Raw genomic sequence first — 504906 nt, 5'->3', positions numbered from 1 at the left:
AGAAGGGGGGGGGTACGTGGTTTTTTTCCGAAATTTTTTTGTCGCCGATTCGAACCAAATTGCAGTCAGTTATTGTATAGGAAGAGTTGAATTCAGGTATAGTAAAAGTTCCACCCATTGAACCCATTTTTTGCTGTGGGAGCCAAAAATATGGATTTTTTGGTTTTTTGCGAATTTCTCTAAAACGGAAAAATCCAGGTAAATTTTTTTCGGCTCAGAAGAAGCGCCTTGACAAGAGCAATCCAACGGTGCAAAATTCATTGCCATATGTGGCTTAATAAGGGAGCTATGGGCATTTAAATGATTTTCCGAAGTGAAAATTAGATAGAAGGGGGGGGGTACGTGGTTTTTTTCCGAAATTTTTTTGTCGCCGATTCGAACCAAATTGCAGTCAGTTATTGTATAGGAAGAGCTGAATTCAGGTATAGTAAAAGTTCCACCCATTGAACCCATTTTTTGCTGTGGGAGCCAAAAATATGGATTTTTTGGTTTTTTGCGAATTTCTCTAAAACGGAAAAATCCAGGTAAATTTTTTTCGGCTCAGAAGAAGCGCCTTGACAAGAGCAATCCAACGGTGCAAAATTCATTGCCATATGTGGCTTAATAAGGGAGCTATGGGCATTTAAATGATTTTCCGAAGTGAAAATTAGATAGAAGGGGGGGGTACGTGGTTTTTTTCCGAAATTTTTTTGTCGCCGATTCGAACCAAATTGCAGTCAGTTATTGTATAGGAAGAGTTGAATTCAGGTATAGTAAAAGTTCCACCCATTGAACCCATTTTTTGCTGTGGGAGCCAAAAATATGGATTTTTTGGTTTTTTGCGAATTTCTCTAAAACGGAAAAATCCAGGTAAATTTTTTTCGGCTCAGAAGAAGCGCCTTGACAAGAGCAATCCAACGGTGCAAAATTCATTGCCATATGTGGCTTAATAAGGGAGCTATGGGCATTTAAATGATTTTCCGAAGTGAAAATTAGATAGAAGGGGGGGGTACGTGGTTTTTTTCCGAAATTTTTTTGTCGCCGATTCGAACCAAATTGCAGTCAGTTATTGTATAGGAAGAGTTGAATTCAGGTATAGTAAAAGTTCCACCCATTGAACCCATTTTTTGCTGTGGGAGCCAAAAATATGGATTTTTTGGTTTTTTGCGAATTTCTCTAAAACGGAAAAATCCAGGTAAATTTTTTTCGGCTCAGAAGAAGCGCCTTGACAAGAGCAATCCAACGGTGCAAAATTCATTGCCATATGTGGCTTAATAAGGGAGCTATGGGCATTTAAATGATTTTCCGAAGTGAAAATTAGATAGAAGGGGGGGGGTACGTGGTTTTTTTCCGAAATTTTTTTGTCGCCGATTCGAACCAAATTGCAGTCAGTTATTGTATAGGAAGAGCTGAATTCAGGTATAGTAAAAGTTCCACCCATTGAACCCATTTTTTGCTGTGGGAGCCAAAAATATGGATTTTTTGGTTTTTTGCGAATTTCTCTAAAACGGAAAAATCCAGGTAAATTTTTTTCGGCTCAGAAGAAGCGCCTTGACAAGAGCAATCCAACGGTGCAAAATTCATTGCCATATGTGGCTTAATAAGGGAGCTATGGGCATTTAAATGATTTTCCGAAGTGAAAATTAGATAGAAGGGGGGGGTACGTGGTTTTTTTCCGAAATTTTTTTGTCGCCGATTCGAACCAAATTGCAGTCAGTTATTGTATAGGAAGAGTTGAATTCAGGTATAGTAAAAGTTCCACCCATTGAACCCATTTTTTGCTGTGGGAGCCAAAAATATGGATTTTTTGGTTTTTTGCGAATTTCTCTAAAACGGAAAAATCCAGGTAATTTTTTTTCGGCTCAGAAGAAGCGCCTTGACAAGAGCAATCCAACGGTGCAAAATTCATTGCCATATGTGGCTTAATAAGGGAGCTATGGGCATTTAAATGATTTTCCGAAGTGAAAATTAGATAGAAGGGGGGGTACGTGGTTTTTTTCCGAAATTTTTTTGTCGCCGATTCGAACCAAATTGCTGTCAGTTATTGTATAGGAAGAGTTGAATTCAGGTATAGTAAAAGTTCCACCCATTGAACCCATTTTTTGCTGTGGGAGCCAAAAATATGGATTTTTTGGTTTTTTGCGAATTTCTCTAAAACGGAAAAATCCAGGTAAATTTTTTTCGGCTCAGAAGAAGCGCCTTGACAAGAGCAATCCAACGGTGCAAAATTCATTGCCATATGTGGCTTAATAAGGGAGCTATGGGCATTTAAATGATTTTCCGAAGTGAAAATTAGATAGAAGGGGAGGTACGTGGTTTTTTTCCGAAATTTTTTTGTCGCCGATTCGAACCAAATTGCAGTCAGTTATTGTATAGGAAGAGTTGAATTCAGGTATAGTAAAAGTTCCACCCATTGAACCCATCTTTTGCTGTGGGAGCCAAAAATATGGATTTTTTGGTTTTTTGCGAATTTCTCTAAAACGGAAAAATCCAGGTAAATTTTTTTCGGCTCAGAAGAAGCGCCTTGACAAGAGCAATCCAACGGTGCAAAATTCATTGCCATATGTGGCTTAATAAGGGAGCTATGGGCGTTTAAATGATTTTCCGAAGTGAAAATTAGATAGAAGGGGGGGGTACGTGGTTTTTTTCCGAAATTTTTTTGTCGCCGATTCGAACCAAATTGCAGTCAGTTATTGTATAGGAAGAGTTGAAATCAGGAATAGTAAAAGTTCCACCCATTGAACCCATTTTTTGCTGTGGGAGCCAAAAATATGGATTTTTTGGTTTTTTGCGAATTTCTCTAAAACGGAAAAATCCAGGTAAATTTTTTTCGGCTCAGAAGAAGCGCCTTGACAAGAGCAATCCAACGGTGCAAAATTCATTGCCATATGTGGCTTAATAAGGGAGCTATGGGCGTTTAAATGATTTTCCGAAGTGAAAATTAGATAGAAGGGGGGGGTACGTGGTTTTTTTCCGAAATTTTTTTGTCGCCGATTCGAACCAAATTGCTGTCAGTTATTGTATAGGAAGAGTTGAATTCAGGTATAGTAAAAGTTCCACCCATTGAACCCATTTTTTGCTGTGGGAGCCAAAAATATGGATTTTTTGGTTTTTTGCGAATTTCTCTAAAACGGAAAAATCCAGGTAAATTTTTTTCGGCTCAGAAGAAGCGCCTTGACAAGAGCAATCCAACGGTGCAAAATTCATTGCCATATGTGGCTTAATAAGGGAGCTATGGGCATTTAAATGATTTTCCGAAGTGAAAATTAGATAGAAGGGGGGGTACGTGGTTTTTTTCCGAAATTTTTTTGTCGCCGATTCGAACCAAATTGCAGTCAGTTATTGTATAGGAAGAGTTGAATTCAGGTATAGTAAAAGTTCCACCCATTGAACCCATTTTTTGCTGTGGGAGCCAAAAATATGGATTTTTTGGTTTTTTGCGAATTTCTCTAAAACGGAAAAATCCAGGTAAATTTTTTTCGGCTCAGAAGAAGCGCCTTGACAAGAGCAATCCAACGGTGCAAAATTCATTGCCATCTGTGGCTTAATAAGGGAGCTATGGGCGTTTAAATGATTTTCCGAAGTGAAAATTAGATAGAAGGGGGGGTACGTGGTTTTTTTCCGAAATTTTTTTGTCGCCGATTCGAACCAAATTGCAGTCAGTTATTGTATAGGAAGAGTTGAATTCAGGTATAGTAAAAGTTCCACCCATTGAACCCATTTTTTGCTGTGGGAGCCAAAAATATGGATTTTTTGGTTTTTTGCGAATTTCTCTAAAACGGAAAAATCCAGGTAAATTTTTTTCGGCTCAGAAGAAGCGCCTTGACAAGAGCAATCCAACGGTGCAAAATTCATTGCCATATGTGGCTTAATAAGGGAGCTATGGGCATTTAAATGATTTTCCGAAGTGAAAATTAGATAGAAGGGGGGGGTACGTGGTTTTTTTCCGAAATTTTTTTGTCGCCGATTCGAACCAAATTGCAGTCAGTTATTGTATAGGAAGAGTTGAATTCAGGTACAGTAAAAGTTCCACCCATTGAACCCATTTTTTGCTGTGGGAGCCAAAAATATGGATTTTTTGGTTTTTTGCGAATTTCTCTAAAACGGAAAAATCCAGGTAAATTTTTTTCGGCTCAGAAGAAGCGCCTTGACAAGAGCAATCCAACGGTGCAAAATTCATTGCCATATGTGGCTTAATAAGGGAGCTATGGGCATTTAAATGATTTTCCGAAGTGAAAATTAGATAGAAGGGGGGGGTACGTGGTTTTTTCCGAAATTTTTTTGTCGCCGATTCGAACCAAATTGCAGTCAGTTATTGTATAGGAAGAGTTGATTTCAGGTATAGTAAAAGTTCCACCCATTGAACCCATTTTTTGCTGTGGGAGCCAAAAATATGGATTTTTTGGTTTTTTTCGAATTTCTCTAAAACGGAAAAATCCAGGTAAATTTTTTTCGGCTCAGAAGAAGCGCCTTGACAAGAGCAATCCAACGGTGCAAAATTCATTGCCATATGTGGCTTAATAAGGGAGCTATGGGCGTTTAAATGATTTTCCGAAGTGAAAATTAGATAGAAGGGGGGGGGTACGTGGTTTTTTTCCGAAATTTTTTTGTCGCCGATTCGAACCAAATTGCAGTCAGTTATTGTATAGGAAGAGTTGAATTCAGGTATAGTAAAAGTTCCACCCATTGAACCCATTTTTTGCTGTGGGAGCCAAAAATATGGATTTTTTGGTTTTTTGCGAATTTCTCTAAAACGGAAAAATCCAGGTAAATTTTTTTCGGCTCAGAAGAAGCGCCTTGACAAGAGCAATCCAACGGTGCAAAATTCATTGCCATATGTGGCTTAATAAGGGAGCTATGGGCATTTAAATGATTTTCCGAAGTGAAAATTAGATAGAAGGGGGGGGTACGTGGTTTTTTTCCGAAATTTTTTTGTCGCCGATTCGAACCAAATTGCAGTCAGTTATTGTATAGGAAGAGTTGAATTCAGGTATAGTAAAAGTTCCACCCATTGAACCCATTTTTTGCTGTGGGAGCCAAAAATATGGATTTTTTGGTTTTTTGCGAATTTCTCTAAAACGGAAAAATCCAGGTAAATTTTTTTCGGCTCAGAAGAAGCGCCTTGACAAGAGCAATCCAACGGTGTAAAATTCATTGCCATATGTGGCTTAATAAGGGAGCTATGGGCGTTTAAATGATTTTCCGAAGTGAAAATTAGATAGAAGGGGGGGGGTACGTGGTTTTTTTCCGAAATTTTTTTGTCGCCGATTCGAACCAAATTGCAGTCAGTTATTGTATAGGAAGAGTTGAATTCAGGTATAGTAAAAGTTCTACCCATTGAACCCATTTTTTGCTGTGGGAGCCAAAAATATGGATTTTTTGGTTTTTTGCGAATTTCTCTAAAACGGAAAAATCCAGGTAAATTTTTTTCGGCTCAGAAGAAGCGCCTTGACAAGAGCAATCCAACGGTGCAAAATTCATTGCCATATGTGGCTTAATAAGGGAGCTATGGGCATTTAAATGATTTTCCGAAGTGAAAATTAGATAGAAGGGGGGGGTACGTGGTTTTTTTCCGAAATTTTTTTGTCGCCGATTCGAACCAAATTGCAGTCAGTTATTGTATAGGAAGAGTTGATTTCAGGTACAGTAAAAGTTCCACCCATTGAACCCATTTTTTGCTGTGGGAGCCAAAAATATGGATTTTTTGGTTTTTTTCGAATTTCTCTAAAACGGAAAAATCCAGGTAAATTTTTTTCGGCTCAGAAGAAGCGCCTTGACAAGAGCAATCCAACGGTGCAAAATTCATTGCCATATGTGGCTTAATAAGGGAGCTATGGGCGTTTAAATGATTTTCCGAAGTGAAAATTAGATAGAAGGGGGGGGGTACGTGGTTTTTTTCCGAAATTTTTTTGTCGCCGATTCGAACCAAATTGCAGTCAGTTATTGTATAGGAAGAGTTGAATTCAGGTATAGTAAAAGTTCCACCCATTGAACCCATTTTTTGCTGTGGGAGCCAAAAATATGGATTTTTTGGTTTTTTGCGAATTTCTCTAAAACGGAAAAATCCAGGTAAATTTTTTTCGGCTCAGAAGAAGCGCCTTGACAAGAGCAATCCAACGGTGCAAAATTCATTGCCATATGTGGCTTAATAAGGGAGCTATGGGCATTTAAATGATTTTCCGAAGTGAAAATTAGATAGAAGGGGGGGGTACGTGGTTTTTTTCCGAAATTTTTTTGTCGCCGATTCGAACCAAATTGCAGTCAGTTATTGTATAGGAAGAGTTGAATTCAGGTATAGTAAAAGTTCCACCCATTGAACCCATTTTTTGCTGTGGGAGCCAAAAATATGGATTTTTTGGTTTTTTGCGAATTTCTCTAAAACGGAAAAATCCAGGTAAATTTTTTTCGGCTCAGAAGAAGCGCCTTGACAAGAGCAATCCAACGGTGCAAAATTCATTGCCATATGTGGCTTAATAAGGGAGCTATGGGCATTTAAATGATTTTCCGAAGTGAAAATTAGATAGAAGGGGGGGGTACGTGGTTTTTTTCCGAAATTTTTTTGTCGCCGATTCGAACCAAATTGCAGTCAGTTATTGTATAGGAAGAGTTGAATTCAGGTATAGTAAAAGTTCCACCCATTGAACCCATTTTTTGCTGTGGGAGCCAAAAATATGGATTTTTTGGTTTTTTGCGAATTTCTCTAAAACGGAAAAATCCAGGTAAATTTTTTTCGGCTCAGAAGAAGCGCCTTGACAAGAGCAATCCAACGGTGCAAAATTCATTGCCATATGTGGCTTAATAAGGGAGCTATGGGCATTTAAATGATTTTCCGAAGTGAAAATTAGATAGAAGGGGGGGGGTACGTGGTTTTTTTCCGAAATTTTTTTGTCGCCGATTCGAACCAAATTGCAGTCAGTTATTGTATAGGAAGAGCTGAATTCAGGTATAGTAAAAGTTCCACCCATTGAACCCATTTTTTGCTGTGGGAGCCAAAAATATGGATTTTTGGTTTTTTGCGAATTTCTCTAAAACGGAAAAATCCAGGTAAATTTTTTTCGGCTCAGAAGAAGCGCCTTGACAAGAGCAATCCAACGGTGCAAAATTCATTGCCATATGTGGCTTAATAAGGGAGCTATGGGCATTTAAATGATTTTCCGAAGTGAAAATTAGATAGAAGGGGGGGGTACGTGGTTTTTTTCCGAAATTTTTTTGTCGCCGATTCGAACCAAATTGCAGTCAGTTATTGTATAGGAAGAGTTGAATTCAGGTATAGTAAAAGTTCCACCCATTGAACCCATTTTTTGCTGTGGGAGCCAAAAATATGGATTTTTTGGTTTTTTGCGAATTTCTCTAAAACGGAAAAATCCAGGTAAATTTTTTTCGGCTCAGAAGAAGCGCCTTGACAAGAGCAATCCAACGGTGCAAAATTCATTGCCATATGTGGCTTAATAAGGGAGCTATGGGCATTTAAATGATTTTCCGAAGTGAAAATTAGATAGAAGGGGGGGGTACGTGGTTTTTTTCCGAAATTTTTTTGTCGCCGATTCGAACCAAATTGCAGTCAGTTATTGTATAGGAAGAGTTGAATTCAGGTATAGTAAAAGTTCCACCCATTGAACCCATTTTTTGCTGTGGGAGCCAAAAATATGGATTTTGTGGTTTTTTGCGAATTTCTCTAAAACGGAAAAATCCAGGTAAATTTTTTTCGGCTCAGAAGAAGCGCCTTGACAAGAGCAATCCAACGGTGCAAAATTCATTGCCATATGTGGCTTAATAAGGGAGCTATGGGCATTTAAATGATTTTCCGAAGTGAAAATTAGATAGAAGGGGGGGGTACGTGGTTTTTTTCCGAAATTTTTTTGTCGCCGATTCGAACCAAATTGCAGTCAGTTATTGTATAGGAAGAGTTGAATTCAGGTATAGTAAAAGTTCCACCCATTGAACCCATTTTTTGCTGTGGGAGCCAAAAATATGGATTTTTTGGTTTTTTGCGAATTTCTCTAAAACGGAAAAATCCAGGTAAATTTTTTTCGGCTCAGAAGAAGCGCCTTGACAAGAGCAATCCAACGGTGCAAAATTCATTGCCATATGTGGCTTAATAAGGGAGCTATGGGCATTTAAATGATTTTCCGAAGTGAAAATTAGATAGAAGGGGGGGGTACGTGGTTTTTTTCCGAAATTTTTTTGTCGCCGATTCGAACCAAATTGCAGTCAGTTATTGTATAGGAAGAGCTGAATTCAGGTATAGTAAAAGTTCCACCCATTGAACCCATTTTTTGCTGTGGGAGCCAAAAATATGGATTTTTTGGTTTTTTGCGAATTTCTCTAAAACGGAAAAATCCAGGTAAATTTTTTTCGGCTCAGAAGAAGCGCCTTGACAAGAGCAATCCAACGGTGCAAAATTCATTGCCATATGTGGCTTAATAAGGGAGCTATGGGCATTTAAATGATTTTCCGAAGTGAAAATTAGATAGAAGGGGGGGGTACGTGGTTTTTTTCCGAAATTTTTTTGTCGCCGATTCGAACCAAATTGCAGTCAGTTATTGTATAGGAAGAGTTGAATTCAGGTATAGTAAAAGTTCCACCCATTGAACCCATTTTTTGCTGTGGGAGCCAAAAATATGGATTTTTTGGTTTTTTGCGAATTTCTCTAAAACGGAAAAATCCAGGTAAATTTTTTTCGGCTCAGAAGAAGCGCCTTGACAAGAGCAATCCAACGGTGCAAAATTCATTGCCATATGTGGCTTAATAAGGGAGCTATGGGCATTTAAATGATTTTCCGAAGTGAAAATTAGATAGAAGGGGGGGTACGTGGTTTTTTTCCGAAATTTTTTTGTCGCCGATTCGAACCAAATTGCTGTCAGTTATTGTATAGGAAGAGTTGAATTCAGGTATAGTAAAAGTTCCACCCATTGAACCCATTTTTTGCTGTGGGAGCCAAAAATATGGATTTTTTGGTTTTTTGCGAATTTCTCTAAAACGGAAAAATCCAGGTAAATTTTTTTCGGCTCAGAAGAAGCGCCTTGACAAGAGCAATCCAACGGTGCAAAATTCATTGCCATATGTGGCTTAATAAGGGAGCTATGGGCATTTAAATGATTTTCCGAAGTGAAAATTAGATAGAAGGGGGGGGTACGTGGTTTTTTTCCGAAATTTTTTTGTCGCCGATTCGAACCAAATTGCAGTCAGTTATTGTATAGGAAGAGTTGAATTCAGGTATAGTAAAAGTTCCACCCATTGAACCCATTTTTTGCTGTGGGAGCCAAAAATATGGATTTTTTGGTTTTTTGCGAATTTCTCTAAAACGGAAAAATCCAGGTAAATTTTTTTCGGCTCAGAAGAAGCGCCTTGACAAGAGCAATCCAACGGTGCAAAATTCATTGCCATATGTGGCTTAATAAGGGAGCTATGGGCGTTTAAATGATTTTCCGAAGTGAAAATTAGATAGAAGGGGGGGGTACGTGGTTTTTTTCCGAAATTTTTTTGTCGCCGATTCGAACCAAATTGCAGTCAGTTATTGTATAGGAAGAGTTGAAATCAGGAATAGTAAAAGTTCCACCCATTGAACCCATTTTTTGCTGTGGGAGCCAAAAATATGGATTTTTTGGTTTTTTGCGAATTTCTCTAAAACGGAAAAATCCAGGTAAATTTTTTTCGGCTCAGAAGAAGCGCCTTGACAAGAGCAATCCAACGGTGCAAAATTCATTGCCATATGTGGCTTAATAAGGGAGCTATGGGCATTTAAATGATTTTCCGAAGTGAAAATTAGATAGAAGGGGGGGTACGTGGTTTTTTTCCGAAATTTTTTTGTCGCCGATTCGAACCAAATTGCTGTCAGTTATTGTATAGGAAGAGTTGAATTCAGGTATAGTAAAAGTTCCACCCATTGAACCCATTTTTTGCTGTGGGAGCCAAAAATATGGATTTTTTGGTTTTTTGCGAATTTCTCTAAAACGGAAAAATCCAGGTAAATTTTTTTCGGCTCAGAAGAAGCGCCTTGACAAGAGCAATCCAACGGTGCAAAATTCATTGCCATATGTGGCTTAATAAGGGAGCTATGGGCGTTTAAATGATTTTCCGAAGTGAAAATTAGATAGAAGGGGGGGGTACGTGGTTTTTTTCCGAAATTTTTTTGTCGCCGATTCGAACCAAATTGCAGTCAGTTATTGTATAGGAAGAGTTGAATTCAGGTATAGTAAAAGTTCCACCCATTGAACCCATTTTTTGCTGTGGGAGCCAAAAATATGGATTTTTTGGTTTTTTGGCGAATTTCTCTAAAACGGAAAAATCCAGGTAAATTTTTTTCGGCTCAGAAGAAGCGCCTTGACAAGAGCAATCCAACGGTGCAAAATTCATTGCCATATGTGGCTTAATAAGGGAGCTATGGGCATTTAAATGATTTTCCGAAGTGAAAATTAGATAGAAGGGGGGGGTACGTCGTTTTTTCCGAAATTTTTTTGTCGCCGATTCGAACCAAATTGCAGTCAGTTATTGTATAGGAAGAGTTGAATTCAGGTATAGTAAAAGTTCCACCCATTGAACCCATTTTTTGCTGTGGGAGCCAAAAATATGGATTTTTTGGTTTTTTGCGAATTTCTCTAAAACGGAAAAATCCAGGTAAATTTTTTTCGGCTCAGAAGAAGCGCCTTGACAAGAGCAATCCAACGGTGCAAAATTCATTGCCATATGTGGCTTAATAAGGGAGCTATGGGCATTTAAATGATTTTCCGAAGTGAAAATTAGATAGAAGGGGGGGTACGTGGTTTTTTTCCGAAATTTTTTTGTCGCCGATTCGAACCAAATTGCTGTCAGTTATTGTATAGGAAGAGTTGAATTCAGGTATAGTAAAAGTTCCACCCATTGAACCCATTTTTTGCTGTGGGAGCCAAAAATATGGATTTTTTGGTTTTTTGCGAATTTCTCTAAAACGGAAAAATCCAGGTAAATTTTTTTCGGCTCAGAAGAAGCGCCTTGACAAGAGCAATCCAACGGTGCAAAATTCATTGCCATATGTGGCTTAATAAGGGAGCTATGGGCGTTTAAATGATTTTCCGAAGTGAAAATTAGATAGAAGGGGGGGGTACGTGGTTTTTTTCCGAAATTTTTTTGTCGCCGATTCGAACCAAATTGCAGTCAGTTATTGTATAGGAAGAGTTGAATTCAGGTATAGTAAAAGTTCCACCCATTGAACCCATTTTTTGCTGTGGGAGCCAAAAATATGGATTTTTTGGTTTTTTGGCGAATTTCTCTAAAACGGAAAAATCCAGGTAAATTTTTTTCGGCTCAGAAGAAGCGCCTTGACAAGAGCAATCCAACGGTGCAAAATTCATTGCCATATGTGGCTTAATAAGGGAGCTATGGGCATTTAAATGATTTTCCGAAGTGAAAATTAGATAGAAGGGGGGGGTACGTGGTTTTTTCCGAAATTTTTTTGTCGCCGATTCGAACCAAATTGCAGTCAGTTATTGTATAGGAAGAGTTGAATTCAGGTATAGTAAAAGTTCCACCCATTGAACCCATTTTTTGCTGTGGGAGCCAAAAATATGGATTTTTTGGTTTTTTGCGAATTTCTCTAAAACGGAAAAATCCAGGTAAATTTTTTTCGGCTCAGAAGAAGCGCCTTGACAAGAGCAATCCAACGGTGCAAAATTCATTGCCATATGTGGCTTAATAAGGGAGCTATGGGCATTTAAATGATTTTCCGAAGTGAAAATTAGATAGAAGGGGGGGGTACGTGGTTTTTTTCCGAAATTTTTTTGTCGCCGATTCGAACCAAATTGCAGTCAGTTATTGTATAGGAAGAGCTGAATTCAGGTATAGTAAAAGTTCCACCCATTGAACCCATTTTTTGCTGTGGGAGCCAAAAATATGGATTTTTTGGTTTTTTGCGAATTTCTCTAAAACGGAAAAATCCAGGTAAATTTTTTTCGGCTCAGAAGAAGCGCCTTGACAAGAGCAATCCAACGGTGCAAAATTCATTGCCATATGTGGCTTAATAAGGGAGCTATGGGCATTTAAATGATTTTCCGAAGTGAAAATTAGATAGAAGGGGGGGGTACGTGGTTTTTTTCCGAAATTTTTTTGTCGCCGATTCGAACCAAATTGCAGTCAGTTATTGTATAGGAAGAGTTGAATTCAGGTATAGTAAAAGTTCCACCCATTGAACCCATTTTTTGCTGTGGGAGCCAAAAATATGGATTTTTTGGTTTTTTGCGAATTTCTCTAAAACGGAAAAATCCAGGTAAATTTTTTTCGGCTCAGAAGAAGCGCCTTGACAAGAGCAATCCAACGGTGCAAAATTCATTGCCATATGTGGCTTAATAAGGGAGCTATGGGCATTTAAATGATTTTCCGAAGTGAAAATTAGATAGAAGGGGGGGTACGTGGTTTTTTTCCGAAATTTTTTTGTCGCCGATTCGAACCAAATTGCTGTCAGTTATTGTATAGGAAGAGTTGAATTCAGGTATAGTAAAAGTTCCACCCATTGAACCCATTTTTTGCTGTGGGAGCCAAAAATATGGATTTTTTGGTTTTTTGCGAATTTCTCTAAAACGGAAAAATCCAGGTAAATTTTTTTCGGCTCAGAAGAAGCGCCTTGACAAGAGCAATCCAACGGTGCAAAATTCATTGCCATATGTGGCTTAATAAGGGAGCTATGGGCATTTAAATGATTTTCCGAAGTGAAAATTAGATAGAAGGGGAGGTACGTGGTTTTTTTCCGAAATTTTTTTGTCGCCGATTCGAACCAAATTGCAGTCAGTTATTGTATAGGAAGAGTTGAATTCAGGTATAGTAAAAGTTCCACCCATTGAACCCATTTTTTGCTGTGGGAGCCAAAAATATGGATTTTTTGGTTTTTTGCGAATTTCTCTAAAACGGAAAAATCCAGGTAAATTTTTTTCGGCTCAGAAGAAGCGCCTTGACAAGAGCAATCCAACGGTGCAAAATTCATTGCCATATGTGGCTTAATAAGGGAGCTATGGGCGTTTAAATGATTTTCCGAAGTGAAAATTAGATAGAAGGGGGGGGTACGTGGTTTTTTTCCGAAATTTTTTTGTCGCCGATTCGAACCAAATTGCAGTCAGTTATTGTATAGGAAGAGTTGAAATCAGGAATAGTAAAAGTTCCACCCATTGAACCCATTTTTTGCTGTGGGAGCCAAAAATATGGATTTTTTGGTTTTTTGCGAATTTCTCTAAAACGGAAAAATCCAGGTAAATTTTTTTCGGCTCAGAAGAAGCGCCTTGACAAGAGCAATCCAACGGTGCAAAATTCATTGCCATATGTGGCTTAATAAGGGAGCTATGGGCATTTAAATGATTTTCCGAAGTGAAAATTAGATAGAAGGGGGGGTACGTGGTTTTTTTCCGAAATTTTTTTGTCGCCGATTCGAACCAAATTGCTGTCAGTTATTGTATAGGAAGAGTTGAATTCAGGTATAGTAAAAGTTCCACCCATTGAACCCATTTTTTGCTGTGGGAGCCAAAAATATGGATTTTTTGGTTTTTTGCGAATTTCTCTAAAACGGAAAAATCCAGGTAAATTTTTTTCGGCTCAGAAGAAGCGCCTTGACAAGAGCAATCCAACGGTGCAAAATTCATTGCCATATGTGGCTTAATAAGGGAGCTATGGGCGTTTAAATGATTTTCCGAAGTGAAAATTAGATAGAAGGGGGGGGTACGTGGTTTTTTTCCGAAATTTTTTTGTCGCCGATTCGAACCAAATTGCAGTCAGTTATTGTATAGGAAGAGTTGAATTCAGGTATAGTAAAAGTTCCACCCATTGAACCCATTTTTTGCTGTGGGAGCCAAAAATATGGATTTTTTGGTTTTTTGGCGAATTTCTCTAAAACGGAAAAATCCAGGTAAATTTTTTTCGGCTCAGAAGAAGCGCCTTGACAAGAGCAATCCAACGGTGCAAAATTCATTGCCATATGTGGCTTAATAAGGGAGCTATGGGCATTTAAATGATTTTCCGAAGTGAAAATTAGATAGAAGGGGGGGGTACGTCGTTTTTTCCGAAATTTTTTTGTCGCCGATTCGAACCAAATTGCAGTCAGTTATTGTATAGGAAGAGTTGAATTCAGGTATAGTAAAAGTTCCACCCATTGAACCCATTTTTTGCTGTGGGAGCCAAAAATATGGATTTTTTGGTTTTTTGCGAATTTCTCTAAAACGGAAAAATCCAGGTAAATTTTTTTCGGCTCAGAAGAAGCGCCTTGACAAGAGCAATCCAACGGTGCAAAATTCATTGCCATATGTGGCTTAATAAGGGAGCTATGGGCATTTAAATGATTTTCCGAAGTGAAAATTAGATAGAAGGGGGGGTACGTGGTTTTTTTCCGAAATTTTTTTGTCGCCGATTCGAACCAAATTGCTGTCAGTTATTGTATAGGAAGAGTTGAATTCAGGTATAGTAAAAGTTCCACCCATTGAACCCATTTTTTGCTGTGGGAGCCAAAAATATGGATTTTTTGGTTTTTTGCGAATTTCTCTAAAACGGAAAAATCCAGGTAAATTTTTTTCGGCTCAGAAGAAGCGCCTTGACAAGAGCAATCCAACGGTGCAAAATTCATTGCCATATGTGGCTTAATAAGGGAGCTATGGGCATTTAAATGATTTTCCGAAGTGAAAATTAGATAGAAGGGGGGGGTACGTGGTTTTTTTCCGAAATTTTTTTGTCGCCGATTCGAACCAAATTGCTGTCAGTTATTGTATAGGAAGAGTTGAATTCAGGTATAGTAAAAGTTCCACCCATTGAACCCATTTTTTGCTGTGGGAGCCAAAAATATGGATTTTTTGGTTTTTTGGCGAATTTCTCTAAAACGGAAAAATCCAGGTAAATTTTTTTCGGCTCAGAAGAAGCGCCTTGACAAGAGCAATCCAACGGTGCAAAATTCATTGCCATATGTGGCTTAATAAGGGAGCTATGGGCATTTAAATGATTTTCCGAAGTGAAAATTAGATAGAAGGGGGGGGTACGTGGTTTTTTCCGAAATTTTTTTGTCGCCGATTCGAACCAAATTGCAGTCAGTTATTGTATAGGAAGAGTTGAATTCAGGTATAGTAAAAGTTCCACCCATTGAACCCATTTTTTGCTGTGGGAGCCAAAAATATGGATTTTTTGGTTTTTTGGCGAATTTCTCTAAAACGGAAAAATCCAGGTAAATTTTTTTCGGCTCAGAAGAAGCGCCTTGACAAGAGCAATCCAACGGTGTAAAATTCATTGCCATATGTGGCTTAATAAGGGAGCTATGGGCGTTTAAATGATTTTCAGAAGTGAAAATTAGATAGAAGGGGGGGGGTACGTGGTTTTTTTCCGAAATTTTTTTGTCGCCGATTCGAACCAAATTGCAGTCAGTTATTGTATAGGAAGAGTTGAATTCAGGTATAGTAAAAGTTCCACCCATTGAACCCATTTTTTGCTGTGGGAGCCAAAAATATGGATTTTTTGGTTTTTTGCGAATTTCTCTAAAACGGAAAAATCCAGGTAAATTTTTTTCGGCTCAGAAGAAGCGCCTTGACAAGAGCAATCCAACGGTGCAAAATTCATTGCCATATGTGGCTTAATAAGGGAGCTATGGGCATTTAAATGATTTTCCGAAGTGAAAATTAGATAGAAGGGGGGGGTACGTGGTTTTTTTCCGAAATTTTTTTGTCGCCGATTCGAACCAAATTGCTGTCAGTTATTGTATAGGAAGAGTTGAATTCAGGTATAGTAAAAGTTCCACCCATTGAACCCATTTTTTGCTGTGGGAGCCAAAAATATGGATTTTTTGGTTTTTTGCAAATTTCTCTAAAACGGAAAAATCCAGGTAAATTTTTTTCGGCTCAGAAGAAGCGCCTTGACAAGAGCAATCCAACGGTGTAAAATTCATTGCCATATGTGGCTTAATAAGGGAGCTATGGGCGTTTAAATGATTTTCCGAAGTGAAAATTAGATAGAAGGGGGGGGGTACGTGGTTTTTTTCCGAAATTTTTTTGTCGCCGATTCGAACCAAATTGCAGTCAGTTATTGTATAGGAAGAGTTGAAATCAGGAATAGTAAAAGTTCCACCCATTGAACCCATTTTTTGCTGTGGGAGCCAAAAATATGGATTTTTTGGTTTTTTGCGAATTTCTCTAAAACGGAAAAATCCAGGTAAATTTTTTTCGGCTCAGAAGAAGCGCCTTGACAAGAGCAATCCAACGGTGCAAAATTCATTGCCATATGTGGCTTAATAAGGGAGCTATGGGCGTTTAAATGATTTTCCGAAGTGAAAATTAGATAGAAGGGGGGGGTACGTGGTTTTTTTCCGAAATTTTTTTGTCGCCGATTCGAACCAAATTGCAGTCAGTTATTGTATAGGAAGAGTTGAATTCAGGTATAGTAAAAGTTCCACCCATTGAACCCATTTTTTGCTGTGGGAGCCAAAAATATGGATTTTTTGGTTTTTTGCGAATTTCTCTAAAACGGAAAAATCCAGGTAAATTTTTTTCGGCTCAGAAGAAGCGCCTTGACAAGAGCAATCCAACGGTGCAAAATTCATTGCCATATGTGGCTTAATAAGGGAGCTATGGGCGTTTAAATGATTTTCCGAAGTGAAAATTAGATAGAAGGGGGGGGTACGTGGTTTTTTTCCGAAATTTTTTTGTCGCCGATTCGAACCAAATTGCAGTCAGTTATTGTATAGGAAGAGTTGAAATCAGGAATAGTAAAAGTTCCACCCATTGAACCCATTTTTTGCTGTGGGAGCCAAAAATATGGATTTTTTGGTTTTTTGCGAATTTCTCTAAAACGGAAAAATCCAGGTAAATTTTTTTCGGCTCAGAAGAAGCGCCTTGACAAGAGCAATCCAACGGTGCAAAATTCATTGCCATATGTGGCTTAATAAGGGAGCTATGGGCATTTAAATGATTTTCCGAAGTGAAAATTAGATAGAAGGGGGGGTACGTGGTTTTTTTCCGAAATTTTTTTGTCGCCGATTCGAACCAAATTGCTGTCAGTTATTGTATAGGAAGAGTTGAATTCAGGTATAGTAAAAGTTCCACCCATTGAACCCATTTTTTGCTGTGGGAGCCAAAAATATGGATTTTTTGGTTTTTTGCGAATTTCTCTAAAACGGAAAAATCCAGGTAAATTTTTTTCGGCTCAGAAGAAGCGCCTTGACAAGAGCAATCCAACGGTGCAAAATTCATTGCCATATGTGGCTTAATAAGGGAGCTATGGGCGTTTAAATGATTTTCCGAAGTAAAAATTAGATAGAAGGGGGGGGTACGTGGTTTTTTTCCGAAATTTTTTTGTCGCCGATTCGAACCAAATTGCAGTCAGTTATTGTATAGGAAGAGTTGAAATCAGGAATAGTAAAAGTTCCACCCATTGAACCCATTTTTTGCTGTGGGAGCCAAAAATATGGATTTTTTGGTTTTTTGCGAATTTCTCTAAAACGGAAAAATCCAGGTAAATTTTTTTCGGCTCAGAAGAAGCGCCTTGACAAGAGCAATCCAACGGTGCAAAATTCATTGCCATATGTGGCTTAATAAGGGAGCTATGGGCATTTAAATGATTTTCCGAAGTGAAAATTAGATAGAAGGGGGGGGTACGTGGTTTTTTCCGAAATTTTTTTGTCGCCGATTCGAACCAAATTGCAGTCAGTTATTGTATAGGAAGAGTTGAATTCAGGTATAGTAAAAGTTCCACCCATTGAACCCATTTTTTGCTGTGGGAGCCAAAAATATGGATTTTTTGGTTTTTTGCAAATTTCTCTAAAACGGAAAAATCCAGGTAAATTTTTTTCGGCTCAGAAGAAGCGCCTTGACAAGAGCAATCCAACGGTGTAAAATTCATTGCCATATGTGGCTTAATAAGGGAGCTATGGGCGTTTAAATGATTTTCCGAAGTGAAAATTAGATAGAAGGGGGGGGGTACGTGGTTTTTTTCCGAAATTTTTTTGTCGCCGATTCGAACCAAATTGCAGTCAGTTATTGTATAGGAAGAGTTGAAATCAGGAATAGTAAAAGTTCCACCCATTGAACCCATTTTTTGCTGTGGGAGCCAAAAATATGGATTTTTTGGTTTTTTGCGAATTTCTCTAAAACGGAAAAATCCAGGTAAATTTTTTTCGGCTCAGAAGAAGCGCCTTGACAAGAGCAATCCAACGGTGCAAAATTCATTGCCATATGTGGCTTAATAAGGGAGCTATGGGCGTTTAAATGATTTTCCGAAGTGAAAATTAGATAGAAGGGGGGGGTACGTGGTTTTTTTCCGAAATTTTTTTGTCGCCGATTCGAACCAAATTGCAGTCAGTTATTGTATAGGAAGAGTTGAATTCAGGTATAGTAAAAGTTCCACCCATTGAACCCATTTTTTGCTGTGGGAGCCAAAAATATGGATTTTTTGGTTTTTTGCGAATTTCTCTAAAACGGAAAAATCCAGGTAAATTTTTTTCGGCTCAGAAGAAGCGCCTTGACAAGAGCAATCCAACGGTGCAAAATTCATTGCCATATGTGGCTTAATAAGGGAGCTATGGGCGTTTAAATGATTTTCCGAAGTGAAAATTAGATAGAAGGGGGGGGTACGTGGTTTTTTTCCGAAATTTTTTTGTCGCCGATTCGAACCAAATTGCAGTCAGTTATTGTATAGGAAGAGTTGAAATCAGGAATAGTAAAAGTTCCACCCATTGAACCCATTTTTTGCTGTGGGAGCCAAAAATATGGATTTTTTGGTTTTTTGCGAATTTCTCTAAAACGGAAAAATCCAGGTAAATTTTTTTCGGCTCAGAAGAAGCGCCTTGACAAGAGCAATCCAACGGTGCAAAATTCATTGCCATATGTGGCTTAATAAGGGAGCTATGGGCATTTAAATGATTTTCCGAAGTGAAAATTAGATAGAAGGGGGGGTACGTGGTTTTTTTCCGAAATTTTTTTGTCGCCGATTCGAACCAAATTGCTGTCAGTTATTGTATAGGAAGAGTTGAATTCAGGTATAGTAAAAGTTCCACCCATTGAACCCATTTTTTGCTGTGGGAGCCAAAAATATGGATTTTTTGGTTTTTTGCGAATTTCTCTAAAACGGAAAAATCCAGGTAAATTTTTTTCGGCTCAGAAGAAGCGCCTTGACAAGAGCAATCCAACGGTGCAAAATTCATTGCCATATGTGGCTTAATAAGGGAGCTATGGGCGTTTAAATGATTTTCCGAAGTAAAAATTAGATAGAAGGGGGGGGTACGTGGTTTTTTTCCGAAATTTTTTTGTCGCCGATTCGAACCAAATTGCAGTCAGTTATTGTATAGGAAGAGTTGAAATCAGGAATAGTAAAAGTTCCACCCATTGAACCCATTTTTTGCTGTGGGAGCCAAAAATATGGATTTTTTGGTTTTTTGCGAATTTCTCTAAAACGGAAAAATCCAGGTAAATTTTTTTCGGCTCAGAAGAAGCGCCTTGACAAGAGCAATCCAACGGTGCAAAATTCATTGCCATATGTGGCTTAATAAGGGAGCTATGGGCGTTTAAATGATTTTCCGAAGTGAAAATTAGATAGAAGGGGGGGGTACGTGGTTTTTTTCCGAAATTTTTTTGTCGCCAAATTGCAGTCAGTTATTGTATAGGAAGAGTTGAATTCAGGTATAGTAAAAGTTCCACCCATTGAACCCATTTTTTGCTGTGGGAGCCAAAAATATGGATTTTTTGGTTTTTTGCGAATTTCTCTAAAACGGAAAAATCCAGGTAAATTTTTTTCGGCTCAGAAGAAGCGCCTTGACAAGAGCAATCCAACGGTGCAAAATTCATTGCCATATGTGGCTTAATAAGGGAGCTATGGGCGTTTAAATGATTTTCCGAAGTGAAAATTAGATAGAAGGGGGGGGTATGTGGTTTTTTTCCGAAATTTTTTTGTCGCCGATTCGAACCAAATTGCAGTCAGTTATTGTATAGGAAGAGTTGAAATCAGGAATAGTAAAAGTTCCACCCATTGAACCCATTTTTTGCTGTGGGAGCCAAAAATATGGATTTTTTGGTTTTTTGCGAATTTCTCTAAAACGGAAAAATCCAGGTAAATTTTTTTCGGCTCAGAAGAAGCGCCTTGACAAGAGCAATCCAACGGTGCAAAATTCATTGCCATATGTGGCTTAATAAGGGAGCTATGGGCGTTTAAATGATTTTCCGAAGTGAAAATTAGATAGAAGGGGGGGGTACGTGGTTTTTTTCCGAAATTTTTTTGTCGCCGATTCGAACCAAATTGCAGTCAGTTATTGTATAGGAAGAGTTGAAATCAGGAATAGTAAAAGTTCCACCCATTGAACCCATTTTTTGCTGTGGGAGCCAAAAATATAGATTTTTTGGTTTTTTGCGAATTTCTCTAAAACGGAAAAATCCAGGTAAATTTTTTTCGGCTCAGAAGAAGCGCCTTGACAAGAGCAATCCAACGGTGCAAAATTCATTGCCATATGTGGCTTAATAAGGGAGCTATGGGCGTTTAAATGATTTTCCGAAGTAAAAATTAGATAGAAGGGGGGGGTACGTGGTTTTTTTCCGAAATTTTTTTGTCGCCGATTCGAACCAAATTGCAGTCAGTTATTGTATAGGAAGAGTTGAAATCAGGAATAGTAAAAGTTCCACCCATTGAACCCATTTTTTGCTGTGGGAGCCAAAAATATGGATTTTTTGGTTTTTTGCGAATTTCTCTAAAACGGAAAAATCCAGGTAAATTTTTTTCGGCTCAGAAGAAGCGCCTTGACAAGAGCAATCCAACGGTGCAAAATTCATTGCCATATGTGGCTTAATAAGGGAGCTATGGGCATTTAAATGATTTTCCGAAGTGAAAATTAGATAGAAGGGGAGGTACGTGGTTTTTTTCCGAAATTTTTTTGTCGCCGATTCGAACCAAATTGCAGTCAGTTATTGTATAGGAAGAGTTGAATTCAGGTATAGTAAAAGTTCCACCCATTGAACCCATTTTTTGCTGTGGGAGCCAAAAATATGGATTTTTTGGTTTTTTGCGAATTTCTCTAAAACGGAAAAATCCAGGTAAATTTTTTTCGGCTCAGAAGAAGCGCCTTGACAAGAGCAATCCAACGGTGCAAAATTCATTGCCATATGTGGCTTAATAAGGGAGCTATGGGCATTTAAATGATTTTCCGAAGTGAAAATTAGATAGAAGGGGGGGGTACGTGGTTTTTTTCCGAAATTTTTTTGTCGCCAAATTGCAGTCAGTTATTGTATAGGAAGAGTTGAATTCAGGTATAGTAAAAGTTCCACCCATTGAACCCATTTTTTGCTGTGGGAGCCAAAAATATGGATTTTTTGGTTTTTTGCGAATTTCTCTAAAACGGAAAAATCCAGGTAAATTTTTTTCGGCTCAGAAGAAGCGCCTTGACAAGAGCAATCCAACGGTGCAAAATTCATTGCCATATGTGGCTTAATAAGGGAGCTATGGGCGTTTAAATGATTTTCCGAAGTGAAAATTAGATAGAAGGGGGGGGTATGTGGTTTTTTTCCGAAATTTTTTTGTCGCCGATTCGAACCAAATTGCAGTCAGTTATTGTATAGGAAGAGTTGAAATCAGGAATAGTAAAAGTTCCACCCATTGAACCCATTTTTTGCTGTGGGAGCCAAAAATATGGATTTTTTGGTTTTTTGCGAATTTCTCTAAAACGGAAAAATCCAGGTAAATTTTTTTCGGCTCAGAAGAAGCGCCTTGACAAGAGCAATCCAACGGTGCAAAATTCATTGCCATATGTGGCTTAATAAGGGAGCTATGGGCGTTTAAATGATTTTCCGAAGTGAAAATTAGATAGAAGGGGGGGGTACGTGGTTTTTTTCCGAAATTTTTTTGTCGCCGATTCGAACCAAATTGCAGTCAGTTATTGTATAGGAAGAGTTGAAATCAGGAATAGTAAAAGTTCCACCCATTGAACCCATTTTTTGCTGTGGGAGCCAAAAATATAGATTTTTTGGTTTTTTGCGAATTTCTCTAAAACGGAAAAATCCAGGTAAATTTTTTTCGGCTCAGAAGAAGCGCCTTGACAAGAGCAATCCAACGGTGCAAAATTCATTGCCATATGTGGCTTAATAAGGGAGCTATGGGCGTTTAAATGATTTTCCGAAGTGAAAATTAGATAGAAGGGGGGGGTACGTGGTTTTTTTCCGAAATTTTTTTGTCGCCGATTCGAACCAAATTGCAGTCAGTTATTGTATAGGAAGAGTTGAAATCAGGAATAGTAAAAGTTCCACCCGTTGAACCCATTTTTTGCTGTGGGAGCCAAAAATATGGATTTTTTGGTTTTTTGCGAATTTCTCTAAAACGGAAAAATCCAGGTAAATTTTTTTCGGCTCAGAAGAAGCGCCTTGACAAGAGCAATCCAACGGTGCAAAATTCATTGCCATATGTGGCTTAATAAGGGAGCTATGGGCGTTTAAATGATTTTCCGAAGTGAAAATTAGATAGAAGGGGGGGGTACGTGGTTTTTTTCCGAAATTTTTTTGTCGCCGATTCGAACCAAATTGCAGTCAGTTATTGTATAGGAAGAGTTGAAATCAGGAATAGTAAAAGTTCCACCCATTGAACCCATTTTTTGCTGTGGGAGCCAAAAATATAGATTTTTTGGTTTTTTGCGAATTTCTCTAAAACGGAAAAATCCAGGTAAATTTTTTTCGGCTCAGAAGAAGCGCCTTGACAAGAGCAATCCAACGGTGCAAAATTCATTGCCATATGTGGCTTAATAAGGGAGCTATGGGCGTTTAAATGATTTTCCGAAGTGAAAATTAGATAGAAGGGGGGGGTACGTGGTTTTTTTCCGAAATTTTTTTGTCGCCGATTCGAACCAAATTGCAGTCAGTTATTGTATAGGAAGAGTTGAAATCAGGAATAGTAAAAGTTCCACCCGTTGAACCCATTTTTTGCTGTGGGAGCCAAAAATATGGATTTTTTGGTTTTTTGCGAATTTCTCTAAAACGGAAAAATCCAGGTAAATTTTTTTCGGCTCAGAAGAAGCGCCTTGACAAGAGCAATCCAACGGTGCAAAATTCATTGCCATATGTGGCTTAATAAGGGAGCTATGGGCATTTAAATGATTTTCCGAAGTGAAAATTAGATAGAAGGGGAGGTACGTGGTTTTTTTCCGAAATTTTTTTGTCGCCGATTCGAACCAAATTGCAGTCAGTTATTGTATAGGAAGAGTTGAATTCAGGTATAGTAAAAGTTCCACCCATTGAACCCATTTTTTGCTGTGGGAGCCAAAAATATGGATTTTTTGGTTTTTTGCGAATTTCTCTAAAACGGAAAAATCCAGGTAAATTTTTTTCGGCTCAGAAGAAGCGCCTTGACAAGAGCAATCCAACGGTGCAAAATTCATTGCCATATGTGGCTTAATAAGGGAGCTATGGGCATTTAAATGATTTTCCGAAGTGAAAATTAGATAGAAGGGGGGGGTACGTGGTTTTTTTCCGAAATTTTTTTGTCGCCGATTCGAACCAAATTGCAGTCAGTTATTGTATAGGAAGAGTTGAATTCAGGTATAGTAAAAGTTCCACCCATTGAACCCATTTTTTGCTGTGGGAGCCAAAAATATGGATTTTTTGGTTTTTTGCGAATTTCTCTAAAACGGAAAAATCCAGGTAAATTTTTTTCGGCTCAGAAGAAGCGCCTTGACAAGAGCAATCCAACGGTGCAAAATTCATTGCCATATGTGGCTTAATAAGGGAGCTATGGGCATTTAAATGATTTTCCGAAGTGAAAATTAGATAGAAGGGGGGGTACGTGGTTTTTTTCCGAAATTTTTTTGTCGCCGATTCGAACCAAATTGCTGTCAGTTATTGTATAGGAAGAGTTGAATTCAGGTATAGTAAAAGTTCCACCCATTGAACCCATTTTTTGCTGTGGGAGCCAAAAATATGGATTTTTTGGTTTTTTGCGAATTTCTCTAAAACGGAAAAATCCAGGTAAATTTTTTTCGGCTCAGAAGAAGCGCCTTGACAAGAGCAATCCAACGGTGCAAAATTCATTGCCATATGTGGCTTAATAAGGGAGCTATGGGCATTTAAATGATTTTCCGAAGTGAAAATTAGATAGAAGGGGAGGTACGTGGTTTTTTTCCGAAATTTTTTTGTCGCCGATTCGAACCAAATTGCAGTCAGTTATTGTATAGGAAGAGTTGAATTCAGGTATAGTAAAAGTTCCACCCATTGAACCCATTTTTTGCTGTGGGAGCCAAAAATATGGATTTTTTGGTTTTTTGCGAATTTCTCTAAAACGGAAAAATCCAGGTAAATTTTTTTCGGCTCAGAAGAAGCGCCTTGACAAGAGCAATCCAACGGTGCAAAATTCATTGCCATATGTGGCTTAATAAGGGAGCTATGGGCGTTTAAATGATTTTCCGAAGTGAAAATTAGATAGAAGGGGGGGGTACGTGGTTTTTTTCCGAAATTTTTTTGTCGCCGATTCGAACCAAATTGCAGTCAGTTATTGTATAGGAAGAGTTGAAATCAGGAATAGTAAAAGTTCCACCCATTGAACCCATTTTTTGCTGTGGGAGCCAAAAATATGGATTTTTTGGTTTTTTGCGAATTTCTCTAAAACGGAAAAATCCAGGTAAATTTTTTTCGGCTCAGAAGAAGCGCCTTGACAAGAGCAATCCAACGGTGCAAAATTCATTGCCATATGTGGCTTAATAAGGGAGCTATGGGCATTTAAATGATTTTCCGAAGTGAAAATTAGATAGAAGGGGGGGTACGTGGTTTTTTTCCGAAATTTTTTTGTCGCCGATTCGAACCAAATTGCTGTCAGTTATTGTATAGGAAGAGTTGAATTCAGGTATAGTAAAAGTTCCACCCATTGAACCCATTTTTTGCTGTGGGAGCCAAAAATATGGATTTTTTGGTTTTTTGCGAATTTCTCTAAAACGGAAAAATCCAGGTAAATTTTTTTCGGCTCAGAAGAAGCGCCTTGACAAGAGCAATCCAACGGTGCAAAATTCATTGCCATATGTGGCTTAATAAGGGAGCTATGGGCATTTAAATGATTTTCCGAAGTGAAAATTAGATAGAAGGGGGGGTACGTGGTTTTTTTCCGAAATTTTTTTGTCGCCGATTCGAACCAAATTGCTGTCAGTTATTGTATAGGAAGAGTTGAATTCAGGTATAGTAAAAGTTCCACCCATTGAACCCATTTTTTGCTGTGGGAGCCAAAAATATGGATTTTTTGGTTTTTTGCGAATTTCTCTAAAACGGAAAAATCCAGGTAAATTTTTTTCGGCTCAGAAGAAGCGCCTTGACAAGAGCAATCCAACGGTGCAAAATTCATTGCCATATGTGGCTTAATAAGGGAGCTATGGGCATTTAAATGATTTTCCGAAGTGAAAATTAGATAGAAGGGGAGGTACGTGGTTTTTTTCCGAAATTTTTTTGTCGCCGATTCGAACCAAATTGCAGTCAGTTATTGTATAGGAAGAGTTGAATTCAGGTATAGTAAAAGTTCCACCCATTGAACCCATTTTTTGCTGTGGGAGCCAAAAATATGGATTTTTTGGTTTTTTGCGAATTTCTCTAAAACGGAAAAATCCAGGTAAATTTTTTTCGGCTCAGAAGAAGCGCCTTGACAAGAGCAATCCAACGGTGCAAAATTCATTGCCATATGTGGCTTAATAAGGGAGCTATGGGCGTTTAAATGATTTTCCGAAGTGAAAATTAGATAGAAGGGGGGGGTACGTGGTTTTTTTCCGAAATTTTTTTGTCGCCGATTCGAACCAAATTGCAGTCAGTTATTGTATAGGAAGAGTTGAAATCAGGAATAGTAAAAGTTCCACCCATTGAACCCATTTTTTGCTGTGGGAGCCAAAAATATGGATTTTTTGGTTTTTTGCGAATTTCTCTAAAACGGAAAAATCCAGGTAAATTTTTTTCGGCTCAGAAGAAGCGCCTTGACAAGAGCAATCCAACGGTGCAAAATTCATTGGCATATGTGGCTTAATAAGGGAGCTATGGGCATTTAAATGATTTTCCGAAGTGAAAATTAGATAGAAGGGGGGGTACGTGGTTTTTTCCGAAATTTTTTTGTCGCCGATTCGAACCAAATTGCTGTCAGTTATTGTATAGGAAGAGTTGAATTCAGGTATAGTAAAAGTTCCACCCATTGAACCCATTTTTTGCTGTGGGAGCCAAAAATATGGATTTTTTGGTTTTTTGCGAATTTCTCTAAAACGGAAAAATCCAGGTAAATTTTTTTCGGCTCAGAAGAAGCGCCTTGACAAGAGCAATCCAACGGTGCAAAATTCATTGCCATATGTGGCTTAATAAGGGAGCTATGGGCGTTTAAATGATTTTCCGAAGTGAAAATTAGATAGAAGGGGGGGTACGTGGTTTTTTTCCGAAATTTTTTTGTCGCCGATTCGAACCAAATTGCTGTCAGTTATTGTATAGGAAGAGTTGAATTCAGGTATAGTAAAAGTTCCACCCATTGAACCCATTTTTTGCTGTGGGAGCCAAAAATATGGATTTTTTGGTTTTTTGCGAATTTCTCTAAAACGGAAAAATCCAGGTAAATTTTTTTCGGCTCAGAAGAAGCGCCTTGACAAGAGCAATCCAACGGTGCAAAATTCATTGCCATATGTGGCTTAATAAGGGAGCTATGGGCATTTAAATGATTTTCCGAAGTGAAAATTAGATAGAAGGGGGGGTACGTGGTTTTTTTCCGAAATTTTTTTGTCGCCGATTCGAACCAAATTGCTGTCAGTTATTGTATAGGAAGAGTTGAATTCAGGTATAGTAAAAGTTCCACCCATTGAACCCATTTTTTGCTGTGGGAGCCAAAAATATGGATTTTTTGGTTTTTTGCGAATTTCTCTAAAACGGAAAAATCCAGGTAAATTTTTTTCGGCTCAGAAGAAGCGCCTTGACAAGAGCAATCCAACGGTGCAAAATTCATTGCCATATGTGGCTTAATAAGGGAGCTATGGGCATTTAAATGATTTTCCGAAGTGAAAATTAGATAGAAGGGGAGGTACGTGGTTTTTTTCCGAAATTTTTTTGTCGCCGATTCGAACCAAATTGCAGTCAGTTATTGTATAGGAAGAGTTGAATTCAGGTATAGTAAAAGTTCCACCCATTGAACCCATTTTTTGCTGTGGGAGCCAAAAATATGGATTTTTTGGTTTTTTGCGAATTTCTCTAAAACGGAAAAATCCAGGTAAATTTTTTTCGGCTCAGAAGAAGCGCCTTGACAAGAGCAATCCAACGGTGCAAAATTCATTGCCATATGTGGCTTAATAAGGGAGCTATGGGCGTTTAAATGATTTTCCGAAGTGAAAATTAGATAGAAGGGGGGGGTACGTGGTTTTTTTCCGAAATTTTTTTGTCGCCGATTCGAACCAAATTGCAGTCAGTTATTGTATAGGAAGAGTTGAAATCAGGAATAGTAAAAGTTCCACCCATTGAACCCATTTTTTGCTGTGGGAACCAAAAATATGGATTTTTTGGTTTTTTGCGAATTTCTCTAAAACGGAAAAATCCAGGTAAATTTTTTTCGGCTCAGAAGAAGCGCCTTGACAAGAGCAATCCAACGGTGCAAAATTCATTGGCATATGTGGCTTAATAAGGGAGCTATGGGCATTTAAATGATTTTCCGAAGTGAAAATTAGATAGAAGGGGGGGTACGTGGTTTTTTTCCGAAATTTTTTTGTCGCCGATTCGAACCAAATTGCTGTCAGTTATTGTATAGGAAGAGTTGAATTCAGGTATAGTAAAAGTTCCACCCATTGAACCCATTTTTTGCTGTGGGAGCCAAAAATATGGATTTTTTGGTTTTTTGCGAATTTCTCTAAAACGGAAAAATCCAGGTAAATTTTTTTCGGCTCAGAAGAAGCGCCTTGACAAGAGCAATCCAACGGTGCAAAATTCATTGCCATATGTGGCTTAATAAGGGAGCTATGGGCGTTTAAATGATTTTCCGAAGTGAAAATTAGATAGAAGGGGGGGGTACGTGGTTTTTTTCCGAAATTTTTTTGTCGCCGATTCGAACCAAATTGCAGTCAGTTATTGTATAGGAAGAGTTGAATTCAGGTATAGTAAAAGTTCCACCCATTGAACCCATTTTTTGCTGTGGGAGCCAAAAATATGGATTTTTTGGTTTTTTGGCGAATTTCTCTAAAACGGAAAAATCCAGGTAAATTTTTTTCGGCTCAGAAGAAGCGCCTTGACAAGAGCAATCCAACGGTGCAAAATTCATTGCCATATGTGGCTTAATAAGGGAGCTATGGGCATTTAAATGATTTTCCGAAGTGAAAATTAGATAGAAGGGGGGGGTACGTGGTTTTTTTCCGAAATTTTTTTGTCGCCGATTCGAACCAAATTGCAGTCAGTTATTGTATAGGAAGAGTTGAATTCAGGTATAGTAAAAGTTCCACCCATTGAACCCATTTTTTGCTGTGGGACCCAAAAATATGGATTTTTTGGTTTTTTGCGAATTTCTCTAAAACGGAAAAATCCAGGTAAATTTTTTTCGGCTCAGAAGAAGCGCCTTGACAAGAGCAATCCAACGGTGCAAAATTCATTGCCATATGTGGCTTAATAAGGGAGCTATGGGCATTTAAATGATTTTCCGAAGTGAAAATTAGATAGAAGGGGGGGTACGTGGTTTTTTTCCGAAATTTTTTTGTCGCCGATTCGAACCAAATTGCTGTCAGTTATTGTATAGGAAGAGTTGAATTCAGGTATAGTAAAAGTTCCACCCATTGAACCCATTTTTTGCTGTGGGAGCCAAAAATATGGATTTTTTGGTTTTTTGCGAATTTCTCTAAAACGGAAAAATCCAGGTAAATTTTTTTCGGCTCAGAAGAAGCGCCTTGACAAGAGCAATCCAACGGTGCAAAATTCATTGCCATATGTGGCTTAATAAGGGAGCTATGGGCATTTAAATGATTTTCCGAAGTGAAAATTAGATAGAAGGGGAGGTACGTGGTTTTTTTCCGAAATTTTTTTGTCGCCGATTCGAACCAAATTGCAGTCAGTTATTGTATAGGAAGAGTTGAATTCAGGTATAGTAAAAGTTCCACCCATTGAACCCATTTTTTGCTGTGGGAGCCAAAAATATGGATTTTTTGGTTTTTTGCGAATTTCTCTAAAACGGAAAAATCCAGGTAAATTTTTTTCGGCTCAGAAGAAGCGCCTTGACAAGAGCAATCCAACGGTGCAAAATTCATTGCCATATGTGGCTTAATAAGGGAGCTATGGGCATTTAAATGATTTTCCGAAGTGAAAATTAGATAGAAGGGGGGGTACGTGGTTTTTTTCCGAAATTTTTTTGTCGCCGATTCGAACCAAATTGCTGTCAGTTATTGTATAGGAAGAGTTGAATTCAGGTATAGTAAAAGTTCCACCCATTGAACCCATTTTTTGCTGTGGGAGCCAAAAATATGGATTTTTTGGTTTTTTGGCGAATTTCTCTAAAACGGAAAAATCCAGGTAAATTTTTTTCGGCTCAGAAGAAGCGCCTTGACAAGAGCAATCCAACGGTGCAAAATTCATTGCCATATGTGGCTTAATAAGGGAGCTATGGGCGTTTAAATGATTTTCCGAAGTGAAAATTAGATAGAAGGGGGGGGTACGTGGTTTTTTTCCGAAATTTTTTTGTCGCCGATTCGAACCAAATTGCAGTCAGTTATTGTATAGGAAGAGTTGAAATCAGGAATAGTAAAAGTTCCACCCATTGAACCCATTTTTTGCTGTGGGAGCCAAAAATATGGATTTTTTGGTTTTTTGCGAATTTCTCTAAAACGGAAAAATCCAGGTAAATTTTTTTCGGCTCAGAAGAAGCGCCTTGACAAGAGCAATCCAACGGTGCAAAATTCATTGCCATATGTGGCTTAATAAGGGAGCTATGGGCGTTTAAATGATTTTCCGAAGTGAAAATTAGATAGAAGGGGGGGGTACGTGGTTTTTTTCCGAAATTTTTTTGTCGCCGATTCGAACCAAATTGCAGTCAGTTATTGTATAGGAAGAGTTGAATTCAGGTATAGTAAAAGTTCCACCCATTGAACCCATTTTTTGCTGTGGGAGCCAAAAATATGGATTTTTTGGTTTTTTGCGAATTTCTCTAAAACGGAAAAATCCAGGTAAATTTTTTTCGGCTCAGAAGAAGCGCCTTGACAAGAGCAATCCAACGGTGCAAAATTCATTGCCATATGTGGCTTAATAAGGGAGCTATGGGCGTTTAAATGATTTTCCGAAGTGAAAATTAGATAGAAGGGGGGGGTACGTGGTTTTTTTCCGAAATTTTTTTGTCGCCGATTCGAACCAAATTGCAGTCAGTTATTGTATAGGAAGAGTTGAAATCAGGAATAGTAAAAGTTCCACCCATTGAACCCATTTTTTGCTGTGGGAGCCAAAAATATGGATTTTTTGGTTTTTTGCGAATTTCTCTAAAACGGAAAAATCCAGGTAAATTTTTTTCGGCTCAGACGAAGCGCCTTGACAAGAGCAATCCAACGGTGCAAAATTCATTGCCATATGTGGCTTAATAAGGGAGCTATGGGCATTTAAATGATTTTCCGAAGTGAAAATTAGATAGAAGGGGGGGGTACGTGGTTTTTTCCGAAATTTTTTTGTCGCCGATTCGAACCAAATTGCAGTCAGTTATTGTATAGGAAGAGTTGAAATCAGGAATAGTAAAAGTTCCACCCATTGAACCCATTTTTTGCTGTGGGAGCCAAAAATATGGATTTTTTGGTTTTTTGCGAATTTCTCTAAAACGGAAAAATCCAGGTAAATTTTTTTCGGCTCAGAAGAAGCGCCTTGACAAGAGCAATCCAACGGTGCAAAATTCATTGCCATATGTGGCTTAATAAGGGAGCTATGGGCATTTAAATGATTTTCCGAAGTGAAAATTAGATAGAAGGGGGGGGTACGTGGTTTTTTCCGAAATTTTTTTGTCGCCGATTCGAACCAAATTGCAGTCAGTTATTGTATAGGAAGAGTTGAATTCAGGTATAGTAAAAGTTCCACCCATTGAACCCATTTTTTGCTGTGGGAGCCAAAAATATGGATTTTTTGGTTTTTTGCGAATTTCTCTAAAACGGAAAAATCCAGGTAAATTTTTTTCGGCTCAGAAGAAGCGCCTTGACAAGAGCAATCCAACGGTGCAAAATTCATTGCCATATGTGGCTTAATAAGGGAGCTATGGGCGTTTAAATGATTTTCCGAAGTAAAAATTAGATAGAAGGGGGGGGTACGTGGTTTTTTTCCGAAATTTTTTTGTCGCCGATTCGAACCAAATTGCAGTCAGTTATTGTATGGGAAGAGTTGAAATCAGGAATAGTATAAGTTCCACCCATTGAACCCATTTTTTGCTGTGGGAGCCAAAAATATGGATTTTTTGGTTTTTTGCGAATTTCTCTAAAACGGAAAAATCCAGGTAAATTTTTTTCGGCTCAGAAGAAGCGCCTTGACAAGAGCAATCCAACGGTGCAAAATTCATTGCCATATGTGGCTTAATAAGGGAGCTATGGGCGTTTAAATGATTTTCCGAAGTGAAAATTAGATAGAAGGGGGGGGTACGTGGTTTTTTTCCGAAATTTTTTTGTCGCCAAATTGCAGTCAGTTATTGTATAGGAAGAGTTGAATTCAGGTATAGTAAAAGTTCCACCCATTGAACCCATTTTTTGCTGTGGGAGCCAAAAATATGGATTTTTTGGTTTTTTGCGAATTTCTCTAAAACGGAAAAATCCAGGTAAATTTTTTTCGGCTCAGAAGAAGCGCCTTGACAAGAGCAATCCAACGGTGCAAAATTCATTGCCATATGTGGCTTAATAAGGGAGCTATGGGCGTTTAAATGATTTTCCGAAGTGAAAATTAGATAGAAGGGGGGGGTACGTGGTTTTTTTCCGAAATTTTTTTGTCGCCGATTCGAACCAAATTGCAGTCAGTTATTGTATAGGAAGAGTTGAAATCAGGAATAGTAAAAGTTCCACCCGTTGAACCCATTTTTTGCTGTGGGAGCCAAAAATATGGATTTTTTGGTTTTTTGCGAATTTCTCTAAAACGGAAAAATCCAGGTAAATTTTTTTCGGCTCAGAAGAAGCGCCTTGACAAGAGCAATCCAACGGTGCAAAATTCATTGCCATATGTGGCTTAATAAGGGAGCTATGGGCGTTTAAATGATTTTCCGAAGTAAAAATTAGATAGAAGGGGGGGGTACGTGGTTTTTTTCCGAAATTTTTTTGTCGCCGATTCGAACCAAATTGCAGTCAGTTATTGTATAGGAAGAGTTGAAATCAGGAATAGTAAAAGTTCCACCCATTGAACCCATTTTTTGCTGTGGGAGCCAAAAATATGGATTTTTTGGTTTTTTGCGAATTTCTCTAAAACGGAAAAATCCAGGTAAATTTTTTTCGGCTCAGAAGAAGCGCCTTGACAAGAGCAATCCAACGGTGCAAAATTCATTGCCATATGTGGCTTAATAAGGGAGCTATGGGCATTTAAATGATTTTCCGAAGTGAAAATTAGATAGAAGGGGAGGTACGTGGTTTTTTTCCGAAATTTTTTTGTCGCCGATTCGAACCAAATTGCAGTCAGTTATTGTATAGGAAGAGTTGAATTCAGGTATAGTAAAAGTTCCACCCATTGAACCCATTTTTTGCTGTGGGAGCCAAAAATATGGATTTTTTGGTTTTTTGCGAATTTCTCTAAAACGGAAAAATCCAGGTAAATTTTTTTCGGCTCAGAAGAAGCGCCTTGACAAGAGCAATCCAACGGTGCAAAATTCATTGCCATATGTGGCTTAATAAGGGAGCTATGGGCGTTTAAATGATTTTCCGAAGTGAAAATTAGATAGAAGGGGGGGGTACGTGGTTTTTTTCCGAAATTTTTTTGTCGCCGATTCGAACCAAATTGCAGTCAGTTATTGTATAGGAAGAGTTGAAATCAGGTATAGTAAAAGTTCCACCCATTGAACCCATTTTTTGCTGTGGGAGCCAAAAATATGGATTTTTTGGTTTTTTGCGAATTTCTCTAAAACGGAAAAATCCAGGTAAATTTTTTTCGGCTCAGAAGAAGCGCCTTGACAAGAGCAATCCAACGGTGCAAAATTCATTGCCATATGTGGCTTAATAAGGGAGCTATGGGCGTTTAAATGATTTTCCGAAGTGAAAATTAGATAGAAGGGGGGGGTACGTGGTTTTTTTCCGAAATTTTTTTGTCGCCGATTCGAACCAAATTGCAGTCAGTTATTGTATAGGAAGAGTTGAAATCAGGTATAGTAAAAGTTCCACCCATTGAACCCATTTTTTGCTGTGGGAGCCAAAAATATGGATTTTTTGGTTTTTTGCGAATTTCTCTAAAACGGAAAAATCCAGGTAAATTTTTTTCGGCTCAGAAGAAGCGCCTTGACAAGAGCAATCCAACGGTGCAAAATTCATTGCCATATGTGGCTTAATAAGGGAGCTATGGGCGTTTAAATGATTTTCCGAAGTGAAAATTAGATAGAAGGGGGGGGTACGTGGTTTTTTTCCGAAATTTTTTTGTCGCCGATTCGAACCAAATTGCAGTCAGTTATTGTATAGGAAGAGTTGAATTCAGGTATAGTAAAAGTTCCACCCATTGAACCCATTTTTTGCTGTGGGAGCCAAAAATATGGATTTTTTGGTTTTTTGCGAATTTCTCTAAAACGGAAAAATCCAGGTAAATTTTTTTCGGCTCAGAAGAAGCGCCTTGACAAGAGCAATCCAACGGTGCAAAATTCATTGCCATATGTGGCTTAATAAGGGAGCTATGGGCGTTTAAATGATTTTCCGAAGTGAAAATTAGATAGAAGGGGGGGGTACGTGGTTTTTTTCCGAAATTTTTTTGTCGCCGATTCGAACCAAATTGCAGTCAGTTATTGTATAGGAAGAGTTGAATTCAGGTATAGTAAAAGTTCCACCCATTGAACCCATTTTTTGCTGTGGGAGCCAAAAATATGGATTTTTTGGTTTTTTGCGAATTTCTCTAAAACGGAAAAATCCAGGTAAATTTTTTTCGGCTCAGAAGAAGCGCCTTGACAAGAGCAATCCAACGGTGCAAAATTCATTGCCATATGTGGCTTAATAAGGGAGCTATGGGCGTTTAAATGATTTTCCGAGGTGAAAATTAGATAGAAGGGGGGGGTACGTGGTTTTTTTCCGAAATTTTTTTGTCGCCGATTCGAACCAAATTGCTGTCAGTTATTGTATAGGAAGAGTTGAATTCAGGTATAGTAAAAGTTCCACCCATTGAACCCATTTTTTGCTGTGGGAGCCAAAAATATGGATTTTTTGGTTTTTTGCGAATTTCTCTAAAACGGAAAAATCCAGGTAAATTTTTTTTCGGCTCAGAAGAAGCGCCTTGACAAGAGCAATCCAACGGTGCAAAATTCATTGCCATATGTGGCTTAATAAAGGAGCTGTGGGCGTTTAAATGATTTTCCGAAGTGAAAATTAGATAGAAGGGGGGGGTACGTGTTTTTTTTTCAAAAATTTGTTGTCGCCGATTCGAACCAAATTGCTGTCAGTTATTGTATAGGATGTGTTGAATTCAGATATCTTAAAAGTTCCGGCCATTGAACCCATTTTTTGCTGTGGGAGCCAAAAATATGGATTTTTTGGTTTTTTGCGAATTTCTCTAAAACGGAAAAATCCAGGTAAATTTTTTTCGGCTCCGAAGAAGCGCCTTGATAAGAGCAATCCAACGGTGCAAAATTCATTGCCATATGTGGCTTAATAAAGGAGCTATGGGCGTTTAAATGATTTTCCGAAGTGAAAATTAGATAGAAGGGGGGGGGGGTACGTGGTTTTTTTCCAAAAATTTTTTGTCGCCGATTCGAACCAAATTGCTGTCAGTTATTGTATAGGATGTGTTGAATTCAGATATCTTAAAAGTTCCGGCCATTGAACCCATTTTTTGCTGTGGGAGCCAAAAATATGGATTTTTTGGTTTTTTGCGAATTTCTCTAAAACGGAAAAATCCAGGTACATTTTTTTCGGCTCCGAAGAAGCGCCTTGATAAGAGCAATCCAACGGTGCAAAATTCATTGCCATATGTGGCTTAATAAAGGAGTTATGGGCGTTTAAATGATTTTCCGAAGTGAAAATTAGATAGAAGGGGGGGGGGGGGTACGTGGTTTTTTTCCAAAAATTTTTTGTCGCCGATTCGAACCAAATTGCTGTCAGTTATTGTATAGGATGTGTTGAATTCAGATATCTTAAAAGTTCCGGCGATTGAACCCATTTTTTGCTGTGGGAGCCAAAAATATGGATTTTTTGGTTTTTTGCGAATTTCTCTAAAACGGAAAAATCCAGGTAAATTTTTTTCGGCTCAGAAGAAGCGCCTTGACAAGAGCAATCCAACGGTGCAAAATTCATTGCCATATGTGGCTTAATAAGGGAGCTATGGGCGTTAAAATGATTTTCCGAAGTGAAAATTAGATAGAAGGGGGGGGTACGTGGTTTTTCTCCAAAAATTTTTTGTCGCTGATTCGAACCAAATTGCTGTCAGTTATTGTATAGGATGAGTTGAATTCAGGTATAGTAAAAGTTCCGGCGATTGAACCCATTTTTTGCTGTGGGAGCCAAAAATATGGATTTTTTGGTTTTTTGCGAATTTCTCTAAAACGGAAAAATCCAGGTAAATTTTTTTCGGCTCCGAAGAAGCGCCTTGATAAGAGCAATCCAATGGTGCAAAATTCATTGCCATATGTGGCTTAATAAGGGAGCTATGGGCGTTTAAATGATTTTCCGAAGTGAAAATTAGATAGAAGGTAAGGGCATGGTCTTTTCGAAAAAAATTGTTGTCGCCGATTCGAACGAAATTGCTGTGATTTATTGTATAGGATGAGCTGAAGCCAGGCATAGGGAAGGTTCCGGCCGTAGACCCCATTTGTTGGTGTGGGTGCCAAAAACAGGCAAAAATTTGTGTTTTTTGGTTTTTTGTGAATTTCTCTTAAACGAAAAAAGCGCAAAAGAAGCGCATTGAAAAGAGGAATCCAACGGTGTATTATCATATTATGTTTAATAAGGGAGCTACCGCTGTTTAAACGTTTTTTCCGGGTGCAAATTTGATAGAAGGTAGGGGGTCATGGTGAATTTCTCTTAAACGAAAAAAGCGCATTGAAAAGAGGAATCCAGCGGTATACAATTCAGAATACACCGACTACACTGACGATGTTATTAGCTTATGACATTGTTTCCTATCCCACCTCCACCCGGCGGCACGGCAATTTTGCCGGAGTACATACACTATTACGGATAATACTATCAAGTAATAGTGCAGTGCTTATCAACATAATTACCGGCGTCTCGCCTCCGCATTTTGACTTTTTTGTGTTTTATGTTCTGTGTCAATGTTAAGGAATTTCCTCACGATGTGACATGAGTATAATAATATACCTTTTTGAATTTCAACCACCAATGTGTTCTCTAAGTCCAAAATTTTTAAATTTTTAAAAAGAGATTGGGGTACTATTCCTGTTGCTGAAATTATAAATGGTAAAATCATATTATTATTAAGACATATTATTGTGAAGGCTTGCTAGCATGTTTTACACAATAAAAATAATGAAAGACATTTTGGCGACAACTTTTTTGTCCGTCAGACTTCTTTAGAGCCGAAATAATTATACCTTGTTCAATTTAGAGAAATTGCCAAAATTAAAAAATAATAATCATATTTTCGCACATAGGGCGATGATTCTCGCGACAGTGGTCTATTTTTTTGTGCGTTTAGAAACAGTTTTATTGAGGATCTATTCTGAAAGATTTTCTCCAGATAGGAAATTTTGTTTAGTAGGCTTTTCCATTTTCTGGTTCTGATTAGAGAGCACTCCTATATTATTATGTAAATTATAGTCCATTTTTTAATCATAGTCCGATGTATCAATTAAAAAGCAGAACAACTGTCATATTGCTATCTCTTTTCAACATGATGTAAACAAACTATTGAAATCTTGTACGTATTGTATTAAGCGTGTCCCACTATGCATCTCGCTTTAGCATGTGTGATTCGACGAAGACACGAGTTGTACGTTTATTACATTAGCGACGTCAAATTTTTAGGTTACGTTTTAACCACATTATTTGTGATAGTTTTGTTTAATTTTGCTTGAAATGTCCTCCGTATGATGCCAACGAAAACCATGTGGACAGATTAATTTACAGAATTTGTAAATTGCAAAAATAATATTGGAATTGCGCGGAAACTTGCAAGACTGGAAGTTAAAAGGTAGGGGGGTAAACTAATGCATGGCGTTGCCGAAACAAAATCTAGGAAGAAAGAAAGACAGTCTAAACGTCGTTGTTTAGTGCTGTTTTCAACAATTTTTAATATATCTGACCTATTACTTGATAAGTATGTAAATAGTTATCAAAAGAGTTCTGAAGGGAGCGGTTTTTTGGAAGACAAAATTAAAACGGAGGAATGAATTTCCAGAAAAACCAACAAAGCACGAAAGAACACAACTCAAAATCTTAAAAATTGAAATTTGTTATATCTCTTATGTTGCCTAAATAAATGTTCAAATATTGGTAGAACCATGCACTGCTGTCAAATGTCGAAAGCAGACGCAGGTCATGTCGACTTCTTGATTCGGACTAAGCTCATCGGACTATAATAAAAAAAATGGACTTATAAACCCTATCCACAAATTCGACGCTACTGACCACAAAAATACGTACCCGTAATCAGAGAAATAGACAGTTATCGTTTTAATTCAGAGTTGATGGTGCGCTGTTATTGATAAGAATCGATCTGGTTGTTCCCGTCTTGCCTTCACGTCAAATCCCGAGGGATGCGGATCGGGAAAACGGGCGCAGATGGCCGGAAAAGCTATTTATTTAATTTGACCGTTAAATGGTGTTACACCAGACGCGCACAATACGTTTATAATCCGTGTTTGTGACGGGGAATTTACCACCAAGCAGTGGACTATTTATGGAAATCGCGAAAATCCAACAGGAAGTAATAAATAAGTGAGTAAATAACTTCCTGCTGCGAGGAGCAAGGTAATATCGTTCGGGAAAGAAAATAACAAAGGGCGGTAAATGTCAGAAAAATTTATTTAAACGAAAAATATACAACAAAGAAATATTTTGTACTTGGGAAATGCAATTTTTGGTATTAATTTTTGTAAAAAGCAAAATTGGAATAGTTTTAATAATGTTTTTTATGAAAGAAAGTTTAACGGTAAAAAAGTATAATTTAGTTTCATCAGTTTCTTGTGCTAAATAAGATTAAATTATGTATGTACAGTGCTCGACTGAATAAACGTCGCAAGCTAGGGGAGCCCCGGCCACCTCACGCATCTAGCACGTGATTCAAATAAGCGATGTAACAAATAGCCAACCGCAGAATCTCAATCTTGGAGAGCTTCTTGTCCGGTGGCAGCGTCGGAAGCAGCTTCCGCAGCTCAGCGAAGGCGACATTGAAGGCCTCCACTCTGATCCTCTCCCTGGTGGCGTGCGCCGTCCTGTATTTCTGCGTGGCCCGCCGCCGCCGCCGCCGCTCCTCTCTGCTGAGCGCTCCCATGTCGCCGCTCTTCTCCCTGCAATCCATCAGCGTTCATATCGAAATGCCGCTTCCACATCAATTTCGATATGGAGTCGTACGTCAGTTGTGACGTTAATGTTACCGTTTGCGCGGAGCGACGTTATTGCAAGAAGTGATTATTTGCAGAACCTCCCGGCCCTCGCCGTTGCTCGTCATGGCATCTTCAGTCGAAGAGGTGCAACACCAGACTTGTATGTCCTTAATTTTTCTGGAAAAGGACAAATCTGAAACCGCCTCATTAATATAAAGTAGTGGAGGTGATATTTTCATAAAAGTTGACGTGCACGAGCGAGTTGGTGGAGCAAATAGGGGAATTTGGATTCTGGGCGAAGCGCGAGGTCTCTCGGGGGCAATACAGCCCCCACGGGGCCCAAGACCAGCACGTGGCTTTACTTATCACCCCCGAATTATACGATTATCAATCATATAAACAAAATTGTAATTTGATTACAATCACACGCTTGCTGGTAACAGTGTTGAGTGGAATTGAACAAGCTCACAAAGAAACGGTTGTTTACTCCTGGGGGCAAGATAATTTCCTGTTTTTGTTTCGTTTATTATTTTTTACAACTTAGGATTAAGTGTGCACCTCGTAATGTCATTTCTGGTAAACCATAGATCACAGATCTGTGGATCAAGGACAAACATTTGACACAGTTTATGCAAAATATCAGTGTCACGTGTCACCTAAGATTTGTAGAGTTTGTGCAAGATTTTATGATTTATTAATAGAAACTCTTCCACCGTTTGACTTTGACCTTTTAAGACATCCATCTTTGATTAATCTATGCCATTTCTTTCGTCCCTGACCTAACCCCATTTGTCTAATACATTTTTCTATGGTTTTCAAAAATAAAACTAATTTTTTGACACTAATGATTCAACTTTATACCATTTTGGACAACTCTGTAAGTGGTTTACAGAGATTGTATTGAAGGGACAGAAAACTGGTGCCCGAAATTTTGATTCAGGGACTGTACTTTGACAAAATTAGTAAAATTTCCTTTTTTTTGAAAAAAATGACAGTATTTTGGAGTTAACTAATAAAACACAAATAAAAGATAACACAGGCTACCATTTAAAACATTCTCTGTAATTAATAAACCATTTCTTCCGTCGCTGACCCCACTTGTCTACTTAATCCATTTTTCTATGGTTTTAAAAAGTAAAAACCAGTTTTTGACTCTAATGATTCAATTTTATACCATTTTGAACAGTTCTGTAAATAAACATTTGTCGTCTATGACTTCCAATGTAGAATTTTCTTGGAAATATTAAAAAAAATCGATCTCCAAAAATAATTTATTTGGATCAATTTTAAAATTTGTCAATTTCGAAAATATACAAACATTCAGAATGTTTTAACAGGATGTTTGAAATAAAATATAACACAAGGTACCATTTGAAACACGATTTTTGATTAATGCAAGCGATTTCTTTCGTGACTGTCACCATTTATCTACTTCATTCATTTTTCTATGGTTAAAAAAAAAAACAACATATTTTCTTGATTTTAAAAATACAATTTTATAGGATTTTGAACATTTTTGTAAATCAAAGAATGTATTCATCGTCTGTCTTCTAATGTAGAATGTTTTTGTGAAATTTTATTTTAAAAAAATCGATATTTTTTAAAATAGCTTATCTGTTCTATCTGAAATCTTCTAATTTCAAAGATACTTATAACGATATTCACAAGGTTTAAATTAAAACGAACGACCTTACTTTAACACCTGGACAAAATTTTGGAAATAGAAGTATTGAGAGAAGTTGGAAACGTGACTGACACCATTTATCTACTTCATTCATTTTTCTATGGTTTTCAAAAAAAAACATATTTTCTTGATTTTAAAAATACAATTTGCATTTTTCTAATAATGAAAATAATGCAGGAGATTCTTCAAAATAGAAAAAAAGTCAAAATATCGAAATTTTGACTTTCTAAAAATTGATTAGACTCTTTTGGTCAGTTTTTATTTCATACAGATACCTAAATTATTTACATCAGCAAACCTTTTCCACATTATTAAGTTTTTTCTTTTTCCTAGACAAAAAATGGTTTTACGAAGACAAAAATCCTGATTTGAAAAAGAAATTGATTCAGACATTTGTGTGATAAAAGAAATATTTTAATATTTCACATTTCGAGGAAATTTAGGGATCCCTTACCTTTGAAAAAAACACCGCACCGCGCCTAACTTGCCTATCTGCGAGATTCTTATCAACTAACGGTGATAACAGGGATGAGTCTGAGCATCCCCCAGCATCCGGACCCACCCCTGGACCAATAGCCGCCCGGAATCTGTCCCGGCCCGCCCAGAATCAATAACTGCATTGTTAAAATCGCTTTAATATCTGGTCCGGGGTGGAGTTTTCCGCTTTTCCTCTTGCTGGAAAATCTGGCCGCAAGAAAAATTTCACCTCGTCCTGTCAACCATTCGAACAAGACAATCGCACATCGGTTGTCTTGGAAATAATTGTGCGTTTCCAAGGCAAATAGTGAGTTGTTGATGTCAATGGGAATCTTGGCAATCGATTGAAGAAATGTCAAACGAAAGTCGGGAGATGGTTTATGTAATGTTTAAATAATACGTTTGAATATTGATTGAAGTTGCGTGACGTGGTCCTAGACTGATATGGCTCTGCATTTCAGCGGGAATCAGGTGAGATCGGCACAATTTTTTCCCAACGAGAACATAGCTATCGCTCCAGGTTTGTCACTTTTTGTAACGCTAATTAATCAGAAATCGAAGTTGATGTCGTGTCTGGCCACACGAAAAGTGGCAAATTTGGTTTCAGGTGGGTACACAATATTAAGTTTATTCAGTTTTAACAAGTAGGACAGGAATCAAGTGACAGAAACGCGTTGACGTACAACACAAAATGGCGGCGGTGATTTTTGACAACATTTTCCAAAAAAAGTTTCGTATTTTCCACTAGATTTGACACTTAGGACATATTCCAGTACCTGTTTAGTTGTAAAATTTTTGGGAGATTTTGGAAAGTATACCCTTTTTTTAAAAAACTACTTTATTGGCGTGCGATTTTGTACAAATAAATAACAGAGCTAGCCTAGTGGTAGTACCCCACAGGGGCGGCGACCTTAGCCACGGGAGCGCCGTAGCCGATGGGAGCGCCGTAGCCGGCGGGAGCGGCGTAGGCCACGGGAGCGGCGACTTTAGCTACCGCCTTCACAGCCAGTGGTTCCTTGTGCACGACAGCGTTGAACCCGTGCACGGGATCAGCCGTGTACTCCACGGTACGCTTGGTACCATCGGGGTCGATGACGGAGTAGCTCCCCTGGACGACGTCCCCGACGCGTTGCTCCCTCTGGCTCTTGGAGTCCCCGGTGATGCCGTCCTGGACGTCGTACCCGTAGGCGTACTGAGGGTTGGGGTCGTAGTCCGCGACCTTGGCCACGGGAGCGGCGGCGTAGGCCAAGTGAGCTGGGGCGGCACCGTACGCGACGGGGGCGGCGGCGGGGACCACCCCGGCGTTCGCCACAGCTGCGAGAGCCACGAATACGACCAACTGAAAATGACGCTACATGTTTAGAGTGATTTTTTTTTTTTGGTTTGTTTTTTTACCTTGAACGCCATCGTCGAAGTGATTGCGGCGAACGCGGACCGGCGGGCTTTTATACGGGCGAGAAGTGGAACGGTGGTCGGATCTGGACCGACACACCCATCGCTCGGCCACCGAAATATTATATAATCGACGGTTTTTATGCAATCGTTTATGCGTTTGTCATGATCGGAAAAATGATGGGCCGTGTGAAATGTCAAGTTTGGATGGGTCGAGATGGTTGCGCCATGGGTGTTTCGATCGAGGCGATCTGGTTTGCGTCAGAGCGATAGATCACGGTCCGGATCAGTGATTAATTCTATTTAAATTGATTAAAGAGCGAATTTAAAGACAAAGTGTTGCGACATCTCGCCGAGTTCCTGGTCGGGGTGCGCAAACCGGACTCGGAAGGATTCGATTTCTATTTCTAAGCGTTCCTCGACCAATGTTTTTCTATTTCTTTCTGCGGATTCTAGCGTTTCAGGATAATTCTGCAAAAGTGACAAAGTTTTTCGACACCTCTTAGGAGCAAGTCTTATCTGTACATTTTTCTGTGTAGTATTTTCACGGTGACTAAAAATTGTGAGAAGAGAAAAGGATATTAAGATGCATTTTGTTCACCTTTTAGTAAAAATAAAAATGAGTATTTTCCTCAATTAGTAAAATAATGACCTGGTGTACTATACACATTTTATTGTTACTTCTCCACAAAAATTAATAAAATAAAATACAAATTTTAAAATCAACAACGATCTGTGGTAGCTTTCAGCTTTCAGTCTTCTTTAATCAGCAAAAAAAAAATCAAAGTAATTTTTACTATTGTGTACCCGAAAACAGGAAATTATGCATTTTTTGTGTTTTGAGAATCTTATAATAACTGAGCAATCCCTCAGTACCCCATGTATGGGGTGATCAAGAAAGACTGTTTAAGTTGGTAATGCTGAATTTAATTTTTAAATGGTACAACTGGAGTAACTTCCGGTTGTTGACGGCTTCACACTGACAGCCGCATCAGTGACAAGTCAAATTTGACATTTCAAATTAAATTAAACATGCTGGTAAATCGTTGGAGAGAAGAGTTAATTTATGTTTAGAGCAAAATGGGGAGCATTTCAAGAATTTCCTTTAGTTAATTTTTAGATTATTATTCCGAATTCCAACTTTGATTTCTTTTTGTCGTTAATTTTTACTCTCATAATAACCTAACATTTTTGTCGTTATTAATGCTACGTCAGAAATCTGTCAAATAAACCCAGTGTTGTAAATCGCCGAATAAAAAAATGTTCTTAATTGTATTGCCAACTTAAACAGTCCTTCTTGATCACCCGGTAGAATAAATTCCCCAAATTCTGAATGACAATGTCACATTTTCAGGTTAGGTTTTTGGCTAAATCCTACCCTCGCAAATTTTGCCAGTCTGTTTACAGTTTAAATTCCCACCACCTATTGAATTATGTTGGCAAAATAAAAATATTCCTAAATTGGGAATTGTTATAACGAAAGTTGGCAATATAATTATTTTATAAACGTGATTCGAAAACAACGTAATTTACTTGACGCTAAAATGAAAAATGCTGTAGTAAAATGTTTCGAAGAGATAAAAAGGTTGGCACGTTTTTTTCCCTTTATTCTAAAATGAAAATTGACAGAATAATAACCTCAAAAATAACCTGACGCATTTTTCACCAAACTATGTTGCCGGTTTTATTTCTAACGTAGAATGCAGTGTTGGTGGAAATTTAGAATTGAGACAGACTATAAACTACCTATAAAATTAAATGATCCTGTTATTGATGTGGGAACGTAATTGTATGTGTCAACTTTCAAAGGTGCCCTCAACAGATATCCAAAAATTCCTTTCACGAATATGTTTGGAATCCGTTTCTCATGATGAAATTTAGTCTGGGGGAATAGTTTTCAAACGCGGCAACATTGCTAACATATCATAGAAACAAAAAAAAAACACCTTCATAAAATAAATGTCAATGAAATTGTGACAGTTTTCAAATTGTTTTCAAAATTAGTTTTACCGTAGATGAATATTGTAATACAGGGTGAGCAACAATAACTGTTACAGTTGGCAATAAAAAATTTTACATAAAATTTTCAAGACTGTGAATTGTACCTATTTCGGTTTGTTTTATTGACACTATTGACAGCTGGTATACATTTCATATTTAAACGTCTTGGCTTTTGTAATCTTTTATTAATAAAATGGTTTTTTCGTTGGAACATGACATAAAAGTTACCAAAAATCACCAGAATTTATTGCCAACTCAATCAGTACTTGTTGCTCACACGGTAGAATAGAACTGCAGAAAATAAAGCTGTATTTAACTGCAAGGACATACACTATGCGTTTTCCTAAGGGAAAGCACCTCAGTATGAATGTTATTAGGACTTTTGATCGATTGAGAGAAAAAAAAATGTAACCATGACAACTACATACGGTATTTTTAGTTACTTATTGCGTTGCTACCATTTTCATTTTCACTCTCTGAGAGTTTTTTCTTTAACTGAAAGCTGCAGAACAGTTCTTGGTACAAAATCGGGGTCTATGTTATGCTATGCTATGCTACTAAAACACCTGTCCGTCCTTTTTGACACACCCGATATAATCTTTCTCAATTGACAAAAGTGACCTTGAAGGTGATTTTCAAAACTGTCTTTCTTGATAATGGGAAATACAAATAATGCAATTATTTGTTTTGCAAATGTTGACAAAATTAAGGAATCACTTGGTATATACTACTCATATTTAACTTATTTTTCCATAAAAATAAAAATAAAATGAAAAACCAAAAATCTCAGTAATGAATAATATTCAGTGATAATGTCTACAGGTTTTTTCAATTGACAAAAGAGACCTTGAACGTAATTTTAACAACCATTCTATTTGAAAATAGGAAAGAATGCATTTTCTGTCCACAGTTTGTTAACCTTTTAATAAAAATAAAATACAAATTTTAAAATGTCAACACATCTTTCTCAATTAGCAAAAGTGACCTTGACGGTAATCTTTAAAACCGTTACACTTGAAAGGGGCAAACAGTGCAATATCTTGTGTTTTGAAAATTATTGAATCACTTGCTACTCGCATTTTATTGATCTTTCAATAAGTAAATATAATAGTAGTTTATTTGACGAGTTCTTGTGTACACAAGAACGAGTTGCACACAAAGTCTTTTTGTTCGACGAGCCCCTTAAAGGCTCCAAATCGCGTAAAATCTCTAAAATTAGCTTGACGTTTTGTTTTGACAAGTGGTGACATTTATCAAAATGTCTTAATTTCTGACAGTGTCGAACAAAAAAAATTTTTAAATGTCAATAATATTCTCTGCTAATCTACATTCTTTCTTAATTAACTTTTTATCGTTATAGAATGTATCCTGTGAGAACAATAAACATAAATATAATTTAAAAGTGACCTTGAAGATAATTTTTTAAAGTGCTCTACTTGATTCCAGGAAATAACGCTTTTTTTTAATTACGGAATCACTTGATACACCTATTATTCACATGTTGTTCATCTTTCAATAAAATAGTTCTTTATTTAACGAGTTCCTGTGTAAATTGGGCTTTTTTGGTATGAGGGGCTACGAATTTACACAAGAACGAGTTGAATACAACGTTTTTTTGTTTGACGACCCCCTTAAAGGCTCCAAATCGCTTAAAATCTTTAAAATTAACTTGACGTTTCATTTTGACAAGTTGTCACATTTATCAAAATCCGTTCACATAGGAGAAAATTCTCAAATTCTGACAGTGTCGAACAAAAAATAAATAAAGTTGATACAATCTTTAAAACGTCAATAATATTTTATAATAATATCTAATGTAAACAATATTGTATGGTAATGTCTACAGTTTTCCTTGATTAGCGAAAGTCACCTACTCCGGTACTATTCCGGACACGGAATCTTGGCCAACATTTTTTGACATTTCTAAAAAAAATGATGTAAACCAATCATTAGTGTCATTAATAAATGACAGTTATTAAAAATCACTTTGAAGTTTTTCTTGTGACATCAAAAAAAGCAGAGAAATGGCATTATCGAGTCAAAAGTTGGGTTATATTCAATAAAGGCCAGTTCACACATATTTGTCAGTTAAATGTCCGTTGTGGCCAAGATTGATGGCCGATTGCACCGACGTTCCTTATTTTTAAGCCAAGCTTAAAAACAATTGTTGCTACGATTTCAATAATTGTATCCAAGGTTTTAGGCTCTTCTTAATTTTAAACTACGACGGTGCAAACAGGGCTATCCATGTCCGGAATAGTACCTAAAGTTGGATTTTCCTCTCAAGGTCAAATAATTAAATTTTTTGGCTCTGTAATTATGTTTTGTAAATAGTGACATGCAGGTAAACACCGTACAGGTTGGATTGAGCATTGCTAAATCGCATTATGTTGGTTAGCTGTATGTCATTATTTACAAAACATAATTACAGAGCCAAAAAATTAAATTATTTGACCTTGAGAGGAAAATCCAATGTGAATGGACTTTACTAACATGAAAATAAGCATCCACATTTTTATGCTTTAAATCTAACCCTTAAATAATCACCCAATACACCATACGCATTAAAATAAGATTTAAAAAACATCAAATAATTTTTTATTGTGGTGTCTACTACATTCTTTCTAAATTAGCAAATTTTTGGTGTGTCAAAAATTTTGAATTTGGAATGTTGCAAATCCAATTGTTTATAAAGCATCAGAAAATGTTTGGACGTTAAGGGATTTACGTTCCGGATTCTTGCCATTCCTCTCCGACACTTGTTCTTCCGGAGCCGATCCTGCACAACCACAACGCCGTCTTTCCTCACTTCCACACTTTTCATTCTCGCTCATTCCATTCTTATTCCCACACTCATTAACCCTCATTTTAATGGATTTGGGTATTGCCTTTCATTTCCACTGTCGAAATTGACGAAAAATGCAAAAAAAAATCGTGATGACAGACGTTGCAACCATCGCAGAGAATACCTCTCAACACACATCTCGGCGCTCACCGAAACCTTTCACCTAAAATTCCACCTTGCAGATCTCGCCCGGCAACGACCTCATCTTCGATCCGCATTGTCTGCACTTGGACCGAAATTATCGAGATCTTGGCATTTCGCCGCCAAAACGATTCGATTCCATTTCGGGCCGCAATAATTGCGCCATCGGTTCTCATAACTCGAGACAATTCTGCACGGCACGAGCGGCACGCAACAAAATAATAACAATCCGGTTAGCCTCTTTTTATCATCAACCGATTTGAATTGTGTCAGGAACAGGAAGTCGAACTCATAACAATCGATGTGGAAAACGAGTCAGTGCGACGTCGACCTCCTCGAAGAGTTGGCGGCCGAAGACAATAGTTTTCCAACCACAACACGTCATCGGAGCTCGCAATCAATCAGGCCGTTGACTGTTAACAGACATTACAAAGGCGCGGTGCGTTTGTGCGTGTGCGGCCGCAAGGGTTAGGACAATATGGAGAAAGGGTCCGGGGGTAGCTTGATTCGTCCGATTTTGGAACTGTCAAATTTGGAATCTGTGTGTTGATGGAGCAAAGCACAAAGCAGTACAGGGTTTAAGAAAGAATCAATCGCGCCTTCCGCCCCTAATTAGGGGCAACAGGTGAGTCGCGTTGGATTTTTGGGTCGGTTCCAGCTGGTGGAGCGCTTAGCAATTGGTCCCCGCCCGTTTAAGGGATTATCTCGGTGCGATTTGGCAACATCCCCCGGGAGCGGAACAGGTGCTCCCCTCATTAAACACTTCGTTTTCCTCGCCACTCGACGCGGGGTAAAAATTCGATTACCCTCCCATCCAGTTCTTAACTCGTGTAATGACACCCCTGCACAATTGAATCTCGCACGTGTTATCGCGGTCCCCCTCGAAAACCTGCTCCCGATCCTGCGTCGGGGGCGACTTTTTAACCGGTGTTTGCGTTCGCTAATCGCCACATTTATCATGAGGAATTAGGCGTGTTCGGTAAAAAAACGCAAGATTAATGGGTCAGCGATGGGTTATTATTTTTATTGATAAAGCGACAGATCCGTCGGTGTTTGATCAATAATTTCCATTGTATGGGCATCTGCGTGACAAAATCGCGTCCACCATATCGGGCAGACATGAAATAAATAAAAACTTGTCAGGCGGAGTCTAACAGGGGCGAGTTTTAGTTCGAACAAGCGTACAAACCGCGGGTCTTGAGGAACTGGGAAGTCCCCAAAAGGTACAACGACAAGCCGAAAAGGCGGACGGGACGGACCGAGGTCATCTCGAACGACAGGGGGCACCTTTTGCCGGGGGTCCCCAAGTCGAAAAGCAGTCCGTGGGGGAGTTTCATGGGCACCTGGCACTTCCCCAAGAAGATCGACAGGAAGACTGGTACCGCGACCGCACTGTTGAAGGTCACCGGTTTAATCTTGGTTTTCAGCCGACGAGCTGAACGGTACCGTGAAGAATCCCACCTGCGAAGAGAAGAGGCAAGCGAAAGAGTTGCGCCAAAAGCTCGAACAGATCGTCGAAGAGAACGAGAAGAAAGTCGAACAGGTGGAGGCGACGGAGGGTGAGGTGGCGCAAGAGGCGCAAGAAAACCAAATCGAAGAAGTCGAAGAGGTGAGTCAGTTTGAGATCGTTTCAGTTGCGGTTTCATTTTGTTTTTGTTCTAGGCGCCATTTTGTCCAATTCACGGTTACCTACCCGATTAGTTGATTTGTACAATAATAAAATAAAACGTCCGTTACTGCTTCAGTTAATGAGAGGTTTCTTTCATGTCTTGCGTACAGAGGGATGGGGACAAGGAGAACACGCGTCCTTACGTTCCTGGGGACGTTACCGACCCCCAGCACAGACTGTCAAATCACCAGGTCTTAGCTGAGAGTCGCTACGGTCACGATCGACCCTCTCGGACGGGGTATCCAAGATATCGAGACGATTTCTCGTCGAGACAGCTTCCCCAGATCGACAACAAAATCAACAGAGATGAGGTGGAGGAAGAGTGTCAGAGACACAAAGCAATGGCGGAAGCAAGTTATCGAGACGGAGTGAGGAGTTGCAAGAAGAAACAACCTTCCGCGATCCTCGCGGCTATCAAAAACTTCCAGTTGGCGAAGAAATTACACAGAGAAAATCTGGAGCATGACCCTCTTCCGGACACCATCACAAATCTGAAGTATCGTCAGTTGCAGATGCACCGCTCGGGAAAAGAGCCTGGTTTGGCTCTGAAAGACGACAATTTCGCGACTGGAGTGGGGTGGAAGGGTTATCCGGGTTACGGTCCCACCAGGTGTACCAAGATGAAGGTTTACAGACCCAAAACTTGCGGGCACGGGGACAACCACGAGGTTAAGAATGATGGGAGGCCTAGTAGCGTGACGAGTTTCGACAGGAAGTGGCGCTTCATCAGGCAGCGAAAAGTGAGTCCGATCGAGCTGGCCATCTGTTGGGACCTGACCCCCGAGAACCCCAACGACGAGCCGAAGAGAACCCCGCACATAGACGGTTCCAACGGGTCTCTGGCCCCGGCGGTGTTCTCGCTGGTTCACACCCCCAAAGAAGAAGAAGAGTCGACGGGCACGGTCGATTCGGGGCCGGTGTTCGAAAAGAGACCGGTCAAGGACCCCCGCGACAAGGATTTCGTCTTGGACAGGCCCAAAACGTCGCTGCCGCAGGACCAGAAGCGCAGGACGTCCGGCGAGAGCAGCAAATCCGGGGGGTCGCTCGGGAAGAAGCGCGCCAAGAGCGCGTACAACCTCGACGAGGAAGAGGACGAAAGGAAGAGTTGTTCGAATTGTAGTCAGAACGAAGTGCACCAGAGCACTCCGAATCTGAGCGATAAGAAAGGGAAACACTCGAGGATGTGCATGGCTTGCGAGATGCGAAATGTCTCGCTGAAAGACAGAAGGGCCAAAAACGAGTACAAAATGGCCTTTAAAGCGGGTGTCCCTCAGAAATGCGTAAGTAGGCCTAGCTATAATAGGATTGCTAGATGCAACTTTAACGTACCTAAACAAAAAGATCCTTACAGTCCCAAAAACTATGCTATACGTAGTTTAGCTCCGCCTTTTTCTTTGCAGAAGGATAAAAGACAGGACTATCCGGAACACTGGCGGCTAGCTACGGTTTATCAACACTCGTACAAACCGATTCACACGAGAAAACGTCCGTTGCTGGCCACAGTTTTTAAATGAGAGAATCCGACACTGTCAAGATTTTTGTCCTGTTTAGTACGGTTCCGTGTAGGGTAGAGGCCGCTCTCGACGCACGAAGATGACGAAGTTTGAGGCTTGCGTTGGGCAGAGAGACGGCCCAAGTACGGGTGACAGATCGTCCAATTGACGAATTTCAGTACCGATTGTCACCACCGAAGCGCTGTTTCTCGTGCCAAACGCCAGTAGATTTCGTCGTAAACTTTATCGTCTTTGTGGGAGAGTGGCCCAGCAGATGTGATTTTAAAGTTTCTCGGCTAAAGTAGGCACTGAGTAGGTATCGATAAGAAAACACTTAATTAAAAAAAAATCTAATAAAAAATCTTAAAAAGGGACCCATTACAAAGTTGTTAAAAAACATGTTTTTATCAAAATATTCACGCTGAGAAAAATGAGATATAAAGAAAGAAATTTTAAGCCAAAGAAATCATCATTTTTTATTGTGACGAGAAATTTGTTATAGTTTTTCAAAGTTTCGTCAAAAAAAAAAACACAGATTTTACGATTGTTTTATTATGTCGGTTTTACAGTTTTCCACATTGTGTTAAAGTTACAAATAAACAAATCAGCTCGTTTGTTCTGTACTTTCATTATCTTTATCACAGTTTTCACCTTTATCGCTACTTTCGATTTTATTCTTTGCTTTTTTGCTCTTCGCTTTCCTACTCTTTTTTATTTTTTTCCGCAACTTCTCTTCTTCTTCGTCTGGATCTAGCCCCTCCATCAACCACTTCTTCCTCTTGTTGATCATTTTCTTCTCGTAAAAATCTTGCTCGTCCAGTTTGATGTACGCCTCACTCTTGGTGACAGAAACTTGGGTAAAAATCTTACCAACCTCGCTATCTAAAATTACCAAAATCGAAATGTCACTCAAACTCCCCCTTACAATCTATACCGTCTAATTTAAATTCTGTCAGCTTAGTCTTGATGTGCTCCTCTATGGCTTGCAACAATTTAATATCATAGGGAGTGACCAAACTGATGGCTTTCCCGCTCCTTCCAGCTCTCGCAGTTCTGCCAACCCTGTGAATATATTCCTTGGGGATTTTCGGCACGTTGTGATTAATTACTAGTTGTACTTTGGGTATGTCAAGTCCTCGACTGGCCACGTCCGTTGCCAACAATATCTTAATTGTATTTGATTTAAATTTTGCCAGTGCTACCAATCTCTGTTTTTGTTTCATCATCGCGTGAAGCGCCACATTTTCGAAGCCTACTTCATTGAGAGTCATTGACATTACTTGGCAGTTCCTAAAAACATATTTACAAAACAAAAACAAAAACCAAAAAAAAACGCGCAAAACCTACTTGCACGTGTCTGTAAAAATGAGGATATTTCCGTCCGAATTGTTACCGCGATAAGTTCTTATGGTTTCCACCAGATATGCGTCTTTCACGTCTTTGGGACAAAGAACGTAGTGCTGTTCGAGATTTTCGACGGTGGCGACCTCTGCCGGTGCCTCGTAGAAAAACACGTCTTTCCCCGTCACGGTCTTAAGTTTTTCAAGAGTGTCGGTAATGGTGGCGGAAAAAAAGAGATTCTGTCTTTGTTTGGGTAGCGCCTGGAAGATGGTCTTGATTTGTTCATCAAAGTGGCCCCCCAACAATCGATCTGCCTCGTCCAGCACCAGAAACCTGAGTCTGGACAAAGTGAAAGTTTTGCAACTTTCTAAGTGGTCAGCTAAACGTCCTGGAGTGGCAACCACAATGTGGGGCCTCTTTTCCAACTCTTGACCTTGAGTTATCATACACATGCCCCCCACAATCACACAGTGACGCAAATTCATCGCTTTGCCCATCACTGCAAACTGATCGGCTATTTGGTAAGCCAGTTCTCTAGTGGGGGTCAAAATCAGGGCAAAAATTCCATAAGGGTCCTCACACAGTTTCTGAATTATGGGCAAAGCGAAAGCGAGGGTTTTACCGCTGCCCGTTTTGGCAGCACCGATGCAGTCTTTCCCTTTGAGGATTTGCGGAATACAGTTGGTCTGGATGGGGGTTGGGGTCTTTACGCCTAAAATGTGAGGTTAGGATCAACACCACAACAAATTACTCACGGACCTATGGAGGCACATTGTCGGACGAGCCAGGGGTTAAGTTCGAGATCTTTGAACGATGTTTCTGTCATCATTACGGTGTGACTATTTGTAATGCTGCTTTTTTTTATCGGAAAATACCTTACACGTGGTTTTGACAACCAAAACCAAGGTCCACAACTGTCAAACCCAGTGATAATACAAAAAACCCGCAGTTTTGTAAATTAAGGCATTCATTCAAAAATATGTATTCAAAATTATTTTTTGATTCTTTATAAGGAGAACAGATGCATGGTGCAACCTGTTCTTGATTTTCAGCAAAACCTGAACGATACTTCTTTAGTTCTTTATCCTCTACCCCTACCTAACTACGCGTCCATAAATTTTGTTAAATTCAAAATTCATTTAGCGTTGTTAAATACAAAATCAATAAAACCGCATAAATCATTTTGATAAGGAGTAACAAGGCGGGAGAGTTGTCATAGTTGAAGATTCTTCAGCAAAACTAGTTCCGTGACAGTTGTCAACATAACCTCAATCGGTAGCGTGTTCGTGTTAAATACGAGAATGGAAGACTTGCGTGAAGAAGAATTGTATCGTGACGCCGAGGAGGACATTAATTTGGATAATTTAACGTTAGAAGACTACTACAGTGAAGAAAGCAACGACTCCGATTTTTGCTATTACGAGGCAGATTTCGCGACGAAAACCAGCCAGCAGAGAAACCCCCAGACCTCTTCCAACAAGGTAAGCAACTACCAACCCCAGGACAACCTGTTCAACAAGTACTCGAACAAAATCAACGTCGAAAAGTACGAAATCGGGCGTTTGTCTAATCATGCCAGCAACCTGTTGGCGGCGACCGAAAGGCGGCAAGAAAACGAGCGAATCCGCCACAAAGACAAACACGACAGAGCCACCGCCGAGCAAGTAATGGACCCGCGTACCCGAATGATCCTGTTCAAATTGTTGAACCGCAACGTAATTTCCGAAATCGACGGTTGCATCTCGACCGGGAAAGAGGCGAACGTGTATCACGCGTCGGGCGACAAGGGCCACGTCGCGATAAAAATCTACAAAACGTCGATTCTCGTCTTCAAAGACCGCGACAAATACGTTTCCGGCGAGTTCAGATTCAGGCACGGCTACTCTAGACACAATCCCCGCAAAATGGTGCGCACCTGGGCCGAGAAAGAAATGCGGAATCTGATCAGGATGCACTCGAACGGGCTCCGCGTTCCCGAACCGATTTTGCTGCGTTCGCACGTGTTGCTGATGGGGTTCGTCGGGCGGGACGGCTGGCCGGCTCCCAAACTGAAAGATGTGGACCTGGGGCAGTCGAAAGCGTGCCAAATCTACAGGGACGTGGTCGTGATGATGTGGAAGATGTACAACAAGTGCAAACTGGTCCACGCCGACCTGTCCGAATTCAACATGCTCTACTTGAACGGAGAGATCTACATCATCGACGTGTCGCAGTCGGTGGAACACGACCACCCCCATGCGCTGGAGTTCCTGCGGAAGGACTGCACCAACGTCACCGATTTTTTCAAGAAGAAGGAAGTTGCCACGATGGGAATCAAGGACTTGTTCGATTTCATCACGGACCCGACGATCAACGAAGCGAACATGGAAGAATGCTTGGAGGCGTTGGCGGCCAAGGCTGCGGAACGCACCGAGATGAGCTCGCAGGAGCAGGTAAAAAAGTTTCAATTGTTCGGGTAGGGTTTGTGCAATTTTGTCCGTCGCAGGTCGAAGAAGAGGTCTTCAAACAGGCGTACATCCCCAAGCGCTTGACGGAAGTGGTCGATTTTGAAAGGGACATCAACGGAGCCAAGTCGGGCCGAGTGAACGATCTGGTTTACAAGACTCTGGTCGGCTTGAAGGCCGACTTGAGCGGGACAGTCCAACACCCGGAGATTCTCGACGACAAAGAAGAATCGGAAGAAATGTCCGAGGAGGAGAGCGACGAAGAGACGAGTAAATTCGTGGATTCGTCACGGCCGAAACACGAGACCCTTGAAGAGAAAAAGGCGCGGAAAAAAGCGGTCAAAGAAGCACAAGCGGGCAAGAGGAAAACGAAAGTGAAAAAACACGTGAAAAAGAGACAAGAAAAAGGTTCAAAAAAATAAATTTATGGCATTAGCTTAGTGTACTCTACAAAAAAAGAACTTTTTTTCACGTTTTCCCATACTTTGGAACAATAGACGATCCAGGTCTTTTCAGTTAGTTGGACGTGAGTCAGAGAGCTTTTGATCGCGCCTAAAATGTTGGCGCGCAACTTCTTCACGAGGTCTTCTAGAGGGGGATGACCGTCGTAAATCAAATCTGCAAAAATAAAAAATAAAGTACTTTTTTTTTTCGTGTAATAAATTTACCGCTCTTGGGGTTGTATTCGGGGATCAAGTAGACGTTAAAGGGCTCTCCACAGTTCTCCTCGTTCAAGCAATAAATGAGTTTGCTGGACGCCAGTCCCAAAGTGGAATCTTTCAACAGTTTGGACTTCTGGAACAACAAATTGTAGATCTCTTGTATCGTTTTGAATTTTCTCGGGGAAAAGTCTTCCATTTGGGCTTTGTTCTGTATGAGCAGTAAGTGAGGAAAGTGGTCGTTTAGCTCGTCTTCGGGATTGGAATGTGTGGGTTTTAGCATTTCCGCAGTCTGTATGAATCGGACGACGTTGCTGTCGAAAAAATAGTCTTGTACCACGATCAGTACGTGACAGACGCTCATCAAGAACGCTGTCAACTGCAGTCCTTGAATTTCCCCGCTGTTTTCCAACGGGATAAATTCACTGACGATATTCGACCGTTTGTTTTCGCTCTGTACCAACTCGTCTAGGACAGACACGGACATAAACGGTTGACAGTCTAACAGGATCACGCGGTTTGAAGTAATAAACAAGTCGACCCCTCTGGTGGCGTTACAATTACCCTCCACATGTTCGTTAGTCTGGATTTTGAAAATCTCGCTTCTAATCCTGTCATCCTCGTTCATCCGCATGTCGTTCAAATTATCCGCGAGTATTTTCACGTTATCGCCGTACTCCTCATCTTTGGGCCCTTCATAATTCTTAAAAATCGCCTTCTTCAACTCGTCGCTCACGCTATTGTGCGCGATCAGATTCAAAATCGTCGACTTGCCGACTCCCTGGGGCCCCACGACCCCCACAACAAGAAAATCGTTGTTTTCCTGGACAAACTCTTGCACGTTTTCCGCGTACAAGACCGAATCGTCCAGAAATTTAACGCTTTTGGTCATGGATTTGACGGTGGGAGCGGCGTGAGTCTCGGTGCTTGCGCTGCTGGACGAGATGGAGAGCGACGTTGAGAGGTCGTGGTCTTTTTGTGCCCGTTTCGGGGATAAACTCGTTTCTTCCGAGTGCTCGCGCGCTTTCAGGAGGATCGTGGGTTGTTTCACTTTAGTGTCGCTTTTGGAGTTCGCGTCTTTCAGTTCTTTGTCGAATTTGAAAGGGGTGCTGCCGCTGGGGCTCCTGCGGCCGTAGTAGCTTCTCCCGAAACTCGGAGCATCCTAAAATCGGTCTCGTCAATAATCTCTACGGTATTGTAACGCTGCTTGCCTTATTTTGCGTCGAGAATTTTTTCTTGTAGTATTTTCCACGGTCGTAATCCGACATTTTGAGGTTAGATCTGTGTAAATAAACAAGTCATGTTGGCAGCACTGAATTGCAATATTTACAACATGTTTGTCGTGTTTTACGGCGAGGGGGTACACGTGAGTCATTGTACACGAGTAAAAACTTGAAAAGTTCATAATCTAATCGTAAACTTTCGAGAAAGAGTGATCTAATGATATTTTCCATGATGACACATCAATGTTGACGTCCTGTAATTAGTTGACGTTTGGGGGCAGGTGACAGCTAACGTGACAATATTTATGGTGTAGCCCCTCTATTAATTCATTCCACATGACGCTCAGTGATTAGTTTAAACAACAAATTTGTTTACTTGAGACGCAAAAAAATGTCCAACAGACGGATAGCGTGTTGGATGTCGGAGAAAAAAATTTGCAAAATCAACTGGGTCGAGTTCGGTAAGACGTCCCTCCAGCACGATTTCCGCTTGTTTAAGGTAAGAATCCGCCCATTTCGTCAACAATTCGGAAAACTGTTTAATTCCAGCTGGATTTGAACAAGAGCCTCGAGTCGCAAGGCCCCTTCTGCGTCCTCTTGCACAAGCTAACCGACATCATTGCCTCAGCTGATCAAGGAGACCCCAAGGTGAGCTTACGCACTTGTGGTTCTCAAATAATCGCGAAAATTACAGTGCGCCAGTCTCATCAAGAAAGTAGAAGAGTACATCGCGGCCCACCCGTCTGTCATCGTCCTGGACCCCATCCCGAACGTGCGGCAACTTTTGAACCGCTACATATCCTACAGAAAAATCAACTCGACTAATCTACACAAACACGGCATTTTTATACCGAATTTTTGCGAACTGAAATCGACCAACGTGGTCGAGCTGTCGCACCAGTTGAAAAACGCGGGGGTCACTTATCCCTTCATCTGCAAACCGTCTCTGGGTCACGGCAAACAAGCCCACGAGATGTCGATCGTCTTCAACGAGCGAGGCCTGGTCGACTGCAAGATGCCGTGCGTGGCGCAGAGCTTCATCAACCACAACGCCGTCCTCTACAAGATTTTCATCGTGGGGGACAAGCACCACTGCGTGGAGAGGCCCTCGCTGAAGAATTTCCAAGCGGGGCAAGACCAAACCATCCATTTTGACAGCGGGGACGTCTCCAAAGCCGGATCCAGGAACAGTCTGACAGTCCTGGAGCCGCACGAGCGGGTGGACCGCGTGGAGCCCGATTCGGAGGTGCTGAAGAGGATCGCGGGGACGCTGCGCGAGGCGTTCGGGATGGACCTGTTGGGGGTGGACGTGGTGATCGAGAACCGCACCGGGAGGTACGCGATCATCGACGTGAACGCTTTTCCAGGTGAGCGATCGCAGCAGACTCCCGAAAAGTATTAATTTGGTTTTTAGGGTACGACGGGTTTCCCGACTTCTTTGACACCCTCTTACAATGCATCAACAATAAAGTCAACGCCAAATACGACAGTAAGCTAGACAGGCTAGGTGATAAGTACTTTGACGACATTTCGCTCGAAAAAATTGATTCGTAGTGTTGATTTTTTCGTCGTACTGCCAAAACCAGCATTGCTCAAAAACGTTGAGAGGTGCGCTCGTAACTGTAACATTCCATAATAATATTTTTATAAAGTTTTGATATACAAGGCCAAAAGTATTCCGCGCAAGGCAGCCCGAATTGGCAAACAATGTGATTCTCGACTGGACGAGTTTACCAAAGAGGAGTCGATCAATTTTCTTTTCCGAGTACTTAATGAACAACTCTTCGTACTTAACTTGTACATAATGTAGCATTTTATTTATACAGCGTTCAAGTTTGATAAATAAGTGTAATCGATTTGTGAATATACACGTAACATTTTTTATGTTTGTTTCAATGGAACTCCCCGAAAGTGGAAAACTGTGAATCATAGTGGATTCGGCGTGTTTTCGAGGCGATAACGTTAATTGGATTGGCGCAATCTTTTTTGCCAATTTCTAGCGCGATAACGTTTTTATGACACAGTTTTTCGCCGTCGCCCGACGATATAGTTATGGACGTTAGTTTCCAATTAAATTTTAATTGAAAAAAATCGGTAGAAATGCGACGCGAATATTTTAGCGACGACTGTGAGACAAGATTAATTAAAATTGTTGATTGGAGTTCATGGGAGAGCACACAGCGAATTTGTGTCTGACGGATGGCACACAACGATAACATGCGAATAAATGTAAATAAATGAATTGAAAAAAAGAAATTCGTTGCATAAAAGTGAAATCGTAAACGAAGTAATTGACGTAGTGACGAAATTTAATTAAGTTTGAGGCGATAGTTGTGAGTGTAGATTTTATACGTGGTGTCTCATAAAAAAGGGAAAATGATTTAATAAAGTTGAGTTCGGCGAAGAAATTGATGTAATAAAGGTGTCTCTTCAAATGTGGGTTCTAAGTCCAAGTCATTATTATAAACGACCGAAAGGTGCGTCACAAACACGTATTACAAATGATTCTTAATTTCTTGTCCAGCAAATGGCCGACAATTTATTTAAAGCAAAATAATAATTGTTGTTAAAAAATTACCGAATAGGGATTTATTTTTCTTTCATTGGCAACATAAAGGGTCCAAGAAGCGACTGTCACGATCACGGCAAAAATCAACCAATTTCTCAAAAATTCAAAACCGTTCTGAGTTACTCGTAAGGCGTCGCTTGATAACCCCCTCGGCCTCTTCTGCTACACACAACGTACAGCTTGCGATAAAGGATACAAATTTGTCAGACATCAATATTTCACACTTAAAAAATTGTACAAAAATTCCACATGACTGACATTTTGTGCTGCCAACCTAAAATCTTTCATTCAAAATTCTTGTTTCGATTTTCTTGCCCAGGCATGGAAATGCTATGTATTTTCCAGACGATTTAGACGAATGGAAAATCAGTTTTTCTAGACCGAGGCTGAAAAATAACTATTGTTTGTATATTGAGTGTTTCTGTATTTCTTGCTCGTGGTTGAAACACCGAAAAAATGGCTGGCGTCATATCCAGCACATTTTGTTATTTTTTAATTCAGCGCGTCAACCGCTTTCATTTTATCCTGATTTTGACCGAATGCAGGAGATAAAATAAATGTTTGACGAGGTCGTAAGCAGTTCTGTTCCTGCTGGCAACTGTCAAAATGGCGCAGTATCGATGAAATTGTATTCCGTAACTTTCGAATTAGAACGTCGAGACTAATAATTCTGATGTCGTTGGATCCGTCTCATTTTCTCGATGAATACCTGGAAAAAATTCAGATCAGATCCAAAACAACCAAGTTCTGGAATTTTTAATTTTACGATGAGTTTGTCGGTCGCCCCTAAGTGGCAAAATGGCGTCGGTGAGTCAAACTTTTGTTTTTTCTTTTTAATTAAACTCGTCGAATGCTTTCATTAAACTTTAATAAATGTTGAGGATTTTATTTTTAATTCGTACTTACTAAAGTTGCATCATAGGCTAGAAACATTGTCATTTTTGAATTTAGTTCGTCGAGGTGAAGGAATTCGGAAGAAAAAAAAATTGACGTTTGATTTTTTTCACAAAATATAGGAGCGACTATTATTTTCTTATCTGGACATCGAGAGCAGCGATTCTAGCCTCGTTAGATTAGTCTCATTTTCCTGAAGAATTTGGTGTAAAAATTTTGAGGTTAGATTCAAAGTAGCGGAGTTATCAAATTTTGAATTTGACGATGAGTCTCTGTGTTGGTCACTCCTAAATGACAAAATGTCTTCAAGGAATCAAACTGGTGTTATGTTTGAATGCAATTCATCAAATTCTTTCATTTGAAGCCGATTTCAACCGGATCGGACAAAGAGAATTTTTTGAAAATTTTCAGAAAACTTTCCTCGATTTCGAAAGTTATTACACATTAAACACTTTGGGCAATTTGTCTTTATTTATCAAAGGACTCAAACTGAACCTTGTGTGACATTACCACAGTTTCTGGACCACTTTCTGCACAAACAACCAAAATCAGGAGTCCTTCAAGGTTCAGCATCAAGTCTTCATCATCAAAATGCATACAGTTAACACGTACAAAATTTTTTATTGTATTGTGCAGTTTTGGTCGTCAATAAAAACTTCAAACCCACCTAATTTTTTGTTTCATCATTACCACGCGACTCCTAATCAGCAGACGTGTTTTTATCTATTGGTAACGTTGCTAAAACATTCTATTCTGGAGGAACTTTCTCTGTTTATAATTGACAAACAGCGCGTTCGACTCGTTTGCAAATCAATCAACTTTTCCCTCCTGCCCAAAATTTTGTCTGGGAGGAAAGATGGTGGTGGTGGTGGTGGCGCCTCGCGTTGCTTCCGCAGCCCGCAAGTTCACGACCGCCCGCTCACTTCCCCATTTTGCGAAGTGTCGGTGTCCGCGACGCCTTCCCTGTGCGTCTCCTCCGGGACCCTCGATGACTCACTCCATAGTAAAGTAGTAGGCGCGTTGTAGGCCAACCGTGCGCTCAATCAACTCCGAATCGCGATCTAACAGGCCGGCTCGGTTTTCCTCACAAATCAGCTGTTCATCGCGGCCGAATCGCCTCGACTCGGCTTGTCTTCAGCAGTTTCGCGTGTTGCCTTCGCGCCGAAACACTTTGAATTTATGGTCGACCTTGTTCGCTCCGTTCGAACCGTCGCACAGTTTCCCAAAAAGATGAAGTGGGTGTCAGAGAAGTGAGTGAGCGAGTGTAGTGCCGTACCGGACCACCATGGGACCCACGAACTGATCTGAGGCAAGTGCCAAAAGTCGCAACGCTTTTCTGTCGATTTGGCGATGGTTCGGTACCACTCGCGACACTGATAACTCGGTACGTCAGCGTCCTTCGAGTCATGAGCCGCACAAAAAACCTATTGACATTAAACAGCTCGCGCATAAATAATTCATCCGGCATTTTACATCTCGAGAACGCAGAACCCTCCCGAAGAGAAAACCGCCAATTTTCGTCCGTAGAAAGTTACACACACGTGAAAGTGACTGGGTTCTGGCTTTTTTTCACACTTGTCACCAATCACCACCAAAAGTCGACTGGTACCGGAAACCAATCCTTCCATGGTACCCACTTTGCAGCGCTTTTGCACTTGCCACCCATATTTGCCGACGCTTTGTTTGCTCAAAGTCTGGCCAGAGGCTTTCTTGTTGACGCCTCTGAAGATGAGATGGCATTTCGCGAGTCGGTGATATTTGTCCAAGTACCACTTATTACCGGTAGAATTTTCCGCTTTTCCGACCCCTCGATTTATTATTCCAAAACATTCCACCTCGGGTCTGTTGATGTTATCACAAGAAGTGTAGCTTTTCGGGCTAACGTAGCGGAAATAGTTGACCTAAATTGTGAGAAGGTGAAAAAGTTGGCGTCGAACTCGCCTAATTAACGCGATCAGGCGGCCGGTCCAAGACCATGCCATGGTATTTGCGAAATTGTGATTACCTAACTGGTCGCGTTTGTGATGAAAACGGGCGAAAAGCGCGAAAACCCGCTTGCCAGATGTCGAGGAAATGAACTGTCCCGCGGATAATAAAATATAAAAGTCACAACAAATGTTGTTTGTTTCTACAGCCGTGAATTAATTGGTGGGCCTGTTGGAATTAGCATAAGCGTACGTCCTCGAGAGCCGAGTATGGCAGAAAAAGGCTCCCGTCGGTCTTCGACTCGCGATTATTATAATTAATTGTCGTTTTTTCCGAACCAGTTGTATAACACCAGATCTGGCGAAGACTTTGTCGTTCCATGTTACGCCACTGCTTTGTTTCGCAAAATATCAACTGACAGTCGTTAAGCTGCGTCACCTTGAGAGTGGACGTCGTCTCCTGCACGATGCTAAAAATTCCATAAATATTCCGACCATCGAGCGTATTAAATCCGCTAAATTGTCCCTCCCATTCAGCATTTCTATTGGCGTAATCGCAAGAAGCGGTTATTGAATTATGAACGATGCGCTAATGGATCTATTGTCGGTACTAAACGCCGGATGAAAGGTCCTTGTCCTTGGACGACTCTCGAAGAGGCTCCCGAGACCCATCACCAATTTTTCCAAACCACCCATGGACCTATCGACACCCCCATCAACCGATTTTTGATCCTGGGCAATCCTCATCTTCGTACTTCTGCAACAAATATATATATATAAAACGGTACTACTTCTTGGTTGTTTAATGAATTGCTTTTTACACCACTCTTGTAACAACAGACATCAGGATTGGAAGCTGCAAAGTGAAGGAAAACTGCTTCGGAAGCAAGTGTGGTACCACTTCCTGATGAAAATGTTAGTTCCTTTTTGGTTTGGAGCCCGCGCAAAAAGATGAGTTTTGTAACAATGGCGAAGAGTGTGAGAGCCAAGATCGGGGTCATTTTCAATGGCGATTATGCAAATCGGTCGGTACTGAATTACCCGAAAATCGCGTGGGCCTCTCCCGCACTAGAATTTACGACCGAAAATACAGCTTTCGTCCGACTTTCTAATTTCCGGTGGTTGCGCAATTGGAAAAGTGTGTGCGAAACCCCACGAGAAGGCAAATCTAGCCGCGATTGCATAAATCAGCGTGCACGGGTCCATCTCCCGTTATTTTGTTGACCCTCGAAATGACTCTCTCGCCCGAGGAGAGGGCCTCCGGATTGTGCAGATTGTGTTGCGCAAGTTCACCTGTGCAGCCTTGAGACTTGCGGTACGCATACCCACTAAGCCAGTGGCCCCAATCTCGGAATATTATATGTGGAACGCTTTTTACACGACCGCAAAGACGGTTTTCAGCGAGCGGGGCATGCACCAAACGGGAGAAGTACCGAGGGTCACGGTCGCGAGTGCAGAAGTCACAGAGCTGGCGAGGTTACGAATTGGTCGCTCGCTGCCAAAAATAAGATGTTTGGGGATTGGCAAAGGTCGGAGGCTAGGCTGGAACGACCGTAACTTCTCTCCTGAGCGACAGAGAGATTTCACTCGGGCAGCATCTCTTTCCTCTCATCCGATTCCATCTCGAAGAAAAATTGGATTGAGCGGAGACAGATGAGTCTGCTGCGGTACCACACACATCTCTCATTAGAATCTCACTAATAGTCGTCACGGATGTTATGTGTTACCGGCAAGCATTAAAAAACAGTAATCACACCGATACGCTCCAGCGCACTTTATTTTTGATTGTTTGTAATTTTTATGGAAAAAATACCATATTGAAAAATTGACTTTTCTGTATTTCTTACCCATGGCTAATAAAATGGCGTTGAAGAGAGGGGGTTTTATTATTTTTTTATTCAACTCGTCCCGTGATACATTTTTTTTTATTTCAGCGTCACAAAAATCACAGGGAACAGTTGCACAAAGTTCAATTTTGCATCATCGTTCTAGTGATTATTGAATATGGGGTTGGTATTGATGGGAGAATTATTGCAAATGGCAGTGTTAAATGTGATGTCAAAAAAATGAATCTGAATCCATGTTGTAGAATCAAAATAAACTATCAAGAGGGTAGATTATTATTTGGGAGACAATTTGAAATTTAATTTTCAATGAAATGACAATTGCTTCATCAATACCAACCCAATGCCATTAAAATAAAAGTCACTAGATAATTATTTTATATTTTTAATTAAAAAAAAATCAAGGCAAAATGGAAAAAACACTCGTTTCACGAGACATGTTGTCGAACTCGTTCCTGTAGACTGTCTTGTTCAACTCGTATAACAATATACTATGTATTGTCAGAATGGAAAAAAAAATATATTAAAATTTCGGTTTTTGAAGACATTTAGTAATGACCATAACTTTCTTATGAGGACAGCGAGGACAACGATTTTAGCCTCGTTGGATTCGCCTCCTTCTCCCGATGAATTTGATGCCAAAAAATTTGCAATTAGGTCCAAGGTTGCCGAGTTACCAAATTTACCAAATTTTTTATTTGACATTTAGCTGTTGGTCGCTCCTAAACGACAAAATGAACAAAACTCTTGTTATTTTTTAATGTAACTCGTCGAGGGCTTTTAGTTAATCCGAACTTTAACAGTTTTGGGATATAATTTTTTTTGGTAAAATCGAAGGGGTCCTTTATTCTTATTTCTGATTCGTAGTTGCTAAAATGGCCTCATAGGGTGAAATTGTTTGAGTCATTGTTTAATTTAGCTCGCCGAATCTTTTCAATTAAAGCCGACGTGAAAGAAATTCAATAATTTTTTTTTTTTCATTTTTTTTTGACTAGTAAGAGTGACCATAACTTCCTTATTACGGCATGAAGAACAGCGGTTTTAGTCCCATTTGATTCGTCTCCTTCTCCTTGTCAATTAGTCGTAGAAAAAAAGTAGCCGAATTATCAAATTTTGAATTTGACGATCAGTCTCTCTGTTGGTCCCTTCAAAATGACAAAATGTCTTCGGGAAACCAAACTTTTGTTATTTTTGGATACAAGTCGTCGAATGCTTTTATTTGGTCTTGATTTTGATCGAATCTGATAGATACATTTCTTAACGGAATCGTAAAAAAATTAGAAAAACTCCCGTTTTTGGCGAAATTTGGGACTGATCATAATTTTCTTACAAGGACAGCGAGAAGAACGATCTTGGCCTCGTTGGATTTGCCTCGTTCTTCCGATGAATTTGGTATGAAAAAGTATGAGGTTAGATCCAAAATAGCCAAGTTATCAAATTTTAAATTTGACCCACAGTCTCTGTAGATCCCTTCTAAATGACAAAATGTCTTCGGGTATTCATACTTTTGTTATTTGTGAATGCAGTTCAGCGAATTCTTTCATTTGAAGCCGATTTCAACCTGATCTGATAAAGATAATTTTTTGAAAATTTTCGAAAAACACTCAATTTCGAAAGTTATTATTACACATTTCTGGCAATTTGTCTCTACTTATTAAAGCACTCAAGTTGAACCTTGTGTGACACTGCCACAGCTTCTGAACCATTTTCTGCACAAACCAAAATCAGGAGTCCTTCAAGGTTCAGCATTAGGTCTTCATCATCAAATACAGTAAACACGTACAGAAAAAATGTATTGTGCATTTTTGGTCGTCAATAAAAACCCACTTGATTTTTTGTTTTTGTTTTTTTTTTTCATTGTTACCACACGATTCTTAATCAGCAGATCTGTCATTTTTGCGGAACATCTATTCTAGTCTTGGCAAAACATTCCATTCTGGAGAAACTTTCTTTGTCCATAAGTGACAACAGTGCGTGCAGCCCATTTGCAATTTGATCAAGTTTTCGCTCCTCAAAAAACTTTTTCCTGTGAGCAAAGATCTTGTCGGTCGTGGCGCCGCGGCTCCTTGGAATGAATCAGCATTTCCAAGTTCACGATCGCTCATTCGCCTCTCCATTTGCACCACATCTGTTTGATTATTTTTGTAAAATTGTCATCGCAAGCCCTCGCACGATCAAACCTTCCACTGTCACTTTTGACAGTGTCGTTTTCCGTCGAAAAAAATTAGCTTTGATGAGCCCGAAGTGACTCAATGAACTTGAAACCGTTCGGACTGATCGTGCTGCATCTCTTGTTCGTGTCCGGCGCCCCGGGAGAGGAGCACCCCAAAGAATCCGGCGGCGGCTGCAAAAGCGGCAATGTGTCCCCGCAGAAGGCCGCCAGCATAGCCCAGAAGGCGGCCCAGGAGGCGAAAGCCGCCGAAGACGCCCAACAACAGGCGGGCCAGCAAGCCGCCCACCAAGTCAAGGAGCAGCTGGCGGAGAAGGCGATGGAGGCGTCGAAGGCCGCAGAGGCGGCGCTCGCCGGCAAGCAAGAGCTAGTGGAGCAGCTGCACAAAGAGATCCAGGAAGCGGAGATCGTGGTGCAGGAGGAGCAAGCCAGTCTGCAGCAGTTGCAGAGCACGTCGCAAGCGGCGTCCAAGGCGGTGCAGGAAGCCCAAGCCGAAGTCAAGCTGCTGACGACGGCCTTGCAGCTGGCCCAAGGGAACGAAGCCAACGCCGCGCAAGCCCAGGAAGGCGTCCAGCAGCAGTTGAACGAGAAGGAGCAGCTGATGGACGCCGCCACCACTAGGTTAGAGCAGTTGAAGAAGCAGCTGCAAGTGGCGAAGACCGAGCTGAACAGCACGAAGGAGGCGGCGAGGAAGGCGTCGGCCGCCGCCAACGAGGCCAAGCAGAACGTGATGAGGAACAGGAGGAAGATCTACAGGAAGAATGCGGACAAGAAGAGATAATCACTGTTTTTATTTTTATTTTATTAAACCGTTTTTTCAGTCGAGTGGCTTTTTCTCGACGGCTTAAACGGTTTCGTCTGTAAAAATCTTGACAATGAGATGGGAGGGTGCAATTTCTCGAACCATTGATTACGGTAATTTTTGCCGATCAGTCTGATTTATGAAAGGCAGAGAATCTGGGCCCCAGCGGAAAGTCAACAGCTTTGCTCCCAGGAGGAGTTAATTCGCTGGGTCAGTTTGACAAAGGGATTAGTTCTGTATGGCGCACACGCCCCTGATAACGCTTCTGCAAACATTACGCCCTCGCCGCAAACGTTTTAATTAAGGGAAATAAATTTTATGGCGCCGCTGTCGAATTACTCCATTAAATACACAAGAGCAGGGGTCCAGGTGGACACCCTGGTCCCGATTCCGCCCTTTTTACGTCGGAATCTGCTCGCATGTCGCCTTCTAAACGTTCACCTCGATTGTTACGACTGTTTTACGTGGGTAATTTCGTCGAAAACAATTTTTTTCGCGATGTACATAACCGGTGAAGGTTATACGTAATGAGTCGGAAACTCCTTTCGAACGCTCAATAAAACTTAATGTGGACTCATCGTAAATTAGGATTTACAAATGACATCAAAGCCGACGACCATAAATAATGGCGAAATTTGAAATTCGACCGGACTGTGACCGTACCGGAGAGTAGGTACTGCATTATGAAGATTTTTGAATTATTTAGGTGGATTGCGGGAAAGTGGTGACGAATGCGTTATCTTTACGAGTGAAGATAAACACGAGTCGCACAATACAATAAATTAATAGAATAAAAGGCAAGTTTGTTTAGAGATATTTCGCCTACGGTTCTGCTGCGATACTGCCAGTCATTGCCTTCACGTGTGGTTTTTATCCGAACCATATTCTTCGCGCTAAATCCACCGGAAAAATTTCGAAAAACCCACGATTTAATCATCTGTTCGATTCAAATTAAGCGCTAAATTGCGATTGTTGTTCCGAAATCAACGCCGCCCAGATTGATAATTATATTCGAATTTAAATAAACCGCAGCCACACTATTTGTATTTCGAATTATGGTCGTTTGTTGGTATTGTTATTCCGCGACGAGTAATTATGCGATAAATGGACTATTCCGATGGAACATTGTGAATATTTAAAGCGCCGGACCGAGCCGGAAAAATTCTACCATATTTTGGCATTTACGTCAGATAAACGTGGCAACATTGCGTGACCGCGTCAGCTGTTGACGTCTAGTGGTAAAAAGTTAAATGCGTTTAAAGAAAAATGCAACTAAAAACGTAAAAGTACAAAGCGTGAATATTGAACATTTTCTGATAAAACTGTTTGAGAGGATTTTTATGACTTTGAACGCAACGTTGCCAAACTTACATGTTGGTGACAGCTGATCGAGTGACATGGCCGCCACGATTTAGAACAATTTTAAACGCTATTGATGTCAAAATAAACGGTAACACAATTTCCATCAATTTTTACGCAATTCGCAACATTTATTTTTTATTGTGGCTAAAGTGACTTTTTCCAAGCAGCGTATTAAAAGTTCCAACTTATTAATTTTAATTTGCTACTTGGAAACTAGACGCCACATTTTAATAAATATTGGACTGTGAATTTCTCTCTTTGAATGCATTTTTGTGCAGCTGTACATAACCCATTTTAAAAATTTCCAAAAATTAAACTGTGACAGTTGCAACTTTTAATGCAAACAAATCAAAACAGTCAACCATGTTGTGACCAAGAAAATTTGGTACACTAGTTGGCCATGAAATAAAATTAGGTCACATCTGTCAACAATATTTCTGTTTTTTACAAAGTTTTTCCAATCAATTCCTATTTTTGAGACATTTTTATAACCATTCGTGCTTCTCCAGACAACGTTGGCTCTTTCTTTAGTGCCCACTAGTGAGTTGGCGAAGATTGCTTCAAATTCGAATTTATAACCTCAAAATACAGAAACGACTACGTGGCACAAGTTTTTGCTGCAATTTGTTGTCTCGCAAGTACCTTTCGCCCTTCTGTACAGCGCTTTTTCTATATTTAATGGCATCGGAATTATCAATTGGTGAGTTTTTACCGTAGCGTTGCAACGAAATTTGTAATTATTTTATAGCTCGCCAAGCGTTTCCAGTCGCAAGAAATATGAGGAGAAAATGTAAAGGGGCGCAGCGTGATTGTCTTGCGCATTTTAAGGTATGGCTGCAAGCGGTGACATAAATGCTTGCACTAAGGTTGTTTATTTTTTCCATTGAATCGTAAGAATTGGGGAAGATGTTGGAATTTATTAACGAATTCGGTAAAATCGTGCACAACAAAACACCGCAAGAATTTAGGCAACATAATTAACAACGATCGGGCCGTATCACGACACCTTCATTAAATTTAATCATGACTCTAATTACCTTGATGACGAATTCATCTCTTTCTGTCAGGTTGTAATTGCATAAATCTATATCGTTTTATGTTGACTTTAATCACGACTTTAGTTATCGGCAACTTTAATAACGGTGTCGTGTTACGGCCCGGTCTTTAGCGTTGGTGTACATAACCTCAAATTTCCAAAACCCCAAGATGGAGAAATAAAAATAATTCAAGGATGCTGATAGATGTGATTTATTTTCATTTTTACGACTACCGACAAAGCACGGATTGAGCGTTGAGACTCGATTCTTGCGTTTCGTTCCTTCAAGTGAATTCAGTAGTGCCCAATATAAATCGCGAGAAATTTTAAATATTTATTTTGAAAAGAGAATTGGCCGGGACAGCTGTGACAGCTTTTTCGTCGGATTTCTCCGAAATAAAGTTGAAGCGGCGCCGTCACTGCCGCCAATTTGCGTCCATCGCAAGTCAATTATTCAAAAAGTTTCCGATTAAGCCGTAACATGTGGAGTTCGGCGAAACTTTTGCTGTTATGTGTAAGTCACAAGTTTATCGAGTAATCAGTTTCCTTGTTGTAAACAGTGCGAATACTTGTTGGTATTCGTGTAGCTGCGAAGTTTCGAGAAGTTCGCATGTGAAACTCGGGGAGATGCCACGTTAGATGTTCCATTAGAATATATAAGTGTATAATAGTCGGGCGGTCGTGCATTCCCTTAATACGCTCACTCTTTGTTCTACAAACTTACGATTTGCCGGCGGAGGCGCACCGGACAATTCGAGAAACGGTGAAAGATTGTTTTCGTCACTTCCTGTTGACACACGACCACCATCAGATCCCATCGCGCCCATCTACATTGTAATGTCTCGAATGTACACATTTGTCTGCAGAAGTATCGATCATATCTCGACCTATTATCATAATAACGAGGTGGAAACTGGATCTCGCGCCGTAACAGACTGAAAACAAAGTCATTGCCGTAAAAAGCCCCAGAGTTATGGGACGCCAGATCTGTCACGGTCAATTTGACGAGAGGCATTGCAGATGGATTTTTTCCACTAATGAAAATGAAGATTCTCCGGTGCGAAATCATTACGCAACATCCCAGGCTCGGTTGTAATTCTGTTTTTAAGTTGGGCGGCGGCGTAATGAAACCAACTTCGTAGAGCTTCAAGTAATTTAATAAGTTGAAACCTAATATTGAGACTGGCTTCTTGGAGAATATGTTAGACACACTTCTTACTCAGTTTTCTGTTACAAAAAGGACTAGACGCGCGCGTATCCGTCCTGTTTGTGAATCCACGATTAATTTTTTTGTTCTTTCTGGTTTGTCTAGATGAAGAAGTGGAATGGCCTTGGCCCTATCAGGATATGCAACCGATAATTCGACTGAGAATGGTCACCAGATGTCGTCAATCGTGCCGGTGAGTTGTCCATTGTTACCTCATTATCAAACTTCCCCCAGATTACTGAAACGAGCAGTGAATGGCATTGCCAGGTTGACTGTTCGAGACACTTTTACTCGTCGGCGCCGGGATCGTTTCTTTTGGAAGAAAAAAAATGAAACGGCGGATATCGAAATGCACACCATCAAATCTAGTTGTAATTGGATATTTTATCTTCGATTCGGGGCGAACGGCAATGGATATTTCAGAGGAGCGCATAGCTCGAGTGCATGTGTTTTCCAGTTCTCACAACGAATATTAAACGCTTTCAGTTCACCGATTCCGGGTCTGTTTAACTCCAAGTGTTTCCACTCGAGAGCTTCTGTAACCATTCATGGTTCTTGGATTCCAGACGACATGCGACCTGCTCTTGTAGATCCGATACAATTATTCAAAACGGGCTGGACACGGATAAGGCACAATCAAAGTGTAAGGTTTCAGCGTTTCAGACCGAAAAATTTCATCCTTCCGCTTTTTTCTTTGCTAATATAAAGTCCTCGCTCCTTCGGGAAGTTATTAACTTTCAAATATTTGAGAGAACCTAGATTAAGCGATGATATTATTTCATCTCGTTGCCAGTCTCTATTTGCTTTATTTTTGATTTTCCAAAGATAAAACCATCGAGACATATTTCACTAAGCGCGGAGAACAGACAGCATCCTTGCTGGACACCTTTCGCAGTGTTGAGATCCACAAGACGTTGTCCTTATATTTTTATTTGAAATTAAAATAATTTTTAATGTGTAGTCGCGATTTCAGTTTCTTTAAAGACTTTTCTTTAATCTATTTTATTTTTTGTTATTGAAGATGCCATATCGTAGCTCTTATATCAGCTATATCGCCCGTTCAAATGAAATCCTGGGCTGAGTAGGCGTTGGAAAAATTAAACCGTTCAGAACAGTGTAAAGTTTGAATTTCCCGCCGTTTGACACGAATGACATTTGTTTATGTTTAATCGGGACATAATTGAACATGTTTGTTTTCAGCAAAGGGTGCCCTTATATATTTGCTTCGAGAGTAGGAATCGTTAAGTTATTCTATTTTTCATGTAAAACGTTGAAAAGAGAGAAAAAAAGAAAAAAAAAATTCGCTTTAAATTTTAGGTTAGCTGTCACGTACTCCAATTAATCTACGCTTTAAAAAAGCACAACAATTGACGGTTTCCAACGCCTTTGAACGCGCGATAGTTTAGATGTTAGGGACGTTCAAAAGTGCACCGCGAAGTACTCCAAATTCGCGTGATTTACAGATTTATAATTGATTGAAAAAATGTAAACGTTGCCTAAAAACTCGAAAAAAGTTCACGTAATGTGTAATGCCATAAAGAAATTTTTATTGCTTTTCCTTTTTTTCTTGTCGAATATCTAAACGTATCATCGTCTGGATAGATATTATTTAAAAGTGGATGAGCCAGAGAGCACCCCTGCTGAACGCCCCTCGCCCTGCCGATAATTTCAACCGTCTGCCACCTTTTACTCTTTATTAAGATAATTTCGTGACATTCGCTTTGTGCTCCAATCCTGTTAGTCCTTTATCCTGGCACACGCGACTCGTTCGTCTGCAAAAAGCGAAGAAGTATCCATCAGCCAAGTGTCAAACTCGGTGGTGATCGATTAATAACCTTTGAAAATATGGTTTTTCGCGGAATACATGATAAATCGTCTAACAAGAGGGCGCTATTTTCGGAATATCCCCGCCGCGATCAATCTTGCTCGGCGACTTAATAAATTAACTTAACCGACGTCTCGAACAAATCGAATTAATTTGCGTGCACCCCACCGGAGCGGGTCAATTGCTTCTGGAGGAAATTCGCGGAAAATCCTCGCCGAAAAATGAAAATAGATTCGGTGGCGAGCGGGCGCATTAAAAAGCGATTTGTTCGATTGGAGGAGCCGGATTTATTGGAAACGTTTATGGCCGAGGGCACTCCACACCAGCTCGCTAAGCCTCCATCGAATTATTCTAAACGAAATAACCCACCGAAAGCCGCATTTCGGCGCTTTTTCAGCCGGATTTAGCAGGAAAGTGGCCGGATCGGATGGGCAATTAAAGCGCGCCAATTGCTACTTATCGCTTTAGTTAGTCAGTCGACCTCGTCAAAGGGGCAAAAGAAGAATGGGGCAGCTCAAACAAGAATACTACTTTTGTTCCATTTTATTTGTTTTCTCTCTAGCAGGTACTACACCACGCAGCAAAGTTTTTCGGGCTCTCCTTTGTTCAGGAGGGACAAGTGGAGGGCGCGAGCACTGCGGACTTCTTCGGTCTCGCTGACTGGGACGGCGTGGTCGACGGGAGCCATGGGAAGATGATTTCCCGTCGCTCGGAAGCCGTCAGGACCCGCGGTGTACTGTACAGTTTGCAGAACACCGTTGGCGTCAACGTACGAGTAACTACCACTGACGGTACCGTCGGCGTTACCTTGTTCCGCTCTAGACTGTCCATTCAAGTTGACGACGAGTTTGTAGTTGCCAGCGGTGTCTTGGGTTACGGCCACGTTTTGGTCCACGGGCTTGGCGGCGACGACGGCCACCAACACGGCAAGAACTGCCACCTGCAGAAAAAATCATAAGCGCTAAATCTAAAAAAACTGAACACTTACCAAGAAGTTCATGTTTGTCAGTTGGTCTAAATGGGTCGAGATGGTCGATGTGGAATGACAAACTGTGACAATTCGGAGGTTTTATACCAATTGTCAGCGCTAATGAGGCAATTGTCTTTCACTTTCTATGCCAAAGGTGCATTTTTCGGATTTCTTTCTGTAGATGTAATTTTCGTAAAAACAGAAACAGAAAAATCCTCGAAGAGGCAACTTTGTTTTTAGAAAGTACATATTCTTCAATACTTGTGTTGACAGCTTTTCATCTCCTAGTTATGACGTCATCAATAATTTTTTTTAATGACAACCCAAACTTTTTTTCTTTTTCTGATAGGCCTTCCCACTACCCAAATGATGAATAAAAAAAATTCATACCTTACATAACAATTTTTTTGAGAAGATGACAAATTTTACTCAAAAAATTGAATTTAATTTTTTTTGTAAAAATTTTAATTGGCCTTAAAAAAACAAACAAACATCTAAGGTTACCAATAACGCAAGTTGAAACTGCCTCCCGCCAACCATTTAGCACTTAGCGACACTTTGTACACTGCGCTCAATAATGTCAGGGCTTATTTGTTCCATTTCAGCGCGAATTCTCTGCCGCAAATGTTCTAAATAGTTTGTTCCATTAAAATAAACCTTTTGATTTTAACTAAACCCATTGAAAAACTTAAATTAAATTTTTTGAATTATCAATTGTCATTTTCTCAAAAAAATTGTTATGTAAGGTACCAATTTTTTTTGTTCATCATTTAGGTTTTTTAAAAACAAAGTTGACCTGTTCGAGGATTTTTCTCAGAAATTAATACTTACAGTTTTATCGAATTTATTTCGAGGAAATTAATTGATTTTCATTCTTGCTGTTTTTATTAACATTTTTTCTCACTTTAATTATCTTCCAGTTCATTTGTGAAGTCAGAAAGGGAAATATTAATTAGATTTAACGCAAAATGATCAACTGGAAAATTATATTATTTATGAATTTAGTAAGTTGGACGGGTTTTAAATCCACGTAAATGGAATTCACTCCTCCTGGAAGCTAATAAGGTTAACAATACCTTTCCGAAGGGAGAGTATTTGCAGTTCTGCCGCAAGAATTATTTTAACTAATTAAACGTTTCAACTGAGAGATCGTCTTTCGGGTGATTTTTCACCTGAAACGGCCTTTATAAAGTCGCTTCTGTGGTCCGCCGCCCCCGCGAATACCTTCCACTTTTGTCTAGATTCTTCTTGAAGGAAGTTTATTAAAGTTTCCGGAGTCTCGCGGTAGCTGTCGTTCTTAGTGTAGATAAATTATTGCAGATTCTTAATGCTCAAACAAATACCGTTCGTGCAGTCGTCTTTTGGCTGCTTTCATTAGCAGAGAACTAATCACCGCCCATCTCCGGAGTAAATTAATAATAAAGCCTGTACCGAACAGAAGACAATCGATAACTCGTTCGAGTCTGAAGAAATGAAAAGCAGGAGAAAAACAAACGCAGATTTTTCTTATTTGATTAGGGGCGGGTTGTGGCAGGTCGACTCTGACAATTAAACTTTGAACAGTGCGGATAAAAGCGGCATTGTGAAAGTTTCCCAGATAACCGATAACTTTCCAGAGTCCTTTATACCGAGTCCTTGTCGTAATACCTCCAATATATCAGGACGAGTCGGGACGTCACAAAGCCCCCGTGTCAAAAGTAGCTGCATTACGCTCCCGGATTAATAATGTTCGGAGATGGGGGCGAAGTGCAACGACTGTGCGATTGCACACGGAGTAATCCGGGCCGTCGATAATGGAGGTGCACCGGAGTCGAAGTCGATGAAGTGTGTGTACGCTAATGGAGTTGCGTAACTCCGGTAATGAATTTTGTTATCGCCGCAGACGTATCATTTGGCTCGTTAAGGCCTTTTCGGCTTGTAATTATTTCGCCATCGAGTGGCGTTTGTGCCATCGAAGCCGGTGATCGATAAGGGCTCCTGATTATGGGGCGGCGGCGGTGGGGGTTTTAATTGGGGGCGAAGGTGCACTACCAGAAATTCTTGATCAAACCCGAAGTGACAAAATTTGTTTTTTTGTTTTTCAAAGCAATTAATAAACAGGTTCGTTTATTTGAGGGCCTTTTGTTGCAATTAAATCGAACAGGTATAGCGCAATTAGCCGTGGTAATGCCGCGTTCTCCCACAAGTTCTATTTAACATATAAAACAATAATTTAATTAAAACAAATGACGGGAGGCATCTATGGAGGATTGCGGTTTGTTTAACAACCAGTTCCAGTTAATTAAACCCTTAACAAAACTGGAAGTGCAGATGTTATCGGCACATTTGAAAAACTGTCCTTTTCCCGAGCAATTAGGGAAAAATCTCCGGTACGAGGGCGATGATTTTGCGACTTTCTCGGAAGAACCGGCAAAAAGGAGCACGTGCCCCGGCATTCCATCAGAAACGGTCGCAAATCGAAGCGTGCATTTCCTGATAAAATAATGCACCGTGAGTCCGCATCAAGCGCAATAAACTTGGATACAGTTAAGCACTATTCCGTTGGGTTAACAAGAAATGATAAATACCGACGGTAATTGTGGCGGAGCATCGACAGGTGTGCCGGTGGGACATTCGAAAAATGCGACGAAATTTTACTAATGGCACTTTCACCCGTCGATGCGTCCTCTAACTGTGAACGGTGCTGGCTAATTGAGCGGGAAAAGTTTTTGTCCGGGCCCCATTAACTTTACGGCCAGTTAGGTGGACAGTTAGAACAATCTCGATGCGCGCAGAGCAAAAATGTCGCGCTTCCAGGAAGGTCCAGATCCGTTGGAAAAATGGCGACAGATTTGCAGTCGATTTTCCCGTCGGCCTTGAGACCTCCGAGGCCCTCATCTGTGCACAAATCATGTCTTTTTTGTATCTGCGGTGGTAACCCGATCGGCCGCTCACCGAACTCGCTCTTGTTGTTACAGATGATCGTCAAAGTGATCGGCGACGGTTCTTCGACGGATGTCCCCGTGACGCCCGACACCACTTGTTCCGACGTCATCGAGTGCTGTCGCGACCCCGGCGACGAGACCTGCAACCTGGTGGCGGTGTGCCCCGAGCATGGCGGTAAGTTGAAGAGACACTTTCCCATCTGGCTGCGAGATGAATTCATTTCCCCGCCGTTATTACAAGATAAACCGCGTAAGTTGTTTTAATAACGATTTTACGAGGTCGAGGGAAAATTCGCCCCGTTGATTCAGGTGGACGCGGGCCCGGAGGCCCCGCCGCCTCCGACCTTAATGGAATTCTTCAACATATTCCGTCTAATCCGGTGCGGTAATTTACTGGATGCGTTGTCTCCGGCTTTGCGCCAGTAAATTCCATTTACCGCAAGTCTTGATTGTTCTCTCACGATTAAAAGTCGATTTTTCAGGAGTCTGGGTGTTGCGTGCACCGCAGATGCGGTAATTGATATTCATGGGGCGTCATAGGTGGTGGGTACGTGATCGAGATTCACGATACACCAGTCAAGATTCCGGGGGTGGGGCTTTTGCGGTTTCGCACCCGCTCGCCGAAACCCCGCATTAATGCAGGACCCCGTGACGGCCTTATTTGTAGGTGTAGTCCTGCCAAATGGTGTCTGAATAACGACATCACGCGGCCCCCAAACAACATCGAGACCGTAATTATTTCCCTTGACTCGAAACTTTCCGAATCGAAAGAATCGTTGTGAAAAAGTGTTGCGCGGGATAGGCAACCAACAATACACCAAGTTCCGGTGCTTCTTCCCGGTGTCCCCGTTTAATAATCCCGAGTGGCTGTCTGTTTAGCTCTCCGGCAACGACCGCCGAGAATATATCAGAGTGACTGCCATCCAATTCCAATTCATTCGAGTTTGCCTCTCTATTGTATTAAAATGGATTCTGTCGATCTTAGTGCTGCAATGCTTCCGCTCCGGTTTACGTTTGTATTGCCTTGCGGTGTTTGTTTAATCAGCTCGGCTGAATGGTGGATTGTCGGATTTGATGTCGTAATGCCGTCGCAGATTGAAATTAGAGCAGTCGATCTTCCCGGTCCCATTCACCGGAGATCTTCTTGCGTGGTCGGTGTATTTTTTTCCGGAGTCCCATAATCGATTTGTTTGGTAGAATTTAGTGTCGGCGCGCTTTTAATTAAACCCCTGATAAATAGGAGCAGACTCGACTAGCCGACTAACTGGAAGTTGTCGGAACAAAGCGGCAGTTGCGCCAAATAAAATACTCCGGGAGCGTCAAACATCATTAATCAGGACGAAGTGTAGTCCTGAGACGGTCTCGGTGTGTCGGACGTTATGACAGAAGTTGAGTCGGTGGTTTTTTGCCGGTTGATTGATCGTGAGTCGGCTTTTATTTAGCGAATTTGAGGTGGAAGAAGGTAAACGCGATTTAGTCGGGCCGGAGGCGCCAAGAGTGCCGACTAATCCCGGAGCCGTCATTTCAGAACAAACATTCATTGTTCGATCCGGTGGGGGGATTAAAATCGGCGAACTTATTTACGGAGCATGAAAGAAAAATCCATCTGGTAACGTCCGGATTTTTCCGGGAATAATACAGAGAACGTTCGCATTTTTGCTATTATAAGTTGGGCGGTTTTAACGTAATTAACTGTCAAGGAGGAGAAAAAGAGACCGCCCGCGCCGTGGGGAATTTATTTATTCGATGCAAATTCCAGATAAATCAAATTGTTCAAGTTTTGCTGAGTAACTTAATTTCCGGAAAACTTCGCCCGGACGAAATGAAGCGTGAAACTATTATAAGTTTTGTCATTGTTTTCACCGGCCGAACAAACTCGACGACGGAGCGGGTTTTCGCATAAAAATCCGTTAATTTTCTTGGCGGGAGTGGTACCGGCGTGCGCGCTTTCAGGAAATGTTTTATTATTATTGCCGTTGTTGAAATTGTAACGAAATTGATTTTCTGTCCGGCGGTGAACGCATAATGATTCTAAATTATACACGATTCCACCCCATCACATGTTTGTTATTGGACAGTGGAAAACGGATCGAAACTCTATCGAATTTTCTTCAGTTTTCACTCGGTCATCGCTGGACGCGCACCGTTCATTTGTCTTTCCGAACATGATGGTCGTGACGTCCGCCGACACGAAATTCGGCGAGAAAACTCCCGAAGTCCTGGAAAATGTGCTGAAAATGGGTACGTTTCCATTATTTCCAACTTGGTAATTTGCCTAATGAATGTAATTATCGTCGGCTGTTTTTTTTCCCATTTTCGTTAGCTGTTCGCAACGGGCCCAACTTTCGATTTGTTTTTCGAGGGTGGTGGTGGTCGAGGGTGGGTGTACGCATTTGCGAAATGGAGGTGTAAACCCGAATCAATCACGTTACGTATATGATCCAGGAGATGTAAGGATAACGTATTCAGGTGATCGATTCCGGAGGCCCAGATATGTAGTAATAGAGCGGGTTTTGTGCGGTAGCGATGCCCACTCGATCACATTCTAATACCTTAATTAATCATGTTTGTATTATTGGTTATTTGATATGATTAGTACAACAGTTCGATTCTATTTACTTTTCGAATGGCTGCGCAATCGGACGGTCGGTTCAAAAAAAAAAAAGGATCAAACATGTTCTGTATTATTCGTCAATAAATTAACCAAAGGGTTGTTTTCCAACGCGAACAAAAGCGTTTCTATCGATAAATTCCGGCGATTTTCTAATATTACTAAATGCGGAGGTGGTTCTGACGCAGAAGGTGTTGAATGACAAATGAAAAACTCTATCAATAACTGATAACCTCTGAGGGAAATTTAGTCTCGATCAGGATCTGGATGGATTGCTCCGCTGCGAAATAAAATTATTCGAATGTTTCCGCGGAGTTATTGTAAATGTGTCTCCATCGAAATTGACTGGGGTTTATGATACACGTGTCGATTTGCCCCTTCTTGTGGATTTGTAAATTTGACATTTGACAACTCACAGTGCTCACACCACAAAATTTCAAATCAAAGCCAAATCGAAACCAATTTCATCTTTTTCGATAAAGATGAGACCTTATAAAATACCTTCATCCTTTTTTTGTCCTCAGGGTAGGCCAATTTTTAAATTTTTCAACACTTTCAATTTCCGTTTTACGTAAAAATCACGGTTGCTAAGAAAACCTAGTTACCTTTGAAAAATATGACATGCGAATTACAACCAAAAAGGTCGGCAGTTATGGAGCTACAGTCCTTTTTTTTAAATCAGCTGTCAAAGTGTTGTCAAGTTGGTATATGAGCAATTGAAAGTGCATTTCACAATATAGGTTGGCAACGTCGAGCCGTGCAAGGTCATCGGCGCTGTCATTGCGCATAACTGTCATTACTCATTTGCGTTTGCGTTGAAAAATTAACGCACAAAATTTGAAAAGGTGCCTTAGTAGTGCACAGAGAGTGAAAAAATGCTCCTGATTCGGTACTGCGAAGAGTTGAAAGGTGACAACCCTGAACTGAGTAAAAAGGCGATTTGTGAGAAAGCTTCAAACATATTCAGTGTATCGTATTAAATACCTATTTTCTAAATTCTCATTTATTTCCGTAAATACTTTTTTAAAATTAATGTTTTCTTCATTGTTTAAACTGCAACTGTGTTTCATTACAAAAAATCGCTGTGTTCCAAAGTCCACTTCAATGTACCTAAAAGAAAGTACATGCTCTACAAAATACTCTTTAAATACAAGTACATATGTACCTACATAAACCTACGTTTCATTGAAACCTTTAACACTGACTACGTGCGACGTTTCAATTACGTTAGACAGACTGCCAGACATAACCTCAATTTTGACGTGGGGGGAATTGTTATAGAGTTAGTCGGAAAGTACAGGTTTTAGGGTAACACAGTCTGGTCTTTAATAAAGTTTTGACACTGACAGCTGATTTTAAAAAAATTAGACAATAGAAAACCCTGCTGCATTACCTGCTGCAAACATCAAAATGTATATCATCAAAACGTCAAAATCACAAAAATCGTTTATTAATGAAAAATGGTGTATTAATGAGGTCCATTAATATAATTCACGGAAAAATATTTTTTTGTTCGACACTGTCAGATTTTGAGAAATTTCTCCTGTGTGAGCGGATTTTGATAAATGTCACAACTTATCAAAACGAAACGTCAAGCTAATTTTAAAGATTTTAAGCGATTTGGCGCCTTTAAGGAGCTCGTCGAACAAAAAAACGTTGTATTCAACTCGTTCTTGTGTAAATTGGGCCTTTTTCTTGTCTCGTGGGCCTTTAGAACGCTCGTTTCACTCGCGTTTTAAACTGGCCCACTCATGCCAAAAAAATCCCAATTTACACACGAAGTCGTTAAATAAACTACTATTAACGGTCAATTATTTAAGTCACACTTTAAATACTGTCGGGCGAATTTTTTTATTAAATTTATTAGATTCGTTTTTGTGTTTTTGCAAATCGTCAAGGTATTTATTGTTTTTTAATACATAGTGTTTGAATGGAAGAAATCACGTGACAATGAGTACAAAACATTTTTGACAATTAAGTGGAGAAGTAATCAAGTGTATGAAAACAATAGATTTGTTTTTGTGCTAGTTTTTTTGTTATTATTTTTTTTTTAATTTAATCAATCGAACAGACGAAATTTATTGTGGGACGATTTGACTTGAATTACATGCTACGATTTTAGTTACATCATTTTGGAGCCCCTGGTTTTCAGGCAACCAAGTAATCACATCGATTTACCTTTGCGACGTAGGTGGAAAATCTCACAGCCAACTACGATGTAAGAAAGAGTTTGTAGCTTTGTGCAATGATAAAAAATCAACTACAGTCGTAGTTGTTTGTTGTAATTTTGTGGTAACGTCTCTGCTCGCTCTGCGTATATCATTGGATATTTGTCTCGCGTGCGGGTATCCCCACCTGCAAAACTCCCGTTTAATTCGCAGGATTCTAATCCCATCCTTGTGTGGAGAATTTGATTTAGAGCATCACAGGAGACTGTTCAAGTACCGCGCGTCTGACAGCTCGTGCTGATATTATCCCCTGAAGTATTTCTATTCACGTAAAGTGCGGATTGCCGTACTCGTCAGCTCCATTGTGGGGCCGGCGGTTTCACCTCTCCTAATTTAATCATTCGCCCACCCCGTTCGGCACCAGATTTCCTTAGCTCACACTTCTTGTTCTTTTGCAGAGTGTCCCCTCCGCGAGACCGACCACCCCTTGGAGATCCTGCAGCGTTGGGGTTCCGGCCGCTTGGTCCTCCGCTACACGGTCCTCAGCAGCTCCGGTGAGTGCGCCTCCCCCTTTTAAATAGTTCAGTCAGACAAGATGTTACTGGAAATATTTCATTCCGGGAGTGACGGGGTAATGCCGCAAGGACCCATAAACCTGTCCCGGAACAGTTGGTTTTGCGAAGATGGCGCGCACACACGAATAAATCGCTTGTCGCGACGTAATTGCGACGGTTTCCGGGCGGAAAAATTCCGCCCCAATCCAGGGGGGGATGGAGTCTTCGGTTTGACGGATCGTGGGGGTCGGGGTCCCCCGATATGGCGTCCAAATTGAAAGTTATTCAACTATTTTAAATTAGTCCGATCCGAGCGGGTTTTTTCCTTCGACAAAGCGAACTTTGCCAATATCAGAAATTGTGAAACCGCAGACTTGGGTAAAATGCCCGCGGCTGTTTTATGATGAATGTACATATTCCGAGGGCTAATGTCGGTCTTATAACGTGGTTAGAGGAGCGGGAACGGAAAAAGGATACGGCCGCAAGTCTGCAGGATTAATGACGGGCCCGGTGGAAACTTTCACCTCTTTCCCCGTCGCATTATGAACGATTGTACGTCGGAACAACGGTCGTAAAACAGATCGAGTGCCGGTCGAACCCGGTAAACATAACAAGGGTAATTCGCAGCGAAACCGTTTTAGAACGCTGCCGGTTATGATGCGCCCATATTGTTCGAACACAATGTCGTTCGATATGAAGATTATGGCCGCATAAACTCGAACATTCGACGCGACGTTACATTTTAAACATCCCCGAGCAAGATGTCGGCACAATAATGCGAGCACGCAATCGATGCACTTGTGTACAGACAAAGTTTACCCTCCGAGGACGACAAATAAAGGGTCGCGCTGATGCCACCTGAAACGGTTTCCAATCGGCGCATTTTGGCCGTCACGAAATCGTTCGATTAAATTTGAGGCCGGTCAAGTGGTCATCAGAGTTTCCCGCAAGGTGTAAGTGAGTCTCGGGGTCGGAATTCTACCCACGGGGCTCGGGAACTATGCGCAAACTAGCAAAGCTTAGATGAGCGTCGGGGAGTTGTTTCAGTTTTTGGCGCTGCGCAAGAATTAATGGTGTTGAGCGGGTGCAATTTTTCAAATTGGATTTCACCTAAAACGCCTTGAATGCACTTTCGCCCCGTAACAAGCGGAATTTAACTTTGGTGAAGAAATGTAGCCACGGGAAGTTGTAACTGCTGTTCTACCGACTATTTTATGTAGGGAACTTGAATTTTTTGCACTTGAAACAATGGTGTATTTATTACGTGACGAGGAAAGTTCATATTTTCGTGAAAAGGTACACTTGTATTCAAAAAAATCGCGTACACCATTTAAATCAAGTAAGCAGTTTTATAGGTTTTTGTATCGTTTAAAAACGGACTTTTTCTGTCATTTTCGCAAAAGTTATAGAACAGGTTGTCTTAATTTTTAGAAAATTTTATTTGAATTTTACATTAACATTTAATCGTGGCGCCACTTTTCTTGTTCAGAAACTTTTGATATTGGCATTTTTGAATAACTTAAGTGTCATAGTATGACGTTAATAGACGCCAGAAAAACAAAATTACACAGGCAAATAATAGGTGTACGCGATTTTTTTGATTACAACAGTACTTTGGTCCCGTGAGATATACATATGTATGATGGTTTTTGCACGACTTGATGCGTTTTTAATAATTGGCAGTAATGGTTATTTACATTACAAATACGGTAGGCTACATTTTACAGCGCGAGGTTTTAACAAAAACCAAGCGATGTAAAATGCCTACCGCATGAGTAATGTAGGTATTAATCTTTTTGGCCGACGACCCATTCATTACTCGTTTTCTCAAATTTGAAATTTGTTGTAACCAATAATTTTGCACAACCTGTCAAAGACTGACATTTGATTAATGAAATGGCAGAAAGTGATCTATTATATCGACTTTAGAAGAAAAGAGTTAAATTATGTTCATTTTCTAAAACTGAGCTGATCAATGGTAGCGGTATCTTGTCTTAGTACAAACGGATATTTCTGATAAGCTAACTTTTTTTTCGAGGTCCCAGAAAGCTTAAAATGTTCACGTTAGTTTACACACTCCGTGCGGTAAAATGGCAAATATTTTGGTTAGTGTGTAAAAATCAAGATACCGTAGCTGTAAACATGTCATTTGGAGTTGAGGCCAAAAAAGAAATTTGTACAAAAAGACACAGAAAACAGGGCAACTCAGTATATTTGTCGTCTTGGTAACGACTTGGGTGAACTGTCGACGTGACGTTATTCAATACATTGTGTCCAAAAAGTCTGGAAACACCCAAACGAAAACGCAACGCATAATTTTTGAAAAAAATCGAAAGACAGGTCAATTAGTGTTTAAAAAAAAATTCTGCTGATATTTTCTTTTTGGTCTTTTTGACCTTGAAAAAGTTAGTTTTTTTCAGGAAATTTCGTATGTAAATTGAAAATTTTTTTTACCGTCGGGTAGACAATTAAAAGATCTATTAAAAACGGTAGTAAAAGTGCGACGTTGCCATTTAAAAAAAAACCCTGATGCCATCATAACTCTTTCAAGGTCATCAAAAACAGCAAACAGATACCATCAACAGAAAGCTTTTTGAAAACGCTAGCACACTTGTTTTTGCGTTTTTTTCGAAAATCATTCGTTTCTATTTTATCGGAGTGTTTCCAGACATTCGGGACACACTGTATAAGTGAGTGCCCTCGTATTATCTTTACTTACCCACTCTTACGACTTCTTCATTCATTACTTTATTACCACTTGACACATTATGTCAACGTAACAATGCCACCATCAATAAATTAACTTAGTCGTCTGTGTTTTTACCCCCGAGGGACCAAAAGTGCTACTCCACTCCCTCTTTTGGGGGACTGAAATAACGCTTTATACAAAGGTCGTGCAAAAAATTATTTACTAAAGTAATTTTCAATGTTATGACTAAAAAGTCATATTTTGCAACTCATTGTCTCATCGAAAAAATGACTTCCTGTAACTTTTTCTTCCTGTCCCTGTCAGTTGATGCTCAAACATTTTGAAGTTTTCAGAACTTCACCCAGAGCAAGGATTATTGCTTGTAGCAGAGGCACTTTTCTGAATTGGATTTTACACTAAACAGTTTCAATTCACTCTTATCTCACTATTTACGGTTCTGGAGGAGTTTAACTGTAGAATAAAGAAAATTATACCTTGTGGAAATGTAAACTCTATAAACCGGTAACCTATTTAGCGAGAACAAATTTGTCAGTATGTAGTAATTTCGATAAATATAAATTTCTCGAGTTAAAAATCGTCTTCTTTAACTTGAAATGAAATTATTCCCTGAAATGTCGTTTCAGCGTTGCGAAAAGTTTTATGTAGTTTATAAGTGGAAAAAAGTTATTAGCTGAAGTATTTTTCTTAGTTTTGCGAGCAGCTTTTTGACAAAAACGTCTTGACACAAGGCGGCTTCAGAGGTGACTTTTAGATACTTCGCCATTAATCTGGTGTTAAAATTTTTCTATCGATGAGTTGATGCAGCAGCCACTTAATATGTACCTAAATCCTGCTATCGAAACACTTCTTAAAGTCTTTCGCTAGATGAAATTTTGTTTGGTTTTAGACACTTAAAAAAATATTCAGTAATAGTTATTTACGAACCAAGTGCGGGAAGACGATGTTCCCGCATGAGCGCATTTTTTTAAAGCACGAGCGACGAAGTAGCGAGTGCCTTTAATTAATGCGCAAATGAGCGGAAGATGTATTTTTTGTATGAACATTGAATTAAATTTTTTTGTTTTAATACATTAAACATAAACATGAATTTCTTTAATTTTGTGAGTAGCTTTTAAAACTTTTAAGACTTTCTAGAATTTTTTGAGGTGTAAATGTGCACCTCTACAAATCCAGTTTCGAGCTGAATCCCAAACAAACATCTTGAAGTTTTTAAAACTTTACACAGAGCCGGAATTAATTGCTTTCAACAGATGCACTTTTCTGAATTACACTAAACAGCTTTAACGCACTCTTATCTTTCGATTTACGGTTTTCGAGGAGTCTAACTCTAGAATAAAGGAATATGGAGTAACTTTTGGAAGCGCAAACTGTACAAACCGGTATGCTGAAAATACATTTTTCAATGAATATAGATGTGACAAGGTTTGAAAACAATTCAAACTGTAAATGAAATTGTTGCTTCCATTTTTTACAACGTTTTCCTGTAGCTGTTTGACAGAAAGCTCTCGATGTTTGTCATAACTTAATCGCCAACTCCAGACGATTTTCAGTGAGTTCCCTGGGGTGTAAATTCGGGCGGCAGTAGACGCCGGTATCTTTTCCGTTCCCACGAGTCTAGTGATAGAATCCTCCCCTTTCGAGTCTTAATTTGGTGGAAAACTCGAAAACCGTGTTGACGAGTTGATGTACAAGCGAGTGATGGATCTGATAAAAGGGTAAAAAGCGTGAAAACACGATTTTGAGCTGTAATTGGAACGAGATGTTTGAAGAAGCTCTTTTTCCCAATTAACAGAAACGTGACAAATAGAATTGATTCTTTTGAACTTGTTATAAAACTAGAGCGTCGTCGCAAGTCGACAAGGTTATTAAGGTTTTTCGAGAGGTGACGAAGAAGCTTCCTGCTTGTAACTAGTAGGTTATTTTTTTCCCAGTAAAATTAATTTCGCAATTTTCCCCTTCTCGTGTTAATCTGAGCGCACCGAGAGCAAGAAGCGTGACATAATCAGTCTAGATTTCGAGTTTCTTTAATTAATAATTTTATCAAGAGCGAATTGAAGAAGCGTCGAGGTGGAATTGGAACGTGGAAGTACCAGACCGTCGTCGTATCGGAATCGTGTGGGGTTTTCAGGGGGAAAGTAGTGTTGGTGGTGTGTTGGCGTCTGTCATATTTCACCGACGGCTTAGCGGGGGTTTTACCGGCTTCGTCCCAATCCCCGACAATAGAATTGTATAAAATCCCGCAGTTACGGCGAATCCCCCTTAACCTTGCCCCCTCGATCTACCCCTTCCGCCGTCCACGTCTCTCTCCTGACTGATGACAGTCTCGTTCCTCTCGAACCAGATGCGTACTGTCTAATAACTGTTCGTATGACAGATGACTCTCTGTATGGCACATCCACCGACATAAATCACCGCTGACGAACAACCCCCCCGCTGTAATTCTCAGGCGAAAAACGTCGAAATTTCCGAAATTTCACGCTCAGTTGGACGTTTTGTTTTTGCGGAGCATCCATCCGGTGGCGGCACGCTTTCCGCCGCCGGCTCTTTCATGTTTTATGCCGTCACTTCTCCGGTTCTTCTTCTCGGATAACGGATGCCTTCTAAATTCTGCCCCGTTTTCATATTCCGCGTTGTTATGGTGAGCGCGTCTTGCAACAAATAACGAATGGCCGACCTCATTTTCGCCGGAATAACGACTCCGGGACAGATTTTACACGGACGGAATGCAGAAGAGGTGGCGCTTATTAACTGGGAGGCGGCGACGTGGTCGGACGGTTCAAATCCACCGGGGGTCGAAATACGAACGCCGGAGGTACGCGGCTGGCACCGGAAGTTTTCGACCGCTCGTACGGGGGGCGACGCCGAAGTTCCCGACGCGCCCGTCACGTGGACACTAAAATAAAAAAAAAATCGTCCAAAACTGCGACAATTTTCAAAATTTGTATTAAAAAATATCTCGGTCGTGGGGTAGTGATTTAGTTTTGGATTGCGGAAAATTAAGAGTGCGCCAGATTTTGTTGTAAATATTTGATGAAATGCGGACGATTGGGGTGCATTTTTTGGGGACACTTCACTTTGAGACTGGAGAATTTATTTTATCCTCGAGAGACGCGAGCGTTGAAAATTTCATCCTGCTATAAATTATCCCGACGTTCTTTTTTTTCGTATTAATTCGACTATCCAGTAAAAAGATGGTGAAATAAAAGTGGATCGATTCCATTAAAACCGCCTAAAAATTCAGTCGAGAGGCGATCGACGCCGCACCATAACATTTGATGCAAATTAAACGAGAGTCTTTAATTAACGATTTTCCCTCCTATTACATTCTTTCGAGACAGTCGGTTTCTCGGCTTCCCTCTCCTCCAGTCTCGTTACGTCGAAAGAATGGCGGTCACCGTTTCCAGTTTATTTATTGAGATTTTTTCGATCCGGTTAGAGTGACGAAATTGCCACACCGAATTTCAATATTTTTCCAATAAAAGCCGACCCTCCAATAAATCAATTTGTTGAAAATTTTAATTAACCGTTAAGCTTGTTAGAAATTAATTTCGTGTCAACTTGTAATCCAAAGTATAAATTCCAGTTTACGGCCGGAGCAATTAAAATGTCAAATTTATATGGAAACTTTCTTGATCGGGAGAGATGTGAAAGTGAAGGTGCACAATGGAATTTATGAATGGATTAGGTCAGGTCAGTTGGACGACATCGATCAACTTTCCACTTTTCCGGGGATCAGTCGAGATCTTAATGATCGCCGCGAAACCGCACTCCCGGAGGAGATTTATTTAACGGCGACCGCCGGATCCATCCGGGTAATTGAATGTGTACGCATTGAGAGCTCGCCCCGGAAAGAATTAGGTGACAGTTTGAAATACCGGAGGCGGGATACATTAAATCTACTCCGGTGGCCATAGTTGACGCCGTTTCCGTTTCCCGAAAATTGACTTTCGCAATTCCCCACATTAGGGGAAAGTCGCCCCCACCCGGAGGAAAAAAACCCGCGATAAACCCTCCCACGATGGATGGCCGCGCTTTTCACCTGGCAACAGTAAAAGTGTTTATCAATGTTTTTCGTCTGCAAACTTTCAACCGGATTAACGAAATTTTTTCGTCGCCGCCGCAATGCAGCAGATTAAAACGCGAATTTGAATTTTTCAATTCTAGCCGTCAAGTAATTACGCGCCGCGTAATTTTAGGCAATCTTCTCCGAGGAGTGGTATTTTACGTTGTGACATGTTAATGTGATCATAAATTCAAGACGATCGAGGTTAAATTGTGCTTTATTGGCTGAATTTAATTTTACTGCCGGTTGGGACTTGTTTCGTTCTTGAAAACTGGGATTATTTGAGCGCAGGCCTCAAAATCGATTGTTTGAATTATTTAACTCGGCCGCTTTAAAAATAAAGCAAAAATTTCCAGCTCGTGCCGCCCCCGGCACCGCCGCTAATCATCTTTCGCTCGAGCCTAATAATAAGTGCCCTGAAGGAGCACCCTGCGCGTAGCACCCACCGTCCACTTTTATTTTTCCCCTCGAGGTTATTTTCCCCGTTTTTCCAGTCTCGTTGGAAACTAAACATTTTCAACAAAATTGATTTCCCATTAGGTCTCATTTTAGAGCTTCACCATTTTCCTAAGCACCATTATTTGCCGTTTATATCGATCCTGGCGGGGATTAGGGGGATTAAATCGCGTTTAAATGCATTTCAACTGAAACCGGTGCAGCGATCATTATTCCAAGCAAAACGAGGAAATTCACACCGACGAAAGTTCAAACGTATGCAGTTTCTCCCCGGTTTCAAATTAAACCGGATCGGTTTATGTGTGTGCAAGTTTAATCCGTATGTTGCCGCCAAGAATGAATGGAGCGGTTTATCAAGGAGGGTTTGAGGGGCAGGTGGCTCAGAGGCGGGGGCGGCGACGTAATCGCCTTAATAATAATTAAACAAGTGACGCCGTCTAAGCCGAAACGGCTCAGCTGGACCGTAGGAGCGACTTTGAGACGGCTCTGTCGTGCTAATTTGACACAGGATAATGTCAATGAGTGGGAGAGAGAGAGAGAGTGGTGAGTGTCCGGGGATTTATCGCACGTGCAAGTTTTTCCTCGCGCTAGTAGGAGAATATTGATAGGTGTGGGAAATAAACGATGCAGTTCTCGTACGGTGCGTGTTGCGTGCAGAGATAAAATTTTCAATGGAAAAAATGGAAAAGAAAACCTCCTCGAAGACGCCATCAATTCGGACGAAACGTTGATTAATTTCGGCGACAAGCGACAATGGATACGTTCGTCGAATGTTAAGCGGCGGAAAGTGCACAAATGAATTTGCGAGAGGGAATTAATTTCGATCCGGGAAAAATTGAATGGGGGCCAACAGGTCTAGCCGCGCGGCGGTGATTCCCCTAATAACGAAATTTTAAATAATTAGACCCTTCCGCGACGACTTTGTTGAATAATTCCCTTTTCGGCGTTCACTTCCGCAATTTTCCATCTGTTCCTGCGGAGGAATATTCATGGAAACTAGGCCGGCAACAGTGGCGTGCGGTGGTGCATCGTGGTCGGCGTAATTAAATCAGGTCCCGGAGGAAGAATGGTCCGCCCGCCCCGCCCGCTCGTTCCTGTTTAATAACGGAAGTCGCTTCCGCAATTCTCGGGTCGATTTGTCCTCATAACGTCCCTAACATCATAGAGACGCACGGCTTATTTATTTTTGATTCCCATCCGGTCCGGGGATTACCCCGAACAAAGGACGCGACTCGTCACAGCTGAAGTCTTCGACCAAATTAAACTGGAGATCCAGTGCGGACTTTCCGGATATTAACTATTAACCTAATCCCATTAGATCCTTTAATTAGGACATTCACAGGCATTCCTAATTCAGTCAAGAGATATAATTGTGTTTGTGTTCAATTTGATTTACGTCGAGGTCGACAGCCCCTCAGAAATTCATAAATCCGGATTAGTCCGGTCGGAACGTCTTCGTATTAATAAGCGGGTTCCGGATTTTTTCCGGGGGCCGGTGTCCCCATCCGGCAAACAAAAGGACCGCCGCAACCGACTACATCAGACGCAATTTATATGTAAATGTCTCCCGATATTTCACTAATAGGGAACTGTAGCGGGAATATTACATTAACACCCCCAAATTATTACGGGATCAAGCGCCAAACCCTTCTCCGTCTCGCGTTTTGCCGCTCTCGAAAAATTTTCACTTTCTTCCTTTGGCTGAATAAATTTCCAAGGAAAATCCGGAACCGATCCAGGTATTACCGAATCCGAAATTGCTTTTTCAAAAGTCCCCCGGGATCGCCTCTCTCAGGTATTTTATTAAACTTTTAATTATATTTTGAAATATGCACTTAATAAAACTGTGCTCATGTTTGCTTCCTGGCGCCGAGCACAAGAAAATTAATTTTGTCCGGCACCGGATTTATTATCATAATCTCGAAAATCGCGACGATTTATTGCGCCGGTAAATAGTACGGCGAAAGGGAAAAATATCGGCCGAATCAGGGATAAAAAATAAACAAAACCCACCGGAAGCTTTTTCATCTCGACGAGTTGTCGTTTAAAAGTTCATATGACGTCGTTGCCGACGTGGTTTATCTCCGCGAAACAACTCCCCGAAGGACTCTTTCGGTGCAAATTGCTTTCAGGAAGCGACAGCAATCCGGGACTCTCATCCTAATTAAAATCAAAAAGAAATGCTGCACGGAACTGACACACGTTACCCGGAAAATTATGAGCCCGGAGTCTTTTGAACGCGCTGATTTAGTAGGTACGTGCCAACGGCTCACAATTTTCCGACTCTGCTTCCTGTTTCCCCTAAAATTAATCTTATTAATCTTTCAAGGTAAAATTCTACGTCGTGATTGTCCTTGCCGAGTAAAAATATTCAATTTCTTGTATATCCAAGTGTTTCAGATGTTTTCATTTTCTTTTTGAACATGCGTTATAATGATTAATTGAAATGATGTTTTTACTACTTGTGTCGCGAACGGAGGTGATGCCATCGAGTGTCGAGGTACGTTCCAGAACGGATTTGAGGATCGTCATGAGAAATATCGTGATCTTTGACCTTTCGAGCTTCTGAAATTGCTTCCCTTCTGTACGATGACTTGTTAGTGTAGATATCGTGCGTTTGTCATTTTCGACTGAAGAATTTTCTCCGAAACGTTAAACACAATTTTTCGTGTTCGGTGACTTCCTTGAATGCTCTTTCATCTGTTTCAACACCGCCAACGACCTTTCGTGAATGCGTCATATCGCGAAGACACGTTCGCTCCGGAATCGTTTTCTCTCGAGCTTTCAGAACATCCTGTGTAATTTCCAGTCGACGTCTGTCACATCGCGCGAATAAAAATCCTCGCCGCTTTGACGAGCCTCGTGAAAATCTAGTGGGGGCGGTTTGTATCGGGCCCGGTGGTGGGTAATAGGCAATTTGGAACCTATTAAACACATGCCTGTCCCCCACATTAGCCGGGATTAGCTCGAAGTTCATTAACGTACGCGCTCGACTCATGCACTACTTGCTCCTTAACCCTAATCCTGTCGTTAGGAACCGCCCGACTTGAAGAAATTGTTTTAATTAATTCGGAATCGTTCGTTTCGTTTGGGTGTTTAAAACGTGCGGCATCTTTTTAATTAACTCGGATAATTCAAGGTGGGGACACGTCGCAGAAAGGGGATACAACACACACACACACACACAGGACGAGGTCCTGCAATCTCGACGTTATTAAAGTCTGGTGCTCCCTTTGAAGTGTCCTCGGAGCGAAACGGGAGCCATCTACTCGTAATCAAGCTTTTGTTGTGATTCCTTCACGACCTGCAAAATGGACGATTAAATCTGAATCTGATAATGGAGGACGATCGCCGCCCGCCTTCATTGTCCGACGATGATTCTTTTTCTCTACGTCGCGTTGTGCAATCGAAGAAACTGACCTCTCGCTCTGAATTACGCAGTCGGTCGATTATTCATTTCGGTGAAATTAATTTCCGACACTTTAATTAATTTTATAATTTAATTCCCATAATTCATCGTGAGGTGTTTGAGCAGCACATACGTCTTAATTCCGTTTTGGCATTAACAAGAGGTGGAAAAAACGTTTCTAATTACTGTCGGTGACACGTTCCTGGCGTTGCAATTATAAAAGTTGCAACGAAAATAAATTAACGTGTCGGGAAAATGTCGCCGGTCCATTATCGGGAGCAACCTGCAATTAGCGTCCCAAAATTGTTCGTCTTTCACCTAAGGTAAATTGAATAAATCTGGCGGCGAAAGAATTCCACCCCGTAATTAGGAGGGGTGGACGACACGCCCGGTTTATTTATAAAGAATAGCGCAGAATGAGTTATTTATTGTGGAGCGATTCATTAGGGATTTTCGAGCTTTACTCCTTCACGGACTTTCTGTACACCCCATCCATCACGGTAAAGCACACCGCCGAGACCGGTACAATTTATTCGGTTTCTTTAATAAAAGAAGGAATAAACGCCTTTTGATAACAACGAGATTAAGTCCGCGAATTAATGGTCCATATCGAAAAATTCGCCGAAAGCGGTTCCAAGTTCGCGGAGGGTGGGTATTTCAGACTTTTCAGGCAACAAAAACAGTTAATTGTTATCACAAAGCGGGGTCTTTAGAAGGCAGCCGAGCGCAATGCATTTAAATGAGTATGATTTCATCCCTGAAATTCAGTGACGCTTTCCAGACGTACTACTTCTGTCACCCGATCCTCCACTAAGACGGGCTTCCGGAGAATTACGCCGAGCTAAAGTCAACGGCTGGATTCCTTCATCGGAACGAGGCTCAAATTAATTGGAGAAGTGCAAAGGGGGTCGCCTGGAACGGGTCGAGGATTTATTTTTCCCCGATAGAGATTCTCAACTCCGTGCGGATACGTGGTGTCAAAAAAATCATCGATTCGTTAGTTTTCTTCGGGCTGGAAGTTTCGAAAAGCTTTTTTATTTTTGTTTTGTGCGAGTCCTCCAGAAACGAGCTTTTTAAAAGCTTCAAGGGTTCGATCGATCAGGCATTGTGTCCAAAAAGAAAATCAAACAGGCGGATGAGGCGGCAGGTGGTACTCAGGGATTTTTCCACACAAATGATTTGCACGGGTACGAGGTTTATTTGTCCCGGAGCAAAATGGTTTTCTTGCATCACTAATTAAAAAAGTTGTTGTTTTTTATTCGGTATATGCATCTAGAGTGGACAATTTTTTTCGTGCTGTAAAATGAAATACTTCGTTTCATTTTGGAAAACTTTATTCACGCTTTGGTACACTTGCACTTGACCAAATTTTGCTTAATTTGGTACAGAAATACGAACAGTACGAAATAACAATACTTCTGCTGGAATAACTTCATTTTCGCCATCCTATTCGGTCATTTTGTGGAATTTATTGTGAAAGAAATCAAAACTTCAGCATGATGAGAGCTTTGGGACTTTCGGCTCCACAATTACAATACACAATTAATTTATACTTTCAAGTTTTATTAATAATAATTTACGCAATTTATTTTACGGAGACAATCTGTAAATAACAGATTACGTATGCAACTAAAGCACTTTTTTATGTGTAGGATTACAACACTCGCTAAGCTTGTGCGTGTAAACTTCCCACCTGTAAAAAAAAGTAGTGCGTTATGCACATGTTGCATAAATATTCTTTTTGCAAAACCTGCTATTCTTTCAAGAATTTTTTGTCAAGCCGAAAGCGAAATCAGTCATATTTTTTATTTATTTTTTTTGTCAACAGCCTATCTATTACAAATTGATATTTTTCGTTTTTTTTTTCTTTTTTCCAAACTAAATAATAATACACGTTACTCCAGAAATGATAATATCTCACACATAAAACTTCTCATTGGAGTCATATTTTTATATGTACAGCCGCGAACAATAAATTTTGGTCGTCAAGGTCATTCTTTGACACAACGGGAAGTGCTCTAATGGCCATAACCTCTCTTGCCTTGTCAAGATCTTGTCAACTTTTTGGAAGTCCCAACTGGATTGCCACCCTAGTTTCTGACACATCCGTCTCTATCAGCGAAATAATTTTTACTGTGTTAAAATGCGAAACTGGGGGCATCATTTGGAATGTTTAGAAAAGTTTGACATATTTTTTTAATTTGACGTTTTATTGACGTTGAATTAAGCAGGCAAAATTTTTAATTTGTGACATTTCAAAATGACCTTGACGACCAAGATTTAATGGTCGCGACTGTACTTGTATAAATAACTATTAAAAACAGGTTGTTCTTTCTGGGACACCTGTAAAATGATAACTGTTAGTACATTTTCTTACCTAGCCACTCTGATGGCTCCTAAAAATTCAGCCTTGACGGCAGAGGAGGGAAATCGAAAACGCACTTGTTGGCCATGCCTATGAAAGGCGGAGGACGACTATATCAACCGCCGGTTTCAAGTGTGCGTCGATTTCGTCGTTTCCGATGAAAATATCACGTCTTTGGGGATCATCCGGATAAATTATAATTCCCCGCTGCGCCACGCTCAGTTTTACAGAGCCTTCAAACTCGCCCTGGCCCACCCTGCCCATCCCATGTTCTTCACCACTCCGATATGGTCGAACCGACCTATTTTCTTAAATATTAGTCCATTGTATATCAATCTCAGAATGCAGAACAGTCAAGAGTTTTTACTCCAACTCAACAAATCGGGTGGACGGCTGTATCCCATGATGGGGGCACGTTTATAGTGCGCATGCGTACCTGACCCTGTGTTGTGACAACTGTGTGGGTAGAATAGACATTAATTTGACAGTTCATAGTCGTGCAATTTTGACATTTGTCAAGTCAACGTGCAATGGTATAAAAAAATCAAATGCACGCTTATGAAATGTCATACAAATGTCAACTCTAGCCCACTCACACAGTTGCCGCATACATTTTCGTACATAGTTGCCATACTTATCCACAAACATTTTGAATCACCCAATACTAAAAACACATTTGTCTGAGCGTGGTTGGTAATACGGTCAAAATGGTTTAGCTCCTTTGTCACTGCAAGGTTGCTTACATGTGTATTTTGTGTTGAAGAATGACAGAGAATGAAATTAACTTACTTGGCAAGCTACTAATACCTATGTCTGTTGCTTACTATCGCCTCTCCTCAATAGTTTCGTTTAATATTTAATAATTACTATTTCATTGAAGTACCAACAACTGTCAAAAATATAGAGGTTATGTTATTGGACATATTTAATCTGGCTTATGGAGACTCATAAATAACTATATCAAAGACTCAAAAGCGTTCGCAAAAATGATTAGTCCTTGCATTGGTGTTTGGTTCCAAAGTTCCTATTTCACGCTTTTGAATTTTGAAAATCGGTTCGTTTTCTTCAAATGACGCGTCAGTACCAGAACATTTTCTATTTTATTAAGAAAATGTGTTCAAAGTTATCTAAAACGTGACCTGCCCCTTAAGATTTGCATATCGTATTAATTTCACGAATTTCTGTAGTGGTATCAAATTATCAGACAAAATTAATATAAATTATTATTATTTAAATAGTTGAAATCACTAAGAAATTCGTATTTTTTTACAGAGTTACGCTTACCCATTTCGTTACAAATTTCCGTTGGCATCAAATCTTTTTTGAACAAAAAACCTTTAGTTCTGTCCACTTCAAAATTAAAAAAAAAAAAAACTGATGGGATGAATTTTATACGTTACACTGATATCTGACGTTGTCGGAAACTTTACAAATGACCATGGTAAAACTGGCAACAATGAATTTAAAAAAAAGTTGTGTGTAATTTCTTATTCGGTATATTTCTGAATAATTTTCCCCAGTCCTGATCTGCTTCATTTTATTTCACTATCAATTCCATTGTAATATAGTTGTGACAGTTGGAGATTGTGAGATTTATTAAGCATTTAGCGTTTGTCTCTGTGAGAATATTCTGTTGGAAATCTCTCCGGCGACGTTCCTCGCTTATTATCTTAATTATCTTAATTCCGTATTTTAATCTGTCTCGTGATTAGCATCCGTTGAAGAAATTCTCGAGTCGTGGCCGATCCATTTGCCATCATTACATAATAAATTAATTACGCGTCGAGAATCGCAGGATGGAGAGTTGCAGGATTGACAGGACAATGATCCAATTACCGTTTCGGAGGCGGAAGGCTGCCCACATCGTCTCCCCACATCCCCTCACCCCTTCCACTATCCATCAACTATTCGGTTCAATCGGAATTTTAATTGTAAATTATCTGAAATAATGCCGGGAATTTAATTGAATTATCTCGTTTTGGTGTTTACACAATTCGAAGTGCGGCGTCGAAACAATCCCGCCGAAACGGAGCGTTTTAACGAGTTTTTCTTCGCGTCGAGATTGTAAAAACAATCGAAAACGCTAAAATTTCCTTTTGAATGTGTCCCGACAAGAATCCTCGGCTCGTTTTTAATTAAATCGGGCGGCGCGCTTTTAATTTTCGACGACTGGCGCGATGCTTTTCGCCGAGATTCCATCCGGATAGCGTCTCATTCCGCGTGCGGTGGTGGTGTCAATCGATGAAATGTGCGTGGGGAAGGAAAAAATTTATTCGTCGAACATCCCGAAACAAGCCTCCTCCTCCGTATACGAGCGTGGATTTCGTAGCGATTTTGCCCGCGGCTCGGACCGTGTGAGAAAAGGAAGAACGAAGCCGCATTCCAACAGGTGTTTGTAGGTTAAGGAATTTGGCTTTAAGCCGACCTAGAAGGTAAAGACTGGCGCGAACGCGACCAGAAAGCGACGAGAATTAGACGAGGGTCTGGGCCCTCGGCGACCCCGACGTTTTCCGAAATCTACTACGCAGCCCGGAGGGGACACGAATTTACATAAACCCGTGAAAATGTCGATCGTACGATCGAAACGAGTCAAAATTACAAATAACAAGGACGAAAAAAACGAAGCGGCCGGCTCGATCGCCGGATCTGAATCCGATCGAGCGCACGTGGTAGACTTGCTTTTTTCATTCCAAAATCCTATCGCTTGCCATTGATATTCCCACATCTGGGGTCGTAAATTTCTCGTTCGAACCCTTGTCACGAGGGGTGGTAATAATTAGCACTATTGTTCTGCCACAAATCAGACTTCTTCGCCTTCGTCGACCTCTCCACTTTCCACCTAGTTTTTTTCCACCGCATGCAAATTCCCTCGAATTATTTTCCGAATCGTGTCCCACGCACACCTCTCGCATTGTCTGTTAAAGTATGACCAGTCGTCCTTGCTACATTTCTCGGTATTCTTCAGTTGGTGAAGACCACAGTACACCATCCACATTGACGTTTTGACTGGACGATCGACTCGCCTCGCTTCTTTTCCTCTCTCCGAGTTGTATGGATCACAAAATTACCAACTAATTTGGTGCAATAGAAATTTAATTTTGGTGGAACGCGACGAAAGATGAAAAGGTAATAATTTCTCGGCGAGATTGAGTTTTTTGCCCTGCCGATGTTTAAATTAAATCGACGGGGTGTTAATTAAGGGATCCGGGGTTAATAAAGGGCGACTGGGATGGGATTGTCTAGGCTAATATTGGTTCAATGGACGGGAATAACGCCGACGAATTAATTAGGGGGCAATAATAGGAATATTTCAATTTGTAATGACGAGAGAGGGTCGGGTCCATTGTGTTTCTTGGCGTGGCCGAAGAGAATTCCTGACGAACCCAAAAATATTTTCCATTTTTTCTTCTTCCCTCCGGTCATCAAAATAAATGAATCACACTCGGACACTAATCCACTCGCTCATTTACAGTTGTGCGAGGTAAAACTGAAAATCGCATAATTAAAACAAACGTCATAAATTTTAGCAAATCCGGTCCAGTCGTGATGCAGTAATCTGTGCCCTCGTTTAAAACTTTTCCGTTTTTTCCGAACGCTTTTCCATCCGTCATTTTCACGAGCGCTTTGTGGATGATTTAAAAAGAGTGAAATTTTTCCTTTTAACCGTGGAGGTTTTTGTTTTCGACGACTAAATTATAAACAGGAATTTTTTAATTAGGTTTCCAGCGGAGAGAAAATCGCCCGAAACGAAGTCATTGTTTCAGGAAGAATTCTTTAGAGCGACCTGTCTCGCTGTTCATTCACAAACTAATCGACCACTTAACGGCCTATTAGGTACAAATATTAATGCAAATTGGAGTGTTCGATCGTCGAAAACAAACACACCTCGACGGAACGGGTCACCCACCTCTTTTAGGTCCATTTTTTGTTTGTGGAGCACAAGAGGACCGCGACAAATCAAAGATGTTTCGCGGGAAGTCAAAATTTTGTCACAAAATACCGGAAAAGATTCAGAAGAAAAATAGCTTGCACCAGAGATCACAAAAAGTTGTGAATGAAATGTTTGTTGCTTCGGTTCTTTTTAGTACGGTGAATTTGAAGATTCAAGGTCGGAGTGCCATTTTTGAAAAGGTTGTAAAAACGATGTGGAGCACAAGAGGACCGCGACAAATCAAAGAAGTCAAAATTTTGTCACAAAATACCGGAAAAGATTCAGAAGAAAAATAGCTTGGCACCAGAGATTTGGTAATTGTGTACTTTATCTACTTCTGGAATTTTCACGTTTTTTCTGGCTAGACAGCCTCAGGGCGTCCGCTAAATTGTTTCCCACCACTTAAACCTTGTGCAAATGAATTTTCCTTGCCCTTTAGTTATACTAGGACATTGTCGCGACCTTGAAACACAACAAGAGAGAACAAGAGAGAAAAAAATGGCACTTGCACAAGGTTTGAATGGTGGGAAACGATCTAGGAGGACGCCCTAAGGCTGTCTAGCCAGAAAAACGCGAAAATTCCAGAAGTAGGTAAAGTAAACAATTACCAGAGATATTTTCGACGACACAAAAAGTTATGAATGAAATGTTTGTTGCTTCGGTTTTTTTTAGTACGGTAAAAATGGTGAATTTGGAAAAAAATTGATTCAAGGTCGGAGTACCATTTTTGAAAACGTTGTAAAAACGATGTGTGCAGACGCATCGATCGTTACGTGTAAAAAAAAAGATGTGGAGAAGGTTGTTGGCGCCTTCCCAGCACGATTTCTCGTGGGTACCGTGGTACCTACACCACGAAAGATGAACCCGGCCCTGGAATGCTTGGCGCGCGGAGCCTCCCCACAAAAAAAAATAGTTGTGGGAGTACCGTCGGTTACGTCAGCGGCGGTACCGGCGCGAAAACGTACCACCTCGTGGTCGTCGGCTTTCCTTCGGCGAATTTCCGTCCCTTGGCGAATCTCTGGTCGGTTTTACGACCGAAAAATCCGACAGGTGCATGAACCGCTTCGTTAAAGACAGGCCGCGATCCGACCACAGGTAAATTTCAAATTCCCCCACTCCCACCTCACAGGTTGATGTCGTTGCCAGCACCAGTTTGAAGCAAGGTACGACCGGTGGGTACCGCGATCGCCGCGTCGACCCGACAACCAACGGTTTTTCAAACGTTCTAACGCGAAATGTGCACAACATATGTGGTCCTGTGAAGCGACAGTGCGATTTTGTGTTTGTGGATTGTGCCAGTACCAAGGAAAAATCGTCGTGTGCTTCGGATACGGTACCACTCGTTCGGAATAACAAATGCGAAACCTGGGCACGACTCCCATCGGACACGCTCTTTAGGCGCACTGGTACCTTGCCCCGTCTGGGGTGATTTCCCGGGTAAGTCGTACCTAGCAACAATATTCGACCGGTCGGTGGTGGTACCGCCGCGGAACGCCGCCGTTCCCGCTGTTATTGTTGTTGCGGAAACCGCATTTTTCTAACGGTTCTGGATCGCGATCCTGCATAATCTCGATTGGCCACGCCGAAACTGAAGATTCGTGCGGATCCAGCTGGCAAGTCGCACTGGAACTCGGTAATTATGCAACGAAGTGACAGGTTCAATGGATGTCATTTTTGCCGGATGAACGGTTATACAAATTGCCCAACGGTTATCCGTCACTTCTCCACTACTACAACTGTGCGTTTCACCAAAACCAAACAGAATCGTTGACGAAAAGTTTCCACCATGAATTTATGCTGCTGTTCATTAATTAGGCGCGTCACAGAATCAATCCAGTCTCGAATTCGGGACCAGACTCGGCTCAGCCTCGTTCCAGTTACCGTGGTAACAAGGATCACGGTTCAAGGGAAAAAAGTGCACCAAACGGATACATCGACCGATTACGATTAAGGATTAAGGCGAGCCTCGTGGAGGAAGTGTTCGATCGAGGAAGCTACAACTCCAATTAATACGAAAATGGCCAACGGTGACGCACGTCACCGGCTATCGAATGTCACCGTAAAAAAGAAGCGTTATCGGGAGTGTCGTCAGGCTGTGGAAAAAAAACGTAAAAATGATTTTTAGAGTTTTTTTAATGACGAAACTCGCACCGACCCATAAAATTTTATACGCACCAGATGGTCTCGCAGTTTGCAGTACCTACCAAGGAGTTTAACTGTTAGATCATTTCTGCAATTGTCTTGCAGCGATTTTTGCTTTTGCATTCCTGTCATATCTGGAATGGTAATTCGCCGTGATAAAGTCGCCCGTGCGTGGCTAATGACGCAATGAAAAAATTTCAAATTTCTGCAATTCAAGGGCACCGATTAAGACCTAAGATTCATTTGCTCGCCTCGACGCAAAATACAATTTGTTCGAACAAATCTCGCAATGTTCATCGACTAAACTTTATGATCCTTTTCTTTGTTTTATCTTCTTCTTAAGCGTCTTTATTACGCCGTTATGCGTCTTTACTCCGCTCTCCGCCGTATTCAGAAGGTTTTTATTATTTAGAACAAACTCCTCCGTCCTGTGTTTATGTTTTATTTATTCCGATCCATAACACGTAACAATTCAACTTTTACCGAGTTCCGAACGAGCACAGGAAACGGTTCTTCCGTAATTATATCAGAAATTATTCAAGAAGTTGTGGTACCGCCGGTCCAGATTGCAGAAAACGTTGAAGTTTTCGGGTTCGGTGAGGAAGTGAAAAATGCAATCGGAGGTGTGTGTGAAAGCGCCATTGTGAGAATTATGTGTACCATTGTTTACCGGTACAAGACTGAATGGTTTTTGGAACGCGATTGCATAGAACTTTCTAGTCGTTCGGCGGATGTTATGTAGGTCTGACACCTATTTCAGCGATTTTGTTTGTTTTTGGAATTGCGATGGGTCCGATAGAGCGTCATTGTTCGACCGTGATGGTCTCATGTGCAACAGACAGACGATTGAATGCAAAGCAAATGTGCTGTTTGCCGAAGGGATAACGTTAACAATTCATCCATTTCACGTTCGATTATTTACATAATACAAATAGAGAAAAGTGAGGAAACGCGGCCGTCCTACTTGTTTGCCCGACGTCGTAAATACAGCCACTCTATAAGGTCACCGGAGTCTGATCCGGGCGATTTTTGACCGCGACGAGATGAGAAATTCCGGGGATGCCAGGCGGACGCCCGATCGAGACGGGCAATTAGAAGGGGCGCCCTTACAAATCGGAAAAATCCGTCACGAAAGGGCATCACGGCGGCCATCACATTTGCACCGGACAAAAAGAAAAATCCCCGGCTGGAAACCTTTCTGTTTGGCCTGTACCTGCTTTCGAATTGTTTGTTCTGTTTTGTTGGCGTTTGATCTGCGAATGTGGCGTGGAATTTTTTCCGTGAGGGGTTGCCGGCAGAAATCATAATGCATACTTGTCCGGATCGATAACAAGTACGATATGGCGAAGAAGTGTAAACACAATTTGTTGCCACCGTTCAGATCCGGAACGATTCGCCTATTTACATGAACATTTCGTGTGGATTGGTCCAATTTTCGTTGCGGAATTCGCGAAATTTAATCTTCGCCCGGGAAACAGGAGGGCGGCGGCGGCGAAAGGATCCCTTCTGAAAAAAATATGGACTTTCTATAACTAGTGTCGTGCAGTAAATCACTCGGATATTCTTCGAAGGAATAGAATGGAATTGAAATTTTTGTAGTAAGAGAATGAAATTTTTATGTTCAAGCTTGCAGATTTCTGGGGGGGTACACCGAAAACTGCTTGTAACAATAATTAATGGCTACTTTGCTTCTTGACTGGCTGAATGTGAAACGCAAATCCTTTTTTCTAGCGCCATAATAATTTATCACCATTAAACGAGCTATGGAATTATATAAACAGATTTTTTAATAATGTAAAGAGTAGAAGTGAGTCTTTTTGTGCCGGGCCCACATCTGACAGCATGGACACGCCCAAAACGAACGACTCGTGTAATATCACAGTAGGGGCGGTTAAATATTGGATAATAATTTCGTAATTTCGATTTTTTAGAGGCTTTATTTTAATGGAGAATAATTTAATTAGGTAGTAAATATTTCGTGTAATTGATAAATTAATCGTGACAAATTTTTTTGACTCGGTCGAGCCGCCTCTGGGACACTTCTACTCCTAGGATTTGAAGTATGTACTTCTACTCCGCTCAGAAAAAAAGACACTTTAACCGTCTCTGTGGAGATACACAAAGGCGCGATTTTCGACCGCTTGAAGATAAAAATGCATTATTCTCGAAAACCTTGGAAAGCAGAAGAGAATTATGTAGACTTTTCTTTTAAGAAAGGAATTTTTTCAGAGTTTCGCCGCAGCAATCGTGTCATGAAGTTTATGTTGTATCAAATGCATATACAGGGTGTTTTTGAAAGTTGTGCAGAAATTTTAAGCACGAGCTACTGGCTTCATGTAGAACTCGGAAAAAATATTTAAAAAATTCTATGTCATTTTAAAATGACATTTATTTTTTGAGCTACTTTTTTTTTAATTGCTTTTAGTCTTCTACGTGTTCCACAACCTCGTAGGTAAAATTTCGGCACATTTTAAAAATACACCCTTGTATATCATGTTTTATAAAACGTACACCAATGCGGTTTCCTTGTTTTAAAGCATATCTCTTATAGGTTACTTCACATTGTCAACTTTCTAAAGACAGATACTTCACAACACATACCTACATTGTTTCTATCAAAATTACAGAAAGTAACACATAATGTGCAATACAAACAAAAACTACTGTCAATTGCTGCTTTGAAAAGTTCAATAGAAAATTTGGTTTTATAATGGAACAGCAAAAATTTTCGATTTTTTTTATAATAATCTCCCACGTGCATGGGAATTATTTTCAGTATTTTTTCCCGTCCGCGACTCGTGCTTATTTCCACAACAAAACCATTCGTGAGCTCCGAAAGATAAAATGATGCATTTTGATGAAAAACTACAACGTTTAATAGAGGTGATTATTTATGTTTGATTTGTTCCAAGGAGGAATGACTACTGCTAATTTTAAACAATTCAACATCTACTGGATAGGTAAATAATTTAGTTCTGGAACAGTTATATATAACTAAGGTTTTAACAAGTTTGATAAGGGTTGAACATCTTTCCGGTCACTATTTTCAGACTGTCAACAGCACTATTAATTCCATTTGAATAAACCGTCCTAAAGGAAATTCACGAAAAGGACTGATAACGGCGTGTTCTAAATGGAAACAGAATCAATATCGTTGTTGGGAAGGTTTTTCAATAAACATTTTTCAGCATTTGAGTACAAATATTGAATGAAATCGGATAAAAACACGTGAAAAACATTTATACTGTTGTTAATGCTTGCTGTAGATGCAGTCGACGAAATATTTGATTTAGATGTTATCGACGAGTTGTTGTGGGAAATTGCACCGTCCTGTTGAAACCCAGAATAAAGTAGGTTTTTTCACGCGGGAAAATAACAACACGCTACGCAAACATAACATGTTTGGAGAGAAGTTGTTAAAGCGCACTTTCCTATTTTGGAGTATTTTAAACTGGCACGCAAAGAAATAAAAATAACAAAAACGCTCACGCATCCAGTTAAATTTTTCTATTTTCCGACTCGTATTAATTTAACGTGTTTCTTTCGACGGTGACGTCGACCTTTTTCGATTTTTTCCACGGAACAAAATCCGACGGCCGTAATCTTTTTTCGACATTACCCACTTGCAAGTAAGATTTATCATTGACGAGACAATGCAATTAATGTTTTTGACCCACTTGGGTATTTAAATTCCAACGTCGAGCTCGGATAAAGATGCAGTCGGTTACATTGTGTTTTTATAATCCCATCATCCTTCTCCGGTGACCCCCTTCTTCTCTCCACCTTTAGAAAGTTAAACGATGGCAAACTCAATTTCACTTTTCGACGAATTTTAATTCGCCGAAAAACCGAAAAAATCACGTAAGCACCGCCGCCTCTCGTGAATTCCAGATCAGGCGTTTTTCGCGGGGAACGTGGAAATTTCGGTGCAAATCAGCCGAAGAACCGGATCGAATCGATACATTCACATTCTGGTCGAGAGCGCGTTAGAAATCTAATACAATTTCTTACTGTTTTCCACCCACGTGACAAGTTCGCGTTTAGAATGTCGCCCCAGTCGAAGAATTTCAATTCAGGACCGGACACCCACGAAAAATAAACACACTCCGGAGTCGAGGTATAATTGTGCAGCGAGATAGGGGCGGTCTGAGTGGGGGTGTATTAAACGAGCTACCCTCGCCGTAAAAGGATAACGGTGTTAAAACAGCACAATCTCACCTAGAACGGTGAAAGAGGTGGTTTTATTGCCGACAGGATATCCCAATAAATAACAAACAATTTTCGCGGTTAATGAGAAAACTTGGGGAAAAATCTCTTCAAATAGGAATCGGGCGATCGACGGCGCATTTCAAAAACAAAAATCCAGGAGTGGTGGTCAGACGACGGACACGGCTTCGTCGAGAAGCCTTTTAATTAAAACACAAATTATCCACAGATGAGAGAGCCGCAGCAGCGATGGCTTTGTACAATTAATACCGAATGGGAAGAATGCTTCAAGTTGAACAGTTCCATCCAAGGATAATACCCATGAATGTACGCTATTTCCTTGTCTCTTTAACATATCCATTAAACACGGCCGTTTTAATTTCCTCTTGCATTCCGTTCGCTTGTTACAAAGAAGTCTCCAATCAGATCCACGTAACAGATGTTTCTGGTACTGTTAGTGCCACCTCGGCGTAGCTTTCTCGAGGAATCGAGAAAGTCTCATTGTTTTTCGGTTTGATGGGGTTGCCCCAGCCCTCCCGGCCGCAATCTGGCCTCCCCTAATGAAAATACGTGGGTCCGCGGGGCCGAATTTGAAAAACTTTTGCCCCCGGAAACTTGGCACGAGCAGCGCAAAGATAAAGACACCGAATTAGGGAAATAATTGGGGGCGCGTTCGCTCCCCAAACCAAATGGTCTAGTGTTGGGGGGCGTCGAAAAATACGAATGATTGTTGCACGAACGGAGATTATAGAGTGCAAGCGCAATGTTATGCATCCAGAGTGAATGCAGGTCGCAGTTAAATGCGAACTAAATGTCATTGTTTCAACGGAGCAAGGAGAAAATGTGTGCGAGCGCCGAAACGGGAGCTATCACGTCACGCTTTGGCGCGCTTTTCAAATCGGGATCGATTCGTGTGTCGAATTTAATTAATCCGGCAGTGTCTGGTGTGGCTTTCAGCTGATGATACAATGGTCGTCGATGGACGATAAAAAGCTGCCGTAACCCCCCACCTACGCATAATCCTGGGGTGTTATGTGGCGAAGAGCCCGCAGGATTATCCCAGCTAACATCTCGTTTATGGACGAAACTGGGTCAGATATGTTTGCATAATAATGTAAAACATTCGGCGGGAAAATTCTTGGAATTTGCACGCGTAAATCAGTTGCATCGGCCCGGATCGATCCGGGGCCGGTGTCGTGTCCGTCCTGAAAAATGAAAGAGACGCGGAGAAACCGCACCTGATGGTGAAAAAAATTTCCCAGAGGTACTGTTCCGGCGCTGGGCAATAAACAATTATTAAAATTTTACAGCTCCTCGTCCGAGCCGTGTGTTTTATGTCCTGTTACAAGGTGGCCACAATGGATTATGGCGGCAATAAACGGTGTGGTTCTGGCCGATACAAACGCGCTCTTTTCGCGGCGTCCTGTCAGCGGTTCGGGGAATTTCGTCCTGGAGGAAACGGCACGTTTCTCGATCGACCGATAACAGAGCGAATGCACAAACGGATATAAACAGGAAGCTCGATGCATCGTCATCGTGTAACGCCGTCTGCAGGATATCCGGCAAACAGATTGTTTTATCCGCTATTTCACCTGTTTTATGAATGGGATAGTGCTCGGGGGACGGTTTCATTCAGGTCTGCACACCGCAGGAAGCGGGAAGTGAAAAAGAATTCAGATTGGAGGGCGGGAAAAAGGTCACAAGTGAAGAAGATCGAGGCGAGAAAGGAGCAATCCAAGAAGGTGAAGAAGAGTCAAGTAGCAGAAGTAGTTAAATAGTGCCTTTGAAAAGTGTTCAAAAGGGAAGAGTTGAAATTTAAGAAAAAGAAAGGAATGATAAGATAAATTAGTTGATGGTTTCATAGACAAAGGGTTTTATACAGGGTGGGGCATGGTATTCGCGCACGCGAGAAATCGCGACTTCTAGTTAAATAAAATTGTCGAAATGTTTCACACTGGCTATTGGTAAGGTACGTTTCATAATTTTTTGATAATTTTTCACTTACAAAGCCAAAAAAATAAAATAAAATGTAAATTTCAACCAAAAAGTTAAATTCTGATTTTTATACTGACCTACCCAAATTCACTTTCACTTCCTATAATTATTTACGAAATCAGCGGAAAAAATACCAACTCTCAAAATCCTTTTTATTTATGACCTGCTACTTGTGCTGTCGTAAAAATAGGTGACAATGTCATTTTTATGGCAAAGCTGTAAGTAAGAGACTCAAAACGGCCGGCTACTGAATGGTCCTTCTGTTGGCAAATTATAGCATTTGGGCCATAAATCACGCGTCTGGTTTGCGTTTAAATAAAAAAGCGAATTGTTTAGCTAACCAAGTCAAAATAGAAAAAAGAAGATTTTGATTGTCATCTCGAGAACCTGCGAGTCTTCTGATTCAAAATGCGTTACTCGAGGAGAAGCAGAGCAAAAAGAAAATAATTAGATTGAATTGAAGTAGAAAAGAATAATTTTGTAATTGATGCAGTGGACGAGGGAAGACGTAGAATGAGATATAGAAGCCAAAAATAAAAGAATCTTGGAAGAGAAAAGAGGAATCCATGCAAGTGAACGGGATGAAAAGATGTGTGAAAGGACACTGGAATCGTCGATTAATGTGCTGTGGAGTTTGTGATGTAAGAGAAATATGAAGCAGCATTTCAAGGCCGTACGGACAGGCAAATAAAAAGCAATCTCTGCTTCTTCGTAATTTGAGCGCATTATTATGTCGTACACAACTCGATGCACCTCACTTTTTGCTTATTAAGATCCGGGACTATTACTTAGTTTATCCTGTTGCGTAATCGTCGTCGTCCATCATCATCCTCTTAGCAAAAATAAACGAAAATCGACTGGAACTTGTCGATGGCTCTTTCTTCCATTAGAGTGTCCGTGGATATTTTTTTCAACAGGAAGCACCTCGTGAATGCGCAGTAATGGCCGCACACCTGCTCCGTTCATTAAGCTCGAGAAATATGCAAGTTTTTTTCTTCGCCTCTCGTCTCCTCTCGAAGAAGTGGCGGCGCGGCGAGACACGCAAGCGGGAAATGAAGACGTTTCAGGCGTCGACCGCAGCTCCATAAACGGTGCCGTAAAATCAGCGGACGACACTGCGAACGCTAATTGAAAATGGCAGTCGGGAACGCTTAAAACGTCTGTCATTTTCCCCGGTAATGACAGTAATTTAGATCATGCCTTGCCCGGCCGCAGACCGCATCTTCGTAGTAAAGCATTCCCGGAGATGTGGACGACGTTGTTGCGGAATGTCGACGGGGCCTCCGGCGGAGCGTGGGAGGAGGATTCCTCAGCGGCGGCACCGAAACACGAAAATTTCAAACTTTTTTTTTTGGTGACAAACAAATAATGTCGAAGGGATTTGGGCGACTACGAAAGTATCACGGAATGACCGACCGTCCCGGCAAATTACGTTTGGGCCAGTCACGTGACCCCCGACCGTCGGAGCAATTTCTCGAACCCCTCGGCTTCTCTCGTCCCGTCGTAAATTGTGATTTAGTGCGTTGGGAGAAGTGACGCCGCCACTGACAGGGCTATTATGGCCATTTTGCGATCACGTGCGGGTAACAACGAAAGTGATTAGTTTCGTTTGGCGTCGACGTTCCAGGGAAAGTGGTCGTGATCGCAGTTTCAAACAGACGGGCATTAACTATATCCGGCTGAATAATGAGGAGGAGGTGAACGCAGACGTTGACAAAGGACCGGAACGGATGAAAATCGAGACCAGAAACTTGGCCTAAGATATTGCGCATATTTTTCGTCTCGAGAATTCACCACTTTTTCCCCTCGTCTAACTTAATTCCGAACAACATCGAGAGAAAAAAAGAGACCTTCGAGCGCGGTGCCGGTGATTGTCTCTAAACTAATACGCCGCAAAGGTCAACAGTCACTGAAGAAGCCTCGACAAATACGCGCCCGACTCTCTTACGTTCTGTTCGAGAAAAATGCAAACATTTGTTTAGCGAATTTTTGTCGCCGGTGCGAACCGTAAACAGTCCCTTTTACAATGCAGGTTCGGCGGCGGCGGCGATATCTCGACCGCGGCTCAGGGATGGGTCACGGTATCGCTATCGCTTTCACGACCTGCCGAACAATCTTAACCGTCCCTCGACTCGATCATTACGCTGTTATTCCGCCCTATCCGCACCTTTCACAAATGGCAATTCGATTTCACCCGAATTCCAGACGTGTGTGTTTTTAACGACCCTCGTCATCCCGTCGGGAGTGTCTTTTTGGGAGGTGCGAGCCGCGCCCGCGCCGCATGATGAAGTGCTAAGTGCGTTAAACAAGCCGACTTCCGGTCGAAATAAAGAAACCGACCTCATACACCACAACACGTTTCCGCTCCGCCATCAATCAACGGGACTGATTGCGGAGCGCACGCCGCCGCCCCCGACTCGAAATTCGAACGATCGTAAAAACGCGTCGTTTCGCGGAATGCGACCGAACGACAAGGGAATCCGGCGAGGGGATCGTCAATTATCCCGATGAAGTCGTAAGGGTTGGTGCACCGACTACGAGGGTTGTCGGGGTGTTTTATTGGACACAATTAACTCGACAATCGAGTCGAGCGTAACGAAATACGATCTACGTGAAAAAAATGTGTTCGCATCTGGGCTGGGGGGAAAAAATTAAAAAATCGCCCGGAAAGCGATTTGCAATTGGAGGAAGCGAATCCGGCGCTCCGAACAATTAGAAAATGAAATTTTTACCAGCCGGCTCGGTAATGCGCCGTGGTAGCCCCGGTCTCCCTTTGTGCGATTCCAATTATCGGGCAATCCCTTCACGCGCGTCTGCCCACCTGGTGTGTTTTATATTTTTCGGTAAAATCGAGAAACGTCATGTCCCGTCATTTTCACCCGTTTCACGACGGGGGTGTCGCCCTTGATGACACAATTTTCGATGTATTTCCCGAAATTATATTATTCAGCAATGAATCAGACACAAATTCGGTTCGCGGATGCGACATCTTCGCATCTCATTGAATTAAACGTCGGGACGACAGTCGAGATATTAGTTGCGATAAATTATTCAGGAGTCACTATTGAAGACTTTGGACTTAATGCGGAGGATCGGGCGAGGACCTTCCGGCAATTTTCGCCCGTCAACGCTCGCCAAATTATTTATCGTGCCGGTCTAAATTATTTACAGAGGCAAATGGGCCCGGCACGCGTGAATTTTTCCTCTCGAAGGAGTCGGCGCGGAAATGTGCCACGGTAACCGCCGGGCCGGGAAACAATGGCCGAGATAAGTATTTGGGAGCGCAATTAAAGTGCGTTTTTTGCCGGTTGCTCAAGCTCTTTGTGACGCAATTTCGTAACCTTTGGATTCAATAACGACATAATCCAAAACGAAATAATTACACATCGCGTAACAATCCCATGGCACGTAACATGCAGCGAATCGAAAATAAGTCCGTTTCTCGTGTGCTCCTCCGTTAATTTATTCATTGCCGACCGTCATGAAAACGTAACGTCATTTTCCCTTGTTGATTTATTTGGACAAAGCGAGCAGAAAAAGGGTTTGCGCGGGGCAAGAAAAAATACATTTGCACACATCCAGCCTGGTTTTTACTCCACTATTCATTTTTAATTGCACGTGAAAATTCCACCCCGGCATGCGCCATTTAACGCGCTTCAGCGTTGTTTTTTCCTCGGGGTTGTTTCCGCCCTTGTTTCTCGCCGAGTTGCATCGTAAGTTCGGTCATGTTTCGATTAACTCGTTACCGATCGATTTTTTGGGTGGAAAGCGCAACGCGCCGTCTCTTTTCGGAAAATTCGTTACCGCACAATAACTATCAATCAACGGCGAAAAAAGGGAAATTGAACGGCGATAAACAACGGTATTGTCTTCGGCGAAACAATGCGAACGAACGGAGGTGGAAACCGACCGGGCCGCCATAATTAATGAAAATACACCACCAATAACAATTACAGCGTTTCTTGAGACTTGCTCGCGGAAGTGGAATGAAGATTTCGCGTGACTAAGTAGAGACAAGCGAACGGAAACGGCTTCATCTTAGTTTTGCATCATGGAAAAAACGGAAGTAATAATCAGATACTTGCGCTGCGTGACAAAATCCATTATCCTGCTCCTTTCGATGGCAGGTGACGTCCTACGTAACAATTCAAACTGATGGAGAATAAAGCTCGTTAAGGTTACGAGGGGCTGTAAAAAAAATTATTGCTCCTATGCGAAAAAGGTGTACGTAGGTGTGTACAGTGAAAACTTGATTGATTTCGAGACGGGTAAAGAAGAAAATTTTCTATTGACACTGCGAATTGTTAACGAGTTGTTTGAAATTATTGTCAGAACATGTCAGGTCCTGATTAAAATTATTTACCCTCCATTTGTTATCCGAAACTGTGTAGGAAAGCGGTTCTCCATTTGCTGTCTCCTAGATAAAAGCAAACCATCAGGAAAAGCGAATAAACGTTTGTTGGTGTTATAATTTTTTCTTCAAACGTTCGTAAAATATGACATTGCACTGCTGCATTGATAATGCTAAAGTGTCACTTCATTGTCGCGGCATCTAACGAACTGACCAGCGTCCGTGAAGTTATTATCTCCGCTGAGGAGCGTCCGTGAATTTATTATCTCCGCTGATGAGCGGCTGTAAATTAAACTAGCTAAATCATTTGAAATTCCTACCTGGTTTCTTAACATGTCTTAAATAATTTGTTATGAAGGTTTGAAGAAAAAATAGTACATACAGGGTGAATCAAAACGACCGCACCAACTACTTGTAATCGTATAAAGTAGACTGAGAGGAACGTGAAAAAAATAATACAAATGCTCTCCTGATGCTCTTTTGTTTTTTTTTTTATTTTTCCAAATTTTGATTTTTTTGTTGACATATACAAGCACATGATTAATTAATTGACTAAGATTTACATATTCAAAAATTGTGTAACAAAAATTTTTAATTTCGGTTTTTAAAAAAGCAAATGGACCAAAAGAAAAATCATTTAACTAGTGAATGTTATTGCATGTTATTGAATGAATACTCTGTCTAGTATAATTGGAACAAAAAAATTTTTTTTTCAAGAACATTTTTTGGTTAAAATTTTCTATCTTAACACGCTGTAACTTTTAATGGAAGCTGGGGAAAAAAAATTTTTCAGTTTTTTATGTTCTCATTGTATTCTGTACAACTTCTAGTAGTTGGTGCGTTCGTTTTAAATCACCCTGTATATGTTATTCGGACCAAAAATGGTTTTATGTGCTTTGGCTGGTTTGGCTGCCGCAGCACATAAAACCTCATTTTTGCTCCTCATAACATAATATGTATACTACATATTTCGTTGATATATATTTTTTTTTTGTCAGATACATAATGCTTTATACAGGGTGTAATCGTAATTGTTTTTACGTTTTTTGTCGATTATCTCGCAAACTAAGCATTTTTTACCCCATATGTAGTTTTATGTCTATTTTTGAACATAGAATCAGCTCTGAAAGTTTCTTGGTGGATTTCTGACACACCCTGTATATCAGAGATAAAAAAAATAAATAAATAATCGTATACCTTCTGGCTAAGGCCAGAGATAATAAATGAAGAACCACCCTCGTATATCAATATTTGCAAAGTGTAAGTTCAATCACTTTTGTTTAGTAAATTTGTTCTGAAATGAAAATATTTGTTACGAATTACTACGAGGGTCATTTGAAAATTTGACGATCCCGGTCTTTTTTCGTGAATTCTTCCTTTCACTTGGTGCAAAATAATTGTCCCTTTTGAAACTAGGTATCGGGTGTTTTTTTTTAATTTCACCTTGTAGTAGGCGTTGAAGAATCGATTGTGAACGCACCACTCGTGTAAAACATAAGATTTTAACCTGTATAGTGCGTTCACAATCGTCACTTCAACGCCTACTACGAGGTGAAATTTAAAAAATCACCCGATATAAACTTTCCTCCAGACAAAACTTACTTTGTCTTTTTTATTGATGCAAAATAATCAGCCGTGCTTCTATTGTTTTGACCGGTGTTTGGTGTGTCGTGGGGGATTGAAATCGATCAAATAATAACAATCAGTGCTCTTTCAGTTCAACTGAAACGTCTTGCCAAGAGGAATTGTTGAGGAAAATTCCAAAATTCCAATTTCCAAAAATTGTATCTTTCAAATTCGGTTGAAATCTCGATCAAACGAAACTAACTTCAGAAAGTAAGAAAAGTTCGAGTGAGTTCGTTCTGGTGTGCTGCAAGGGTCGATATTCGAGTCGACGCTATTGTCGCAGCAGTCTGTCCCGCAATTTCATTATTTTTGCCCGGATTCACTCCGCACTGCATTTCTTTCCCATTTGTAAATACGCCGCCGAACGACCGCCGCTCGGTTCCGCTTCTTCGAGCTTGCCCCCTCGCGCCCCCGCTTCGATCTTTCGATCAAAACACGCCGCCGTCGTCGTCGGCTCGCGTTTTCTTTAAAACCGCCCGACAGGAGGAAGTACGAGTTATACATCGAAGATAACCGAGCTCATTTATCATGCACAGAAACCCGGTGAATGGTGCTGACGTCTTGAATATGGAACCGTTTACCCCAGATCGGCAATATTTGAATTGTGATCGCCTCCTATTTATTCCTCCGCATTCGACCCAAGCCGATATCGGTGAAGCCTCATCAGCTAATGGCTCGTTGTGCCAGGTCCTGGCCCTCATCTCCGTTCCGACGTATCGCACCGGATGCATCTCTTGCAATTTGCGAACCGTCACGTCACGTCGGAAATGATGCGGTGTCGACGCGGGTTAATCGAAGGACGTTCGGCTTGACGGTGCCGCCACCGATACGACACATCGGCGAAATTGCCAGATTAACGAATTGCGCGGGGGCGGCGGACAACTCGACCGTGAAGGTCCCACCGATCAACCGAAGACACAAGAATGCCGATCCAATTCCGGAGTTTCCCCGCGATTTCGTCCCTCCGATGGGGCAATTAATATCCGCGATCCCCCGGAAGGGCACGGCACTGTCATTCGCTCTAATGGCGGTACCGTGTATCTGGCGGCTTTCCGACGTAACAGCTGCCACTTTCCATTTTCCGAATGCCCTTTGATATATTTAAAACGGGATCGGGGACCGGAGGTGTTTTTCCGACGATAAAAGCGCCAAGAAAAAATCTCACCAGATTCCGCTTTATGCCAGGGTTCCGCACGCAAAGGTTACTGGCGCCAGTTAGTTTCAATCAGGATTTAACTTGGCGTCTGTTGCTCAGTTACTGTGTAACGATTTGTGGCGCCAGTTTCCTCCAGGTGCAACTAAATTAGCGCCAGCAGGTTTTGCTTTTAAAAACTTGTTAAGAATAAGTGACTCACTGTGTATATTTGAAATGGATTAAGCGACGTAGCTGCGACGAATCGCATTAATTACGACCGGACAGATCAAAATGGTCGAATTTTGTGTTAATCAGATTTGTGCGGGGTCGTCTCAGCGATTCCCGATCGAATCTTCCCGGCGAAAGAAAAAACATGTTCTTATCGGGAGATCCGAGTCGATCTGGATGTTCTGGAAATGTCAACTTCGACGACAAAATCAATTACGAAGAGGAATGCAACGTAGAAAACTCCGACTCGGAGATTACGGAGGCAGAGATAGTGGCCTATAGGAAAGCAATCATCTGCCATTATGTACGACCATGCACCCATTTTGGGCCGTATCAGATATATTATTCAGCAAGTCGGGTATTAAGTTCTGGAAATAATCCCGATCGATTGCGTCTACAAATAATACGATAAATAATTCACAGGTGATGTGCAGGATCGGATTTCGCGTTTTTCGTGATCGTGCAAGTTGTCAGGCGCGTCATTTAAATGTCGAACGCAATCATGTCGGATTCGGCGCGCTTGTCCATTACAAAACAGATTTTTGTTGGTTGTTGTTTTTTTCTATTTTCGAAATCGAATCGTTCGACCGCAATCGAGACTAGTCCACACTCTCATTTGGTGTTTTTTCTGTTCCAGGAGGGACTTACGAAAAGAGAAATGGTATGAAGGAGCCAGATCACTTCGGTGAAACGGTAAGTCAATTTCGACGTAAATATTTGACGACGATCCACTCTAAAGCTGGATTGATGGACCGGCCCTGCCCTAACATTTTCACCCAATTACCGCGCTGTACAGGGCCGGATCGCGAAAATTACGATACTCGCCAATAATGCGAGGCGCTTCGACGAGACCAAAAAAAGTGTATTAAAGCTTCTTCTTCCGGTTCTTGGTGAAACGTGGCCGATATTAGACTACGTGACCCAAGCACCGGAGCGACATCGCGGTGGGAAACTCTTCCGCGAATATTGAACGAGTGTCCTGTTTCTTTTCTTATTTTTTCGTCGGGACAGCGGGAAAAAGTCGAGGTTTTATGAAGGAATCACATGTCTCGGGGGGTTTGCGGTTTTAACGGGGGCGACGGTCCGGTTACGGACGCAGCGGACCGATGCGGAAGCAGAAGTAGCCCAATCGGTGCGGCCGTCATAAAAATGGACGAAAACTATACCGCGTTCGTTTTAAACGTGGCTAAAGTTGACAGACCTTTCCCGTTTCTATGTTTTGACGTTTGGGTCGCATTCACTGTTGATTGTATCTCTGTGGGTGTAGATTCCGGTGCCCGGACCTAATCTGATTTTGAAGCTTTTGGTCAGCTCCGGTTGACTATAATCAGGATGCAGGCCGTAATGTAGACGGTAAACTGGCGAAAGCGGCGGGCGCTCTCGCTTAATCAACTAATGGACTCGAAGTTTTGAAATTTGGGGATGGAGGAGCGTCGATTTATCGATTCGGGGTGGTCGCGAGATATGCAGCCGCTTACCTAGCGTAAAATGCGCCGCAATCCCTCTGCCACATTGTCGTGCCCTTTGCGTCCTCCCGATTCGCACACAACTGGCGAAAATTTCGCCCGAAATCCGATTTGCGAAAACTGAAAACAAACAATTTACAATTTGCATGACGAGGCCGAACGGGAAACTTCTCTTCGGTCTCGAGGCGAGATTTTTCCCGGCGGCGCCGAGGTCGAACCGTAACAATGAACGTCGTCTTACAGGAGATCGGGTCGCCCGTGGCGGAACACCCGCGAATCGCGCATACCGCAAGAAGTCGGCCTTGAACTGGCCGATTCGATAATGGCGGCCCGCAAGGTCACCGCGCGACATAACCTCATCGCTCGGTTTTTCCGGCACAATGCCAACAATTTCACAATAGCCGCCAAATTGGAGGAATACGCAATCAGAGGGGGTTTCTTGACACAATGTCGGTGTTGACGTGTTGTGGGGTGGCGCACCCGCGGACACAAAAGGTTTCATATGGCGCCGCGCGAAGGACTCGAACGTGCGCGCTAATAAATAAAAGAGAACAATGGGGGCGCGCTAATTCCTATTTTCATTTGCATGATGAGGTCGTAAACGGTTGTTTTAATTGTGTGTAAATTTCGACGAGGAAGACGCGATAAAAAAACGGAATAATTAGTGACGCGCGGTCGGATGCTACGCCACTGGAGCGCCCGCGGCGGAGGCTCGCCCGGAATAAGGAAACGCGAGATTTAAATGTACGGAGAGGAGGGAAAAAATTGTTCTGACAAACGGAAAGTTAAGATTAAATAGTTATTTTTGTATTAAGTGCGCAAAGTGATTGTTTTTTGTTGGGGCATGAGAATGAGTTTTTGGTCGAGACCGTCAGGTCGAGACTTCAAACTCATTCGAATGCGCCAACAAAACAATCATCTTGCGCACGAAATACAAACACTATTTTTTCTACAACAGCTTTTTAAAATTTTTGAATTTTTTAATTTTTGTAAAATTTTCCTTGGATGCTAAAATATTCGTCAAAAAGTTTCCTTGGGTGCTAAAATATAACTATTTTAGCATCCAAGGAAACTTTTTGACAAATATTTTTTCACTATCAAAAATGACATACTTTGCGACTTGATAACGATGCATAAATGTCACGTTTTTTTGACAGTTGTAGAAAAAATACATTTTAAATATATGTACCTCGTGACCGTGCGCTAGAAAAAGGGAGTAGAATTGTGCGTTTTCGATTTTTTTTTGCTACTCCCGTGAATATTGATAAGGAAATGGAACGTTTGGAGTTGGAACGCAACCGGATTACTTTCCGAACGCAGGTTATTTTTTTGTTGGATATTCTAGAATAAAAATTGCAGTTTATTTATAATTCTTTATTTAAAATTGTCGATCGAGTAGGTACAGTAGAAATTTACTGCATACTATTTTCTCATTTTGGTTGTAGGTCGTAAAATTTTATGGTACTTTCAGTTAAAGATCTTATAAATCCTAGTTTACCATTAGCAGGTAATATTTTAAGCAGCTCATAATATGCAATAAAATTTTGCAACCTACAACGAAATTGAGAAAACAGTATCTACATTGCATTCGCTGTGATTCATTCATTACCGGCTGAAGAAGAAAGGTGAGTGCTCACTAGCTGGTATAGTGTGCGCTGGGACGCATTTTTCACCCTGAAACAAAGTACATACATATTTTATTTCAAAAAAATTCCCCTCAATTTTTTGCTAAAATACTTGGCAGTGCTTTATCATCACTTACACCACCGCATTTAGTCATTTTATGCGAAAGACTTCTAAATGAGCACACTTCAGCGTGGTCGCAGCCTTTTTATTTAATTTTAGCTGCTCACCCAAATTACCCCATTATATTTTGAGTTTTTGTTAATTACATTTTTTGTAATTATTTTATTTTAAAGACAAAACGGTGCGCAACTTGCGTATAAAATATATTTTTAGTTTTTACGCCCTCGTGCGTGTAATTAATAATTACTTCATAAAAAATTCAGTTGTAATAAATTCGGCTAGTTTGAAAGATAACTTTTGTGATTTTCCCGTCAATTTTGCGTTTCGTCATCCGTCTAATTGTTCGCCGCAAAGTGTCGAACCTTAATTGTGCAAACTCCGAAGACGGCGTCGCAATTCCGTGCGTTTAATAAATACAGTTTACCCGGATTAAAAGAGGGAATTTGTTCTGAACTCCGGCTCGAGCGCGAGACTACAAAAAGGTAAATTGTTCCGCAGATAAATGTACTGTAGGTATTCCGGCTTGTTCGAAACTTTCTCTCGAGTATCATCGTTAAAATGGAACTTTTTAAATGGATTCGCTCGGTTCGAAGGACCGAAATTATGTAAATCTGTCAAAAGAGTCACCTGTTATGTATTCTTTGACGAACGAGAATCGGAAGGAACGACATCAAAGTCCTTTAGTCGTCTAGTTTTTGATCCCACGTAATTCGACGAAATCACACACCCTTTCGCGCAGATAAGAAGAAAATCGTCTCGTCGCTTTTGCCCTCGGTTGTTTTTCGTTTTTTATTCGGAAGTCCGTCTTGAGGATCTTTTTTTCTAAAAATTAAATTTACGTTACAAACTTGTGCCGTCACAACCTGGAAATTAAGAAATTATTAGGTGTTAACGTCACCCGAGAGGACGCGGGATGAGGATTTACGCGAAAAAGTTTCTGTCGGAAGGCTTTTCTCAAACCGGTGAAATTAGACCCTTTTTCGGGTCGTACTTTCCAATCGACGACGACTTTTACCACAAAATGTTGAATTCGATTCGACCGATCATTTTACTACCTCGCATTATTATTTTATACTTCTCCTAATTGAAATCGTGTCTAGGAACTGCATAATAAAATTAGATTTAGTCTCTGAAGCAACAAAAGACAATCGAGCAAAGACCTCCCACTAAAAAACGAATTGAATTGCTCAAGAAAGTTAAAACCGTTAGCAGGACGATTAATGCGCATCAGGGAAACAGAAAAAATACAAAAAATCACGTTGAGTCGAGAAACGATCCCCAGAAATTGATCATGTGAGAATTGGCCTTCACAACTTCCGGATTTGAACCTTCTAGAAAAAGCGTGGGATGGCATTGATGCAGCAATTAATGGTCACGAGGAGTAAAAAAAAAGATAGATGAACGCTGTATTGTGTAAGTCAGTCTAGAACAAACCACCCGTACGTCGTTGATTGATACGTCCACGTTTGAATGAATTATTTCGTGTAAGAGTGACGCCCGGCTTCGATTAACTCTGTGGGAATTTTTTTCTTCTCTTACCTTCTTTAAAAATAAATTCTGGTCGTGTCCCCTTGAGGGACATTAAACAACGTGAGCCTTCGGGGATAAATATTTGAGAAATCTTCTCTGCACACGTTCAATGGAATCAATACAGCAATGATATATTGGATGTCAAATTACGGAAGCGCATTCCATTTTGGATAAGGGAAAAGTTGAGTGTAACATTTTTAGACGTGTGACGTCAATAGACATGAACGATTTTCTGTTGCGGATAATGAAGCCGAGTGTCGATGGAAGAGTCACAATCCCGCGAGGAAGTGATACAATTTCTAAAGGAAAAGTCTCACACTCTTGGAATATTACATTTCAACGGTGAAACTAAGCCATGAATATTCAACACAAGTTATATGAAGTACTTTGGGCAGCGGAAGGGCTGACGCGATTATCTGGGCCGCAGGAGAATTTGTTGTCGCTTCGTATCTCAAATTCCAAAAGCAACAGAAAATAAAGAAACTCCTAACAAATTCAAGGAAAGTACCTACCTCGTACGTCAGGACGAAAGATGTATTTTGAATTTAAATTTTAAAGGCAATTGGTTCAATCGTTTTCCGTAGATCTCTTGGTACGTAATAGGTTTTGGAGGGCTCAAAACTAAAATTATTACAATCGCCACCTTATGGTCCCGAACTGACACCTTGCGATTTTTTTTGGTTTCCCAGAATTAAAAAAATAAGATAAATAAAAGATTCGTTTCATCAGAATGAAGAAGCTTTCGTTGAGAACTAAGTAATGATAAAAAAATTCTTTGTTATTGCACCGTAGATTACACCAGAGGATGTTGTAAGAACAATACATATAAAAAGAAAGATTCTTATGTAGTTGAATAACAGACACCGATATAGGTGTGAAACATTAGTGGACCTGCAGCAGATCTATGAGGTACCCAACAATTTGCGTGAACATCCACTTTACTTTGTAAATTGTTGCAAATCAACTTTCCAATGACGAAATCCCATGAAATTGATTGACCACCACAAGACGAGTGTGCCAGATTTGAGAAAACTTTAGAATTCGTCGCCCGCCGAGCCAGCTTGAGTTGGTTAGTTTTTTGTCCCAGAAGAAATGAAGACGACATTAACCTCGTGAAGAAGTTCGTCGCGAACAATTCTTCTTTTGCCTTTGACCGGTTTTCGTTTTTTTCTCATGTCACCTCTCTTCCGGTGCTTTTTTCGGCGCCGTTTTTTCTCCTTTTTCTCCCGAAACAATTTATTAGTGAAGTCGTTCAACCCACGTCGTCTATTTTTGGACGCGTTCGAAACCCGTTCGTGAATCCGGTCGTCGATTCTTTTTTCTTCTCTCCATCGACCGAAAAATTCGACACGTGACATATGGAAGTCCGAAAAAAAGACGACAATGTCGCGCTCACGCCCGTCGCGGGACGCGAAACGTCCAATTCCGAATTTAAATCGACCATTATGTGCATATCAGGGTTTTAAGCAAGGCGTAGCGCGATGTTTTATTAAAACACACCTTAATATGCCTCACGTGAATAGACGCTGAGTAATAACGTGTAATAATAAAACGGTCGCCTCCACCGCGAAATCCACGTGTAAAGGGGTTATCGAGCGGAACGTCGACGGCGGGAAATTGAAAGTGCCACCCCCAGGTGGTCATTTGGAGCGAGTCGTCTTTCGGAGTTAATTTTTCGCAAAGACAAAGGGCGACCAATTAAGTCGTTCCGAGGAAAGATTTGTCAACATTTTTCCAAGGGGGAAGCGGAAAAATCGCTCGGGGGTGGTCGCCGAGCGAATCGTCCTGTGCGCCGTGAGCTTTTCGTTCTTCGGATCGTCGAAATTATTTCAACAATTACTCCACGCACACCTCACCGACACTTCTCCTGATCAAATATTTATCTTTTGTCACCTTCGCCCCTCCCGCACGCACGCATCTCTCGAACACTAATTTATTCCCGCAATAAAAATGTAAAATGTTTATTGACGCCGTAAATTTCGGTTTTAACACTTTGCCCCGTTCCCTATGAGTAGTCCCGCCGCCGCCGACGAACGGATTCCCGATTATTAAGTAAACGGGCGCGACATTCCTCTTTTACCACTGTGGGGATGTAGAAAAATGATGGAAACTTGATTAGGAGGCGGCGGCGAAGTTTTTTGGACGCTCCCAGCGAATTGCGTGCGTAATTAAGTCGGCGGAAAAATGGCGAGTTTTCGGGGGGGCGGTTGGCTACGCGTCGCGATTGCGGCGGCGAGCTAATGAGCAGCCAATTAATCGCACGTTCGAGGGGCGGGTGGTGCACCGCGGTTAATTAGTGTCGTCGTGCGATCGGCGTTTTCTCCGTTGTTTTGAATAAACATTCCTCGGGGGCGCAAGAAATTCGAGCCCACCCACACCTAGCGAGCGTTGCCGACGAGAACTTCCATATTCAGCAGTGAATCTCCATTACAAATGCGTTACACAGCAACGGCTCTAATTTATACCGGGAGGCGGCAAAGCCAGCTTTTCCACACATGCACATCCCGAAAAATTGTGCTGCCGACGTTTTCGACGCATGATCGGTGAACTGCGTCGAAGAGAAAACCCACCGGCTGTTCTGGATGGCAAGAAGTTGATTGGGATGGTTTTTCGATTTTTCTGACGAGGTTTTTCCGCGAAATCGATTGTCGGGTGTTTCGCTGTGGCAAAAAATAGAGAGAGAAAAAAAAAACAAACTGTCAAGCGAGCAGGTCGAATAAATTATGGTCGGTAATTGTACTTTAAATTAGTTAACGTCTGTTGTGGATGTCGAGGAAATTCCCAAAAGGTCGAGTGACAGGGGAAGGGGATATCCAAATAAGAACCCAGCCATGTGTCAAAATGTTTGCTGCCAAGATCGACGACGGCTTTGAACCAAATTCTGTCTCGGTAATGTTAATGTTAAAATAAATTTACGCTTTACATTATTTATGACGAGAGCTTTCGGTGCGAGAGAAGATAAATCGTGATAATGACGATCTTTTGATGAGAAGAACTAACTAACTTGAATCAAGAGAAAATGTGATCGTGTAAGAACTGAATCTGTAGGGTAGACTGGAGTAAGTTGTAACATTATTCGGTAGTTCAAATTTCCACGGGGGTAATCAACGTCCTTGTCAATGTTTCGCGTCGCCACCCCTATATGATGGACGCCTGTGAAAGGGGCCATTCAGTTTTGTAAAGCAAAAGTAGGTATTTTTGACATCATTAATTCTGAAATATTTTTCTTTCTCTACAAAATATAAACGCTTGCTTTTTACATCACGAATGTTTAAGGTATTTATGTAACCTATTTTTGTCATCGCGTGTCGTAGGATTCTACAAAACGGTTGGGGGACATGTTTTCCTTAAGTTCATTTTGCAACGTTGCAACTGACTCCACTGTATTATTTTTGAGATGATACATTAGGATTTCGTGTTGTGCCTTAAATGTTCTTAATTGAAGGTTCGTTATGCCAAAACTACATACAGTGTGTCCAAAAAGTCTGGAAAAACCCCAATAAAATAGAAACGAATGATTCTCGAGAAAAACGCAACAACAGGTGAACTAGCGTTTTCAAAAAGCTTTTTGTTGACGGTATCTGTTTGCTGTTTTTGATGACCTTGATAGAGTTATGTCATCAGAGGTTTTTTCAATGGCAACGTCGCATGTTTACTACCGTTTTTAATAAATCTTTTGATTGTCTACCCGACGGTCAAAAAAAATTTTCAATTTACTGTCGCGAGCAATAAATTTTGGTCGTCAATGTCATTTCAAAATTTGGTTAGATTGTCACAAATTTAAAAAAATTCCCTGCCTGATTATGGTCATGTCAACAAAGTGCCAAAAAAATGACAATTAATGTCATACAACATGATGATAGGTTATGATATTTACGACTATTTTACAATGATACATTTTCGATTGCGTCAAAGAATGACCTTGACGACCAAAATTTATTGCTCGCGACTGTACGTACATAAGAAATTTCCTGAAAAAACCTAATTTTTTATAACAACTTTTTCAAGGTCATCGAAAAGATCAAAAAGAAAATATCAGCAGAAATCTTTTTTAAAACACTAATTGACCTGTCTTTAGATTTTTTTCTAAAATTATGCGTTACGTTTTCATTTGGGTGTTTCCAGACTTTTTGAACAGACTGTATATGTATGTAGTTATTTTCAACGACATCCGCGCTGTCAGTGACATTTTTAATATGTTGTTGCATATTGTACGAATACGACACGCACAAATTCATAACCGGTGTTCAGAGTATAAGCAACGTCTAGTTAAAAGTGTCAAATAAGAAATTGAGGTTAAACTGAAACAGCTAGTGATGCCAGCATACTGTCATATTGACAAGCGCGGATGTTGTTGAAAACAACTATGGTCGGAACTTTATAGATGTGGATTGGGGACTTGTCGTTAAGTTGGCACTACCAAGAAAAGTAACTAGACGCGCTTATAAGGTATTTGGAATTTATGACAGTTTTCTCACCGAAGTACAGTTAGTTCAATCATAAATTTTAAGCGACCTTGAGTTTGACAATCTACATCTAAAACGTTTTTACTATAGGTAGTTATATGTTTTATTATTACATATCTCTTTTTACAACTATGTAATCTCATTCACTGTAACATTTTTCCAAACTTTTTCAATCCTTCCATTTTGTGCCATTTTGTGAACAAATATTTTTTTAATTTCACCTCAAAGTTGGCGTCGAAGAGCCGATTGTGAACGCACCACTCATGTAAAAACGTAAGATCCGTCATCCGTAGTCGAAGAATCTGTCTATTTAGACTGAGCAAAATATGTCAAATTTTCGATCCTTTTTGAATTTGGAAATAAAACAACAAATATTTAAAAAAAAAGCTTTATTTTTCTGTCGTGTCAAGAGCACAATTTATTATTATGTCGATAATAAACGTCCGTATTTGAGCAGACTAGTAATTTTTAACAGTAGAACAAACAGATGGCACATGTATGCCTATCACAAACACACAATCGAACAGGTCTTTATGTCACATTACCGCCGCTCGCATTATCATCTTAAAGAAGAAAAAAAAATGTTCGTTGAACCAACCCCGATCTCCATCTGTTTGTAATTCATTCGACGTCGACTTAATGAGAGTCGCGACGGTCGATTTTGACTGTGGCCGGTAGCGCGCCTAGCCTTCCTCGCGTACCCACTCCGTCGTTTGACATTATTTACGTCGTCGACTGCACATGAATGCGCAATAAAGCACGACCACTCCCATGTATACTCAAGCAACAGGAGATTTTTATCGAGTCGTTCTCTTGAATGGACAGTTACTCCGCCCGCTTTTACGAATGTCAACACGCAAATCACCTCTTCATAATCGAAACCCATCTGACCTCGCCTCTGTTCGAACCGTTGGTCGCTTTTTATTTCGTCTTTCCCGAAAGTGGGACAAGGCCTCCCGGCCACGCAACACCGTCCCCCCCGGAATTTTCGACTGCAAACAAGCCGCCGCCGCCGCCGTCGCGTTAATAACTAACGCAGTTCGGAGTTCGCGGGGGCCGTTGTTAATTTTCGCGCCGTTTCAACTCCAGGACTTGTCGTCGGAATTATTGATGTCGCAATTAAAAACGTCACGAATTCGACGAGCGAATTCGCAAAGAAAAGGACTAGGAGATCCTGTTGATTAGTCCCCGACGCGAGGACCCTCCGAAAACCTGATTATCCCGGTGTACCTTTCCGGAATGGAATCGTTAAATACGCACGGAAACTTTTGATGGCCTTCCTAAAAGAGATTATTACAGTGGCCAGTCTCAAATTTATATAAAAAGGACCCGAGAGTTGGCCGATTCCTGAAAGGAACTCGCATTATGGACGGAGGCGAGTTCGGGTCTCGGTGATGGCAGGATGTTGTCCTAATTCGTTTGGGATTTGGCAAGCCTCCTCGCCCATCAGCAGATTTTAATCCGCACGATCATGCACTGAAAATTTCTGCAAATTAATGGCTGTCGTCGGGGCAGAATTAAATGAACTGTGCATCGAGGGCTTGTTCCGTACGTTGACAGTTTTAATTTGATTGCGGTAACTGCCGCTACCCTTAATTTATTTATTTCTATCGAGTAACGATAATTCATTTTTTGTACTCATAGCCTCAAAATCGGTATTTCCCGGTTGTCCTCGGAGTGCGGAAACAATGATTTCCCGCACGCCGTGGTTTTGACTTTCCATGCAGAAATTGCATTGTAAGGTTGGTATTTAATAACGTAGACAGACGGAATCAATTCATTTTAAACAAAATGGACGTTTCGTCACATTTGCATTTGTAAAATTAATTGTCATCAACACAAAAAATAAGCAATTCAAAAAGGGGAAGAATTTGTTCAACGTGTTGGCACCGATGCTTTAAATTTTAATTAATCAGCGCGGAAGGTGCTACCAACCCAATAGCAATGAACGACTTACATTTTTAATTTTGTTTTTAAATTTTTTTGAATTATTCGTTCAAAAAATATTGTACCTAACTTTTGCGGGAAGAAATTTCCCGCGTTTGCATAAAGTGCTCACGCGGGAAATTTCACTTTCCGCATAGGTACGTTAGGTAAATAACTATTTTGTTCTGGCATTATGAACGCGGTTTCCCACCCATCCGACAACTGACCGCCGCCGATGTTGCTTAACCTCACTCAACCTCCTACACATTAGAGTTTCCTAAAACATTACTACACTTTCTAAACTCCAGATATTACTAGTAAACTTCACAAATGTCCGTTCAACGCGTGGCTTATTTGAGAAAATTATCGCAGCAGTAGCGAACGTGGTGCTCAAGCTTTTTAGTCTTCGTATAAATAGAGTGTAGGTATGTCGTGGCCGCAAATTACTCTCCGTATTTCAGTATCTATTAGTTGGTCTGCCGTGTCCGTATGTGTGGTTATTCCCATTACCGCTAATTACCCATCTATGACTATATTTACGGGCAATAAACACCGAAACTAATTGAAGACGCGTTCCCATAACCTGCTTCGCTGGAGAGTGATCACACAAATTAATAGCTTATTACGTTCGCTTTGTTCTTGTCGTGTTTTTTCCGAAAAATAATTTTTATTTGCCAGTTCAACGATTTATCATTTTTTTTCCTGCTGCTGCACAACGCATCCATCCGACTCTCTAATTTGCCAATCCATCGATTTATTTATGCATCACCGACACGCATCCGAGCTTTTCCATCACCACGCCGTGCAACTTCTCGCTTTCGTGATGGAGTTTGAAAAGATGCGAAAAAAACCACTCGACCCGACCGGCGGCTCTTCCAACTTCCGACGGCCATCGACGAAGACTTGTTAATCTCGAGGAGTTGCCACCTATTAGGGCGGCATCTCGACCCAGCGAGCGAGCGAAAAAAAAATCTCCAAGAAAGTTGTTTTTGTTTCGGCCTTATTGCTCACAAAAGGAAGCGCCGTCTGTTAAATTGGATTTCCCGTTGAAACTTTTCAAAAAAGCTTTCATATTAGTAAAGCTCCGGTAATTAGACGCTCCCAGTGTTAACTAACCCAGTTCGCGGAGGGTGTGTGGATTTTTCTTGTTGGGTGCGGCGTCCTCGTATTAAAAGTTTGAGTGTTGTTTGACTCCAGCGTTCGCCCTAATTACTTCTTTCCGCGAGATGAAGAGGCTACCACGTGATCGTCGCCGTCTAAATATACCCACTAGACGAGTACTCCACCCGGTTTGCAGTCGGTTCGTCGCTTTCGACGAGCACCGCGAGAAAACTCTTCCGGTTTTTGATCGAGCGTGTTGCACCGTCGGACGATGGAAGCGGTCGAAAACTCGAAAGGGGAGCTTCGTCGGGAAGCTCTCCAGGTGGGGAAACGCGAAAACCCGACGGGGGACCCGGGGGACTTCGGAGTCTCCACCAGGGCCGCCACGCTACAGAGGACGCTCAGATGGGCCGGATTCAAATTAGTGAGTTTTTGGCGTTTTTTTCCGACAGCCGCCTCCAATTATAAACTTCCATCGAGTCATCGAGGTCCGCTAATTAGTTCCCATTGTTTTCGACAGGTTATTTGCATATTAATGAAAAACAAATCGTTTCGTCGGGATTGATTAAAACTTGGGGAATCTCGCGACCGGGAAAAAATACGACCAGACGCAACAAAACTCGCAGGCACAATGCCAAACGCTCCACCTAGATGTGTTTATTTTCAATGCGATTCCGTCGTGCCAGCGGCCCCGGTACGCACCAGATCTGACACCGCGATCCGCATAGTTCGTCATGATAGAAACGAAAAATAATTACACAAAACGTGCAAAAAAAAAGCATTTTTGTACTCACAGCCTTGGAAGTGACGCTTCCAACATCCAACGCTCAATCAGTAACGAGTTTTTCCCGATCGACTCGAATGTAAAAATTGCAAAAAACACTGGCCGTTTAAGGCATTAAAAAAAAATCGGTCTTGATAATAATAAAATTTAGTTCATAATATACAACTTCCCTGGATTTTACACTATTAAAAATTAGGGAAATATTTATAATCGTTGAAAATTATTCCTACAAATCCTACATAAAATACAATACAAATACAACAAAACTCACAAATTATTGCAAAAATTGAAATGTCAAGTGTTTCTAACAACCAAAGGTCACTGCCTACTTAGGTTTATGTTCCTTTATGTTTAATGTATTAAAACAAAAAATTTTAATTTAATTTAATGTTCGTACAAAAAATATTGTACGAGCCACTTGCGTGAAGACATCTTCCGCTCATTCGCGCATTAATTAAAGGTACTCGCTCCTTCGTCGCTCGTGCTTTAAAAAAACTGCGCTCATGCGGGAACATTGTCTTCCCGCACTTGGTTCGTAAATAACTATTTTATGAATCTGTCGAGCGTTACATTTGTTTACGTGAATGCATACATTTTTCTTGCGTCGGTACTCATCAGAATTTTTCGAAATGTAAATAAATCAAATTTATGTTGTGGACCCCTCGAACGCCGATAGGAACGGTTTTTAGGTTCCTTGGACCGATAACCGAAAGGCGCTCGTATTTCAGCGAAATCTCTCGGGCAAATTGCCAAAAAACCACCGTTCCAGGTCCACTTGGAATTAGCGTTTTTCTTCTTTTTCAATAAGCGCAAGGGTCAAACAAGCCTGGGGGTTGGGGGTGGGGAGCAGATGTCGTTATTAGGGAGGTGTGTGCGTCTGTTATGTGACCGAATCGATAATGGCCGTAATCTGTTTTCTTGAAGGATTTCTCGTATCCGTGTCGGCAGCGTTGACTGGGCTTATCTCCACCTGTGTTTGATGTTTCCCGGAATAATCCGGGAACGAGTTTAAAGGTCAGAATCCCGATCCGAGAGCCGGGGGGAATGCGGTCATTCTCAGAAAACAATACCGCCCTCCGGAAAAAATTAACTCTTCCGTCTTCGGAACGCCGCCCCCGGTCGGCATAAATTCACTTCCTAATTCCGACCGGTCGGGTGCCAGGTGCGAAGGAATTTCATTTAGAGAAAATTACTTCGTTATAAACGTAAATTATAAGTGACATCCGCGACATCATGGGCGAAATATTCATTTTTTTTTTCGTGGGGGTGGGATCGACTGGAGAAACCCGAGGCGAAAGCGAAGAGCTGCACGAGAACACTCCACGACAAAAGCGACTCTTTAGTCTTTTCACCCTGTCGAACACTTATTAGGTGGATTTCTCGGTGGAGGGGTCGCACACGAGCGCCTCCCGGTAATGATTTAATTTAAATAAACGAGACTCGCCGGTTTAACCGAATCCCGAAAAGAATAAACTCCATTACTCATCATAATCCTGGGCTTTAACCCCGGACCGAGGCCGAGGGATTTTCAGAGCCGGCAACGGTCGACAACTTCTTATTATGCCACCGTTTCGATTATTTAACGGCGGAGCCCGTCGAAGCTTTTGTTTTTACGGCTCGACCATCAACTTCAAATGAACAATGCACAATCGAATGAATAAATAATAACGGCCGGCGCCGATTCAATGGGACCGGTCAGAGCCGCTGATTGCTTTGTCGATTTAATTGGGCATTTTTCATGCGTCAAAACGTTTAATACACGAATAATTGACCGACGACCGGTCGGACGTGCAAAATTTTCGATCTCGGACACCGACAAAATCGAAAATCGACGATGGAAATGGTCAATTCTCAATGTTTTTTTTTTTTTTACAAGTGGGAAGTTTACACACACTAGCGCAGCAAAACATCGTTCGTACCGTTAATCGCAAGCGATAAAAAATGAGATACGGGAAAACAAAATTTTTGAAAACGCACGGGGTAACTGTCACATGTAAAATTTTGACGTTTACGTCAATTTTATTTAAACAAAATACATAATTGTCACTCGAGAACACGAACCACATGACGCCCTCCTATTTTCGACATGGGAAGATGGTGACCGGCTTCACCGTACAAAGCTTGTTTGTTGGAGTTTCGGTAAAAGCTCTCTTTATCACCGCTGTTAGCGTGATCGAAGCTACATCAATTTCATGTCGGCAATGAAAGATCGACACCGACATAATTGGTTGTTAGTGAAGTGTTCCATTTTATCACAGGAATGACAAAAAAAAATTTAAATAAAAAAAAATTGTGAAGCACGCTATCGATAATAATGTGCAAACAAGATACGAGCCCTAACAACTAAATGTTCGGACAAGCATTGTTTTATTAGTGAAGAAGGCAGAAAGTAAAAATTTGAAAGAAATAACTTTCTTTTTTTTAAGTATACCGTAGAGTTTAATGTGAAAAATAATATACCACAGTAGATACTGAACATCATTGAATATAATAAACATTACAATAACTAATAATCAAAATGAAACAATTAAAACAGAAAAACTTGGCAACTAAATGTTCGGACAAAATACTGTTTTACAAACTTAATATTCAGTTACGTCCCCTTTTGCTTTTATGACTGCCTGAATCCTGGCGGGCATAGTTTTTACTAGATCCCCACAAAATTCTGGGGTAAAACTGGTCCATATTTTTTCAATTTGATTTTTTAAATCCTGAATTCTCTGTGGGTGATTTCTCAAATAGCTTTTCATTTTGTGCCAAAGAGTTTCGATGACGTTTAGGTCCGGACTATTTGAAGGCCATGAAAGAACATTTATGTTATGTTCACCGAACCATTTTTCAGTTGTTTTCGCGGTGTGACATGCTGCCCCATCTTGTTGGAAAATAAAATCATCTTGAGGATACAAAAACTGAAGAGTCGGTAATAAACTATTTTGTAAAATTTCTTGGTATTTTACTCAATAAATTGATATTTCCCCAAACCTCTTGCAGACATGCATCCCCAAATCATCACACTTTTCGGAAACTTCACAGTTCTCTTTAGGCAGTCTTTATGAAACGCTTCATCTTTTGAACGAATGACTCTTTTTCTATAATCTCCCACAGAGACGTCGAATTTTGATTCATCACTAAAAACAACTTTACTCCAGTCTTCATCCGTCCATTTTACTTTTGATTGGGCCCAGAGTAGTCTGTTTTTCTTTTGTTTTTCCGTCAGTAGTGGCTTTTCCTTGGCCTAAATAAAAATAATTTTGTGCTCACAAAATGTTTGTGCTTACTTTTGTACCTTGTAAAAGCTTAGTCCAGACTTATGAATCCATTTTCGGCAACACTCTCGCGATAAATTAGTGCCAGACTCGTCATTCCATTGGGCAGTGATATCCCGCAAAGTATTTCTTCGATTTTTTTTACAAATCTTAATTAAATTTCTTTGAGAACGTTGGGTAACAATTCTCGGTCTTCCTGGACTTTTTCCTTTAACCTTCAGTTCTCCAGTTTCGGCATAATTTTTTATAATATCACCTACTGTAGACTTGGGCACGTCCAATATTTGCAATATTTCGAACAGTTTTTCCTTGGCAGTATTTTTTAATGATAATTTCACGTATTTTAACGTTTGTTGCAAATCCACGACCCATTACTGTTCAAAACTCTCAATTTTTTACTTAAATTAAATCAAAAATATTATAATTGTTAGGTACGCAAGGGGTACCAGTTACTTTAACTGTCAAAATAAGCAACTTTTTTCCAGAGCCTACTAAAAAAAATACAAATATGCATTTTGTCCGAACATTTAGTTGCCAACATTTACTTGTCAAATTTAAACATTTTGTTTTAAAATATGAGATGTATACGTAATACACAAGTAAAATTGTCTTTTTGTAACAGAAAAATATTATCTGTGGTTATTACTTTATCCTCTACAGCAATTCGTAATGCATTATTAAATTTCTACTATAACTACAGCAATAGTTTTTGTATCTTTAGTATATGTGTCCGAACATTTAGTTGTTAGGGCTCGTATGTAACAACGTTAGTTGCTTCGGAAATCGATAGTGATCGAAACTGACAGCGAATTATTTATTTGTGACCCGACTTCGGGGGCCGATCGGCAATTTTTAATTAATGGGCGCCGAAATTTTCAATCGGGCCGAACACAAAAGTTTCACATCAAAATAAAATTCCTGAAGCGGCATAATGAGCGCTTTTAATGAAGAAAATATGTCGCTTTAAATCCGCCCGGATTCATTTATCTCATTCCCGAGCTTTGCTCCCCATTCAAAATAACCATCGTGGAGATAAACGAAATCAATTAAAATGGTATTATAAAATATTATATATTTTTTTATATTTAATTACGCATTCCCTTGGGGTTTTTAATATGTTTTGTGGGGAAAAATCTCCAGCAAGTTCGTTATTGGCCAAGTTCTCCCACTTGTCTTGTTTTCGAGTTGGCACTCGTGTTTCGTTTGGATTTAATAACCCGGCGAAGCGGGTCGAAAAATTCGATTAATTTTTTCCAGGTGTTCTAATCCGGTCAGACCTTTGACGCGGGCGCCCCTCTTTTGATTGATTAAAGAGGAAAACCGAATTTCTCATTGTTCGGTGCGAGTTGAATTTTCCATTACGACTCGATCAATTTTTCCATTGCGAAAGTTTTCCTGCGAGGGAAAAAAGGTATCACCGTCAATCACGCCGAACCCGGTAATAAAACGGAATTGTCTGATAATTGAGCGAGGAAGCCCTAGTATATTTTCAATTTATTCTCGGTCGTGAGGGAAACTGATCTCGGGCGTGTTCCTGTTGTGTTTATGCATAATTCACCGCGGCCTTAATAAATTAGGCAATTTTAGCGGAACGCGTTGCATTATGAGGGTGATAAGTTAATTACGCCCGGGCCAAACACGCAACCCCATCAATTATTCGACGGAAAATGAGCAAAATGAAAATTCGTCTGAGACAACGGCGATCGCTTTCATCGGCTCCGGATCGGTGCTGCGTTGATCAAATTGCCACTTTTAAGAACTTCCGACGGAGGAGATTACCTTGTCCTTTGAAACTCGATATTTTCGAGACAGGGATAACCGTCGTCGGCCAGAAAAAAATAACGCCTCCGAATTAAATAACAATCCGGAGACGTCGAGAAATAATCGTCCGGAGTCCGGAGCCCGACAGAAATTCTTCCGACGTAAAAATACAAGGGCATTAACTCGTTAAAGTTAATTATACAACGGATCCGATCCTCTTGTAGATTATGATAAAGTGCTGGAAAAAAACGTTCTCGACCTGAAGCTCGGCCGAGAGTCCTTCGGTGCAGACATTCCGCGCCACGAAAAAACCAGCTCTTGTCAAACTCGGAATTGCAAATCGCCCCCGGAGCCGCACACCTCGCGGAGCGCCGGATTTGTCCGAGTTGTCGCTCGTAAATCGAGCGAATTCCGCCGGATTAACTTTATTTAATATTTGTCGCATCAGAAAACGATTTGTTCCCCCGGCAAAAAGCGAATTTCAGCCACTTAGACGGTTGATGTCGAGGCGCCACCGGGGGAGCCGACAGGTCTTTAGGGCCTCCGGCGTCTCGAGGGGAAGCTCGCAGGACCACACGTGGGGAGTCGTCTTGAGTGCAAGTAAATCAAGAGGGGACGCAGATGTCGACTTCCAGGAGGTGCGGACGTTTCTGGAGTTGATGGTCGTTCCACGATCGAAAGTCGACGGAGTCGCGGACCCGGAAAAACCGCGACTCCACCGCTTTATTTCTTTTATTGCGTCTCGGTCGAGCTTTCGACCGGGCTTTTGTGCACTCTTCATGCAAATTTGCGCGAGGGAAACCGCACAGTGGCCGCGTCGATGGGATAGTTCCAATCGGAATCGGAATCGACCGGCAGATGGCCGACGCTCTCTCAAAACAATAAAAATAAACCGGCTCTCGCGAATGTGAGAAATAAACTGTGCTGTAAATAAATTAAAAATGGAAAAATGTCGGGAGTCGAGTCGAAGCAATTTTTAACGTTGCCGTTTTACAAGGAACGTATCGACGTGTTTGCATGTATTGTTACAAGAGAAAAACAACAGAGAGAAGAACGACGACTCAAATTAGATTTTGAAATGTTACGCAAATATGCCAAGAGATTTCGTAGTGGAAATACGAGGAATTCATAGCGTTTAAACAAACTTTAAATTATTAAACGAGGGAAATAATATACCGGGTGGGGCATCTGCGCGCAGGCGAGAAATCGCGACTAATTATTGATACGGTATATTTTAGAATTTTTTAATTTTTTTTTTGTTAATAAATAAGGCCGTAAGAGTTTTGTTAGTTTTCTGATATTGGGGTCTATTCTGTATTTTTTTAACAGCCTGTTGAAATTTAACAACCTGTTAAAGTATTAAATACGTTTCTCTGATTGGTCATTGTCATGGTTACGAATTTTTTGAGGCTGTTAAAATTAACATATAAATTACACAATAGACTCCAATTAACTGTTAATTTACCTATTAAAAAAATATATTTTTTTTAAATTTACCTATAAAGTTTTTACACTAAATGAATTTGTACCTGCTAGCGAATCAAACCCTGGTGTCACAATAACAAATTTTGACTAAATAATTCGCTTTTTTATTTAAACGCAAACCAGACGCGTGATTTATGGCAAAATGATATAATTTGCCAACAAAAGGATCATTCACTAGTAGCCGACCGTTTTGAAGCCCCTTATTTGCAGCTTTTCCATAAAATTCAAAATCTAACTGGTGTTTTTTCCTGCTAATTTCGTAAATAATTATAGGAAGTGAATCTGGGTAGGTCAGTATAAAAATCAGAATTTGAGTTTTTGGTTGAAATTTACTTTTTTTAGGTTTATAAGTGAAAAATTATCAAAAAATTATGAAATGTAAGAACACTTTCACTTGTTTCTTGCGGCTAATTGCTGCGCCCGTTGCTGTAACTTCTAATGATAAGGGTGAAAGAGAAAAAAGAGAATCATATGGTAGATATTAAATGAAAACAATTTTAATAATAAATATTTTAAACTGACCCTAATGAATCGCCCATACCCAAATGATGACAAAATGGTGACAAAATTAGTGTATTAATCCGTAAAAATTCTCATGAAGTAATTAGAGTAATCAGTAATCACTGACCATTCTAAGAACTGTTCAAAGTGGCCGCCGTTATTGTCAATACAATAATGAAGGCGCCGACGAAATAATTCTTTCACTCTTTCCGACATGCCTCTGTTATTGCGAATTGTTGTGGCAGCATTTTCCACCCGTTTTCTTAAAACTTCAATTGTGTCAACTGGGATCGAATATACTAATACCAAGTCCTTCATGTACCCCCACAAGAAGTAGCACGGAAATTCTCTAGACTCGAGGAGCACTCCCGACGCTTCACCATTCGCTAATACAATATCATTTTCACAAAATTTTAGCTTAAATCACAGAATCAACACGTAAACACCTGCCTTGTGGAGTCGGACTGAACTAACTAAAAACTACACCTTGGCCGCAGAGCGGAAAAACTGTATTCTAAAAACACAATGTTTTGCGTTGATTTTACAAAAAGTATTATTTCACGGTCACTGTCATTAGGTCAAATAACTAGAAAATGCGAGTAAATAGACAGCTCGTTAATTTATGGGGGGAAAAATACTGAAATGAAAATTATATTTGAAGAAATCCTGAAGATCGTGGTGGAGTAGAAACCATTCGCTAAACGTTGAAACATTTGCATTCAAAATATTGACAAGAATTTTTATCTGCGAATTATTTTTCCCCCTTAAAAGATCACTATTTTCTGGCCCTTAAAATAAAGATTTCACGCAGAGCCAACCGCATAACCAACCATTGTAACGCGATATGAGCGGACTCGCCCATTGTGAACACTTAAACTTCAACCAAACCACCACCAAAGAAGTTTAGCTGAACAGATTTTGAGCCAATGTGGTGCAGAAACTTCCAGATGTGACCGACGGGGAGGGAGTTTCGTTTTATCAAGACAAAACGAAATTCACGTTGCGAGAGACAGACGATACAAAAGTTTGAATTGGACCTGGTCGTCCATATTCCCCAGATTTGGACCCGACAGATTATAAACATCTACCTGTAAATTTACTTGAAAAGAATTCCACAGGTATTAGATCTTAGATCCTTGCTTCAAGGACAAACGTTTTTAGACAGCACACCGAAAATTTTAAATTACAGTGGAAAAATCGTTGGGAAAAACAATTGAAGGAAAAACACAACTGAGACTTTTTTTTTGTTGTTTTATTTTTCTAACTGAAATTTATTATAAACTAGGCAAAAATGAATAGGGAATTTATGCATTTTTGAATTTTTTATAAATGCAGTTTAAAATTTGTAATGAAATGTGTTAGAAATATAAATATATACACATTAAATGTAATGTTTCAAGTACCTGTAACATTTTAAATTTATCTAGTGTTTAAGAATACGTGGGAGGATTGGGGCAATTATTTTGCTTTCCAAGAAAAATTGTGGAATTCCCTATTCATTTTAGCCTAGTTTACATACAGGGTTATTATAAATGATTGTAGTCGAAGCAGGCCATGCCCATGTTATGAAATTTTTGCCGCTTTCGTGTGAACTGTCAATTTTTGTCGCTGTCACTGTCGTTTTTAGGCGAAAAGTGCGGTGATAAGGGTTTTATTTTTTTTTTAATTAACGATTGAATCCAAAAATATTGAGTTGTTTTGCACCCAATTTAACCCTTGTATGTGAAGGGTGTGTTCTCACTTATTCACATCATTTTGATGTTTTTTATATTGAGCGGCAACTCTAAATTTTACATTCAGTTTTTACGCCTAGTTGGACTACAAACATTTATAATAACCCTGTATGTACTTACATACTCATAATGACTCGTAATTTTTTTTTGCGTTAGCAGTTGTGTTAGAGTCATCGGGTTTGAAGGTGTTTTTTTTAACAATTTATCTAAAAATATCCGTTCCCAATAGACTTATCGCCCCGGATGAATCATAGTCGGTGAGTCATTTAATAAATTTCCGTTATCACCGGGAATCTATTTGTCTTATCGACTCCACATCCCGCTAGTTATTAAAATAAACACAACTCGGCTCGTGTAATATCCCGCCCGTTGAAAATACAATTCCCCCGGGCCGGTACCAAAACCGTTGGGTTTTTTTCGTATTTTGGGTACATTTGGCCCTCTCGCCCCGCACATCGATCGGTATAAGTGCGGCTTTCGAATTATAAAACACGACGAGTCCCTATGTCGGGTGGTTTCAGGTGTCCTTTGCTCGTGCCTTCGGCGTAGTCGAACAAACAGCTCGGCTCAAACCTCAAACGTTTGTTAACGACCTAATTATGACGCTCGAATTGATCTATTTATTTTGAAACCGAACACGACTTCCACACGAGACGACTCCCCTCACGCCCCTCACCCCTAATCCGGTCCGCATTTCTCGAGTAAATAAAAATGGCACTGTTGCATGCAACCTGTAAAAATGCTAAGGGTGAAACCGTTCGCATGCATAATAAATCAGTTCGGTTAAAAATGGAAAGAGCACGACCGCATAAATCTTGCTCTAATTTTTTACCGACACGTGGTGGAGGATTTGTTTGGGTCTTGTTGCGCACCGAAAAAAACCAACCGGGTGGTTGTTCGACGTTAATTACGTGAACGTGAGGAGTGCTTTTAAAGAGATATGGGATTTCCGTAAATAATTCAGATAGGATGATGACGTCCCCGTCCGGTGGATGTGCGTGAAAATTTAAGGGATGCGAATGTACGTATGTTTTTCTTTTCTACCTACTTCCTGGCGACTTCTTTATCGGAACTTCCAAGAAGCGACGGATAAAAGCGCACATTTAGATTCCGAACGCATTCCTAAAAACTATACAATGCACAGACGGCCAGACGATAAAGTCCATTGTTCCCGAGGAGTCGACACAATTCATTTTACGGAACATGCCGACGAGGAAACGTCGCTCGCCACTTTTTCGCCGCGTCCTAGGGGCAGTATTAATATCCTGTCGACTCCTCCAAGTGTCGAATTGTTAAAACACGAGGAAGCGCACGGGACCTCCCCTTCGAAACGCCACCACCGCCCGCGACAAGTCGTCCTTTTAATGCATGCGAAATTAATTTCTTCCGCAAGTAAAAGGATCGATGGAACGGGAAATGTCCACTCCAAATTCAAAAGTTCCAAAGGACCGTAGTTTTGTAGCAAAGATTTCTACAATGTTTCCTGTTTTTTCCTCTTCTATTTCTGCCAGGATGCGGCGCTTGTTTTACTACTTTTTTTTTTCGTCCTTGGTCCTGTCTACTCTTGCGATTTATTGCTCCCCCATTCCGAACGTTTCTATCACAGTACTTAAGTCATTTTAACTATCTTCTTCCCACTTTGCTCAGTATAATCGGCCATGCCTAGATAACATTTTTATCTTTTGTTTTACTGCTCTTCTTTTTAAGTTCAAGTTCACTAAAAATCATGCCTGTTTTGATTTTTTTTTCTTATTCCAGTCCTCGAGATTTCAGGCGCCGCACGGGACCTCCGTCTCCGTGCATATTTTAAAAAGCGTGGGAAAGGGAGGGCGCCTTTGTCGCACACCTTTTGTGCGCGGCGAGGGTGTTGCGTGCCGCATTTTACACCGCGTTTTGAACTCGCTCGCTCAAATGGAAATTTTAATCGGTTAAAAGCCACAACGAAAACCGATTAAGAATGTTTCAGCAAAAATCGCGCGTCTCGTCTGCGGGGTCCAGGTGCATTCCTTCGCGCTTCGACGGAGCGATCGGATTAAGACGCACCCCTCCCGCGTGCACAAAAAAAGAACAAAACAGGAACGCGATTAAATATCGTCATACAACTCTATCGAGTCGTACCCCCTGAAGAGGGGTAAGACCCGTCGGGGGACTGTTCCCTCCGCTTTCGGAAATCTGTCCGATTTCAGCCCTCATCTTCAGGGGACATGCGCGCCCCGCCGCTAAGTGAAATCCGTCGTTGCGTTGTTGCAAGAGCCAAGATATTTCGTTGCGTTGTGGTGGTCGGTTAGTGTGTCGGCGGAACTCGCGAGGGTTGTTCGAGCGTCCGGTGCGAACCCTCCACTACCACCGTACGCGTCGCCTGTGGGGGTAAAAAAATCGTTCGTTTGGGGTAGCCGATCGATCACGCCGTGATATGCCCGTGCCGACTGTTGGTATGAATTTTTCTGTCTGTCGTATTTTTTGCCGATCGAAAAATTATGGATGGGACGAGCTGCTGCAGTCGGATCCCACGAAAAAAAAAACAAAAAAAATACACGCCGGGGTCGTGTGCGTTTCATCGGAATTATTTGGGCCCCGCGGGACTTCCGTTCCATTTCTAAGCATTACCTGTGTCTATATACATAAATCTTCCCGCTTAAATCGTACGTCTGCCGGCAAAAATAAGACTTATTTGGATTTCTTCTTTTATTCACGGCATGGGGGCGAGCAAAATCAGATTGGTGGAGCGAGCGCGCTCCCGTCTCGTAAAATATTTACTTGCCATTACTGATGTTTTATTATGCTGTTTACGGAGCAATAAGCTAATTAATTTATTGTATATCTGGACGGGCTCCTCTTTTCCTTCGCTTTTCCATCGCCCGTCGCCGCCGACGATTTTTCCTGATCAATGTCACCCTCTCTGCCCACATTTCGATTCCTCCACGCAAAAAAAAAACTACCCCCTCGACTGATTCATTCCGTGTCGGTCTTTAGATCGTATCTCGTCCCGTATTGGCATTATTAAGGTATTTCGGTGCGGCACGCGAGACCCCGAGGATTTACATATTCGTTCCGCCCCCTGGTCAGGGTCGGGACGCAATTTTATAAGCGATCGCCTCGACGACACTTTTTGCATTTTCTTGCTCTAATTTCCAAGTTTTTTCCCATTACACAGATTGGATACTGCTAAACTGATCTGCGCCCGGTCAATCGCCGAGTGTTGTTCGATCGATCTCGCTTTGTTAAATACCGCTGGAAAAACCGAAAATTTTCCTTTCGACCCGAGTAATTTATCGATTTTGAATGCCGTCAACGTTCCGATGCTGCCGCATTCGGTTCTATTCTTTCCGGTCTTGTCTTCCATCAGGAAACTAGTTCCGCGGTGGTCCCGATTTTAATCGAACGGAAAACGTAACTAAACCGACGTCCAAATTATTCCTGGTCGACGAATCTCCCAAGTTGTCTCGTTAAAAATGAAGCTTTTCGACCGGAAAAACTGGAAACATCCCCCGCATACATTTTCGTGCCATCCAGAAATCGTAAATTATTACCCGAGTCGTTCGTTAATATTTGCCGCAAGTCATTTTTTCCCTTTTAGATCATGAAACGTGAGCCAGCAGGGTTGAATTTCATCTGTTTGTAACTCCGAGTGTAAAAGCACACCGGAATGTATCCATCCGTTCGAAAGTTACAAAATCTCCTCCCCCCGAAAGGTATGTCACCCTGATTGCACCATCGGTCGTGTACGCGACCCCCCTTATTCGTAAAGAGCGGTCCGAAATGGCACTCTAATCGTGGTGGATTTTAAATTTGGACGTCAGGAAACCACTTTTTGACATTTAATTTGAACAATGCCGGCTCGGCATTATAAAAATTTTAATGTAGCGAAGCTCCAGTCGGGGTTGCGGTTTTGTGTGCACTTTTCCACCGGAAGAGTCGATACTTCCGGCTGATTAATGAACCGAACGGGACTAATAACCTTTCCGTCGCCTCTTTGGCCACCATTAATTATGCAACAACTTCCCCATGATATATTCGCATCGAGTCATTTATTATTGTGGATTTTTCCGGGCCCCGAACTTCTTCGGTGACGAAAATCCATCGAAAGCGTTCAGGTGAACCCCCTCGAATTATGATTTTAGGACGGCGTAATTTATAGTTCCCCGGGAGGGTGAATGGTGACCCTTTTCGGCCCAACCCCGGGCCCGTTACGTATGTAAATTGAATCGCGATAAATTTCTCAACTTAATTACGCGATTCCCGCTCGCCAGTTCGTCGAAATCCGTTCGGTTTTTGGTCGGGGGTGGCTTTCCTAGTCAAATTTAAAAATTCAGGACCCCCGGGGGAAAACGAGCCGAACCACCTGTGAGTCTCCCACGAACTTTACCGAAAATAAGTTGTATTCCCGCGTCACGCAACACCTGATGTTCATTTTCGTGGAGGACAAAGTTGCGTGTAATAACCCCATCGGTCCTTAAATCCTCCAGATTTAGTTTCGGAGCCGGTCCCGTCTCTCCGGAACACGACAAACTCTTCCGCTTCAACGATCGATCCGTATTTTTGTCGTAATTACTGGTTGCATAATCGGCGGGCGTCCGACGCCTCACGGAAAACAAACGCGGATTCCGGAGCGGCGAAAGGTAAAATCGCTTCGCGCCGTCTAAATCCGGTCTGATGTTCCGCCGCCCGAATTAAAACAAACGCTAATTCGATTTGCATTCGGTGGGAGGGAGTCCCCCGTTTGCGAGTTGTTTATTTAAAACTCCCCCCGTCTGTTCCAATTTGATGATGGCGGGCGCTGCAGCCGTCTTTGTGTGTTTAAAGACGCGCTCCGGTGGTGCCCGTCAGGCACGGGTTGCCAAGATGGCGGTCGTTTTTTCTTCGGCCGATCGCCGGTTTTCTCTGAAAATATCGGCACGTTTTACATTGCAAATGGGATGATGTATCCGTCCTTTGTGACGGCGTTCGCGTTCGATTTTTCGTGGGGGGCGGCGCGCAGCGACTGCAGCAGTCCGAACGTCCGACGGATACAACAAAACAAAATCCAACAGGTGTTCCTCGGGCCTTTATCGGTGGCCGCCCATAAATCCGGACCCTTGATGAGGCCGCTGGCCGATAAAAAATGCTAGCCTGCGTCTGCCAGCCGGCCGATCCGGGGATATTCCGGCGGTCTCCGGTGCCGTTGGGCGCCCCTCCGCTCAAGATAACCGGAGCCGTCCCCCGACCTGGAAGGACGGTCAGACTGACGTCGGTGATCACGGACCCGCCCGCACCAGCCGAAGAAACGAGGACCAGACACAGTAAAAGCAAATGCAGAAAGATCAGCAACGATAAGGATAAATGCGGCGAGAACGGCGATCGCGATAAGGATGGCAAGAGGAAGCCGCCGCCGCCGGGTGATTTCGAAAAGGTATCACTGCCCCCGTTTTGTTGTTTGATTGCGTTGCGGTGCGCTTAATTGCTCGAACGGAAATAATGAAGCCGCATCGTCGTTTCGTTCGATTCCGGGGTCTCGGACCGGAGCCGAGCTCCGGACCTGTCCCGACCGCGGAGGGCCGCGCGACAGCTCCGTAGTCGAAGGCGACGAAAAGCTCGATTCCGATATCGCAGAAAATTAAATTGCTTGTAAGGCGTTTTTCCTCCGAGCAATAAAGATCGTTCCAAATAATAAAATTTCATTACTTTCCCCTTTGCGCTGTCAGTATGCATCAAATTCCGGGTCCCGGAATTTTAAAACGCCCGGATCGGAACCCCGCAAAAAATCACGACGACTCCGCCGCTCGCGTCATCACGCGTCTAAACAACCCCAATAAAGACCACCGGAACATCGACCCGTCCGGGAGAACAGCCCGAATTGAAAAAAAGTTTTTTGCATGCGAGGGAAGGAATTTTCCTTTTTACGGGGGCGGACGGCGTAATCCCCCGATAAGGCGTCGTAATTTCCTGGCGATGATAATAAAAAGAAATAATAAAATCGTCCTTTGAGGGAAAAACGCGGCCAATTCTTCCGATACGGGGATAACAGGATTTCGAAGGAGAGACGGCGGTAATGCAATTTATGAATTGCCCGAAAAAATAAGGCCTCCGGAGCGGAAAATTCCCCTCCTTGTCGTTATCGGTGCCGCCACTTGTCGCTCACGTCCTAGGTACGAGAAATTTTTTCTTTATTGTTTGTCGTCGGGCAAAAAATGGGACCCGAAATGAAACGTACATTCCGAAGCGAAGGACAAGGGGTGGAAAAAGGGCGAAAAGTGCAATGGACGGTGTCCTCGGGGAAGCTAAAAAAATTGCTTAGATAAGCAACTGCAAAATTGAATTTCTTCTGCGTGGCCATCTAAATCGATGAGCGAGAGTGCAGCGATCGAATCCTGCTGAAATTCCTGCAGGAAATGTGACAACCTGGAACGCAAAAAAAACTTGGGAACCTTGGAAATTTTTCCGCCGACCCCTTCTCGTTTTTTTTCCTTCGTGTCTTTTATCGATTTATGATTGTTTTTTCGTTTTTCAGTTACCGGACGGTGTGCAGTTGACATTAAGCGAACTGCGCGAGATGGCCTGCAGACAACAGGCCCAGATCGACTCGCAGCACCAGCTGCTGGCCGCTAAAGAACAAAGATTGAGGTACCTGAAGGAGCAAGAGGCGCGCCAGCAGAGGGTGCAGGCGGAGAGCGAGCGCCTCAGGAGGTTGAGGGACCGCGTCGACGCCCAAGAGCTCAAACTGAGGAAGCTGAGGGCGCTCAGAGGACAAGTGGACCACCAAAAACAAAACAACATTTCTCTCAGTGAGTCGATTTTTGTGTCGTTTTTCATTGAATTTTTTTTTCCCAGCCTGTTATTGTTATGATCGATCTCGGTTTTATTCTCTCGCCGAAAAGGAAAGCGGATTATGCCGAACGATTCATCAGTATTATTGGACACGCCATTAATCATTCGGTTCGTGTGTTGAAATAAATGGCGAAACAATAGTGATTTGTGATCGCGTACGGAGGAATAACGCGAATTTATGGAGTGACAGCTTAAAGGTTCATATTTAAATGGCGCTTTGCCATCCGGACGTTTTTCGTGAGCGACGCTCCAGATTTAAATTCTCCAAATTTGACGTTTTACAAGACAAATTCGGAAATTCGGAGCGCCTCGGGAAGAGCTCGACAGCGAACTTCCTCCAGAGCAAAGCCGCATTCGGAGAAGAGGAAAGGATTTTAAAAAATGATGTTCCCCGGGTAAATAATAATAAATATTGTTGTTGCGTGCACTACCATATTGGCAATCTGTGGACTCCGAACGAAGCCTGATGGAACCGTGTTTGCTGCGCAAACACATCTGATTAATGTTTACTGTAAAATAAATAATAAAGTAACGAACAAAACGCGAATTTCGACATTTACGCCGGCTTTAATCACCGCCTCAACGGGATGAATAAATGAGGACGTTGCATCGGGAAATCCGACCCCAGAGAAAGGACACAACGGAAGAAACATCAAAATGACACGGGGGCGGCGTAATAAAATATTGTCGGTGTAAGCCGGCGCTCCCACCACCAAAAGTAATTAATTATTGTCCGATCTCTCGTCCGGAGTTCGCGTTCATCATCGAATTAAATTCAACAAGCTCTTCATTTAATTAAATTTGGGATTTATCAGTAATCTTATAGTACAGTGAATGTTCGATTGTTCGCACGGTATCAATTATTCATCGAAGTTAATTTCTTCATTAAAACGGGCCAACTTTCGAGGAGCCCACGGAGAAACTCGGAAAATTTTCAATTAGACGAGCGTTCGATAAAATTACACACGACGACCAAGATCGGATCCTTCTTCGCATCTCGACAAAAACGGATTATGCTCGTGACAGGATAATTGCGGGCGGCTCCTCTCGATCGCCGTCGAATCTAATTATATTAGCGGTTTTTTCTGCGTCCGAAAGGGGACGAAGTGCAACAGGAATTTTTCAAAAATGTGCCGGGTGCACCCTTCCGGAGTTAATCGAGAGAAGGGTCAGGATATTGTCGCGGACAACGTCCGACCTCACGCCGGTAATTACCGCCCTCCGCTGGGAACCGTACTTCGTCCTTGGAAGGAATTAATTCCGAGACTCCGGAAGGTGTTTTACGTTTGTCGCGAGCTGCGCGGAACGGCCGAATATTTGCCTAATCTCGCCTGCCCGTTTCTTTCCGAACACATAGCTGGGCGAGTATTGACCGTGGGAATCCGGCTTTAGATCGGAAAAAAAATGCGTCCGACGAAAACGAAAGAGTAATATTTGTCGGTTGCGACACCGGTGCCGTGGCTCCCATTCGAATTTTTTCCCCTTTTAATCGAACGTCCACTTGTTTGATCCGTTCGTTCGCGTTACGTAACGTCGTAAAAACACTCTTTATTCTGAAACCGTCCAAATTGAAATTCCCAACGTTCGTCCGAAAGAATAACAATTTCCGACGCGATCCGGATTATTATGTAAATTTTAACGCAAACTATCAGAACGCTATCGGCGAAAACATATTTATTCCGGCGCGTTGTCCGTCTCGTTAACGACGCACCTCCATCGGGGGATCTTCCGCCTTCAGTTCCCCTTCGAATTATGGACCGTGACTGGTCGGCCAGCCGTTTAATTGTGGAAGTCCTAGAACCGGAGAGATAAATCTCTTCTAACCCCATCAGATACTGCGGCGGATGAATCCGAGCGGATTTTTGAGAGACGGTTTTGTTGCAGCAAGTGACCTTGACTCGATTCGTGCCCTGTTCAACGAAAAAGAAAAGGAACTGTCTTTGGCCGTCGCCAAGGTCGAGGAGTTGACCAGGCAGCTGGAGGAGCTACGACGGGGTCGGACGGCGAGGGACCAGCCTCCCGCCTCCGCCCTGGAGCTGGACAAGCTGCGCCGGGAGCTCATGGTGAGCAGCTAAACGGCTCGCAAATTATCCCCCGGCTCCATAATGTATGACGGCTATTAATGGCCGGTTCCTTCTTCACGTCGAGCTCGAGACAAAACTATCAGACTTACGTTTCCGGTCCAGTCGTCCGTCCGACTCTCGACGCAATAAGAAGTTTTCTTCCTCCTCCTTTTATATCCGCCGACCTGGAATTATGAGGAATTGTTTGGAGAGAGGAGGGATGCTTGTTAGAGGGTCGGACGGGTCCCATCTGCGGCAAAGTTCGGAATGACTTTTACAGAAAGCTATTACACCGACATTAGTACTTAATGTTGTCTTAAAAGACCGCCGCCCGGATCATTATTTTTTTTCATTATTCTAATTACGAAATTCTCATCAATTAAGAGCTTAAATGGGGGATAAGTGGCTTGTCTCGGAACGTTCCCGAATCGCCGTTTTTATTCCGATCTGAAAGGTCTCACCGGCGGAAACTCTTCGGGACCTAATTTCTTTCTCGTCGTCTTGTCCCTCTCGTTCGACGATTCCCATCGATTCTGCATCCTTCCGTTCGGAATCGGTTCTTCTTTCCCGTGCCCAGTATTCGCCCCGCGGCCACTCACGATTAAAAAAAAACTGTTGTTTTGACGCATTTTATATTGAAATTAAATAACAAAGGTCGCCGCGACTTTTACGATAAACACCCCCGACAAACATTTAATGGACGAATTTTGAATGACAATTGACGACAGGCGTGCCAACCGACATCATCAGTTGGCATCACGATTTTCCCTGCCCAAACAATTTCCAACTTCATTTTAGTTCTTCATCGATGATTGTTCACGGCACAATTCGAATCATCAAATACTTACACGTTAGGTACTCTTTGATGTAGTCTCGAGTTTTGATTTATCGAGTTATTTTCGGCGATAATGTCGTTTTGACCGACCCGATTCTGTCGCCACGTATCTCGGTAGGCCATGTGTGTCGCCACATCTGTCATTCGAAATTAATGTCATCTGTCAGACGCCAGCGTGAAATATTTCGTCGATGTAGCGACGTTTCAGCTCTAGCTGGAGATTTCTGGGGGGAATTATCGTCTCTGGCGGCGAGACGTTATTATTCATGCACGTATGAGGGTGCGGCCGCGGGGCGCAGCTCTTGAAGGGACGGCCGAATTCGTGGGGAATTTTTCGTCCCGCGTCCGAGTCTCTCCGGCCGACTAATCGCCGCCCGCGCTTTTCAGTACCGCAACAAATTAAACGAGCAGCAAAATCAAAGACTAAACCAACAACGAGAGGCGCTGACCGCCAGACAAGAGGAGATGAGCGCCATCGACAAGCGAATATCCGAACTGCAAGAGCGCCTGCACAAGAAACGCTTGCTGAACCAGCAGTTGGCCAATCAGATCAGCGCGGCGTCGCACAAAGCCGCCTACCATCAGCTGGTCAGGTGGGTGTCGGATGAATCAGGCGGAAGAGTTTGGGGGAAAGTGCGTTTTTGCAGGTTGACAGGAAGCGGAGAGCAGACGAGGAAGCAGCCGAACAGCCAACCGCCCAACGGCTTGTCGAGGGGCAATATAGCGGCGGTCGAGCCCTACAACCACGTGCCGCTGAGGTCGGGACAGAAGAACAACAACAACAACAACAATAATGTGCAAGAAACCACGACATATCATCCGGTTTATCAGCAGAATCATCATATCAAGAAGGATGGGGAGTTGCAGAGCGCCAACGGTAATCAAGAGGGGCAAGATCTGGTCAACAAGATGGCCAATTTGTACGCGACGAGGCCGGAAGAAGGCGACGCTTTGAAGGAGTTCGCGGTGTCGAAATCCGACCCCAAATACCAAACTTTACCGTACAACACCAAGTTCACCGTGAACTTGCTCCCGAACAGGATAACGAGGAACGACAACTTGGACGTGGACAACAAGGAAGATCACATATCGAACGTGAACGTGCAGTCGACGCACATGACGGTGCACAGCGCCCCCTTGAGCATGGTCAACAAGAACATCGCCACCCCTCTGAATCAGAACGATCTGATGAGCAAAAGACAAGGTGGCCTGGATGGCGGTATCGTTCCGAACGGAGTGATGTATCAGGTTGGTGTCGAGTTTTCGGCGTGTTTGTCCGATCTATCGTGGTGGTGGTTTTTTGCAGAAACCCATCAGCAGCGTGGCCCCCACGTCGGTGCACCACTCGGGGATCCTGTCGAACATCTATCAGACGTCGTCGATAAAGGTGCAGCCGGTGGAGCCGCAGACCGTCAACAAGCAAGTGCAGTCGCCGCCTCAGTCGACCAGTACTCCTCTGAACGGCACCCCCGAGGTGTCGGCGGACAAGAGTCCGAAACCCGCCTTGCCCCCGAAACCGGCGATAAAGCCGCCCCCACGCCAGACACAGAACTTGGGCGAGAGCGACCCTCCGCCGCCGCCGCCTCCGCAAACCGAACCTCCGGACGATTGCGGTACCAAACCGAAACCAGCAGCAGGTACAGCACAACCTAACAAAATCCACCCGCAAAATAACCAAACTAACAACGAGATGGCGATCAAAGCGAAACCGTTGACCATCAAAAAGCAGCAACAGCTGAGCGAACAGCCGAAGTTGCGAGCGGCGAACGCGAAACAAAACGGCGCGAAGAGGACAGAGCAGCAGCAGCAACCACAGAATTTTCATTTTGCAGAAGCAAACGCCGACGACAAGGCGGACGAGACCGACAGGGCGTCGGAGGAGGCGCGAGACGAGAGCGAGGAGAGTAACAACGGCGGAGTGGTGAGGCGGTGCAAGAAGGGCAACCTCAAGTCGGGCAAGTCGAACCTGAGCCGGCGGGTCAGCTTCGACCCGCTGGCGTTACTGCTGGACGCCAGCCTGGAGGGCGAGCTGGAGCTGGTGAAGAAGACGGCCACGCAGGTGACCAACCCGAGCGCGGCCAACGACGAAGGGATCACTGCGTTGCACAACGCCATCTGCGCCGGCCACCTCGAAATAGTCAAGTACCTGGTGGCGTTCGGGTGCGACGTCAACGCCCAAGACAGCGACGGCTGGACGCCGCTCCACTGCGCCGCCAGCTGCAACAACGTCGCCATGGTCAAGTTCCTGGTGGAGCACGGGGCGTGCATCTTCGCGACAACGCTCAGCGATCACGAGACGGCGGCGGAGAAGTGCGAAGAGGACGAGGAGGGCTTCGACGGTTGCTCCGAATATCTGTACAGTGAGTATTTGTCGGGACGGAGCGTGCTCGATCGAGGGTGTCGTCTCGTTTCAGGCGTCCAGGAGAAGTTGGGGATACTGTCGGGAGGGGTGGTGTACGCGGTCTTCGACTACGCGGCCCAGCAGCCGGACGAGTTGACTTTCAAAGCGGGGCAACAGCTGACGGTGCTGAGGAAAGGGGACGAGAACGAGAGGGAGTGGTGGTGGTCGAAGTTGGGCGATAAGGAGGGATACGTTCCTAGAAATCTTCTTGGGGTGAGTTTGACGGTCGACGAGGTGGCGTTCCCACCGGAATTTTAATCGTTTCTCTGCTTGCCCCTTTCAGCTTTATCCGAGGGTAAACCGAAGCGAGGAATAGAGAGAGAGTATTATACATTTTTGTATGATGGATATTTAAGTACCTTTGCCTTTTGCTAAACTATGTATATTATTATATAAATAAAAAAATGGGATTCAAAAAAGGAGAGATTAATACCTTTGCTCAATATAACTCTTATATTGTGAAAGTTTCAAGGTTGTTCTGTTTGTTAAGTTTGTTTATAACAGTTTTATTCGACTAGGTATTATTGTTTTTATTGCTTTTGAAGTAATGAGCGTTTTAATATATTTTTGACATGTGTAAATATATAAATATGAAAAATAATTATTTACAATAAAAATATATTGACTATAATCATGAAGTTTTATTTAGAACGACCTCCGTTCCCAGTTAAAAAGACAGCTTCGTGCCTCGCCGGCGCGGCGTTCGAGTCAGGTGTTGTAATAACCGACGAAAGAATTGGAGAAGAGAGAATGAAATCAAAATTTAATTAGACCAAGATGGATGATCGATCGCACCCCAATATAAAAATAGGTGCATTAAAAAAATGTATCAAATCTGACGTCCATTTTCCCATCAGCAGTAAATCAACAAAGTTAAAACTTTTAACGGGCAGTTGGTAGAGACGTTCACCGACACGAAAATTTAATCACAACAAACTCGAGATAAAAATTTCAAAAACTGTCTAAATCTCGTGGAAAGTGGACTCGGTCGGGTGTCTACTTTGCGATTTGGCAACATTGCTTTTAGGCGAAACCGTCCTGTTGTGTTTTTCTCGTGCAAATCTGCCGTTATGCAGAAAATCGTTGGTTCATTTTTCGAACTCATCTCTTCAAACGCTCAACTTTTTACCACTTGACGTCACCAACAGCTCGCGGTCATGCGATGTTGTCACGTAACTGACTACTGTGGTTTGATCATTTATAATTTGCGAATTTCAACAACTTTTAGCCATGCCGTACCGTAACAAAATAAATACAAGTATTTTATACCTCACATGTTTTTTAACTTACCCTACCAAAGGTGGGTAAGTTATTGTGATCGGTCCAAATTTTCGAATTGCTAATTTCATCAGATCTTTACGTTTTGAGGTCCCCTGAACACGTTTATGAAGTTTTTAGAATGATGTCTGTCTGTCCCACTTTTCGTTCTCCCACGATTACTCAAAAACGCTTTGACCGATTGCTTTCAAATTTGACCAACACAAACTTACCCGTGGTCTCTCGAAAAGCTTTTGGTGTCAATCGGACCACGGGGGGTGGAAGAGGGTGGGGGTAGGTAGAAAAAATAATAAGGGAACATGGAAATTTGACTTTACCGTTTGAAAGGGCATGTGTTTTTATGTCGGAAACGATGTTTACCATTTGCGGATTTTTCCAATATGGCGGACTTATAAAGTTATTTACGTCTTCATAGATCGACGGCGATAACTGCTGAAACTTTTAGATAACAAAATAATCTCGGATCTTGCCATTGGAAATAACTCTGTAATAGTGACTACCGAATAGAGTTTGGTGTCAATCCGACTACGAGGGGTGGGAGAAGGTGGGGGTTGCTCGAAAAAATAATGAGGTGATAATGGAAATATGGAAAATATACTCCATTCTTTATCTTGATGAGTGGTCTTTGGGAAATTTTCAGCCGTCAAGTTGAATTTAGGGATTTTTGAAAGTTCCAACGGAAAAGTGGGTAATCTTGCATTTTACGGTGGCAAATGTGCGCATGCGTAGAAATGTCTATTATATGGCGAAAATGTGTTGCTTCAGATCAAATTGTTGAACCCCAATTAATTTTAAACGCGGCAGTAGTTTCTTAATAAAAATTGGGCCCTGTCTAATTTATATTTTGAAAGTAAATTAGCAAATTATACCGTTGACAACCAAGGGCGTAGCAATGAATTTTTGCTGGGGTGGGCCAGATTTTAAACCACAGACAGATGATGGACAGATATTGCAGATGTATCTTGTTTTTAATGCGTTTTACTTTTATTCTGGGGTGGGCCAGAAGGATTCTGGGGTGGGCCGGGCCCACCTGCCCCCCCCCCCCCCCCTTGCTACGCCCTTGTTAACAACAGGGGGTCAGTATATGAAGTTTGCACATGCGCACATTTGCCACCGTAAAATGCAAGATTACCTCTTTCTATTTATTATTTTCCAGGTTAAATTGCTCATGATTCATAAATGCACCGAGACCACCTATACATAACCTCAAACGTGTCATCTTCATATCGCATCGGTTTCTAAAATTTTAATAACTTGCTTGGGAATTTCAAAATGTTCTAGACCGACCACACACTTTCCGGTCAAATTTGGTCCGGTTTATGGTTTAAGAATCCGATTAATTTCTCGCACCCAAACTTCTTTGCAATATTGCCCGGCACGGGACGGGAATAATGTTGGATCGGATATTTCTGGTCGGATTGACCGACGACGGACGCCGATAATTTTCATATCGGGAACGGTTAAATTTATGAATCGATGTGTACGGCTTATATATTTACATTTCGCGACATAAGATCGCGAGATTTGGACATGAATGCTTGACGAAGATTATGAATCTGAATGACAGCGATGACAGTTAATATTTGATTTACACGACACACAAATTTGGTGGAAAAAGTGAAACTTACGTGATGCGTGATACACGATGCAGTCGTTTTATTGGTTGCCTACCTCTAGAAAAATCTGCTTACCAATGGCGTCGCGTTTAGCAATAAAGTTGGTAAACTACTTATTCTTACGAATATAAAATGTTGCTCTTGTTTATTTTATATTTCTCCATTATCAGATAATAATAATAAAATTCACAATTGTAATTCCAACATTTAAAATTCATGAAATATGATTTCCTATTACATATAAACTAGTGTTTGAGACCCCAAATTGTCTACGCCCATGCAATGAATGCTTATTTGCACAGAAACCGCTACGACATGATCGATAATTTGCATCGCCTGCTTTGATTTGTTTCCTTTTTGTATCATTTCAAAATCGATGATATTCTTCACCATTTAAACAATTCGATTCGATTGTGTGGTCTAATTAAATTTTCACCAACAAACAATACCTGCCCAAAAAAAGAAAATTGTTGTTGATGATGGGCACGTGGATTTTCATCACTCCACGTGCGTGTTACGTACCTACATTAAAAACACCGTCTCGAGTAAATCGGTAAATAAAATAACCCGTAAAAATTGCGATTGTTTTACGGCCGCTTTCATAATGTATTTTTTCTAATTTGTTATTTTAACAAAGCTGTTAACACATCCGAAATCCATGAACTTTTTTCGGTTGGTAACACACACATTGCCGACAGCAAATTGACTCTGGTATTCTCTGTTATTTGCCGCATTTCTGGATAATTCATCTTTAATTGCAATTGATTGAAATTTAGAATTTTACTTTAAATGTTAACCCTGAAATAAATGTGTCACCAACTGTCACAAAATTCCCCAAAATACCAACATTGATTTTATTTGTAAAAAACATGTATTTAATATGCAAATTAGAAATAATAGCACAAAAAACTTCTTTTATAAAATATAAGAGCACTCGTCATTTACAGGAACTCCTGCCTGCGGCAGTCGTGCTGCAAATCTGACTCGTGTCTTAATATAAGTTTTATAAAACTCATGTTTTAATATACTATTAAAAGCGATTTTAAATTTAAAACCACCTTTAACTAAAAATTGTGTTTAATATTCATTAAAGGCGTCTTTAAATACTTAAAACCCCCTTTAACTTTAAAAACTCGTTGTCGGCCTTTTATCTCGTTACAGGTGGACTTAAATGGGGAACATAACCTCAATTACATGACAAGTGACATTTCGCTAGTGTATTGCCACAAACTGCTGCTTTTTTTTGTGAATTAGTAGGTACCCAATAATTAAATCAACATTTCGGAAACTTATAGGGATTTAGAAAATAAAGATATTCCATGAATTCATTAATTTTTATTGCTCAATTGTTTTCTTGCTAATTCAATCTGTAAGTCAAATAACATTTTTTTCCTTTCATGTTCTTCTCTTTCCTCTATTCTCTTTAAGTGTAGGATCTTATTTTATACAAGTTTTGTTTTAGATTTATAAAATTCTTCCTTCACTTGAAATGTAAAATGCAAAATGTAAACAAAAATTAAAATACTCGAAATATAGTAAATTCAAAAAACCCCTGGACTGTCAAAATTAAATTTTCCCAACAGTTGTTCACAAAACTGTTGCCATCGTAGGTACGTCATCTCCTGGTTGTATTTTTTGTACTTGGTACTGGTAAGGATGAAGGCCTTGTTCTTTTAAAGTGCTACATGGTGTGAAAGTCCTACCTGGAGTGCTAGCCTTCATGTAGTTGTTTCAGGATTTGCTTCGACTCCTTCGAAAATCTGGGAACGATCTCTGCCACTTAATATCTAAATATCTCCGTGTGTTTTGGTTATAGCCTTTGTATTGATGTAATTTGATCCGCGTGGTGCGAGGCGAATTACCAAGATTATTTCTTTTCATCACGTGTGCAAGAATTAGAGTGAGGAAAAGCCAGAACGGTTTCAAAAAGTAGTCCAAGAAACGTTAGAATACATTGAAAGAGTCGACAGTAAATAGCAAGAAACTATTTGGGGGTAGGGTATGCAACCAAGTATACACCGCGCAGCAGCACAGTTGGAGTTCTGACGAGTGTTTTATTCAAACTGAATCCGCAAAGATTCGTTGGCCGAAATGTTAACTAGGTAATCGTTAGTTTTCTTTCGTGACAACGTTTAAATCATCAAACGGAGAACGGATTACGAGTCCAACTCGATCCTTGATCTCACTCGGACTCGGACACTTTTTGTGTCGACTATTTCCAGATGGCTTGCACAATTTCTTTTTGCTGCGTTTCTTTCAGCCTCGTCAATCGATAGGCGATTAAAATTGCAATATTGTAAACAAACAATATACGACTCTCTACATGCCATTAATTTCCATGAAGCAATACGTTATATGCCAAATCAAATCATTAAAACGAACGGTTATTCATCAACAATAATTGTGCATTATTAATTGTCAAATACGCAACAGAATGCACGTTGCTCATTAAGGCTCCTCGGTCCTACAAAATGACGCTGAGGAAATTTCTTTTTTCCAAAATTTTCGATCTTGTCATGAGTTTATGCCGGTCAACTGCAAGAGGGCGCCAGCGTCGTTTTTTTTGGAGAAAGACGTTTTCTTTATCTTTCTTTTTGTAATTTCTTGCACACGGAGAATGAATTAAATGTTTTCATCATTTCCAAATGCTATACTTGTGCAAGGAGTTGTTGTGTGTAATTCTTGGTGATTATTGAATTAAAAAAAATCGAGTTTACGGCGATAGATCATCCGTGACGAGGCCAAACAAGAGTCGCTTCCTCTTTGGCAATCACACCACACTAGAAAATCACCACTTATCTGAATGCGCTTATTAATCTGGTAGTTTAATGGAAACTTGCATAAACAAATGGGCAAATGGCTAATTAGCAGCGGCGACGTGCATAAAAGACGCGCCAACGTCTCAAAATCGAGGAAACGCGCGTCCACCGATCAATCCCTAAGAGCGGAGCCGTAACCCGGCCTGAAATGGCAGCGGCTACATAACATTTAAACTTTCTCACCAAAGAACATTACTGAAAGAACAATAAACGAAAACGCTCGTACGGTGAAAAACTAGCAGAAATGAAGAGTGCCGGAAGCGTCGTGGTGGTGTTGGCGGTGGTGTGCGCCGTGGACGGTGCCAACTTTTGGGAGTTCTTGGTGGGACCCAGGCTGGGGAACGGCACCGAGGAGGCTGCCGCGGAACGCGGACTCACGGTGAGTGTGTCGAAAACGCGGAAAATCGCGATCGGCGTACGCGTACCGGTTCCGCGCTCGCGTCCAACGTTCCGGGATCTCCGCCGAATACCTACTTACCTCCATATTCGCTGTTATTAACGGTCATCGGAGAAATTGAAGGAATTCGCTCGCGCTCGAAGAAAGTTTATTGTCATCGCTGGATGCTGATCGCCAATCTCAATTTCGTTACCGTTAACCGTAACAATGACCTTGAGTTGGTGGGCTCGGGAGGCGAACGAGTCCTCTTCGTCAGCGACGTTTTACAAAAATCTCTCGCGCTAGAATAACCCGGTTTCGAAATTCGATTTCCTCGAATAATGTGGATCACGGGTTACGCAACACGAATTTTGTTTGTTAAAATTCGGCCTCCTCTACTAATTGCGATGGTATTAGAATTTCATAAGTGGCTGCGCAATCGGCCTTCCGGTCGATATTTCACTTTTTCTCCGTGAAGAAACGGCGAAAAGCCACTTATGTAAAGCGCCGTTTTCTTTCTATCTGCGGCAAAAACCCTAATCGATGTATAATTGTATGTAACTTTCTTCGGCCCCTTGTTACGTAACTCCAAACGAGATTTGCGGTAAATCCGTGTGCCACTTCGGCCCCCACGAATTCTAACACGGTGACACGAATTCGGGGTGAATCACTTTCGACGCTTCCAGGAGCAGATCGTCAAGACCTACGGATATCGGCTGGACACTCACCTGGTCGCCTCCGAAACCGGTCACATCTTGACCTTGCACAGGATCCCCAGGGGCAGGAAATGGCTCGACGACGCCAAGAGACCTGTCGCTTTCATCCACCACGGCCTCTTCGGCTGCTCGGACATGTGGCTGCTCAGGGGGCCCCAGTTCGACTTGCGTAAGAGCCCCACACCTAGACTCTAGAAGTGCGGCTAAACCGTCACGCGAAATCATCGTTTCTATTCGACTCACCCGCTCCATCGACAAACTTCTTGGAAAACTCGTCTTCGCACCCAAAATGTGTCCCCTCGAAAATTTCATGCACCTAACCTCACTTTTGTCGGCCGTCCAGCTTAACCTCACTTTTGGGTACCAGCCTGAAATGAATTTTGCACCCTTCAGCACCGCGTCCTCACCTCGAGTCTCCCCAAAAAAATCGTTTTAGAGTCTTGGGATTCACTCCAAGATTCCCGAGTAACTTTGTCACGTACATAACCTCACTTTTGGCCACCAGCAAAACCTGTCTGAAACGAGTTTTTCAGACTTCTTCAGCCAGTGGGAATTAATTACTGGCACTTTTTACTCGTTTTAGCCGAAACCACACTCCTCGAGTCTCTTTGCGTCAAGTTTTTTTTGCTTCCTTTGCCTAAACTACTGCTTTCAGCTTACATCTTAGCCGACTCCGGTTACGACGTCTGGTTGTTCAACACCAGAGGAAACGTCTACTCCCGAAGACACAAGTTTCTGGACCCCGACAAAGACGCCACCTACTGGGACTTTGGGTAGTTCCCTCCTCACCTATTTTTAGACCTGCTGTATATTAATTCTACTTGCAGAATCGAAGAAATGGGTAATTACGACCTCCCCGTCACCATCGACTACATCCTGAACATTACGAATCAGCAAAACTTGTATTTTTTGGGACACTCTATAGGCAGCTCTGCTGGATTCATTTCGTGCTCGTTGCGCCCCGAATACAACAAAAAAATTCGCTTGTTTCTGGCTCTGGGGCCTTTGGCCAACGTCCGACACACCCTCAATCCTCTGCACAAGATTATTTTTTCGATGGGGTCCGCGCTTGTGGTAAGTTCTCCAACCCACACTCGAACTCTCCACCGAAACGTGACGTTTAAGCAATTCATCGAATCGATGGACATCCACGAAGTCCTCCCCAGGCGTGAATATGCGAGCAAATTGGTGAAAATGGCGTGCGAGGATGGCTCACCTCTGCAAAAGCTCTGCTTGATGACGATTTTCTCGATAGTGGGGGACGACTTCGGCGAGCTCGACACGGTAAGAACAAACAGACCTCGAGACCACCTTCACCCTGTTCTCTTCCAGACGACTTTTCCCCGTTTCGTCCGATTCTACCCCGCCGGGACCTCTCTGAAGGTGGTGGCGAACGTCATCCAGTACTACTTGTCAGGTGGGGCTGACACACCACCCGAGTCAAAAGTACAAAAACTCATTTCAGGCGAGTTCGCGAGGGGCGACTTCGGCTCCGCCGAGGCCAACCGGGTGCACTACAACAGCAGCACGCCGCCCCTTTTCGACCTGTCCAAAGTCACCGCTCCCGTTTCGCTGCATTACGGACCGGGCGATCTGCTGGTGACCCAAGACGACGTCGACGACTTGTCGAAGCGATTACCCAACGTGGTCGGCAAGTTCAAGATCTCTCACAAACACTTCAACCACCTCGACTTTGTGCTGGCCGTGAACGCGAGGTGCCTGCTGTACGACAGTTTGTTGCGCGTGATGCGCAAGTACAGGTGAAGAACGAAGAATTGAACAAAACACATTTATTTTAATATTGTGTATACAAATCATGAATGTTGTTTATTGCTAACATCAAACATACAATGTCCTTCTTACAATTAAGTACAATCTCCATAAGTAATAAAATAATACAAGAATTAAATATTTTAAGTACACATAATTAATAAGTAGCGTATCATAAAAAAACAATGTTACTTATATACAATAAGTTTGATTTTATATCTGGACAGATTTGCAATATATAATACATATGCTGGAGGGAATGGTTTTTAAGATGACTGTATCTTTACCGACATCGCGGTGTCGATGAGGGTACAGTATCGAAAAAGTGCGCCAAAACTTGGCTCAACAATTGCTGGCAATGGATGTGCAAGCTCTAAGCATAACTATGTGCTTAAACTCACTCACAACTCATTAGAAGCCAGCTTTAAAGATTGACTTGAACTGTTTAACCCTTACAAGCTAGTTTAAAATGATAAAAAAAATATTCACGTAATGCACACTATCCTCATAAGTCGGCATTTTACAACGGATGAAGCAATACCAACTTACTAAGAAACGGAACGTATCTACATCTATACATAATCGATAAAAAAGAATGTAACAATAAAATGCTAGTTCTAGTTGTTTATAGTGTACAAACGAATGTATTGCACATTAAAATATTCAAACGAAGGAATAATCAAAAATACATCTCGCTACTGTAATTGAACAATAAAATACAATAATTTTAAGTACTACATTAAAAACAGGAATAAGTACGTGCTAAGTTTAGTAACGTTGCTGAAATTCATGGTGCCATCTATTGAAATCAATGTGAAATACGACTATCGATCCTAGAGCTAGACCCGCTAGCAAAAACCTGAAACGAACCAAAAGTTAACTAACAGTGGTCGCTCACCGGAAACGCGAGCAAACGTGCGACATCTGGTGACAGTTTCTGCGTTGCGCACGTTTGCTCCGTTCCGGTGCTCCACTCTACGACTTACGAAAATGATGCATGAATAAACAAAGAAACAAAAAAAATACGAGTGAAAAACAAAAAGGAATGGGACATGCGAGTCGCGACCACAAAAATGACACACTCACTTTTGATCATGTGATAACGCAAGAGACCTAACGCTACTATCACACGCTGGGAAGGCATATAATAAAGCCAAGTTGAACGTTCTCCATACTTCCACAATGCCTTTGTCACCACCGGTCATCAAATATTCACCATCTCGGCTAAGTAATAGGCACTGCAACCGACAAAACAAGACACAATTTTACTTGAGATGGACGCCCCGAGTACGCACCTGTAAATTATCGTTATGTGATTCGTGTCTCAGCCGCTTGCCGTTGATCGTGAACGCGGCCACGTTGCCCTTCTCGTAGTTGACGACGATGACTCCCTCTCTCGACATGGCGATGTTTTCGGGGGAGGTGAACGACTGGGGTGGCTCGAGGGACCGCAGGAGATCCCCGAAAGTCGTGTGGACCAAGACCGGACCGCCTGTCAATCACATCGACACGTCAAACGTCAAAAATGACAGCAAAACAAAAATCGTGACCTACTGCGATCATCGCATACTCACTCTCGCCAATTCCTACCTGGTGAAGTTAGGCGCGGATGTCAAAAATTTGACAGAACACCGAATCGATTCGTACGAGTACTTACTGTAAGACCCGGATACCACGAGCCCCAGCTCGGCGGAGATGACGACGCTCGCGACGGGCTGCTCGTGTCCGGTTAGGGTGGCCCTCGGCGTCGGCACTTCGCCCTCGCCGACGATCGTCTGCGTCCTGGCGTTCCAGTGCCACAGGAGAACCGTGCAGTCCGCGGAGCCCGACGCTATGTAACAGTCCGACGTGATGTTACACTCCGATCTGGACAAGCACGTTACCACGCCGTAGTGGCCGAAGATGATCTGCACGATCTTGGCCGTCTCGGTGGAGAACACCCTGAAACTGTTGTCCCAGAAGCCGCAAGCGATCAAGAATTTGCTGTCGACGGTGGTGACGAAGCAGTTCGAGCGGATCCTGAGGTTTTGGCTGAAGTTGTCGCCGAGGTGGCGGCGCAACATGTGATTTTGATTGGTGCTGTTGTTCGTTTGGGCTGAAACATCGAGGTCAAACGGTGCGGTGGGTGGAGACTAACACAAATTACATAAAACGGGGTCCATCGACAATGGGAGATTGGCAGCTTGATTCTGGGGTGTTTCGGCGTAACTGGGCGATTGAGCGACGGCCGCGTAGCCGGAGTTCCAGCGGTTGACGGCGAACTGTTGGTGCATGGTGACCGTCACCACGGACGGGTTGGACAGTTGAGGGTAAGTGTTGGCCGAGATGTGAACGATGGGACTGTTGGACAGGAACTTCATCGTCATGCAGACGTCGTCGGGGATGCTGGAGAACATCATGGGCGACTGCAACACCCAAAAATACGTTTGACAATACTTTAATCTTTCATTTTGACTAGTTCCACAAACTTCTGGAGACCTAAGGTCGTAAAAATCACAACAACTTCCTACGACTACCCAGAGCAATCTTCATGCCTGGTCATCGCTTTCGATTACTCACCAGATGCATCGCCGAACTCCTCGGCGGATGCGGCTCCATCAACAACTGCGACGGCGTCTGTCCGAAGTTCCTGATCTGATTCTCCACCGCCTCCCGCATCACCTTGTCCTGAATCGAATCCAACTCGACGTTGTTCTCGTACGTCAAATAGTAGAAAACATTGGTGGCTCTGACCGCTTCCGGTCCTCTCTGCTTGTACCCGAACACCAGATCGATCCACTGGTGGAGTTGACACGACACGAACTCCGACTCCAGCGCCATCCTGTTGATCCTGACGAACTCCTCGGGAGAGCTGGCCCACGGAGGCAGCTCCACGTCCCCTATAGGCTTCCCGTCTTCGTTCAGCCCCAATCTGTATCTATTCGCGTTGACGAACATCTCCGGCAAGAAGTAGAACTCGGGGATCAACTCCTTCACGTCGGAAGTATCGCGCTGGCAATTTTTCCACGAGAGAGCGACGCTAGTGAACAGCCGGTTGGGGTAGTCGAACTTGCCGCCTTGTAACGCCAGGAACATCGTAGTGAACGGTTCCTGACAACCCACAAATTGGAATTTCAACCGTCAAGATTACTCTTTCTACTCACGACTCGAATCATCCAGTTGTAGACGAACGCGGAAGTGGAGTAGTGAGTTCCGTAGTGGAAGGGAGGGATGCTCTCGTGTTCCCACGTCGAGTATCTCTCCTCGAAGTAGGCTCGACGGTTGGGATTCAGCGCCCCGATCGGCTTGGAGAGGTCGCGGTAGTTGCTGGGCTGGCTCAGGTCCAGTTCTTTTGTCTCGTAGTTGGTGAGCACCCACGGGAACACGGGATATTGGTTCAGGTCGTTGTACGTTCGCCCTGAGCAATCGCAACGAATTATGATTATGTGGGGGGCTCCTCCGACGCACACCGGAACAACACACGGACGTTGAAATCGCCATAATTGGTTCGCCGAAACGCAACACGAAAATATTTGTCTAATAAACGCAACAAACAATAAAGAAAAATGGCATTTCAAAAATACTAGTGGCGCCCTCAAACACCGGTATCCTTGGCAACCGAGCAATTTCAGTTGTTTGGCCGCCATTTGCAGCGATGGTGTATAACTGGTTGCATAACCCGACCTGATGCGAACGTGGAAAACGAAGTAATATCAGTAAATTAAATAAATAAAACGCGTTGCGAATTATAAAACATCTTCTTTTGCAATAAATTGGTCTCGTTTCGTGTTCGTTTTTATTTGTTTGTCACATCGCGACAGTTATTTGGTGGATAACTGGTTGCCTATGACGCACACCAATCGACGGTTCTTCGTAGTGTTTTTAGATTCAGGAGGCCGATAAAAAATTGTCGGATAGATAATCAGGTACATATTTTTCGAATCGTGGGAATATTTATGTTCCTCGTCTTGGCTACCTTATTAATCCAATTATAATGAACAGCTGACTGATGTTATCTCCGTCTGTCTTACGTTCAACTATGAGAATGAAGTACCCGATGTCAAATATCTTCGTTCGAGACATAAGCTTTTCGAATATATTACGTCTGTACGTTTTAAGCCGGCAAAACGTTGGAATTTTTATATTCGGTACGTACCAATCGTGACATTCTGATTCCCTGTTTAATGTTGTCCGAAGCACGCAAATATTTCTTTTGATGTTGAAACCGCGCCGAGAAAAAAAATCTCGCCTCTCCAAATAATTCAAAACAAATCGGTTACGTTGTCAGAACACGTCAATTTTTTCCCTGGACGTATTACAAGTCTGCCAACGCGGATAAAACCACCGATAGATCAATCGGTTTCGAATCCGTGCAGTATCGAGCACGAGGTTTCGTTCTTCTGGGATCTTCCGGGACCGCAGATAAAAATCGGGATCCGCTGGCGATAAATAAATCCCCTGGAACGGCAAGGCCAAGTCAACGAACTTCATCTGCACGTAATTAATTACCCCATCACGTTGAAATATATCTTTGCCATAACCGAGTCATGTGTACGAATTCTATTTCGGTGCGAGCGTGACGACGTCGCCGTGGCAAGGGGGCGAGGGTTGCTCCGGCGGATGGAAGACGTCAACGCGAATTAGGCGCCACTTCGCTCACCGTCCGCCGAGCCCCGGCACGCGGCGGATTAACGTCCCGACGCCGCCCCCTCCGCCTGCGGGAAAAAGGGACGCTAGAGCGGTCCCGCCGCCGCTTCCCGTAATTAGAACCGACTGGCGCGTCTTGATCTATGCGTTTTTAATTTAAGACCGGCCTCTCCGTGACAACTGTTAATTTCGCATGCGACGTCCCACGAGAACGCTTCTTCCTCTTCGGGCGGAGTTAATTAGCTGAGACGCCGCCGGTGTGTGTTGTTTATTTTCGAAAAGGATTTTCGTGAAAACTCACCGGCTATCGTGTTCAGGAACATGAGATACTCGAAATTGGATATCTCTCGACGTTGCCATTTCTGCGTCATATTCGAATTTCTCATCAGTTGACGTGGTGACATCATGCTGGCTCGTCTGTTTATTATCGTGACATGGAAAAAATTTAATTGTTTGGGTGTCGCTGGTAATTGGAGAACGATGGGAGTTGGGTTGGGAGAAAAAAAAAACGCTCACCTGGTCTGTGGTATTCCGTATTTGATGCCGACGCCCACGCGGGGCAGGGCCTTTATTACCTTCTTCACGGTGGCCTGGTCCGGAAAGGCGAACATAATCGACGCTGCAAATGAGAGCAATTAAAAATGATCGTCTCACCGCCAACAGATATTCGCTGTGGGTCTCCAAAAAGTCCACAAAGATCACGCAAAGCCGAAAATCACCACAAAACTCGTCAGCCAACACTGTGGTTGACAAAATTACTTGAAAAGAAAGCACCTGGAAATGATATCCGACAGGAACTGGATCATTTTTTTCGTTGGTGGTAGAAAATGACGGAAATACATGATTGCAAATTTATTACTTTAATTCCTTCGTGAAAACCCGCATTATTTATTGGGTGACCCAATATGGTTTGTCAAGAAAATTTATATACAGAGGAAATGCTGGTAGAGGCGCTCTTTGTTGTCAACGATGGCAGTTAAAACGTTAAAATACCAATCCAAGAAAACATACTCAAACACTTTTCAATTCAATAGAAACGCCAATTCCAGCATTTTAATTTTAATTGAAAAGTTGAATTCCAACAAAAAAAGACACTGTCGGACGAGTTCAAATGAATTTTGATTTTGCATCAATAGAAAAATATTTTTTGATCAAATGATAATAATTCAAAGGTTTTGACACCTAATACTGAAACGCTATATTAAAAAAATTGTAGTTTATTTAACGAGTTCGTGTGTAATTTGGGCTTTTTTTGGCATGAGCGAGCCAGTTTAAAACTCGAGTGAAACGAGAGTTTGAAAGGTCCACGAGTGCCAAAAAAACGCTGTATTCAACTCGTTCTTGTGTAATTTGGGCTTTTTTGGCCCACTCACGCCAAAAAAAAGCCCAAATTACACAAGAACGAGTTGAATACAACGTTTCTTTGTTCGACGAGCTCTCCAAAGGCTCCAAATCGCTGAAAATCTTTAAAATTAGCTTGACGTTTCGTTTTGACAAGTTGTCAAATTTATCAAAATCCGATCACACAGGAGAAAATTCTCAAATTCTGACAGTGTCGAAGAAAAAAACGTTTTAAGCACAAGCGGGTGAAAAGTAACTCTTTTTCGTAAAGTCACTAGATATCTAGTGACTTTACTTTTTCGGACGCCGTGACGCCGTCTGTTGGTCTGTTTAGTAAGTTAGCAACGAAACCGACAAAACCGATAATTGTCCTGTCATCATCAATTATGTAAATATAATAATCTGTTTCAAAATCAAAAATCCACCAACAATGCATTCTACCTCCAAAAAACAACCGACAACGTCGCCAACTTTTGTTTTTAGTGTGTCTGCAAGTGGCAGAAAAAAGTGGGGTTATGAAAGAAAACTGTTGGACAGTCGTTTTGGTCGTAGTTCATCGTGTTTTTATTCTCATTTAATTATTTCACTCAAAAAATATGATATGGTAGCTAAAACCTTTTTGTAGGTACATAATAATTATTTCGTGTTTCGTAAATAAACTCAACAGTCCAATGTCAAATTTTGGCGGGAGGTTGAGCCAACCCAAAAAAAAAAAAACGTTTTCTAGGGATTTCTTTTTTGTGGCAACATAATTCAACAGGCGGTGGATTTTTGATTTTGAAACAGATTATAAGTACATATTAGGCATTCACGATCTTTTTGGGACCGAGTTGGCTATGATTTTTTCTTTTCATGTTGGACTAACTGACTCAGTGATGCAACAGATGCAATTTTTTTTTCCTGTCAGTGTCTGTTCGACATTTTCTTGCCACCGCATTGCCAAATTTTTTATTTTAATATTCGTGAGAAACTAAAGGATTTATTAAGTGTGCAAAAATAATTTAAATTTCTGTCAAAGGAACAGTCAAAATTACCAAAATAATTAACAATGTACTTATTCAGAAAATATAACCCTAAACTGAAAACAACCTAACCTAACACAAAAAGTGTCAATTAGGGAATGTAGTTATCACTGAGGTACTGCCAACAAAATCACTAGATGGTCATAGCCAACTCGGTCCCAAAAAGATCATGAATGCCTTATAATTCCATAATTGTATTGCAAATATGTAGTATATTTCTAGTGTTGTTGTGGTAAGCTGATAACAAATACTATAAAAAAATTGTTAATTTATATTAATAAATTTATCTTTTTGAAAAAAGTAGATAGATACAAAATAAATTGGTAATTTTTATAATAATGTCTTTTGCTTTGCAGTTCGTGCGGTCGCCTAAAAAATTTAATGTGCACTGCACCTCTGCCAAAAAGTGCCTTTTATCCTCGGCTGCGCCTCGGCCAGAAAACTCAGACTCGGACGAAAAAGATGCACTTTTCGGCCTTGACACATCTTATCTAGAGTTGCTTTAGCGCTGTACTAAAATTTACTCTTTCGTTTTACTTTTGCACTGTAATCTGATGATTTCGTCTGATGATTTTAGCCCACTCTATCCATTTCCAATTTCTCATTGTGATTTCTTAATCACCACGTTTCGGCAATAACGCATCTATTCTTAGAAATTGAGCAACCCAAAGCGGATCCGATGTGGTGACTTAATCAATGTAATCATCGAGAAGTTGACATTTAAAATGTGATCAGTTTATTAGAGTGCCGAATAAAAAATCAATTTTACGAAGCGACATTAAACGCGACATCACGAAAAAAAATGTAACCGCCGCCGAACCGTGAGTTATCGAACGTTCCCTCCGGCACCAAAATAAACATGTCAATCGGATCTCCTCGTTCAGATTTGTTCTACTTACTCCTGCTGGCCAGAAAGATCTCGATGGCGACATTCTGCAGCAGGTACTTCCTGGAGAATATCGCCCTGACCTCCGAGAAGTACCACTTGCCGTGGAGGTGATCGCAGTACTTCAACACCTGAAAACAATTCCCAAATTAGCTCCATCGTCGTACTAATTAACCGGTGCGTCATCGCTCAATTCAACAACCTAATTAAAATGAAAAAAATCTCTCGTTGACCGGAACGCTCCCAGGAACGGCAAGATGGCCGTCGCGTGTCGGCGTTAAATCCGTAGGAGGAGCCGCGGAACTGATCACGATTGTTGATAATATCGATTTGGCAGCTACCGAGCTCCCACATTGGCACAAGACGAGACTGCGCCATGCGACCCGCTCCTGCTGATAACAGCAGGAATTTTCCTGCTGGATTCCACGAAATTCCCAAACCGCCGAATTTATCGCTTTCGTACGGCGATCTCTTCTCTTTTCTACCGAAGGGGACATCTTCTGTCTGCGCAGGTAAAACAATGGACCTAGAGAGTATCAAGTGTTATCTCGACATTCCGATCGGAACAGGTCCACATAAACTTGCTGTCAGGGTGACAGTCGCAGATAAATAACGAGGGGCCCCTTTTCCCAACTCGAAGGACGAACAGCGGACGACTCGATGACAATTCGAGAGATGTTCGGTGAAAATCTTACACCACTCTCGAGTCTCTCGATGTCGATCTTGTACGCGGAAGACTTAACAACGCAGATGATAGTCAAGAACTAAACGCTCTTATCGCACAAACATCCTTCGATTCCACTGTTTTATTCCAATCAAACAAGAGTTAATGTCTTCATGATGCTGCTGCAGAAATGCAGCGCTTTGGGGCCGCGGAGGACCCAAAAATTCACTCGAAACATTGTTCCGACAAAGATAAAAGATTTTGCAAAATCCTAAGAGAAATGGTAGGTACTTTTGTTATATCGTTGAAGGACTTTCAAAATAGAAAAGCTGAAGAAAATTAGGAACGAAAAGATAATTTCGAAGACAATTTACGAAAAAGCAGGAAGATCAAAGGAAGAGTTGTTGGTACTTGAGAATAAGAAAAAGGACCTTTTAAAAGTAAAATGTTTTGATTTTCACGAGAAAAATATTTGTCCGTTTCTGTGGCAAATATTGACGCAATAATTAAGCCCTCGTTAGGCAACCCCTGCGGATTAAGGGAGCCTCTGGCCCAAAAAACATCAATAAGTGCCACTCACCATCTGACAATCCTCCACAAACAAATCAGCTCCGAAGCGCCCTCGGGGCCATCCTATCTGACAAATGAAGGTGTCGTGTAACACAAAAGGCCCCCGTATTGTTTATCTGTCCACACCCGTTACACACAATAGCAAACCACTTCGCCGCCTCCCCACACAAAATCCCTGATCACTCTCCACCACCACGTCGTACGAATTTGTTCGTATACGCGCGGGGGTTAAATCGAACATCCCCATTAGGAAAAATTACGACTTCGGGTCACGCGGCGAGGTGAATTATCGTGTAAGAACCGCCACCTGGACGCACACCTCTCCGTGGAGGGATTAGCGGTGCACACGTGCGGCTTTCCCGCACGGGAGATTATTCGGAAATCTCGACTGATGCGCGCCACCCGTCTCGTCGGGTGCGAGGCTGGGTTATCTACTCATTTATCTATTAGATTTGACGTAATTTGTTTCGGGGGATGCTGGCGAGGGTGCACCAGGCGAATTGATTAGACACAGGACGACGCGACCAGCGGAGCGGAGAATTTCGATGCATTTCGTAAAAATAGATCGGGGGTGAGGTGAGGTGGCAGTATGTTCAAAAAAGAAATACTGTGCTGGGACCTAATCCACCCCCACGAGTTTGTGACTTGTTATATTATTACGATGAAAAAGGGGAGACCAGATTTATTTATCATTGCGGATATTAAGGATAATTCCTTTGAAATTTGCTGCATGCTCACTTTTTACACGACATCTATGTCGGAGTTTGTTTACGGCCACCCATCCAAACACTGATCGCAATCGAAGTTGCTGAAGTTCACTCATGCTATACATTATTATTATTGAAAAAATCTGTTGCAGCATCGGTAGAGTCACTAGTTTGATTTTATATTCTGGGAAAGACAAATTTCAAAATGTGTTTGTTGATATTTTTAAGTTTACTCCGATATGTAGGTAGTGCTAGCAGTTATGATTATGACTCTTTATAAATAGAGGAAAAACATCTTTAGGTTTAAGTAGGCTTTAATACTAGTAAAAGAATTTATTACTTTGTAGATGTGGTAGGTACCAAAATATGCACAAATCCTCATCCAACAAATGTTTTTTAACGTGAAAAGGTTAATTTTTTGTATTACAATGTATTCTGATTGTTTAGTTTTTGTCTTTGCGATAGAAGAAATGAAACAATGAATCAATTTTTTAACAACGTCCCTTTCGAGGATTTCTTTGCAATTCAAATGAAATCCTGGGCTGGGATGGCGTTGGAAACCGTCAGTTGTTGTGCTTTTTTAAAGCGTAGATTAATTGGAGCATGTTGACAGCTAACCTAAAATTTGGAACCAAAGATATCTTTCTTGTTTCCTTTCTTTGCAATGTTTTACATTAAAAAGAGAATAACTTAACGATTCCTATTTTCGAGGCAAATATCTAAGGGCACCCTTTGCTGAAAACAAACATCTTCAATTATGTCCCGATTAAACATAAACAAACGTCATTCGTGTCAAACGGCGGGAAATTCAAACTTTACACTGTTCTAAACGGTTTAATTTTTCCAACGCCAACTCAGCCCAGGATTTCATTTGAACCCGCAATACTTATTTATGTTCCTGAAATGTTTTCCTGTCTTTAGAAAAAAATCTTTAATTAGTGTTAATTTTGGAAACCAACAGAACTCACTGGGGACTAGGTTTGGCGATCACTATGATATTTCGAAATTGACAAATCGGCATTACGGACAGTTCTGATTAAAATGCAATTTTTGTAAGAAACAGGACAACTAATTTTCGAAAATTTTTCCGGCACTTTTAGCATCACGTTCTTGTGATCTAATTCTCCCTCATTAAATTCTGCAAATAATCAAAATAAGCACCCCATCAGAAAACCTATTGCTTCTTGTCAGTCAGACTTTCGCATTTAGTTTCTTCGATTCACTGTAACAAATCCTTTCAGAAATTCATCCCGATCCTGATTAGTGATCGATAATGATCTGTCTTAGAAGTCACTTGTCCATTTCTCTGATCTGGTGTTTTTCCTGTAGTGTAATTATTTTTTTTAAGTTAACTTCATGGTCAAAATCTTTTCCTGCGACCTCCAGATAAACCACAACTCTTGGCAACAAATTTCATTGTCCTTGCGTACCGCAGAGAATCACATCCTGGATCAAATCAACGTTTTCTTGTGTTGCAACAGATTTGAAGATCAACTGAGCCAATTGTAAAATCTCTAGACTAGTGAAGCTGCAAACTTCCTCAATACTTCACAGATTTCCTTTTTCGTTGCTTTAGGATCTTTCTTTTGAATCCACCAGAATCGATTTTTCGATTTAAATCGTTATCAATTTATCGATTTGACCGAGTAATTCTTAAACACAAAATACCTTCCATGCCAGGGTAAAAAAAAGTGTTGAAAAGCTTTCGTACAAGCGATGAGTCATTACTCATTATTCAAATTCTTTAAATTTGATTTTTCTAGGAATTGAATTAAAAGAATGCTCGTCAAATTGTTGGCAATATTTTTTAATAGAATCAAAAATCCTCACCAGTCAATTAAACATTTAGTGCAAAATTTTTTATCGGAAAATGTTTTGCTAATGAACCAAAACATCCATAAATGAGGTCAGAAGACCAATTATTATCAATTAAGAGCACGAGACGAAGTCGAGGTCTTCTGACCGAGTAATTTATTAAAAAAAAAATCAGGTACCGACATTTTTTATCCGATTATTGCACAGTGTGCATTTTAGAGAAATTTTATCGGGTTATTTTTTGTTTTCTCGTTTTGATTGGTCAATATTTGTCACGCAATTGGTTGCTAAACACATGAAGGAAATAATCAGCTTAAGTTCCCTAATCAGTATGTCAATAAAAAATTAAACAGTAAAAATTCATGAATTAATTATGATTCCTCGTAATATTTATTAAATAATCAACTTCCAAAGGTTTTCAGAAATAAAAAGTAAACAGCAAGAATTAATTAATTAATTAATTAATTATTATTTATTATCAAATACTTGGTAATTAAATAGGTTCGAAAGCGGGACAGGTCATCTATTGCCTTTAATATTCCGTGATTAAAAAAAATCCAAATGTCATATTTCTTCGTTAAAATTCTTACTAAAACTACTACCAAATGATTCTAAGTTTCAATTTAAAGTTTAAAATTCTTTCAATATTTGCCACGAAGAAAAAAAATTCTGCGTGCTTGTTCATTCTCGGCAAAAATGCTCAAATCTTGAGTCAGCTTTTTTCGAAGTTTCTTTGCTTTCAATTCTTCACATTCTACTCCTCGTCCGTGCACGGACTCGGTGGCAACTTTCACAGCACTCGTCCACATAAACAGACATAAAATTTTAGTACCGATGTTGTTCCCCGGTCGGTGTTAATTATTTTACAGCCTCCGTTGTTATCTTCGGGATTATGGCAGAACGAGAGAAAAAAAAATCGCAACGTTTCTTTTCCACGAAAACTCACGTTCCCACAGCTCGCGCAACACTTTATCGGACACCCCGGATTCTGCACGGTAGGAATTTAAAATTTTACGTCCCATCCATTACGGCCGTCAATTAGCATTCACCTGGTCGAGAGATAAAAACGTTTCGTCCCGGATCGCATAAACATCCCGACCAATTAAATTTAATTTCATTACGTCGACCGGACCAGTTCCGATCCGTCCGATGGACTCGTTATTTTTGGTCGTCCTCTCCGAGAGAGCAAATTGCCCCGGTGGAGCACCACCTTTTTATGTCTTCGCCGCACGACACGTTTTGAGTTATGGAGAGGCGAGACAGCGTCACCCGCTCGAATTTATTTACTTATTTCGAATGGTGCTTTGCCTACCGTGCGAATAACGAACGCGGTTGACGTTTATTTTATCGTCGTTTGACATGAGTCCTCCGGAGCGGTCTTCGCTGAGTCACGGAGCGCCGGGCACACCGAATCCGGGAGTTGCGGCGTCGGTGAGTTATTTGGGAAGAGCGGGACGTGCCGCGACGATTAAGGGATGATTTAGGGTTTGCTGCTTTGCGAGTGTTCGACTCGAATGTGATACGGCACGAAAAACGGGGGGCACCCTTCGAACACGACTCCCTGTTTGTACGACCGAGCGCGTTATTAATGTCACGGGTTCGAATGATACGCGGGGCTGGTGCAATCCAAACAAGATGCGAGAGGGATGTTGAGGTTTATTTAACAGAAGAAGGACCCTCGATTGTGTAATCCGGTCCTGGAAGTTTTACTGGAGCGTATTTAATCGAAGACCTAATTTTTTTATCGGATGATTTTTTCAATTTTACGAAATGTTTTTGCTTTGATAATTTTACGAAGGCATTTTTATTTTGATTAGGCTCGAGAGCTTTAGCTCGAGGGTTTAAAACCTTTCAATTAAAATGCCCAAATATAGGCCAGTAAAATAGTCTAAACTAAAGCAAAGAAGTGAAAATTGGAAAATTTATCGACTATTGAAAATTAGGTCGTGTTATTAATTCCAGAATACAAACTTTAAGGTTATTTAACCATTTATTTATAATACAGTTATTAAAAACAATTTGAGATTCTGACAGGAGTAGCATGTAATTTTAATCACTTTTGACAGATGACAGAGAAGTAGGACGTTTTTACTGCGATAAACATTTTTGACTGGATGAAAGCAAGCGCTCTGATTGGCTGAACACGCACGTTTGATGTACCTGGGAATTAATACGATATTGATACTGAATTCTGGAGAAATGTTTCTTATCTAAAATGCAAATTTCCAATGGAAGTCAAAAATCACCAAAAAACTTATTTTTTTTATTTTCATATTAAATAGATAAGGAGTAGGTGCTTATATCATTTTTTCTTACACTGCAGTTAATAGCCAAGAGATCCTTAATCGTATTTCTAATATTCAAAACCTTCAGTTGGAAATAAATTTGACATTAAAGCTTGAGGTTTTTTGCACCTTGTAGCAACCAAGCAAAATCTTTCAAGTTTTAATCTTCATTTTGATTTATTCTAGTTCCAAAACGTAACGCAGTAAAAAATACTAAACTCTACTAAACTATTTTTTCTCTCACCCTGTAACTGGTAATAATGAGATTTTTTCATTTTGACAACTCAAAATCCTCACTTAACAATAAACACATTGAGATTCATAAAGAAATAAAGAAGATTTCTTTCTCACGCTGTAGCTAACAGCCACGGAATCGTTAACTCGTAAGTAGGTACAGTCGACTGCAAAAAAATCGAGGACATCAAATTTTCTCTAGTTTAATTTCTTTTTTCATTTCTTACGTCAGACATAATGACATTTCTTGTATCAAACATAGCCTATTTGAAAAAGCATGCCATCAAAAGTCAGAAAAGACTTGATTTGTATGATGTACTCGATTTTTTTGGCCACTCGGTCGACTTCCGATTAAAATTGCGCGCACAGAATGTTTGCTCGTTGTCAATTCGTAAACAGCAGAGATATCTTTCAACCACTTTCAGTGTACCGCGTTCGAAATGAAACAATGAGTAATTACTACCCACATCGAAATCTTTGATCGGGGGCGAACAAAACAACTGTACTTAATCGAAAACGAGTGAAAAATTGAACAATTTGTCTTCGTAACTTCTAACCTACACCGTTTTGAAAATCGCGCAAATCGACACCTCCGAATCACGCTCGTTATTCAATTAGCAGGACACAAAAAATCGAACTGGCAGCGATCGATCCTGATCCGATTAGCGCGTAATGAATCAGCAGGATCGCTAATATTACTGAGCGCACTCGTTCCACCGTGAACGGTTCTTAACAAGGTTAGAGGACGCCTAATGTCTCTCTACTTGACAGTAATTTTGTTTATCGTCCAGACTCCCCCTTTTAATCCAATCTGTTTGGTCTTAATGCAGCTCGCAGACATTACCAGTTGCAATAGACGATGACCCTTTTGCCATCACGAACAAAACGAGAAGAAAATCGCGAACCGATCGAGTTGGAGAGACCGCTACAGTCGAGGAGAAAAGTGTCGCTTGATTCCAGGTACCGGGAGGATATTGATGGGTCGTATCGGGGAAGGTGAACCGCATGTTCTACCCTGATATACGATATCCCTCAGCTATCTCCTCATCTCGGTAACGTAATTAAAACGGACAGACAACCACGGTCCGGTTATTTATTATACCTGTCCGTCGTCCCTGCTTAACCATTATACACATTCCGTATAAAATGGATAAACAAACGAGCGAGAATCGGTGGCGGCGCCGACTCCCAGAATATTCCTCTACAGAAACGAGATGATTTAAAAAATTTCAAATAAATGCTTCGTTTGTGATCTAGCTCTAAAAATACACCCGACCGACACTTAGCAGACTAAGTGACGCATCAGGTTACCGCATTCTTCAATTATTTTTGGACAATTATTGATGGGATGCTGATCACGGAATAAGTAGCTTAAAATTTTTCGAATCCGGTTCTGCTCGCAGCCTCTTCATGGATGTCTAACGACAAGTGTCATCTCTTGTTGCAAAACTCCGGAACAAGATTACGAGTACGGCCAAGCGTGACACACGTTAGAAGGAATTTTTTTGTCCAATGACAGGTGGAAGTTCGTCGAAAGCTCCACCCAAAGCGTCAGGTGTTAATTAGTCGAAAGAAATTCGTTGTCGTTTGTCGAAGCGAGCGCGAAACAAGATGGAAGACTGGCCACGTCGATGGGAAGCGTCCCCGCAGCGGGATAAAATCGAGACAGCTTTTATCGACATTTTTCTAATGGACTCCTGCAGGTCGCGATAAACATCATTTCAGTTAACACGCCGTTTTATTGCCGGTTATAGGCGAAGGAGACGAAAATAAATCGTGACATGGGTGACCCTTGTCGTGTCCCATCACCGACCTGGCGCCAGACGCCTTCCACCTCACCTAGTCCGGAAACTCGACGGTACCGATCGAGGAGATGTCACAACTTCGAATCGAAATGTTTCGAATTAGCTGGGGTGATATCCTGTTCGGGGAACATGTGGCGGCGAACGGGGGAGGTCTAGACGTCGAACGATTCGGCCGAGGTGGATGTTGGACGTGCGGAATTTGGGGATCGCGCCTGTTGCATAACTTCGCGGTGGTGGTCGCACATGCGAATCCTGCTGCTTGATTAATTGCCGAAACGGAGTCGTAATTGCTAATTGGGCGGCGTTTCCTGCCCACGAGAAAGGACCTACATCGAAGGGTTCGATTCGAGAAAATCTCGGTTCGGCTCTGTTCACGATGGAAGCCCTAAAACACCGACAGCATTCTCGACTTGCCGTGCGTAATTAAAATAGGCATTTTAAAAAAAAACACGCTGTAGATGATAATAAAACCGAAACAGGTAAAGTCCATTCAAAAATAAAAAAAAACACCAACGTTGCATTTTCCTCGATAATTACTATCGGCAACGCTGTCTAGTGTAAAATTTGGTGAGACTTGTAATTTTGAGGTTAAATGTTTATTAAGTGTCTTGTTTTTGTGGGCATGTTTAAGTAAAAATAATAAGAATCAATAAATAAATGAAACGTGCTACTAATAAAACAATATGAACGAAATTCAAAGCAATTGAATTTAATTTTGAATCAAATAAATGTCATAATTTATAGTTACCAACATAGTATGAAAAAATATCTATCTAGGGATTTTTAAATTTTATCAACCTAAAGCAACAGGTGGTAGTTTTTTGATTTTTGAATGGACTTTATCTATACCTTAGTTACTCAAAATATTCGTTGAAAATAAATAAATCGGGTAGGTATTAAAGCTTGTAGATGAGTGCAAGAAGCTTGTTTTTTTCTCATGAAACAAGTGAAAATGTAATTTTTCAATAATGTTTAGACAACTCAAATTATTCAATTGAATAAAGGAGTGAATAATATTTCGCAATTTTTTTTCTCATTCTGTAGCTAATTTCCATAAAATCATTCAACTAACTTCTAATCATTCAAAATTAAATTTTGAGTTTATACAGGGTGTTACAGAAAAAAGTGCATTTATTTTAACTGGTAATAGTAGGACCTATACTCATCAATTATAACTTTTCTAAATAAAGTTTCTTGGAATTTGCAAAATTGAATTGCCATTTGTTCCTCCTTTATTTTGACGTGCCCTTCACGTTGAATGTAATTTTAATTTTATAGATCTGAAAACTTTTTTAAATAGGAATCGTAAAACTGAATGTTTTTATTCCCTTCGTATTGCATTTGATGAATCAAATGGTTTCACTGTCGTTTGTTTTTTTTTATCACTGCTGTTTATTTTGATTTTTTATTAAATATACATAGTTAGATTAAAATCGTTCCATAGGCGAGTAAGCAAATACATATTTAGTAAATTTAGATTAATTTTTAAAACCCTTCAGAATTCTGAAGTTCTGGTTTTCTATTAAATAATATTTTTAATTTACAATGCAGAAATTTCCGATAATAATGGAGGAATCTGGAAAAGTGCTTGCAGCGTTTCCACGTTGAATGGCAAGGGAAATTCTCTCAAAAAGGAATTTCTTAGATTTTGAATTCCCTGATTCCGCGATAGTCGGTCTCCGATGACATTAATGAAATCGATTGTTTCTTTGCACCAAGGGCCTAAGGTTTCAAAGGCTAAACCTTTAAATATGTAGTTTTTTTTTCAAATTTGTTTTTGAAAAAAAATATTTTGAAAAGTTGTTGTACCTAGTAGATGAGTCCTATTACCAGTTAAAATAAATACACTTTTTTCTGTTACACCCTGTGCCTGATATTTTCATTTTTTCACACTGTAGATATTCAGCAGAAATACATTACTTATTAGGTATATTTTAATTACTCAAGACTCCAATTAAGAATAAATAAATCTGATGCAAGTAGAATTCAAAGATGTAAGGAGTAGGTATTTAGATTCTTTTCTCACCCTGTATAACCTGTAACTGAGGGGTTTTATTTTTTTTATTCATGATTTGGCGACTCAAAATGCTCTACTGACAATAAATTACCCAATTTAAATAGATAAAATAAAGCGGATTTAGCTTTTTCTTTCATTCTGTGACAAACACTGAAGCCTATATTTAACATTATCGATAGAAAATACATTTTGTTATTAAAACAAGCCGTAAAGGGCGTTTGGCAATTTTTTCACCCTGTTGCTAATTCGTAAAAAAATGTTCAACGTTGTTTCTATTACTCAAAATTTTGAGGTTATAAAGAGCGTTTGATAACTTTACTTTTTTGCATATCGTAATGGAAGTGGCACTTTTTTACACGCAAAATCGTAGTGAAAGTAGCAATTTTTTACACAGAAAATCGTAGTGAAAGTTGTACCTTTTTGCATCATTTTATTCCATTTCTTTTGAGATGATTGTCAAAGCATACCTATTTTTTTTTTTTTTAATTTTTCATAAATACTTTCAGACCAAATTTCTCACCTTTTTTCGATATGCAAAAAAATAGGGCTACGCCCTCGTTAATCAATCTGCAAATTCGTGAAAAAAAGTATGACTTTCATAACGAGTTGTACAAATAACTATTTTCGGGCTGTAGCTAATAGGTAAATAAAAAAATGTTTATTTTTATAAAAGCAAGGTTTTGATTATATTGTAATTACTCAAAGTAGGTACTCGTTGAAAATAAATAAATCTGACCTTAGAATTTCTATTTACTTAACTTTTATAAGAAGTAAAAATTTTTTCGTACATATTCTGTAAGTACCTAGGTATCGCGTGTTCATTTAAATTTCGGGTCAAAGTTGGCGTTGAAAAGTCGATTGTGAACGCACTACGGATTACGGATCACGGATCAGATGCTTAAATCTTACGTTTTTACACGAGTGGTGCGTTCACAATAGACTCTTCAACGCCAAGTTAGGCCGGTAATTTAAATGAACATCCGATAGCAGTGGTAATTTTTTTTTAATGACATTTCATCACTTCAAAATGCTCTACCTACTTAAAATTAATAATTTTGAAATCATCAAGCAGCGAATAATCGTTAGCAAATCCTTTCTCATCCTGCATCCAAAATGAAATTATCTACTTATTGTTTTATCTTTTAGTTATTTATTATACAAGACGATAAAACTGTACTTTATCTTCGAGAGCGTTTCTCCTAATTACGCTCGTCAAGATAATGAGATTTTATCATCGCGTGTAACATTTTTTTCTATAGCAGGACTTCAAGTTCAAGGGAAAAATGAAATTTCAAAGAAAATTACAATTTTTAAGTTAAAACATTTTATCTACCCTTGCTGTTAAAGTGTTACTTTATCTATCCTTGCAGTTAAAGTGCTAGATACTTTATCTACTCAAAAGAGTTGATAAAAAAATAGTTTAACATCTGCTATAAAATAAATACCTACTATTGAAAATATGTAGTCAGCAGAAATATGTAATTTAGGTATTTTTTTACTCAAGATATTCCTCCCAAATAAATAAATTGGATATTGAAATTTGAAACCGTACAAGGTTCAGAATTCTTTTCTCATCCTGTACATGCGGTAACTGTGAGATTTTATTTGTTATCCACAATTCGGTAACTCAAAACCCTCACTGAGGTAAAATAAATAAATCTGCGACTTTAACACTACAAAAACGATTTAGCAATAATCTTTTTCTTACTCTTCGTAAAATATCTATCGAATCCTTGACTCATATTTTTACCAAATTAAAATTCTGGCTTGTCATTACACTCGAAGTTGTAAAGAGCGTGTGTCAATTTTTTCTCACCCTCAAAATTTCTTTTCTAGTTTGTTTTCAATTGTGAGATGGCAAAAACTATTTGATAATTGAATTTGTCAATCACGGCAGCTGCAACAACCAACTGCAGTTACATTTTAGCGCACCAAGAGTGGTCCAACTTCTCGAAATTCGGTCCGACTCCGTCCCACACGGAAGCCCTAAAACCCTCGCACCGTCCTAGACTTGGCGTGCTTGGTGGCGCCACACAAGAAAACCGATCCGCTAATTTGTGTTGGGGCACTCATCGACTGGATCACTTCCTACTATTAGTGCAGATTTATGCGTTCCGTGTGTGGTTCCGTCCCATCTGTCGTTGATGAAGCCGTCGACCACAAGAGAAATCACAAAAAGTCGCACGACAGTTGCGACGGGACGGATGGTGCGGGGTGTTTTTTTCTCAGCCGTGTCAGTTTTATGCTGCTGGAGCGAGTGTGAACACGCCTTTTAATTTATGGAACACTTTTAGAGTGGAACGCTTGTCGGCCGGGACGTGAAAGAGCACCGCCCGCCCGATCTTCTTAATGAATTATTCTAATATTAGATAAAGAGTCGCTCCATTAACACTTCGAGTGAGATTTTAATTAGTCGTCCCGGCAAAAATTAACCTCGGGTAAGTCGACCGACCGACAACTCCATTAATAAATCCCGCCGCGCGAACCGCCGAGAGGTGATGAAGACGTCAACGGGAAAGAGACAGGATGATCCGCCAATAGTCAACATATGGTTAGATGATGACGACAAAGGAGCGGTAATCCGGCCTCTTTTGCTCGTGTGCCGCACGGCACTCGATACCCCCCTGCTGGGAGACTCTTTGTTCCCCTTTCGGCCCATACAAAAATGTTTGCCTTCATTGTTCGACCATTGTTGGCGTACTTAAACTTGTGGAGCCGTATCATGTTGTCGGCATTGTTGCTCTTTTCTCTATTTTTACGTCATGATCACCGGCTCTCCCGGATTAAGCACCACTCGCATATCTTTCCTTTCTTTATTTATAAATACAAACGGCACCCCAAAAGAGAAATCGTACCGTCTCGCCGCAAAGAAATGCACCGATCCTCGAATTCTTCCGGAGACGCACAATATCAATTAGTGAACGACGACCGAGATCAATCAGGTGTCTCCAGAGACGCTACAAGAATAGAAAATTCAAAAGAAATGTTTTCGTCTGGCAACAAATCAAACCCTTGTAAATTATCTTGATATGGTGATAAATCTCGCGACACCAACCCCTCGAACCCGAAGAAAAATCCCCAGACACCCGCTCGTCGTTTATCAGATACCGGACATGGAGGTGGAGCTTGTGCGCGTAGGGCGTTCCGTCCGATCGATACCATTAACGCACATCTCTCCGAGCTGCGCGGTCTGTTATTGGCGGGGCAGGACGGAGAAGGCGTGTCGAAAAGGACCGCCTTCGCGTTGCGACCTCCTCCTCGTGTTCGGCACCTGAGCGGGGCTCAGTCCACGACCGACGGCACGCGCAGCATCATCATGTTGGTGCCGCCGGACATGCTAGCCGCTCAATCGAAGATGCTCTACCAAATAAACAAATACTACGGGGAGAGGGTGCAGACGCGGATGGCCACCATCGCCAAGACCATCCGCGAGGTGTGCAAAGTGGTGCAGGACGTGCTGAAAGAGGTGGAAGTGCAAGAGCCGCGCTTCATCTCGTCGCTGACCGAGTGCAACGGTCGTTACGAGGGCCTGGAGGTGATCTCCCCGAACGAGTTCGAAGTGGTGCTCTACCTGAACCAGATGGGCGTGTTCAACTTCGTCGACGACGGCACCCTGCCCGGGTGCGCCGTCTTGAAGTTGAGCGACGGCCGCAAGCGCTCCATGTCCTTGTGGGTCGAGTTCATCACCGCCTCCGGATACCTCTCGGCGAGGAAGATCCGCTCCAGGTTCCAGACCCTGGTGGCGCAAGCCTGTGATAAGTGCTCCTACAGAGACTCGGTCAAGATGATCGCCGACACCACCGAAGTGAAACTCCGCATCCGCGAGCGCTTCATCGTCCAGATCACTCCCGCCTTCAAGTGCTCGGGAGTGTGGCCCCGCTCGGCGGCGCACTGGCCCATCCCGCACGTCCCCTGGCCCCATCCGAACCTCGTCGCCGAAGTCAAGACCGAAGGGTTCGACCTCCTGTCCAAAGAGAGCGTCGCCATCCAAGGCAAACAGTCCGCGATGGAGGGCGACGCTTGGGTCCTGTCGTTCCTCGAGGCGGAAAACCGACTCCTGCAGGGCGGTTGCCGCCGGCGCTGTCTCAGCATCCTGAAGACGCTTCGAGACAGACACCTGGACCTGCCCGGCAACCCCGTCAGCAGCTACCACCTCAAGACACTTCTTCTCTACGAGTGCGAAAAACACCCCCGGGAGAGCGAGTGGGACGAGGCTTGCATCGGCGACCGCATCAACGGCATCTTCCTCCAGCTCATCTCCTGCCTCCAGTGCAGGAGGTGTCCGCACTACTTCCTCCCCAACTTGGACCTGTTCAAGGGCAAGTCGCCCAGCGCTCTGGAGAACGCCGCCAAACAAGTCTGGAGGCTGACGCGCGAAATGCTCACGAACACCAGGTGTTTGGAAAAACTCTAACCGTTCCTGTGACCACCCTGTATACGCATTCGAAGCAAGTATAGGCCGAAACTTGTTGCAAATATTTAAAATAGGACCCGTCACGGTGCCATACTTGTACATGTCAACAGTGTAGTCTACTAATTGGTAAAACGCTTTAATTATTTTATTTAACCGTACTGTATGTATATTTTTGTACCTTATAGTCCGTTGTAAATAGTTTCTTTGTACAACAATAAGACTGTTATTACATTATTTGTTGCGTGTGAAATTTTTATCTGTTTTATATTATTATGATTACGACGAAAAAATTATTTATTAAAGAACCGTCTCCAAATCTACCCCGACAATTTTATTCACCTTCCAAAAACAAACAAATTCTTTCGCGAGCTTTGCATTCGGTCGATAAAAAAATATTAATTCAAAAAAACAAGGGGAAAATAAATTAGAAGCGACGGGAATTACTGTCGCGGCGCATGGATGGTATTAATTAGAATCGTGGAGAAATAAATTAATAAAACATGGGGGCCCCTCCTTTCGACGACCTTAGAGGTAGACGATCATTAATCGGCTCGTATCAAGAATCTATTATATAAACTTTGAAATAAATTAAGATGATTTATGGCCCCCATCGCGCATTAACAGGTCCGTTTTTCTCAATTAATGACAATTATCGCGACCGATCGACAAACATTAAAAATAGCACACATTATGGTCGTTTAATTTTATCCTTACGAAGTAATTAGACCGACGATCGCAACAAAATTGCCGTCATAATTAGAATGAAGAACACGTGACAATTAAGCGTGATTTGTTAATGACAATAATGGCTCAATCTCCATAAATATCCGTATTAGTTTGTGTCGGTGTTTAAAATCAACACGATTAGACTCTCTACTTTATTATGACGAGTGTCGGAGTTAATTTACATTGCACGATTAAATATTAAACAATTTAACAAAGAGTTTTGTTACGCGAGTCGAAGCGGCGACCGATAAAACATTTTTTGTTATGAGCGACGTATCATGTGTCGAACAAATTAAAACATTAGGAATTCTTCAGTTTTTCTCGAGGATTGTTGCTAGAGCGTACACGTCCGCATGCATTATTATTTTTTCAATTCAGACCTCCATCAATTAGTGTTGCAACTGTTACACAACGAGGAGAACGTTCCCGGCAAACAGCTTTCGAACATGAGCAAAACGACACGAGTAAATATTTTGTTACTAATTAGGTGGGATAGAATGTCTTAATAAGTTAATACAGGTATTTATTTATACAGCCGCTATACCGATTTATGGTAATTAACGTAGCCTCAATATCGAATTTACAACCTTGGTTTCATATTAAGTTGTAAAAATTTTATTAAAATCGTTGAAAAATCTCATTTATTATGTTGCTGGAACTGGTATACCTACATTACGACGATTATGACTGGGCACTAATTAAGAAGGTAAAAAACTAGTTTGCGAACCAGTAAAAAAATTGTCATTTTGATATATTTGCAGATAAAATGGTTGCCGGTTTGACGGTACGTCAATGATGAGTGACTGATGGTCGCTGTGGGAAAAAAATTCGAAACGTAACGGAATTTCACTTTTCTGTCTACGAAAGACAAGACAATTGGGAGAGATATTAGAGAATGAAATAAAGAAACATAAATAAATAAATAAAAAAGAACAATATTTACCATTATTTCATTAATTAAGTAGGTAGGTATCTAATTAAAAGTTTTCGTTTGAAATTCCTGCTGGAATTGGACTTGTTTCAACTTTTCGCGAATATTAAAATTCTTCAGATTAAACAAAGTTTACTGAAGAAAGTCTTAAAAAACTTGACGTTCAATTAATGTCTCAAAAGTTGTAAAATTAATGAAATATAGCAACAGTTACAGCGGGTGATAATAAATTCAGACCCATATAGATATGGTAAATTTTTTTTTCGACAGTTTTGCTAAATAAAGATCGCAAATAAAACTTGGCACTGTTAAAGAAAGCTACAATAAAACTTAACTTTTTACTTAATTTTGCATCTTTGTACTTCAGGTTTCGTCGAAAATAGTTGGATTGTTATTCATATTAAAATGAATAAAGAATGTAAACCGTAAAAAAGATTTTAGTGGATTTACCTTTACTGTTAACAAGAAAATTAAATTTAAATGACTCGAGAGATATTTGGTGATATTGAACCAAGTGAAGGGACAATAAAATAGGAGTACTTCAAAGAATTATTCCCGCCATTAAAAAAGAAATTCAGAGCGATTTCTACTTCGAAGAGTTTGAATCTAATCTGTTCTTTTTGTTAAGCAGATTAAAATTCGTTAAACATTTTTTTTTAATGACTGAAAAAACTTAAAAGTAACGAAATACTCGTACTTATGCTCTTACAAATGTAGAATAAATTCGGCAAATTTTGCATGTCACATTTTCAGGTTAGGTTGTTGGCTAAATCCTGCACAAATTTGCCAGTTTGTTTAGGTTTAAAACCGGACGTATTTGCAATTTTTTGCAATACAGATTTTTGGTGTTAAAAGCTGGCTTGACCCGACAATCATTTATAGACACCCTGTAGGAGACCTGTACCTAGATTTCAGGTTTTTTATTTAGGTATTATTTACGAATTTTCAAAATAAAGATACAAATCAACTTTTCGTAAGTATACGCATAAGTCCTCAACTTTCTATTTATGCTCCTCAAGGTTTTATTGAAAAAGTAACAAAAGCTTTTTTTTTACGTTGTAAAAAATGTTTGTAATAAATCTACCTCTATTTGGAAGGAGTTCTACTCTTTTAAGGTAAATTGGTTCATTTAATTAATATACCTACCTAAGTCAGACCTGGTCTAGTTCTAGTTTATGATAAAATTATAAATAAGTTATTGGATTGGTTGAGTGACGTAAAATATTCATCGTTAGATATTGGAAAATAACCAAAGTTGGTGTTAAAATAGGTAGGTACAGTTGGTTGCAAAAAAACGGAAAATGAAATTTTTCCTAATGTAAATTTGGTTTTGTCCATTTGTGAATTAATTGTCTACTTGACAATACCTATCGAATAATTTTTAAAAATGTGATTGAATTTTAACCACAATTCTAACCTATTTCTCGTAAGAAGGTTTCAAACTATGAAAAAATTATATGTGTCAATTTTATTCTGACAGTTCCCGTTTTTTTGCAACCAACTGTAGTATGTGGGTACACAGTCTCAAAAATATTTCAAATAGTAAAATTATTTTATTGTTTTCAACTGTCATAGGTAAATTCTCATTTTTCTCCTTTGTAAACTGCCTCTTAACTGCCCTAAAGCAAAATGAGCAGATAACGAACCGTTGCCCTCTAGACAACACATTCAACGTTACATTTCTGAAATTGTCAAAAACAAATGCGAAACCATTTTAAAAAGATTTGGAAGCTTCCAGGGACGTCGTTTCAAACAATAAAATTTTGTATGCAACTCGTTTCTGGGTAAATTGGGCTTTTCTCATTGTCCTCGAAGCCTTAAAACCCTCGCTACGCTCGTGTTTTAATCTTGTCCCTCGGGCAATTAGAAAAGCCCAATTTACACAGAAACTCGTTGCATAAATAACTAGGTATTACTACATTAAGGGGCGGTTTATTCACCTTCAAGTAACTTTATTTGAAGGGTAATTAATTACCATGGATCTACCAATAGCAGATTCTAAATCATCGCAACTACTGACCAGATAAATTTACTTGAAGGTGAATAAAGCGGGCCGTAGAGTAAGTGCCTAAGAAGAACTAAGATGAAAACTTAACTTAGGAAGATAAAATGTTTTTTTTTTTTAAATAGACATATCTTACGACATTTTTCATAGATTATTCCAATGCAAAAATAAAGATTTTTTTTTTAAATAAACGTAATACCTAAATATTATCTACTTAGATTAATTATGTGGATAGAGAAAACATGAACCTATAACGGCCACCCCGAACAAAACTTTCTTCCCCTTATACTCATTCTAGAAATCTAAAAACTCATTATTAGTGCGTTATTTGGCCACATGGAACGTTTTTGTACTGTTCTTGAGTCACATCATGTTTTTTCATTTCCTGTAATTAATTTCTCGTAGCTTAATTCCTTCTTTTATGCTGCAAAAGTTGTATAGATTTAAAATTACTCTCGTGACAAAAGGGACGAGTTATAATGAGCAATTTGTTCGTTTTGTTTTTATGAAATCATGTGCAGTAATTTAAATATCTCCATTTTACTTCAACACAAGGTACCTTACTACACCATGACATTCCTTTAGGAGCACAAGTACATAATAGAAGATGAAAACTAGTGGCTTTCAGCTAGGTATGCACTTCACGTCTTGAAGCAAAGATAAGATATCACTTGGAAACATTCAAGCACTGGGTAATTGGACAATTGTCTTCAGAATATTTGACACTTTACAAGATTTCCAAGTAAAAGAGGATCTTAAGAAGGAATGAAAACAGCCATACCTAATAACTAGCTGTCCTTGTGAAAATGTGTTGTTGTAATAAAAAAAAACCTAATAAAAAAATGCAAACACAACAGAAAGAGACAAGAATAATGTATTTAATAGGTAAGTACACCTAAAAGAACGTGAGGGTGAAGAATGAAGACCAACAAATACCTAATTCAATAAAATCTAAAAACGTGAATTTAACGTAGAACGTAATGTAAAAGATCCTTATAAATATCTGCACACTAAGAAAAATTATTTTATCTACGATCGTGTACAAAGTAGGCACTTTTTGCACTAAAAATCGTTGTCGAAGTTGACGTTTAGTGAAATGACGGAATCGTGCCATAAAACTTTTAGTGCACGCTTTTATCGCACAGAACTGTCAGAATTCAATACAATTTGTTGAAAACATTGTAACAAGTAGGTTGCTAAACGAGGTGGTTCTCAAACGATTATGATTATTCATAAAATGTTGAATCAATGATAATTGTTTTATACAAATTTATGTTGAAACCGGTGCCATGATCTCACGATCGTAGATAAAATGTTGTAAGACATACGTGTAAAAAGTTCCTTTGTTGCACTCACATCCTTTAAAATACTCCCTCGTACTTTGGTCGTATTTTAAACCCGTTCGTGCAATAAAAGATAACTTTTTACACTTATATCTTAAATAACTGTAAAAATTACTGATTTCAGTTGAGACAGGTTACGATATGGCCCAAGAAAATAACATTTAGGGTCAAAATTTTCCTAAAGATGGAAACGGTATATTTTTCTTTACTTTGGACTACTAACTTTTGATAGCAAATTTTTACTTTCCTTGTTTCAGTACTTTGAAAAGTTCAACTATCTTGCAGGCTTCCAAGCCCTTTTATTGGCTTCGACCGTTGGATCAAAAAAGTAGATAGGTACGTAAATTAAACTTAAATATCTAGGTATTATTCATTGGGCAATTTAATGTATATTTATCATATACATTTTTTTAAAGAACGCACGTAAAAAGAACCATGAGAAAGGACAATTGCTATCGATAGTAAAAAATGTCAGTTTATTTATAGGACAAGGTAGTCAGTTACCGAAACGAATATCGATGGTTAACTAAAACAGTTGTGTATGTTGCTTTATATTTAATTGTATAAAACTCGACCTGCATTTATTACCTATATGTAATAACCACGTTTAATTAAGTTATAATTTATAGGTAGGTATTCTTGTTCCACAGTCTAGACAGCGATTATAGCCCAACCATTAAACAAATACAAAGCACCAAACGACTCACGTAAATTGAAATTCGTCACGTGGTGGTTTTTCGTTTCTTTTTTTAATGCAGAGCAACAATTTCTTTCGATATGTAAATGAGTAGATATGTAAAAATAAATAAACGGAACAATCTCGAATTTTTCCGTTTCACGGAGGAAACATTTTTGCAATAAACCATCCGCAATCGTAAAGTTTGTGAAAATTTAAGTTCTTATCGTTGGGCATAATGGCGTCGGCAAAAAAGAATAATTTCCCCCTTTTTGATAAATCTGCAGAGTTAAATTCCGCCCTGGCCGCCGTTCGCACGTGCTAATCCGTTCGCTTTCATTTAAAAATTGCATAAATAAAACATAATATGCAAAAGCCGCCCCCGAAAATTTACAACGTTCTCCATCGGACCGAACGTCCGTGTGACGTTTGTGATTTACGCCTTTGTACTCGGCCATTTATCCGTTGTCAACACAAAACTATACAACACCGCGGACAAAGCAACATTTAATCGAATCGACCCATAAAACACCACCGAAAAATGATCAGAAGCCGCCAACGCTCGATGGGATTGGTCGACGGTGGGAGGCGTCACCGACACGATTCGACTCCGCCCCGGCCATGGAGAGGGGTGTGGTCCTCTTACCTGATCAGGCGCGCTCCTTCCCTCAGTGTCTTACCGCTCGCCACCCGCGATCCATCACCGTCGACCATCAACAATTAAAAAAAACACATACACACACCTAATCAGCCCCCCCGAAAACGACGACGGCCGCCGTGGCTCCGGATGACCGACGCGGCTCCAGTAGCCGGCAACTCTTCGACGACGTCGACATGTTGGTGCCGCCGGACATGCTGGCGGCACAGTCCAAGATGGTCTACCAGCTGAACAAGTACTACACGGAGAAGGTCCAGGCGAGGAAGTTGCAGATCAGCAAGACAATACAGGAGGTGTGCCGCGTCGTCCAGGACGTCCTCAAAGAAGTCGAAGTCCAAGAGCCGCGCTTCATCTCCTCGCTGACCGACTACAACGGCCGCTACGACGGACTCGAGGTCATCTCTCCCGTCGAGTTCGAAGTGGTCATCTACCTCAACCAGATGGGGGTCCTGAATTTCGTCGACGACGGCACCCTCCCCGGCTGCGCCGTCCTCAAGCTGAGCGACGGCCGCAAGCGCTCCATGTCCTTGTGGGTCGAGTTCATCACCGCCTCCGGCTACCTCTCGGCGAGGAAGATGCGCTCCAGGTTTCAGACCCTGGTGGCTCAAGCCTGTGATAAGTGCTCCTACAGAGACTCGGTCAAGATGATCGCCGACACCACCGAAGTGAAACTCCGCATCCGCGAGCGCTTCATCGTCCAGATCACGCCCGCCTTCAAGTGCGCCGGCTTGTGGCCCCGATCGGCGGCGCACTGGCCGCTCCCCCAGATCCCCTGGCCGCACCCCAACCACGTCGTCGAGGTGAAGACCGAGGGTTTCGACCTCCTCTCCAAAGAGTGCATCGCCTTGCAAGGCAAACAATCGGCGATGGAGGGCGACGCTTGGGTCCTGTCGTTCCTCGAGGCGGAAAACCGACTCCTGCAGGGCGGCTGCCGGAAGCGCTGTCTCAGCATCTTGAAGACGCTCCGAGACAGACACCTGGACCTGCCCGGCAACCCCGTCACCAGCTACCACATGAAAACCCTGCTCTTGTACGAGTGCGAAAAACACCCTCGCGAAACGGAGTGGGACGAGGCGTGCATCGCCGACAGGATCAACGGCATCTTCCTCCAGCTGATCTCGTGTCTGCAGTGCAAGCGCTGTCCGCACTACTTCCTCCCCAACTTGGACCTGTTCAAAGGCAAGTCGCCCAGCGCCCTGGAGAACGCCGCCAAGCAAGTGTGGAGGTTGACGCGCGAAATGCTCACGAACACCAGGTGTTTCGAAAAGTTGTAGTGAAAAAAAAAGGTGATGTGATTGTTCGTTTTTGATTTTTGATTTTTCCTTTCTCTTTGGACGAGGAACGACGCAAGCATCGCATCAATCCAGACTGTGATTTAACGCTAAGAGAACAAAAATATATATGCAGGATGCCTGTTTTCGATTGTTAAGTACCTATGGTATGTTTTTGTACATTAAATTTAATAAAAACGTAATTTATAAAGCGAAATTCGGACGCACTTTTATCATCCTTTTCCAAAATTCACTCTAGAGCTTCTAAAAACTTTTCAATTCACCAGTTAATCATTCGTCACGGCGAAATAAAATATTTAATTGTTCATTGTTCAATGTGACGTGTAAAATACGTTAAATGAACCGTTTCTAAGACAAAACAATCTTAAAAACCCATTAACACCCCGTGCAAATTATTGTATCTAATCAAATTTAAATTTCTTATGAACAATTTTCTCATTTTATCATCGTAACACTCAAAAATTGATTTTGACAAGTGTTTTACTGTCAAAAATATTTTCAAATCATTTGTTAAAATTGTATCATCTACGGAACAATCTAAATTTTACAAAAATAAAAATGAAACAGAACATTTGGTTATTGTAAAAAAAAGAAAAAATATTTTCAAAAATTCGCCTCGCGTTTTAAGATAAGACTGAACAAAATTAATTTCGTTAAATTAGAGGAAATGTCTGAATCTTTAACGAGTAACATTATTTTAAAATTCACGCTGTAGATTTAGGTACTATTCCCAAAGATTTATACCGTTTGGAGAAGATACACCATCCTGTGTATACAGGGTGTCTCAGCTAAGACTTTCGAGTCTAATATCTTGGTTATTTGCCAACGGATTTTTATGAAATTTAAAATGCAGATATTTTAGACCGTGAAGGTTCAATCAATAATAAAATTACCTCAAGTAACACATGTTTCCTTTATCGAAAATTATGCGCGATTGTTATTAGATTGTTAAACATTAAAAAATAGGGGTCTACACAAACAATTAAGTAAATCACTTGTCTGATTCAACGAAAAGATTAGATTTTGTCGTTAAAAATTTAATGTAAAATTTGAAGGTATTTGAGCAGTTACCTTTTGAAACAATTGATGATTAAGTGCCAAGCAACATTTTGTACACCCTTTAAAGTCTGTTAAAATTGGGCGCGCTTTGTTAGAAACGTCAAATTGTGAAAATTTATTGAAAATACTCTAAAAATAGACTACAGCGGCAGAAATTTCAATATTGTTGACAAAGGAAAAAAAAATTGCCTATGGAGAGTGTCGTAAGAACTTCATTGACACAGTTCGTTTTCTCGTGGAACACTATCCAAATGTAGACTTTACAAAATGTAAGGTTAAGAGAGTCGTCAATTTATTTGAAGACACAGGAAGCGTACGTGAACTAAATTACCTTGCTAAAATATCCCGATCGTGTTTTAGTCCTTTATGGAAGAATTAAAGCATCCAGTATAATAAATTACGTCCAAATGTTGTCTTTAACTTTGTAAGTGTTTGTAAAGTTAGCAAGGTAAACGTCAAATATGTCACCTGCGCTTCTGCGAAAAGGGATGACCAAAATTCTGCAAAATTACGCGTTTGTTTCATACGCGTCTACGTTTTTGCATTTGCAGCCACGTTTAACACAGTTCTTTGCTTTTTTCTTGCAAACCAGACGTCTTTCAAGGACGAGTTTTTCCCTACAGCGTTTTTTATTGACGATCAATTTTTTATGTAAATCTTAATTGATTCAACATTTTAAAAAGGCATGTAAAAATTACGTTTTTAAGACTTGCATTAATGGGATTTTATTCTTCACCGTCTAAAATATCTGCATTTTAAATTTCACAAAAATCCGCTGGTTATTAGGCTCAAAAGTCTTAGCTGAGACACCCTGTATAATTGTCCCACTGATCAAATTTAAATTTTTTCGGAACAATTTTCTTGTTGCTTTGGATTGTTTTACACTGTTTTTCTGTTGGTTTTCCTCCTTTGTCAATTGTATTTCAGTATTTCTCAAAACTATTTCATATTTACGTCACTTTCACATTTAATAGAGATAGGAAATAGTGTTGAAAAATAGTGAAATATAATTGACAAAAGAGGAAAACCAAAAAAAAAAAACACCACTGTATACTTCCATAAAACTCGAAGGTGGATATTTTCAAATTCCTTAGTGTCACAGATATTTTATAATAATTTCTGAAAACTGTACCAATCACCGAACATTCGGAATTTTTGATGAAACGAAAAAGAAACAAGATTTTGTCAATGTAGGAAGGTGTAGATTGTTTTATTCAAAAGTGTGCCTTTTGTGTTAACTTAAAATCAAACGAAAAATTATTCTTAAGCATTATTTTAACTTCTACAAAATTCAAAAATAGATTATTTCAAAATTCTCACTGTCAAATAACTTTGAAAACTGTACCGATCTCCCAAAAATTCGAAATTTTTGATGAAACGAAAAAGAAATAAGATCTTGTCAGTGTAGGAAAGGTGCAATATATTGTTTTGTTTTTTCAAAAATCTGCCTTTCCTGTTTACTTCAAACTGAATGAATTTTTTTTTTACGATTATTTCAAAATTCACGCTGTAGAACTTAGTGTACTGCTCACAATGTACTATTGTTGTTTGGAGTACTTTCTGACGCGATCGCCCTATATATTTTTTTGGGAATAGGTTACTCCTTTTCTGCGCTTTTTGGATTATCTTGCACGTTGCCACGATGGCTCAATCTCGAATTTACAGATACCTACGACAGGACGACTGTCCTGTGGCGTGGGTGGTTGGTCAGTAAAACGCCCATAAATTTAGTTTTTTATTCTCAAAATTGTGCATCAAAACCATCAAACCTATTAAGTTTTATTGTCGAAAACAAACACGTGAAATTAATAGGTTGACTCGAATCTCAACGTATTTTTACGGTTCGTTCTTTGGTTCGGTCGCGTTGTCGACAAAAAATTCATATTAATGAACGCCATTAATTGAGTAATCATAATATTTATCAAACGTTTTAATAAATTTCACTCAGGCATCATGGCCCGGTACGGCCATTAAACCATTTATTAATTTTCGAAACGTTAATAAGATTACTCCTTTCCTCGTCTACCACGATAATTTGTCCGACGTTTTATACACACACTCTTGTTTTATGACCGTCCCACGAAATTATTAATTCGGGACATTTTTTCTCTAGGAGGTATAATTTATTAAACGTGATACCGCAGCAAAACGTTCACTTTTGTTCGGAATTGAACAATCAAAAGAGCGTTTTCGACGGAAAATTATTTTGCGGAGGTCCAAAATTAGTTTCGTTATGAATGGGATCGTTGCGTGTTCGCATGTGTTCTAACGGCCACGAAAAAATCAAAACGAAGTGAAACGCCTTCGGAGAAATTGCGCCGATTAAAAATCTCTGGAAAAAAAATGGAAATACAAATGGGGAACCTCGTCGATGACAAGTGGTCATATTTTGACGGCTCTATCCTTCTTGGGTGCTAGCATGCGGGTTGATGTAATGGGCTATTTAAAGAATAGGTAATTCTGACGTAATGGTGGCGACGTGGTCGGTTTTTGAATCAGCAAGCGACGGACAAAATTCTAACCGAAATTTGAAAAAATTGAAAAATTATTTTGTCAGAAACATTATTAAAAGCGTTCTATTTTTGTTTCGTGTGCTTTGCAAAAATAAATCAACCATTATGGGTAAAAAGAACTGTTCTACTTGACCTCCATTATTACATTTACGGTGTAATAAATAACAACTACGAAAAAATCATTAACGCTAATTAAACTTACTTAATACTTATCAAAAAGATGGTTACGTAGATACGTATTTGAGACATCACCTTTATGGATTTATGGCTGACGGGAAGATAATAATTTTTTCGTGTTCTCCGAGTCATAAAACGAATTAAAAAATGGAAATTTACAAGTCGATGTTTTTCTGGAAATAAATAATAAGCGTGTACATTATTTAATGGTGGTCGTAATTTAGGGGGGCGCGGAAAATTGAATTTTTTTATTGAGGAATATTTTTAGAAGCGTGTGACGAAGGAATTTTCAATGAGAACGTTCAATTCTGAAAATAAGAGAATACATTGTTGCACCGTCGGTAAAAACGAAGTGAGAAAAAGCAAAAATTATAAATTCGGGCAGTATTTGGGGAAGTAAAAATGCTGGTTAATAAACGAAGAAAAATCGCCAAAATAAACATTTATTTGTCAGGGTGATATTTTGATTTCCGCAAATTAAAAACAAAAACAAATGTAAAGCTTGAGGTCAGGCTAAAATAGATATCTAATAAAAAAAGCAAATTCAAAAATAACTCGACACGAGAAATTTGTCAGACTATAAAATATCGTTTGTTTAACAAAATCAACGTTTCAACGCTCTTTTCTTTATATAAAATAGACGTTATTATTACTTTGAAAATTGTAATAATCATTCTTGGACTGAGTAGGTCTTTTTCAAACTGTCAGGAATGTTTGGAAAAAATCTCGTTTGTACAATTAACAAAATGGTTGAAAAATGGAAATCAAGTTTGCAACACTCTTGAAAATAAGTAGAAAAAATGACAAAAGGTACATCACTTCGTTGGTTTTTCTTAATGTGAAGAAAGGTATTAAAGAAATTTAATAAAGAAGCTCTAAAACCTATGCAAAAGTGGTTTGCAGAAATTTCTAAAGGGTGACGAAAATTACAGAGCAATCATGTAGATTTCAGTGGTGATAAATGATGAAAAATATTTTGCTTAAACACCGTTCACGTTGTGGTATGAGAGGTATGATTTATTTTTTTAACGTTGGACACACTGTTTGATTTCCGTCACTAAAGTGTCTGACATGCGGACTTATCAAAATGAACATAACATGTTGCTGAATTTCCCGAGGTGTCTGAGTGTTCTTCTACTGCAAACTATTTAGTAAAACTGACAACAATGCACTAGATATTGATGCTATTTATAACCTCAAACTTAAAAAACATAACCTCAGTCAACAGACAGCTTTACTACCAAATGAATGCAAAATTTCCATGGCCTCCCATTAGGTATGCCAAAACAACGTAAATGCATTTTACATAAAACTAACGTTCTAAACTATAAGAAAGGTATTTCAGAACTGATAATACTTAGTGATTCCCCAGACATCATTAAGAAAATATTTCAAAAAGAATTTCTCTCCGAGATTAATAAATAACATCAGAAAATATTAGACTGACTGGACTATGTATTACATAGTTTTTAATCCACTGAATTTCAAAAACGAATCCGGTTCACAATTTTTGTCAAAAATATATCTACAAATTGTCGAAATATTGATTTGTGAAAAACACTCAGATTTAAGAGAAAAAGGTGTCGAATTTTAAAATTGTACAAAATCATCACTACAGTAACCAATTGATAACGTGTTTTGTACCCTTTCAAAGTGGAAGAAAGAACTAAAATAAAATTGGTGTGCCTCATTCTAAGCTAGATGAAATATGTGGTACTTCAGGAAGTTGTATAAGAAAAAGGAAGCTTCAAAACACATTTTAAATCGGTACCAAGAAATTTCTAAAATTACAATTATTTCGATAAATTTTCTTACCGTGATAATTGATGAACAATATTTTATTTTGTAAAAGTAACGTTTTTGCATAGAAATGCTAATTTTAACAGCGAGAAGAAACTTGAGACGAAAATTAGAGGTTCTGCAGACATCAAGACAAATACGAATACATAAAAAAGAATGTTTACCTAATGCTAACACTAATAATTCTATCAAAACCATCATTTCAATGGAAATTATTTACTTTTTTATCTGATTCTCACTAACTTCCACAACAGGGTAATAAAGAAAATAAAGTTGTAGTTAAAACAGTAAGATTATACGCTAAGAGAGTGAAGTGTATGAGCTGCAGTTTGTAGCCCGAGGTTCTACAAAGCACCGAGGGTAAAAATCATACACTCCCGCGGTGTATATACTAATTGTTGTACGGCCCAACGATTTTAATTGAAAAAAGCCCAAAAGTTTTCAAATAACAAAACAACAAAACACATGTTTTAGGAACACAAAAATCATACCGCTTCTGATGGATTTTGGCTATTTCATGTATCATAAAAGGTTAAGTTGGCTATGCTTTTTTTTCTTATGGGAGAAAAAGAGCCACTTTAGTCCCTACAATCAGGGAGTAAGGTTGCTCATTATACAGAGGTTTAATGCACTAAAAGACATTAACAATGAGTCAAACTGCCATTTTTTGGTAGATATTTGTCAAAATTGTTTCACAACAACAAATACACTTTTGGAAAATATTAAAAATGCAAATCTAACGTCTGTCCATTTACGTTTATTTGAATTAAACTTGTCACATAAATAAAATAGTAAAAAAAATATAAAAACAATGAAAAAAATCATCGCCTCCAAAATACATAAAGTGAGCTTTTAGTCACCTGCACCTGTGTTTGGAATAAAGTATCTATCTACTGTCTAAACTTGGTTGGTATTGCAGTTATTCTCGGCACTCTTATTTAAAATTTAGTTGATGAAAAAAATGTTAAACAAAAGAGTAAAATGTGCCATTTTTCCAGCACCTTACAGATATTTTCTTTGGAGTAAAAACTGTTTAAAAAATGTAGCCGGACGATGGATTTTTCGGCCGTCTTAAAAATCGAATAATTTCAAAATTTAAATAATCGTGTATTCGCCAAGAAAAATGATTTATCTTTGACATTTTGTCATAAATTTTATCGAGCTATCGGTCGAATATAGGAATTGATAAAATTTTCCTTAACGAGCGTTCGCCGCGACTCTTTGAAAATCTCGCCCTGACCTCCCATTAACATCCAATAAACCTTTGCGAAAAATCTCCAGAAAATCGAAAAGGTCGAGCTCGAGCACCGATGGACATGGGAGTCGCACTCGCTGAAAGCTCGCAACTTACGGAAACGTCGTCATCTCCGTACACTCCATCCAACACACCGCACGACTCCTTCACGATTCTATCCATTAACTCGTGAAAAATCCATGGGCAATAACCGATCGTCGTGCAGAGGTTTAATACGTGTGTGTGTGTGTACATAAGCGTATGTGTGTGCACGATGCGTTTCGGCCATCATAATTCACTCTGTATGAGCATCCAACTCCTTATTTATATCTGGCGGCTCAACAAAAGAGGTCGCGGGAGGGAATAATTTAATGATGGTGGCTCGAACAAACAAGCCGACCGTGTAAAACACGGCTTCGAGAATCAATCAGCAATAACTCGATACGCCGGCTGATCGCCGCCGAGGATGAGATCCAGACACGCAGATGGCCTCCACATACGAGATTAATCTGTCCATCGCGTAATACGGAAAAAGAACAGGGAAATGGAGGCTCCCAAAAGAGAGAAAAAAAAAGCAAAAACAAAAATGCGCTTCAGTAAATCACGCTGTAGATTCCGGTTGAACGGAACATCTCCACAAAATTTCGTTTGAAAGAAGGTGTGAGAACGCAGAAGACGCAATTTTTTGAATTTGCGTTTCGACGGCGCAGCAACCAACTTCCTTTTTAAATTTACAATAAAAATTTCTTCGATTTAACTACTTTTACTTAGTGATCGATTTAGGAAATAAAAAAAATAAGTAATAAATCTGAACGAGAGGAAATTGTGTATCAATGGCCGCAGTGGCCCCATAATATAGCAGACTCGACAAGGTAACGATTAGGTGAATGTGGATATAACCAGTGAAAAACATCTGTTGGAGCCATTACGGCCCGAGGTACCGACCGAAATAATTAATGCATGCCATCCTCATTACAGTATTTAATCTGAAATTATAATCATTACGGCCGGGGAGGCGTTTCACCCCCGGTGGAATCTTTTCAACGTCTACTGTGAAATTTAGAAAAGGTAATTTGGCATTTGGTTATCGGTGATCCTTATTGATCCTAATAAAACAAACAAGGGCTTGAGGACTGGGGGGGAACCTGCAATTTGCGTGTCGATGTCGAAGTTTCCCGTCGAGGGTATTAAAAGCGGATCTCGAAGCCGCTCGCGAATGCAACGTCACAGAAATATGTAAAAGCCAAAAAAAAAAAAAATCTTCGACCAAAAAAGGTTGTCGACAAGTTTCTTTCTACCATACATTGATTGTTGCAATAAGATCAGAGATAAGTAATAAAATAGAAGTGATAAAATTTGTCTCTACTATCTACTCACTCTACTCAGTCATTATACAGGGTGTCCCTGAAATGCACGGCAAAATTTTAACCACGAGCTAACTGACTTCATGTAGAACTCGGAAAAAATATTTAAAAAATTCTAAATCAAATGGCGTACATTTGTTAAAATATGATATACAAGGGTGTATATTTAAAATGTGCCCAAATTTTACCTACGAGGTTGTGGGACAACGTAGATTAAAAGCAATTAAAAAATTGTACCTCAAAAATTAATTGTCATTTTATTTTTTGACATTAAATTTTTTTAATATTTTTTCCGAGTTCTACATGAAGTCAGTTAGCTCGTGGTTAACATTTTCCCGTGCATTTCAGGGACACTCTGTATTTTTTTAGCATTTTTAGAATTGTAACGAGCAGCTCCTACAACATTATTTTCTTTCGCATTTCTTTCACTTTTAAAATTGTCAATTCTAAAGCGATTTTCTTTTGTCAAATTCTTCCCGACAGAAAAAGAAACCTTCAATTTTGAGTGTCTTACCGGATCAGCCAAACTACGTTTCTTCTAATTGCAAAATTGAAAAAAAAATGTAAAGAGTTTAATGAATCTAGGTTCCATTTCTAGAATAGTGAAAAAAATCTTCTTAAGAAGGAATAAACGCTTTCGGTTTAAGAAAAAATAGAAATCGCGCACATTAAAATTACAACCTCTTTTTAAACAAAGTAAAAAAGTGCAAAAAGGTCTGAAGACAACATTGGTGCTTTCATTATATCTAAGTTAGTCCCAAAATGGTATTTCGACTTAAAAAAAATTATCAACAGCTCTAAACTACTGCTGGTTGACAATATTATTAAGTTTCAATTTGTTTTTCTTTTTTTTTAATAAAAACTGCTTATTACTTTGCAATAATTGATTTTTTTTTTGTTAATATTAAACTATCCAATAAAGATAAAATTAATCATCTTTTTCATTATACCTATTAGAAGTATGTGTATTAATTTAGCAGCTTTATAAGATTTTTTCACATTATTTTCTTTCAAGACTTCACCTTTGAAATCGTCAATTTTTCAAGGATTTTCTTTTTCTTTTGCAAAGTTTTTCCGACAGAAAAAGAAACCTTGACAGTTTTCCTGGATAGGCAATACTATTCTTAGGTATATTATTTACGACTTTCAACACTGAAAAAGAAGGATTTAAGACGTCAGACGAATCTAGGTTTCATTTGTAGAGCTCTTAACCTTGAAATCAGGAAATGCAAACTTTTTTAACCAAAGTAAAAAAAAGTGCCAAAGGAGATCTCAATGTTAGCCTTTTAATTATAGGTTATTTGCAAGATGTGGTGGATTCCATTAAAAAAAATTGCTAAGAGCTAAACTACTATTGGCTGACAATATTAATTGGTATCACTATTTATCTTGTAACCTACAAATTTGATTAGGAATCGCCCCTTCGTTTTCTAGATTAAAAATGCGTTAAGAAATATTAAAACAGACAATTTCTCTTGTCCACGAAAGTTAAAATTAATAATATTGTTAGAATTTAAAAAGACATCTCATCCTGGTTCTCGCAATTTAAATAATTTTTCTATCGGAATCGAGAAAAATGTGGAAAAACTGTTAGTCAAACAAATTCCAGACAAATCGGTTTCAAGTTTGCATAAAATGTTCTAAAACTCTTCAGCCACAGCTTTCCGAGATTTCCTTCACGATTCCTGGTCGATTTTCCAGTTCTCGTGCAGAGAAAGAGACCTTCGGATAATAATAGTTGTTCGGTGTCCTTTCGCCGTACGAAATGAAGCCTCCTTACGTCCGTGCGCCTCGGCGGGGCCGGGGGAGCTTTGATGGACGATCGTTGTCATTCAAAAAGACTCGTTCGGTGAATCAACCCCAAAATAGTCCGCTTTCGACCGTAAAAAGACAAAAATAAAAACAGACGACAGACGAATAAAACCCCACCATCACGAATTACCGTACCTATCTGATGGCGGATGATCGACGACCACGACTCGCACCGCCGTCACCGCTCGATACCCGATATTTGGCGAAATTTTTGCAACAAGAAGAAAAAAATAAAACGGTCGTTGATCTCGACCATTTATCACATCGATGCGCGTTTCAAAGTCGACGCCCGCTCTATTAGCATCGCAGAAGCCGGATTTTCTTAGTCATAACATGATGAATTATGTATAGTACGGTGTATAGTTTCGTCAGAAACCACATAAATCCCGGTTAAAACACATGTTAATGTTTTAACTTATTTCCAAGTTTGAAGCGGATAAAGGATGGGCTAATTAAAATGCGATAAAGACAATGACAAAATAAATTTCCGACGGCATAAAAGAAACGAGACCTGATGGGAGTCCAGATAAGGGCGCCCCAGACCAGGCTTACGAATTTTTCCGATATAACGGTCGTCGGAATAATTAAAAAAAACTAACGCAAGTTATAATTCGAGTTAATTAACCGAATTAAAATTCCAGTGAGGAAAAGACAAAACATCATGGTTTACAAGAGAAGTTAAACATAAATGCCAAGAGAAGAAGAAGGTACCTATCATAAATGAAACTTATGAGGACTATAAGAAAATGAGGTCAGAATGCCATGAACACAGTAAGAGGAAAAAAAAAAGATGAACAGCTGAAACAAGAATTAGAAAGAGCAGAAATTAAATATTAAGGAAGATAACAAATAAGATCCTGAGAGATAGAGAAGAGTGAAAATATAAGAAAAACATGTAGGTAAGGTAGATAATACAGGGTTACTATAAATGATTGTAGTCGAAGCAGGCCATGCCCATGTTATGAAATTTTTACGCTTTCAATGAACTGTCAATTTTTGTCGCTGTCACTGTCATTTTTTAAGTGAAAAGAGCGGTGAAGGGTTTTTTTTTTTTTTTTTTAATTAACAACTGAATCCCAAAATATTGAGTTGTTTTGCACCCAATTCAACTCCTGTGTGTGAAAGGTGTGGTGTACTCACTTATTCACGTCATTTTGATGTTTTTTATATAGAGCGGCACCCATAAATTTTACATTCAGTTTTTTCGCCTACTTGGACTACAATCATTTAGAATAACCCTGTATAAATGATCAGGTAAGAGGAAGAAGAAAACAATAGAACAACAAGAGTGGTAAAAATCACAAGAAGATCAAGAGGAAGACCAAGAAAGACCATGAGGTGGTGTGATGATATCTTGCCTAACAAGAAGCAAAAAAAACAATTCGACGAACTGTCGATTGTGGCAGCGTGTTCGAAAAAAATCCGTTGCATCGATATCAGATCGCCTCGATCATCGCCGCTTTCACGACTAATTAATTTGTACCGGCGCACAAAATAATCATCTATTTATGATTTATAATTGGCCACGCTTAATTACAACGATCCTCGCGAACGAAAAATTTATTGTCCGAGGCCCTGGCCGACAAAAAATATCTTCGTCGCTTCCCGACCACCTGTTAAAAATTAGTTAATGACCTGTTCGAATTTTGACGAGAATACAGGGTGGACTAGTCGGGTGGCCATCCAAGAGGCGATGCGTCGCAAGTTGGGAGAGCGGACACGCTGTATATGCCCCGTCTAGATGTTATCTGTTCGCCGATTTTAATTTATTAAGCGTTCCCCACCTTGACCTCCCGACGAACTTCGGCGATTTTCCATAAATTAATCCGTTTTTAATGGATGATCGATGGTCGGTTTTTTACACCGGTTGCGTAATTGTTATGGAAAAATGACAGGTAGGTAGGTATGTGGCGGTGCTGGAGATTTTGGTGTACGAAAGGGCACAAACACACACGCCAGCGCGGTGGGGTGCTGCCCGGGTCTGTCTCGACGGGTGGTAGGCGCCAGATCCGCCCGTATAATACACGCCACTGCACAGAAGCTCTTCCACTTTATTGGAGGTTTTCATTTTTTCCTCCTGAGCTAATCCGGACTTGTACGGAAAATCGCTCGCGGGATAATTGAGATAAAATAATTTACGAGGGGACGGACAAAAAGTGCATCGATTTTAAAACCTGATAGGTTTTTAGTCGGGAATTAATATGCTAAGCGGGTCTTCTTGTCTTTATACCAGTTTGCCGGACGCTTGTTTACATTCAGACTCACTTGTGACGATGTAAATGAGTCGTTTTTGTAACGAAATCTTACGGCATAATCTGAGATGAATCGCGAGATCCGGACCGAGAAAGCGACAACATTCTACTGGTCTTCGGAGAGAAGAAGAATAGGATTTGGCGCTCACAGATAAAACTGCATTTCGAACCTATAAAATATCTCCCAATGAAGCAATTTTTTTTTAAATAATTAAAGCCATAAAAAATCTTAATTTATTTTTTGACTTGTGCCTCAGAAATGCTTTTTCAGTTTCATACTGAACATTTTTCTCAATAAAATAACGATTGCTGTAGTTCTGGGATTATTAACTAATCTTTGATTTTTGTAATTACTCAAAAATGGCAAAAATTTTCTTTGTAACCCCAGATAAGAAAAAAAATTAACCGCCTTTCAAGACTAGGTTAACAGTTTAATGAAAAAAATGTCCAAAATTTTTCAACTAATTTTAGATAAGGTGCAAAAATCTCTAACGCAATGAGGGTTGGTTCTGTGGTTGCGTTCGCCAAGCTTTTTAAACAAACATATTGGGAATTAATTAGTAAAATACAGGGTGTCTCAGCTAAGACTTTCGAGCCTAATAACTCAATTATTTTCCAGCGGATTTTTGTGAAATTTGAAATGCAGATATTTTAGACGGTGAAGAATAAAATCCCGTTAATTCAATCACCCAAGTCTTAAGAACGTAATTTTTACATGCCTTTTTAAAATGTTGAATCAATTAAAATTTACATAAAAAATTGATCGTCCATAAAAAACGCTGTAGGGAAAAACTCGTCCTTGAAAGACGTCTGGTTTGCAAGAAAAAAGCAAAAAACTGTGTTAAACGTGGCTGCAAATGCAAAAAAACGCACAAATTTGCAGAATTTTTGCCATCCCTTTTCGCAGAAGCGCAGGTGACATATTTGACGTTTATCTTGCTAACCTTACAAACACTTACAAAGTTAAAGACAACATTTGGACGTAATTTATTATACTGGATGCTTTAATTCTTCCATAAAGGACTAAAACACGATCGGGATATTTTAGCAAGGTAATTTAGTTCACGTACGCTTCCTGTGTCTTCCAATAAATTGACGACTCCCTTAATCTTACATTTTGTAAAGCCTACATTTGGATAGTGTTCCACGAGAAAACGAATTGTGTCATTGAAGTTCTTACGACACTCTCCATAGGCAAAATTTTTTTCCTTTTTCAACAATATTGAAATTTCTGCCGCTGTAGTCTATTTTTAGAGTATTTTCAATAAATTTTCACAATTTGACGTTTCTAATAAAGCGCGCCCAATTTCGACAGACTTTAAAGAGTGTACTCACAAAATGTTGCTTGGCAATTAATCATCAATTGCTTCAAAAGGTAACTGCTTAAATACCTTCAAATTTTACATTAAATTTTTAACGACAAAATCTAATCTTTTCGTTGAATCAGACAAGTGATTTACTTAATTGTTTGTGTAGACCCCTATTTTTTAATTTTTAACAATCTAATAATAATCGCGCACAATTTTCGATAAAGGAAACATGTGTTAAAATTACATTTTTTAACTTGAGGTAATTTTATTATTACTAATTGAACCTTCACGGTCTAAAATATCTGCATTTTAAATTTCATAAAAATCCGTTGGCAAATAACTGAGAAAGTCTTAGCTGAGACACCCTGTACTAGGTACTCGTATGTGTTTCGCAACAGGAAAATATTCAAATGTTAATTATTTATTTTATTCAAAACAATTACGTTTGTTAGAAAAATATTGTCAGGATTCATATAACCCCAAAAAATTGTTGAAGATTTTATGCAAATTTTTTTGAGGTCACGTTAGGTCAAAGTGGGTCAGTTGTAACCAAGAAAATTTTTGATAGTACAAATTACAGAGAAATATAGACTGAATGGGTTGAAAAATTGCACTTTTCACCGCTGAAAAATATTTCCGAATACAATTTTCTTTTCTTCATAATTTAATTTTTAATTTTGCCATTCAACGTGGAAACGCTGCAAGCATTCGGGGCACTTTTCCAGATTCCGCATTATCGGAAATTTTTGTATTATAAAATAAAAATGTTATGTACTTAAGTTAATTATATATTTTTTTTATTTAATTTTGTTATTTCAACTGGAACTTGTTTATCTCATTCAAAAATGTCATAGTTTAAAGAAGAAAAAAAAGTTCAAATTTCTAACATAACACGGTTTCTGTGGCCGTGTTGGGTCACTTTAGGCCAAATTTTTTCAGAAGTAATTTTTTAATTGAAGGTAACCCAATGGTATAATTAATCAACTTAAGTACATAACATTTTTGGTTTACAATACAAAAATTTCCGATAATAATGCGGAATCTGGAAAAGCGCCCCAAATGCTTGTAGCGTTTCCACGTTGAATAGCAAGGGAAATCCTCTCGAAAACGAATTTCTTTGATTTTGAATCGCCTGATTCCGGAATAAGTCGGTTTCCGATGACATTAATGAAATCGATGGCTTCTTTGCACCAAGGGCCTAATTTTTAATTAAAAATTGATTAATGAAAAATATTTCAGAATATAAAAATTTCAAGTTTTTAAGATTCCTTGCAAAATCAAAAAAAAATATCTTCTAGAGTTTGTTTTTATTGATAACAACATGTCAAGAGCTTCGCTTCCACTTGTTTCCTATTCAAACCCACCGCGTTTTAGAGCCTTTTTAGCACCTCCACTTTCATTAAACTTCTCGACGTGTCAGCTCGGACATTCGCTATGACAGAAACTCTCCCGTCAAGCTTTCCATTCGCCTTCAAATTTAAAAAAAAAACATCCAACATCACTGCGACGAAAAAACATTGCCCATAAAAACGCAATTTTATTCGGCCGCAACTTTTTGCCAAAGCACTCCCAACACAGTATTTTGTACTTTCTCTTTTTAGACGACTCAATTAAAATAGCAGATAAATAACCAACCGAACGAGAGCTGTTACCGATCGCTAACAGCCCCCGATTCCCAAAAGAGGCAACAAGCAATAATGCTAACTGGAGCACGAGAAGAACGTAACGGCACTCTCTTCCTCGACAGACAAGAATAAGTCCATAAAGCGTGATCTATGTCGGGCTAAGTGGTAAAATATGTCGAGTGTGGGTCGGTAGATATCTTCAAAGTGGGACGAAGAGTGCCCAGATTATACCCTCTTGTGGCAACGTTCCTCTACTGGTTTCTGTCAAGAGCTCTCCCGCCGAATCCTTTGATGTCTCCTTTTATTTTCGTAAACAAACAAGTCGACCGGCCGATGCGGGAACAATGCACGTGGGCACCCTCATTATAATAAGTCGTGAATTTCCCGACTCGAACAAAAAAGTAATTTACGTTGTCAAGAAGACAATTTATACCAACAGTAATCCACTCCATTAAGTGTTAGAGTGCGTTCGCACATAAATATCTCCGCCGTCTCCAAGAATGAAAATAGGTAAGATCGGAAGGACACAGCTGGTATAATAAAGCGAAAATTCACTTAATAGATAGAGGCGACGGTGTCGTCAAGTTATGTCTTCTGATGGAACAACGACAGCTGAGCTCGGTGTCCCACATCTTGTGGGCTCTTCCCCGAAAGCACTCAAGGAGGAAGTAACGCACCTGACGCCGACAAAATGACCATCATCGAGAACACTCACCTGAAAGAAAAGAAAAATCATCAGTGGGACATTCGAGCGAGGAGATCAAGAGAAATGCAATGCGTAAATAAATTAAGGAGGCGTAAACATCCACCCCTGTCACATCAAACACCTCTCCGGCGACTACTCCATCCAATATTTTTTATGTATCCGCCGTTCTCCTTTGGGACACTTAAATGGAAACAAATGGTTGTTGGCTTTTCCTCCGGTATTAAAAATATTAAGGAGGGGACGTTCGGCACTCGTAAACACGAATTTAAAGTAATTTCAAGTTAGTTATGGGAGAGACATCGTCGCCTCGCTGCCGCCACTTAACGCTAAGTGAACATGCCATCCTTGTAAAATTAACGAAATCGGTGATTATTAACGGTAAATAGGCTCATCCATTCCGAAATGTCGTCCATCAACAACGATTATTGCTTTTAATGCCGCAATCGAACCAGTAATTACCTCGCGTTTTACCATCCGATAATTCAGCGAGCGCACATGCTCTTAACTCCCACGAAATTCCTCCGATTTGGAGAAAACGCGTGCACCTGGCCCCCAGATCTTTCATTGTTCGCGTAGATGTTGTATCTGCGTTTCTGTTGTTTCGATCTTCATCCCCTAGACACAACACCGAACCAGCCCTCGAGTTTGTGCATTCCGAGGCGAAATGCGATCCGGAAAGGGAAGACGGGGCCCCAACAGACGGATTCGTCCAAATTTGATTACCGAGATGGGTACCGGGACGGAGTGGGCGAGGGTGGCGAGTTACCACCGATCGGTACTGGAAAATCGATGGCCCTTTTTTAAATGGGGCTCTTTGTTGGGACCCGGATTGGTTCGGCGATAATGGAGTAGTTTCGTGTTACAACGAGTTTATTTGTTGTTTCGGATCTAAATATCTCGACTCTTTGTGCGCGACTATCTTTACAAATCTACGGTTCAAAACATAATGGTAATGTGCGTCTGGTCGCATAATTCTCGTTGGGGAAAATGGTATTGTCTCACCCTTTGCCAGCATTGTCGGATTTAGACAAAGAACTGAGCCAAATCGGTGGATTTGGTGCCCGAATTGTGCCACTGGTTTTACCAATTCTCCATTTAATGGATTGCAAGAGAAAGAGTTGAAAAAAAAAAATGTTGGGGAAACAAATGATGTTATACAGGGTGATTTATAATAGGTGTAAAAAACTTTGAAATCGTGTTCGGGAAGTCATTTTAAAAAAAAAATGTTATATAAAAACAGGTCTTATTTTGCTTATTTACAGAATTACATCAGATTTAAATTTTACTGAAATAATTTTTAAAGTAGAACTTTAAAAAATAGATAACTAGAAAAATAAATGACTACGAAAGAAAAAAACAGTTCAAAATGCTTTAACTAGCGCCAAAGAAAAAATCCAAGGTGTTTAAGTCGGGAGATCTTGGGGACCAGGCAATAAAATATCTATCAGGAAATCTTCGGCGATGCTCTCTAGATGCCTGAAGACTGTTACCATCACAATACTACTCGTATACCGGGTGGGGCATCGTATACGCGCACGCGAGAAATCGCGACTTCTATTAAATAAAATTGTCGAAATTTTTCAGACTTACCTGGCTATTGGTAAGGTACATTTCATAATTTTTTGATAATTTTTCACTTACAAACAAAGCCAAAAAAAATTAAAATGTAAATTTCAACCAAAAAGTCAAATTCTGATTTTTATACTAACCTACCCTGATTTACTTCCTATAATTATTTACGAAATCTACGGAAAAAAATACCAATTAGATTTTGAATTAAACGCAGTTTTACATTTCAACTTGCAAAATCATTTTTATTTATGACCTGCTACTTGTGCTATCGTAAATTTAGGTGACAATGGAAACTGTCAATTTTATGGCAAAAAGGTTTAAAACGGTCGGCTATACCTTTGTTGGGAAATTATACCATTGTGCCCTAAATCACGCGTCTGGTTTACGTTTAAATAAAAAAGCGAATTATTTAGTTAACCAAGTCAAAATTTGGGTTTGATGGGCTAGTAGATACAGATTCATTTAGTGTAAAAACTTTATAGGTAAATTAACACTTAATTTCAGAAAACTAATAAAACTGTTTCGGCCTTATTTATTAACAAAAATTTTTTAAAAAATTCTCAAATATACCTTATCAATAATTAGTCAGGTATATAAAATTTCGCCAATTTTTTTTTAATTAGAAGTCGCGATTTCTGGCGTGCGCGTATACGATGCCCCACCCGGTATAGTTATAATTGTTTCACAAATTATGTTGTTTATTTTCATGGCTACTACATTTTAAACTTATCCTTTCATAATTATTTCATTAAATTTTAAACCAGATGTAGTTCAGTAAATAAACAAAATAGGACCTATAGTCATATAAAATTTTTTTCTTAAAATGACTTCTCGAACACGATGTCAAAGTTTTTTTACACCTAATATAAATCACCCTGTATGCTATAATAAATAGTCCACAGAAGTATTTATCGCTCTCAAAAAGGAAGTCACGTCTTTATCGATGTGAAATGAAGGAATAAAATTATCAAAATACATAATCAATAAAAATCTTAATGATGTTCAGACAATAATTTAAAACTTTCCGAAGACTATTTGAGGTATAAGTGGGAATCCCCGAATGTATGTAGGTACAGGGTGATTCAAGTTTACGAAAAATTTGGTGTCATCGAAATCATGAAAACATCACTGGTTTTTGAAATACATAAATGGAATTTGATTGATTTGATTAAAGTGCAAAATTTAGCTATTATTTATTATTAAATTGGGTGGTCACTTCCACAAAAGAGGTTAGTTGGCGTGGTTTGTTTATGGTACACTTTAGGGACTGAAGAATTACTAGAAAAGTTGTCAACAGATGTTTCCCAACAATGAGGTATTTATTTATGACACTGTAGTTGTAAATCTTGGTGATCTTTCGCTGTTAAAATTGGAATAATTCAAAAATTAATAATTTTCTTTTGATGCGAATTTCATAAATGTGTTCTTTAAATTAATTGTGAATTCCCTTAAATCAAGGGATTGTAACTCTAAAGTTTCATAATTTTTACTAATTTTTTAATAGGGTTTATCGTGCGGGCGGTAAAACTTGAATCACCCTGTACATATACAAATTTTATTTACTGACAATTATAGGTCTAAACGTGGCCATTTTCATATCGTGCAGATGTTTTCGAACAAAACATTTTATTCCTTCCCTTTACATACTTTTTTGATTATACGTAGTACAGGGCACGGAATGCCCCAGGGTGTCCCTTCCTCCAACCACCTTAGTATTTTTAGAAAATTCTTCATTTGTCAGATTCGTGACAGCAATCCGCATTAAGCCTAAATCCACCCGCCCCGACTCGATTTTTGATTCCTTTTCTCCCCGGAATCAATTTGTAAGTAATCCCTACGGACTTGTGTGCGCAATTTATCTTCGGTGATTTCGAATAATTGCGTCATTTTTGTGCAGTTACAGGGCCACATACGCACCCCGAATTTCGGTGAAGTTAAGCCGGCGTCCCCGGGGAAATCACCAGGAAGCGCACCACCGAAAGAGCAACAAACACGAGTCATTAGGAACCGATTTATGTTCGCGTGATCGAACGGATGTGCATTTTGTTTAACCTCTCCCTAATTTATTACGCACGTTCGAATTACTTACGTACCGATGGGGTTGAACCGGACCGGGGGGCGCGGGGGCGAAGGGAGAAACGAAAAAAAAAGCAATTAACCGTTAATAAGGAGGCTACTGTTGGTATTCCAGATTAGGAGGATATTAATGATGTCCTGTCAACGCCTGCTTAGAGAAAAAGTTCCGGCCGAGATGTACAATCAGATTATGTGGCGGTCGTGGAAAAAAACGCCATTTCTAAAAGCGTACTTGTATAATTTAACAGGTACATGATGTATGGTCTTACGTCTTGGGATAATTATTCATCCGGTCGGGTGCAGAGGCGAGGAGTAAAATAAATCAACCCCGTATATCATGAGGCCGTCGAAGAATGCGTCCGCTTTTCCATAGGTGTGCACAATATGAAGACGTAAGTAATAAAATTGGTCGGATGGAATGCCCATAAAGGAATTACGAACGGCGCGTTCTTCATTACCGGGTGGCTAACAAATCAATTTATGGAACAATGGACGGTTTTTTACGGTCGCGATGGCGGCATTTGTAAATTTGATTAATTCGCAACAAAATGCCGGACGTGGACGTTTTTGCATTGGCCGATCGTGTATCCATTTATCTGCGCATACTTTCTTTCACCTTGTATTTCTTGCGAGCCTCTCTCATCTTTAATTATTTATAAACCATTACTCGGAACGACACTAATTTATTGGCGGCGGCACAAGTGCAACCTTTTGCCTGCTCGACCGAGGAGACGCATCATGTCACATAACGACGATCGAGAGAAATTTAGATGATGTGTTCGCAATTAATTCCAGATCGTTATGGACGAGGCGAATGGATAAATCAAAAGACGGAATCGGAAAAAGTGAGACGCGTCAAGACTAGGTTCTTGCACGTTCTTCAAAAGGCCATGCGGACGCAGACGAAAAATGTAAAATAAAAGAAGTCATCGTAAAAACTATTTTTACACATTAACCTGGACGCAAACAACGTGGTGATAGTTCTTTTATCAAAATCCAACGAGACAATTTTGATTTTGAAGGTTACGCGAATGCCACGATATTTTTTTTTTGTCACCGCTGCATCACTCTTTGGAAAAATAAAAAATGTTGTGTACACTTTGACCGCGAAATCCTTTAATAGAATTGTTTGCCTCTGCCGCAAGCGGCCTCGGCGACAATTTTTCTCTCGGAGTTGATTTAGTTGTGATAAATTTTGAAAAAAAAAAAATCCAAAATACATTTCCACCATTTGAGATATTTTGATAGAGAATGTTCCCGATAGAGCCAGTTTCATACTACACAATTCGAAAAATGTTCAGTTTTGAAACTTCAGAATGTACTCACTAAAATGGGGTCGTAAAACAGAAAAGCTTTCTTTCCTTAATAGCTATTTTCAATACAAGTGAGCAAAGTAGTGCATTTAATCACGAGTACGGAAGTTGGGCGTCTGAGCCGAAGGCGAGGACCCCACCCGTATAATCATAAAATACAGTCGCGGAAACGAAATTTCGGGCAGCATTTATTGTCACTTTTTGAATTTTGAGATAATCGCAGTGAGTGTTATTGAATCATTGCTTTCAGCTGCGCCTACCCCTTATTTTTCCAGAAGTTTACCCAAAGCAATTTCACGTTTTTTTGTTAATTTTAATCTAAATAACAGGTTAAAATTAAAAAAACTCACTACAACATATTTGGCGCCCTCTATCGACAAACTCGCAAAACATTACACTTTGCTCACTAGTGAGAAAATATTTTTTCCTCACTAGTGATTCAATTGCCATCTTTGCTCACTATTTTCAGTGAGCAAAGACAACTGAAATTCAATGATCATGGAAAAAATCCTTTAATTTAAGCTTTATTTCAACTGAATTAGAGAAACAAATTTTTTCTCAAAATTGAAAGGGAATTTTCTGGCTATTTTTGTTCTGATTCGGTAAAAATGCTTCGGACACAGGAAATTTCCCAGTTTCTGAATTCAACGCGGCAAATCCTTTCTTTACGTCATGTTAAAACCGAATTCGAGAGACAAGATTCTTTGATGAAATTTAAGAATCCCGATAACTTTCTTATTAAAGCATCGAGAATAACGATTCGGGCCTTGCTGGATTCGTCTCGTTTTTCCAATGAATTCGGTGTGAAAATCTGAAATTAGAAACAGAGTCGGAGAGCCAAACTCTTAGCATTTTTGAATTCATCTTGAGGAATGCTTTCATTCGAAGCCAATTAAAGCCGAATTCGAGACACACTTTTTTGACAGGCCTTTGAAAAATTGTCAAAATTTTTAAATGATCATCGTTCCCTTAATACTAGCTTAGGAAGATGATTTTAGCATTGTTGGATTCCGCTTTCGTCGAGTCAGTTCTATTACTAACTCTGACAACTTCTGAAAAAATGTCAAAAGAACTTTTTTATCCAACTACCTTGAAAACGTTCGTAGACCAATTAATTGATTAATTAGTGATATTTTGAATAAACCTTTTTCCGACAGAACAAATTCCTCTTGATTCGGTTCCAATTTGGATTGGAAATCAACATTCAGTCACAAAAAATATTTGTGAAACCGCATCACGTTCACCTACGTAGACGTAACACAGTGTTAAAATGAATTTCAATTCTGGCATGGCAATAAACCTCTTCATGGGAATCCGTTTCTTTTATCTTTCTGAAGATAACATTTTTGTGGCCATGTTTTATTTTTACTTCCAAAAGTAAATTTTATTTAGGAAAAAAAAAGCGTCAGATTCTTTTTTTTGTGAACAATTCAAAGCATCCTCCGAAACACGTTTTTTCCTCTCCGAATTTTCCCACTTTTGCTAGCCGATCAGATTACAAATCAAAAAGATAAAGACTCGCTAAGAGACCCAATTAGAGCCCGACGGGTCGTTGTGACATACGCCTCCTGCACCCATCACCTCCAGATACTTATCTCCTCTGCCCATAAATAAATCCGGAGACGGCCGCTCGACCGCAGAAAAATTCGCACCAGCTCACCGCCCCGGGCCTCGCCGGCAAAAAAACCGAAAACAAACTGGTCGCGGCAATTAATTCACGAAGACGACGAGGACGACGACGAACGAAAAAAAATTGTCAAACAGCTGGATATTAAAATTATTATAAGGACGTACTTAGCGGTAATTTATTGGCCTTATTGGTCGTTCCAGCATTATTAAACCGATTGCATTACTAATTCGGACCACGGTGGTCCGGAATGTCCCCGTTGGAGGCGGGCGAGACGCGAAGGGTACCATCACGGCCCGTGCCCCGGGGGGTCCCCATTGCCCTGTCGGGGACCATTGTGGGGCCGTCAAGAGCTTCGGAAAGAAACGCCACTCGTAAACCATCTTTATTATTATTATGCACGACGACAATTGAAACTTGACGCAATGTTGTTTTACTACCCGGACCGGCGGCTCCGGTTTCACCACCTGTTTCGACCGGAGGATGGCACCCGGATCGCGGAATTGCACTCCGGAGCGCGCGCGGTGCGCGAATTTTCTTCGCGGGTCTTCGAGGGTGGAGCGTTCAACCCCTCGCGGCATTCCTCCCCGCTTTCGATATCTGTAACGGTAAAACAATAAAACTCGACGGGCGATGGGTGTGCGTGTTGTCTGGGTCCGGCGGGTGGTAGACGGCGCCAACTTCGTCGGAGTCCCACCGCAACCACGATGGGTAGTATGGCAGGAATTCGAGATCGGCCTCTCGGATGAGAAATTGTTCGAAACCATATCCTTTATCGTAAGTCAAATAAAAAAGACTTTCCGTTTATTCCGATGGCAAACACGCCATCAACGTTCGTTTTTATGATTAAGTATCGGGCCGCCCCCGGCGGTTGTGGCTCCGACTCCGGCCGAGTATATTGAAATAAATGATAATGAGGCCCGTAATGAATTCGTATTACAACCGGCGCTGAAACGTGGGGCCGCCGCCCCCTCGCCCTCCGCCCCACCCGAAAAAAAAACGCACACGCGGATGGCCCTAGGACGCAATCTACGGTACGTCAACGCGAAACTCGTTCTGAGCAAACATCAACCCGTCAAAACGGTACTAATTAAGGGTACCATTATCGTGTTATCCCGAGAGCTGTCCGATCCCCGGAGCCTTGACGGGCGCTGGCGGCCCACGGAGACGGCCTCCTGCACCTGACCGAATTCCGGCGATTAAATCGAGAGTGTCCTCTGTTGATGCGTCGCGGTGTTAATAACGGAGGCAGCGGCTCTTTGTCCCGCGAAGACTCGTTCTTCAACTTTTCCATAATTTATGTCGCGCGTTCTCCCGTCGTTCGGTCTACGGTTTTTCGGTTTTTTCTTTTTTTAGGTGGGTCGGTTCCGTTTGTCGTCGCCCATCAGACCGTCCATTGTTTCAACGAGACGGTGAAATAGCACGCATGCCAACTTTCGCGATCTCGAACAGGACTATCTCCATTTACCTGTCCCCTCCGTGTCCCAAGAATTTTACGTTATTGTGCAACGTACATGAGTAGGGCCGGAGAAATGGTTCCCTTTGTCTGGAGATTATCTGAAAGATGCGTTTTTCGTGTGTTGCCCCGCTCGGAACGAAAAAACACACTAAGCTCATCCTTTTAGCTCGTTTGACTGGAAAATAGGAACAAAGTTACAGTTGTCTGCACCTTGAACATCCTCCGAAGCCGTTTTTACTCGATCAAAAATACTAACACACCAGACAAAGACAATTCCAAAATGTTATGGACACTTAACAATTAAAATTTTACAGACCGAGATTCTAAACATACGATCATCTCCTCGAGTAAAATTAGTTTCAAGCTTGTTGAATCGGTAGATTTCCTTAATTTTTCTTTTAATTTAGGGTAACATCGCACTAGATGGCAAAATATAAATTTTAATCGAAAACGTTACAATGTATTGAGAAACGAGATTACTAGTTGAGTATCAAAGCTTCGGTGTTTCTTCACACTTTACCTTACATTATATTGCAGCAATGCATAAATAATTTCATTATATGTACATTTATAATAGAGAGTGTAACGAGAATAAATTGATCACCGTAGAAAAGCAACCGACTGACTTGGACAATTATGTTAAATCAGAGAGCAAAACGCCGATATCTTCTAATAAATCGGCCAACGTAAGACTACATGATGTGGAAGATAAAAATAAAAAAAAAAATTTGTACCGACAAGAAATGAAGAAATGATGGTGATGTTGAAGATTTTGCAGTGGTTTCTTCTAACTGTAACAATATTTTTTAAATAGATACAATTTTTTATCCCCTTGGTACTGCATTCTATTCTCTAGCCAATAAGATCAATTTTTTTTCCAAAACTCGTAGATATCTGTTTTGTTACTGATTCGTTTCTTTTCTAAAAAAAACAGTTTTTCATTTATTTTTCATTGCGTTGCTAGTACCTAGGTACATAATTGCCAACCAAAACTTTTCCCCCACTTAATTTTCTTGATTATGTCTTCAGGTTCTTCTTCTAAAATATCATTTAAATCTACCGCAATAAATTTTTACATTTTCGGCCAAACTGTTTCTTCTACAGGGTGTCTCAGCTAAGACTTTCGAGCCTAATAAGTCAGTTATTTTCCAGCGGATTTTTGTGAAATTTAAAATGCAGATATTTTAGACGGTGAAGAATAAAATCCCATTAATGCAAGTCTTAAAAACGTAATTTTTACATGCCTTTTTAAAATGTTGAATCAATTAAGATTTACATAAAAAAATTGATCGTCAATAAAAATGCTGTAGGGAAAAACTCGTCCTTGAAAGACGTCTGGTTTGCAAGAAAAAAGCAAAAAACTGTGTTAAACGCGGCTGCAAATGCAAAAACGTTGATGCGTATGAAACAAACGCGTAATTTTGCAGAATTTTGCTCATCCCTTTTCGCAGAAGCGCAGGTGACATATTTGACGTTTATTTTGCTAACCTTACAAACACTTACAAAGTTAGAGACAACATTTGGACCTAATTTATTATACTGGATGCTTTAATTCTTCCATAAAGGACTAAAACACGATCAGGATATTTTAGCAAGGTAATTTAGTTCACGTACGCTTCCTGTGTCTTCAAATAAATTGACGACTCTCTTAACCTTACATACATTTTGTAAAGCCTACATTTGGAGCGTTCCACGAGAAAATGAACTGTGTCATTGAAGTTCTTAAGACACTCTCCATAGGCAATTTTTTTTTCCTTTTTCAACAATATTGAAATTTTTCCCGCTGTAGTCTATTTTTAGAGTACTTTCAATAAATTTTCACAATTTGACGTTTCTAATAAAGCGCGCCCAATTTTGACAGACTTTGAAGGGTGTACAAAATGTTGGTTGGTAATCATCAATTGTTTCAAAAGGTAACTGCTCAAATACCTTCAAATTTTACATCTTTTCGTTGAATCAGACAAGTGATTTACTTAATTGTTTGTGTAGACCCCTATTTTTTAATGTTTAACAATCTAATAATAATCGCACATAATTTTTGATGGAAACATGTGTTAAAATTAGGTACATTTTTTAATTTGAGGTAATTTTATTATTACTGATTGAACCTTCACGGTCTAAAATATCTGCATTTTAAATTTCATAAAAATCCGTTGGCAAATAACCGAGATATTAGGCTCAAAAGTCTTAGCTGAGACACTCTGTATATCGTTCTTCATTTCATGGATTGTAGCCTACATAAGAAATTTCATTTACTTCTGTTTCTCCATTAACATTTTCTTATTGCTATTCTCATTTATATTTTTTTCATGTAACTGATATCTTAATTTCTTCCGTTGTTTCTTACAACTTTAACAATATCTTTTGGATGCAACATTTTATCCTCTTGGTACTTTTTTTTATGTTTTTCATATCCACAATAAGAAACTAGTTCTTTCTATTCTACATTTTTTGTAACCTGGTCTTGTCTGATTATTTTTCTAGAAAAGACCGAACAAAAAGGTTGTCCAAGTTTTACTTATTTTTCATTGTGTTGCTAGTATACAGTGTGGTGATAAAGTAAGGAACAAAATTTATAATTGCGTTATTTAATGTTTTCAAGCAAAACGCTCGGACAGGTCAATTTTATTTTTTAATTATGACATAAAAAATTTTACTTATGACGTCATGTATTTTTGAACAATGACAATCATTGGGTTTTTTATGACAACCCCAACTTTTTCCTTCACTTTCTCTTAGAGCTTCCTACTATCTAAACGACGAATGAAACAATTTAATATACCTTACATAACGATTTTTTTTTAGGAAAATTACAAATTTTACTTCAAACATTTACTTTAATTTTTAATGTTTTTTTTTTGTTGTATGGGTTTATTTAAAATAGAAGGTTTATTTTAACAGACCAAACAATTTAGAAAATTTACGGCAGAGAATTCGCGCCGAAATGGAACAAAAACCCCTGACATTATTGAGCGCAGTGTACAAAGTGTCATCCGTAATGGTTGGTGGACGGCAGTTTCCTTAAATTTTATTGTTAACTTTACATGATTATTGTTTTTGTGAGGTCAATTAAAATTTTTACATTAAAAATAAAATTTTGAAGTAAAATTTGTCATTTTCTCCAAGAAATGTGTATGTAATGTAGCAATTTTTTTCATTCATCGTTTAGGTAATAGGAAGGTTTATCAGAAAGAAATGTACCTAGTTTACTACTCCACATTTTCTCAGTTTCTTAATTCTTTTGCATTTTGCATTTCTTGTTGTTTCATCGTTGGTGCATTTCCTTTCTAGAAGAAACCAACGTAACTGGTATTTCTTAGCAAGACCACAGCTTTCATTAATATTTCATTTCGTTGTTAACGTTTGTGGCGAGACATGACGCCGAAATGAAAGAAAAACGTTCAAAAATTGTTAAATTACCGTCGATTTCGACTCTGCGAAACATCATAATTGCAATAAAATCACGATAAAGTGTACAATATATTTTTGTTAATTCGCGTCCGGCGAACACGACGACGAAGTCGAAGAACGCGTTTCGCGTCTCTTCTTTCGCACTTGAAGCCACTTAGCGTCACGTTCCTGCTGGGTCCCATTCCTGCGAGTTCAGTGCCTGATCTCGCGTCGACGTTACGCGCTCTCGTGGCGAACGAAACAATTTGCCAATCTCGTTATCTCCGCACTCGAAGGGAATCATGCGATCCCGTTGGAATCGTTAGGAGCGGTGCCTTTTGCGGATCCCGCGTAGCGAGATTTATGCCTGTCCCTCTAAATAATAGTCCCGATATTGGTTTATGCTGGGGCGCCAAAGGCCAAAGAGGCTCGTTTACATCTGCCTTCATTATCCCGGCCGCGCTATGCGTTCGCACTAATTCAAAACGTTTGACAATTTGTTTGGCGAACGATAAAAAATTTAGAGCCGCCTCGGGATCGTCGGCTTCGGAGAGGAACCGATCTCCGCCTCCTCGCCCTTTCGGCTCATTAGCGATCGTAAAACGATCGCGTGCGTCAAATTCGGAAAAATCCATTCGTCGTGCCGGATAAGTCACGATTCCTACGGCCACATTGAGACGTAATCGGAACGCGCCGGAGCGGAATGATCCGGGGTTTGTCCTGTAGGACGCCTCGACGCCATGCGACGCTCCACTGGTGCGTGAAATGAACACGGACGTGCCGCCACCTATTCCATTCATTCTTCTTATTAATATTATAATGAGAGTACAGGGTGTGCATCGTAAACGGATCACACGACAATAATCACGTCGACCTTCCCACAAACATTTTCTCTCCTCTCGCTTCCTTTTCTTGCCACTTTTTTCGCTGCATTTCTTCGTATTTCCCGATGGCGTCCCACAAGCGCCCACCTCGAGACCCTTCCTGTTCGTCGATAAAAAAAAATCGCTCAATTTTATCACCCGGTACAAAGTGCGTCGGGAATATGACTCAATCGGGGACTCGCTGTGACAAATAAAATGTCACGCACGCACGCACTCCAACTCAATTACAACAACAATAACACCCTTCGAGGTCTTCTGCGCTGGCCGAGAAAAAAAGAATCCACCGACATTCTGAGACCGTGTGCGCGAATTAAATTCCAACGTGCAATAAACGCGAGCTATTCGATGCATTTCAATATTCTAGATGTTTATCTAAAACCGTCGTATTTCATTTGGATTGCAAACATTGATTATGCACTCGAAGCGGCGAACAACGAGCACCGGTCAAGATGTCGTCGGGGACGGTTTGTTTTCGTTCGGATTTTTCGTGGGACGTTCTTCCGAGTCGGAGGAGGAGACGGCGCGACCGCTTTGAAAGCCATTAACCGTATCTGTAGCCAATTATGATAATTTAAATCAATTGGCATAATCCTACGCTTTGAATGCAAACATCGCCCGATGGTTTCCTATAATAGATGTATGAATGCATGCTGGCATCGCATAAATATCGACGGACATAAGGAAACAACAATATGATTATTCTTTTAATTGCGATTACGTGCAAATACCATTAAGGCAAGACGTCGCGGGAAGCGGGCTTTCCAATTGCTGCACGGTGAGTTATTGACGCAGGGAAAAGTCGGGTCGGGGGCTCCAGAGTATCCCTTTGCTGACCTCGTTGGTCACTTCTTGCTGCAACCGTTCACTTTATTTTGTTTTCTACTTCTTCACATCCTCATTTCTCTTTCCCGAACGTGACGTGTAATCTTCATTTTCTTAACTGCTTCCTCTAACTTGCATATTTATTAATAACTTCTACACAAATTATTATCAATCCATTTGGTACTCAATATGGTAAATCAAAAACTGTTAGATCAGTTCTTTTTATTCCATTCTTTTCTGTTTCTTCAGTAAGTAAATTTTTATCAATTTTTCTTCATTCTTCTTCAGCTTCTTCGAGAGCGTCCCTGGTCTAACTTTTTTTCAATATTTGATTCTGTCTAGTCAGTTCATTACATTTTTTTTCATTCTCCTTTTTTTACAAATGAGTAGGTACATCTCAATTTCTCCAGTTGTTTCTCCTAACTTTAACATTTTTTTTTTGATAAGAAGTTAAATTTTTTTATCCTCTTGGTACTTCCTCTGTAAGAAACTGTTACATCAGCTTTCATTGCATTGCTGACTTTTGCCATTCGATATTACAATTTATTAGTTATTTACAGTACATATGCGGTAAGCCACATTTTACAGCGCGAGGTTTTTAGATTGAAACACGACCGCGCAGCGGGAGTGTCTTAACAAAAACCGAGCGATGTAAAATGCCTACCGCATTAGTAATGTATTAATCTTTTTGGCCGACGACCCATTAAGTTTTCTCAAATTTGAAATTTGTTGTTACTAATAATTTTGCAAAACCTGTCAAAGACTGGCATATAATTAATGAAATGGCAGAAAGTTATCTATTATACCGATAACTGACACGCTTACGATTTACACCACAAAATAGCGCCATCAGACTTTAGAAGAAAACAATGAATTTCTGTTCATTTTTGAAAACTGAGCGGATTAATGGTAGCGGTATCTTGTCTTAGTATAAAAAGACTATACTTGTGATACGCTAAACATTTTTTGGAGGTTCCAGAAAGCTTAAAATGTTCTCGTTATTTTACACACTTCGTGCGGTAAAACGACAGATAGTTTGATTAGTGTGTAAAAATCAAGATACCCTAGCTGTTCAAAATGTGTAAACATGTCATTTACACTTAAGGAGGCCAAAAAATTCTTTACCACTTTTATAGTTTCTTGATTCTTTCTTCAGTTCCTTCTTCTAGAAAATCATCTGCAACTATTGCAACAAATTTTTGTATCCCCAGTGTATTTTTATTTTATTTTTAGTATGATCCCTTGCTTCTTCTGTTTCTGAATTTGTTGGTTGTTTCTTCTTCTACTTTTTTCTTTATTCGAATATCTACAATTTTTCCCATTCTCCAGCCAGTAAGAAATTAATTAATTAATATTCTACATTTTTTCCCCATCAATCCATTCCTTTCTTAGAAGACACCAAGACAACTGGTTGTCGATATTTTTTCCAATTTTCTACCACTTTCTTGGTTTCTTGATTCCTTCTTCGGGTCCTTCTCATGTATAGCTGTTATGACAAATTTGATATCTTCGATATTATTTGTCTACTACTTTCTACTTTTTTCGAATAACAACCTACAGATAAGAAACCTCTTTTTTTGTGTCTTTCTTATCTTCTTGGAAACCTTCTCCGTCGCCTCCCCGTCCATAAAACAACCAAAAATTCAACACCGGGCCCCATCTCGTTGCGCATTTGTCCGTCGTTGTATAATTGATACTGCGGGAAGCCGGCCAGACCCACGCAGTCAATCACAGGCCCCGCTGCGAGACAACATCCGTACGTCGGACCATCGCGCCGTGTTCTTTGTCTTAACCCCTCGCCATTAAAATTTCATGAGTCCAGCTCCCCGAGCATCGATCATCTCCCCTGACGGTGGTCCTGCGACCGTCGAAACTGGTAGAAATCGGAACGGGAGCCGGCCCATCATCCGTAATGGCAAATATTTACACAAACGCGGAGAGTCCGTGGGCCGGGGGCCCCCGCGGCGCTCTCGCCTACCTGAGCGGCCGCGGGGGCGGCCGACTGCCAAAACAGCTCACCATCCGGTGCGTGCACCGTGATGGACGTCCAGAACACGTAATTAGTGAAATGGGGCGCGTCCGGGTCGAGGGGCCCACGCACACGCATCCTAGATACCTCGAGACTTGTTAAACGGCGCTTAATAACAGTTTGGTTTTTGCTCGGCTGTCCGATGAGTTATGGGCTGTTGACGGCTCGATTGCTGCTCCGGGGGATCGACGATCTTATTGTGATAACACTCCGGCCGCACTGGACGCGATCCCGCTCCGGGCCGCACAAATCGAACCAACTTTATGGCGATTATTAAAAAGCGTTCCTTCCAGACGAACAAAACGTTTTGTTTACGAGCGCACTCTTCTAAACGGTACACTTCGTTACAAACCACGACGGACGCACGTTTTAATGAAGACGTTGTGATGTATGAAGTCCGCCGAAAACAATTTACATAATTTAACGTAATTTAAACGTACTCGGGGGTAAAATTGCACATGCAACAGAAATCACCAGTTTGACAGCTGACGCATGGCTGATTTATTATCTGGATAAGTGTATGCATATGAAGTCGACGGAGTAATTATAATACCGACGCTGTGTATTCGATTTCATCATGCAAGCAATAATTTTTATCTGCAACACCACACACCAAGAAAAAAAACACTTTATTTGCAAGCGACTAAATTTTACTACAGCTCGCTGCACTCGTGCGTCTAAATTTCCCACTTGTAGAAAAAGTAGATAATAATCATTATTTCATTTGACGGTGAGTTTTTCGTGTGATTTTGTTCTTTTTCGACTGTGGCACTTTCAATAAATCACAAAACCCGAGAGTTTGGTCCTTCCGGATGTATCTGTGAAGGTGGCGGAGTCATCGACCCACCGATTCTCCTCGGCAATTACGCCATTCCGTCAATTATGACACGAAACCTCCACCGCGAAGACCTCTCCTTCGAGATTTATGCCGGTCCAGGTAGAGAGAGGTTGGGAAAAAAAATGGGGTTCGAGAGCCCGCATCGTGACGATCCACTCCATCGTCCGCGTCGATTTCAATTAGCGGTCACCAAACAAACCAAACAGCCGGGGGCGGTCCACGCTAAACGATTATCGGTTATAATTTATAACATAATTATAGAGCGATTGTGACAGGGTGTTGCGAGATGCGTGGGACTACGGTAGTCCAAGACGAGACCACCGAGATGGTCCGCGGCTAATTCCAGTGATTATCCGGCACTCGATTACCCGGAGTACGGCCCGGAGCCGTGATGGATGTCCGCCGTTATCACTGGAAACCGCGTTATTTATGGGATCGTACGGCTCTAACGTCCCATCACGGTGCACCGGGTCATTATTGTGCCTCGGGTACTTTCTTAAATAAACATGGGCGTGCTGGCGATGGTCCCGTGTAATGGATGCCGTCCCGCGGAGACCCCAACTTTTGATCGATCGCCCTCCGCACCACGAATCGTCTTCGTTCTTCCGCCGATCGCTCGGAAAACCTCCCAATTAAAATCGACCGGACAATCGATGTGCGTCTCGATGGCGGGAGCGAAAAAATCCGGCCCGGATTCCGTCCCGTCACAATCGCAATTAATGGTATCGCCGCACATCCGATTCCCGCATTAATATGGCCGACAGCGGGTTTTTTCCCTCCTCGTTAAAATGCCTCGCTGCGGCGGAGGTGTTAAATACCGATCATTGATGGGACCGTTGCGAAAAAACCAGAGAATTCGATCCTCGCCGAATTCGGGACCCAATAAAATTTAATGTACCGCCGAGGCGATACGTGATGGTCTCGGCGGAGAGAAAAACAAGACCAAAAGAAAAGTCGATCGTGGAGGTGGAGGATCGAATGCCGCTAGAAGGAACGCGATGGAAACCGACGCGTCATAGCGAATCGCACGCCACTGTCGTTTATTTTTGTGTTTGTGCACAATAATCAAGGAAAAATGCTGAAAAGAAAATAGAAAAAAAAATTTGCAAACCACGTCCACTTGAGTCGATGTTTTTGTCGCTGTACCAACAACACCGAGCCGGATGTTTTACAGAATGTTACAAAAACACAAAATTTTGTTACTTAACATTTCTACAAAATTTCAGTTGTCACACTTGTTTATTCAGTAAGATATAAATGTTGGCCAAATAAATTAAAGCAGTTCATAAATAAGTTTCTGAATATACTGGCCGCCACCGAAAATGTACCATCGAGAAAAATTTGAAAAAAATACACCAAGGTTTTGCGATGTGTAATAGGGCCCTACATGGGCTCAGGTGTTTTTCAGTGGAAACAGGTGAAAACGTAATATGTCTTAAAAATCATAAAAAGCCATGCAATGTTTTGCTGCCAGATCTATTACCTAGGTGTAGAAAATCTCCAAGATATGGCGAAAAAAGTATATTTATGTCAATACAACTTTAGAATTTATTTTTTGCATTAAATGAGGAGGACAAGTATCTACAGGGTGTTTTTGAAAGTTGTGCAGAAATTTTAAACACGAGCTACTGGCTTCATGTAGAACTCGAAAATATTTAAAAAATTCTGTCAAAAAATAAAATGACATTTATTTTTTGGGCTTTAGTCTTCTACTCGTACATTGTTCCACAACTTCGTAGGTAAAATTTCGGCACATTTTAAAAATACACCCTTGTATGTATATCATGTTTTCTAAAACGTACACCAATGCGGTTTCCTTGTTTTAAAGCATATTTCCTACAGGTTACTTCGCATTGGCGTACATTTTATGAAACATATACAAGGGTGTATTTTTAAAATGTGCCGAAATTTTACCTACGAGGTTGTGGAACAACATAGAAGACTAAAAGCTATTAAAAAAAATTGTAGCTCAAAAAATAAATGTCATTTTATTTTTTGACATAGAATTTTTTGAATATTTTTTTCGAGTTCTACATGAAGCCAGTAGCTCGTGGTTAAAATTTCGGCACAACTTTCAAAAACACCCTGTATACATGTATCAGCATATGGTAACAAAGACCATATTTCTTTCTTTTATTTAGTAAAATAGAGTCATAGGACATTTCAAAATTTTATAATACTCCACTTAAGAAGATGTTAGTTTCGTTGAGTCGATTCCGTTAACATAACTAACTGTAACGATTTTTGAAAAAATATGTTTTTTTTTTTTAAATCCAACTATGTACTTTAATATAGCCGTAGATCAACAAACTCATAAATTAGTGATGTTTTGAAGAAGACTATTTGGCAGGTCGGGAACTATTCAAATGACCCTCGTACAGTCCCCAAAGAAATCTTCAGTAGTGAATGCGGAATGTAAATCAGAATTGGGTCCGATCGGATCAAAAAATCGTCTCGGATGAAGAGCGGCATTTTAAGTTACGAGCGCGTTAAAATCCGGCGACATAAACAAGTTAACACGACTTATGTTTGGAATACAAATAGTATATAATTAATTATGTCTTGAATTAAGTACTCGTTTGTAATTCGAAATTTATGCAGCAAACATGCAATTTACATGCCTGAAAATAAGAGGAGCATTAATTAACGCAGATATATTCATTGGAATCATATCTCGTGCACTCGAACTATGCATCACGCGCCCGACCAATTAATAAGTCCCCTGAACCGTATTATAACGTAACACAGATGAAGAAATAATTTCATTTGCATGGCGCGGCGCGCTGAAACTATCTTGATTTTTTTTCGTGTCGCACCCCCGTAAGATGGCGGCCGGGTGGTGGTGCATTCGTGGCGCACGATTGCATGCACGACGCCATTTAATATTCAATTATTCATGAGCCGACTTATAAATCGTCGACGTCTGTAACGAACGCGCCAACGGAATACGTCCAATTACGATCCTAAATTCCTCAAAGTATGAAACGGACGCGATCAACCGGTCTCGAATCGACCACTTTTCATTATTTTAATCGACGATGGCGACACCGAAAGGAAGTTTCAACCGACTCCTGGAGACAAACAAGTAAAAAAGACACCGCACGATTACGTTACGAATTCTTCAAATTCATCGAGAATTAAACTCCGCCAAACTCAAAAACAAAATCAATTAACAAAATTAAATTTTTAATAAAATGTACTCGGTTATCAAAAAGGTTTCTAGAGAATACTTAGGTAAAAGCACTTTTAAAGTGAAGTGTTAAGAAATAGAGCAATCCAATAAAGTCTACTACGGAAACGTCCAAATAAGAAAGCAACAAAACTAACCAACAAATAAAATACTGAACGCTGAAAGTATACAAACTGCTTTAGCATAAATTTGTAAGACCTCTAGATTTTTGCTTACTTTTTTTTTCGTTTTTCAATTTAACAAAATATGATTAAATTTGCAAGATCATAGATACCAACTGGATAATATGAAAATAACTATGTATGTAGTAACGTAAGCAACCTAACAACTATTATACCAATGTGTGTGGATAGTCCAGATGTTTTCTGAATTCACTTTAGGTAAGTACCTCAAGATAAAAATCTTAAACAGGTGGGCCAATAAAAAAAGTCTTTGAGACTCGTTGAAATTACACACTTTTACAAAATTTAGTCACAATTAAATCAATTTAGAAATTTTAAAATCAACAATCGAAAATGTTTAAATTTTCGAAATGACTTAAAATTAACGAAATAGTAGTTTATTTGACGAGTTCTTGTGTAAATTGGGTTTTTTTTGACACGAGTGCCAAAAAAAGCCCAATTGACACACGAACGAGTTGAATACAACGTTTTTTTTGTTCAATGAGCCCCTTAAAGGTTCCAAATCGCTTAAAATCTTTAAAATTACCTTGACGTTTCGTTTTGACAAGTGGTGACATGGCGACATTTATCAAAATCCGTTCACAAAGGAGATAATTCTCAAATTCTAACAGTGTCGAACAAAAAAAACGAGTTTACCGATCATTTCGGCACGAATATCAATTTAAAATTGTTACAAATTGAAATTGTTGCCACCATGTTGTAAATTTAATCATCTGTTAACAAAGTGGAAGTGTAACAACGTCGCGTTCAGAGATTTGAGTCGCGCAAAATTATCAAACAGTATAAGGCGTATAAAAAATTCATGAAGAGGCGAGGGGGTTTTGTGTTTCTGACAGGAAAAATATCGTTTATTTATTAACATTTTATTTCTAGTTTGTACATTGAAAATACAACTTTCCTCCTTTTCAAACATTTCTAACCTCAAAAAAGGCAAATCAAGTTAGGACATACTTCTACAAATATAAAATGTAACAAAGTTAACATCAATGAGTCATTTTTAGACATTCGTTACAACGGTTTATTTACATTTGCAATTTTTTTTTTATTGGATTCATTTCTTCAAACACTTTTTACCAGTGGAGGGCGTCAACTAGCACCTGATTGCTTACGGTCATGCAATGTTGCCACATATATTTCATTCAAATGTCAACCGTGGTCAACTCTGTCATGAATTATTAACTTGCAACAACAGTATTTTTTTATCCAATTGTGAGTCAGGCATTTTTTAACTAAACACAGCTTGTAATAAAAATACAGGGAAATATATAAAATGCGACGTTGGTTTTTTTTTTAATTTTTGAATGGACTTTAAGTACTGAATACTCCCGTATCAATGGAAACATAATGCATACGTGAACAAACAGACAATAAGTTGTGGACACGGTACCGTCTTGATTTCATAGTACATAGAAATCAAAAAAGCAACAGTAAATACTCGCTTTTTCACGCTTCATGCACTTTTTGTATGACAAAAAAGGATCTTTTTATCGGAGGTTGGGTTGGCGTAAGTCAGTTATTACTCGTACTTAGTTGCTCGACAAACGGTGTAGTGTAGCAGTGTTTTAATAATCGTGTATTCGTTATTAAATCGTTTAAAATGTCAAATTTTACAAACGTGGAATATGGTGCTGGCGTACGGTGCAACGGGTCCAAGCGCAAATACTGTACCGGGAACAGTTTCTATACAGGGTTGTACCAATTCAAAAACGTTAAACGTTTACTTCCACGGTGCAACGGTTGAGAGACACAGCAAAATTCCATCCAAGAAGGGAAGTTCGTGGCAGAGATCATTCCCAGTAGGTGGTTGAACCAAGAGTATCCTGCAAGGTCCAATGCTGTGGCCGCCAAGATCTTCGGATTTAAACCCTTGCGATTTTTTATTGGGGCATTTAAAACAGCTGGTCTACAGCCAGCCGATAAATTCGGTAAAAGAACCAACTGGACGAGTCGTGGCAACTAGTGCCCATTCGGGAAGATCGTGAAGTTTTTTCAAGGGTCGTGTATCAATCCATTTTCAGCATTTACTAAGGTACGTTAAAAGTAATAGTGTTTTGCCCATTTTTGCGACAAAATTCAGTGCTATTTCACTTCATTGCCGACCACGGGCCGGAATGAGGTAATTTTGAATTTTTAAAATCGCAATTTCAGCCGGTGCAAAATGTCTTGATGGTTTACGGCTTAAAATATTTCCGCGTATTTTGATTACACCTGTATATAAAAATTTGTATTTTGATAATTACGATTCTGGGCGGATGACCTAAAGATTTTTTTTAACCTCCGTCAAAAAAGTGCAAGTATTTTCATTTCAGTTTGCGTTCATAAAGTATGTTATTTTTGAATCGGTCAAGAAGCGTTAAAAAAAAGTGCCATAGCGGTTCATTTTTGCACGCATTTGGGTTGAAAAAAGTCGTAGAGTGTCATTTTTTAACGCAATTATAAAATTTTTCATTCATAATTAGTACTTTTTTTAACGAGTTCGTATGTAAATTGATGGGATTTTTTTTGGCACGAGTGGGCCAATTTAAAACGCGAGTAAAACGAGCGTTTTAAAGGTTCACGAGTTCACACAGGAGAAAATTTTCAAATTTTGAGTGTTGAAAAAATTGTTAACTAAACTTACGGGCGCCAAAATATTTTTGTATGCAACTCGTTAGTAAAGTATCTTTTTTTTACTCGGCGGATTTCCTTCTCGTAAAAAAAAGAATTACTTTACTCACTTGTTGCATAAATAACTATTTTTTGTATATTTAAGGCATTTGATTCGGAGACACTGATTTATAAGTAAAATAAAAATCCATCGATCTGATTTTTTGCATCAATTTGTAAACTAGGTTTGACATTTTCAATTATTTTCTGAAATCTGCAGTTTCAAATGAATCTGTTTTAAGTCAATGTTTTCATCTATTACAGCATGAATCATCTCTAAAGATTAAACTAAAGCTAATGGTGAGCGATAAAGTAGTTTCCTGCAACTATGGAACACATGTAGGGATTATACTGATTATTTCCTTCATGTGTTTAGCAACCAATTGCGTGACAAATATTGACCAATCAAAACGAGAAAACAAAAAATAACTCGATAAAATTTCTCTAAAATGCACATGTGCAATAATCTGATAAAAAATGTCGGTACCTGATTTTTTTTTTTAATTATTTTGAATAAAAAGGATTGGAAATAATGCGTTTGGTTTCATTCTATTCAGGAAATAATCAGCTGCATACCCCTCGTGCAAAATTTTAATATCGGCAATTTTTTGCTAATGAACTCAAACATCCATAAATTATTCGGTCAGAAGACCAATTAGTATCAAATAAAAGCCCTCGACTCCGTCTCGTGCTCTTATGTTTTCGTTCATTAGCAAAAAAATTTCCGATATTAAAATTTTTGCACTTGGGATATAATATGTGAATAAATTTAAAAAATGTTGCGTCATACAAACACTTCTTTTTTGTGTTGGACTAAATATTTACCAATACTTTTTCGTATGTGATTCCGAACAGTTTTCTTTCGTTGAAAAAAAAAAAAGAAATTCGTTAATATGGATTAGAAAAAGAGTTGCTCCTAATCTGGTACCTCCCAGAACTCCATATGATGTTATAAAACTCTTCATTGCGTAACCGGAGACCAGTGACAAAACAGCTCAAAAATACATTGTAGGGCATCAAAAAACTTCAACATTTGTAACAGTCGACGTATCTATTAATGTTCTTAGATGTTTCGTTCCGCGCCCACAACAAACCTCGAACCACCCTCGCTCGCCAAAACACTTGTAACATCTCTCATTTTTTCCTCCCAACCGCGCTTCGCCTAGCCGGCGCACGGGGCGCTTTATTGAATGGGCGGAATTATTTAAGTTGACGTTTCGCGGGGCGTTTAATACGCGCGATAACGTCCATCGCTGTGCTTGCCTTTCTTTATGAGAACCCGTAATAAATACGGTACAACTCTAATCCTATAATCAGTGCCTTGCAAACAACTGGTCGACCCGTGATTTACCACGCTCCGTATGCAACAAGTAACCACGGGGGTTTATCTGCGACGTGTGTGCATTACGTTTGTTTATTTGGTGTCGGCGAACCGGCTGCCGCCTACCATCCTTCCCGTCCCTCGGAAAAAAACCGCCGCCAATGCCGACCGCCGTACCATGCAAATGTCGCGGCCAGGTACTCCGGCCGGTCCGCGTCGTTTTATTCGGGCATAAATTCCTTCGAAAACTCACAGATACACCCCGAGTGAGTTATTTGATACTTTTATTATCCGAAAACAGTGGACGTGGGATGGTTTTAATGCCGGCGCTGAGGCGAAAACAATCGCGGATTTCACCTCCTCGGAACGGGTTCTCGCAATTGCGAGGACACAACATTCGTGCCTAAACGGATTTTTTTTGAGGCGACTCCGATCCCTCCATCAATCTTGTCTGGTTTATTGAAATTTGTTGTGCGCATTGCATATTCATCAGCGGAACGATAAATCAATGGGAGCATGGGCGGGTCCGGCCGACAACCTTATGTAAACACGGCCCAACTTACCGCTTTTACCTTAATAGAGGGGACCCTAAGACGCTGCCTCCAACGCAGATTGATCACCGACTACCGAATCATTACACCCAATTAAAAAAACACACCGTAATTACTCAAAAACAACACCGATAATTAAATTCTGAGACCTCCTTAATCTATTTATAATTGTCGGTCGCTCTGGCACTCACCTCGGTGTCGATCTTCCTGAACTCGGCCTCGTCCTCGTCCACCTCGAAGTACAGCTCGGTTGACGTTATGGACACCATTCCCGGAGCGACGATCCCCGGAGCCACCAATCTCGCCTTGGTACTGATATTCACCGGACCTACAAACCACGATCTAGATCCCGTTTGCGACACCACCATCAAAACAAATACCCGTCAAATCATTATCCAACTCTCTGTCATCTGTCAGAAGCTCGTTGTCATCCATCAAATCGGTCGGTTGGATCTGCTGCTGGTTCCTGGTGGCGGCCAGATGAGCGTGGAACTCTTCCCTCGCCTAGACATTACACATTGATTAATTTATTCATCGCTCTTTGTATCACCGATTACTTGTAAAATCGCATCCTCGGGGGCTCCATGTTCGATCGCCGCCTTCAGACTCGCCTCGGGGTGCGTCGTCCCCAGAGGATTGTGCACGAAGCGTTTTCTGCGCCGAGCGTCGTCCTCCCACGCGTCCAACTTCCAAAACTCGGTCAACCTGCAAATCTTCCGATCACCACAACGGTCTCAACCCCCCAAAGATGTTTACTTTGCCGCTGCCGGATCCATGTACCCCCAGGCGCCATGTTTGTTGGACAAAATGTTCCGAATCTTCTCCAACAGTCGACTGGCGATGACGTTGTCTCTTCGTCTGGCGGCCGTGATCAAGTGGTCGCACATTCTCTCTTCTTCCTTGCGTTCCATCAGGGTCTGGGCGCACTGAGACTAAAACAACAAAACGATCGATCTCTCCTCGTCGACGTTCCTGGACGCTCACCTCGAAATCTGCATGTTTGAGCACGTCGTCCGCCCTCATCCTGTTCAGGATGAACTCGGCCTCGTTGGCCACCCTGACGATGTGGTCCTTCATCGCGTGCGACAGCAATCTGCCCTCGTTTATCAGTTCGATGAACGCCAGACCGGCGTGCTTCTGCAACGAGTTCTGCCACTCTTGCGAGCACAACAACATCACCAATTCCACGACGGAGTTGCTGTTCTTGAAGGTGGTCAGGCCTTTGCCCTCCATCAGCAACTCCTGGCCGTGCGACCCCACCAGAGTCTTCGACAGGAACGGAGCGAAATCAACCATGATCTCTCTGAGGAGAGGACACACCGATCCCAGCGCCATCTCGAGTTTTTGCGTGAGCGACGCTTCCCTAGACGGAGTGGGCACGGAGATGTGGTCGACGAGATTGTTGACGGGGAGGTCGTCGGGGCGAATCTGTGTCGGAGCTTGGATCACGTTGTCCGGAACCCTCACCACCGATATCTCCGGGTGGTGTTTCTCGCCCCTCTCGGCGGCGATGTTGCCTTCGATGTCGATGATCTCCGAGTGGGACATGTTCTGGATGTTTCTCGAGTCCTCCTTGGACTCTCCGTCTTCGTTCAAGTTGATATCTGTCCAGTTCTCGTCGTTGTTGACTTTGTTGTCTTCGATGGTCATCTCGCTGTTCGAACCCAGGTGGTTGGTCTCGGACGAGTTGACCGAGTTGATGTCCTCGACGGAGTCGGTGCTCTAGATCGGAGAAAAACAGATTATCGCGGGTCTGGATCGACGTGACGAACTGACCGGTTAAACACGAAAAAAATTCAAAGAAAAAGCAAGACCGGTGCAGTAAGAATTGTTGAATGTGAACTAAACGCAAGCAGTTAAAATTGCATTACCTTCTTAACACGAGCATTGTCACGACCTCGAGCATGCCTTATTCCATCCAAAGAATAATCTACAGAGAACCCATGTCCAAGAGAAGGACGCTGTCTAGCGTTAACCTGTTAAAAGGCACGCCGCAGCAAGCAAAGGTTAGTACTAAAAAACCAAAAGGACCATGGCATTCACCAATCATACGCGTTAACATCCATCCAAAGTGTTAATAAAACGACATCTAGAATACACTAGAACTATCCATTCGCAACCATAACCGATTTTATGCACTCTCAACAAGACGAATCTCTTGGTAATTACCTTGATGGATGGAGGTCCGGAGTGTAGGTCGTTCTCCTGGACCACCGAGTTGTTGTCCTCCATAACGTACGCCGTGATGACGTCGTAGTCGCTGTCCTCCTGAGTGGCTTGGTTGTGAACGGCGCGAGAAGCTACAATCATCGAGACATCATTTCCGTTCGTACTGTCGACGAAACGAAGCGAGAAAAAGCAAAAAGAAATCGGAGATCTACGTCAAAACAACGAATACGTAAACATTTTGGGGAAGACGTGGAGCAAATCAGGTCAACATGTCGATCGAGTGCAGCACTACCTCTACGAGCAAATAAAAACGGGAGGGTCCAGCAAAATCGTGAGCCAGTGCATTACAGCAAACACTCAAAACAGTCGAATTACCTGGGTGGCCAGCAATTGAGTTTCTATGGTAGCGGTGGTCAATTTTATGGTTATGGTGATGCGAGTGGTGGTTATTGTTGAGGTTGTAGTGGTGTTTAACGTAGGAGTGCCTGTGGCGCACATAGTTATGGTGCGGCACGGCGTTGGGATGGGTCCCGGGTAGGAACTGGGGGTAAACGTGGTGTGACCACTGCGGGAAGAGAGGCCTCGCGCTCCCTTCTGCATGGTAAGCAACACGAAAAACACATTAGCACACACGTCATCATTACGAGAGTTAAGACATGAATCGATGGTTCTGATGGAGATGGTGCTGGTGAAGCGTGTGGGTGAGTGGCGGCGTGATGGTTCGTGCGATTGCACCGGTCTTACCTTGGGGGCTGCCCGACATGTGAGAAGTGCCGTTGTTGCGGACCGCGGGGACGGGACTCGGGGCCCGGATCGTGATCGGGGGCTCGAGGATGTCCCTGTACTTCGACACCATCAACACCGATATGAAATAGACGATGGCGAGCGACAAAAACTGAGCCTGTTTCGTTTCCTCCTGCAATTGTGATCGTTAGAGGGTTTGGTTTAGTTCATTCTGCTAACGTGAGTGCCTGGATAAACGTTCTCACCACGTCTCTGTATATTACGGCGCGCAGGCGGTTCACGTCCATGTCCTGCAGGAGCTTCTCCGGGTCCTTGACCGGCGTCGATTGGGACAGATTGTCGGCGATGGTCTGCGGAAACGCCACCATTACATTACATCATCTAACGAATCGGATCATAATCTATCCGTTTTAAAAATGGGTAATGGCTGGTTCATACACCGAAATTAACGCGCAAAGTGCAAGGAATCGTACATTTTTTAGCGTTCATACACCAAAATAAGGAACAAGATAAAAATTTATTTTCACTAGGGGAATTTCGTTTTTTAATTGTCAAGTGTCATTAGTGACGCAACAAGTGAGGTTAGCATAATTATTAAATAAATTATCAAATACGCTGAACTCGGACTGTTTTGCCCAGCAGAAGTGTTCCTAAAATCGAATTTCACCTCCAGGTAATGCAATCCATTAATTTCTAGGCGCATGCGCAAACAGAACAACGCCTACGAAATATGGCAGCAACTTTCATTTCCTTATTCTTGGTGCATATGAACCGGCCAGGAAACTTGTACCCACGTTTAAGACAGCGTGGCACGTTTCGGCTTACCTTGGGGGAGTTCTGGCCACCCCTTATGAAAGACTGTAAATGTGCTGCCTTGTGAGTAGCGTTATGTGATGTTGGTGCAATAGTGTGGTGCGGACGGCTCCTCTCTTTACACTCCAAACAGTTTCGAACTGCACAAGTGCAAACCTAACGCACGCACAAATACAACAGAAATTATAAACACATTTACAATAATGTACAAACTTCGCATGCAACTCTTTACAATTTATGTACAAACGCGTCCCGGTCTTGCGACTCACCAGTCTCAAACACTGCCTCAGTATCCCTCCGCTCGACATGTTCTTCTCGGCTTCGAGTTCGCCGAAATTCAGCGAACTCGCGAAAATCAGCACGTCAGCCATATTGACCAGTCTCTGCAAGAACGACACGGCGACTTCGATCGGCATGCCTTGAGTGGGCTCGATCACGTCCAGTTCGCTCTACAAGAAAACTTCCGTTGAAACCGTCACACCCCGACCGCTACTCACATTGGGCGAGGTGGCCGATGCCAACAGGGGCAACAATCCCCCACAAGCTATGATCAGATTGTCGGCGAGTTGCGAGATCAGGTGTACCGTGTTGACGACGAAAATCGCGTTCTCGCTGCTGTTGACGAAGTCCAGAACGGTCTTGGTGGAGTGACTGCGCCACACCTGGATGTCGGTCTCCAGCGAGAACAGCACGTCGGAGAGGAGACGCTGGTGGATGTAGGACCACTTGAATTCTGGAATGCGGAAGGGGGGCCTGGTGGGGCCGGGACTGAACATGGGTCGCGTCGACGAAGAACCGGATTTTGAGCGTTTGTTATCTGGAAGGAAACATTAATTGATGTTTTGTTCTATCACGAATTCCGTCGTACCGAAATGATTGGGATCCACTTGGGTCGACGTCGACGCGCTTCTTGGCCTCTTCTGCGGCGACGCCTGGTGCGCCGGCACTTCCTTGGCGCTTTCGCCGTTCTGAGCGTCGATGTGGTTGGCCGGCAGACTCACCCTCCTCTTGGCCTCGTCGGCGGTTTCTTGTTTATCGTTAAGTACTGGTTCTGGGACGTCGTTCGACGCCGCATAATGACTAGGATCACAGATTTGTGAAATCGTTGGTATATTTTCAACAGCAGGCACTTCGCTAGTTTCGGTGCCTTGGCTTTTAGAATCATCCACCGGCTTTGTAATACTACTAGTTTCGTTCGGAATGTTCGACTTGTCTAGACTAGAATCAACATTGGACGGCTCTAATTCTACTGACACAGCACTATTTTCAACAATTGGCACAGCTTCGGATATTTTATTATCAGTCTGTTTATCACTAACACTTAAATTATCAGGTTCTTTAGAATTTGTAACGTCCGAATTGTCCGGGTTCTCCTTGTTATTGTCGCTCTCTTCGCACACCTTCTCCGTCTCCTCCGTGGGGGTCAGATATCGCTCGGACAGGTCGCTGTCCTGCACCTCCTTCTCAGGACTCGTCGTGACGTCGGACACGTCCTTATGGCACGCTTCTTCGCCCTCGCCCGTCTTGTCCGCGCCGCACACGACCTCGTTCACCGCCTGGACAATCTCTTCGTCCTGCACCACCGGCGAAACAGTCCCTCCCACGATTCTCTCCTCGAGAAGCTTCTCCGACTTGCTCAGAATCTCCTGGACTATCTCTTCAATGATCTCAACTTTCGTGGCTTCTTCGTTAGCCTTGCTGGGACTCCCGAAACTGGGGCTGCTCTCGTTGTGGATTCCGTTGCACACCTGCAACCCACCAGTCAAACCTACCACTCGACAACGCAACAATTTATTACCGGTGACCCCTCCGTGACCTCGACCGATTCCGGAGTGTCCTCCGCCACTTGCGACTTGATGGGCGAATCCTGCGAAAACGGTGACTCCTTTCCTATCTTCACGTCGCTGTACAGATCGCTAGTCCTCGAGTCCAGCGAGACACCCTCGCTGTCCTCGTGCTTGGCCAAGTAGGACGCCGGACTCCCCTCGGACATCGTCGAGTTGTAGTCGCAGCTGCACACCGGCTCCGACTTGTCCGTCTCTTGCTCAATCTCCTGGAGGGCGGCGTGCGAGTTGTGCCATCTCTCGTCTTCTGGGTGGCACCCGTTCGACACCTGGGTCTGCTGGTCCCACCCGGAGATGGTACTGATCGGGTGCTGCTGTCTGACCAACGGGTCGGTGATGTTGTCAGCTCTGTGGCGCTCGTAGTGTTCGTACATTTGGGCGAATTGCAGCTTGAACTCTTCGTAGGAAACCTGAAACGCGAACGTGAAACAACCTGGTGCAACTCCTCCACCGCTTACCTTCGAGTGGACGATCGCGAGAGTGTCCACCCAGACTCTCCACCCGCCGTACTCGTACTTGATGGCGTGGTGGAGCAACATCCTGAACAGGGAGTACACCATGTCGGAGAGTTTTTGTTCTTCGGCGTTCTTCGGGTGGATGTACGCCATGGCGATCAACCATTCTTGCCAAACCGACATCTGCAAAACGGTTCGGCGATTCTCTCGGTTGTTGTTGCACAAGAGGGTCATATCGGAGAGGAACATCTTCTTCACTTCCAGGAGGTGCTCGGTTTGCTTCGACTGACGGATCAGCGTCGCCACCACTTTGAGTATCACTAAAAAATACATTGCTTCCTGATAAATCACGCAAAACAATCTCGCGGAGAAACTCAAAAGCTCCAGTTACTAATTTTTTTTTGTCACTAAATACCGTTGAGTGATCAACCGATAAGTGGAGTCTTTTTTCTCGCTCGTACTTACGAGGAAGAAAAATATTTTTGCAGGAAAAATCGTTTATCGTCGACGCAACAGGTGCGTATTTTTTTACGAGACTAAATAAAAATTTCTATTCAAATTTACACGGAAATTAACCATAAAAATGGTAAACAGCGAAATACATAGCGCGGAACGTTGTCTTGATCCGTAATAAAATTTTATTTTTTCTGCTGATTGGTTTTCGGGGCATTGCGAACAGAAAATGACTCGGAAGATAGCGTTCGGCTGTTATTTGGCCAATTCTGCACTGAATAACGTCGGTTTTAAGAGGAAAAAATACTAAAAACGGAAAAACTCGGTGGCATCGATAATGTAGAAAGAAACGAGTTTCGAGAGGTGACCCTTGAGGCACTCCGTGATGTACTCACTTGGATTTTCCAGTCTGAAGTGCGACTCCGGTTCCGGATGCCTCGTGTAGAGTATCTGTTGGCTGATGTGTTCGGTCATGATCTCGTAGAGAACGTTGTAAGTGGGTATGGTCAGGACATCTTCGTTCAGGAGGAGCCTCTCGGACAGGAGCGTGTATAGATTATGCGGGCTCATGACGTCGTATTTTCTCTTGTGGGTGCTCCTGCTCAGGAAAAATCCCAACAACTTGAGGGCCTGCAGCCTGATCAGCTGACTCTCCGACGCCAGCAGCTTGAATATCGTCCTGACGCCGTACTTGGCGTCGAAAGCCGGGACCATCGACGACGGATGTTCCGACATCAGCCCGATCAGCATCTGGAGCACGTCGTGCAGGTTCTCGTTCTCGTGCATGGTCGTCAAATAGTTCAAAATGCTCTGGAGCTCGTCGTCCTTGACGCCGTTCCCGATCATGATCAGCTGCTTCAAGAACAGCAAAATGAACTGCCTGATGCTGTGTATCTCCTTGTTGTCGGGACGCGGCCCGTCTGAAACCGCCGCATAAATCATCCCCGTCGCGTCTTCCCCCCGACCGCTTCTTACCCAACCCCTTCGGGGTGATCCCGCTCTTCGCCCGGGGATTCACCACCCAGTAGTAGTACTTCAGCGTGTGGATGGTCTGCAGAACGGTCGACACGCGTCTCACGTTCGAGTAGATCTGGGTGTCGGAGAGGAACTCGGAGGAGAGGTAGCTGTACAGCCTGGCCTGCACCATGGGGCTGGTGTGGACCCAGAGCGCCGGGTTGAAGAGGACGTGGTCGAGCAGCTGCCAGGTGAGGAACGAGAAGCAGAACAACTAAATCAAGATGGATTAAACTGCTCCCGGTACTTACCCATTCACATAAATTCGGTTCGGTTTTGTTAATTTCAACAACAGAAAGAAGCGAAGATCAAAAAACGAAACTCTCAACATGCTTGGATAAGTACTGGTTGTTACGTTTAAGAAGCGCAACGGACCGAGTTGTTAGGACGCAACACAAAATTGGAACGGTCAAATCAGTCAAAATTTTACAAGATTTGGAAGAAAGATCAAGCGAGAATTCAAGCCAAAAAGTGAGATCACAGCTTATAAGAGAAGTGTTTAAACATCATTTATCTACTTTGAGTTACAAATAGGCTCATTATTATACCGAAAACAGTTTAATAATGAAGCATATTATTAAACTGTTTTTGGTAACTTTTAGCTTTTGTTATATTGGTAACATCGGCCGTTTGACGTCAGGCGTCAAGGTAACGAATGAAGCTACAGTCCATTTTTATTTTAAATCAGCTGTCAAAATGTTGTCAAGTTGGTATGAGTAATTGAAAGTGCATTTCACAATATAGGTTGGCAACGTCGAGCCGTGCAAGGTCATCGACGCTGTCATTGCGCGTAACTGTCATTTGCGTTTGCGTTGAAAAATTAACGCAGAAAATTTGAAAAGGTGCCTTCGTAGTGTACAGAGAGTGAAAAAATAGCCCTGATTCGGTACGCGAAGAGTTGAAAGGTGACAACCCTGAATTGAGTAAAAAGGCGATTTGTGAGAAAGCTTCAAACATAGTCAATGTGTCGTATTAAATACCTATTTTCTAAATTCTCATTTATTTCCGTAACTACTTTTTTAGAATAGATGCGTTGGACGTCTGCAATCATATGTGATGGCTTTAAAACGACAAAATGTATGCAACCCCGAAAAAAATTATGTTTTCTTCATTGTTTAAACTGCAAATGTGTTTCACTACAAAAAATCGTTGTGTTCCAAAGTCCACTTCAATGTACCTAAACGAAAGTACATGCTCTACAAAATCTCTTTAAATACAATACATAAACCTACATTTCACTGGAACACTGACTACGTTGGACATTTCAATTACGTTAGACAGACTGGCAGACATAACCTCAATTTTGACGTGGGGGGAATTGTTGTACAGTTGGTCGGAAAGTGCAGGTTTTAGGGTAACACAGTATGGTCTTTTACAAAGTTTTGACACTGACAGCTGATTTAAAAAAAAAGGTAATTATACAGTTTAGGTCGACAAATCTGACGCATGCGCAACTGGAACTCCGAAATTCCAAAACTCAGTGAATTTAAAACTGGGCTCAATATATACGGGTCCAGCATGAAGCATTGTCTGTTTTTAGGTACTTTAAATATTTAAAATAAATTGTTATTAAACAATATGGTAACATCGCTAGCAAAATCCGCGTGAGATTCAATCATTTGCGCATGCGTCAGATTTGTCGGCCTAAAGTGTATAATTACCAAAAAAAAGACTATACGAGGTAAATTTCATAAATATAACCTTACATTTTTGTGACAACTGTCTGTTGTCAACCCACGCGAAAGTCCCTAGTCTAGTATGAATATGAAAGCTCGAGCAGCCGAAATTTCAGGGATTAGTAAAAGCAAAGTAGATAAAACTAGTATATTATACTATTGTTGATGACATTTTTTTTTGTGTTTGGCCAGACCAGGATTGATAGAAATCCTCAATTGTTTGTTCGTGTTTTAAAAAGAGTAATGCGACGAGAAAAACAAAATTTCAAAAGAATCAGACCTTTATTTGAATATTTAAACACATTGCAGTCACAATCAAAATTTCCGAAAGTTTTTATTACGCTCGTTTTCGATTCTCTTTGACACTAGAGAAAACGACAAAAAACCCACAGCAGCCTGAAAGACTTTTCTTGTTCGTCTGAGGATAGAAAAAAAAAAAACCCACAACACTTCAGGTTTTTTTTAAACTTCTTTATAAATCAACAGGCGCAGTTGCTCCAAGGAAAATTTTCCGAGCGTGGGTTAAAATTTCGATTAAAACACAAATGAATCAGTCTAATTAAAATAAATGTGAAGTTCTGCACGGCACAAATAACCAAATTAAACTTGTTCGGTTGGTTCAAGGAATTTTTTGAATTTATCTGTGATCAAACAAGATTTGACCGGACTAATTGGCAAACGATTTCGGATCGTATTAATTGGGTAAACGAAACAGTTAATAAAAAAAGACACATTTACTATCCTAGACGGCATCGCACTAACGATTAAACTACAGTTTAATCCATGCTCTAACGCCAATTAATACAATTAACTCGATCTACGATAAAAACAAAACGTCATGCATAATGATGTAAAATAATAATAACAATACACTTCCTGTAATAGATGTTCGTATTAACTATATCAGTGTTGTCCCCCTACGCGGGGCAGACGCTCGCGAACACCCTACCTGTTTGAGAAGTAGTTCGCTGTTGGCGCTGAGACAGGTGACGAGGTACTTGGTGAGGCTGAGGAAAGAGCCGAGCACGTCCAAAGTGAGGTGTTCCCTCGACGACCTCTGCAGCATGAAGCTGATGACCAAAAATCCTCGGTTCTGTATCATGTGCTGCTGGACGGTCTGCGACGTCTCCACCAGTTCGCAGATGAAGCCCAGGAGCTTTGAGCTGCGAAGAGAGCGGTGCGTGGGAGAAAGTAACGGGGATCGATCGACGATCAACTCACCATAAAGTGGGATCTCTCTTGAAATCCGACGAACCGTTCGTCTCGTAAGGCAAATCCAACTGGGAGAAAAGAGGAAATAACACCTGGATGCCGCCGATCGAGTTCAGGGTGCTGTGGATGGAATGCGTTATCACAGCTTTCACATCCTGCAAAAGGACAATTGGGCCAGATTTTCGGAGCGGCGATCGTGATCTAGACTCACTTGCAACATGAGAGCGTGGGGGGTGTGGACGAAGTAAGATATATTTCCTTTGGGAGCGGACTGCAAGCAGAGCTGGCTGTCCGTAGCCACTGGGTTGTACATGAAGACGATGGCGCCTGACAGCTTCCCGTCGTACAACACCTGCGGATTTATTAAAGAAAAATTGCGTCGGAACAGTGACAAATTCGACGCTCGAAAAATCTAATCTAAATGCAGAAAACACCTAACTCTAAGCTAAACCATGCACGTCTCGCTCGAATCTACTCGGGAAAAAAACGGCAAACGACCATCGAAGCAGGCGGAACAAATAAAGAGGCCAAGAACTAAGCGTTTCTGACACTTGCGTCTATTCACTTCCTGGTTGACAGAGAGTTCAGACCTGACCCGATAATTTCGTGGGAGAGATCGAGTAACATGGTGCGGTAAAAAAGTCGAATAAAAAAAATAAATGCTTACGGCTCGTGCATCTGTTGCAGTCAGAGACATGCTAGAGGTGGACTCGTCATTATCACTCACCCTTTTATGATTGTCGGGTAAATTAATGTTACATTCGTTATCGAATCGAAACTGACTCTGGAAAAGAAACAAGATGGGTGAGGTGAGTCAGCGAGGGTGCACTCTCTCGTTTGCTCACTTTATATCCGGGTCCTAATCGGTGCATCGCGCAAATCTGATGGGTGGTCAGGGCCTCGCTGAACAGATAAATCGCGGACATTTGCCCGCAGAACACCCTCTCCTCGTCCAGTTCCGGAGTGGCGCCGATGTAGCATTTGTCGAAAGGCTGGAACGGAGATGGGAAAGTTGCGACTCCACGAGCTCAGAACAACTCTCAGAGAGAAGCGAGATAGCTCGCACAGGAGTTATCAAGTTTCGCTACGTACCGGTCGGTGGATACGCGGCTTTAGCGTTTTCGAAAAATGTCCCAAAAACATGCTTTCGAGAGAGAAAACGAGTACGAGTGAGGAAAACAAATTTAAAAAAACACTCCCGAGAGGATTGTTATACAGGGTGTCTTCAAATTATCGTATTCTGAGTTCGAGGCTTAGTAGGGGACATCCTGTTGACCAAGTAAAAATGTAAAAAAAAATTGCTGTCACTGAAAAAAATATCAAAGTTGCCAATATTTGTTCAAAAGTACCTGATTAATATTCTAGCTATGTTGTACTTCCCTTTTGATCAAAAATTGGAAAAATAAAACATTTATTTTTTCGAGATAAAGCTGTTTTTTCAAGAAATGTCTTCATTTATATTTTAATATTTTACATAATCATCCTAACCATATTTCAAAATGAATGTCAACCATTTATATTTTTTATTTGAAGAAAACATGACGAAAAGTTTGAACCTTCAGACCCATATATCTTTGTAAAACCCCCCCCCTGTTTTTTATTTTATTTTTTCGAAATTCCTGAGGTTTTTCCCTACAAGACCCCCCACTTGGAATACGTTAATTTTGCGACACCCTGTATCAACTTCCTGTGGTAACTGGCTTAAGGATTTTCGAAAAACGTTAAAATAAATGTGATTAATTTTTTGTTATATTTTTAATTAGGCGTTAAGACAGGTCTAAAAAAAGATTAAAAACAATTCCGAAACAAATTTTTATTTCATGTTTAATTATTATTCTTCTTCAGCTTCCCGCTTTGCATTCATTTTCAATATAAATTTTTGAATAAAAAACCCGAACGTAATATCATTCTTATTTTTTTAATCAAATCTCATATTTCCACCGACGAAAAAATAATAAAAAAGCAAACGCAATTCACGGAATTGTTTTTTTTTAATGCCCAGTTGATAACTACGAAAAGCAGCGGCGAAACACACTTCCACGTTCTTCTGATCATCGAATCAAAATGAAAAATGACATTTATGTAACACGAAAAATGAGCAACTGTTTCAAAACACGGATGTTTTATGGCCCCCCAGTTACATACAAGACCCTCGCGCTATAGAGGGTCGTTTTAAATCTAATGTCTGGTCATAAAACGATTATTTTTATTTTCGTGTAGTTATCCGGAGTTTTCAGAGCGCGTCCTTTTATTCTTTCATAACGTTACTTTAACAGCTTTGCGTTAACACGAGAAGAGAATATTAATAAAAATCCGAGGGAAGAGAGCCAAGAACACTAGTCTTCCTAGAAAAAATCATTTCGAATTTCTACCTCCTCGTCGAGGCTTTAAGGTTTTTCTTTCATCCGGAAGTTGTCTTTAAAAGATTTTAATTTTTTATGGAGCACTCACGTCGTTTGTGGAGACGAACCACGCCATTTCAGTACTGGAGGCGAGCTGTCCGTTGACCAAACACTTGATTTCGCTCTTCGTCCAACGATTGTAAATATAAACAACGGCCAACATGTACCACTGCAACGAACAATAATTAGCGGTGAAGCGACGTCCGTTTGATGTTATCCCTTTTACCTTCCTCGGTTGGAATTCGTATTTGACGCAGTGCTGGAAGCCCTTACCCTTGATTTTCATTGATGTTAAAACCAAACAATTGCCGACGAAATGAGCGGTGTAACCCACACCTTTGCTCGTTTTAAAACTGAAATTACGAAAAGGCATTAACCGGACCTCTCTCTCTGCCACACCGTGACCTCACCAGTACAGATAGGGCTTCTCCCTCTCGATGTTGACGGAATTGATGGGGTCCAAGCGAAACCACGTCGTGAAAGTGAAACCGCTCTCGTACGGCCACTTCGCCAATGGCGGGAGGACGATGGCCTGCCAATTAAGAAAAAAAAAATTGTTTTGGTAAAATCGGGAATCTTCTGGGGGACAAAGAATAACAGCGAAAAACTTCCAGTTGGGCAAACAAAAGCACGCAGTGCACTCGACAAACATGGAAAACCAATTCGGAGCATTGTTAACGCGTTTATCGTTGTAGTTAACGCAAAAAAAACCAACAAGAGTCCCTGAAGGATCTTTTGTGTAGTGGCAATCCGAGCCGTAAGGGTGGGTACACTCCGGAGCGATGGTGAAAGATGATCCCGGAGTCGAATTAACCTGACCTAATAAAGTTGTTTTCGCGACGAGCGGCGGAAACGGCCGACGAAAACACATCGCCCCCTCGTTCTTATTAACGGAAACGGAAATGGAAATAAACAACCCTTACCGATCCCTTTCGCCCCGGAAAACTGAAGAAAACGTCCGGTCCGGTTCTCTGGGGCATCTGTCTCAGCACGTTGAGGAGCTTGGCCGAGTGACGGGGCTGTAAAACACGCGATTACAAAAGTGACACGGTGGCGGCGAGAAAACACTCACCCATTTGGCGTTAATGGCTTTCATGGCACCGAACAATAATTTCAGCTCTTTCACCGTGATGCTGTAGCTGGCCAGGACGCCCAGCATTTCGATCAGGAGGTCTGAAAGAAAGCAAGCGCACGGCTCACCCTGTTGTGTTCTTTTTTCGCTGCAATCCCGTAAATTACCTGCGACGACAACGTCCGCATTCCGCAACCTCTTCAGTACATGTTCTATGAGGCCGACGTCCGTGCAGGCCTGCAAATTGCGAACGCTCTTTCGGAGGATGGCGATGAAGACGCTCCATATTTCAGCCTGGAAAGCGAAAATAAAATCACTGGAAGTTGTCGTCGTCGATCGGTACGGTCGAGATTTAACCCCCGGAGCCGTTTCGTAACGCGGGATGGTGCCGCCGCGTTCCGGCGGCTCCGGGCCCGAGGCGCCTCTCTAATTTGCTTCGTCGGACGGACTGAACCGGGGAAATAAAACAGCTCATTAAAAAATGAAATAAAGAGGAAGATAATCAAAGCGCGTTTCGGGTGTGTCGAAACGAGATCAGAAGCCCAAGGTTCATTATTAAATTGGGGCGCAAACGGGGGCTCGATCGCGACCCGCATACTCCTATGCCAGATAATTTCCTTTTATCCCGACTAGAAATAAAAAACTAGATAACAAAACGGGAGACGGGAGTAGGTATTGAAATTAGGACGGTAAATCAAAATCGTGCTCCCAACCTCTTGGACATAAAAAAAACCTTTTGTACAAAAGAGATTGTGAGCCCCGAGTTTTATTTCTATTCTGTTTGGAGGGTACTTATACTAAATTAAATAAAAAAATTCCCAAGCAAAATAACACAATTTTTTATTTGTCTCCAAACCTACGTGGGGTGCAGGATCAGAACCCAAAAACAAATTATTCGATTTTACAAATATTTTCACCGCGAAATTGTAAACGTGTTGGGAAATGAAGAAAATTTTTGTAAAATCTCAATTTACTCGTTTCGTCCAAACACACGTTTAAAAATAGCGTTTTTAAATTAGTATTTTAATTAAACCTGAAACGATAATAAAATTGTGTTTATCAATATTAATTCGCGTATTTTCCAACTTGATCATGTTAAACAATAAAAAATATGTCGAACATGTTTTTTCATGTGAGTATTGATTTTTCCAGTTCTGTAATTTATTTCGACGAATATAAAAAATTGCGACCGATTCTTATAAACCTGGTTCGTACAAGAGCAAAACGTCGAACGAGTTGTAAGGGTTCAAGAGTTCAGAGCAAGATGAATGCCGGTCTTTCAGGGATGTTACAACTAGCTGAAAAAATTCCTGAATATTAATGAAACGATCTGACAATAAGAACTATCGTTCATCCTTTTCCGGTTGAAAAAAAAAACACCATTCGGGTAGTGGTAGAATACCATGCATGCATTTCATTATTTTATTTTTATTTAATTTTCTTTGTAAAGCACCAATTTTGTCAAGCTAGGCAACCATTAAAACCAATTCGTCCTGAGGGTTGCATATCGTAAATCATACTAACATTATTCGATTTCTGTTGAAAGAGTCGGCAAATTTTCAACGCCTACTAGGATCCCACATTCATTTATACTTATATTACGTTACAATTAACATTTTAATATTTTATCCGGCGCATCCGCCATTCTCGTCCACTCAACCTGTCAACCAACTGCACCCAATAATAATAAAAAGCAAAACCAACTAATAAATCTCCACGTCCCATCGCCTATGCCGTACGCTCGTGTTAATCCCAACGTCCCACTCTCGGACCTCTTCATCCCCCCCGTCATCAATGAATGGTCCACACTTTTATGCAAATGATTTTTTAATGGCCCCGACCCGATAAACAATTCGCTTGTAGTGGCGGTGGACGCGACGGCCTAATCGTGTTTTTGTCGTTGATTGACGTCTCGTCGAGAGGCCACCAGGTCGAGCATTGATGTCACCTGCCGCCCATTCTCTTCACCGCGTGTGACATGCGATCCGAACAGATGACACCCGTTCCACTGTCCGATTCATAAATCACGATGACGGATCGGGGGCGGCGTGCCGTGTCCGAGGTGCGAACGCGTCGACTCGTCGTCCTTTTTGCATCGAGAAAGGGCGTCGCTGGACGTCTCAATCCTGCGACAGGACTGCCATAAACTGGCGTTTACTGGCCGCGATTGATGTAAGTCTTGCGCAAGGAAGCGACGTGTCTCGGTATAAAATACGCCTTATTGATTGGATAAACGGGAGACAGTTTTAAAAGTGTCACGGCGTTCCATCATCGTCAGAAAAATAGACAAACCTCGAGGAAACCGACGACGACAGAATCGACAAAATCAGTGCGGAGGAGGACGATCTCTAATTAAATTCACACTTCGATTGGTTCAAAGGCGAATAATTAAAAGAAGTCGCGAGTAATTAATTTGACTGGGAAATATATAAAAGTTCCTCTTTACGATCGAGGAGCTTTTAAATGATTCCATTTTTATTATAAGAGGATTAAGGCAAATTCGTCGACGCACAAAGAAGGATTTATTCCTTACCTCTTTATTTTTTGCAAGAACCTATCGATCCGTACATATTACGAAATCTGAAAAGGGTTTTGCCGTCCGAGTTTGACTAAATATAAACTTTCCGAACGAATTTAATACAATTCGAGGCTCGATGAACCGGTCCAGGTAAAAGCTCCGAAACAAAGCAACGGAAACATCGTACAGCTTCGCACGAGGGCGAGCTTTTTCATGAAACCGAAACCGCATAACCCTTTATTATTCGGTGAATTTTTAAATGAAAACCTCGACGAATGAAAGGCCTCGTTCTCCGTCGAAGTAAACCGGTCAATTAGCTTAAAATGTCGCCGCAATAATAAACCGTCACGGACGATCGGACATAAAATTAATCGCGTTCTGGCGGCGAATGGCCCGAAAAACGTCGCCAAATTACAACAAATAATCGAGAAATAAGTAGCGCGAAACACTCGTCCCCGTTTAAAATTCCCTCGGCAGTTAAAATCATCGCGGCAAGAATTTATCGTTCGTGATGGCCTCGATCGGTGTGCTCTTTTCCGGTGGCGTTTGCGGAAATTACAGCGAATGCGACAAAACAGGATCAGGAACCGAGGGGAAGAGCTTAATTGACCGTTAACTGCAGCGTGCAGTCGTCAAAGCGCCGAGCTTTTTCGGATCAGGCAATATGTAACGATCCAATTTGGATCCTTCGAAGGAGCGTTTTAAAGTTGTCTTCTTTCGATTATCTCATCAAATTTTCTAAATGACCCGGCTTACAGTTACTGCCGAGCCATTTCAAGGATCCAGATGTCTGCAGCGCTCGACGCATCGGCCACCACCGTGGAATCTAATTTCGCGAATCTCCCGAATTAAACTGTGATTCTTGCGGTCTTTAGTGGAGAAAAATCGTGTTTTTCCGTGATTTAGTAAAAAAAAAAAAATTCCGTGCCGACCCGGCGCATCCACCGTTATCCTTCATCTTCACATTCAAAGGGTTAACAAAAACGTGACTCAAAGATGACAAACCACTGGTGAGGCTCAAAATCACGAGACTGACTTTTATTGATTTGCTGCAATTCGAGAACTGGACAATGTGATTTTTTATTAGAACTTTCAGAAAACATTTAAAAAATATTTCAACCAATAACAATTGTTGTCAGTCAGGTGAAATTGGAGTATTTCGCGGCGCGCTCTTGAAAGTGACCACTCTAAGCTATAGTTGTTTGTACCGTGAGATCGAAAAAAAAAATTTATTAGAGTAGGCGCTGTCCAAACATTTCAGTTGGCTATTCGTGAGATTTCAATTAACAGATGTCAGTCTTAAAAGTTAGGTTAGTGATTTTGAGAATGTTGAAATATTGATTTTCATAAAGAATCGAATTTCAATTATGCGTGAGCGAAAGTCCGTGAGCGAAAGTGAAACCTTCACCCACTGGTAACCATGGATACAGACCCGCAACAAAATTTTAATTGAAGTTGACTACACTTCCTGGTGGTATGTTGATTTAAAACACTCGCCAAATACCTAGCTTCACCTGGAATTCGGGGATGAATAATTACCCGACGCCCTCCGTGATAATTTTGATAAATTCCGTCCCGAATCCGGAACCCGGAATGAGTTACGGGCGCCGGAATCGAAAAACACAAGATGACGTCTCGGACATCTTAAATTGCATCGCACGGGCCCGGAGCCAGCCCGGAAAGGTCAAATGGAAACGGACGTGACCATCTTTTACACCAGAGGCACAACTCTCGAGCGGAATTGCCAGTTCAACCAGAAGTGCTCCCGTATTTACGACGGACGCCGTGGCGGCCCCGACCCCCGACATAATTCAACTTTCCACCTGACCTTTCGCGGGGACGGGGGCGGCGAACAAAAAAATTCGTCTCGCTCGGGCGGCGGCGGCCACGAATTACGCCACTTTAAAATTTTAAGGAGCTCTCGACGTGAATAATACAATCGCCGTGTAACATCTTGTCGTTCGGCTGCTCATTGTTAAAACATACGATTCCTGTGGGTCGCTGCGTTCTTTCATAATTCAGTTTCGGGGGACTTTCGGTTATGGAGTTTGGGAACTTTGACGGATAAATATTAATTCGGGGGGGTGAGGCAGCGGCGTGGTGGGCCGACCGGGGGTGGGTTTTCGATGGGAAAAAGACCGCCTCGACTTGTCATCACCTCGGCATTTCGTCGTTCACTTTCTAACTCAATAATGGAACATAAGGCACGTTGTTTGGCCCGTTATTGTACCGGCAAATTAAATTAGCAGACATGAATATGCAAATAGTGTACAAGACCGGCTGTGCAACGAATATTGTATGCGAATCGAGGGCCCGGAATAAGGTAAATATTGTTTAATGCCTCCCGATTATTAGCCGAAGTTGGAAGGTAATAATCACGCAATTGTTCGACCGACAACGAACATTTCAATTTTTCGCGAAATGTCAAAAGCGAAAAAAAAACCACACAATTGCGTGGGAGAGATCACTTTTTCTCCTTATTTAAAAGGTCCCGACCAGGAATCGATTCGGGACAACAAATAAAATAAATAATAAAATAAGTTTATTAAAGACACCGAATTTGTAAGAAACTATGACTTCCCTCGGGGAGAGAAACTTTGCGAAACCTTTCGCAAACTCCCTCCAAGCATTACCCGGAGCTTTTACTCGGTTCCAGTGGTTTCTGGAAATTTCTCTCCGGGATTAGTTTCGCGAATGTTATTCATATAAAGATTTTAACGAAATTAATCGCAAAAAAACCATCACTTTCGCACAACTTTCATATCGGAGATCTCGCATTTATTGCAGAGTCCTGGTACGTGTCTCGGAATTGCGAGGATAAGGATCCGGGGATAAATCACTTTCAGCAAGGATTCTTATCAACACAAGTTTTTATTTTGATTAAACGGACGTGGAACGCTCCAGGTCTAGTTGTGAGGATGACACTAGAGATTTATTTGGGCAAAACGAAGCGATCGCTCTGTGCACTTTCCGTGCAGATTTCACCCTTTCCCGTACACTTGGAGCCATTTTTGCGTAACATAATGCTCCGGGAAAAATTCAATTAAGTGGGGGATGATTACGGGATTACGCGGCAAAGCCGTTTCGAGAGCCGACAAATGCACTTATTAAGCGGGGGGGTGGAAAAATTGCAAACGTCGACTCACATTAACGACCCCCCGGAACGTTTCACTCGAGCGGGTGTGTCGACACTTGAATGTTTTATTAGATTTCAGTTTCCACTGAAATTTGTTTGTCGACGACAACGTTTAGATAAGTTCGAGGGTGCGAGGAGGTCGTTCCGGGTGCCATTGTTGTTTCGAAATAAATATTCCGCCAAACTGGAAGCATCCCCGGAATTTATTTAGGAAACTGGGATGAATCTCGGCGGGCTTCATTAAACAGATTGATGCCGCCGCCGAAATGAGACGTAACGTTCCATTTTATTAGTGCGCACGAAAAAAATCTTCTTCTTCGAGGGGGTTGTTGTGAATAACGATCCCGCGAATCATTCCCTATTAAAAGTTGGCAACTCGTCGGGAGTTTCTCAACTCGCAACGCATTATTAAATAAGTTGCGGGAGATTTGTCGAAATCTCCCGGAAAAATCCGGCACCGAATTAACGGACGAACGCGTGGGGAGGGAAATCGAACGTGACGGCATCGACGAGACGACTTCTTCGCTGTTTTCGTCGGGACGAGAAATGATTAATTGGCGGCGTGGGGCGGCGGTCGACCGCGGAGTTTTCACCCGGGCTCGGTCGAAACAATAAACCGCGCAATAAACACCCGAGTGCCGGGCTCGGAGTCGACAATGGCGGCCTAAAGAGTCGCCTCCCAGGAGGGCGATAGGCCAGGATGTAAGGAGGAAGCGGTCCGGCGGCCTCCTCGCACCGGACTCTAAATCCAGATGGATGAGACCGGACGTGCTGAAGCCACGAGATAGCGCATGCAAATATCTACCAGGGGATTTATTGTAGTTGAGCTTTCCCTCTCCGTGTGTCTCACGAGAATTTTAACTTTTTTACACGTCCTTATCTCCCCGAGCCACGTACATCTTTCACGTGAGGGATGAACAGACGATTCTAATCTACTTACGGGAACAATCTCGCTAAAGGGTTTTGTTTGTCCGGGATCGGGGTATCGCGCTTTTTTTCCCCACTTACGGGGGCGAACATTTTTCCGCCGGGCCGAACGGCGGATAATCAATTACGCCCCAACAAAAAGAAATCAAGGATTCGGGACCTCCTCTAAGTGGTCCTATTAGTACGAAATCACGTACAGGACGGACCGTTAGAGGTGAGCAGCGAGATTGGTTCGTCTGGAGCGACGCCTGGAAACATCTGATGTGCAGATTATCGCGGGTGGCTCCCGAAATTAAAGAGGATCGCTTTCGGAAAAATTGGACGAGCATCGGAGGATTTGGAACGTTGGTCTTGAAAGTTGCATTTCAACTGGAATTGCTAATGTGCAGTTGGCGGAGTTGGAGGGAAATTTCCCGCTGCGGTTCTATGTATCGCTATGGTCACTACAAAATCAATAAAACTAATCTCGTTAGTGCACCCTGATCCAAACTAGTTTGCTCGGACAAACGTTTGGATAGATAATAATCATGTTAGTTGCGATCCACCAGATGTTGCACCAAATAAGGGAACAAAAAAAAATTAAAAAGTGCACAGCTTAAGTAATGATGAAGGGTGGAAGTGATTTACTGTGAATGCGAGGAATGAAGAAGAGAATATTGTTCCCGATGACACATTGCTGCAAATGGAAAATTATCTTGAAGTTAACTTTAAGTTAAAATTTAATTTCAAACGGACTCGACAAAATCCAACGTGACAATTCTGAATGAATATGTTAGTTAATAAGCGGATTTGTGCAAGGCGCTAAGAATCTATTCAAATATGTAATACGTTTTTTTAAAGAGCTTGAATTTAAAACAATTACTTTTTGGCCTCCTCAACTGTAAATGACATGTTTACACATTTTGAACAGCTAGGGTATCTTGATTTTTACACACTAATCAAACTATCTGTCATTTTACCGCACGGAGTGTGTAAAATAACAAGAAAATTTTAAGCTTTGTGAAACCTTCAAAAAAATGTTTAGCTTGCCACAAGTAAAGTCCATTTATACTAAGACAAGATACCGCTACCATCAATCCGCTCAATTTTCAAAAATGAACAGAAATTTATTATTTTCTTCTAAAGTCTGATGGCGCTATCTTGTGGTGTAAATCGTAAGCGTGTCAGTTATCGGTATAATAGATAACTTTCTGCCATTTCATTACTAATGCGGTAGGCATTTTACAGCGCTCGGTTTTTGTTAAAACACTCCCGCTGCGTGGTCGTGTTTCAATCTAAAAACCTCGCGCTGTAAAATATATTCTACCGCATATGTAATGTAAATAACTATTGCATCAATAATTGGGTGCAATAAAAAAGTTTTATTAGGAAGAAAATTAGAAAATGTAGATAAATCCCTGAAATATACATTTTATTTCCCTTGGCCGTTTAATTTTTTTATTGGGTCCAATTCCGGCAGTCGAATTCGGTGGAAATCGGGTTCAAATGAAAGCATTCGCTGAGCTAAATTCAAAAATAACGAGGCTCTTCAATGCTAGTTTGTCATTTTGAAGCGATCAACCGGGAGTTTGGTCATCAAATTTAAAATTTGATAACTCGGCTACCTTTGACCTTATCCCAAATTTTTTCGCACAAAATTCATCACGGAATCGTGACAAATTCAACGGGACTAGAATCGTTGCTCTCGATGCCCTAACAAGGAGGTTACATTTCGTCGAAAATTAAATTTTTTCCAATTGTGTCAAAAAATGTTATCTCTCGAATTGGTTAACAAGTGGCATCACAATTAAAAAAGTCTTAAAAGAAGGACCTAACATTCTGAATTCAGCAATAGCAAAAGCTCCTCTCTCCGATTCGTTTTTATCGAAGACGAGCAAGAAATACACCAAGAATGGACAACTCACAATGAATCTGAAAAGTTCGTGACTTGCCAAATAAAAAGCTACATTTCTCTTTTTGCAATTTTATTTTATTTTTCAATATCGTCTCCTTGGATATCAACGCACCTTGTCCAACCACGCTCCAACGCGTTTATCCCATCTCGGATCTGTGATTTCCCGGGCTCCTCGAAACAACGATCAACTTAAAATTTGGGCTCCTCATCTGAGAAAATTTGCTTCTCACTAGGTCATTTTTTGAGATTTGGCAACAAATGGAAGTCAAAAATATTAATTAGGAATCAAATCTTTAGCTCTATCTTCACCTACAGGAGAACAATATTTTCTCACTAGTGAGCAAAGTGAATGTTTTGCGAGTTTGTCGATAAAGGGCGCCAAATATGTTGTACAGAAAGTTTTTTAAATCTGTTTTTAAAATACTTTCTGACTATTAACAACTATTTTTTTTTTGTAGTCTTTCCCCTTTCACCACTCCTGGCCCATCAGGTGTCTTGCGGTCGGCTTGTTTTTTCCTCTCTTTTTCCTTATGTGGTGCGGCGGGGCTCCGGAGGTTCCTTCCTTGGAAAAAAATCCTCCCCCTTCGGCGAGATTCGAACCCACTAGCGCCGGGACCGTGACCTCGGAGCGCTGTCTCCGACAGCCATGCGGCCACCGACCTACCAAAGCTTGTTTTATTTTTGACTTATATTAAAATTGGATTTTTGGTTTTACGTTCTGAACAAAGAGAAGTACGTTGCTATCTTTATGGCTACTGTTGCGTGTTATGTAGATATGCCAGTAGATAAATTTAATGTTCCGTAATGAAAACTGGGTTTCCAGGAATAATATTGGCTTAGTCAAAGGTGAGACAACTATGGAATTGTTGCCGCAGTCAGCTCCGTTATGACGTAAATCGTACAAATTGCTCTGATTTGATGATGATTTCAGATTTCAGTTTTGCCACGACCCCGCCAAAACATTAAAAGACGACATCGTCGTCATCGGTGAGCGCAACTAGCCGTTCCGACCAAAATCTACATTAATTGCTATTTGTCAGTATCAGAGGCGTGTTTGTGTGTGTTCACATTGCAAAACAAATTTGCCCATGCAAAATCAATAGAGCAGATCCCGTTATGTCGGTAGTGCGTATTAGTTGGGCCAACATGACAGCCATAATAACGCCAGCGACGTAACCCCCTGCCAGGCAATAATCATATTAATTGCCGGTGAGCAGATTCCAACGGGTGAACGGGTCATTGCTTACGGTTTGGTCCTGATAAGGTCAACTCCGGCAACATAATTGTGCGTACGGCATTGTCCCGATTACGACGACGGTCGGCAGAGACTGATTCACGGCAATTTACCGTCAGCAAACTCCCGGTTATCTCTAATCATAAAACGGATCAGCGCCGCACCAATAATAAACCACTCCGTCCGGGTCCGACCTGCATAATTCACCGCTAATTACCGGAGTCGGTGCGCCGGAAACGGAGATTCCGGACTTGGATTTTTTCCCCTGGCTCTCGCGGGAGCCGGCACGCACCTAATTATGACGGCCGTCGACGTCTCCGAACTAATTCCGAATACTCGTGAAACTTGTTAGGAGTCGTCCCACCCCCGCCGCCAACTTTTCTCCAAATTTCGTCTCCACGGAGGCGCATAGATTATTCAATTTTGCGTGCGTATTACCACGGGCGCACTCTAATTCGCCAGAATCAGTTTTAACTCGCTTAAATTTCTCGCGTTACACGTTACAACTTGGAGGCTCAACCGTCGAGGAGCGCCGCCCCGGAGGACGACAAAAATAGAGGCTCTTATTGATTGAGCGCGGTAACTTGGATACGTTTTCAGACGGGAAAAAATTCGACTTCGACAAAAAGCCGACGAAAAACGGTTTTTATTCCGGAACTATCGGGGCTCGATTAGCAAACGTTGGCTCGCGAGGAGCGTTTTCCGAAGAGGAATTCGGTGGTGCTAGAATCGTTGCCCCAAGCGCAATGTCAAAGAAAAAACGCTCATTTGAAACTTTTGGCAAACAAAGAGTTTGATTTTCCGGTGCCATTTTGTCATCCAGGAGCGACCAACAGAGATTCTCATCGTAAAATTCAAAATTCGATAACTCGGCTATTTTGAAACCAATCTCAATTTTTTTGAAGTCAAATTGATCAGGAGCACGACACAAATCCAAGGATTCCCGAACCGTTGTTGTCGATGTCTTCATAAGGAATTTATGGTCATCCTTATTTCGTCAAAAATCGAAAAATTTCAAAGGGGTTGTCAAAAAAAATTGTGTCAGATTCGGTTCAAATCGTTCTCAAATTAAAGTATCCAACGAGCTGAATTCAAAAATGGCAATATGTCTTCCTTAGGACGCCGTTTTGACAATTTTCGAAAAAAAATTGTTTTCGGATTGACAAGTTCAATTCAAGACTAACTCCCGACGCCATTTCGACCTCAAGAAGCGACCAACAGAGATCCATCGCGTCAAATTAAAAATTATATAGGTGTCCCAAAAAAAAAGACGAGTCCATAAGTCTTTTATTTATTGAAGGATTTTAATTATTTATACACCAAATTAAATGGTTATGAATAGGCTACAAAAAGGCCTAATAAATTCCCGTATAGCCCTAAGGGCTTCAAGGCTAAACTGTCAAAAAAAAATGTTTTTAATGGGAACACATAATTTTTTTTAGTAATTCTAATAGAGATTTTTATTCTGAAAACAACAGTGTATTACAAGTATACACTTACATACCAAAAATACAAAAAAAGAAATTGTAAAAAACGCTTCTATCTTCTATACCTACTCCATTTTGCGCTAATCATTGGCCGCATATCTGCGCAATCCCATATGTTATTATTTGTCATTTGTTTTTCCAGCTAACTTAATTTGGTTATTACATTGTAATGCAATGTATTTTGATAGCTTCTTGCTTGGTGTTCGTCATTTGTTTCAAAAGTTTGTGTTATTTTTTTTATGTGAAGTTATATTTGTGATACATTGTTGTTTTCAGAATAAGAATCTCTATCAGAATTACTACAAAAAAATATGTATTCCCATTTGAAAAAAAAATATTTTGACAGTTTAGCCTTGAAGCCGTTGGAGCTATACGTGAATTTAGTAGGCCGTTTTGTAGCCTATTCACAATCATTTAATTTGGTGTATAGATAATTAAAATCCTCCGATAAATAAGGGAGCTATGGACTCGTCTTTTTTTTTGGGGGGACACTCTGTATAACTCGGTTACCTTGGATGCAATCGCAACTTCTTTTACACCAAATTTATCAGGAGAACGAGACGAATCCCACCAAGCCTGAATTGTTGCTATCGCGACCCTGATAAGAGAGTCATGACCTTATACATATTTCAGCTTTTCAGAGCTTTCTGGACGGAGCCAACCCAGCAAATTGGCACACCTTCCTTCGTGCTTTCGATCATTTTCAAATTAAACATCATACGACTGTGTTCGATTCGGTGGAACAGTTCATTTGAGAGATTGACAATCGCGTTCGATTCATTTTAACAGCTCCACAAGCACTCTCGACATTTTTACAACGAAAGCGACAATAAATCTCCTCCCTTTGAAAATAATGTCGGGGAGTGGTTTAGGTCAGATTAAAAATTTGGCGAGAGTGGAGCAGGTGGAGTACGCCTCGGTCGCTTCAAGTGTTGTGCGAAAATGGCGGACGCTCCCGGTCGAAAGCTCTAAATTGGTGACTGCGCCCGAATAAATTAAGTTCGCGTTTAAACACCAGTTAAGCCCGGTGCAGATGCTCGTGCTGGCGAGAGCGGACGCTCCGTCTTCGCCGCCCAGAAAACCGCAATCATATTACTCTTCCGTCGCTCGGAGATGTTGCGTTTCTGTCACGAAGTGAATTTCAATTTCGATTGTGCCGCACCGGGATTCATTAAAAACTACTTTGGCGTGTCGCGGAGGCGACGCCGGAGAGTCCTTAATAAATGTGCATTAAGTTGATATCTTCAGTAACAAAGAGCACTGGAGCGAGTCAAATCCGATTTTAAAATGAACGCGCTTTTTAGCCTTGCCGGGTGTATTTATGTTAAGGCGTTATTTCTTCTTTAAGCGCATTTTTATGAAAGAGCTTTTATCGCATAATTCTTCATCCCGCGCGGCTCGTCTACCACCCACAAAAATACTATTACAAGACGGAAGGAACGAGCTTAACGACGCACTCGTCCCGCAACTATCGAGCTTTCGCCCGAACGCGATTAAAATTTTTTGTTTGTTCCTCAAAAACGAGAACGCGAATTGCACCGCCTAAGCCGAGCTTTATTAATTAGCGACTGAAAAATTCGTTTGTCGCGACAAAACCGTCCAGCTCGCGCATATTTCCCCCGGATTTTGATGTGAAACATTTTAAACACTAATTCCATTAGAGACAGAGTCCGCGGTAATCGTCACGTACACGTTACAAAGTAAACACCGCCGCCAGATCCTGATTAATTTACACATGACTCAATTTTTTCGCAGCATCCACCAGCTAATTCGAAAAACTCCGGAATTACGCGGACGCGTGATGATGAACCCGACAATCGTCGACGGATCTGCATGGAAATGCGGGGGCGGCTCCGAACCCATCGTCCAACCCCCGCCGGTAATTGGGTTACGTGTAGGTACACTCGTACCAGCGGCCGAATCAAACTGTCAATGGTAGTTAACGGGACCCAAAGTGCAACTCAAACACGCACCGCTCCGATATTAATTGTATTGGTGGTTGCCGACGCGCCGAAAATTGTTATCGAATATCGAATTGGGAATAACCGAAATCGGGAACGAATATACATATTTTCGTGGCAAATATTTGCACGATCGGGGTCTTTCCACCTCGCAACAAATTATTCGACGGGGGCACAATAAAAGCCGGACGAGGGGTGATGCTTTCGCGCTTTACGACGGGGTCAATATTGTGTTATTCATAACCCCGCGGACGTGGCGACGTTATTATCTTCGTCGGGGTGAATTTAATTTTTGACGAGGTGTCGACGAAATCGCCTCCGAGGCGTCTTCCAGGCGACTCTAATTATTACGTTCGCGTATTCGTGCTGCTCTTATCGGTCTCTCCTTCGACGGCTTCTTCATCTAAACAAGCATCGATGCCGCATCCTTGGCCGATTTAATGTGATAACGTCGTTTCGGTGTGTATCGATTCCTACGACAATCCATTAAATATGACTCCATCTCGTATAACGAAATTTTCCATGGAACAGATACGATATTTATTTGTGCGGGCCCTCATAAAAAATGTAACTTTAAGTGGTATTAAGGAAAAAATGTTTTTGCAGAATATTATGTTCTTCCGAAAGATTTTCCTTTGGGAAAAGATGTATCTCGGGCACGGCACGATCGACGGAAATGGTGGATGCCCCAGTACCAAAAAGTATCATACAACAAGAGCTGTCACTGTTCTGAAACAGGCGTCGCATAATAAAAATGTACTGTCGCGGACAGAAAAAAGTGGGACAATGTTTTGTCGCCAATGTAAATTGGTTTATTCTTTCTATGGTTACTATTAAAATATTTATTTATTTTCCATAGTTGGCCATTTTACCTAAAAATCTCTTAATAAGCCTTGTCCTACATTTTTCTGTCCGCGACTGTATTACTACGAATTCAAGTGGAGAAGAAGAATGACTAGTTGGTGACAACATAGTTGCTCTTCAAAGAATGATAGATGAGTTGAAATGTCCCGCCTCGGGCGGCACCTCCGCGAGTCGTCCCTCATACCGCCCCGATCTGATGCACGCATAAACGCCAATAACAAGATCTGCCCCGAATCGCATCAGAACGCGTGTCGAAACGGAAAAACGTTCCCGAAACCTATCGCCTCGCATTACGGTTGACTGCCGATCCGCAACGTGATTTCCCATCTATTTCCCCGCAGGAGTGGAGGGCGCCGCATCTAGGCACGTCGAAAAGCGCACCCCGAAAATTTAAATAATCGCAGCGAGGAGGACACATCATCCGGTCCCGTCACAAGTTAAAGTTTTATTAGGAGTTTGTTTATCCAGGGCGGAAGTTAGGGAGTGCGTGGCGATGCTATCTAAAAACTTTCACCCTTCCACTAATGGAACGGATTAAGCGTAAACTTCCAACCCTCACGGGGGCAATTCCATCATTTCCTTCTTAGCTTAATCGGACACGATTAAGAGCGGTGTCAGTGTCGGATCGCGGAAAGAGTGCGACGACACATTCTCGAGGGCGCAACACCCCCCGGATAGGCGCTCGACGGCGAACGATATAAGCGGAAGAAATTGCGAGATCGCGGTCGGAATTTCAAAAACCCATCCGACGTTTAAAATTCCCGGAACGAAATCATCCGCGCGCTCGCAACGATACACGCCAGGAAAATATCGAAAATCGCAATAAAATCCCCTTTATTGACACCCGAATGGATAACGTCCAAGTCCTGGAAACTTTTCAACCGGGGAGTGTTTCAGGGTAAACGGGGGAAGTGATTGTGGCGTCTCGAAGGACGACGTGTAATGACAGGAAAGAAGTCGGACCATAAATCAACCGAACACAATGAGATGTTCTCGCCGAGGATTTCCACCAGGAGGGAGACTTTCTGGCGAGTGCGGAATTCCCCACTCCATCGCAGCCAACGGACACTGTTTCCCCAAAAAGTCTCCACTTTCGCCGTCATACCTAGAGCTTCAGTTTCAAAGCTCGCGAAGCAATTTCTCTGATCTCCGGCGATACGACTGTAACGTTAAACGTCAGAATTCAGCTTTCTTGCGCCCTTTGTCCCGGCTTTTCGCGAGCGAAATCATCGAAACAATGCCGCTTCTTTCTCCTTTAGTTAACTCCAGATTCTCCCCGAGGGTTACGCGCGATATTTGCTTTGTCCATTCCGGAAATTTCTGATGAAACCCAAAAACTGACTCCGGAAACGTACGTCGACGGCGCGAACGAAAAACCTTCCAATTGTGCTTCCGGCACCGGAGCTTTCTCGCGGCTTATTAATAAGCTTACGACTCGAACCTCGTCGATTGTGTACATCACTTTCGGGGGCGAAAATTCTTCCGGTGTCGATCGATGCCTCCCATGGCAACTCTTAAAATTTCCCGTTAAATCAAGCGAAAGTTCGCCGAATTACCGAAACAAATCGCCGGATTCCTCCTCCTCGAAAGAGAGAGAGCCTAATTTGCCGATTTGAAATGCTAAACGAGGAAATCGGTGGCGGCGACGCTCCGGAAATATGCGTAATTGTCGATGACTCGAAAAACTCCGGAAGTAGTGCCCGTGATGACGTATTGTGACACGGCGAAAATTTGCGACAGCACAATTGTCAGGGGGGTGTGGAATATATTGTCGTTGGCGGTCGTGTTCCAAATTAGCAACATGTGTGGCGAAGTTAATTTATCGATTGTTCATAGAGTATTTAGAGAAATGATATACTGGCGCTGGAACATCCCGTTTCTATGGTTGCCAGAGCATGTGGGTGTTAATTGGACGGCGAACAGTCGTCACTTTGACAGAACCAAAACGTCACAGCCTCATCGTCGTTTTTACCCCCGCCATAACCCTCCCCGTCCTAATTTTACTTAATTATACGAATAAAAAGTCCCTTTCCGCCTGTCTGCATGTTCCGCGTCTTGCTCCGAACAGTTTAACGATCTGCTACAGACACAACTGTAACGCTTATCAGCTGCAAGCGAGCACCCCCGTTGTCTCGAACAGTGGTGCGCGTCGCCCGGAGCCCCTCGAGCGCGCCACACTTCCACCACATCCTCCACCGAACCGAGTCGCCCCGAGATTACCGAGACCTACACAAATTACACGCAATCACGACCTCCTCAGCCAGCGGGACGTCTTATTTGCCGAGCGAAACGCTGCGAATTCGCTAAACAGCCCCCGATGTGTTTACAAATTTCGTTGGCGTCGGCGGGGGCAACGGCCCGTGAGACGGTAATCAGGACGATGGGCGAAAAACTCGCCCCATTTGGGTACCACGGAGAGGGGGCTCCTCCTGGACGCACGTTGCGGAAAACGGGAGACGCAGTCCCGGAATTGAGTTGCTTCAAACAAACGCGACAAATCGGTTTTGAACGGTTTATTGCGCCAAACGGGATAAAGACATTTTCAAATATCTAGCTGGAACGGTGAGGGGAAAAAATGCACCTATGTAATGTAAAAATGGTGGATGCGCCGGAAAATAAAACTTGGTGTTAAACGCATATACAGTGTCTATAAATGATTGTGGCATCGAAGTAGGCTTTGAAAGTGTGCCAACTCTTTCACCGTAAATCGAATAATATTAGTCTGATCTACGATATGCAACCCCAGAACAAAATTGGTTTTACTGCTTGCCTAGCTTGACAAAATTAACACTTGCAAAAAATTAAATAACAATAAATTATTGATAGGTTCCAACAGTCTCAACAAATTATGTATTTATTAAACATTTAAGAAGAAGGTAAATAACATCAAAAAAACCAGGAACACAAGGAACAACAAAGCACGACTTCGAAAGCGGAAATGAGGTAAGTTGACTTTTTGTTTACATTTTGTGAATATTTGACAATTTGCAATTACTCAATTAGTAATGGATGAATTTAAAGGGGGTAGCAAATTCAAATTCCAGAGCCCTCTGCGATCCCACATTCTTTTATAGACAGTCTGTACAAATAGTATTGTCTAGAATCTAGATCTTATTGTGAAAAAAAAAGAACGAAGACAATCTTAGTTTTCTGTTGTTGAAATGGTGAATGCCCAAAGAAATTTAAAAATTATTTTGTTTTCCAAAGGATAGAAGAAATACAGAAATTGTATTTTATACATTTTATTGTAATAAAAAAATTAAACAATAAGAAGAAAAGATTTCAAAGTGGGGAAAAATAAAATTGGTGGATGCGCTGGGAAAACAGCAAAAGCATATATGCCAGTGTTTGTTGTTTCTAGAATTAATGTGAAAACTGCATTTGATAGATCTTACTGATGTACAAAAGGCCACAAAAAATAACACGGGGCTACGAGAATTAAACAAACAATTCCTTTGTCTTGCCTTAGGACAGAATAAATGTGAAAACTGTATTTCATAGACTTTACTGAAATAAAAGAAATGTGGAAAATCCCAAATTCCTATTTTTACGGTAAGGATAAAATTAACAATATAGGTGAAAAAAAAAATTCATTTTTCCATGATCCACTAGTGAGGAAAAAATTTTTTCTCACTAGTGAGCAAAGTGTAATGTTTTGCAAGTTTGTCGATAGAGGACGCCAACTATGTTCTACAGAAGGTTTTTTAATCTGTTTTTTAAATACTTTCTTAATACTAATAACTAAAGCTTGTCTTATTTTCGACTTATTTAAATTTTTAACCCGTTATTTAGATTTCAATTGACGAAAAAACGTGAAATTGCTTGGGGTAAACTTCTGGAAAAATTCATGCTAAATGCATTGTGTGTTGGTATCACTGATTAAACTAAAATCAGTAAACACGCAACGCCTAACAACATAACCTCTTTTGTTTGGAATTTTGTTGATCCTGTTTTTGTTGTGAAAAACTGTTTTCGTGAGTTGCCTGTTGGGCTAATTTTGTAGAAGTTACTGTTTCAGTGATTTTAACAGTTAGTGTTGCAGATAAATAAGTTTACGTTAAAATAACCTCATTTTTTACTCTTGTCATGTTTTTGTCATTTTGATTTATTTACATTAAAAAATAGTGATTTGCGGCATAATAAGCGGTAGGCACTGCAATTAACTCAAAATTCAAAAATTGACAAAAAAAAATGCTGCCCGAAATTTCGATTCCGCGGCTGTATTTTTCATCATGGAAAAAATCAGATTCAAGGCGCACTTAGCCGGTTGGGACCCTCGCCTACGGCTCAGACGCCCAACTTCCGTCCTCGTGATTAAATGCACTACTTTCCTCACTTGTATTGAAAATAGCTATTCTTCGTTGTTCCCGAGGACAGAACAAATGTGAATATTGTGTTTTATACATTTCACTGTGATAAAAAGAATGGAGAATTTACCGATACTTTCACAACATAATCTAAATGCAACAAAATGGTGGATGCGCCGGGAAATTTAAAAAATACAGTAGAACAAAGATAAAATCTCCATTTCATAATTTCGTTTTGCAAATGAGCAAGTAATCAAACCGACGCGACTGGTACGATAAAAGAACCACCCCCTCCTCCTCATTACGGCAGAATCGTTCATTATAGACAGACGTCGAGAAAACTCTTCTAGGGAGGATCAAATCGCGACAAAACAATCTCTCCCACGCGAATTTTTGCAATAATTCAGCGGTGTCCGGCACACGAACCCCCGTCATCATTCGCACGACTCCGTCCTCGTTAATTGTGACAAAAATAGAGCGGTGGAGTGATTCGGGGGGTGTGAGGGAGACTCATCAGGGGCCGCTGATGGCTCGGCATAAATTTGCAAAGTTTCACGCCTTATGTTTATGGAGAAGATGTTGGCAAGTGCATTGTAGTGGATGTAATAGTGACTCGCTTCCCGGATGCATTTGCAATGGTAATCACCGGCTCTTTCTTATCCTGCGACGTCTTCATGCACAACTCGACGATCCAATTCCAAAATTCGAAGACGACGTCCTCGACAGACTCCAAAAAAAATCCCATTTCTCGGGGACTCATCTATTGTCGACTCTCTGACCTAACATCTTGATTGATTGCTCTTTAATTTGCGCACGAGAGATTAATATTCGTCGAGGAGTTGCCAGTCGAAAACACGGCCTTGTCGATTGTTGAATTTGGGGAAAAATGCAGACACCATTTATTTTCTCTCCGGTCAAGCCCCCTTTCGCTCTTCTCCCCTTCTGCAGCGAGTCAGGCGCGCCTCGTGTTAACATATTTTCGTATTCTAAACTTATAAGCGTGAGCTTTTAACAGCGCATTTCATTTTCGTTTGAATGCCGAGAGCTTTGTCGTGTTTTCTTCCTGGCAATTTGAAACAAACAGGATACCCACTCTCCGTTTTTGTTCAAATAAGAGAATTGAAAACTCCGGGCGGAGCATCTGCCGCCCCCCGCCGCCGCCGACACCGTCGATCAATCCGATTCGATTTGAGGACGACATCGAAAAATTCAAAACTAATAAATCTCCGTCTGCGCCGCGACGGAATTAAGGTCTTACATGTGTAAAATTTATGGTCGCAGGATGGGGTAACAAGACGACACAAGGAAAAAAAACAGGATAAAAAAACGTCTGTTTCTGAAATGGGAAGAAGGAAGCGCACGCTCTTATCTTGAAAGTTTCAAGACGCGATCCGGACCAGACGCCCTTATTTGAATTATGTAAAGAAAAAAAATTCTCGGATAACTAAAAAAACAACGATAAATCCGTCATTACGCCGAATCAGGAGACAAAAAATCTCGGGAACGTGCCGTGACGGAAGTCGGAGAAAATTGAAGCGAGGGGGAGAAGAGCGAGACCTATACGAGATGTAACAACTTCCCGGAAAAATCCGCGAACAATGAAATTTATTTGGCAATTCGCCGGTGAAGATTAATACGCGCCCATCGCGCCGATAGCTGTAAAATCAAAATAATGATGGGAATTGGCACGCCGCCGCTCCATACGCTCATTTATCAAGATTTTCCGGTTCTCCCCGGATGAAATATCGTAGACGGCTCCCGTTCCTCCGGACCAATTGAGCATTAACGAAAAGTTGTGCAATATCGTTCGGGGTCGTATCGCAACTCGGTACAGAAAGTTGGTCCGCGGAGGCGGCCAACTCGTAATTGAGCGGAGGTGTGATTTAAGAGCCAATCTGGATCGGGATCCATCGAGCCGGACCGGGCCAGGTGCGGTTTCCCTCTTTCGCCGTTAATTCGACAAGATCGATGGACCGGTCAGCTGATGCCCGGAGTCGCGGTTCCTCCGGAAATTATTAATTGGAAAAGCGAGATTTCCGGAGCACAATGGCGCCCGATAAAAACAATAACTTCCGTTATTCATGGGAAAAGTGTAAAAAGACGCTGCGGGAGCAAAACCGGCGGATCTCATGAATCATGCCGCGGACTTAAAGGAACGGTATCGGAGGAATCTCCCGATAAAAATACACGCGAAGAGACAAAGGAGAAGCCGCAATTCGCATGCGGTTTTTATAGATACGTCCCCGAAGGATAAATTTACGACTACTACATCTTTTTGGTTTTTTTTCCGAAAGTGCAACTTTTATCTGCGGCGAAACGAGTGCAGCACGTGTAAAAGCGTCCGCAACGACTATTGTGAAATATTGCCAGGAATATGACCAAACAGACCGGAATTCAGATTGCGAAAATAAAACTAACACCACTTTCGTGATTTTTCATTCGGCTCGCGATAGTCACGACCGGGAGAAAAAAATCTCATTAAGCCCCAGATATTGGAAGTACGTCGTGATGAAAATAACTTCCATTTTCGTCGATTTATCCGAACGTAAATATTTCGCGATGTTTACAAACAATCCGGGCGCATCCACCATTTTTCCGATTGACGTCCTCCGGGAACGTTAAATCACCGATATCGAATTCCCCGAGGAGGGTCCGCACTAGAAATCTAGATAAGAATCGGAGCAGTCAGCTTAATTAGCAATTTAGGAAAGGTCGGCGGTTCGAACGTGACGACGCCGCCGTCTTAACAGATAAGCGGAGGAACGAATCGGAAAAACACACGGGAAAGGGGGCGGCGGCGGCGATAATTATCGCAGTCGGGACGAGATAAAGACGTCACTTAACGTACGCCCGCTGTAGGCGTACTAGCGCCAATAATAATTATAATAATAGTTCCCTTGATTGTGAGGCGAAGGAAACTCAAGTGAAATCAAATCGCTATGATCTGCCTAATGAGGGTTCAGAATCGTGGGGAGCGCGGCCAAAGTAATAAAACGTACGGGGTGCCGCTTTTATTTCTCATCAGCCCCAAATTGGTTTTATCGCCGGTGGGAAGGGCTGCGCGCAAATATTTTGACTTCGGATCGGAGGGTAATTGCCAACACGAAAAAATTCCAAAAAACATCGCACGTCTAGTCGTGCGAACGCTCTTGATGATCCTGATTGGTCTCGAAGACACGTTGGAAAATTCCTCGGTTGGTCGTGGAGCCAGATGAAATCTTAAAACAGCACTGCATAAATCATGTTCTCGCAAAAAACAAGGAAAAACACCACAAAAGTCTTCCCGAGCAGAAGTAATATAAATTGCAAAAATGGTGGATGTGCCGGGAAATAAAATACCAATTCCTTGTTGTCCCTTAGGATGGAAACATGTAAAAATTGTGCGCTACAGGAGTCATTGAAATATAAAGAATTGAGAAAATACAAAGAGCGAAATTGATATCACTGTTCTGTAACAAAATCCTCCCGGGCCAAATACAGGTGTAGAATTTTGAGCGTTGAATTCAAATTTTAAAGCGTAAACCATTTTTGAGGGATATCGAAATGATGGAAAAACGATTTTCTTCGTTTTTGAGAAAATACTTGTGTAGTTAATGGCTGTATTATTTATGTTTGTGAGAGTCGGGAATAAAATTTTGCAACATCATAATTTTACTCTTGATTTTCTAGAAAAGCGCAAAACACTGAAAAAACCATTTAAATGTTATCATATCCCCCTTAGATGCTGTGGCATCGAATTTTGCACTCTTCAAGACGCTTCCTTGAGACTATAAACATCATAATTTAACCTTGTTCATTTTTTAGAAAAACCCAAAAAACTGAAAAAACGAATTACATTTTTCTTGAAATAAACAAATTCAATCGACTATATGTTCCTTAATGCAACGGAATGATATTGAATTTTTTACCGTTGAATTCTACTTTTCAAGGTCATTCTTTTGAATGGTAAACATCATAATTTTACTCTTGATTTTCTAGAAAAGCTCAAAACACTAAATTGCGCATCGCGCATGCGCAGTGTCCTTGGCGCTAGTGGGCATTACCCAAGTGAAACGTCAAACTCGCCGCAATTAAATTCCCTTCACTTTCTTTGGCCAACGCGGTGAATGTGAAAAAGAAATGTGACAACATCAAGCTTTTGCTCGATAAATTTCAGTACTTGAACTACTGTTGGAACGTTCGCGTTGCAGCGATGTTAATGAACCTATAAAACGGTTGACAAAGTTTTGTTATTTTTGTGTGAGGGAAGGACAGTCAGGAGAACACCAGGGAACAACCCAGAACAACAAAAACATTGCAGTAATACAAACGTAGTAACCTTTATAATAGACAGTGAAAAAATTTGATTAGTGACTCGACATATAAGTAAAGTTGGAGTTGACTAAAATTTTATACAGGGCGTCCAAGAACTCGTGGATCAAAGTTAGAGTGCGTTTTCCTTGGTGATAAATGAAAACAACACCGTTAAAAAAATGGTCAGAGTATAGCAGATTTTTTTGTAATTAACAATTAAAGTTGACCAATCAGAAGATCGCTGTTCAATTTCAGGTAAATTCAACAAACACTTTAAATTGCTTTGCAACATAATTCTAGTAGTACTTTTTATTACATGTTCATGCGTACTACACGTTATTTAGTAACTGAGGGAAAGGACTCAGTTTTCTGCTGAAAACACTATTGCCCAATTTGAAAAAGAAGTTATTGCACCCTGAATATTTTTCTTAAGGTTTTTCACCTCCATTACGACTAAGGAATATGCCCTATAAATCTGATTCGCCAGTTCCGGGACACCCTGTATAAAAGCAATGAATAAAAATGTAGATGGAACTGTAAAAAAAGTTTTCTCAGATCAGTGATCCAAAAATAAAATGAGGAATAAAATTCAGAAACTTCTCAAGCGTATCCTGCAACTTCCTCGGGAGTAAGAAGAACAAAACTACGAAAAAACGAGAAGAAATGTTTCTCCCAAGTTGAACTCTTGCAAAGAACCTTGCAGCTGTCTCAGGTGGGCATGGAGAAAGTTTCCATTATGACCATCAGAAAACTACCAAATGAAAAAACAACTACATCTCTCTATTTTAAGGAACAATCAGAATTCACAATACATAACATGCAGAACGCGTAAAATTTTCTTAGTTGTGTCCTGAATTCTTTGAATTTGAATTCATGTTATAAAAGACGAACGCAGAAAAATCCACATCTTCTTTACCTAGGACGAAATGTCGATTTATGATTCGCAAGATAATTCAAAATAAGCTTAAAATCTGGTGTAACGTAAAGCCGTGTTCATTTCGCTGTACCAAAATACACAAGGAAATTACAAACAACAAACATTTTTGATAAAAACGCCTGTTTACAACTTACACAACTGTAGGGCATTCAGCTTCCAGAATTAAAAAAACAATGTGGTAAAAACGTTTTTGTCAGAATACTCGTTCCTACAAGTGGGAATTTTTTTCGTAATTGTTTGACCCCCAATAAAAAACCGGTTAAAGGTTAAAAGAGAGGGCCTTGGGGCAGAATGGCAAGATTACAACTTTTTTTTTTTATTCCTCCTGACTTTATCCTGTCAAAATACGTCAGGTGAAAGTTTCTAGGAAAAACGAATTTGACAATGTAAAGTCCAATTCGACATTTTTCACGTGTCGAAGAAAAAATAAAGGCTTTCTCATGATGCGTGAATTGTTTGGTAATTTAAGAAATTTGTTTGAATCCAGTGCTCACCATCGTTGCCGAGTTATCTGCACATTACACAGATAGAATATCCAGAGAAAAGTTTAATCGGAAATTCTATCACTCTAGTCCGGTTCAGACGTCCGGAAAGTTAGGATTAATCCGGGAAGATAATGAGATCGGATGGAAATTTAGTCGTAATTTTTGTTAACGAAAATCTCGACCTAATCTCGTAATAACTTATCTCCTGATAAAGTAAGTATAGCTCGTTATACGACAAGCACCCTTAACAACTCGAACAAACAATGATTAATGCCGTAATAACAAACCGGTAAAGTACATTTTAACCTCATTACGGGAGAAATATATTAAAGGGAAAATTCCGAAATAAATGATTCCTTACCTGCAGATTGGGAGGGCAGTGATCGAGCAGCTCGAGCATGTGTCGTATATTTTGAGCATCTTGTATAACAAAGTTGAGCTCCATGTCGAACTCGCCGCCCACCAACTGAAACAACATTTAACAAGGTTAGTCTGAAAGTGGTGTTAATTAATATTCAATTAATAATAACTCGGTAAATTGGCGTAGGCCCGAAAATTACGACTCTCGAACAACTTCGAGGGGGCGGAAGTGCAACAGGCCGTGAAATAATCGATAAGATCGTGTCGATGCACCGATCGCAACAAGTATCACCGGGGGCGGCGATTCCGTCGAACAGTAGTAGTTCCCCCATCGAATGCAACCAGACGTTCGAACAACTTTCCAGTTCCTCTATTATGCAAATTAAATCAAACGGTGAACTTCAACTTCGGCCAACTTTAAATTATGCTACAAGTTTAATGCGACACGAGCGTCGCTAATTTGATACAGCTAAGAACTGGAGGCGAGGTGTTTACAACAACGCAAACAATCCCAACAATTTCGCCGTTTTATGACGTACGGGGAGGAAAAACGACGGTTCCGTCTTGGAGCGGAGTTTCAACTTCCAACTGTGTGATGCGAGCCAACGTTGCGCCAAAAAGACAAACATTACTGGAGACACGTTCATCAGTCAGACGAGCATTTGCTTACGGTCGCGCACAAAGACCCACAAAGCTACAAACTGAAAGGAGTTTTGTCGGCGCACGACGGGAACTGATGATGATGACAATATGGTCGACGACTACAGTCGACATGTCAGCGTTCCGCCAAAGACAAAGACGCGATTAACATGTTATTGCGATTAAACGATCCCAGGTCGACGGCGAAATTAGGCCTTTCTTCTCCTCTTTCTTCAAAACACTAAATCTCCACAAAGGAAATTAATTTATTTCCTGCCTCTTGACTTGTATCCTTTTACCCACCATTAATAATGAGCGAGAGTTGTGCATTTTCTCCGACGTCTCTGCCGCCTCCTGCTACACCAACACGAATTCACCGCAATAATAAATACAGTTCCGTTGGCCGAAGCGATATCATTGTAGCATTCGACGAGATTATGTTTCATTATGATCCATTATACTGAAAAACGACGTAAAAATTTCGAAAAAATATATTTCTCACTTTCTGTACATTAATGAATTATATTACTGTACTCAAAATCGTACAGTAATAGGTCACTTTACAGCATAGCAACCATTACTGTACGATTTTGAAAATCTTAATATTCTTAAAATGCGAAAAAATAGTATGCATACGCTCCTCGTCAGAAAAGTGATTTTACTGTTCTCGTATGGCATTTAAATACTCGCTAACGCTCGTACTTAAACTTGTCATACTCGTGTAGTAAACTTCCACTTTTCTGAACTCGTAACGTAATCTACTATTATCTGATGCACTACGCGACGGGGACGTGACGATCGGAATTAGAGAAAGTATCGATCGTTTAAATATTCAATTTTGTGCTGGAAAAAAAGAACACGAAGTGAATAACAATTCTGTCTACATCAGTAGGGATAAAAATGAAAAATTATTAAACGTAAAAAAGGTGGATAAGCCAAACACCTTAAAATTGTAATTTTATTTGCTTGTTTCTCTCTTTTTTCCATGTTTCTTCACGGATAATGGATTGCGCAAAAAAATTACGGAAAAACAAATTTCAATTAGTTTTTTCAGTTAAAAGAAATCTAAAGACTGCTCCTTACAGATCTCCCTGTGGTGAAGAGAATGATGTGAACGACAATTTCTTATTTCTATCGTTAGTGATAAAAATGAGAAAGAAAAAAACAAAAATAGTGAATGCACCAAACGTTGATTGAAATAAGATACAATACAAAAACTGTCTGTTCATTTCATTGCGATGAAGAGAATTTTACGTCACTAATATTAATGGCCAAAAATTACAATCTCTTAACTGCATCATTACGAAACGAATGTGAAAAAGCATAATAGTATATTAAAGAACGAGTTTTACAAGGGTTGATTTGGCGCACGAGTCCCAAGTGTAGAAAACCAGCCGTAGGGGAGTTTTCTATAGGACGAGTGCGCCAATGCTCTTATAAAAGGAGTTTTTTAAATAAAAAAATTAAAATTTCAATTCTAGGGAATTTTGTATTAATTGGTAATTCAAGGTAACGGATGCAACTATATCTGCAACAGAGGTTAAAAAGTAGACTTTGACCATTAATATTGGAAGTTTTTTTGGTGTAAATGACAATAATACACTGAAATATTGATAAAAATTTTCTTGGATATCTATTAAACTACGAGTGCTTTAAGAGATAGCCAAATTGAATATAATAATACACCTATTAGAGACGAAGATTCTAAAATAGCATATTATTCAATGGCTATTACTGGCTAGGCTGATTTTGTGTCACGAGCCGCAGGCGAGTGGCATAATTCACCCGAGCCAGTAACAGCCATTATCCGCGAGTACAATACTATACTTTTTCTATGACTATGAAGAGAAATTGATAAATAAGTTTCATTATTAGACAATCTGAAACTGACGTTTTTAAATTATTATGTACTTTGTAATTTGTATACTTGAATCTTTGCAGTAAAATTTGCGACTGGACTTCATAAACTAGTTGCTATAATATTTGCAGTGAGTTTTGAAATTATTATTCAACGGGCCGTGGGTAATGAATCCTGTTATTCAATTCAAAACACTTTAATAATTACAGTATTATCCAATGGGAGTCGAAAAATCTAGTTTTAGCACTTGGATGGAGAAGAAAAAGGAAACTTTAACATTGACAGTAAAAAAATCACAATTTATGCATTAGAAAAATGGTGGATGCGCTAAAAAATGTTTCAAATTAAAATGCTTCAGACAAGTAAAATTCGAAAACTGTTTCTCATAGATGTGGGAATATAAAGAGAATGAAGTAAACACAAACGACTTTCTATTTTGATTGGCAAAAATTAAATAGAAAAATGGTGGATGCGCCGAGAAATAAAAATCGCAATTCATGTCATCGGCGTTGCCCTTAAGAATCGCAAAAGAATCAATTTTAAAAACGTTGGATGCGCAGTCCAATTTTGCAGATAAATTTGTGACGATCTCGGTTGTCTTTTAAAAATACATTAAACGTAAAAACCCTATTGAGCAAACTCGTTAGTGGTCCCCAGCGAAACAACTGTCATTCAATTGCGTGCACGCATAGCATTCGACAGTATTATTTTCGGAAAAACCACTAATCGCCCAAAAAAGTTCGCGACTCGTTCCCGGTCTTTTTTGTTGGGGTAAAAAACCGATGTCGTTTGTCTGGTTTCGGTTTATTAATCACGTTCATAACAACGATGAACACGGCAGACCGCCTCCCCCCACGTCACTATCACCGACTGACTCCACCCTTTCACAATCCTGTCAACACCGGAGCACAATTCTCCTTGCTAAAACATTAATTTCGACGTTGTGCACGGTTGACGCAGCAGGTGCGGTTCGATCCTGTTTCACTGTGACATCCACGGAGTGAAATTCGAGTGATCTCGCGCCCCCCAAGTCGAGGAGAGCCGTTTAAAAACCATCCCGTCCTTTATAAATGTTTACTAATTCCATTAATGCCGTTACAAAGCGCGTCTGGCTGAAGACACGGCATTGAAAGCGAGGATTTCGGTTTGGCATTGTACTCGCTAAAGGTTCTCCTAATTCGATACATTTACTATACTGTAGTATGCTAAGTGACTGGTAGGAAACTTAAATTGAACTTGGATGGAACTAATGCCGACGTTGTCTTACAACTAACTCGCTTCTGTTATTTCGCGGACCGAATGGATTTTGGATTAGTTAAGTTCCAAAGTGGCTCCAAACTTGACTTGTGGGTTCCCTTGATCGATTTATGACACGGAAACTGGCACTCCCAGATTCATTCACTGCTCATCCCGGATTCCCGCCCCGCACGAAAATCGTCCGGATTAGCGGAATCCGCGCTCCGGCGTAAGAACAGATGAGCCATGTCCGGAATATTCGACTAACTAGTGGCTCCTAATTACGCCGAGTAGTTTGCGGAATGTCGAGGGGCGGCATATGACATTCACTGGCAAAACTTGGAGCAGAGAAATGTCGACCCTTCCGCCGCCCCCGAACCAATTTTAATTTTTCCACTGTCCGACTCCGGAAACTTCCGACAGACGGATGGTCCGTCACGCCGGACCGGGGCCGCGTCGATTTGCAAAAGAAATGGGCGATGAACCTAGTCGTTATCTTCCGGGAATGACGAAAGGACCGCACTTTAATAAACCGTAGCCGGGACTTTATTAAATTTTGTCTGGCGTAATTAAAGTATGAGTGGCGAGATATAATTAAACGAGAATAACAGTGGTGTTCTCTTCGGAGAAAATATTATCGTCGGTCACAAATTAAGTCGACGCGAGCCACTCTCTCTTTTCCCCCTTTTCTGTTTAAAATGGTAAGGGCAGAAACCCGTAAAGACCAAACAAGATCCCGGGAGGACGAAACCGAAACCGGGGTCCCAGATACATATTCCGTCTGCAAATATTTAAGAAAACGTTTCCCTCAACGTCGATCTCGTCTTGTCGAATTTTGTTTCGATTCTTCCACGTGTAATTTCCTAGCAGTCTCCTTCACCCGTTAAATTTTAATACCGGAAGTACAATGGCGCCGACACAGGAAGCGACGCGACAACCGTCAATGATCTCCGATCGGGCAGAAATTCAGATTTCCTTTCGGGAAGAAGTGGGCGGGCGTGTGACGGCGTGTCCGTTCGATGACTTATCGGCGGCGATTCGACGTCTTCGTGTTCGTTGCATCAAATTGATTAACCAAATTGAACGGAACCGGACCGGAGGTCTACATCCATTCAACGAAGGAAAAAAGATTGATCAATCTCAATAAGGCTGACTAATGGAGAACTCGGGAACGTTGCCGTCTGCTTCTCTTCAGCCCGCTCACAATCGGAAATCAGAGCGATGTCGTTTCTTTAACTTGCTACGATCTTAAATACTCGCCAACAAACGGCGTCAAGTCAAAATAAATAAATAGGGGGGAACTGGAAATGTCGAAAGAAAGTTGCGACACAAAAGAGCCTGGACGGCTTTGCAATCTCTTAAGCAGGTAACGTCTAAAAAAACAGATTCGAAGATTTTTATTGTCACAAAAAGAATCTCTGGTGAAAACTGTGTAAGTTGGAAAAATGGTGGAGGCGCCGGGATATGTCAAGGAGAACATTTAGACATGTATTGTAGTTTCTTGAGCTAAATGAAAACCAAAAACTACAGGGTCATTATAAATAATTGTCCCATCGCAATTGGCGTTGAAAACCCACACAAATTTGGGATGTGCCGCTAGCTTCGCAACGTTAGACAAACTAGTAGACAAATTTACACTACCGCTACCTATCGGCGATGCTAGTCTCACTCATGTTATAAAGCTTGCGGCACATTCAAGTACGTCATCAACGCCTACTGCGATAAGACAATCATTTATAATGACCCCGTAGTTTTCTTATCTCTTCTAATGCAGAAGAAACAGCAAACTTCAATATTTAACTTGACTTCAAAGTAGAAAAACAAATTGAAAAAATGGTAGAGGCGCCCAAGAACGTTACATAGAAATAAATCACCTTAGTAGTTATTTAAGTTAGATAAGATTAAAAAAACTTTTTTATCTTCAAGCGGTCGAAAATCGCGCCTTTGTGTATCTCCATAGAGACGGTTAAACTGTCATTTTTTTCTGAGCGGAGTAGAAGTACTTCAAGTCCTAGGAGTAGAAGTGTCCCACAGGCGGCTCGACCGGGTCAAATGTAAGGTCATTTGAAATATTTGTCACGATTTATTTATCAACTACAATTGTCAATTGTACGAAATATGTAATAATTAAATTATCCCTTATTAAAGAACAGCCTCTAAAAAAGCGAAATAACGCAATTATTACCCAATATTTAACCGAGTCCCCTATATTCTGTCACGAGCCGCCTGTTGGTGCGTTGTGGGCGTGGCTACAGCGTGGATGTCAGATGCCATGATGTCAAAATTAAAAAATAACGCACGAGAACCGTTCACTGTTGAAAAGTAAACAGCTGTAAGTTGTAATCGTTTGCTATTCACGTTTTGATAATTTTTGTTATACTTATGTATTTAGCAAATAAATAAAGTCCGGTGCCGATATGAGTGTAGTTAAGCAGTCTAAATTAAATAAAAAAAAAAATGTGTGCTTAAGACCGCAGGAGAGAAGTCAAAACATCTATGACGTTCGTAATTATATTGTGATAGCAAAAATACGAAATAAATACTTTGGATTAAAATCTAAAAACTCTGTCTATTGTAATTCCATATTTTGTTTTCCTCTTTTAAATCGATATTAAAATCTCCACTCAAAATCTGATTATTTCCCGCTCGCTTGGCTAAACGCTGCTCACTCGAATGAGTCTTTCACCTCGGAGCGTGTGACGTGACGCGTGACGGTGAAACTAATTCACTCTCCGGGAATAATGTCGTGGTGCGCCTAAAGAAGTTTTCCAAAATCCAGAAACGAGTATGGCTATGAGAATTGATAAATTGAAATATATCGACAGCCCTGCAGTCTCTTGAGCTTTAAAATACGAAGATTTGAACATTTCTGTAGTTTCTTGAGCTATGTGAGATCTAAAGTCTATTTTTTAAACCCTTCGCTGTAGCGAAAGAAATGAAACTTGACATTTTATAAATTACAAAAATCGTGGATGCTGAAAAGGTAAAAAAAAATGTTGACATTTCTGGGACCTGTTAAGGTAAATGAAGTTTGAAAACGACACTTTCTTTCTTTGAGATAAAACAGCTAATTTCTAAATTACAAATCAAGATAATTCTAAAGTTTCTCACGTTAGGTGAAACCTATAAACCATATTTTGGAGATCTCGTTATGGCAAAGCCATTAAAGAAAATCGTTCCTTTCAATCTCCAACAGTTCACTAAAAACTACACTTCTAAATTGAAAAAATGGTGGTTTGCGCCGGGAAATTTTATTTAGAAAAATGTCGAGATTTCTGTAGTCTTGAGTCGGATGAAATCTGAAACTACTTCTCAGACCTATCCTTAAGGAGGAGTAAAACGAAGTCAGCAAATCTCCCTCTAACAACAGACTTGACGATTTATTGGAAAAATCGCGGATGCACCTGGAAATTTTTACAATAAAACTTTAAACACTTCTCTTCTCTTGAACTAATAGAGCAGGTCGGTGTTGGACGTTAGTCAAATTGCCCAGTTTCCCCCGATGCGCGAAAAGCTCCCCCAAGCCCGAATTTCCAAAAGCTCATTACTGTCGCGACATTTGCCAACAATTTATTATCGGGAGGCGCTTCTCCTTATCTCTTTATTTTGAATACGTCTGATTTATCGCTCTATATGTGTAGATCGCGGCATTGCCGTGTCGAAAACGGGATATCGACGCCCCTTTTCTTCCTCTCATAACATTTCGTCTTTGTTTCAGTTTGATTAAATATCAGTCTGGATCCGTGGAGTCGATTGCTGGTTCACAACTCAAGCATCCAATCACTTTCTAACGTCTTTCTCCGCCCCCCTTCCCCTTTTGACACGATCTGCACACATCCACGTCCTTTGTGTGTACTACCGAACAACTACAAATTACATAATTACGTTACGAAACGTGTTATTAAAGTAGCGCTTCTAAATCATATTAATACGACGGTTCAGGCTGCGGATTACATGCTGATTGCGACTAGAAAGTATACGTTATCGGATTAAACTGGATAAAGCTCTGGCATGCACACACCCATTCCCCGTTTGATTAAATTCTTTAAATTATGGCGGGGCGTTCGGATTTTCTCCGGACGGAGGAATTTTTTCGCTGGCAATTTTCGGCACTCCTTGGAGTTGCTTCGAACCCTTGGATTTGCAAATTGCTTTATGAACGCGGTGGCGTGTTTGTTTTGTGTGATTAATCGACCAGCAGCAGAGCCACGGCGAGCTTTTTGTCCATGAGACCACGTTACGTGCAGACGAACACTCTGCATGCGTCCGATATTAATTAAGAGTGAAAAGAGAACTCGCCGAAATAAATCAAGATGAGATTAAGCGAACTTGTTGTGACGTATTTAGCGAGGAAGACGGTGCTCGGTTAAACTGATTCTCTCTCGGTTTCGGATTATTCACGATCACTGTCGTTGTGGTGACGTTTAATTATTATCTCCTGTGCTAGATTGCTTGCGGACAAAATGGTGTTGAGGTTACGGCAATGCTGGAGGGGACAAAAGATGTCACGCCGGCAAGGTCCGATGAACATTTAGAACATAAGAAATTTACGATCCGAATGTGACACCCTTTGTGTTGCACACCGGTCGGTATCCTCGTCACACGCACGCCCCTTTTGAACGTCTCTTATTCTCCTCCTCGGGAAATATTCTAAGCGTATTAAAGTCACCTTCACTGCACTTCACATTCTCGCCACTTGAACGACGTTCTCTTCGGGAACAGACGGTGCAAGTGCTACTGACAAATAATAAAATACTAAAAGGATTTTCCTCCTAACTTCAAAATAGTGTCTGCGAAGGTGAGACGACTCTAAACGTTTCAAGTTTCAAAGGAGGATTAAGTAAAAACGTATCATTTGAAAATTGAATATTTTCAGTTAAAGGGAATATAGAAACAAGGTTCAGATGTGACAAAGAGAATGCAAAAAACTTCAAAACTTATCTCTGACAACAGAAGTAAAACATAATTAACTAATAAAAATCGTAGAAAAGAAAAAAATGTGTTTGGTGGAAAAATCTTAAGTACTTAGTTCTTTCTATAATTATTTGTAGATTTTATTTAGACAAAGAGAACGAACCTCTAACTCTTACATTAATGGTACAGAATGTCAATTTGTAATTCTTGAAAAATAGTGGATGCGCCAAAATAGCATTTCCATATTATTGTTGCTTCTTGAGCTAAATAAAGTGTGTAAAAACGTCTTTACTAAACTACTACGTTGTACATCTATAGTAATTGGTGGATGCGCCCAGAAATTTACGTTGTGGTTTATACTTATGAATTTCTTTGTAAAAAACAAAAACGTTTTCTAAAATATGATATACAGGGTGTATTTTAAAAATATGCCGAAATTTTACCTACGAAGTTGTGGGACAACGTAGAAGACTAAAAGCAGTTAAAAAAAAATTTACCTCAAAAATTAAATGTCAATATATTTTTTGACATAGAATTTTTTAAATATTTTTTCCGAGTTCTACATGAAGCCAGTAGCAATGGCGTTTAATAAATTTACTTGTGACATAGGAAAAAAAAATTCGTATCTCTACCAGAGTGTATGCAAATTGCAAAAATGGGGGATGCAAAAATATCCGGATAATTCAACAGTCTCTAGAGATTAATTCTACCAAAATCCTTGGAAAGTGCACATGTTCCAAACATACAATGGCGTCGTTCTAATTAACAAAGAAACTGTGAGCCATAATTCCAAGCATTCACCATTTCCTGGTGTCTTTGCGTGGAGCTCATCGTCGGGTGCATAAACATAAAATTTGAATAAAACCGAGTGAACTGCGGTGGCGGTTTCCTCAATTGAGCTGCAAATCGTTAGCAAACTATTTTCTCAGAGTCGTTAGAGAGTTCATGTGATAAATGGAACATGTAAATGTTCTTGTTTGTGCAGATTGTGGAGCAGTGCAGATTACAAGAGAAAATTGAAGCGCATCGCTCTCGAACAACTATTTACTTAGGACCATGCGAAAACACCGGCAAAGAGTACAATTTCGACGCACCTGAAGCGTCGATTTTTCCGTGGTCCCTCGTCGCACGCGTTAAATTTTCCTCTTCATCCCATCGGACATTAAAAATGGATGCGCCATTAAAAAGGCGTTCCGTTCTCATTAAATCAAGTCGAAGTTTACTTACACGGGATGAAATTTTTGCCACATTTGCCTCGACCGTCCGGATTAATATACTCCATTAATTTCCTTTTATGGCGGCGGCGGCGGCAGAGTGATGCGAACTGCCACATCATCGACGGCGGCGCCGCGCGAAAAACCCGGATCAAAATTGGTCGGGGAGTGTGTGTTTAATTTCCGGTAATGGATGGTGCACGGGATGATGCACCCCGTTCTCGACTCGATTAATTCTTTGTCAGCGGCGGCGACGTTGTTTCGACGAACTCCGCGTAATTACCCTCCAGCGGAGATTATTGACGTCGGGGGTAAAAACGAACTCGCAACGTATTTATTTGCGAAAGCTCCGTTTTGATTGGGGGATGTTATGAGGCTCCGCACGAGTCATTAAGGATCAACCGGGATGATTGGTTTCTTTCGGTGCGTCCAATTTTCGGCAGCAATTATATCAGCCCGGAAAGAAAATCGACATCCACAATATAATTTTCATTTTGGGCCGGGGGAAATCCGCAACCGAACCGAACCGAATCTCGCATCATGAATACATCAGATTTCGGATTCGTCCGCTATGCATAGAGAGTGGACCGTCAACCCTTGGCCGAATTGAATTTCCCCTCCGCCCCGACGTGAAGAAAATCGCCCCGCGCGAAAGTCTCCGCCCCCGTTAATTTCCCTCCGCATAATTGAAATGGGATGCGGTGGAATCGGTCGTGTCCATTATCGGAAGCTGGGGATAATTTGATGTAATTCTGGACATCATCAGTGCCTCGAGTGACCGGTAACTGTAGTAGTTACAGGCGGCGGCGGCGCTTGACGAGATCTGTGGGGTGGGTTCCGCCCCCGACCGCATCGTCCGATCATGCGGACAGCGCAATTAAGAGATGGAGGTGATGAAGGCGACTGCCGCCTCTGATGACTAGCAAATTCGCATCAATTTCCCACCGGAAAAAGGAAAGTCGCAGGAACCGTCGTAAAGCCGTGTCCCCATCGGGATCGATACCGAACAATCGGATAACAATGGAGGCACAGTTCGACGCCTCGTTCGGACCGATGTCAGACGCCACCGCCGAAATCTCCGCCGCCATTCATAGAATTATGGGAGACGACCCTTTTGAAAAGGCGGCGGTCAGTCATGCACGCCAGTTCAGCTTGTTCAATGGAATCCTCCACAATGGCCACCGTACGCCGGTTAGAACCGAATCGAATCGAGATTTATTACGTGAAGAGGCGCCCTCGACTCGACGAATTCCCCGATGGTGCGGTTGCGACGCGTTTTGCTTTTTTGCGAGGGGTGGGTCGGCTTTCAGGTGGAGCAGGTGATGTATGGAGTTACGCGAAAATGCGACTCTCCCGTCGGTTCCAAATGCAAAACTCGATTTATTGGTACTCCTACGACGAGGACTGTTGGACCGCTCGAAGTTGCCAAAGTCCTTGGATTGATCGATGCCATCCTCGAAAGCAAAAGCTTCTTTTCAAAAATACTAAGAATATCGCGGGATTTTCTCTGGGATCAGTGTTGTCTATGGCTATGTAAAATTTTATCAAAAAAATAGTTTTCCTTAAACGTAGGTATTCTTAGCACCTTCCTACGATAATATGTTTTTTAAGGAGAAAAGATGAATCCGATTAAATGTTTTTACATTTTACATTGGAAATGCACATATTTTGTACATTTCTCTTAAGAAGAATCTTCATAAAATATTGTGCCTCAATTTGCGTGAAAAATAAAAACTGAATCAATTTTGACATACTTTCTTTTATCCTGTAATTTTTTTTCCACTGTTCGCTACCCTTTCCTTTTTGCTTAAAATAACTGAATTTTATTTTCTTCCGTGAAGATCCTTTAATCTGGCCTCCTACATATCTTTTGGGCCTCCGCAACTCTAAATGACATGTTTACACATTTTGAACAGCTACGGTATCTTGATTTTTACACACTAATCAAACTATCTGTCATTTTACCGCACGGAGTGTGTAAAATACCACGAACATTTTAAGCTTTCAGGGACCTCCAAAAAAACGGTTAGTTTATCATAAATAAAGTCCATTTATACTAAGACAAGATGCTGCTACTATTGATCCGTTCAGTTTTCGAAAATGAACATAATTTAATTGTTTTCTTCTGAAAAATTGTGAATTCTGATGGCGGCATCTTATGGTATAAATCGTAAGCATCGGTATAATAGATAACTTTCTGGTATTTTATTAATCAAATATCAGTCTTTGACAAGTTTTGCAAAATTATTGGTTACAACAAATTTCAAATTTGTGAAAATGAGTTGGCTGCCAAAAAGATTAATACATTACTAATGCGGTAGGCATTTTACATCGCTCGGTTTTTCTAAAAACCTCGCGCTGTAAAATGTAGCCTACCGCATTTGTAATGTAAATAACTATTTCAATCTGCATTAATAATGGTGTCTCAATCTTTTCTCAACTGATTCTACCGCATTTTTCCAAGATATTTTTCTTTTTGCATGTGTCTTCTTTAAATATTTGCACTCATTAAACAATGTTTCCTGTTTCCTCTGCAGGTTAGAAAGTAACATATAGAAAATATTACATATTAGTAGATAAAAAAAAAAGATTTCTTGCCAAATCTTATCACAGAATAAAAATGGAATTTTGGATCTTCTTTTCTTTTCTTAAGTCACTTTGAATGACAGATTAAATTCACTTTCAAGAGATTCTATTTTAGTCTACATTTTTCCTTTTTCTTCTTTCAAAAACGTTTTCCTTTAAATAGCTTTGCTTCTACTTAGATCAAAATATGTTCCTGAGACCATTAACAAAAATAGTTGCTTATTTTTTAATGAAAATTACGCAGATTAGTGGGCATTTTTTGTAGGGTAAAATAAACAACTCATTTCGCAATTTCAGCTATATTTCTCATTTTACTACACTTGCACTTGCCCAAATTTTGCTTGGTTTGCCACGAAAATAAAGGAATACTTGGCGCTGCTTTATTATGATTTATAATTTTTCTAGTAATAATCTCATTTCACATCTTCAAACTTGTGAACTTCTACACTTCTGAAAAAAAAGTATTGTTTTATACACACGTTGCATAATTGTTATTTACGAACCTAGTGCGAGAAGACATTTTTCGCACATTACGCATTATATGAGGCAATTTTTTTTTAAACGAACATTAGCATTTTTAAATTATTTACAATAGTTTCCAATTTAGTGCACAGATGGCGCTTGCCCAAGTGTCAATAGCGATTTATTTTCATTCTTTCGAAATTTTCAACATCCAAATTGGAGAAATGACGTTTTGTCAAGCAGTTTTAATTATTATCAAGACAAATTATTTTCAGAATGCTCAAAAAGGCCAATGCTTTTGAAGCACTAGTGCGCGAAATCTACGTTCGCGGTTAACTGTTGCGTTTGCGAAATGTCATTTTGAAGTTAGTGAGTTCAAAAATCGTTATTACTTATTCTAATTGACAAATCTTTTAAAAAAATCTTGACAAAACAATTTTCCCTCAAATCTGTCCAAAGAACCAAAACTGTCAATTTGCTCTTTTTAATGTTGACAAGCTTTCTTCTGTCCTTTAAACATCTAACCATACTCTAGCTTCCAAATTCCAGTAACTGTGGAATTTTAATAAAATATCCTTTCAATCTGTCCATCCAAGAAAGGAGTCTAATCCTGCAACTTCTTTCCCTTATTCTGTACACTTTGCTTAAACCTTTACACTTCACTTTATCTCTAAATCCGCTATGTTCTAAGTTTCCATTGTCTGGAATACACTTCTTTTTTAGCAACTTCCTCTTTCCAACACGTTCACAAGTTTATTCTTTGTGTCGCAGGAATTTCTTTCTCATTTTATCTTTGAACTATCCACTCTCTCCCCAACCGCTTTCAGAAGTTTATTTCTTGGAGCGCTTCTTATCTTCCCCGCAAATCTCCTCAGTCTCTAACTCATCCCTCCTTCATATCTTCTAATTATTTATCCATCCCAAACTACCACTACCTTTCATGCTACTTATTCACAATTTTTGCAAAACCCCACCAAACACCTCTTCCCTTCGTCCATTAAATTTTCCGTTCTTCGCCACAAGTCCATTCATCTTCCATTAGCAATTTCTCTCTTTCCAGTCGGTCCATCGTTCCCTGCAGCAACTCTCCAACCCCTCACGGCCAGACGCTGCGCCATTCATTTAAAATTTTAAAATTTACACCCTCTCCTTCGCATCTACTCTTGTCCGACTTCCACCTCGCGTATGTTTCAATCTCGTCGATGGATTCTCGCACGCTCTGGCCGGCTCGTGATATTTATTCCGGTGCATTCTCCTCGTCTCGTCTGTTCGCCGACGATCGTAAATACAAAAACGCAAAATAAAAACCGACAAGCATGGAAACCTTGCACTGCAACCAAATCGATGACGAAATGGCATCAAGATCGGCGAAGAAAGCGAGTGGTAACACAATTAGACGCAATCGGTGCGACACTTCCATATTCCATACCTCATTCATCATCAAAGCCCGACTCGCTTTGATCTTTAATTATGTAATTTGCTGCAGTGATACGTCTTCGTCGCGATTCCGGGCCACCGGAAGACCCTCTCGTTCCGGGTGTCGCTAAATGGACGACTTTTCAGCGCTTAGTTTTCGGTCGCGGATCCATTTTTAAATTAGACCTCCTCCGCCGCCACCGAGAAAAACCGGTCATAAATTTTACGCCGGAAAAAATGTTTATGCGTCGCGAATCGGGAAATTTATGATATTAATAAAAGAGATGGGCAAATGAGCAGGTGCGCGCCCCCGAGACGGATTCGGTTATTTATTCGAACCAGTCGGACGGAAAACCACCGCCGCCGAGGGGCGGCAATAACGACTCGGACAGGCCGCACCGACACTCTTATTAGATCAGAATAAACAGAATTTGCCGTCCCCGACAATATATTTTTAGCATCTCGTCGTAAATCATCGGGGTAACGGCGTTCTCCTGGAGACCGTCAGGATGTGCGGCGCCTGGGCTTTACGGACTATCGACGGCCGAAGCTCGAGCTTTCCCGTTCCATTTTACAACGCACCCTTCCAGAGAAGGACACCGAAAAGTCGATTCGATTTTCCATTTTTCGCCCAAAACATTATATTTTTAAAACAGGAATTCCGCTAATTAAATTCCTGACACGTCAAACATTCACTGTTTCGAATCGAACACACGACCGATTAATTCTTGCCGAAGAAGCTTCACAAAATTTTCCAATTAAACCTGGGGGCGCGAACCGGCAAATATTTCACATTTTCGTGTGTCCACGGTCGGACGTCCATTGTATCACAAGTGTATGAAGCGGCGCATCTATTTTTTTTTCTTCTCGCCGCGGCGTGATTTATCGGAACAACCTTCGATTCAACCGGAACGATCGCGAGTTTTTTCCGGGCACCGTGGGGAGATGTATGAATTCAATGGAAAATATTTTATATTCATGCGCGATATTGAAACGTTGAAATACGAACACCTTGCTGAATTCGAAATGGTAAATTGTTGGGGGTGGTCGATTTTTAATCGGGGGCGGGAGGGAGAGAGCGGCGCGTGATTTGACCGATCCGGACCAGCACTCAAATATTCATAAACACGACGAGAGATTCCATTGTAATGGACGATCAAAGCGCCGAGGGGACATCCGATGATTTACAATTCCCCTTAGATTCGTTTGCGCAAAAATCCCGCTTTGTATCTCGGCTAATTTGAATTTTTTTCCGTGCAAAAAATAGAATACATAAAAACGGAAAACTTTACAATCAATCGAAAACGTAACGCTTCATCGCGACTTTAATGAGAAAACTTCACCTTCACAGTCGGCCATAAAAATTTATCTCGTCGTTTTCACAACTAATCAATTTATTCTTTGCCTGTTACGTATTTATTAAAACATTTGACGATGCCAGTACGAAGAAAAATCTGAAAAAATCTAAAAAAATTTTACATCGCTTCAACAAAAACGTCCGCCTTTATTATTACAACCACCTTTTCTTCTTTCCTTAATACTAGCGTTCACCATTTTATCTTGTTTTTCTTTGATGCTTTTTTCCTGGAATCTCTTTTAGAATGACGACTAAATTCAATTTTAAAAGATTCTACTTTTGGATGTGTTTTTTCTTTCTCTTAGTCTTTCGAGAACCGATTCTTTTAACTATTTTCGTTTCTCCTACGCAAACCATTCATCTTACGAAATCTTCACAAAACAAATCTGTTCAACAAATAAGAGCTGAATTCGTTGTTACAGATTTTACATTGTCTTGTTTGTTTGTATTTTTTTTTTATTATTATACGTGTCTCAGTGACAAGTCTCGTCGAGAACAACAAAATTGTTGCGCACCATTTTTTCGAAATATAATTTTCATCAGTATTTTATCCTCCCATAAATTAACGAGCTGTCTCTATTTACTCGTATTTCTAGTTATTTGATCCAGCAACAGTGACATAACAGTTTTTGTAAAATCAGCGCAAAACATCGTATTTTTTGAATAAAGGTTTTTTGGCTCTGCGGCCTGCAAAAGGCAGGTGTGTACGTGTTGATTCTGTGATTTAAATAAAAATTTTGTGAAAATGGCACGTTTATTTTCAAATAGTGAATACATAAATATTGTGTTGGCGTGTGGTGAAGTGTGCGGAGTGCTCCTCGACCCCAGAGAATTTCCGTGGGACTTCTTCTTGTGGGGGTACATTAGTCGGCAACTAAACAAAGGTCAGTGACATTTTATTTTTTAAATAAGTTTCATAATAATTAAGAACGAGTGAAAAATGCTGGCACAACAATTCGCAATAACAGAGGAGTGGAGAAAATCATTTCGTCGGCGCCTTCAGTATTGTATTTTGTATTGACAATAACGGCGGTCACTTTGAACACTTCTTGTAATGATCAGTGATTATTCTGATTCCTTCATGAAAATTTTTACGGATTAATACACTAATTTTACGAGACATTTTGTCATCATTTGAGATATGGACGATTCGTTAAGGTCAGCTTAAAATATTTTTTGTTAAAATTGTTTTCATTTAATATCTACCATATGATCCTTTTTTCTCCTCCACCCATATCGTTATACAGTTATACTACTTATGGAATAAATTCAGTAATTTCAAAACTAGTAACATTTGTGGAAAACGCTGAAACAGGTCAATTTTGATTTCTCATAATGCTTATTTTAAGTCGCTTCACTTGTTCATGACATCCATTTTTGAGCTATGACGTCAATTCTTTTTTTTTTATGACAACCCTCACTTTTTTCTTCTCTCTCTGATAGACCTTCCTGCTGTCTCAACGACCAATGAAAAAAATTGGTACATTACGTAACAATTTTTTTGAGAAAATGACGAATTTTATTTCAAAAATTGTATTTCATTTTTCATGTAAAAATTATTTTGTATTGGTTTGTTTAACATAGAAGAATTTATTTTAACGGACCAAACAATTTAGAAGATTTACGGCAGAGAATTCGCGCTGAAATGGAACAAATAAGCCTTGACATTATTGAGCGCGGTGTACAAACTGTCGGTGAGTGCCCACTGGTTGCCGGGAAATAATTTTGAAAATTTGCATTAAATTTTATAGTAACCGTAGATGTTCGCTTGTTTTTGTTTGAGGTCAATAAAAAAAATTATATTAAATTAAATTTTTTAAGTAAAATTTGTCATTTTCTCAAAAAAAAAATGTTATGTAAGGTTCCAATTTTTTTCATTTATCGTTTAGGTAGTAAGAAGATCTATCATAAAAAGATGAAAAAAATGAAGGTTGTCATTAAATTGGTGATGACGTCATAGCTCAAAAATGGATGATGTCATGAACAAGTGAAGCAAATTCGAATAAACATTATAAGAAATCAAAATTGACCTGTTTCAGCGTTTTCGACAAATGTCATTTCTTCTTTATTACAAATATTTGAGCCCATCTATTTAATTTCTTAGAAGCTAATTTAAACATTTAGTATTTTTCCTTTTAAAAATTTGCTTTCACTTTAGCTTTAAAAACGCTCTTCTCTCCTCTATTTCTCTTGTCACAAATACACTTCTTTCACGACAATTTCCACGTCGAGTTTATTCTTTGTGTCGTAGGAATTTTTCTCATTTTATCTTCAAACTTTCCACTTTCTCTATCCCAACTTCATTCAGAAGTTCATTCCTTCTTATCTATTCCTCGAATGTTACAGCTCTTTTCCCACTTTCCAAATCACCCCACTTGATCTCACAGTTCCATTCTAAACTACAAAAAATATGTCCAGATACTTGATTCCTCCATTCACCACTTTTTCAAAACGAGACCAGACACTTAAATTCATTCGTTAAATTTTCACCGCTTCAATTTGCTCCAAGTGCGTTCATCTTCCATTAGCAATTTCTCTCTTTGGTCCCGCCATCATTGCCTGCAGCTGCTCTCCAATCCCTCTGGCCGGACTGGGCGCAATTTATTAAAAATTTAAAATTTAGACGGTGCATCCATCTTCCGCTCCCCCTCATATCTGTTCTCGTTCAACTTTCACTCCACATTTGTATCCCGCTAATTTGAATTTTCTTCATAAAAAAAAAACTTCTCAAAGAATCAAAACGGTACGTTACAGGAATTTCATCACGGCTTAATGAGAAAACTTCATCTTTGTAGTCGACCCATAAATTCGAATTTATTAAAAACACAAATATTTTACAAAAAAAACGAATTGTTACGCCGCTCGAACAAAAACTCTGACGTTGATATTTTATTACTCGTTCCGCCAATCAGCGAAAATTTCCTTTAAAAATTCAAAATGACGCGAAAAGGCAAAAAATATACGAGACGAGATTGTGTTTTCTTAATCAGGCCGTCATATTTTCTCGTAGAAAACCGAAATTAAATTCGTAATAAATTTGTGCACGAACACTTAATTCCTAAAAATCTTGTTTGGCTGCCTCCCCCGGGCTACCAACATGCCGGGCATAATAAGCGTAAAAATTTATGTTTGTTGTTATAAAGGGGATTTGTTGGGAGAACTCGACGCAATTATCTCGGCATTAAGCAAGTGTCCCGGAAAGTTTTCTAGTGGCGAGAGAAGAAACCTCCCCTTGTCTTGTTGATTATTCCATTACACTCGTTTATTTTCTGGGGAAATTTCGCGGGTACCTGAGGTTTATCGTTTGGGTTTTGACCCAAAAAAAAAAGCATTTGAAACAAAAATAAAAATTATTTCCGTCACAACCGCCGCCACCACCACACCTCGCAGTGGATTTTATTTTAATATAGGAGAGAAGGAAGTGCAGTGCGAGCCTCCAGCGGACAATCTGCAATTTGGCGCAAACACTGATTGAATTTGTTATTGGATTTGCGCCGGCTGGGTGGGGGCGGTTCGTCGAGTGATAATAATTGATCTCCGTATCTGCGAACTAAAATCAGGCAAATCCGATTTGGTATTATAAAATAGGTCAGGTGAACAATCCGGAAATTGTATTAACTAGTGATAAAAGGCGACGGAGGGGCGGCGCGAAAAACACTCCGTCCCGAAGAAAAGATCCCGGTGGTGCTGGGGGTGTTACGTATTCACGTCGCGAGCGCCGCGAACCGAACTGAAATCCCGCAGGATAGGTGGGAGCGGTTTTATTATGTTCTAAATATTGAGGAGTTCGGAAAGTGTGGCGAGGGGGCGACCGAGTCGGAAAATTTAATTAGTTCGCCGACTTAACAAACCTCTCGGAATGATTAAAACAAAAATCTCCGCAGTCGTTTGGCCCAGTTACCGGAAAACTTGCCGCTTTCGTCGATAAATCATCAGGCGCAATGGAACCAACTTGTCAGTCGACATCCCGAAATTAGCGCTGATCTGCGGCACCTGTTAATTCGCACGGAAAACTTCAAAACACGGAGCCCGGAAACGGAAACTTCACTTGAATGTTTACGACCCCGACAGGAGCGGTGACTCCCGTTTAAGGAGCAAACACGGGGACCGCCGGCCGATTAATTACGTTCGTTCACGAACCGAAGAAGGGGACCTCTTTTCGGGTTAATCCCCGGAGAAAAAACGCTTCTGCTTATTGAACGTCCTCCAGAAATGCCGTTCGACGTGCTCGTGCGGGAAGTTTTTCATCTCGGGAGGGAAACGTTGAAAACGTCAACTGCAGGCCTCGACTGAGACCGGCCCGAATCGCATTAGAGCACTTGTAAATGGACGCGGAAGAAAAAATCCGACAGCGACACACGTCGAGGGGTGACAAATAAGCGCCTAACGAACAGACGGACCTTCGGGGAGGGAAAGGGTTCGACGAGTCAAACGCGTGACGATTTGTTCCGGAATAGAGAGCTACATTAAACAAATCGTCCCGCTGAAAAGGAAGTGCAGTCGGTGAAAAGACATCCTGAAAAGCTACCATAAAACAACAACGGATGCGACGTCGCTGAAACAAGGTTCCCCATTGTTACCCTTTGAGCTGTCGTGACTCAACTTCGACAATGTCCCTTATCTTGAGTATTTGTCTTTAATGTTCTTGGGCGCGCTCCGGGGGCGCTTTATTTATTTACTTGGCGCTTTTGTCTCGTTCAACAAGAATGTAACGTTTCGGACGGCTCAGGTTATTAGGTCCCGTTAAGGACGACGCAAAAACGGACCAACTCCTCGTCCCCCTCGCCCGAACGCAATTTTCAAATTAGAAAACTTCCCCGAGTTTAAAAAACGTCGCCGCGGCGAACGATCAAAGCAATCAGGGAAAAGCTCACCAAAGCGGCAGTTACACGTACGGAGACGCTCACTCGAAAGCCCGCATCTGCTCTGAAGACTCCGCACACGTCGTTATCCCACCATCAAATGCAAATCATCCCCTTGATCACTTGCCGGACGAGCCGTATCAATCAACTTCCGACAAAAAGTCGCAACTCCTCGAATAACCGACACGATAAATCACTATGCGAAAGCTACGGATTCCCGACTCACCTCCCGCAAATACTCCGTTTCATCTCTAATTGATTATCTGTGTCAGAATCCCGGAGTTTCCGGGGGGACCCCATCCGACCTGCTAACCTTACCCCAACCCGGAGCGTCTCTTATCGCACAACAGTCGCTCATTTACACCGACAACGGCTTTTTGCCCATAATCCGTGTCGCCATTTTGGCGCCACCCACGACGCCCACTTCCCAAGGTCGCCTTAAGCCGCACGCTCACCGCACCGCACCGTACGCATCACACAAATACAACAAATAAATAATTTTTTATTTTGCGTACGGAGCCGCCGATTGTGAGCGCTTGGCTTTAAAATCGAACCGCCAACGCTGAATGTCTCCTTGAAATGCGGTCGACACTCCCACAACGGCTAAAATGAGAATTAATTGCAAGCAGGGCAAAAGCTGAAGCGGCACCGGAGTAATTGAAGTGCATCCCTGCTAGAGAAACTCTAATTAAGCGAGCCATAACGTTATTTATAAAATAAGTAAAGTTTCCTCGTGAAAACTCCAAACTGACAGCTGTTACTTTCGTCGTCTCGCAATGACGCCCTCGGACTCGTTTAAATGTCACCGCCAAATGGAAATGAATAACATAAAAACATTAATAAATGCGATGATAAGCCTGGAACTTCTTTTTTTTCCGCGTTTGAGAGACAGACGCGTGGAACTTCACGACCTAATGGCGAACTTCGTAAAATTAAACGTAAAAAAAATATGGCGTCGCTGCAGATATGGCTTAAATGATCTCCGCCCTCCTATATTCGTTTTCAGTTATTTACGTCCAATAAATTTGGCAGGTTCCTTGGAAAGCAAGAAATCGATGGACTATTAAAAATCTACAAAGTAAGATTGCCAATAATTCTTCGCCCGGCGCATCCACCATTTTTTTAATCACAAAATTTGGTCATTGCAGTTACTACAAAAAATGTTACATTCCTTTTTCAGATTCTACAAGACTACACTAGTGGAGATAGTAGAAAAAAAAGTATCCGAAAATGTCTCAGCGCATCCACCATTTTAATTTTAATTTTTTTTTTGTTCCACCAAAGAAATTTTAGGATTCCTTTGTTGAATTAAATAACCATCGAAGAATCCACACAATATTTTACACAATTCTTCACAAAATAAAATGATCAAAAAAAAATTCGTCTGCCCCGGCGCATCCACCATTTCTGCAATTTACAAATCAACACATCCTTTTTGCAATTATAATAATTTTCAAATTCCTTTAATGGATTAAGTACCTAGAAGAATCCATCACGTCATCCTAATATGTCCTTTTTTCCTCTCTTGAAAACTCGTAGAATTTAAACGCGAACCTCATAAAATTAAACGTAAAAAAATAAAGTGCCGTGTCAGCGCAGACCTGTCTTAAATAATCTGCAACCCCCCATATTTGCTTTCAATTATTTATGTCCAATAAATTTGGCGGGTCCCTTGGAAAGCAAAAACCTGACGTACACCGAGAGCCGCATAAGCGCCGCCGTTCCGGATTCGTAATAAAAAATAGTGCCGCCGCCGTCCTCCGATTTTAATGTCGGCTCGCAACATTTTATTCTTACCCCATGCGAAAGGCAAATCCCGAATCGACGCCTTAAATTTATCGGTCTAATTAAGCCAATGAAACGATAAACCGGGCAATTTTATTCCGGATGGTCGCCATAAAAGACAATGGCGGCACGCGCTTTTATTGACATCCGAGCTTAGGAAATCACGGCGGATGGAAAAAAAACCGGGGGGTGGGGTCGCCGCCGTCCCCTAACATGTTGATACGGTTAAATCGTCGTTAACCGGCTCGGCCGCGGAACAATCGTCGAAAATCAAGCCCATCGTAAATATTTACGGAGCACCGTTTTAATTATTTTACACAATGGGGGCGCGTCGCCGCCCTCGGTCGAACTGGAAAGCTCGCAGGCATCAAAGCGACTCCACTCATAAATAAATAAAATGGATATCTGATGATATCGCGTTACGTTGGCGCGTTGGCGACGTCCGCCCCCATCACGGATTCCGTTTGTGCGGCAGACTCCCGCCCGGAAAGGGAATAAAAAGGGCGCCCACCTCCGGGTGCCGGATTCTTCGGTCCGAGGTTAATGACGGAATATAAACTATTCTGCGGTCAGCTCCGGTCCGGATTTTCTGTTTGCCAAACAATTTACAAAACGAGCGGAGTCGAGATGCAAGCCCGCCCCCCGGCGGTCAAGCAGGTACACCGAAGGAAAAATCAGAAAGGACCAAAGGATCCGACGACAGAAGACGGCGGAACGTAATTAAGAAGGAGAGAAAGCGAGTGCTTAATTAAAAAACATCAAGGATAAAATGGACGAAATGAAGTTCAGACATTTCTGTATGGGGATTCTCAAATAAAGCGTGACGTCACGCCAAACTCAATTGTCCTGCGAGAGAAAAGAAGGAAAAAAGCTCGTCGACAATATTCATTAGCGAGGTAACTAGTGACACCGCTCGTTATATTAACGAAGTTTCTGCGATGCTGTTAAGTGAAAGCTCTGGAAAAAAACAAGACTGGCACTAAATGGGTGATCGTAATTACTTTTCATGTAATTTAACGTCCCACTACTTGAAAACTGCTTCGACGACACCTGACAATACAGCTTCTCGTTAAATTAGATGTGTCGGTCAGATTTATTTTAATTTAAACAACAATCAGAAGTGATTCGTGAAAACGAATGAAAATATTTGTTGGATGTTTGTCGAAACAAATCAATTCAATCGTTTATTCCGATCTAGTGGAGCACCGTTGTTAATATTAATAACATGTCAAAACCTTTCGATAAGGTACGCACGAACAAATTTTTTTGCGTCCACCAGCAAAAAAATAATTATTCAATTGTTACGAAACTACAAAAACGGTAGAAATCGTTACTGTAGATTCGGACATTAATATTCAACATGATTTTGTAATAATACAAATGTACTAAAATCACTGAAACAATAGTTTGTAAATAGGTTAAAAATTTAAATAAGTGAAAAATAAGACAAGCTTTAGTTATTAATATTCAGAAAGTATTTTAAAAACAGATTTAAAAAAACTCTCACTGCAAAATATTTGGCCTCTATCGACAAACTCGCAAAACATTTCACTTTGCTCACTAGTGAGTAAATATTTTTTTCCAACATCGATTATGTAAATGATACTTTCATCACTCAACTTAGTGAGGAAAATAGGCGTTTGCATCACTAGTGAGGAAAATGGAGAAAGTAAACTCACTAGTGAGGAAAATTTATTATACACAATTCGTGATCAAAGTGCGATTTTTCAACTCACAATACTATCCTCACTCGCTGGCGCTCGCGAGTATATCATGTATTGCTCGTTGAAAAATCAGGCACTTTCGTCACTTATAGTGTAATATACTATTTCTTCACTAGTGATTCAATTGCCATCTTTGCTCACTATTTTCAGTGAAAAATATGTTTAATGCATTCGGAATTAATGCAGTTCTTATATATTGCAACAGATTTGTTGCTTTTAGTTGTATTTCGCATAAGCAAACATACACAAACAAACAAAAATATTATAGATAAACATTTGTACTTTTCTTTGCACAAGAAAATCCATAAAACAATTTTCAGATTTCGTCTGTAGCACAAAATATCAGATTTCAACCATTTTCTTTGTACAATTTCCATGTTCCTCCACCATTTTTGCAATTTATAAATTTTCACTTTTCTGGATTATTCTTATACAAATAAACTTGTAGTTTTCTACATTTATTTTCTCGAAATAAAATGTACACAAAGCCGTTTCAACGTTTCTAGAACTCATTTAACTTTTGTCTACAAACATTTCCCAGCGCCTCTACCACTTTTACACTTTAAATAGAATTTTTTTTATTTGTATAAATACCTTTTCACTTTAATTTAGATTCAACAGAAACTTGCGGATGGTCTTATTTATTTTGCAGAAATAAAATCGATAATAACTAACGTTAGAAGCGCAATTTTTTTCAGAACGGCGCTTAATGTTACAAATATCTCAAACAAGAATTTTCCTCTGTACCATTAAAAAAAAGCTAACATGTTGACAAAAAAATTATATTGTCAATGAGAAGAGAATGAAGCTGTAAACATCAGCAAGATGCCAAAGCATCCGTACACGCTCTGTAACACATCAACCAGTCTTTATTCAGTCCATTTCTCTGCAAAAATATTATTTCAAAGGTTTCGAGCACGGTTCGGTACTGCTTCCGCAATCGCTCAAATTATTTCACTTGTTCTCGGAAAATAAAATTTACTCCCGGTAAAAATTTCACAACGAACATTAGAGAAGAAATGAAATTTCTGACGTCGCAACACAACTAACCCTCGAGTGAATAAACAACGAAAATGCACAAAAAAGTAAATGGCCTAGTTATTGCCGTCAGATCTCGGCGAAGATTACGTAAACTCGAGACAAAATCTCTTGAAATGCATAAATCTGAAATGGAATCTATTTGACGAGCCATGAAACCTCTGAAATATTCACCCGAATGGAATAGAAAAAAAATACACAAACAGAAAATTTTCCCTTTCCTAGTTTGAGTGGTAAAATGCCCGTATTGTTTCTGATGGTTTTAATTAAAATCTGCCGAAATTAATTCCGACCAAAAACAAAGATTCCACGACCTCGATTTTAGATGAGATTTTAATATTAAATACCTTATTAAATAAGAGCAAATCTCGAAGCACGCCGGGAATGTTCATGTTGTTATTAAAGAAATTCCCATGTTCGGGTTGGCGACGTCTCACTATTAGTTTCGCTCCGTCATGTCAGTTTACAAAAAAAAAACGAACTTCACTAATCCTCCGGAAGTTATTCACGAAAATTCAATTGGGAACTCTCCGGGCCCGCGTCTCTCCCCCTCTAATGGCGTTGCGCCATTTCGGCTCGACGTTAAAGAGGTAAAAAGACCCCATCACACATTCAATTATTTTGTTTGCCAAGTGCTCGCGAAGCCTTCACGTTCAAGAAATACATATTCAAGGGACGCGGTAATGCGAAGAAGGGAAGGAAACAGGCGCAAAAGTGACCCATTGTGCTCGCCAATGCCGATTCCAATGGATGTCGGAGCTTTTGTCCTGGCTCGCCTAAGCCATCAGCTCGTGCACCATATTTCGTCATTGTCCGTCGAAAACCAATACTGTCTGAACGGAGATTCGAGAAGCGAACGGAAATTCTGCAAACGGCGATTCGAGTTATTTACGCCGGCTAATTACGGCGCCCTTTTCGAATAAACATCGCGTCGGCCCATTAACCCTCGCCCGCAGAACAAAAATGTGCAAATCCCGACTTACACACGTGCAGAATTAATAAATTTGTCGCGGATTAAATCCTGGTGCCCCCGGAACAAGACGATATTAAAATAAGTGGGGGCGTGTAATTAAATTTTCCGGAAGATTTCCCGGATTGATTCCGGCACCGATATTCTAATAAAGGCGGCGCGGATTCCGAGACTGCCCTCCGGAATCATCAATCACCATCAGTTCATTTAAAAAGTTGAAAACAAGGTGACCAATGGTGATGGATGGACGTATCGACGCCCGAAAATCACCCGGCATTGTTTCGGAAAAGATCGAAGGGTGAATTTTTTTGTTGGTATTTTTTCGCCAAGTCTCAGGTGATGTTTTAAAATTTATTTTCACGCAAATCCGGACCCGCCGGTAATTAATGGGCGTGGAAATGGTGCAATTGTTCCGAGTCCTCAATCAGTTTCAACCGTTTTTGCCGCCATTCTCGAACAAATTCTGATCAAACTTTCAAATGCCAATTTATAACTTCACGACACAATACGGCATCCGACTGGCGTTTAATGGATTCGCGATTATGTTCCGCTCACGCAGAATTGTACACTTGATGACTGCAGTTTCCGTTGACGGAACAATTTTGCAATTTGCCAATTGACAGTGTAATCCTCGGTCTTAGACGAAAACGCGCAATTTGTCTAACTTCCTCGTCAAACTTCCCCAACAAAATCGATAAATGACAATTTCTAAGTTTCCTCAAACTCATCATATCATAAAAGACAACTTTACAGGCGCATCCATCATTTCTACAAATTACAAAGCAAATTTTATAGATACCATAAAAAATGTATTATAGTGATAGGCGGACCATCCACGAATCTACAAAAAAATTCTATTTAAGTTCTTACGCCCAGGAGATGCTAAAACGTTTAGCCGAGTACTGTGGCCAAGCGCCTAGCGCGCCACTTTACATTCGGGAGGTTCCGGGTTCTAACCCCGGTGCCGCCTGACCAGGTGTGGGTTTTTTTCAGAGGTTTCCCCATACCATCACATCGTGGTATATCTCATATCACAGATAAGGCGAATGCTGGGTCAATATCAACCTCTCGAGGTACCCACCACCTTCCTTCCGCACCCATCCTCACCATACCCTACCCATCCCGAATCTTCCCGTCAGAGTGGCTGAAAAGGCTCTGGAAAGCCGCCCTTCGGGGGGAATGAAAGATGTATCCTTTCCTTTCCTAAAACGTCTTCACCGGAATATGTCCCAGCGCATCCACCATTTTCCCAAATCATGAGATTTACATTCCTATAATTATTATAAAAAAATTTAAATTCGTTCGTTACCCTGATTCTTCACACAAGTACAAAAAACGCTCCCGCCGGAAAATCTCGGCGCATCCACCTTTTTGGCATTTCACAACATCTAGGTACTAGAAACAAGATACTAAAGAAATTTAAAATTCTCTTTTCGATTTCACTATCGGAGAATCTACAGAATATTTAGTTGTTCATAAAACATCAAACATCCTCCTTCAAACTTGCCCCCGAGCATCCACGATTTGTGTAAATTATAAAGCAAATTTTGCAGCGCATCCACCTTTTTTTTTTCAGTTTGGCAAATTTTTATAGAGTACATATTTTTTAGTTCTTTATACAATAGAAACACTAAAACATTTTTGCGGGCATTTTTGCAAGTTTGCATTCTTTGTATTACCACCTTCGCCCAACAGCTATCATCAAGGGATTTCACCGAAATCTACCTCGGCGGTTGCACCATTTCCCCAATCAACCAATTTGCAATTTGTGCCAGTCTGAAATTTAAATTTTGCGCGGAATGCCGTCCAAATGACCCCCTATTGAGAAAAAGGGACGGACAAATTCACGCATAAAATGCGTGAATCGACGATCGAGTCTCAGGTGATCCGGCACCCTTCATTTGCATGCAAATTTCTACTCCATCGGTAATTGACGGAACAAAAACCGATAATGACGAAGAAAGAGAGAAGAAGAAAAAAATTAATTCGTCGAGTATACGTGCGTGGCAGCGCAATCACGCCCACCAACGTCAAATTACCTAACAGATAAAGGACAAAAGTTTCTACGACCGTCACAGGGCGGAACTCCGGAGCTTTTTCGCGCTAGAGTTGGCACTCAGTCACTAAACCATGCAACTTTGTTGCCGTCCAACTTTTCAGACAATCGATGGCTGTTTGCTGACACTTTCAAAGGGCGATCGCTATCGCACCCCCTCCCGCCGTCGATTCACCTCCGCCAGGAAGTCGGAATTATTTAAAATTGATCAGGAACAAAGCGACGGCGATCCGGCGAACGTACATCGCCAGATCTCCTTTTCTCGGCTTTGATGTGCAGAGAATTTAATAAGAATGTGACGTGCGTCAAAAATCGACTCCGGGTTTATTTAAATCTCTTTCCGGGACCGATGATCGAAACGTACGGGAAAATCCGTCGCAGGCACCCGACCAACAAATCTCAAAGAGACGTAAGCGGTTTGTTTCGGGCAACGGACCGGGATAAAAATGAGGGAGAGACAGCGCGCTCGTCCCGATATTGCAGGATTCTGTCCGTTTGAGCGTTAAGTTGCACCGACGTCGCAGGATCCCAATTTCGGGACTTGTCGCAGAGCGGGATTTCTGTCACTTCGGCTGTCTCCATGACGGGAATCGATCTGCCCCGCGTGACATTCATAACCTGCAAGTTGGTCCTTTCCGAAACTATTCCTTTGATTCGGCGAACAATTGCCCTCCGACGTCCCCGGGCGCTCACCGACATCGCTGCCAGATTGTTTTCGATGATCCTTGTCGACATTCCTCTCCGGACTCGCCACCCCCAAAATTAAAGCGCAAAAGGCCATTTCCCTGGAATGGATCATCAAACGCAGATTTATTCGGATCCGGGACGATCCTTCTGGAAGAGCGCCTGCAATTGTATCCTGCGCTTGCACCGAACGAAAATCCGGACCAAGTTTTTATCGCACGAAATAAACGGAGCCGCGGGAGAAAAAAATCCACCCAAAACAACATAAACCAAACACCGCCCCCGACTTTATTACGTTTTTAATCCACGCTTCTGCCTCTAATAACATTTGATACGGTTGTCTTTTTATTACAGTTTCCAAAACGTTTTAATAATTCCGTGTCGGTCCTCCGGGCATCATAAAGATGATGCCGCTTATGTATGGATGAGACGAGCAGGGTGAGACCGGAACCCGGAACCGAAAAGCGGGACGCACATGAGGGACGGCGGTGGGGGCGGATCGACCGGTCTTTTCCTATGGAATTTCATTTGCCTGCTCGAACTCCGATAGATTGTAACCACCGTCTCTTATCGCCGAAAACTGTCTGCCAAAGTGCCGAAATATTTAATTACGGAGGCGGAGCGGGGGCGGCGTTTGTGCATCCCTGCAAGAATGTTTAAAAACGAGAATCGCTCGTGTCGGAGCAGAACCTTCAGCTTTTAAAATAAACACGCGTTTAATTTAATTTCGCCCGCTCTCGGAGATTTTCAAATTTTGAAATAACAACGCAAAGGACCCCCTTTCCCACGTCCAGCGATAAAAGTGCGAGTCCTCGACGTCCGCGAGACATAACCCAATAAAAAGACCAAGTTTTAATCACGTTTTTGGGCGGCTTCTCGAACTAATTTGGTTAATAGAGGCTGGAAAGAAGTCGGAAAAACTGGAAATCAGAAAGTGAGACTCGCTGAAAATCTGAATAAGTAACCGAATTAGTCGCTAACGTCGTCTGAAAAACCGGCTCCGGTTAATTCCCGACCTGCAATTGCATTGTTCGACTCCCTTTTTAATTAAACTCCAAACAAAAGTTTATAATCAAGTGAAAATCATTGGATCTTTTCGGAAATTCCACATTCGAGAAGACAAGATCCACATTTATCGCTCCACCTCCAACTCGGCGAAACTTCTCGAGCACGCCGCCGTTAATTAATTCGCGAGTTTTCGATTTATCCAAAAGAAAAAAAAATACAACGTCGACGATGGTGCGATCCTTCGACGAAATCTTGCCGAAGTCGGAGAGACAAGAAAACAGAAAATCAATAACCAAAGCATCAGGAAAAGTAGGCAAGGACCGTATATTTCAGTCGCATGTGTCGCAAGGAACGTGACCGGCTTCAGTAACGGAAAGGACGAGTAAACATTACTTTAACAATGTGCTTTTGATGGAAACGAATAGGCCGGTGGAGGAGGGGACATATGAAAAATAAAACACTCCGATCCCTTCAGGTTTTCCTTTTGTGTCCCACGAGATAAACTAATTTTCAAGGTAGGTCTCCTTAAATCGCCCAACGGGATAAAGGAAAGAGGGTGCGCCGAAGTGCAACGACACCGACAATCTTTCAAAACTTTGAAGTTGGGTACTCGACAGTACCGGAAGTTTTAATCGCGAGAAAAGCGTTTCCATTCCGGATATCGGTGCTTTTCTGTAAATTCGTTGCGGCGAAAGTGATCCGATTTGAACGATCCTCATCATCCGCAACTTACCGAAAAAGCCTTGAGGAACACCAGACACTGTATAATTCCCTCCATGGTGTCTCCGGTGAGACAGAACGTTCCGGTTAGGTGTCTGCCGCGGCGTCCGACCGCCGCCGACGTAGCCAGACTGGCGTGCACCAGGGCCCTTCTCGGTAAAGAACTGCCGCCCGCCAACGCTGGAGGCATGGGCTTTGCGGCGCTCATCAACCGCTCCAGAGAGTCCATGTTGTTCACGCGCGCATCCCTAGCACTAGACCGACCCTCAGCGAAACTCGCCCTTCACAAGGTGGATGGATGGACACCTGTGGCTCGGTTCGTATTGTGCTTTTTTCGCACCGGAAGCGCCGCTTCGACTTTATTAGATTAAAATTGTTCCGGTCGGAATTGGGAGAGTTCTTGTTTTTATTTGATTACGGACCTAACGACTGACGAGTTGGACTAATTACCGAATCCGACGGGGAAAAAGAGTCGACGCGAAGAAATGGACGTCGACTAATCAATCTCCCCCATTGATAATAGAAACGAAACTTTCCCCTTTAATGGCACCTATAAAGTTAAATTCGATTACGCTGTTCGGGCTTTTGTTCCGAACCGGCCCAAACAAAGACTTTCATCACCTCGTTTCGCGTAAACGCGAAACACTCGCCGAAATAATCGCGAAACCCAAGCAAATCCTTGGAGCCAAATCTGGCGATCTCGCTGGTCAACTTTCTTTCTTTGTCGCGTTTTGCCGTTCTTACGCCCTATTTGCTGCGGAGGATATTGCTGTCGTCATTGATATTACGACCGATCGGATTCGATCCGAGAAAATACGTTTCTTTTCCGTGTTTACGCGCCGAAGGAAACATCAAAACGCAATCTTCTTACCGGGATAGATTTCCCGAGGGCCGGTCGTCAGTGAGTGACGCGAAGTAATCATATGTACGAGGCCGACGTCGTGACGACTAAACCCCACGTCCGATCTCCTTGTGTAAATATGACGCCGGTACATATCACCCCCAATCGCGACCCGGGCTCGTCAATTAAAGAGCCGCCCCAGCGATCGTGCAATAAAAATACAGAACCACCAAGAAAAATTTTTATTTTCGATCTCTATCCATCCTACTACAGCGAAAACAGAACGCACATCGTCCACCCTGACCCCCTTTATCCATTGGTAATTTTGTGAAAGGCAAGTTTCGGCCATCGATCTTTCCTTACGATTCTGTGGCACAGACACACAAAAATATATCGCGGCGGGGCGTGCACCCTCGAAGCTACCCCCGCGGTCAATTTCGTGTATCTGTCGGTTCTCTCGATGTTGGGCTCGATGGGGTGGGATTAACACTTCCCGTCACCACCACGCTCAGGTATGGTGTAGATCACATGATGGCATTCCGCCCCCGAGACGACTTCGTCCTTTTTGCGCGGGCTGCACTGGTACAGCAATTCGCACAGTTCGTAGCACAGAAAACACACCCCGATTATGATGAATGTTTCCATTATAGGCGCCTAGGGCCGGGGGGTGATTAACTCGTCACACTCCACGAGAACACGTCACGCTCCGCAACGGTGGAAAGACGACGCGCCCTGCGAGGACGACGGTACACTGCTAACGCGGTCCAGGATCTGCCCTCGGATGCTGCACGACTGACGGCGAACGTTTACGAAAGGATAATTATGTCGGACGACGTTTCGAATACGTACGCGATGAAAAACGTGCCCGGTTCTCTGCACACCATTAAGACGCTTCTTCCGAAGAAAAAAAAAACACTAAAAATTATTTCGATAAGCAAAAACGCCCCTCCGCCGTTCTCGCGGCTGCGGAAACTTCACAAAAAAACAATCGAACGGCGCGCTTACGCACAATTACGACGAATCATTTCAACGTCGACGGACGAAACTACGAAAAAAATACAAATTTGCTCCTGCGAGTGTTTTAAAGCAGACGCTGAACAAGTTAAAGTACTCGAGAAGCAGAGGAAGTATCTTAGCCATGAATTAGTGTACTTGATGAACTCCCGCGACGCGACGGTGGCGTCTCGCTCGACTCGCAAGAAATCTTCTTATTTCGGAGTTCCAAAGTGAAGAGTCTGCGTGTATGCTTTGAAAACTCTTAAATGTAATCAGAGCAAAGGAAAAAAATGGAAGAGAAAAACTTCCACGGATTAAAATGTAGCGCCTTTAACATTGCGACGCCGCATCGACGAAGTGAAAAAGAATTTGTGCAAATTAAATCGGCGTTAAAAATGATTAGATAGATAAAACGAAGCTAGTAAAAATGGCTTTTTGAAATTTTTGTGGAAACTATCCGAGCTACATTATTGAAATCTGACCCAACGTTTAAAAAAGGAATCCACCGATGTCGTCGCTCTTGCAAATTTCGCTGAGGCCTTTATAAAAAATATATACAGGGTGATTCGTATAGTTTCATAAATATTTTAACCAGTGGCAGATTCTGGTCTCTAAAGGCTCTTGACAATAAAATTTTGAATCACACATCAAAAATTGGCAAAAATTACCATATCGGTTTTTTCACTATGTATTAGTAAATGCCATTCTTCGCTAAATTATTCCACTTTACGTCCAATGTATAGCAAATGTCATAATAGAAGCAAACAACTGTTGCTCTACAGAAAATATTGGTACAGGGTCATTATAAATGACCTTGTACGCAGTACAGTAGGCGTTGGTGACGTAGTTAAATGTGCCGCAAGCTTCATAACATGAGTGAGACTAGTATCGCCGATAGGTGGCGCTACCGGCGGTAGTGGAAATCTGTCTACTAGTTTGTCTAACGTTGCAAGGCTGGCGGCACATCCAAAATTTGTGTGGGTTTTCAACGCCAACTGCGATGGGACAATCATTTATAATGACCCCGTATTATAGAGTTCGCTTTAGTTTCATTTCGACAACAATGCCTGACAGTTTGTTTCAACGTAAAATATTTTCATTTATTTGCAGTTTTTAAAAGGTGGTAGTACACTCTTCAACACGCTTTATCTTCAACAATTTTAACCTTAGAACCTAGACATTTTTGTAAGAGTGTCTAGGGGTTGAAATCTACCACCGGTTAAAGTTTGTATGATACTATATGAATCACCCTGTATATAGGTCTCGAATTTTTTTTTATCTCGGGATTAAATGAAACCATTCAACGAGCTAAAATATTTCTTTTTTACAATTCGCGTAAAAACAATCAGTGTTAATTAACGACAACTGACTGCTGGGGCGTTTTGTGGAGGAATCCAATAATGCCAGAATCACTGCTGTAAGTGCAACAATTAATTTTCCTAAAGAGTACTCTTACACTGTTGTCAAAAAAGGCTAGAATTCTTAGATTTTTTGGAGGGTGCACAATTGTGCATGCTCAGAAAAGTGTTAAATGTAATCAGTGGATTAGGAAAAGAAAAAACTGAAAGGAACAACATTAACCAATTAAAATTTCAGTGCTTTTAACAACTGTGTCGAAATTGAAACGAATTTGGGCACAAAAATTGTCGGTATATCGACGTTAAAATTCCCGTTTGATAAAAGTTTGAAGTATAAAATAATAATGGATGATGACCATTGCGCGATCCAATTTGGTAATTTATGAAAGTACGAAACTGCCGTACAAATAACTGGGCAAATTTCCATTAGCGGATGCACTCAGAAGAACCGAGAAAATAAAATTAGCAGAGACCGCGGATAAAACAGGCGCCACATGCACCTGAGATCTCCAAACTTTATAAAGCACGATAATCTAATGGAGGTGAAGCATGTGGAAGATAAAGAGCGATAAGGAAGAAAATTAAAATTTATACGAGCTAACGCGAGACGAACGCCGGACGCCGCCGCCGGGGGAAATATTAAATTGGCAACGAGTACATGTGAGTTATTGGGACGTGGATTAGAAACAACAGCATAGATTCGCTTCTTTACATAATTCATCGAAGGGAAGACGTGATTCGGGGGTGATAAATCGACCCCGAATAAGTAAACTGCGTGCGGAATATTTCACCATTAATTCCCGAGGGCGGCTTTTTAATATCGACTACTTCAATATCTGTTTTCCGACTCTCATTACGTTTGCAATTAGAGGAAATAATCCGAGCAGTAATCCGGCTGTTATTAATCGATTATCAACTTGTACATTTCGGAATTGCGTTCGTCACGCGTCGAATATTGCGAGTTATTAATCATTTAAACCTAATTAATCGAAGTTAGCGAGCGCGACCGGCGCCATTATCGTGCCGCACGCGGCACACTAAACAGCGCTTCCGGTCCGAACTATTTTCTTGGCCGCCCCCCATCATTTCGAATTCCGTTTTGGAGATGCGGCGCCGCACCTCCGGATTACGCCGTGCTTTTACGACCGGAAACGTAATGTACCAGCTGCGTCGCAAATAATACGCAGATTATAATTACTAGACTTGGTAGGTCGCAAATTGCGCGCCGCCCCCGACGGGACCGGTGTCCCGCTGATGAGTGCCCAAGTCGCCACCCACGCGCGCATCGATTTGCCGGAGTCGCCGTTTCCTTTGCGGATTCGATCGCACGGGAAAAAGGGGACCGCACTCTCTAATTTGCAAAAGACAGGGGGGAGCTTTTGCGATCCCGCCGCCACAGGATGCGGACGTGCTAATTCACACTTGCTCCCTGCATTTTTCACTTTCAAATTAAACCGGCCCCGGTAATTACGCCCCCGCTCGGCGGCGATCTCAAAAATTCGCACGGGCGGGAGGTTAGTAAATGGCGACCGGGCATTTTTTATCCCGATGCATTAATTAGGTTAATTAGAATCTCGTACCTGGCTAATGAATTACTTCCAGGTTAATAACGAAGTGATTAATTTGGCCGATAGCTGTACCAGAGGCTTTCGGAAAAAAATACAAGGGCCCAAACTGAAAGTGGGGAGGGTTAATTATGGCGTTTTGAAGTGCAAATTCGCCTCGAACGCGGAGCAAACACCCCCCGCACCGCCGGGCGGCGGCGTCTTCAATTGGGCCGCAGTTAAAACATTAACGAGCGTTTACCGACGATGAAAGTTTCATCTTTGAGGCGCCGTTTGCGGACCCATCTCACCTGGAAACGCAACGATCACATCAAACAGTCAGCCCTGAGGGTGTTATTTCACAGGCCGATGGCCATCGTCGGCAGACCTAAGCGAGCCTCCGGGAGTGCTTTCTGTTTATGTTTTACGGGGGTGGCTTCGAACGACGAGAAAGATGACGCTTTGAGTCCCCCGTCGGACACCTTAATGCAACCAAAGCGTCTTATCGGGGGATTTGGACGACCCCAAAATATCTAACTCGATTTTGCCCGATCGCGCCTCCTTTGTCATCGCGCCGTTTCCACCCCGCCAACCGGTAATTACTACCCCACCGCCGAAAATACGCAACACACAAAAAAAAAATGTAATTGAGCTCTCAGGAACAGAAGACAATGTTTTTTGTTTTTTTTTTGTTGTTGAACCGCCGAGATGAAAGACCCCAACAAAAAGGAGTTCGTGTCGGGGGTTGCGCAATTTTTGCTTTTCAATTAACCGATTCCGCACCGGTTTACTTGGTGGGGTACGTTCCGAATCGATAGGTGTATAGGCCGGAGGATTAAATAAATCTGACCAGGAGGGAGCCTCACAATGACAAATGCGTGACCCCGGCTGCAGGCCGTGGTATTTATTTAATTCCGCAAGCCGACAACTTTTAAAACCGCCTCTCTTAATTTATCACCACGACTAAAGCGAAACGATTTTGATGATTATTCAGAAGAAAACGGACGGTAAATACTAATTCGACGATTTTACTTTTAAATTAAAGCAGTCTCATCAAACATTTTAGCGAGCGGGCTTTATCAAAAATCGAGGAGAGGAATAATTAGGACGAGGAGGCGGCGCGACGCGACGAAAAACGCGACAAAAAATTCCGACGCATTAGTCGAAAAGCCAAACAAATTACAAATTCTAATGCATCGGATCCTGTTTTGCTAATTTTGCGCACAGATGCATTTGTACCAAACGCGAGCAACAAATAGCTACAGAATAGAGGCTCTTCCATGTTTACAAAAAAAGTCTGTGTCTCAAATCTGTCAACTTGGAATGAAACAAAACCATTCGAGGAGTTAAGTTCTAAATAGTTATTTGTATTTCAAGGCCGCGAAATCATTCTTTAACGTACCGTCAGAAAAACTGTCGCCGAGGCCGCCTGCGGCCGAGGCATTACAATCTCGAGGACGTTACAATTTCGCGGCCAAGGTGTACACAACAAGCAAAATTTATTTCACTGTCAATAAATACATAAAAATTCAGCTTACATGTCGCTATGGAAAAAACATAAATAATCATGAAAATGTCCAGATTTAAAAAGGTATTATAAATTGTGGGGTTTCTAATCTCATACCCAAAAAATCTAAACGCCAATCTTACATGGAAACTCTGATTTGTATCAAATATTAAAATGACGTTTACTTTAACGGCCGTCGTTAAAAGAACGGCAGCGAAATCCAATTTCGCGGCCTGTTTTAGGTACGCAAAGTGCTCGTTTCGCGGACGGTTGCACAAAAAATTATGTTTGTCCTAGATCACATCTAACACTTCGCTTTATGGATTTAACTGTAACAAAGAGAATGCAAAAAACTGTACAGGGTGAGCGAAACTCGATGTCTAAGCTCTATTCATCGAATCTTTTTCCCAGAAACATACCTATTTTTGGCATATTTAAAAAGAGCTATTTTTTCTGAACAAATGTTGTAAAGAAAAAATTTGCTATCTTTTTCCGTTAAAAAATTATAAGCAAATTTGTAAATAAAAGTATTATCTTAAATTCGCAATCGTCACGATTTAAACAAGATACACAAATTATTTTCTTTACAAAATTTGTTCAGAAAAATTAGCTCTTTTTAAATATGCCAAAATATAGGTACGTTTCTGGGAAAAAAATTCGATGACGTCATTACTTCAGTTTCCAAATATAGAAAAATATGCAAATTTGGTTTAAAATTGACCTTACTCGATACCATTTAACGACCTTTTTTCAGATTTTTTTATCGTCTTTCCTTTTCTTTTAATAGATCTGAGCCATGGAGTTTCGCTCACTCTGTACAGCTCCGTATTTAAGATTAGTGAAGAAAATCAGATTTGTTTTGCAAAAATGGTGGAGGCGCCGGGATTTATTCTTTTTAAGTACAAAAAGCGACATTTCTTTTAACAACGGAGCCGAATCTACGCAATGTCTCTTAGGTGAATTTGTGACAAATAAAATACACTTGATATTTTTTTGGAAACAATTTTTAGTTCTCTAGCTAGGTAACTACCTTGCCGTGTTACTTTTTTGGCATTTCTCAATTTTGTACGGTGTCGTGTAAATAAATGATTTATTTACTGAATTGATTAAAGCAACCCCTCGTCCGCCCACTTTTTCCTTTGTCTCTGCGACAATCGGCGAAGTTGAAGCCGACGAACAAGGCAAGAATTTGCAATTCGTCGCGGTTTAAGTTATTTAGTCTTGTATTGAAGTCTGGATTGATTTGCACACTTCCCGCATACAAAGTTTTCCTGGATTCACAATATAAATACACGTTCGGCATCGACGATGAACGCCAGATTTGCACTTCATTACGGGGGAAACGCGGCCAGAAAGTAGCGCGATTTGACGCCGGCAGAGAAAGCAATAAAACGGCCGCCTCGCCCTTTGAAGTTTTAAAAACGAACATGCTGAACAAACCGGAAATTCTCGATTCGTCCTAATTGAATTTGTTCGACCGTCACCCCCTTTGTTATTGCAATTATATTTCTGGGGCGTTCGGATGTGTCGCCGTCCGGATCGACAGGTTGAAAAATGGTGGATCCGGGAAATTTTTCGCTTTGTTTGACGGACGTTGCGATTTTCACGGTGAGCAGGGTTTCTCTCCCGACGAAATTAAAAATTGAAAAAATAGGCGACGGCGGCGGCACCGCCCCCGCCCCCACAAACGGGAGCTTGTTTTCGATGCGTTGCCGACCGCACCGAACAAACAGTTCAATTAGGAAAACGGCGCGCTTGATTGGTTATTCATACACATAGTGTTTTAATTATGCAAAAGGCGCGCATGTGTGCGGCTAAATAGGACGCTAATTAAAAGTATCAAACGCAAAATAAACAGAATTTTGTATCGCTAAAATAAATATTGGAGTTGGGCCAACAATAAACAAATAAATAGGGGCGCAACCGAGAGGGTTCATCGTGAGCAGAGTTAAACGAGACAAGCTTTAAATTATTACGTCAAATAATAACTCCGTCAGCATTTTAGTCGCAACCTATTAGCTAAAAGCTTATTGAAAATTCATAAGGTTGCAGCCTCGCTTCTGAGGTGGAAAGGTGTCGCCTGAAATATTAACCGGAGCCCTCGAACTTTTCTCCATTTAATGCGATATTTGCTGGAATAATTGCGCCGAAAGATCCGTCACCCTCGACTTAATGAGAATATAGAGCGCCGAAGGGCAGCAGATGCGCCCTCCAAAAACAGCTCCGTATTCCTCCACAACGCCGCCCCGCTCTATTTACTTTTATGGTCTGCAGACGATGCGCCGCCGACCTATGATTTTCCAAACTTTCGCCACCATCGGTTATTTATGCAAAATCCGCCCTGTTAATTAAATTCGCCCATAACTCAGCCCCCGACCGAGACGCACCTGGAACGGGGCGAGGCGAAAATAATTGGCGGCGGAGGGAATTAATTCGGGGAGTTTATTGTGTCGTCAGCGAAACAGTGACGGACAGGCCGCCGCCGCCGCCGCTCCAGCAAAAGTCGATCCGTCAAAACGAATATTAAACTCGCCACCCCCGAGACCGAATCGATGGTGCTTTCGAAGCGTTAACTAACAATAAATAATCCTTTGACGCCACCGAGGCGCTCCTGATGGGATTGTGGGCGACAAAGGTGGAGGCACTCACCGACGAATTGGTTCCGCGAAAAACGTTATTAACAACACAACAACAATGCCGACGGTGAAGTGTTTTTCACGAGCCCGGCTGGAAATAATTATGAGAACCGTTGAATTTTTTAGGGCAACCCTCGAGGCCTAAGCACATGCAGAGCTCCCGTTTTATGTAAATAAAGCCGTGCTTTATGCGCATTTAATTTCAACGCTACATTAGAGCAAAGCGCGGATCTAACCGAAATGAAATCCGCCAAGGAGATTCGTTCCGACGAAAGAAAAAGAAAAAAACGACCGCTGATGTTCCAATTAGTCCTAGGTGAAGATAAGGAGTTAACACGTGTGTCCGAAACGACAACGACCAATCGGGACGAATCGACACTCTAACGAACATCTTTGATTCTCTCGATTGCCAATCAACGACGAGAGTCACTCGTGGCCGTCATCTTCATAACAAGCCAATTATCTGAAACACGTCGTCGAACGAGCACTCCGCATAATGTCGAACTGATTTCGCCGTTCTGCCAAATTACCAGAAATATCTGCCGCCCAATTAGGTCCGAAATTGGCGTAATAATTGATTACGGACGGGGACGAAATTCGAAAAAAATAAACCGAATGGGGCGTGGTGAACTTCAAACAGAATTTCGTCCTTGACGCGGAGGGACCACAACGGACCAAAAAATTTCGTCTCCCGAATTTCGTTTTAACATTAGTGAAACACTCTTCTGCGCGTCTTCACCAAAAACTACCAAGAAGTAGATCAAAAATAGGTGCTTGTCAAAAAAAATTTTGAAAGCTGAAAAAAAGATCAAATCTTTCGAAAATCTCGAATTCGGTTGAAATCGAGGTCACATGAAGGCATTCCACAAGCGACCAAAATGGAGACCCAAATTAAGACTCTTTGATAACTATTTTGGAAGTAATCTCAAATTTTTTGACACCAAGAGAACCAGACGAATCCAACAAGGATGTCTTATTAGTTATATGTAGTTATTCTTAAATAACAAGGGATCAATTTAAAAATTTTGCAAGTTCTTCTTCAAAACCGGCATAAAAATTTATGGATGATGGGGTGAAATTCGAAAAAATAAAACCCTTCAACTTCAAACAGAATTTCGTCGTCTCCGCCGTCGCAAAGCGACGCCTTGGGGGAGCGATCACGAGAACAGACGATTTCTAACGTCCTCGATAGTGCGAAACAATAAAACTAGTTACTACACAAAGGTGGAGACATTTTTGAAGTTCTCCGATCCGACACCCAGAATCAATTCTCTTTTAAAACCTCCCGCAGGAGAAACAGATGTGTCAAGTTGCGAGCCTGTCCATCGCGTCGTGGAGGGCTAAAATCGGAAAAAAATTCCCACATATTTTTACGAGCCTGAAAATGATTTAAACAACTTCACCCTCGCCCCGTTTAACTGCCGCCCGCAATTCCGAATCTGTTTCGGTAAAATGTTTCGTGTCCGCTGCCTTTTCGCCAAGTACCACATTTTTTCTGTTTCGCAAAAAACCTCCTCTTTCCGAACGCAACTTTTCGCCCAGCAATTAATTAGCTGAGAGCTCGAAAATTGCGAACTAAAAATTTGAATTGAAATTAGAATCCGGCGTTTCGGCCGCAAACATGGAATGAAGCACCGACCCCGCACCGGAATAAAACACAGCTGCGCTAATTGCCCCAAAACAGAACAAATTTAATAACGATAAAAGTCTTCCCGCTACCGGAGAATACAAACTCGATTTCTTCATTGTTCCGGGTTCGGCTCCGGGTCGGCAGGGGGACGCAGGGCGAAGGCGGAAAAAACCCTCGTCGGGACTTATTACGGACGACATTATCGATGCAGGGGCTCAACTTGACAGTTCATTAATGTAATGAGCGATTCCGGGGTCTGGTTGACCGCCGAATGCTGGCACCGGAAACGGAGTCCGATCAATTCCGCCGCCGACGTCACACGACGAAATTAACCGTCTCCAAAACAGTAACAAACACTCCGTCTCTCACGATTGTACGTCGTCTCAGAGTTTTTAAGTTAATTCCCTTGTGTCAGAACCCCGGGTATTTAATTAACCGTCCGTCTGAAAGACGCTTCCTCCTCGGCCTCGCACCCCCAAGACTGTCATTTATATTAGCCCCGACGACGTTCATTAAAAATGAGACACGGATTAACTTCCGGAGGCGAATCTCTCGCCCAGATCTCTGAGTCCATCGAGTGCTGGCGCGTTTTAACACCCGAAACCTGTATTCATCGAAAACAATCATCCCCCTCGACATAATCCGCCGAGTAATCCCTTATTAATGAAGCTCCATCTGCAGATATTGATTCCGGCGGCCGGAACCGACCCCGACGCCACCTGCGAGCCGACGACGCAACCCGCCGCCAACTCGGAGCGCGCTCCTCCTTCAGACTCCAGCTTCCGGAACGGTCGCGCCGCGAGATGTCGCTAGCCGTCCTCCCGGAGCGATGGTGAGCGCGACGACCGCGGGATGGCGTCCTCGCGAAAAAACCCACGAAAGTTGACTTCGCCGAAGATCGCACGCATCAACACCGGAACCGATCAGACAAAGGAGACCCCGTCTAGACCCGATTATTAATGATCCGGAGTCGGGAGCAGCGTATTTCTCTCCGGAACAGACAACGCTCGCGAGATTCTTTATCCGGGACCGGAGCCCTCTCATTAATCAATGCTCGGAGGGAATCTTCGAAAGAAAAAACGGGATCGCGTCTTCAATCACGTTAAAAATCAATTAATCCGAGTGCCACGGCCAGATCAGCATCGAGAGCGGAGGTGTAGATTAAATTTTGAAGGGGGACCGGACGTCGGACCCGGAGTGGCCGTTCCGGGACGCCCAACTAAGAGATTATCGGCCGGCGTCGATCTTCGGAAATTACGGGGGGCGATTGTGGGAAACTCGGCCGATTTATGAAAATCGTTAAACTATAAAACGGTGAAAAACGACGCGTCCGGAGACCTCTCCGGAATTGCCACGGCTCCGGAGAGATACGGCCGACATTAGGCGTCTTGATGCGTCATATTATTCAATTCACGCGAGATACGAGCCCCTTTTGAACACGTTTCACTTCGGTTACGGCCATTTCCGGACCGACCATCGGACGCATCATGAAAAATTAACAGAAAATGCTCTCCCACGGACCCAACAAATCGAAATTTAATTTCCACAAACGTGACATTTCCAAAAGTGCGAGATTGGCCATAAAAAAATGCAAATATCCTTGTCACTAACTTTTTCCATCGCACGACAAAAATTATGCAAATAAATAAAACGCACCCACAGGGTGCCGTATTATGCTGACATACACGAACCCGACACAATTACGCCGGTTAATGAAATTAAAAATCATTATTTGCCTGGCAACACATTAAACGATAATACTTCATAATTACATCACATTACATAAAAGTGTGGCTGCACCAAAAACACACTCTTGAGCTGTTCCCCGTTTGGCCGCTGGCGCTGCGCACAATACGTAATGTCACTTGCACAAAAACGACAATAGGTTATTGAATATCCCTTTGTGTTTAACGCAAACAATTTTCTTTTTCTACTTCATCTGAGTGCTTTTTGCTATTCGAAACGGTTCGATTGTGTCTCCGACTTTTGTGCCATTCACTTCAAAAATTACTTCGTAAGAGTTGCACAATTCAGGTGCACTCGTGGTATAACTATTGAATATTTCTTTATGTTGCGATGTCGAGGTCGCCCTTCATTGATCCCCCCTACATGTACCGATGCACAATTCATACACCTGTTTATCGATTCCGGGAGAATCGTGTCTCGACTAAGCTGTGCACGTACGCCAACTTAAAAAAAAAAAAAACGTTTATTTAATTAAATTTGGCCGATCCCTTCCTACGAATATCAAGGTAGGTATGACGGCAAAAAAACCCGTAAAAGTCAAATTGAAAACAGCTTACCCGAAAGACATAAATCTCGTGCCGGCTTTTAATATGTTGAAGGTGAGGGGGTGAGCGTCGCGGCGCTCCATAAATCCCCATTATAAATTCAGACGTTTCGGCGCGGCGTCGTCGAACACCTTCGCGATTCTCTCGTTTAAAAAATAATAAATCCCGTCCGACAATTCGTATAACGAGAGGGGAAAGGAACGAGAGCCACCCCCTCAGAACGTAACACTTTAATGGATTTCCCCCGTGACAAAAATAAACCTGGAAGAAAACGGCAATAAAATCCGTAAACCGTGAAGTGGCCCGGAATAAAATCGGCGCGCCGGATCCGGCGGCACATAAGCATCATCGACTCATAATTACAAGGAACGGGTGGCGGCGGGACGGAGGGTCGATCCCGACCCTCCTATTATTCCCCCGAGCGGCGGGGACGGCCCGAATAACTTGATACTCCGCATCGTGGAACTAATTACGGGCGTTGAGTGGTTTGCGTCGAGCCGACGAAAAAATTCCGGCGGCACACACGCACCTGGGGGCGGCGCCTACGCTAATGCACAGGAAATTAACGGTGTGCCGCCGGCTGTAAACAACGCTTAAACAGATATAACCTCGGCGGCGACATAATTCACGGTTTACATATTTCGCCGGCGTTAGAACGTCACCGTTCGATGCTCTAATCGGATCCGGACAAATCCGGGACCCCTTCGAGGAGGTTCCAGGACCGTATATTTCCGGTGTCAGGTGTAGCAAAGTGTGTTAACACCGGACTCATAAATCTCGTGCATTATGAACGAGCCTTTCGAGAGATACATTAGTTGGAAAGTTTTCAGTATGTCCGGCACAAAAACGAATACAGAAAAAGATCGGCGAGGAAGTCGACGAGAAAAACCATCTCACGACTGGACATTCTCCACCGTTGAGAATTAATTTCCGGTCGGAGAGCTTTAGAAAAGCCGAATTTTAGAGTTGCACCCGGAAAGTAAAAATCCGCTTAGTTCAGGACGAAGGATTTTAGTTTTTAATGAGGACACACTTTTAGTCGGCTCAATTATGAAAAAAAAAAAGTGTAAAAAATTGATAGGCCTGCAGAGAAACCGCATTTTGCGATTGTTCAGTTTGATATTTTAATTCCACTGGAAAAATCTCAAATGACGTGAAATGGCGGAGAGTAAAAACCGGCACAAAGTTGAAAATTCACAAAACGGGAAAAGAACAGTTCAGTAACGACAGAAAAGAAATATTGGTATTTACTACCGAGCTGGAAAATAAAAATAAGTAAAAAAAAAACACAAAGCGGACGACGAAAGATGTCGCAAACAAAACAATCGTGATCAAAATGTTAAATGTTTCATTTTCCGTGACGAAGAGAAATTCCATAGGCTGCGTAATGTAAAATAAACGTCAAAGATAATAAAAGGGGAAAAAAGTGCGTCAATAGAGATGCGCAAAATGCCGAAAATTCTGCGGAACCGCCGAATAGGAATTCTTTCATATTAAAAAGGAGTTGCTCGCGACGCTCTCGAGTTTTTAACACATCACCCGACAACGCTCTCATTTTTGGGTTCACGCAAAATTGCAGAATTCCACACGTGTTTAACGTTCTCGTTTGGATCTGCGGAACGAAAGATTTAATTAACATAAACGGCGCTCGGAAAAACTGCAAAGATCGGTACAAATGCGGGCAAATATATTCCGGTTAAACCCTTCATCCAGATCGGCGATACAGCGCCGGTGTTTGCTCGGTCAATATTTATGCGAGCACACACAAACTCGGATGAAAAACCACCCCGCCGCTCGCAAAACTGCACAAGTTTCCAACAATTAAATCTCGGTGTTGAGATGCAGGAGCGTCGAAGAGTCGCCGGGGAAGTCGTCGCGTTTACGACGCCAGCTCGACCGTAGAAACCGACACAAAAGTCCTAATGAATTCCTAAGTTTTCACTCAAGACGACAAACGGCCGACACGACCAAAACACGAGCTTTTCATCCCTTTGTGCGAAAACCGCTCCTAAAGGGTTTTACGCCCCACTAAAAAGAAGCCGCTATCGTCGAACAACCACCGGAATCGTCAATTACCCTCGAAGGGGGGACGAGTAAAAAATTCAAAGTTTCGTTTGCGCATCCAACAACTGATTAGTCAATCGGAGACCGAGTCGACCCTCCGGGGGCGGCGTAATTGCCGACAAAGATGCCTCGTTCCTGACGATTCTATTGGATTTTGTGCGGTCTCGATCAATCTGGACGGTCCCTCTCGGCTTGTCCGGCCGTTTAACACTTCATCACACCCGTACGTTTGCACCCGTCGATCGATCACGCAAAAAAAATTCTTAATAATTCAATTAAAAGTTCGCCGGCGAAGTTACACCGACTGACCGCAAATTTCATTCCGGCCGGGTTCCGGTGAGGCCACCATTTTGTCGTGGCCGCCGCAGCGAATGCGAAATTTCATTTCCATGCCGCATAAAATATTCAAGAGGAAACCTTTCGCCGACACACGATGGCCGCGGCTCGGTTTTAAAATTGTCTGCAAAAGCAGACGGAATAAATTCTTGGTCCCGAACGGCGTGCGTCTTACTCGAACACAATATCTTCCACTCAATAAAACAGACAGGAGCCAACAAATACGAGCGCATGATGTTGCTCCGGTTGACAAAGAACCGCCGCCGCCGCCATATTTCCTTCTCCGTGTCATAACTCCCGACCGCAGATTCGATTACGGACCTGCATTAACATGTCTGTTTTCTCGCAAACGGACGTTTTTTTCCCGGCGGTGCTAATTTAGCAATTGAACCCACATCCACGTCACATTTAAGGCGTAACAGGGTCGGAATCGACCACGAACACGGCTGTTGCCCTCGTTTAATCGTGAAATGTCACGAAACGTTAAGCCGAATCGTCCTGTTGAAAAGTTGATAAGAGCGGGAGGTGAGAAACGGCCAAAACACCTGCGCCGACAACTTAAATAAAGAAGCAAGAGAACTACACCGACCGGCGAAGAATTTAATTAGGTTCCGTGTAAATGGCAATTTAATTAATTACGGCCGAAGCTGCGCTGGTTCGAGCTTTTTACGGCGACCGCAGGAGTCATACGAGTACGTTAATTATTGCGGCAACTAATCACGAAGTCGGAGCTGAAAGCGCACCCTTCCGGCTATTTAACGCGGTTATGGCGTGTGTGATGGCTGCATCTTGAAGGAATTTTCAAAGGTTAAGTGCCCCATTACGGGAGAAAAGAACGAGCCGAAACGATACGTTTCAGGAGAGCGAACGCCTCTCGCGAGCTTTCACGATGTGCTTTGATTCAGTTAACCTAATAGACGCGATAATGAACCCCAATTAAACTAATCTACTAGACGCGAGCGTCTTCGTGTCGTTTTGTCCAAAACTTCCGACATTCTTCGCGTAACAAGAGGCGATAACGAAAGCGGTGTCTGTTGACCATTTGCAGGTGTCCGGATCGAATTCCTCGTCGTATCAAAAATAAACAAAGTAATTCTGTTCGGGTTTCACAAAGGCACCTTCATTACAGTAAAACGAGTCGTAAAGAGGCGCCAAACGACCAATAATAAACCGGAAGGATTTTTTTCGCGGCGGATTGTCATCCAGCTTCCTGTGTCGCACCCCTTCCAGGGGGGGCTGTAAACAATTAACTTGGAGGTATCACCACTAATTAACCTTTTTAATCTGATGACTTTGCCCGGTTGAAATATGTTATACTTGCACGAACACCGGCCCCTACAGAGATCGATAAGGGAAAGCAGCCTCATCGAATATCCCAGTTTATCCACCCCCGAAACACCGAAGACGTACAGTTTATCGGTTCCGAAACGGCGTTTACGTAATGCGAATCAATCGGTGCGAGTGTATGGAAATCGGAGCGGTCGAACCGCCCCCGACACGTGGCCGAAATCTCAAATTGAATTCGATAAAACAGAATGGGTGTTTTTCGCGTAATTTGCGCATCCGTATCGCCGATTCCGTCAAGATTAGAGGAAAGTTGTTGAACAAACCGGGATCCGAATGGATAATCCTGAGACAAGTTCGAGCGTTGCGGTGCCTCGACAGCGACAAAGTCCCCCGGCGAAATTCCACCCCCCGGGAGTGGAACGCCGCGTTAACATAAACATTGAGCAGAGAGGTCAAAATTCGATCGATTCTCGGGGAATTACCAAATTAATAAACCATCTCCGGTTCGAACGACCCTCCGAGGGCAAAAAAGGCAACACACATTCTAAATATAAAACAGAGGACGACGTCGACGAACCTGATCGATAGGATCGTGTACCCTCTTGCACTGACGTCTCCTATCTCCAAATTCAATCGACGGGATGGAAATTGTTGCCATAAATCCGGGGCGAGTGCACAACGTGCGCAACCCCGAATAACACAAACACATTAACCGAGTTAACGCAAACAAATCGGCAACGGTATAGTCTAACGTGAACCCACCCCCACACCCTGATTAAATCCAGACGCACACGTCCGGAACGGCATCGATCCCGAAAATTTCCAAAGCGACATACGGACATTCTTCATCCCGTGGACCGGGATATAACTCATAAAACTGTCAGGGACCCCATCAAACTGCTCTCGACCCTCTATAAGGAACTCCCAGAATTGGACAATTGCTTCCGGGGAGCACCGCGCCGATATATTACCCAAAATCATCCCCTATTATTATCAGGTGTCATTTAATACCCAGAGTTTCGGATAGTCCACTCGAGCTGAGACTGCACCCACCTGATCATCTCCATTACGTAATGTACCTGTTACAGTTAGCACGTGAGAGACCTTCAAAAGCGCGCCGCGAAATAATCCAATTTCGCGCTACTTCCAGATCCGTCCGTTCGTACAGGCTCAGCAAGAATTTTGTCTAAAAATTCTGAAAAAAATCATATAGTGTTGAAATACAACAAGGAAACTCTCGATGCCAATCAGGAGTGATTTTCAACAAGATTAAAAAAAATCAATTATTAATTTATTACTGAATGGTTGTGAAAGAAAACAATATTTCTTTCATTCTGTTTATTTACTCTAATTTTCTATAATAAACAATTTGGCAGTAATTATTTATAGTAAGTACAAAATAATCCCTAGATTTATTGTATGTATGTATACATAATTTGTAATTTATTGTATACAGGGTGTTATTGAAAGTTGTACAGATATTTTAACCACGAGCTACTGGCTTCATGTAGAACTGGGGAAAAATATTTAAAAAATTCTGTCAAAAAATAAAATGACATTTATTTTTTGAGCTACAATTTTTTTAAATTGCTTTTAGTTTTCTACGTTGTCCTACAACCACGTAGGTAAAATTTCGGCACATTTTAAAAATACACCTGTATAAGGCATTCACGATCTTTTTGGGACAGAGTTGGCTATGATTTTTTCTTTTCATGTTGGACCAACTGATTCAGTGATGCAACGAATGCAACTTTTTTTTCTGTCAGTGTCTGTTCGACATTTTCTTGGCACCGTATTGCCAGATTTATTATTATAATATTCGTAAGAAAGGAAATAATGTATTAAGTGTGTAAAAATAATTAATTTTGGCCAAAGGAAAAGTGAAAATTGCCAAAATAATTTTGTTAGGACAAAAAATTTCCATTAAACGATGTTACTTCCAATTTAAAAAAAATAGACCAGATTTAAGAGATCCGGCAACAATGTACCTATTCAGATAATATAACCTTAATTTGAAAACAACCTAACCTAACACAAAAAGTGTCAATTTCCTTTAGGGAATATAGTTATCACCGAGGTACTGCCAACAAAATCACTAGATGGTCATAGCCAACTCGGTCCCAAAAAGATCGTGAATGCCTAATACATCATGTTTTATAAAATGTACGCCAATGCGAAGTAACCTATAGGAAATGTGCTTTAAAACCAGGAAACCGCATTGGTGTACGATTTATAAAATATGATATACAGGGTGTGTTTTTAAAATGTGCCGAAATTTTACCTACGAGGTTGTTTGACAACGGAGAAGACTAAAAGCAATTAAAAAAAATTGTAGCTCCATTTTATTTTTTGACAGAATTTTTTAGATATTTTTTCCGAGTTCTACATGAAGCCATATTTTTCGAATTCAACTTTTTAATAATCCTTATAAATTGTTTAAACAATTTTCTGCAAATGTACGATAGGTACATTTTTTCATTAGAATGAATGCAAGTACATTTTTAATCTGACTGGGCGATGAGTCGAGGGCGGAAGCTTCTGCCGCCCCACCGAATTTGTTTCCACCGGAAAAAAAACCACCCAGTCGTCCATTTTTCACCAGTTCCTGGTATTTATATGTAGATGAAACTGGCCGTGCCGGGAAAGGGTGCGGTGTCATCGCAAAAGCTCCAATGTCCCTGAATAAAACAGTAACCGAGCCCGATGGGGCCGCGGCCGTCCTTTGTGTGGTGTCGGTGGGGCGGCGCATTGTTCGTTACACTTGCACCGCGCCAATAAATATTGATGGGATGACGAGATTATTGATGATGCTGCGACGTGCCCGTCCCTGATCCGGAAGAGAGCACGGTTCGTGATCGAAAATAATAGGTGACGAGGGGGCGGCGTGTTTACGTAAATGCTTCGCAATTAATTAAACACCGAAGAGAGAAAAGAAAGTCCCACCCGAAAATTATTATTTCGGAGTAAACCGAGTGGAAAAAGATTTAGACGAGCGAGCAAACAACAAGAACATCCGCCATCCCTTTCGGCGGAAATTTGCAAAAGTTGTTGACCTTTTATAGGGAGGAAATCGCCCTGACAGATTTTAGATTTTCATCGATTCTCGAGCGGCGATACGAAAATGGAGGCGGGGGAGGAACACGCCGCCTCCTCGAAGGCCTCGACTCCAGCACGTGCAACATTAATATGCAATCGAGTGCAGCCGTGATCCGATCGAATTACTCTCGAGACGCGATAAACAACGCCAACAGCGTCGCCGCCGAGCGGATTCGGTAATGCTTTTATAAGCGACAGAGATTTTTACTTTGTCCGCAAAAAATAATAAATCCGACTTTTTGTCGGCGATCGTTTCCGCCATTCCGAGCCGCCCACCAGCTGGAACGACGTTTCGAACGGAAACGTCGCCGCCGCACAAACGCGCACGACGCCGCCTCCTCCGGGTCCCGCTCGTTCCAACCGAACCTGCCCCGCAACAACCTCGTCACGATTTTTTCCTCTCCGTTCCGTTTGCCGGAGTAATGAGCCCCGTCTGTTGCGGTGCGGTCGGCGGTGATTGCCGCCCACGCCGACGGTGGGTGGGTGCGCCAGGTCGAGATTCTTCGCCTTTCACGACCAAAAACTGAACAATTACCGCCCCGGCTCGGGCGCAAGAACACCGAAATATGGTAATTAACGGAGGGACCGGATGGGGGAGGCTTTTTGCCGAAAATACCCACCGGAAAAAATTCGCCCTTCCGGCACGAAATCGACCCGAGGAGATTGCACAATTAACTCCGACGAGTTCGTCAAGAGACGAGGCGAAGACCCGGCTATTTTAAAAAATAATAAAAGCCACGCGTGTCTCGACTGACTAACGGGACCCAGTTAGGCCATCGATTTTCTAGGGGGGAGGCCGACGAGAAGACAAAAAACAACGCGGGAGCGGCGAATGCTGGAACGATTAACGCAGCCGCCAGGACAACTGAAAGACACCCAAATATTCTTCTTCTTCGTCTTCCTCTTCCTTCTTGTTAGTAGGCAAACTGCCTGTTTCTTGCCCTCTTATTTAGATATCGTCACACCACCTCTTTCTTGGTCTTCCTGTAGATCTTCCGTTAGGTAACTTGTCTGTTGCCTGTCATTCTTTCTGTATGGCTGTCCATTCTTTTCTTCTTCCATACATCTTTCATTCCCTCCCGAAGGGGGTCGGGGCTGCTGAGGCTTTCCAGAGCCTTTTCAGCTACACTGACGGGAAGATTCGGGATGGGTACGGTGAGGATGGGTGCGGAAGGAAGGTGGTAGGTACTGAGAGGTTGATACTGACCCAGCATTCGCCTTATCTGTGATATGAGACCTGTGCTCATACCACGATGTAATGGCGTGGGGAAACCTCTGAAAAAAACCCACACCTGGTCAGGCGGCACCGGGGTTAGAACCCGGGACCTTCCGAATGCAAAGTGGCGCGCGAAGCGCTTGGCCACAGTGCTCGGGTTTTCTTTTTCCTCTTACCCGCTCATTTATATTATCTACCTTACACGTTTTTCCAATATTTTCACTCCTTGGTTTATCTCTCAGTATCTTATTTGTTATCTCCCTTAACATTTTCATTTCTGCTGTTTCTAATATTCTTTGGATCATTGTCTCCGGCCTTCTTTCAGCTCTGCATGTCTCCTCTACACTTTTCCGTCGCCAGAGATCTTTATCCCTAGATATTCCACTTCTACTACTTGTCCAAATATTTCTTTAGCAAATTATTATTTTTTCCAAGAAATTCTACAAATCGCAACTTAGAAGAGAACGCTGCTGCCAACAGTGTCTTAAACCCGGCCAATAAATACTTCATTCCTGGGCACAAACACCGAACTAATTCCAAAGTCTTCTGCACTCTCGTTATTGCATTCTGCGGATGCCTCCCAAACTATCGCAAACATAAAAACAATTAAAAACATCTTTCCACCGGAGACGCGCGCGCCAGCTGTTCCGCCGAGAGTTTTTCCGGAGGAAGTGGTGCCGCCCCCGACCCTCTACGATCCCTTTTCTTGCACACGACTCGAGCGGACAAATGTTTGATCAGCTCTCCTGACACAACAACAAGAATAGAAACCGGCATCGATTTTCAATAATTCCCCTAGTAGGTATGTGCAAAAATTACGGCCGACCACTTTTAAGCACCATCGAGAAACGAGAGCACCGTCCACGGAACAAATCTGGATTTTATCGCCGTCCCCGTGTACACTTTTGCGGACCGATGAGATCGCGCGGTAAATTTTTTATTCGCCGCCCCCGACACGCACGATAAGTTTCGCGTTGCGGTTGGACCGCCACGAAGATTCCTCCAACTTCGAGCGTTTACATCGTAAATTGGCGATTTGCATCTCGGAAATTATCGTCGCTTGGGGCCCAAGAAACAGACGGGAAAAATTGCGGATTCGCCGCGAAAAAATCGTCAATTAGCTCTTCTTGCCGGGATCTTGACGTTTCGAGAGTGGTGCGAAGGTCGAAAGCACTCACCCGTGAACCCCTTGCGGTGATTTTTTAAACGGTGCTCGACCGCCCGAACTGATCACCCGACACACGTCGCGATAGATAAACAATGGGGTGAGGCGACATGAAAGGGATGAAATTTAGATGAGTCCGGGGAGCGACTGGATCAGACGGCTTTGTTTTCTCGGTCGCTCCAGAAATGTTTACGGTGGAATCGATTGGTAGGGCCACACCTCTCGGGTGCGGAATCCTCTTCTCCTACGCTATTTATTGCCAAACACGGCCAATTTACGGCGTTCGCGAGACCACAACATACCAACAGGCGGCCAACAAAGAGAAAAACCGAAGGATCGTCCTGTCCTCGGCCCCAATCAGGCGCGCCGACACTCGCCTCTCCTGAGGGTCGGGACAGTTTAACGAAAATAAAGGAATCAGTTTCGGATTCGGGACAACAAAAAGAAAGGACCCACAACTGGATCAATTCGTGGTTCCTGGAGGAGCCTCCTCTGCCGGACCATCGATCCTGGCGCTCGTCCCGCTGCTGCAGCGTTGACTCTTCGTAATGGTGCGACTTTAATTGCGTCCGAAGCCCCGCCGAGGCCCCTCGGAAGACCCGCGGCGATCAAAACTCGCCCCTAACCCGATTACGACCTGACGAAATCTTAATAACGCCGATGCCGTCTCAATATTTACATTCCGGAATGCGACCTTTGAACTCTCCCCGCATTAATTCAAAGCGGACCCCTTTCGCCTGATCGAATTAGGCCCTCGCGTCATTTTTGCCGGTTCCGCGTTGCTGCATTGGCAACTTTTAATCCGCCCGGGGGCGGCATCTTTTCACCCATGACGTCCCACGTCAAATTCCGCCAACAAATTACCCTGCACGAAGGGAGCACCGCGATCGGGCGAAAATTTAAATGCGAAAGAGGGACGGCGGGGGCGGGACGTTATTTAACATTGTTAATCGTTCGGGGGTGGAATAAAGTCGAAGCGGTGATAATTAAAATTGAGAAGTCTCTCGTAAATTAAAAAATCCTGGCCCGGCAAACTTCCTGCCCGTTCCACGTCAACAAATTAACGAAATCTCCGCTGGGCGATAAAACGCCGCCGCCACCGCCGCCACAGCGTCCTCCCGTTTTATCTCGGCGCGCTTTGTCCGGATCAACGTGTACACAATGCGATGTACGAATTAATTTCGGGTTCCGGCTTCCGGGCTGTCACCTCCCTCGTTCGATTCCGACATATTGGAAGCTAATGCCGATCATAAATCCGGGGACGGCGACCGTTTAGCCGTCCCCGGCTTATTTCGTGCCCCAACTAATTCGCCTAATAAATATGCACCTGCTCTGGCTATGCAATTAACGTTAATGCCTTCATTATCTCGTAATTTATCTGGAAGGCGGGGTGGCTAAAGGACACGAGACGCTCCTGTTCGTCGACTCCTTACGATTTAATTCGCCTTTTTACGGTTCCTCTGATTGCTTAAATCGCCTCTTCAGACGTACCAGCGAACCACTCGACAGGGTAGTTGGTGGTCGTCGAGGGTTGAACTTTTTTACGCCGAAAATAAATCTTCCCACGCCAAAAAAAAAACCTCCACTGATTGATTAATTCCATCCCCTAATTGTACGAGACGATCGATAGCGAACTGCGTTTACGAAATTTTACCCTCGTTCAATTTTAATTGCACCAACAAAAAAATATTCCAAAAATGTATAATTACGTTGCAATCTTGACGGTCAATTTTTTCTTCCGTTTATGTTATTTTAAAAGGCAAGAAATTGAATTTTGTTCTCTCTCTGGAGTGAGTGCCTAGAAACTCGACAAGTTGAAAAAATTAGCGACCAAACTTTCCTTGTTAAGTAGTAAATACTTCAAAGGGGTGGTTTCGTGTCTCAGCTTTGCTCTAATTTACGATGTGGGTTTTCTTGCGCATTCTTGAGGAAGTCAAGATAAATTAAATTAATTTTAAATCGTCCTCGACCTCGTGTCAGCATGCAGAATGTTCTAATTAAGATACGCAATTAAGATGAATCTAATCTGGAAAATTGCTACCATCGAGGAAAATTATAGAAAAAGTTACAACATCGTCACGCTTCGGATTATCGAATTCCTTTCTTATCGCGAGTGAAACTGCAAAACTAATTACCTAGTGATGATGTCAGACGTTTTATCTGAATTTTCCACGTTTTTAGGGTATTTTACAACACTAATAAAAATGTACAACTTCGAGTTTCTACAAAGTAAATACCTAATCCAATTAAAATTTGAGTTTTCATCTGTTCTGTCAGAAAATTGAAGGAATTTAATATCCGAACGTTAGAGATCCACGCGGCAGCGTTTTGGTAAAATTTGTTCAACGATAAAACTGACTCCAGCCATCATGAAGTGTGATAAAACAGAAACGCAAATAATTCATAAAAATCTTGTGTTTTCCAACATCACCGCGATCCACTTTTGCGTTTACAACACCGAGACAAAAGTTAAAACACAAACAGACTGTTATTCGCTGCGTAAAGCAAAACACTGGGACATTTTAAAATCGCACAATGGGTTGATGGTGCTCGCACAAACAAAATGTCGTCATTTTCACAAAACGAATTGTAGTGATGAAATCGCCAGAACAGAGACCGGACCTGAATCCAACAGAAAATTTGTGGGACAGATGCTAATGGTTTGAGAAATAAAAATTAATTTAAGCGTTTGTATGTCATGGAAATGTACAAAAGTGAAAAAATTGAGCGTTTACTACTTTTTATTTTAATAAAATAGATCCTACAGTGTTTTATCTATACATCTACCGTCGCCACTTCATTTCGAAGAACAAATGCAATCTAGGCGTACGCTTATCAGTTACTGATAACAAACGAGTTTGTACGTAACAATTATCGCATCAATAAAAGTTGCTTTCCATTGAACAAAAACAGTCGAAAAACATTTTTAAACCATTATTTCCTTAAACACCAATGAATTCTTGTTGTGTTTTTATGTGCAAGGTGTTAACAGCCTCTTTATCTCGTTTTAAACGTACGAAAACTTTCCTTCAATTAGTCTCGACTCGTTAATAAATCTTTTACTTATTTATTTATCGATTTTCACTTTGCGGCAATAAAAGCAAGCAAGTGACTCACGAGCCAGATTTCTCGTGGTATTTTTACGGTGTACACATTCGTCGCCGTCCTTGGATATTTTGCAGCAATTTAGATCTGCACATTTTCAACATTTTTTCTCGTTCGAAAACCGATAAGCAACAATTAAATCGGAAAAATAACGAGAAATAATGAGTGTCGCATTCGCATGCGGCGTACTCGCTGTCATTCCTGATGATGACATTTGTTGCCGCCCGGGGCGACACTGACTTTTCAAAACAAATTGCGATCGCATCTGCCGCGACATCCCAAGTCGGAGTCTGAGCTTGATCCGTCGCACAACATTCGAAAATGACAGGAGGCGACCGGGATGGCGAGAAAAATCGTCGAGTTCTTCAAATGTACATCAATTACGGTCGGAACAAACGGATTTTTGATGAAAGGGAAACCCAGCGAACAGCGGAATAATCAATCAGAACGGCAAGGTCGAACTGTGGAAAAAAAACCTACAAACAGAGAATGATCGAGCATTATTATTGGAGGAAAGTGGCACGATGTTGCAATGTCGAATGGGCAAATCGAGCGTGAAAAATTTGTTTACAGAGGCAACACGAGGAGGAAAGTGGCGCTAATGAAGAAGTAATAGAACAACGGACGGATCGAACAGACATGCGACTTATTGATAAGGACAGGTACATATTGACAATGCAACACCGGTTATTAAGTTACACGTTGTAGCTTTGTGGAAACGTCACGCCCACCTCCGCTCTCCGTCCGGCAAAACAACAACGTTTCGTCAGCGCCGAGATGCCTCTTCAGGACCGTTTGTTTACCACGGCGGTCGAGGCGCGCACCAGGCCCCCATTCCCCAGCTTACCAGCTGCAGCACCGTGTTGACCACCTCCCGATTGGAGACCTGTCCGACCTCAATCAGTCCAATTAGAACGGCAAACTTTAGGCTGTCGTTCATTGCCATTCTGACCACTTCTTCTGGATGTTTTATGTCACTCAGTGGCGGTTTTGTTAGGTCCGCCATCGCGTCAAGTCACTCGTTCGTCGCACTCGGAAACACTCTCGCTCACCACTAGAAACAACACAAAACACGAAATTTTACCATCACATTAGTACGGCACGGAGCTACTTCTGCCATGTTGAAAAATGACAGGCCGGTTGTCTTTCTGCTAGTGCTTATCACGGGGTTTTTTGAGCGCGAGGGGTTGCACTGCTACACACAAACGTCAACTGTCAGCTGATGGCGACGCGGTAAGAGGAGGACGCGATCGCGGTGCCAACGTGACGGACCCGTCCGAGCAAATTCACCAACAAAATAAAAATAATCTTTGAATTAATCCGGGGTTCTGAACGAAACACAAACAAACAAGACCGGAAAATGTGCTATCTAATTAAACAAACGTGTAACGATCAGTGAAATGACCCAATCGAGTGAGAAATCATGTCCTTATCTAACGTTGCAAGCTGTCATAATAAAAATGGCTCGAATTAGATCTAATCTTTATTCATTATTTTAATTCGATTAACAAGACAATATATACAATTAGAATCACATTTATTAGTAACTAACAACTAAAAACAACTACATTCATCCGATATACCATATCGTGCTCCTACTGCTTGGCATTATTGTCCTACAGCTAAATTTAAATGGAAATAAATTAGATTCTAACGATACCGAAGTGTTTGCGATAACCATTTTCGTCTAGCCCTTTGATAAAAACAGCCATCACAAGACCACGCGATTTTTGATCGTTTAGCTCTTGTTGGTCTTTTGCAGAATAATTTTGTTCTTCTCTATCGTGACCTTGGCCTGGGGCGAGGCCGGAACCACCGCTTGAAACTGTCTGGGCACCGTCTCCTGTTTATACCTCGTGATTTTGGCGATAAATCTATTTTTGTCCACCTGTTTGCTGGCACCTGCCACGTGCACCGTTACCGCCGAGTGCTTGGACCCTTTCCCCCTCCTCACGTTCTCGTTATCCTCGCCGGCCAGATTCCGCAAGACCAGATAGAGCTTTTCTTCCTGTTGCTGCTGCAAAGACACTATTCGTCTCTCGGCCTCCGACCGCACCAGTTGAAGCGTGTGACTCAGATTCTGCACCCTGTACGCCATGTTCTCGTGCTGATTCTCGATGTCGAGGATTTGCATCTCCAGTTTCTTGCTGCTGCTGCGCAAGTCGAGGATCTTTTCGAAGTACTTGTGGAGCAGGATTCTCATTTCGGTCTCGCTCAGTTTGAGGAAGCGCTCCATCAGCATCTTGTCGCTCTGCTCCTCCAACTCTTTGAACGGCTGGTGGCCGCATATTATCGAGTTTTTGTATTCTATTATCAGGTCTATCGCCTCTACGGCCTCTTCGTACTGCAACAGCTTGCGCTCTTCAGATTCATTCAGGATTTTCTTGTTCTGCGACTTTAGATCGATCTTGCACCGCAACTCCAACAAGTAATCTCTGGTTTTCCTTAAATTACGAATCTCGTGTCTCAAACACTCCAATTCTTCGGTGGTGAGCGACACGTTCGAATCTATCGTCGTGTTGGACTTGTTGAACAGAGCGAGGGCCTTCATGTCGGGGCTTTTCTGCTTCTCAAAACTATCACAACTCCCTTTGTTGCTCATCTTCAACTTCTCCTCCCTGATTTGCTTTTCGTACAACTGCTTGTACTTCTCCTTCTCCTGTTTGTACTTCTTCAACTTCTCCAACTGCTTCTTGGAAGTGTGCAAACTGCTTCCCAACTCCAGCAATTTATTCCCGTCTTCCGTGAGATTCTTCAGAGATTCCGTATCTTTGAGTTTCTCCTCCAGAGCTACCACCTCATTCTTGTACTTTCCTTCCAACAGGTGATTCTTCTGAAGTCGCGCTTGGAGAAACTTCAACTCCGCATTTTTGTACTCCTTCCTCAGCATCTGACACTTTTGTTCGAACTTGTTGTGAGCGCTCGACTTCGTGTCTTTATGCTGGAGCAACCTCTCCATCAGATTCTCCTTCATTTTGATCGTCTTCTCGAGATCCGAAATCTTCTTTTGATTCAACTCCAGCGCCGCCACGATCTGTTTGAGAATCTTCTTCTTCGTCTCGTACGTGAGATGCGTTGCTTCTGCAACTTTCTCACTTTCTTGACTGACAAACTCTTCGCTAATCTTCGACGTATTTAGCGACAAAGCCGGTGCTAGTTCTTCGGCGGAATGAATACTCCCTCTGCGACCCCTCGCCCCTTTCAAGCGATACTCATTATTCGAACTGTTCACGCTCTCTTTGGCACAAGAATTCACATTAACGTTAGACGCGTTCGCTTGCGCGACCAGTTTATCAGTGCTAACCCTGAAGTCCTCCATCAGACCTTGAACTTTATCCAACAGACTTTCCTTCTCTTCTTCTTCAATGGCCTCGCTCTCGCTGCTTTCGTAGCTGCCTTCGATCTCTTCTTCTATCCGTTCCAGCGACCGATGCGGCTCCGAGTTCTCGCTCAGACAGTCTTCGCATTCTTGCTTGAGCATCAACCATTGAGAAATCTGCTCTTGCTCGCTCCTGGGTAACATATCGTTAGCGACTAGTCTTTGGAAGAGTTCCTCCGCGTTTGACACCAACTTCAAAAGTTGGTTGGCGGCAAATTGCAATCCGAAAACGTCGCAATTTTCTTGTAGCGACTCGAAAGTCGTGTACGAGTTGATGGTGACGAAATTTTTGATCATCTGGGCACGCAGCGCCAGTTGCAAAGTGTACAAAGTCTCGGTGAAATCTTGGATGAAGGGCGAAACGCAACACATCAGTAGAGTTTTGGCGCGCCCCCCGAACGAGTCTTTCAGCAGAGTCGTCAAAACGGACTGCGTGTACGGCACGAAGTTGTAGTGATTGTACTGAGTCCCGCAAGTCTCTGAGAGCGTCATGATGCACCTCTGCAGAGTCTGTATGCCCAGATCTGTGGGTATGGTTTGCATCATGCCGTTACTGTCGTAAACCAAGACTTTTTCGCTCCCCGCAAGATCGGCGAAGCTAGCGGTGGCGATGCGGTGATGGATGGTGGTGTCCACCACCCATTGCTGCTCCAAGGTCAGCGTGAACAGAGTGTGCGCACATTTGGGGGCGATATTCGACATGCCCAACTGAATCAACTGGAAAACGTCGCTGATGTTGCCGCATTCGATACTGCCCACGCCTAACAAATCCTGAACGTTTTCGCCGCAAATCTGCGACCAAGTTATGTGAACCGACCAGTTGCGATCGCGGTATTGTTTCATTTTGATGAAAACTTCGCGGATAAAACGCGGAATTATGCCTTGTTCCGACTCACTGGAAGCACAGTTGAAGCCAGGACCTAAGAGAGTGTATGACTTGCCAGTACCTGATTGGCCCAAAGTCACTACAGAAACGTCACAACCTTCTACTAAGTAGTTAACTAGCGGCGCGACGGCACTCGTGAAGACGGTATTTTGACAGCAATCGATTGGTAGAGCGTGATTGACAGGGTAGCTTTGGGAGTTGGCCAAATGGATGGTGTTGTTCATGGTGTCGCCGTGCACGCACACCATGTCCGAGTTTGTGAAGCCTATGGGGCAGATGCGCACCGCCGTTTCTATGTTGAGCTCCATTTTTCAACAGTTTTGGACAAATTCAACCCATCATTTATAACCTACAAAATTAATGGACGCACTTGATAGAAAAACTCGGCAGAAATTACGTAATCATCAAAAAATACCTGATTCGGAGATGCGTGTCTCGCACGAACTGAATTTATTAAAAAATCAATGCATTTTGAATGCGATTTACTCTCCTGGACACAACATTACTTGGTGACTTTTGGTTTGTCACTAAACGCCGCAAAATAGGCAACGCATATTTGACGTCTCGCACCAATTTAAAAAAATTACAAATAGGGATGCAGGGCAAGAAATAAAACGCCTAAACCAGAATACCTAACTGTAATATTTATTGCCAAATAAAATAAATACTGCCTAATTATTTTTTCTTCAGAGGGCCTCCCAAATCATCCAATTCTTGTTTAAGAGCTTTCAATTCAGTATCAGGCACATATCTGACCTCCTCATGCCATTCTTCATGAGGCACCACATGTACAGTAACCCCCGCGGGCGTGCTCGCTTCCAGCGCTCTCAACACAATTGGCAGCTACAACTCTTCTATAAATTACAAAACTTACATCATCAATTTATCACCTGAGTTGACACCACATCAGTAATCTGGACAGTTCTCTCATAAATTTTAAGATTATACTGAGCGTTGACCGTTTCGCTTTTGGGTTTTAGAGTGGTAACTTGAATTTCTTGATGGGGGACACCCCATGCCTCTTCTACATTGATGTCCATGTTTTTCATAAGATTGTGCACAAATTTTTGATAACTCTCTAAAACTGAAAATTCGTAGCCGCGTAACTGGATATTTAACGTGTCGTACATGGGAAATTTTGATTTCATCCCCTGAAAACCAATTTCAATTTGATTTTGAGGTTACGTTCGTGATTACCTCCAAATAATCGGGCTCGTAGAAATCGCCGCTTCGTAATTTACAAGTCTGGTGCAGTTTGCGACATTGTAATGCACTGTACGTGATCCGGCGCAAATTATTCATTTTACAGTTTATAAGTTTGGAGAAATAATTTACGGAATTCGCAACCAATTTGAGGTTATGTTTACATTTAAAATTCTGAAAGTTGCGGAATGCTTAAAAAAATTTCGAAAAAAATGGAAAATGTAAGATGTGTGTAGCCGTGATTCTTTCCTTGATAAACTGTTAATTTTAATAAACAAATTGGATGAAGGTGCGAACGAGAATTAATTATTCTTTTGTTTTAAAAATTCTTTTAACATTGTTTAAATATTGTTGTCTTAAATTTGCTTGATAATACAAGTAGAGTTTCTTCGTAAAATAAATGTATAACACCTGAAATAAGCAAGCAGTAAAAAAAGATTATCAACGCTTCATTTTTTACCAAATATATCGCAAGACTTGTCGCAATAAACAAAAAATACAGTTTGGTGTCAGCTTTAGCCTAAAATGAACGATTCAAAAATAGTTTGAAAGTTTGGACAAGTGAACTCCAACCTTTTCTTCTTCTTTTAAGACGGGAAAGTACTGCACTAGGCGGAGATACTCCCCCTTGAAAGTGGGCAAGTAGGGAACAACCGTTTTGTACATGTTAAAGACAAAAGGATTCAAATTTTCTTTATAATATGTGACGGCGGTAGCAAATGTATTGTCCAGCACCTCCGTCACCGCCTGCGTAATTGGTTGTACGTTATCTTCCACTTCGTTGACCGAACCCTCTTGAGGGGGCTTTTTACTGAAAGTCATCTGAAAACTGGGTAAACTGAAATAGTCCGTGCAAGATTTGTCGTCTGAAAAAAAAACAATGAGAATTCGATTTTTTGGCCCAACAAACTGACTTGTTGCCGAACATATCGGATAAAAATAGGCACTGCCACAATGAACACAACACAAGCATGATACGAGAGCTAAAAATCGTTTCATTACGGTGATTTTTCCAAAAACATTAATGACATGACTCGGTCCAAACAAAATTTGAAAATCCTAGTGATTTTGTTGCTACGCGCCAACCAAGATGGCAACACTTCATTGTTGATTATCTTCGCCTATGACAGGTTATTTTATTGCGAAAAATCGTTTCCACAAATTGCGATGTTGAAGGCATGGTTTTCTTTAACATGCGTTCTCGTGTTCACGTCTACCGCCAGTGGACTCCCGGATGAGGGCAAGTGGAACTACAACTTGACCTCGGTGAGTTTTTGGCAAAACCTTGCGAATGTCAAATTTTTCCTTTTTTAGGAGTACAACAGCTTAGTTTTAACGAAAAGTCTATACAAAGGGGCACAAGTGTTCATAAAGAGTAACCAAATAAAAAAGACAATCACATAAGATCTTATATTGTTGTTTTAGTTAACTGTGAGTCCCGTTTGCATGATTTGGACATTAACGTAAAACTCGTGATGGTGCCGTCGCCGTGTTGGGATTTTAGCAATACAGTGAAGGAGGCCACTGATGTAAGTAAACTGATTAAAAAACGCATGAACTGACACTGGGGTTCAAGTGACAAGTTGAATTTTTCACATCTAGCTAATAATCTTTTTTATGCAAAGCATTTACATTTGTGACGCATTTTATGAGTTTTTACGAGACGATTTTGTAAAAAGTAAACATCTGAGTAAACGACTGTCATGTAGACCACTTCTTGGAATTTGGAGCAACGCATGCGCAGTAGAAATGTGATGAAACGGTCAAAGTTTATTTCGTTTTTCCAGCTCGTCAAACCCAATCAGATCGGCGGTAACTCCAGCGGGGTGTACCGTTTCACGAAAGCTTCCAAATGCGACCACATCGTGATCGACGGCGCCCCCTTGGGCAAAGACGAAAAGTCTTTGATCTCGTCCCCATCCCTCCACCCCGTCTACGTCATCCCCCACGACGGCGTCTACGTCCTAGTTTTCCAAATGACCACCGCCACCAACACGACCCCGGTGAGCGTGGGCGTGCACGTCGAGATGAAGAGCGACTACGGCTACCTCTCGGCCGCCGACTGGCCTCTCTTGCCCTTCTACGGCTTCATGTGCATCTTCTACGTCATCCTGGGCATAATCTGGTTGATCTTGTCTTTCCTGCAGTGGCGCGACCTCCTCCGCGTCCAGTTCTGGATCGGCGGGGTGATCCTGTTGGGGATGCTCGAGAAAGCGACTTTCTACGCCGAGTTTCAGAGCATCAACAACACGGGGATGCGGGTGCAAGGAGCGATGCTATTCGCTGAGTGGGTCTCGTGCGCCAAGCGCACCCTGGCCAGGATGCTCGTGGTGATAGTCAGCCTGGGCTTTGGCATAGTCAAGCCCAGACTGGGCTCGACCTTGCACAGAGTCGTAGGTGTCGGTTTTTTGTACTTCTTCCTCGCCGCCTCCGAGGCCTACTTGAGAATCATGCGGCCGAAAAACGACCAAAGCAGAGATCTGCTGGTGGCGTCCGTGCCGCTCGCCGTCTTGGATTCGGCGATTTGTTGGTGGATTTTCAGCGCTCTGGTCAACACGACCAGGACGCTGCGGCTGCGCAGGAACGAGATCAAGCTCTCGCTCTATCGCCACTTCACCAACACCCTCATCTTCGCCGTCATCGCTTCGATTTGTTTCATGTTGTACTCGATCAAGACGCACAAGATCGTGCAGTGTCTGGTGGTGTGGAAGAATCTGTGGTTGGAGGAGGCCTACTGGCACATCTTGTTTTCGGCTCTGCTCTTGGTCATCATGATTCTCTGGAGGCCCACCAATAACAACCAGAGATACGCCTTCGTGCCGCTCTTGGACACGGGAGAGGACGAAGAGGAAGAACAGTTGGTCAACGACGCGTACGGTGTCAAGGTAAGGATACATCACAACAAACCGTCTTCGCCGAGGAGCAATTCGGTAGACGACGACCTCAAGTGGCTGGAGGAGAACATCAAAAGCGATCCAGCCCTTCCCATCCTAGACTCGGACGAAGAACTAGTCAGTACTAGATTTGAAGTATCGAAAATGCAATAGATTCGGATTTATTTGAATTCACACGAAACGAACGCTTTTCGAAACATTCTTACTTAAGTCAGTGGCAGGGAGAATGTGCCATGAAAAAGCGTCAACTTAAATTATTTCGTCTTTTCTCTCGTAACATAGGAATATTGGGACATTTTTCTTTCAGATAAATGAACTGTGTTCAATACTATTCTAAAGTGGTTTTTCTAGGCTGTAATTACATAATTATTATTACGGGAAAAACGTTTCAAATATTTTCAGTATTAGATTTTTTCTTGTTTCTTTTGTGGACTGATTTTTTTATAAAACGCTGCTGCAACAGATGTTTTATAAAATTATTTTTTAAGAAAAATCTTTGTACATAGCACACTTAATTGAATGTTATTTAATTCGTGTATGTATATACCATAAAAACCAAATATTGTTGCTATCAAATGGCTTATTGCAAATTAATGTATATTTCATTTAATAAATACAAACGCATTATGCCAACTTGGTTGGCTTGACAAACGTTCTCTTCCTCTTGACCTTCTGCCCGGCGTCGGATTTGTGCAGCTGAGACTGCACCTCTGAGTAGATCTCAACTTGTTCTTCTTCAGGAATGGTACGCCTGAAACGACATTTTAAAACACCACAACGACGCAACACAAATCTTACATGTATTGTTTCATCAAGTCGTATTTCTCCCAAGGAGTCTCCAGCTCCTTGGCCCTCTTGTAGAATTTCTCAGGCAGTCCCAGATCCTGCACGCCTTGGAGATTCTTTCGCTCCCAGCGCTCCAACCACGGCCTCGGCTTCAATTTCACTTTGATGTCATTGACGGGGACTGACGCACCTTCCGCTAAAATCTCGACGTCCATGTTGGGGTCAAAAGTGCTGTACTCGGGCAGCGCGTCGCGTAAATACAGCAGTTCGCCGTCTAGCCGCTTTTCTAGTCGTAACACGTCGATACTTTTAATGGTGGGGTCGTACATTTCGTAATTTATTTCGACCCCCTGGTGGTCTATCACGTTTCTCAAGATGAAAGTCGCCCTCAAGCCGCACCCCTCGCGTTTAATGCAGATTCCGACGAATCGGTGGTGTTTGCCCGGCGTGTGGGGGTCGGATGATGTCACCGCGAGGATTGACCCTACGTAGAATTCGGGGATGTCTATGACGGAGCGTCTCGCGATCATGTCACTACGTTCCAGTTTTTCTCTGAGAGGATTCCTGAATTCGGTTTTGGGGTCCGGTAAAAACTCCGGGTAGATGCGTCTAAGATCCACGACATTTCTGCGACTGGTGTCAATTCTGCTTCGGGGGTTTGCTTGTTCTTGAGACTCGGGAGGCGCGCTCGAAAATTTACGCAAATCTACAAAATAAACAGATAAATTGTGCTTTTTTTTCTTTTTCTGCGTCCAGTACTTCTCAACGGCCGACTCAAAGCGAAACGAGAACTATTCGACAGTGAAAACATTTCCCTATTTTCTAATAACCTCTATCTAGGTGAAAGTGAGGTTAGGTTATGTCGCGACGGTACAAGTCTTTCTGTCCACGGGACGCTCGGACCCTGTTTAACTTTATCACTCTACGAGTAATTTGTTCGTAGTACTCCACAGATTACAAGAAATTGTTCATCGGAGTTCGAGGATCGTGTTAAACAGAAAATTGTTTCACGCGTGTTATCGTAAAAAAATTGTTCAATCGTCCAAATCGATCCGAAACTCCGGAAGACCTAATATTTTGTGTGGTGACTGGAAACGAAAGGAAGTGCCCCATTTCAACAAATTTCACATATTTTATTACGTTTCTGTAAAGTAATGGAAAATAAAAACGAGTGCTTTTCATTTGGTATCATTTATTGTAAATGAATTTAACAACAGACGATGTTAACCCTACTTAGTGAAATACATTTCTGGAGCACCCAAGAAGATGTGATAGTCAAGCACACAGATTTTGGATCGTTCAAGTATTAAACTGCATCAAACCCCACGTTTCAAATTACGAAATCTCCTATTTTAGATATTACTCAAAGAAGGACTCCACTGACACCCTTTGCTACCTCAGTAAAAAGAAATATTGTGAACAGAGAGGTGTAGTGTGGCATTTTCCCAACAAGCGCCCACAAAAACTGCGAGACAGACTCAAAGAACTAGAGGTTGAATTTTTTTAATGCGTGCTTCCCACAATTTAAATTTTTTTTTTAGGAATATCTCTTGCATAACAAAATAGTTTGTTTTGCTTGGTCAGACAATCAGTTGCAACTGTTATTGTCAACAGGCGTCCTCGTGAACCTCACCATCAACATCAAAACCGGCGACTTGCTCAGTATAAGTTTTGAGAAGCAACTCGCGGCGAAATTGCAAGTCAACATTTTGTGTGATGGAATTATCTTGGGCCAACAGATAATCTGCATTTGTAACGACGGTCACGTGTTGGGTTACGGGGGCCAGTGGAAAGACGGCTGGATCGTCGAAGGGGGCCCCCGCCGCCACTTGAACTTCCACAGCGACTGGTTGGCGGTGTGGGGCAAGTCCGAAGCCGAACACCCCCAGCCCTGGAGCCCCCTCGGCAAAGACTACCAAAGAGCCAACCTGCACTTGTACTGGGTAGGGGCACGCGGCCCCGAATTACTAGCCTACAAAAAAACAGACGGTGACCCTATCGACGTCGTCGTCAGCAGAACCACCAAAAGGACGGTCATTTTGATAGAGCAGAAAGTAACGCTCCGGGGCTCAGTCTCGGTGGAAGTGAGCAGTTTGGAGTTGGTGGGGTCCAGTCTTAAGCGGATATCCGTGATCTCTGTCCCGCTGCAAACGCAAGTCAGTTGTTGCGCTTTGAACGAAACCGAGGACAGATTACTGATCGGTTGCATCGACGGGTCTTTGGCTCTGTTGGACCGCAACAGGGGCTCCACCAGGACGGTCAAGTCGTTGTTTATTCCCAAGTTCGCCAGGTGGAACCCCTCGGGGGCGGTAGTTGTGATATTGAACGAAAGAGGACAGCTGCAGTACTTCGACACGGCTCTGAACAGCATCAAGTCGCAGATCATGGGCGAGGACTGCACCCCCACGGCTCTGGTCGACTTGTCGGGGTACTTTAACGTGCAGTTCACGGTGAGCTCGCTCAGTTGGGGCCCCAAAGATCTGGTCCTGGCGTTGGAGCAAGGTCCGATGTTGCTCATCTCCCAGATCGATCGAGCCTTGAGTTTCAAGGCCCTAGCCCAGAGGTACCTCAAGATGGGCAAGGTTGACAAGGCCATTCGACTCCTGTTGAGTTGGGAGTTCAACGAAGAGAGTTTCAATATTTTGCAGAAAGTCGTCGCGTATCTGTTGTCGCGTCCGATGACGGAAGAGGTGGCGAAGTTCCTTCAGGACGCTTTGGGGTGCTTTCACAGCCCCGCGGTGCCCCTCAACAGCGAGATTCGCAACCGGTTCTTCACCCAAGTCTTCTCCCTCACTCGGCGATTTTTCCACCAGCTGGTGCGCGCCAACATGTTCGAGACCGCCTTTTTGTTGGCGGTGGACCTGGGGCATCACGATTTGTTCATGGACTTGCACTACATCGCCGTCACCATCGGCGAGACGGAGATGGCCGCCGCCGCCCGCGCCCAAGCTTCGGCGCTCTTGAGTCGGTGCTCGAGCGAGGCCTCGAATTGCACTCGTTCGTCGTGCTCCCAGTGCTCCGACTCCGGAAGCAGCGAAGAAATCGACGAGTTCGCACCGAAGACTGAAACCTCCAACGAGAATTTCCTCACCACGAATTTCAACCAAGCGCAGCCCAAGACCTACAGGAACTTCGTCCCGCCGGTGCCCAACGTGGGGTACGCTCCGCGGGCCACCTTCGTCAGGGCGCCACAGATCCCCGCGAATTTCGTCCGGACCAATTTCAATTTTGGGAGCAACGTTCCGGCGCCGCCTTTGCCCTTCGCGCCACCCTTGCCCAATCTGGGGATCCCCTACGTCGGGAAAGTCGCGCAAACTCGCCCGAATTTGAACAGTTACAAGAATTCGTTCGCGCCGATCAAGCCCGCGATCCCGCCGCCTCCGCTGCCGTCCACCTCGGGACAAGCGAGCTATACGGGGGCGGTGAAGAAGCCGCAAGCCAAAGTCAAGTTTTCCGACACGGTGACGGCGTTCATAGTTCCGGAGATTAAAAGACCGGTCAGGCCGCCGCCCCCGCCGCACCTGACCGACCCCCAAAAAGAACTAGCCGACAGTTTACCGCTCTGTCACCCCAATGAGGACTACCTCAAGGATTTCACCCCCATGAGGAAGGACGGGAGCGAGGGAGAAGAACAGCCCAAAATTAAAGTCGTGCATTTTGGGGTTGTTTGAGAGCAGATTGGACCGGCGGCGACTCCTTTGTTGTCGCAATTCGTAAATAAATGCCTGGTGGGGCGTTGACCTTCGACAGTGCAACGACCCAGTGATAACCCAAACGATCCGTCCGTTAAGTACAAATACCTATCGATATTTATAGTATTTGATATATTTATAGTTGGCTCGACATTTTGTACTTTTATAAAATTAATAAACCCGAATGTTTTAAATTACTTTTGCACCTGTCAACAGTCTGCCATTTTAACAACTGTTGTCATAGCAACACAACAACCATAGATAAGAGACACCAACACTTTCGGGCTTTATTTGAATGAAATGTGACAAAATGCAGATTAAAAACCTGAAAAATAATTTGAAAAGTTATTAAATTCGTTCAATGATTTAAATTGACGTAATTGAAATTTTTTTTTGTGCATACGTAATGAAAGTGACACTTTTTTACACGAAAAATCGTAGTGAAAGTAGTACTTTTTTGCATCATTTTATTCCATTTCTTGATTGTCACAGCATACCTACTTTTTTTTGTAATTTTTCATAAATCCTTTTGAACCAAATTTCTCAGCTTAAGTACATCGATATGCAAAAAAATAGTGTGTACGACACGTTATGAAAGTTTCTTTTTTTCACTTTTTTCTTATTTGCTTGATTACCTCGGGCTACGTCCTCGTTAATCATTCTGCAAATTCGTGAGAAAAGTATGACTTTCATAACGTGTGCAAATAACTATTGAAAATTACAGAATTGGGCCGTTTAAACAATTGCCGTTGTCATGACAACACAATACAAACACCGACATCTGTCACTAGTGTTTGAGTGAAGTGTAACAAAATGCAAACTGAAAACCTCCAAAACATATCTCCAGCGTTACTGAAAACGCCTACGACTCAAATGTCCTCGAAAGAGTTCCAGCGGATGTTGTACACTTGGTTCGAGGAGAAGGGTTTAGTGTCCGACCTGCGGTCCTACCTCCGAGTGCTCATGATAAAGGAGCTCAGAAACACGACAGTAGGCAAGATCGACCACAACAAAGCCAATTTCTCTTTGTCGAAACAAGCCTTCAGCCTCGTAATTGCCGAGCATTTACTCCGCGAGGGCTGTCACTATACATTGTCAATTTTCAGTACGGAAGTACCCGGAGTGGCGAGTCAGTTGCCTTTCTCTCTGTTCGAGGCGCACTGCCACGACGAGACGTGGCGCTTCGACCAAGACAGCCTCCTCAACGTTTTGGAACTGATCGGAATATCCAAAACCAGCACGGAAAGTCTCAGAATCGCGGGACACTACTTCAGAAATCAGGGATCTCTGTTGAATTGTTTGGTCAATTCCAAAATTGACACGGTTGAAGTGTCGAATGTAGACAACGGCGGCGATTATTTGGGCACAGTGTTGCGAGTCCTGGGGGTTTCCCCGAGTGTGGAGGATGTAGTGCGGAAAAAAATCGAAGGAGAGGTTGCCCAAGGGAGACCTACGGAGAGACAAATCGAAGAGCTGCAAGCGCAGATCTCGGAGAGAAACAATCAGATTGGACGACTGATGGAAGAGCAACTGCTGTACAAGAGAGACAATAAAAAACTGAAGAACGAGCTGAAAGACACGCGAAAACGCTTGAATCAAGCGATTCTGCAGGAGCAGTCGCTTAATCTGAGGGAGACTCAAATCGAAGAGAAGCTCGAGGAGGTGGCGAGATTACAACGGGAACTGGAGAAGGCGTTCGGCGAACAGAAAGTTGAGACCTGCCTCCTGAAGCACTGCACGGAATCGTGTCACAACACTTTGCAAAGAAACGAAGAATTGCGGGAAGAAATCTCGAGATTGGAACGCGTCAACCAAGAGAAAACCACCGAAATCGAGCGTCTCAACTCGAAGCTAAATTCCCTGACCAAAGACCTGCACAACTCGCGCTTGAATATCGACTTTTTAAACACCTGTCTCGTGCGTTCCAGCCAGATCAACTTGCAGCAAGGTTCGTCCCTCTTCCTTGTCCGGATTCGTCGATTACAGTTTGCATTTCAGGGCAAGAGCGCGACTTCTCCAGCGACGAACCGTCGGAGAATCTGACCGGGGAAGTCCTGAAACAGGTCAGGTCGAAGCTGCGCGAGTTGGAGCGCGAGAGCGACGAACTGGACGTAAAGTTTAAGCGATTAAAAATGAAATGATTTTGTTACAAAATAGTTTATGTCACTCACGTGAAACAATTAACAAAATAGAAATGTTTGTACAAAGTATAATACATAACTATATAAATTGACACTCATTTTTATGTTTTTAGGCACAACCTGCACACGGTGTCTTAAAAAATAAAAACCTCTCCGTTAGACATTTCATTAAAAAAATGCAAGACAAGAAACTAAAACTGAAATGACACAATCACGAGAGATTTTATTACCTTACAAATTAATTTTGCTTTGAGGACTCGCCCTGGGTGAATTCGCTCCCGTGATCCGGAGCCAAGAACTGGAAGGAGGCGTGTGGTAAGAGACTTTGGATTGGACGTGGTGGGGCGGCGTCGCGAAGCTATTCGAGTGGTTTTTCGACTTGGGACGGGGCCAGCTGAAAATCGCGCGGTCGTCAAAAAGTCAAACCGCCGCCACAACCCACCTTTCCCGTTCCGCGTCCGAGTAGAGCCCCACGTTGTGGTACCACCTGTATATGTTCGGGTACTTCCCCGGAGTTATCTGGCAGTTGGCACACTTTAACGCTTTGAAAAGGGCGTAATCCGTCTTGGTCGGAGTCCCATTCTCTACGAACACCTCGGAGAGGAGCTGCACGTCACTGAAGTCGTCTTCGTTGTCGGAATCACTAAGGTGGGTGGGGCTGCCCGGCGGGGTGAAGAATTCTTCTTCGGAAGAAGAGGAGTCTTCTATCACATGGTCAGCTGCAAACACATCTTGGATACAAGACCCACACCGAATGCCGACACACTTACCACTCTTTTGGTCGTCGTAAAATAATTTCTTTGATAATTTCGACGCGGGTTTGTGCGAATGCTTGGAGCTGTTGCTCCTGCTCAATCCCATTGTTCTCCGCGGTCTCTTAAAATGAAAGACGCAACTGCACTCTTTAGTCTTGTTCCAGGCGTCCCGACAGCTATTCTCTTCGTCGAGTTCTACACGCGATTCAGTCTCCAAGTTAAAATTGTTTAAAATGTTCTGCATCAGACAGATCAACTGTTTTTTGGTCGAGGTGGGTTTGTTGTCCTTGGGGTAGTTCCCCTCGTCGTCGGACGAGAAACAATCGAACGCCCTGACACACTCGGTCAGGAACTTGTTCATCGAGCTGATGAAATCCGGCCTGTAGTTTTTTTTAACGAAATAACACATTTTCTGACCGGTCAACAAACCCAACCGGGGATGCAACTGTGAGAAATTGACTTTATTAAACCTACAATCGTCCATATAACTTAAAACCAAGAGTTCTACTTGTTTGGCCTGGAGCTCCAACAGCATCACCTGCGAGTGGAAATTGTCGTAAATTCTGTGGTAAATCTCGTTGGCGATGCGGTTGGCGAACACGTTGCATGCCTTCTCCACGCACAAGTACGCGCAAAAGTCCGGATTCTGACAGGCGTCGTCCTCCAGAGTGCAATTCTGCATGCGGACGCACAACTCGGCGATGGTGCTGATGGGTTTCTTGGACTCGTCGGCCGAGTCGGGCGAAGACGGATACGACTTGTCCACGGTGGCCACTCTGGCGGCCAAGTAATTCTCGAGCAAGATCAGACCCTCGTCGGAGGCGACGTCCACGAAGCAATCCAAGAACGACCAGTACTCCTTCCAGTTCACCTCGAACTGGTTGGCGAGCTTCTGCCCCAGCCGCTCCAGCCCCTTCGACGGATCGGTGTACCGCAGAGCGACGACCGAATCGAACGAATCGTCGACTTTTCTCTTGATCGGAGCGGTGGCGCGGGGCGGAGTCTTCCACACTTTGCGGAACTGCTCCGCCCCCTCTTTGTTCATGGGTCCGGCGAACGCGTGAATCTCCAGACGCGGACTCAGCGGGTCTTTGTTCACGACCTGCAAACAATCGATTAGGTCAAGCGGGTTGGGGGCGGCCACGAACCGGTGATCTTCCCGGCGAGAAAGGCTCTCCGACCAGTGGCGTCACACTGTTGTCGTCGGCTCTCAAAACAGGCACATAGTAACAGTTCTCTAGATGCAAAGCGATCTTCTTCTTCACCACTCCTAGTTCCTCTTTATTGTCGCACCGATCACAAATAATCTACAAGCGAAAGGTGTGAAATTTGTTTGGTTTATTGCACCAATTCAGTTACCATGTCTGGTGTTTGTCCGTATTTATTTTTCAACATTTTATCACACTCTGGAAATGAGACCAGGACCTCAACCACGTCTACCGCTCCGAATTTTGAGGCGAAATGGAGCGGCGTCTCGTTCAGTCCTTTGTCGGGGGTGTTGAGGTACAAATCTAATAAAACCTGCATTCTACTCTCGATATTCTCCAAGAGATCGTCACCGTATAAGAGTCTCACGAATTTTGGATTGGAGATTGTATTGAGTATTAATTCGGCTAAAACTCCGTTCTTCGCCTTAGCGGCCACGTGGAGGGCGTTATAGCGGAAGCCTTCCTACAATTAAACAAAAAAATCTGGTCACCCTCTGGCGTCGGAAAAAACGCACGAGGGGGTGACTTTGAAATTGAGGTTTAAAACATAAAGCCGAATCATATTTTGATTGTCGCGTTTGGGATAAAAATCGTTCGGTAGTAAGATTTGAATCGAGGAAACATAACCTAAAAACCGGCTCGGACCCGTTAACGCGACACGAATCGATTTTCCTGGGTGCAGACGTTCTAATGTTTATTTTGTTTTATGTCGCTCGGCCGTGACTTTACCTGGAGGATCGAGGGGGTGTCTCCGTTGCTGACGAGGTAGCGCGGGTTCTCCCACACGGCTTGTCGAAAAGAGTCCACGTCGCCGGTCTCGATCGCCTTCCGCAGCTTGACCAGATCCTGGGGCTTGGGCCCCTTGAACGGGCTCAAGCGCTCGTTGACGAGCTGCGCGTTCAAGCTGATGGTTTTGACCACGGACCCGTTGATGGCCTGCGACGGCTTGGGCGGATCGACGGCGCCCGCGGTGGCGAATTTCAACGCTTCGTGAAAATACTCGAAATGCTTGAACCTGGCCTTTTTCGTCTTCTTCACCACCTTCATGGCCTCCACCTTGTCTTTGTAGATGCACTTACACGCTTGGGCCCCCTTTTGTCGCACGTCCGGCGGGATGTACACCGAGTAAAAGTGGCCCCTCGGCGGATTCTCGGACGTATCGGTGAAGTCGGCCACCTCTTCGCCAAACTGTTCGAAAGAACTCGAGTCCTCGCTAGTCGGCTCCATCGGTTCGGTTTCACTTAAAACACCGAGATTATCGACAAAGACATCTTCCGGGTGGTGGTGCGCTTGGCGAGGAATTCGACAATCGCACGGTTTTTTTTTTAATGCGACGACTACAGTAAATAAACAAGTAGAAAATTTTAAATAACACGTCAAATGCAAATATCGAACAAAACTGACAGTCTTGACAGGTCGGGCTGCCAACCCACCAACACAAGCACGCCAAAGGCTCCATATTAGGAAGCGGAAATGACCACTATAAAAATGTCGCAACTCGCAATGGCAGCTTTGGCCATAAAACTATGTCAGCCGATGAGTATCTTTAGGCAAAACCGGTTTCGGTTTCTTTTTGTTCCACTTTCCAACGATTGTTATTTTTGAAGTTCGTTGGAACGGAGCTCTCATTCCGTTCCGTACTTATTTTTACAGTTACTGGTTGCAAAAAAATCGGGAAACGAAAATTTTCCAGATGTAAATTTGATTTTGTCCATTTCATTTGTCAATTAATTGTCTACTTAACAATACTTATCAAATAATTTTTAAAAATGTCATTGAATTTTGACGTTAATTCTAACAATCTCTCGTAAGAAGGTTTCACACTATGGAAAAATTGGAAAAATGTGTCAATTTTATTCTGACAGTTCCCGTTTTTTTTTTTGCACCAACTGTACCATTGCGGACATGGAATTTTGGGCGATTTGTCATTCGACTGACATAAAAATAATAACCCAAATTGAGAGAGGCGAAACCTTAAAAGACAGGAAAGAGTGTGGGGGGGGGCTTTTGGTCTTTGGTCTTTGGTAAGGGAGGTCAGAGCGGTGCGGGGCTGTGAAAGGGACTGAAACGGCGAGAAAAGGGTGTGGAGACGTCGAGGGTCCGAGGAGGGTGAGGCTGGAAGAAGAGTCCAGGAAGTCCAAACCCAGACGCCGAGGAGCGGATTTACGGATCCCCGACGAAAAGTTCGTGAAGAACCAAACGCCGGAGTGCGGAGTCAAATTCCACGCCTGGATTTCGTCGTCCACCGTGGACCCGAGGAACGTCCAGGTCTTCAGAGACGTCGACAGCCCCGTGACGATCAAGGCTAGGGTGATAGAAAAATTTTTTAGTTTTCGCGAAGCCAGCGCGTCGTTTCAGACAGAACGTTTTTTTTTTCGGGTTGAGTTATCGGTCTTCTGGTGACCTCGCCTGCAAACGGCCGGTCAGGCCGATAACAGTTTTTGTGTGCAACCGTACGCGAAATGAGCACTTCGCGTGCCTTGAGCAGGCCGCGAAATTGAATTTCGCAGCCGTTGCCTTGACGACGGCCGTAAAAGTAAAAGTCATTTCAATATTTATTTATTATCACAATTACAACATATCTATCTCTATATTTGCCGTGTGATCTTACAAAATCTGGATTGGGTACAGTTAAAGTTTGATTTATGCCAGTTTTTGTGCCAGGAACGGCCGCTATTAGTACAGAATTTTCATCTGGTTTGAAGTTCCCGCCAATTTCAAATGGAGTGGTCGCCTAATGAATGACGAGTCGGTAAAAAGGATCCCAATTATCGATTTAGAAGAATTAGGTTAATTTTTAACCGGTCAAAAAGGGAAATATCTAGTAACTAGTAACATATCCTGAATCCTGAATGGCATCAACAGACATTTTGGTTTATTTGTCTCTTCGCACGGCATCTGATATTTCCACGATTAAAATAACCTAAAAGGGAGCAGGTGATAACTTATCTTAACAGAATTTAACATTTACCTGCCACAATAAATAAATTCCAGTAAATAGGTAAGCCTATGCAACATTATCTGACACGGTTTTCACATTCTTCTTGTTACATCAGTCTCAAAGTCACTGTAACATTTTTTATATTGCTGTTTCGATTTTTCAGGTTTCAAATGCGACATTGCACCAATTTATAATATTTTTTTAACTCTGGATTAGTACACGGAACAAGAGCTGCATATTTGCGGTATAATCTTACAAATTCTGGATTGGTGACAGTAAAAGTTCGTTTTATGCCAGTTTTTGTGTCAGGAACGGCCACTATTAATACAGAATGTTCATCCTTGATAGACATTTTGGTTAGTTCGTCTCTTCGCATGGCTCCTGATATTCCCATTATTAAAATGACCTAAAAAAGGGCAGATTATACAGCAAATCGATCTGGTCTCGTGTCAGTACCTTAGACTTTTTCGCCTGATAACCAACTGACTTTTTTTCAAAAAAGGTACCAATTTCAGAAACACCAGTGCCATCCCGTATGTCACAGCGTGAGCTTCAACATTGAATATGTGCTCCATAAAGTTGAACTTTTCACAGTTTTTGATTTTTCCATTAAATAAGCCAAAACAACATTCTCCGACACCGTTTTCACATTATTTTTATTACACCGCTCTTAAAAGTCATTGTAACACTTATCGTACTGCCGTTTGGACTTTTCTGGTATTAAATTGGACACTGCACAATCTGCAATATTTTTTAACTCCGGGGAAGTAGACGGAACAAAAACGTTGTAATTTTCTTGCGACATTTTTCTAATTTTTCTCAAAATGAATTGTTTTATTTATGTCGTTTCCATAGCGACATGGAGACATGTAGGCCGACTTTATTTTTATTGACAGTGAAGGAAATTTTACTTGTTCATTTTATAATTACAAATTTTCGGGTTGCACACAAAATGTTGTGTACACCTTGGCTACGAAATCCTTTGACGACCTCGAGATTGTCTTGTCTCGGCCGCAAAGCGGCCTTGACGACAATTTTTCTCTCGGTTCGTCTAAGTAGGATTTCGCAGCCTTGCTATACAAATAACTATTTTTGTAAGAGTTCTTGTTTATTTTATTTCTTTTTTCCTCGTCCGCCGCGCGATTTCCTTTTCTATTTTGAATTTAGCTTTTTTTTGGGAAACGAGGTGAGGTCCGAGGGAACGGTCCCGCCGATCGTGGGCGGCGTAGAAGAATAGCGTCGAGGACGATATCGGGCTTCACTTTCGGCTCTCCCTCCTTTTTTTTATTTACCTAGTTTTGAATTCAATTTACTTTTCGAGAGTTTTCCTTTTTTTTCGTCGCGGCGAGGGCACAACCCTTCATTTTTGTACATAATTATTGAGTGTGGGAAACGTTTTTATTATCAAATAATCAGATTTGTACGTGTGCAGGGCTGGGTGAAAATATATTCATTTCGTTTAAACCACTCAGAATTTTCTTTCTTCCGATTATTAACACCCACCCCCACATTTAGGTTGTACTCTCGAGCAGTCTCCAGTGCATCTTGACCCGAAGTCTGTTAAATCGTTATTTTGGGAAAATTTCACCATCAGGGAAAATAAATAACGTAACAGTACATATTACTTAAAATCAGTAACGAGCATCATAGATAGAAGTTCTCACTTCTGTCGAGCGGTCCTAAGCACACACTCTTTTGTCTGCTGGTTTTTCACATTGACATCTGTTCGTTTTGTTTTTGTAGTTGTTGCATTATTAAATAATTCCTTTTTATACTCTAACTGGCCGATTTGAAGTTAGGAGACGTAACCGGCGTAAGTAGCAGTGGCAGCATAACTTTACACCGCTGAACCGCATTGTCGCTATTTTACCCGCGCAAGGGTAGTGTACAATTATAAAACATATTTTTTTAATGGTTTATTCAAACACGTAAAAGCACATAAACTTGTTGACAGTCAAATTCCTTTATGAAAAAATAATAAAACTTAACTGAGATGTATCACAGAAATTTGACTTAATAATAATATTAACCTGTACTATCAGTAAAATATCAACATTTGTCAGAATGAAACTCCTCACACACTACAATCAAACTGTTTCTGTCGTACAAAATGTATCAAAAAATTCTTCACAATCAAGGTTCAAGTTAACAGAACAAAAACTTTGTAATACAAACAAGACATAATAAACACTCGAGTGTTTTCTACATTTATATAGCATTATTAAATTTATAAGACTAGTTTAATATACAATAAATTTGGAATAGTCACAACATGGTTAAAAATTTATTATTAAATGGACAAATACTATTTGACGCTTTGCACGGCGATAGCAATCGAACGCGAATATATTTGGTAACCATCGACCCTACCCCCGTTACAATCCAAGTCTCACGTTTCTCACAATACTAGTAAACTGCTACGCTATGACGAGCGGCTCGTCGTCCGAAAACCCTGTGATCTGCGGGCTCTCCTCCTCCTCCAAACCGTTGTCGTCGAAAGTCGCCGCTCCCGACCTGGTGTCGTAGTGCGAGTTGGCGAACCGCGTGAAGCTGTTCTCCAATCGGCGATGCTTGACGACGAACACGCCCAATGCCGCGAGCACCACAATCGCCAACACCGTCAGGACGATGATCACCCAGAGACTGGTCCCGGAGACGGCGGACGTCGCCGCCTCCGCCACCGTCGCCGCCATGCTCAACCTCTCCGACACGCTCGACTTGTATCCGCTGTCGGCCACGATCTGTACCGCGAAAGTGTACGTGCTCGACGAGTTGTTCGTGTAGATGAAGGGCGGCTTGGCGGCGGGGAACCTCAGAGCCGTGCTTTCGTTCAGGGCGTTGCCCTCCGACACCAGCACCACGTACTTGTACGGCCCGACGGGTTTCGGAACGTCGCGCTCTTGCCAGTACACGATGTAACTGCCGTTCTTCTCCAGGAAGACCTTGACCTCGTACGGGGGCAAGATCGGCGGGCCGTACACAGTCTGGTTGGACGTGTAGATTGCTTCCGGGTCGTCTGTCGCCACGCTCACGTCGTAGATGGCGCCGTACGTTATGTTGAACTCGTGGCTGAAGTTGCCGCTGTTCTTCTTCACGATCCAGGTGTGGTCCTTGACTCTCTCGTACACGCGAATCTGACATTTCACGATTACAATCTCGAAACAACTCGACATGCAACGAATACTCACCACGTACGAGATCGGTTTTCCGATCGGGGGGCACGACGGGTACCACCGCACCGACATCATCAACGGATTGGACTCGTCTCTCTTCGCGGTGAAGTTCTTCGGGTGCGCTTTCTTATTCATGGACGTGCTGATGTCCATTTGTTTGCGCGACAGCGGACCGTAACCGTAGGGACCTACCACACCGATCTTGAACGTGTAAATCTCGCAAGCTTTCAAATTATTAACAGTCGCAGTTAGATTCTTCGTTTCCAATCTGGGCTCTAAAAAACCAAACAATTAATCACCTGACACCGCCACCGATTCTGCATCCCTCACTTTCGTAGAGCTCTTCCTCTTCGATTCCGTAGTACACTCCGTAGGTCCAGGCGACCTTCCTGGAATCCTTGGGCGGATCCCAACTCAATTTGACACTGGTGCCGTGCTCCTTCACGGCTTTCCCTTGAATGGACGACACCTCGGGGAGAGTTTTCCCGGGGGTGATGACTTGCAAGCGACTCTCGGGCCCCACGAACGTCTTCTTGAACGCGTCCACCAAAAACGTGTAGTGAGCTCCGGGTGCCAAGTTGTCGATTGTGATGGAATTAGTTTTGGTGGTGCGCACCTCCATCCTGGGGTACTCCTTCTCCGGGATGATGTTCACGTTGAAACCCTCGACCGTCTTGTTGTACTTCCACGACAAACTGACGCTGTTCTCGCTCACTTTGTTCACTTTCAGAAATTCGATTTCGGGCAATTTCGGATCGCCGTCGAACTTGAGAGTCGCCACTTCGGACCTTTTGCTCTCGTACTTCCTGTTGTGGGCGATCACGTAAAACGAATACACCACGTCCGGCTCGAAGAACGCCGCCAGCAAGTGGGCGGTCTCGTTGCCGCTCAACTTCAGCTTGATCGGAGGCAGCGGTGGGTACCAACAGATCTGGTAGTTGACGATTTGGCCGTTAGGATTCACCGGCTTGTTCCACGAGAGCAACACGTGCGACCCGTTCTTCTGGACGGCTGTTATGTTCCAAGGCTCGCTCGGCACGCTCTCTCCGGTGTACGCGACGAAATACTTGGCCGGCAGGAACACCCTCTTCGCGTTCTGTATCCGGACGTAGATCGTCATGTTGTACTTGGTCGCCGGCTGCAAGTTGGTAAACCTGTAGTCGGTGTTGTTGGTCCAGGTCTGATTCTCCCACGCGTCTTGTCCGGCTTTGCTGATCGACGGCATAAACTCCAGACTGTCCTTGGGGGGTGTGGGAATCCACCAGTAGAGCAGCAAGCTCGACTCGTTTATCCCGCGTTCGTCCACCCCCATCTGCAACACCTGATACACCCTCGAGTTCTTGGTGCAGTTCTGCTCGTCGTAGCCGTCTTTGCAGTCGACGCGGCCGTCGCAGAGCGTCGCCAACGGGTAGCAGCTGCCCCCGTCGCACGGAAAATACCCCTTGGAGCAGCTGGGAGTCGCCGGACCGCTGGGCAAGTTGTGGTCGCAAGACACCTCGTCGGTACCATCGGGACAGTCCATGTGCTGGTTGCAGACGGAAGACAGCGGCACGCAGCTGCCGTCTATCCTGCACTTGAACTGGTCTCTGGTGCAGTTGACGGCGTTCTCGCAGTGGACCTCGTCTTCGCCGCCTTTGCAGTCGGCCATTCCGTCGCAGACCCACGACGAGAGGATGCAGCCGCCCGTCTCGCACATGTACTGGTTGGGGCCGCAAGTTGTGGCAAAAGGCGGCACAATAGTTATCGACTTGGGCGCGGGGGTCGTGTTCGAGGGACATCCGATTTCGTCGCTGTTGTCGCCGCAGTCGTCGGCTTCGTCGCATTTCCACCAATACGGAATGCACTTCTGGTTGAGACATCTGAACATCCAGTCCTGACACGTTCCGTTCTAAAACAAAAACTCTCAACTCTACAAAACAAAAGCACTTTACGACGACAACCTTGGAAATGAACTGATCGGAGACGTCTCCACCTTCCGGCGCCGTCGTCGTGCAATTCGCCTCGTCTCTTCCGTCCGGACAGTCTTGATCCCCGTCGCAAACCCACGTCTTGTAGATGCACTTGTTGCTCGGGGGCCCGCACGAAAACTGCATGTCCAGACACTTGTAGTTCTTGCAGTTGGCTTCGTCGCTGCTGTCTCTGCAGTCGTTGTCCCCGTCGCAGTGCCACGTCCTGGGTATGCACTTGACGCCGCCGATCGTGCACGCGAACTCGTCATCTGCAACCAACATTCCGGTACATTTCCGCCGCCACCCACCCCGCAACTGCTACCTTTGCAAGTGTGCGGCTCCGCCGGTTCGCAGTTCATCTCGTCCGAACCGTCCCTGCAGTCGTTCTCGCCGTCGCACTTCCACTTTGCCGCTATGCACCTGCCGTTCCTGCAGGTGAACTGACCCTCGGTGCAGTTTTGCCTCGGACAGTTCATCTCGTCGGCGCCGTCCACGCAGTCGTTGTCGTAGTCGCAACGCCAGTACTGCGGCAGACACTTGGTGGTGTCGCAGATGAAGTAGTTCGGCGGGCAGGTCTGGGTGCCGCACTGGGTCTCGTCGGAGGAGTCGCCGCAGTCGTCTTCGCCGTCGCACTTCCATCCTCTCGGCACGCACAAGCCGTTCCGACACGTGAAGTGGTCGGAGCTGCAGGTCTGCTGGTAAGGGGGACACGTGAAGTTCGCCAAGGGCTGCACCGGGCCAGGACACAGACACTTTCCGTTATTGTACTCCATTCCTACCAAAAAAAAAAAAAACATTTATCCACATCCACGGCGCTGTCAAAGTAACTCACCGTCTGGACAGAGACAGACGCTCTGATTCTTCTTGGGCTTGCTGATGCAGATGTACGAACACTTGTTGCCGCTGCAGGCGTTGCTACCGACCTGGATGCCGTGCGCGTACACCTTCAGATCCATCAGCCCCGGCAGCTGCTTCTTCAAGACTTCCACCCCCTTGAAGGTGTCCTTGTCGGCGCTAAAGATCGAGTTTCTCTTCCAGTCATCCCAGTACATGTTGTTCTTGAAGACGGCGACCGCGAACGGATGCGAGACGACGTCGTCGTGCGACACGATCATCTTCAAGTAGTCGCCGTGGAGGTCGCTGCTGGCGATGTAGTCCTGGCGGGCGTCCACCCAGTAGATCCTCTCCGCTATGTAATCGATCGTGATGCCGTTGGGCCACTCTACTTGCGGCTTCTTGAACAACCTCTTGATGTTGGTGCCGTCGAGGTCGGCGCGATTCACAGACGGATTCTCCAGGGACCAGTCGGTCCAAAACATGTAACCCGCCTTGGGATGCAACGCGATCCCTCTCGGTTTCTTCAGGACGTCGCTTCCCAAGACCGTCCGTCTCATTCTTCCGCTGTGTTGGATGTCGGTGCGGATCAACTCGATCTTCGAGCGCATCCCGTCCACGAAATACAAAGTGTTGGAGATCCAGTCGAGAGCCATGCCCTCGATCGACGCCAAATCGCTGGATACCAAAATCTCCGGTTCGCTGCTGTTCAAGCACTGCCGCCCGATCGTGTCCAAAGCGATGTCGGCCCAATACACGCAATTGTTCTTCATATCGAAATCTATCGCTATCACGTTCTTCAACTTCTTCACCGGCAGTTCTTCCAGCGTCTGCGTCACGAGATTGAATCGACTGATGCGCTCTCTCTGGGCGAAAAGCAAGAACTCTTGGACTTCACTGAAGGGACACGGAATATCCTCGGGTATGTAATGATTTTCGAAACCGTCGACGCACACGTCTCCCTGTATTTTCCTGTAGCCTTTGGTGCGCTTGTAAAACTTGCCTGGCTTGCACGAGGCCGGGATTTTGTAAGGATCTGCCAACACTGTAGTGTTCCTCACGCAATTTCCCGGTTTCTCCGACCGAACAAACCCGAAGTCGCTGCAAACAAACCGTCAAATTTACGAACTCTCAACTGTTACGCTCACCATTCGTAGTCGTAGATGTCGCAACCGCACGGCATCATCGAGATCGGAGAGTCGAAATTCTCGCCGTTGTAGCAATTGGCGTGGGGCATTCTGCGCTGGTAGGTCACCTGTTGGCCCAGCACGCACGGGATGTAGTTCCGGCTGTCGTCGTTCTGACTCGGCGACCACGTCTTGTAGTCGTCCTGAAACCCCAAACTGACAATCCCGTTCGTTCGAACCGCTCGAGTCTCACCTTCGAGCAGTTGTATTCGAACGTCTTGATCATGTCCAGCTTCACGATGATCCATTGGTGCTCCTGGGGCAAAGACCCGAACATGGTGAACACGGTCGTGTTCTCGCCAGGCTCAGTCATCAACCCGTACAGCCGGATGTCCTGGTCGTGGAAGGCCGCTTGTTTCCAATTCTCTCCCTCGTCGGTCGAGTAGAGGACGTGGCGCGTTTCCCCGCGCAATTTGAAATATTTCACGGCCGTCAAAATACCGCCGTGGTCGCCCATGTTGAAGAAGTACAAGTCTCGGAGCGTCTGCTTCCAGGTGAGGCCGGCATCGTTGCTGATGTACACTCCGTAATGACCCTACAAATCAATTTTACAATACGATACCGAAAGTTACTTAACTTTTATTTTGGGCATGCGCTCAGGGCTCAGCTATCATCTGGCAACATCACAAGTGAAGTATTGTGCAAAGCGATAGCCCCCACACTGTCAACAAATCAATTTCACACACAGACCCACCTTTATTAATTGACTAAATCGATCTATTTATTAATTTCTGAAGTAATTATCATCACTCAAACATCTGGCGACACTATTGACAGTTGACAGATAAAAACCAAATTCCCCTAGACGCTTTCACCCGATCGGTCAAAATTTATCTTTTATCTTATTGCTTTCTCTGGTGCACGAACCCAGATTCCTTGTGCCTTACGCGTCGCTCTTGCCGTTAACCTTGACCGCTTACCTTGAGCGACGTGCCGTAGACACCGGTCGCAATGATGATCCCCGGTGCCGACTTGCTCGACAAGATGCTTATGGACCTGGTGTCGGGGTACAACTGGCTGAACTTTTGACTCAAGTGCAAGGAACAATTGTGGACGGGACACGCGTTCGGTTGTCCTTCGATGTCCTTTTCCGGCGCCTTGATGAGGCGCCACGAGCGGCCGTGATCGAAAGTGATGACCGAGCCGAGATGTTGGGGGCCTAGGTTGTTGCCGACGGGCTTGGTCAACACTCTGGACGCGATGTACACACCGGAGAGACCTTCCACTTTGTAGACGTCGGCGAAGGCTTCCTCTGAAACGTGACTGGACAACGCACCACACTCTCGATCCGTTCCGAAAAGCCAAACTTACTGGATCCAGGTGTCGTGCCAGGTCGATCCGGGGAAATAGCAAAGAACATCTTCGAGGGACAGCGTGAACTTGACTTCGTTCTCTTCCGTGTCGAGGTTTTCCGACACGTACAGGTGCGAAACCGTGTCCGAATGGCTGACGGCCACCAGAGCTCTGTTGCTGGTGACGTCGACGACGAAGAAGCTTTTGCGCGGGAGGGGACTGTCGAAGATGCACCTGATCTGTCTACCGAGCCTGAACGAAACCAACATGTCCATATTATTCCCGTCTCGTCGCGTCGTGAAAATGTAATCTCCTTTGATGTAGAAATCTTCGACGCGAGCCGCGTAAATCAGAACCGATCGGTTCCAGAACAGGTCGTTGGAGTAGACGATGGCGCTGAAACCGTTCGGTTCGAGCCTCTGCACGGTCAGAGTGTGGCGCATGTCGTCCACTTTGACCCAATGGTACGATTTGACGTAGCTTTGGACTTGTTTGAACGAGGTTCCGAAATTCTCAGTCATCCAGATTTTGTGGATCGATTGGGTTTTGTCCAGGACTGCGAACACTGACGGTTGCATCTCGTCGAAGGACACGTCGGACGGCGTAAAATCCAGCTCGATTCTCTTGATGTCCCGACCGTGGTTCGTCGTTACGAACAACAAGTTGTGGGTCACGTCGGCAAAAACAAACTGAAAATCAAAACGGCGTCAGATAACGAAAGAAAAATTATTCAACAAATATCGGACATCCTGACGCAATCGGATCAAATTTTTAGAAATAGAATATCGTGTGATTCATGGGTCTGTGATTGACAGTAGTGTAATATGTGTAACTTTTTAACCCAGATAATTATGCCTAGTTTTCTTAGTCATTTTCCTATTTTCTATGCATTTTTTTTTTTGAACAAAAACCGATACTTCTACCAAAACATCAAAAACAACGTTGAATTTGACTTTTTACCCTGATTTTTAACCCCTTTTTTCTAACTCAGATTTTACCAAAAACATCAATTTTTTAGGAAAATGAGTCAAATTTCAAGTTTTAGTTGTTGAAGTTTGTTGAGTTTGAAAAACAGCCCATTGAGGTCTTTTCAAAAACACAAAAAATTGAGAAAATAACCTTTTTTGCATATCGTAATGAAAGTGGCACTTTTTTACACGCAAAATCGTAGTGAAAGTAGCACTTTTTTACACGAAAAATCGTAGTGCAAGTAGCACTTTTTTGCATCATTTTATTCCATCTCCTTGGAGATGATTGTCAAAGCATACCTATTTTTTTTTTTCCTTTTAGACCAAATTTTTCAACTTTTCTCGATATGCAAAAAAATAGTGAGTACAACACGTTATGAAAGTCTCTTTTTTTCAGTTATTTGCTTGATTGCTCGTTAATCAATCTACAAATTCATGAAAAAAAAGTATGACTTTCATAACTAGTTTTTAAGCTCATTTTATCTATTGAAACCTCCATTTTTTTAATGGAAATTACCCTATTTTTTATGGCCTTTTTAAAAATGCGAGTCAGATTTTTATGCCAAAAATAAGGAAGACTACCCTTTTTTTTATGATTTCTTAAAAAATGTGATCCAGACGTAACAACTGGATCTGTGGTTTTTGTTGAAAAAAAAAAAATGCACAGAAAATATCATTTATTTCAATCAATACATTTTGCAGCAAACAAATAAGATTTTAGATAATGAATTAATTAACAATATATTAAATATTACGCAGTTCGCCGATACTCTCACTTTGACTTGTCCCTGAATCGCTGTCACTACTGCAAAAACTTGGTAATCAATCTCATTTGTAAAAAAAACTATATTTACCTTGGAAGCGTAATGGCGTCAACGAACGAATTCTTACTCGAAGAGCTCCCAAACGTAATTTCAATTTGATCCTTTACCCCCTTCAACACAATTTTTACGTCACTAAGTGTGGCAGTCTCTTGGATTTCGTAAAAACGTATGATCATTCGATTAACCCACGAGTCTGAGATGTACGAAAATACAATGGATTTAACGGCTTCAAAAACTTCTATTTTAGCCTCTCGTGGCTTCCCAAACTGCTCTTCTGTGTCTTGTTTTGTCGACACCATACCGACCCACATTTTTTTTGTAGTTCTACAATAGTTATTTGGATTACTAGTCCAGAAAATATTTTGCGAGTGAGTGGTATTGCGTAGCCAAGGCGCCTAGCCGCGGCGAAACAATACGAGCACTTGCAAAACATTTTCTGGACGTGTAATCCATAAAAATTTTCATGCCAAGTTTAAATCGTTTTTAAAAAGTAAAAAATTTGTTTCACAGTCGGAATCGAACCCGCGACCCTCGCGTCCCTGAGCCGAAACGGACTCCCTTGGGCATATTCTGTATTAATTAATTCAACCAAAGAATATTGTTAGCGCGATGCACTGCTTTGTTTCGAGTAACTTACTGATTTCTGTGAAACTTTCGATCACCAACCTTCTGAAATAAATTGGGTCTGTTCGCTGAAAAAGCCATTATCAAAATAAAAAAGCAGGCAAAAAAAACTGCAGCGAAAAGAAACCTATGGAAGAAACTACTACAACCAAACAACAGATATGCAGTGTTCACTTGTTCACTAATGGTTCCAGCGATTGCGCACGACGAAATCACAGATCAGGTGAAACACATTACAACACCGTATTGTTGGTTGCAGATATATCCGCAAGTTTATAAAACTGAATTCTTCTATTGGATATCTAAATGCTATTTAGATTTTTATAATAATTATATACTCCTATGTCATAAAATTTAAATGTTCATATTACTTAATTTAACCTGCTGTTTTGAAAACCATATTATAATTATGTTTTTCTACTTTGCGTTCGTACTGATGCTATTACGATACTGTTTTGCGTATCGTAATAGGAAAAGGCGTGATATAACAATAATACTAAAAACAGTGAAATTTAATTTTTTAATGTTGACGGATACTGTGGTGTCGCGGCAGACCGCAGACGTGACCTTGGGTGGAAACCTTCAACTTTAACGGTTTTAAATTATTTTTTTTCATTGAAAATGTGGCAAAGTAGAAAAAATACTGTATGACATCTCGTTTATAAGGCATTTTATCGCACTTACTCCTTTAGGGCACTCTTCGCTACGCTCGTCGTGCTCTAAACCCGTGCGTGCGATAAAATGCTTCTTATAAGACTCGTATCATAATATACTAATTTGACTTTAAGGCTGTAGTAAGATATATTGATAAAAATAATGGTGTCTTCAAAGTTATCTTAAAAACCTTGTTAATTTGTGCCATCATATTTTTTGTTTTTTTTTGGTAATTTTGCAATTAAAGTAATTGTATATTTTCAAATTACAAATTATTCAATTCTCTTCAATTTTCAATTTTTATCCCGATAAATGACGCTAAATATTTTTTATTGCGAATTTTTAATGGCACAAAGCGTCGCCCGTGTAAGCAATTTTTCAAAATAGCGAGTAATTCCGATTTTTGCCGTGGCGCTAGTTGTCACCTCACTGACAGCTAAATTGCGTGTGGTTTAAATTGAAGTGTTATTTATTCTGGTTTTTTGATAGCAATAGAATTGGTTGTGATAATTTGGACGATATTTTGTTGTATCCCTTCTTGTTTAAATTCCAACACAAAATGAAGTATTAACCTAAATTATCAATTGTCAAATTCAACTTGTCACAAGAGGATAACTAGCGCCACGAGCACATCGTGACAAAAAGTAGCATAATGGTCTCATTCTCCACTTGGCAGGCTTTTATAATCGACGTGACTCATTTTCCTAAAAAATTGATGTTTTTGGGAAAATCTGAGTTAGAAAAAAGGGGTTAAAAATCAGGGCAAAAAGTCAAATTCAACGTTGTTTTTGATGTTTTGGTAAAAGTACCGGTTTTTGTTGAAAAAAAAATGCATAGAAAATAGAAAAATGACTAAGAAAACTAGGCATAATAATCTGAGTTAAAAAGTTACACATACTAGACTACTGTCAACCACAGACCCATGAATCACACGATATTGTATTTCTGAAAACTTGATCCGACTGCGTCAGGATCTCCGATTAGACTACTGTTGACTCACATGAGTGTTGTATTTCGGATGATTGTAGAACTTCTCGAGAATCGCGTAGGAACCGTTGGACAACTTGAAGAGATCTGTTTTGTTGTTGTAACTGTCTCCATAGTCGTAAGAGATGTAAACCGCAGAAGGTCCCACATGTACCAGACTCGGGCTGGAGTTGGGGTCGCGTGCTAGGCAGATTATCACGTTGCTTCCCTCGCCGACCCAATGCACCATCAGCTGCTTGTGGGTGTCGTTCAGATAGTTCATCTGAAAGAAAAACATTTTTTTTTTCATTCGACATGTCATCAGATATGTTTGTATCGTTGCGTTATGTGATAGGAGGGATACGTAAGCAGTTTTATGCAACAAAACGCAACGTCGCCCGACGCAAGATTGCATAATTCACTTCATTTGAAAAATTGCTCTAAAAACAAACAAGTAACTGGGTGGATCGACTGATTTGTTGTTTACTGAATTTACGTAATTCGCTCTGATCGATTAAATCATTCAGACGAGAAAATACAAAGTTGCTTTTAATTTGTTGCAAATTATTCAAAACTGTTTGCTCAAAACTGTAAAAATTTTATCGCTGACCGATTAAAATGTAGGATCATAACAACTAATGTATTCGTATCAGCCGAACATTTCTACACTGTTGATAATGAGTGCTACAGTTTGAATTTTAAAATAAACACCGATAACGAATGTCGTTACATTGTTTCGTTTCCAGTTCAATTATTCCCTTGTTTCGTACGTTGGAGGACAGGTGAAAATAAATTAGACATCATCGGGGGACAGTTGATGGGGGGCGGCTCCTTTATGCAAAAGATAAAACAGAGAGAACACATATGGAAAAATATATTTTTATCATATCGGATGTAATTAATTTGACATGTGCCGAATCCAAACAAATCCACAAAATTTCCGAGATCAATAGTTTCTGGAAAATAACAACAAAATAGGATCGAACGATTGACGAACTGATCCACTGGACTCGCTGAAATCTGAAATTTAACGAAACAAATAGATCTCAATGTGCCTCGTTTGAAATACGATAAGATAAAGCTGAGAAATAAAATCTTCGGCATGGAAGAACTTCGAACTGGACTCCTTCAGTCATCATTGATCTCTCGCTTCCGAAACCCGACATACGAACATTTCTTCAAGGGCATCTCGGGAAAGCAGGAAGATTCATTCGACAGCAACTCGGCTATTTATGTAAATTGGGAAATAAAATTTTCATAATCGATAAACCATTCCGAATACTAGAAACTGTGTCAACGATCTAACCCTGTCTGAAGCCAAAATCCAAGGTTTTTTTCAAGGGCGTCCGAGACGAGCAGATTCACACTGACGACAACCTGACTTCCGGAATAAATAAAAAAAAATTGGATTAATAGAATGATGGAAAACTGCGGATGGGGAAATGAAAAATCATTAAATAACACTAAATAATTTAGACAAATCCGGACCAGTTCTTGAGACCGGAGTAAATCACACTTCTGTGATTACTCATTGGAAAAATAAACTTAATCCGCTTGCGGTGTTTGTTTTGTCTTCGCTTCTTGGCGAAACCCGAGTTCAAGTTAAATATTCCATTTCGTAACTAGTCCATCTTGATTGTTCCGTCAAAATATGGAACAAAAAATAAACGTGGAGGGTGGTTTTTTTAGACATTGGTCTAAAAACCACCCTGCACGTTCATTTATTGTGGGAGGTGGTTTTTAAGACGAAGACACGTGGACTGGACTTCCCCCATTTACCACTTCCTCCAATACTGGGCTGCGCCTTGTCCTATCTCGTGTCGTTCGTGTTTTTGTGGAAAATATTGTCAACTCGAGGACTTCCCCTTTATTCGCAGCTGCATCAGTCCAATCACAACTGCCAAGGTTATTAAAAAACCTCGATAAATACACCTCTGGCAGCGAATCAATACCGAAAACGCTACAAATACAAAAGTGGTACTCTGCCAAAAAACATTTTTAAAATGCGCGAAAGGAGCGGCCTGTTCCAGGAAAGTGCATCGATAAACAAACACACGTGACGTAAATAATCGCCGTCCACGTATGAATTTTCAGGTTTCGACGGCACCGGCATAATTACCTTCTGTATGATGGTCGTGTCGTTGCCGGAGACAACAACGGATCTTTTTCGGACGTGAGGCCGTTCTGACACTTCATTTTCGAAATCGCGCTCTACCACGAACGTTTTACCTCGACCTGCGGGAGGGTCTTCGTATCCGTGCACCGTTCTTATGTACTTCTCGTGTTCCGCCGTGCCATTATCTATAAAATAATGGCACAGGAACAGCAAAACAATCACAACATTCATGTCTAACAGTCGCCGCACTCAGCTGACAACTAAATGCAAAGAAGTGCGTCATGTGTCAAAAAAGCGATGTGGTGCGCGTGCGCCCTCTACAATGGAGGAGGGGAATTTAAAAATTGTTATTCGTTTTATTTATTTTGTCCAAATTGCGCTATTATTGGTGTCGCGGTTTGTTTGTTTTGTGTTTTAGAGTGTTTGTCCGGATCATTTTTCTCGTGTTACATAAACAGGCTGAGTGAGACGGCTTCAAAATGTTTTATTGGATAATTGCAACCCCATTAAGTTTTAATGGGATAAATTGAGGATATGTACCAGTTGTTGTTCCGACACTCTACATAACAACAAAAGTCTTCGTCAACTCGACAAAACATGACTCGCACACCTCAAAGTCCAAGTTTACTGTCTCATCTATTAATAACTCTAGTTGACGTGAACACAATAAAACAAATTTTTAAAAAAATCATTCTGCGCAGTTTTCTAGCTGTAAATGTTTCTAAATGCCAAATATGCGAAGTTCTTTGTCTTCTTTGATAAATGTCTGACTCATCCTCATATGACACGTCACGTGACATACCTATTTTTGCTATCAGTAGCGTTACCGATTCATGATAAACAAAAACAAGCGATTGCTTATATAAATGTATTATTATCAAAATATATTTTTTTTTGTAGAAATTAAGGCACGTTTAGTAATAAACTTGGAAGAACTTCACGTTACAGCACCAGTCGAACGCATTCCTGAACATTTTCTCCCAGGGACTCTTCTGATAGTGTTGCCAATCTGACGGCAGATACGGCCACAGATAAAGTTGGTCGCACCGTTCAGGGTGTGGCATCATCGCGAGATGGCGCCCGTCACTGGAACAGATCCCGGCGATTCCTCCGATGCTCCCGTTGGGATTCATGGGATAGATTTCGGTCGGATTTCCGTTGTCGTCGACGTATCGCAACCCCACACACTTATCCCTGTTCAGAGCCTCGTACACTCTCGAGTCCTTGAAAGTGAACCGTCCCTCTCCGTGCGCCACCCACACCCCAAAAACTGAGTCCTCCATGCCCTTCAGCATTATGGCTTTGGACTTGTCGATGCGCACCGTGCTCCAGCGGCACTCGAATCGCTCGGAAACGTTGTGTTCCAGCATCACGTTGGGTGCGTTGTCGGGGCCCAACTCGCCGACCCACCCTATCAGACCCATGAGCTGGCAGCCGTTGCACACCCCCAGACTGAAGGTGTCCGGACGGTTGTAGAACCGGTCGAATTGTTCCTTGATCTTGGGGTTGAAGAGAATGCTGCCCGCCCAACCTTTCGCAGAGCCCAGAACATCTGAAACGAGGAGGTTAGGGCTGGTTTACGACGGATGTTAATTTGGGATAGGATCTGTAAGCTTATGCCGTAACATGCGAGTTAATCGTCCTGGTTTATAATGGAAAACAAATTCTACAGAACGCTTGTGCATTTTCTGCACAACTGACATTTGACATTTGATTTTGACTGGTCCACCAATTACCATTTACAACGTGTCTCAAAAATAAGTAGGTACATTAATATAACCAGTGACAGATCTCGTTAAGAACAACAAAATTGTTATGTAAGTACAATTTTTTCGAAATATAATTTTCATTTCATATTTTACGCAATGACAGTGACCGTGAGTGAAATACTAGTTTTTGTAAAATCAGCGCAAAACATTGTGTTTTTAGAATAAAGTTTTTTCGCTCCTCGGCCGAGCTAGAGGATTAAATTTTTAGTTAGTTTTATCCGACTCCAACGGGCAGGTGTTTACTACCGTGTTGATTCTGTGATTTACGCCGAAATTTTGTGAAAATGTCGAGTTTATTTTCGAATAGTGAATACATTGTGTATGGTGAATGTGCGGGAGTGCTCCAGGCAATTTCCGTGCGACTTCTTTTCTGGGGGTACATGAAGGACTTGGTATGTTCGATCCCAATTGATACTCTTGATTACTCTGATTACTTTATGAGAAGTTTTACGGATTAATACACTCAATTTAGGAGACATTTTGTCATTATCTTAATTACGGGCGATTCATTAAGGTCAGTTTAAAATATTCATTATTAAAATAGTTTTCATTTAATATAGTCCAATTTTTACCCTTTTGCGATGACGTCATTATCTAGTAACTTTACGAATGTTTGAGCTAGGAGCAGAAACAAATTTGAATTGATCATAAATAACTATAAATGTGTAAAATTTGTTGACAATTGCTTCGAAAGGTTATGTTTGTAATCAATGTGAAAGAAGTGAAAGAAATTAAAAATTGTCAAATTGACAGGAGCATAAAATAACCTCAAAGTGACCATCAATAAATAAAGGTGCCTTTTTTTTCTGTTTCTGTCGTTTCAATAAAGAGAAAGCGAGGAAGGAAATCGTGACGTCACCTCAAAAGGGTAAAAATTGGACTTTACCATATGATTCTCTCTTTTCTCCTCCACCCTTATCATTATACAGCATTGATAAAGTTTGGAACAAAATTCATAATAGCATTATGCGATGTTTTTAAGAAAATCGCTCGAACACTTCGACTTTATTTTGAGAAGTGCCACACTGTGACACAATTTGTTTAAATAATAGCATTGGTTTTTGCGCAATGACGTCATCATTTTTTACTTTTGAAAATTATTGAGATAACCTCAAACCTAATCTAGGGAGATTTTACGATACAGATGTTCCGAAACGAAAGGTTTTAGGGTGGAATTTTGACATTGACAATAATTGTTTTTAAAATAAATGGACTATAATATTGCTGCTATTAACGAGTTCTATTACTATTTCTGAGACACGTTGTATAATGTAAACTCGACGCGGAAGCTGAGGAATTGTTTGTTTCCGCATTATTTTTAACAATAATAACAAGTCAAAATACTGTTGGTACTTTTCCGTTGCCAACCTAGCGTTTCAGTTAGGGACTTTCTTTACCACCAACTTAGTGCAGGTTTATTGACATCTGACGTTTCGCGGGTTCAGCATAAGTCAACAATCGCATCCATCATAGACCATTGTGTTACGTACCGGCGTAGCTGAAACCTCCGGGGAAGATGACGCCGCGGAACTGGTCCAGAGTGACGGTCCCCATGAGGAGATCTTGCATCGTCACGTCCCAGACCTTGAAGCCGGCTCTGACCAGAGCCGCGGCCATTTCGCGGTCGCCGTTCGTACCTTCCTCTCTCAACACGGCTACTTTCACGTGAACCGGGCCCTTGATGGCCGAGTCCACGTCAGGATCGAAGGTCAGTCTGTACTTGGGGTGGGACCTGGACGTCAAAGAGTTGTACTCAGAGTCGGCGCACATTTTGATGGTTTGCTGCAGTTCCAGTTTGTAGCTCGTCTCTTCCCACATACGCATCAATGGCAGTACTGAGCTCTCGATGCACGCGTTGTTGACAGATATGGTGATTTTGGCGTCGACGTCGCACCCGACGCTCTTCCCAATCTTGTAAACCGGCACTTTGTGTTTCTGGAATAACCACATTAGAAAAAGTCGATTGTTTTTTTTTTATCTACCTTGAACACATCCAAGCAGTGTTTGACGTCGCTGTCCAACACCTCCAACACCCAACCGACCTCTTCCGAGAACAAAATCGGAATAGTCTTGCCTTGTCTGTGCGTCACCTGCACCTCCATTCCGCTAATCCCGGCGAAACACATCTCCAACAGGCAAACAATCAACCCGCCGTCGCTGACGTCATGACCCGCTTGAACAGCGCCATCTCTGATCAACTCCTGAGTCGCGACGAAAGCGTCTCTCAACTCTTGCGCGTTCTGCACGTCGGCGCATTCTTTCCCCAACTGTCCGAATACTTGAGCGACGGCAGCGCCACCTACTCGACTGTACCCGTGCGACAAGTCGACAAACAGCAAGTGTCCCGATTTTCCGGTCGCCGGGACTTTCAGATCCGGAGTCACCACTTTGCGGACGTCGGGACAGGGGGCGTACGTCGAGACCACAAGAGTCCCCGGAGCTTTGACCGTCTCTCTACCTACGCGCGCCGCCATACTCAGGGAGTCCTTGCCGCCGTCGATTGCCACCCCGATTTGGTTCATCATGTCGCACATCGCCTTGCAAGCGTCGAAGAGGGCGGCGCCTTCTCCGGGGAGTTTCGCCGCCCACATCCAGTTGCCGCTGCACTTGACGTCTCTGATGTCCGAGATCAAGGCGAAGACGAGGTTCGAGAGGGACTCTGCGACGGTCATGCGGGCCCCGGCGGCGGTGTTGACGAGGCCTTTGATCGGTTGTTCGCCGATGGCGGAAGCGATCCCCTCCTGAAATGACATTTTGCGAATGGTACTTTTCCACGGTACTGTTGGTACTCACGTAGCCGAAATGCGAAATCGCGGTGACAGCTACGTCCGCTAACGGAGTGTGCAAAGGTCCGACGCATTGCTGTTGAGCGATGAGACCCGTGACGCATCTGTCGACCTTGTTGGTCAAGTACCGCTTGCTTGCCACGGAAGGCAGACGCAGCACCCGTTCCAAGGTACTGTAAATTGAAAGGGCGTCGGGAAGCTTCAAATCTTTCAATAGTGGCGCTTTCCGGTCCAGTTTGAAGACCTTGCGCGGCATTTTACCTAATCAAAATCAATTCAAATCAATCAAGCCGTTAAATCGGTACCACTCACGTACCTAAGACATGTGTCAGTTCCAGATTGAAGGGTACGACTTTCTTGGTCTCGTCCAAAGCGAGAACCACTCTGCCGGTTCCGGTCACTTCACCTACAACATTGATGGGGCACCGCTCCCTCTTGCAGATGTTCCTGAGTACTTCCAAGTCTTCCTTGTTGCAAAGCAGAGCGTTGTTTTCTTGGTACTCCGCACCCCAGAGCTCCAACACGTTGATCGTGGGGTCGCCCAATTCGAATCGATTGGCGTATATGATGCCCCCGACTGGCTCAACCAGCTCCTTCAAGACGTTTCCGTTGCCTCCAGCTCCTTGATCGTGAATGCTCACCACCGGATTGTCCTTCCCCAGTTCCAGACAAGCTCTGACGACTCTGTTGAGCTTCTGCTCCATCTCCGCATCCCCTATTTGACAACAATCTTACACGACCCCTTCCAGTGCACTCTACAAACCTCTCTGCACCGCGTTGAAGTCCAATTCGGCTTTGTTGTCGCCTTGGACTTCGACGGAACTGGCCGAACCGCCCCCCACGCCGATTCTATACACCGGCCCCCCGATTTTGATGATTTGGTGTCCAGGTTTCGGCGATTGTTTTTCCGTCATCGAGGCCTCCATGGTCCCCATTCCTCCGCTGAACATGATGGGTTTGATCCACTCCTTGCGCTCACCCTCGGAGTCCACCAGACCGAACGACCTCACGAAACCGCTGATCAGAGGTTCGCCGAATTTGTTGCCGTAGTCGGAGGCTCCGTTGCTCGCCTCTACCAAAATTTCTAGAGGGGGTGCGAAGTTGTTGGGGTAGTCGAAAGACGCGTCCTCCCAAGGTAAGTTGTATCCTGGAGTTATAAATTAGTACAGGGCGAGGAGTTGTTTTGTTGTCACCTGGAATGTTGAGATTGCCGACTGAGTATCCCGCGGTTCCTGCGATGCAGTACCCTCCTCTGCCTACACACTGCACGTCGCGGATTCTGCCGCCGGTCCCGGTGGTGGCGCCACTGAACGGGGCCACTCCTGTGGGGAAGTTGTGAGTCTCGGCGGTGAAGATCAGGTGAGATTCGGTGTTGGCTTCGCGGAGTTCGCTCACAGAACCCGCCGTGACGGGTCTCAGGCTTCGGTGGAAGAAACCCTTGATGGCACTAACGAATCAAATCGCTTGAATCCAAACTCCTCCGTTATTTTTATTTCTCACCTGCTGTTGTCGCTAAATTTGATCACGTTGTTAGGATTGGTGTGCTTCTGGGTGTCGACGATCAGATCAATCAGAGACTCTTCGTGTTCCACCCCATCCACGATCATCTTCCCCTTGAAGAACCAGTGTCTGCTGTGCTCACTATTTGACTGGGCGAGATCGAACAGCTCCACGTTGGTGGGGTTGCGTTTGAGGACGTTCTTGAACAAATTGGTGTAGTATTTGAGATCGGCAGCGTCAAACGCCAATCCGAGCTCCTCGTTGAGTTCCTCAATCGCATTTTCGCCTCTCCGCAACACCTCGATCTCCCTGATGTCCTCTTTCTTCGTCAACTTCTCGTTGAAACTTCTCTTGGGGATATTTTCGGGAGTGTAGCGACACTCGGTCATGCGATCGTACAACTCCGACGCGAGCTCTTCGACGCGAGAGGTCGCTTCGTGTTCGTCGAAGGTGAGTAGGTAGCGTCGCGACACCTCCACTCGTACAACTTGCGACAGCCCCAGATTTTGACAAATCGAAACGGCGTTGGTGGAGTTCGACGTCGAAAAATTGAACCTGGGTCCGACCTCGATCACGACCTCACTGGACGATCGCTCCGATAGGTGCGCCTCTTCGGAGAGGTGCTCCGGATGGAGGGGCTCCCGAAGCACCCATTTCAAGAGAGTCTTGTTCTTCGCTGTTAATGGAGATGTGGTCTCCACGTGATAGCACAGCTCTGTTTCAAGCTTCGAAAGTTTGGAATTCTTCTGTTGGAGTTTGGACAAAACTTCGCTGGTCTTCGCAGGTGTGCAACCAGGTTTCAGGTAAAACCTGGTGATGGATGGCGAGGTTTCTACGACCATGGTGGGCACTACTGTACGCGCGGATGACTGACGCTATTATTTAGCGAAGAAATCGTGATAACATATGTCACACGACCGACAAGGTTATCGCACTAAACCATAATCTTATTTTTATACTATTTGTTAAGACGAATGTTCGCTGCTGAACCAGCGGCGGCTCGAGTTACACTTACCGAGTACCGTTAGAATGTTTGATTTGCTTGAACGGCCACAGCATGTGGCTCATACCACATAACCTCACTTTTCGCTTTCACCACTTAATTACCCCCCTCAAGATCAACTCGTCTCCCCACACTAATGATCTATGCTAATGATACAGCGAAACAGCGAAAGTACAATTTTGCGATTCGACCCAACAGTCATTTTTGTTTTTTGAGGTTAAATACCTCAAAAACAAAATTAACAGGTCAATTTCAAGTGTCATTGACTCAGATTCAACAGTCGATGACCCAATTGTTGTCATTTAAACTTAAAATTTCTTCTTCGATTACATTTTAATTGGCATTTCGAAATGTCCATGTTCCAATTTAACGTGTGCCTACGCCAATGGTTGCAATATCGCTATTAAGCCAATAATAGCCTGTAGGTTATTTTCCAGTTGGTCAATTTGTGTGTGCAATATCAAGTTCATTTGCGTAGCTCATAAATTCCGTTAAATGTTACACAATTAAAAAAAAAAACATTTCAGGGCTGCGACAACTAAAGATAAGTTCAGTAATGACGTAACATACGTAATGAGAACAATGAGATTTATTGCATTTTAATCGACCTAGTTGCAGTTTACATAGAAAGATACAAATTCAACAATTTGGTGTATATTATTGTAATTATCGAATAAAAAATTATACAATCAACACTATAGTACAGCACATTTGTCCTTATTACTCGTCCTGTTTCCTGCCGCCGTGTTTGTGTGATATTCTGACGCCTGCAGCTGTCTGGCAAGCGCCAGATCTAGCTCTTCCTGTGTCAGAAACTTGTCATTGGTGGTAGCGTCTTGCATGGATAGCGCCAATGCGCGCGCAAGCGCCTCATCTTCGCTCTGCAACACCTCAAATGATTTTTAATCACAAACAACTCCCTCAAACTTACCATATTCCCATGCATGTCAAGTGCATTTGACATGTTTCCATTGCGTTTCTCTTGTCTGGCCAAAGCAGCGCCCCTAAAAATGTTCCATTAGAAATTACCTAATTCTTTTTTGACAATCTTACAAAACTTTTTGTTTGGCAGTAGTTTTGACATCACCTTGACACTGGTGGTCCAGTGTGTGTCTGTGTCTCAGGCAGAAATTTAAGTGACACTTATCACAAACAACTGGAACAACTTCTTTGACTTTACACCCCTTGACTGAACACTTGTTTGTGAACACTTTTCTTTTGGTCTTGGCTGGATCTGACTGGCAATCGTTGTCTATGTGGGCACCCACCACATAATCAGGCTCTTGACCTAGTCCTACAGGGATGGGTTTGTTGCACAAGGGACAAACAGGCACTTGGTTGTCTTTTTGATAAGCTTTAGCGCAATTGTGTTTGGTGTAGGAATAATGCTCATCGCTAGAAGACACAGTTCAATGCAAATTTCACAAATTTAAGTTGACAACTTACCAAAAAATTTCAGAACAAACATCACATTTGATTGGAAGAAAATCTGAAAATTTTTGTGTGTCAATTTTGATCAGTTGGAGCAACCGTGAAAAACTCACCTAACTTGTTACAATTTGGTTTGGAACAGTGTTTACCAACATCTGGAAACTCCATGGTGCAGCTTCACCCACTTGCAAAGGATGGAATGTGTGTCGCGCAATGGTGCTTCAATACTATACTAGCTTATTTAAATGAAACCTTACTATTCTAGAATGTACTGGATTGCTACTATGAATCTTTCATATCATCGGTTTGAATCATTTTGCTTTCTCACAAAGAATTTTGATTTTGACAACTTGTTGACGTCTGTCAAATGACTAAATGACTCAGCATCCCCACTACAGCTGTCAAAAATGAGGGAAATCACAATTTTTTCAAAATGAAATTTTAAATTTTTTCATCGTAAATTTTGATAAAATCGAATTTACGGAAAAATGAGATGAAGCTAATGCTTGAAAATCTCCATTTAACAAGATTTCAAGGATAAATACCTAAGTTAAAAACTATCGATGTTTCATTGTTTTGGGGACGGTTATCACAAACAAATATAAAAACATAATTTTTTAAATAAATTTTCACCAAATGGACATGCGTGTCTTTCAATTTCTCATGATTTTTTTCGTAAAAAAATTTAAATGGAAAATAAATTCTTTTGTAGATGTCAAATGTCAAATGACAAATGCTGAGTTTCGAGTTTGAGGTTAGGTAATAAACTAAAGAACTCGTCTTAAAAATCGCGTAACTGTTGCAAAATGAGTGACACCCCTTGTGAGAATCAGGGGGCCAACGACTCACTGCAGTCCTTTCAGACGCTGAGTTTGAACGACGGCGGTGAGTCCTCCCACGACCAGGAAAACAACCACAAGTGCGACAAACAGAAAAGTGAGTAATGTTTTCGTTTGGTTTGCCTGTATTGTGCTTGCTTCCAGTCGACATTCTACTCAAGCCAACCGGAAATGCTCCGATCATGAAGAAGAAGAAGTGGACGGTCGACGGGGACAAACCGATTTCGTGGATCGCCGAATTTATGAAGCGCTACATGAAACTGGAACCGCATGAAAAACTGGTAAGCTGCGCGTTGCAAACTGTAATAATCACGACAAAAAGACTGTTTCAGTTCCTTTACGTCAATCAAACTTTTGCGCCCCCGCCTGATCAGGTCATTAAAAACCTGTTTGACTGCTACTCTACTGAAGGTAAACTGGTTCTGCATTATTGCAAGACCCCAGCTTGGGGGTGAGATAACTAAAACTCTTTGTGATACAAGTAATTTAATTTTGATTTAATTTTTATATATAATTTAAGCGTACAATAGATATAAAATACAATAATCTAAAGCTCTTTTTCATCAGTCACTTGGTCAGATTGGTTCCCACACTTGTCCAGGTCTTCATCTTTATTATCCTCTTGGTCTTCAGCTGTTTTATCTTCTGATTTAACAGTCTCTTGGTCTTCAGCTTGCAACGTTAAAAGCGACTCTTGCTCTTCATCTTTTTTATCTTCTGTGGTTTCACCTTCTATGATGATTTCTTCTGGATCAGGCGCTCTTGGCAGAAACTCTGTATCTGGATAAATCTCCGAAAATATCGTTTTCGCCTAGAAACGCGAAACATTCAATCTAAAAAATTTAAATTCTTTATTAAAACATACTTTTCCGACTGCGTCGTCATAATCTAGATCTAGATCAGGCCCAGGACACAGCGCTACATTTTTAGATGTGGTGCTCAAGTCCAAATCGTTTGAATCCGAAATAGAAAAATAGCAAGACCACAAAATCTTAGGCCTCTCGTCTTCTACTGTTCTACTAAATAAATTGTCCACGCAGTGCTTGAAATCTTCTTCTGGGGAGACAATTTGTCTCGAGATCAAGTGCACAACATCTACAAAGTGTTTGTGAAAATGGTGTCAACATTTTTTAACGGTACATACAGAAGTCTTTAGGACAAGTACCGGTCAAGGTACCGAGTTCGATAATGACGCACGAATTTTTACCGTCCTCGGGAGGGTACATGAGTAGCGTTAAGTGTTCTTTATCGCTCGGCATTATCGACCTATCGGTGATAAAAATCGCCCTAGCTATGTACGACCGCGGTGGCGACTTGATAAATATCGGGGGTGCTTTTTCCACCCCCATGACTAAAAATTCGGCAGTGATTCTTTGTTTGCCGCAAACTAGACCTTTGAAATTATTTTCGCTGTCAAAAATCAGACTGTTTAGTGGTTGATTGAGGGCGTAGATCCCGCCGAAAACCGCGCTCAACCTGTCAAAAAAAAATCATAATTACGCAACGAGTATCGGTCGCACATTAAAGTTTTTCACCTGCAAAACGCTTGCGTAATCTCGCCGCTGCCGTACATGGAGAACAAAAACGGCGTTTTTCCGAATCGGCCCAAGCTGTCTAAAAACCTCTTCGTGTTTTGAACGCCCCGCAAACACAGCGTGTCATCGGTGCTCATGGAGATCGCGTACAAAACGTAATGTATCAAATTGGGGGTCAGTTTCTTATCGCTCAAGAACGCGCGGAATGTTTTGTTTTCGTAGCCCGCGTACTCTTGATCGCCGCTGTCCAGAGCGAGGAACAGCTTCATCAACATTCTTTTCTCAATGACTGAGACTCTATTGTTGGCAAAAACGTCAGAGCGCGAGCAGGGGACTGTCTCAAGTTGACCATTCAACCACGTCAGTACTCTGCTGACGCTCCGGTACTCTGAATAGCGCGCGATGTTTGAAGATATGAGCAACTCAACAAAAGAGCCCCTCGCAAATTGCAACTTGGGGGACAAGTCAATGTTGAATTTTCTTGAGTCTTTGAGGAGGTCATCTTGGGTCAAAGCAGTGGTGACATCTAGTTCACCGCCCTCTTTCCTGCAACAACAATCAGGTGGAGCTGCAAGGGATCAGAGCAAGACTCACTTGGGAATGTGCCACTCAGTCTTGAAATGTTTCAAGTTGAACAAGTCATTCCCTAAAGGCAAGTATGTCTCATCAGGTTGTTCAAGAGAAGGTTTGTCTGTTGTTTGATTAACTGTGTCCAATTTTTGGATTGCATCCAAGTTAAATGAGGCCCACTGCCCCCCATAGTAGTTGTTGCTAAAATGTCATATTTGGGGTTAGGATATCGCAACAAAAGTGAGTTTGGGGCACCTGTCTATGTGTAAAACACGCTTTCCTATACGACTCGCTGCGGCGGAGACGATAGACTCCACCACACCTAAGATCAGATTGTTACAGGGTGGAAAATAAAGTGACGTAAATTCTAACCTGTTCCTACGATGATTATGTCAAACTCTGTCGGCAGTTCATAATCCATTTTTAATCAAGGAAAAATTACGCAGACTTACATATAAATAATTGGGTCATAGTTCCATGACTTAACACCCGCTCAGTTGAGTTTTATGGCAATAAAAATATAAAGAATCAGGCAGAAATGACAGTAGTGACAGTTGCGCAAGGTCTGGGGGAGTAGAGTAGGCAACACTTTATACACTGTCAAGAATAAAATTAATTGGGTAATTGGGGTTCGTGATAAACCAAAATAAAAGCGTTTAAATACAAAATGTATTTGTAAAATTCAAGAATACACATTTGGTTCTTCTTTGACACAAACCACAACAATATTAAAATATTTTTCACATGGGATGAAGGATTCTTGATTTGTAATGTTACGCTTTGCTTACACGTGCTAGGAGATGGCGCCAAGCGCAGAAACAGTGCCGAATCCTCTTCAAAAAACAATCTCCGTCGGTTTGAATTAAAGGACAACAGTATTTTTTCTTGTTAATCCTTTGTTTTCGTCAAAGTGAGCGTCATTTTGTTTACCCAACGTTTTGCGCTGAAAGTGTCCTTCAGTAAAAAGAATGGCAGGTGCATGGGATCCTGAAAGCTTAGCGGAACTGTCTGTTTACCCATGAAAAAATCGTGGCTCATTTTTATCTGGTCTAAATGTGCACGTATTGCATCTAGATTTCAAAATAAAGTGATCCAGATAATAATAGTAAATTCTAATCAGTTCACTCAGTAAAGTTGGCAGGTTTTGTCGTTTTGCCAGGATATTTTTTCACTGAAAATAGAGATATCACGGTGACGGATTTAACTATATCGAATTTAAAAACCGGGTAGTGTTGGTTTAATTGTGACAAATCTGTGGCAAACAATCGTCTGCTTGCACTATTGATCAAGAAAGATGCAAATATATTTTACATGCTTGGTGGAGGCGCCGAAATTAAAAAAAATAAGATATCTCTACTGGGTGAGCTGGAAAATATCTAAAACTGGCGTTTTAAAGACTGAACTGTGACAAATCTAACCCAAAAACTGTACGAGTGTGTCTCTGATATTTATTAACTGAGAAAAGTGCAAATATATGTTTAACAGTAATGGTGGAGGCGCCGGGATTTTAAAGATTACCTATTGTTAAGTTGGGTCAAATCTAGGAACTCTGACAAACTGGGCAAATTCATCGCTCTAGTTTGTTTAAGAGCTATGGGCGTTTTTCGAAAATTTCAAAGCCAAGGAAAAGTGAGGGTTTTTTATTTTGCAACGTGCAACTGACTTTGACAAGTCGAGAAACATTTTTGACCTTCTCTTAAGCTGCCCTAGAAACTGAAAACTTGGGGAAACTGTAATTGCTTTTTATTTTAGCCCGCCCCAGCCGTTCGTTTCTTTCAAATCGCTTAATAAGAAACCAACCTCTTGTAGATGCTATTCATTTCGAGATGTTTATAAATACAATTTTTCATAAAAGCTGACAAACGTATTCATACTTCGAGAGTCTCTGGAATGAATTCGTAGCATTTTGCGCGAGCCTCGTCCGAAACAAAAACAGCTTGTTACTGGCTGGATAAACAGGTGCGCCAGTAAAATTCAAACCGCCGGCTTGTTCTCGCCCCCCGTCCGACAATCACCCCCTACCCTTGATTGAATAGAGCCACTCCTGAGCCCGTCTGTTTGCCGGCAAGATTGACTGGACGTGTTTGCATTCAATCCAATTCGAGTGGTTGACGCCTAATCGCTTCAGTAAAATATTTATTATTGTTTTAAACATCCACATTATCACAGATTTGATTAAATTTGCAAGTTCAATCGCACAAGCCGCAAGTCAAGTAGCTGCAGCAACTCCTGCAAAAAGAAACCTCATGCATAATCGACTCTTCGAACGAATTAATCTCACCTCCTGTTCTCCTTGTTCTTTGCTTGGGCCGCCGCGTCTCCGCTCTTCTTCTGCTGCTTCTGTTTCCGGTCCTCCTGCAAATTGGATTAGTGTCAGTTGGAGTTTTTAACAAGCGCAAAGTTTTCTTTTAATATTCATCGGCGGCTCGTTTAATTAGCGAATTACCTCTCGCAGTTCTCCGATTTTGTATTGTTTCATTTCTTTCTTGGCTTCGCTTGAATGGCCTGCGTCGTCGAAGGGTCTGGTGCACTCTTTCCCCGCCCATTCTATGATCAGCTCGTTGCCGCCGGGGTGCTCCTACACAAAAAAGGAGTCATATCGCAGACATCTTATCAGTCAAAAAATTCAAATTTACGAAAAATACTAATTCTGATAAGTGCATTACCTCGTCACTAATCTACGACGGCAGGATAATTCATTGTTAGGTGTGTTTTATAAGATTCGAACAACGTCAAGATGGCCGCCGAACACTTTAAAACATTTGTAACTTAAATAGTTCAAGAAACAACAGAGATATCGTTTCTAGTGATAATTGAATTTGGGGTTGGTATTGAAAGTAAATTTCAGTGTTAAATGTGATGTCATTTGAACCTGAATCCTTGTTTTGGATCAAAATAAACTATTAAGGGGGTAGATTATTATTGTAACAACATCTGGGAGACCATTTAAAATTTAATTTTCAATGAAATGACATTGCTTCGTCAATACCAACCCAATTCCATTAAAAAAAAAGTCACTAGATAATAATTTTATTTAAAAAAAAATAAATCAATGAAGCCGAAGTAGAAAAAATAGCATGTTACACTCGTTGTACAAGACATGTTCTCGAACGAGAAGGTTTAGAACACGACGAACGCATTGAGGAGTGTTTTAAAGGACTGTCTTGTGCAACTCGTATAACAATACTATTGTTGCAAATTATATGCTCTACAAAAAAGATTCTGTCCAATTTTGCTCTACCTGCCGTTCTTTTCCCCAGTTATACCTATTCTTTCTCTCTTAATGTAAGCACAATTATAATTTGGTTGGAGTATTTAAATTGTGGCAAAATTTATTGCGTAGTAAATTCCAGCGAGTCACGAAACAATACTGTGTCTGGGTCAATCACATACTGATAGAGTTATCACAATTTAAAACTGCTCCAAATTGAGACATGTCTGAAATGAGTCAACAAAAGAAATTTGTAGTCAGCGCTCAGCGCCATACTACAACGTTCTCTGTGATTTAATAATTTTTTTAAACACACTGTTTACCACTCCTGTTTCTTTGTAATCACACTCACACTGAATGACCTTGACCGGGTTTGCGTCATAACCTACCAAGAAATTCCCACTGGGAATTACTCTTCTTGTCAGGTCAGGCTTTCCCATTTCTTAACTTAACATGTACAGAGTGTGTCAAAAAAATAACAAAAATTTGTCCCAATTCTTTGACGCACCTATTTCAATCAATTTGTTTCCCCAGAAGAAATTACCTCTTCCTGTTGCAGATAGTCTGTGACATCGTAGACGCTATCCTTAACCACGATCCAGGTCCTGTTCCCGCCCTTGCCGTCATTCTTGGCGACTTCCTCCAGAGAGTAAAACTTGGTCTCCATCTTGCACCCACCACACGGCCACTTCTTCACTCGACTGCCCGCGACTTCTCCGCAGAGTGGAATTAGCAACGACTTATCTTATAGCTTTATACACGTGAAGCGCTTATCTTAAGAAATTCCCTCCTTATCGAGACAATTGTGTCGGCTTATCTCGACGTGATTTTGTACAGATCGCCGAACAAAACGAACAAGAATTGTCCCATATTTTGGTGCACTTGCACGATAATAACAAGATTACTCCGATTGTCGTCCGTTGTGATTTATTCAGTTTTCGGTCTGTAAAACAACGGAGAATCATTGCGAGGGATTTAAATTTGTTTGTCCGTTATTGTTAGGGTTTAAATTGCGAAAGTTTGTTTGAACACAACCGATTTCGAAGATAAACGAGTCTGTGTGTTCCGAACTTGGTTAAATAATGCGACGTTCAAAGCGGTTTTTTCCGCAGGGCGAAAAATTAACCGCGGGCTGGCGTAATGAGCGAGGAAATTGTCAAGAAAAATGAAGATTGAGAGGTAGATGATCCGATGTTGGCGGCGCTGCTAAGCGAGGCAGTCGTCTGGATAATCTGCAAGGGTTTCCACCTGATGCATCTTGTGTGGCCCTTTGTGGAACACGCCGCGTCTGACAGGTGTAGAGCTCACTTGTGCAGATTTCGGGGGCGGGTTGGAGAATTGTTTGTTACGGTGTCCAGAACTGACACACTTTGCGTCTTGATGGTATTGTTCACGTTCGTGCCACTCGTCTCACACACTCAAAAGGAGGGATGTAAGATTTCAACAGAAAAGAGAACGAGGGAAATGAAACAAAGATGACAAACCGAAGGTAGAGTAATTAGGTATGATTGAGATAAACGAAGGAAATAAAAACGAACGTGAAGGAAAACCGCCAAGGTGGTAAGAATGGTAAAAAACAGATGGTGAGACTTGGGGAAATAAAAAATTTCTAAGAAAGATGTAAAAGAAACAAGAGAATGAAATGGAAAGTAAAAACGGAACATAAGTTTTGCATAAATTAATTTTTAGGCACTCTCAAGCGGACGAAAAGTAATTCTTTTTCGGACGCTGACCGTGGCGCCACAAAACCGACAAAACCAATAATTTCTAGTTTTGTTGGTAAGCTGATAACAAATACTATAACAAAATTGTTAATACGGATTAATAAATTTATCTATTTGAAAAAGGTAGATACAAAATAAATTTGTAATTTTTCCTAGTGATGTCTTTTGCTTTGTAATTTGTGCGGTCGTCTAAAAAATTTAATGTGCACCTCTGCCAAAAAGTGCCTTTTGTCCTCGCCTGATTCGAGGCCTCGGCTGCGCCTCGGTCAGAAAACTCCGACTCCCACGAAAAAGATGTACTTTTTGACCTTCATACACAAATAACTATATTTGTCTGTTAGTGTTTGTTCGTATTCCTTTCTTTTATTAGATTCCATTACATTTTTTAAATGTTTCTATCTCTGCATATCGCAATAACTTTCATTCTTTTCCATTTTCATTTTTTACTTTTCTTACCCCCTTTCACAGTTTTTTCCATTAATCATTTCGCTCTTTAGTTATTGTTTCGTAGCTTTTTGAATATATTGGAATTATTGGATTTGAAGGAAAAGCAAATTCTCAGTTCATATTTTTTAATTAGAAAAAAAGAGGAGCGGCTAAATGTAATATGGTGGAAAATGAATGAAATCGTGTAGGCCAAAGAAAACAAAAAACAAAATACAATCAAGCTATTAATGGAATCTCAAACAAAGAGAAGAAAAAGTAGGAATAACAGTGGCAACGTGTTTTGTATTTATTTTATTTTTTTGTAAATGTTATTTCTCTTCCTTCGATCAAGTTCTATTTTCCTTGCTTAAAACTTCTTCATTCTTTTACTTGTCGGATGTTTATTTACTTTATTCAAAACTTAAGTGAACGAAAAAACAACAGAAAACTACGAGAAACAAGTAAAGAAGAAAGAATGAAGCAAAACAATAGGAAAGTTATATGGAAAAAAGAAGAAATTTATTTCACGAGTGATTGAAAATTGCAACCCACAATACATTTGGAACGCTAACGTGGATGTTTAAAATATCGTATTGTTTAAAAGTGAAATTATGAATCCATGATAGCAAAAAGAGACAAATAAAAACCAAAGTAGTATAACTTCCAATTCTGCTTTTTAACATATTTTACCTCTTTCAGTTCTTTTTTAATCGAAAATATTTTGTCTTTCTCCTTTCTTCCACATCTTCTTGTAGTTCTTTGTTTTTCATTTCTTCTCATATCTCTAAATTTCAATTTGTATTCATTGCACTGGATTTATTTATCCTTTTTTATTGCTGCTTTGAATATTTTTGAATTGTGACGTTGGAAAAAAAAGTTTTCAACTTTTAAATAATACGTTTATTATTTACGAAACTATAGATACATTATGCTAGTCATAAATTACACCCGTAACTTATAAGTCATTTGTGATTTATCATAAGTCACAGATCTTAAAAATTTTGTTTAAGTAGATCGTAGATAAAACGTCGTATTTTAACTCGTGAATAATGCCTATAATCCACTCTGGTGCTTAAAACACTCGCCTGCGGCTCGTTTTTTAACTTCACCCTCGTGGATTATGATAAGCATTATTAGCTCGTCAAATAATATACTATTTTCTGATCACTTGAAATAGAGTTGATCGCAATTATTTTGTACACCGAGTGTAAATTGTTGAAATTTGGATTTTGAGAGGTTGTAACGTTTTTTCATTAATTTATTCTCCGGACCAGTGTTATCTCTCCAAATGACTTTTTGTTGTACAAATTACCACTTCAGCGGAATAGTATTTATGTAGGTGCGTCATTTAATTTAGCCTGTGTTAATGAAAGGATTCTTTACTTAATTACGTGGACACCTAAATATGAAACAAAAAATGCCCGACGAAAATCAAATTTGAAACGAGACAAGACACAAAAGGGAGTGCGAGTCGAATTTAAATTAAACGAGGAAAGCGGAGTTCTTTATTTAGCGAGTTAATCCTGTCCAGGACGACTGGATAATATCCAATAATGCGGATGTCGCGGCGTTATCGCCGACAGAGCTAATTAAAACCGCGAATTAAATATGTTAATTGGGGCCCTCCATAAACTCTAATTATTTGTAATAATACGGAATCGAGTATCTATAAATATAAAGTTATCGGGGTGTCGCACCATTTGCCAATCAATTATCGCTGCAAACAAATCCAGGCCCGCACCGGCCCAAATCCCCGAAGCCACAGGTGTTTTTTCCTGTGCCATTATTACTCGATGATGATTCATCAAACATTCACTGACACCTCGTCCGATAACGGAAGGATTGAATTTCCCGGCCGGCTCTCCTCCTGAATAATGGATGGAGAAGGTTCGGACGCGACCAGCCAGCCCAATCCTGTCCCAGATCCATTTCGGAAAATGTTCCATTCGGAAAACCTCTTAATTCCGATCGTCTCCACATGCAGATTTATTCTCGACCGCACTCGGCAGTTTGCTCTGGTAATTGGTAGGAATAGCGCGGATCAGCGCGTCCATTATCACATGGAAAAATCGCCCTCGGCGGGGGCGGCTCGCGGACAATGCGGCCGCCGCGCCAGGCGGCGATCTTGTAATTAAGCGAGGCCAAGGTGAGCGCTGAATCAACAGTAATGGCCGCGTAATTAAAATGTTGCCGAATGATGAATTGCCCCGAAGATGGGTTTTTCATTTATTTTACAAGGGGTTCGGTTGACTTTGCGCTGGATATCTGGATATTTCGTCTGGAGCGGCGGACGAGGATTCTAACGCGGGATTTAATCGCCCTGAAGATGGAGGCAGTGCTGACGCAACCCACAAAAACGCGCTTTTCGTTTAACATTTTTGGAGGTGTGGGTTGGTACGTCTTGCTGGTATTGTTCACATTTATGCCACTTACTCGAATGTCACGGCCAAATGGAAAGTTTTGGCACTTGTATGCAAATGAAATGACGGTGAAAGAGAATAATGGCCAGAAGGGAATTAATGAAATAAATGAGAATCTTGCAAAATGAAAGTGAAACCGGAGTAGTAAATTTAAGTTGCGTTGTTTCATAAGAGTCATAATTCAAATACATATTGAGGAAAAGATAAAAACAGGATTCTGCAAGATCGAGAATGATGTACGAAATTAAGAAAAACTAAAGCGTTTGTAGATTCGGAGAGGAATAGAGGTGAAGGAAAACAAAGATATTAGAGAAAATGTCAAGAAAATGAGAAAAGAAATGTTTTGAATGAAGAATAAAAATGTAAAAAAACCAAAAAGTACTAGAAGGAAGAATTAAAAAAAAAAGATCACGGATCAGCTGTTTAAATCTAACCTCCCTTTTTGTGTTGTTTGTGTTTTTACTCTGCAAACTGACGAGTTCACAATCTTCTCTCTCTCTTCAACACCAACTTTGAGGTGAAATTTAAAAAAATATCAGATGAAGTCTGTTTTTTAATCAAAGAACCACGACCTGATTTAGGTTTGCAAAAATATTAAATTTAGGGAATTTAATGATATCAGTTGGCTATACCAGGCAACGGCTGTCATTTTTAATGTCCTTGAAAGTACGTAAACTAGCATTTAAAATTCGAACGCGTTATTAAAAATGCCTCGCAAAGTGAGACATTTATTAAACTCTCAAATTAGTTGCTATTAGTTGTTATTAACTTTATTAACATGCTACGCTACTAATATCTCTACGTAACCTCAATTTTTATATGATGAGATTTTTCACGCTAGGTCAAAAATGTACAATGTTGCCAGCTCTATTTTGGGTGTAAATTGCGGTGTTTTTTGATAAAAAAAACAAACTGTAATTTGTCCACTTGTACTATTGAGAGCATAAAAAGTGGGACATCAAATTTCTGTCAGTTTTGAAAAATTCGATGTAGTTCAATACGAATTCAAGCTTTATTGTCATTTTTTTTGACACTATTCTAGCTGACAGTTTAAAAATTTATTTTATATTCCTATTTTCCTTTTCCAAATGCCCTCTTTTTTTGATGAAAGTAGATTTTGATTCGGACTTTGCATTAAATAAATATTCACTACATGCTTACTTACACTCATTCCCTACAACCTACAATGACAACGTCAATCAATTTAAAATAGGGTTAGAATCAGATAAGGGTTATTTCATATTAAAAGTCAAGATAATGACGTTGATGTCCCACTTTTTTTGCCCGCAATAGTACTTTCTTCTTTCATTTGTAATATTTTCTGGATTCTGCATTTTATACAAATAAAATGTCAAAAAATTTTCGTGTTTATATTAAACAATCTGGTTACTATGGTCTATGGTGGCATGGTAATTAAAATTTAAAGTTCACTCTTTTCGAGAAATATTTGCTCTGATCAGATTAATCATACATAATAAGAGATTAGAATATGTTTTTTGGAATTTTAACAAAAAAAATGTTTGTAGTAACACCTATCTAAAACATTTTTGTAACAAAAATAACTATTATTTCATTCTGGTGGATTAATCACCAGACAAACCCTAAGATAAAAACTGAATTTTGATTACGTTATCAGTAATATACAACCGGTCGAATCTGACGTCTGTTTTTACAAAATGTAACCAGACTAAACAAATATACCGATTTAAATGATTACAATTCGTTGCGGCCATCTTCTATGGTCGACAGCGTGGAAGTTTGGCAACGTCTCGTTCAGAGCCCCGACGCACGAAAATTTGTTCCTTTCTTCTCCTGTCGAATTCACTTGTGTTGTTCTTCCGATTCACCATTTTTCCATTATGCCGAAACTGTTCATTTTTAAAACCATTTCTTTAAACACTTGCGATTTGCGTCGTCGACGGCTGTTTCACGAGGTCAAGCAGCGTTGCCAAATCTATTTGACGTAAATGTCAACCCCAGTCAAATCATTTATAATTCTTACTCTTGAATAACTTAATATCACAGATCCAATCCACAACGTAACTAAATGAAAATAAATGTTTTGTTACGTGAATATAATATTTTTGTAATCTGAAAGTATTTGGATTACAGCGGGCGAATTACTTTTAAGAAATCAGATTCGTAACTTTGGCATTTGAATTATTTATTCACAACATTTGCCTAATTGCCCAATAAATAAATTATTACACTTTTAGCACTTTAGAGCACTTTGTACGATTGGATTGAGCTTTACCAGAAGAAATCAATTTTTTCTCTCTTGACGCCACAAGCCAAATTATTTTATTATAATGCAAAACTCGTCTATAATAAATGACATCACTGCAGCAACAAATTAAACGCATCCATGCGCTTTATCAAAAATTTTATTACATATTTAGATCAAACAATTACATCGATTTGTAATGAAACAAATACTTCACAGAACATCACGAACAATTATTAATGAATGGCATTACAAGATTGCAGAAAAACTTGTTTTGTCTGGGGCTCTTCCTTTGTAGCAACCCTCTTAGAGCAAAAACTTTTGCAAAATATGTGACATCGCCCGTCGACAAAGCGGAACGTGCGACCGCCTAAAGCGCTGACCCCGGTTGACCACTTCATCCCTTCGAGAGAAGAATTTGAAAGCAACACAGGATGGACTCTATCGACCTCTGCGGGACACTAATAGCTAAATCAACTCCAGCCCATAAATATTACAAGTTACGCTTTTTTTTTGCGTGGGAAAAACTTGTCGCAATCGCGGAGCAATTACAGAATTCTTATCAGTTTGACGTGCGATCATGCTCGCGTCGGGTGTCGAAAAATGCTTTTGGAGTGATCGTGGGAGGAGGCACAATCCGAGTTTGGGAGAGATATTTCCGATGAGAAGGGTCGTGAATGAGTCAATTTTTATTACTGATTCAGCAATAAAGTAAAGACCACATGTCGAATAACCAGTCGGTGTGATAAAAGGCGAAAATAAATTTGGAAAATGTGTGTGACGTCATCGATAATCGGTGCGACGTCACAGGTGATCGCGTCGGAAGAGTTGTCCCTCCTTATCGGACAATTTCCGAATTTGTTTATCCAATCGATGATTGCTTTTATTTTCCTTCCATATGTATCGTTTAACTTTACGACTCGCTTTTATCTTATCCATTACCTAATGACGTTAAGGATCAATAAAGCGGCTATTACTGGTACCGCCAACGACAAGTTAACCGACGAGAAAAAACGAGAAAGTGTCATCAACATCGCATAAACGCCACTTTAATCAGTGTAAAATCGAGCGCAATTCGTCAAGAATTAATCCGGGCCCGGATCCGCTAACTACCCGCGACGCCCGGAAAAATCCGCTAAGTGAATCACGCCGCGAATTACCAACCGGAGCGCGTCAACCGCCGCTTAACCGCTGTCATTTCGCGGCGCGTTTAAAGCGACGCTCAATCCTGACAGGATAACGCTGCACTCGCAGGATAATAACCACCAGACCAAAACTAGAACCGCGGTTCTAATTGAAACCTCCGATACGTCCCGATCGCGATTCGTTCGGAGAAACGTTCAATGCGACGTTGTTATTTCGTAAAAACTTTTCATAATAATAACGACAACGCAATTAAGCACTCGACAAATGTTTGCTCGCGAAGAAATTGTTTCGGTAGTTCAAAGCGAGCCGCTTTTAATAATACTTCCGTTCGGTGGAGTATGCGGAAAGCAGGATCGTTCGGGATTTTGATAAAATGCAGTTGAGAGTTACGTGACGGAACGCATTATCTTATGCATAAGTTGCTTTATTTTGTTAAGTGGATTTGTGGCGGCGGCGTGCCGGGGGCGGAGTTTGCGAATAAATCCTGCGTTAAATAATCACGTTGTCGACTTCAATCAGTTCACGAGTTAAACGGTTGATTACGAACGACGACTGGGACGGTTTTGAGGGGCGGCGGAATTGTACAGGGCGGACGTAGAGAAAAGGGAGTTGGAGGAATGGCAGCAAAGCTAAAAAAGAGTGTGTGCTTAAGACCGCACGACAGAACTGAAAAATTCTATGATGCTCGTTACTGATTTTAAGTAATATGTGTACCCATATACCTATACCCCCTGTCCGTTCTCAAACTCGAACATAGGCAATTAACATTGAATTGAACGTTTTTGCTGATTCCTGCTCGCCAATTGAACTTACAGGTAAGGTAATGGTATCAATAGAAAGATAAAATTATTGCGCTTGAAATGATACCAGTAATAAGATTAAAGGTGCTATTTTTATTTTAATATGCTAATTTAAAACTTGGCGATTTTTAAATATGACATGCCATGATTTTCAAATTTGACAGCATTTGTCAAAAAAATTGAAATTTGTTGGTTTAAGTCAAGCGAAAAATGAATTGTTACTCCAATGAAGAACGAATTTTTATGGTAAAAACCTTTTACAGTGGCGTTAGTTTGCGGAGAGTTAGAGATTTGTTTGCCGTAAAGTTTCATACCAGACCTATACCTTCTGTTAGTACTATTCACAAATTTGTACAAAAATTTGAAAGATGTGCAAATATTTCTTTAGAATCAGAAGCTAGGGGTGGTAAGTAATAATATTTTGTATTGGTAAGAGAAAATATTCAAAAACAATAATTATATCCCAGGAAATAGACAAATAGTTGACCGCACAGAAGAACGTGTTTTGGCGATGGTAAATTTGGACCCAACATCCAGTTTAAGGCAAATTTCCCTTGAAGTAGGTTTATGCAAATCGCGGATACAGACTATCCTCAGAAAATATAAATATCATCCCTACAAGGCACAGTGCCACCAAGAGATATTTGCTGTTGACGAAGAAAGTAGGAGTGCCTTCTGTTATGAAATGCAGGAGCGTGCTAACAATGATGGTCACTTTCTGTCGGCAATTTGCTTTACAGACGAATGCACTTTTACGTTAAATAACGAACCAAATGTTCAAAACACGCGATATTGGGCTCAGGAAAACCCTAGAGTTAATATTTCTACTCGAACTCAGTATCCTCAAAAAATTAATATCTGGACTGGGATTTTTAATAACAATATTATTGGTCCATTTGAAATAGAGGGAAATTTAAATTCAGCAACTTATTTAGATTTATTAGTAACTAAGGTAGGACCTGCATTGGAAGAAGTTGCAAGAGAAAATCAGGAAATCTGGTTCTAACAAGATGGCTGTCCCGCGCATTTCGGCCTAGGAGTTAGAAATTTTTTAAATGATTCATTTCCAAATTGTTGGATTGGTAGAGGTGGTGCTATAAATTGGCCAGCAAGATCTCCTGATTTAGCACCTTGCGACTTTTTCTTGTGGGGCCACCTTAAAAGCAAAATTTACAAAAGACGCCACCCAGATATTAATTCTTTGAGAGAAGCAATAACAGCCGAGTGCGCGTTAATTACTGAAAGGCAGTTGGCTAATGTAAGAAATGCTTTTTATAACAGATTGGGGTATTGCTTATTTCAAAACGGGGGGTTATTTGAATATTTATTGTAATTTTACCTTTTTCTTTAGTTTCTTTGCTTTTTTTTTTATTAAGAATTTTATAATAAAAACTGCTTTTAAAATGTTAATTACTTTATTATTATTAATTCTTTAATGTGTGATGTATAAAAATAATAGCATAATGCCTATAAACTGAATGCACAATGTTAATTGCCTATGTTCGACTTTGAGAATGGACACCCGGTATAATAAGGAGCAAGGCATAAATAATTAATATTATTTAATTCCAATGCTGTTTTTAAATAATCGTCAAAAATCTGTATTTTTCAATAGAAACTGCAAATACGTCCGCTTTTAGAGGTACACTCTAGTAAAATTTGTGAGGTTAGGTTTGGATGTTTAAGTTTTATTTTCTTGACGATGATATTGAACACAACACAAGTTTTCATAGCAATTCTCTGTATTATGATAATTTGTCCATTTTCCTCTTCACATTTTGCTACACAAATGTTTCCAATAGATGAATTGTTGAAGCCATATAATTGAGAATTATGTGTCATTCATCTGTAAACTTACAATATTTGTTGTGTCTTTATCGTTTATATTATATAAAACTGTACAGGGTATTTCACGAATGATAATGAGCCTGACGGAATAATAAATTCAACCCACAATACATTTTCAAAAAAAGCCGGACATTTTAATGACAGTAGCCAGCTTTTTTCGGAAATATAATGTGGGTTGCATTTTAAATTACGTCAGACTCATTATCACTCGTGAAATATCCTATATATACTCCTGTAGCTCTGCACTGACCACTGAGGTCAGTCAGGTCACAACACAACGTACAATGAAAATTTAAAATTGACAAGTGACGCACAGTTGATTGTTTTTCGCTCGCTCCGCTAAAAAACTCCACTCCCTTGATTTTAGCTTGCCGTGTCGTGCTGCGAACGATTTTACCGTGTCGCATGAAACTAATTCACTGCCCGGGAATAAAATGTATGTGGCGCGCCTAAAGAAGTTTTCACTTCAAAAATGTAAAAGTGGACAAAAAAAAAAAGAAATAAGATGCTGTTCATTAAGGAGGAATTAAGTGATACAGCAGGTTGAGGGATAAATTAGGAAAGAGGCGGGAATAGGGGAGAAAATTATTTGAAGAAGAAAGACATGTAGGAAGAGTATCTGAAATGTTAAAATGATGTGTGAAAGAATTTAAGTGGGAACTATAGGGCAAAGAGCGAGAGTAATAAACTTGAATAGAAATAAAAAACTGTAAAAATAATGAGAAAGAATAAAAAAGCAGAGTGGTTGAAAAGAAATGGAGGACGATACGAATGACCGAATAAAAAAATTAATTTTAAAATGCCAGAGCATAAGAACAGGCAACAAAATAAAAATAGAGAACTGCTTAGTCCTTTGAAAGTAATAAAAAAATAGAGTAGTATTCCCAGTAAGTATTCCCAGTGGCTGCTAACACAACATATAAAAATTGGGATGGAGCCGAGTCGAAGACCCGTCCTAGTAACTTACCCGACATCAATACCAATCTGAATTGACCCGAGATACCTACGGTTGGCTTAAAAAAAAAACGGAAACTGTCAGAAAAAGTTCTGTCAGATTTTATTAATTTTTTATAGTTTGAAACGGTCTTAAAAGCTACACTTATGTGTCAGAAAAATCTGTTATACAAATACTACTGTCAAACAGACACAAATTGACAAATTAAATTTCCAATTCACATTAGGTCGAATTTCATTTCCCATTTTTTTTGAAGCCAACTGTACCTTGTCCGTGTTAACCCACATAAGTCGTCTTCTAATTCTCGCAAATAGTAAATATCATTTTCAACATAAAAACACATGCCCTTTCAACTGGTAATGTCAAATTTCCATGTCACCTCATTATTAACTTTATAAGTCCGCCATATTGGAAAAATCCGCAAATGGTAAACATCGTTTCCGACATAAGTCAAATTTCCATGTTCCCTTATTATTTTTTCGACCTACCACCACCTTCTTCCACCCCCCGTGGTCCGATTGACACCAAAAGCTTTTCAACTCAAGAGACCATGGGTAAGTTTGTGTTGGTCAAATTTGAAAGCAATCGGTCAAAGCGTTTTTGAGTAATCGTGGGAGAACGAAAAGTGGGACAGACAGACGCACAGACAGACATCATTCTAAAATAGTCATTTACGAATCAAGTGCGGGAAGACGATGTTCCCGCATGAGCGCCTTTAATTAATGCGCGAATGAATGGAAGATGTCTTCACGCAAGTGGTTCGTACAATATTTTTTGTACGAAAATTAAATTAATTTTTTTTGTTTTAATACATTAAACATAAACGAACATAAAACCAAGTAGGCAGTGATCTTTGGTTATTGGAAACAATTGCTTCACTTGATATTTCAATTTTTGCAATAATTTGTGAATTTTATAGGAACAATTTTCAACGATTATAAATCTTTCCGTAATTTTTTAATGGAGGAAAACCCAGGGAAGTTGTATTTTATGAACTAAATTTTATTATTATCAAGACAGATTTTTTTTTGAATGCCTCAAAGGGCCAAATGATTTATAATAATTTTCAATCGATATCGATACCAAAGTGAACGATCACATCATTTAATTTATACGTAAACACGGTTCTCTTGTTTTGGCTTAATGGGAAGCCATGATTTATTTTTTTAACGTTGGATGCATTGTTTGATTTTCGTCACTAAACTGCCTGATATGCGGACCTATCAAAAACATAACATGTTGCTGTAAGACTGAAAACAATGCACTAGACATTGACGCTATTTATAACCTCAAACTTAGAAAAACAAATTTTAGAAAAACATACCCTAATTCAACAGACAGCTTTACTACCAAATTACATACAAAATTTCCATGGCCTCCCCGATTATGCCATTTAATGTTTAAGCAATATCATTTTCATTTTTGAAGTTTTTCACTTTAATTTGTTATGCCTAATTTTCGTAAAAAGAGAAGTTTTAATGAGTCACATGAGTTTCTTCCTTAACCATCTATTAAGAGTTCCAACTTTATTGATTACTTGGAAGTAGAGGTCAGATTTGATTAACAGATTTTTTGTATGCATTGGACGTAGTCTGTGCCAAATAAAAAATCTACCACCTGTTGGATTACAGTGATTTCAGTTGTCAGGTTGACTTTCTCAAACTTAAAGATTTTAATAAAAAAAAAAATAACTGAAGACAAAATAACCAAATGAGTTATAGTTAATTTGCGAAAAATTAATATATCACTGGCAACCACTGACATAATGATGATGTAACCTTACTCGCTTTTTCATTTTCCATTGAACAGCGTTGCCGGTTGTATTTTCAGTTAGAATGCTTTTTTTTCTGGTGCTTTTTTACTTTTGGCACATATTTCATACTACACTGTATGACAATAAACATTCAGATTTCAGTCTGCTGATCGATTCACTCTTTATGTCTATCATAAAAAAAAAACAAAGAATCAAATAATAAGATTATGAAATTTTAAATTTTTATGCAAAAACGCAACCAGTAAAATAGTAGAAAGATGAAAGAGACTGAAAAGAAAAACCTAAACATTGAATCAAAATGTTGGAAGTAAACCAGTAGCGAAAATAATAGGTGGAAGTAGCAACAATACTGCAACAGTTAGCGAAAGTAGATAAAAGAAAACGAAAAATATAACAATTCAAAAAGACAAACAGGTTATGTTAATAATACAGGATGAGCAACAATAACTGTTTCAGTTGGCAATAAAAAAATTTACATAAAATTTTCTAGACTGAATTGTACCCATTTCGGTTTGTTTTATTGACACTATTGACAGCTGGTATACATTTCATATTTAAACGTCTTGGTTTTTGTATTCTTTTATTAATAAAATGGTTTTCTCGTTAAAAGTCACCAAAAATCACCAGAATTTATTGCCAACTCAATCAGTAATTGTTGTTCACACGGTATTTAATGTGCATCAAGGTGAAAATTTTCTATAACAATAAAAAATAAACAATCAAAGAGAAAATATTCAAAGGTTGACATAAACCATAAAATGTAAGGAACGCGATTGGACAAACAAGGTTAACTATGACAAAAAATGATATTTCAAAGCTCTCGTGCTAAATTAGAACGTTTCCCGCAAGTGCGTGTCTGTAGGCTCTCATACATCGGCTTTGCAAGCGTTTACCCTCGTGTTAGTTTTCGTTAAATATTTAGTTACCGCATCTGATACAACATCCCTCTTATTGTTTCTAGAAGTTAACATAGCAACAAGGATGAGCTTTCCCCCGCTCTCGTATTTATGTACCTGACACAAGAGTCAAATTGGCTAAATGAACTTGCTGAAAGATTCCAACAATTTTATTGTGGATGATTCACCAAAGCTCCAACCATTTTTTAAAAATGTTTCCACTAATACACGCTTTCAATATTTGCCAATATTTCATAATAAATTAATTAAATCTGGTGAAACATGCACAATTGGAGCTTTGTCCGATTACAGAAATTTGTAACTGTGAAATTATATTTTGTTTGTGGGGGAAATTTTTGCGAAATTGTTCATTAACGCGGTCAACCGAGACAGTCCAATTGTTTTGATTGGAACATTGTTGACAGATGTGGCGTGTCATGGGTGCGTTGTTGGTTGCCTACTCAGAAAGTATTTCGACTAATTTCTTGATTCATTTAGTTCCAATAAAGATGCTAAATAATTCAAGATTCATTTTAATTTAGTGTATCAGACAATCCTGGAATATTTTTTTCATGGGTTGTCAATTATCGGAGTCTTTTTACACCAGTTGGTCATTAGTGTCAGAGCAAACAAAGTCGACGAAATGTCAATAAACATATTCAGTGACGTCACATTCGTGATTTTCCTAGTTGAAAACCCCCCGAAACCATGTTCCTTGTTCAGCACTTGTCCCAGAATCAACCCCGACTGGTGAATTGGCCAAATCAGGGTTAAAACTTTAATGGAGGGTGTGTGTTCTGCGGACAGGTGACGAACACCTCGCCCCAATAATTATTTCCGAGTAGAGGGATTTTTTTGGGGAAAAATCCGAATCCAGCACTCTCCTAAAGACACTTTTTCTTGCCATTTGTCCAAACAGATCACCTGCATCGATCGCCGAAAAAATTAAGAATTTTGTAATTCCGCGGCGTGGGTGCCTCCAGTGGCGCTCTTGTCCACGACACCCACGCGCTCCCATCGGCGTCCATCCTCGGCGAACGCCCTCCCGAAGACGTCTTTCGTGGCGGGGTCGTCCCTATATAACGGTAGACCTGACGCGCACAGTCGCAATTCTACCAAAGGGTGCTGCCGCTCGACACCCCAGTGACGTCCCCGTAAGCGCGCTTCAAACTTCGACCACTTCTCCAGCGGTTCGGACGGTGCACGCGTCCAGGTGTCCGGCGAGTTCCAGAGTTCTTCCTAGGTGAGTCCGCACAAATATTTCACCATATCATCCGTCTGATTGGCATCTTTATGCCAACTTTTTACGGCGGAATTATCGAAATGTCAATCTGGAAATGTCTTCAGATGGGGTTTTTTGCATTATGTGCCGCCCCTTTCATTCTCGGGGACGGTTAAATGCGAGAATAAAATGCGGCCAGGGTCTGAAAGACTTTTGACCCAAACAAAAAATTTATTCGTTTTATTTTGGCAATTGAGGAAATGCGAAATGGTTTTATAGACTTGTTTGAAGAATTTAACATTCTGCATCAACTAACAAACAGTAAAAACAATCAAGGAAAAAATCAAAATTTTTATTTTAGAAAAAATCTGTTTTATATTTTGATCGATTCAGTTGGTTGCAAAAAATCGGGAACTGTCAGAATAAAATTGACACATTTTTACAATTATTTCATAGTGTGAAAAACCTTCTTACGAGAGATAGGTTAGAATTAACGTCAAAATTCAATGACATTTTTAAAAATTATTTGACAGGTATTGTCAAGCAGACAATTAACTGACAAATGGACAAAACCAAATTTACATTAGAAAAATTTTCGTTACCTGTTTTTTGCAACCAACTGTACATCGAAAGGGACATTTTTAAAATATTTTTTCTCTCTCCGATAGCAACAATTTTTTTTTTGATTTACGATTTGAGCACTGCTATTTTCCTCCAAATAAATCTGCATAAAAATTCCATTCTTCTTGGGTCCAATCTGCAGTCTTTCGTGTCACTTTGCACTTACTCCTACGTTACGATGCGTCATATTAGACTACGTTACGTTCCGTTTTATCTGTTTTCACGTTTTATTTCAGCCGTGAAAGCGTTAAAGCACGTTTATTCGAACGTAAATGGAAACAAAAAGTTACGGCCAACAGAAACGCATTTAATAATGCTACATTTAACAACAATTCTCTGTAATTTAAGGTTATCTGCGTAGACACAGCGCAACGATCATTGTCTTAATTGGATTGTTCTTCTCATTATTTTTTTGTCTGGAACACGTACTAATGCGTGTCATTCATATTCACTTTAAGTTAATTAAATCTAAATGTACAAGAATGTATAAATAAATGTAGCCGTAAAACCCACAAGTACTAAAATTTCATATTTACGTTGCGTTACGTGTTGCCTAAATCGGCACGAAATTAAGTCGTTAATTTCGGTGGGACAAGACTTGCAAATTATTTGGCCGAAATTTGTGTTTCTAATGAATTTTTTAGTAACACAAGTGGAAAAAAAAGTTAAAGCTTGACAGAAAAAAAAAATTAAATTTAAATAAAGAGAGAGTAAATTTTCGTCCTGCAGGAATTCGATCGGAACGATTCCTGCTACGCTGTCACGAATTCATCTTGAGCATGCCATAGTTGCTGCATATTTCTTTTGCCCTCAAGAATTCTCACTTGCAGCAGGAAAAGCGTCGTAAATCGGCTAATAATTACGCCAGCAGGAATCCTAACCGGCAATTCCTGCTTGGAGCGCGCACTCCGTCGAATTGTTGCTGCAAAGTTTGGCATAGTCTGGTGCAAAGTGTAGTTTGATGGGTTGGGGTGTCGCACGTGCACTTTTTTCCTGCGAGAATTTTCCATGCCGGTCCTGGACCCTATCACATTCGTAATTTTATCCGAAACATGTACCAGCGCCGCCAACACGACATGTGGTGGGCCGAATTGAATCCACAAAGGGGTATTAACGGGCCATATATTCATTAAAATATAGTTAGATTGTGTAAATATTTTTATACGAGCCACTTATCGAGACGACTCTAATAACAATAAGCCGATAATGCGAGAGATAATGATTTCGCCGTTAATAAAGTGCTATTTTGGGGGCCCCTTGGCCGCGGGGAAACATGCACGTTTCTTGCGTAATTAAATTACAACGTTTGAAAATTCCGGAGGAGATGGGGGCTTCAGGTTCGGACCTGGAGGTGGGAAATTAAATCAATTTGCATCGAATCGGACTCGGAACTTGTGCAAACAATCACTTATAGTTAATCCTGCGAGAGGCAGATAAAAATGAGATTTATTCAAGATCACGACTGCATGAATGCGAGAGGGATTTTATCGCGACCGCACCTTTGATTTATTTGGACAATTTTAAATCGAGAGGCTGCAAGAGGAGGCGGAAATGATTGATTTCTAAAGTTAACGACTCTTCCAGACTTTTGATCGAATGGCTGTAGAGTTATAGTCGATTTTTTCTTAATTAAAAACAGTTTATAACAATAAGAAGGTGCTCAAAGAAGTAGAAGTTTATAGAGTCAGAAGAACATTGATTTCGAAGGAATAAGAAAAGTTGCAATAGTGTAATAATTAGTTTCTGAAAATACTGAAGAAGAACTGAAGTAAAAAATACAAGGCTTTGTTGAGAAAATGAAAAATAAAAATTCCCAAAAAATTTTAAAGAAGACCCAGGTACTGAACCAAACTAAAGAAATGTATCGATGACATCAAACGTGATGGAAAAACATCAGCGCCGAAGGAACACGGTGTCGCCGGAAGTGACCGAATCTTCAAGTGGACAGTACCAGTGAGCCTGACAAATTTTGTAGACTTTTCCTGTATTAACAATAGAGTTATTGTTGAGTTTTTTACAAAAAAAATTCTCTCATGAAGCCCTCGAACATCGCTAATGAGAAAGAAATGAAAATTCATCAGAGTGGAGAAATTGCAAATTCACAGAGCTTTAGTGACATTAAAAAATATACGAAGAATTATTGACAGATGTACAGTCGATGGACAAATAAAACTGGGACAAAAATGACAATCATATAAGTCAAAATTTACAAATTTGCATCGTTTAAATACGGCTTTGTCACAAATAGGTTAACTTTCGTATGACATATTCTATAGATACTGACAAATATATTGACAATTCAATGGTCTGATTTACATAGATTAAATTTTAAGTGTCCCAGTTTTATTTGTCCACCGACCGTACATACAGGATTATTCGCAGACTTCCGATGAAATTTCGTTATATGCAACCCAAAATACAATACCCTAGAACTTGATATTTTGTTTAATTCGAAGTAAGTTAGTAATCCAAGTAGCTTGGCGAATAAGATTCATCATGACACTTGCTCTTTATTGAGGTTATGAGCAAAAGTTTTTACAACAAACATGGATGTTGCCTATTTGGAAATCGCCGTCTCTAAATAAATGCAGCTTGCGCACCATTTTTTTTACATTCTCCATATATCCGTCTTTTCATCCTTTTATGTACTATTCCGGACACGGAATCTTGGCCAATATTTTTTAGACATTTCTAAAAAAATGATGTAAACCAGTCATAGTGTCATTAATGAATGACAATTATTAAAAATCACTTTGAAGTTTTTCTTGTGACATCAAAAAAGCAGGGAAATGGCATTATCGAATCAAAAGTTGGGTTATATTCAATAAAGGCCAGTTCACACATATTTGTCAGTTAAATGTCAGTCGTGGCCAAGATTCCGTATCCGGAATAGGACATTATGAAGAAAGTCTTGAAAAATTATGATTAGTTAAAAATATGAAAACTGACATGACAGGCAATAAGGGCCAGCAGTATTACTTTTTATAAATTTAGGAAGCTGGAAACTATTAGAAATTGTAGTTTCGATTGCATATAACGAAATTTTCATCGGAAGTCTCTCGTGAATAACCCTGTGGTCTGGACAGGAATTTGATGAATAAACCTTCACATAATAAACGAAAGTATAAGAAAAAATGAAAAGCAATTAAAACAAAAATAATTGGGATGTTTTGACGGCATTGTACATGACGTCAGCACAGTCAGTACAATTACACTCTCTATACTTAGAAATAATGTAATAACAGGCACTTCAAATAAATAAATTAAATAAGGAAATTACTGTGTTTGCTTTGTCCTGCACGAAAGCAGCATTATCAATAATTTCGTCCTATTCAAAGAAGTCATTTGACATTTACGTGGACGTACAATGCAGATAAAAAAGATTCTATTCTGCCTAATTGACTGTCTTTCATAGTTTGCCTTCGGATTTCATAACTAGGTACTTCACCAATATTTTTTCTACAAACCATTCAAAAAAATTTGTGTTCGAGGGACATGGTAGATGTGAAACGTCACTTATTCAGCGAACTACATAGTTTGTTACGAATTATTTATTTAGCAAAAAGTAACTCAACAAGCGAATGACAGTTTTCATGTTTTTCTTAATGATACATGATGACTTTAAAGTTTAAACGATGCAATAATGATCAAAGTGAGGTTATGTATTTGAAGGAAACGTCGAAGCATATAGTCTGTTTTTTAATTAAATACCTGACCCGACCTGATTTAATGATAGATATCTATTGGCCAACCCCTGTCATTTTTAATGTCCTTGACAGTACGCAATTTCGCATTTAAAATTTTAACGTGTTATTAAAAATCCCACTTCAAAGTGAGACATTTATTAAACTTTCAAATTAGTTGTTAAAAAAACGTCCATTTTTTAATAAATTATAGTCCGATGGATCAATTAATAAGCAGACAACTGTTATATGGCTTTCTTTTCACCATTATATAAAACAAGCTATTAGATTCTTGCACGTATTTTATTAAGTCCGTCTCACTATGCATCTTGCTTTGCCATTTGCGATTAGAGCAAGACGCGAGTCCATTAGCGACGTCAAATTTTTAGGTTAGGTCGCAACTACATTTGTGATATGTAATTTGTTTAATTTTGCTTGAAATTTCAGCCGTATGATGCTAAGGAAAAGCTTCGCAACTCTTTCTTGAACAACAGCCACTGCCAGAAGCCTACCATTATTAGGTATCTCTTTCCGTGTAAAATACATTAACAAATTTCTTATTAGCGTGTAAGGGCATTGACCTTACGTGGCATTGCCGAAACAAAATCTAGGAAGAAAGAAAGACAGTCCAAACATGTTGTTTAGTGTTGTTTTCAACAACTTTTAATATACAGCGTGATCAACAATGACTGAGTCTGTTGGCAATGAAACAATTGAAAATACTGGTGATTTTTGTCTAGTAATTGGCACTGACCACGCACTGACCGGATTTTTTAACTTGAGATGACATTAAAAACATTCTTGGTAATGCAGGTTATGTTTATACTATTACAAAAATTAACCTTCGTTGGTAAATTTTAAATTTTCCAAATTTCATTGTTACCAACAGACTCAGTCATTCTTGATCACTCCGTATTTTACCTATTAGTTGATAAATAGGTATAAAAAGAGTTCTGACAAGAACTATTTTTTAAAAAACAAATTGAAAAGTGAGCAGAAACATCATGAAAGCAGGAAAGAACACAACTCAAAATCTCAAAATTGACATTTGTAATGACATTTGTCTCAAGATGCCAATATAAATTTTCAAATATTGGTAGCACCATGCACTGCTGTCAAGTGTCGAAAGCAGACGACTTCTTGATTCGGACTAAGCTCATCGGACTATAATAAAAAAATGGACTATATTTAACATGCTGCGCTACTAATATCTCTACGTAACCTCAATTTTTAATTATGAGATTTTTCACCCCAGATCAAAAGTGTACAATGTTGCCAGCTCTATTTTGGGTGTAAATTGCGGTGTTGTGGTTCTTTATAAAAAAAAAACAGAACCATATCAACATACCATCCAAAAGGATGACTTACATTTGTGAAACAGAGAGACAACCGCAACCTGCTTGAACTCAAATCTTTTTGAACGCTCGTTATTATCAACAGAATTTCTTACATACTTTTGTGGAAAGAATGCTCTTGTCGAAACATTTTTGCAACACCATTAAAAAAGGATTTAAATTTTAATAAAAAATATAGATATTGAAAATTTCCTTCAATGTAGTGGCATTTACCTCAAGACGCCACAACCAATTTTTATTTAAAAAAAAATTATTGAAATCATTTGATGTTTTCCCGTCCCTCCTACTGCCAAAAAGGATTTCATCGGATCTGTTTCCTTTTCATTCTGCCTTGAATTTTTTAAATCTAACTTTCATTCTTGTGCGAGTCCATTCACATCTTCCCATTCATCCCGTTATCTAAAATTTTGCCCCGTTCGCTTTGTCATTTTTGATCGGAACCGCCACAGCTCCGGCATCCCTTATCTCTCATTTCATCGACGAAACGGCTTTCAGGACCGTCGTGTTTTTTCCTCCCTCCTGAATAATTAATTACCAATTTGGCGGCGCTTACGGTAAACAGGTTCTTGCAATTACGCTTGTTTATTGATACAGCGCTCACCCCGAAATGCCCATTGTTCCCGATGGGGAATCGATAGGTCGCCCTATTTACCTCCTAGAAAAATCGCACAGGTGGTGTAAAAATCGCGACGATCGGGACCGAAATGCAGATGTGCAGTTGGCTCGTGTTTAATTGGTTATCTGTCGAGGGTTAATTGTGGGGAAATTTCGTTTGAACATAATCAGGTAACTGAATTACAGCCATGCCACGTTGGGCAGATAACTGAAATATTTTCCCCCGGACCGTTTGTCTCTATTGTTTGTTGTTGGCACTCCGAAAATTAATTAAATTTATGGCCAGTCCTGGAATGATCTTGCCAGTCAAAGGGATCACCCCGCCAGAACAGTATAGTGATTATTTTGTACAGCGGTGCGAATGTTTAGTAAATTTTGTAGGATTGCGGTTTTTTCGGGGTGGAAAGGGGACGGGAAAGCGCCACGTCCATTACCCCATCCCCACGTTTTAATTATATGAAAGCGGTTCCACCGAAAATTTCTCAATTACCTAATATATTGTTATCAGTAATTGATTTCGGGGCCGATCAAAGAGAAAAACGGGGATGCTTCCCTCAGATTCGATTAAAATGTTTAACAAAATGGGAGCGCCACTCGCTTCGAATTAAATCGAACAAAAACTGAAAAATCGCTGAAAGTTCTTCGTTTGAAACAGTAACATCTATTCATTTTGATTGTGACCAGTCCTCAGTAACTTTTCAGTTGCTAGATTATTGATAGGGAATTTTAGATAACACTAAGACAGTTGGCAACTCTCGGAGGCGCCATTTTGGCAGAAACGTCTCGCTGACACAACGAAACGACTTGCGTAAACGTTTTTCGACGTACACTGTGTGCGCATTACTATAAAAATGAGTTTGGGTACGAATTACGAAATTTCAGAATTTAAAAAGAAAATGCCACGTCCGTCGTCTTGTCAAAGTTGAGAACAAACGGTTAATATTGACTTGTTTCGAGACATTTATTGAAGCCAACGGAAAACAACGCACAAAGACGAACATCGCCAATAAAATTAGCTCTATTTGTGCTATTTTGTTGTACATTTTGGCCAGTGTTGTAAGTACAAGTTTGATGCTTTTTGTCTTTTCATCCTTTATAAAACACCTTTCTGAACTTTATGTTTCTTGCTGCCCGATTAGTTTTTATCTGAAAAATTACCTTTAGTAATCTCCAGGTATTGTATTTTGACATAACCCCACTTTCCAACAGACGTGATCACAGCATCAGACAGACATTTTTAGTTTCTCGTTCTCCTACTACAAATATTAATTTCCATTTATTAATATTGATAAATACACTGAGACTGAGATCATTACTTTACCACCATTATTAAGTTTTGACAATTTTGACATTTTCACATCGCGTTCACACCAGACAAAAATTTAGTGGAAAACGTAGGTATGCAGCACACAGCTAAACAGCATCTACTATTTTTTTCGTTGTGGTCACCTAGGATAATACCGAGTGACTATCAATGATTGAAAATTATTTTGTTATGTTTTGTTGGCAACATCGTTGGCATGACACACGCAATTTTCAAAATTGAAACAAACAAACAAACAAAACAATGTACTTCGTAACTTAACCTAACCTAAATAGAAATGACTGACAGATAATGCACGAGAAGATTTGCACTACCAACTGCATCAGCGTTGCCAATCCACTATTTTGCTTTTATAGTCACTCGGTAGAAAGGGTATCGAGTCGGTGGGGTTGGGTGAGTTTTTCCGGAAAGGGGGCGAGATCGTAAGAAAATTAGTTAGAGGGATGGTGTTGGTTCAGTATCCGGTGGCTTTATCCATATGGGAATAATTAGAGATTAAGACCCTCCAGAGCTGTGTAAATACAGCGAGCTAAACCCCAATAAGTTCTTCTCATAACACTAGGTTTCAATTCGCTATAATCCCGACGTGCGAGTGAATTATTTCAGGATTTTCCTGTCGACGCTTATTTACGACGCCGCCTCCGCTTATCGCATCCAATTTCCACAGGTGACCGTCTTGTTCCTCCACACCCTAATTAAAATGCAAATTGTCGCGTGAAATTTATTAACCGCCCCTAATTAGACTTTTTCTCCGCGATCCCGTTCATGAAATATTAATCGCACGGTCGGAATTCGAGTTTGGAATAATAAAAAACGGCGACAAACAAGTCCGACCATGCTCGTCTACCTCCGCATTAAAAAACCAGACAGGACAGCTTTCCGCCAGGATTAGGCGTTTTTCGCAGGATCTCAACACGCCTCCATCGCTGACCACTTAACGTAATTAGGCAAGTCGGGGCCCGAGCCTCTAATCTACACATCAAACGCGCTTAATAAGCCGTAAACGGCAACAATCGCGCTTTTTCAGGCGAAGTTGGGGGCACTGCAGCTGAAAGCTCGCCGCCGCCGTCCCAGGCTTCCAGGGGCGTAATTGAAACGGAATGTGTGTTGCGGAGGTTAATGAAGGCTTGCAAGGTCAAGGATAATGGCCTGCCGGGCGTTCCCACTGTTAGACAAGAACGGCCGAGTGGTCGAGATGCTCGAATTAGACACCAATTCAGACCAAAGTGAGTTACTCTGGCTGCGAAAGAGCTAGTTTGGCCCTTTTCACCGACTTCTAACTCGATCGGGGCGCTGGGGGCGGCGATGGCGATTTTTCGAACATTCACCAAACTATACTTTTGACTGGTGTGCCTCAAGACTCGACTCTGGGCCCGCTTCTTTTTCGAATATTCACCAGCGGTGTCGCAGACGATTTGTGATTTCCTGCATCGGGTCGGTCGAGTGAGCGGATCGAAAGGGGTGACTTTAACTGAATTATTTTTAATTCGGTTGGGGGTGTTTGTGGACGTGTGGTGTTTGCGCGATTTGCTCTAGTAATTGAGTTCTGGAATATTGTTCAATTCGATTTTCTACGTGTCGGACGGACTGCCGGAATCGAAGCGAGAAAAGTTTGCCAAAGCCCCCACAAATGACCATCCTGATAGGATTGCGGGACGCTGCTTTGGTATTTACATGTGTTACTTTGTGCTTTAGCACGGCTGAATGAGCTCCGCGTTATCGTTATCGGCTCGCTCTATACAAATTTATTAATTGCGACGGTTTTTCCAAAAGCTCGTGTTCTAACTCATTCTAAAGTTGTAATCGATACTGATAGCGCTTCTGTTGACTTTTCATCCACTAGTCTTGCTCCCTAACTGTTACTATAAAATATTCAATGGAAAATGTAATCAACCACTGTTATTTACCTACTCTGGAAACCAGTACTAATGACTCTCAACGAAAAGTTATCGCAGTCATAAATGGCTATCTGTAAATCGAAGAAAAACTTCCACGCGGGTATCTAAAATTACAGTGAGATGGAAATTTTTAACACAAGAACGTCGTGCATGTCGATACGTCGACGTTTTTCTTCAGAAGGTATCTTGACGCATCCACTATTTTTATTTCACATAAAAACAAGTTTGCTCAGTTTTCATTGGGCATAAATCAAATCTAAACTGGATTTTGTACATTTACTTATGATGAATTGAATGCAGAAAACAGGAAATCCTTTGTAAAAATGGTGGAGGCGCGAGATTTCTTTTTAAGGAAATGTAAGGATATCTCTCTTTCTGGTTGAGCTAGATCAAATCTGGAAGCTGAATTCCAAATATTTATTGACACAGTATTGAATGCAGGAAACCAAAAAAATCTGGAAAAAAATTAATTTCCAAATTAAATTTTTAATTTTGCAAAAATGGTGGATGCGTCGGAATATGCTTTCACATGAACTCGCAAAGATATCTCTGTTCCTGTTTTCGTCAGGTCAAGTCTGATCACTGTACTTTGTAGATTTATTGATAACGATTTGGATGCAGAAAACAGCAAAGCTCTATCTTTAATATTGGTTTTTAAAACAGATTTTAAATTTTGTAAAAATGGTGGATGCGCCGAGATTTCAAATGTAATAGTATATAACGGTATTAGGCCGATATGGGTTATGTAACAGACGAGGTTGAGATATTGTAAAATCGAGGCAGAGCCGAGATTTTATAATCAACCGAGTCTGTTATATCCATATCGGTCGTATGTTGTTTTATAGTTTTCTTTATATCAATAATACTTAACATTTAACGATGATTTATTTGTAAGACTGACATTTCTCTTTACTTCAAAAATTAAATTTAGTTGTCATCTGTGCCGTAACCGTAGCAACGGTAGCAAAAATAACGGCCTCGGTCTGATAATTTTAAATAACGGCCTAGTCTGTTATGGGTATCATATCAATCAAGCATTGAGTACTGATAAATCCTAATAACAGTATGGTATAAAGAAAAAATATTTTCGTCCTAATTGAGTAATAGCAAATCTGATTGCTGTATTTTATCTATTTATTGATGACGAATTGGATGTAGAAAGCAGCTAAGCCCTATCTTTAATATTAGTTATTAAAATAAATTTTAAATTTTGTAAAAATGGTGGATGCGCCGAGATTTGAAATATAAGAATATCTTCGTTCCTAATTGAGTAATATCAAATTTGATTGCTGTATTTTATCTATTTATCGATGACGATTTGGATGCAGAAAACAGCAAGGCTCTATCTTTAATATTAGTTTTTAAAATTAATTTTAAATTTTGTAAAAATGGTGGATGCGCCGAGATTTCAAATGTAAGAATATCTTCGCTCCTAATTGAGTAATATCAAATCTGATTGCTGTATTTTATCTATTTATAGATGACGAATTAGATGTAGAAAACCGCAAAGTTGTAACTGTAATAGTAATTTCAAAATAAAATTTTGAATTTCGCAAAAATGGTGGATGCGCCGAGATTTGAAATATAAGAATATCTTCGTTCCTAATTGAGTAATATCAAATTTGATTGCTGTATTTTATCTATTTATCGATGACGATTTGGATGCAGAAAATACCAAAGCTCTATCTTTAATATTGGTTTTTAAAATTAATTTTTAATTTTGTAAAAATGGTGGATGCGCCAAGATTTCAAATACATATAACAATATCTTCGTTCCTAATTGAGTAATGCCAAATCTGATTGCTGTATTTTATCTATTTATTCATGACGAATTGGATGTAGAAAGCAGCTAAGCTCTATATTTAATATTAGTTTTTAAAATAAATTTTAAATTTTGTAGAAATGGTGGATGCGCCGAGATTTAAAATATAAGAATATCTTCGTTCCTAATTGAGTAATATCAAATCTGATTGCTGTATTTTATCTATTTATCGATGACGATTTGGATGCAGAAAACAGCAAAGCTCTATCTTTAATATTAGTTTTTAAAATTAATTTTAAATTTTGTAAAAATGATGGATGCGCCAAGATTTCAAATGTAAGAATATCTTCGCTCCTAATTGAGTAATATCAAATCTGATTGCTGTATTTTATCTATTTATAGATGACGAATTAGATGTAGAAAACCGCGAAGTTGTAACTGTAATAGTAATTTCAAAACAAAATTTTGAATTTCGCAAAAATGGTGGATGCGCCGAGATTTGAAATATAAGAATATCTTCGTTTCTAATTGAGTAATACCTAATCTGACTGCTGTATTTTATCTATTTATTGATGACGAATTGGATGTAGAAAACCGTAAAATTAACTTTAATAGTCATTTCAAAATAAAATTTTGAATTTCGCAAAAATGGTGGATGCGTTTGAATATGCTTTCACATGTACTAGCAAAGATATCTCGGTTCTTGTTTTAATCAGGTCAAGTCTGATCACTGTACTTTATAGATTTATTGATATTGATTTGGATGCAGAAAACAGCAAAGCTCTATCTTTAATATTAGTTTTTAAATTAAATTTTTAATTTTGTAAAAATGGTGGATGCGCCGAGATTTCAAATGTAAAAATATCTTCGTTCCTAATTGAGTAATATCAAATCTGATTGCTTTGTTTTATCTATTTATTGATGACGAATTGGATGTAGAAAACCACAAAACTGTAACTGTAATAGTAATTTCAAAATAAAATTTTTAATTTCGCAAAAGTGGTGGATGCGTCTGAATATGTTTTCACATGTACTCGTAAAGATATTTCTGTTCCTGTTTTCGTCAGGTCAAGTCTGATCACTGTACTTGATAGATTTATTGATAGCGATTTGGATGCAGAAAACAGCAAAGCTCTATCTTTAATATTAGTTTTTAAAATAAATTTTATATTTTGTAAAAATGGTGGATGCGCCGAGATTTCAAATGTAAGAATATTTTCGTTCCTAATTGAATAATATTCAATCTGGTTGCTGTATTTTATCTATTTATTGATGACGAATTGGATGTAGAAAACCGCAAAACTGTAACTGTAATAGTAATTTAAAAATAAAATTTTGAATTTCGCAAAAATGGTGGATGCGTCTGAATATGCTTTCACATGTACTTGTAAGGATATCTCTGTTCGTGTTTTCGTCAGGTCAAGTATTTTATAGATTCATTGATAGCGATTTGAATGCAGAAAACAGCAAAGCTCTATCTTTAATATTGGTTTTTAAAATAATTTTAAATTTTGTAAAAATGGTGGATGCGCCGAGATTTCAAATGTAAAAATATATTCGTCCTTAATTGAAGAAAATCAAACCTGACTGCTGTATTTGATCTATTTTTATGACGAATTGGTTGTAGAAAAATTTTGAAACTATTTTCTATCGAATGTAGAAAATGAGTGTTGCGAAATGAGGAAGACTCTATCTACATCACCAGTTTTGGTGAAAACGCAAACCTCCATAAATTTCCTTTGTCTGTCCTAATTTATGTGCTTCGCGGGTCCGTCCCTCTTGTAATGTCATCTTCGGTAATAATTCCCGCGAAAAAATTATGCAAGAGGCAATGCAAAACAGCCATAAATAATTCAAGCTGTGGAGCTTTTAATAAGTTTTAACCAGCAGGAACTGAAACGGAGAGAGGCGAAGGAAATGGGCGGAATTTAAAACGCTCCCATTGAAAACTATCACCGAGAAACGACCAACTTCCAACTCTGAATTCGAATTGGCGGAATAATAAACAAGTTGCTTAAACGGGTTGCTGCGAGACCGGGGAAAAACACAAATTTGAAATAATTCCGGTGGGGATTTCAGGATTACGACCTCTAAACCAGCCACCACATGCTAGTGAATAAATAGAAGAATAAAACGCTAATAGGATGCGAGATGCACTCGGAGCTTTGACGTAATAAGGAGCCGTTGTGCAACAAGAAAAGTTGCAGATGCCTCGAAAAGTTCCCTTGTAAGCTTCTCGGTCGTCAAAGGACTCTGGGAAATTTGTCGACGATAATATCGGTCGTCGATAATTATTTTTCTTTGAGTGGTTGTAATTAGCGTGATTTTGCGTAGAGTCGGAGTTGCGGGCGGCCTTTGATAAATCCCGACAACTTCCCCATCAATGTATTAAGTAATTGTTTATTTACAATGCAAATGGGGAGCCGCGTCGGTGATTTTTCATCACGAGAGCTTTTGAATTAGTTTTAAATTATCGAGCTCGGGCCGCATATATAAATGATGAGCTTTTGCGAAGTTCCGCCGTTGCAAACTTCCAGTTATTAAGCTCTTGTAGGACGTTTGATTCTGATTAGTTTGATCGGACCATTTTCCGTCGCAATTAGCTCCAGGTCCCGGAAAAAGCTCATTTTCTCGATAGACGGCAACTTCCCAGTCAAATATTTGTGTACAACGAATCGAGTCAATCATTCAAATTGATTCCGATACATAGTACATAAGAGCTCCGGGAAAATATTGACTTGTCGTGTGTGGGACAAATTGCTTGCTAAACTCCATCAGGAAGGGATGTTTGATTAGGGACGCCTTTTACAAACATCCAGCCCAGACGCGACCACTCCAACTTTTAATTGACAAGAAGCGGGCCTTCTTCTAATCGGCTTTGGAAAAACTACATTTTTTCCGGACCGTTACGGCTAATAACCCCCGGTTATTAACTGCGACGTTAAAAGGACAACCCCTACCCCTGTGTTGATTCAAGGGATCCCGCCTCCGCTCCGGGACGAACGAAGCCACATGCAAGCTATTAAAGAAATTGCGAGCGCAAGAATTATGTTGTACGTTTTCCGGATAAGTCGACATTGTTCGGTTCAAATATCGATGTCGGCACTGCAGATTTCGTTATAAATTCATGCATCATCTGCTCGATTCCCACATCGTTTTATTCCATCGATTATCGGTACATTAAATTCCCCTCGTTCAAGTAATCGACAAGTGAGCTCCGAAATGACAGAGCGACGTCTCGCTTGTAAATCAGTTTGCAGTCACGACTCGCGAAATCGCTCCTACTCCTTCAAAAAGTCGCTTTTCCAAGCCCCGGTCGAGCTTTGGGCACGCCGAACAATTTAATTTAATACCGGCGGGAATAATCTAAATTCATAAAAATTGTGCTGGCTTAGTATTTAAACCCGCGGGACCGGATTAACCGGTGTTTGTGTTAAAAATGCCAAACTTCTTGCACGGTTCGGCTAAACAATACTGTTCCCTTTGAGACCTACAGTTAATTGGACTTAACTCGATTCCGAGTGGTCTTTATTCGATTACCGAGCAACAGGTGCTTTTAATTCGAGTGTTTGCACAAGAGTTCGGAGAAAAATCTGGACTTCGTCCGGATCTAGTCTGCATAACGGATCTGGGTTGATGGGGCTGTTGCGATAGCAGCTTTAATAATTCAATTTTGCAAAAATGGTGGCTGCGCCGGGATATTTTTTCTAGAAATTACGATATCTCGATTTTTTGATTGACCTAAATCAAGTCTGAACCATCTTCTAGTGATATGATTATGACGAATTGAACGTAGAAAACTGGAAACCTCTATCTTTAACATTAGTTGCAAAAACAAATTTTTTAATGTGTAAAAATGGTGGAGGGGCGCCAAGATTTGTATTTAAATATATCAATATCTCTATTTTTTTTTGAACTAGATCAAATCCAGAAGATGCATTGTAGAAACTGATGGACAACGAATCGAATGCAGAAAACCGCAAATTTCTATTCCTAATATTCCTAATTAGGTCACATTTCAAAATTGTATCATGCGTTCAAATGAAATCCTGGGCTGAGTAGGCGTTGGAAAAATTAAACCGTTTAGAACAGTGTCAAGTTTGAATTTCCCGCCGTTTGACACGAACGACATTTGTTTATGTTTAATCTATGGCCGCTACAACTACCTTATGGTATAATTTGTCCAGCGAGAGATTGGTTCCCATAAAAATCACTAAATTCTACCTAGAGAAAGTAGTACTATTGGGAGCACAAAAAGTGGGACATGAAATTTCTGTCAGTTTTGAAAAATTCGATGTAGTTCAAGCTTTATTGTCATTTTTTTTGACACTATTCTAGCTGACAGTTTAAAATTTTATTTTATACTCATATTTTCCTTTTCCAAATGCCCTCTTCTTTTGATAAAGGTAGATTTTGATTGGGACTTTACATTAAATAAATATTCACTACGTATTTACTTACAATCATTCCCCCTGCAACCTACAATACTTAATGACAACGTCAATCAATTCAAAGTAGGGTTAGGATCAGATAAGGGTTATTTCACATTAAAAGTCAAGACAATGACGTTGATGTCCCACTTTTTTTTGCCCGCAATAGTACTTACGTAACGCAAGTAAAATTTGAAAATTTTCAACCAGTAACATTTTTGCTCTGAAATTTTGCGCTAATTAATGTACTCTAGTGTATTTTGTAGTGTTGGGATAATTTAATAAAATTTAAAATCTCCCAATCTCTCGCTGGACCAAGTTTACCGATATTGTGGCCCAAACATGACATTTAAAAAGTAGTCAGCGGTGTATAGTTGGTTGCATATATGGGCATTTATTTTTTTTTTAATTATGACCACTACGGTGTATGTAAATAAATCAACACTTACCTCGAATACTCTTATATTATTATTTAAATTTGTTTCTGTAAGCTCCTTATGTGGTCTTATTAGTTCTAACTACTTAGCACGACACTCAGGGATTTTCGGGATTCTGTATACGGTAAATCCTTTCTCATTTCTATTTTTTACATCTAGTAATGAAACAACTGGGCCTTTCTATTTACAATGAGTGATTTTATTACAATAATTATTTTACAACGCAATGAGAGTATGAAGTGACAGAACAAGGAATCAAATTTAAATCATAGCCGCCTTTATTGATGACATAGTGACCTACTAACCATATTCTGGGCCAGCCAGATGTCGGTGTACCATACCATAACGTAAAATTAGTACATACAGGGTGATTTACGAGGAATAATGAGCCCGACGGAATAGAAAATGCAACCCACAATACATTGCAACAAAAAGCCGGACATCGAAGCGGTAAATGTACGGGTTTTTCTCCTGATGAATTGCGGGTTGCATTTTCTATTCCGTCGGGCTCATTATTCCTCGTAAATCACCCTGTATATTATATACCACTCTACCATAACGTACTTATAGGCTGTATAGTCCAATTTAAAAAAAAATCAATTGTCAAAGTGTTGTCATGTTGGTAGAAACCACTGGTTATTTGATAGTTATTAGATTGGCAACGTAAACTGTCAACTGTATGTCAGTCATTTTGATGTGAAGGCGCTTGCGCTAATGAAGCCGTAATTACATTTAAATAAAAATACAAAGTTAAATGAGTTTCCGAAAACAAGGATCTAACACAACGAGTAAAATTGGCTATGATTAGATTACGTGAAGAAATGCAGACAGAAAAACCGACCGTGCTAAATTGCAGTAAAGAGGTATTTTCTTTTAATATATGGGTTCGTCACTGCGAGGAACTGATTAGAGAGGACTGGAAAAAATTGATGGGAAATCTACCAATTGAGGACATTCCTCTTCCGCAGAATCATATTCGGAAGACGATTGGAGGTTGCATTCTGAAAATGAATAGGTAAACTGCTTATATAACCCATAAAATAAATTCCCATTTTCCTGTATATGTTCAGTTGCACTTTTCAGTGTCATTATCGTCTTTATTTCTTGTCTTTTGGTATAAAATTTGGTTACACCAGAAACTTTTCGGACATTTGAAAATTACTGATATAACCTCAAACCTGATCTAGAGAGATTTTACGATAGAGGTGTCCCGAAACGAAAGGTTTTAGGGTGGTACAGTCTGGTCTTTGAGGGAATTTTGACATTGACGATTGATTTAAAAAAAAAGTACTATAGGGGCCATAGTTTAATCGGGACATAATTGAACATGTTTGTTTTTAGCAAAGGGTACCCTTAGATATTTGCTTCGAGAGTAGGAATCGTTAATTTATTCTATTTTTAATGTAAAACATTGCAAAGAAAAAAAAAGAAAGATTTTTTTGGCTCTAAATTTTAGGTTAGCTGTCAACATGCTCCAATTAATCTACACTTTAAAAAAGCACAACGATGACGGTTTCCAACATCTTCCCAGCCCAGGATTTCATTTGAATGCGCGATATTTTATTGACATATTTGTAACAAATCGAATGCAGAAAGTTGCCAAGGTCACCAATAATATTGGTGTCACAAAATAAGTTTTATTTTAAAAATGGTGAGTGCGCGGGGATATTTTCTTTTGACAATAACGGTAACTCTGTTTCCGTTTGAGTTAAATGAAATTTCAAAGCTGTTTACAATAGATCTATTAAAGACGAATCGAATGCAAATAATTGCAAATCTCTGCCTTTAGTGCATTAGTTCTAGAAATAAATGTTTAATTTTTAAATGTTTAAATTGTGCATATCGAGTCCGGGTTTATGGGGCTGTCGCGATGACGGCCAAAGGGTGGCATCCCGTTTGCGAATTGGCAATAATAGACAATCGACGAATCGATAATCCGCGTCAGCTTCTGACGATTGACGCCATTAGGAACGGATTTTCTCTTATTTTGCCACAACAAAAAGAAATCCGCCGGCTGAAAAACCACTCTGCGATTGACATTATTTGGACAAAGCTCGCTTTGTATAATTCTAAAATTGCGCTACATCAAAGAACAAATTGATTTCTCTTCGGGCCACAATTAATTTTAATCGGATGACATTTGAAAACGAACCAGACGGCGCGACGGCAATCGGACCACCTCTGGTGCAAAAAAGCGCCACCACTCTGTTATGACACCGACAAGAAAAATGGGTTTTGCAACAAACACAATACTCTTGAGAGAGTGGAAAATTGATACTCTGAGAGAGCACTCTGTTGGTATTTGTTTATACCGACAGGTGTGCACTAATGTGTTTCCCCCCCTGTATAAATTAAGCGCTAAACGATCGACTGACAAATGCATCTGTTGTCGACGAGTACATTTCCACCCCCGGGGGCGATCCAGCAGTGTCCGCACCTTCGAGATTACAAGATCCAGACGCGGGACCCTCGAGATTAAAACTGCTTAAAAAGGAACGCCGACAACTTAATCGAATCAAATCGGGGGAAGATTGAGTGGGACTGTTCACCCTCGCCCTCGAGAGGGGATGAACCACGGAACAATAATAACATTTAGTGTGACCTTTCCAGGTGGTGTGTTTGACTCGGATTTGAGCCGGATAATTAACGGAAATTGCTCCTTAAGGAAGCGAACGACAGGCGCAATAATCCTTAAACAATCGCGCAAATTTACGACCAATTAGAGCGACGTTTGCCGACGTCGAGCGTAATTTGGAGAGGGCGGTTACGGATCGCCCGGGGCCGGAAAGGTGAAAAATAAGGATTGCAGGTCCAGGTACAAACGAAAATAAACACGCTGGAAGATTTTTCGTTAATTAATAACCGGCGCGAAAGTAATTTATTTTTTGTGGGGTGTGCAATCTCTCTTTCTCTCTCTCAAATCAGTGTTTGCGAAAATACGAATTAAAAATGGAGCCGCCGGAGCGTACAAATATCGCCGGAAATAGATTCCGGGAATAGTGGCCGCAGTCGGATTTACTCCGCAGAGTAAATAAGCTTCTGGTGCTGATATTAATGAGTCGTCGTGGGGTTTTTACGGGTTTTGCCGAACTTGCACTTGTTACCCTTTTAACGGTTCGGTGGCTCCTTAATTCGGACCAATTAACGAAACTGTTCGATGACACGACTGAAATAGTTTAATCCATAATTTTGACCATAAATAATAAAGCACCAACACTTTAATCGATATCCTTAAAGAACAAAATAGATTCCTTTGTGCTGAATACGTCAACATTTTTTCAGAAAGTATTCCGGCGCATCCACCATTTTTTATCCTGATGTAAAAACTAAAGTAAAAACAAGTTTTGTTCAGTTTTTATTTAACCTAGATCAAATCTAACAATAAGTTCTATTTTATAGATTTAACTATGACGAATTGAATACTGAAAATTGCAAGTCTTGATCTCTACTACTAGTTAATGAAAATTAATTTTGCAAAATGGTGGGGGCGCCGGGATTTTTTTTGTTAGGTTGGCACTATCAGCAAAAGTAACTAGGCGCACCAATAAGGTATTATTGAAATTTTTTAATAAGCAATTATCAAAACGTTGTCATGTTGGTATGAGCCAAACAGTGATTTTCATGATATGTAATACGATTGGTCACACTGAGTGTTAACATTTTTTTAATGTAACTTTAATGTAATTTGAAAAAGATTTCTTCTGATTTCTCATTAAATTTGTTTTGAAAAAGAATTCAAGGAAGAAAGGTACGGGAAATGTAGTGAACATAACCTCAACTATGATTTGGTGTCCATATGGGCACGTTTTAGGGTGGTACAGTATGGTTTTTTACTTAATTTTGACACTGACGATTGTTTATTAAAAAAATTTCACTATGTACAGGATTCACGATTGTTTCAAATTTGGACTGTCTATGAAGATCTGATATTTTAGTTGGCAATATTGTGATCTGGCATAATAAATCTATTTTAGGTTATAATTGAATTGCACTAAATCAATTACGGAATTGACAATAAGACGAATATTTAACAATAAAACGTCATATGACAGGACCTGACACCAAGCTAACAAAAAAATATCTTGGCTTGCTGTGTGTTTAAAACAATCGTGAACGGCTAATGTTTGGAATTTATGACAGATCTCACTAACGTACAGTTCAATCATAAGTTTTAAGCGACCTTGAGTTTGACAATTACATCCAAAACGTTTTTACTTTATCTCTGTTTCCATTTGATCTAGATCCAATCTGAAAACTATGTTCTATAGATTTGGTTATGGTGGATTTAATGCAAGAACTTGCTAAAACCGTAGCCAACGTTAAATAACTAGCCGTGCTGGGAAAAAGGCAACGTCGCAATCGTTCAGACTGGCGGACCGAGTGAACCGCCGAACATCGAACGCCTAATAAACATAAAGGCCCGTTTTTACACGTTCTCAATAAATTGACATTGCTTATTAGATGATTATTAGTATTACAATTCCCATCTTACCCCCATAGAGTGAAGAATTGATGATAAAATTCAATGTAAAAAAATATATAAGTACCAAATTCAACAATTTTATGTTCCCAGCCAATCAAATTAAGTTCGATTGAAAATGTTGTTATTAAATCATTAAAATTGTTTATTATATCTGCCTTCATAAAATTCTCTACTTACTTCATCGTTTTGTCTTTTAGAAATTGTTTCACGCCTAAACTCTGGATCAGTTCTCTCTTTAATTGCTGGCTTTGATAGATAAGACGCTAAATTTGGAAACACGCTAGGAACAGCCGCATCTTTTAGTCTGTAGCTTTTTAAAAGCAATTGTTTACAGCTTCCCTCAGGTTGCAAATGTTTATCATATAAAATCATATCATCAGAACTAAAATGTAATTGACAGACCACACTTGAAGCTGAAGTTTTTTCAAGGGATTGCTTTTAACCATGCTTGTTTGCGCTCTACATTTTTGGGAAATTTGAAAACACTTACACTGCGATTGTTTTGTACATTTCTTAAAGACGAGTCCTAATTACTTTTACAGCCTGTTACACAACACCTACTAGGCATGTTTGAATAATATTTAAAATTAGAAGTGAGAACCAGTGATATTTCGTTTAAGACACAAAAGTTAGGTTAGGTTTGTCTCGGTTTAACTTCCACCAAGTTAACGGCTTTAATTCCAGAAGAAAATGCCACAATTTATTTCACAAACTCTATACTAAATTCCCTTCAACTTTTAAACAACTTGGTAGCTTAAAATTTTGGAAATAAACACAGTTTTCTGAAGTTAAAACGTTAGGATCACTGTGTAAACACATGCAAATCTGCACAAACTGACTCGGTCCTAGGTCTGCGGGCATTGTTGCCAAATTTACTTGAGCACGGCTAGTTCATTTAACGTTGGCTACGCTAAAACTTTAATCTAAAAAAAATAATTTAGCAAAAATCGTGGAGGTGTCAGAATATTTTTTTTTGAAGAAGAGGAAACGTCATCGTGGGGTTTTTACGGAGTTTTGGGAACTTGCTCTTGCTCTCCGAACCAATTAACGAAGAACTATTCAATAACTCTGACGGAAATATTGTGCGGGATCTGTTTTATCGACTTTTCTTCAATCTATAATTCTAACCATAAATAATAAAGCATCAAGACTTTAATCGATATCCTTTCAGGGCAAAATAGATTCCTTTGTCCCCTCACGGGCCATTTAGCCTCCAAACGCGAATTATTAAACGTCCGTTTGCGATTTTATTGCCCCATTAACGTCGATAGTTGTCCAATGTGTCATCTGTCTAGTCTCATGAATATGTAACAATCTAATCATCCGACTCGCAATGCAATGAAAAACTCGTCGGGCAATATTTTGTTGCAAACTCGCTCAGTCCGCCTTTTGAACGCTTTATCGCCACCCTCGTTCCCACTATTGACGATAAAGGATGAAAGGGATGATATCTCGGTGTGTGATTTAATGAAATTGCCGGCTGTTTTGACATGAAACCTGTTGGTTTTTTACCCCGATTCGACGAACGCTAACGGTTTACAAATTATGGCACAACTACGGAAATATTCAAATGGAATTGGTCCTCAGACTTTTAATTAGTGCGGACCTGGGGCCGGTTCAATTAAAAATTATGTGGAAGGACAAATGCAAACGAGGGGCGGTGGCGCCGTCCCCGAACAACGAGTTGAGAATGGGCGATTGTGGTGCTATTTTTGGTTTTCGCACTCAGCTGCTCTCAGGAAAATAAAAATTAAAAACAAAAAGATTTTAATTGCGAAATCAGAGTGAAGAAGTAAAACAAAAAACTAGCAAAAAATTGATCTCTGGAATTGGACTGAAGTAATGAAAACACTTGGAGAGCTGAGTCCGGAATAAAAACAAAACATGTTTCCCTTTAATTAATTGCTACGAGCATGAATAAAGAATCTCGTGTCCTAATTAAATTATGTACGTCAATGATAAATCAAATACGAAAATTGCAAAGCCCTAAATGTTGTAGCTGTCAAAAAAATTAAATTAATATTTGGTAAAAATGGTGGAAGCGCCGGGATATTTATTAAACGAAAATGAGAATATTTCTGTTGTAGTTTTGGTTAAAGCTGTCTTTACAGATTTAACATTAATTATAGTCGATTTTTTAATCAAAGAATCACGACCTGTTGATTTAGGTTTGCAAATATAAAATTTTACTAAATTTGGGGAATTTAATGATATCTATTGGCTATACCAGCCAACATCTGTCATTTTTAATGTCCTTGAAAATACGCAAACTCACAGCTAAAATTTGAAAGTGTTATTAAAAATGCCTCGCAAAGTAAGACATTTATGAATCTCTCAAGTTAGTTGTTATTAACTTTATTAACATGCTGCGCTACTAACATCTCTAATAACCTCAATTTTTATATAATGAGATTTTTCACCCTATGTCAAAAGTGTTTAAAAAAATATTAATTTTTCAAAATTGATGCAAATGGATGTTGGCGGTCTTAGCAAACCCTTCTTTATGCCAAAACCTACACACTATGTTTGTCACTAACTAAGTCAAAAACAATTTTATCTTTCAATTTTTTTTTTATAATGTCCCGGCGCATCCACCATTTTTATATTTCACAAAGTGATAATTTCTGAAGTTGTTCTTTATCATATAGACTTGCGGTCTTCTTCATGCTTTTTATCATGACAAAATATATAAGACACAATTTCTCAATTCCATCTTGCGCAACAATCAACAGAGATATGATTTTTCTTTTATTTGGCCTTTGACATTTTACACAGTAATAACTTTCAAAAGCACTGTTGCAGATAGAGACTCGCGGCTTGCTTGGTGGTCTTACTCGCAATAAAATCTACGAAATACGTTTCTTGTATTTGGCCCGATCGCTGTGAGATATTTTTGTGTCCCACCATTTGTGCACTTTATATGAATCTAATGTTGTCGATACAGATACGCGATTTATTGTGTTCTCTTCGCGACTTCAAAATCTATAAAATGCAAGTTTTACATTTCACTCGTCTCGAGAGACAACAGCGCCGCTGTCATTCTGTCGAGACAAACCTGAGAAACAATTTGAACTAAAAATTGAAAAACTGAGCTATTTGACTACGCCAGATTTTGTTAATCCCCGTTTTCACCCTGTCGCCTCACACATGAATATTTAGCGAAATTTCCATTTGCACCGACACGATTCCAAGAAACTCGAAAAACCGTCAAATTCGCTCCAGATTATCTCATTTCCATCCAGTTTGCACGTCTCGTTTAAATCTCGCAAATTACCAGCCGACCATTTTTTCCTCCCTCCTAATTGCTTTCGGACAAATTGAAATTAGGAGCCACCTGTCGCGGCCCCGACGCCGTCACCGCGACAGACGCACTGTTTTTGTTTGTAGTTTTTCCAACGGGGGTGCCGTTTTAATTACGATTTTCCGGGGAGGAATGTAAATCCGGAGCGGACCGGAATTAACATTCGAGCCGAGTTGAGCCGGTATTTATTGTGTAATTCTAGACATCTGGTACGCTTTGGCCCGTTTCCACGTTGGCGCCCCCGAACCGACCGACTTTTCATTAACACGAACGAATTAATTGCTGGAATTAACAAGATTTGTTTCGATGACTCAGAATTACCTGACGGATTCTCCAACGGCGCCATCACGCCTCCCCTCGCGCCGCCATAATTGATGGCAAAAATGGCGCGCGTAATTGGTAAACTTGCATTCAATCGCGCCAACACTTTTGCAGGTTAATAGAATTCAAAACTTCCCAACACTATTAGCATTCCTTCTCCGAGACACGACACGTTAATTAAAAACTTTTAATTACACGTTTTGAATTGATAAAGATCCGGTGTGCGTCTGAAAAATTTGTAATTTTCGCTTCACCCCGGTTTTGATAAGCCGCGTCGGTGGGATGATAAGGGTCGAATCAAATTTTTATTAGACCGCCACTCGAGTGTAATTAAAAAAATCTCTTGCTCCTTGTTTGATTTAAAGAAGCGAGTCAGCAGTTGTTTACTGCTGGACTCGCGATAACACCTAAATTATCACAGGACTCGCACATATTTCTCTTTTTTGTGGGGTTGTAAACTTTGTGGGGTGTCCTCCAGAAATTAATAGCATCAACACGACTTCCATCCCTCTGTGTTAATGTAATTCGGCTCGATTTGTTCACATAAAAATGTCCGCAGGAGTTTGTAACTCGCCGAAAGGGAAATCTCAAGAAATGGGGAGAAAGCTCTAAATGACACAATAAAATTTTCTTTTACTGGATCAGCTCTGCATATTTGGAATATCAAGTGTTTTAAAAAAACGGCAATCTCGTTTTCAAATGGGGAGCTTTTTGAGCTAGACTCGCACAACTCCGCGATTCGAAATATGTAAGCGGATAATAACAATAAATATTTAAATTCTCACAAATTTGCCCCGAATTCAATTTTTACCGGATCCGTAACCGGATCAAGCCTAATCCGGGTCGTTGGAAGTGAAATATGTACTCAGTTATAAAAGTCGTTCTAAATTAGATCCGGCCCGGAGGAAATGAGACGGGGTGTAAAGAAGACGTCGAATTCCTCTGCGGCACCCCTTCGAATAATTTAGACGTGATGGGGGGAGGCAAGACTGCACGCTGCACCCGTTTGATTCGTTTGTTTGGGTAATTAACCGGGGGGTGCATTGTGCCCCCTCTCCTTTTAATCACACTTAACAATCACAATCTTGTGAATATCTGGCACCGCTGCAAAACGCTCTAATTAAGTCTCTATATGACGTGTACAAATCCTTAATCTGCATTCATTTGCATGGAACGATGGTCCTTAACTAGACGTGGCAACGGGACAAATCCCACCATTCAATTTGCAATGTCGTCCATGTAAATCCCCGAATTAGTTTAATCAAGGCTGGAAGAGAGCGGTGGAATTTTGAGTGATAGTTTTGGTATTTGCAATAGTTACAGATGCGATGGTGGCTAAGGTGACAATCACTAGATCCCCACTAGATCTATGGGGCCCATTAAACCTTGTTCGGATTTGCGAAAATAGAAAGAACATTTTTAACAATGTGGCTTGAAGAATCAAACATGAACGATCTTTATTAGTTAAAAAAATTAAATTCATTTTCACACAAAAACAAATACATAAATACTGGATTCCATAAACATCCGTGCTGTCAAGTGTCACAAATTGTGAAAATTAATTATTCGCACAACTTTTGATTGAAAATGTACCATGCTTTATTTTTTGTGAGGTTATGTATGATTTGGATGTTTCCGTTATTTTCACATAAAAACAAATACTTAGATATGCTAGAAAAGTGATTGGTGAAATTTGATTGTTTTGTCGTTTTGCAGCAGCAATAATGAAAGATGCAGTGGCGGCGGTGGCGGCCAAGATGTTGGGGCTGGTCCTGTTAGCGTGCTGCCTGCAGGCGAGCATTACCCGCGCCCTGTCCGACGAGACGCCCATGAAATCAACCAACGACAATCCACAGGTGAGGACCGGCTTATAGTCTTACGCCCTCCGACTCGAGAAATATGAAATGGCAAAGCTGACAACATAGTCTTGGCCTAATAACGGGGACGAGGGACACGGGATCAGGGATTTCACGGAGCTTGCCTTTTGTCTCGGTTCTTATTCGGCCATAAAGCGAGATCATTCCGGTCGTTTTTATCTAAATTTGTCTAACAAACCGGGTTGATGGGCGGTTCCTTCTTATTGCCGCGACCTTTCGGGAAATTCGCGATGAGTGTATTGAAAGGAATATTGGAATAATAAGAAGTAAAGCTGACACGGGCGGAATAAAACACAAAAATCCTCCCTCATACATATCTGATGTATATTCAAGTGGGGTTTTTTCTTTCGGAACGCTGCTTCGATCGGGAGATTTCCCAGAAATAAATTCGCTCGTGCTCCACCACACAGCAAAATTTTAATTCATTCAGACCAAAAGACCACTTAAAATGGAAATGGAATCGTTTCCACATATTTACACCCGTTCCGCGCATTTACCCTGACACCCTTTGATTGACTTTTCGATTGGATTCAGATGGACGACGAGATGTCCAAGCGGGACTGGAACAAGGACTTGCACATCTGGGGCAAGCGGGGCTGGAACAACCTGCACGAGGGCTGGGGCCGCAAGCGCAGCGCCCCCTCTTGGGGCGACCAGCCCGCTATGGAGAAGCGCGCCTGGCAGAACTTGCACAGCGGCTGGGGGAAGCGCTTCGCCCCCGAAGACGAGTACGCCATCAGGCAGCTGGCGGCGATGCTGGAACCCCAATACGACGAGTACAACCCCGAAGGCGACTTGGACGTGAACGACGACGAGAAGAGGAACTGGGGGCAGTTTCACGGCGGCTGGGGCAAGAGGAGCAAATGGGATAATTTCAGAGGTGAGTCGGGCAAAGGGCGAGGAAAAGTGAGATAGGGGTTGTTTGCAGGGTCTTGGGGCAAACGCGAGCCGGCCTGGTCGAACCTGAAGGGCATCTGGGGGAAGCGAAGCGTTCAGGATCAGATCGCTCAGTAAACATGGCAGCGGAGCGATAGGTAATTAGGGGAGGAAGAGGAATTTATCCAATAACTTGGGGTTTTTCAGGTAGATTAGATTATATCAACATCCAAATACATCTGGTTTATTTTGAGGATTTCTTGTTAATTGGGTGATATAAGCATTACTTATAATCATTGTACTGTATTATATAATGTTACTATTATTAAGATTAAAATGCGTTAAGTATTTTTGGGAACATTTGTAATTATACCTACTATTATGTAATGACACTGTAATTATTTATGTGAGGAAAATAAATCTGTATCTAAGCATTTCTCCAGTTTTTGGAACTGCTGCATCAACTCACAAAAACTTATCTCCTACTTTTTCTTCCAATTCAAATCAGTCTATCATCGTCAGCTCGAACGAACACGCGATGGACAACATTCCCCACACTTATCCTCTGCCTCCTTATGCAGAACACCACAATCGAAAGCCTTGGAGGGTCAAACGTGGCGACAAAATATACTATCAAATGCACGAAGACCTCCTCTCGAAATACATCTGGCACATTGCCAACCAACTGACAGGTAAAACTCCACAGCTTCCTCGCCCCGTTCAGACCCCCTTTTACAGAATATTCTCGCCGCCCCTCGTCCCACATCAAAGACACTCTCTTCTTCTACGACCGCATGTTATTTCTCTGCTTCTCGACGGAAGTGATCCATTTCATCAAAGTCCATCAATTGGATGTCGTTTATCCTTTGCTGAAAGAAGGGATCATCATTTCGCTGAGACGCAATTCCCAGCTTGTGGAAATGTCAGATCTTCAACCCTACTTAGCTGTGAGATATCAAGTTTGGACTTTGGGCAGCTCTCTTGACTACTTTATGGAAACGAGGAGACCCTTCAGGAGATTTAGCACCCACAGAAGTGTCCGTTCCATACTTTTCCGCACCACGGTGAAGCCAACAGAGAGCAAGAGTCAAGAAAGGGATCGAATTGACCAAGAACTGAAAGATGAGATGGACGTGGTGCAGCAGAAGGGAGACTCGAGGACCGTGGAGATTGAAACCGTGGGCGACTTGCAATCTCTTGAATTTTTTCATTATTAATTTGTCAGTTTAAATAAAGCAAATAAAGATTTAAAAAGTAGCAGAAGTGGTTTTTCTTGACCGAAGGGATTCCCGTGGCTAGGGACTTTACGTAAAAAATTACCATAGGTTGGCAACACGCACTTTGAAACTGGAGGTTGCCTATAAAAAATATTTGAAAAAAGTAGTTCGATTAGTAGTTTTTTGGTGCTTTGTCAGTTGAGCGTGGTTGCAAGTAAAAAGATTTATATTTTTTGGAAAAAGAGAAAAAGCCGATTTACAATGACATCAGTGGATGTTTCAATTGTTTGTTGCATGGCCTGCTGACGATTAAAAGCGCACGATTGTAAAAAAAGTGCAAATGAAGCAGTTTCCGGTCCGGGGCCCCCACATTTGCAACAAGAATCAAAACAAAAAGAGTCGGTGAAATCTGGCGGAACAAATCGATGAAAACAGCCGAGCGGAATATGTGGGTGTTTTGACAGTTCGCGTTTAACAATTGCCTCGTTTTTAAGTCGGAAGTGCCCCCGAACAACAGATTATGTAATGTTTTAGTAATCGTGGGGTAAGTATTGCCCTTTTGACCCAACGTCGTGGCTGGAATTTGCGATCGAGCGACAAAAACAAAACGACCTAACCTCACTTTCTAGTCAGTCGTTGTTTTGCAAAAATGAGCAGCAGAATGACCACCCTCGACAATGCCGCCTTGTACGATAACGCTCTGACGCTCGAAATTGGTCCTTTGGAGACGGTCCACCGGTGGAGACGCATGCCGGAATGCGACGAGTTCGTGGGGGCGCGGCGCAGCAAACACACAGTGGTGGCGTACAAAGGGGCGATTTACGTGTTCGGGGGCGACAACGGGAAGAGCATGCTGAACGACTTGCTCAGATTCGACGTGAAGGAAAAATCATGGGGGCGCGCTTTCGCCAACGGCTGTCCCCCGGCCCCCAGATACCATCACTCGGCGGTCGTGTACAAAAACTCGATGTTTGTCTTCGGCGGATACACCGGGGACATCCACTCGAACTCCAACTTGACAAACAAGAACGATCTTTTCGAGTATAAGTTTCATTCGGGGCAGTGGGTCGAGTGGAGGTTTTTAGGGGTGACGCCGGAGCCCAGATCGGCGCACGGGGCTGCGGTTTACGGCGACAAATTGTGGATTTTCGCGGGGTACGACGGCAACGCGAGACTCAACGATATGTGGACGATTCCGTTGACCGTAAGGGTGGTTCTTCAGGTGGAAACGCAAATAAACAGTCATGTCATTTCTAGGGGGACAGTAGATGTTGGGTCAAGGTGATGCAACAAGGGGAATGTCCCCCGACTTGTTGCAACTTCCCCGTGACCGTGGCGCGGGAGAAGATGTACGTTTTTAGCGGCCAGAGTGGGGCCCAGATCACCAATTCTCTCTTCGAATTCGAATTCAAAACCAACACGTAACACTGGTGCGATGAGGGTGCCCCAATACTGACCGTGTCTTTGCAGGTGGACGCGAATCACCACCGACCACATCTTACGGGGGGCGCCGCCGCCGCCGGCCCGCCGCTACGGACACACGATGGCGGCGTTCGACCGCCACCTGTACGTGTTTGGGGGCGCCGCGGACAGCACCCTCTCCAACGACCTCCACTGCTTCGACCTGGACTCCCAGACCTGGTCCACCATCCTTCCCGCTTCCGAGTCTTTCGTTCCTTCGGGGAGATTGTTTCACGCCGCCGCCGTCGTAGACGACGCCATGTTCGTCTTCGGGGGTACCATCGATAATAACGTGCGCAGCGGGGAGATGTACAGGTTCCAGTTTTCCTGCTACCCCAAGTGCACCCTCCACGAAGACTTCGGCAAGTTGCTCACTTCCAATTTGTTGTACGACGTCCAGTTCCTCGTGGGCCCCGAACAGAAGAAGATCTTCGGACATATGGCGATAGTGGCGGCGCGCTCCGCCCACCTCCGCTCGATCCTCAAGAAGAACAAGGCGAAACGCGACAGTCACCTGGAGAAGCTCTTCGGAACGGTGAACGTCCCGTTCAAGGAGGTTCCTCTGGTGGAGATCGAGTTTCCGGACGCCAACCCCGAAGCGTTCGAGCTCGTCTTGGACTACATCTACATGGATCGGATCGACCCCACCAAGAAAGGGGGGCTGCCCACCGAGAACGTCTTGAGGATGATGGACGTCTATCGGCTGGCCGTCGAATTCGGGATGGTCCGTTTGGACAACTTGTGCGTTCAGTACTTCAACTCTTCCATCAACATGGCGAACGTTCTGGAAGCTTTGGAGACCGCTCACAACCTAAAGCTGAACGTGATCAAAGACCACTGTTTGCGCTTCATCGTCAAAGAATCGAACTACAACGACATCATCATGTCTACGAAATTTGAGACTTTGAGCAGTAGACTGATCATCGAAATAATCAGACTGAAGCAGACCGCCAGCAACAGCAAATGCATGAGCGAGAGTCAGGGGGAGCTAGCCGGGACAACCCTGGAACAGGACATGGCGTCGTTTCTCAAGAGCCACGGGGCCCCTTTCTACGACGTCGACTTGATGTTGGACGGTCAAGTTATCGCGGCACACAAACCCATCCTGGCGGCGCGGAGCGGCTACTTCGAGGGCCACTTCCGATTCATGCCGACCGAGTCAAAAGTCAATGTCAGTATTTCCGAGAAAAACGTTCATTTTGGAATTATTTCAGGCCACTGTGTAAATTTCTGTTTGTTTTGTTTTTTAGATTCAAATCGGCGAGATGATCCCGTCGCTACAATCATTCCATTCGCTTTTGCGTTTTATTTATTGCGGAGACGTCAACATGCCCCCTGAAGACTCTCTCTACTTGTTTTCAGCCCCCTTGTACTACAGTTTCACAAACAACAGGCTGCAAGCCTTTTGCAAACAAAATTTAGAAATGAACGTGTCTTTTGAGAATGTGATACAGATTTTGGAAGCCGCGGACGGGATGCAGGCCACGGACATGAAGAAGTACGCGCTGGATCTGATTGTCCACCATTTTACCAAAGTGGCGAAATTGCCGAGATTGAAGTTGCTAAGCAAAGAATTGATTTTGGATATTTTGTTGGCGTTGGCCAACGACATGAGCGAGCCGAAGATGTGCCAAGACGTGTCGTCATCGACTAGTTTCACCACAGACAGTTGTACTTAACATAACCTCACTTTCATCAATGAGATTCTTATTTGCGTTCTTAGCTGGATAAGATATTGTGATCTGTATACCGTTTATAATTGTGATTTTTTAAATAGCACCAACTTCATGTGCAAGTTTTTTAAGCGCTACCACGCCAGAAACTCATAGAAATAAGTGTAATATATGTATTTACGCATACTTTATTCAAACTAAAAATTCCTTTCACCTAACCAGTATTTTACGGCGTTTACGTGATCGCCGTGCAGGCATATTTTTCCAGCGAATTCGTTCACTTGCAGGCGCAAAGGCTTGGGTTTTATCAGATCTTCCAAATATGGGCGCAACTCTTTTTCCAACTGCCAAATGTCTCCTTGAATTTTTTTGATGATGGTGAGCCTTCTTACGCCTCTCTGGGTAATGTACAAAAAAACGGGCATCATGTGATTTCGTGTTCTTCCAACAAAATACGGTCTATCGCTAAAATCGTCACCTTGCGGCTTCCAACCTGAACAGTATTGGGACAATTTTTTAGGTTCTGGCACCACAACAGGCGGAAGGACACGCTCCACGTATTTCCATTCTTCTGGTATTCGAGTCGCTTCATATTTTGTGTTCACTTCTACATCTACGAGGTATTTACTGTCGTAATAGGAGTTTCGCACTTGCGGCCGCTACAATTTTGAGGTTAGGGGGGTCAAACTTGTCGCAAAAAGCTTACGTTACATGGCGAATGCTTTAAAATATTTATCTTGTTGACGATTCTTTGTGCGTGGAGTCTAAGTGCCGACATGGCGTTATTTAAATGTATTTCAAGTAATTAAACAAGATATAACCTAGAATCTGTTTCGGTAAGTCGACGCGCTACCTGCTTTACCGACTGGTAATAGAGGTAGAAATGGTGGTTGTGACTAAATTTAAGTGCAAAATGTAAATTATTAATCATGTTAAAAACTTTCCGACATACGTTTATCGATTTGCAACGGTAAATTTGTCGAAAAACATTGCGTACGAATTTAATTTGTAATTCAATTTTTTACATTAGCATATGAACGTGGGCCCCCCCAAGTTCGTTGAAAAAACTGCGATGCAATCGAGAAAGTACCAGGTAAGGTAATTGAATGGTTTTTTTGTCATGTTATTTCCAACAGGTAATAATTGAAAAGCAGATATAACAGTCCTGATCTGTATTTTAAATATAGTAGGTATTTCTTTCTGTACAATAGAAAAACTACTGCATTGTATCTTACACCACAATGTGCTTGGATATTTAGAAAACAAATATCCAATTTACAACTAACATAAATAAACTCTCATAAATCACCCGAAACTAAGTGCCTATAGTACAATCACAAAGTGTTCACCCCGTCCTGAGCCGCCTTTTTAAGGTGCAGAACGCCAACATCCTCAAAAGGAAGAAATTCCCAATAAGAAATCCCACGTCTGCCCAGTATGTGTTCTTCTCCATTCCCAATTCCCGCAGAATCAGCTCGGGCACTTTCAAATGGCAATAGTCCACCTCTTCCGGACACGGAATCGCGGCTCTACCAAACCCGTAAACTGCTTGAACCAGCGCCTCGTACGAGTAGGACATGAACGAGACGTACGTCAAAAGATACATCACTTTGGACATGTGGGTGAAGAGAATAAGAAATCCGGCGACGCACAGCATCACCGCGATGCTTATAGCCCCGAAGAACGTCCCGTTCTGGAATAAATCTCGTTTAATTTGCGCTTTCGGGGTTTCCCAAAACTCGTTACTCACAATTGGATTGACTAAAGTTCCGATAACTAAACCTAGACTCGAGGCGGACAGCGCCACCAAGACGAGTATCATGAGCACCATGAAGAACCGAAAAGGTTCCGCAGGTTGGTCGCTCAAGAAATACGACGTGGAGATGTACGCAACACTGAAGAGTATTTGTAACGGGATGTCTGAAATGAGGAAGGCTGCGTAGTAGGTTTTCAACTTGTACCAGTTGTTAAAGCGCTCCTTTTTTAATACTGCCAACTCGGAAGGGACTGGAAATTTTTCAAAAAATAAAACATACAGGCGGTGCGTTTCTAGTTACATTTGAGTACGGCGGGCATCAGAGAGGTGTACGCCAGATAAACGGTGCTTATGATGAAGAATCCAACGTTACTGATGGTTTTGGAGCCGTCGTTCCCCGACCGGTAGTAGTTCAGACCCAACACTATCCCGACAAGAAAGTGCAAGACCATCTTGAGATGCGAAATCGTCTGAAACAAAGCGCGGGTCAGTCTATCGTCGATCAGTCGCGCCACAAAGTCAAACCCAATCTCTGTACAACTGCAAAAAAGATCTCTTGACTAGAACACAGAATTTGAACCACTCAGATGGAGGAGTGGTGTGGATCAAGCTCCCCTGGTAGCTCTCCAACGGTTCAACGTACTCATCGCTTTTCTCGCAAATCTCGCTCTCGACTGAAAACACAATTGTTCATAAAAAATAAAGGTGTGGCGACAACAATCTTTACGTTTCGCCGACGTCACTGTCGTCCTCCACTGGTTCTCGGTCGCAGCTTTGGCCAGAAGCTCCGTGTAATTGCCGTACTCGCCGTTGGCGACTTCCAACACTGCAACCGATTGATTTATTGTCCGGCGTGACAATTTGTCGAAATAAAAGAAACATTTTAACGATGCATCAAAGCATTAAATATAGCATTTATGAAGCTGTCATTATAGTGATTGTCTTTAATGATTTTTTTTTACGTCGTTCAAGCCGTAATTGCGAATACTAGAATAAAATTTTATGATTGCTCCTCATTATTAATGTATGATCATAGTGAAACTCCATGTTATTTATCGTCGGCAGTGTTCAAATAAAAAAAAATGTCATTGTCGCCATGTTTACAGTGTCGGAGATACATGATGTCCTATAACTAATTTAGCAATTAATTTCATAAATTCGGGTCAGCGATAGCGTGACCCGTGCCAAATTAATCACCAAGGCTCGGTGCAAGGGTCTGGTTTGGATTTTTTTTCACCAGTTACCCTCGACTTAAGTAAGCTTAAAACCCGACTGAATCACATATTTTTTATTTCTTTCTACGTCATTCAGATAATATATGTAAATTTAATACCGTGACGTGGACTGTCCAACTTCCTCGTGAGATTTTTTGCAGCTATCATATAAAATTTATTACACTGAGGTGGTTTAAAATTACGATTTTATAGTCGTCGAGCAAAAAACTTGTCCGTGAACAACTTATGACCGAAAATATTTTCGTGGAAATTTTTTCCATTTTTCAATTGGATGTGGGTCGGGTTAGATCACCAATTTGCATGCGATGTGCTCATCTCGAGTGACAACTCTCACCGTTACATAATGTGAAAACCGAAAAATGTGAGGCTGCTTACGGAAGTCCGCGGGGTTGTGGTACTGCGGACAGTTGAAACCCACCGACGACAAGTAGGTCACAGTGTTGAGACTGGATCCCTGGTAGATGCACTTCCCTTCGGCCATGACGTAGACGTGGTCGAACATCTCGTAGAGAGTGGCGCTGGGTTGGTGGATCGTGCAGATGATGGTTCTTCCGCCTCTTGCCAGTTGTTTCAGAATGCTGATGCACTGAGCAGAAGACGAACTGTCCAAGCCCCTGGAGAAAAGTCGGACATGATGTGGAGAAAGTGGGCCCGAAAAATGCATAAGTTACATAAGGTCAAAATCTGGCGTGTATAGGAAGTCGCAAAATGGAAGAAATCGGGTTTATGTAAACGCTTTTCATAACTTATAGATCTACGGGTCGATTTGGATAACCGGCAAGGAGAAATGTGCAGGTCGGTGTTACCCAACAGTTCCCGAAGAACGCTCGGAGAAATGCCGGTACTTTTCCGCGCTCGTCAGCGAACAGGAAGCATTTCGGACCAGTCGTCGAGATAACAGTAGCAATACACACGCATTGTTTGTTTTGCGCAATGCTGTGTAAAATCACCGATTGTTATTTGTCGACTGATTAAGGTCGGTGTTTTTTGTTTTTTTGTGAAGCACCCACAGGCCTCGCATTGAGGCCAGTCGAGTTCATCACTCTAAGACTCACGTGGTCGGCTCGTCCAGAAACATGATGGGTGGATTGTTGATCAGTTCGAGGGCGATCGAGAGGCGCTTCTTCTGTCCTCCGGACAGCCTCTGACACCTTGTGTCCTTGGTCATCTCCAAACTGAGAGTTTCCAAAATGTCGTCGATCTGAAACGAGCATCTAGTACCCTTGGTCGCGAAAGATCCTCGTTTCGAGGCAAAATCAAGTCCAAGGTGAAGCTGTTCCGATCGAATTGATCGTTACGTCATTTCAGCGAACTCACCAGCATGGATTTCCTCTTGGACGAGAGGCTGTGGCCCACTTTCAGGTCGGCCGCCATGTTCATTATCTCGCCGACGGTGAAGAGCGGTGCCAGGTGGTCGTCCTGCAGGATGTAGCAGGACTGCTTCTTGTAGTGCTGTGCGCCGAATCGGACTTCGCTGTTGGTGATGCTCTTTATTATCCCGTTCATGCCCACCATTCTGAAACGAGAAATTGTTCTTCCAAACACATTCTCTCGCTTTTGCGACGTTGTTATCCAACCGTTCAGGAAGTTATCGAACACTTGAATCGTTCCGAATCCGCTCGAAAATTCTTACTTCTAATCGTGACACTTTTAAGGGTGCATTATTTTTTAGCGAGTCATGATGAATCGGTTCATCTATCGAAACTGATAACTCCGCGACCTCGGCGATAGCCTCACAAGGTTTAATCGCATTGGTTCATATTCAGATCGTGCGTGTCGAAAGAACTGCAATTCCTACGAATCAAAACTGTCCGACTTGTCTTTTTTAACATACTGAAACACATCACATTTATCGTTCACGTGGAATATTTTTATTAACAAATTCCTTGTGATGCAATGTTTTTGTCTCCGGAACCTCAACTTTGACATTGACAAAGTTCACAGATTTGGCAGTGCAACGAAACACTCAATGAAGTTGCACTCTTAATCCGATCGGACGTTACTCCATTACCCAAATTTCATTCGTTGTTGTTTTAAATATGTTGCAATCAATTTACGATGACGATACAAGAGCAACAATCTTTGATGATGCATTTTCAAAAATTTTAATCGAGCCGATAGCTTAATCGGTTCAAGGAAACGTCAGTCGACCTCTTAACGACGAATTAATTAAAATGTTAATTGGTCTGGCCCCATGGTAATGGTTAAATAACGAAGAGCGTTCCCTAATTGTCAAGGTGCGCGTGTGAAATACTGTTTTGAATAAATTCAACACGTGTGTCTTTCCTGCGGAAACTTACTGGAATCCTGTCAGGATGTTGAGCAACGATGTTTTACCAGCGCCTGAAGGTCCCATGATGGCCGTCAACTCCCCAGACTTGAACTTGCCGGATACTCCCTTGACAATTTGTTTTCGCCCTGAAAAATGCCAGATCTGATGACGCGGATTTCGAATGTGGTCGGAAAATCGACCGTGACTTGTGGAAAATTATGCAAAGAGTGCAGTACGTGTCAAAAGTCAATGGTGTGCGTGCCACAATTTCGTTTTGGTCGATATTGCAACGCTGGAAAATAATGCGGTGTTGTTTAGCAGAGTCCTTCAACGTTTCGGCCTGTGAAATTTCATCAGTCACGCGGACAATAATGAACAATGTTAAATGGTAAATATGAAATGTCTACTTTTCCTGTCTGGCTCTCGAACCGTGGAAAATTGACCACAACACAAAAGGAAAAACATGTAATGAAGCTGCTTTATCAAATAATGCGACTCAAATTGGGAAAAGTCCACTGTAAAGTGGGTCAGGTTTATTTGCACATTATCGTATTATGAAATATTTTTTCGTACATAGCCGTCAAGGGTGGACTATTATCATGTTTGACACAGTTAGTTCGGTCGGCCTCGATCGTCTGTTCTTCTCGTAAAAAACATTTTCGCTCTGCTACGAAACGACGAACTCGAAGATCGTACGGTAGCCATGGCAAAGTCCGGAATAACAGTACCGCTTAGAAAAAAAATACAATTGGTACTGTGTTTACTCGTTTATCAGTGAAGAAGATCCACGCCAAGTCTTTGGTCAATGATGACGAAATTGAAACTTTTCCTCGTGCGTTATCAAACTTCGCCTCCCAAGACAACAATGTTGCTCCTGGTTTCCCAGGAGGCTGCGCAATTTTTGAGTTCAAGAGCGTCGGTCAAGGAAAACCCAACAGAAGAATCGGTCAGTCCAATTACGCGGTCGGGAAAATGTCATCTGCTGGTAAATTCCTGTTTTTTATGGATGCTGAATTGTTGCATGGAAAGTATAAGAACAAAGAATTTCCAAACCGGTTTAAGAAAAAAATGGGAACTGGTTACCATTAACGGCGATGATGGGTTCAAATGAAAAAAAAAACTAGACGAGAGACAAAATTCAAGGTGTATTGCAGTCACAAAAAAGGACAAGTTTTAGTGCCAAACAAAAAATTTTAATTGGACTAATGTATTTCTGATTGAAGGACGTTGCGATGGAACACGGAGGCAGTGACTGAAACAAAAAGTTTCGCGCTTGATCGCTAGAATTGAGGATTGATTTTCCCGCAGTTTACCCAACAAGGGTAGTAGACATTTCCTCTTGCGTTAATAGTTTAAGATTCAAAAGGAGTCATTTTAACTAGATTGGGCATTTTTTGGAACACTCTTCTTGCAGAATGGGGGAATTTCGAGAAAAAGACTTAATGTTTGTCAAAAAAATTTATTGATAACGGAAGGGTTACAGTCTACCACATCTTTTCAAAAACTTTTTCTTGTAATGGAAAAGTAAGAGTTTTGACAAATTTTTGAAAACAGGATCACTTTTTAATTGAAACAAAAAGTTTGGATCAGTGCAGGTAATCGTTTGAAATTCAAAAGGAGTGACAAAAGATAAAGTAATAGTTATTTACATTAGAGTACGGTAGGGGCATTTTACAGCGTGAAAACTAGGTTTAGGATTAGTTGGAGCGCTATAAAACACCTACAATCTGTTTCAAATTAAAAAATCCACCACCTGTTGAATTATGTTGGCAGAAAAAAAGAAATCCCTAGAATAAGATTCATTTTTTTGGGTTGGCCCAAACTCCCGCCAAAATTTGACATTGAATTGTTGAGTTTATTTACGTAACACAAAATAATTATTATGTACAAAAAAGTGGTAGCTACCATATCATACCTTTTGAGTGAAATAATAAAATGAGAATAAAAAAACACTATGAACTACGCCCGAAACGACTCTCAACAATTTTCTTTCATAACCCCATTTTTTTCTAACACTTGCAGACACACTAAAAACAAAAGTTGGCGACCTTGTCGGTTGTATTTTCGAGGTAGAATGCTCTGTTGGTGGATTTTTGACTTTGAAACAGATTATACAGGGTGATTCATCTTTTACCGCCGGTGGCAAAATGACCCTTAAGAATTGAGAAAAATTTATAAAATTTACAGAGTTGATTTGTCGAAAAATTTACTTTCGACCGGTATAATTTATTTCAAAAATTTTTTTTTTATTGAGCAGATATTTATAAAAAACTGTTTTTCAAAAAAAAATTATGTTCAAATTTTTGCATCAGAATGTGGCTAATGGCGTATAAAATCAATATCTGAAATCCGTTTCGAAAAATGTTTGATAGTTTTTGAATTAAATGGGTTTTAATGGAAAAGTTGCTTTTATTGATGGTTGTTGGCTTTTAGTGTTGTAAATTTTCTCCAACATTGACTACCTTGTAAAACTGACCTGCCTAAACGAATTTCTTCGATTTTACAAAGGACCCCCTGCTGTGGCAGTAAAAATCCTCTAATAAATTTTATTGTTAAGATATTTGGACATTATGTCGTAAATCATGAAGCAAATACAAATTTGAATATCAAAATGCGTTTATTTCAATAATACCATACGCTAAAATTAATTTAACATGGTAAAATTGTGTGAAAATACCTGAGTGTGCATATGCTACAAAGTTGAATTAATTAAACAATTAATAATTGAGAAAATGGCAAAACTTTACCTAATTAACTTATAAATTTCATTTTTTGATATTATGTGCCTTATGGATAATAAATTAGGTCTGCAAAATATGAAAGGGAAATCATAATTTTTAAGGTCAATTTTGCCACCGGCGGTAAAAGATGAATCAGCCTGTATAATATCTATTCACTTTGATTGTGACCACAACGAAAAACATAGTAGGCGCTGTTTAGCTGTGTGCTGCATACGTTTTACACTAAATATTTGTGTGGTGTAACATGATGTGAAAATGTCAGAATTGTCAAAACTTGACCACGGTAGTAAAGCTATGATTTTAATGTATTTATCAATATTAATAACGGAAATCAATCTTTGAAGTAGGAGAAACTAAAAACGTCTGTCTGATTCTGTGATCACGTCTGTTGAAAAGTGAGGTTATATCCAGGTACAGATTATTTAACGTAAAAACGTAAAAATGAAGAACGAAGGAAATGGTCATTTGGCAGTAAGACAAACGCGAAAAATGCCTGGGGATTACTAATCAATTAGCATTGATTAATACAAATAAGTATTTTCAGATAAAAACTAATCAGACAGAAAGTTCAAAAAAATGATTTACAGGGGATGAAAAGGCAGAAGGTATCAAACTACAACACTTACTAGTCAAAATGTACAACAAAAAAGCACAAATAGAGTTAACTTTATTGGTGATGTTCGTCTTTGTGAGTTGTTTTCCCGTTGGCTTCAATAAATGTCTCGAAACAAGTGAATATTAACCGTTTGGTCCCAACTTTGAGAAGACGACGTGGCATTTTCTTTTTGAATTCTAAAATTTTGTACCAAAACTCAATTTTATAGATATGCGCACAGTGTACGTCGAAAAACGTTTGCGCAAGTCGTGCTCCATTCTGTCTTCTGTGAGCGTGACGTTTCTGTCAAAATGGCGCCTCCGAGAGTTGCCAACTGCGACTGGATTTAGTGTTATCTAAAATTCCCTATAAATAACCTAGCAACTGAAAAGTTACTAGGGAGTGGTCACAATCAAAATGAATAGATAATAGTTGATTTTTTTAATAAACAATTGTCAAAAGGTCATGTTGGTATGAACCAAACAGTGATTTTTATGATAATACAATTGGTCACACTGAGTGTCAAATTTTTTTTAATGTCACTGAGTCTGCGCCCTGACGAGCAAGAGTTTATTTCAAATTTGAAAAAGTTTTCTTCAGATTTCTCATTAAAATTTGTTTTAAAAATTAATTCACGGAAAAAAGGTACGGGAAGTGAAGTGAACATAAGCTCAGACCCTGTATGTCTCAGCTAAGACTTTCGAGCCTAATATCTCAGTTACTTGTCAACGGATTTTTATGAAATTTAAAATGCAGATATTTTAGACCGTGAAGGTTCAATTAGTAATAATAAAATTACCTCAAGTTAAAAAATGTAATTTTAACACATGTTTCCTTTATCGAAAATTATGCGCGATTATTATTAGATTGTTAAACATTAAAAAACAGGGGTTTACAGAGACACTTAAGTAAATCACTTGTCTGATTCAACGAAAAGATTAGATTTTGTCGTTAAAACTTTAATGTAAAATTTGAAGGTATTTGAGCAGTTACCTTTTGAAACAATTGATGATTAATTGCCAAGCAACATTTTGTACACCCTTTAAAGTCTATCAAAATTGGGCGCGCTTTATTAGAAACGTCAAATTGTGAAAATTTATTGAAAATACTCTAAAAATAGACTACAGCGGCAAAAATTTCAATATTGTTGAAAAAGGAAAAAAAATTTGCCAACGGAGAGTGTCGTAAGAACTTCAATGACACAGTTCGTTTTCTGGTAGAACACTATCCAAATGTAGGCTTTACAAAATGTAAGGTTAAGAGAGTCGTCAATTTATTGGAGACACAGGAAGCGTACGTGAACTAAATTACCTTGCTAAAATATCCCGATCGTGTTTTAGTCCTTTATGGAAGAATTAAAGCATCCAGTATAATAAATTACGTCCAAATGTTGTCTTTAACTTTGTACGAGTTTGTAAGGTTAGCAAGATAAACGTCAAATATGTCATCTGCCCTTCTGCGAAAAGGGATGACCAAAATTCTGCAAAATTGCGCGTTTGTTTCATACGCGTCTACGTTTTTTGCATTTGCAGCCACGTTTAACACAGTTTTTTGCTTTTTTCTTGCAAACCAGACGTCTTTAAGGACGAGTTTTTACCTACAGCATTTTTATTGACGATAAATTTTTTATGTAAATCTTAATTGATTCAACATTTTAAAAAGGCAAAGACTTGGGTGATTGCATTAATGGGATTTTATTCTTCATCGTCTAAAATATCTGCATTTTAAATTTCACAAAAATCCCCTGGAAATAACTGAGTTATTAGGCTCGAAAGTCTTAGCTGAGACACCCTGTACAGCTGGTCCATAGTATGTGCACATCTTAGGGTGGCACAGTATTGTTTTTTTAATTTTGACAGTGACAATTGTTTATTTAAAAAAAATCACTATACCGTATGACATTTGTATAGGACTTTTCGGCTGTTTTATTTTGCACTTTTACAGATTTTTATGAAATAACAAACGTCAAACTTTTTAACATACCGTACAGAGCTGCCAACCCGATAAGTTCTATTTTCCCTATTACGATTATGATTATTTATTAGTCAAAATAAATTTTAAAAAATATACATATATGACCACTTTAATTTTAAAGTAACCGTAAAAAGAGTAAATTAACCGTGCGTGATATCGCACTCCTCCAGAAATTTACAACATCCGTTGGTAAATCGCAGCCACCTTAACCTAAATTAAAAGGTAAAGGTGTGTTTTAGAGAAAGAATATTTAATTTTGGAAATAAAAAAAAGAATAAGTTTTGCTTGTAATTAAAAAAAAAAGGCAAATGTTGTAGGATCTGTCAAACAAGAAATACAGCAGTTTTATCTTCTGTCAATCATTAAGAATTCAAATGTCACTACGAATAGACTAAAATTTTTTGGAAACTATTTTCTTGCTGAAATTAAAAAAAAATCAGAATTTTTAGAGATGTTGGAGAGTAGGATTAGACGTGTGCAACACATTTTATTGTAACAAACGTGCCTTTTTGAAGAAAAATAAATTATCGACGTAAAGCAAAGAAAATCTGAATAATATTTTGGTATTGTATTAAGTACTGATAAAGAATTGATAAATACGTCTTGATTTCAACATTTTTTGTCATTGTGGCCAAAGATAAGATATGACGGACATTCTAAAAATAATTTATGAAACTCCCACGAACTTTCCATTTGACCAAAAAATAATTGCAGGTCGTCATCAATCCGACCAAAGAGAAATTTGACAGTCACGTATTTTTTTCCCAGACAATTAGCACACCTGCGCCATCTTTACCTTTACGCCCTTCGGACACGGAAAACGCGACATCTTCGAACTCGATGTCGATAGCTTTCTCTCTGGGAAGTTGCAAAAATAGAGTCCTGCCCCCGTCCATCGTGGTAATTGGCAAGCACTCACCCGCACACGCTTAACTTTTGACACTTGTTGTTTGTGCTAAACGTCGGTGCCGACTATTCGGTGTGATAAGACATCGAATGGCAAACCATGAGCGATAAAGGCCACGTGGAAGCTCCCGTTCAACCTCTGCGATGGTACGTCGCGGACTAACCAAGCAAGCAAGTGGTCGCGATTTTTCAAATTTGGTCTGGTGAAGTGGTAGGGTTTATCCGAGACGGTCGCTTCGGTTTTTAGGTGCAGTTGTTGGTTGAAAGTTTTTACACAAATCTCTTGTTGTGTCGGGTGTTTCAAAGGTGGAATTAAGTCCCGCGGGTCGTTGTTTATTTTTAGTACAATCTTATTTGTTGGGGAACGGATTGTTTACCGAAGTGATCGAGCTCTAAGGTTGACAGTTGTGCAAATATTCGAAAAAGACTTTCCTTTCTGGATTTTCGTTCTTAATTCGATTTTAATCACCGACATTTGGTGCACGTTTCGCCATAATGAGACAATCATTGTTGTCTCTTTCCAAGATAACTTGGAAAACACGGAACCAAAAAAAAATCAGTTTTTATGAATAGCCAGACGCTGTATTTTATACGTTTCATATGTTAATTTTTGTGGTTAATGGATTTGCAAAATTTAAATGAAAACCTTGAAATTTTATCCTGACCACAACCAGTCCTATGCATCATCTTATTCATCACTTTTCCTCGCTTCCCACGATTACGAATCATAGAATTTCAGCGTATGTACTGTAAACAAGCACATTCTTGTGTAAATAACGCACGTAAACAAATTTAGATCGCACATGTCGGATTATGCTTAAAATCATACCAAATGTATTTTTTTCTGTTTTCTAATGTCATAATTTAATTTGCTTGTTACGAAATGTTTGAAGGTTGCAATTTAGGTAAGCCAAGGAGTTTCGGATGTGTCGCAAGGACCCCTCTGGGACCTGCCTCGTTCCGACAGATCGATTAATATAATATATTATGATGTAACGTCAACGATGTCATCATATCGATAATTATGTGCAATTTTTGTTTTTACTAAATGGAAGAAAATTGCTGCCCAGATGATTTACATATTAAGTATATTCGAACTGTTATAACGAGAAATGATTTAATTGCATAAATTGTTAGATTTGTATAATTTTATGTTAACTTGTGCTTGTCCATAAAAGCAAGGTCCTTTAGTTAGAGAATAACACGAAAAAAATGTAATTGCTTGTGTGAGATTGATGTGAAACGGATACGAATTTCAATTAGCACCCAGACAAGAATTTTCTCAAGTTTGATTGAAAAATTACCACATTGTATGCTAATGTTATAATAGCGTAGTTTATGACTTATGACATGCGACATGAAGTGTAGTTGGAGTTCAAGACACTCGCTGACATAACTTTTTTATGGTCTTTTTTATGTTCTCGTCTCACCTTTGCAATCAAGACTGGAAAAAAACAATCGAAATTGGTATGGTACCAGCTTTGGCGTGCGCATTTTCCGTCCCACGTGTTCGATAATAATTAATCTGTTTATTCTAAACCATCTAAACGATTAATCAACTCTCCATATCTTTATTAATCGTTTAGTTTTTCTAATACCGATAAAATATTGTTATTCATACAAAATACGTTGCAGTGCAGGGACTTAATTTGTTGTTGTTAAAAATAATCGTGTCGTTATCGTGTTTATTCGGCAATTTAGTAGCCATTCCGCCTAATTAAGAAATAAATAATAACAAGAATTATAATTATAAACACTACGAAAAAATTTTACCGCGATAAAAAAAATCTCGTTCGATAGAACTCGGTCCTGGCTGGACTGGGACGTCTCGAAAACAACTTCCGCTCGTTAAAACTAACAACATCCTAATTTGCTAAATAAAAAACAAAAACAAACAACTATTGTGCGTTGAGCTTCGCATATCCAAACTTTTTAAATCCATCTTGGCCGCCATTCTGGGCGAATTGTGCGTGGTGTCCGTAGTATCCGTCTTGTCCTGTCGCCTTCTTGTGTCCTTTATCGTCGAAGTAGTGCGTCCCTTTGTCGGCGAACCCTGCCAGACCGTAGCGTCCCTCTAGGAAAGCTTTCTTGAAGTGTCCTCCGGCGTTGTGGCCCCCGCGAGCCACCGCTTTAGTGGCCTCGTATCCTCCGTGTCTTTCTTCGAAAGCTTGGTCGTCGTCCTCGTTGAAGAAATCGGTGTTTTTCTTGTATTCGTCCAGTTTGTGAATGTTGTGGTGGCCCTTGGTGCTGTGCCCCTTCGCGTACCTCCCGTGGTCCTCGAAGTGGTAACCCTTGCTGCCCTTCTCTCCTTGATGATGGTCGCCGTAGTAGCCGTCTTTATGGTTGTAACCGCGACGATGGCCCTCTCGTTCGGCGTACTGCTTCTGATGGTCTTCTTTGTCGTGACGGCCTCGCGCCCCCTTTTCGCTTTGCTGGTGGCCGACGTAACCACTTTCGCCTTTCTCCCCATGATCGGAGTACCGAGAAGAGTCAAATTCTTTGCCGGACTCGAGCTTGTAAGCGAACAGAAGAGGGATGGTGGACAGGAGAGCGATCCGGAACAACATCGTGGTGGATTTGATTGAGGCTGAGACCCGATGGGGGTTTTTATACGCTGCGAAATGTGGACATGCGGGGCAATTCGATTGAAATCGATGTGGTTGCCCAATTCGTGATTTGTTATGTTCTCAAGGTTCTAAGGGTTATTGCAGAGCCAGATGCAATTTTGGTATTGAGAAAGTTTCTGTTGTTCAGAGATTTGCCCGTTCAATGGGATTTTTTGCCGAAAAGCACGTAGTTGAGTAACTGGTTTCGGTCAATAATAACTTGCTTTGTTTTCGACCATTTTTTGACTAGGAAGGTCACTCTTAGGTCAACACGATAATTATTAAAACAGTCAAATTATTAACTGAACAATTATTTTAAGTTACGTGACCCAAGTAGTGAAAACCATCATAATTGTCAGTACCTCTTTTTTCGTAGTTAATTATCTGATTGCGGTTACTTTTCATTAAACAAATTTTATGCATATTTTATAGTGTGTAAATTATTATGCAACTAATAATACGATTATTAATCCTGTTATTGTTCTTTATATAGGCAACCACCAATACACAATGACAACGGATGATTTAAAATGTATTATAAATAAATTAATTAATAAATAATATCCCTATTTTATTACTGTTTTACCAACACTACGACAAATAATTCCCTTCTACAGATGTTTCATTTACTTTTGTGGTTAAGTTTAAAATCTTTACGCTTACTACAATCAAGAAATTTATAATTTTTTTAAATCTGTGAACAATGTCTTAATGGCCAAGTTTTTTGGAATTCAATCCCTCTGTGACAACATCAACATTTTATGCAATACATACAGGGTCTCATTCACGAGTAATAATAAGTCCAACAAAATGTGCGATGCAACCAATAATACATATCTCCCATACAACAAAACTTCTAGTTACAATTATTCCACAAAAAGATTTTGATTAAATTTGAGAAATGTAATGTTGGTTGCATCGCAAATTTCGTTAGGTTCTTGAATCACCTTGTATGCTACGAAAGAAGAGATAAGAGGCTGCTGTGGAAAACAAAATTTGTGAAAACGTGCGACATTTAAGTTATGTCACCTGTCATTTTTGAGATTTACGTGAAGGTTCCGCAAAAATGTGGTTTTCACTCGAGAAGACTGTTTTGGAAATGGAAACGAATCAAATGCTGATTAGGTTTATTGTTTATTACACATGACCTTGTTTGTTGCAGTTTCGGCAAAGCCTCTTCATCAACAATATTAAGAATGACGGCCGTAAGTTTCCAGAAGGTTTGTTTTCTATGACCGCGCCTTATTTCTATTTTTCCTGATGGTATTGCATCATTGTGCATGTGTTGGTCTTTTTTTCTGTGTAGTTACTTGTACACTTGTTTACAGTTCACTCCGAAGGGAATTTGTCTCCAGTTAGAATGCTAGATCGTCTTCTTGAATGGTAGTTTGTCGAAATGTCAACACAGTTGTCGGGTTTATGGTGGCACTGGCACTGTTGGGCCTGCGTGTCCAATTTTTATAAATAAGTCGATTTACAATTCTTCGTTTATGATTTTATAGTTATAACTTGAGCAACATGGAGATTTATTATTTTTATATCCATTATCCTTTACAAAGCGTCAATGGAAATTGGAAATGACATAGGACAAGGTCACACTCTCTACAATCAGTCAATCAGTAGATTGAGTACAATCAATCACAATTCACAATCTTTTAAACCTTAGTTAATTTCTTTGAGCGCATGCGCAGTGATAAGAACAGTCCATGTGATTTGTGATGTGATTTAACCTGTAATTCGGTGGCCGGCGTGTTTTGGACAAAATATATTGTAAATTCAGTTTGAATTGTTTTTTGTTAACAAGAGAAAAAATGGAGAAAGACCCTGAAGAGAAAGTGAAACGTTCAGTTTCTCCCAGTGAGGTAACATCACCTAACAAAAAAGTGAGGTTAAGTTTTAGCGGTAAAGAATTCAGGAAAGAAATAAAAAGCCCGAAAAAAATCCAAGGTAAGTGTTTTTTCGTTGCAACGAGCGCCAATTTAATGTTTTCCCAAGCCTTCCAAGGTTTTTTGCAATTAATCGAAGAAAACTCCAAGCATGACTGCATCCTAACCTATCTGGAGGACGGCGGCAGTGCTTTGGAGATTCTCCAGTCGATGGACGGCGAATCTACTGTCCCCCCGGTCCTGATATTCGAAATAGTCAATCACATTTTGTTACAAGTGAACGCGAGAATACCGAAATATGCGAATCAAGCGATCGATTGGTGCCGCTATTTGATCAGTTCTTACGTGACTCTGATTAATAAGATGTTGGGATTGAGTTCGTCGGCGAAAGAGCGTGTCGTCACTCTCAAATTGTTGGCTACGATAGTGACTTTTTCGGTGGGTCTGGCCAAAAGTGTCCTCCTAAATGTTAACTTCAATCCGACCAATCTAGAGTTGTTGACCAAAGTTCACGAGGGGAAACGCGAAGTCAGGACTGCTTTTATTCATTTTATTACCGCGTTTCTGGTCGACGGTCATTTTCCTGCGTTGGTGGTTTTGCTGGAGAAAAAGGGCTTGATGACGAGTATAATCCGCGATCTTAAATTTGACGACGCAGACGTCGTTGTTTTGGTGATTACGGCAATGAAAAATCACATTTTGGAGAACGAATCGGTAACCAAAACCTCCAAAATGAAGACGTTCAACACGGCAGTGGTCAGAGATATCGTCAATTTGTACAACTGGAAAGGTCCAGAGGGTCTCACTAATGCCAATAATAAGACAAAAGCTGTTCGTGTAAGTTTTGTTGATAAAAATTGGCGGTGTGTACATCTTTAATTGTAGGTCGACGAAGTGGCTAAATCGAAAGTGAACGAAGCCGTGCACGCCTTCCTCTTAGTTTTGTGCACGTCACACAGATATGGAGTGATTTTTAAAGATCCACTGGGCGGACTGAGTACTAAACAGAATTCGTTGATGGAGACGGTCTTGGACAGTTTAGTCCGACCTTGGGATCACTCGTACGCCTCAGAACTCGTACTCAAGATTTGCAGATCTTGCCCCGACCTAGTGAAAAAAGTGTGGAGCAGTTTACGAGAATCTTTGGAGCCTCGATGGACCGACAACTGGCGCAGTTCAATGAAATTCGCAAATCTATTACTCGACGAATTACAACCCGAATGTATGGAATTGGCCGTAAACAATCTCAACGTCCATCAGGTAATTTTCTTCAGAAAATTTGCTGTTTCTAATTGGTTTTTTTTAGGTGACCCAAGTGATAACCAATCTGGTAGTGCCTCCGTCAATTCTCAAAATCGTCCTCAAGCAGTCTTTTGACAAACCAGCCATTAAACACCGCGTCCTCACTCTCTTGCTGAAGATGGCACAATCGATCGAAGTCTATTTGAACCGATCGAAAACCTGGCCGAAAATCGACAACAAAGTGGTGAGCACTGCTCTCGCGAATCAGATGTGTCGGTGTTTCCCCGACGTCAATTCGATCGTGGACTCGTGGGACACAATCGACGAGAATTCGCCTGTTGCGGATCGTCTGGACGTGGCCCTCGATCTGCTCGAAAAATACAAAATTTTGGCACCGCAAATGTTGCACAATTCTGTCGTCAACTTTGACATGAAACAGTTCTTGACGAGGACGGACGACGTCGCCGAAGGGACTCAGTTGAGGCGATTGCAAGTCAAGGCCATCCATTTTTTCCTAGATGTGGAACCGCGCACCTACCGTCTCCAGAGCGACTTGTTCCAGACGATTTTCTCCTTTTCGCTGGAGTTTTACCACGGTTGCAAGGGCCCCGAGGTTTTGAAAGTGCTCCATGACATTTTGAAAAACTCGCATGTTTTTGACGGACATCCGGACGAAATCGAAATCTGGATTGACGGCGTTTTAAATCTAAAAAGTTACGACGAAACTGTTGCGAGTTTTTTGTGCCAGTTGATGAAAAACGTCGACGATAACGCTGCAAATTACGACAGTAAATTATTTGAATTGAATGGTAATTTTAGTCCGTTGCTGCTAAGTCTGGATGATTATTTTGCCGAAAATAAGCCCCCAAAACATGTTAAGAATTATCTAAATTTCGTTGTTCTTAATCTGTTTCATTTGCAAGCGGAAACGAGCGCGTTTGTTGGAATTGTTTCAAAATGGGGTCACATATCCGACGAATTAGTAACTTATGTCAAGAATTGGAACAGCGGAAAGTTTACCCCTTTGGAAAAATGTAAAGGAAAGCTTTTGGACATGTTTCACAAATTCTCGACTGATTTTTTCGAAAACACTTTGGAAAACTTTGATGTGGATCTATACTGTAACGCTAAACTGGACTTACTGCGAGCGTCAGTCTTCTATTTGACCAATTTGATGAAAGCAGGTGTGTTGAAGGTCGTCCAAGTGGAAAAGTTTTTCAAATTTGTCGATTATTTAATCGCCCAAAACGCTTTCGATGAAGGTCGTTACGCGAAGACGATTTTGGGGAATCCCGCTCTTTTACGAAACCTCAACATATTCGATCCGAACGAATTCTCGACGAAATTAGTTTTAAAAGTTGTCAAGAATTCGAAAGGTACATGCGTGGGGGAGCACCTCGTTGAATTGCAACGGAAAATTCTCTCGTGTTTCGGCAAAATTTTCCGAAAGCCGCAGAAATTCCAGAATTTGGTTGTTTCCATTGAAGTAATCGAGACCGTCACGCTGGAGTACGAGCAGTGTTGTAAATTGCTCGAAAAATTTTTGCTTTCCGAAGAAAATCGAATTTTTTATCGTGTGGCGTGTTACTGCCTGGATCGGATGGCTCAAATCGCGCAAAACAATCTAAGTTTAGAGCCTCTGAGCAACGAAGCAATCGGAAAGTTGTCTCAGTTTTTGATCGTTTTAATCCGAGAACAAACTTCCAACTTGCATCACCTGTCGACGTCGCTTCTCAACTATTTGAGAGTTTTCCCTCACAACATCGAGGGAGTGGAGAACGTAGTGTTTTCCAGTCTGGTCGCCATGCCTGAGTATAATAAAGAAAATCTGGCGGTGTGCGAGTTCCTTCTGGACCGCAAACCAGAAATGTTGTCGCTTTTCGAGCAGAATTTGGACGAGATTTGCTCCAAAAGAAGTTTTCTCCTCGCCATGCTAGACATCGTTGTAAAACAAGTCGGGATTGACGGTCCCATTTTGGAGAAGATTTTCCACAAATTTGAAAGTCACATAGTTAAGGCGCTACAAAAGCCGCACAAAGCGGGTCAACACTTCCAAAGTCGCTACAAAAGTGTCGGAGTTTTGGTCGAGAAGTTCATGAAACCTGAAGGTTTCGGGTCGCAGGTTCAAAAGTTCGAAACGAGCGAGTCGTTCCACGTGTTCCTGTTGAAGAAAGTGTACGATAAAGTCGAGAAAAGTGACAAAGTTTTGAGCAACATGATCATGACTTTTGTACATCTGTTGGTGAACCTGCTCAAACAGAAAGGCGGTGGCAAAACAATAGAAAATGTTGGCGAAGTCGGCGGGATTTTTTTGGAGTTTTTGCGCAACGTGCCAAAGCAACAGTTCGATCTTGGGTCTTTGAGTGGCAACGAAACTTTAAAAATGTTTTGCAAGTTGTGCCTGAAGTACGGCGTAGGCGGGGACGTGGTTTTGGTCGAAGTACTGTCAGAATTGGTGGAGTTGTGCGTGGTAGAAGAGGACGGCAAATTGATTCTTGAGATGTTGTTCTCTCACTCGCAGTTCTTGGAGGTCGTATTGGGGAACTGTCCGAAAAACGAATTGTTGCACTTGTGGCGTACGATCTGTACCAGGTGGCCTCAATTCATGGAAAGAAGTCACGTGCCGGTGATTTTATCGGCATACCAAGCCACCAGAGCTGACTCAACAGTGTTGACTTTGTTAAGAATGTGAGTATCGTAGCGTTTGGGAATTTTCCAAGAACGTTGACTCTTTTTAGGTACGAGTCGGAACCCAAACAAACGCAATTCTTCGATTTCAAGCCGTTCCTCTGGGGTCGAGCCGCAGCGTCGCACTATTCCGTCCGTTCAGATGTGCAGGTGTTGTGGCGCCAGCCCAAGATAATTGACGTTTTGAACAATCTCCATCTACCGAGGATTGCGGCAACCATCGATGATCCAACCGACCCTCACTCGTACGATTTGGATTATTTCCTCCCCCTGTTCAGCAACTTGCTCTCCCCGGAAAATCCGATGCCGACGTATCGATTCACCAGAAGCGGAGCTCTAGCTCTGGCTTTGACCGGACTCCGCGGGAACAAGACCCACAGGCTCGCCACCTGTCACGTTTTGCAACGTTTCTACTTTCATCTCGAAGCCAAACAGTCCGGCAAAGACAATTTGGTGTGGTTACGCTTCGTCGAGGCGATTTGTAAAGGTATCGCGGTTTTGGACGATTTCAAAATCAACAATTTCGTTGGCGTTTTCCTGGCGAGAACGGCGCTGGTTCTGTCGCAACCGAAGGACGTGATGTTCGTCCCCTTGTCCCAGTATCTCACCGCCAAGGATTCGCTGAACTTCGAGACCATTCCAGAGCTGTACACTTTTCTGCACAGTCCGGACGTCGATTCCGCCCACCACAAACAATTCATCCTGGAGGTGCTCCGCGTCGGGTTACGCACACAAGGCGACTTCACGATCTTGCTCAACTCGATGGGATTCAAACTGATCTCGGAGTTGTGTTCGAGCACGGTGTCCCAGCCCCAGGAGAAAATCTCCATTCTGAAAGTTTTCAAAGTGTGTTGCGAGTCGAGTTTTGGAGTGAATGTGTTGTGCGGGAGTTTGTCGTTTTTGACTCAAATGTTCGGACTAGTCGCGAAGAACATCGAACAAGGAGCGGTTCTGGTCGAGTTGCTTCAGGTTTTGCTCAAAGTCGTAGAAGTGGACGCGGACAGGCGCAGGAATTTTCTTGTTTATTTGAACTTGTTGCCTTTCAGCGAAGATAATCACTACTTTCGTTGTCTGGTCGAGAGTAGGAGTTTGAGCGTTTACTACCGCATATTACAAATAGTTGTTGATAGGTTTCCAGAGTTTTTCGCACAAGAACACATGACGAATGTTCTGAAAAAATCGGGGGATAAGTTTTGTGAATATTTAGTAAAATATGGATGTAAATTTGTCAAAGAGGATGATTTTTCTAGGGACGCCGATTCGAAGCATTTAAGACTGTTGTTTTATAACAAACTGATGAAACAATGATGTTGCATTTTTTGTATTTTTTCTTTAACTGCACTTTAGTGCATAAAAACCTGAAACGTGATCTTGACGACTTTGACCTTCTACTCGTTCCATTTCCTAGTCAGTTTTATTCCTAACGATTCGTACATATTTGTAACATTTTTTTAAATTACTTTTATTTTCTATTTTATGTAAGAGGAGTAAAAAAACGCCTACTCGACTTTTTTTCATTTGTAACCATGAAGAAATCATTTTCAGAATTTAATTTCACTTTTCACCATTCCTACGTCTTTCCCGAGTTCTCTTTAGCGTTCTTTTTTTTCACGAGAATTGACCGCTGCAAGGTCGAGGAAGTTACAAAAAACGTCCACAGACCATCCTCCGCATAAAGCATTTCGTCAAGGATGTTGACATCATACTTTTAGGCATTTAGGAGGCAACTGTTTCCGGTTCCTTATTACTTTCCTTGCTGACGTTGCGTGGTGGTGGAGTACACGGCGTACCATGACATTCTTCATTCTTGTTCCTCTTGTTTTGTTGAGCGGTCATAGTGCAATTTCACCCCCAAAGCGGTAGTTACGTGTTTTTCTACTTTAAATTTCCTCTCTTCAGCCGATATTCTTTTCCAGACCTTCAGCGATGTCTTTTTATCCTGCACATTTCTAGGAAGGTAAAAAATAATCACTAGTTACATTTTCCACCAGTCTAGAACCGAAAACTTCCAGAAGTTGTTATAATTATTTTAGGAATTGCGAAAGATTGCAAAAACTTATGTTCTTGTAAAAAGCAAAAATTGTGCATGTCTATTTTTTTTAAGTACCTACCTAAATGGTAAAAATTAATTGCGTAGTTCTAGTGTTAATGTTATCTAAAAATGCTATTTTGCAAATGATTCGGGTTCTTAATGTAAGCAATTTACTTCGCATTATCATTCACTACGAACTGATAAAACCTGTAAGTGCCTGAGGCACCTGTTTACAGTGTTTTCTTGTGCCAGCTTTTCCATCAGCGGATGTGTATTTCCTATATCGTAGTCGTGATCTTGAAGATTATTTATTGGTAATTTCCATTTCCATTAAATCAATGCTACATTGAAGGTGCTATTGTAGTTTGGATCTTTCCATTTAATCAACAGTTGCATTTTTATTGAGTGACAAGGTTTTCAGCGCAGCGCTTCTGATAAGAAAAGAATCGGTCACGCAAAATTCTTGGGGCACTTATCTCGTGTTTGTTGCATTAATGAATTATCTTGTTTGACCAACCAGTTGCAATTATTTTTTAAATCCATTTTTTATTGAAATGCGAATCTTGCAGGAAATGCGTTGCGAAATGCAGCTCTGATTTGGATCACGGATCAAAACCACACTCATTTGTTCCTTTACACAATAGGTGGCCATTCTTCCGCTACCCAGTGACCAGTGACTTGAATTAATCAGTAAACATTGACCAATCACTGTTCACAAATTCTTAATTAATTCGCGTAACTACCCAAATTGATCCGGCTGGCCTTCCGGAATTGTTGACCAGTCAAGGACTAGGAAGTACAACTATGAGCTGCGATCAACTTAAAATCCAGACAGCAGAGTATCCCTTCCAGTTCCACGCAAGAACCGCAAGTTTACGGTCAATGTCGGCGGTGTTGTCCTCTTCCACAATCCCTGACAATGATCATTTGATAAGTCGCTAGCGATAAGCGTCAGTCGCATTGTGAAAGCCGCCCAATCGTCACGTTGTTCAGTGAAAGCGTGCAAAGTTTCGTCGTTTTCAGTCGACAGGGAGCCCTGGCGACCGCCACCGATTTGACGACTCTGAAGGTGGATTCGGCGAGCATTGCTATCAGTGACCGACGAGAAAATGATCAGTGAGGAGGTCCAGGTAACCATGAGGGACAAGCCTCTCAAGCAGCTCAACCGCATCGCCAAGAGACCCAAGCTCGATGTGGAGTTTCAAGACCTGAGCTACTCTGTGCGAGACAGCAACGCCAAAGGGGGTGAGCCAGATTTTTTTTCCCTCAAGTCGGTACAAAATTTGGGGGCATTCACGAGTGGCGAACGTGCTCCCCACGATTTTCATCGAATTTTTATCTTAATACAAAGTTGTGAAAGGATTATCAAAATATTATTCAACACAGATTACATTGTGGCTCGATTTTATTTTATATTAATTTCATTCGTAACGTCAACGACGATAACTTTTTTCGAGCAGGAGACACAATTCTGTCATTGATAAAAATTGCGTCGACAATCGCAAATTATTTTTTTTACAAGTTATTCGTCTGATTGTCGACAAACATTTCCAATCGTCCAAACAAATTGTCGCCACACAAATAAAATGGGAGATTCTCGCAAAGATTTCGATAATTACTCTTTTTTGTACATTGTCGATGTTATCAGCACTGATAAGAATCGATGAAAATTCTATTCGCACCTGAGCAACGATCGATAACGATCAATTGAGGACAGTTCCTACGCAATTATCATGTACACCACCTGCACGAATAAAAAATACCAGCGAAACACCACCTGTTTTTATTCCCGACAATTTGATTTGTTTGAATAATAATTGTCTGTTTTTGGAAAAACATCGTTTTGATGCATTATTCATTGACAAAGAAATTCGTAAATAACTTCTGAATCATTATTACTTATTAGCCACGAGCAGTTTAATTTTGTTGTGCTTTTTGTAAAACCGGTGGGCCAACCAGTTTTTGGCGAACAACTTTTTGTCTGTGCCGAAACTAGTTGCTAAAAGTTGCGTCACACCGGAATGCGAATTTGACAATTTGAATTCAATCTTTTGGGCCGAAAAATTTGCAACAAGCGTCGAGAAAGCGCGTTATTGGTGTTAAAAATTGTACTAGGGAGTGAATGTTTTTCACTCATTTGTGCCACAATCGCAGTTGCCGAGTCACGTTCCAATTAATATTTATTAAAAAAACAACGCACGGGTCCCGGATACGTGAACAATGCAGGGACGCGGTGGAAGCCTTGAGCTTCTCCACGGCAAAATTACTCCCGAATCTTCAGATTGTAATACTGGGTCCGAATCGAGGAAGATTTGGATATTTTTGTTTGTTTTGGGTTTTTTCTGTGATACATCAACGAAGAGATATGGAACAATCGAAAATAAATATCGACGAAATGAGAGCACTAGGTGAACCTAGCCTGTCCTAGTTTGTTGGTTCAAGATATTACTGTTTTCGGGCTAATCGTCGGCGTAATTCAATCACCGAGCTGACCTTTTTAACGGCGACATGTCTCGCTCTTTGGAATCGTCGAAATTGCCTTCAATTGGACGAATTGTTCGGGCGTGCTTGTTCTCCGACTGAGATTTAAAAAATTCCTGTAATTAGTGTTTTTCCGTAATTATCGTACCGATAACGTATCATTTTTCGTAATGCCCGGAAATTTCGAAAAATATTCACTTGTTGCAATTAGCATTTAATTAAGCTCCCATCGCGGTACGGCTTTGTTGCATAACGACTAGCAGCAACAAAAGAAAAACACAATTGTTCACGGAAACTTATCGCAAAGTGGTAATTTGTCGGCAACGAGGGACGATTGTCCCGCGATGACTAGCCCGTTTGGCTGATCATCTTGGAAAGTACTCGTCAAGAGTAAATACGATTTATTATTTTTGCATTAGCACCAGAGGTTGCGCAACGCGGAGAACAAAAGCCCCAGAACTGCTGTTGCGAAACCTTGGAGGGATCACGGAAATTGCTTGGAGAACAAGTTCAATATCGCATTCTGCGGCTTTTAATAGATCAAGATTTTACTCGTCGAATTTCGTCGAATGTTATGTCATCTTTGTTCTTTTAATAAATATTGAAACAGTTTTTTTTTAGTTGCGGTTGCATATTTCCAAAAAACTATTATATTTTATTGGACTGAATAAATTTGAGTTTAAAATTAAATCACTATTCAGATCGTTGGTATTTCACATTTTTTTAATGAACTTGAAATAGTCAAGTCTAAAAATCTGCCCGGAAGCATTTTTTGAAGTTTAAAGGTAACAAGATTAAGATAGCAACACTCATGCATATTCAATGTTCATACAATGTAATGTACCGTTTGGATTCGATAAGTACACGCGGTGTGCGAATAAATTTAGTAACGCTGACACCACGAAAGAGGTCAAATTTGACTCCGAAATGCGCTTTGGCTCTTTAGGATCAAACTTGATGATGACCAAGAAGGAAAAATCGGAAACTGTCATCTTCTAAAGGAGAGCTGTCACAAGAATGCAAAGACACAAAAAGAAGAACAAGAAGAAGAGAAAGTTGCAAAACAATCAATGAGGAGCGAGAAATGCCGAAGAGATGGTTACGAGAAATATAAAACTGCAGATAACTGTGTCAGCTGCTGGAAATGAGTGTACAGGAAATACGAAGAAAGAAGGGAAAAAGTGTGTGAAGTGCGTTGTGGTGCCTCAGCAATGTACGAAATGCTAAAGAGTAAAATTGAATTACTTCTGAAAATGTAAAGAACTGTCATCTCGATGCGTTTTTCGTGGAAGAATCACAATTGTCATTTCTGTGGGTAAAGCAGAATCTCCGTAGACCTAGCACTAAGAAAGCAACATTAATTATAATAGCATAATTGTTTTAAGTGATTAATACGGTTGGCTTCAAAAAATACGGGAACTGTCAGAAAAAGTTCTGTCAGATTTTATTAAATTTTTATAGTTTGGAACGGTCTTTTATAATTTAGGTTAAAAAACTGCACTTATTTGTCAGAAATACTACTGTCAAACAGACACAAATTGACATAAATTGACAAATTAAATTGCCAATTCACATTAGGTCAAATTTCATTTCCCGTTTTTTTTGAAGCCAACTGTAGATATAGTAAATTCAAAAAACTCATGGACTGTCAAAATTAAATTTTAAATAAAATGCTTGTTTTGACTGTATGTACTTGGATATAAAAAATTTTCGCTAGACTGTACCGACATCAAAATCTAGTTACAAAATATATTTTAGGTTATGTTTTCATTTTTAATTATTGAACTATGTTAATTATGTTTTGAATCATTTGCTTCGCACACTTGAAGTGAAATGCAGCAAGTAAATGAATTAGAGCAATTTAATAAAGTTTATAAAAAACACGCGACAAACTGAAAACAGGTAACAAATTAAACAACAACAAAAATCATCCAAAATAAACTAATCTGTTTCATTTATTATTTAACACTTGATTAACACTTATCTCTCCAAAATTTTGATTTGTGAATCACAAGAACGAACACCCATTCTTAGTTAACCATACTGGAGCAGCTTTGGCACAAATTTGTAATTTCTTCCCGTTATTATCACTTTTTTGTTAGTTCCTCATAATAATTTCTTATGGCCCTCTTCTATCGCGCCAATAGAACCACCCTAATTCGTTTTGAACTTTCCATTTTAACTTTTTTACAAAATACACTTAAATAATTTTACAATTTATTTGACAATGTCAATTTAAACAAATGAATAGTTTGAAAAATTAAAAAATCATAGATAACAACTGGGCAATATGAAAATAACTAGTCCAGATGTTTAATGGACTTTATACTTTTTGTTCTTGACGCGAATTGCCATTCTTTGGAAGTTCTTTTTTACTAGCGGTTCTAAGAAGATCAAGTAAATATTTATTAAGGGTCATAAAAAGTTTATGCTTTGTTTAATTGAAAAAAAAAACATGGAAATTTTCTATCATATTTGGAATGGATTCTGCTCGTCGAAAAACAGTCAATTTTTTATTATCAATTGCGGACAAAGCATTGCCGAAGATTAAAATCCGCAATTTTCATTATGACTTACGTAAGGACTTGATTTGTCCTTGAAGCACATTGAACTAATTTGCTTTTTCTACATTAATCATTAACTATGTATTATAATAGAAGATGAACACAACTGTGTATTATTTTATTATTTACGAACATCTGACAGGTAATTAATGTGGCAATAAAACAGGCTCTTTTTTTTTCTTTATTAAGAATTTAATGACCGTGAGCAGATATTAAAATTGTTTCGAGTTTTTCTTCTTTGTATGAGAAAAACATGTGAATAATTAATTACACATTAATACGTGCAGTACAATGTACAAATAATATTGTTGCAGTCTTCTTAACGTCAGCCACGCCTTGATAAACATCATCCGCACCTTCTTCGGTTCAAAAACAAAATTCAAAAGATGTCTTGGTTGTTTTTCAGGGTGGCGCCAGATCTTGAACTCCCTCAACGGTAAATTTCGCTGCGGCGAACTGACCGCCATCCTGGGCCCCAGCGGGGCCGGTAAATCTTCGCTGCTGAACATCCTCGCCGGCTTCGTGTAAGTACCGTCACTTTCGCATTACATAAATCACACTCGACAATAAACCCTTTCTTTCCGCAATAGAAACGATGACGTGTGTGGCAAATGTATTTTTTCTTTCAGGACGTCTGGGGTTAAGGGCGTCGTCAAAGTGAACGACCAACCCCGCAACATGAAACTCTTCAACAAGCTCTCCTCCTACATAATGCAAGAGGACATGATCCAACCGCGGCTCACGGTCAAGGAGGCTCTGACATACGCGGCCTGCTTGAAACTGAGTTCGCATATCGAGTACAGCGTCAAGCTGGCTGTGGTGAGTGCACGGGGAAACAAAAGCGCAACGACCATACTGTTCTGACAGATTGATTGTCTGTTTATAATTTATTTAAAAAATATTTTTGGCGACACTTTATTTAAAGAGTAGTTATTTTGAAACGAGTCTGTAGATTCAGACTGCACAGGTCAGAGTGCACTATATTTAATCGCAGTTCCGTTTGAAATTAATGGAGTTTTGGACGACCGGCACAAAGTCCAAACTTTGCAAGACTGTATAATAACTTGCAAGAATTGCAAAAAATATTACTCTTCAGAATCTGCTTCGTTCTGGTTCCAGGTGGACGAGGTTGTCGACCTGCTCGGCCTGGACAAGTGCGTGGACACCCTGAGCGAGCACCTATCCGGGGGCCAGCGCAAGAGATTGAGCGTCGCCCTCGAGCTCGTCAACAACCCGCCGGTCATCTTCCTCGACGAGCCGACAACGTGAGTCACTCCCACCCGACGGAAATTGCGTTTTAATCGCTTCGTTTTCTCTCAGAGGGTTGGACAACTTCGCCATAAAGCAATGCATTCGTTTGTTGAAGAACATCAGCCAGTTGGACCGCACCGTCGTCTGCACCATCCACCAGCCGCCGTCGTCGCTCTTTCAGTTCTTCGACCAGGTAATGATGGGATTCTTTCGCAAGGTGTTTGTTGCGTCCGTGGGATGTGCAGACGGTCATGAAAGTGGAACGCCGCGAGCGAGTTTGTACGATTCTCGGATTATGAATTGACTGTTTTGTACCCAATCGATCCCGATGCAACTTGTTTACTCGATTGTTTGTTTCAGAGTAGTGAGGATAAATATTTACACGACCAACAACCAAGATAAACATATTAAAAGTCATTCATCTCAAAAAAAAAAGAAATGTTTCACTTCCGAGTATCTCGTGGGAATGGACGTTGCAGTCATTTTAATTACCATTTTACACTTATTGATTATTTTTGTAAACTGCCTTTGCGCAAAGTAAATAACAACACGATTTTATCAGCATATAAGATTAGTGTCACATGTCATAGATATGGAAATTAAATGTTAAAAGAAATCTATTAATTATGCAATCGATGGCACTTACTTACGATGTGATTCACTGCCTACCTACGATACATATATTTTTCTTATTCAGTGAAATTACTGCAATTACTAGACTGGACTTGATTATACGACAATTATAAATTATTGTGAATGTTACGTGTCACAATCAAGGTTTTTTATTTGAAAACATCCAACAATTTTTCGTTAATTAGTAACGAGCAGCGAAGAAATTTGTAATATTGACACTTTTTATTTGGGCACACAACATAGGAGTCATCACATTTTAATCCTGTTGAAAAAAAAAACTTTTCTAATCAATATTGCGTAATGTATTTATTTATCGAATTACCCGATTGACATAAATCTTTTCGGCAAAGATGTACGAGGGCGGTTCCACATTTTTTGTACCGACATTGTTGTTGTTTTTTCAAAAATAGATAAACGAAAGATTTTTTTTCAAGGGCACTAGTAACTGTACACTAAATATTTTCTCGGTTGAAAAGTTTGAATTCGCCGAGTGTATGTTTCTGCGTGCGGGGCAATAAATTATGGACCTCACGAGAAAGATAAAAATTGGAATCAGACAACATCTGTGAAATTTATTTGTAGCTTGTAGCAATTTTTGGATCGTTTCACGACATTTTAAACTTTAATTTTAAATGGTAAAGTGACCTATAGACATCTGCATAAATTTGCATTAAAAATAAAACACTACTACCGTCTGCATTGTCTGAATTCTTGCGTTTTTCCTCCTTCCACGGAATTAACCTTGTAAATTCTTGCAATTCTTCAAACAATTAAATACATTTGTGAAGTAGATGTCTTCAAAAATGTTAGACCAAGAGAAAGGACTTCATGGTTGCCACGAGTTAACTTTTTTAAAGTTAATTTTCAGTTTGGAACGACCAAATACCAACAACCTGAGTTAATAGCGACAAAATAAAATTTTTAGACCTTGATTGGACCAAGTATAAACTAGTTAATGTAATTCGTGGATCTGTATTCTGAACTGCTTGGAAAAACCTAATCAAAATGCGTAAATTCTTCTTGTTAATTCAAATAACTCCTGGACTGTCAAAATTAAATTTTATGTAAAATGCTTGTTTTGACTTTACTTGGGTATAAAAATTTTTCGCTAGAGTGTACCCACGTCAAAATCTAGTTACAAAATATATTTAGGTTATGTTTTCCTTTTTAATCAATAAACTAAAAATATTTTGAACACTTGAAACGAAATGCAGCAACTTGAGCAATTTAATCAAGTTTATAAAAAACACAAAGACAAACAGGACACACGACAAACTGAAAACCGTTAAAAGCTAAACAATAACCAAAATTGAAAATCGCTTCCCATACCTGTCTGAGTCAGATTCCGCTAAGGATATTTTGCGTGGAACATCTTTAATACCCACACATAGTTAACCAATCAGCTTTAATTAGGTTTTCATTTTCACAACGCAAGATGCTGTTTCTCCACAGTTGGGTTAAAATCAGAAACGTTTTTTGTTGAAGGGATGGCTTTATAATATAATAATTTGTTATGGCCCTCTTCTCTCGCGCCAATAGACCCACCATAGTTCGTTTGAACTTTCCATTTGAACCTTTTTACAAAATGCACTTAAATTTAATGCGTTCTTGTTCTTACGTAATGCTTTTGCAATTTATTTGACAATGTCAATTTAAACAAATGAATAGTTTGAAAAATCAAAAAAATCATAGATACCAACCGGGAAATATGAAAATAACCAGTGATGTAACCAACCTAACAACTGCAATTTTGATTTTGACAGTTCAAATGTTTTTTGAATGGATTAGGTTTTTTAAATCGGGGCTCGATAATATCAACCAAAAGCCTCAGTGCAACAATTTTACATCGTCTAGGTTCATTCTCTCGCCAATCAAGAAAGAATTTAGTACCTAGCTTACTAACCACCACGACTAACTGATGGTGATGATCTTTGATCTCGAGACTGCGGTTTCATTGTAATGTCCTTAGGGTATAATTAATAGTTAATCATTCGATTGAATTATTTTAAATTGGTGGCCTCGGTAACTGCTTTTCAAAACAAATTAGCATTTTTCTTGGCAATTAAGCTCGACTCAAAAAAACCGAATTCGATTGTATAAGCTTTTATTATTTGAAAAGATCTCACAACATTGGAACAATCTGTGACCTCTTCAAGTGTTTACTTCTTTGAGAAACTGGCCGATTTGTTTTCCTAGTTTTTGCAGACAAATTCCCGATAATTAACGCGACGAGTAAAAAAACGAAGCATTACGTAAGAACAAGAACGCATTAAACTTGACATCGTGAACTCATGAACTTATTTAACAAACCAGTTGCGTGCCTGTGTTGTAAATGTGCACTTAGTTGTACATTTTTGTCGTTGCCAAACAAAGAAGGTTCGTCGTGGCGTTTAGAAAAATGTTGCTAATTCATGTAAATTATCAGCTGTCACGTTTGCCTTGTGAGTTTCAACAACTAATCGACGGATACTGGAAGTAGATCCTGATAAGAAAAACCTTGACAAACAAAAACACTTTTTACAGATTAAATGAAATCATTTTATTCAACTCATTGCTTATACAATTAATTTGGATTTTTTAGTTTCTGATTGGTTTTTCAGGTGTACATGGTGGCCGACGGATATTGCGTCTACAACGGCTCTCCCACCGAACTCGTCCCATTCTTCGCGGTAGCCGGTTACTCTTGCCCTCCAAACAATACTCCAGCAGATTACAGTGAGTCCCCACAGTTACCGTCTTTGGTACGTCACTCTACCGTTGATTTCTCCAGTGATCGAACTAGTCCATTCGCAACCGTCGGTGGTCCAAAGCTTTCAAAAATCGATCCAGAACGGTAAAATCAACATGAGAGAGATCCTGGACAACGACAAGACTCTAGAAGCCTACCAGAACGAAGGTATCTACAACGACCCCACCGAAGTGGTGATCCAGAAGAGCGACATCGACTTCGCCGTCCCTTTCCGTCTCCAATTCACGATCCTGCTGAAGCGGATGTTGCTACAAGGGCGACGCAACAATACAGGGATGTACATCCAGTTCTTCCACCACTTGCTCTCGGCGCTGATAGTCGGGGGGATTTTCTACGGGACAGGAAACGACGCTTCTCAAACGATCGCCACCTTCAAGTACTGCGTCTGCATCAACGTGTTCTTCATGTACACCCACGTGATGCTTCCGGTTTTGTTGTGTAAGTCGGTCGCGACGTTCCTATCAAAGTTCATGACACCTTTCCGCAGTTCCGTTGGAGGTGAAGATGATGAAGCGGGAGTACTTTAACAGGTGGTACAGTCTCAAGGCGTACTATTCGGCGTTGACGGTCACCACGCTGCCACCTCTGGTAAGTATCAAGATTTTCGCATCGACTCGTTGAAGAGGGACAAATCAAATTGTAGATCATCCTGGGGTTAATGTTCTCGGCTATCGTTTATTTTATGACGGGGCAACCTCGAGAGAGTTACCGATTCGTCGGCTTTTGCCTGATGGCGCTCGCCATGGCTGTGACGTCGCAAGGTTTGGGCTACTTCATCGGGTCGATGTTCACCATCACCAACGGATCCGTGATGGGGCCGGCGATACTGGCCCCTCTACTCGCTCTAGGTGTCTACGGGATGGGCTACAGAACGGCGATAGAGCCGTTCTACAAATTCGCAATGACTCTGACCTTCGTCAGGAACGGTATAGTGGGGCTGTGCAACACATTGTTCTACAAGAGGGAGCCGCTGGAGTGTCCCAGTGACGAGCTCTACTGTCATTACGCTCGTCCCGACGTGCTCATGATAGACATGGCGATGCCCATCATGGACTACCCATACCAATTAGGCATGATGGTTGTTTTCATGGTGATATTCCGCATAGCGGCCTACGTGTCCTTGAAATGTAAACTCAACAACGATCTGACCTCCAGTATAACTTTCTACATGAACAAAATTATCAAACACAGATATTGATATTATTCAATCGACGGTATTATCTTAGTTTAGTACCTGCTAACAAAATGTGATATCTCTAGGATAGTTAGTTAAATAGTTGTATTTAAAATAGATTCTAAAAAGATTTACACTAGTATATACAGGTGTGAAATGTTTCACTTTAAACTGAATCCGATCCCGTCTTCTACGTCCTCTGGCGCCGTTTTCTTGCGACACATGACAACTGCCTAATAGGGAAAAACTTAAATTTCCTAACTTATTTCAGCTGTAGTAACGTTTTAATTTTACGACGTAATGCAAGGCGATCTTTATTTTATTTCATACTGTCTGGCTGATGTTCGATTACATGATCAATTTGAGTCCCGTGAGTGAGTTATAACAGTATCAGAACCGGAAAGTGTCGCTAAGCAACACCTACCGGACTGTTCTATTTTTATAAATCAAATCTGACATTGAAAAGTGAAAAAATGTAAAAAACAATCGCAATGACCTTTGCCACAGGAAAAAAGGTGATGCGATTTTCACAATATAATGTGATTTTTTAATTTTTGAAATAAAATTATGATAGAGAGCCGTGTAACAGGTATTCGTTTAGACATCCTTGACTCGGCTCTTAACGTCGCCTCGTCCATAATGTCTTAACTCAGCTAATAAACAGGTGACAAACTGTCATTGTGAATCAAATTTTAACTCAAAAATGATTTTTACTTCAGAACATTAAAGATTCATCATTGAATCATAATGGTGTTTTCAATAACGGAGAATGGAGATACAGTTCTTTTGCCTGTTTGGTCGAGTTGCAGCAAAAATTTCCAAATTTATTTGAAGCGGGTATATGCAACCCAAAATACATCCGTGCATCCAGAACATTTGAAAGTCTAGATTTGGAAATACATTTCAAAATCCAAACCTCCTTTGATCTAAGTAATTGTTGATAGCACGGTATTTGGCCTTTGTAAAAAGCAATTTAACGTAGAATACGTAATTAAGTAAGCAAAAATAATATATGTAATTTGACTCTGAGATGACATCAGAGGAATGGAAGCTTATTTAATACTTACTACGTGCACGGTGTAATCAAAATTTAAGCCGTAAACCACCAAGACATTTGAAGGCGATTTCCACTGGCTGAAATTGCGAATTTAAAAATTCAAAATTCACGTAATTCGGGCCCGTGGTCGACACTAATGAAGAGCAAATGAAAGTGAAATGATAAAAAAACAACAACGAAAACGATTACCACACAAGAAATTTGACACTGACACTGAATTGTCTCGGAAAAACGTACGAGTACAAAGCACTTTTACTTTTAGCGTGCCTTATTCATAGTAAATGGTGAAAATGTTGTCCTTGATGCGTGATACGCGCCATTGATCCACGGACCTTTGGAAAAACTTGTCGATCTTCCTGAATTTGGGCACTACTGCCAAGATTCGTCCAGTTCTTCTACCGACGTTATTGGCTGGCTATAGACCAGCTGTTTTAAATGCCCCCATAAAAAATCACAAGGATTTAAAGCCGGAGATCTTGCATTTGGACCGCGTTGCACCATGCGAGCACCATATCCGTTAATTCCACGTTTGTAAAATTTGACATTTTAAACGATTTAATAACAAGTTCACGATTATTAATACACTGCTGCACTGCACCGTTTGTCAAGCTGCAACTAACTGACCTAGGCCAACCCAACCTCCGATAAAAAAGATCCTTTTTTGTCATACAAAAAGTATATGAAGCGCGAGAGTTCGCTTTTTCTTTATTATCGTTTTTATGATTTCTACAACGAAACCAAATTAAATTGCCATGCCATTTGTTCACTACGTGAACACGTAAGTACTGAATACTCTTGGGTCAATGGAAAACTGGAAAACGTAAATTTTAAATCAAATGCTTGTTTTTCTTGTACTTGGATATAAAAAAATTTCACTAGAGTGTACCTACGTCAAAATCTAGTTACAAAATATATTTAGGTTATGTTTCCCTTTTTAATCATTGAATTAAAAATGTTTTGAACTCTTGAAACGAAATGCAGCAACTAAAAGAACTGGAGCAATTTAATCAAGTTTATAAAAAACACAAAGAAAAACAGACAAACTGAAAACAGGTAAAAACTAAACAATAACCAAAATTGAAAATTTGAAAATTTTTGTTGAAGGTATGGCTTTATAATATAATAATTTGTGATGGTCCTCTTCTCTCGCGCCAATAAAACCACCCTGGTTCGTTTTGAATTTTCCATTTTAACCTTTTTACAAGATACTGAAATAATTTTGCAATTTATTTGACAATGTCAATTTAAACAAATGATTAGTTTGAAAAATCAAAAAATCATAGATACCGACCGGGCAATATGAAAATAACTAGTGATTTAACCAACCTAACAACTCCAATTTTGATTTTGACAGTCCAGATGTTTTTTGAATAGACTTGTTTAAATATTTCCGTGTATTTCGATTACGGGCTGTATTGTATCTTGAGAATTTCATTTGAGGAATAAAATTTATTTAAAAAAATATTTTATTTCCATACATAGTGTGCTATTTTAATCAGTATCAAAACTACAGGATTATTTAGATTGTCCCATCGCAGTAGGGGTTGGTGGCGTAGTTGGACGTCGCATGTGCCGCAAGTAGTGACGTGGGAAATACCGGGTGACTTTTAAAGATCCTTGACCGTCCAAATTCAAATATGACAGTTCAAAAGTCAAAATAAATCAAATTGTCATTATTTATTTCTAGAATATTAACCTAGAAAGCGAATCAACAGACAACTTTTTGACAAATGACTACTAGGTGTACCAATTATTCGGGAGTGCCAACCCACAAAATTTGTCTCAAACATTAAAAGTCACTCGGTATTTAGGGTGTAATCAAAATAGGCGGAAATATTTTAAGCCGTAAACCACCAAGACTCAATTTGAAGACGAAATGCACTGGCCGAAATTGCGGACCGGGTCGATGCTAATGAAGAGCAAATGAAAGTGAAGTGGTAAAAAAGCCACAACGAAAACGATTACCACGCAAGAAATTTGACACTGACACTGAATTCTGTCGGAAAAACGTACGAGTACAAAGCACTTTTACTTTTAGCGTAGGTACCTTATTCACAGTAAATGCTGAAAATGTTGTCCTTGATCCGTGATACACGACTGTGACCTCCATGCCATTGATCTACGTACTTTTGAAAAAACTTCACGATCTTCCCGAATTTGAGCACTACTGCCAGGATTCGTCCAATTGTATTAAATGCCCCCATAAAAAAAATCACAAGGATCTGAATCCGAAATCTTGGCGGTACTTTTGGTTCAACCAGCCGCTGGGAACGATCTCTGCCACTATTTTCCATTGTTGGGTGGAACTTTCCTGTGTCTCTCAATCGTTGCACCGTTGCACATTTTTGAATCAGATACAACCCTGTCTAGAAACTTTTCCCGGCACAGTATTTGCACTTGGGCCGCTTTGCCACCCGACGCACCGTACGCGACCCCCATTTCCGTTAATTCCACGTTTGTAAAAATTGCCATCTTAGACAATTTAATAACAAATACACGATTATTAATACACTGCACCGTTTGTCGAGCTGCAACTAATAACTGACCTGCGTCAACCCAACTTGAGATAAAAAAAAATCCTTTTTTGTCATACAAAAAGTGTATGAAGCGTGTAAAAAACGAGAGTTTAGGTACTTTTTCTTTAGTATTGCTTTTATGATTTCAAGTATGAAACCAAGACAGTGGCGCGTCCACAACTTATTGTCTAAATTGCCATTTCATTTGTTCACGTATCCTTACGTTTTTCAAAAAGCGCATATTTTTCCATTGATGCGGAAGTTTTCAGTACTTACGTGTTTAAATATTTCCGTGTATTTTAATTAAGGTCAGATAAGCCATGTAAACTTCAACCACAAAAGTTGAGTACGCCACTGATATCACGTCAGGACGGATAGTAAGAATTAAAAAAGTTATCGAGCGCAACGCAAAAAAGGTGCAAAAAGTTACGCGGGTGCTATACTCCGTACTCTGATAGATTGCACGTTTTTTGACAGAAGACAGACACAGAAACTGGTTTGGCGGGAATTCATCTGCAGGGATACAACGGTTTTCTACATAACGTGAAACAATTGAGATGGAGAGTTTAGTATTTTTCACTGAAAAATTATACCAATAGTGAAATAACCGATATGGTACTTTGTTACGGAAGTGCAGATGGTTGGCACAAGCTTTGTATCGCGAAAAGTTTCCGGCGCGTCGTGTTCCGCATTCGCAGACATTTCTGGCTGTTGTCTACGGGAAAATGGTACTTTTCGATTGTATTCGTCAGCAAAAGTTTTGTGAGTGATTCAAATGTGCGTCCATCAATCTGATTTTATGCGAATAGTGTTGTTAACGGAGTGTTTAACACCCATATTCATCAGCGCAAAACCCGGACGATGCAGCAAGTTTTGCAAGGGTTCGGGACAATCTACATCGACCGACGTTTTGAACATTGTGTCTAATAATTGTAAGTACGGTAGTTGTGGTTTTTGCTTTGACTTTTCCTTTCACTGGGTTTTCACTCTTAATCTTACACGTTTTTGCGGCTGTGTGTTTAAAGTGTTTTTCGGCCATTTCATTCAAAACAAGGTTTTCTCACTCTCGGTTTTTAAATCGTTTTTGCGGATATTCATGTTTCGATTTATTAGAACTTTCAAAAACGTCTCGTTCGGGATGGAATTAAGTCAAAGAAGTCCTGAAGATCCTGGGGTTTTAAGATTGTGACGTATTTCGAATTCACCCTGTAAATCTAATACTATTAGATATAATACCGAGTGACTATCAATGATTGCAAATTATTTTGTTATGTTGGTGACACATTTGAAATATTTAGTTGGCAACTTCGTTGGCATGACACACGCAATTTTCAAAATTGAAACAAACGTCAAAAAAATCCATTTTTTTTTTAACGCCAATGTACTTCGTGACATCCTAACCTAAATAGAAATGATTGACAGATGATGCACGAGAAGATTTGCACTACCAACTGCATCAGTGTTGCCAATCCACTATTTTGCTTCAATCATTTATAGTCACTCGGCATATGCGTTTTACACGAGTGGTGCGTTCACAATCGACTTTTCAAGGCCTACTACGAGGAGAAATTATCAAACACAGATATTGATATTATACACTCGACGGTATTATCTTAGTTTAGTACCTGCTAACAAAATGTAATATCTCTAGGATAGTTAGTTAAATAATTGTATATTGTATTTAAAATAGACTCTACAAAGATGTACACGAGTATATACAGGTGTGAAATGTTTCACTTTAAGCTGGATCCGATCCCGTCTTCTACGCCCTCTGGCATCGTTTTCTTGCGACACTTAACAACTGCAGCCTCTACGGCCCATAAGAGAACCGTACTGAACGTAACGCAGTTCATTATGATGACGCAAAGGATGTAGCTTCCCGTGGCGTCGCGGACGGCCCCCAAAATGGGGCCTCCAACAATGATGCATATACCATTCATCATCATCAACATTCCGGTAGCTGAAGCTAGTTTCTCGATGGGCACGTGAGCCGGGATCACCAGCGCCATGTACACTTTCCTGATTCCCTTTGCGATCCCCAATCCCAGAGCGATGACGAGCAGGACGTAGTAGTTCCTCGACAACAAAAACGCTGTAATTTGACAGTTAAGTGGCGCTTCTGGCGGTCACCCTACTTACTAAATCTTGTCACGATGAGCAGACACAAACTGTAGGCGTACATGAGTCGCGGTGGTTTGGTAAAGTAGTTGCCGATGTGTGGGGCAAAAAATCGGAATATTATGTCTGCCACCCCCAAGGTGGACAGGAAGGTGGCGATCTGCCCCGTGTCCAGTCCGAAATCGCTCAAGATGAACGGAGTGAGGACGGTGAAGTTGAGCTCTGCGAAAATCGCCAAAGCCATGCCCATCATGATGTTGACGAAAACGGGGTCTTGGAGCAGGTCCAAGTCGAAGGTTTTTGCCACGCTCTTGTAAAATCGCGTCAAGGTACTGTCTTCAACTTCTTCATCTTTCGGTTTGTCCAACAAGTCGACTTGTTCTTCTGGCGGGGGCACCGTTTCGTCGACCTTCATGTGCCACTTGACCGGTTGCAGGAGAGTCGCAGCGATGAAGACGTGAGCGCAGATCCCCCCAAAAATCAAGGTCACACCCTCGGCGGTGTAAAACTGCATCAACAGACGGATCAGTTGGGGGATGAGGATGGGCCCGAAGCCGGTGACGGTGACGGCGAGACCCATCGCGACGCTGCGTTTGTTTTTGAAGTACATGTTAAGGGCGAGGGAGTAAGCGGATTCGCACATCCCCATGCCGAGAGCTGAAACACTAGATTCAATTGAGATCGTAGCGAAAGGGGGCGCGTACAGGCGACGAGACCGTATGCGACGATAAAGTGGGTGAAGCTGCGAGAGAAAGACGTGACGACTACTCCTGTGGTCAAGAAGAACGCCGCGAGGAGCGCCACTTTGCGGCAGCCGTAGGTCTTCAGCAGGACTCCTGTGATCAACCCGGTCATCATCCCGAAAGCCGCGTTCAAGTTGATGATTAGAGAACCTTGAGTTGCCGACAGGCCGAGTTCAACGAAGGTGTCTTTGAAGATGAGGCCGAAACAGTGGATCAGAGGGACGGTGATGAACTGCAAACGAAATTAGCGCCATATTGGTACCAACGTTGTCACTGAAAGTCACCAACTGGTTGACAGCAAATCGAGCGATACCAACCTTGTCGGGAAAACCCACTAAATGGTTGTTGTTCAAACGATAATACGGGGTGAAAGTGTTAAAAATTATCAGGGATGATACTTACGCTGCTTAGGGCGTTGGCGAAGACGATGACCCAGCCGTAGCCTCCATCAGGTGGAACTTTTGACGTCCTCATTTTGGGAGGTGGTATTTTTGTTACTGTTCTAACCGTCGCCAAACAAGATCTGAATAAATAATAGAAATTTCTCTTTTAATCGCTTTATGTGCGGACGATTTTTACTGTTGCAAATTCATGATTGCAACGTATCGAGTAGACGTGTAGCTCTTGAAACCTTATCGACGGTTCTACCGCCGTACTAATGTGATTCATGTTTTATCACTGTTGTTTTCGTAAAAGTGTATTGATTCGAGGAGAGTTGGCGCGAAACAAACACTCGACGAATCGTTTGATTTTATATGTTTTATAAAAACTACATTTTTACAACAAATTAAATTATATTTTATTGAGAGGGTGGTTTTCTTCCACTTCACGAGCCTTGGCACTTTGCTTCTTCTTCTTATATTTCACGATCACTCCCTCCAGCGTCCACATGGTGATCGTGACGAAAGTAACACAGTTCATTACGACTATGCAGATGTAGTAACTTCCGGTCAGATCGCGAATCAGGCCTAGAATCGAACCTCCTGTCAAAATACAGAAGCCGTTGGCCATCATCTCCATGCCCGACGCCGACGGGAGCTTCTCCAGACTGACGTGAGAAGGAACAATCAGTCCTACGAAAACTCTCCGTACTCCTTTAGCCATCCCCAGTCCCGCGGCTGCCATCAAGAGCATGTAAAAATCAGTCGAGAGCAGGAGGACTGCAAACAAAACACGAGTGCAACTGGCGCCCTCTCGAACTGTCATACTTACCGCATCTCATTATGATGAGAATGAAGAGAGTGTAGAGATACATGTGTCGCGGAGATTTTTTCAAATATTCTCCGATGTAAGGGGCTAGGAGTCGGAAGGCGATGTCGGCCACCCCCGAGGTCGAGATAAAAGTGGCGATTTGGTCGGTGGTGAGGCCAAAATCGTTCAAAATGAACGGCGTCAGAACCATGAAATTCATTTCTGCGAAAACCGCCAACGCCATACCGAGCAGGATGTTGATAAAGACGGGATCTTTCAGCAAGTCGAGATCGAAGAAGCTCGCGATGGTAGAAAAGAGTTTCTTTTTGGGCGGCTCTTCGTTGGTCTCGTTGAGACTCAAGTGACTGTCGCAGATCTCTAAGTCTCGACTGTACTGATTGTCCTCTAGTTGCGAATCTAGAACCAGCCGAAATTAGTCTTAAGAAACAAACAGTCTCGCCATTCTACAACGCGTGAAACTTCATTACTTCGCTTTTCTACGGTCAGCTGCTCTTCGTCGTCTTTCACGTGCCACTTGACCGGCTGCAGCAGCGCCGCGGTGACAAAGAAGTGTCCGCAGAGGCCCCCGATGATCAGTATCACTCCCTCGGGACTGTAGAACTTCATCAAGAGATTGACCAGTTGGGGCATCACGACCGAGCCGAGCCCCGTGATGGTGACCGTGAAACTCATGGCTTTGTTGCGCCTCTTCTTGAAATAGGTGTTGAGCGCGAGGGTGTAGGAGGAGCGCGACATTCCCACCCCCAGAGCTAAAATCGCGATTTTTATTGTTGGTCGATTGGTGGCGAATTGGAGACAAACATGCGACTATTCCGTACGAAATGACGAAATACTGGAAGCTTCTCGAGAAGGAGGTGAGGGTGACTCCCGAGAAGTACAGCACCGCTCCGGCCAACGCTACTTTCCTGTAACCGAACATTTTGAGGAGGATGCCGTTGAGGAGGCCGGTCAGGAGGCCGAACGCTCCGTGCAGGTTGATAATGAGCGAGCCTTGTGTCGCTGATAAGCCCAGTTCCGCGAATGTGTCTTTGAAGATAAGCCCAAAACAATGCATCAAAGGTATGTAAATAAACTGGAAAAGAGTAAAAGAGTCTCACAAAGATCTAGGGGAGATTTATTTCTACTTACGGTGTTGACAGCCATGGCGAACGCGATGACCCATCCATAACCTCCGTCCGGGGGGACTTTGTTGCTCGTAAACTGCACATTTTTCATCTTCTTCACCGTTCAGAGTTCTCTTTGTAATTGCAGACGTTCCCGCTTATATATTATCTTCATGGTTGTAGATAAACGTGATACGATTGGGGCTGGAGAGCTACTTCTACCTATCTGATATCGATTCGGTACAAAAATTATTGTCTGATGTACATTTTAGCGGTTTTGATTTTATCAAGCTTATTGTTCCTTTGTTAAATGAAAAATAATTAGAATGGCATTTGCGTGCAAAAATATAACCTTAAACTGGGAGGATGGTCCGGGATTCCGGACGCGACCGGAGTTTTAGGCGGACCGATCGGATTCCGGGCGACATACCGGAACACGATGACGTCATCCGGTATTTCAAACGGTTGCGAAACAACCGTCCCAACATCTTTCTCAAACTGTTTTTTTATGCAAGTCACAAGATAATAAAATTCATAAATTCTTCAATGAGACACTTTAGATTGTTGTGAAACAAGTGGAAATTTTCCAAATTCACAAAACTACAATAGTATAGTTTGTTTTTTAATCAAAGAACCACGACCTGTTGATTTAAGTTTGCAAATATAAAATTTTACTAAATTTAGGAAATTTAATGATATCTGTTGGCTATAACAGCCAACGCATGTCATTTTTAATGTCCTTGAAAATACGCTAACTCACAGCTAAAATTTGAACGTGTTATTAAAAATGCTTCGCAAAGTAAGACATTTATTAAACTTTCAAGTTAGTTGTTATTAGTTATTGTTAACTTTATTAACATGCTGCGCTTCTAATATCTCTAATAACCTCAATTTCTATATGATAAGATTTTTCACCCTATGTCAAAAGTGTACAATGTTGTCAGCTCTATTTTAGGTGTAAATTGCGGTGTTGTGGTTTTTTGATTAAAAAACAGACTGTATATTAAACACAATGTGATCAAGAATGACTGAATCAGTTGGTAACAATGAAAATTTGAATGATTTTGGCACCACTGTAATCTAAACGCATTTCCGGTTGTCAGCTTTGACAGAGTTGACAGCCGAATTTGACGTTTACCATCAAAGGGTCATTTTTGTAATAGCATAAACATCATATAGCTATATGATAAACATACCCGACATAACCTAATTTTTTTTAATGTCGTGTCAAGTTAAAACATCCGGTCAATGCCAATTACGAAACAGAAAAATACTAATATTTTTCAATTGTTTCATTGCCAACAGTCATTATTGATCATGCTGTATAAGTTGCAGGAGGCATCTGAAATTCCGAAACGATCCGCGTAGCGGCGAGTTGAGGAACAAATGAGTGCTTGATGGACCTTTTGCAACGAATCTTGTATACTGTTTTTTCTATTTTGGCGCTTTATACCATTTTATAAATAAAAAAATAAAAATTTTAAATGTAGGGAATTTTGCGGTGGTTGGTGACATTTTTTATGTGGCATAATTTTAGCCGGCTGTGAAAAAAATTAATTTAAAATGTCAGATTTTTCTTATTTTCCCATTTGATGTTTGAAAATGAATGCTGAAGAAAGTTTATCACTAAGGCCGTCGCAAATTAGGCAAATTGCACAAAAGACGTTAGAAAATTGACTGCCGGAGAAGGCCAAATCCCAAAATGAAAATTAAACTTTTTGTTCATTGTTATTTATTAATTTGCTTTGTTCTCTGCGAGATTTATTTTTTGACGTCTGTCAATTGACACTTCACCCTACCAACATCAACACAGTAAATTTTACTAGTCTATTCTAACACGCCAACGATCTAAAGTCCATTCAAGAAACATCTGGACTGTCAAAATCAAAATTGCAGTTGTTAGGTTGGTTAAACCACTAGTTATTTCCATATTGCCCAGTTGTTATCTATGGTTTTTAATTTTTCAAACTATTCATTTGTTTAAATTGACATTGTCAAATAAATTGCAAAATTATTTAAGCGTATTTTGTAAAAAGGTTAAAATGGAAAGTTCAAAACGAACTAGGGCGGTTCTACTGGAGCGAGAGAAGAGGGCTATAAGAAATGATTATGAGAAACAAACAAAAAAGTGATAATAACGGGAAGAAATTACTAATTTCTGCCAAAGCCGCTCCAGTGTTGTTAACTAATAATTGGTGTTCGTTCTTGTGATTCACAAATCAAAATTTTGCAGATAGGTAAGTGTTAATCAAGTGTTAAATAATTTTCTTCTGATTCTGAATAAATGAAACAGATTAGTTTATTTTGAATGATTTTGGTTGTTCTTTAATTTGTTACCTACCTGTTTTCAGTTTGTCCTGTGTTTTTTCATAAACTTTATTAAATTGCTGCATTTCCGCTTCAAGCAATGAATGATTCAAAACATTTTTAGTTCACTGTTTAATAATTAAAAATGACATAACCTAAATATATTTTGTAACTAGATCTTGACGTCGGTACACTCTAGCAAAAAATTTTTAATACCCAAGTACAGTCAAAACCAACATTTTATTTAAAATTTAGTTTTGACAGTCCAGGAGTTTTTTGAATTAACTATATTAAAGCACTCAAATGACGTCATTTGGGTGCTAGAATAGATTTATTTTAAACGCAAAATAGAAACATTCTGATTCTTCTCCTTTATAAACTGCCTCTTAACTGCCCTAAAACAAAATGAGCAGATAACGAACCGTTGCCCTAGACAACACATTTCTGACAGATCTTGAAAAATTTGTCAAAACTGTCAAAAGCAAATGCGAAACCATTTTTAAAAGATTTGGAAGCTTCAGGGACGTCGTTTCAAACAATAAACTTTGGGCTTTTCTAATTGCCATCGAGGCCTTAAAACCCTCGCTACTCTCGTGTTATAATCTTGTCCCTCGGGCAATTATAAAAGCCCAATTCACACAGAAACTCGTTGCGTAAAAAACTACTTCGGCTTTATTTCAACTGAATATTGTTACTCCTCACAATGCAATTTTTTCTTTTGTACTTTACTATGAAATACTCTGCGGTCCACATGACGATGGTCGCGATGGTAACGCAGTTCATCAGGATGATGCACATCCTGTAGTTTCCGGTGGCGCCTCTCACCGCTCCCAAAACGGTACCACCGATCAAGATGCAAGCCCCTCTAGCCAACATGTCCATGCCACTGGCTGATGGAAGTTTTTCCAAGGAGACATAATCCGGAATCACGAGCCACATGTACACTTTTCTTATGCCCTTGGCGATGCCCAAAGCAAATCCGATCAGCAGCAGCACGTAAAAGTTTCCGGTGAGGAGAATCACTGGAAGGAAATCTTCAACACGAGCTCTTTCCGATTTCGGTACTTACTGAACTTGATGACGATGAGGACGACGAGAGCGTAGGCAAACATGAGTCTTGAAGGCTTGGTGAAGTAATTGCCGACGTACGGACCCACGAATCGAGAGATCATGTCGGCAACTCCGAGAGTTGAGAGAAAAGTGGCGATCTGAGCCGTGGTGAGTTGAAAATCGTGAAGAATGAACGGTACGAGAAGAGTGAAGCTCGTTTCGGCAAACGTCGCCAAAGCCAGTCCGATCAGGATGTTGTCGAAGACCGGATCTTTGAGCAGGTCGAGGTCGAAGGTTTTCGCGATGTCATCCAAGGCTCTCCTGATGACACTTTTTTCGGGGGGAGCGTCCTGATTTGTTTGGGTCAATTCTACCACTTCTTCGCTGGTAAACTCCTTCTTCATGTGCCACTCGACCGGTTGGAGAAGCACAGCAGCGACGAAGACATGCGCGCACAGACCTCCAAAAAACAAGACCACTTCGTGGGTGGCGTACTCCTTCAGCAGAAGCCTCAACAGTTGCGGCAGCAAAATCGGTCCAAACCCAGCCGCCGTCATCACGAAACCCGTCACCAAACTCCTCTTCTTCTGGAAGTACTGGTTGACGGAGAGGCGACAAGTAGATTCGGTCATTTGCATCCCAAGAGCTGAAACCTCTTTGTTAGTCTCGGATCACCGTAAAATTGGAGCGTTACAAGTGATGATGCCGTAAGCTGTAAGGAGTGACCCGAAAGTCTGCGCGAACGCCGTCAGAACCATCCCTGCTGTTAAGAAGAGTCCCGCCAAGAGTGCGACTTTGCGGCAACCGTATATCTTGTGCAGCACCCCTGTGATGGGACCGATCAGCAAGCCGAAAGCCCCGTTGGTGTTTATGATTATGGACGCTTCCATTGCCGAGAGGTGCAGCGGTGGGAAGGTGTCTTTGAAGATGAGACCCAAGCAAGGAGCCAGGGACAGACTTATGAACTGAAAGCGAAAGTGGGGTAGGTGTTGAGGTTTGAAGTAGACTTACGTTGCTCAGAGCGCTCGCGAAGACGATCACCCAACCGTAACCTCCGTCGGGTTGCACTTTAACGAACTTCTTCATCGTATTCGACCAGATGGTGCTGCTGCCAACTCTCGATTTGTTTCACGAGGAAACGTGGAAAACTGTCGCAGATAAGCGTGATGCAGTAAATGACTATTTTACATGACAAGTAAAAAATATGACTGAGTAATGGAAAGCAAGGTTGTCTATAACAGACTAATACGTACAAATCGTTATCTTATTAACGCGATTAAGTTTTATTAACGTCATTAAGCTTATCGGGTTTGGATTTATCGGAAGAGTTTCGCAAGGATCCTCTCCGGTATCGGTTCTGTGTCCGACGGACACATGATTTTTCCAATGTTCTTTTTAATTCGAGGAAAACGAGGAAAAGGGACTATACTTTAGACCATTCATTAGCATAATTTACAATAAATTCAAATGAGGTTACAAGAAATTATCTGTTTTACATCTAATTAAGACGTGAGGAGAGGAGTGACCTTAAAATTCCTTTCGAAATTTGTATCGATTTTTCCGATTGATCTGACCAAAGCGGAGATGTAAGCGGTGAAAAAAATCGCATGACATTGTCAATGTCGATAAAAACAATAAACCGCGCAATACGAAAGGGAAAGTTCAAGATCAAGTTGAAACCAGAATTTATTAACAAATTAGCAATTAATAGTGCTTCGGTGATTTATTTGAATGTTGGTCTTAAGTAGAAGCAGGTTGTGTGGAGAAGTGTCGAGAACGAACGGTAGAAGCTTCACCGACTCAAATGTAAGCTGATTTGGCCCTTATAGATTTTGTTTGGTCCTAAAGAATTTTCTACCGAACATCCACTCACTCATTCTGTTTTTAATCGTCGCTTGTTATGCACCTTTTAAAACATTTCCATTATTTACTTTGTCTTATTTTGCTCTATGAGTGACCTTGATTTTTTGTACAACAATCAAAAATAATTGCAGACGTGCAAGCACGAAGCATCTAAATTCTTCTACAGTGAATCAGTGAAACTTCTCTATAACGGACACCCACGGGGAATGAAATATTGTCCGCTATACAGAAATGTCTCCTTTTAGGAAAAAAGCGAAAAACATAAAATAGTTATTTTTATATTAAGTGCGTGAAGTGAGGTTTTTTTGTGCATGAAAAGGTCTTATCTACGGGGTGATCAATAAGGACTGTTTAAGTTGGTAACACTGAATCGTATTTTAAATCGTATAACAGGAGTAACTTCCGGTTGTTGGTGGCTTGTCGTTGTTAATGCTATACCTATATCAGATATTTGTCAAATAAACCAACAAAACATATCCAGTTACAGTGTTATAAATAAAAATTTTCTTAATTGTATTGCCAACTTAAACAGTCCTTCTTGATCACCCGGTATAAACCATTCACGATTATTTCAAATTCGGACTATCTATGAAAATCTGACATTTTAGTTGGCAGTATTGTGATTTGTCTTAATAAATCTATTTTAGGTTATAATTCAACCGCACACTGCTCCCAAGTTGTTACATTTTTTAAATAATTGAACGCATTAGGAACAATAATCGTAAAATTGTAATTGAAATGAAACATACATATTTGTAGGGCAGTTCGGGGTATATTCTTATTAACTAAATTAATGACGGAATTGACAACAATGCGAATATTTAAAAGCGAAACGTCATATGACAGGACCTGACGCCAATCTAACAAAAAAATATCGCGGCCTCCTGCGTGTTTAAAATAATCGTGAACGGCATATACTTTGAGTTACAAATAGGCTCATTATTATACCGAAAACAGTTTAATAATGAAGCATATTATTAAACTGTTTTTTGGTAACTTTTAGCTTTTCTTATATTGGTAACATCAGCCGTTTGACGTCAGGCGTCAAGGTAACGAATGAAGGAAGCTACGAGGTATAAATTTTTGTGAAAAATGTCTATTACCAACCCACACGAAAGTCCCTAATCTAATATGAAAGCTTGAGCAGCCGAAATTTCAGGGATTAGTAAAGCAAAGAAGATAAAATAGTATTTATATTATACTTTACGCCGAGACGCAGGCCGAGGTAGTAAAGCCTTTGAATGCACCAAAAACATCTTCACGTACGAAATATAAACAATAATTCTATAACTGCTTTCAAGAACAAAATTTTAAAATTCAAATTTGTAGCAAACAAAGTATCACTGCAGTGACTATGCTGTGACCATGTTGCTAAGTAACTAATAAAAAACAATGCGTAAAGTGAAAAACAGAAAAGCTTAAGTGTGTGAAATCGCATTTCACGCACTGTTATGTATGGTTTCACTAGTTTCAATCTTAACAGTGTAAAAAACAGAAATGACCCACTTTACGCATAAATAACTGTGCATAAATATCACATTTTTGAAGCAATTATAGAAAATTTAAATTGTGTACTTACGTGAAAAAGATTATCAAAAACTAACTAAAACGTGTATGTATGTCCACTGCCGTCTCTGTTTAACAAGCCGTGCCATGCACATCGGCAACACCGCATCTTCCACTAGAAGTAGTCCGATAGTCCGATAGTATTTGTGAGGAGGCAAGCGTTAACCAACGAAAGCTCAATTTATTAATAAGTATGCAACAAAGATTAAGTATTTTATCTTATCTATATGCAACAAGGTACACAAGCATTTTTAAATAATATCAGGAATCTCAAATAATATTATTATATTAAGTATAATTAATAATAGGTATAGATATATTGCACCTACCTTTTTTGTAACCTTAGTCTTCCATGTAGTTGTTATATCTTGATATCGCTTACTTTGTCTTACATTGGAAATTACTTACATCAGATAGAAAATCACGTATGTGGAGCAGAAAATAAATAAAGATAAAATAGACGTAAAACATTTTTTCCCTACCGGTTAGAAATGTAGGCTGTGGATACCTCATTTGAGGTGAGAAAATTCAACTTTCTCGCTAAGGTAAGAAAGTTAATCATGAAATGTTTATGGTAAAACTGTACCAAAATACAAATGTCAAAGGTGTCAAATAATCTGGAAAATAAACAGATAAGCTAGGCAGGTACTACAACTTCTGTTTATATCAAATTTTCGAACAAACGTCAAATCTTCAAAAAACAAGTTAATTAAACAAATAACCCAGCCTACTATTTAATTCTCAAATTTTTCGTTTTAATCAGGAATATAACCATCTTTTTTTGACTTTTCTCAACGAAGTTGTGCCGGTAGGGAAAAAAATAGTATTCAAACCTTGTTAAGAAAGTGCCCTTGCAGACCTTGGACACTTACAAACCTCGCCTACGGCTCGGTTTATAATTTTTGGTTTGAAATATACTATATTTTGAATAAGTTTCAATTTTTCTCTTTTTACATTTAGTATTTTGTTCAATTAACAAAGCAACGTTTTTATTTTTTACATAATTGTTTAATAGTATGTTGCTAAATATCGAATACAATTTTTTCACCATATTGCAATCGGCGCAGGAACACTCGGAAAATCGTTCCAAAATTTTACAGTCAAAAAAATTGTTTCTTTTCAAACTCATATCGGTTAATTCACATAAAATCGCCTTTTGAGTTTTAGCTTTAGAAGTATCTCCCGAATTGTCAACTTTAAAGTCCTTTACGATACTATGGCAATTAGCACACCGCATACATAAAGATTCACTGATTTTGCAGATTTCTAAATAATCAGAAACAAATATACAAAAAAAATTCACTGAGAATGGAATTATCAATTCAAAAATTACAACCAACAAGCACTTAAACAACATCGGCCATAAAAATTCTACCAGCCACAGACTACTATTGGGGACAAAATAAATTACTTTGGTCGTCAAAGTCAGTTGACTGACATAAAGTTGTAAAGCAAGCATTAGGACGGTTAACCTTATTTTTTACTACTGTCAACTACTGTCACTGTCAAACTCATCATTGCAAAATGTTAAATACCGAAAAATGGACAACTGAAGGAGATATTCGAAGGAGGAAAAATTGAAAAGGTTTCCACAAGGCAATTTGGCCCATAGACAATCCCCCAGAAGCAAGGGAGATGATTTTAAATTTTTGAATGGTGGGAGGTGCCATATTTTAGACAAGAGAAAAGTCAATAATTTGAAATTGTCATCACTATTGACTTGACGTTAATGCTTGGTTTACATTAATTTGTTTTGAAGTGACAGAAAAATGACGACCAAAGTATTTTGTCCCCAATAGTACCAGTCGGACTACTTCGCATTGTTGCCAGTTTTACGTGTTCATGGCTTGTAAATAGAGACGGCAGTGGTAGGTCACATAATATATACACATAAAATATGTATATTAAAAAAAAACAAAGGTACTTATGTAAATGTATGTAACTGTTTGCAAAGCGGCGCCGGCGTAGGAATTTGATAGTGCCAGGCAAACCAACCATAGCGGAAACGGCTTTTCTCAGAAACTATTGTTCTTGGAATTTATCCGCTCAGTAGGGTTCGGTAAGGGAAGTTTCGCTTTAATTTCCGTGAAAAACTGCAGTATTGCTCGTACACTTTTAAAACATGTTTTATGTTTTGGTTGGCACCTTGTTGCAGCCAAGAACCAAAAGCAATGAAACCGTCTACTAAACTACCCCCTGATGGAGGTTACGGCTGGGTCATCGTCTTCGCTAGCGCCCTAAGCAGCGTGAGCCACTTTCCCCGCCACCTCAACCCCAACCCTTCACATTCACCCTTCTAGTTCATAGTTCTGTCGCTTCTGCAATGCTTCGGGCTCATCTTCAGCGACACCTTCGCCCAATGGGGCCTTTCAGCGACTCAAGGTTCGCTCATCATGTCCACGAACGCGTCCTTCGGCAAACTAGCGGGTCCAATAACTGGAGTCCTTCTCAAAGCGTACGGTTGTCGCAAAACCGCCATCTTGGCAGGCTCGTTGTTCACAACAGGAATGGTACTCACTTCGTTCTCTCACACTTTCGTCTCGTTCCTCGTAGCTTACGGTCTCATTGCTTGTAAGTAGTACCCCAAGCGGTACCACTTTTAATCGTACAGTTGCAGCGCTGGGAATGCAAATGACCGAGAGCACGCAAAGACTAGCTTTGAATCTGTATTTCCAAAAGAAGAGAAGCGTGGCGATGGGGTTTGCGGTGACCGCGGCAGGTTTTGGGCCGATCGTGGTACCGCAACTGATCAGGTTCTTGATGAGGGAGTACACGGCGCAAGAAGTGTGTCTGATCTACGGAGGGATTTGCACGAATGTGTTTGTCGCCGCTGCGCTGCTCCAACCTGTCAAGTGGCACATGAAAGTCCAGGCGAAAGATCGAGAAGAAGGGAACGAATTGTTGAGTACCACGCACCAAATCGCTACGCTAAATGACGAGAACGAATCTCTCTACCGCAAGGTTGTCAACAACTTTGTCAAAATTTTTGATCTAGACCTTCTCAAAGATCCAATTTTCGTCAACATTTTAGTCGGACTAGCTCTCGCGACTTTCTCAGAACTCAACTTCACTCTTTTGGTACCGTTCATCTTGCACGATTTTGGCCTCGACACAGGACAGATTGCCAATTTTCAATCCACACTAGGAGTGGCCGACATGATTTTTCGATTCTGTGGCCCCTACATCGGCAACTATTTCACCAAACCGTCCAGACTGATGTACGCCTACGCCCTCACGATTCTGATAGGGATCAGGTTTGGTGAGTACGCTGGTCATCTGGTCTATCCCTCGAGACTTAGCGCACTCCAATTTCAGTCTTCCTGGCGAGTCAAAACTACTACGCCTTGATGGTCATCGCTTTCGCTTTGGGGATTGCGAAAGGGGTGAGGAAAGTGTACATGTGGCTCGTGATCCCCGACTACGTCCCAGTGGAGAAACTACCCTCAGCGGGAGGGATCGAAACTTTGGCCAACGGGATTTGCATCCTAGTGGGGGGGACCATTTTGGGAGTTTTGAGAGACGCCACCGGGAGTTACGTGGTCTGCGTAATCGTGATGAACTGTGTCACCGTTGTTACGATAGTCATGTGGTCCATCGAGGCTTTGATTGTTAGATATAAGAATCATAACAAGGAATAAAAAAAAAATTGTGTGTCAAATTGAAATGTAATAGTTATTTATACAACGAGTTTCTGTGTAAATTGGGCTTTTCTATTTGCCCGAGGGACAAGATTAAAACACGAGCGTAACGAGGGCAATTAGAAAAGCCCAATTTACCCAGAAACGAGTTGAATACAAAATTTTATTGTTTGAAACGACGTCCCTGGAAGCTTCCAAATCTTTTAAAAATGGTTTCGCATTTGCTTTTGACAGTTTTGACAAATTTTTCAAGACCTGTCACTCCTGTCAGAAATGTAGCGTTGAATGTATTGTCTAGTGCAACGGTTTGTTATCTGCTCATTTTGCTTTAGAACAGTCAAGAGACAGTTTACAAAGGAGAAAAATGAGAATTTATGACAGTTGAAAACAATAAAGTCCATTTTTTTAAACAAACAATTGTCAAAGTGTTGTCATGTTGGTATGAGCCACTGGTTATTTGATAGTAATTAGGTTGGCAACGTAAAATGTCAACTGTATGTCAGTCATTTTGATGTGAATTGCGAAGGCGCTTGCGCTACTGAAGCCGCAATTACATTTAAATAAAAATTAAAAGTTAAATGAGTTTCCGAAAGCAAGGATCTAACACAACGACAAAAATTGGCTATGATTAGATTACGTGAAGAAATGCAGAGAGAAAAACCGACCATGCTAAATTGCAGTCAACATGCACACATATTCGAGGTATTTTCTTTTAAAATAGTGTTCGTCACTGCAAGGAAGTGATTAGAGAGGACTGGAAAAAAATTGATGGGAAATCTACCAATTGAGGACATTTCTCCAATAATAATAATAATTCCAGAATTATATTCGACGATTATTGGGGGTTAGATTTTGAAAATGAATAGGTAAACTGCTTATATTACCCATTAAATAAATTTCCTTTTTCCTGAATATTGTCAGTCGCACTTTTTAGTGTCATTATTTCTTGTCTTTTGGTATAAAATTTGGTTACAGCTGAAACTTTTTTGACATTTGAAAATTACTGACATAACCTCAAACCTGATCTAGGGAGATTTTGCGATAGAGGTGCTCCGAAACGAAAGGTTTTAGCCTGGTCTTGAGGGAATTTTGACATTGACAATTGATTTAAAAAAGGACTTTACCTAGGTGTACACATAGAATGGGTCCAGATGTGGGTTTTCGGGGGACGCTTTCGTCGAAAAAATCGAATGGGGGTGTGATCGTGACCCAGTTCCGGTTGTCGCGACCTGAAAAATGATTTTCTAAATCGGACTTGTCTATTTCGGTCCGTCGATATTGCGTTTCGGGGAAAAGTCGCCGCATCGGAAGCACCGAAGAAAAATTGGTGCCTAGCTCAACAACACCCAAACAAAAAAGAGGCATCGATTCGGGCCGGTAAGTGATATAAAGTGCGCCCCCCACGTGGTCGAAGTGAAATGAATTGAAGAAAAGCATGACTCGACTGTAGTTTTTCCCCGAAATAAATAATACCGGTCGGACGTGCGAAAAATTTATTTTTCGCCCTCGCTTTATTGAGACAAGTTGATTTGTTTGTGACAAATTAAAAACACGAAATCCGCCAGCTTTAAAAAATTAACACCGCCCTCGATAACGCCCCGAACGGGTCTCCAACGGTAAACAGCGGGATCACGATCCCGGTTGACACACTTCGATTATTGAACCATTTTATATTTACACCTGTAATATCACGTTTCAGGTTCGCTGCTAAAAAATCACGTTTATAGATTTAGCAGCTCGGATCCGAATTCAAACGGACCACAAATTAGATTTTTATTGGAGGCACTTGGAACCTCTCCACGAACGAAACAAAACCGGAGAGGCTTCCTCCAGCCAATTAGGTATCAGATGTCTTATTAGATCAAAGCGAAACGTATTCTTTCTGCATTACACACGCTTGATTAATTTATTTTGGGGGGTCCGAGGGCGGCCCGGATCATCCGCTCCGGGGCTTAATCGGACAATTTCCGGGACAATTTCGACCTGCGAGGCCATCAGGGCCGCCGTAGCCGGCGGCGTCGACACCTTATTAGCGCTCGGCTTTACTTAATAATAATTGTTTTGCATTTTAAGAGGTAGCCGTGACGTAAACAAATGTGGCGGCGCACGACGCCGCCCCCAAAGGCCGCGCGATATAAAAACTCCACCGCCACACGGACCTCACCATCAGTCCAAACCGTGACACAACACGACACGCGGTTGCAATGATGAAGACTTTTCTCGCTTGCAGTGTCCACTTGTGTTTCGTGCTGTTTTGTGTGGCCGTTTGCTTGGCCGGTGAGTCAAATTTTCGAAAAAAAAAATCCAAAAAAATCTTTCTGTCGCTTTTCAGAGTCCAAAGAGCCTAAACGGTCGAAATTGTCTTCAGTGTACGCCCTGACCCCGTCGCTTCGCGTGGGGCGCCGCTCCGACGACTCCTGGGACCCCAACACAGGTAGGCAGCCGTCGGGCGCCGCCCCCGCTCACTTTGCGCGTCTTGCAGATGTGAAGAGGCGGATAGGCAAGATGGTGTCGTTCCCGCGGATCGGCCGCGGCGACTCCAACTGGGTCGCCGATGAGAACAACTACGGGGCCAAGCGGCCGGGGGCCAACTCCGGCATGTGGTTCGGCCCCCGCCTGGGCCGCCTCCAGAAGAGGAACGTCGACGAGTTCACCCCCTGGACCTACATCATTCTGAACGGAGAGGGACCGGTGTCGAGGCAAGTCCACTACACCCCCCGGCTGGGCCGCGAATCCGACGAGGTGTACGACGAGCTCGACGCCGACGTCGACGTCCTAGCCTAGATCTCTTTCGCACCGAGCATTATAGTGGAAGGCTGGACATTATAATGACCCTAAATTTCTATTGCACCGTTCACTGTGAAATAAAATAAATGAATAAAGCTGTTTGTATTTTTATTAAAGGGTTTTATTGTTCGATTTTGATCATCTCGACGAATCTGTCCTTCCCGCAAAAGTCCTTGAAGGTGCGGACGTGAGCCAGCCCCGGGGCCCGCAAACAATCGCGGAGCAGCCGGGGATGACGCGGCTCAACCTCCACGAACAATTTCCCATTTTCGTTGAGACACTCGGAGGATAATTCCAGGATTGTTTTAATCACGTCCAACCCGTCCCGCCCCCCGTCCAAGGCGGCTAAATCCTCGTACCTGCAACCTCGCATAATTAACTTGTCTGGAGCAAATCCTGCTATTTTTACAATTTAATTTCATCCTGGAGGCCGTCGAGATCTTCGCTGAAAACGTAAGGCGGATTCGAGACTATTATATCGAATTTTTCGCGCCGGCCCCACTCGGTTAGTTGGCTCCGGATGATACGGATGCGCCCGTTCAGGCCGTTCCTTTGTGCATTCTCTTTTGTCAACTGGCACGCCGCCGCCGATTGATCCACGGCGGTCGCCTTTATCTGAAAAAATTCAATCGCGCGATGCAATCACCTCGAAGAATTTTTATTACCGCAGGATGTTCCCGCAGCAGGGCTAATGAGATGGCGCCGCTGCCGCAGCACAAGTCCAGCACGTGACGGGCCCCTTTGCGGACGATTTCACCGGAAACCAGCTCCACCAGCTGCTCGGTTTCCGGGCGAGGGATGAACACGGGCGGCGACATTTTCAGCGTCACTTGCCGGAACGGCCATTCCCCCAATACGTATTGAATCGGCATCCTTCGATTTTATCATTATTGTCATTTCTATATTACCGCACGCTCACCTCTTCAGCCTCTTTGAACACAAACGCTCCATTTCTTTTATTCGAGCCTCGGATAACACCGTTCGCTTGAATTTGTAAACGTCCGGTATCTGCAAATTGTCGATCAAATAAAATCATCTCCGATCGGATTCTCACCCGAGCGGTGCCCAAACAATGCGCCAAGATGTCTTCGATGGACTCGCGACTCTCCGGGATTGAATTTTCCGCGAATTTTTGCCGCCACTTTTCGAACAACGCTCCAACCGTGTTGTCACCGTCGCTGCCAACCTGACCAATTCCGTTTCCCCCAAACTCACTAGTTTTACCGCAAGCTAACCTCACAAATTGTTGCGTGTTTTTTGTGGAAATGTGCACCGATTTTGAGAGAAAACTCGCCAGAGATGCCGCGACCTCACGTGAGTTGATCATTTTCATAATTTCTCGTTTACGGAAAACGGGTTTTCGCAGTTTCTTTGCGAAAGCGCAACGCACCGGCACTTTAACTATTCTTCACTCGACGGCGCCAAAATACGAAAGAAATTGTAACAAACAACTTAACATTTATTATAAATAAGTATTTTCACGTACAAATATCGACAATACTAGAGTAATACTTCAAGGTCAACTCTTGTTGAGTAAAGCGTCGGTTTGTTCAACGGATTTATCTGGAACTCTTTGTTTCTTCTTTAACCGTGTCGTGATGCCTTCTATTGACCAGATTGCGATAGTCGACAAAGTGACGCAGTTTAGTACTATTATGCACACGGTGTAGTTTCCGGTGACATCTCTGATCATGCCTATAACGGGGCCCCCTAACAAAATGCAGAAGCCGTTCACCATCATTTGTAGTCCAGAAGCTGAGGCCAGTTTTTCGATGGGGACGTATGCGGGAACGACGAGTCTCATGTAAACGGTTCTCACACCTTTCGCAATACCCAGTCCCAAAGCTACTCCCAGTAAAATGATGTAATTGTTCGAGATTAGAAGTGCTGAAATTTCTTCATTAGTGAAAAAACGTCGAGCGCTCTTCGAATTATGTACTCACAAAATCGAGACAATATCAATAGGAAGAGAGTTATAACGTACATCGGTCTGGCGGGGAGTTTCATCAGTTGACCTATATAGGGAGCTAGAAATCGAAAAATGATGTCAGCAATCCCCAATATCGACATAAATGTGGCGATTTGTTCGGTGTTCAGGCTGAATTCGGCCAAGATAAAAGCCGTCAAGAGGGAGAAATTAATTTCGGCGAAGACGGCCAACGAAAGTCCCACCATAATGCTGACGTAAATCGGGTCTTTGAGAAGGTCCAGATCGAAGAATTTGACCAAACGGTCGAGGAAGAGCCTCCAGGACGATTTTGTCTTGATGGTTGGCTCTCCAATTTTGGAGCTCTTCTTCGACTGCGACACCACGGAAGCTTTGCGCTTCACTAGAAGTCAACAGTGAAAACAAAAAACTCGTGCCAACGATACTCGTCTTACTGGAGTGTAAAGAAATCACGCTTCCGGCCAGAGCCGAGTCCATTCCGTAGATGGGACCGTTCTCAACTTCGTCCAGAGATTCGGTCGACCCCATCATCGAATTCTTCCTCGATCGTGCCACTTGCGACGCTAGAAATGCGATTTAAGAGGGTGCGGAAGCTGGAGAGTCTCACTTACTGCTCCTGATCAACTTGATTCTGGTCTCGGTCTTTCCTTCGGTCTGTTCCGGAGGATCTTCTTCGATCGGATCCAGTTTCCCGTCTTCCACGATCTCGGTCTTCATGTGCCACTTCAGCGGGTGGAGCAGCAGGGCCGAGATGAACGAGTGGGCAGATATGGCTCCGAGTATCAGAGTGGTACCTTGAACGGTGTACATTTTGCTCAAACCGTTGATTAATTGGGGCATGAGGATGGGTCCGAGTCCGGTGATCGTCATCGTGTACCCCACCGCCTTTCCTCTGTTCTTTCTGAAGTACATGTTCAGCGCCAAGCCGTAGGCGGCCATGTTCATGCCCATGCCCAAGGCTGAAATCATCTTTTGTCAGACCATGCGACAGAGCGACCCACTACCAACCTATACTAACATGTTATTAAACCATAAGTGATCATAAAGTGGGTGAAAGTGGTGGCGAAAGACGTCAGGATGACTCCCGTCGTCACGAGAAACGAAGCCATCAGGGCGATCTTACGGTAGCCGAACATCTTGAGGAGGAAGCCGTTGACCATCCCCATGATCATCCCAAAAGCGGCGTTCAGATTTATGATCAAAGAGCCTTGGGTGGCGGACAGACCCATTTCCACAAACGTGTCCTTGAAGATGAGGCCGAACGTTTGCATGAGAGGAATTATGAGGATCTGTAATCGATAAGATCTTATCTGCGAGTCAGATTTCAAAGAAATATGATAACAATATAATAATAAAAGCTGTTCAATTGAAAAATTCATCGAATTGGCTTTGATTTTATTTTTTAGGAAACAACATCATAAATCAAGTTGATTAGACAAAGACAGCGACAAAGATCACAGCCAATTCGATCGAACACATGTTATATAATAATGTCGTGTAATGGTGCATCGATGACATAACCTGTAAGTGCAATTGTGACAACTCACGTTGCTCATAGCGTTCGCCAGGACTATGACCCATCCGTATCCACCATCAGGTAGCACTTTGATCGTGGACACCATTATCACCCACAGATTTGTCCAGTTGCGGCACTAACGAACGCACTGACAATAAAAGAAAGATCGATGCTCAATTTATATGGGCTTCAGATTTCGAATTCAGCGATAAGTTATTATCTGAGCCGCAAATGTTCAACAAGGACCATGACATCGCTAAACCTTTCGTCTTGGACTGTACGGAGTGATGATAGATATAATTAGCTTGATTAAGTGGCGGGTTTTGACTGAATGAAGCATTCGCGTTTGCCGCAAGAATATGTTTCTTACGTCCGAGGACATTTCCGAAGGGGTGTGTTCGCGGAACGTAGTATTGGACAATGACGATACATTTTGTCATTGATGACGTTATCGAGATAGTAATCGCATTTTTGTGACAAATTAAACCAATCACTCGATTGCGTTATCGGTGAGTTGACAATTTTGAAAATGGAACACACAAAAATCCAAGTATAGTAGAATCCGGTTATTACGATGTTGGATATAACGACGAAATCTGTTATAATGACGCGCGACGTTCTGCATGTTCCTCAAAATGCGCCGATCGTAATTCCTGGAAGATTTTCTTGTTGTAGGCCGTGTATGTAAAATAGATACTGTAAGAAGGGCATAAAAGAGATACGTATGCTCCATGTATGTACCGGGACATTTTTTTTAACAATGAACATAGTCCATACTTCCCATTCAGTTTTAAAAAGCACATCTCAATGCATTGTGAGTTGTTATGCAACCAATTATACACAAATCTGTCGAAAATGGTCGAAATACCATTCAAGATGATTCAAGCAAAGGATAAGTGACTGAACACTGTCACACACATTTCTAATGCTCTGATTGGCATTATGTGTACTTTTTGTTCAGTTGTATATATTTTTTCAATTAATTACAACAATAATTCAATCAACTTGACAGTTTTATTTTTAGCTGTCAAGTAGCTATTTTGGTTACCTTGGTTACTTGATTACATTTATCCATTGACCTGTGTTTTTTAAAACTGAACATAGGGAATAAAAAATATGGACTATGTTCAGTGTTAAAAAATGTCCCGGTGTGTAGTCCTTTTTTTATTATAGTCCGAATCAAGAATCGACGTGACCTGCGTCTGCTTCCGACATTTGCATGCAGTGCATGGTGCTACCAATTTTTGATATATCCCGTACTCTGATAGATTGCACGTTTTTGACAGAAGACACAGAAACAAGCGTGGCGGGAATTAATCTGCAAGGTTACAACGGTTTTTTACATAACGTGAAACAATTGAGATGGAGAGTTTAGTACTTTTCACTGCCTTATGTTTTGGGACTAGAATTTAAAAACGTGCAATCTATCAGCGTACTGTTTTATTTACCAACTAATTCTAATAGGTAAAATATATTAAAAGTTGTTGAAAACAGCACTAAATAATCAGGTTCGGAGTGTCTTTCTTTCTTCCTAGATTTTGTTTCGGCAATGCCATGTAAGGTCAATGGAAATGTGTAAACAAAGTAAAAATTTTAAAAGGGAGATGAATTCTATCGGCAGTATTCTACACTGCTGAAATGCTGCAAATGTGTGATATGCCTGGAATGTGATCGAGTTGGAACCATGCGGTTTTGTTCCAGAATTTAAGACACAATTTAATTAAGTCACAATTTCATGTCCAAACAAATGATTTATTTTCTTCCATTAAATTTGAAATCACAATGAATCTCGAGCAGTTTTATTGGGTAATTCAAAATGATCGTACATAGTGCAACTATGTACGAAAATTTATGTGGCAACTGTGTGAATGGGATAGAGTTGACACTTGTATGACATTTCATAAGCGTGCATTTGATTTTTTTAATTCCATTACACATTGATTTGACAACTTTCAAAATTGCGCGACTATGAACTGTCAAAGATATGTCAACTCTATCCTACCCACACAGTTGCCACATAAATTTTCGTACATAGTTGCCAGATTTATCCACAATTATTTTGAATCACCCAATATTTACATTTCGATTGTAAGATCGATGTTCAAGTAAACAATGCGATTGGTTTGATTCCCAATTTCACAATCAGCTGTCAAATTACATTTGTGCATGTAGGCAAATAAATTGGGATAGAAATAAAACAACGATGTATGTATGTACTACATTTGTTGGACAGATCGCGAAACAACACAAAAGTAAAAGCAAATGTAATTTTATTTTAAATTACTGGATTGCGTTTTTCCAGATTTTTCTTCAAATCTTCCAGATTTTTTTTCAATTGAAAACAAAAAAAAAGCATCAAGCAAATATGTAGCTCCTATTTTCAGTTATGATCGAGAGTGCATACAAAAATTATAATTTTTGAAATTTGTCCGAATTTTCCGACTTTCCTATGTGATTGTCCCCTAACAAACAAAACCAAAAAAATTACGCATAGCCATTGTTTGAATCCTGAGTTATGGTCTTGAGTTCATACAAAAAAGCACTTTCAGTTTTCCCCGAATTACTTTAATCAAGTTTTTCCAGATTTTTCTCCAAATCTTCCAGATTTCTTTGAGTTATTTCCATCCCGGGGTATATCGAACAAAAAAAAAAGAATTAATCAAATATGTCGTTCCTATCGTCAGTTATATGATCGAGAATGCGTACAAAAATTATAATTTTTGCCGTTTGCCCGAATTTTTCGACTTTCCTTTGTAACTGTGCCGATTTTTTTTTTTCCTGAAAACTTTTTCACGACTATAACGAACAAAACAAAAAAAAATTATGCATATCCATCACAAGAAAGCACTTTCAGTTTTTTCCGAATTTTCCAATTTTCCGGGCAACTTTTCCAATTTTTCTTTGCATAAATACCTCAAACGGATTATTACGAACATTAAAAAAAAAATTAGTCAAATCGTTCCAGCCGTTCCCACAGAAAAAAGCACTTTCAGTTTTTCCCGAATTTTCCAATTTTCCGGGCAACTTTTCCGATTTTTTTTTCTTTTTAAACCACCCCTGAATTAAAGCGAACAAAAGAAAAAAATAAATATTCAAATCGGTCAAGCCGTTTTTGAGTTTTAGCGAGACTAACGAACGGCGATTCATTTTTATACAGTGAGCGGCAAAAGTATGGAATAAATTCATTAAAAATTAAACAAAATTTTTTTCAAAAAAATCTTTGGACCGGTCAATTTTAGTTTTTAAAAATACATATTTTAATGCAAAATAAAATTCCAAACAGTCATTTGTTTTCGAATTATGACGTCATCGATAGTTTTTTTAAATGGAAACCCCCAATTTTTTTTCTTAATTCTGATTGCCCTTTTAATTGTCTAAATGCCAGTATGAAAATTTTGTTACCTTACATCAGGAAATTTTTGAGAAAAAAAAATAAATTTGAAAAAATTTAAATTTTATAACGAACAAAAACAAGTCAAAAACTGTGTTAGTAAGTACTTAAAATAATGGAATTAAATGTTCGAATTGCCACCCCCCAGCTTGTTGACAAAAATCAAGTTTATGAAGAAATTCCCCCTGTTTTAGTTTCATCCCAGCACCCAATCAAAATTAAAATTTCTATACGTTGTGTTTCTGTTAAATGAGTCATTTTCGAAAACGTTTTGTAAAACAAATAACACATACGAATGAAATTGACAGTAACATTTGACTGTTTGATTTACCTACTTGATTTTTTGACTTGTTTTTGTTCGTTATAAAATTTATTTTTTCCAACTTTATTATTTTTTTTCTCAAAAATTTCCTTATGTAAGATAACAAAATTTTTATACTGTCATTTATACAATTAAAGGGGCTATCAGAATCAAGAAAAAAATAGGGGGGTTTCCATTTAAAAAAACTATCGATGACGTCATAACTCGAAAACAAATGACTGTTTGGAATTTTCTTTGATACTAAAACATGTATTTTTATAAACTAAAATTGGCCTGTGCAAAGATTTTTTTGAAAAAAATTTTGTTTAATTTTTAAGGAATTTATTCCATACTTTTGCCGCTCACTGTATATATAGAAGATAGAACGATGCGAGGCAAATGTGGACACAGGAAACGAACTGTCTTTACCACACAACAATCTCCACAATATGGAAGAACTGAGAAAACACAACAACAGCGTTTAAGGATGAACTGGAGTAACATTGAAAAATTGCGAAAATTGCTTAAAATTGGTACAATAGTTCTTCTATCCATGCTAAAGTACTGTGCCAAATTTAAGAATTTCCATGTAATCGCTAATTATACAGTGAGTTTTTTTTAAGACGCCATAGGTTTTTACATGCTAATTTTTCAACCCCCTGTTAACTTTTGTTCCGATGAAAATATTCAAACCATTTTTGGAACAAAAAAATATTTTTTCTACAACTGTCAAAAAAACGTGACATTTATGCATCGTTATCAAGTCGCAAAGTATGTCATTTTTGATAGTGAAAAAATATTTGTCAAAAAGTTTCCTTGGATGCTAAAATAGTTATATTTTAGCACCCAAGGAAACTTTTTGACGAATATTTTAGCATCCAAGGAAAATTTTACAAAAATTAAAAAATTCAAAAATTTTAAAATGCTGTTGTAGAAAAAATAGTGTTTGTATTTCGTGCGCAAGATGATTGTTTTGTTGGCGCATTCGAATGAGTTTGAAGTCTCGACCTGACGGTCTCGACCAAAAACTCATTCTCATGCCCCAACAAAAAACAATCACTTTGCGCACTTAATACAAAAATAACTATTTTAGCGCGCCGAAAGCATCCAAAATTGGAGATCGTCAGGTGCTGGTTGAGCCGACAATGGCGCTACTCTGGCGGCCGCTCGACGTACTATTATTTCGGCGCCTTAAAAAATATTTTTTCACAACTTTTTCGACGGTTTGGGATATTAAATTGTAATCTATCCGATAGTTTAAAAAATCTTCCAACTTTGTTCCAAAAATGGTTTGGATATTTTTATCGGAACAAAAGTTAACAGGGGGTTGAAAAATTAGCATGTAAAATCCTATGGCCAATCTTAAAAAAAACTCACTGTATGTGGAAAAACACGGTTTTTGAGGTTATGTACTTGTTTTAATTTCAATAAAAAGTGGATAAAATGCATATAATTGACGTCGGTATGCAATATTACACTCATATCGCACGTTTTACTACAGTTACGTTAAGAATTTTAACAGAAATGCAATGAAAATTGAATTCAGTGTGCTTCTGTTTACTTTTACGTACAGTCTTAGTCAAAAGATTGTAAAATCACATGTAAGTAATTATCTAAATATCAAGAGAATAAACACAAATTTTACTTGCAACTGATTAGGTACACTTGCTTTCAAAACTTTCGCGTACAGCTATTTTTCGCTGTATTAAATCAGGGTAGTAATTAATCAACTCTGACATTGAAACTTTTGAAAAGTCAAAATGGCCCGACTGACAGAACAAGACACAGTTTTCATACTTTCGAAATTAGAAGAAGAGTGGTCCATAAGAAGGGTTGCTACTCATAATGGGCTAAATAAAAGCACTGTTCTACAAGTAATAAGTAAAGAAGAGGTGGGCACAAGGAGGGACCGTGAGTAGAAGACCGATCATAATTTTTTCAATTGCTGTCAATGTCATCTTTAACCTAATCTTAAAATTACCCGTTCACACTGCTTAAATTTTGCAAAATCGTTGTTACTTGATTTTGAACGTGTACGGGAAAGTTTGAAAGCAAGTGTACAATTCGTTTCCAAAAATTAAAAATTTTTTTTTCAAATATTGATTTCTCGTAATAAACGTTTCATAGCATTATAAATAAGAATTCCGCAACTTTTTGTTGAGATTGTTACTCCAGTTCATCCTTAATAGCAATAAATCGGGGGCGAAAAAGATGAGGTCGTCACATAAACAAATCGATACTGGAATGGGATGCAGTAGAATTTGAGCCACTATCTGTATCTACAGTCATGGATGTCTTAGCTACTCTGAGAAATTTCATTTCGCTGCAACGACAAAGTGGATGAGAATGTAGTACTCATATTGTCCTACTAGAAAAAGAAGGAGAAAAAGTTTACGGAAAACACGGAAACAAAAAAAAAACACTTGTTTTTTCTATTTTTCTGTTCAATAAGCATTAAGCATTATTAGGTATTGCTAGGAAGCGTATACGCAACAAAGCTTGTACAACACTTTTTTGAACTGTACGAAATCATGTACAAGTTCACACACTACAAATACATACCGGGACATTTTTGTAACACTGAACATAGTCCCTGTGTTCAGTTAGACTGGTATTAATCTGTAAAGGACCTGTGGGCCGAGCTTAGCTGCGCTGCCTTTAAAACGTCAGTGGCGTAGGGAAAACGAGAATCGCTAGGAAGCACACCAGTGGCGGTGGCGCATCATGGCAATGCAGAATAAAACGTTTGAGCAGTTTGTGATGGTGTGATTGTCACTGTCGCTGCCAACCTGACCAATTCCCCCAACTTCTCAGTGTTACCGCAACCTAACCTCACAAGTTGTTGTGTATCTTTAGTGGAAATGTGCACCGATTTTGAGAGAAAACTCGCCAGAGCTGTCACTACCTCACGTGAATTGATCATTTTCATAATTTCTCATTTACGGAAAACGGATTTTCGTGGGGCCAAAATACAAAAAAAATTCTAACAAACAACTTAACATTTATTATAAATAAGTATTTTCACATACAGATATCGACAATACTAGAGTAATACTTCAAGGTCAAGGCTTGTTGAGTAAAGTGTCGGTTTGTTCAACGGATTTATCTTGAACCTCTTGTTTCTTTTTTAACCGTGTCATGACGGCTTCTATTGACCAAATTGCGATGGTCGAGAAAGTGATGCAGTTTAGTACTATTATGCACAGGGTGTAGTTTCCGGTGACATCTCTGATTATGCCTATAACGGGGCCCCCTAACAAAATGCAGAAGCCGTTCACCATCATCTGTAGTCCAGAAGCTGAGGCCAGTTTTTCGATGGGGACGTACGTGGGAAGGACGAGGCTCATGTAAACGGTTCTCACACCTTTCGCGATACCCAGTCCCAAAGCTACTCCCAGTAAAATTATGTAATTGTTCGAGATTAGAAGAGCTGAAATGTCTTCATTAGTAAAAGAAAACGTCGAGCGTTCGTCGAATTACTCACAAAATCGGGACAACATCAATAGGAAGAGGGTTATAACGTACATCGGTCTGGCGGTGAGTTTCATCAGTTGCCCTATGTAAGGAGCTAGAAATCGAAAAATGATGTCCGCAATCCCCAATATCGACATAAATGTGGCGATTTGATCTGTGTTCAGGCCGAATTCGGCCAAGATAAAAGCCGTCAAGAGAGAGAAATTGATTTCGGCGAAGACGGCCAACGAAAGCCCCACCATAATGTTGACGTAAATTGGATCTTTGAGAAGGTCCAGGTCGAAGAATTTGACCAAACGGTCGAAGAAGATCCTCCAGTGAGATTTTTTCTTGATGGGTCGGCTCATCTCGGGATTGTAGATCTCTCCAGTTTTGGAGATGCTAGGAGTCGATCCTTTCTTCCAAGACTGCGACACCACGGAAGCTTTGCGCTTCACTAAAAGTGAACAGTGAAAAAAAAACATGTGCCAACACGTTCGTCTTACTGGAGTGTAAAGAAATCACGCTTCCGGCCAGAGCCGAGTCCATTCCGTAGATGGGACCGTTCTCCACTTCGTCAAGAGATTCGGTCGACCCCATCATCGAATTCTTCCTCGATCGTGCCACTTGCGACGCTAGAAATGCCATTTAGGAAAGTGCTGAAGCTGGAGAATCTCACTTACGGCTCCTGATCAGCTTGATTCTGGTCTCGGTCTTTCCTTCGTTCTCTTCCGGAGGATCTTCTTCGATCGGATCCAGTTTCTCGTCTTCCACGATCTCTGTCTTCATGTGCCACTTGAGCGGGTGGAGCAGCAGGGCCGAGATGAACGAGTGGGCAGATATGGCTCCGAGTATCAGAGTGGTACCATGAACGGTGTGGATTTTGGTCAAACCGTTGATCACCTGGGGCATCAGGATGGGTCCGAATCCTGTGATCGTCATCGCGTACCCCACCGCCTTGCCTCTGTTCTTTCTGAAGTACATGTTCAGCGCCAAGCCGTAGGCGGCCATGTTCATGCCCATGCCCAAGGCTGAAATCATTTTTTGTCAGACCATGCGACAGAGCGACCCGCGACGAACCTGTACTAACATGTTATCAAACCGTAAGTGATCATAAAGTGAGTGAAAGTGGTGGCGAAAGACGTCAGGATGACTCCCGTTGTCACGAGAAACGAAGCCATCAGGGCGATCTTGCGGTAGCCGAAGACCTTGAGGAGGAAGCCGTTGACCAACCCCATGATCATGCCGAAAGCGGCGTTCAGGTTTATGATCAGAGAGCCCTGGGTCGCCGACAGACCCATTTCCAAAAACGTGTCCTTGAAGATGAGGCCGAACGTTTGCATCAAAGGAATTATGATGAGCTGCAATCGATAACATCTTATCCCTGAGTGGTCGTATCAAGTTGGCCGAAACTGGCGCCGTCATATTTAAAAAAAATCGAATAAACAACCGAATAATATTGTGTAATGGATGACGTAACGTGTAAGTGCAATTGTGACAACTCACGTTGCTCGCAGCACTCGCCAGGACTATGACCCATCCGTATCCACCATCAGGTGGCACTTTGACCGTGGACACCATTATCACTGACACTAATTAGTTTTGTCCAGTTGCGGCACTCACTTTGTCACTTGACAAACGCACTGATGATAAGAAAAGAATCGATGCTCAATTTATATAAGATTATAGACCCTGAATTCAGCGATAAGTTATTATCTGAAGCGCGCAAATTTTCAATAAGAACGATGACACAGCTAAGCGTTTCGTGCTTGGTCTCTACTCAGTAAATGACATATATAATTAGCTTGATTAAGTGGCGGGTTTTTATTAGAAAAACAACAATTAAGTCCTGCATGTATCATTATTGACCGAATGAGACATTCGCGTTTGCCGCAAGGATACGTTTCAAGGCCGCTGTTACGTCCGAAGACGTCTCCCAAGGGGTGTGTTCGCGAAACGTAAATACGGGACAGTGACGATGCATTTTGTCATTGATTACGTTATCGAGATGGTCGCATTTTTGTGACAAATTACACGAACCACTCGACTGTGTTATCGGTACGACTTTCAAAATGGAACGGGAATCGTTCACTTCACACAACACAAAGAACCCAGGTCGGTATAAACATAATTAGAGGAAGTGATAAGGAACGCGTTACCTGTTTAATAGAATAATTAAACGACATGTTTATTACGTAAACTTGTATTGTGTCGCGGACACGGTAACAAATAACAGTTCTATAGCAAAAATAAACTATATTAAGTACATTTACTAGAAACAGCCTTCGGAAGGTACTTCAGTGTAATCTCTGGCAGGATTTCGAGCCACTCACGTAGCCACCTTGTGTTCTCCATTTATCTTAATTTCGACCTTGGATTTTTTTCGATTCGTCAAATACCTTTCTACAGTCCACGCCACTGCCGTCGCGTACGTCAGTATGTTGAGAATGTGAAGAGTGATGACATAAGTTTGGACCGCGTCTCTGATCCACCCTTGAAGAAAACGCGACATTAGTCCACCCTGATTGGGGATTTTGTCGACCGCTTACCCACCGCGGGTCCCAACGCCAGGAAGAACAGACCGCTGGTGGCCAGTTGCAGGCCGGAGGCGGCGGGCAGCCGCTCCAGAGACACGTGAGTCGGGATGACCAGCGCCATGAAGATGGTCCGCAAGCCTTTGCCGGCGCCTATGATCACGGCCACTAGCAATCCAGCGACGTACGTTCGGGTGTGCACCAAGACTAAAATGGCGAGAGTTAAGTCTACATAGTGTCGGGTGGTGGTGGACTTACTGATTCGGCCGAAGGCCATGCTGAGGACTCCCACTAGGAAGAAACTCCGGTTCTCCCAACCGATTTTTCCGGCGATGAAGGGCACGAAGAACCTGACGAGGATGTCGGTGGCGCCCAACAAAGACATGAACGTCGCGATTTGGTACTTGCCGAAATGGAACTCCTCGAGTACCATCGGCGTGATTATGGAGAAGTTGATCTCGACGAAGTTGGCGATGGTTATACCCAACATCAGAGTGACGTAAACCGGGTCGTTGAACAGGTCAAAATCGAAGAAGATGTAGATCTTTTGCAGCAGCGACAACTTCTGCTGTTCCACAACTTCCTCCTCTTCGTCTTCTTCCTGGCGCTCTTGCTTGTATTCGGCCAGTTTTTTGGCGGCAGTTTTTAAAACATCTTTCTCGTGGTACTCTCCAGAATTGTCGACGGTGTGGTTCTCGTGGTGTTCTTCCTCTTCTTGGATGGCAGGTTTAGATTGGGACATCTTCCTTTCGCGTTTTCTCTCCTTGCCGTCTTGAACCAGATTGACCGAAGAGTTCCTCTTGGATCTGGCTTCGGTCAGGTTGCTGTACGAAGGTCTCTTGGACATCGCCACAGAACTCTGCCCCGAAGGTATTCTGGAACCCCTGTTGGTCTTGTTCGAGGAGAGCGAGAGCCGCGACCCTGCCAGCGACCGGTTTTGGGAGTACCATCCGTCGTTCGCCCTCACCATCATGGGAGTACCCGGGTCGATGATCTCGTAACCGGTGGCGTGAGGGTCGTCTTCGTTGCCGATGTACTGACTCGACAGCAGACTCCTCGATTTACTGGCTTTGCTCAATTTACCTTCGTAGTACCCCGATTCGGCGTCTTTCTCCAAGAAAGCTTTAGATTCTGAATTGGCCTCTTCGGTTTCGCGAAACTTAGTGTGCCACTCGACGGGTTGCAGAAGGAGGGAACACATGAAGGCGTGCAAGGCGAACGCCGAGAAGATCAAGAGTGTCCCTTCCATGTTGTACACGTCCAGGAGCGCCGTGATGATGTAGGGCCACACGATGGGGCCCAGAGCCGTGGTGCTCCAAGACAATCCGGTCGCTATTCGTCGCTTGTCCTTGAAGAACGTGTTGAGCGCCAGAGCGTTCGAAGATTGGGTGATTCCGATGCCGGAACCGTAACACATGGCGTAAAAGATCATGTACGTCCAGAAGGACTCGCAAAAAGTGGAGATGCAAAGAGAAGACGCCACCAGGAGCGAACCGACCATGGCGACTTGCCTGTACGTGAATTTCCTAAAGAGTGGTCCGTTGAGGAGTCCTGCAACGACAGCACGATCAAGCGGGTTTTAACCAAATCGGAGCGAACTGAAGGGTGTCCTACCCACCTACCCACGCACGAGTTGAACGCCGAGTTCATATTGATCACGGTGGTGGTCTGGGTGTTGCTGATGTTCAACTGTTCGAATTTTTGCCGGAAGACCAGCCCAAATTGTTGGAACATCGGGAACGTGCTCAGCTGGAAACGCAGTTTACCACGATGGAATCGAGAGTGTCGCTGTTACTCACGTTGCTGAAGCCGCAAGCGAACACCACCAGCCACCCCCAGCCGCCGTCGGGCGGCATGAAGTCCGGATCGCCGACCCTGAGACGTCGACGTTTCGGACCGGTCGAGTCGATCTTCACCGACTTGCTTTTGAGATCCATGTTGACCATTTGGAAGAGCGACCCTGAACCGATTTCCAGGAGATTCGCCGAAGGTGTGTTGCACAAGAAGCACTCCTTTGCGGGAGGCAATTAAAACGTGGGCGAGCGGAAAGTGCAAGTGTTGGCGCCCGGTTTACTTTCTTTATCGCCGGCCGAGGACTTTCTTGGGCCTTCAGTAAACAGAAGAAAAAAGACATCAAGAAATTCGGTGACCCGAGGAAAAAATTTTTACGACAATTTTATCGTCAAGTGAGCTTATCAGATGGCTCTAAGTGGTTACTGAGCAATCCATCGCTTTGTTGGTACGAAAGACTGAACGTTGATACGAGTCCTCGGAAAGAAAAAAATGCGAAAAGGAATTAAACCGATAAAGCCTGGTTTAGGCCATCTAAGTTCAACACTTTAACGGAATATTTTTTGATAATCACCCCAAGGTATTGACGTACCTCTTTTTTTCACTGTATGACTTAACAAAGCTAAGGTAAAGGTGATTTAAAGAAAAGAGGGACAAATGAAAATGGAAAACACAAAGAAAATTGATAAATTTAAACGGCGCTGTGATCTGACAAAGGAGGTTGTATTAATATCAATTATTGTATAATTTTTGATGATCACCCCTATTGATACACGTGTTTTGTTCACGGTCTGCCTTAACAAATGTAAGGTAAAGGTGACACCTTTTGCTTTAATCTGCGACAGCAGATTGAAAGAAAAGAGAGACAAATGAGAATGGAAAACACAAAGAAAATCGTTCCTCTTCGTGTCGTTCTAAATTTAGACGGCGATTCGACAAAGGAGTTTCTATTAATAGAGCCGCTAAAACTTACCGTTTCAAGGAACACAACACTATTATGGGAAAAAGTAAAATGGAAAAGTGACGATTTCGTCGTTAGCACATCACACAAGAGGGACGAGTTTTCCAGCCGGCTTGGTGTTGAATCTTCCAACTATCTGGACCGACCGCCGAGCTTGTACTGTGTTCGAGCGTCTAGCAAGCCGTCAGGAGATTTTTAAAACCGTGATAATACCACGATCGACATAAATGTCTATTATCGCTTGTTTATAAAGTAAATCTATACTAAAACTCCTGCAAACATCGTAATTTGCATCCAACAATCCTGATCGATGACGAAACGTTGAATATTAATCCAGCTGATGAGCGAGGCTTATCTGTTAATAATTACAGCTAATATTCAAATTATCGCATGTTGCAATTGCCGGTTCGTGAGTACGATTTGTTTGATTTAGATTTTTTTCAAAATTTGTTTTCCCCGAAGAAGGTAATAATTGTCGCGGTTCACCACGATTTCACGTGCTATTTCACGTTATTCCCCAACAATTGATGTTTATTGACGGTAATAAAGCCACCGCTGCCATATAATGATGAATAGGTGCACGTCGATCGCTCGTGTTTCTACGCAACTTTATAGTTTATGAGATTCGTGTGGATCAGATCGAATTTTCACGATAGCCAATCAAAAATCAGTCAGAGTGCGTTGGATCGGTATCAAAATATTTATAAGCGCCCTTTGTACCCACGAGCGGAACGGATAAGGGAAATTCTTACCGATAAACTATCGATAATGTCACAATCGGATTTTAATAATCATTTTGTGAGTTGTACATGTCGAGATTACGTTTAATCTCGTTTGACATAATTTCCTTCTGATTTCATTTTTTCTCCAGCTTTTAGACGCTCGCGCTTTGTCTCGTTCGGCTTCCTCCAGTTCAAACCCGACAGAACTGAACTGATCACGAAAACCATCAGGGTGCTCGTGTGGCGTGGCCTCAACTAACTTTTTTCAGATGGCGACGGTTGTTCCAACTGATCATTATTTATCCACTGTTGTTGCCTCTCTTCGTAACATTTAAATAAGATATGACACTTCTTTTCATTTTTACGGCACGTACGGCTAAACCTTGACGAAAACGATGTTCATAACAAACGTAGAGTTTATCAAAATATGTACTACATTTTCCACATCTGCGAAGCTTAGTTTAGGAGCTATGAGCGTTACAAATACGCGTTTCTTTTGAAACAGCAGTTTGTAGAGTGCAGGCGATGACAAATGCAAAAAGAATGCAAAAGTAAATGATTTAGTAAAGATTAACTCGCATCGTGTCGATTTTGTTTCATGAAATCCCCCCCTTTCAATCTCGGTTACTTTTCCACAATCGAGCTGATTGTGTAGATTGTGTTTACCCAACATTCGTTGGATCATTTTTGCATTTAATTTACTCCACCTGATGGTTTGTTTGCTCTGATAAGATAAACACAACAGAATTGCGATACAGACTATTCCAGTGTACGATCACTCTATCATAATTAATAGAGAAACATGTTTTTAATCTGCACAAAAACATACACAAAACACTACAAATAAAACCAACAGGAAACGTTGCACGTATCGTCTTTATTAAGTCACGTGATTTTACTTTCATTTGTAATTTGTCCCACTGGAATTACGACTCCGCCTGCTCTTTTCTTTCGCGGACGAAGAAGTACACCGCCCACAAGACCACGCAGCCCATGGATATTGCCGAGGCGGTGTGCAAGGCGTAGACGTACGAATTGTTCAAATCATGGACGACTCCTGCAAGACAACGTTTTAACGAAACGTTTGGTTTGTCGGGATTTGTTACCGATGACGGGACCCAGAGTGAGAGATACGCAGCCCGTCAGCAACATATTGAGACCGTTGGCGGCGGGAAGCTTCTCCAGAGGCACGAATTTGGGAATGATGACCGACTGGTAGACCGCTTTGATTCCTTTGGCGAGGCCTATGACGCTGACGCACCAGAAGATCGTCGCTCTCGAAGAGTAACAGGTCGCCAAGACTGCAAAAACAAATTAAACGCTCCAAATCTGGGGGTTTTGCTGGTCGTACCGGTCCTGCCGACTGTCGACGTGACCAAAGAACCGGCGTACATGATCCCGGGGGGGATGTGGAGGTAATGGGCGGCTAGGGGGATACCAAGACGGCCGACGATGTCGGCGATCGATTGCACCGACAAGGCGAGCGCGACGTCTTTCTCGCCGAAAGACGCCAGCTCTGGTAGGATGAACGACATCATCAGGATGGTGTTGAGTTCCGAGGCGAAGGAGAAGGACATGCCGATGATGGCGACGACGTAGGGACGGTCGTTCAACAGTTCCAAATTAAAAAGCTCGTAGACTTTGGCGAAGAGACTCTTCTTCTCGACCGGCACTGTCGTCTCTTTGTACACGTGCCCGTTGGAATTCAACAGTTCGAATTCTTCCGGTTTAGCGCTCCGGTCCGGCTCCTGATCTTGATTGGGATTTGTTTCGGCAAGGGTCTTCGTCAGCGGCTTCAAGAGAAAACAACAGGCGATCGCCACCAGCGATATCGCAGCCAACACCAAAACGGTACCCCGAGTACCCTGGAAGTGCGTCAGGAGCTTGTAACACACTTGCGGCATTATAATTTGAGAGATGCTGGCCCCCGTCACCGAGAAGGAAACCGCCAGGGTCAGTCGCTTCTTGAAGTAAGTGTTGGTGGCGAGGTAACTCGCCGGCAACATGATGCCTTGCCCCACACCTGCAACGGATGTATTACTGGTCGTCTGCATCATCGCGGACTCACCTATCAGAATCGAAACGGTGCAGATCAGGACGGCGTACGAGTTGGCGAAGCTGCTCAGAAATATTCCCGCCGACATCAGACAAGTCCCGAAGAGAGCGACACGTCTGAAGTCGTACTTCTTCAGCAACGGGCTCCCCAACAATCCTGCAATTGCCGTCACAACTCGAGACACTTTTAAAATTGTCGCTCGTACCCAAGCTGCAGTAGATGGCGCTGTGCAAGTGCAAAAGGAACGAGGTCTCGGCGCTCGTCACCCCGAGAATCTTGAAGTCGTGCTCGTAGATGATGCCGAAACATTGCACCAGAGGCAGGACGGATATCTGCAAGATGAAATTGGAGTTTCGGGGGTCGGGAGGGACGCGACTCACGTTTATCAAGGTGGTGGCGAGGACGACGACCCAGCCGTAGCCCCCGTCCGGGGGTGCGGAACTTTCAGCCTTGTTCTTCTCCATGATCGCGCGTTTTTGACATTTTTTTATTGCAAGAACTAAGCACCAGCACTAATTAGGATTGAGACTTTGTAAATACGACGCGATAAGCAGTGTAAACAAACAGTCGTCGAGTGGCATTTACATTAATTTAAATAATTACAAGAATTACATGTTATGCGCGCTGCGTGCAACTACCATAATTCAATCTGAACGCAATAAAAGCCACAAACATACCGAAGTCGTTGTACTTAGTGACGAACTGAAACAATTAGAATTATCAAACTTGTTGTCATTGTTATTGCCGTTGATAACTGGTATTTTGCATAGATAACGTAGCGCCCCCTATGCTCATTTGCATTTTTGTGACGGTCACAGTCGACGAGGAAATCCAACTAGACAACTTTTACACAACTCAAACAAGATAATGTGTCTCGCCACTGGTGCAACAACTTGCTTGTAAACAAAACCAATCGATGACCTTAAACCTTAAAGGAATAATTTTCAGGCAACCATCAATACATCGGTGTCCATTACGCACAGCACCCGTTGCGTGTTTATCTGGTTGCATAGCTCGTCCGACAAACGCGACTTTTATTTTTATCTTTTTCCGCTATTTATAGAAAACAACATCTAATCGCGCAAATTTTTTCTCACGTGCTTCGTACGCCTTCGTTGTTTGTTTAATTGATTCGTCCTGTTTTTCTCCATCCGCGTGAATTATGTTCGCGCCTTTGTGATAAATTTAACCCGCGTATTAATTACCCAATATGTACTGTCGCGAGCAATACATTTTGGTCGTCAATGTCATTTCAAAATTTGGTTAGATTGTCACAAATTTAAAAAAATGCCCTGCCTGATTACGCCCATGTCTACAAAGTGTCAAAAAAATGAGAACAAAATGACAATTAATGTCATACAACGTGATGTTGGGTTATGACATTTACGACTGTTTACAATGGAGCATTTTCGATTGCGTCAAAGAATGACCTTGATGACCAAAATTTATTGCTCGCGACTGTATAAGTAAATTCAAAAAAACTCCTGGACTGTCAAAATTAAATTTTAAATAAAATGCTTGTTTTGACTATACTTGGGTATAAAAAAATTTCGCTAGAGTGTACCCGCGTCAAAATCTAGTTACAAAATATATTTAGGTTATGTTTTCTTTTTTAATCATTGAACTAAAAATATTTTGAACACTTGAAACGAAATGCAGCAACTTAAACAACTGGAGCAATTTAATCAAGTTTATAAAAAAACACAAAGAAAAACAGAAAGTGACACACGACAAACTGAAAACCGGTAAAAGCTAAACAATAACCAAAATTGAAAATCGCTTCCCATACCTGTCTGGAACATCCTTAATACCCACACATAATTAACCAATCAGCTTTAATTAGGTTTTCATTTTCACAATGCAGGATGCTGTTTCTCCACAGTTGGGTTAAAATCAGAAACGTTTTTTGTTGAAGGGATGGCTTTATAATAGAATAATTTGTTATGGCCCTCTTCTCTCGCGCCAATAGAACCACCACAGTTCGTTTGAACTTTCCATTTTAACCTTTTTTCAAAATGCACTTAAATAATTTTGCAATTTATTTGACACTGTCAATTTAAACAAATGAATAGTTTGAAAAATCAAAAAAATCATGTACACCAACCGGGCAATATGAAAATAACTAGCAATTTTGATTTTGACAGTCCAAATGCGTGTTTATCTGGTTGCATAACTCGTCCGACAAACGCGACTTTTATTTTTATCTTTTTCCGCTATTTATAGAAAACAACTCTAATTGCGCTAATTTTTTCTCACGTGCTTCGTACGCCTTCGTTGTTTGTTTAATTGAATCGTCCTGTTTTTCTCCATCCGCGTGAATTATGTTCGCGCCTTTGTGATGAATTTAACCGGCGGATTAATTACCGTCCGCAGCTCCTGAATTATGCAAGTTTTAATGGATTTTAATCTCGAATTTTGCGAAACGGCAACTTCGTTAGGCCGAAACTAATTAGGCGAATGAGAAAGCCGGGGGCAAAACGCCTCCACGACCGAGTCCTTCAGTTCTTCTGCGGACTTCGGACTCGGACGCCGCAGGATGTGCGGATCTTTGCTGGAAATTTGCGGACTCGACCGGTAAAACAAAGGATTTTGACGTCGCCGGTAAATTTCCGTCGTCGCGATTTGATCGCTCCCGATTTGGTGCACGTGCTGTTTGTCATTTGGGACTTTTAATGGGCCTGCTTTGCGTGTACCAAGCCGGTCCTGTTACAGCGATTTAAAGTCGATGCTTGATTAAATTAACTCGCTCGTAATAATTAATGGTTGAAATGTCAATATTGACCGTGTGTCGTCCCCACATTTAAACTTATGGGTTTTATAGCCTGTCAGGTCGTAAATGAAAAAACGATATGAATATGGAGTTGTGTACCGACGTCTGTTATTCCGAACGAGTGTATCTTCTTTATTAGCGGTACATGACGACGGATATCGAGTCGTAAACAACGTTTCTAATTTTCTACCATCAACATTTTTATCGACCTCGAGGTTTCAATCAATTTACATGTATAGATACTCCAGTTTAATTAAGATAATACAAAAATTCACAAATACGGAGTGATTGCTCAATATTAACAGTGATTTATCAGGTTATCTTATCTGTATAACTTTCACCGCTGACGGTATCCAGAGCGATAGCGCGAAAACATTTTGAGTACCGCTGCTGCCGTTACAATAAAACTAACCACGATGGGTTCACCGTAGTAGTGCGATGGTCGGTGGGTACAGTACCACACCGGTGAGCTCATACACCATGTTACCATTCTAGTGCAATCTACATATCTTCTTTTTGTTCCTGTTTCTTCCAAGGTTCGTATTCACTTTTATTTAATTTACTTCAAAACTGTAAAAAACATAATTACTTGATCAACTTCAAACGTATAACATTGCACCATATTTTTTGAATCATTTTTTAAGGGATCGTTTTGGAAAATTTTCAAAATATAGAATCTTAAAGGAATTGGAACGATTGTTCTGGTACTGCTTTTAGAAAGTTACATCACTTTTATTTTTTGTTTTTGTTTTGTATTTCCATAATTTTTCTAAAAAGATTCGAGTACTTTTTGGAAATTTGAAAAAAAAATTCCGAAAAATAATCAGGGTTCTGCATGATTTCCTCGACATGATTGATCACCGATTCCGGGAGTTTTTGTGGCGGTGACGTCCACCGGCGAACCTCATCAAAGCTCGCCCGCCCCTTTGCGCATTTAACAAGAAAAAAGTCCAACGCCCCCCATCGATCCTTCACCCCCGAATCGTTGGCGCTCACCTCGCGCGACAGACAATCGTCCCCGCCATGGGAATTTTCCTACCGCAACCGCCCCCGTCGTGCGCCCTTAGCGACGATCATCAGTCGGTTTCGCGGGGGTCGCCATCGCCGATCCATAACGCGAAGGTCGCGCCGTCCACGATTCGGTTTTTCCCTTTCGATCGAATTTCACGGTGCCAGGACCGATTCCACGGACAGGTCGGGATGATGTCCCGTGGTCCGGTGTTCCAAGTCGAAAAGCACGTGCTCTGCGCGTGAACAGTAAGAACGTCACGTGACGTCTTTGCATGGGATCGATGATGGAATTCCGTCCATCGTCGGCCGGCCCAGAGAGACGATACCCAAACGGAGAGTCTGATCGTTCGGTTGTCGAAGCAGCTTCAGTTAAGTGCCCTCACGTGAGATGAGTACGTATCAATAGTAACAATCAATTAATTAATCGTTGTCGTTATCGAGGTTGTGCCGATTGCATGAGTTTGGCTTGTTTGCGATTTTTTTTTCTGCCCCTGGCCTTCTGACCCGGTTCGCGAGCTCGAAAATGGCCACGAATCGATCAAAATTCACAATTTTTGCCCTTTTTCGAAACCGTCTGCTCCCGCCCCCTCGTCTAGCTCTCCCGGAGCTGGCACCCCGCCAGATTGTTCGTTGAACCCTGTTTTCGGCCTCGTAAATCGTCTCGATGGGGGACGAAACGTCCCCTTCGATTTTTTTAACATGATGATGGGTGCGCGGTCTGCTCACCTTGACCTCGCGTTCTTCGCATCTAGATTAAGCTCTATTTTAAGTTGGGGTTTCATTCATCCAACCCCGACGTGGCGTGACGTTCTCGCGGAACTGCAGCGATTCGTTTTTTTCGCGAGGCCAAGGCACCGCCAAAACGGGGGCAACGAAGATTCCATCCATCCAGTCTCGTTTGCTTATCGATTGGCACGGCGCGTGAAGGTCGGATAGATACCGCTCGACCGGATTCGTGTCCACTCGATTTGTTTTGGTCGACAGCTGTTTTTGATTGATGCCAATCGAAGGGAGTCGCGGTTTCTCACGCCTCGCGGTAGTTTTGACGCGAGAAAGAAAATCGAAGAAATCACGTGATGCTCGTGTGGATACCGTTCAAAGTCGAGTTGAACGCTTCGAAGAGAAACGGCATCAAGGCCGTTTTTGTTTTCTTTTCGATTGAACGGCGACGCTTGTTCCAGGTTGGCCAGCACCATGTTTGTGGAAACAAAGAAAATGGTCCCTCCAGATGGCGGATGGGGGTGGGCCGTCGTCATAGGAGTCAGCGTGGTTAACGTGAGTATCGAAGAAGGCGGAAGTCGCTTCGGTTATCATCACCGACACGTACTTCCTCTTTGCCGTATCGCGAAAATTTTATTTCATATTTCCGCGCTTCTGTCTCTTTCGAGGAGATGCTTCCAGAATCGTATGTCGTGTCATCGATTTAAAATCCGCAACATCATGTGTTTCTTTGTCGTACGGAGCAAGCCTGGTTTCCAGCCGTAAACGATACAAAAATCCACGACAAGGTGACAGTGCAATAGATTTTTTTTCTGCGCGTCCTTGCAAAAAAATGCAAACTCGCGCCGTCAAATTATACACGCTCGACTATTTCTAGAGTCATGAATATGTTACGGCGCGTAATGAATCGATTGATTTTCGAACCAAAGTGCGCATTTTAATTCTTATCGCACGAGGTAAACTATTGTTTGCGATGTTTCCTTTACAGTTGTGCACGAGATCGATCGAGCCGTCCTTCGGTTTGCTCTTCGGCGACTTACTGACAGAACTGGGAGTGAAGACGACCGGGGCCGCCCTGATAATGAGCACCCTGGACGCCCTGATTAACTTTTCGGGACTTTTCGTAGGACCTCTAATCCGTGCCTTCTCTTACCGTAAAGTTTCGATAGTCGGATCGGCTTTGTGCGCCCTCGGCTTGATCCTGACTTATCCCGCCAACAGCATGGCGCACATCCTCGCCACCTACAGTATTATTAACGGTAAGGCGCTCCGGCGACGGCATCTCCCCACGGTTCAAATTCTTCGCGTTCCAGGTTTAGGAGTAGGTTTGACCGCATCGTCGACGTTCGTCGCCCTCAACAACTACTTCGTGAAGAGGCGGGGGCAGGCCGTCGGTCTGTCCCTCGCCGGCACCGCTTTCGGCATGATGTTGATGCCGCAAGCGGTGAAATTCCTCCTGGAGGCTTTCGACTTCCGAGGGACGATACTGATCCTGGGGGCGTTCGCGTTGAACGCGATCGTCGGTTCGGCGCTGCTGCAGCCGGCCAAGTGGCACTACGTCTCCGAGACCAAGGACGAAGAGGAGGCGTACCACCAGGTGAGGCTCCGCGCCCTTCTCTCGTAGCTAACGAAAATGACCGTGTTTGTGTGTTTATTGCTGCAGAGAATATCCTTCTTTTTCGCGTCTAACGAGGTAAAGAGGAGGCTTGTCTTAGATTTGATATTTTTCTGCTTGCCTTGCATGCTCCGCTCGTTCCCATCTCTTCTCGTGTTTTTTTCCCAACGTTTTTCGTGACTTGTGGGCGTTTCGCAGGAAATGGAGACGATCAAAGAGACGGACGACGAAGACCTGGATTTGCACGAAGCCCAAACTCTGATCAATACCAAGGGTATGTCGGAGCTGGCGGTGAGGACCTTGGAAGAATTGACCAAACAACCGGGGTTGGCGCGGAAGTCGACCTTCCCCCGCAACTTTTCCACGATGAGCTTCTCCGGCAACAAGAGACGGAAACCGTCACAGGAGTCGATAGTTTCCAGTTACTCCAGGTTGGATTTCACCGGATCCAGTCTTCAGCTCCACTTGGAAGTACGGCGTCGTCTCGTACCAGTCTCATCGTTATTGATTGGTCGCTTTGCAGCAGACCGAACCGGAGTGGAGCACGAGTTCGGCGCACCTCCGTCGCAACATGAGCTATCCGGGCGTCCAGCTGACGTCCCACAAGAAGATCTTGGCCGATTTCGCGCGCTCGCCGCCCAGGTTCAGAACGGAAAAGAAAAAGAACGTGTGGCAGAGGATCGTCACCTTCATGGATTTCGACCTGCTGAAGGACCCCGTCTACCTGAATTTGGTGTTCGGCCTGTCGATATTCTACGTGGCCGAGCAGAACTTCAAGATGGTGACGCCGTTCTTCTTCGCGAGCATCGGCTACGTCAAGGGCGACATCGCCCTCTTCCTGTCCGTCCAAGCGTTCACCGATATCTTGGCCCGGCTGATCTTGCCGCCGATCTGCGACCGGATCAACGTGTCCAAAAGGACGCTCTTCATGACCGGAATTTTTGTTTTGGGTATCTGCAGATCAGGTAAATATCGACAGCGGTTCGACGACCGTTTCGAGGATGGACGGATTCGCCCAAAAAAAAACCAAAACCATTTTCAGTCATCGTCACCGCTTCTTGTCAATTTCAAAATGTCCGATCTTGAAGAAACAAACACAAATTCTTGCACAATTTTCTCACGAGACCGTCCACCCTCGCGACCAAAAACTACAACGACAATAAACTCTCTCCATGAATTTAGGGTTAGGTACAGGTCAAGCCCCGTTTTCGAACTTTTCTTTTTGAGTGAGTCGTTTCGTTTGAATTTTTCGAAGGAACAGTTTCGTTTCATTTTTTTATGAATTTTTCTCTTTTTGTTCGTTTCGTTTTTATCGTTTCTTCGGCTTACGACAAACTCTCACATGTATCACGTCAACACGCTTCGGGGGGGAGGTCGGGGGCGGCGGCTTCGTGACAATCTTTCGCGACTGACGGGCGAGGTCGATCCGAAACTTTCCCAATTCGTTGGAGGCGGCACCACCGCAGAGGAAAACCTTCACCCTTCGGATAAACAAATTGTTCGGGGGGCGGTGGTACGTGTGAGCAGGCGTCGCATCGGTAGTCGTGATTTCGTCCCGGATTTATTCTAGCTCGTAAAACTTGTGCCTGTTTTTTGTGAACATGTATTCTAATATTCTTATGACTTTTTTGTTGGCAGCGGAAGGAGCCAAAGAATAGGTAACCCCCAAAAACATAGAAAAGTAAGCTTTCAAAAAAACTATAAGGCATACAATTATTTTCTCATAATAATTATTTTTTTGTTTTTGAGTTAAATAATCCTGCAGGAGTTTGTGATTTTGTTCAATTTCAATTGCTTAAAATGGACGATCTTTTGATTGTTTTGTTACCGTTTTTGGAAAACTTTTGATTTGTTTGATTTTCACAGCACAGAGTCACCGTGAAGTACTTCGAACGCAAGGTGTAACTGTTATTTCTATTTCTTCCAGTCCTCGCTGAACAGACCGACTGGACGATGATCCTGGTCTGGCTGGTGATTTGCGGATTCTTCAGGGGCGCCGCCCTCATCAATTTTACCATCACCATATCCGAGTACTCCTCGTTGGAGAAGTTGCCGGCGGCGTTCGGTCTCCACATGGTCGGCAAGGGTCTCTTCGTCGTCGCGATCGGACCCATCTTAGGTGAGCGCGGCCGTCGCCATTCTCCAACACCCGCAACTGATTTTCTTTTGTCCGTGCAGGAATCATAAGAGACACGACCCAGAGCTATCCCATCTGTCTTCACTCTCAAACCTGTCTCATTTTTGTTTGCTGTTTGGCTTGGAGCATCGAGTATGCTTTCAGGTTTTTCAGAACTAGGAGCGTCGAATCGGACACGGACACTTCGACCACATGACAAACGGACATTGACTGTTGAAGTCACTAAACATCAACAAACAAAGATGCGACAATTGCAACTTTAGTATTATCATAGTTTTTTTTTGTTTTCACATTTTTCAACAACTCCATTGATTTGTTTTTTTTTCGCTACTGTTCATTTGAAACTTTCACGTCTTCGGGCGAATTTTTTAAATGATATTCTCCGTGTGATACGATTAGGTTTAATGAGACTGAATCTGTGAGTATAGTGTTCCATTACAATACTTAATAACGCTAAGATACTATCGTTGAAATGTATTCTACTTCGTGTAGACCAATTTGTACATAGTTTTAATGACTTACTTGAGTAGTGATCCAGAATGTATTGAGGACTTTTAAATTAATGTTTTTTATATAAAAGAAAACATTTTAAACGAAGCGGGTTTTTGTTTTATTCGATCCTGTTCCTGGCGCATCCGCCATCATTTATGCGCACGAGCTTTGACAGACCGCGCAGGTCGCTGCATTACCGTCCGACAGATCTGCCGTGATTCGAGCCTTCGCTCAGAGATAGCGCCCGTAGATTTGACACCAAGCAACTGAAAAAAGTAAAATTATGAAATGAATGCGAAAAGTGACAATTAATTCGACGAGGATGGCGGTTGAGGTGAAGGATGTTTTTCTTCTCACGCACGCAGACGAATTTATTTGTTGTTGGAAGATGGCGATAAATATGAGCGTCGAAATTCCGGAGAGTTGAAAAATGCGTTATATAATTTGGTCGGGGGATAAGTTATGCAACGTGGCCGGCAATAATCATCATATCTCGGAACGGAATTGATGACATTAATTCCATGTTTGTTTAAGAGAATTGATGGTCCCACATTTAAATAATAGTTATCCCACGCAACAATATAATTAAACCATTCCGAGAATGCCGAAAAATCGCCTCGGAATATTTAAATATTTTGTAACGCCAAGCGCAAGTTTTAAAACGCCATAAATTATGGCCGATTTATCACAGATCGTTATCGAAGGTGTTAAATTATTATTAAAAAACATTAAAAGCGCGGCCCTTAAGGTAAATGACGAGCTCGGAGCGTTCGCGTGGGCAGCGTTCTATTAGCGGAGTTCGGCGATTTTGAAAACGTGAAGGAATTTAGATATCTCCGAGCCGCGATTAACGATATATTACAATTTAAATGAGCCACTGACAATCGTGCACAGAAGGTATCATTTAACGTTACGAAATGAACAACTCTATTAACCAAAATCTGATAGGCTATCATTATTATGTAAATTTTGACCGCGGGAACAAAAACAAAACAAAATCTTTGTTACATATTTTTTTCTCAAAGTCGATTGTTCTCACGCCATCCTCAAATATTGACTCTCGAGCGAAAAGCGCTCGATTTGCATAAACATTAATGTATTAACTCGGACAATTTTATTTATTTTCTCATTAACATATTAATAAGCCCACTTGGCGACTTGAACCCCCGTTAGCGACACGATCTGTGACGCAACCGCGCCATATACAGGTCGATTCATCCGAGAACAATCGGATGTCGCTATTTTGACGTTACTGATTTACGATTCTTTCATCTTTGAACTGTTTATTTTTCCTAAGAACAAATAAGAGATAAGGCGGCCTCAGCTCCGTTGAATTGTTCGGAACCAGTACGCTCTCCGACATGGCCCCGAAACAGAAGTGCGAACTTCTGCCCCCGGAAGGCGGTTGGGGTTACGTCGTGGCCGCCGCCCTCACTCTCATGTGCGTAAGTTTGGCGCGTCCGCCCGCCGCCTATCCTCTCTTCCCTTCGAGTCTTCTTCCAGAACGTCACGCTCATCCCCATGGCCTGCTTCGGCCTGGTCTTCGGACAGTTCCTGGCCAGCATCGGCGACGAAACCACCGGCACCACCCTCGCCAACGGCATCTTCAACACTTGCTTCAACGTGACGGGACTCGCCGCCAACCACCTCCTGCAGAGGTACACCTACAGGGCGGTCGCTTTCGCGGGGGCGGTGATCTTCTTCGTGGGGAGCTTCGCCACCATCTTCGTCACAACTCTCCCCCAGATGGTCGTCTCGTTCGGAGTGATCCAAGGTACGGCATCGCGTGAAGCGACTCGTCTAGTTTTGCGTTTCAAGGGGTCGGCATGGGGTTGATGTTTCCGGCGATGTTCACCGCCCTCAACTGCTACTTCGACAAGCGACTCAGCATGGTAAACAGCGTGGCTCAGGCGTTCATGGTCGCCGCCAGCATGGTCTTCCCATTGCTGGTGCAGCACCTCATGAGTAACTTAGGGTTCAGAGGAACCGTCGCCGTGATATCGGCTCTGAGTCTTAACACGGTGTTGGCAGCCGTCACTCTCCAACCCGTCAAGTGGCACATGAAGAAGCAACAGATGGGGGTGGACAAAGAGGAACTCCTCGTCGAGGAGAAGAATTACGTCATGCCGAAACCCAGGACCTCTATTGTGAGCATGGGAGACAGAGCTCTGTCTGTCACGACGTTGAACAAGACCGACAAGAGCTTTTGGCAGTCTCTGGTCGTCTCCATGGACCTGGGTATGTTCAAGGACCCGGTGTACCTCAACATATCTTTGGGGTTGGCTCTGGGATTCACCGCCGACGTCGCTTTCATCTCCATCATCCCTTTGGTCCTCATCAACGCGGGTTACGACGCCGACCAGACCGCTTTCTTCGTCTCGGTCTTCTTCGCCTCGGATCTCACCGCCAGAGTCTTCCTTTCTGTGATCAACGCCTTCTTCCGAATCAAAAGTCGCCACTTCTTCCTCGCCGCCTCGTTCCTCTTGGTCATCTGCAGGACGGCTTTCGTCGCGAGGGACGACTTCTACTGGAAGCTGGTGACCGTGTCCGCCGTGGGATTTTTGCGGTGTTTCATCCAGACGCCCCTCCCGACGGTCATTTCCGAGCAGTACTCCGACAACTTCGCCACGGCTTTCTCGCTCTACATGGTCGTCTGCGGAGTGGTCAGTCTGGTCTTCGGACCGCTGATGAGTAAGTTGCCCTTGCGGAACACTCCCGATCTTCAGCGTCTTCTTTAAGGTCTCGTCAAAGCGACCACTCACAGCGACGTCATGGTCGTCCACTTGCTGAGTCTCGCTTATCTGGTGTGCGCGGTCTCTTGGACCGCGGAGCTGGTCTGGAAGCGACTCCGTCGGAAGAAATAGGAACAAACGATACTTCTGGTCCCGCGAAAGTGGACAATGAACAATTTGCGGCACTGCGGGTATTAATAATTGCCTGCGGGTAAATTAGATCGTACGATAATTAAAGTAAGTTAACATTATATTACTCCTCCTGGTGGAGCTTTACCGATCGTATCCGCACAATAAACTGTTCTTGCTTTGTTTCTCTTAATTGGTTCACCCTGTAGTTATAGGTTACGCACATTGTGAGGATGGAATTACGACCGTTATTATTAAAAGTCAATTTGTCGTTGAATCGTTATTGGCATGACGTTCGCTTTGGGCCACTTATGTAAATTCGGCTCCCCGGAGGTGGGCAATTAAATAACGAATTTACCGAGAACCAAAAAAAAAAAACAATTTGTAATTAGACTCCGGGTGTGTTCTCCGACATAAAAGCAATCACTAGTGAAATTTACCAATCATAACGCGGCTTAATTAAGAAATATTAAGTCGACCGGTCAATTATCGAAAATTATTGCGTTTGATTACTTAATAAAATATTTTGTGTGTAAAAGTCGGCTCCGCTTGAAAGAAATTATTAAAAGTCGTTTTGGACGGATGCGGCGGCGGCGACGACGGTTGATGCCTCCGCAATCCAAAAAACCAAAACCAATTAAAACGATAAAACGTAATTATCGTCTGTTCACACCTCTATCGGACGAGATTTATGAAGAATGGGTTTTATCAGACGCCATCTAAATGGCGGCGGACCATTCTTATTACGATATTCACCAAGATATCGCACCTCTCAGCTACTTATCATCACTCGGGGTGCGATAAATAAGTGTGGGGGTTTTGTTTTTCGGAGGTGAGAAATCACTTTTTTCGATGCGGCGGGACCGTTTAAATTAATTACAGTGCCACAAGACCGGAGCCTCCGGGCCCGGAATCGGACCTAATCCTTTGCATATTTGTTCACCAGCGGAAAAATTCATATTTATTATCGACTTCGCACTTTATGCTCTTATTATCGTCCATTTATAAACTTGTTGATAAAATTTACTAATAAAGCGCATTCTAGTCCATCAAAATAAAAATAAGGAAATGTCAATTTTAGACATTTAGGTGGGAGTGTTGAGAAATAAGCATGACCATAAGAAATTTCAACTTTCAATTTTATCTAGTAGTATTTCATCGCGACTGCACGGAGAATAAATACGCGAAGGATAACAATGCCCTTTGTCCTTTGGTGCCTTACTAAAAAAAAACTCTGTCCAGTCATAGATTGCTTGACATAAATGTTACTAAAAATATTCACTCTACGCTACAACAAATAGATCCGGCGCGAAATTTAAAAAAATGAAAAGAGCAGATTTACACCTGATGTTTTATTATTATTCTGCATGTTTGCACTTAGGAAAGACGAAAGAAAACTTCAGTATAGTAGGAGTAATATATTAGGTTTTATTAATACAGGGTATTTTACGAGTGATAATGTGCCCGACGGAATTAAAAATGCAACCCACAATACATTTTCCAATTTCCGAAAAAAGCTGGCTACTGAAATTAAAATATCCAGCTTTTTTCGGAAATGACTAAACACAAACAAGAGATTATTTAATATTTAATGCATGAACAAAAATTATCTCTGTATCATTTTCGATTATTGTAATGTCACTTGCGTTCATGTTCATTACGCTAGATTCTTGAGGCACGCACTCACTTCACAAATTCAAAAAAATCGATAAAAAATCACATCGGAACAGATCAAAACAGCAACACTAATCAAAACTAATAACTTTTAAAACCAGAGAAACGCAAAACAAAGCTCTAAAGATGAAAAATCGCAAGTCTAAATGCTTAAACCATTTGACAGCACTGACAATTTCAATTTTGAAATGTCATAATTTATTTTTCGCTTGGATTTCATAACAACCAATGAGAATCAGTGGCGCGAATGTTTCAAGATATTACCAACACAACCTATGATACTTTGTTAATATTTTAATATTATGGTTTGGGGATTTTGTTATCTAAGAATATTTAAAAAACGGCATTCTATCAGTGGACGTAGTCGATTTCATATAAATGTTCATCAAGTGAGCTGTGCATGTGCACCTTTAATTTAGTTACATTGCAAACGTCACATTTATGAAGGTCATGTCCCATAAATCTTTACTTGGTAAAAATACAAAGACAATAACAAATGAGAATGACTTTAATTTAATCAGTAAAAAGACGTAACATTGCTTTGAAATCAGCAATGTTAAAACGGACAAAACTGAAAAATTAGTAAAATCGGATTCCCGCAGAGCCACCAACTGTGAAAGTCAATGTCACTAGCTTTAGTTTTAATACCAACAGAAAATCAGATTTTCATGGCTTGCTGAAGAAATTTGTCAAATGAAGCGTTTTTCTTGTGCAATCTGTTTTTGTCGTTGCATTCCCCATTCTGTAGCATTCTAAAAAAATAGTTTGGAACAATTTTCTTTGAGTTCCCAACATATTATTTTTAAGATGAGAAATTATGAATTCGCATCGTTTCTTTTTTCCTGTTTAGATTATGTTTTGAGATCTTATGAAGCCGAATAGCTGTGCCTTAGAAGTGTAACTTTTAGTGGTTTTTGATTCAATAAATATACAATGTGATTTTCAAAGCTGTACTGATATTTTAACCTGAGGTAGTACGTGTTAAAAGAAGGCAAAATAACCAAAATTGCCTTATACAAATGTTAATGGTTTACAAGAGAAGGAGAAGGGAGTTTGTTTGGGAACCTCTGAAAATTTTCAAATTTGGCGGGCAGTTTTGACGTACTACCAACCTAAAAGAGTCAAGTTATTATGTCATTCAAGGTTATGTTTGATTTTTATGGTTTAAGTTTTTGTTGATAAAATTGTGCAAGCAACTTATTCAGAAAACAACAAACGCTTGAACAACAAAATAAAAAGACTGTGATTTTGAGTAAAAGAATAAAATGAAACATCAAAAGTAAATCAAGACTGTGATTTTGAGTAAAAGAATAAAATGAAACATCAAAAGTAAATCCACTGGTTTTAGTGCCTGAACCTTGCTCCTTTAAGGTACGCCAAACTACAAACTGCGAAACTCTCAGTAGATTTGATGGACACCGAGTACTTGTTCGTGACTGGTTTTCAATTTCCTGATGAATTTCTTCTTCTGCAATTAAAATGTGATATTCTTGTTGGCGACCAAGATCGCGCTTATTCATTTCGAAACGTCCGAAATCGCGAAGATGCTGCACAACGTTTACAAATTTTTCGTGCATTGGGAAGTATCGTTTTTCACCGTAGATTTGTCGTGCTAGCTCTGAATTTCCACGAACTTCCCCATAGATCAAAACCATATCGTTTTAGCTTTTGTGAGGTTAAAATATCTGCCTTTCAAAATCACCCTGTATTAAAACTATACACGTTTTATTATTTTCACATGTGTTACTACCTAATCCCAGCCACTAGCCTCATCTTTTTTGTTGCAACAGTTGTAACATGTTTCCAACTTGTCAACACTTGAAACTATTTCTCACTTGTCAGGTATAAATGGACTCTTGTTTTAATTTTGTATTTTTCTTTTTATTTTAAGCGAATATAAATATACCTTTAGCCTCTACCGATAAAGAGCGGCAAACACTGAAGAATTCCGTGACCATTTAGCATTTTTTGTTGAAATTCGCTGACGTTCGTAATATTTTTTGAAAATGATCGCATTTCGATGCAAATTTATTCCAATCCCGACAACTTCGATTCACTTTTCCAAAAAAAACCCTAATGGTGGTGTATTTTTTGAAATTTTATTTTATTTATTACACCTCTGATTACTGATTAGTAAAGTTCGTTCTCGACGAATCGTCGACAAAAAACCATCAAATTCTGGCACACTCTAGAATTAGCATCGATAAATTATCACATCAGCTGTCGACGTACCTTTAACGACTGGTAGAAGGCCGAACTGCAAGTCTCGTGCATTTCAAATCAACTTTTTTGGAAAAATTACCCGGACCGGATTTCGACCGTTCCGGTGTTACGTTGTTATTTCGTCGAATCGATCTCTCGCAGCCGCACTAATTAAATCGATTTAATCTTTTGTCGAAATCTAATGGAAAAATCGACCGCCGACCCCCACGTTATAATTACACAATTATACATTTACTTATCGGTAATAGCATCGCGGGGCTCCAAATTGTACGGCCAGCTTCCGACGCTACCGTCGTCGATCCGTCGCCCAGATAAACCAGCCCCGCACGGGGGCTGCTTCGTGCACCCCAGAGGCTCCGCAATTGCGCATTCCGTCGGCACTTCGCCGTGCTCTAACGAGGTAATGATCTTCGCATAACTCGGACCGCTCCGGCAGATGCACGACCACGTCAAATTTCGATCCGCGAATGTCGACGCCATACACTGCTCGACCACTCGAAGAGGCTTTCGAGGCGAAAGAAAGAGTTTTAATTAGCGGAGGGAAAATCTTTGCATTAAACCGGCGTAATTACCATTTTAATTGCGCTCAATTGAAAGCCGTCGTTTTGCATTGGTTGCGGCATGGCTCTTGTATTTTCTATAATTAATCCAGATAA

At 41.1% G+C, this 504906-nt stretch overlaps 45 protein-coding genes and 5 long non-coding RNA genes across 72 annotated transcripts; 22 read left to right on the top strand and 28 right to left on the bottom strand.

Annotated features, from left to right (window-relative positions):
* Window positions 1-37998: 37998 nt before the first annotated feature.
* Window positions 37999-40737, bottom strand: LOC138132799 (helix-loop-helix protein 1-like). Its single transcript, XM_069050453.1, has 3 exons — window positions 40665-40737; window positions 38578-38703; window positions 37999-38490 (listed from the first exon to the last, which is right to left on the bottom strand). Exons 2-3 carry the CDS (start codon window positions 38649-38651, stop codon window positions 38244-38246), a joined length of 321 nt encoding a protein of 106 aa, XP_068906554.1. The 5' UTR covers window positions 38652-38703; window positions 40665-40737; the 3' UTR covers window positions 37999-38243.
* Window positions 40738-40954: 217 nt separating this feature from the next.
* LOC138133074 (uncharacterized) lies at window positions 40955-50647 on the top strand. The gene is made up of 4 exons (XM_069050868.1): window positions 40955-41158; window positions 48237-48444; window positions 48494-48675; window positions 48822-50647. Exons 1-4 carry the CDS (start codon window positions 41132-41134, stop codon window positions 50247-50249), a joined length of 1845 nt encoding a protein of 614 aa, XP_068906969.1. The 5' UTR covers window positions 40955-41131; the 3' UTR covers window positions 50250-50647.
* LOC138132794 (larval cuticle protein A2B-like) lies at window positions 41503-42235 on the bottom strand. The gene is made up of 2 exons (XM_069050450.1): window positions 42083-42235; window positions 41503-42026 (listed from the first exon to the last, which is right to left on the bottom strand). The coding sequence occupies exons 1-2, from the start codon at window positions 42092-42094 to the stop codon at window positions 41568-41570; spliced, it is 471 nt and encodes a 156-aa protein (XP_068906551.1). The 5' UTR covers window positions 42095-42235; the 3' UTR covers window positions 41503-41567.
* Window positions 50648-50760: 113 nt separating the features above from the next.
* Dbp45A (putative ATP-dependent RNA helicase Dbp45A) lies at window positions 50761-52532 on the bottom strand. Its single transcript, XM_069050440.1, has 4 exons — window positions 52329-52532; window positions 51576-52281; window positions 51163-51518; window positions 50761-51110 (listed from the first exon to the last, which is right to left on the bottom strand). The coding sequence occupies exons 1-4, from the start codon at window positions 52396-52398 to the stop codon at window positions 50833-50835; spliced, it is 1410 nt and encodes a 469-aa protein (XP_068906541.1). The 5' UTR covers window positions 52399-52532; the 3' UTR covers window positions 50761-50832.
* Window positions 52533-52654: 122 nt separating this feature from the next.
* On the top strand, window positions 52655-54661 carry RIOK1 (RIO kinase 1). The gene is made up of 2 exons (XM_069050438.1): window positions 52655-54001; window positions 54055-54661. The coding sequence occupies exons 1-2, from the start codon at window positions 52871-52873 to the stop codon at window positions 54433-54435; spliced, it is 1512 nt and encodes a 503-aa protein (XP_068906539.1). The 5' UTR covers window positions 52655-52870; the 3' UTR covers window positions 54436-54661.
* LOC138132785 (nonsense-mediated mRNA decay factor SMG9) lies at window positions 54418-56024 on the bottom strand. Its single transcript, XM_069050441.1, has 3 exons — window positions 55884-56024; window positions 54682-55834; window positions 54418-54631 (listed from the first exon to the last, which is right to left on the bottom strand). Exons 1-3 carry the CDS (start codon window positions 55938-55940, stop codon window positions 54438-54440), a joined length of 1404 nt encoding a protein of 467 aa, XP_068906542.1. The 5' UTR covers window positions 55941-56024; the 3' UTR covers window positions 54418-54437.
* A 233-nt stretch (window positions 56025-56257) lies between these two features.
* LOC138132789 (inositol-tetrakisphosphate 1-kinase-like) lies at window positions 56258-57777 on the top strand. Its single transcript, XM_069050446.1, has 4 exons — window positions 56258-56394; window positions 56445-56543; window positions 56590-57262; window positions 57310-57777. Exons 1-4 carry the CDS (start codon window positions 56287-56289, stop codon window positions 57447-57449), a joined length of 1020 nt encoding a protein of 339 aa, XP_068906547.1. The 5' UTR covers window positions 56258-56286; the 3' UTR covers window positions 57450-57777.
* A 2408-nt stretch (window positions 57778-60185) lies between these two features.
* Window positions 60186-147872, top strand: ASPP (Ankyrin-repeat, SH3-domain, and Proline-rich-region containing Protein). 10 transcript variants are annotated; one of them, XM_069050424.1, is made up of 14 exons: window positions 67456-67549; window positions 69810-69897; window positions 70191-70347; window positions 75457-75598; window positions 80661-80756; window positions 114011-114066; window positions 141626-141899; window positions 143827-144005; window positions 145228-145433; window positions 145488-146088; window positions 146147-146477; window positions 146673-147200; window positions 147255-147454; window positions 147525-147872. In XM_069050424.1, exons 1-14 carry the CDS (start codon window positions 67471-67473, stop codon window positions 147555-147557), a joined length of 2970 nt encoding a protein of 989 aa, XP_068906525.1. In that variant the 5' UTR covers window positions 67456-67470; the 3' UTR covers window positions 147558-147872. The 10 variants fall into 10 exon arrangements, with proteins under 10 accessions (XP_068906526.1, XP_068906528.1, XP_068906525.1 ...); XM_069050423.1 differs by having other exon boundaries at window positions 146147-147200; XM_069050426.1 differs by lacking the exons at window positions 67456-67549; window positions 70191-70347 and adding exons at window positions 68011-68161; window positions 68210-68289 and having other exon boundaries at window positions 146147-147200.
* On the top strand, window positions 65112-66119 carry LOC138132792 (protein elav-like). Its single transcript, XM_069050448.1, has one exon. It carries the CDS (start codon window positions 65380-65382, stop codon window positions 66076-66078), a length of 699 nt encoding a protein of 232 aa, XP_068906549.1. The 5' UTR covers window positions 65112-65379; the 3' UTR covers window positions 66079-66119.
* LOC138132795 (cuticle protein 6-like) lies at window positions 72058-72664 on the bottom strand. Its single transcript, XM_069050452.1, has 2 exons — window positions 72518-72664; window positions 72058-72469 (listed from the first exon to the last, which is right to left on the bottom strand). The coding sequence occupies exons 1-2, from the start codon at window positions 72527-72529 to the stop codon at window positions 72098-72100; spliced, it is 384 nt and encodes a 127-aa protein (XP_068906553.1). The 5' UTR covers window positions 72530-72664; the 3' UTR covers window positions 72058-72097.
* On the bottom strand, window positions 116210-154827 carry LOC138132796 (uncharacterized). Of its 3 annotated transcripts, none has more exons than XR_011160180.1 (4): window positions 154707-154827; window positions 154290-154414; window positions 154059-154237; window positions 116210-116513 (listed from the first exon to the last, which is right to left on the bottom strand). It is a non-coding gene; the product is annotated as an uncharacterized lncRNA (long non-coding RNA). The 3 variants fall into 3 exon arrangements; XR_011160179.1 differs by lacking the exon at window positions 154707-154827 and adding an exon at window positions 154529-154705; XR_011160178.1 differs by lacking the exon at window positions 154707-154827 and having other exon boundaries at window positions 154290-154705.
* On the top strand, window positions 152799-156071 carry LOC138132787 (lipase 3-like). Its single transcript, XM_069050444.1, has 7 exons — window positions 152799-153333; window positions 154017-154215; window positions 154702-154819; window positions 154874-155120; window positions 155172-155330; window positions 155379-155463; window positions 155512-156071. The coding sequence occupies exons 1-7, from the start codon at window positions 153199-153201 to the stop codon at window positions 155808-155810; spliced, it is 1242 nt and encodes a 413-aa protein (XP_068906545.1). The 5' UTR covers window positions 152799-153198; the 3' UTR covers window positions 155811-156071.
* rg (rugose) lies at window positions 155822-320652 on the bottom strand. 3 transcript variants are annotated; one of them, XM_069050419.1, is made up of 41 exons: window positions 320291-320652; window positions 263844-263948; window positions 239607-239733; window positions 239440-239540; window positions 239291-239386; window positions 238778-238899; window positions 238594-238720; window positions 238417-238536; window positions 236811-236957; window positions 236633-236749; window positions 236177-236317; window positions 235975-236120; window positions 235703-235916; window positions 233039-233291; window positions 232459-232983; window positions 231614-231930; window positions 231110-231565; window positions 230180-231059; window positions 229809-230128; window positions 229581-229760; window positions 229324-229467; window positions 228726-228848; window positions 228499-228670; window positions 228130-228348; window positions 227755-227885; window positions 227457-227561; window positions 226570-227307; window positions 226342-226517; window positions 226143-226290; window positions 225966-226089; window positions 225777-225913; window positions 163705-163822; window positions 160959-161061; window positions 160744-160859; window positions 158960-159213; window positions 158376-158906; window positions 157963-158221; window positions 157474-157911; window positions 157112-157308; window positions 156903-157054; window positions 155822-156675 (listed from the first exon to the last, which is right to left on the bottom strand). In XM_069050419.1, exons 1-41 carry the CDS (start codon window positions 320447-320449, stop codon window positions 156585-156587), a joined length of 9129 nt encoding a protein of 3042 aa, XP_068906520.1. In that variant the 5' UTR covers window positions 320450-320652; the 3' UTR covers window positions 155822-156584. The 3 variants fall into 3 exon arrangements, with proteins under 3 accessions (XP_068906520.1, XP_068906521.1, XP_068906523.1); XM_069050420.1 differs by having other exon boundaries at window positions 228744-228848; XM_069050422.1 differs by having other exon boundaries at window positions 228744-228848; window positions 233039-233261; window positions 320291-320651.
* On the top strand, window positions 177077-178522 carry LOC138132788 (protein mab-21-like). The gene has a single exon (XM_069050445.1). The coding sequence runs from the start codon at window positions 177105-177107 to the stop codon at window positions 178200-178202; it is 1098 nt and encodes a 365-aa protein (XP_068906546.1). The 5' UTR covers window positions 177077-177104; the 3' UTR covers window positions 178203-178522.
* LOC138133607 (protein mab-21) lies at window positions 184560-186029 on the top strand. Its single transcript, XM_069051546.1, has one exon. The coding sequence runs from the start codon at window positions 184718-184720 to the stop codon at window positions 185813-185815; it is 1098 nt and encodes a 365-aa protein (XP_068907647.1). The 5' UTR covers window positions 184560-184717; the 3' UTR covers window positions 185816-186029.
* LOC138132798 (uncharacterized) lies at window positions 319804-320572 on the top strand. The gene is made up of 2 exons (XR_011160183.1): window positions 319804-320105; window positions 320152-320572. It is a non-coding gene; the product is annotated as an uncharacterized lncRNA (long non-coding RNA).
* Window positions 320653-320913: 261 nt separating the features above from the next.
* Window positions 320914-324246, bottom strand: cos (kinesin-like protein costa). The gene is made up of 2 exons (XM_069050434.1): window positions 324124-324246; window positions 320914-324057 (listed from the first exon to the last, which is right to left on the bottom strand). The coding sequence occupies exon 2, from the start codon at window positions 324014-324016 to the stop codon at window positions 321182-321184; it is 2835 nt and encodes a 944-aa protein (XP_068906535.1). The 5' UTR covers window positions 324017-324057; window positions 324124-324246; the 3' UTR covers window positions 320914-321181.
* An 86-nt stretch (window positions 324247-324332) lies between these two features.
* Window positions 324333-325203, bottom strand: mRpL48 (mitochondrial ribosomal protein L48). The gene is made up of 3 exons (XM_069050449.1): window positions 324906-325203; window positions 324599-324859; window positions 324333-324551 (listed from the first exon to the last, which is right to left on the bottom strand). The coding sequence occupies exons 1-3, from the start codon at window positions 325008-325010 to the stop codon at window positions 324384-324386; spliced, it is 534 nt and encodes a 177-aa protein (XP_068906550.1). The 5' UTR covers window positions 325011-325203; the 3' UTR covers window positions 324333-324383.
* A 795-nt stretch (window positions 325204-325998) lies between these two features.
* Window positions 325999-328456, top strand: LOC138132781 (transmembrane protein 87A). Its single transcript, XM_069050437.1, has 4 exons — window positions 325999-326177; window positions 326226-326286; window positions 326337-326440; window positions 326699-328456. Exons 1-4 carry the CDS (start codon window positions 326079-326081, stop codon window positions 327956-327958), a joined length of 1524 nt encoding a protein of 507 aa, XP_068906538.1. The 5' UTR covers window positions 325999-326078; the 3' UTR covers window positions 327959-328456.
* mRpL19 (mitochondrial ribosomal protein L19) lies at window positions 328368-329486 on the bottom strand. The gene is made up of 3 exons (XM_069050447.1): window positions 329351-329486; window positions 328604-329297; window positions 328368-328556 (listed from the first exon to the last, which is right to left on the bottom strand). The coding sequence occupies exons 1-3, from the start codon at window positions 329400-329402 to the stop codon at window positions 328430-328432; spliced, it is 873 nt and encodes a 290-aa protein (XP_068906548.1). The 5' UTR covers window positions 329403-329486; the 3' UTR covers window positions 328368-328429.
* A 266-nt stretch (window positions 329487-329752) lies between these two features.
* Window positions 329753-332480, top strand: frtz (WD repeat-containing and planar cell polarity effector protein fritz). Its single transcript, XM_069050436.1, has 3 exons — window positions 329753-329894; window positions 329948-330083; window positions 330133-332480. Exons 1-3 carry the CDS (start codon window positions 329812-329814, stop codon window positions 332260-332262), a joined length of 2349 nt encoding a protein of 782 aa, XP_068906537.1. The 5' UTR covers window positions 329753-329811; the 3' UTR covers window positions 332263-332480.
* A 56-nt stretch (window positions 332481-332536) lies between these two features.
* LOC138132786 (centriole and centriolar satellite protein OFD1-like) lies at window positions 332537-334516 on the top strand. 2 transcript variants are annotated; one of them, XM_069050443.1, is made up of 3 exons: window positions 332537-332659; window positions 333008-334231; window positions 334282-334516. In XM_069050443.1, exons 2-3 carry the CDS (start codon window positions 333097-333099, stop codon window positions 334422-334424), a joined length of 1278 nt encoding a protein of 425 aa, XP_068906544.1. In that variant the 5' UTR covers window positions 332537-332659; window positions 333008-333096; the 3' UTR covers window positions 334425-334516. The 2 variants fall into 2 exon arrangements, with proteins under 2 accessions (XP_068906544.1, XP_068906543.1); XM_069050442.1 differs by having other exon boundaries at window positions 332627-334231.
* Ankle2 (ankyrin repeat and LEM domain-containing protein 2) lies at window positions 334425-337821 on the bottom strand. Its single transcript, XM_069050435.1, has 6 exons — window positions 337117-337821; window positions 336539-336850; window positions 336328-336486; window positions 335195-336281; window positions 334867-335143; window positions 334425-334818 (listed from the first exon to the last, which is right to left on the bottom strand). Exons 1-6 carry the CDS (start codon window positions 337612-337614, stop codon window positions 334656-334658), a joined length of 2496 nt encoding a protein of 831 aa, XP_068906536.1. The 5' UTR covers window positions 337615-337821; the 3' UTR covers window positions 334425-334655.
* Window positions 337822-338930: 1109 nt separating this feature from the next.
* Window positions 338931-339868, bottom strand: LOC138132797 (uncharacterized). 2 transcript variants are annotated; one of them, XR_011160182.1, is made up of 3 exons: window positions 339785-339868; window positions 339359-339734; window positions 338931-339310 (listed from the first exon to the last, which is right to left on the bottom strand). It is a non-coding gene; the product is annotated as an uncharacterized lncRNA (long non-coding RNA). The 2 variants fall into 2 exon arrangements; XR_011160181.1 differs by having other exon boundaries at window positions 338931-339734.
* Window positions 339869-341321: 1453 nt separating this feature from the next.
* Window positions 341322-354193, bottom strand: LOC138133680 (sortilin-related receptor-like). The gene is made up of 12 exons (XM_069051618.1): window positions 353920-354193; window positions 351835-352083; window positions 347783-348453; window positions 347392-347734; window positions 346665-347006; window positions 346433-346614; window positions 345283-346385; window positions 344773-345225; window positions 344442-344719; window positions 342832-344389; window positions 342517-342776; window positions 341322-342462 (listed from the first exon to the last, which is right to left on the bottom strand). Exons 1-12 carry the CDS (start codon window positions 354145-354147, stop codon window positions 341746-341748), a joined length of 6384 nt encoding a protein of 2127 aa, XP_068907719.1. The 5' UTR covers window positions 354148-354193; the 3' UTR covers window positions 341322-341745.
* Window positions 349393-351720, bottom strand: LOC138133686 (uncharacterized). Its single transcript, XR_011160482.1, has 3 exons — window positions 350194-351720; window positions 349587-349880; window positions 349393-349537 (listed from the first exon to the last, which is right to left on the bottom strand). It is a non-coding gene; the product is annotated as an uncharacterized lncRNA (long non-coding RNA).
* A 577-nt stretch (window positions 354194-354770) lies between the features above and the next one.
* Pfas (phosphoribosylformylglycinamidine synthase) lies at window positions 354771-361130 on the bottom strand. Its single transcript, XM_069051619.1, has 8 exons — window positions 359972-361130; window positions 359665-359918; window positions 359235-359618; window positions 358788-359186; window positions 358479-358732; window positions 357668-358426; window positions 357176-357620; window positions 354771-355468 (listed from the first exon to the last, which is right to left on the bottom strand). The coding sequence occupies exons 1-8, from the start codon at window positions 360811-360813 to the stop codon at window positions 354831-354833; spliced, it is 3975 nt and encodes a 1324-aa protein (XP_068907720.1). The 5' UTR covers window positions 360814-361130; the 3' UTR covers window positions 354771-354830.
* Window positions 361131-361545: 415 nt separating this feature from the next.
* LOC138133683 (AN1-type zinc finger protein 2A) lies at window positions 361546-362792 on the bottom strand. Its single transcript, XM_069051621.1, has 5 exons — window positions 362519-362792; window positions 362421-362463; window positions 362028-362369; window positions 361906-361978; window positions 361546-361855 (listed from the first exon to the last, which is right to left on the bottom strand). The coding sequence occupies exons 1-5, from the start codon at window positions 362571-362573 to the stop codon at window positions 361670-361672; spliced, it is 699 nt and encodes a 232-aa protein (XP_068907722.1). The 5' UTR covers window positions 362574-362792; the 3' UTR covers window positions 361546-361669.
* A 329-nt stretch (window positions 362793-363121) lies between these two features.
* Window positions 363122-363796, top strand: Atg12 (Autophagy-related 12). Its single transcript, XM_069051622.1, has 3 exons — window positions 363122-363341; window positions 363389-363525; window positions 363577-363796. Exons 1-3 carry the CDS (start codon window positions 363212-363214, stop codon window positions 363697-363699), a joined length of 390 nt encoding a protein of 129 aa, XP_068907723.1. The 5' UTR covers window positions 363122-363211; the 3' UTR covers window positions 363700-363796.
* Rep (Rab escort protein) lies at window positions 363714-365931 on the bottom strand. Its single transcript, XM_069051620.1, has 7 exons — window positions 365722-365931; window positions 365605-365671; window positions 365374-365550; window positions 364780-365325; window positions 364389-364720; window positions 364110-364339; window positions 363714-364055 (listed from the first exon to the last, which is right to left on the bottom strand). Exons 1-7 carry the CDS (start codon window positions 365768-365770, stop codon window positions 363792-363794), a joined length of 1665 nt encoding a protein of 554 aa, XP_068907721.1. The 5' UTR covers window positions 365771-365931; the 3' UTR covers window positions 363714-363791.
* Window positions 365932-367468: 1537 nt separating this feature from the next.
* On the bottom strand, window positions 367469-369304 carry LOC138133685 (cytochrome b5-like). Its single transcript, XM_069051623.1, has 4 exons — window positions 369105-369304; window positions 367796-367927; window positions 367631-367704; window positions 367469-367578 (listed from the first exon to the last, which is right to left on the bottom strand). The coding sequence occupies exons 1-4, from the start codon at window positions 369225-369227 to the stop codon at window positions 367539-367541; spliced, it is 369 nt and encodes a 122-aa protein (XP_068907724.1). The 5' UTR covers window positions 369228-369304; the 3' UTR covers window positions 367469-367538.
* Window positions 369305-377228: 7924 nt separating this feature from the next.
* On the top strand, window positions 377229-378710 carry LOC138134160 (uncharacterized). The gene is made up of 2 exons (XR_011160656.1): window positions 377229-377706; window positions 377768-378710. It is a non-coding gene; the product is annotated as an uncharacterized lncRNA (long non-coding RNA).
* A 5148-nt stretch (window positions 378711-383858) lies between these two features.
* Mip (Myoinhibiting peptide precursor) lies at window positions 383859-411412 on the top strand. Of its 2 annotated transcripts, none has more exons than XM_069050586.1 (5): window positions 383859-384016; window positions 409942-410081; window positions 410637-410982; window positions 411031-411136; window positions 411190-411412. In XM_069050586.1, exons 2-4 carry the CDS (start codon window positions 409950-409952, stop codon window positions 411114-411116), a joined length of 564 nt encoding a protein of 187 aa, XP_068906687.1. In that variant the 5' UTR covers window positions 383859-384016; window positions 409942-409949; the 3' UTR covers window positions 411117-411136; window positions 411190-411412. The 2 variants fall into 2 exon arrangements, with proteins under 2 accessions (XP_068906687.1, XP_068906686.1); XM_069050585.1 differs by having other exon boundaries at window positions 383860-384016; window positions 411186-411412.
* Window positions 411413-411516: 104 nt separating this feature from the next.
* On the top strand, window positions 411517-412235 carry LOC138132888 (uncharacterized). Its single transcript, XM_069050584.1, has 2 exons — window positions 411517-411670; window positions 411717-412235. The coding sequence occupies exons 1-2, from the start codon at window positions 411517-411519 to the stop codon at window positions 412193-412195; spliced, it is 633 nt and encodes a 210-aa protein (XP_068906685.1). The 3' UTR covers window positions 412196-412235.
* Window positions 412236-412369: 134 nt separating this feature from the next.
* Lztr1 (Leucine zipper like transcription regulator 1) lies at window positions 412370-415515 on the top strand. Its single transcript, XM_069050570.1, has 5 exons — window positions 412370-412739; window positions 412825-413399; window positions 413453-413616; window positions 413666-414827; window positions 414907-415515. Exons 2-5 carry the CDS (start codon window positions 412845-412847, stop codon window positions 415333-415335), a joined length of 2310 nt encoding a protein of 769 aa, XP_068906671.1. The 5' UTR covers window positions 412370-412739; window positions 412825-412844; the 3' UTR covers window positions 415336-415515.
* On the bottom strand, window positions 415502-416178 carry mRpL49 (mitochondrial ribosomal protein L49). Its single transcript, XM_069050588.1, has 2 exons — window positions 416036-416178; window positions 415502-415988 (listed from the first exon to the last, which is right to left on the bottom strand). Exons 1-2 carry the CDS (start codon window positions 416105-416107, stop codon window positions 415527-415529), a joined length of 534 nt encoding a protein of 177 aa, XP_068906689.1. The 5' UTR covers window positions 416108-416178; the 3' UTR covers window positions 415502-415526.
* Window position 416179: 1 nt separating this feature from the next.
* LOC138132876 (nucleolar pre-ribosomal-associated protein 1) lies at window positions 416180-436599 on the top strand. Of its 3 annotated transcripts, none has more exons than XM_069050569.1 (8): window positions 416180-416299; window positions 416360-416422; window positions 430577-430619; window positions 430743-431361; window positions 431410-432137; window positions 432186-432560; window positions 432607-435230; window positions 435281-436599. In XM_069050569.1, exons 4-8 carry the CDS (start codon window positions 431226-431228, stop codon window positions 436536-436538), a joined length of 5121 nt encoding a protein of 1706 aa, XP_068906670.1. In that variant the 5' UTR covers window positions 416180-416299; window positions 416360-416422; window positions 430577-430619; window positions 430743-431225; the 3' UTR covers window positions 436539-436599. The 3 variants fall into 3 exon arrangements, with proteins under 3 accessions (XP_068906670.1, XP_068906669.1, XP_068906668.1); XM_069050568.1 differs by having other exon boundaries at window positions 430577-430634; XM_069050567.1 differs by lacking the exons at window positions 416180-416299; window positions 416360-416422 and having other exon boundaries at window positions 430171-430634.
* Window positions 416487-426989, bottom strand: LOC138132880 (ATP-binding cassette sub-family G member 1-like). 2 transcript variants are annotated; one of them, XM_069050576.1, is made up of 10 exons: window positions 426699-426989; window positions 420621-420738; window positions 419638-419836; window positions 419376-419521; window positions 418696-418934; window positions 417813-417911; window positions 417611-417759; window positions 417387-417555; window positions 417080-417336; window positions 416487-417022 (listed from the first exon to the last, which is right to left on the bottom strand). In XM_069050576.1, exons 1-10 carry the CDS (start codon window positions 426796-426798, stop codon window positions 416675-416677), a joined length of 1824 nt encoding a protein of 607 aa, XP_068906677.1. In that variant the 5' UTR covers window positions 426799-426989; the 3' UTR covers window positions 416487-416674. The 2 variants fall into 2 exon arrangements, with proteins under 2 accessions (XP_068906677.1, XP_068906678.1); XM_069050577.1 differs by lacking the exon at window positions 420621-420738.
* On the bottom strand, window positions 428707-429375 carry LOC138133073 (uncharacterized). The gene has a single exon (XM_069050867.1). The coding sequence runs from the start codon at window positions 429373-429375 to the stop codon at window positions 428707-428709; it is 669 nt and encodes a 222-aa protein (XP_068906968.1).
* Window positions 436600-436744: 145 nt separating the features above from the next.
* LOC138132879 (ATP-binding cassette subfamily G member 4-like) lies at window positions 436745-448256 on the top strand. 2 transcript variants are annotated; one of them, XM_069050574.1, is made up of 10 exons: window positions 436745-437187; window positions 438286-438507; window positions 442714-442831; window positions 442937-443126; window positions 443427-443572; window positions 443628-443751; window positions 446792-446906; window positions 446962-447378; window positions 447428-447528; window positions 447584-448256. In XM_069050574.1, the coding sequence occupies exons 2-10, from the start codon at window positions 438372-438374 to the stop codon at window positions 448136-448138; spliced, it is 1902 nt and encodes a 633-aa protein (XP_068906675.1). In that variant the 5' UTR covers window positions 436745-437187; window positions 438286-438371; the 3' UTR covers window positions 448139-448256. The 2 variants fall into 2 exon arrangements, with proteins under 2 accessions (XP_068906675.1, XP_068906674.1); XM_069050573.1 differs by lacking the exon at window positions 436745-437187 and having other exon boundaries at window positions 437611-438507.
* Window positions 448257-453340: 5084 nt separating this feature from the next.
* On the bottom strand, window positions 453341-456981 carry LOC138133072 (uncharacterized). Its single transcript, XM_069050866.1, has 9 exons — window positions 456889-456981; window positions 456562-456832; window positions 456228-456509; window positions 455761-456156; window positions 455344-455708; window positions 454951-455097; window positions 454510-454780; window positions 453827-454462; window positions 453341-453779 (listed from the first exon to the last, which is right to left on the bottom strand). Exons 1-9 carry the CDS (start codon window positions 456973-456975, stop codon window positions 453421-453423), a joined length of 2814 nt encoding a protein of 937 aa, XP_068906967.1. The 5' UTR covers window positions 456976-456981; the 3' UTR covers window positions 453341-453420.
* A 2843-nt stretch (window positions 456982-459824) lies between these two features.
* LOC138132884 (monocarboxylate transporter 4-like) lies at window positions 459825-461368 on the bottom strand. The gene is made up of 4 exons (XM_069050581.1): window positions 461232-461368; window positions 460915-461185; window positions 460240-460866; window positions 459825-460192 (listed from the first exon to the last, which is right to left on the bottom strand). Exons 1-4 carry the CDS (start codon window positions 461304-461306, stop codon window positions 459843-459845), a joined length of 1323 nt encoding a protein of 440 aa, XP_068906682.1. The 5' UTR covers window positions 461307-461368; the 3' UTR covers window positions 459825-459842.
* Window positions 461369-461717: 349 nt separating this feature from the next.
* Window positions 461718-467332, top strand: LOC138132885 (monocarboxylate transporter 2-like). The gene is made up of 5 exons (XM_069050582.1): window positions 461718-462026; window positions 465805-465895; window positions 465950-466220; window positions 466267-466908; window positions 466965-467332. Exons 2-5 carry the CDS (start codon window positions 465821-465823, stop codon window positions 467285-467287), a joined length of 1311 nt encoding a protein of 436 aa, XP_068906683.1. The 5' UTR covers window positions 461718-462026; window positions 465805-465820; the 3' UTR covers window positions 467288-467332.
* Window positions 467333-468674: 1342 nt separating this feature from the next.
* Window positions 468675-470184, top strand: Capa (Capability). 2 transcript variants are annotated; one of them, XM_069050590.1, is made up of 3 exons: window positions 468681-469564; window positions 469620-469721; window positions 469770-470184. In XM_069050590.1, the coding sequence occupies exons 1-3, from the start codon at window positions 469492-469494 to the stop codon at window positions 470069-470071; spliced, it is 477 nt and encodes a 158-aa protein (XP_068906691.1). In that variant the 5' UTR covers window positions 468681-469491; the 3' UTR covers window positions 470072-470184. The 2 variants fall into 2 exon arrangements, with proteins under 2 accessions (XP_068906690.1, XP_068906691.1); XM_069050589.1 differs by having other exon boundaries at window positions 468675-469564; window positions 469620-470184.
* HemK1 (HemK methyltransferase 1) lies at window positions 470166-471510 on the bottom strand. Its single transcript, XM_069050583.1, has 5 exons — window positions 471129-471510; window positions 470994-471082; window positions 470740-470947; window positions 470484-470689; window positions 470166-470433 (listed from the first exon to the last, which is right to left on the bottom strand). Exons 1-5 carry the CDS (start codon window positions 471405-471407, stop codon window positions 470196-470198), a joined length of 1020 nt encoding a protein of 339 aa, XP_068906684.1. The 5' UTR covers window positions 471408-471510; the 3' UTR covers window positions 470166-470195.
* Window positions 471511-471512: 2 nt separating this feature from the next.
* LOC138132882 (monocarboxylate transporter 13-like) lies at window positions 471513-473897 on the bottom strand. The gene is made up of 6 exons (XM_069050579.1): window positions 473570-473897; window positions 473041-473311; window positions 472634-472981; window positions 472457-472585; window positions 472018-472404; window positions 471513-471961 (listed from the first exon to the last, which is right to left on the bottom strand). Exons 1-6 carry the CDS (start codon window positions 473642-473644, stop codon window positions 471594-471596), a joined length of 1578 nt encoding a protein of 525 aa, XP_068906680.1. The 5' UTR covers window positions 473645-473897; the 3' UTR covers window positions 471513-471593.
* A 6314-nt stretch (window positions 473898-480211) lies between these two features.
* Window positions 480212-482724, bottom strand: LOC138132881 (monocarboxylate transporter 13-like). Its single transcript, XM_069050578.1, has 6 exons — window positions 482190-482724; window positions 481774-482044; window positions 481367-481714; window positions 481190-481318; window positions 480715-481140; window positions 480212-480660 (listed from the first exon to the last, which is right to left on the bottom strand). The coding sequence occupies exons 1-6, from the start codon at window positions 482262-482264 to the stop codon at window positions 480293-480295; spliced, it is 1617 nt and encodes a 538-aa protein (XP_068906679.1). The 5' UTR covers window positions 482265-482724; the 3' UTR covers window positions 480212-480292.
* Window positions 482725-482870: 146 nt separating this feature from the next.
* Window positions 482871-486167, bottom strand: LOC138132878 (monocarboxylate transporter 9-like). Of its 2 annotated transcripts, XM_069050571.1 has the most exons (6): window positions 485982-486167; window positions 485017-485324; window positions 484840-484966; window positions 483476-484768; window positions 483233-483424; window positions 482871-483176 (listed from the first exon to the last, which is right to left on the bottom strand). In XM_069050571.1, exons 2-6 carry the CDS (start codon window positions 485161-485163, stop codon window positions 483013-483015), a joined length of 1923 nt encoding a protein of 640 aa, XP_068906672.1. In that variant the 5' UTR covers window positions 485164-485324; window positions 485982-486167; the 3' UTR covers window positions 482871-483012. The 2 variants fall into 2 exon arrangements, with proteins under 2 accessions (XP_068906672.1, XP_068906673.1); XM_069050572.1 differs by lacking the exons at window positions 485017-485324; window positions 485982-486167 and having other exon boundaries at window positions 484836-484966.
* A 1382-nt stretch (window positions 486168-487549) lies between these two features.
* LOC138132883 (monocarboxylate transporter 3-like) lies at window positions 487550-489659 on the bottom strand. Its single transcript, XM_069050580.1, has 7 exons — window positions 489503-489659; window positions 489128-489449; window positions 488953-489079; window positions 488760-488903; window positions 488043-488714; window positions 487798-487992; window positions 487550-487748 (listed from the first exon to the last, which is right to left on the bottom strand). Exons 2-7 carry the CDS (start codon window positions 489209-489211, stop codon window positions 487618-487620), a joined length of 1353 nt encoding a protein of 450 aa, XP_068906681.1. The 5' UTR covers window positions 489212-489449; window positions 489503-489659; the 3' UTR covers window positions 487550-487617.
* A 2091-nt stretch (window positions 489660-491750) lies between these two features.
* On the top strand, window positions 491751-500538 carry LOC138133069 (uncharacterized). Its single transcript, XM_069050862.1, has 13 exons — window positions 491751-492053; window positions 493710-493803; window positions 494237-494507; window positions 494562-494845; window positions 494912-494941; window positions 495062-495334; window positions 495387-495828; window positions 496791-496982; window positions 497042-497195; window positions 498817-498937; window positions 498996-499266; window positions 499311-500183; window positions 500232-500538. The coding sequence occupies exons 2-13, from the start codon at window positions 493723-493725 to the stop codon at window positions 500354-500356; spliced, it is 3117 nt and encodes a 1038-aa protein (XP_068906963.1). The 5' UTR covers window positions 491751-492053; window positions 493710-493722; the 3' UTR covers window positions 500357-500538.
* Window positions 500539-504906: the final 4368 nt, after the last annotated feature.

This window comes from Tenebrio molitor, chromosome 6 (genome assembly GCF_963966145.1).
Source record: "Tenebrio molitor chromosome 6, icTenMoli1.1, whole genome shotgun sequence".
Lineage (NCBI taxonomy): Eukaryota > Metazoa > Arthropoda > Insecta > Coleoptera > Tenebrionidae > Tenebrio > Tenebrio molitor.
The sequence above is the reverse complement of the archived record's forward strand: the minus strand, read 5'-3'. Positions and strand labels throughout refer to the sequence as shown.

Excerpts from the sequence above, each read along its gene's own strand:
- Ankle2 (XM_069050435.1), bottom strand. The coding sequence starts at position 337,614 with ATGGAGCCGACTAGCGAGGACTCGAGTTCTTTCGAACAGTTTGGCGAA. Across the intron at positions 336,851-337,116 it reads ACACCCCCTCGATCCTCCAG|GAAGGCTTCCGCTATAACGC; the intron begins GTAAAGTCACGG and ends GTTTAATTGTAG. Across the intron at positions 334,819-334,866 it reads TCGGACGCGGAACGGGAAAG|CTGGCCCCGTCCCAAGTCGA; the intron begins GTGGGTTGTGGC and ends CGCGATTTTCAG.
- LOC138132781 (XM_069050437.1), top strand. The coding sequence starts at position 326,079 with ATGTTGAAGGCATGGTTTTCTTTAACATGCGTTCTCGTGTTCACGTCT. Across the intron at positions 326,287-326,336 it reads GGCACAAGTGTTCATAAAGA|TTAACTGTGAGTCCCGTTTG; the intron begins GTAACCAAATAA and ends TTGTTGTTTTAG. Across the intron at positions 326,441-326,698 it reads CAGTGAAGGAGGCCACTGAT|CTCGTCAAACCCAATCAGAT; the intron begins GTAAGTAAACTG and ends TCGTTTTTCCAG.
- LOC138133607 (XM_069051546.1), top strand. The coding sequence starts at position 184,718 with ATGTTGGTGCCGCCGGACATGCTGGCGGCACAGTCCAAGATGGTCTAC.
- Pfas (XM_069051619.1), bottom strand. The coding sequence starts at position 360,813 with ATGGTCGTAGAAACCTCGCCATCCATCACCAGGTTTTACCTGAAACCT. Across the intron at positions 359,919-359,971 it reads AAATTTAGCGACAACAGCAG|TGCCATCAAGGGTTTCTTCC; the intron begins GTGAGAAATAAA and ends TTGATTCGTTAG. Across the intron at positions 359,619-359,664 it reads CGGCAATCTCAACATTCCAG|GATACAACTTACCTTGGGAG; the intron begins GTGACAACAAAA and ends TTATAACTCCAG.
- LOC138132789 (XM_069050446.1), top strand. The coding sequence starts at position 56,287 with ATGTCCAACAGACGGATAGCGTGTTGGATGTCGGAGAAAAAAATTTGC. Across the intron at positions 56,395-56,444 it reads ACGATTTCCGCTTGTTTAAG|CTGGATTTGAACAAGAGCCT; the intron begins GTAAGAATCCGC and ends GTTTAATTCCAG. Across the intron at positions 57,263-57,309 it reads CGACGTGAACGCTTTTCCAG|GGTACGACGGGTTTCCCGAC; the intron begins GTGAGCGATCGC and ends TTTGGTTTTTAG.
- LOC138133072 (XM_069050866.1), bottom strand. The coding sequence starts at position 456,975 with ATGAAAAATGTGCAGTTTACGAGCAACAAAGTCCCCCCGGACGGAGGT. Across the intron at positions 455,098-455,343 it reads ACCACCCTCTCAATAAAATA|AAGAGAAATTTCTATTATTT; the intron begins TAATTTAATTTG and ends TAAAGCGATTAA. Across the intron at positions 453,780-453,826 it reads GCTCATCGTGACAAGATTTA|CGTTTTTGTTGTCGAGGAAC; the intron begins GTAAGTAGGGTG and ends GTCAAATTACAG.
- LOC138133073 (XM_069050867.1), bottom strand. The coding sequence starts at position 429,375 with ATGTTGTTCCGGATCGCTCTCCTGTCCACCATCCCTCTTCTGTTCGCT.
- Mip (XM_069050586.1), top strand. The coding sequence starts at position 409,950 with ATGAAAGATGCAGTGGCGGCGGTGGCGGCCAAGATGTTGGGGCTGGTC. Across the intron at positions 410,082-410,636 it reads CAACCAACGACAATCCACAG|ATGGACGACGAGATGTCCAA; the intron begins GTGAGGACCGGC and ends GATTGGATTCAG. Across the intron at positions 410,983-411,030 it reads CAAATGGGATAATTTCAGAG|GGTCTTGGGGCAAACGCGAG; the intron begins GTGAGTCGGGCA and ends GGTTGTTTGCAG.
- Rep (XM_069051620.1), bottom strand. The coding sequence starts at position 365,770 with ATGGATTATGAACTGCCGACAGAGTTTGACATAATCATCGTAGGAACA. Across the intron at positions 365,326-365,373 it reads ACTGAGTGGCACATTCCCAA|GAAAGAGGGCGGTGAACTAG; the intron begins GTGAGTCTTGCT and ends TTGTTGTTGCAG. Across the intron at positions 364,056-364,109 it reads ATGACGACGCAGTCGGAAAA|GCGAAAACGATATTTTCGGA; the intron begins GTATGTTTTAAT and ends TCGCGTTTCTAG.
- rg (XM_069050419.1), bottom strand. The coding sequence starts at position 320,449 with ATGGCGGACCTAACAAAACCGCCACTGAGTGACATAAAACATCCAGAA. Across the intron at positions 238,900-239,290 it reads TTCCGGGGCGAAAGGGATCG|GCCATCGTCCTCCCGCCATT; the intron begins GTAAGGGTTGTT and ends CTTAATTGGCAG. Across the intron at positions 238,721-238,777 it reads GAGAAGCCCTATCTGTACTG|TTTTAAAACGAGCAAAGGTG; the intron begins GTGAGGTCACGG and ends TCGTAATTTCAG.
- ASPP (XM_069050423.1), top strand. The coding sequence starts at position 67,471 with ATGTTGGTGACAGCTGATCGAGTGACATGGCCGCCACGATTTAGAACA. Across the intron at positions 69,898-70,190 it reads AGATGTCGTCAATCGTGCCG|TTCACCGATTCCGGGTCTGT; the intron begins GTGAGTTGTCCA and ends AAACGCTTTCAG. Across the intron at positions 80,757-114,010 it reads CACGGTCCTCAGCAGCTCCG|GAGGGACTTACGAAAAGAGA; the intron begins GTGAGTGCGCCT and ends TTTCTGTTCCAG.
- Lztr1 (XM_069050570.1), top strand. The coding sequence starts at position 412,845 with ATGAGCAGCAGAATGACCACCCTCGACAATGCCGCCTTGTACGATAAC. Across the intron at positions 413,400-413,452 it reads TGTGGACGATTCCGTTGACC|GGGGACAGTAGATGTTGGGT; the intron begins GTAAGGGTGGTT and ends TGTCATTTCTAG. Across the intron at positions 414,828-414,906 it reads CGACCGAGTCAAAAGTCAAT|ATTCAAATCGGCGAGATGAT; the intron begins GTCAGTATTTCC and ends TTTGTTTTTTAG.
- mRpL19 (XM_069050447.1), bottom strand. The coding sequence starts at position 329,402 with ATGTTTTCACTGTCGAATAGTTCTCGTTTCGCTTTGAGTCGGCCGTTG. Across the intron at positions 329,298-329,350 it reads TTTGAGTCGGCCGTTGAGAA|ATTTGCGTAAATTTTCGAGC; the intron begins GTACTGGACGCA and ends TTTATTTTGTAG. Across the intron at positions 328,557-328,603 it reads GACTTGATGAAACAATACAT|GCGTACCATTCCTGAAGAAG; the intron begins GTAAGATTTGTG and ends ATGTCGTTTCAG.
- mRpL48 (XM_069050449.1), bottom strand. The coding sequence starts at position 325,010 with ATGAATAATTTGCGCCGGATCACGTACAGTGCATTACAATGTCGCAAA. Across the intron at positions 324,860-324,905 it reads ACGAGCCCGATTATTTGGAG|GGGATGAAATCAAAATTTCC; the intron begins GTAATCACGAAC and ends ATTGGTTTTCAG. Across the intron at positions 324,552-324,598 it reads CTGATGTGGTGTCAACTCAG|CTGCCAATTGTGTTGAGAGC; the intron begins GTGATAAATTGA and ends GAAGAGTTGTAG.
- LOC138132888 (XM_069050584.1), top strand. The coding sequence starts at position 411,517 with ATGGACAACATTCCCCACACTTATCCTCTGCCTCCTTATGCAGAACAC. Across the intron at positions 411,671-411,716 it reads CATTGCCAACCAACTGACAG|AATATTCTCGCCGCCCCTCG; the intron begins GTAAAACTCCAC and ends CCCCTTTTACAG.
- LOC138132786 (XM_069050443.1), top strand. The coding sequence starts at position 333,097 with ATGCAAACTGAAAACCTCCAAAACATATCTCCAGCGTTACTGAAAACG. Across the intron at positions 334,232-334,281 it reads CCAGATCAACTTGCAGCAAG|GGCAAGAGCGCGACTTCTCC; the intron begins GTTCGTCCCTCT and ends TTTGCATTTCAG.
- LOC138132799 (XM_069050453.1), bottom strand. The coding sequence starts at position 38,651 with ATGACGAGCAACGGCGAGGGCCGGGAGGTTCTGCAAATAATCACTTCT. Across the intron at positions 38,491-38,577 it reads AACGTCGCTCCGCGCAAACG|GGAGAAGAGCGGCGACATGG; the intron begins GTAACATTAACG and ends GATGGATTGCAG.
- LOC138132881 (XM_069050578.1), bottom strand. The coding sequence starts at position 482,264 with ATGGTGTCCACGGTCAAAGTGCCACCTGATGGTGGATACGGATGGGTC. Across the intron at positions 481,141-481,189 it reads CGTGATTTCTTTACACTCCA|TGAAGCGCAAAGCTTCCGTG; the intron begins GTAAGACGAACG and ends GTTCACTTTTAG. Across the intron at positions 480,661-480,714 it reads ATTGATGTTGTCCCGATTTT|CTCTTCTAATCTCGAACAAT; the intron begins GTGAGTAATTCG and ends AAGACATTTCAG.
- LOC138132785 (XM_069050441.1), bottom strand. The coding sequence starts at position 55,940 with ATGTCGGATTACGACCGTGGAAAATACTACAAGAAAAAATTCTCGACG. Across the intron at positions 55,835-55,883 it reads AATTCTCGACGCAAAATAAG|GATGCTCCGAGTTTCGGGAG; the intron begins GCAAGCAGCGTT and ends GACCGATTTTAG. Across the intron at positions 54,632-54,681 it reads CGAATACAACCCCAAGAGCG|ATTTGATTTACGACGGTCAT; the intron begins GTAAATTTATTA and ends TTATTTTTGCAG.
- LOC138132787 (XM_069050444.1), top strand. The coding sequence starts at position 153,199 with ATGAAGAGTGCCGGAAGCGTCGTGGTGGTGTTGGCGGTGGTGTGCGCC. Across the intron at positions 153,334-154,016 it reads CCGCGGAACGCGGACTCACG|GAGCAGATCGTCAAGACCTA; the intron begins GTGAGTGTGTCG and ends CGACGCTTCCAG. Across the intron at positions 155,464-155,511 it reads CATCCAGTACTACTTGTCAG|GCGAGTTCGCGAGGGGCGAC; the intron begins GTGGGGCTGACA and ends AACTCATTTCAG.
- LOC138133074 (XM_069050868.1), top strand. The coding sequence starts at position 41,132 with ATGGCTCTGCATTTCAGCGGGAATCAG. Across the intron at positions 48,445-48,493 it reads GAAGATCGACAGGAAGACTG|CCGACGAGCTGAACGGTACC; the intron begins GTACCGCGACCG and ends CTTGGTTTTCAG. Across the intron at positions 48,676-48,821 it reads AAATCGAAGAAGTCGAAGAG|GTTTCTTTCATGTCTTGCGT; the intron begins GTGAGTCAGTTT and ends AGTTAATGAGAG.
- LOC138133685 (XM_069051623.1), bottom strand. The coding sequence starts at position 369,227 with ATGGAGACCAAGTTTTACTCTCTGGAGGAAGTCGCCAAGAATGACGGC. Across the intron at positions 367,928-369,104 it reads ACTATCTGCAACAGGAAGAG|GAGCACCCCGGCGGCAACGA; the intron begins GTAATTTCTTCT and ends TTTTTTGTGTAG. Across the intron at positions 367,705-367,795 it reads AAATCGGAGAACTGCGAGAG|GAGGACCGGAAACAGAAGCA; the intron begins GTAATTCGCTAA and ends TCCAATTTGCAG.
- LOC138133680 (XM_069051618.1), bottom strand. The coding sequence starts at position 354,147 with ATGAATGTTGTGATTGTTTTGCTGTTCCTGTGCCATTATTTTATAGAT. Across the intron at positions 345,226-345,282 it reads CGTCTGTCTCTGTCCAGACG|GAATGGAGTACAATAACGGA; the intron begins GTGAGTTACTTT and ends TTTTTTTGGTAG. Across the intron at positions 342,777-342,831 it reads AGAGGAAGAGCTCTACGAAA|AGCCCAGATTGGAAACGAAG; the intron begins GTGAGGGATGCA and ends TTGGTTTTTTAG.
- frtz (XM_069050436.1), top strand. The coding sequence starts at position 329,812 with ATGTTAACCCTACTTAGTGAAATACATTTCTGGAGCACCCAAGAAGAT. Across the intron at positions 329,895-329,947 it reads ACAGATTTTGGATCGTTCAA|ATATTACTCAAAGAAGGACT; the intron begins GTATTAAACTGC and ends CTCCTATTTTAG. Across the intron at positions 330,084-330,132 it reads ACAGACTCAAAGAACTAGAG|GAATATCTCTTGCATAACAA; the intron begins GTTGAATTTTTT and ends TTTTTTTTTTAG.
- LOC138132792 (XM_069050448.1), top strand. The coding sequence starts at position 65,380 with ATGAACTTGAAACCGTTCGGACTGATCGTGCTGCATCTCTTGTTCGTG.
- Dbp45A (XM_069050440.1), bottom strand. The coding sequence starts at position 52,398 with ATGATGACAGAAACATCGTTCAAAGATCTCGAACTTAACCCCTGGCTC. Across the intron at positions 52,282-52,328 it reads CCGACAATGTGCCTCCATAG|GCGTAAAGACCCCAACCCCC; the intron begins GTCCGTGAGTAA and ends CTCACATTTTAG. Across the intron at positions 51,111-51,162 it reads GACAGAATTTAAATTAGACG|ATAGCGAGGTTGGTAAGATT; the intron begins GTATAGATTGTA and ends TGGTAATTTTAG.
- LOC138132879 (XM_069050574.1), top strand. The coding sequence starts at position 438,372 with ATGATCAGTGAGGAGGTCCAGGTAACCATGAGGGACAAGCCTCTCAAG. Across the intron at positions 438,508-442,713 it reads AGACAGCAACGCCAAAGGGG|GGTGGCGCCAGATCTTGAAC; the intron begins GTGAGCCAGATT and ends GTTGTTTTTCAG. Across the intron at positions 443,752-446,791 it reads TCTTTCAGTTCTTCGACCAG|GTGTACATGGTGGCCGACGG; the intron begins GTAATGATGGGA and ends TTGGTTTTTCAG.
- LOC138132876 (XM_069050569.1), top strand. The coding sequence starts at position 431,226 with ATGGAGAAAGACCCTGAAGAGAAAGTGAAACGTTCAGTTTCTCCCAGT. Across the intron at positions 432,138-432,185 it reads ATAAGACAAAAGCTGTTCGT|GTCGACGAAGTGGCTAAATC; the intron begins GTAAGTTTTGTT and ends CTTTAATTGTAG. Across the intron at positions 435,231-435,280 it reads GTGTTGACTTTGTTAAGAAT|GTACGAGTCGGAACCCAAAC; the intron begins GTGAGTATCGTA and ends GACTCTTTTTAG.
- LOC138132884 (XM_069050581.1), bottom strand. The coding sequence starts at position 461,306 with ATGAAGAAGTTCGTTAAAGTGCAACCCGACGGAGGTTACGGTTGGGTG. Across the intron at positions 460,867-460,914 it reads AGCTTACGGCATCATCACTT|CTCTTGGGATGCAAATGACC; the intron begins GTAACGCTCCAA and ends AAGAGGTTTCAG. Across the intron at positions 460,193-460,239 it reads CCTCATCGTCATCAAGTTCA|TGATTCTCCTCACCGGAAAC; the intron begins GTAAGTACCGAA and ends ATTTCCTTCCAG.
- mRpL49 (XM_069050588.1), bottom strand. The coding sequence starts at position 416,107 with ATGTCGGCACTTAGACTCCACGCACAAAGAATCGTCAACAAGATAAAT. Across the intron at positions 415,989-416,035 it reads TAAAGCATTCGCCATGTAAC|CGGCCGCAAGTGCGAAACTC; the intron begins GTAAGCTTTTTG and ends TCAAAATTGTAG.
- LOC138132885 (XM_069050582.1), top strand. The coding sequence starts at position 465,821 with ATGAAACCGTCTACTAAACTACCCCCTGATGGAGGTTACGGCTGGGTC. Across the intron at positions 465,896-465,949 it reads TCGCTAGCGCCCTAAGCAGC|TTCATAGTTCTGTCGCTTCT; the intron begins GTGAGCCACTTT and ends TCACCCTTCTAG. Across the intron at positions 466,909-466,964 it reads TCTGATAGGGATCAGGTTTG|TCTTCCTGGCGAGTCAAAAC; the intron begins GTGAGTACGCTG and ends CTCCAATTTCAG.
- LOC138132878 (XM_069050571.1), bottom strand. The coding sequence starts at position 485,163 with ATGGTCAACATGGATCTCAAAAGCAAGTCGGTGAAGATCGACTCGACC. Across the intron at positions 484,967-485,016 it reads TCGCTTGCGGCTTCAGCAAC|CTGAGCACGTTCCCGATGTT; the intron begins GTGAGTAACAGC and ends CTGCGTTTCCAG. Across the intron at positions 483,425-483,475 it reads CATGGCCTTCGGCCGAATCA|TCTTGGTGCACACCCGAACG; the intron begins GTAAGTCCACCA and ends TCGCCATTTTAG.
- LOC138133069 (XM_069050862.1), top strand. The coding sequence starts at position 493,723 with ATGTTTGTGGAAACAAAGAAAATGGTCCCTCCAGATGGCGGATGGGGG. Across the intron at positions 494,508-494,561 it reads CACCTACAGTATTATTAACG|GTTTAGGAGTAGGTTTGACC; the intron begins GTAAGGCGCTCC and ends TTCGCGTTCCAG. Across the intron at positions 494,846-494,911 it reads AAGAGGAGGCGTACCACCAG|AGAATATCCTTCTTTTTCGC; the intron begins GTGAGGCTCCGC and ends TTATTGCTGCAG.
- LOC138133683 (XM_069051621.1), bottom strand. The coding sequence starts at position 362,573 with ATGGAGTTTCCAGATGTTGGTAAACACTGTTCCAAACCAAATTGTAAC. Across the intron at positions 362,464-362,518 it reads ACCAAATTGTAACAAGTTAG|ATTTTCTTCCAATCAAATGT; the intron begins GTGAGTTTTTCA and ends AAAAATTTTCAG. Across the intron at positions 362,370-362,420 it reads GTTTGTTCTGAAATTTTTTG|CGATGAGCATTATTCCTACA; the intron begins GTAAGTTGTCAA and ends TGTGTCTTCTAG.
- Capa (XM_069050589.1), top strand. The coding sequence starts at position 469,492 with ATGATGAAGACTTTTCTCGCTTGCAGTGTCCACTTGTGTTTCGTGCTG. Across the intron at positions 469,565-469,619 it reads TGTGGCCGTTTGCTTGGCCG|AGTCCAAAGAGCCTAAACGG; the intron begins GTGAGTCAAATT and ends GTCGCTTTTCAG.
- Atg12 (XM_069051622.1), top strand. The coding sequence starts at position 363,212 with ATGAGTGACACCCCTTGTGAGAATCAGGGGGCCAACGACTCACTGCAG. Across the intron at positions 363,342-363,388 it reads CAAGTGCGACAAACAGAAAA|TCGACATTCTACTCAAGCCA; the intron begins GTGAGTAATGTT and ends GCTTGCTTCCAG. Across the intron at positions 363,526-363,576 it reads TGGAACCGCATGAAAAACTG|TTCCTTTACGTCAATCAAAC; the intron begins GTAAGCTGCGCG and ends AGACTGTTTCAG.
- cos (XM_069050434.1), bottom strand. The coding sequence starts at position 324,016 with ATGGAGCTCAACATAGAAACGGCGGTGCGCATCTGCCCCATAGGCTTC.
- LOC138132880 (XM_069050576.1), bottom strand. The coding sequence starts at position 426,798 with ATGGACGGGGGCAGGACTCTATTTTTGCAACTTCCCAGAGAGAAAGCT. Across the intron at positions 418,935-419,375 it reads TTTCTGGACGAGCCGACCAC|GGGCTTGGACAGTTCGTCTT; the intron begins GTGAGTCTTAGA and ends ACTTTTCTCCAG. Across the intron at positions 417,556-417,610 it reads TGCAGTTGTACAGAGATTGG|ACGATTTCGCATCTCAAGAT; the intron begins GTTTGACTTTGT and ends GCTTTGTTTCAG.
- LOC138132883 (XM_069050580.1), bottom strand. The coding sequence starts at position 489,211 with ATGGAGAAGAACAAGGCTGAAAGTTCCGCACCCCCGGACGGGGGCTAC. Across the intron at positions 487,993-488,042 it reads GTCGACAGTCGGCAGGACCG|TCTTGGCGACCTGTTACTCT; the intron begins GTACGACCAGCA and ends TTGTTTTTGCAG. Across the intron at positions 487,749-487,797 it reads CACTCTGGGTCCCGTCATCG|GAGTCGTCCATGATTTGAAC; the intron begins GTAACAAATCCC and ends GTTGTCTTGCAG.
- HemK1 (XM_069050583.1), bottom strand. The coding sequence starts at position 471,407 with ATGAAAATGATCAACTCACGTGAGGTCGCGGCATCTCTGGCGAGTTTT. Across the intron at positions 471,083-471,128 it reads ATTGTTTGGGCACCGCTCGG|ATACCGGACGTTTACAAATT; the intron begins GTGAGAATCCGA and ends GACAATTTGCAG. Across the intron at positions 470,690-470,739 it reads TGCTGCGGGAACATCCTGCG|ATAAAGGCGACCGCCGTGGA; the intron begins GTAATAAAAATT and ends GAATTTTTTCAG.
- LOC138132788 (XM_069050445.1), top strand. The coding sequence starts at position 177,105 with ATGTTGGTGCCGCCGGACATGCTAGCCGCTCAATCGAAGATGCTCTAC.
- RIOK1 (XM_069050438.1), top strand. The coding sequence starts at position 52,871 with ATGGAAGACTTGCGTGAAGAAGAATTGTATCGTGACGCCGAGGAGGAC. Across the intron at positions 54,002-54,054 it reads AGATGAGCTCGCAGGAGCAG|GTCGAAGAAGAGGTCTTCAA; the intron begins GTAAAAAAGTTT and ends TGTCCGTCGCAG.
- LOC138132882 (XM_069050579.1), bottom strand. The coding sequence starts at position 473,644 with ATGGTGTCCACGATCAAAGTGCTACCTGATGGTGGATACGGATGGGTC. Across the intron at positions 473,312-473,569 it reads TGGCGAACGCTATGAGCAAC|ATCCTCATAATTCCTCTCAT; the intron begins GTGAGTTGTCAC and ends TATCGATTACAG. Across the intron at positions 471,962-472,017 it reads ATTGATATTGTCTCGATTTT|CACTTCTAATCTCGAACAAT; the intron begins GTGAGTACATAA and ends AAGAAATTTCAG.